At 43.7% G+C, this 493,648-nt stretch overlaps 2 protein-coding genes, 3 long non-coding RNA genes, 2 other non-coding genes and 1 pseudogene across 9 annotated transcripts; 5 read left to right on the top strand and 3 right to left on the bottom strand.

Moving 5' to 3' along the window:
• Window positions 1–50,169: 50,169 nt before the first annotated feature.
• Window positions 50,170–92,655, top strand: LOC141581591 (uncharacterized). Of its 2 annotated transcripts, none has more exons than XR_012514295.1 (3): window positions 50,170–51,064; window positions 61,230–61,375; window positions 91,689–92,655. It is a non-coding gene; the product is annotated as an uncharacterized LOC141581591 (long non-coding RNA). The 2 variants fall into 2 exon arrangements; XR_012514296.1 differs by having other exon boundaries at window positions 50,172–51,059.
• Window positions 90,014–91,103, bottom strand: LOC120365705 (large ribosomal subunit protein uL4 pseudogene; annotated as a pseudogene).
• A 1,916-nt stretch (window positions 92,656–94,571) lies between the features above and the next one.
• LOC141581592 (uncharacterized) lies at window positions 94,572–97,027 on the bottom strand. Its single transcript, XR_012514297.1, has 2 exons — window positions 94,992–97,027; window positions 94,572–94,751 (listed from the first exon to the last, which is right to left on the bottom strand). It is a non-coding gene; the product is annotated as an uncharacterized LOC141581592 (long non-coding RNA).
• A 2,661-nt stretch (window positions 97,028–99,688) lies between these two features.
• Window positions 99,689–164,577, top strand: TM9SF2 (transmembrane 9 superfamily member 2). Its single transcript, XM_003928220.4, has 17 exons — window positions 99,689–100,061; window positions 117,137–117,204; window positions 119,582–119,675; window positions 129,139–129,266; window positions 135,613–135,742; window positions 136,733–136,857; window positions 138,425–138,536; window positions 139,985–140,064; window positions 140,827–140,935; window positions 145,946–146,078; window positions 148,371–148,490; window positions 150,437–150,494; window positions 153,444–153,603; window positions 155,565–155,716; window positions 156,802–156,913; window positions 160,580–160,751; window positions 163,878–164,577. The coding sequence occupies exons 1-17, from the start codon at window positions 99,891–99,893 to the stop codon at window positions 163,943–163,945; spliced, it is 1,992 nt and encodes a 663-aa protein (XP_003928269.1). The 5' UTR covers window positions 99,689–99,890; the 3' UTR covers window positions 163,946–164,577.
• On the top strand, window positions 119,682–128,919 carry LOC141581593 (uncharacterized). Its single transcript, XR_012514298.1, has 2 exons — window positions 119,682–121,215; window positions 128,714–128,919. It is a non-coding gene; the product is annotated as an uncharacterized LOC141581593 (long non-coding RNA).
• Window positions 164,578–202,381: 37,804 nt separating the features above from the next.
• On the top strand, window positions 202,382–493,333 carry CLYBL (citramalyl-CoA lyase). Of its 2 annotated transcripts, XM_003928221.4 has the most exons (9): window positions 202,382–202,479; window positions 370,336–370,522; window positions 457,743–457,931; window positions 462,187–462,288; window positions 464,017–464,110; window positions 465,436–465,603; window positions 470,187–470,311; window positions 492,099–492,218; window positions 493,206–493,333. In XM_003928221.4, the coding sequence occupies exons 1-8, from the start codon at window positions 202,418–202,420 to the stop codon at window positions 492,192–492,194; spliced, it is 1,023 nt and encodes a 340-aa protein (XP_003928270.1). In that variant the 5' UTR covers window positions 202,382–202,417; the 3' UTR covers window positions 492,195–492,218; window positions 493,206–493,333. The 2 variants fall into 2 exon arrangements, with proteins under 2 accessions (XP_003928270.1, XP_074243583.1); XM_074387482.1 differs by lacking the exons at window positions 492,099–492,218; window positions 493,206–493,333 and adding an exon at window positions 482,295–486,852.
• On the top strand, window positions 223,016–223,118 carry LOC120365796 (U6 spliceosomal RNA). Its single transcript, XR_005580645.1, has one exon. It is a non-coding gene; the product is annotated as a U6 spliceosomal RNA (small nuclear RNA).
• On the bottom strand, window positions 382,508–382,610 carry LOC120365851 (small nucleolar RNA U13). The gene has a single exon (XR_005580695.1). It is a non-coding gene; the product is annotated as a small nucleolar RNA U13 (small nucleolar RNA).
• Window positions 493,334–493,648: the final 315 nt, after the last annotated feature.

Below are 493,648 nucleotides of genomic sequence, written 5' to 3'. Positions count from 1 at the left end.
TTTGTAAGGGGATCTTCCCCCTTCAGTCCTCACTCCTCTCTACTGCCGCCTTATGAAGAAGGTCCCTGCTTCCCCTTCACTTCCACCATCCTGAGACCTCCCCAGCCATGCAGAACTGTGAGTCAATTAAAACTGTTTCCTGGCCAGGTGTGGTGGCCCACACCTGTAATCCCAGCACTTTGGGAGGCCAAGGCGGATGGATCACAAGGTGAGGCGTTCAAGACCAACCTGACCAAGATGGTGAAACCCCATCTCTACTAAAAATACAAAAATTAGCCAGGTGTGGTGGCAGGCGCCTGTAATCCCAGCTACTTGGGAAGCTGAGGCAGAGAATCACTTGAACCCGGGAAGCAGAGGTTGCAGTGAGCCGAGATCACACCACTGGACTCCATTCTGGGAGACAGAGCAAGATTCTGTCTCAAAGAAGAAAAAGAAAAAGAAAAAAACCTCATTACCCAGTCTCAGGTATTTCTTTAAAGACAAATTCCTTGAAACAAGTTGTGACATGCGCTGTCCCCATTCCCTCAGCTCCCTAACTCCTGGCTTCCGTCCCCAGTGGCCGGGTTTTGGCTGGATGCCATGGCCCACTCTGAGGCTGCTGGTAACTCCCACGGCCCCGTGGCTGTGGCGGCGGCCTCCGTCTCTCCCGAAGCTTCCTCAGCCTCTTCCCTCCCTGTCAATATTGGTGCCCCTGGGTCCTCTCTAGGCCTCTCTGTTCGCCGGGGCATCTTACTCTCTGTATCCCAGTGCTCTTACATCTTGGGGCCTTGCTGACCCTGGAGGGACAAACCCTGTACTCCGGGGCCAGCCAATCCCTAGAGACAGGAAAAGGCCTGCAGGGAGATGCTTTCCCGTAGATGCTTCCCCTGGAAACCACATTCAAGGCCTTTCCCATGCTCTCCTGACCCGACCTCTGCCTCCTGACCAGCCCTGGTGCTTCCCTGGGTGGCCCTGGGTGGCAGGGTGTGCCCCCGTCTTCTTGGGAGCTGTGAGTAATGAACTGTCTTTTCAATGGTGGCCGTTGGCTGATCTGTTGGCCTCATCGTACCTGAGTAACAATAATAAAGCCTACAGTTTAGAGCAGCCACCCTCAACTCTCCCTGGGACTGTTGCCCACTTCATGCCTCCCAAACCTGTACTCTCACCCTGAATCTCTCTTCCAGGTTCCATGCCTCATATGTCCCTCTTTACACTGGAAACCATATGCCTGTCCCAGGGCCCCTAACCCACTTCCTCCACCCTCAAACCCCATCTGACCCCACACTCCCTATCTCAGGAAGTGACAGTACCCTCAATCCAGTCCCCAACCCCAAACCTGGGAGCCCTCCTAGAGTTTCCCTAACCTCTTCTCTGACGTCAGTCTCCACCCAGCACCTAACACACTTCCTATGTTGCATTGTAATTATCTGATTACAATTTTGTGTGTCCCCTGGTGGCCTACCTAGGCCACAAGGCTGGAGACCACATCTATCCACTGTGTCCCCAGCACCCAGTACCACACGTGGTAAATGTAGAAATGAATGTGGAAGATGAGTATTGACCTAGAGACAAAATCGTAAATTACTAGAGATGAAGGGGGTCCCCGCCCTACCCTTGTCTCAGAGAACAGCCTTTTATATGTGGGGATTGTGCTGAGTTAGCCTGGGACTGAAGTTCTGGCAACATTCTACCTTGGTCAATTTCTAGCATTTTACACCTTATGTGCAACCTACCTAAGGAGCCTATATCAGGTGTTACTGTGCATGCTTGCGCGCGCACACACACACACACACACACACACACACAGCCTCCTCACCCGCCGGGGCCAGCCCACCCTGCTGCCTGTCCTGCTAATCACAGAGCTCCCAGAGACAGCAGAGCATGGGTCAGGACTCCTTAGAATCCACAAATCCGAGCCCCAGAAGATGAAATTGGCCTTGGGCGTTTGAAAGTGTAAGTTTCCAGATTTCCACAATTACAGCGGAACAGGGCGCCCACACCATGAGGCACTCTCGTAGCATGAGGTGTGGTGAGACCCGTGTGCCACAGGGTTGCTGTACCCACAGATGGCAGGCCCTGCCCCGAGCCGGGCTGCTGCCCACAACCATCACAGGCCAGCGGAACCTCTTAGTCTCTGTGCCCATCCCGTATGCCGCCACTGGGCAAAGTGAGAAAGAGAACTGTAGTGAAAGCTGGACAGGGGTTACCTGCGGCATGCAGCAGGGGCCAGGAAGTGGTGACTCTCGCTGGAAATGTGCTTTCGGGAGAAAGCCAGGAGCCCATCGGAACTTGTGAGTATCATTTCAAACATGACTTATGAAACTTTCTGTTCTTCCTCCTTAAAATGTCAAGTGATTACAATTCTTAGGTGTCATTACGCCACTCTTGCCAGTGGTGAAATCCTGGGACATTCTGCCTGGGTGATCACTGTCCGCCCCCAGGGAACAGGGTTCAAGGCCTCACCACTCTAGGGTTCTGGCTGACAGGGATTCTCCCGGCCTGTGCCCTGCCTCTGTCCTGATCCTGTGGACAGGGAAACCCTTAGAAGTTGCCCCTCTCATGCTTCCATTTTGACACGAGATTATTTTCATAGGGCCCAAAAAACAAACCATACAAGTTAAACTCTTTTTTAAGCAACTAATGTTTAAAAGAGACCCCTCTCATTCCTTTTCCAAGCCTCACCTTCGCAGTGGGCTCTGAGGCAGCGTGGGGGCTTGAAGCTGGTGTCAGGGATTAGATGGGACTCAGAGAAAGAGACAGGGTCTAGAAAGAGGGGTGTTCAGAAACGGGTGAGTGTTGTGGGCGGAATTGAGTCCCCCAAAAAGATATGACGATGTCCTAACCCCTGCTGTCTCTGTGTTCTTAAATGGAAATGGGGTCTTTGTAGATGGGATCGACCCAAGGTGAGGCCGTTAGGGTGGGCCTAACCCAACATAACTGGTGTCTTTACAGGAAGAGAGAAACACCCGGCGGCAACGGAGACACATGGGGCGCCGGCCACAGGAGGATGGCAGCGGAGGCTGGAGCTGTGGATCTGCCAGGCTGGAAACGTCCAAGAACGCCAGCAAGAACCAGCAGCGGGGGAAAGGATGACAGATTCTCCCCCACAGCCCGCGGCAGGAACCACCCCGCTGGCGCCTTGATCTCAGACTTCCAGCCTCCAGAACTGTGGGACAAGAAGTTTCTGTTGTGTTTCAGCCCCACAATTTACAGCACTTTGTTACAGCAGCCGAGCCAACTACCACGGTGGACCAGAGCCAGGGGCTGGCAAAAGTCTCCAAAAAGGGGTCCTGGACCTGGCCTCACCCACCCTCTCCCCAAACCCAGTTCCCTGTCAATCATTCCTATTTTTATTCACATTCCCATAGACAGCTGACCTTGAAGTCACCTGTGATGGTTCATTTTATATGTCAGCTTGGCTAGGTGATGGTGCCCAACTGTGTGGTCAAACAGGGCTGTAGATGTCGTGGTGAAGGTATTCTTCTGATGCAGTTAACATTTTAACTTTGGATAGAGCTGATTACCCTCCATATGACGGGGAAGGTGAACCTCATCCCGTCAGCTGAAGGCCTTCAGAGCCAGGACTGAGTTTTCTGAAGAAGCAGCAATTCTGCCTCACTCCCACAACATAGAAATCCTGCTCAAGCCTCCAGTCTGCCTGGCCTCCCTTGTGGATTTCAGATTTGCCAGGTCCCATTACTATGGTGCAAATCCACACACATATGTGTGTGTGTCTGTGTGTGTGCTGTGTGTGACACATTGCTCTGCTTCTCTGGAGACCCCTATTATATAATCCCTCACTTTATTTTTCCAAAAAGAAAAACACAAGCAGTCTCCTTTCTTGATTTCACCTTTGAAATGTCTCTTAAATTACTTCCTTCCTTTAGAGCTAAGATTTTCAAAATGGGCCACAGAGAGGACTCATTAGAGACCTTCAGGAAATCCTAACGCCAGCCACATCACAGACCAATCATATCAGGTCTCTGTGAGTGGGGCCCAGGTGGGCATCAGGATGTTTAAAATGTCCCCAGATGATTCTCATCTGCAGCCAAAGCTGAGGGCCCATGCTTGATGAGGGAAGAAAGCCAGGAGGGAAGCAGGCCTCGCCTCCTCTGAACGTGGCGTCTTCTGAGCCCACACTGCTTGAAGCATTCCAAGCACAACCCCTGAGCCAGCAGCATCAGCGTCCCCAGAGAGCTTAGACATGCAGATTCTCAGGCCCCAGCCCAGACCGACTAGAGAAGAAGCTGCATCTTAACAAGACCCCAGGTGATGCCTGCCTGCGCATTAAAGCTTGAGGAGCTTTGTCCAGAACCAACCAAAAGCCATCGGTGTCTGGGGCAGGGTGCCAGGGATGAGTCCTGTGGAAACGCAGGGGCTATGAGCTTGGGGCCTGCTGTCACAGCCCTTTTGTGCCCAGCATGAATTTGAAGGTGGGCTTTGCCATCAGCCGTGGCTTTGAGTCTCAGCTCTGCTGTCGGCCCCATGTGACTTTGCTGGCCCAGTTTCCTCATCTGTTGTGTGCCAATAATAGTGGTGCCTAAACGAAATAAGCACGAGAAATGCAGAAAAAGGCTGTTGCTGTGAATGGCTTAGCACAGGGCCTGGAAAACCCAAGCCCTCAGTCTACGGCAGAGCCGCTGTCTACTGCCAACAGCAGGCCCAGCAGCACGGTCAGAACCACCACGAGCCTCAGCCCACTGCAGGCCCTCAGCAGACCCTGCTGCACCAGGAGGGCCGGATGGGCTTAGTGTCACCAAGACAGCCCCAAGTTTCTCCTCGACTTGAAGGCAGTCAGCAGGCTCCTGCCTCGTTCTAGGCCCCTGATCTCCCTTTTAGGGGCGCCTGATGCATTTACTTTAGAAAACTTTCAATTGTCAGTTCTTCCTCTGCCTCTAGGAGACAGAAATCTTCTCCCAGCCTCTTACCAGTTGTATGAAACAGGACTGTCCTCCTCAAGGACAGGGGAGCCACCCCTTTGAAATGTAATCATCAAAGACGACAGCGCCTCTACCTCCTGGTCCCTGTGGCAGGGTGGGCCCCCGGCTCCCTGCAAAACTACCTACCCCCCATCAAAAGCTCTGAGTTGATTTCACCTTTGGAGAAAGCCAGTCAGCAAAGGCAGATGGCCTTGGACCTCCCCTATCATCACCCAGGACTTTTCTGGCTGACTATAGTGTTAAAACACCCTCCGCCTTTTGTTTCCACAGAATTGAGTTCCGACTGAGCTTCAGCCTCTGCTCTTGCAGGAGCCTTGAGTGGAATCCTCCCTGCGTGTTTCCTGCTGTCTGCTGCAGTTTGCTCTGGTGAGTTCCAGCCTCACATCTTGTGCTCAGATCGTTGGAACAGGGACACTTGATCTCATCTCCTAATCTCAGCAGGATATCAAGATCAGAAGCCACACGTGTGCTGGAAGGGCTGATGGGAACTCAGGTGAGAGGGTCTGTATCCGCCTTACCAGCCAGACGGTTAGGGTTGGGGTGTCGAGCCTTTCCAGCCACCGTCAGCTGGCCTGGCAGAGCCCTGTGGGTTTGGGGGTGAGTCCAAGTCTGAGTCCGTGGCCTCCTCCTCGCTGCAACTTCTTGCTCCTCCCACCTGCCTTCACCTTCTCTCCTGTCTCAACCTCACTCCTTCCCACAGTTGAAGCAGAAACCCGACCTCACCCCCATCTATCCAAAGTCCAGAAAACGCAAAACCCCGCGAGGGTCCTGCTCTTCCTTCCCCATCTACTCAGATAATCCTTGAAATCCACGCGAAGTGACTGGGAGACTCTCCCCTGTCACCGGCCCCTCAGTGGCAGTGGCGGCCCTTGCCCATTAGCAAGTGCTGCACGGGCCTGGCACCCTGCTCGCTGCCATCCTGTCCCTCACCCATGCCCACCAGGCACCCACCTCAGCCCCCCATCATCGATAGGGCCGTGGACTTAAGCAGAAGACATAGGGGTGACAGTGGGAGGGGCACAGCCACCTCCTTCAGGAGTGAACTAAAACATGCCTTTGGCAAACGTCTTCACCATTTCTGGCAGCTGGATTCTAGCCTCCCGTCGAGGCACTGCCTCCCGTCTCCTCCCGCACCCTGGGGACTCCGCTGTGCGCCCACTGGCTGCCTGCAGAGAGAACATCACAGCCCAGGCCCCGAGCTCTGGCTCAGCTCAGCCCCGCCCCCAGCCTCACTGGCTGTCAGCAAGGCACTGGCTCTTGGCCTCCGTTGCTCTTGGGAACCTGCGAGAAGCTTTCGAAATAACCTGTGCCTGAGTCCCTCTCCTAGAGATGCTGATTGAATTCATCTTGGCCAGTGGTTCTCAGACTTGGGCACTAGGATTTTTCAAAAGTCCCTCGGAAGGCTGGTAAAACAGTGCAGGCCCCACCCCAGTGGGGCTGACTCAGCAGGTCTGGGCAGTACCCAGAGTCGCTGCTGCCGATGGACCCCGGACCACACTTTGAGAATCATGGCTCCTGGGTGTTGACACCTTCCAGCCCCAGTAGCAAGAAAAAATGCACGGATATCCCCACTGACACGAGCTGGTCTGGCACCCCTTACAAGTATCAGTGGCCACAATCTGTTTCCATTTTAAATGATTTCTTTAGTTTTAAATAATTAACACACATTGCTTCATGGAATCTCCACAAATGTCCCTCGTGGCAAATACGATAGTCCCTTGTGCAGATATGATAGTTTCCTTTTACAGATGAGGAAAGTGGGGTGTGGAGGTGTGTGGGTGCATATCCTTTGCCAGGTGCCTCCTCCCATCGCCCTGAATTAGTCTGTTTTCCTTGCTATAAAGAACTGTCTGAGGCTGGGTAATTTATAAGGAAAAGGGTGTAATTGGCTCAGGTTCTGCAGGCTGTGAAAGTGTGGTGCCTGCATCTGCTTGGCTTCTGGGGAGGCCCCCGGGAGCTTTGACTCCAGAGGGGAGGTGAAGTGGGAGCGGGCGGTCACATGGCAAGAGTGGGAACAAGAGAGAGGGAAGGAGGTGCTAGGCTCTTCAACCACCAATCCCACCTGAGTAAGAACTCATTATCACGGACAGGGCACCAAGCCACTCATGAGGGATCCGCCCCATGCGCCAACCTTGGGGATCACATTTCGATGCAAATATCCAATCCATATTCAGAACTCAGCCTTCAGAATGGAGACCTCCCTCTCTGTAAATCCAGCGCATTATGGCTGTTCCTAAAAAGAACATGCGCCTCAATCCGCGGCCAGCATGGCAAGCAGATGGGCATCGTGGCTGTGCTCTCTTCCCACCCGATGTCTCCTCTTCTTGCCAGACCTCGCAGTCTTTCCTGCTCCTGTTTCACTCCCAAACGCCCTCCGGTATGACTGTCTCCTTCCGGCTTCCTCACGCTTCTAACACGCAGTCCCACGCAGCTTTGGAGCCGAGCAGCCCCGTGTGCAGGCCAGGTCGGGCATGAGAAACTCTGGAAAGGTGGCCCAGGAGGATCTATAATGTCGAGAGGCAGCCAGACCTCAGTGTCACTGCTGGAGGCCCCTCTTCCTCCCACCTGGGAAGGCAGCCCCTGGGCCAGCCCGCTCTTTATCATTACCACTGGCTGGCCGGCCCCTGCTCCTACCTTCATGCCCCTTGAGAAGTGCTCAGTCAGCGCAAATGCTTCAGGGGCGTGGGCTTTGCATTCAACCCCGGCCAGGTGTGGAAGCAAACTACTGGGCACCTATAGGATTTGCTCAGAGCAGCCACCAGTGGATGCAGAGGTCCCTCGCTCTTGAATCCACGGGGCCCCAAGAGCAGAGTTCCAAATTCTTTGAGCCTTTGAGCCTCTCTGCCTCCAAGCTGGAAGCAGACGTGGAGAAGAAGTGTGCCTGGGACCTCAGCATGAGCCCCTGAGGGTTTTTCATAGCATATGACAAATCCTAAGAGAAACGATCCTCCTTCATTCAAACCAATGGGGGCATGCAGAGTGCTAACTCCCTGCCTGGGGTGGTGCCAGCTGTCTGGGGCATCAAGCAGGGGTGCCAGTGCAGACATTTCCTTCAGAACCTTCAAACCAGTTGCCAGGATATAAGAAAAAAACTTTAAAAAAATACACCAGCAACCAATTCTCTGTGGACACCAACTGGGTGTTCCATAATTTAATTCCGTTCTGACACTTGATACCCAGAGTTAGTGCAGGCCCCCCAGGGTTAGGGTCCCATCCCACGAGACTGCCCTCCACTTGAGATGCCACTCCCAAATAGTGGGTCCTCAGGTTACCATGCTTCTGTGCAATGTGGCTACAAATTGAGGGTCCATGTTTGATAATTTGCTATCACAGCTCACAGCACTCCAGGGACACTTTACTTACTATTAATTACCAGCTTATTCAAAAGAATATGATACATAGAGGATACAGACAGCCCCTGAAGGGGTGCCTAGGTTGGGAAAGGGCCTGATTTCAGGGGCTTCTGTCCCCGTGGAGTTTGACGGGCACCATCCTCCAGGCACGTGGAGCTCACCACCAGAGGCTTCTAGAACTCCATCACTTTGGGGCTTTATGGAAGATCTATTAACATGATTGTTTAAATCATTAGCCATTGGTGACTGGACTCAGGCTTCAGCCCCTCTCCTCTCCCCAGGAGCTGGGGGATGGGGCAGAAAGTTCTGACCCTCTAAGCACATGGTGGTTCCTCCGGCAACCGGCCTTATCTTCCTGGTCCAGGCAAGAGTCACCTCACTGGCATAAACTCAAGAGTGATCAAAAAGGGCTCATGATGAAGAACAAATATGCTCTCTCATCCCTGTCTCTGGGGAATTCCAAGGGTTTTAGGAGCTCTATGCCAGAAACGGGGGGAAAGACCAAACACGTATTTCTTATTTATCACAGCATCCCAGGATGAGACATTCCCCACTTGATAAAGTGTACGTGAAATTCTGCCTCGAAGACAGTCAAATGTCCAAAACCTAGCCAGAAACTGGAAGATGCAGAAGCATCAGGAGAGAAGAGGGTCTCTGTGGGACGGTGACTGGGGAAGCTTGAGGCAGGATTCCATGTGCATTCCTGTCTGAACCTTCAGAGTCTGAGGGACGGTGAGGACAGAGGAAAGGGCCAGGGGCTGTCAGGAGAGGGGATGGCCCTGCTGGAAATTGAACAAGGAGGACTGGAGGACGTCAGCTAAGACAGACGTCAGCGCCACCTGTGGGGCTCCCAGTACTTGGCAGGGAAGCACACGTTCTATTAGGTTGGTGTAAAAGTCATGGCAAAACCACAATTACTTTTGCACCAACGTAATACTTTACAAAATACAAAATCACCTGCATCAAAATGCTCTGTGAATTGCTTCAGACTTGGCTGGGTGCAATGGCCTGTAATCCCAGCACTTTGGAAGGCCAAGGCAGGTGGATCATGAGGTCAGGAGTTTGAGACCAGCCTGGACACCACCGTGAAACCCCGTCCCTACTAAAGATAATAAAAATTAGCCGGGCAAGCCGGGCATGGTGGCTCACGCCTGTAATCCCAGCACTTTGGGAGGCCGAGGCGGGTGGATCACGAGGTCAAGGGATCAAGACCATCCTGGTCAACATGGTGAAACCCCGTCTCTACTAAAAATACAAAAAATTAGCTGGGCATGGTGGCGCGTACCTGTAATCCCAGCTACTCAGGAGGCTGAGGCAGGAGAATTGCCTGAACCCAGGAGGCGGAGGTTGCGGTGAGCCGAGATCGCGCCATTGCACTCCAGCCTGAGTAACAAGAGTGAAACTCCGTCTCAAAAAAAAAAAAAAAAAAAAAGCCGGGCATGGTGGCGCATGCCTGTAATCCCAGCTACTCGGAGGCTGAGGCAGGAGACTCTCTCGAACCTGGGAGGTAGAGGTTGCAGTGAGCCAAGATCATGCCATTGCACTCCAGCCTGGCGACAGAGCGAGACTCCAAAAAACATTTTTGCTTCAGACTTAAGTTGCAATGAAACTTCTTTCAAAGTTTGTTCTTGCAAAGGTTTGTTTCAATCTAATGTAAGCGGCACTTAAATGCATACAGCCTTTCTGACACACAAACGAAAAAGCACCTGCTTTTCTTTTTCCTTTCCCCAGCATTATTCACAAAGACACGTGCGACTGTGAATGCTTTCACATTGCGCAAGACCCAAACCGCTACACAAAAGCACACAACATCCCTTCCCCGTGCGGCACGGCCCCTCTCGGCCCTCTGCAGAGGCGCCAGCTCAGTGCCTGGCTAGGCATCCTCCCGTGTTTTCTGAGTTTTTCAGAAAAACCTTGACATTTTATAAATGTTAATGCAAAGAGTTTAGAAGTTTCTTTGGAAGAGAAGGAGAAGTGTGCTTGCTCTTTACAGCATTTCAGCCCCAAACTGGAAGCAGCCTCTAAACTGCTGATCTAGTCTCAGCTACTTCCTAAATCCCCATCTGCGCTTTCCATGAAAACTGACTTTTCCTGGAGAAAACACCACACTCCCCTTCAGGGACGGAGAGGCTCCACTGCTGTTTACTAAGAGATATTAGAGCTGCGTTCATCAGGAAACTGAAGTCCAAACCTCAGGGCTCCGTCCTTACACTGTCCCTTTGAAGACCCTGTCTCTCATTTTGTATTTCTTTATTTTATTTTATTTTTGAGACAGAGTCGTTATTGTCACCCAGGCTAGAGTGCAGTGGTGAAATTTCAACTCACTGCAACCTTCGCCTCCCAGGTTCAAGCGATTCTCCTGCCTCAGCCTCCTGAGTAGCTGGGACTACAGGCTCATGGCACCATGCCCAGCTAATTTTTGTATTTTTAGTAGAGATGGGGTTTTGCCATGTTGGCCAGGTTGGTCTTGAACTCCTAACCTCAGGTGATTGGCCCACCTTGGCCTCTCAAAGTGCTGGGATTACAGGCGTGAGCCGCTGCGCCTGGCTTAATTTTGTATTTTTCATTCTATATTCTTTCCTTAAAGAGCCTACTTTCACCCAAATTGTGTCAACTTCAGTGCCCCCACGCTGGACCCCTCCCTAGATACAGTCATAAAGCAAATGACATGTTAGACCACATGCTCTGCTAAGCGCACAGAGCCTCTGGCCTGGGTGACACTTAGTGTTTCTGAGGAAGCTTTTCCTGGGGGGGAGGAGGAGGAGGAAGATGCTTTGTGTTTTAAAATGCCCAGGAGCCATTTCCTGTAATACATGGATACAAAGAAGTAAATGATGGGGTTGAAGCTGCAGTTCATGTTCATGAGGGCCACGGTGGCCTGCAGGGACAGTTCAAAAGCCCTCCGCTGGGCGTGGGATGATTGGCGGAGCAGCCTTCTCACCGTGAACTGCATGATGTTGAGGTGGTAGGGGCTGAAGCAGACCAGCACGGCCCCGAGCACCAGCAGCACGAGCAGCCAGGCCTGCCGGTGGCGTCCTTTCCTGCTGCTCAGTTGGGTTCTCCCAGGCGGTCCTGTACAGCGTCCAGCTGATCTTCACGGAGCAGAACAGGATGACCCCCACCAGCCCGCAGAAGCCAACAGCACAGGCCACCAGGACCATGAGGGGCAGCCTGAGGACTGGCTCCATGCTGCTGTACTCCATGCAGGCCAGTTTGCCTGCCAGCGGCGTGGTCATGGACATCAGCAGCAGGGGTGCCATCTGCAGTTGTGCCAAGGTCCAGATGGCCACGCAGATCAGCCTGGCACGGCCAGCCATACGGAGCCATGGGCCTGGTGGGCAAAGATCACAGCCAGGTAGTGGTCCACGTTCGCCCAGGCCATGAGGCAGAGCCCCCGGTAGGTGTTGGTGTAGAGCATGAACACCATCAGCCTGAAGAACCCCTCCCCGAAAGGCCAGCTGGAGCCCAGCGTGTGATACACCACCCTTCCCAACAAGGCCATGGTGAACAGCAGGTTGGACACGGCCAGGTGCACCAGGTAGACGCCTGTGGAGTTCATCTTCCTGCCCTTTTGACAGGCAAGGCGAAGGGCAAGGATGTTTCCCAGGGCACTGAAGACCAGGAGGGCTGTGCAGAACAGAGAGAGCACCACGCTGGCCACCTGGGCCAGGAGGTGAGGACGTCAGGAGCTGGCATTGCCAGGGAGGCTGTTCACGCCAGTAGCACCAGAAGCCATCTCACATTGGTGCCTGGGGAGGAAAAAAAAAAATTCTTACACTGTATCTGTGGGATTGCGCCTCTGGAATCGTAATAATGAATAATTTTGCAGAGGCAACATGCACAAGTCTAATAAAAGATATCTTTTTCAGTAACTTTTCATTGAATTATAATATACTGTTCTAGTTACTACGGCTGTGTAACAAATTACCCCAGAACAGCAACTGGAAACATAGTTGATCATGTTTGTGGATTCTGTGGATCAGGATATTGAAGAGGGCACAGTGGGAATGGTTTTTCTCTGCTCCCTGATCTTGGAAGTCTCCTCAGAGAAGGATCAACAGCAGGGGGTTACTCCGGGGAGGGACTGGGGCAGTCTGGAAGTGACTTCACTCCCGCGTGTGGCCATTGAAGCTGACTGCCGGCTGGAACCTCCGCTGGGGCTGTGCCCTGCAACACCTGCCTCGGGCTTCTCCCAGCATGGCAGCCTCCGGGGAACCAGACTTCTGATATGACAGCCTGAGGCGCTAAAAGAGAGTGCCCCTGTCCCAGCAAACAGGACAGAAGCTGCACGTGTTAACCACGGCTTTTGTTTTCTGTATTCTGATGCTTTGACACGTGGGGACCTTGCTGACTGGAGGGACTGCCCCTCCCAGGGTTAGCCAATTCCTAGAGAGAGTAAACAACTCACCCATGAGCATGCTCTTCACTTCTTCAAATGCAAACCTACCAATCCACAGTCCTTAGCTTCCATAGGCTCCATTTATGGGCTCTTACACACCAGGACACTATCCACCTGGCCTAACCACCCCAGGGCCATGTACCACACAACTGGGGACAGTCCCCATGTCTCAAGCTTGCTCAAATGATTCAAACCAACCATTCCTAAGCCTGTGTACCCTAAAAGCACCCTTGCCCACATTTTTCCCTGCTCCCTTCACCTCCTGACCAGGCCTATGTCTCCCCGGTGTCCCTGCATGATGTGGCATGCCCTCTCCTCTTGGGATCTGTGCGCAGCAAACTATCCTTTCAGTGGCAGTTATCCGCTGACCTGCTGGCCTTCCTGAACCTCGGATTTTCTTTTCTTTTTCCTCCCCCCCTTCTTTCTTCCTTTCCTTCTTTCTTTCTTCCTTTCTTTCCTTTTTTTCCCTTTCTTTCTTCTTTTCTTTAATTTTTCTCTGGACCAATCTCTGGTCACCACAGCCTCCACCTCCCTGGTTCAAGCAATTCTCATGCCTCAGCCTCCTGAGTAGCTGGGACTACTGGCACCTGCCACCACACCTAGCTAATTTTTTGTACTTTTAGTAGAGATGGGGTTTCACTATGTTGGTCAGACTGGTCTCCTGACCTCAAGTAATCCTCCCACCTCGGCTTCCCAAAGTGCTGGGATTACAGGCGTGAGCCACTGTGCCTGGCCTCAGATTTTCTATTAATATACTCTGTTCTAAAACACTGCATCACCTTTTCTAACCTAGTCCTGAAAGTGTCATATCACTTCCACCACCTTCTGTCACTTACAAGCAAATCACAAGGTCAACTAACTTCAAGGTAGTACAGGGCAGGGGGCGGGGAGAGAAAACTCTCCACTTGTCCATGGGAGAAAAGTAGAAGAATTTGCAGCCTCTTTTTTTTTTTTTTTTTTTTTTTCTGAGATGGAGTTTCACTCTGTTATCTAGCCTGGAGTGCAGTGGTATACTCCACTGCAGATCTTGGCTCACTGCAGCCTCTGCCTCCTGGGTTCAAGCAATTTTCCTGCCTCAGCCTCCCAAGTAGCTGGGACTACAGGCATATGCACCACCACACCTGGCTAATTTTTGTATTTTTAGTAGAGACGGGGTTTTGCCATGTTGGCCAGGCTGGTCTTGAACTTCTGAACTCAGGTGATCTGCCCACCTCAGCCTCACAAAGTGCTGGGATTATAGGCATCAGTCACCATGCCCAGCCTACAGCCATTTTTAAATCACAACACATACATACAAAAATGTGTGCCAATCATGAAAGTACAGCTTGTGGATTTTCACAACGTGAACTCACCCATGTGATCGCACCCAGATGAGGAAGCACAACCTCACGGCCTCCCGGAAACTCTCCTTTGCCCTCCCAACTTCCACCTTCGCTCAAGGCTGGCCACTCTCCTAACTTCTCACAACTCAGTTTTGCGTGCTTTTGATCTTTAAATGAAATCATGCTATGTGATCTTATGTGGGCTGTTTGTTGGGCTCAGCATTAGTTTGTGCGAGTCACCCTCATTGCTGGGTAGAGTTGTAGTTTGCTCAGTCTCATGCTGAATGGTATTCCACTGTATCTGCATTTGAAGAACTGAAAAATATGGAACATGCTCATCATGGGTGTTATTTACCCTCAGGTGGCTCCACTCAAATACATGCACACATAGTGCACACTCACATGCACCCACCCTACACACCCAGTCACACTACACGCTTACATGCACACACCCTACACACCCACTCACAATGCACACTCACATGCACACACCCTACACACCCACACATACTACACACCCATGCACACACCCTACACACCCATTCACACTATACATGCACACACCCTGCACACCCACTCACACACATCCACACGTTCACCCTACACACTGACTCACACACATGCACACACCCTACACACCCACTCACACTACATATTCACATGCACACACCCTGTACACCCACTCACATGCACACATTCACCCTACACACTGACTCACATGCACACACCCTACACACCCACTCACACTACATATTCACATGCACACACCCTGTACACCCACTCACACACATGCACACATTCACCCTACACACTGACTCACATGCACACACCCTACACACCCACTCACACTCTACACACCCACCCACACACGCACCCTACATACCCACTCACGCTCTACACACCCACTCATACACATACACACACCCTACACACCCACTCTACATACCTACTCACATGCACACACCCTACACACCCACTCTACATACCTACTCACATGCACACACCCTACACACCCACTCACACATGCACACATTCACCCTACACACCCTCACACCCTACACACCCACTCACATGCACACACCCTACACACCCACTCACGCACATGGACTCACACACCCATTTACACATATGCACAAACACACCCACAGATGTGCAAACACACCCATACACATGCACACTCCCTCACCCACACACATATGCACACATTCACATGTGCACAAACCCACTCACACATATGCACACCTACTCACTACACTAACGTGCACACCCACTCACATGCACATACCCTACACACCCACTCACGTGCACTCACCCATTCACACATGTGCACACCCACAGATGTGCACACACACACATGCACACTCCCTCACCACACACGCACACGTTCACAGATGTGCAGTTTCCCCACTCACACATGCACACACACAGCTACTCACCCTCCACCCCACTCACATGCACTCACACTTGCACACCTACTCATACACTCCCATGTGCATACTCACACCTGCACACATAACATTTGCACACACACACATGCTTATGCATACACATATCCACTCATTCACACACCCACTCACACATGTGCACACACTACACACACCTATTCCTACACATGTGCATGCACATATGCACTCACACCCAGGCACACACACTCCATACACACACCACACATTCACACATGACACACACCCAGACACTTGCACACATGTATACACACTACACTCACCCACGCACACCCATGCACACACATTTCGCACACATATTGACTCACATGCACACTCACACACCCATTATTCTACACATCACCATTTAAACATGCATACACACTTGCACCACACACTTGCACACCCACTCACACATAGTCACATGCACTGACACCTCACACACACACATTTGCTCTCACACACACACTCTCAAACTCAGACTGTGGAGATGTGACTTGGGAGCCCCCATGGAAGGGACCGCTCCTTGGAAGCGCACACAGGCACCAGCGTCCTCCCGGGAGTTTCTCCAGCCCCACCACGAGAGAAGATTCCTCTTCCTCCTCCCTTCATTTCCTGAACAACTTGGTGGCCAAGCAAGGTGGGGGGCTGTGGGGAGGGCATATGAGGCCTGAGCAGGCCTAGGGTAGCTCAGGTAGGGCTAACCACAGGTCCCCTTACCTTCTAGAACCGACTGGACCAGTCACAGCGTCCCGATCTGGTGCCTTTGGAAAGTTGTGTGTTTGTTTCTTAATTTGTTCAGGACTCACAGGGTGAAGGGATGGGACTGGCTCCTGATGCACCCCCAACCCTTGGCAATGGGCCCTGCTTCCTGATTTTTCAGGGGCCTCTTCCCCAGGCCACATCACCCCCAGCCTCAGCTCTGCCTGACTTCAGGAACTCCAGCCTCAGGGTTCACCCCAGGCAATGGCTCCCTGCCTTAGCCCCCTCTGCTGCCCGGACACCACCCTAGCCTCAAGGCCCAACTGAGTGCTGCCTCCTCTCTGAAGCCTCCCAGGCTCAGCAGCATTTGTGAGCCCCTCCACCCTTGGCGCTTGCTTGGCACTTGGTGTAGACCAAGCCTCCTCGGTGACTCTCATGCCTCTTTCACGCCTCGGCACACTCAGGAAACCCTGAGCCCCTGAGGGGCTGTCCTCGTCCTCTTTCTTTTCTTGATATTAGGCACAAAACAAGTGCTCATTATGTTGGGCCCTGCCGGAAGCCACAAAAAGAATCATATCCATACCCCAAGGAGGGGTGGCAGGTGCTGTCGAAGGGGCTGTGAGTCTGGGGAGGTCAGCAGGGCTGGATAGCCACATAGACCCAAAGCAGGAGCCACCAAGAGAGGCCAAGCGCTGAGCCTAACGCCTTCGTCCTAGCCGCCTGTCCTCCTGCTGGTCCGTTGCACTCCTTTGCTCATTGATGTCGGTGCAGACACGAGGGCACAGGGCACTGACAGCTCCCGACTACGCTGCGTGGCTGTGGCCCCACACCCGCCCAAATGCAAGCTCCTCTGCACCCCAGGGTTCTGCATCTCCACCCCCACGGGGTCTCTCTCCACAAGCACAAGCACCCCGCCCTTCCCCCTCCCATCGGCTCTCAGGAAAGGACCCAATATCAGTCATTTGTGCCTGAATCTGAAGTTACCCACTTAATGCGTTTTCCTCTCACAGGGCATTTGCCTTCGGAGACTCACAGAGGTGACTGCAGCGGGCAAGGCTGCCTCTGCTCCGAGTGTCCATCACTGCAGGCGTGAAAGGGGAGAAGGATCAAAAGTGCTGTCAGCAGTTTTCTGAAATTCTCCCCCCAGGAGGTGACCCAGCGAATCCAGCCTGGTCCTATGGGTGGCTGGAGGCTGATACTGGCTTCTGCTCCTTCTGGGCTGACAGCAGTGGCCGGGATCCTGGAGCGTCCACACAGGTTAGGGTGTAGCCCACACCGGTGACGGGTGGAAGCAGAGCGAGCCTCGGTCCCACAGGCCACCGGGGCACAGGAGCTGCAATCTGACCTTTTCTCTTGGAGCCCAAGCACCTCCCTCATGCCCTGGGAAGACTCCCTGGCCCCCTTACCTCACCCACCAAGGACATGCACAGGGAGACCAGCGGAGGCCTATCCAGCAGGCAGCCTCCTTCCTAGGTGGCCCCAAAGCCTCTACGGGTGTCCCCCCGCATGCACTGCTCTGCAGAAATGGAATCTGTTCACGGCACAAGACTCACTGCTCTTCCTCCCTCTACACCCCTGCTGAAAAAAAAAAGAAAAAAGAAAAAAAAAAACCACCCAGGGTGTCAGCCAACGTGATCTCCCCCCCACACACAGGATGCCCATGCACAGCTCTGAGCCCCTTACTGTCCCCCAGAGAGGAAGAGGAGGAAAGTCACCCCAGGAAGCCAATTTCCTTTCAGCTCCATTTCTCTGCCCACCCCCCAACCCCCAGGCTGGGATTCGGACCATAGGTGTGACGCTGAAGGCACCAGAGTCAGGACACTCACAAGCAGCCACCGTTCTCCCCCGCACTGGGGCAGTGAGCAAGGGAAAGCAAGAAGTGGCCCCCTGGGGCCCCAGGCAGGGACACGCTCAGCTCAGTGTGTGAAGGTGGAGGGAGACGGCCCTGGCTTTGTGACCCAGGGAAGGTGCCTTCATGGGGCCTGAAGGGTGCGTTTGCAGCCCAGACAGGCAGCACTCTGAGAGCAGCAGTTAGTGGCGGGATTGCAGGTGAAACCCGCCACTCCCCAGCAGGGAAAGGCAGGGGGCTGAGGCCACCCCGGCCACTGCTCTTTTTTTTTTTTTTTTTTTTTTTTTTTTTTTTTTTTTTGAGACGGAGTTTCGCCCTTGTTACCCAGGCTGGAGTGCAATGGCGCGATCTCGGCTCACCGCAACCTCCACCTCCTGGGCTCAGGCAATTCTCCTGCCTCAGCCTCCTGAGTAGCTGGGATTATAGGCACGTGCCACCATGCCCAGCTAATTTTTTGCCCTTTTAGTAGAGAAGGGGTTTCACCATATTGACCAGGATGGTCTTGATCTCTCGACCTCGTGATCCACCCGCCTCGGCCTCCCAAAGTGCTGGGATTACAGGCTTGAGCCACCGCGCCCGGCCACCACTGCTCTTTTTCTCCTCTCATTTCAAAGGGCAAGAATGGTTTTCCCTGCCACACTACTAGCTAACCAGTGAGGCATAGCGCAGCTCCTTTGATTAAGACTCTGCGGCTCTCCCTATGTCTCATCGTCGTCACTGACCCGGTAAGTGAGCCTGTGCTTTCCGAGACTGCCTGTGAACCCAGCGTGAAGCCCGCCCCAGTCAGCAGCCAGCTCTCCAGCCCGGTGAAACAGTTGCCCCCAGTCCACTGTGTCTCTGGCAGGGCATCCCATGTGCCTCGGTTTCCCCCAGTCTAGAACGTGGTCAACATACTCCCCTATACCTGGTCTCCCACTGACAGAGGCTATGGGATCCAATTTTCCCCATATGTAAATTGGGCCCTCAAATATGTCCCCCAAAACTCCAGGCCTGTTGGAGATAACTTAGATGAAAAGGTCCTATCTTATCAAAAACCTTTACCATAAACTTCCCCTCCCACCGCCCCCAGAAGGAAGAGCTGAGACAGTTTCCAAAGGTGCCTGCCTTGCCCACAGACCATAAGCCCGAGAAGAAACTTCCTGGGTGTCCTCATGACATTTGGGATTAAATGTTAAAAAAAGAGACCTAGAAGGCCCCCCTAAAAGGGCAAGAAATGATAGAATACCACCCACACGGGGCTTATTCCTGATTCATTCAGTAAGCATTTACAAGCCACAGCTCGGAGCCAGCTACGGGCTCTTTTCACTGTGCACAAGCGATCCAGGGCTGTGCGGGGAATCCACACGCAGGAGGGGCCTGGGGTCTGCCCCGCCCCGGACCAACTTATCATCTCTGCTGCCCGTCAGAGGCCTTGTCTAAGCAAGAGCTGCAGCCCCGCAGGCCCAGCCAACCTGACCGAACCAGAGCCTGCCCAAGCTCGGCGGCTCCCCCGGCCATTCCTGCCGGTCCCTCCTTCTGTATGTGTCGCTTGGGCTGCACACCAAATGTCACACTGTCTTGGATTATCTAATTGTTTCTGGGGCAGAGACATTTCATTTCAGCCAGTTGAGTTCCATGGGGTAGAAACTGCAGCAGGCTCTTATATAAACCATCTGCTAGGGCAGAATCGATTATCCAGCCCGTGGTGGGGCCAGAATTCAGGCGGGCTGTGAGGCTAGAAGGGAAAATGCATCTGTCTTTATCTCCATTAGGCTCCAACTGAAGGATGATGTTTCAGTTATGGATGCAGGCGGCCAGCCACAGAGGCAGGGAGCGGACCGGGGACTTGGCTGCTGTTAGGCACATGGCAGGTCTTTTCACCACCCAGTGCTGGTGACGCAGGTACCTTAAGGCAGGCGTCCCCAAACTTTTTACACAGGGGGCCAGTTCACTGTCCCTCAGACCATTGGAGGGTCGCCACATACTGTGCTCCTCTCACTGACCACCAATGAAAGAGGTGCCCCTTCCTGAAGTGTGGCGGGGGCCGGATAAATGGCCTCAGGGGGCCACATGCGGCCCGCGGGCCATAGTTCGGGGATGCCTGCCTTAAGGCATTATTTATGCTCATCATTACTTTGAAATTACAGTCACTATTAGACATGTCAGTAGTGAATAAAGAAGTGTGTAGAACATTATATTAAAAATCTGCTTTTCGGCTGGGAGCAGTGGTTCATGCCTGTAATCCCAGCACTTTGGGAGGCCAAGGCGGGCGGATCAACTGAGGTCGGAAATTCAAGACCAACCTGACTAACATGGAGAAACCCCATGTCTACTAAAAATACAAAAATTAGCTGGGCCTGGTGGCGGGTGCCTGTAATCCCAGCTACTCGGGAGGCTGAGGCAGGAGAATCACTAGAACCTGGGAGGTGAAGTTTGCGGTGAGCTGAGATCACGCCACTGCACTCCAATCTGGGCAACAAGAGTGAAACTCCGTCTCAAAAATTAATCAGTCCGTCAATCGATCTGCTTTTCTTTGGCCAGGCGTGGTAGCTCTTGCCTGTAACCCCAACACTTTGGGAGGCTGAGGCAGGAGGATTGCTTGAATCTAGGAGTTTGAGACTAGCCTGGGCAACATAGTGAGACTTTGTCTTTACAAAAATTAAAAAATCATTCAGGCGTGGTGATGTGTGCCTGTAGTTCCAGCTACTTTGCAGGCTGAGGTGGGAGGATCACATGAGCCTGGGAGGTCAAGGCTGCAGTGAGCTGTGATTGCACCACTACATTCCAGCCTGGACGACAGAGAGAGGACCCCCACATCTCCAAAAAAAGGGCTTTTAAACATTGTGATAACGTATTTTAATATGAGAGGTTTCTTGTAATCTTAGGTGTTTTACTTCATGCATTTAAAAACCACGACTCTGGGAAAGGTCCACAGGCTTCACCTGAGAGGTCCATGGCTCTAGAAGAGGTGAGGAACCCTTGATGCAGTCTAACCATTTGCCTTATAAGTGGGGACACTGAGGCATGGGATGTTTCCAAAGGCTCCCAGCTTATCCAGCAGACTGGACTGGAGCCTTGGCTGCCTGAAACGCCCTTTGCTGCAGGGCGGCCCTTACAGCGCAGTGGCCTTCCAACCCTGTGCTCCACGCCCGCTCGGCACTGAGACAGACATGTGGCTTCCTGACCCACTGACTGCCCAGTTCCTCCGCCAGGCGGCCTCATCAGCCCCTCACCGTAGCCCGGCTGTCCTCTTCCAGCTGGCCCTGGACAAGGGTCGATAGAGCACGGCAGCTTCCTGTTCGCTCTGGTCAGGAAACCAATGAGAAGAAAGGTGACAAGCATGGCACCCACGACGAAGGACCTCCACTGTGTCAGATGCTCCTGGCTTTACTCGTTTATACCTCACTTTATCCGCAAAGCGGTATCCTTGTCCCCGTTTCACAGATGAGTCAAATGAGGCTTAGAGAAGTGAAGTGATTTCTCCAAGGCCAACTGCGTGGAGGAGGCAGCTCCTCCGGGTGGGTTACAAGGCGGTGAAAGCCAGGGCCGGAGGTGGGGAGGTGGCCAAGAGGTAGGCTCTCCCCGATCTGAAGGACGCAGAGACTTTGGGGCGCTGTTCTTTGGGACAGGTAGAGCCGGGGCTGTGGACGGTGCAGCTATGGCTCGGCCCACCCGCTGGCTGCGACCCACAGATTCCTGCCTCACTCTGGGCGTGCCCCCGGAAAGTGGAGCTGGCACCACTATTGCCTCTCTGTGGTTTGCACATCTGTGTTCTGGGAGCTGCTCCAGCCCCACGCGTGAGCAGAGCAGCGGTGTGGTTGAGCTGCCCAGGTGCTGCCTTTTTTGCTTTTTCTTTTTTAATGATGAAGAGGAAAGGAAAAGCACGGCACAGATGTATTTGTTCCCCTTTTTCTCCATTTGATAATTGATAGGATTGCTCAACACTGGAGGAACGCACTTACCCCCCCTTGTAGCGCTCACCAAGTGTCTACACTGTGCTGACCTCTCGGAACCAGCTAGGGCTTCCACACAGACAGGCCCTCCCTTCTGGCCAAGTAGATGGGTGAGAGCTTTATGGGGTGACAGGCATGCCGCAGACAGAGTGACTTCAGGATGCCAAGGGACACACAGGAGGAGGCTCTTCCCGGTCCCAGGTGGCAGGGAGGCTTCCCAGAGGCCAAGCTTGAGGATGAGACCACCTGCCCAGCATCTCCAGCTCCTGAGACAGAGAGATGGAGCGCATGGGGAATGGTGTGCCCGAGCCTTAGTCTCCCACCCAGAGGGTCCTTGTCACTTCGTTCATATTTCACTGGACAACCCAAGTCACGTGGCCACACCTAACTTCAAGAGGTGAAATCCCAGCACTTTGGGAGGCCGAGGTGGGCGGATCACCTGAGCTCAGGAGTTTTAAAACAGCCTGGCCAACACGGTGAAAGCCCTTCTCTACTAAAAATACAAAAATTAGCTGGGTGTGGTGGTGCATGCCTGTAATCCCAACTACTCGGGAGGCTGAGGCAGGAGAATCGCTTGAACCCAGGAGGTGGAGGTTGCAGTCAGCTGAGATGGTGCCACTATACTCCAACTTGGGCAACACAGTGAGATTCCATCTGAAAAAAAAATGTGGTGGAATCCTGCCATGTGCTGGGAGCAGCACCAGAAAACCACACTACGAATGTGCCCTCTCCAGCCCCGGACTCGTGCGTTCAGCTGGATCCACTGGAATCAGACGGACACACTCAGCCCTGGCTCTGCCACCTTCCCACAGGCGTCCCCACCTCCTGGATTCCTCCATCCCCACGGAGCACTCCCCAAGGCCATCCTGCCTGCCCCGCCCTGCTCTTCCTCACGTGCCACGGCCTCCCTCACTTGCCGTGCCCGCCCCCCAGAGGGGGCCTCAGCCCAGGCCATCTCTCTCCAGGACAACCACAGTGTCTCGTTTCCTGGTCTGCATCTTGATTCTCCAATCCAGTTGACAGTCTACACCCCACTGAGGACTGCAGAGTGAGTTTGCTAAAGGCACAGCGGATGGTGTTATTGGCTACCTAAAATCCTTTGGTGGTCTTTAAGACAGGATCCTAATTCCATGACCTGGCATCTGCTATTCCCTCTGTCTGGAATGCATTTTCCCCTTCCCATGGATCCTGATCAACTCTACTTAATTCCTTCTCACACAAGACTCAGCCCTCCTCCAGGCAGTCTTCCTTGACTGCCCCCGCCCCTGCATCTCATTTCCATGCTCCTCATCTAGTTCCCAAATGCCTCTATATTAGTGTACACTGTAAATGACTAGCATCTGTCAGTTAGGGGGCTGTACAGGGAAGCTGCAAACTCTCATTCATCTTCATCTCCTAGGGCCTACACTGGGTCAGCATGGCGGGTGCGTGGTGAATGATTACTGAATGCAGAGGCAGTGGTGCTCCCTGTTCCAAACCAGCCCTCCACAGCCCGTCTTCCCACATCTTCCAGAGACTTCTTCCCACAGGACCCATACAGCATCTGCTTGGCTCCCTGTGCTGGCCCCTGGGGAGGGGGTATGATGTAGTCTAAGGCACACCCATGGCCTGCAAGGAGCTTAAAAGCTGAGTGGAAAGTTGAGAAACCCCAAAGTCACTGAGAACCACATGGCACTCAACGTGGGGACAACAGCTGGGGATGAGAAGCCATCCCTATGTCTTTCCACGGCCTCATAGAGTCACCACATAGAGGAAATTGACCGAGGTGCCTGTCTAATCTCTCCAGATTGCAGATGAGGATGCTGAGACCCAGAGCGGTGGGATGAGTCACTGTGGTCACCCAGGTAGCTACCAACGTCACTGCAACCAGACCAGCCTCAGACCTCTGCAGCAAATGCTCTTTAGGAAAAAGCAGACGTGGGTACCTCCCAGTTCTATGCAACACGCCATGAACGTAAGAGAACCCTCCAAAACCTAAAACCAACAGAGTTTTTTCCCCTGTACTCTTCCTTCAAGAGGAAGTTGCAATTTAATTGAATTACTTCTTCTTTCTCTCCTTTAGTCAAAAACTGTGATTTATAAGCAACTTTTGTGTTTAAGGCACCATGCTGGGCACCAGGTGAGGATCCAAGAGAAAAAAAACCACCCTCGCTTCAGGCCACAGGGACCAGACCCATGTCCCTTACATCAGCGAATCAAGATCAGGAGGGAAATGCCAGAGGAGTGGTTCAAGCAGTTGGCCAAAATTTCACAAGAAAATGCCCCAAGGAGCTATTTAGTCAGAAGAGCAACTTCTGGGGGATCCCTGGGTTCAACCCAGTCCCCGGCCCTGACCATCCCCGACCTGTGATCCCACTGTGCAGGTGGCTTCAGAGCCCTGAAAGGGGCAGAATCAGTAACCTTAGATGGGAGTCTCTTCCCCAGTTAGACTTCGTGAGCGCCAAGCTCTTCAGCAGGAGGGAGGTGCCGTTCTTCCCCACTGCCTGCCTCAGTCACCAGCAGCCAATGTGTGCCCAGGGTGAATACAGGCACTCTTTTTTCTCCAGCTCCCGTGGCAGGGGGGCAGCGCCATGGAGTTTGATGGGTTCAGGCCACACTACCCCAAAACATGGCATCTTGGCATTTAAGAAAACAGGAGGAGCAAGACGGTCGCTCTCGCCGCTACCAGGCCCCTCCTCCCCCGAAGCAGGACATAGACCCTCATTTGAGACATGCTCCCCACACACCCAGAGGAAAGGAACATCCTTACCTCTGAAGGCACCAGGATCACAGGGAGGAGCTAAGCAAACAGACCTGGCTAAGGCCCCCTGGCTCTCCCCGTTCCATCAGATCCTCTCCTCCTCCAATCTTATTTCTCCAAAACCATCCACTCTTCATCAAACCTAAGCACAGAAAAAACACAGGTCCCTCTGCTTCTTTTGGTCTTCAATTTTTTTTTTTTCTTTTTCTTTTGAAGATGGAGTCTCACTCTGTTGCCCAGGCTGGAGTGCAGTGACATGAGCTCAGCTCACTGCAACCCTGCCTCCCGGGCTCAAGTGATTCTCCTGCCTCGGCCTCCTGAGTAGCTGGGATGAAAGCAGTGTGTCACCACGCCCGGCTAATTTTGTATTTTTAGTAGAGACGGGTTTTCACCATGTTGGCCTGGCTGATCTTGAACTCCTGACCTTCAAGTCATCCTCCTGCCTCAGCCTCCCAAAGTGCTTACAGGATTATAGGCGTGAGCCACCACGCCCTGTCCTGGAAGGAGGATCTTATGATCTGTTTTCTGGTGAAGTAGGTCAGAGGATTCCTTTGTGGCCATCTGTCACATAGAAGGGTTGGGAAGGGTCTTGTGATCATCTTGTTTGTTTTATCAGTTGCGAAGGTGCCATATTTTGGGGTATCATGCTCCAGCCCAACAGGTGCGGCTCTTCCACAGTGCTAACGGTTGTCGTTCATTCACTCTGACTGTTACATACTATTCATTTGTTTGGCTGTACCAAAACTTATATATTCATGCTCCTTTTTTTTTTTTTTTTTTTTGAGACAGGCTCTCGCTCTGTACCCAGGCTGGAGTGCAGTGGCACAAACATGGCTCACTACAACCTTGACCTCACAGGTTCACGTGATCCTCCCACCTCAGCCCCTCAAGTAGCTGGGACTAGAGGTGCATGCCACTATGCCTGGCTAATTTTGTATTTTTTGGTAGAGATGGGTTTACGCTAAGTCGGCCAGGCTGGTCTCAAACTACTGAGCTCAGGCGATCCACCCGCTTCAGCCTCCCGAAGTGTTGGGATTACAGTCATTCTCTTTTTGATGAGCATCTGAGCTGTGTTTCATGTGGGGCTGTTACGAACAGTGCTGCTGTGAACATTTCTTACACATCATTTGGTGAACTTACATATTCATTTTCTTTAGGATGTGCCCAGAATGGGAAATGCTGAGCCATAGGGTATTTCAGTTCAGCTTTAGTTGAAACTACCCTCAGCTGATTTTTTTTTTTTTTTTTTTGATGGAGTCTCGCTCTGTTGCCCAGGCTAGAGTGCAGTGGTGTGGTCTCGGCTCACTGCAACCTCTGCCTCCCTGGTTCAAGTGATTCTCCTGCCTCAGCCTCCCAAGTAGCTGGGATTATAGGCACGCGCGACCATGCCCAGCTAATTTTTGTATTTTTAGTAAAGATGGGGTTTCACTATGTTGGCCAGGCTGGTCTCGAACTCCTGACCTCAGGTGATCCACCCGCCTTGGCCTCTCACAGTTCTGGGATCACAGGCATAAGCTACTGCGCCTGGCCCCTCAGCGGATTTTTAAAAGAGAAAACATTTTAAAACTTAATATTTAAAAAAACTGAAAATAAAATTTCAGCATGATCAATGTTCTGTGAAAGAGGCACTTTTCCTCTGTGATTGAACAACTAGACTTTTAAAATAATTGGAGGAGAACTTAAAGATGTGTAGTCCAGTATTTTTCAACCGTTGGGTTAAAATCCACAATTATTTGGTTTAAAAAAAAAAACGTTTTTGGCCAGGCCAGGAGGCCAGAGCAGGGGGATCCTCTGCACTCAGGAGTTTTAGGCCAGCCTGGGCAACATAGTGAGACCCCATCTCTAAAATAAAAATTTTAAAATTAGCTGAGCATGGTGGTATGTGCCTGTAGCCCTAGCTAGTCTGGAGGCTGAGACTGGAAGATTGCTTGAACCTGGGAGATGGAGGCTGCAGTGAGCCATGACTATGTCACTGCACTCCAGCCTGGGTGACAGAGCAGGACCCTGTCTTGAGAAAAAAAAATTTTAATTGTGATAAAATATACTTAATATTTACAATTTTAAGAATTGATGGTGAGTTTTGAGATCATTTTAGTGGGCCATGATCACAATTTTTTTTTTTTTTTTTTTTTTTTTTTTTTTTTTTTTTTTTTTTTGAGACGGAGCTTCGCTCTTGTTACCCAGGCTGGAGTGCAATGGCGCGATCTCGACTCACCGCAACCTCCGCCTCCCGGGTTCAGGCAATTCTCCTGCCTCAGCCTCCTGAGTAGGTGGGATTACAGGCACCCGCCACCATGCCCAGCTAATTTTTTGTATTTTTAGTAGAGACGGGGTTTCACCATGATGACCAGGATGGTCTCGATCTCTTGATCTTGTGATCCACCTGCCTCGGCCTCCCAAAGTGCTGGGATTACAGGCTTGAGCCACCGTGCCCGGCCTCATGATCACAATTTTTTTAAAATGAGCTAGAATAGAAAAGGAGGCTGGGCACAGTGGCTCACACTTGTAATCCCAGCACTTCGGGAGGCTGAGGTGGGCGGATCACAAGATCAGGAGTTCCAGACCAGCCTGGCCAATATGGTGAAACCCCATTCTCTGCTAAAAGTACAAAAATAGCCAGGCATGGTGGCAGGCACCTGAAGCCCCAGCTACTCTGGAGGCTGAGGCAGGAGAGTTGCTTGAACTTGGGAGGTGGACGTTGCAGTGAGCTGAGATTGGGCCACTGCACTCCAGCCTGGCAACAAAGCAAGACTCTGCCAGGAAAGGAAAGGGAGGGGAGGGGAGGGGAGAGAAGGGGAGGGGAAGGGAGGGGAGAGGAAGGGAGGGGAAGGGAGGGGAGGGGAAGGGAGGGGAGGGGAGGGGAGGGGAAGGGAGGGGAGAGGAGGGGAGGGGAAGGGAGGGGAGAGGAGGGGAGGGGAAGGGAGGGGAGGGGAAGGGAGGGGAGAGGAGGGGAGGGGAAAGACAATGCATCATAAGGACAAACACTGTTTTATAAGACTTCTGTTTCGGTTGTGTGTGCTCTGTGTTTTCGAAGTTTGTAAAACATGGGTCTAGTCCAACTCTTTTAATTTACAGACAGGGAAATATACTGAGAGACAAGTGACATTCCCTAAACAGCTCGAACTAGAACATGGCATCAGCTTCCAATTCAGGGTCCAATATTCTCCAACTGCCTTCTCACCATCTTTGCTGTTGACCTCACCAAGCTCACGTGCTAGATCAGGCCATACCTTTGTGGCCCCGTATTTTCTTGGTGCAAAAGGGTCTCCTCCTGTTCCCTGCCCCTTGAGATAGTCCCAGACAGGCTGCAGCGAGGAACCAGGACTCAGCCAGCACCTTCTGAACGCCACTGTGATAACCCAAGAGTGCCCCATTTGACCTTGTCTACTTCGGGGTCAACCAGGAATAGTGCAAACCTAGAACTTAAAAGAAGAGAGGGGAAAGGATCTGTGGTTTGACATTTTTCAGAAATTTTCTCTTGTGTGTGTTTCAAGAGCACTTTTCACGCAGAGCGGGAGAGGAAGCACTATAAATAGAGGGCCTGGAGGAGGGGGGCGCGCGGGAGGAGGAAGTTCTCAGAACATCTGCTTGTCTCTAAATCAAGGGCCAGCGGGGCTTTTCAGGGGCAGTTCCCAAGCAGGGCGCTACCCAATCCCCGGCCAGAAACTTTCCCAGGCTCTTCTTCAGCCCATCAAAACCAGTGCTTAGCCCAAGCTCTCTGGCCTGGACTCCCACGCCCCAGCTGCACCCACAACCCCAAGGCTACCCCAGAACCCTGGGAGGGGCGACCTGGCCCTTTGATCTAAAGTCCCTGGTCACTCAGCGCAGAGGCATGGGCTGCTCCCCAGCCCGGAGTTGACCTAAATGAGGTCAGGGCTGACCTCAGTCCACACCTGAGCAACACCTTCCCATGTCTGAGGACAAGGCCCATCCACGGCAGACTGGTCATCTCTGACCAGCTGGCGGGACGGAGAACGGGGACCTTTTGAGGCTCTGTCTGCAGCAGCCACTGTTTTTACTCGGAGTGTGTTTCCCTGGGGGCTGCCTTTGGTAAAGAGGAAGAGGCCATGCAGATTGTTTGGGGCGGGGCCAGGCTCCCCCCTCGTTCCTCCCCTGCCCTCTCCACTCCCAGCCCTGCACCCCTCTTCCGCCACTGAGTGGCCAAGGGCCTTTCTGGTGCCACCGCTGTCTGCTCTCTGCTTCTCTCCTCTTCTCCCCTCATCTGGGGGCGCCTCTTGCCTTTCAAGTCTCCACCTCAGTATCACCTTGGCCAAGAGCGTTTCAAGGACCTCCCTGTAAATTACAGCCCCCAGTTACATGACAGGCTCGTCCCCCAGATACCTTATGTGTTCAGCTCAGGCTTGGATATGTGTCATCATAAGGGAGGGAAGGAGACGGAGGGGAGGAGGGAGGAGGGAGGAGGGAGGGCAGAGGGAGGAGGGAGGGAGGGAAGGATAGAGAAGAGGAGGGAGAAGAGAATGGAAGGGAGGGTGGAGGGGAGGAGGGAGGGCAGGGAGTCAGTTTCAGCAGGACTTGAACAGCTGTCTCCCTCTGGTCCCTCCATGAAAAATGGTTTGAGAGTTTCCCCCTGTTCTCACCAATCATGGGGTTGTTTTAGAATGGACCCCAGCTTCCTTTCAGGGCACACCCTTTCTTCTTGGAAGCAGCCAGGAGCCAGCGAGTGGTGCGCCTCAGCTTCCCTCCGGAGAACACGGGTCACAGGTTTCGCCCTGGGGAGGCTGGGAGCCCACAGGACTCACCTTTTGCAGTGTGATTCAGTAATTTCTAGTTAATTCGGAGTTGTGCACCATTACCACAATCCAGTTCTAGAACATTTCCAGTCACTGAAAAAGAGACCTGTGTCCTTTTGCAGTTATTCTCTGTTCCACCCTGGCCCCAGCCAATGTCCGATCCGCTTTCCCTCTCTATAGATTTGCCTTTTCTGGACACCTCATATTATGGACTCATACAATATGTGTCTCTGGTGTCTGGCTTCTTTCGATGTTTTCATGATTCATGTTGGAGCATGCTCCTATTCGTACTTTCTTTTTATTGCTGGATGGTTTTCCCAGGCCTTGTTTTTTTTTTATCAATGGGGGGAAGATACTTTTACTCACATAGAAACCATTTCTTCCTACAAGGACACAACTAAAAGGAAGATTGGCTTGGGTGAGGCTCCCATGACGGGGAGACTCAGAGATGCATCTCCTTATGGAAACAGACGTCACAAAGATGTCCATACAGAAAGCATGGCTGTTCGAGCCTGAATACAATGGATGGAAAAATGAATCAGATCAGAAAGACTTCAGTGGGACAGAATGATGAGAGGAAATCAGTTAGGTCAAATATTCTTTACAATCCTCTTATTTGGTTCAAATATCAATTGCATACCTTGCAGTCAGTGCACCAGATGGCACCGTGGGGATTCAGGAGAGCGGACCTTAGAGCATCGTCCAGGGAGCTTCCAAGAATTCCAGTGCCAGGGCCACCCTTGGAGCAAATAAATGAGAATCTCCATGAGAAGGCCAGGCATCAGTAGTGTTTAATTCTCCCAGGTGATTCCAATGTTCAGCCAAGGTCAAAGTCAAGGACGACTGTGCTAAATTGTTATTAGGCACCCGAAGTAACTGACCGGCTTGTACCACGAGGCAGGATCCCACGCCCTCCTTTCTGGGGGTAGAATCTCTGGTCTTCCCCCAAGCAGCCCTACCACACCTCCTCTTCTGGAAGGCCACCGGAGGTCACAGCTATGGTCCCTCACATCCTCCACACTAACACTGATCCCAAGGAGAAGGGATGGAGCGAACACCACGGGGCTGCGCCATCTGAAACCCGGAGCCTCCAACCACACACCTCCCCTGCTGGAGAAAGTGACAAGGCCAGCTTGTCACAGCACTAAGAAGCCTCGGTCTATTTTATTTAAAAAGAAAATAATTGACAAGTACCACATGAATATGTTCTCACAGAAAATCCCTGAAGGAAATGTCCCCCAAAACTAACCACAATAATGGTTTGACTTGTATCCTTCCAGGCATTTTTCTATGCATTTACCTTTGTCTATAAATATACCAACATATAGTTGTTGTTTATGCTTGAGGAATTGAATCGGAACTTGCTTTTCAGTATAACACCGAGATCATTCCAGGCCAGAACTCACAGCAATGCTTCCTTTCTAAATAAAACAATTGCAAAATGTGATGTGCCATTATTCACTTAGCCATTCTCCTGTTGATGAAAACGCACATTGCTCTCAACGTTTTTGCCCTTGCAAGTGTTACGCCTTTGTGCACATGCCCACTCTTTAAAAACGGGGTAGATTCCTAGAAGGGGCTGGGAATTCTGGCTGGGACTCTCCACTCAGCTTCGTAATTTTATTTGCCCCTTCTAATTTTTTAAAACTCTATATTCTGGTTTCATTCTTGGTTATATTTTGGACTTTGTTGCCCTTATGAGTAGCTTCCTTTCCTGCTTCATTTTCTCTAAAATGAAGTGATTTTTCACTAAAAATGAGTGATTTGTAGCCAGGCATGGTGGCATGTGCCAGGTGTCCCACTTACTTGGAAGGCTGAGCAGGGAGGACACAAGCTCAGGAGTCTGAAGCTGCAGTGAACCATGATGGTGATCATGCCACTGCACTTCAGTCCGGACCCTGTCTCAGAACAAAAATGATTTGTAAAAAATCACTGATTTTTTTTATTGTGGTAAACTCCATGTAATGTAAAATTTACCATTTAATAATGATGACATCGAATGAAATACATCCACAGCTAACCACCATCCGTCTCTAGAACTTTATCTTCATCCCAAACAGAAACTCTGTACCCACAAAACACTGACCCCCCACTTCCCCTCCCCCAGTCCCTGGCACCCACCATTCTCCTTTCTGTTTCTAAGAATCTGATGACTCTAGGCATCTCATACAAGTGGAATCGTGCAGTATTTGCCCTTTCATGACTGACTTATTTCACTTGGCATAACATTCTCAAGGCTTACCCTGCTGCAGAATATGTCAGGATTTCCCTCTTTTTGAAGGCCGGATCATATTCTGATGTCAGCACACATCACGTTTTCTTTATCCACCCGTCTGTTGATGAACACTTGGGTAGCGTTCACCTTTTAGCTATTGTGAACAGCGCTGTCATGAGCATGATTGTCTAACTCTCTCTTCAAGTCCCTGCTTTCCATTCTTTTAGATACATACCCAGAAGCGGAATTGCTGGGTGCTGTGGACATTCCATATTTAATTTTCTGAGGAGCTACCAGACTGTTTTCCATAGTGGCTGCAGCATTTTACATTCGCGCTAACAGCTCTCCGCATCCTCACCAACACTTGTTATTTTGTTTTGCTTGGTAATAGCCTAATGGATGTGACAGCTATGATTTTTGTGTGGCAGTCTTGTATCCAACCATCTCACCAAGCTCTTGGATTAGGTTTTCATTCGATGTCCTGGGCTTTCTAGGCATATTGTCACATCATCTTCAATGGTGACAATTTTGGTTTTGGTCACTTCCGTATTCATGTCCCTTTTTCTGACTTGACTTCATTGGCAAGGACCCACATTACAAGGTTGGAGAGAAGCAGTGATGGCAGGAACCCTGTTCTCTTATGTCTCTCTATTGTATGTCTTAATCTGTGCAAGTTTTTGTAGCCACCCTTACCAAGTTAGGAATGCGCCATTCTGAGCCTGGATTGCTAAGAGTTTCATCAACGATGTTCAAATTTGCCAAATGCCTTTGGGATGTCTATTGAGATGCCTGTTCGACTCAATGCAGTGAATTACATCGGTGGATTCCCTAATGATTACTCATGCTTGCCTTTGTTAGATAAACCTGTTTGTCATCAAGTGCTTGTGTCCCACGTCCCAATGAGATAGGGACTCCACAGGGACTCAGGGCTGCACTAGATTGCCCCAAATGAACAGGTGTCCTGTGATTGCAATAAAGGAGACAGTGATAGATATGAATCATGTCTCTGCCCCTAGAGGGGGCACATCTGTGGGGAAACATCCCAAAGGAGCAAGATTCTTCAAAGAATGATTGACCCTGTTGTAATAAGATGGAGAAAAGTGTATTCATTCAACATTAACCTTGAGGAGAGTTCCGGATGCATTCAGGAGAAATCCTTTGATAAATAGCCTGAAATGATTGAGCTGACGACCCAAGGAGACCTTCGCGTTGGGCTGAGAACCTGAAGGCTGGGCTGAGCGAGCTGGGGCAGGAGCGTGGACAGAGCTCCTTGTCTGTGGGGTGACGGACGAGGAAGCCAGGAAGGAAGGCGGAAAGCCAGAGAGCACGGCAGTTGCTGGGAAAAAGGAGAAAAAGACAAGAGGGGAACCCTGGCATCGAGACCACCCCACAGCCGCCAAGGGGGCCCCGGGAGAGTGAGAAGCTGCTCCGGCTGCGGGTCTTGCTGTGGTCTGTGCCTGTTGCTCCCAGCTTGCTGAGGCTTCCGTGCCTCGGGATCTACTGGGGAGCAGGTGAAAGTGCCCAGTTCTGTCTCTAGTAGGAGGACATCACTCAGGCAGGCAGCAGGACTTACAGCAAGGCTAAGGTGCAATGCAAAGCCCCTCACACCTGAGCCCCCTGGGGGGTGAGAGGTGACAGGCTAACTTGGGAGATGGGCAGTTGAGAGTTCTGAAGTTCTTTTTTTTTTTTTTTTTTTTTTTTTTTTTTTTATGAGACAGAATTTTGCTTTTGTCGCCCAGGCTGGAGTACAATGGCAAGATCTCGGCTCACTGCAACCTCCGTGCCCCAGGTTCAAGTGATTCTCCTGCTTCAGCCTCCCGAGTAGCTGGGATTCCAGGCATACGCCACCAAGCCTGACTCATTTTGTATTTTTAGGGTTTCTCCATGTTGGTCGGGCTGGTCTCGAACTCCTGACCTCAGGTGATCCACCGGCCTTGGCCTCCCCAAGTGCTGGGATTACAGTCATGAGCCACCATGCCCAACCAAGTTTGGAGGTTCTAAACAGAGCACACGTGGACCCTCAAGGGACCTGAGAATAGAACCCAGAGGGCTCAGGAACAGAAATGGGGAAAAAATGACACCTGTTTTCATTCACCTCTCATGGAAATTGATGGGTTCGTTGCAGTATGAACACAGGTGGCAGCCACTTAGTATTAGCCAGCAGAAAGAACAGGAGGTTTCATTGATTCCACACTTCGTTGTTGCCAATATCTCAAAATGTTGGTCAGGCTCATTGCTATTTCAAAATCTCATGGTCAGAGACCCCTCCTCCTGTGTATCGGAAAGTGTGGGACACCTGACCCTGACGGCCACCAGGCTGCAGGCAGAGGGGCAGGGCCCACTTGGTCCTGAGGGTGTGTCTTTCAATCCAGCAAACATGCCTTGAAACGAGGGACTATGTTAACTTCTCTTCCCGGGTCCACAAGGGGCTGGTTTCAAAGGCAAGAACTTCCCAGCGCCATGCCTCCATCCACGTCCCCAACCAGGAGCCTAGCGTTCTTTGTCTAACTTTCCCGCTGGCAGGAAAGGTAGACAGCCCAGACCCCAAAAGCCTTGGAAGGAGGGGCTCTATTGCGAGCCAGGCAGCCAATCCAGCATCGGAGTCAAAGATCAATCACTCCAGAGGAAGTCTGGAAGAAGTCCTTTCACAGGAGAACTTTCTCTCGCGAGTGCCCTCGCACCCTCGGGCCCTCTCCCCTCCTTCTCTGGGTCCCCTCCTTCTCTGGGTCCCCTCCCATGACAGCGTGGGAGCTTTCTCTCTCTCTGCCTAATAAATCGCTTTCCTGCAAAGCTCTTTGGGTCTGATATTTACTTCAACCGTATCACTGCGCAGCCAGGGTCCTCCTCCCCATTCTTGGGTGAGCGAGGCCCAAGGACGTGGGAAAACCCACAGTGAGCGTCTCTGGGACAGCTCCACAGCCCTGCTGCTGTCAGTCAGTTACACATTCTCTGCGCCGGCTACCAGGTCCTAAGATGAACAAGGCTGAGCCCCGGCCTGGAGGAACTCAGGGAATGCAGCCGGCACAGACGAGCAAGACAACAGCCACTACGGACGGGATTCATGCTGAGAGTGCCCCGGAGGGCTGGAGGCCAGGCAGGGTTTCTCTCGGGAAGTCACATTTGAACTGGCTTTTTCACACTTGCGAAAGTGTGCCCAAGGATGCAGGACTTTCCCTCACCAGAAAAATCCCTGCTCGCGAATGCGCATGTCTCGGCTTAGAGTGCAGAGGAGCAAACAGCAGAAACTCCCCCCCCCCCCCCCCCCCGCCGTGGAGTCGAAACAGGAAACCACCCAGGAGCCCTGTGCAGAAGCTGGGGGGATTCCCAGTTCCCTAGGACCCCGCGGGCGTTTTCACAGGAAGCCTCTCAGGGTGAAGCCCGCGCGGCGCCCCCTCCCCATAGGGATGGAGGCGCCCTGAGGTCACAGGTGGTTGTCTGTTTTGTTGGCTAATGAATCCCAAGCATCTATGCCTGGCATGGATTTGCCTTCTACAAATATGTGTTAAATGAATGAAGAAATGCAAGTAGATCCTTTCAAAATTCATCATAAGGGCCCAACAGAGTGGCTCACACCTGTAATCCCAGGACTTTGGAAGTCCAAGGCAGGAGGATTGCTCGAGGCCGGGAGTTTGAGACCAGCCTGGGCATTGTAGTGAGACCCTGTCTTTACAAAGAATTTTTTTTTTTTTTTTAAATTAGCTGGGTGTGGTGATGCAAACCTGTACTCCCAGCTACTCTGGAGGCTGAAGTGGGAGGATCACCTGAGCCCGGGAGGTCAAGGCTGTAGTGAGCAGTGATCACACCACTGCACTCCAGCCTGGGCAATAGAGTGAGACCCTGCCTATTTTTTAAAAAATGCTGGGGGCAGCTGGATAAGACAGGCTGTGGCTCTGTCTCTGTGTGTGTCACTCGTATTTCCATATCGCCATGGTGCCCTGCATGTAGGTGACCTAGAAAGGTGCTCCCTCCAGGTCCAGTGGACGAGGAAGTGTCTCATGGGGTTGAGCAGGTGGTGTGCTGTTTAGATGTGACTGATCTGCCCTCTCCCAGGACTGCAGGGTGTGCTCTCGTGGGGCTCTGGAGGGTCCTGGCAGGTGTCTGAGCTGCCTGCATTAGGTATCTGTTTCCTCGGGGCATGATCTGAGCTGGAAGGATGGATTCCATCCTAGTGGAGGGGAGGGGCCTGGGACCATCCTCTCTGGGAGCCTCAGTGGGTGGGGACAGTCACCTTGCAAGGCCTCACACAGGCTGGTCCCCAGTCAGCGTAGGGAGAGCAGAGCGCTGGAAACCATTGACCCACATCACCTCCATCACCTCCAGCGAAGTCGGGGGCAAATGGCACTCCCACAAACTCGATGGTTGAGGTCTTCCCCTCCAGTAGCTGCGAATAGGATTGTATTTGGAGACCGAGTCTTTACAGAGGTGCTTATGGTTAAACAAGGTCGCATGACTGGTGTCCCCGCAAGAAGTGGTGATTAGTCACAGACGCACACAGAGGGAAGGCCACGTGAAGCCCCTGGCGGAAGACGCGGTGGCGAGGCTGGAGGGAAAGCAGCGCTGCCCGCGCCTCGGCCAGGCCCGCCCAGCGGGGAGGAAAGACGCGTCTGTCGTCAAAGGCCCCGGGAGACCCAGCCGAGCCTCCTCACTCTATCAACTTCTTCAATGGACTCCCCGAGGTAACGCCCACACAGTCACCACAAAGAAGAAATAAACAGAACTGCCCTCCAGAGTCATAGGTCGGACAGGCCTTGTGACTCAAGACGGGGTTCTTGGGGTGGCCTTACGGCTCACTCAGCAAGAAAACGCAGGCTGTGGGGCCCGCGGTTCCCAGCAGCATGGCCGGCTCCTTCCTGGCTGACGTCACAGGGCCCGAGTTCCAATAAGCCGCTGTCTGCTAACGTAGGTCTACACCCGGAGAGCCGCAGGCCCGAGCTCCCGAACGTCTGCGGGGGCTTAGTGGGTTTTTATGGGAACAAAGAGAAGTCTGATGCCATGGGCTGTCCTAGCAGGGCTGGTAGACACGCGCCTGGCTTCACAGCGCAGAGAGGATGACGAGGTAAGCCCAGCATGGAAGTTCCGTGAGGGATTGGCCGCCAGTCTTCACGTTTAAACACATTTGACTTCTTAACCGGGAATGCCTCGGGGGACTCTGGGAAGCGTGCAGGGACCCCACTCTCTCTGCCCCTCTCGGCTCACTGCTTCTTCATTACTGGGCTCCACGTTTATTTTTATTTTTATTTTTGAGATGGGGGTCTCAGTCTGTTGTCTGCAGTGGCAGGACCGTGGTTCGCTGCAGCCTCGACCTCCTGGGCTCAAGCCCAGCTCAGCCTCCCGAGTGGCTGGAACCACACGTGCGCGCCACCACGTGGGCTCCCGTTTAACACGCCGGAACCTCCCTGTGCCTCTGGAGAGAGTCCAGGCAATTTCTTGGTTTCCAAAATAAGAGTGACTGACGGCCAAAACGCCTTTCTCCTCCCCATTGCGGCGTCCACCCTAACACAGTCCACACTGCCTGCCTGACATTGTTCATGAACCCTTCACCGGCGGAGCCTGGCCGGGCAGGGCGGGCAGAGATTGCGGAGGTGCAAGTTTTGCTGTTCCCTGGTGGAGGAGCTTCCCGATCTGGGCTCCAGTTTGCTCCTCCCTAGGATGAGGATCGTAATAACAGCTCCTCAGAGGTCCTTTGTGAACATTAAGGGAGTCACGTGCGTATGGACTGTGTCTGGGGTACAATAAATCCTAAAGGTCCCTTCCCTTCCATCACTTCCCTCCCCTTGATGGCGGGATCGTGGCTCCTCCTGCCGCCTCCCTCATCCCCAAGCGCAGCGCTATTCACACACTGAGATCTGAGTGCAAAGGCCCTGATGAAGCAATTCCCTGACCTCAGCAGCACCTCATCATCTATCACTCACCTTTATCTGCCTCAGCTGGGACTGGCTTTGATGAATGTGAATCTGTAAATTGTTTTTTTCTGTCTATAAAAGTAATTCATGCTCTTGTAGAAAGCATGGGATATGTTTGCAAGCACAAAGAAAATAAACAGTCAAGACCACCATCCAGAGGTAATCATGGGTTGCTGTTTTGTGATATTTCCTTCCAATCTTTTTTTCTGTGTGTATACGGCCCCAAGTCTGTTTTCCTCAACTGCCTGAGCTCTCCATGATAATTGCCTCAGAGCATCTTAGAGTAACCACTTGGCCTCTGAAGCCTCCAAGAAAAAGACCTTCTTAATAGCAGAGCTACATATAACAGCTTTTAATCTCACAACGAATGAAGCACCCGTATACGCCGGGTCCTGTCTCACACTTCTGCGCTGTGGACAGTAAAAATCTCCTCCTGCACCAGAAACACTGTTCAGAAAGCTGCCTGGATACATCAAGCCTCTCTGCTGATAGTGAGTACCGATTTATCCCAGGAAGATAATTCAGAGAAAAGAATTTCTCAAGGCTGGGTGCGGTGGCTCAGGCCTGTATCCCCAGCACTTTGGGAGGCCAAGGCAGGAGGATCACTTGGGCCAGGAATTCAAGACCAGCCTGGGCTACACAGCCAGACCTTGTCTCTACTAAAAATAATAAATAAATTAGCCAGGTGTAGTGGCACATGACTGTAGTCCCTGCTACTCAGGAGGCTGAGGTGGAAGGATCACTTGGGTCCAGGAGGTTGAGGCTGCAATGAGCTGTGATCACAACACTACACGCCAGCCTGGGCAACAGAAAAAGACTGTCTCAGTAAGTAAATAAATAATTTTGCCGGGCGCGGTGGCTCAAGCCTGTAATCCTAGCACTTTGGGAGGCCGAGGTGGGTGGATCACGAGGTCAAGAGATCGAGACAATCCTGGTCAACATGGTGAAACCCCGTCTCTACTAAAAATACAAAAAATTAGCTGGGCATGGTGGTGTGTGCCTGTAATCCCAGCTACTCAGGAGGCTGAGGCAGGAGAATTGCCTGAACCCAGGAGGCAGAGGTTGCGGTGAGCCGAGATCGCGCCATTGCACTCCAGCCTGGGCAACAAGAGTGAAACTCCGTCTCAAAAAAATAATAATAATTATTATTATTATAATAATTTTGGTCCTGAGAATATCTGCTTCTCTGTACAATTTTTCTTCATTGTGTTCATGCTGTGCTCTCCACCCTGAACTATATACTAAATACCTAGAACACATTATATGGGCATATGTACGTATGATGTGTGTCTGTATGTACCCACAGGCACTCACATGCACACACATGTGCACAGAAACAGACACACACAGACACAGTCACATACACAGACACACAAACACAGACTCAGACACACAAACACACACAGATCCACTCACAAACACACACACACAGACACATACAGTCACATAGACACATGCAGACACAGACACACAGAGACATAGATACGCATGCAGACACACAGACACATCCATGACACAAAAACATGGAGAGTCACACATACATGCAGACTCACGCAGAACACACACACAGATCCACACATAGATACACAAACATGCACACATGACACACACAGATACACACACAGACACATGAAGACACAGACATACATAGACACACATACACACACAGACGCACACACACAAACGCGCAGACTCATAGACACACACAGATCCTCTCAGACACACAAGCATGCACACAGACACACACACAGACACACATACAGAGACACACACACAGACTCACGCAGAACACACACACAGATCCACACAGATACACAAACATGCACAGACACACACAGATACACAGACACATGAAGACACAGACATACATACACAGACACACATACACACACACACACAAATGCGCAGACTCACAGACACACACAGATCCTCTCATAGACACACAAGCATGCACACAGACACACACACACAGACACACCGACACCCTCCCCAGACACACACAGCTTCACTCAGAGCCCAGCTGATGTGAAATAAATTGCAGCTCTTTTTATCATTGATGCTTCCGATGAGAGTCTGGCCTTTAGAACCCAGTGAGAACAGGAAGCGGACCCAGAGACGCCCAGGAGCGCCGCCTGCTGCGTACGGGAAACCTGCGCCCCCCAGCGGATGCTCCGCGTTCTTGCTTATGAAATAAATTGAGCGCGTGCCTGCGCTCCCTTGTGGTGGGAAGGGAGCATGACGAGGTGACTGGCCCAGGCGCTGACATCCTTGCTGTGATGTCAGCCACCCTGCTGCTGTGATTACCCCACACTTTCTGCTGGCTGACTAGTATTCATGAGCATAATATAACATCAGCTATATAAAGGGCGCTGTGCTAAGGAAGCCCTTTCTGAACGCTATCTCATGAAATATTTATGACAACACTATTGGGTAATATTGTTAGCATTGCCACGTAGACAGCAGGAAGCCATAGCTCAGAGAGGTTGAGTTGCCTGTCCAGAGTCACACAGCACAGAAGAAATGGGTGTAGGACTTAACCCCAGGTCAAGCCCCCGCCCTAAGCCACATACTCCTTGCACAAGTCCCACCAGGCATGGTTACAGTGGCCTGTCTTAAATGCAAGATCCACGCAGGCCGCTTTGAAAGAAAATACTTTCTTGTGAATTTAATTTTTTTTTTTTTTTAAAAGGGGACCTCAGTTTGAGAAACTGCATTAAAAGCAAAACCTGTTGAGGGCAGATCGGCAGGCACATCCCACCACCGACATAGCACGAGCCTGACCCTGCGAGCACGGCTTGCTTGGAATGCACCATCCACTTGGTCCAAAAAAACCCTACTCATTTTTTAAGATGATCACAGACATGAAAACATCACGAAATTTAGTTCCCAAAGGACATGTGACAAGGCACCACGTTCTTCCCTCCACTTTGCCAAGCTTTTTTTTTTTAGACGGAGTTTCGTTTTTGTTACCCAGGCTGGAGTGCAATGGCGCAATCTTGGCTCACCGCAACCTCCGCCTCCTGGGTTCAGGCAATTCTCCTGCCTCAGCCTCCTGAGTAGCTGGGATTACAGGCACAGGCCACCATGCCCAGCTAATTTTTTTTTTTTTTTTGGCATTTTTAGTAGAGATGGGGTTTCACCATGTTGACCAGGATGGTCTCAATCTCTTGACCTCATGATCCACCTGCCTCGGCCTCCCAAAGTGCTGGGATTACAGGCTTGAGCCACTGTGCCCGACCTCTGCCAAGCATTTTTAATGGGCCTCAGTGTAATAAATCCTAGTCTAGAATATGGGTAAAGAATAAAGCTATAGGTGTCACTTTATCCAGTTAACAGTGATCATAATCACATTTCTAGTTGGCTAGTCCTTTAATCTTCCATTTATAAAACTTCCCTTAATATCACATGCAGAAGAATGAAATATCTCCTTATCTCACACCATCTACAAAAATCAACTCAAAATGGATTCAAGACTGAAACTTAAGACTTGGAAACTGTAAAAGTACTAGAAGAAAATATAGGGGGAAATCTTCATGATGTTAGTCTGGGCAATGATTTCTTGGATATAACCCCAAAAGCACAGGAAACAAAAGTGGAAATAGACAAACGAAAGTGCATCCAATTGAAAGGCTTCTGCAGAGGAAAGGAAACCAGCAACAGAGAGAAGAGACAGCCTATGGAATAGGAAAAAAACTGTAAACCCATGCATCTGATAAGGGGTCAACATCCAAGATATATACGGAACTCAAACAACTCAATAGCAAGGAAACAAATACTCTGATTTTAAAAATGGGCCAAGGACCTGTATGAAGATTTCTCAAAAGAAGACATACAAATGGCCAACAGGTCTATGAAAAATGTTCAACATCACTAACCATCAGAGCAATGCAAATTAAAACAACAGGGAGACACCACCTCACACCTGTTAGGATGTCTATTACCAAAAAGATGAAAGACGTGTTGGTGAGGATGTGGAGAAGGGAAACCGTGCACACTGTTGGTGGGAATGTACATTAGCACAGCCATAACAGAAAGCAGTATGGAGGGTCCCAAAAAGTGAAAAACAGAATGGATAGGGACCGGCTCTCTCACTACTAGGTGAGAGGACAACAGAAACCAAGGACAACAAAATCAGTGTCTTGAGAAGATACGTGCACTTGTGTTATTGTAGATATGTGTTGCTCCCTTCCAAGGGCTAGGGAGGCTCCTTCCTGACCTCCTCCAGCTAAGCTTGTGCCACGTGGGCTTGTCACTCCGACCTCTGCCTCATCTTCACATCACCTTCTCCTCTGTGTGTCCTCACATCTTCCTCTGCCTCTCTCTTAAAAGAACCCTTGTAGCTGGGCGTGGTGGCTCATGCCTGTAATCCCAACACTTTGGGAGGCCGAGGCGGGTGGATCACAAGGTCAGGAGATAGGGACCATCCTGGCCAACATGGTGAAATCCCATCTCTACTAAAAAAATACAAACATTAGCTGGGCGTGGTAGCACATTGCCTGTAGTCCCAGCTACTTGGGAGGCTGAGGCAGGAGAATCATTTGACTTGAACCCAAGAGGTGAAGGTTGCAGTTAGCTGAGATCATACCACTGCACAGCAGCCTGGGCAACAGAGCGAGACTCCGGAAAAAAGAAAAAGACACTCTTGTGATGACATCCAGGCCCATCCAGCAATAAGATGGGATGTTCTCCTCAGCCAAAGATCCTTAGTCACATCTGCAAAGAACTTTTCCCCAAATAAGGCCACATTTACATTTACGGGCTCCATGGACTGTGACATGGACGTACCCTTGGGAGGCCATTTTTCAGCCTACCACACGTGGGATGCAACAGACAAGCCGTGCCTGCTTGAGCTGACTTGCTGGAGCTGCTCGCCCTCCCCGGGCTGGAATCGGAGGCGAGGCTGATGGCACCAGGACAAGAAGCTTCTGATGGAAGGGCGAAGTGGGACAGAACCGTGCACCTTTGGCCAAAACAGCAGAGTTGGCATGATAACCATGGCAGCCAGTCTCTGTGAAGAACTGTGCAACTGTTTCTTCTCAAGTGCGTATCACCCAGGTATTGTGGCACTGGCTTCATTCACTCCGCAGGAGGGAGCCAGTCACCACCTATCAGTTCTGTCCAGGGTTGCGTAATTAAGAGACCCTGGGGATGACGGCTGCTGTGGCTGCTTCTACGTGGGTTTGCTTTTCACTTACCTTCGATGTTACTGGAATAATTGCAGCAGGTGCCTGCCTGGCCAACAAATCTTGTTCCCAAAGGGCAAATCTGCCCGTGCTCCATCGTATCGGGCCCCTCGGTGGCTCCCAGTGCCCACAGTCCTTCTACAGTGCTACACGGCAGTGCCTCTTTACACTGGCAACCCTTTGGTTTCTTAGTCCCCCGAGCGTGGGAGGTGGGGATTTGAAGACACAATGGGTGGAAAGACAGACTTTCATAGCATCATAACCCACCACTGCTGAAAATCAGTGAATTTGAGGCAGAGGAGGGTTTATGGTGGGAGAGTCTCCACTGTGGGACCCCAGAAGCTCTGAAGACTTTGCACAAGAGCAGCCCCTTCAGGATGATGCTGAGTCTGCCCCTGTGCTTCTGTGCCGGCCACATACCCAGTGGCTGAAGGAATAAATGAATCCAAGGTAAGTTAGTAACAGCATTCATAATTCAAAAATGTTACCAAATTGTGATCAGCTTATTGCATAGGGTTATGCATCGACATTGCCCAAAATTCAGAAGGTGCAGAAGGACGCGTGCCCCTCCCCCAGGTCTCGGTGGTGGCAACCAGTGTCACCAGCATCACGTGTATGCTCGCAGGATCTTTTGCATCTATGAGCAAAAATGTGCACGCACCACTGCTTTTTTCATTCGTGATATCTTAGAAATCATTCCAGAGTAGGAGGAACATTCAGGACACTACCCCAAAATACGCACCTTGCCATACTGAATATTTTACGCTGAAGGAATTTGAGAAATGTAAGTAGAGAAAGGACTCCCTGACTTTCCCCTGAGGCAAGTCAGGTGATCCTCAGGTGAGAGGTACCCTCCCTGTTCCTGGAGGAAAACAGCATCCTTATCTCTGGAGACAGGGGGACCCAGGAAAAATCTGAATGCACAGAGCTTGCCAACTTTCCTGCAGTTTACTACTCTTCATACCTTTTTTTTCATACCTACCATATTTTTTGTTTCTTTGTTTGTTCGTTTGTTTAAGACGAAGTCTCGCTTTGTCGCCCAGGCTGGAGTGCAGTGATGTGATCTCGGCTCACTGCAGCCTCCGTCTCCCAGGTTCAAGTGATTCCCCTGCCTCAGCCTCCCGAGTAGCTGGGATTACAGACGCATGCCACCACACCTGGCTATTTTTTTTTTTTTTTGTATTTTAGCAGAGACGGAGTTTCAACCATGTTAGCCAGGATGTTCTCGATCGCCTAACCTCGTGATCCACCAGCTTCAGCCTCCCAAAGCTTTGGGATTACAGGTGTGAGCCGCCGTGCCTGGCCGCCCTACCACGTTTGTCTATAACTCGACACTCTTTGCCAAATCGAGGCTAGAAGCACTCAGGCTAACCATTTCTTCAGGTCCTAATTTCCTTATGAAGGCTCCCGTGTCAGACAAAATTTAAATAAGTGTGTGTGCTTTTCTCTTGTTTATCTGTCTTTTGTTACAGGGTCCCAGCTGAGAACCTAGAGGGGTAGGAGGAACATCTTTTTCCCCCACCTACAGCAGTGTTTTAAAGGGATTCCTTTATTCTTGTTTTCCTTTTACAGCTGCCTAGTGTCTCATTGTATAGATGTGCTCCGTGGACATTTTCTTTCCAGGCCTTTGTAAGCAAAGAGCAATTCATTACCTTTACAAAACAATGTTCATGCATGCAAGGATATCTGTAACACAAAGAAGTGGGTTTTCAAAGCGCTTCAAAAAGTATGTGCATTTGCAATTTTGATAAATATTGCCAGAATGACTACCAAAGAGGTTATACCAATTTACGTCCTCCTCACGCAAGAAATGAGTTGCCAACACAGTATATTATCAAATGTTTTGATCTTTGCCAATCTAATAAATGAAAATGACATGAGTATAATTATAGTTTGGACTTTTCATGTGAGTAAGATTGCATCTCTTTTTATAGGCTTAGGAGCCTCTGTACTTCGTATTTGTGAGTAGGTAGGTCATTCCTTTTGACCATGTTGTTCTTTTTTCTTGTTGGTTTGTATCTAGAGCTCCTTATCTGCCTAATTAGGACTTTGTATGGAATATTTGTATAATGAAGTAGAAATTATACCCTGTTTAAGCAGAATGTTTTTCTCTCATTTTGTGCATAGCTAATTGTAATAGAATTGATTGTGCAAGGTCATTTTTCTTATTTCTGGAGATTGGATCAATCCATTGATTTTAAATGTGGTATGCTTTCCCAAGTTTCATTTTTGCATTGGTTAAATCTTTCTGTGGTGCTTAACTTTTGTTCTCTGAGATTTTATTAACATTTTGGCTCATGCTGTTTTCACCACCTGACATATTCCTGATGGGTCACATCCTCCCAGCATCCTAAACCCAAACCAAGTCCCCCAGTCTTCATAAAACACACCACGCTGTTTCCATCCACACAGCCTCTCACTTCTCTGGCCCTCTGGAGGGACGAAACACTGAAATTTGTGACACAAAGTCTCACACTGCTGGGTAGTGTTCTCAGTTGTTTTGCATGTATAAATCTCATCCCTCTTAGATGGAAAACTCCTACAAAGGAAGGAAGTCCATCTTCCATGTCTTCACATCCCTTAAGATTCTCCTGGGAACAGGGTATGAACATGATCAGTATTATTAATTTAAAATAACTTCTAGAGGATCTTAATCTATGTTCCATGGATACAATGCAGGGTGTCCTGAATTATATTATATGACAATTTTTGTTTTATTTATTTATATGTTATTACTGCTGGTGCCCTCATAAGAAGAGAGAGATACACACAGACATAGAGAGAAAATGGCCATAGAAAGACAGCAGAGACTGGAGGGGTGCATCCACAAGTCAAGGAATGCCTGGGGCCACCATAAGCTGGGAGAGGCAGGGAAGGCTCCTCCTCTGCAGGCTGGGGAGGGAGGATGGGCCTGCTGACACGTGGCGCTTAGACTTCCAGCCTCCTGGACGGTCAGACCATACACTCCCATTATTTTAAGACACCCAGTTTGTGGAACTTTCTATGGCAGCCCTACGGAACCCCTAAACACATTAGGTATAAGTTTGTCACCAATAGAAATCACAGATATTTTCATGCAAGATTATGGTTGGGGTAGATATTTGTAAATGTTGTTTAAGCTAGTCACTACTTTGAAATTACAATAGTTATTAGACCCAATGCTATATCTTTTATTTAATGAGGTAATAAATAACTTACAAATTTGTTTTAAAAATATTTTGATATTGTCATAACATTATTTCAATATAATGATTTTCCTTATTTTCTTTATCTTACGCATTTAAAAACATTATTCTGGGAAGAGGTCTGCCGGCTTCACCAGAATGCCAAAGGGGTTGGTTTCCATAAAGTTCTGTCTGACCTGCAGTACTCCAAAGTATCCAGAAGAGGGCACTAGAGCACCTAGACAAAGTTTCACAGAAATTAACACTGCACGTTTTACTGTATTTCCCTCTACTGCAGATACAGAAATGTGCTTTAAATTCATATTGTTTTTAGAATATTAATAACGTATTCACTACAATCAGAATATGGAAATGCTTTGGGGCCTGCTTCCCTATTTATTTGTTGACTTAAATTTTCCATACCATTTTTTCCTTACGTTTTTATCAAGGTAAAATATACATATATAATTTACCATGTGCAGTTCTGTGGTAATAAATACATTTACATTCCTTTTTTATACCATTAAAAAATGCTGGCTGGGCGCGGTGGCTCAAGCCTGTAATCCCAGCACTTTGGGAGGCCGAGGCGGGTGGATCACGAGGTCGAGAGATCGAGACCATCCTGGTCAACATGGTGAAACCCCGTCTCTACTAAAAGTGCAAAAAATTAGCTGGGCATGGTGGCGCATGCCTGTAATCCCAGCCACTCAGGAGGCTGAGGCAGGAGAATTGCCTGAGCCCAGGAGGCGGAGGTTGCAGTGAGCCGAGATCGCGCCATTGCACTCCAGCCTGGGTAACAAGGGCGAAACTCAGTCTCAAAAAAAATAAAATAAAATAATAAAAAAATAAATAATGCTGGCCGGGCGCGGTGGCTCAAGCCTGTAATCCTAGCACTTTGGGAGGCCGAGGCAGGTGGATCACAAGGTCAAGAGATCGAGACCATCCTGGTCAACATGGTGAAACCCCGTCTCTACTAAAAATACAAAACATTAGCTGGGCATGGTGGCGCATGCCTGTAATCCCAGCTACTCAGGAGGCTGAGGCAGGAGAATTGCCTGAACCCAGGGGGCGGAGGTTGCGGTGAGCCGAGATCGCGCCATTGCACTCCAGCCTGGGTAACAAGAGCGAAACTCCGTCTCACAAAAAAAAAAAAAAAAAAAAAAAAAAAATGCTGACATGAACAGTTGGTGCTGAAGTTATTTTTAAACTGCAGCCCATAGCTGAAACTACCCTGTAATTCCCACATCTTAATGAAAATATGAAATGAGAATAAAATGGAAATTAAAATAAAGAATAGGCCAGCATGGTGGGTCACACCTCCTGTAATCTCAGCACTTTGGGAGACTGAGGTGGATGGATCACCTGAGGTCAGAAGTTCAAGACCAACCTGGCTAACATAATGAAACCCTATCTCTACTAAAAATACAAAAAATTAGCTGGGCATGGTGGCTCGTGCCTGTAATCCCAGCTACTCAGGAGGCTCAGGCAGGAGAATTGCCTGAACCCAGGAGGCGGAGGTTGCGGTGAGCCGAGATCGTGCCATTGCACTCCAGCCTGGGTAACAAGAGCGAAACTCCGTCTCAAAAAAAAAAAAAAAAAATACAAAAATTAGTTTGGCATGGTGGCGCATGCCTGTAATCCCAGCTACTTGGGAGGCTGAGGCAGGAGAATTGCTGGAACCCAGGAGGTGGAGGTTGCAGGAGCCAAGATATTGCCCTTGTACTCCAGCCTGGGTGACAAGAGCAAAACTCTGTCTCAAAACAACAACTACAATAATAATAATAATAGAATAAAATAAAGAATAGCCTGACCATGTTACAGATGTACAGAAAATCTGGACTAGTGTGATGTCATCCGTAGTGATGACGGCAGCATGGGTGTCCTGCAGGAGAGAAGGACCTTCTAGGTTCCTGTCCAGCCCAAATAGAATATTCCCCGGAGAGGCCTTTTGTGTATGTAATGTACTGCAGCCCTTGTTTTCATTGCAAAAAAACCCTTTCAAATAGTGTTTCCTGAGAGTCGGATGGCTTTGATATTTGCTCAGTTATCCCAAAGAACTGACTTGCTGAGCTGTTCACCTGCTTATGGTATGCAGCGATTTTGACCTGGAGGCCAGTTTGAAGGCAGGACATTTTTATCTTTCTCTTTCTCCCATCATCTGTCCCAGAACCCATGGCCTTCCAGAGACAGCAAATTCACAGCTTTCTGCCTGGAAGAACAAGAGACTAGAGGAGGAAAATGCACTCCTAGGGTGAGCCCCACCTAAGTCTGGCATTTAGCTTGCTGGGTGAGGCCTCTGAATTGCCAGCAAAGTCTCCTAAGAATCCCAGAAGTGCATTTCAGCCCCCATGTGTCCCTGTGGCTTCAGATGTCAGGGAGAAATAGTCCCCAGACCCGAAAACTCCACAGAGAGCAGGGCTCCCTCCTCACCACACTGGATGGCGTACGACTTCAAATCCTAATGCAAATCCTAAATCATTGGTGTTGGGGCTCAGAAAACAATGTGCCTAAGTATGGTGCTTCGGCAGGCTGAGAATGGTGAGCTGAAGCAGATTGGAAGATCTTAGAAGCAGCCTCAGAAGCAACGTCTCTGGGAACTTCTCCTGCCTTCCTGACACTTGACACCCGCCCCCGTCACCCCCAGACAGGCCATAGAAACCAAAATTCCTCTTCCCCAAGGCAGTCATAGAAAGTAGAGCTCCTCTCCTAAAGAGCAAGCCATCAAACCTAGAAAGATCACTCTCCCTTCTCTCTCGAAGATCCTCATTCTGGAGAAGTCCTGCCTCACACCCAGGAGGAAGGAATGGTGCGCAGAGAGAGAGAGGCCGAGAAGGATCTGGAGGACAGACAGGCCCTGTTTGGGTTCCCCACAAGTCTCTCGCCGTTAGACCATGCCCATCATCCACTCCCATTTCTGCACGGCTGTTCACGCTTGAGTGTTCCCTGCATCTTAGATCTTCATTGCTGAAGGCTCCGTGTCTCATTAAACTTTGATGACATAAACTTGTGGCCAGGTGCAGTGGCTGGCACTTGTAATCCCAGCACTTTGGGAGGCTGAGGCAGGTGGATCCCTTGAGCCCAGGAATTCAAGACCAGCCTGGGCAACACGGGTGAAACCCCATCTCAACTTTAAAAACAAAAACAAATACAGAATGAACTTGTTATGCAGTGTCCGCTGTGACCCTTATGTTGGGGAGAAAGGGTTCACACTTTTCCATCCTTGCAGTTTCTGGCACCAACTGTGGGGTGGCTGAGACACCTGGTGGTGGCAGAGCCTGTAGACGCCATCCTGGGACAGTTGACAAAGCCCGGCGAGGAAAATCTAAGACTTGTTTTTTTTAACCAAGGGCAGCTCTCTCAGATCTCTGCCCGCAGTGCCCGGTTGAGAATGGAAGGTAAAAATTTCTCTTTATTCCTTCCTTTGCAAATTTAGATTAGCAGGAGAAAATCATTTGTATGAACTAGTTCCTGTGGATTGTGACTCTGGTGATTTTTTCTGGGCATGAGAACTCTGGTTTTATGATCCCTTCCCTCCCTGAGACAGTCCTTGTTTTACACAAACACCAAGAAGAGAGCTGGACAAAAGCATGGGTGGGATGCCGTGTGTGGCTAGGGTGCCAGCTGCTGCCGGCTCTCGGTCACCTGTGTCTCCCCTTCTGGCTGTCTTTGGGAGGGCTGGGTCTTGAGAAGGCTGGGTCTTTGTGCTCCTTTAGAGACACTCCACACATCCTTGGTTAAGTCATAAAAGGCTTATTGATTTTGATTCCAAGTCACTTGGCAGATACCTTTGGTTTTCTTTCTTTTTTAAACAGTAGAAAAAGTACAATACTGCCAGGAATATTTGCTGTTTGTCCTGGCTAAAACCTGATAGTGTGTTATTTGAAAGGATTTTTTTTTTTTTTTTTTTTTTTGAGATGGAGTTTCGCTCTTGTTGCCCAGGCTGGAGTGCAAAGGTCCGGTCTCTGCTCACTGCAGCCTCCACTTCCCGGGTTCAAGCAATTCTCCCGCCTCAGCCTCCCGAGTAGCTGGGATTACAGGCATGTGCCACCACGCCTGGATAATTTTTTTTTATTTTTGTTAGAGACTGGGTTTCATCATATTGGTCAGGCTGGTCTCAAACCCCTGACCTCAGGTGATCTGCCCGCCTTGGCCTCCCAAAGTGCTGGGATTACAGGCGTGAGCCACGGCGCCCGGCCAGGATTTTTTTTTTTTTAAGAGCTCTGTGGTCAGACGTCGGCTTGATTGGAAAGATGATATTGACGCTGTGCGTTTTTTCAGGCCTCTCTGCTCCTGTTTTCTCTCTGGGATCCTGCTTCTCCCTCGGGAACTTCTCGGTTGACTGATCCTCTCTTCCCGAACCCCTGGTAACTACATGCTCGGGCCCTCCGGCCGCCTCCTTTCTTGTTGGCATCATTTTTGCCGAGGATCACATGGAGCTTCACTGGCCTTTTCGGGAAATGTGAGCTCGCTCCAAACCGGCTCCTGGGAGACGTCGTCCCTCGGCTTCCGCTCTGCGTCCCTCCTTTGTCCGCTCTCATCTTCCAGCGGGTCCCTTGTACCTTTAGATTCGTTCCGCTCCGAGCCCCGCCTCCCCCTGGTGGTCTGTGGGTGGAAAATTACTAGAAGGAGCCTTTCCACAAGATGGCGCCGAAGCGGAGAGGGAAGCGCCTGCCCCTCCTAAAGAGGAAGCCAAAGCGAAGGCTTCCAAGGCCAAGAAGGCGGTGTTGAGAGGTGTCCACAGCCACGAAGAAAGAAGATCCGCACGTCACCCACCTTCCGGCGACTCCGGAAGCAGCGCGCGTGTCCTGGGAGGAGCGCCCCCAGGAGGAACAAGCGTGACCACGATGCTGCCCTCAGGGTTCCGCGGACCACCGAGTCCGCCATGAAGACGACGGAAGACAGCAGCACACTTGTGTTCACGGTGGGTGTTAAAGGCGGCAAGCCCCAGCTCAGACAGGCTGTGGAGACGCTCCGTGACGCTGTGGCCAAGGTCGACGCCCCGATTCGGCCGGATGGAGAGAAGAAGGCGTGTGTGCCGCTGGCTCCTGATGACCACGCTTTGGAAGTTGCCGACACAATTGGATCATCTAAACGGAGTCCAGCTGGCGAATTCTAAGTATATATGGATCTTTGCACCATAAAAGATAAGAAAGAAAAGAAAAATTACTAAAAGGAAACATCAGAGGTAAGGTAAGAAGGATTCTGGTCTCTATGGCCAAACTTTTGTTAGGATTCAGGACCTTCTCCTGGGCTTCTTTGTGGACTTCCTTGCAAAGTTCTGTAGTGAACTAGAGTTTATAGCCAGAAGTTAGAGGGAGATGTAACAGCTCTAATTTTATCAGAAATGAATGTCTTGTTCATTCACACGGCTCTTTGGAAACATTCAGACGGCCACTAGATGTCTGCTCGGCCACCAGCTTAAAATCTAGTCCACAGCGTCTGTGAGATTGACCTCTGATAAGAGGCTTTCCCTGTGCCCTTGAGATGTAAATTTCCCACCTGTCTTTTCTAGAATTTGGTAGTTACCTTTTGAAAATACAGTCTTCGGGGAGATGACTATCATCGGAAAAAACAAGGAGGTGGAAGAATCATCTTAGCTTTTTAGTTTTTTTGCTTTTGCGATATTTTTGGTGCTTGCCTGATATGTCAACAAGAAAAACACTTGTTGAACAACAAGAAACATAGTGTCTAGCTTTGTTTAATATCATGAAATAGTCATGATCAGGTCAAGAATAATTGTTAAGAATAAGTGAATGGAATAAGATGTGAGATCAAGTTTGTAGATTTTTTTCGATAATTATTATACATCATATATATACATATGTGTGTGTGTATATATATATATATATATATATATATATTTTTTTTTTTTTTTTTTTTTTGGAGACAGGGTTCTCACACTGTCAGCCAGGCTGCAGGGCAGTAGCCTCATCATAGCTATAGCTCACTGCAACCTTTGAGCTCCAGGGCTCAAGTAATCCTCCTGCCTCAGCCTCCTGAGTAGCTGGGACTAGAGGCATGCACCACCATGCCTGGCTAATTTTTAATTTTTTTTTAGAGCTGGGGTCTTGTCGTGTCTCCCAGGCTAGTCTAGAACCTGGGCTCAAGTGATCTCCTGCCTCAGCCCCCCAGCGTGCTGGGATTACAGGCATAAGCCACCATGCCACAGCCTATAATATGTCTTAAAATAATATATGTCTATTTAAGAATAGTTTCAAAAATAGTTTTGGTAACTTGAAACCTTCAAGTGAAATTAAGTAATAATATGTGTTAAATGGCTGAATCATTTCTAAGTGAAAATACTGAATATTAATAAGTAAGCATAGTTTAAGTTTATATACGTTGGCATCTTGTTTTTATATGGCAAAAACTAAATATATTCTGTTAAGATACATGAAAAGTTTAAGAAACATCTTTCTAGATACTATGAAATGGTGAATGCTGATATAAGACAATTCACAATGCTTGGTAGTTTTCCCTAGAAATTCAGGTTACTATGAAATAAAAATTATAATTAATAAATAGAATTAAGACTGTTACAAGGGAAACAGCTCTGCGAGCAAGGAAATAAAGAATGTATTTGATAAGGAAAGTTATGAAGAATGCTTTTTTGTCCAAAAAAGAGAAAAAAGAAAAGCCAATGGATATTTTTTAGAAGTTATAATAAGGTTTGCAAAAATCTTGTGTGGTCAAAGCTGACTGAGATTGGATGGGTTTGTTTCAGATTTTTTAAAAATTAGCTTTAGTATTGATAATACACTGCTGCAAAAGTGGAATTTTCTCTGTTGAAATGGTAAAGTTATATTGAAGTATCAATCTGAGAATGCAAAGGGGTTTTTTTTCCCCTTTTAAAGTAATTGGCCTAGGAAAGATATTCTGTGCTTTATAAAGATAATTTATTGTGCTTATGCTGCTCTTTTTTTTTTTGAGATGGAGTTTCCCTCTGTCGCCCAGATTGGAGTGCAGTGGCCCGACCTCAGCTCACTTCAACCTCCACTTCCCAGGTTCAAGTGATTCTCCTGCCTCAGCCTCCCGGGTAGCTGGGACTACAGGCGAGCACCACCACGCCCGACTAATTTTTGTATTTTTAGTAGAGACAGGGTTTCACCATGTTGTCCAGGCTGGTCTTGAACTCCTGATCTCAAGTGATCCACCCGCCTTGACCTCCCAAAGTGCTGGGATTACAGGCGTGACCCACCACTCCCGGTCAAAAAATCTGTTTTCTTTTAAGCTACCTATAGCTTATATCAACTTGGTAAAGTATGTTAGTTTCCTCCAGTATCTGATTACAACTCTTCAAACTAATGTTTCCACTTCTCCCATCCCCTGACTTGGAATCACTGAAATTAACACCACTCTATTTCTGAATCCTTGTGAGCTGAAGCTGAACCACTTGGTGTAAATTTCAGAGAAAGTGCCACAATAGCTTATGTGTGAACAATCTCGTAATGTTACTGTATGGACTACTCAGAAGGTTCACTAAGACACTTGGTGCAAACTGCAGACCAGGAAAATCTGTCGGATCACCACGGACTGCCCTTACTCCAGCTGAAGATGCTTTGAGCAGAAGATGCTTTCTTTGACTGAAGATGCTCAAAGCATCTTCAGCTGGAGTAAGAGCAGTCCGTGGTGATCTAAAAATCTTGACTGGCTGCTCTCCGGACTCAAAGACTGAGTTTATAGTTTGTTCTAATTCTTAGCCTTTGTTTTTCTTTGTTTTTATAAAAATGCCTCTTCTTAAATACTTGACTGCTCTAACCACCTAGAGTGGAAGCCCATCTGCAAGGCCACAGCCTAAAATGAGACACAGCTGTTAGCTGTTGAACTGAACTGCGTGGAACTCAGAGACTGTTCAGTGGCTTAGGAGACAATCCACCAACCCAATTCCTGGACTTTGCCCAAGAAGTTTCAGACAGGGGAATATTGGGGCTCAGAAAATGATGCTCCTCAGTATGTTGCTTTGGCCTGCTGAGCACCTTGAACTAAAGGAGACTGGAAGGCCCCAGAAGCAAAGTGGCTCCAAGACCTCCTCCCATCTTCCTGTCTCCTAGCCCTCATTCTCCCCTGAAAAAAGTCACAGAAACCAGAATTCCTCTTCCCTAAGGCAGATCACAGAAATTCAGACATGCAGACTCCTCTCTCCTAGAGCAAGCCGTAAAACCTACGAAGGCCACTCTCCCTTCTCCCTCCTTCCTCCTCCCTGGAGGGTCCTCATTCCGGAGGTGCTGCCCCATACCCAGGAGGAAGGACGGCTCCAGAGAGGCCAAGAAGCTCTGAACAGATAAGTCTTGCTGGGTTTCTCCTGTTGTCTTTTACAATTCCATCATGCTCTTGTGTCCAATTACATGTTTACGTGGCTGTCCGTTCTTCACTGAACAAAAGCATAAAAACAGTTTTCCTGTGGTCTTTGGGTCTTCCATTTCCGAAAGCGCCTGTAGCATATAAAACTTTGATTAAAATCATCTGCGGACTTTCCCCTTGTTAACCCCTCTTTCATTGCAGGAGTTTCAACGATGACCCTTTTGATAGCTGAGGAAAGGCATCACACCTCTTCTGCCTCTGCATTGGGCAAATCACTTCTTTCTGAGCATCATCCTGGCATACTTACCACTGAAACAATACTTATCTCCAGAAAACACTTCTCTCTGAAATTAACTCTGAACTCAGTGCCCTGCTCCATAAAATGGTGTAGCAATTGCTGTTGCATGTGGTTTTTAAAAAATTAAATTCAAGCTGGGCACAGTGGCATGCACCTGTAGTCCCAGCTACTTGAGAGGCTGAGGCAGGAGGATTTCTTGAGCCCAGGAGGTGGAGGCTGCGGTGAGTGATGATTGTGCCACTGTACTTCAGTCTAGGTGACAAAGCAAGACCTCATCTCTATGAAAGAAAAAGAAGAAAGAGAGAAAGAATAAGGAAGAAAGAGGGGAGGGAGGGAGGGAGGAAGGGAGGGAGGGAATGAGCGAAGGAAGGAAGGAAAGGGAGGGAAGAGGGAAGGAGGGAGGGAGGGAGGGAGGGAGTGATAGGGCTTGGCTGTATGTCCCCACCCACATCTCATCTTGAATTGTACTCCCATAATTCTTATGTGTTGAGGGAGGGACCCGGTGGGAGATACTTTGAATCATGGGGGCAGTTTCCCTGTACTGTTCTCCTGGTAATGACTAAGTCTCATGAGATCTGATGGGATTATCGGGTGGTTTCCACTTTTGCTTCTTCCTCATTTTTCTCTTGCTGCCGTCATGTAAGAAGTGCCTTTCATCTCCCACCATGATTCTGAGGCCTTCCCAGCCATGTGGAACCATAAGTTCAATTAAACCTCTTTTTCTTCCCAGTCTCAGGTATGTCTTTATCAGCAGCATAAAAATGGAGGGAGGGAGAGAGGGGAAAGAAGAAAGGGAGGAAGGGGAAAGAAAGAGAAAGAGAAAAATTGTGTTTATAAAGTCATCAGTACACAGTTAAGTGTCTAAACAATGTGAGCCCCCATTCATTCCTGCTCCCCCAAAATACACACTTTCCCCTTTGGAGACCTACCCAGACCGTATGACCTCATGATCCTAGAAAGACGTAGAAAGAGCCAGGGTGGGGGCTGTTTAAAGATAATTTTCAGGAAAAGATAAAATCAAGAGTCTCATTCATATGTTATAACATAGACGTTAAGCGCGTTTTATTTAGCTTATTTGATGAGGAACTCAGGCAGGTTTTACGATGGGCTCAAAAAAGAAGTCAAGAAGCACCAGTTTATATGGTGTAAAGGAACTGTTGAACTGTAAACGAGGCAAAACTTTCTTTTCTACAGGTTGGAGAGCAGAGTCAGCCATACCTCTATCAGACAGGACAGAATTTACATGGCTATTTTCTGTTATCTACAGTTTGCAGAGTTGTAAAATAGCTCAGCATATGACTCAGAATCAGCAGGAAAAAAATTCTAATCTGATAAGGCACCGAGTGGGTTAGAGGTGATGCATAGTTTTCCATTGGAATACACATTTTTTTCTGCCACTGAAGGTGCATGCAGCAGTATTTTTCTTCCTTTTTATTTCCTGCTTCCAAGACTTAGATCACACAGAAACTATCCTGCTGTGGCCCAGGCCTGTTGTGAGATCATTAAACAAGGTTCTGGGTTTGGGAAAAAAGCTTCAGCCTCCAGAGACAAGCGAAGCAGTTTGCTAAGAATCAATGCATCTTGCAACAAAGAAAGTCCCAGCCGCTCCACCGCCTGCCCCGTCCAGGTTCAGTCTCCCTGGCTTAGGCTGGCTTTAGGTCTGCAGCCCTGGGCCTGCTGGGAGGTAAATTGACCAGTGCAGCGGCTTCTACTCAATTTCACTCCCAGCAGGCTGCTCAGGGAAAACTCTGCGACCAGCAGAGCCACACCTCTGGCTCCCAGTTTCAAGCCCTAGTGCTCTGCTCAATAATAAAAAACAAATTCTTTTCACACCTCCACCAATTCTTGAGACTCACCAGAAAGCCACGTACCCTAATTTGGGATCCCTCACCCTCACCCATTCCTGAGCTCATGAAAGTATTAGCCCTAACATGGCGTCCTCATGTTGACATGGATGGGCATCTTGCCTGTGACTGTCCTCACTGGACACTGCCTTGCTTACCTTGCAGGGTTAGTAATTAAGTGCACAGGGAAAGTGATCTGGAATCGTGTTTTTGCAGTTGATTGAACTACCTGGCATCTGTGGATTAGCAAGTGGATTCAGCTTCTCTTGTTGCTCCGTTCCAGTCTTTTGGAGGGGATCAGAATATGCCACTTCCAAGATATGCCACTGTAGCACAAGATTATTTTGAGCTGAGGGCAATTAAGAAACAGCAGACACCAGAGGAACTCGCTTTACTTCTGCTTACAAGTAGGGCATAAATTTCCCTTTGTGAAGATGACATAGAATTGCATTTGTAAAGTGTCCTCCTTCTGATTTCTGTCATACCAGGAGGAGACTAACTCCAAATGACTTTTATCTGCAAAACAAACCTTATTCACCATATGTTTTCTAGTCACTTTGCCACAGTTTTCCAGCCCTACAAGCCCAAGCCCTGCCTCCGTTTGTCCTTTGTTGAGTCACTTATCCACAATCTCTTTCCCTTCATTAAAATGGCATATAAAGTCCAGGTGTGGTAGCTCATGCCTATAATCCCTGTACTTTGGCAGGCCAAGGCAGGAGGATCGCTTGAGGCCAGGAGTTCAAAACCAGCTTGGGCAACATGGTAAAATCCCATTTCTATAAAATACACAAAAATTAGCCAGGCATGGTGCCGTGTGCTTGTAGTCTCAGCTACTCTGGAGGCTGAGATGGGAGGATTGTTTGAACCCCAAGAGGTTAAAGTTGCAGTGAGCCAAGATTGTGCCACTGCACTCCAGCCTGGGCAACAAAGTGAGACTGTCTCAAAAAGAAAAGAAAAGGTTTCGAGGAGTCCACTGTTTTGGATTGCCTCCTACACTAGGTAGGCCCCAGTAGATCAGACCAAACCAGGACAGAGTCACCTGTGCTAAGTTCCACATAATCAAACTAAACTTTGAGATGGGCGGTGTTCCAAAAACCATTAGTCTGGGGTCGACCTGAGTCATCAAAATCAGGAAGTCCTCTCTATTTTCTCCATTTGTCTGTTGATAGACATTTTCGTTGTTTTCACTTTTTGGCCATTATAAATAATGCTAGGAACAGATGTCTGGAAGTTTCTTTTGTGAACGTATGTTTTCAGTTCTCTTGGGTATCTGTCTTGCAGTAGAGTGGTGGGGTCATGTGCTAACTCTGTGTTTAACTCTTTTCTGGAACTGCCAGGTTGATTTCCACACCGGCTGCACCCCTTGTACAATCCCACTGATGGGGCGTGAGGCTTCCAGTTGCTCTGCATCTTTACCAACACTTGTTATTATCTGTTTTTTTAATTACAGCAGCTGGCTTTTATGTTTCGGGGATGAACTGATGAGAGCGGCAGATCTAGGTTGGGATGGAATGGATGTCTATGTTAGGCTCAGTGTGTGTTGCACACCATGGCGGGGAGTGTCTTCTTTAGGGTTCCCTCAGAATCAGACCCTGAGAAAGGGTCCCAGTGTTAAGTAGTTTCTTCTGGGGGAAATAAACTGCAAGTGGGCATTAGGGATCTTTTAAGGTGATGAGAATGTTCTCAAATAGGATTGTGGTGATGGCTGCACACACAGCTCTGTAAATGTAGTGAAGATCACTGAATTGTACACTTAAAATGAGTGAAATTTTATGGCATGTGAATTATTTCTCAATGAGGCCGTTTTTAAACAATGGCACAGAAAGACTTAAAACAGGCACAGGAATTCAAAGCCAGCCTCCCGCTTCATCTGTCTACATAACAGGCATCTTATTGCCCCTAAATGAGAATCCATTCTGCTGCTGGGGCAAAACAACATTCTTTTTTTTGTAAGAGATGGGGGTCTCATTATGTTGCTCAGGCTGGAATCAAACTCCTCCTGCTAGCTGGGATTATAGGCACGCACTACCAAGTGCCCGGCTGCGAACTACCTTTGCTGTTGGAAATCCATCAGACATTGATGGCTATGAGCTGGACAGGTGACCTAACTGCCTTGGGCCTCATATTCTTCATGAGGACAGCGGTGCATGTTCTATAAAATTCACCGTAGTACCTTGCACCTCTAAATCTGATAATCTTATGTGTTACATGGTGCCCTTAGGGATGATTTCTTGGTGCTATGAGGCATAAATACAGTAATGGGATAGTCATCCACACAAAAGTGGATTGGAAAAGCATCCTAGTCCCAAGACGCTTTATAAAATGAATGTGACTTTTAAAATGAATAATACAACAGTGCTAATAAAGAAGAGTGCAGCACAGGGCATGCAGAAGGCCAGGTGCATTGGGGAAGATCGTTGCAGTGTGTAGCTTTCTGGGGGTGAGGCTTTTAACAATTTATAGGGTTATAGCAACTCAGATTCAGGAAACCTCTAACTCAGCTTGATGAAGAATGAAAGGAATTTCCATTAGTTACTTCAGCTCTTACTCAGTCCTCCTCATGACAAAAGAAAATGGGAATGACTGAAGCATGCTTTATGTAACCAAGATTATAGATTTGATGGGAGCGGGTAATAAACTATGGGAATGCCGAGCGTGATTGGCTGAATTAGGTCATGCAAAGTCATCAGCTTTAGTGAAACTCTTTTAAACACAAGTCCAGAAATTCCTCTTGCGTTAGAACTTTTGGTAGCCCAGGTTTCTATCATAATTGTCCCTCAGTGGTTTTACAGTCAGTTGTGTTTACTATCAGTGTTTTGAGATCATACTTTATTAGCTGCTAACAAAATTAAGTCAACCAATGAAAGCTATTTAGAATGAGTTTCATAAAGTACTCTCTCTCCTCTGCCTGTCTTAATTTCAGAGTGAAGCTTATCAAAAGAAAAGAACATTGCACATGACCACCTTTTTTTTTTTTTTTTTTTTTTTTTGAGACGGAGTTTCGCTCTTTTTACCCAGGCTGGAGTGCAATGGCGCAATCTTGGCTCACTGCAACCTCCGCCTCCTGGGTTCAGGCAATTCTCCTGACTCAGCCTCCCAAGTAGCTGGAATTACAGGCACGCGCCACCATGCCCAGCTAATTTTTGTATTTTTAGTAGAGACGGGGTTTCACCATGTTGACCAGGATGGTCTTGATCTCTTGACCTTGTGATCCACCCGCCTCGGCCTCCCAAAGTGCTGGGATTACAGGCTTGAGCCACCGCGCCCGGCTCACATGACCACCTTTTAAATGATTTTGCTTGTAGTAAGTAACAACTCTACTGGTGATTTTTATTATCTTTATTTTTTCTGAATTTTATAAATATGGTAAAATAAATTGGAGGCTTGGAGCAGCAGCTCACACTTGTGATTCCAGCACTTTGGGAGGCCAGAGTGGGAGAATTGCTTGATCTCAGGAGTTAGAGACCAGCCTGGGCAACATGGTGAGACCTTGTCTCTACAAAAAAAAAAATTTTTTTTAAAGTTAGCCAGGCATGGTGGTGCCTGCTTATAGTCACTGCTACTTGAGAGGCTGAGGTGGGAGGATCACTTGAGCCTGGGAGGTTGAGGCTGCAATGGGCCATGGTGGTGCCACTGCACTCCAATGTGGGTGACCGAGCAAAAACCCTGTCTTAAAAAGATTTTAAAAATAAATTGGTATTATTTTGCTTTTGCTTTAGGCACTTAGTTTGTTTAATTATGGCAAAAAAAAAACCCAAATACACTCTAGTCATAAAATATTTAAGCAACCCTAAAGTGCCTGGAGTAAAAAGTGAAGTCCTACAGCATTGCCACCACCAACCTCAACTTTCTTTGTGCTGTAGTTGTGACGACTGTAACAATTTAATGTGCATTCTGCTAACACTTAACACTCCTATGAAATTTTCATGGCATTGTGTTTTCATTATATAATTATGTTGTGGTTCACCTTTTGGCCTAAAAGGTCTGGGTGATCGGTACATGTATGTACTTCATTCTTTGTCATGGCTGCATAGTATTCTGGGGCTGTAGCTTATTTCCCAGTTCTCACATTGATGGACAGTCCTTTGGCTTTCCAGTTCACTGGGCCTTCTTTATACATACACGTTTGTGCACAGGAACAAATATTTCGTAGGAAAGATACCTAGAAGTGGAATTGGTGGATCAAAGGGTATTTGCATTTTTATTTTCTGTAGATACTGCCACATTTCTGTTCACACAGCAGCACAGTAGCAGTTCCCCAGGATGAGAGTGACTAGTGTGTCAAGATCAGGGAAGCCTTCACAGAGGTGATGAGGTGGTTTTTTTTTTTTTTTTGAGACAGAGTCTCACTCTGTTGCCCAGATAGGAGTGGAATGGTGTGATCTCAGCTCACCACAACCTCTGCCTCCCAGGTTCAAGCGATTCTCCTGCCTCGGCCTCCCGAGTAGCTGGGATTACAGGCCTGTGCCTCCATGCCCAGCCAATTTTTGTATTTTTAGTAGAGACAGGGTTTTGCCATGTTACTCAGGCTGGTCTTGAACTGCTGATCTCAGGTGATCGTCTGCCTTGGCCTCCCAAAGTGCTAGGATTACAGGTGTGAGACACCGTACCCGGCCTGAGGTGGTTTGAAGAGGGAGTGAGGATTGTTTTGGAAGGCAAGGGATCAACTGGAAGACAGCATGCAAATATATTCCAGACAGCAACCTGTGGATGAAGGGAGAAATGGACTGACAAGTATAGTCACAACAGTAGGGTTTAAGTCCCCATTTTTAATGGGCAAACAGATAGAACAATAACAAGTAGCCAAAGAAAAAGGAATCTTAAACAATATAGCTAATAAGTAAATTCATCTATACCAGACTTCCATGTCACTAACAGGCTGTATATTTTTCTTCTGCTTTTATTTGGAAAGTGTTTCTATCTGGAGAAAAATGGGAAGCAACAGACCTCTCCAGTGGGGCACTCTGTCTGGTGCCAGAAAACATTAAATCAGATCACAGACCTGGCTGAGCACGGGGCTGCTTCCCAAGGTATCCATTTTCTTAGAAGATTTTTCAGGTGAGTAAAACAGTGGTTTCATAATAAAAACAAATCGAATATTTCTGAAGCAGAATGCAAACTTTTTGTTACTTTTTAAGATGTCTCTCAAGCTTTCAGAGATGATTTTCAAAACCGAATGTACTAATTCCCCTTGGCCATCAGGAAGGCTTCAGTGGTAATGTTTGAAAAACATGAAAGCCAAAATTTCTCGTTTGTCCCAATTTTAATATTTGGCCCCACCGTGATCTTCAACTTTACTGTCACCTTTTCTCTCCACTCCATGTGACCTGGCCTTTTGGGATTCTTCCTCATTTTCCAAATATTCCTGCATTAGCATCTATTTCACCCCTGCCTGGAATCGTCCTTGAAAATTCAATTCAAGCCGAAACTTTTGTAAGCAGAATGGAATGGCAAGAATAAATCTTTGGAGGCTGATAAATTATATTAATGTATTGTTCCCAATTATTCACTGCCTTTACCGATAAGCTTCTCTTATTGGCTTCCCTGAGCATTGCTCTGACCTCTCCATAGAAGCTGTAGACCTCTCTGCTGCCGCTAATAGCAGGCTTGGCCAAGTGACTTGCTTTGGCTGTGGTATGTGAGTAGAAGTGACAGACTCCACATCCAAACAGCAGCTCTCAGAAACAGTGCATGGCTCAGTCACTTCTCTTTGCCTTCTGCCACAACAGAATGGCAAGGCCGACGGCTGCCCTTTCAGCCTGAGTCCAGGAACGAAGAGGACACAGGAATGTTGTTAGCAGGACATAGCCGACGTGTGGCCTGAGTGAGAAACAGATCTTTACAGTTAGACGCTAACGAGATTTGGCAATGGAGAGACCTGGTCAGAACCCCAGAGATGGTATAAAGATTATTTTAAGCCAAAGGCATTTCAGTTCAACAGTTAGAGGGGAAAAAAAGCCTTCTTAAAGCTTCTCTTATCTGACTAAAAGCAGCAACTTCTGGAAAGTAAGGCTGCCATAAATGCTTCTTCAGGGTGGCCCTACTTCAGGAAAGGAAACCGTGAATAAACCATGCTCAAATCCATTATCCAGGGAAGTTTCATGGCCCTGAAGGAGACACAAAAGAGGAGGCATATCACTCACAACTGTATAGAAAAACATGCTCGCAAACTTCCTGATCTGTTTGTTCTCCTCAAAACGTGTTTATCTTTTTTTCTTTTTCTTTTCTTTTCTTTTCTTTTCTTTCTTTTTTTTTTTTTTTGAGACAGGATCTTGCTCTGTTGCCCAGGCTGAGTGCAGTGGCGTGATCACAGCTCACCGAAGCCTCAACCTCCCAGGCTCCAGCATTTCTCCCACCTCAGCCTCCTGAGTAGCTGGGACCACAGGCACGTGCTGCCATGCCTGGTTAATTATTGCATTTTTTGCAAAGACAGGGTTTCACCATGTTACCCAAGCTGTTCTTGACCTCCTAGGCTCAAACGATCCTCCCATCTCAGCCTTCCCAAGTGCTGGGATTACAGGAGTGAGCCACCATGCCCAGCCCCATTTATCTTTCTGAAAAGTCATTGTTTTCACATACGTGCCTATCTTTTCCGGCTCTTTCCCTTCTAAGATGGTATGTAAACCTGTCTCTCCACTCCTTTGAATTTCTCACTAAAATCAGAGTTACACACCGACTTCTGTGTGTTTATGTATTACATGCATAAATAAAATCTCACATTACCTCTTTTTAATCTGTCAGTTTAATTCACAGGCTTCAGGCACTGAACATAAAAGAATAGAGGAAAAAGTTTTCCTTTGCTACCAGAGCCATTTGTTATTACAGCAAACTGATATGAGAACCGGTGGGCCTGAATTGCCAATTATGCTTGCTGAGAGAAGCTCATGTTCTCAAAGGTCCTTGGTCAGACGTTCCTCCAACTTATAAACAAAATACGGGTAATGTTCTTTCCTCTCTGTGAAGAACAAATAGGATGAACAAACTGTGTTTGTTGTGTCAATATTACGTCACAGTAACACATCTTATTTTTCAGAAGGTAAGTTATACATACTACAGTAAGAAAAGACATTGGATAATATTTGCCAAATTTCGAGAGAAGCTTCTGTTCTGTGTGCCTGTGTCTACGTGTGTTCCTCCTTCTTCTGCGTGTGGTTTCATTGAAGGGGCCAGTAATACTTTAGGCATTTCTGTAAAACAGATATGATTATGGCTCCTATCTTATAAAATTGTTGAGTGTTTGATATAGTTATTAATTTATACTTATCACTATTAATCACTAGACTTAAAGAAGCTCAAATTTATTTTTTCTTACATTATTTGTAAAGGCAGTTTACATGGTTAAGACTGGGTTTGTATCTTAGTTTTACCCACCATCCATCCATCCATCCATCCACCTATTGCCTCAGTTTTCCCATCTGTAAAATGGGCACAATAAGACTAATTCCCTAACAGCATAGGGTGAAATAATCAATGTAAACTGCTTAGTACAACGTCTAGCACATAGTAAGCACTAACACATACATACTATATGTCAGCCAATAGAAAGAGCAGAGTTCTGTGGACAATTACAGTATTTGAAGGGAGAAAAATCTATAGATACAGGTCATGCTGAGGATGCAGTGGTGATGACTCTGCAGGCGTCTTCCCAAGGCTCTGACTCCTCGTGGGAGGACAGGGAAGACGGGTCACACTGAGTGTGTAATGGAAGGCATGCCCTACCCTCCACCCCGATGGATGGGATCAGTGGTCATGGGTGTCGAGCGCGGCCTTTCCACTGAACAGGAATTCTGGCTTGTGGCCCCGTGGTGTCTCTGTGTTGAATGTTTCCCTCCAGAACTGGTTTGAACACTCATTTGTTCTGTGAGGACAGACTTCTGTGGATCCTTTATTGTGTTTTTCAGCTGAATTTCTTAGCACATTCTTAACAAACGTGAAAGCAGATGTCTCTGTTTATAAAGTAAGGTGAACTAGGCACGGAAAATGTATTAACAAGGAAAGGTAACATATCAAGTTGAGGAAGGGACAGGCTCTCTTCTGTTTTTATAAAATGAGGCTAGAAGGTCAGCTATAGCCCTGTGTCTGGTTTTCTGGGGTGCCCCTGGCACTCTCTCTAGGGCTTCCTAATTCCTGGATCCTGTCCCTGTTGTTTACAGACATGTATTTCTGCGTGGTTTGGAAGGAAAAACTGTTATTAAAAGGCACTTTGGCACCAACTCTCAGGTTCAACTACCTGCATTTTCCTTCTTTGTCCCCCTCTCCATGACAATGGCTAGAGGGTCCTGAGCTGGGTAACAATTGATGGGCAGAAGTGGACAGAAAGGCCAGGGCACCTAAGTGGTCATGCCACTGGAAGTTCTGTCTGTATAAACTCTTCCCACCGCTGGGGCTGATGGCCGTACCCAACATCCGTCCTCTCCTCAAGGAATCTCAGAAAATCTCTAGGCTGTGTGCTCTTTGCTGATTGCTAAGAATAAAAGTGTAAGCAGGAATGCATTGCTATTACGGCAGCCAGCATTTATGGGGTCTTTCCCGTGTGCTGGGATTATAGTAAGATCTTTGCAAGCATTTCTCTCATGCCCGCTCTTTCAAGACTGTTGGTAATCAGCCTTGACAGGGCTGCAGTCGGCTCACTGGCCCTGTTACAGCTGTGCCGCTTGTTAAAATCTGGAACTACTACAGTACTAGATGGTAATGAGATGATGCCTGAACACATCAAAAGCCTCCAACACACCCATTGCTCTGGGCCGAGGTGGGGCATTCTGAGGGGCCACCCTGCTGTCTGCCCCTCCCCAGCAACCTGCTGGGCCTCCAACAGCTCCCGTCCCCATCTGACACCCCCCAGGCAGACTGGGCCCAGACCCTGGAAGGAGAGATGCCACTCTGGAACCCCAGTGGGGAAAGCCCAGTGCCCACCTGGCTGTCTAAGCTGTGTTTACATGCCACCATCTGGTGCCCTCTATAATTACTACAGCTGCTTGTTAGAGCAGCCTCCACAGTGGAGAATGCAGCGCCTGAAATATTTTGAATGTCCCCTGCTTTTGTTTTGCTTTTTGCATCGGCTACAACAGGATTAGGCAAAATCAACTAAAGGGTTTTTTAAAATCTCACCAGAAATGAAATGTTTTTCTTTTAAAAATTTTTTAATTTTTTGGGGTGTCTTTTTCAGGCTGGTCTTCATTTTTATTTTGGGTTCAAAGGTCACGTGCAAGTTTGTTACATAGGTAAATTGCAGGTAATGGGAGTTTGGTGTATAGATTATTTCATCACTCAGGTAATACATAAGACTTGTACACAATACGTGGGGACTTTGTTTTGTTTTGTTTTGTTTTGTTTTTGAAATGGAGTCTTGGTCTGTTTCCCAGGCTGGAGTGCAGAGATGTGATCTCGGCTCACTGCAAACTCCGCCTCCCAGGTTCAAGTTATTCTCCTGCCTCAGCCTCCAATAGCTGGGATTACAGGTGTGTACCACCACACTCAGGTGATTTTTGTATTTTTGCAGGCTGCTCTCGAACTCCTGACCTTGGGTGATCTGCCCACCTCGCCCTCCCAAAGTGCTGTGATTATAGGTGTAAGCCACCATGCCTGGCCCTCAATAGGTAGTTTTTTGACCCTTCCCCCCAAACCCTGCACCCTCAAGTAGGTCTAAGTGTCTGTCATGCCTTCTTTGTGTCCGTATCTACTCACTCTTTAGCTCCCACTTATAAGTGAGAACATGTGGCATTTGGTTTTCTGTTCCTATGTTAGTTTGCACAGGATGATATAGCTTCCAGTTCCATCCATTCTTTTGCAAATGACATGATCTCATTCTTTTTTATGTCTGTGTAGTATTCCATGGTTTATAAGTACCACATTTTCCTTATCCAACCTACTGCTGCTGGGCACAGGCTAGTTGAACTCAGGCTGTAGCTATCTTCCCTCCTTGGCCTCCCATAGTGCTGGGATTACACACATGAGTCACCACACCTGGCCTTTTTCATTTTTAGCTACTGTCTTAGAGACTTGTTTTGTACATACCTGTAATTATTACACAGTTGTAATCACAGCAAAGTTTATTTTTTAAATCTCGTTTCTTTCTTGGAACGTTATGTCATAAGTATTCTCTCAAATTATTGCAGGTTTCCAAATTATTACTCTTAATAATGTATCAGATCCCACTTGGAACAGATCTGCTACACTGGGGATCTGATCCCATACATTTCCCCAGCAGGTATCAGACAGCTAGCCACAGTTCTCTGGATGGGCTAAATTCACTGTCCTGAAGAAGAAATCCCAGTAGAATGTCACAAACAGCCATAATTACAACATTGCCAAGCCACCTGGCTCTTTGCTTCGACACTAGTTTACTGCCCTTTTCTTGGGGAAGCTCAATGCCTATGTTACTTCCAAGCTTTTGGTAAGGGCACTAAACCTTCAGTTAAAGCAAGGCAACTAGAACAAGTTGTTAGTTTTAAAAACACAGCCTGGCCACTAGGTTCTAGAAGGAAGCTGCTAATTTCTCAGAACCATCACTGCATGATCTCAAGGACACTAATTTATTGATTTATGACAACATTTTTAAAAATTGGGTCACCCTTTCCCATGCCCTGAATCAATTGTCCCTGCATAGTGCCATGTCTTCTTTCAAGTTGGGAAAGTAATGAAGAAAAATCAGAGAAGGCTTGAAAACACGAGATACTCAACAGGATTTACCTAACAGAACAGTTTTGGCTTGATCTGATTTTAGGTAACTACCTCTATTTTCAAAGTTCGTTTCTCTTATGCTTTTGCTGGTCTTGATGTGTTACACAACAGCATTCACCCCCAGGATCTACTGTTCTTAAAGCAATAGAAATAACAGCTTGTTTCCTTTATCAAGCGTCAAGCATGAAATATAGGTCCACATATAAAATAAAGAATTTGACATCAGCCATAAAAATCTGCCAACAAACAGGTGGAGAATGAAAAAAAAAAACCCAAACCAAAATGCCTAGATTAATAAAAGATTTCATAAACCCAAACAAATGCTAACATTACTGACAGCTGCGTATCTAATCTGAGTCATTACTCAAATAGGGCAACTCGAGCTGTGTTCACCCAGTCCTGGATATTTTCATTCAAAAGGTGAGACTTTCCTGGAACTGGGTTTGCTAATGCCTTAATAAAGTTAGTCACTGCAAATAAAGGAAGGGACTCAGCTAGCTCCACAGCAACCACATACACACACACACACACACACACACACACACACATATATATGATAAATATATATGGATTGGATAAATATATATATATAGGATAGATATAGATATAGATGATAAACACTTTTTTTCCTTACAGAACTTGTTTCAAATTTTGAGCATATTTTAAAATGCTTTGTTTCAGGCCAGATGCAGTAGCTCATGCCTGTCATTTCAGTACTTTTGGAGGCCGAGGCAGGCGGATCAGGAGGTCAAGAGATCGAGACCATCCTCACCATTTAGTAGAGATGGTGAAACATTAGCTGGGCATTGCGGCTGGTGCCTGTAGTCCCAGCTACTCAGGAGGCTGAGGCAGGAGAATTGCTTGAACCCGGGGGGTGGAGGTTGCAGTGACCCGAAATCGCACCTCTGGTCTGTAGCCTGATGACAGAGCAAGACTCCATCTAAAAATAAATAAATAAATAGATAGATAGATAATAAAATAAAATGATTTACTTCAAGTAGAGGGGTACATTTGCAAAGATTCCATGCAGAGAAAAAGGGAAAAATATCACTTTTTTTTAGGACTTCTCTTGTGTCAAGCGTTGAGATGGTATCTTTGCAGTGTTGTCTCATAGAAATTGGCCAGAGCAAAAACAAACAAACAGAAATTGGCCAAACCACACCTGAGAACTGTTCCCAGGGGCTCCACAGCACTCAGCCAATATGCTCTTATATTCTCTTGGCCAAGGAGAGAGCACATGCTTTAAATAAGCCAATCACCTCCTTTCTCCCAGGAACTTGGCTCTTGAGTGTCAAAAAGACTGGAAATGGTGGAAAGTGATTTGTCCTTTGTGGCAATGTCCTGAAGAGATTCTCCGTTAGATCCATGAAGTAGCTCTGATTCCTCTAAGAGTTTTCTTGTCTTTTAACGCTTTAAGTGATCCCCATCCTTCCAGTGTACTTTTTTCCTCTTTAAGTTAACCAGAGGAAAAACTTTGCTTGCAAGTGAAGTCCGCTACTTGCTACCTCTATCACTCTGTCTCTGACATCTCCACTCCCTGGGCCTGCCCACTGCATAATTCCAGAAAGCACCATTCATATTTGTATTGTGTGGAGTTATGAATGGTTTTCTTGGCATTGTTCAAGTCATGGCTCTGTTGCAACAGTCTGTTTTACACACTCCTGCCAGGGGCCGTCTTTCTAGAGAACACATATCAATGTGTCATTTCTTTCCTCGAAAAACCGTCAGTCATGCTCAGTCAGGCCTCAGCACAGTGCACCTGTCTCCCACCGGTTCTCTCAGCATCACCATTCACTGCATGCCCCTCCCTTTTACACTATCTGGCACCCAAGGCCAGGCCAATCAAACAAGCCATCTACACCCTGCATTCTTCATCTTTGCCTGATCCAGCACGGGAATCTCTTCCCTTTTTTCTCAGTACCTCATCAGTCAACATTCTAACCACCTTCAGAGACCCTGCTGACATTCTGCTGTCATTGACTTCCTAGACCTTCCTGGTCAAATGACCACATTACTTTATCTTGCGGTTGACCAGTTGTACTTTGTACCCCTGATTATTGCACTTCCATTGTTTGTCTCTAATGAGAGTCTCGATCAAAAGTCTCTTCTTGGCTGAGTGCAGTGACTCATGTGAGTCTGTAATCCCAGTGCTTCCGGGTGCCAAAGTGGAAGGATCCCTTGAAGCCAAGAGTTCAAGACCAACCTACGCAACATAGTGAGACCCTGCTGAGCACAGTGGCATTAAGCTGTAATCCCAGCTACTTGGGAAGTTGAACTGGGAGAATCGCTTGAGCCCAGAAGGTCAAGGCTGCAATGAGCTATGATGGCGTTGCTTCACCCCAGCCTGGATAGTAGAGCAAGATCCTGTCAAAAAAAAAAAAAAACCAAAAACATCAAAAGCTGCTTCTCCCCTATTTTATTGTAAGTTCCCAGAGGACCATGACTCCACTGCCGGCCTGGCATCTCCCACAGCGCCCTAGCAGAGCACCTCACTCGCTCCATGCTTTCTATTCAACAGAATGGAAATCTTTATAATTCTTTCCAGGGAGCTGGAAAGAGTTAATATGGGGAATCCTAGGAAAGTAACTTTTTTTTAAGACAGAGCCTCGTTCTGTTGCCTAGGCTGGAGTGCAGTGGCGCAATCTCAGCTGACTGCAACCTTCTTCAGGGTTCAGGTGATTCTCCTGCCTCAGCCTCCTGAGGAGCTGGGACTACAGGCGTGCACCACCACACCCAGCTAATTTTTGTATTTTTAGTAGAGAGAGGGTTTCACCATGTTGACCAGTTGGTCTCAAATTCCTGACCTCAGTGCTCTGCCTGCCTTGGCCTCCCAAAGTGCTGGGATTATAGGCGTGAGCCACCATGCCTGGCCAAGAAACAGTCTTGCTCTTCAGGTAAATTTTCTTCACTTTATTACCAGAGAGAACTGTGTAAAATACCTGAAAAAGTGGGTGAATTCAATAAATAAATGTAAAGGGAAAAATTTTTCTCAAAAATAGATGCTTTTCTTCAAATGTCAAATGACCCATCTTCATTCTTGGAACGTTATTTTCTTTTTCTTTTTTTGTTTTTTTTGAGACGAAGTTTCGCTCTTGTTACCCAGCCTGGAGTGCAATGGTGTGATCTCGGCTCACCGCAACCTCCGCCTCCTGGGTTCAGGCAATTCTCCTGCCTCAGCCTCCTGAGTAGCTGGGATTACAGGCACGCGCCACCATGCCCAGCTAATTTTTTTGTATTTTTAGTAGAGACGGGGTTTCACCATGTTGACCAGGATGGTCTCAATCTCTTGACCTCGTGATCCACTCGCCTCGGCCTCCCAAAGTGCTAGAATTACAGGCTTGAGCCACCGTGCCCGGCCTGGAACTTTATTTTCTGAGAGACACTGAGTATGTGCATCATTTTAATAATGTCTTTGTCAGCAGTATCTTAAATTTTAAAGGGAAAAATACAATTATATATACAAAAGAGGGTCATACGACATACTATATTACTTTTTTTTTTAAATTAAAATGTGTCACACTGTACCCAGGATAAAAACAATAATGGAATTTAAGGGCATCATCAGGGAGTTTAAATTTCTCAGTTGGAAATCCTGCACAGTTAGAAGTGGGCTATATTTAAGAACGATGGTCTTTTATTTTAGTAACTTGTTCCCTTCCTGGTAGAACATTCATTTCTGTTACTTTTGTGAATTTCTGTTGCTTTTAGCCTAATATAGTGACTCATCTTCCTGCACTGAATCACTGGCTGTAATTTCCTAATAAAAGATCGTTGCATTATCTGGCATGGCCCCTTTGAAGCATCCTCATTCTTGCTTCTCCAGGAAAAGAATTCCTTAATAATGAAAAGAAGGAAAAGAAGAAGGAATGAAGGAAGGAAAAAACATAGGAAGGAGGGAAGAAAGAGGGAGGGAGGAAGGGAAGGAGAAGGGAAGAAAGGAGAAAATGAAGGTGGGAAGGAGAAAAGGAGGGAGGGAAGGAGGAAGGAAGGGAGGGAGGGAGGGCAGGAAGAAAGGAGTGAGGGGGAAAGGAGAAAGGAAGGAAGGAAGGGAGGGAGGGAGGGGAGAGGAAGGAAGAAAGGAACGAAGGGGAAAGAGGAAGGAAGGGAGCGAGGAGAGAGAGGGAATGAAGGGAGGGAGGGGAAGAAAGGAAAGGAGGGAGGGAGAAGGGGAAGAAAAGAAACGGGAGAAAGGAAGGAAAGAAGGAAGGCAGACAGGAAGGAAGGAAGGAGAGGAAACGCCGCTACCTTCCTTTGAGCTGGTGCACAGCTTGCGCGATGCTCTTTCTCTAAGGCCTCACACGGCCCCTCGAGCTCCTGTGTGTGAAATCTCCACCCTCTCGTGGGGGTGGTTCTGAGTCTGTCCCCTGCTGTGGCCAGCTGCTTGCTTTCCTGGCTTCATAATCCATCGTCCACAGGTGCCCTCCCAATCTTCTCCCTTTTCTTTTCCCGTGTGCTCTTTGTTCTCTTCCCTTTATTTCTGCATCTTCCTCCTTTTTACATTCACTTAGAGCAGACACACGCCCAGCTGAGGACTGTTTGAGTGTCTCTAGAACATCAACTCTCATTGTACCGCATCTCCAGGGTTCTTTCTGCCACCAAGCTACCTTCCCTATTCAGTGCTCATAAAACCCCAATTCCTTCTTTGAGTGCCGTGTACCCCTCAAGACTTCCATAGTTAAGGAAATAATTGAAGACCCTCACTCCTCTCGAATCCATCTGTCTTTAACTCCTTTAGAACACCTGCTCTCATACAATGACAAAATGGTGAATTTCTCCATCTTTAAAACAAAAAAACAAGAATCTAGCCAGGTGTGGTGGCTCATGCCTATAATCCCAGCACTTTGGGAGTATAAGGTGGGAAGGTCTTTTGAGCCCAGGAGTTCCAGACCAGCCTGGACAACACAGCTAGATATGGTCTCTACAAAGTTAAAAAACAGCTGGACATGGTGGCACATGCCTGTAGTCCCAGCTACTTGGACAGGGCAAGACCTTGCCTCAGGAAAAAAAAAAAAAAAAAAAAAAAAAAAGATGATTCTAAGACTTAGGTTGTTGTAAATTATTATTATTATTTATTTATTTATTTATTTATTAATTTTTTTAGATGGAGTTTCGCTCGTTACCCAGGCTGGAGTGCAATAGCGCGATCTCGGCTCACTGCAACCTCCACCTCCTGGGTTCAGGCAATTCTCCTGTCTCCACCTCCTGAGTAGCTGGGATTACAGGCACGCATGCCCAGCTAATTTTTTGTATTTTTAGTAGAGACGGGGTTTCACCATGTTGACCAGGATGGTCTCGATCTCTTGACCTCGTGATCCACCCGCGTCAGCCTCCCAAAGTGCTGGGATTACAGGCTTGAGCCACCGCGCCCGGCAAATTAATTTTAAATTATACAAATAATATAAAAAACTTCAGGAGTTTAGACAAATTTAAAGTCTTCTCACTTCCAATCTTAATATCTGCTGTCACCAAGCTGCTGTGTATCCTTCCAGAGTATTTTCTAACATATATATTTGGGGAGCTGCTGAAGCATATATAGTATTTGATAGTGGGATGGGTGTGGTAGCTCACATCTGTAATCCCAGTACTTTGGGAGGCAGAGGAGGGTGGATCACCTGAGGTCAGGAGTTTGAGACCAGCCTGGTCAACATGGTAAAACCCCCATCTCTACTAAAAATACAAAAATTAACTGGGTGTGGTGGCATGTTCCTGTAATCCCAGCTACTCAGGAGGCTAAGGCAGGAAAATCACTTGAACCCAGGAGGTGGAGGTTGCAGTGAGCAGAGACTGTGCCATTGCACTCCAGCCTGGCTGACGAGCAAAATTCCATCTCAAATAAATAAATAAAGTTATTGGATTTTATTTTAGGTTCCAGAACTAATAATGGGAGGCAAGGCCAAATCTTTAAGAAGCTACAAATGCCTGTTAATGGCCTTTAGTGATATCCTTGTGCTGTGTGGTGTCATTCTCAAAGGCAGACAATTGCTCTACCACACTGCCAAATTGCAGTATAGTGTCTGATGACAACTGTGGATATTTGAGAAACAGCATTGCACTGTGGGATGCCTGGGACCTCACTTGCTGCTGGTAGTCATGGCAGGGATGGATGTGGGAGGCTGGGATCCCCCCAGCGTGGCTAGGAGTGTTGACTGCCATCTTCCCATAGGGGTCTGCTTCTCAGGTCCATCCTGCTTCTCAGAATCTCAGAATTCTGTCATGGATGCTGCAAAAACCGGCTAAGGAGGCCAAATGCCCTTGGTTTACATTCTTCTTTCTAGATTTTTGGATAAAACAATTTAAAAATTCCACCCAGAATAACTGTGTTTATTTTTGTAAAGCAAAATCAAATAAGCCAATTGCCATTGGAGCTTCTGGCATCTTCCTAATACTTAATACTTGATGAAAGTCCTGCTAGACAAGCCAGACTTGATGAGGACAGGAAGCCGATATTGAGTCGATGGTGACATCATCATGTCAGTGTTTTTTTCATTTTCTAAGGAACGCTGGCTGCACACCAAGAAATGAAAATTGTTGGTTAATGGATGCTAATGGGAAACTAATGGGGCAGTAGAGGCCAGCACTTTTCTCACTGTGGCCCATGGCAAAGCACAAGATTGATGGAGAGATAAGAGCACTGCCAGTTCTTTTATAAGTAAAAGATGTTTCTCCAGTAACGCGGTGAAGCTCCTTTACTCGCAGAAGGCTGAACCAGTATGAAATAAGACCAGGCATCATTCAAGTTAGTCCAATAGCAAAACATATTTACATATATACATAAATATGTATATTACCTTTCTATACAATGACATCTCTTTACAAAAAAAAAAAGTGTTCATTATTTCTAAAAACAGAAATATTGCATAGTCAAAAGGAGGGAATCACCTTTATTCAACTGCAAAGAAATAATCCGCTGTTAGTGTTTTCATGTATGTCTTTTCATTCTTTTTGTTGATATGCATATACATTTTGATTTTTAAAAACATCTTCCTGTGAATTTTAAGATATGTGTAGACTTGTGTGGCCCCCACCAAAATCAGAATATCCAACAGTTCTATCACCCCCTCAAAATCCCCTCATATCCCTTGATAGTCACACCTTGATTTGAATCCACTGACCTGTTCTCAGTCACTATAGTTTTGGGCTTTCGAAAGGTCATATAAATGGAGTTATAGAGTAACCTCCTAAGACCAACTTATTTCACTCAGTATGTATGACATTAATTTATGATGTTTGTATCAATAGTTCATTTCTTTTTATTGCTAAGTACTATTCCATTGTATGACTGTTCCCATGGTTTGTTTATTCATTTACTGGTTGAAAGGCATTTGGGATGTTTCCAATTTTGGTGATTGTGAATAAAGTTGCTATAAATAGTTATGTACAAATTTTTGTGTGAGCATAAGCTTTCATTTCTCTAGGGTTTAAATACCTAGGAGAGGGATTAATGGGTTATATGAAGTGTGTGTTTAACTTTGTAAGAACTGCCAAACTTCCAGCCCAAGCAACAAAGCAAGACCCAGTCTGATATAGTTTGGATGTTGTCCCTATCCAAATCTCATGTTGAGATGTAATCCCTAGTGTTTGAGATGGGGCCCGGTGGGAGGTCACTGGATCATGTGGGCAGATTTCTCATGAATGGTTAAATATTACTCTCTTGGTACTGTCCTTGCAAGATCTGGTCGTTTAAAAGTGTGTGAAAGAAAAATATCTTGGGGCCCCCAAATCACTAAGCTAAAGGGAAAAGTCAAGCTGGGAACTTCTTAGGACAAACCTGTCTCCCATTCTATTAAAAATCTCCCCTCTGCTCACTAAGATAAATGCATATCTGATTGCCTTCTTTGGAGAGGCTGATCAGAATCTCAGAAGGATGCAACCATTTATCTCTTACCTACCTATGACCTGGAAGACCCCTCCTCACTTTGAGTAGTCCCATCTTTCTGGACCGAACCAGTGTTCATCTTACATATGTTGATTGATGTCTCAGGTCTCCCTAAAATGTATAAAAGCATATTGTGCTCTGACCATCTTGGCCACACGTCATCAGGACCTCCTGAGGCTGTGTCACCACTGCGTGTTCTCAACCTTGCCAAAAATAAACGTTCTAAATTAACTGAGACCTGTCTCAAATTTTTGGGTTCAAATTTTGGAAACCATGAAGGGATTCTGAGTGGAGATGCCTCTGACCTTTGACAAATCTCCTATTGGTTCTTGGTACCAGCATGAGCTAACTTTATAACTCAAACCATTAGGACAATTTGCTGAGGTCTGGGAGTACCCCCTCCAGAGAATTCCTGATCTCCCAAAATTTGGTCGAGATCTAAAGTTTATTTCGCTGTAAAACTCGCTTTTTTTGGGGTTTTACTTGCTTGCAACAAGGAAGGCAAGTTTTTCCTGCTTACATAATGGTGGAAGGCAGGTAACTCCTTTATGGAGTTTAAGCCCACTTCCAACAAGAAAGATGAGGTTTTTCTCCTGCGTCTAGGGTGGTAGAGAGCTGTCTTCAGCCTGAGACCCAACCCTAGGGGCAAGAAAGTGAATTGGGGTTTGTCTTGGCTAAAGTTAAGATTAACAACCAGCTTGTCTTAATTTCTCCTTGCCACTAGAGCGCTCAGTAGTCATATGAGTTGTGCAATCATTTGTTTTGCTTAACTGGTTTGTTGTTATTGTTCGCTTCTCTTCTGGTTGTTTCAGTCTTTTCCGCATTGGGTTTGATCCACTCTATCTGGCATGCTCGAATCAAAAGGAAAGTTCCAAATTATGGGGAACAAGGCCTCTGAAGTGACTAAATTCCCACACATATACACACAAAAAGGGCGGTATGGTGAGGGAGAAAAACAGCCAGCAAAAGGAAACAAAAAAAATTAAATTAAATTAAAAAAAGAGGAAAGATTTTAGATTTTGATTACTAAGGGGCTTTATTTACATAACAAGACCACCTTTTTGCTAGCCAGGCCAAACTAAGGGAGCAATGGCTGTACTTTTGAAATAGCAGCAATTTGTCCTAGCTAAAATATGGTAATGAGATTTAAAAAGATTTTTTAAAAGAAGCTCAATGATTAAAAGTCAGCTTAATTAAAAGCTAACAGCCAAGAAGTGTGTGTGTATGTGTACATATGTGTGTGTGTATTTAAAAGGCCTTCATGTTGTTGTTTTTAGTTTTCTCCTAGGACCTTGTCTTTTTTATCAGCAAATGTTTTTTTCTTCTCAGTTGACTGAATTCTGTTTTCTTCATTTACTTCTGCTGTGTCTCCTTTCTCTTGCACTCTCTGTTGCATGAGTGACCTAAAATAGTTTGTAATAGCCTGGGGTTCCTTAAAGAAAACTGAGAAGGCACCAGACTCTTTTTTGGAGGGAGAAACTTGTTTTTCCTTATGGAACCCCAAGAATGTAAACAGGTAAGTTCACCTGAGCTCTTAAAACTGCTTACTTCTGTATTGTGTTACCTGGCGTGTTTTTTTTTTTTTTTTTTTTTTTTTTTTTTTTTTTTTTTTTCAACTGAAATAGTTACTGCCATAGAGGTTACTCATGGGTTTTTAAGGAAGAGTGTGGTTTAGACACTTAGAAATGTCTTTGTTAAAAATTGTATTTTTCTTTAAGTGTACCGTAAGAACATCACATGGTCTAGCCTCATAATAATTCTCCCTTTTTGGAGACCCAGGATTCAATGTGGGCTCTGCCCAGAGCTCAGAGACCCAGTTAAAAGATAGGTAGTCCCGATCTAAATAAAACTGGTCTCCTTATACAATCCTCTGATAGATTTCTATAACTTTATGTTTGATTTGGCATTCGTCCTTAATCTCCCTCTAGCACCACCAGACTTTTTCTCTCTGTACCTTAAGATGTAAGTTTTGCTATTTGATTTTCACCTGAGTGTTTTCCTTTAATATATAAATTTAAGGCTATTTCACTGACAACTGCCTAGTGTTGTGAAACAGGTTTAAAAAAGTTTTTATTTTATAAATCTATAAAATGTAGATCTATAAGACTGTATTTTTTATAAATCAATAATATTCTATTGGCATGCCTAATGTGTCTATGTATTTATGTGTTGTGTATACAATGTTTTACTACTGAAAATATATAAAAAAGCTCTAATTGGCTTAAGAAAACAAAAGCACTGGAATCAAATACTTTATCGGAGAAAAAGGAAAGATTAGTCAAATGCGTTTTCCAGTTTAACTAAAATCTTTAATAAATAAGCAAAATTTTATTTATTGATAAAGTAATATTATAAGTGTCTTAAGAATTGCCAGTGTACATTTTTGTTTGCATTTATTAATCAAGCAGTTTCATACTTATCCCTGCCAGATACTATAAAGTATCAAAATTTCGCATAGAGGTTTCAAAACTATAAACCCAGCTCAGAACAAAATGATCTTTGCTTATGTAATCTTTAATAAGTAAGACATTGATATTTGTTTAATAAAAATAGCTTCATCTTAAATTTAGTAAGATTACCATAACTTCTTATGGCTTTAGGTGGCCTAGTCCACAGGCAGTAAGGTTTGTTATCATCTTTGTTTCAAGCTAAACTATAAACTAAGCTCCTCCCAAAGTTAGTTTGGCCTATGCCCAGGAATGAGAAAGGACAGCTTGGAAGTTAAAAGCAAGATAGAGTCAGTTAGGTCAAATCTTTTTCACTGTCTCAGTTATAATTTTGCAAAGGCAATTCCATAACTTTAAATGATGACTATCACAGTTTTCATAAACAATCTAGGTAAACAATTAAAATAAAATAATTAGGTAAATGTAATAGGACAAATACTTGTAGACAAATTCATAATTTAGAATCAAGTTAAATTATAAATATTTTATTACTAGGGTGTTTTCCAATGAAAATATATTTGTAGGAAAACATTCTTTCTTAAAAAGAGGATGTCCTGGCCGGGCGCGGTGGCTCAAGCCTGTAATCCCAGCACTTTGGGAGGCCGAGGCGGGTGGATCACGAGGTCGAGAGATCGAGACCAACCTGGTCAACATGGTGAAACCCTGTCTCTACTAAAAATACAAAAAAAAATTAGCTGGGCATGGTGGTGCGTGCCTATAATCCCAGCTACTCAGGAGGCTGAGGCAGGAGAATTGCCTGAACCCGGGAGGCGGAGGTTGCGGTGAGCCGAGATCGCGCCATTGCACTCCAGCCTGGGTAACGAGCGAAACTCCGTCTCAAAAAAAAAAAAAAAAAAAAAAAGAAGAGGATGTCCTTTTAAAAAAGGTGAACAATTTTTCGTCTAATTCAAAGCTTATTTAAAGGTCATATATAAAACAAGGTAAAAGGAACCAGGAAATAAAAGAGATGTAAAGAAAGTTATAAAAATAAAAAGGATTTTGTTTGTTTGTTTGTTTGTTTGTTTTTGGTGACGAACTTCAAGAGAAATAATTTCATATGAGAAAGAATCTTGTATGATAAATTTAGTCCTAGAGTAAAATGACTGTTGTTTAAGAAAGAGAGATGTTCAGGACAAACCAGAAAGTCAAAGCATGTGATGAACAGTCTGTGTAAATCACAATAAGAGGATTTATATATTTTTAAAAGCCAAAAACTTTTATGTGATCAAGTTGTCACATTATTATTAAGTTTTGGTTTGCTTAGGGAAAAAAATTGAGATTTGAAAATTTTTTTTCATTAAGATTATCACATCCACGTATCTTTCTGTATGCACTTTCAAAGTCCTTGTGACATTGAGTTACAGGGCTTTGACTCCTGGGTCTAAAAAAGACATCAAGTCCTGCTAAATTTTAAATGCTGACAGTAATTGAAGACCTATCTTCAGGCCCAGTAGAAGATACCAATCAAAATAAACTGTATTCCTGAAACACAGGGCCAAAAGTTAAAGCTATTTAACTCCTGAAGGCCCAGGGACTATCGTGGAAGAGGTGGACAAGTAAGATTGTGTGGGCTGATTTTGAGAGATAAAATATGTTCAGTTTCTCTATAAATTAATCATTAATGTCAAAGGCACACTGATGCAAACCAGCGTATGGGCCCCTATGTCAGATTAACAAGGTTTTTTTGAAGCATTAACCAACTCCTTAATACAGGCCACCATGCCAGCTGATTTCTGTATTTTACTGATAAAAACATACTGATGAACATACTTGGATCTAAATTTTTTTTGTATATTCTAAATGTTTCCCTAGGACAGATCCTGAGAATTATAATTGTTCTTTCAAATTGAATATTTTTAAGGTTTTTAAAAAAATGCATGATGCCAAACTATCCTACAGAAAGTCTATTAAACACTCATCACAGGCCAGGCATGGTGGCTCACGCCTGTAATCCTGTCACTTTAGGAGGTGGAAGCAGGTAGATCACTTGAGCTCAGGAGTTCAAGACCAGCTTGCCAACATGGTAAAACCCCATCTCTACAAAACATATAAAAATATTAGCCAAGAGTGGTGGGATATGCCTGTAGTCCCACCTACTTGAGGGGCTGAAGCGGAAGGATTGCTTGAACCTGGGAGATCAAGGCTTGCGGAGAGCTGAGATCACATCACTGCACTCCAGCCTGGGTGACAAAATAAGATTCCATCTCAAAAACGAACACAAAAAACAAAAAAGCACTCATGATCAGGATGTGAAATAAGTTGGGTATTACCATTGTTTTCTTAGTAGTTTAAAAAAATTTTTTTTGGTTTTCTTATAAACTATGTTAATTATGTTAATACAATAAGGCTGAATATTTAAATGCACTTTGCCATTCATATGTCTTTTTTTGGTGTGTGATTGTCTCTTTATGTCCTTTGTGCATTTTTATATAGGAACAGATCATCTGTTTCTTACTATTGTGAAATAACTTAATTTTATTGCAAGTGTTTACCTCCCAGAGTTTTACTTCAATGTATCTAAATTGTGTGGGTGCCTTTTGAGTCTTTTACTATAAACATTATAAACCATGAATCCAGATTTACAAAATAAAAATAAACAACAAATAATTGTTTAATAATTATGTCCCAAATAAACATGGGACATACCTATACTAAAAATGTGTTTGCTATTTAACTGAAATTTATTGTTTTGTTTTGTTTTGAGAGAGTCTTGCTCTGTTGCCCAGGCTGAAGTGCAGTAGTGCGATATTGGTTCACTGCAACCTCTGCCTCCCAGGTTCAACTGATTCTCCTGCCTCACCCTCCTGAGTAGCTCGGATTACATGCATGTGCCACCATGCCTGGATAATTTTTGTATTTTTAGTAGAGATAGGTTTTCACCATGTTAGCCAGGTTTGTCTTGAACTCCTACAGGTGATCCGCTTATCTCAGCCTCCCAGAGTGCTGAGATTACAGGCATGAGCCACTATGCCCGGCCTTTTCTGAAATTTAAATGTAATTGATAATGCTGTATTCTAACAACCCCAGCTAGAGGCCACAACTATAGTGGAGTGTGTCTGAATTGGGTATTAGGTTTTAAAGTCAGCACATTTGGCAAAAATTGTGAAAGCCAAAAGTTCCCTTAAAAGTTCTTTAAATGGCTTTCAATATGCGGTATGCTTGGAGTTTTGCCTTCCATTCTGTATGGTAATTCTCATGCACAACAAAGTTAAGAACCTCTCAGGGAATAAAAGGTCATTCAAATCATCTCGTTCTCATGACCACAGATATGGAGAGGAAAAACATGGGGAAGTCAACATGTTCCTGCTCGCTTGCAGGGTTTATTATGTTTGATATCAGGTGTCTAAAATGTTTAAACAAGTATTTATTGGTAGTTGTGCTGGTTAAACAAGATACAATAGTGAAGTTCCTCTCACATAGGCATAATGTTCTTAAGTCAGCTCTCAAGAAAAACATGACCACAGTGAGACTCTGCCGAGTTATTTTTATACGTTATTCTTCAATCCATGCTCCCCAAATCCCTCAGTCTAAATTTTATTTTCAACAAACATCCTACCCTCAAATTACTTCTAGATATTTTTCTTTTGGTAGAACTTGTGTATTTTGGATCATTCAGTAGCTACTTGAGAGCAGTGGTGGTGAAGGCCTCACATCTCTCCTGGGGCAATAGTATCCTGTTCTGGGTCTGTTGTTTCTTTTTACGGATGCTTTTCCAAAAAGTTTGCCCAACATTTTATTTCAGTGAAATATACCTAGTGATATTCAGAAGTCTCAAAGCAATCATTAACCTGGAGTCCAAAACAAAATGTACAGGATGATGTATTTATTTCTCTTGAGCACTGTTCATAAATGACTTTAAAATCTTACTTATTTCTAGAACATTCAAAACACTCCCATGAAACAAAAAAATTGTAATCCTAGCCAAAGCTCATTTTAATAGGATTTGGACTGTAAAAAAGACACTGTCAGATTGTCTACATTTTATTCAATATATCTATACAGTTATATATATATATATATATATATATATATATATATATATTCAGTATATTTATATTAATACATGCATAAAAATGTTCACTTAGACTTTCATCTTACATGTTAGATATATTGCTTTTGTTGGTTAATGTTACCTAAGCACACTGACCTTTTATGTCTGGTATAAAAGAATCACCTGGCTTTGTTCATATTGCCGTGGTCTCTGGGAAATCTTGTTCACTTTTGGACAGATTGACAGGACAAGGAGCAACTCAAACATTCACAAATAAATATATATAAATATACATTCCATTATATGTATACATATATGCATATAAAATATATGCAATACATATATATTTGAAGTTTTTATTTATCATAAATTCAAATGCACAAAAATAGACGGAATGGTATAATCAACTTCCATGTACCCAATACTCAATTTCAGTGATTATCAGCTTTTTCACAATAATTATATCTATTTTAGTAAACTCTTTTACAGTATAACATACATACGGAAAAATATACAGATCATAAATGTACAGCTCAATGAACTATTACAAAGTGACCACACCCAGATAACCACCACTCAGATCAAGACATAAACTTTACCAGCAATGCAGAAGCCCCAGGCTCTCCTACTCACTACATCCTTACAGCTCCCACAAGGAAACTACTATCTTGACTTCTAACATTGCAGATTCATTTTGCCTGTGTTTGAACTTTATATAAATGGAATCATACAATTGTTCTTTTTGTTTAATTTCTTTTGCTTAACATCATATTTATGAGATGGATACATGTGGTTGTGCTTAAATAGTAATTTTATGGAACTACACTACAAATTCTTTATCCATTTTACAATAGATGGGCATTTGAGTTCTGTTTTGATCAACATATATTTTAGTGAATACATGTAGGCATTATAGCTAGGAGTGGAATTTCTGGGTTATGGAATATGTGTGCTAAACAATTGTCCACAAACTTACACTCCTATCAGCAGTATATAAGCATTCTTTTTTTTTTTTTTTTTTTTTTTTTTTTTTTTTTTTTGAGACAGAGTTTCGCTGTTGTTACCCAGGCTGGAGTGCAATGGCACGATCTTGGCTCACCACAACCTCCCCCTCCTGGGTTCAAGCAATTCTCCTGCCTCAGCCTCCCGAGTAGCTGGGACTACAGGCGTGCACCACCATGCCCAGCTAATTTTTGTATTTTTAGTAGAGACGGGGTTTCACCTTGCTGACCAAGATGGTCTCGATCTCTTGACCTTGTGGTCCACCCGCTCGGCCTCCCAAAGTGCTGGGATTATAGGCGTGAGCCACCGCGCCCGGCCCAGTATGTAAGCATTCTAATTGTTCCACATCCTTGTCAGCACTGGAATTGTCAGTCTTTCCAATTTTAACTATTTTAATGCTTGTATTGCTGCATCTCATTGAGGTTTCAATTTGTAGTTTCTTGATAAGTAATGAGATTGAACATGTTTTCATTTTTGTTGACCATTGGCTATCTACAGAAGGAGAATATTTGCTGGATAGATTTAAGTAGCTGTTCTCTGGATTATCATTGTTGTTTTAACAACTTCATTGAGCTATAATTTATATACCATGCAATTCACTCATTTTAAGTGTTCAGTGATTTTTAGTAAATTTATCAAGCTGTGTGATCATCACAGTCATACAGTTTTTAGGACATTTCTATCACCCCTCAATAAGACCTCTCATGCCCTTTAACATTTAACCCCCCTTTCCACACTCACCTTCAGGAAACCATTCACCTCTTTTCTCACTCTATACATTTGCCTTTTCTGACTCTTCTAAGCTTTCTTTTTCATAAATTAATAAATTGTAATGTTATTTATCCATCAGTTTCTGTCTGTGGCTAATATAAATTCACCCTTGAAAGATAGGTCTGTTTTTAGTGTCCTAACAAGTAAGCTGTCTTCAGCTCTTGAATTCTCCTGGATTCTCCAGCATCAATGCTCTTTAGCTAAAGACTGCCAGGAACACACTTGTAGTTGGGTTTATTTCCTTGTTGCAGCAAGCGAGAATGCACACCATGAGGAGTCATGGGACATTCTCAGTAAGAGGGGGTTGGAAAGAAATTTGTAAGAATTGAGCTTGTGTTTGGTGGTTTGGAGAGTGTTTTAAAGAAGTGAAGCTTTGCTCTGGATCAAATGCTGTCAGGAAGCAGGGGGTAATTCTTAAAATTGGATATCTAATAACTCTTATCTAGAAGGAGGGCAGACTAGTCTCAGGCTTATATTGTAATTGGTAAAGAAGCAGTAGTCACTCTTAGGCAAGATAGGGGATGTTTGGTCATTTTGTGGTTTGGACCATGTTCGGGTTTTGGTGGGTTGTTGAGACACGATAACAGAGGGTTACAGTGTTTTGTCTTGCTAAATCAGCACAGCCTTGTCTAATGTTCGTATTCTGTGAAATTGCTTATATTTGACAGGAGAATGCCAAGTCCTATGTGTAAGAACCAGGCCAACTCCTCATGTCAGTGGCTACTTTTCTCTTTCTCACCAAGATAATGACATCCAGTGGGGACCTTGTTTAGAGAGCCTCCAGCCACTCACTCCTCTGTACTATATAGTTTTGCCCTTTTTTGGACACTTCTACAGAAATACTAGATTACTGTGTAAATTCTAACATTCAACCTGAAATTATGACATTTTTTCTAGATTTATAAATGGTATGCATTTCATCTTATAAGTGAAGCAGTGAACAATAATATTAGCACTTCGTTTGCTTTCTTTCATGACTCTAGGAATCTTTTCAATGAAGCAATATTTGCAGTTCATATAGCTCACAAAATGTTTCAATGGAGAATATAAGAACTCTTATCAAAGTGTTTAAAGATAATTAAGTTAAAAATACATAAGAGACAAGAAAAAGTTAAGCAGAAAGTTGGTTTGTGGGCATAAATCCGGAGGAAGTAGAATTAGTTTTATGATTAGAATATATCCATCTACATCACAGAGCTGCACTCCTGTCTTTCCTGAGTGATACTTTGGTATTGGCTCTGTGGCTTTCATTTTTCCAGGTTCTGCTGGCCAAAATAATCCCTCTCTGGCTGCAACTTCTATGTTAGCTTATAAATAGCTTTTATATTAGCTAAGTTATGTTCTGAGAACCACTATTTATCTTAAAGCTTAACATTTTTTATACGTCGGCTTCAATCTACCATTAGTTGCATTTATTCTATTTATTTTGTTTTTGAGATGGAGTCTTGCTCTGATGCCCAGGCTGGAGTACAGTGGGATGATCTTGGCTCACTGCAGCCTCTGCATCCTGGGTTCAAACAATTCTCCTGTCTCAGCTTCCTGAGTAACTGGGATTACACATGTGTACCACCATGCCCAGCTAATTTTTGTATTTTTAGTAGAGACAGGGTTTCTCCATGTTGGCCAGGCAGATCTCGAACTCCTGACCTCAGGTGATCCACCCACATCAGCCTCCCAAAGTGCTAGGATTACAGGTGTGAGCCACTGTACCTAGCCACTAGTTGCATTTATAAGCCTATTGTTCAAGATAAATTTTATTTCCAATCTGTAGTGTTTACACTAAGAGGGAAAGAGGTGTAGGAGAGAAAAAACTTTTCCTCCCACTCTCTTAATTATGTACTTGGGGCCTGTAAATTAAGTTGATAAAAGACATACAATTAGCAGGAGAAAAAGCATACAAATTTTATTAATATTTTTATATCCATGGCAGCTTCACAGATAAGTGAAAACCGAAAGATGTGGTTAAATTTAGGAGCTTATATACCATTTTAACAAAGGGTAATAAATTGTAGAGAGGTGACTAGTCAAAGGAAAGGGACTTGGGCTCCTAAAGGCAGTAAATTATGGGAAGATGACTATGAAATGTATGTTAGATAAGAATTGAGTAGTAAGGTTTGTTAGGCAGATTCATTTTGGTGCCATCTCAGGTCTTTCTGGTAGAGGAGAAGGGAACACCTTTATAAATAAAACTGTATGTCATATTTCCAAAAGGAGATTTATTTTCTGCTTTTAGGCCAGAAGGAGAAAGGCAGAGAGCTTTTCCTGTGTCTACTGTTTCTCAATTGCCTTCAGCTCAAAATAATCTTTATGCCAAAGTGGCATATTTTGGGGTGGCATATTCTAATCCTCTCCAGGGGTGATCAGTAACTCATATCTATTGGGCTATCACAGTTTTATGTCAAAAAATGAAGGACCATGAGGTCATCTTTTTCTTCTGGGAAAATCTTAAAAGCCCATTCATGTAGAGGGATACAACTAGTGTTACTGAGGGTCTTGACTGTGCATTGTCCAGGTTCTTGGCATTTTGAACAAATAATTGGACAAAACACATGGCAAAGCAAGGAAAGAATGAAGCAACAAAAGCAGATTTATTGAAAGTGAAAGTACACTCCACAGTGTGAGAGTGAGCAGAGCAGCAGCTCAAGAGCCCCAGATGCAGAATCTTCTCAGGTCCAAATATCCCCTAGAAGTTTCTCATTGCCCACTTGGTGTTCACCTCATGTAAAGGAAGTGGTGGCCCACAATCAGTCTGATTGGTTGTGGAAAGCAACCAATCAGAGGCTGAAGTGAAGTTACAAAGGTCACACTCCTATGCAAACATCTGATTGGTTGCAGAAAGCAACTAATCAAAGGCTAAGATGAAGTTACAAAGTTGCACTTACATGCAAAGGAAGACTTGGCCGGCAATCAGTCTGACTGGTTGCAGACAGCAGCGGATCAGAGACAGAAGTGAAATTACAAAGTTACATTCTGATGCAAAGGTCTGATTGGTTGCAGAAACAAACAATCAGAGGTACTTTCAATTTCCCATCTGATACACAGAAAAGGTGAGGGTTTGCAAAGGGAGTAGCCTCTGGTCCTTTTGTTACTTAGGCATGGAAAATCAGGGTTTTCCTTTAAGTTTAGTTCTAGGAAGTCTGTGTGAAATGTCCTTAGGTTCCCTGCCTCCAGACCCTATTCTCCTGCCTCATCTCCCCACTGAGAGATGTGATCCCCATAAATCTTTATGGGAGACAGAGGGACTGATGGTCTTTTTTCTGTGCTGACTTGGAGCGTATCCCTACCTGTTGGAGATCACGGAACTCTTGCCCTACTCTGCCTAGTGAAGATGGGGTGGCTTCTTGATGGCCAGGGGTGGTGTCTTCACTTGGAACTGACTGGAAACCTTGTCACATGATTGTCTGAAGCTTGACAGTCTCTACTGCAAGAGGAAATGAATTTGGTTAAAAGATATAATGGGAACTTTGGAGGTGGATACCTATGCCATCAGGAATGTTTGTGATAGAAATGTACTAAAACATTTTGCTTAATTACTACAAAGGAAGTGATTCTATCCATTTGGAGGAAGTCAATTAAACTGCAAAAGAAAAAAAAATTTGTAAGTGGCTACTATTATTCCAGCCTATAGTAACTATGCAACAAAGACACCAAGGAAAATTGGTAGGCATTTACTTATCTTTTGGCTGTCTTCTAAACAGGTACTTCAGGTCTTCTATAGGTTCACAAGTGTAGTGACAGATGGGAACTTGAGATTCCTGCTCCAGGTCTTCTAGTATTGCTGTCTTGATCCTTGAAAGATGTACCTAGCTATCTAATCCTAGTACTTTGACTGCAGAAGGTGTGGCGAGTACCACTGAAAACAGTCCCTTCTATTTTGGTTGTAATTGCTGAGCTGGTGATCACTCCTTCCACGTTTTAACAAGTACCTTATCTCCTGGCCTGATTTTAGGTTGCTAGTTGTTCCCGGTGTGGGAAGCCTTTGAATTCCATTTTTGTAAAGCCTGCTGAAATTGTCCTAGGTTTGTTAGGTATTTTACTAAGTCAGCTCTTTCTGGATCAGTAATGAAATCATTAGTCAAGAATAATAAGATTCATATGCGCTTATATTAATTTTGGCTCTAGGTGTATTATGGATCCTTAAGAGGGTTATGGGCAGTAAGCTGACCCAAGTTTCTGATGTTTCCTTACATAGCTTAGCAACACTCGTTTGAGAGTTTGGTTAGCCCTTTCTCCCTTCCCAGAAGATTGAGGCCTCTATGCTACATGTAAATGATACTTGATTCCAAAAGCCTTTGCAAACCCTTGAGTTATTTGGGAAATAAAGGACAGGCCATTATCACTTTGGAGGTTCTGAGGTAACCCAAACCCAGGGATTATTTCTTTTAATAGAAACTTTATAACCTCATTAACCTTCTCTGTTGTGGTAGGGTAAGCTTCAACCCAACCAGTAAAGCTATCTATTAGTACTCACAAAAACACACATCCTCTGCAGGCTGGTATATAAAGTCTAACTGCCAGTCTTCCCCTGGATAACTTCCTCTCCTCTGCACTGGTTCTATTAGAGGAGGCATGTTGTTTCCTGGGTTGTTAAGCGCACACGGTGAGCAGTCTTGGCAGACCTGCTTAGCCTCTGAAGCCGTTAGACCCAGTAAAGAGCTGGTTGAACATGGCCAGAGTTGCATCCCTCCCCACATGGAAAGACACATGCATGGCTTTTGTAAATTTCCACTGGGCTGTCTGAGGGCGATGTATTTTTGACCCCATCTACTACTACCAGATTCCTTTCTTTTTTCTTTTTGTCCCCCTTGTTCGTTTATTATCTGTTCTTCCTGTAGTGTGTACTCAGGTTCTACTGGGGAATCATAGAAAGACAGCAGTGCTCGGATCTGTTGGGATTGCACCCTGAGGGCTGTGGCTTTGGCCTCTCTGTCAGCCTTTCTGTTCCCTTGTGCTATAGGGGTTAAGTCCCTTTGGGGCCCCACAGTGAATTACAGGATGGCCTTTGGCAAGTGTATTGCTTCCAATGGCTGGAGAATTTCAAGCCCATGCTTTATAGGGGACTGTTTGCTAGTTAGTAATCCCCTTTCTTTCCAGATTGTAGCGTGAGCATGAACTATAAGAAATGCATATTTAGACTCTATATAGATGTTAAGCTTTTTTCCTTGTCACAACATTAATGCTCAAGTAAGAGCAATGATTTCAGCCAAGGAGCAGTGGCTGGGCTTTGATAATTGTGTTATGATTTACTACTGCATATCCAGCTCAGTGCTGTGTCAAACCCCACTTGACACGAAACTGCTGCCATCTGTGAACCACTCGTCCTCAGAATCTGGGAGAGGCTGGTCTTGTAATGTAGGCCAGCTAACATTAAGTATGTGCAATGACCTGCTGGCAGAAATGATCAGTTATTGGGCCTGTGGGCAGCAATGAGGCTGGATTCCAAGTGTTGCAGGTTTAAGGGTTACATCTGGATTGTCTGGGAGCATGCTTGGTATTTGGCTAATCTTTCCCGTCATCCAGATATATCCCTTTATCTCTAAGACTGACTTAACCTGGCGAGGGGGTGAAAACTTCCAGTGGTTGGCTCAGGGCGATTTTAGTGGCTCCCTCCACTAACATAGCAGTGGCTGCTTCACCCATAGGCAACTTGGCCACCCCGAGGCCACTCCATCCAACTTCTTTGAAAAGTAGGTGGTTGGCCTGGGTTCTGATCCTAATTTCTGTGGAATACACCCACAGCTATTCCCTTCTTCTCTGCTACATACAAAGAGAAGGGCTCAGTTATATCTGGGATGCCAAGAACAGGAGCCTGGGTGAGAGCCTGTTTTAACTTGGCAAAGGCTTCTTTCATTTCTGGGGTTCATTGCATTAGCTCATTTTCAGGCCCCTTTGTTGCTTCATACAGGGCCTTTGCTATGAGTATGAAATTTGGTACCCATATTCTGCAAAGCCCCACCACTCCCAAAAAAGAACAAAGCTACTACTTGGTGTATGTGTTTTGGGGAGGGGGGTGGCAGGGGGCAAACCACATGTGGCTTGCACTCATTCTGGGGATATTTGTCAGGCTCTGGGTGTTAAGATTACCCTAAGTTTTGCATCCATTGAAGGGTAATCTGTGCCTTCTTGTTGGACACTTTGTATCCCCTGTCTGACCAGAAATTCAAAGTTTTTATAGCAGTTTGGTCAGAAACCTCCTGGGTTGGGTTACATACAAGAAGGTCATCCACATACTAGAGTATACTCCCGTTTTTCAATTTCAGATCCCTCAGATCCCTCTCTAAGGCTTGGACAAAGAAGTGGCGGCTATCCTCAACTCCCTGAGGGAGCACTGTCCAAGTACATTTTGTGTGTGTGTGTGTGTGTGTGTGTGTGTGTGTGTTTCTCTGCCTGTTTGATCAGGTCTTTATTCAGAAGAAGCTGTCCAAAATGATTTGACCTTTATGGAATAACCAAATTTAAGAGTTTATGCAGCAGGCTTCTTTTCCTCTGTAGTGGGTTCCTACTGGAGTCTTCTTCTGCCTCTTTTTTTTTTTTTTTTTTTGAGACGGAGTTTCGCTCTTGTTACCCAGGCTGGAGTGCAATGGCGCGATCTCGGCTCACTGCAACCTCCGCCTCCTGGGTTCAGGCAATTCTCCTGCCTCAGCCTCCTGAGTAGCTGGGATTACAGGCACGTGCCACCATGCCCAGCTAATTTTTTTGTATTTTTAGTAGAGACGGGGTTTCACCATGTTGACCAGGATGGTCTCGATCTTTCGACCTCGTGATCCACCCGCCTCGGCCTCCCAAAGTGCTGGGATTACAGGCTTGAGCCACCGCGCCCGGCCGCCTTCTGCTTCTTAACACCAACAGCAGCCTTCTTTCCTTTCTTACCTACTACAACAGGCTTCTTGCCTGCAACTCCCTTCTCATCTGATTTGGCTTCTAGTGCTGCTGCTGCCGCGGCCGCCTTATCCACCCGGAGCCTGTGATTCCTGGCCTGGCGAAGAATGGTGTTCCGGCGCATGGTCTTTGCGTATGGGTTTAGCTTCAACATGATTCTCAGGTTTTTCAGTGGGTTCTTCTTTAGGACTGCGATGAATCTTCTTGCGTGGTGCTCGAAGGGCTCGTTGGATCTCTGGGCTTTTCAAGATTCTGCTGAGATCTGTATTGATCATCTTGTGCATGGGGAGATTGTAATTACTCTTGAGGGAAGCAGCTTTAAGCCAAGTGCCATACAATTCATCTAACTTCCGGAAAGCACTTTCTGTCCAAATGCAGAAATGTCCCACGTGCCCACCAGGAGCAAGCTTCAAAATGTTCAGTTTGCTTACATTAAGTAGAGTAATTCCAGGGATGTTTCTGAAGGCCTTGATGATACCATTATCCTCATTGTAGATTATGCAGGGGCCTCTGCGCTGGATACAGTGACGGTTTCTCATTTTGCCCTTGCCAGCTCTCATTCGCTGAGAGGCATAGACCTTTTTGATATCATTCCAGGCTTTAAGTTTCTTAAGAAGCAAAACAGCCTCCTTGGTCTTCTTGTAGCCTTCAACTTTATCTTCGACTACCAAAGGAAGTTCAGGAACTTCCTCAATACGATGACCTTTAGACATGACCAGTGCTGGTAAGGCTGAGGCAGCCAGGGCAAAACAGATGGCATATCGTTTTTGGGTTGTGTTCACTCTACGATGCCAACGGCGCCAGGTTTTGGTTGGTGCAAACATTTGGCCTCCACGACACGTATTTCCAAAAGCACCCTGGCCAGAACGGTGAGTCCCACCACCTCGAACTCTGGGAATTCGAGCCACAGCTCTGCCAGTACCCCACGACTCAGCACTAGTCTGATGACCTGCTAATTCGCTGACAGCAGAGGGCTGTCTGTTGTTTTTGCGCGAGTTGGTGTGAACAAAGTTCACAATATCTGGTCGAATAGGAGCCTTGAATACAGCAGGCAAAGTGACATTTTTGCCAGATGACTCCTCCTTTTCAGAGTACACCGATATCAGCGGGCGAGCACACACCATGGCGGAGAGAGGAGACAGCCACCCCAAGTACATTATTGTTTTTCCCTGGTATTAGGATCTTCCCATTCGAAGGCAAAGAGGTATTGGGACTCTGGGGCCAGAGGAATGGAGAAGAAAGCATCTTTTAGGTCTAGGACTGAACCATTTTGCATCCCCTGGTACCTGAGCCATAAGGGTATATGGATCTGCCACCAGTGGGTGGATGGGAGTAACAGCCTCATTAATTATTCTGAGGTCATATACTAACTGGTATTCCCCCAAAGGCTTTAGAGCGGGTAAGATGGGGGTACTGCAGGGAGAATTACAGGGTTTTAGGAGACCATATAATAAGAAACACCTCAACTATGGGTCCTAGGCCTTTTCTTGCTTCCTGCTTAATTGAATATTGTTTTCGATCGGGAAAGTAGCTGAGGTCTTCAAACTGTATTTTGACTGGCCCTGCTGTTTTAGCCTTCTCTAGTTTTCCAGTATACCAATGCCAATGAGTTAAGCTGTTTATTAATGTCGTCTGGAACATTGTATTTTTGAACTACAGCAATTTCACTGGGTAATGCTTAAATTGTAGTAGTGTCCCTATTTTAACCATAATATCTCTTCCCAGCAGGGGGATTGGGCAGCTTGGTGCTACTAGGAATTCCTGTTGGAAGAGCTGTTTCTCCAATTGACAAATCAAAGGAGGAGTAAATAATCTTGTTTGTCAACCCTATCAAAAAGTGGGCAAAGGATATGAACAGACACTTCACAAAAGAAGATATTTATGTGGCCAACTAACATGAAAAAAAATGCTCATCATCACTGGTCGTTAGAGAAATGCAAATTAAAACCACAATGAGATACCATCTCATGCGAGTTAGAATGGTGATCATTGGAAAGTCAGAAAACAACAGGCTGGCGAGGCTGTGGAGAAAAAGGAACGCTTTTACACTGTTGGTGGGAGTGTAAATTAGTTTGGCCATTGTGGAAGACAGTATGGTGATTCCTCAAGGATCTAGAACCAGAAATACCATTTGATCCAGCAATTCCATTACTGGATATATAACCAAAGGATTATAAATCATTCTACTACAAAGACACATGTACATGTATGCTTATTGCAGCGCAATTTACAATAGCAAAGACTTGGATCCAACCCAAATGCCTATTAGTGATAGACTAGATAAAGAAAATATGGCACATATACACCATGGAATACTATGCAGTCATAAAAAAGAATTTCACATCCTTTGCAGGGACATGGATGAAGCTGGAAACCATCCTTCTCAGCAAACAAACACAGGAACAGAAAACCACACACTGCATGTTCTCACTCATAAATGGGAGCTGAACAATGAGAACACATTGACACAGGGAGGGGAACGTTACACACCAAGGTCTATTGCGGGGTGGGGAGCAAGGGGAGGAAGAGCCTTAGGACAAATACCTAATGCATGTGGGGCTTAAAACCTAGATCATGGGTTGATAGGTGCAGCAAACCATCATGGCACATCTATACTTATATAACAAACCTGCACATTCTGCATATGTATTCCTGAACTTAAAGTAACATTAAAAAAAAAAACAAAAAACAATGAACTTGTTTGTGGCTTCCCTTCCATTCTCATAACACTTATGGACTGGGAGGAAAACTTTCCTGTGTAAGCAGTAAGGACAGAGTAATTCCCCCTTGTCAAAAAGAAACTAAATTTGGGTATCCATGACGTTTAGAGTTAGCTGCGGCTCCTCAGTAGTAATTACAATGTTCCTGGACCAGGGCAGTGAGGAAGACCCTGGGCCCCTTGGGTCTTCATCTAGTTCCTCCTTTCACACTGCTAGAGTTTTGACTGACCCCCTCAGTGGGAGCACAGGCAGTCAATTCTCCAGTGCCAGGGCCACAACTGGTGCCTTTGAATTGACAGCAGGGGCCAGGGTTGGGGGGGGAGGCTTAATACATTCCTTTCCCTAATGCCCGCTTTTCTTGCATTTGAAGCAAGAACCTTTGCTGGCATTATCTTTACGGCCCTTTGGGTTTCCCTTAGACATTCTTTGGACATTCAGGGCTTCGCCAATGATGGCTGCCGTAATTTTGGCTTGCTATTTTTCTATATTCTGTTCCCTTTTCCCTTCTTTCAGGTCATGATTGTTATATACCATAATGGTGATGTCAAGAAGCTGATTTTGATTAGTTTGTGGCCCATCTGTAGCTTTTGGAGCTTACATCTAAGGGAGTGTAACAGGTTGCTAGAATGAATTGAACATCTCTCCATGAGAAAGCAAAGGCTAAGGTTAAAGTCTGGAACCCATCTGCAAATTTCCTAGGATGCTCGGAATAGCTTCCTAGCTTTTCCTTACATTCTATGTGAGTTATAGAGAAAGGAGCCTGTAAGAGGACTGTCCCCTTGGCTCCTGCTACTTTCCTAGGAGGTAGCAGGGCTGGAGAGAGAATTGAATATGGTGTTCCCCTCTGAGTGTGAGGGGGATTTAGTAGGGTCCCTGGTGTTTGCTCCTGGGTTTTAGCCTTGGGAGCACTTGGCAAGGGGCTCTATGGGGTCAGTTCCTGTTCACCCTGAGAGACAGCTGGCCCTTGTAAAAGGGGGTCATCTATAATATCTACTTCTGCCTTAGTACTTTCCTTTGTGGGGGGTGGGCTCTGGGAGTTTTGCAGATTGTTAGTTTTTTTGCTATTGGAGCATGAAAACCTGTACATATGGGATTTCTGACTATTTTTCCTGCCTCTTGCAAAGTAGGTCTAATTGCAGGATGGTGTCATAGTTAAGACTACCATTGTCTGCCCATTGTTGGGGGTTGGGGAGCTCATAATGGGGCCAAATGGTATTGCAGAAAAAAAATTGTATGTTTTTCCCTGTAGGTTTTCAGGGTCAAACTGATTCCGATGGTGGAGGATGTAGCCGAGCAGGGCATCTGGTGGAACGGGTGTAGCATTGCTCATAGTGGAATCAGGTAGAACAGAGTTGCCCATAGTGGTCCGGAAAAGAGAAGAGGACTTTGAAAAGTAGAGGGTCCAATAGGTGACCTAAATGTTACTGAGGGCATCCCCCTGAACAAATTCTGGATCCAGACTGGGGTCCCCAGGGGCACCCCCACTTTAGGACCCTGATTTAGTCTGTCAGATGTCTCTGACCTTAGATGGGTGCTGGCACTGCTTTGGAATGGTTCTCTTCACCACTGAGGACCGTTTATGAACTTTCCTTAAGGCTTTTCTATCCTACTTAAAGCAACCCTTTAGCCCTTTAAATGTAACCCTTTAAATTTAGGTAATAATACATTCCCTTTCATGAATTTCCCCTCCCCCCCCGCCACACACACACCCCATGCCCCACACAGACCACCTAGGACATGCCCAGACCCTCTGACTTGTATAACCTCTTTTTTTTGCACAGCTAGTCTGTCCTTTACCCAGATGAGTAGGTAAAGGTAAGCATTTAGCATAAGGCGGCTTAAGTTGCCTGAAATGTATGTGAGTTCGTCCAGGATGAGCTTCTGCTGCCAACTCCATCACATGTAGGGATCAGGGACTATAACTGGAAAGGATAGAAAATAGAATTTCCCTCTTCCAGGCAGCGCAGCCATCCCTGTTCATTCCTTGGCCTTCAGACAACATGAGACAGTGGCCCCTGCCAGTTTCCCTCAATTGCCAAGGAGCTACTAGAAAACCGCAGCTGAAAGACTGAAAAAGAAGAAAAGGAAAATCAGAAGAAGGAGCAAAGGAATGGAACTTAGAAAAACAAAAACAAGGTCAGGCGCAGTGGCTCATGCCTGTAATCCCAGCACTTTGGGAGGCCGAAGCAGGTGGATCACGAGCTCAGGAGATCAAGACCATCTTGGTCAATATGGTGATACCCCGTCTCTACTAAAAATACCAACCCCTTCAAAAAAAAAAAAAAGGAAAAGGACTCAGGTCCCTCACCCGAACCCTGCGGTGTTGGTCAGGTGTTTTCACGTGGAAGACTTTGAGTTTCACCAGAGAGTGGCCCTGGCCAGAAAGTTCCAGTTGTCTCCATGCATAGGCGCTGTTCACCGAGGGTCATGAGTTGGAAGGGAAAAAAAAGATTCCCCTCTATGTGGTAGAGAGGAAAAGAAGAAAGGAGAAAAATAAATCCTCAACTTTGGGCTTCCCTCCTACCTGGCTCACCAAAATACGTTACCAGTACAGAGTCTTGACTGCAAGTTATCCAGGTTCTTGGCGTTTTGAACAAAGAATTGGACAAAATGCACAGCAAAGCAAGGAAAGAATGAAGCAAGGAAAGCAGAGATCTATTGAAAATGAAAGTACATTCCACAGTGTAAGAGCTGGCCCAGTGGCAGCTCAAGGGCCCCAGATGCAGAATCTCTTCGGGTCCAAATAACCCCTGGAGGTTTCCCATTGGCCACTTACTCGGTGTTCACTCTATGTAAATGAAGTGGTGGCCTGCAATCAGAGGCTGAAGTGAAGTTACACAGTTGCACTTCTATGCAAAGGAAGACTTGGCCCTGCAATCTTGGCCTTGTAATCAAGTGAAGTTACAAAGTTTCACTTTATGGAAACATCAGATTAGTTGCAGAAAGCAACCAGTCAGAGGTATTTTCAGGTTTCCAGCTGGGCAAAGAAAAGGTGGGGATTTGCAAACGGAGTAGCCTTTGGGCCTTTTGTTTCTTAGGAGTGGAAAGTTAGCGTTTTCCTTTCCAAATGGCTCTAGGAAGTGAGTGTGAAAGCCTTTAGGCTCCCTGCCTCCAGACCCTATTCTCCTGCATCACTAGCAGAGTTCAGTGTGTACTTCCTGAAAATGGAAGCAGTTTTGCTAATAATTTTAGCACAAAAGTAGGGTGATCAGATAAAATATCCTTATGTCCCATGGAATAGTTGGAATGTACTTGTACTAAAAAATTCATTTATCATCTGAAATTAAAATTTACCTAGGCATACTGTACTTTTATTTGCTGTATCCGGCATTCTTATACAGAAGTCATCATGGGAAACTCAGAAAAGGCTGTCCAAATTATTTTGGCAGGGAGAAGTAGAAGAAACAAATGACATTTTAAAAAAATTGTTGGGCCTTGTGCAGTGACTCATGTCTGTAATCCAAGTACTTTGGGAGGCTGAGGCAGGCGGATCGCCTGAGGTCACAAGTTAGAGAGCAGCACAGCCTGGCCAACATGGTGAAACCCCGTCTCTATTAAAAATTTAAAAATTAGCTGGGCGTCGTGGCAGGTGCCTGCAATCCCAGCCTCTTGGGAGGCTGAGGCAGGAGAATGGCTTGAACCCGGGAGGTGGAGATTGCAGCGAGCCAAGATCACGCCACTACACTCCAGCCTGGGCAAAAGTGAGGCTGTCTAAAAAATAAATAAATAAAAATAAATAAAAATTGTGGTAAAATACACGTTATAGAAAACTTACCGCCTAACCATTTTTAAGTATACACTTCTGTGACTTTAGTACATTTGCATTGTTGTGCAGTCATCACCATTCATCCCAACTTTTTCACCAACCCATATCTGCAACTCTATGCCCATTAAACAGCAAATCCCCATCCCCCCTTCCCTAGCCTCTCTACAACCACTGCTACTTTGTCTCTATGAATAGGACAGCACACAGTATTGGCCGTAAATCAGAGTCAGCAAATGCAATCCGAAGCAGAGGAAAGGAAAAAGTCATATCCCTCAAGTTTTACAGTCCCATTAAAAGTATTAGTACTTTGAGAAAAGGAGCGTCACGGTCATGGGGAGAATGAAGGAAAAACTTCATTTCTTTCCAGTTTGCAACTGGAACTGCCACTCTAGCAGGGCCTCCATTTTGCGGCCTGCGTGGAGGGCAGACGATCTCTCTCTCCGCCACTCCCCGGCATCGGGTAGGCACCGCTGCCAGGTAACCAAGGAACCCCGAGCGAGGCGCTGCCCAGGAGAGGCCGGATCCGGAAGTAGGGGGACGTCTCCGCCCCGCGGCCAAGCCCCGACCCCTTCCCTTCCCGTCGGACCCCGGCCGACCTAGATGACGTGTCCGAATAGGAGTTGGCGAGGTGCGGCCGGTCGGCCCTGCGCATGCGTGACCCGCGCACCAGTCGAACCGGTAGCGTGAGTCTGGAGGTCATTTTCCTCGAGAAAGGCTCCGCTTCTCCGGGTTTTTGCTGATGCCGAGCGCGGGGGTTTGAGGGAACTTCGCGCTTCGGCGGGGAAAAGGTTGCTGACTTTTAGACTCCTAGGTCGTGGTGGGCTCCGTCTCTAGAGTGGCTGGGTTACTGCAGGAAGTCACTCCCTTTTCTCAGGCGCATCCGTGGCTGTAAAAGGAAGTTAAATGCCTCCGGAAAACCTCAGGTTTATTTCAGCGCTGAAAGTCTGGCTCCAGATTCAGATCCAGCACTCTCGTGGCCTGGCCAGTGAGAGTCGTGGGGTGCCTTCCCCGCGCCTGCGGTCCCTAGGCTCTGCGGATGCACAGGTGTGGGATGTAGGAGCAGGTCCTGACCGTGGAACTTACAAATAAGTGGGGGAATGAGACGGCAAACAAACGTGATCCTTCCTGATAGTAGTAGATGTGGGATGCCAAGGTTTAAGCAGACGAGTGGTAGGTGTTAAGGGATTTCAAGGTTTTATAAAATTTGCTTTTGCCAAGAGTGGAAGCTGAGAGGCTACTGCAGTAAGAAGTCCAGGGCAACTAGGAATTTGGCTTGGACCAGGGTGGGAGCTGTGGGCATGGAAAGTACTGAAACGATTTAGTCCATAGTTTAGCAGCCCAACCAACGGGACTTGCTGAAGGACTGCAGGTAGGGAGGGAGAGAGCGAGAAATTGGGTTATCCTCCAGAGCTGGGGCCTGAGAAGAGATGGGCAGCGACGCTGTTTCCTGTAAAACGGAGAGGAAATGTTTGGGATGAGGGCATTGAGATATAATGAAGGTCAAGTTTTAGTGGTGCTAGAAAAAAAGATAGTGATCAAAAAATGTTAATTTTTGTTTCCTCTTTCCTATTTGGAGAAAACACGTGTTTCTTCTTTTGTTGGAAATCATGACTTCCAAATACAGATTTTTTTTTTTTTTTTTTTTTGAGACGGAGTTTCGCCCTTGTTACCCAGGCTGGAGTGCAATGGCGCGATCTCGGCTCACCGCAACCTCCGCCTCCTGGGTTCAGGCAATTCTCCTGCCTCAGCCTCCTGAGTAGTTGGGATTACGGGCATGTGCCACCACGCCCAGCTAATGTTTTGTATTTTTAGTAGAGACGGGGTTTCACCATGTTGACCAGGATGGTCTCGATCTCTTGACCTCGTGATCCACCCGCCTCGGCCTCCCAAAGTGCTGGGATTACAGGCTTGAGCCACCGCGCCTGGCCCAAATACAGAATTTTTTACAATTTTCCGCTAGCCCAAAGTTCAGTGAATATGTTGATTTATTTGAGGGCAAGGACGTGAAAGGGAAGCCACCTAGGCACAATTTTCTGCGCAGGCCCTTACCAGATTAGCTTTTGTTATCAAAGAAAGAAAGAAAGAAAGAAAGAAAGAAAAAATGGTGTCATTCCTTGGGCCAAGGGATGTGCTCAGCACGTTCCCTACATTTTTCATTTAATCTTCGCAACAACCTTAAGATGAATGTTTTTATCTACTTCCCAGTTGTCTCTTGAGTAACTTGGCTACCCCACTATATGGATCAGTTTGCAGGGTCCTAGATCCCTTTGAAAATCTGATGAAAGTTATAAACCTTCCCTGGGAAGAAAGTCAGCCGCAAGAACTTTAAATAAATAGGAGTTCAGTGGCCCCCAGACTTTCCTGAGCTTACTATTTCACAAACTTGCCCATTCTTGAACTCTGCGCTGGAGGTTATGATTCTGTTAGGTACTTTAAGATGATGCACTCTTCCGAAGTTTTCGATTGAACTCCAGGGTAGCTAACTGAATTGACTTTTTCAGGTCCCTAAAAAGTTTCTCCTTGAAAAATAGAAGACGCATCACACCCACATACATGTGTGTGCACCTACCCACGCGGACACCGTATCACATCATCAGGGGAAAAAGTGACAAGATCTTGCTCATAACAAATTAATCCGATTCGCCAGAACTGCTTTCTTCACTGAGCTCTCACGTGTGCTCTGGCCTTCCTTTGAAGAAAAGAAATGTCAACGCTACCCTCTATTCACCTACTCCCATTTTCCTCCCCACTCCATTTCCACTCTCCCTTAAAGAGATGTGCGCACACAATCACTGCCCAACGCAAGAATACATCACTGCATCCAAAGCTCGGAAACTGTCCATGCAGATTCCTTTGAGTAGGTATTCGAGAATTTGTGGCTAGTTCCTCCCCATTTGTTTCCTTAGCCTGCTCTCAACCAGGTGTCTCCCGAACTTTTCCTCTCCCAACTCCGCCTCCATCAGCAGATGCTTTCTGTCACAGGGACTGGCGTGCCGCGGGCAGTGTGGTAGAGAAACGGTATGATGGATACGAGAAATTTGTACCCAGCAGCAAATGGGGAGTGGCCTCCAAGCTTGAGCGCTCTAGATCGGAATTCGGACTCCGTACGTGAAAGGGCCGGAACGTCTCTCCCAGCAACCACCCCAGCCGGCGCGCGGAAAACCCGGAAAGTGGATTTCGCCCCCGTTTCCTCCCGGAAACTCCTGGGGGTGCTTGCGACCGCTCTCACTGAGCATGTGCAAACGGCGGTGCGCATGCTCGGTCGCGGTCCGGTTCGGTTTCTGTTGCGGGACGCAGGGTGTCTCCTAGCGCAACCGGAACTAGCCGTCCCCGGACCGGCCTCCCTTGTCTCCGGCGGCCTGTGGTGGTCTCCGAGCCTCCCCACCCCTCCTTCCCTTTTCACCCCCTAGGCTTGGTTGCCCTTTCCCCGAAACAGCCGTCATGAGCGTGAAGCTGCGGGCGTCGTCTCCACCTCGGTGGCCGCGGCTGTTGCTGCTGTCGCTGCTCCTGCTGGGGGCGGCTCCTGGCCCGCGCCGGAGCAGCGCTTTCTACCTGCCCGGCCTGGCGCCGGTCAACTTCTGCGACGAAGAAAAACAGAGCGACGAGTGCAAGGTGGGTGAGGCCTGGCGAGCCCCTTGATGCACTTTCGGAAGGGGAACTCGCCCCTATCCGGGGAAACTGATCCCCGGGTGGGAAGGAGGGAAGGGGGCGTAGCAGTGGGTGGGGTCGAGTTTCCCCAGAAGCTTTTGGAGTCTGCTGGACTGTGGGTGGGGGGCTCTGGAACAGCCCTAGCCCTTGCAAGGGTAGATTCTGGAGGACTCGGTGGGCCTCAGACTCGCCTCGCGTCTTGCGGACCAAGTAGCACGAGCAGCTGTATTCACTTTTCCTGGAACAGAGACTGTGTGTGGAGCGCCCTTGGCGTTGGGCTTCGCGCCGCAGAGCTTTTTATATGCGTGCAGGTCCGCGCTTGAATGGTCGCTCACAGCCGTGTATCACGTACGCTAAGGAAGCGGGTGACCGACTCCCTGCATGTGAGCAACACTCAGCCTGGTTACAGTTTTCATTAACTTTTAACTTCATTGCTTCCTGTTTAATTGCACTTTCCTGGAACTGGTTGCTTAGAAGAGCTTGTTTCTAGGACTTTGATATCTTGCCTCACAAATAGAAGTTGGTTCTTTATTTGTGGAGTGTAACACCCAGAACCGTACAAACTGCGATAATAAAGAGTTGCTGTAATGGTTTAGACACTGGATTTCAGACTGTTGAGTGTAAAAGATTTAATACACAAATAAAAGACACCAGATCTCACTAGTTTCTCTGAGATGGTTTTAAACACTTAAAAGGGCAAATGATGGGAGAAACTAATATTTACCTAGGGCAAGTCTTGAAAACTTTGATCTCTTAAAACATTCACACTCAGTGTTTTCAGTTTAATTGCTAGTAAAAGAGGCCTGAGTAAAGTAACTTGCTTTTAGATTATCCGGGTGTAGGGGTTTACAGTAAACACACTATTACTTTGTTAAGTTTATTTAAAACTTAACATTTGGGGGATGAGGATCTCCTTGAAACCTTTAATGATTTTAACTATTCAAATAATCGTTCAGCAAACGTTTACAATCTATAAATAGGCTTATTTACTAAGTTCGATTTTTTTTTTTAAGCTGGTGTTTATTTTATTACTGCTAGCTTTACTATAGCTGTGACTTTTGAGGTTATTTTAGGGCATTAGATAAGCTATTAAATTTTTCATAACATTTTGGCAGTTTCTGTTTAGGTTGTCAGCTATTCTGAATGACATGTTTATACATCTTTGCAAAGACTTGTATCTGTTAAAAAAAAAATCTAAAGATCTCTAAAGTTTACTCAAATCAGCAGTTCAGTACTTAAGAGCACTCTGCAGGGTAAGAAGCTTATACTCTTTTGAGGATTTGACTGAAAGAATCCCTTCCTCTTGTGCTTCCACGTGGAAGAGAGATCTAGACTTGTAAGTACACTGGTTTTTCCATTAAGTATATTAGTAACCAACCTTTAAAGCTAGGATTTGGTCTTTAATTTAATTTTAACAGCAGTTGTATATTCTATTCCTAGTGCCTCAAAGATGAAAAATACATTTCCTGCCCTCTAGGAACCTCAAAGTAAGGGACATAAGCTTATGTACAGGTTACTGAAATTGATATATTGCACAGGATGATGTCCAAAGTGTTCTAAGACACAAAAGAGGAAACATCTGTGGACTAACTAGAGTCTTTAGGGAAAGCTCTGTAGAAGAAGTGACATTTGAAAAGTACTTCAGAAAATAAATAAGTAAAACTTACAGATGGTCTGCCAGTTAGGTTGTTTTCTCAACAGGTCCTTTGGTAAGTGGCTAGGTTGTATTATAGTTATTTTTTAGTTAATCTTGGGGGTCATTTTGGATTTTTAATTTTCATAGGTATAGGGATAAAACAGGCAGAGTAGATCATTTTTCTGAAATGTTTGGATTTTTACTTTTATTGCCAGCTACACTCACATCTGGTCAACGGAAACAACTCTTAGAAGAGCAGAGGGTGTACTTTTAGCACTTTTCCTACGATCAATATGACTTAACTGATGTAGAGAATTTGAAATAAACTTTCATACTTCTTTTCTTTGCCTTTCAAAGATGATGTTATAAATAACAGTAAGCAGTTTAAATTTGTATTACTTCAATCAGGATATTAATAATTTATTCTAATCCATTCTGTATTAAGGAGGACAGTCTTGTACACATTATTCAAAAACATGGAAGGAACTTCTTTAAAAAATTAGAAATGAGAGTTGTGCAATGGAAATAATTATTTCCAAAAGATGCTGTCAAGGTAGTGAATCTGAAGTTGGATAAATTGGGCAGGTCATTGATACTGTTACCAATAGGTTTTCCATCTGTAAAATAGGGATAATCATATTTGATTGTTACATATTCCCCTTGGAGGCTGTTTTGCATTTCTTAGAGGAAAAGTGCAATATTTGTCATTGCTGTGATAGTGTAGAGATGAGACAAATATCTTCAACATGTATATAATTTAGGTAGTTTTGTGTTTTTATGTACTGTAATGTTTGTGTTGTGCATTTAGTTCAGGATGTAAATTGAGAGAATCAGAAGAACCCTGAGGATTTAGTAATTTTCTGTGTTTAAAAATTATTTTATGTTGAATTCGCTGGCAGAGAAACAGGAGTCCAGTGAACATAAAATTCTATTTATATTGCTGTAGCTTCTGATTAATAATCTTAGCCTTCATAGATACCTTGAGTATGTTTTGATGGTCTCCTTTTTTTTTTTAAAACTTATTTTACATATGCATGCATTTGAATATTGAGGTGGTACACATTCTTATTGCTTTCTATAGCCTATACTCTTTCATTCTGTTTCTGTACTATGGTTTGCTTAACCATTCTTATTGTAGGACATTTAGATTGGCCCAAATTTTTCTCTATTATGAGTAGCTTAGCTACAGTGTATTTAGCAGTAATTATTTGCATATTCCCAAATATAAAATTCTAGACAAAGACAAGAAGTTTTGTGGTTCTGCTTAGTATTGCCAGATTTCTTTCAACAATGATAGAATTGATTTACAGTGCCTTTAACTAAATAATACCTTGTGTCACCACACTATTTTAATTTTTATCAATTTAATAGCGATGCAATGGTCCCTAAGACACTTTTTTTTTTCTTTGAGATGGAGTTTCGCACTTGTCATCCAGGCTGGAGTGCAATGGTGTGATCTCAACTCACTGCAACCTCCATCTCCTGGGTTCAGACGATTCTTCTGCCTCAGCTTCCCGAGTAGCTGGGATTACAGGTGCCCACCATAACGCCCGGCTAGTTTTTGTATTTTTGATACAGAAGGGGTTTCACATGTTAGCTGGGCTGGTCTCGAACTCCCGAGCTCAGGTAATCCTCCTGCCTCGGCCTCCCTAAGTGCTAGGATTACAGGCATGAGCCACCACACCTGGCCTAGACACTTTTTAAATGCTTTGCTTCCATTGCTGTTGAAGTTTCTGTGTCTTTTAGTATGTTTCTTTTATTTGCTTTATTTTGTTAGGTTTTGAAACCATAGTAATAACAGATTAAGCTGTGGTGTTTCTCTACTGTAGACTCTACTTTCTTAAAATCAGGGATACTATGTGACTGTAATAAGTAGAATAAAGCCCTGATTGTAAGTGAATAGAACTTCCAGGGCAAAGTACAGAGTTCTAATTTAGTTTCTAAAAGTTTTGACTGTTTCAGTTAGCTGCATGCTTTTTAGCTTTAGATCAAATCTTTGTGCTGAGTGGCATTCTGATGGCTAGAGGTGGAGATTAGCAAGCAGTTCGCCTTTGCTGCTTTTAATTTTCAAGTAATTATTGGGTTGTCAACCAGAATTCAGACCTAAGAACTAAAAATAGTATTAATTCTCCAAAACATCTGCCACTTTTTTACTGTTTGATGGATAGATCATGTTCTTAGATGAAAGATTACAATTTTTTTTTCCCTTTGCTGTAAGGGAAAATGACCAATTATACCCCCTAGTGGTTAAAAAGAATGTTTCAATGAATTTAACAACTTTTTAGTAAGAAGGAAAATTCCTTAGAGTCATACTTTCCTTTCTTGGTAGTTATTTCTAGAAGCATTTTATAAGTTGTATTTGTTATTCTGAGAGCAGTTGTGTATAAATACTGGAATGAGTCAAATTTAGAAAAATAGTCCTGAATGTTGATCTGAACAGACACAGAATAAATGTATATGTACCTGTTTTAATTTAATTTGACCATACAAGTAGTTTAAAGATTTTGAAGTATTTAAAGAAAAAAACATAATGTGTATATGTATTTATTGGTATAGTGATAAATATTTATTGATACTTAGTTTCACATTTTCAGTTTTCTCTGGAATAAGAGCATTGATTCTTAGCTTCTGGGAACTCATTAGTATTTGGGTGTCAGTGTTTTAAATATGAAATTTGGCATTGGAAGGAATAACTTTGACTATGGTAAATACACATTCCAACAGTTATTCCTTCTTCCTCTGAAAAGGTATGTGAAACTGAGAAAGTTTGCCTTTCAGAAATTAAATTTGTAAGTAAAACTATTTTAAAACTGTGATTGTTCATTATAGTGAATCTGAGAGTTAGAATGAAGAAAGCAAGAAAAGTCTATAAATAAAATTGTGTCTTTCTGCCTTTGGCCCCTCCCTAAGGTGGGTGTAAACTTGCACTTCCGAAGGTGTATACTGGAATATCTGTAACAAATCACAGACATATGCTTCACACCTCACACCCCACACAAACACACAGACCCACATCAGCACTACAGAAATTGATCTGTGCACTGTCAGCCTTAGAGCCCAGCTGCGCAAGCCCTTACTTCCCTGTTCTCTCCTGAAGTCTTCTATCATTATGGTCTCTCAGTAAGTTTTGTAGTTAATTGTAGCTGCTTTACATGTATCCCAACAATTTCATTCTATTTTCATTAAAATTAACTATGAAAGACTTTGGAGAAAATTTGTTAATTTTTCCCTTTTTTGCTCCTCTTCTCACTTTTCAAACCTGTTTATTGCCCTTTGCTAATAATAGTAGTAAAGACTACGATTTGTGTGTTTTATATATGCCTTAGCTAAACTTTATAACATTCCTATGTTATTTAGATTGGGAAACAGAAGCTCAATAAGATTTAGTAGCTGTCTCAAGTATACAGAGATGCTGCTAAGTAGTAAAGCCAGGATGCAAACAAGCCCAAGACTGAATCCAAAGTCTGGGTTCTTCGACACTGACTTGTACTCTGAGCACTCTTCTTCTTCTTTGCCTTTCCCCTGGGGAACCCTGACTGCTTATCACCCTGGACTTCGACAGTTCAACAAAACATTCTCTGTTATATGTAATTTCATTTCATTTTATTTTTCAGAAACAGTCTTGCTCTGTCACCTAGGCTAGAGTGCAGTGGTGCAGTCATATTCACAGCAGCCGTGATGTGTCTATGTAATTTTTAAGTAGTCAGGTTTTAAATTATTCCTTTTTCTGATATAGTCTAAAATTGAAATTTTATTTTTCAGGGCTTTGGGGAAAGAACCCTGGTAATTGTCTAGGAGATCAATTTCTGGGCATTGCCGATGAGATAACGGAAAGCTCATAAACAAGCATTTGTGAGTCCCAGCATTCCTCTTAAGACTTTTATTGTGTCTGAGTTAAGACTTCCCATCTTCAGAAATGCTCCACTGTGGAATTCTCTAATATTAAGTAGTTGAAGCTTCCATAGATTTCCTTGTTTATGGCCTCCATATCTCAAACCCTTTTGTGACTTGTCATTTGCCATGACCCTTGTACAGTCACATTTTTTTCACTGAGATTTCTTTCTCCCTTGAAAATCCAGTTGTAGGTGTGGAGTGAGACAGATGGGATGATAGTAGTGTAAGGTGGAATAAAAGAAACAAAGGAACCAGGAAATGGGAAAAAGTATTGTCCTGTGGTGTGGCCCATGTGCTTTGTTAAAACAATAAAATAGACTCTAGTTGTGACCACAGCTGGAATCAGGTATGGAATCAGCAGATTAGGACTAGAAATAACATTGTACATTTGAGAGAAAGATTTAAAAGGAAGACTATAGAATTCTAAATAAAGTCATTTCCATAAAAAATTTCTTAGTACAGGATTGTAATCAGTCTCGGTTTCTCTAAGTGACTTAGGATTCTGCAACTTCCTTAAAATGTTTTTGATGTTGTCAAAACTTTCCGTGCTTGAAATAACCTAGGTAGGGACAGTTTAAAGTAGACATGTGAAACAAGTAATCTTTGAAGCTCTTTCTAGTAACATCAGTTATAATCTAGAGTTGTCTGTCCCTGTTTAAGGCAAATTTTTGGGAGTAGGTGAACTTAACTCTTCTTGATGGTGAATAAAGATGTTTAGAGTGGAAAACGACCTTAAATAAATCAGATATTGCCCTCATATAGGTCATGCTATTTTAATGATAAGGAAACAAAGTCAGCTGGATATAGTGGCTCTCACGTGTAATTCCAGTGCTTTGGGAGGCCAAAGTGGGCAGATTGCTTGAGCCTAGGAGTTCAAGACCAACTTGGGCATGATGAAACCCCATCTCAACTAAAAATACAGAAATTAGTCAGGCCTGGTGGCATGAATCTGTAGTCCCAGCTACTTGGGAGGCTGAGGTGGGAAGATTACTTGAACCCAGGAGATCCAGGCAGCTGCAGTGAGCTATGATTGTACCATTACACTCCAGCCTGGGTGACAGAGTGAGACACTGTCTAAAAAAAAAGCCAAACAAACACACATACAAATCACACAGAGATTCAGTAGCTACTCCAAGAACACATAAATAGCTCTGTCACTTTTTAAAAAATTTTAAAATATGTTGTATTAGGCTGTTCTTGTGTTGCTATAAAGAAATGCCTGAGACTGGGTAATTTATAAAGAAGAGAGGTTTAATTGGCCCACGGTTCTGCAGGCTGTACAAGCATGGGAAGGACATCACTTGGCTTCTAAGGGGAGTCTCGGAGTTTCTACTCATGGCAGAAGGTGAAGCAGGAACAGGCATATCACATGGTAAAAGGAGGAGAAGAAAGTTTTTTGGTGGGGAAGATGCTACAGTTTACAAGTAGACCTCATAAGAACTCACTCACCAACGCAAGGACAGCACCAAGGGAATGGTGCTAAACCATTCATTAGAAGTCCACTCCCATGATCTAGTCACTTCCCACTAGGCCCTGCTTCCAACATTAGGGATTACAGTTTGACATGAGATTTTGGTTGGAACAAATACTCAAACTGTATCATTTCACCCCTGGCCCCCACAAATCTGATGTCCTTCTTACATTGCAAAATACAATCATGCCTTCCTAATAGTCCCCCAAGTCTTAACTCATTCCAGCATTAACTCAAAAGTCCCAAGTCCAAGTCTCATTTGAGACAAGGAAAGTCTCTTCTACCTATGAGCCTGTAAAATAAAAAAGCAAAAGCAAGTTACTTACTTCCAAAGGGGATGTAGGAATTGGGTAGATACTCCCATTCTGAAAGAGATAAATTGACCAAAAGAAGGGGGCTATAGGCCCCATGCAAGTCTGAAAATCCAGCATGGTAGTCATTAAATCTTAAAGCTCCAAAATAATCTCCTTTGACTCTATGTCCCACATTCAGGTCACCCTGATAGGAGGGATGGGCTCCCAAGGCCTTGGGCAGCTCCATCACTGTAGCTTTACAGGGTTCAACCCCCACAGCTGCTCTCACAGATTGTTGCTTGCCTGTAGCCTTTTCCAGGCACAGGGTATACACTGCCAATGAATCTATTATTCTGGAGTCTGGAGGACAGTGTTCCTCTCCTCACAGCTCCACTAGGCAGTACCCTGGTGGGGACTCTGTATGGCTTCAACCCCGCATTTCCCCTCCACACTGCCCTACTAAAGGTGCTCTTTAGGGGTTCTATCTCTGCAGCAGGTTTCTGCCTGGGCATCCAGGTTTTCTCATCCTCTGAAATCTAGGTGGAGGCTGCCAAACATTCTTCAGTCTTGAACTCTGTGTGCCCACAGGCTTAACACCACATGGAAGCCACCAAGGCTTGCATTCTGCAAATGACAGCTTGAGCTGTACCTCAGCCTCTTTGAGCCATGGCTGGAGCTGGAGCAGCCTGGATGCTGGGATCCCAAGGCTGCATAGGACAGTGGGGCCCTGGGTCTGCCCATGAACCCATTCAGTCCTCCTGGGGCTCTGGGCCTGTGATAGCAGGGGCCGCTGCAAAGTTCTCTGAAATGCCTTTGAAGCCTTTTCTCCATTGTCTTGGATATTAGCACTTGGCTCCCTTTTAGTTATGCAGATATCTCTAGCACATGGTTGCTGCACAGCCTGCATGAATTTCTCTCCAGAAAAAACTCTTTTTTTCTTTGCCGCATGGTCACACTGCAAATTTTCCAAATATTTATGCTCTGCTTCCTGTTTAAACATAAATTCCAGCTTTAAATCATTTATTTGATCCCTCAGCTAAGGTAGGCTGTGAGAAGCAACCAGGCTATCTTTTGAACACTTTGCTGCTTGGACATTTCTTCTGCCAGATATACTAGGTTGTCATTGTTTAGTGCAGGCTTCCACAGATCCATAGGTCATGAATAGAATGCAGGCAACCTCTTTGCTAAGGCATAACACATGGCATAACACATGTGGCTTTTGCTTATAAGTTCCCAATAAGTTTCTCATTTCCATCTCAGACCTCAGCAGCCTGACTTTACTGTCCATATCACTATCAACGTTTTGGTCATAACCATTTATGAACAGCCTCTAAGAAGTTCCAAACTTTCCCTCATATTCCTTTCTTCTTCTGAGCCCTCCATACTCTACCTCAAAACGAGTTCCTCATTTTCAGGTATCTTTATAACAATACCCCATCCTCGGCACCAATTTCCTTTATTAGGCTATTCTTGCATTGCTGTAAAGAAACACCTGAGACTGGGTAATTTATAAAGAAAAGAGGTTTAAATGGCTCACGATTCTGCAGGCTGTACAAGCATTGCACCAACATCACTCTGCTTCTCAGGAGGCCTCAGGGAGCTTTTACTTACGGCAGAAGATGAAGCGGGAGCAGGCGTGTCATATGGTGACAGCAGGAGCAAGAGAGAGTCGGGGCAGATGCCACATTTTACAAACAACCAGATCTCACAAGAACTCAGTATCAGGAGGACAGCACCAAGAGGGATGGACGGTGCTAAACCCTTCATTACAAATTCACCCTCATGATCCAGCCACCTCCCAGCAAGCCCTACCTCCAACATTGGAGAATACAATTTGACATGAGATTTAGGCAAGGACAGATATTCAAACTATATCATATACCTTGTGTTTCTGTCTGGATTATAAATTCCTAGAAGGCAAGTATTCATGGATTTGTATTATTTTATCAACCAAAATGTCTAGTATAGGACATTGTGGGTATTAAATCCATGTGTTGGCTGATTGAATTTCTCATGGTCTTCAGGATCTGTTGTGAATGTTCTTTGGTTTTCAGATATACTACAAATTCTACTACTTTTTCCTATTTAATAAATTGACTTCTTCTAAGGTAATTGTTCCTGCTTCTAGAACATTTTTCAACCCTAAATTTTACTTTTTTGTCTTTTTTTCTTGTTTTCATTTGGCTTCTGTTGCTTTACCTTAAGACTAAGGTCTGCTCTCAACTTTAAAGCTTTTTTCTTGTTGTTTTCATTTGGCTTCTGTTGCTTTACCTTAAGACTAAGGTCTGCTCTCAACTTTAAAGCCCTTCCTTTTTCCAGCTTTTAATTGTGACAATTTTCAAAATTCAAAAAAGTTGAAAGAGTAGTGTAATAATCACCTTTCAGTTACCTAGACCACCTAGAATCAACAGTTGTTTACATTTTTTTTATACTTGTCTTATCTGTATGTGTCTTTATGTTCTATAGGGGTAAATGTCATGCCATCTGTGGCATACTTTCACATGGTTCAACTTGAAGACCTTTATTAAACCATATAAACTTCCTGGCAGTCTCTTCCTTTCTTCTGGTTTTTAATATTTGCTTCACTTTACAATTCTTTTGAAATTTATTTGTCTTGCTGCAAGAATTGATATTTAGAGTTATCACAGATGTAGCATATTTACAAATAAATTGTAGATGGCTCTATTCTATGTTGTCTTTAATTTTAATTTACTTCCCATTCCTCAGCATGTGTGAGATGATAATTCTTAAAATTTCAGATTCTTGCAATTTAGAAAAGGAAGAATGAAAGTGCTGTGAAAGCCAAGATGAACTGAATATTCAAGCTGTGTTTGATTACTTTGCTGAACAATAAAAATAGGTCCATAATTTAGTGTTGATATCTGATAGGCTTTTTTTTTTTTTTGAGTTGGAGTCTCGCTCTGTCGCCCAAATTGGAGTGCAGTGGCATGATCTCAGCTCGCTGCAACTTCTGCAGTAGGAGGTTCCAGCGATTCTCCTGCCTCAGCTTCCTGAGTAGCTGGGATCACAGTCATACGCCACCACATATGGCTAATATTTGTATTTTTAGTAGACTTGGGGTATCGCCATGTTGGCCAGGCTGGTTTCAAACTCCTGACCTCAGGAGTTCCACCTGTGTCGACCTCCCAAAGTGCTAGGATTACAGGTGTGAGCCACCACACCCGGCCTTATGATAGACATTCTTCTAAAAGTAGTGTGGAAAAGTGTCAGAAGAGACAAGAAGGAAGACAAGTAGAGGAATAAAAGCATCAGAAATAAAACCTTATGGTAGCAACAGTTAAGTTTACCTACTTTGTTGCTGCAGATTTTTAACTTGTTTCTTTGTGTTAAAAAGTAAGGAATCCCTAGTTCAAAAGGCTACTATAGAATTTTGTGTGAGAGTTATTAATCTTTCCCTTCCCTAGGCTAATGGCCAAGACAAGAATAATGGATAGTCATAAACAAGGCTCAAAAGGCTGACTGTCTTAGTGGCCTTTAAAAACCCTGGAATAGCATCCTTGCACTACTTGGATAGATGGGAGGTGAGAGGAAGGAAGAGCCTTTCACAGAAACGTTTTTATTAATAAACCTTTATTCAGACTCAGGAATGGCCAGTTTCTTTAAGATAATAGATTACGGCTGCTGTGTTTATTATTTGTTATAGCTATTGCATGCCAATTATGGACCAGCTTCTGTGTGTGTGCTGTTTTCTATTTTATTATTATCTCATTCAGTTCCCATGTTCAAAATTATTACTTGCCGCAGAGCACTTAATAAGAGTAGACCTAGGATTTGAAACCCAGCATTCTGATGATATATTGTTTCTAAACTGAAATCACAGCCTCTATTTATGTGCTGTGTGTTAAAATTAACTTTGGTTTTAGATGGAAGACTGGAGAAGTAATATTTTCTTAATTTTGGTATTTAGGAAAAATTTGTAGACAGCCTTTGATAATTGTAGACATCCTTATAAATCACAAAGCAAGGCTGAAACATCCGCCTGTTAGATGGTTTAACACCCTTATTATGAGGAGGAAAATTGGAGTCTCCTTTATCAGATCAGGAAGAGTTGACAGATAAGGTGAATTTAATGGATATTAGATATTAGATGAAATGCCAAATGTAGGTAGATAAAAACTAATAACATGCAAATAAGAAAATGAGAGAGGAAAGGTTGTGAAAAACCCCTTTGGTTTATATACTAAAATGGAATAAGTGACAGTAATCAGTTTAAATGACACCAAGTTATATAGACAGAAGATTAACATGGTTACTGGAAACAAGTTTTTCTGGCTTCTAGAGTTACTTGAAGATTTGCTGTAGTTTTAGAGGGAGCCAATAAATTTGATTTCTAAAGTTTTGACAAGATTTTTTTTTTTTTTTTAAGGTTAAAATGGAGTTTAAAGGATGTGTGGTGTGGGTTGGCTTAAGGGCTGAGTGGGGTAGAGTGAGAGATAAATCCATGCAGAGTGCTGACAGTGGAGATTTCTAGGACTGGTGCTTGAGACTAATTTGGGTTTTAAATTTAGCAAAGAGAATGCACATGAAATGTTTTAATTTGCCAGTGGTACAAATCTCTATATGTAGCATAATGTAAAGCTAATAGGAATATATTTTCAGAAGCTGTCTTCAAGTTATATGAGATAGCAAAAAAAAAAATAAATTAATTTGGTCATGGACAAATTGAGAAAGTGTATCCAAAGAGAAACAGTGAACGTGTTTTTGAGATGATGAGCTCCAAGCTATTAGTTAGAATATAGGAAGGAAATAAAGAACTGTGCTTGAAGAATTTATGCTTCTGGGTGGAAAGGCTAGTGAAAAGTAACAGTATGCCTACATGAAACTTTGAGATACAAATCTTGAATTCTGCTGTAATTCTCAATGACATGCCTTTTGAGAAAGATAGGAGAATAGGGCAAGGTCCTGAGAAGAGCAGCTGGCATGATCAAGGAGATAGGTGATTCAGAAGATTAAGACTCAAAGAAGATAGGAGAGAATACAGAAAATGAGAATAATGTTTTCCCTCAATCTTAGAATGGTAGAGCCAAAAGTTGTGCCATGGAACTTCAGAGAGGACATCATAAATTAAGCAGAAATTTGTATTAGATCATCAGTTGAATATAAATGGGAGAAAGATTTACCCTAAATTTATATGCCCTGAGACAGTGTTCTAAAATTTTTTACATGGCCTCGGGCTTTCAGAGTTTGTGCTTTGTGTTGGACCCTCTGAGATTTAAATTCAAATAATACTGAAAAATACCTGGAAAACAGTTCTGAAGGATGTACTAGAATTCTAATCCAGCTCACTGCTTGTTTTTGTAGGGCCTTCAGGCTAAGAATTTTTTTTTTTTTTTACCTTTTTAAGTGGCTGGGAAAAAAATCAAAAGGATAATATTTAGTGATGAGTGAAAATTACATGAGAATAAAATATCAGTGCCCATAAGTGAAAGTTTTGTTGGGCTACAGCCGTGTTCACTTGTGAATGTAGTGTTTATGGCTGCATTTGCACTACGGCAGTGGCAGGGACCCACTATCCTGCAAAGCCTAAGACATTGCTCTGACCTTTTGCAGGGAAAGTTTGCCAGCCTCTGGATTAGACTAATAAAATTAGCGTTGTTTTTCCAGGAAAAGAAAAGTTTGTAGTGACTAGATTAAAAATGTTAGGTAGATGAAGAGACACTATATACAGTCATGAAGCGCATAACATTTTGGTCAACGACAGACCAGTGGTCTTATAAGATGCTGATGGAGCTAAAAATTCCTATTGCCTAGTGACATCCTAGCCATTGTAACATCATAGCGCAATTACCTTATTTTTTAAAATTTAGTGTAGCCTAAGTGTACAGTGTATATGTCTACTACAGTTGTGTATAGTAATGCCCTAGGCCTTCACGTTCATTCACCACTCACTGCCCAAAGCAACTTCCAGCTTTGCAAGTTCTATTCATGGTTAAGTGCCCTAGTCAGGTGTACCATTTTCTTCTTTTATACTATATTTTTACTGTACCTATCCCGTGTTTAGATGTGTTTAACTACGCAAATACCATTGTGTTACAGTTGCACACAGTATTTAGTACAGTCACATGCAGTTTAAGTATGTGACGGACTGCACCATATACCTGAGGTGTGTAGTAGGCTACACCAACTAAATTTGTGCAGTTACACTCTGTGATGGTCCCATGGCAGAATCCCCTAATGACACGTTTCTCCAAACACATCCCTATCGTAAAGTGACACATGACTGTAAGTGGTGCCGAGTAGCATGCTGTTCTTTCCCGTGCTGTTCTTTCTGTTTCTGGGCTAACACAGAAGCTGTTAGCCTCCTAAACAACTATTTCCATTTAATTAAATACACTTAAAATTCAGCTCTTCAGGTACACTGAGTGCATTCCAAGTGCTCAACAGCCACATGTGGCTGATGTCTACCATATTTGACAGTGTCGATGAAGAAAATTACATCATTGCTTAAAACTCTGCTGGACATGGCTATGTAATAGTACATACAGTACTTTGCCAGGCGCTGATCTTGAATCTTCTCAAAAACGTCTAGAAGTCGGATTATCACTTCTGTTCTACAGATGAGAACATTGAGGAACAGAGAAGTGAAGAAACTTGCCTAGAATCACACAGCTAGTGTCAGAGTCAGGATTTAATCCCAGGCACTTAGCTTCAGAGTGTTGCTTCTTAATCATTTCGTGCTATGAGAAAGGCTGAGAGTGAGGAATACGCTTAATTGACATCGCTTTATTTGTTGACAGTGCTGTACAGATTTTGAAACATAAAACTTAGAAAAGTTGTGTGGAAAATAATGGCTACATTCCTTCCTAGAAGGAAATCGAGAGATGGGAACTAGACTAGCTTTTTGGGGACCTTTCAGTCTTTATTATGTTAAATGGATCATTTGAATTGTGATGTATCTTTCAGAGCAGTGTTGACCCCTTCTATTTAGTGGAAATTATTTTGGCAAAGAAAGCCATTAAATGGGAATTTTGTCTTCACAACAGTTATATGTATTTGTGTTAATTCAAACATGCTGTAGTGCTACAATATAATGTCTTATTGCCATTTTGGCTGTGTTGAAGGGTGTGTTGCCATTGAGTTGTAATTTCACTTGAGTAGGAGTGTAGGGGCTGCATATGATACTGATTTCAGGATTACATACAAAGGCTAATGCCCTCCTTTGAATAGTATGAGTATTAGGTGAGCGTTTTATTGGATGAACATTTGGTTTTATTTTAACAAATGCATAGCATGTCATTTGTCAGGTGCAATTCGAAGTACTTTATTTATTTTTTTTAATTTTTTTTTTTTTTTTTTTTTTGAGACGGAGTTTCGCTCTTGTTACCCAGGCTGGAGTGCAATGGCGCGATCTCGGCTCACCGCAACCTCCGCCTCCTGGGTTCAGGCAATTCTCCTACCTCAGCCTCCTGAGTAGCTGGGATTACAGGCACACGCCACCATGCCCAGCTAATTTTTAGTATTTTTAGTAGAGACGGGGTTTCACCATGTTGACCAGGATGGTCTCGATCTCTTGACTTCGTGATCCACCTGCCTCGGCCTCCCAAAGTACTGGGATTACAGGCTTGAGCCACCGCGCCCGGTCCGAAGTACTTTATAAATGTTAACTCATTTAATCTCCATATCCCTATGAGAGAAATACTGATATCCTCATTTTACAGATAAGAAAACTGAAGCACCCATGAGGAAAGTGACATGTTTAATGATTTGACCAAAGTCACACAATTAGGCGAGTGATAGCACCGGGATTTCAACCCAGGCAGTCTGGCCACAGAACTTGTACTCTTGCCCGTTGTGTTTTGCTGCTGTTTCTGGTGGGAGGAGACTATTGATTTGTTTTAATTGTACATCAACCATCTCATCTTGATTTGGGGGTTAGCAAATGTCGAGGACTGTTGACGGCACTAGAAAGTGAGATCAAAATGACAAGTATGGCTCTTTGCCACTCCCAGAAGCCTCATGATCAGTCCAGAGTCAGTGTACAGCTCTAACTCTGTAAAATAAATACTTTCCCAGCTGAACAGCTCTTAATCATTTTTTTATTAGCACCAAAAGTACTTCAGGTCACACATCACTTGATGGGTTCTTCAGCTAGTAAATTCTATCATGAGTAGCTTGAGCTTCTTTTGAGAGGGTGGGTAAGCATTATGGGTCCTGTAGAACTTCAGCTATACCTGGGAGAAATTTTGGAAGCTTTAGTAGGAAAGTGTAGCTTAAAATTAGCCTATATTTCCAAGGAAGTTGATACAGCTTATCTCCCTCTACCCTGTTGTTGAACTTGGTCTGATCATTGCCACCTTCTTCACTGCTACTACCTTGTAGTTCAGTATTCTTAAATTGATGGAAGCCATCCTTCAAAGTGAGACATTGTGGTCATTGTCTATCCCTATGCGCTTAAAAGTACACATATGCATGGAATTGTATTTCCAGTACAGTTAATCTAGAAATTTCTAACCAAATTAGCATTTCTTGGTTGCTTGCTGTGAAAATGCTAGAAAGTTTAAAAATAAAAATATTTGTGCTGCAGAGTGTAATACCAAATTTGGAAACCAGATTTTTAAAAACAGCATTTATATTAATATGATAAATGCTTTTAGTTAAAATATTGTATTAATTTTTAAGAAAATTTAGAAGTGCATTAATGTTTAACCCCATGAATAATGCACAGTACTAGAAATGCTTAATCATACATAGTACATTATACCAAAACGTGCATAACTCGTTCATAACATGCTTACAAGCAAGGATTCTAATTCCACACAGGACCATAGCACATAACAGCTTAACCCCCATCAAACCATACCCCCATGGATATTGTCCAGTAATATACATCATTAACTGTACATCCATACATTAAGTCATTGATCGGACATTGATTGGAGACATTTGCAACTCTGGAAATTATTTTAGTGTATTTTAAAAATTAATTACTAAAAAAAATTTTAAGACAGAGTCTTGCTGTGTCACCCAGGCTGGAGTGCAGTGGCGCCATCATAGCTCGCTATAACTTTGAACTCCTGGGCTCAAGTGATCTTCCTGCCACAGCCTCACAAGTGGCTAGGAATATAGGCTCATGCCATTATGCCCAGCTAATTCTAAAAAATTTAAAAAATTCTTTTTAGGGACGGGATTTTGCTATATTGCCCAAGTTGGTCACAAACTCCTGGCCTCAACTGATCTCCCACCTCAACCTCTAAGGGGCTGAGATTACAGGTGTGACCCACCATTCTTGTCCCTATTTTGGTGTATTTTCAATGTATATAAATCCAATCAGTGAATGGATTTATAAGAGAATTGTTTAAAGTTGACTGGAATTATAACATTTTACATTTTAGACATGACAAATTATTTTTCTTTCTTTTTCCTTTTTTTTTTGGAGACAGAGTCGCTCTTGTCACCCAGGCTGGAGTGCAATGGCACGATCTCGGCTCACTGCATCCTCTGCCTCCGAGGTTCAAGCAATTCTCCTGCCTCAGCCTCCCAAGTAGCTAGGATTACAGGTGCCCACCACCACTTGTATTTTTAGTAGAGAGGGGATTTCACCGTGTTGGCCAGGCTGGTCTTGAACTCCTGACCTCATGATACACTCACCTCAGTCTCCCAAAGTACTGGGATTACAGGCATGGGGCACTGCGCCTGACCTTCAAATTCTTTTTTAATTCTAAGCGTGACTTAAGGCTTTATGTCCTGTTGTTTATATTCTAATTTTGTGTTTCCTTCTTTTCAGGCTGAAATAGAACTATTTGTGAACAGACTTGACTCAGTGGAATCAGTTCTTCCTTATGAATACACAGCGTAAGTTTTTAGCTTGTTTTTTATCTCAAATTTTATGTGACCCATCAGAATTTTGTACATTGAGAACTTCGTTTTCTGGTAGTTATGGACAAATTGATACGCAGTTTTAAAATGTATGAGGCCTGAGAATAATTTTTTTAAGATGTACTCTTCTAAGGTGGGATTAAAAATGTGAGCTTCATTTTATGTTGCTTTGTAATACAACAGAAGCACTGACTAAACAGTGGATTTCCTTTTTTATCCGACTGAACAAAAAGCTATTTTGTTTTCTATTTTGTTTTGTTTTCTTAAAATTTTAAATAGCTCCACATATTTTTAAACAAAATTTTTATGTCCCATGTAATCAGTTCCCAGAAATAACTACTTCGATGTCTACTTCGCCACATCTTTTCTCTGAATAGTCATATATATAATCACATTTATACATTTTGGTTTTAAACAAAAGTAGATCTGTAGTATTTGTTTTTACGTTTTTGAGACAGAGTCTTGCTGTATTACCCAGACTGGAGTGCAGTGGCGCAATCTTGGCTCGCTACAACCTCTACCTCCGGGTTTAAGTGATTCTCCTGCCTCAGCCTTCTGAGTAGCTGGGATTACAGGCATGTGCCACCATGCCCTGCTAAGTTTTATATTTTTAGTAGATAAGGGTTTCACCATGTTGGCCAGGCTGGTCTTAAACTCCTGGGCTCAAGTGATTCGCCCACCTTGGCCTCCCAAAGTGCTGGGATTACAGGCGTGAGCCACTGCACCTGGCCCGTACTATTATTTTTGATTTGCACCTTGTTTTTCTCATTGAATATATTGTGGGCATCTTTCCATGTCAATACATAGCTACCTCACTCTTTTTAGTAGCTGTCATTATTTCTATTGTAGAAATTGTATAGATTCCATGTACAATTTATTTCACTAATTTCCTATTTACCAACATTTGATTCTTTCCAGGTTTTTTGTTTGTTTGTTTTTGAGACAAGGTCTTGCTTTGTTGCCCAGGCTGGAGTGCAGTGGCGCGATCATGGCTCACTGCAGCCACAACATCCTGGGCTTAGGTGATCCTCCCAATCTCAGCCTCCTGAATAACTGGGACCATAGGCTTATGCTACCATGCCTGGCTAATTTTTTTATTTTTATTTTTTGTGATGATGGAGTCCTACTGTGTTGCCCAGTCTGGTCTCAGACTCTTGGGTTCAAGTTACCTTCCACCTTCACCTCCCAAAGTGCTGGGATTACAGGCAGGAGCCACTGCGCCTAGCCCAGTTTTTTTGATATTTTGAAAAATGCTGCATGAATATCCGTTATTAATTTGACCGTCGTATACCATATTGGGTCTAAAACTGTTCCTGAAGTTTAGTTTAATCTAATTTCTCTGGCTTAAAACTTAAGAGTTTTAAGAGAAAATAGTTTGCTGTAGAGAAAAGCATACACAAAAAAGGGAAGACTATCCTATAAGAATTCATATACCTAAGTATGTCTAAGAAAAGAGTACAAAATACATGAATGGGTAGACTATAACTGTTGAATACTTAATTTTTTCTAGTTTTTGTTTTGTCAAGTAAAGAAACATCTCAAATCTTTGTGGGTATTCTTAGGAAAAGTCAGTGGATCTGTTATATACAGTAGATGGAGAATCTTCATTTGGGAACTTCCCAGCCCCAGGTTTTTTTCATCACCGGAGATCCACCTTCCTCTTAGGAATCTCACCAATCTGTTACTGTTACTATACTGATCTCAGGTATTCCCTGTATCATTCCAGGGTGAGCACAGATTAATTTTCTGTAGCAAAGCTGAAATTAAGGTATAATGTTTAAACAGAACTTTATTAATGTTGGTTAGTAATACAAGGGGATTACAACACAGAATCTTATAGGTGACTGACTATATCTTCTCCACAGCACTGTTCACAGAGGGTCTGTTTAGCCATGCTTCACATATTGGGATGTGTTGGCCAGTATACTGGGATGAGACAACTGCAGGTAGACTTGATATACGTTACTGAAACGTCATTTTAAATTATTTGAATTAGAAAGGTACAGAAAGGAGATAAGTTATGCAAAATTTGCTTGAATAATAAGGATCTAAATAATTTTATTATTGAAAGTGAACAAAAATAAATGAGTTAATTTAAAAGATCCTGTAATATGCATTCTAAAAAAAGAACATTATTTAGAAAACAAAATATTCTGAGGCATAATTTCAGGTGCTTTTGTTTTTTTATGGGGGAAGATGTGGTACTTAGAACTTGGAGTATGTATAGATTTCTTACTCATCTACTAGATCTGCTAGAATGATCAGTACCTAGTCTACTCTCAAGATATTGGCTAGGTGTTAGATATTTCATCGTTCTCTTTTATGTGTAAAAATTTAAATATTCTTCTCCCAGGTTTGATTTTTGCCAAGCATCAGAAGGAAAGCGCCCATCTGAAAATCTTGGTCAGGTACTATTTGGGGAAAGAATTGAACCATCACCATATAAGGTTTGTATTTAGTGTTATGTGGTAATTGTTTACTTACAGCTTTTGTTTTTTATTATTTGAGAAAAACCTGAGATAATTCAGCTGTCATTGCTAAGGAGGAATTCATTTCTCTTTTTCATCTAGGAATAATTTTTAAAAATCCAGTTAGAAGGATCCTCTTTCTCACAATGTGTCATTGATAAGTCTTTCTTAATGAACATTCATGCAACTAGTGTTATAAATGATAAGACGGTGCCTAAGGGCAGGGCTCAGATGTTCTGCTTTCTTTACAAAGGGCCCTGAAACCCAGCTTCCAATCATGAGAGGTTGTCCCAGCTGCTCTGTGTCTGTTTTCCTGTTTTCAAGCAATATCTAGAGATGCTGTCCGTTAGCACGTGTAATACTACCTGGGCTACCCCAGTGGGATTTTTGGAAGCTAAGCTTTCTAATTTTTTTTTTTCAGACAGCGTCTTGCTCTGTCACCCAGGCTGAGTGTAGTGGCGAGATCTGGGCTCACTGCCACCTCCGCCTCCCGGGTTCAAGCAGTTCTCACGCCTCAGCCTCCAGAGTAGCTGGGACTATAGGTGCATGCCACCATGCCCAGCTAGTTTTTTGTGTTAGTAGAGATGGGGTTCCGCCATGTTGACTGGGCTAGTCTCAAACCCCTGAACTCAAGTGAGGCCCGCCTCAGCCTCCCAAAGTGCTGGGATTACAGATGTGAGCCACTGTGTCTGTCCTAACCTTTCTATATTTTGATGATTGAAATGTATTTGGAGCATCTTTGGTATATTTTTAGGACAACAGTTAAACCAAACTAAGGTAGTCTTTTCAACATATGTACTTTAGTATATGTTATTCACTACAATATAAGATATTCTTTTCAACATATGTACTTTGTCATCTCTCAGAATTCTTTTGCCTTTAGATCTATTATCTTTTAAGCCGATTATCCTTCCACATTGCATAGTTACTGTTTGTTTTATATCTGTTCTCCTACTGTACAAAGAACAATGGTCTTCTACTTTTAGAAACATTAGTTTATTGTAACAATGTATCACCATATAAAAAAGTAAATGATGGAGAATAAATAATAATAAATGTGCAGTCCCACTTCACAGTTACTAATCTTCCGTGAAAATTTTCATATACATATAAGTTTATATTAAATAAATTAGATTTACTTTTGCTTTAACATACCATTCAACACTTTGCATTTTTCCTTTAATTTGCTACCATGGGCATCTGTCCACATAAGAATGTGTGTTCTAATGGCTCTGACTTGACTCCAGGTGTTATTCCCCAGCCTGACAGCTTCCTCTCCTGGCTTCACACCTTTCTCTGCTATGGCTTAGACCCCATACATAGCCACCTTCTCTACTTTCTCACTGGGCACCCCCATCTCCCTCAACATTTTATTACATGGAGCACAACATTTATTCTCTGTCCAGCAAATCCCTAAGCCTAGATTTGTCTCACCAGCCATCTCACTCCCTCCAGCACCTGCGCCTACACTGTGAAGCCCTGGGGGAAAAGAAACATCACTGTGCAGATTTAATCCACTGTAAGTTGATAGTTTTTGACTGTAAATATATCCTCTTCAGATTTTTTTTCTTTTTCTTTTTTAAAGAAATGGAGCCTCGCTCTGTCACCCAGGCTGGAGTGCCATGGCACAATCATAGGTTACTGCAGCCTCAGACTCCTAGACTCAAGTGATCCTCCTATCTCACTCCCCTCAGTGGCTAGGACTAGAGATGCATACCACCACCTCCAGCTAACTTTTTAATTTTTTTATAGGGACCAGGTCTCACTCTGTTGCCCAGGCTTGTCTTGAACTTTTGGCTTCAAGTGATCCTTCTGCCTCAGCCTCCCAAAGCACTGGGATTACAGATAGTTGTGAGCCACCACCTGACCCCTTTCAAATATTCTTTTTTTTTGAGACAGAGTCTCACTCTGTTGCCCAGGTTGGAGTGCGGTGGCACGATCTCAGCTCACTGCAACCTCCATCTCCAGAGTTCAAGTGATTATCCTTCCTCAGCTTACCAAGAAGCTGGAATTACAGGCATGTACCACAATGCCCAGCTAATTTTAGTATTTTTTGTAGAGACGTGGTTTTGCCATGTCAGCCAAGCTGGTCTCAAACTCCCGACCTCAGGTGATCTGCCTGTCTCGACCTCCCAAAGTGCTAGGATTACAAATGTGAGCCACCGTGCACTGCCCCCTTTCAAATATTCTAGTCTGAAAATTTCTACCCTAAAATTGCCAGTAACTTTTAAAGTTTCCTAAACACAGTAGATTCAAAGGCCTAATGGGATAAAGTCATTGGGGAGGAAGGAACACAAAGTGTATAGACATGGGTGGCATTGAGCAGGGCAGCCATGTAACTTGTGAAACACCTCCTTCCCTCTTGGGATATTTGAAAAATTCCTTTGAATAGTATTCCATTATTCTTTTAGCAGATGACTGTTGTTAGGTACGTTTATTAAATTTTACAATCATCTTAAATACTCCAGCAGCCTCTCAGCCCCATCTCTCTATTTACTTATGTCTTGGCCTTGAGAAATGATGGGTGGGAAGAACATCAGTAAGGTCCTTAGTGAACTGGGAAGACAGCAGGAGTCCTCAGCAAGAAACAGAGGGAAACCAGAAAAATATTCAAACCCATGGAGAGGTTTGTTGCTTGGGGCAGATTTTGAAGGCAGATTACTCCCCTTAGTAGGATGTCATTGGGCACATTTCTGTTTCTGTGCAAGGACTCTTACTTGCTCATATACAAGACCCTTTTTTGGGCCTAGTGCTTTTCAGATTTAGTTCTTTGTCCTAGAAGTTGAGGTTAAATAGAATAAAAGGAGAGCTTTAGAATGGAGAAAGATGTGCACCCAACATTTTCCCTGAGTCTCATGGAATGTTTTAGGATCAATGTTTGTACTAAAACAAATTCTCTAAGCCCCAAGCTTAAAGGGACAGAGCAGGCACATTTTAAGGCCAACATGTAGGTAAATAGAAACATGGGACTCAGAAGATTTTTTTCCAAGCCAGTTGTAAATGTATTGACCAATGTTTTTCGTTTCACTATTGATTGTTTATTTTCAAGGATTTTTATCTTTATTTATTTATTTATTTATTTTGAGTCTTACTCTGTGGCCTGGGCTGGGCCACAGCTCACTGCAGCCTTGGAACTCCGAGGCTCAATAAATCCTCTCACCTCAGCCTCTTGAGTAGCTGGGGCTGCAGGTATGCCCACCATGCCCAGGTAATTTTTTAATTTTTTGTAGAGACAGGGTCTCGGTGTGTTACCCAAGCTGGTCTTGAACCCCTGGACTCAAGCAATCCTCCTGCTTTAGCCACCCAAAGTTCTGGGATTAGAGATGTGAGCCACTACACCCAGGCTTATTTTATTTTAATGTGCCGTAAAAACAGAGGTAACAGAGCAACAAAATAAAATCCCAGTCTGTTTTGCCGTCTTTTATGTTTGACTTCTGTTTAGGTCAGGAAAACAACAGTGCAAGACATTGTGTGTATTACGTGAAGCAAGAGCCACATTTCACAGGACCATAAATTCTCATCTCATCTCAGATCTAAGCACTCATTTTCATTCACTCAATTAACACATTTGCTCAATATCTTACCTGTGCCAGGCAATGTGATGAAATACAGCAGTGAGCAAAACAAAAATCTCTGTCCTCATGGATCTTTTATGCTGATGGGGAGGAGACAAAATAAGTTACCAGAATATATGTTTTAGTTACTGATGCAAGAACTTTTTTTTTTTTTTTTTGAGACGGAGTTTCGCTCTTGTTACCCAGGCTGGAGTGCAATGGCACGATCTCGGCTCACCGCAACCTCCGCCTCCCGGGTTCAGGCAATTCTCCTGCCTCAGCCTCCTGAGTAGCTGGGATTACAGGCACGCACCACCATGCCCAGCTAATTTTTTTTTGTATTTTTAGTAGAGACGGGGTTTCACCATGTTGACCAGGATGGTCTCAATCTCTTGACCTTGTGATCCACCCGCCTCGGCCTCCCAAAGTGCTGGGGTTACAGGCTTGAGCCACCGCGTCCAGCCTGCAAGAACTATTGAACATAAATCTGAGAAGGTGCATGGGGAATTTCTAATTTTAAATAGGCTTACTGCAAAGGTGAATTGAAACTCAAAAGTCTTGCCAAGAAGGTGACATTTGAGCAAAAGACCTGAAGCAAGTAAGGGAGTGAGCCAGGTGAATGTGTGGGGAGGTGTTCTAGCTGCAGAGAGGCCGTGAGGTGTTCAGCTTGAGCAGGTGAGCAAGATAGAGCATAGGAAATGAGCACAGAGAAGTAACAGGACCACGTCATAGAGTGACCTAGAGGCCACTGTGAAGATTGGCCTTCATCTGAGCGAGATGGTGAACACTGGAGGCTTTGATTTTACCAGGGTCACTCTGGCTGCTGTACTTAGAATGGACCATGAAGGTGTAAGGGAAGAAGGCAGGAGACTCGTAGGAGGCCTTCTTTTCATCTAAATATGATCAGATTGGGGGCGGGTGGTGGGGTGGTGAAGAGGTCAGAATCTCTGGATCTGGCTGTGTTCTGAGGATGGCAGACAGAATTTGCCAAGGGTTGGGATATGAAATGTGGAGTTTCTGTTTTCTAAGATGTGACAGTCCGTGGGAAGAGTAGTTTGGGGAAATGGGGAAGAGTTAGTTTTGGATGTGGTGAGAGATGTTTATTAGGTGTCAAAGCAGAGATGTTGAATAAACAGCCAAATATATGCACCTGGAGTTTGGAAGAGGGCTTCATCCTGGGTATACACAGTATATATTCGAGAATCATCAGTGTATAGATGGTATTTGCAGCTATGGAATTGAGGAGATCCCCAAGGAAGTAGGTATAGATAACGAAGACAAGATTCCAAGAGGCACAGGAGGACAGGGAGAGTCTAGCAAAAGACACTGAGAAAGAGCCACTGGTGAGACAGAAGGGCAACGAGGAGAATGTGGTCCCTGGAGGCCAAGGCGAGAAAGTGTTTCTAGGAGGAGGGATTGGTTAATTTGTCGCTGATCGGTCAGGTGAGATGAGGACAGAGGATTGACCTTGAGTTCAGCCGTAATGTGGGGTCGTTGATGAGAAAGAGCCATGGTAGAATAGCTGGTTGGAGAGAGAATGGAAAGACCAGTCGCAAGTGGACACATCTACAACTGTCTTGAGGACTTTATTTATTTATTTATTTATTTATTTATTTATTTAGAGAAGGAGTTTCACTCTTGTTGCCCAGGGTGGAGTGCAATGGTGCGATCTGGGCTCACCACAACCTCTGCCTCCAGGTTCAAGTGATTCTCCTGCCTCAACCTTCCGAGTAGCTAGGATTATAGGCATGTGCCACCACGCCCGGCTAATTTTTTGTATATTTAGTAGAGACAGGGTTTCTGCATGTTGGTCAGGCTGGTCTTGAACTCCTGACCTCAGGTGATCTGCCTGCCTTGGCCTCCCAAAGTCCTGGGATTACAGGCATGAGCCACCATGCCTGGCCTGAGGACTTTTGTTTTACTGGCAGTGAGAAAAAGAGTGGTAGCTGGAGTATAGCATGGTTCAAAGAGGACTTTTTTTTTTTTTTTTTTTTTTTGGAGACAGATTCTTACTCTGTCATCCAGGCTGGAGTGCAGTGGTGTGATCTCGGCTCACTGCAACCTCCACCTCCCAGGCTTCGGTGATTCTCATGCCTCAGCCTCCTGAGCATCTGGGATTACAGGCACCTGCCACTATGCCTAGTTAATTTTTGTATTTTTAGTAGAGACGGGGGTTTTGCTATGTTGGCCTGACTGGTGTCAAACTCCTGACCTCAAGTGATCTGCCCACCTTGGCCTCCCAAAGTGCTGGGATTACAGGTGTGAGCCAAGGCACCCGCCCCAAAGAGGATTGTGGTAGATCTTTAAGCAAGGTGTGTATGTGGATAAGCGTGATCAATAGAGATGGGAAAAGTGATAATCTAGGAGAGGGAAGGATTGCCGTGGTGTCCTTGCTTTGGCAAGTAGGGATGGAACCCAGTGTACCAGTGGAGAGGTTGGCCTCAGCTCATTTGTCCTTGCTAACTGGAGGGAAGGCAGAGACACGGGGCATGATGCTGTGAGGTAAATGTGGCAATTGCTTCTGAGTCCTCAGTGAAGTAGACGGTATGGCCACCCCACCTGTGAGTGAGGAGGGAGGCGGTGGCCAAGTAGGATCTAGGAGAGCAACGAGCAGATGAGTGTGGAGCAGCTGCTAGGCTGCATTAGGGACCCTCCAGGCAGCTGGGGTTGAAGTAACAGCAGCCAGCGTGCTCACTTGTATATCTCCAGCTGTTTCCAGCTGTGCTGCTATGAGTTGGATTTAACCAGGTTTGTGGTTTTAGCAAGTGAGAGAAGAGCACAGGATGTGAGGACATCCTTGGATGTTATGAAAGGTCTTGATACCATTGTGCTTGGAGTTTGAGCTTGCACGGGAGGATGTGAGGCCACAAAAGAGTAAGAGACAGTGAAAAGACTGTAGGATCTGTCGATTCAAGTGGCGTCCAGGGCTTGTTGGAGGTGAGGAACATTTGAGCCAGTGAGTTAGAATGACAGGAGGAGGTGCTTTGACACTGGGAAGCTTGAAACGAAGATAACGACAGGGACTGCTGTCATTGATAAAGGCAGGGTGGAATGCGACCAGAGGAGCGAGGGCTTTGAAATAGGATAAAGACCAGAGTTGTTGGAGGAGAGGGCAGAGGATCAAAAGGTCAGTGTGCTGGAAGGATTGTTATATAAGTGTAATTACCAAGAATCAGGAACAAGGAGGGAGTGTTGGAGTGACAGTGAGCCAGGAGCTGAGGGCCAGTGACCTGGGGCTGGTAGATGACAAGAGCAGGAAGGAGTAGGAGCGGTGTGGTCTGATCACATGGGAGTCAAAGCTAGGGGTTTCTGAAGGAGGGAGAATGGTCTGGTCCAGGGCTGAGGCCTGTGAGAATCTCGCCACCACCGGCAAGACTCTAGTGAGGCAGCATCCCTCTGGGAGAGCCAGATTTCCATGAGAACAGGTTCCAGAAAACATTCTGAGAAGAAGTCAAGGAATAAGAGGGTGTTCTACCAGCATGAGTTTCAGGGCATAGTGGAAGGGTTTAAGCAGTTGGGAAGGGATCCATTTTGGGATTCAAATGTGGGAATGGAAGGATGACATGGAAATCCTGGACTTCAGAAAGCGACTAATATTCAGAGTGGTAAGGGGCATAATGGGATTAGTCCTGCCCGTTAGTCCTAATGGGTAGTAGTCCATTATCACGCTGCTATGAAGAAATACCCAGGACTGGGTAATTTATAAAGAAAAGCAGATTAATTGACTCACAGTTCTGCGTGGCTAGGGAGGCCTCAGAACAATCATGGCAGAAAGGGAAACAAATATGTCCTTCTTCACATGGTGGCAGAAAAACAGTGCAGGGTGAAGCAGGGAAAGCCCTTTAAAAAACCATCAGATCTTGTGAGAATTGACTCACTATCAAGAGAATAAACAGCATGGGGGGACTACCCCCCTGATCTAATCACCTCCCACAAGGCACCTCCCCCAACATGTGAGGGTTACAATTTATATCACAGTTTGAGATGAGATTTGGGTGGGGACACAGAGCCAAACCATATCAGTCCTGATGGTCTCAGATTGCATGGGAGAGAAGTCTTGCCAGGAGTGTGCAACCTTATATGATTTCTCTCAAATATGGACTTTGACGTAACTTTTCTGCTATTTGCTAAAAGCTGGTGGTGAAATACATAATGGTAACTGTTATTTAGCAAATACTTATTTTCATCAGTCAACATGCTGTTTTGCACACAGATTTTGCGCATAGGTTTCTATATTTAATCTGACAACCCTGCAAAGCAGGTACTGCTCCCATTTTACATGTAAGTTAACCAAAGCTGAGGCAGGGTTCCACAGCTTTCCCTCGTCTCCTAATAAGATGGAGCTGACTTGCACCCAGGTCTGACTCTAGACTGATAAAGCCTTAGATTTTCAGAATTATTCCGGTTATTCCAATTATTTAAATCGTCACTGAAATAATTGAGGAAAAATTATAATCCTACAGTTTCCTGAATAGAAACAGAACAGTGCTGTGCTTGTGTGTTATAAAAAAGAATTTGTTTTCCTTGGGAGCTAAGAATATTTAAAAATCTTTAACATAAATGAAATACAGTTCCATCCATAACCAAACATGATTTAAAATATTATAAAATTCTCAACTAAACACATTTCAGGGAGAGGCTGTAGGGTGTTGTGCTGAAGAGCATTTTCTCCAGAATACAACTCGCTTGGCTCAAATCCTGACGATGCCATTGCTCAGTTGTGTGACTTGTTGCCCAGTTTCTCATCTATAAAAGATGGATAAGGGTTGTTTGGAGGATTACATGAGACTTGATATATACAAAGTGCAGAGAACATAGGAAGCACTAAACAGATGTTATCTATTACTACTTTAAATGTCACCTTAGTCTTACTGTTTCCTTCACAATTGAACACACAAGTTGACTCACCTAATGAAGTGATCACTGGATTGAGGTGTCAGATTTGCCTTTTTGGTGTAATATTGTCTATCTCTGCATATTTTTAAGTTTGATACCTGTGCTTCTGATTTCTTCATGTGTATACTTTGGTTTTTCCATTTTTCACTTTTTAAGAATGAATCTTTAAGGTTCATATAAGGTTTAAAATATCAAATAGTGGTACAGACACAGCTGTGTTGGTAGAAGTAGCGGTGCGGACAGAGTGAAAGCATTGGCTGACAGGTGGCAGCAGTGGACTGTGCTTTAACATTCACTAGCTGCTTCACTGCACCTGCTTTAGGGATGTTAATAAATTCATACATACAAAAGAGTGGGCTGCTTAGAAGTGAAACATGCCATTGTTTACCACCTTGTATAATAAAGTTTGAATTTCTTAAAAGACACAATTATGGCTGGCTGTATAGTTGGTAAATTTCAGCCTTCCGGAGTCATGTTTACCCTGATTTTAGACATCTGAATGTCTCTTTTTCTAATGTCATCACATGCTATTGTTCACTGCTGAATCTCTGTCACCTGACACTGAAGGAGGGCACTTAATATCTATTGAAAATTTGAACATGAAAATTTGTCTGCTGACTACTAGAAGGCCATCAACTCCATAATTCCTAAGACATGACCATGGGATATTACTAGGTGAGACTGAAGTTCCATTTTGTTCTACATGGGTTGTTTTTTTTCTCTTCTAGAACTTACTTACACTTAGAAGGTAAGTCGACTGAAATTACCAAAAAGGGCGTATCAAAGGAAAACTTGATGATGAGTTTTTAGAGAAACACAATAGGATTAAAATTTAAATCTGATTGAGCTATGAGGAATTTTAACATGTTTATTACCAGTATTAATGCACTTAAGTAATTTAATGGGACTAGCACTCTTACTCCATTTGTGATGTTGGTATGAAGAACCTAAATATTTTTTCTTAATTTGCTTTTCACTTCTTTTTAATACAGTTTACATTTAATAAGGAGGAGACCTGTAAGCTTGTTTGTACAAAAACATACCATACAGAGAAAGCTGAAGACAAACAAAAGTTAGAATTCTTGAAAAAAAGCATGTTATTGAATTATCAACATCATTGGTAAGGCATGAAGATTTTGGATTCTGGGGTTTATCCTTTTCCATATGAAACCTCTTTGCATTGACTGTATAAATTACTTGACTGTGTAAAATATAGCAAATTAATTGATTTCCTTTTTCGTGACTAGTAGTAGTGACTCTTAAAGACGACAACATCATTTAGAGTATCATCTTTTAACTGTGTGTAGATTACTGTAATATCTGGCACTTCTTTCAGGACATAGATCTGGTACACAGAGTAGTTATTTTTATTGGTATACAGTCATACTTTGGGGATACTGCAACTTCAGTTCTACAGCACTGCAATAAAGCAGTTGGCAGAATAAAGTGAGTCATATAAAGTGTTTTGGTTTCTCAGTGCATATAAAGGTTATGTTTATACTACATTTAGTCTATTAACTGTGCAATAATATTATGTCTAAAACAACTCTGTAAGTACCTTAATTAAAAAATACGTTATTGCTAAAAAAAAAAAAAAGGCTGACACAAAAACAAGAAGCAAACACATGCTGTTGAAAAAATGGCACTGATCGATTTGCTCAATGCATGAATGCCACACACCTTCAATTTCTAAAAAACACTGCATCTGCAAAGCATAATAAAGTGAAGTGTAATGAAATGAAGTATGCCTGAATAGTTATTATGCTTTGAGGAAAAGGGCCTGGATCAGTCTTCTAGTGAAATCATTGTTTTATACTTGTGGGCCGTGAAAAAAATCACAGGAAAACAAAACTGAACTTTTGTTTAATAAATAGCCATCTACTTCAAATAAAACACATTTTGCTTAATCTTTTATTTTGTAAACATAGCATTAACAGATTCTGTACCAGTTTGTATCAGAATCAAAAAGCATTTAAAACTGCCCTGTTTTTCCTTCCAAAGTATTATGTACTTATAGAATATTCAAACATAGAATTTTTTTTTTTTTTTGTCTTGAGACGGAGTCTCACACTGTTGTCCAGGCTGGAGTGCTGTGCCGTGATCTCAGCTCACTGCAGCCTCCATCTCCCGGGGTCAAGTGCTTGCACCTCAGCCCCCTGAGCAGCTTTGATTACAGGCACCTGCCACCATGCCCAGCTAATTTTTGTATGTTTAGTAGAGACGGGGTTTTACCATCTTGGCCAGGGTGGTCTCAAACTCCTGACCTCAAGAGATCCACACCCCTCAGCCTCCCAAAGTGCTGGAATTACAGACTTGAGCCATCACACCCAGCCAAAAAGAATATTTTTAAAGACTCAAAATCCAACCTTTGATGTATAACCATTGTTATTCTTCTGAGTAATTTTGCTTGGAAATGCCTTTATTCTATGGGGATCATAGTTTACATATGTTTTGCCTTTTCTAGAAACTGTAAGATGCTTTCAGTGTTGAACAGGATTGTCTTCATGCACTTCCTTTTGGATGTTGTCCTGTCAGTATATTAGATCACAGGAACCTTGGATCTCAGCTGAGACCTGACCAGGTCCTGTGGCCTCGCATTCCCTCCTACCCATTAGTTCTCCTCCTCCTCCACCCCACCCAGCCCTCATACGCATAGAACCTTGGGACCTGTGCACAGCCATGAACTAATCTGTGATGAGAAGGGTTCATTCTGACTGGCCAAACCTGGGTAATGTACCCCTCATCCCCATAGGAATGAGTTCCCTGTAGGCCAGGTGTCCCCAGACTACGGCCCTGTGGGCCGCATGCAGCCCCCTGAGGCCATTTATCCGCCCCCCCCACCCCCCCGCCGCACTTCAGGAAGGGACACCTCTTTCACTGGTGGTCAGTGAGAGGAGCACAGTATGTGGCGGCCCTCCAACGGTCTGAGGGACAGTGAACTGGCCCCCTTTGTAAAAAGTTTGGGGATGCCTGCTGTAGGCTATTGGGGCTCTGCTGGAAGGAAGGAGGCAGAGCTGTTAGAAACCTGCCTCTTATGCTTGTGTCAGTTTCTTTCTCATCTGATCCTCAGTGCAAACAGGAACTTAAAGCCTCCTTCATTTCGCCATTTCTTTGATTTCTGGTAAATGAGCTTTTTTCTCCTAAGCTACTATAGGAATACTGCTTATTTACTAGATCAATGCATATCAATTGTTTATCAACTTGGGATATGTTTACTTATTCATAAGTAATTGAAATTTCCCTTGATGGTTTTTTCTTTTTTTTTAAATCTTCAAAAAAATATTTAAGGCTCAGTTCTTATCTTCTCATATTAGCCCTATCCACCTATGTTTACTACAATAGCTGCCAGTTTGTTGACTGAATGAAAGAATGACTCTTAAGGTCTATGGGTGATTTTTAGCTCTTTCTTCTACCCTTTGTGCTTAGAATACTATTTAGCTCGTTGTGGTGGCTCACACCTATAATCCCAGCACTCAGGAGTTTGAGACCAGCCTGGCCAACATGGTGAAACCCCCATCTCTACTAAAAATACAAGAATTAGCCAGGTGTGATCGTGGTTGCTTGTAATCCCAGCTACTTGGGAGGCTGAGGCAGGAGAATCACTTGAACTAAAGAATACTGTTTAGTCTTGCTCCCGAAGGTAATAGAAATAGTTCTTCAGTAGCCTCCTCACAGGAAAGTACTTAGATATGTTTTTAACTAATTTATGATGTAGTTAACAGAGATTTTATTATGATGTCAAGATGCTTAGTAACAAAGAATAAATAATTTAAAATAGTGAACATAGTAAAAGCATTTGATAGTAAAATTTACTGAACGATTTGTAATCAGTATATCAATTGCAAACTTATTGTGCTAAAAAAAGTAACCTGGGAAAGTGCTAGTAAATAATAATTTTGCAGCTGAGTCAGAAAAGTTGATGATTTTAAGTGTAACCCTTAAATCAGTTTCAGTATACATTTGAAAAATGTTGATTCACATTGATAAATTTCTTGAAACCATTATTTGAATATATTCTTTTCATGACCTATTTCAGAAAGATTTTACTATATAACTTGATTTTAAGCATAGGCAGTAGAGTTAACATATAAAACATCATATACCCTTGGGAATTTATAGTATTCTGTTAGAGAGTTTTATTGTGAATGCAGCACATTTTATTTTATACTTGGCACTAAGACATATTGGGGAGAGCTTAATCATTTTCTAAATCATGAAGCAAAATATGCCTATGAAAAAACACAAGCAGTACAAGAAAATATTAAGTAAAAGTAAGTCTTCGGCCACCCCCAGCTTCATTTCTATTCTGCAGAACTAACAATATTATTTCTCATGTATGTTTCTAGATTTTCGATGCATATGGAGGTATAGAAAAGGGTATGTCCCTTTTAAAAATAATGCAACTAAAATGTTATTGTACACACTATTCTGCAAGTTGCTCATTTTAAGAAAATATGGACTTTTTTCAGGTCAAGTAACATTGTAAATCTATAACCTCCTCTGTCTTTTTCAGAATTTCATAATTTACTGCATGAATGAATCATAATTTCTTCCCCTTGACATTGGAACCATGCTTTAATTTACTGTTCTCTATAAAGAACAGTTAATAATAGTTTACTTCCATTTTGTTTTTTGTTTTTTGGTTGTTTTTTGAGACGGAGTCTTACTCTGTCGCCCAGGCTAGAGTGCAATGCCATGGTCTTGGCTCACTGCAACCTCCTCCTCTCTGGTTCAAGCTATTCTCCTGCCTCAGCCTCCTGAGTAGCTAGGATTACAGGCACCCACCACCATGCCTGGCTAATTTTTTTCTTTTTTTGCATTTTTAGTAGAGATGGGGTTTCACCATGTTGGTCAGGCTGGTCTGGAACTCCTGACCCCATCATCTGCCTGCCTTGGCCTCCCAAAGTTCTGGGATTACAGGCATGAGCCACCATGCCTGGCCTAGTTTCTTATATAAGTTGATGAATACTTTTTATTCTTATTTGGGGCTTTAGTCAATTAATTTGAGGATCTTTTTGTCTTACTCTGTCAGTAGCTGCTAAGCTACTTCGTGATTCTTGCAGCTACTGCTTTGATACCAGCACCAGACACTTAAACTCTCTTCAGATGTGCTCTGTGTGGTTTGTGATCCTACTTCTCGCCTGGATTTCCAAATCTTGATGACTTTTTTTAAAAAAATAAAAGTATAATTAACTAGTTATCAGAGTACTTAACATTTTTTAGTATCATAGAATCACTTGACTATAGCTTATTGAATTAGAAAAGGGTCTTGAAGATACTTTAGTGAGTTCCAATCCCAGATCCCACCAAGTTAGCAAAGGAGAATGATATGCTATTTTCAAAAATTCAAAATCCTGATGAATAGTATAAATGTACTCATGTTAAAACTGCATAGAAATGCCAACTTGTTAAATGCCAACTTTCCTTGCTTTGGGCTATAATTTTCTGAGCATTGTAACAGTATGGGTGATTCTGATTAGAAACTTTTGGAATTGTTAAGAAAACAAATTATTAATAAACGAAGCTTGATTGGTAGAAGTGTTTCAAATGGAGTCCTTGGAGGGCAGAGGGAAGTAAAGGAAAGCAGTTCTTTATGGTAAAAAGTGGAGAGTCATTCAGCCTTTATCCTTGTGAGTCTTCTTCCCATATTTACTCTGTCAGATTGGAAATAAGTGTTTTAATTTTTGCTGATTTTAGAAATTTAAATAACTTAGGAAGATAGTAATTGAAAATCATGTTCTTTGGCCAGGCATGGTGGCTCATACCTGTAATCCCAGCACTTTGGGAGACCAGGGTATGAGGACCACTTGAGCCCGGGAGTTTGAGACCAGATCCGGCAACACAGTGAGACCCCAGGTCTGCAAAAAATTTTAAAAAGTAGCCAGTGTGATGGCATGTACCTGTAGTCCCAACTACTTAGGAGGCAGAAATGGGAGGATCACTTGAGACTGAGAGGTAGAGGCTGCAGAGAGCTGTGATCACACTACTGCATTCCAGCCTGAGTGACAGAGCAAAACCCTGACTCGGGAAAAAAAATATATTCTTTAAGTTTTCTTAAATTTATTCAAAAGGATTTTTTTTTTTAATGCTTCCTATTACCAGAAACAGCTATTATGCCAAGATAGTATATAAATGATACACTTAGGATGTCAGCTTTTATAAAACCTAAATTGCCCCTTAATTCCTCATTTTGTAACTAGCACTTATGTAGTATTTTCCCTCCAATATGGTAGCATGAAGATACTATATATTGCTAGTATATATTCATTAATTGAACTTCGTCTTGTATCTAAAAAATTAAAGCAGTTAACTGATTCTTTAAGCTTCCAGAAAATCTGAATTATTTATTCTATGTAACAGTGTATTTATGCTTCTAATATTTTACTGGAACTACTAGCCTGCTGATTATAATAATGAGCAGTTTAATAGTATAGGCGATTCTAAAATTTCATACGCTGGGTACTATTAAATAGCATTTAAAGGTAAGGAGACATGTTTTATCAGGTCATTAAGGTACACCTTGGGTGAATGTAGAATCATAATTTTACTTCCTAAGGCACACGTTAATTAACAAATAAAACATGCCCTGAAGTGTCATCTTATGGCTGTAATATAGCTGGCGTATTTTGAGCAGTTTTTTTATGTGTATCCCACAGTGTACTCTGGGCACAGGGGGCCACATGCTCAGACTGTAATGTAGTTACATAGTGCCACAGAACTTTATTTTCTGCTTTTCTTTTTTAAGTCCTTTTTCACTATAGAACTTGAAAGATTTGGTTCACTAGCTTTGTAGCAGTATTTCTTTTAGAAATAATTTGAATTTATAGTTTTCACAGAATTTTTTTGTATAACTTTTACTTTTCTTCCTGGCCCTTTAGTTTAATATTTTCCTATACCTTGCAATTATATTCGTTTCCTTTTTTATTGAATTACCTGAATGATAAGAGACTTTTCCTTCTTTGTTGTTCAATAAACTGTTCCTGAGGAACTAGATATGTTGCCTTGTATTCCTATTCACAGCTTTGAGTGTTCTGCTAAAGGTAAATTACATTGAAGTGTTTAAATAGTATTATTAAATTAGCAATTACATTATATTAGTTTATAAAACTCTTTACTACATACCATTTATCCTTTCAAAACAGCTATAAAGGTTTATTTTCCCTTTTTTTAAGGCCAGTCAGAGTAGCAAAGGAGCAAAGAAATCTGTACCGGGTTGTGATCAATTAGTTGTAAACACCTCTGCACTGGGACCAGCCTATAGTTTTTTCCGTCACTGCAATATATCAGATACTGGCATATTGTTATTACTTATGAATACTACATTTTATTAAAATTGTTTGTGGTTTTTGGAATCTTAAAGAATTTAAACATTGAAATTTTACAAAGTGATGATACTGATTTGGGCAGTAATTCTTAGTCATGTGTGGTGGGTTCTTTTCTAACTTAACTCTTCTTTCCGTATGTAGGATTGTGGATAATATGCCTGTAACATGGTGTTATGATGTTGAAGATGGTCAGAGGTTCTGTAATCCTGGATTTCCTATTGGCTGTTACATTACAGATAAAGGCCATGCGAAAGATGCCTGTGTTATTAATGTAAGTTAATGATAAACTCTTTGCTGCTTTTAAAAATACGGCTTTTTATAGAATTCAGTCTTTACCCAGACAAAAATTGTTATATTTGTTCAATTAGTACAGTTCAGATGTTCTGAAATAGAACCACTTCGATCATAAACTTATAGCAGATTAATAATGCATAAGTTGAGTTTTAGAGTTGGAATAATTCACATTCAGTTCAGTATTTACTGAGAGTGTCTGTTGTATGTTAAATGCTATGCTAAGGTCTAGAACTTTGTTCTAACTCTCATAAGTCTTACATATTGCAAAATGTACATAGGAGAGTGTCAAAAAAGACTTCATTATAAGCTAACTAAATTTGTATTGCAGAAGTCAGATATTATTCCCTTTTTAAGACCTATCTGCCTTTGAGGCCATTCTTTTGTGTTTAAAAGTAGAGTTATCAAACAGAGACATTATTATGGAAGGTAGTTAGAACTAGGTGGGGATATATATTAAAATAAATTTTGTGTAATCAGATCAACCTGATTTAAATCTCTTATTGGATCTGATCCAATGGAAGTTAGCATGAGCTTAATCATGAAACTGATTATATCAGTTAATGCTTTTGTGAGTGCTGACCAGAGACACTTGAATAATTTAGGTTATGTGTTTAGTCCAAATTTATAAGCTTCTAGGGAGAAAAAGTGTCTAAATATATAAGCTTTAGTGTGCTTGTAATATATTTAATTTTGCTTTGTTTCATTTTAAATGAAAGTCTAGAAAATACTAGATTGGTGTTTTTTTAATTGGTACTTATTAAATTTTATGTAAAAATTAAAACTTTAAGAAGCATATAACATCCCCAATTAATTTTTAGCTTAAAAAATTTAAGTATAAAATTGAAACTTGATTAAAATTCCGTTCAAACTTAAATTTTCATACTTATTGTAGCCCATTTTAAAGTGTTGTGTTTTGACTCTTGTGTAGTCAGTTTTCTACCTTTAACTTATAAGTTCTGTTCCGCAGTCAGAATTCCATGAAAGAGATACATTTTACATCTTCAACCATGTTGACATCAAAATATACTATCATGTCGTTGAAACTGGGTCCATGGGAGCAAGATTAGTGGCTGCTAAACTTGAACCAAAAAGGTAAATAAGTATAAGTGAAATTTAGACCCAAAAAATAAGTATTTGGGGCCAAATTAACTTATTCTTTAATCAATATTACGGCATTTCAGAATTGATTTTACCATGACTCCCTTTAGCGTGATTTGTTATTGAGTTATGGGTTGTCCGGAGAAACCAAACCAATAATTATTTTCCTGTCATGGTAAGCGGTCAAGCCAATGTGCCTTTGTGTTTTATTTTTCAGTCAGGAAATTTTGACAGCTTTTCCACTTGACAGTGGGGAAGGAGAAGTTATGTGGTTGGGACGGTGTTCCCCTTCATAGTGGAAAGAACATTGCTTCTGATATCTGCAGCTTTTCTCTGGTCAGAGGCCCAAATGACCAGAAAGTCCTGTGATTTCTCAAGCCCCATACAGTATTAGATACCAGTGTGAAATACCAGCCATTGAACAAGATATCGTCAAGTTATTTATTATTTTTTATCATGAACATACATATCAGTTGTTTATGAGATCCTTTTTTAATTCGATATTTCTCTTTTTTTCCCATGACTTTTTCTGCCACTGAATTTGCCTTTTTCTCATGCACTGGTGGTAAAAAAAATAAAAATTAAAAATACATGCCACGACAAGGTGGCAGTTAATTTAAACTCCATCAGTATTGGTTGTTTTTTTGTTTTGTTTTTTAATAAGATTATTTAGCCAGGCAGGTGGCTCATACCTGTGATCTCAACACTTTGGGGAGGCCAAGGCAGGAGGATCGCTTGAGGTCAGGTGTTCAAGACCAGCCTAGGCAACATAGTGAGACCTGTACTGAAAATAAATTAGCTGGGCATGGTGGCACATGCCTGTGGGAGGATCACTTGAGTACAGGAGTTTGAGACCAGCCTGGGCAACATATTGAGACCCCATTGCTACAGAAAATAAATTAACTGGGGATTGCGGCACATGCCTGTAGGAGGCTGAAGTGGGAGGATCACTTGAACCCAGGAGTTGCAAGCTGCAATGAGCTGAGATCACACCACTGCACACCTGGCTGGGTACAGAGCAAGACCTTGTCTCAAAAAAAAAAAGAAAAGAAAAAGCCAAGCATGATGTCTCATGCTGTAATCCCAGCACTTTGAGAGGCTGAGCCCAGGAGTTCAAGACCAGCCTGGCCAACATAGCAAGACCCTGTCTCTACAAAAAACTAAAAAATTAGCTGGGCATGGGTGTGGTGGCATACGCCGGTAGTCTCATCCATTTGGTAGACTGAGGTTGGGAAGATCACTTGAGCCCAGTAGTTTGAGGCTGCAGTGAGCTATGATGGCACCACCGCACTCAGGCCCGGGTAAGAAAGTAAGACTCCTCAAAAAGAAAAAAAAAAGATTATTTAAATGTTCTTCAAGTATAGTGTTTTCAAAAGTATGTTTATAATTTTGTACACATACTTGTATTTATATGAAGTAAATATTTACGCTTTTAGATGTGACATAATTTCACCTTTGTCAGCAGCATTTTAAAATACATACAAAATCTCTAACCTTTACTACCCCATTTTAAAAAAAATTGTACTTTATCAGCATCTTGCCAAAATGTTTCTTCCCACAGCTTCAAACATACCCATATAGACAAACCAGACTGCTCAGGGCCCCCCATGGACATAAGCAACAAGGCTTCTGGGGAGATAAAAATTGCCTATACTTACTCTGTTAGCTTCCAGGTGAGTCTGTTGTTATCTTTAGTATAACTGTGAAATTGATTTTAAATTTGTTCTACTTAAACTAATGGAAATGTTAATGATTGTGCTTGTCAAATAAAGAAGGTATTAATAAGCTGATTTTTAGGATAATTTGTCAGTGTACTAAGCAACATAATCACTCTTGAAACTAAGTCTTAGTGGCCGGCATGGTGGCTCATGCCTGTAATCCCAGCACTTTGGGAGGCTGAGGCAGGTGGATCACGAGGTCAGGAGTTCAAGACCAGCCTGACCAACATGGTGAAACCCATCTCTACTAAAACTACAAAAATTAGCTGGGCTTGGTGGCGCCTATAAGCCCAGCTACTCAGGAGGCCGAGGCTGGAGAATCACTTGAACCTGGGAGGCGGAAGTTGCATTGAGCCGAGATCACACCACAGCACTCCAGCCTGGGTGACAAAGTTAGACTCCACCTCAGAAACAAAAATAAGAACTAAGTTTTGGTTTAAATGAGAATATAGAGGAAATTGGAGATTTGAGCCTGATTGAGTGTTAAGCATAAGAGATACATATATAAGACAAAAGTAGAAAATAGGCGAAGAGGACAGGATGGAAATGCCAAAGATATATTCAGAAAGCGTTTGAGAAATCAACACCACACTTTAAAGGATTTAAGTATGAACTTTAAGTGGAGGGTTTCCGATTGGTAGATTGTCTTAGAAAATTGAAGGGAGTTAACGAAATTTCTTAAAATGCAAATTCGTTGTTATGAGAATCTTAGTGTTCCACCTTTATTTATTCACCATTTTTAAAATCAGAATTTAAGTGTGAACTTCAAATGAAAAGTTTCCTATTGGGAGGTTGTCTTAAAAAATTGAAGGGAATGTTTTCATTAATGAAGTTTCTTAAAATGCAAGTTTATCATGAGAATCGTAGGCAGTGTTCCACATCTATTTTTTAAAAAACTTTTGGCAATCCAATATAGTTGCGATATTTAATATCCCCGTATAATGTTTCATTTTGCAAACCTAGTGCAGTAAACAGTATGTATTTCTAGATGTTAAGAGCTCAGTGTGCCTAGGATGACTGGTCTGATTAGCTGTTCCAGGCATAAAGAAAATAATAATTATTCTATTTGATTTCATTGTTGTTGTTTTTTTTAAAAAAAAAAGCTACATAAAGCTCTTAATTTTTACATCTAAACTAAACATCTAGTTATAATTTAAAGCAATACTTTTAGTAGGTATTACTAGGATTTTTTTTTGCTGCTTGATCTTACTCTGATTTCCCCTAGACTTTAGTACATCTGAAACTCTCTGAATCTCAGGACTAACCAAAGTTGTGATAATTTAGAAATTGCAATTGTTGACTCAATGGAAGAGCAAGCTTTAAATGGGATTTTTGTTGTTGTTGTTGTTCTTAATGTGTTGTCAGCAGATATTTACTTAAAGAGATTTTTTTATCTCCTCTAGGAAGATAAAAATATCAGATGGGCATCTAGATGGGACTATATTCTGGAGTCTATGCCTCATACCCACATTCAGTGGTTTAGGTAAGATTACAGAGTTAACCTGCTTTTTGCTTTCTGCTTTTCTGCCCTGTGTCCCTCTGAACATCTCATTTACTGTCAGATCCTCTCTGCTTTATTCAAAATGCTGGCCTTGGGTTCAAATCCTGGCTTTCAGTTGCTGATTGTGAGTCACAGCAGGTCCCTTAATTTCTCAGCATCTGTTCTTTTATCTAGAAATACCCACCTCATGGGATTGTTGTGAGGATTAAAGAACATAATGGGACAGAGCATTTGAGGACATTGCCTGGCATGTAAGAATGTTCAGAAACAGAGCTGCTGTTGTTGCTATGACTTTATTATTATTCCCTTCAAACGTGATTCAAAACTTTTATGTAGAATGCTGTGCATGTTGCCCTAACCTTCCTTTTCCTATTGCTGTCTCATCTTTTTGACACTAATTTACTGAGTAGTTGTTCTTCAGTAAATTTCTTGAGGGCACAAGCCAGTCCTTTGTTGTGGCAGTGATTTGGGCACAGTAGTTATTTCATAATATTGACCATGTACCAAGAAATTCTAGTTCTAAACAGACTATGAAACTGTATTATGATAAGTATGTAATGTTATTTATCTGTCTACTTGAGGGAAACATGAAAGAACACAGTTGAATTTGTGGATTTTAGGTAGTTTTCGTTTTGAGATTTTGATTAAGGCTGTTTTAATGTTACTCAGTAAAGAGTTTTTAAAAGAGTTTTACAGTTCCTAGGATTAAGCTACAGAGTAATCGTGATGTGCTTATTTCTACAGCATTATGAATTCCCTGGTCATTGTCCTTTTCTTATCTGGAATGGTTGCTATGATCATGTTACGGACACTGCACAAAGATATTGCCAGATATAATCAGATGGATTCTACGGTAAGTGGAAACATTTTAACTAGTCTTTAGCCTGTCAAGGACAGTGTTTATTGTTATTTTGGGAAAAGGTGAAATAATAGCTTAGAATCTGCTTTTAAAACATTCTTCTAAAAAAAGTTATCTTGAATTCACACTTTCAAATAAGAAAACAATACATAAGAATTGATATTCTTGGCCAGGTGTGTTGGATCATACCTGCAATCCCAGCACTTTGGGAGGCCAATGTGGGCGGATCACCTGAGGTCAGGAGTTCAAGACCAGCCTGGCCAACATGGCGAAACCTTTCTCTACTAAAAATCACAAAAATTAGCCAGGCATGGTGGCAGTTACTTGTAGTCCCAGCTACTCGGGAGGCTGAGGCAGGAGAATTGCTTGAACACGGGAGGCAGAGGTTGCAGTGAGCTGAGATCATGCCACTGCACTCCAGCCTGGGTGACAGACAGAGCAAGACTGTCTCCAAAAAAAAAAAAAGAATTGATACGCTCTAGAAATTGAGTCAGCACCGGAGCTGACCTGCTCACAGCCTCCTCTGTCGGAATGGATTGGTGCAGCGTGGGGTGTAGTTGCACAGTTACAACTCTGTTAGGATTCTCCATCCCTGACACATACCCAGTTTGCGAAACCACAAGGTTGAATGGAATAACTCCTGAGCAATTTTTATTTGTGTGTTTAATTTTTTTTAATTAATTTTAACAAATTTGTATCATTTCTACCTTTTGGTATATTCAAAATAATTGCATGTCCCAGCCTCTGTAGTCTCAAATTTTTTAAGTTACAAAATGTTATACATTTTCTACTCTTCATTTCATAGCAGCATAATAAAAGAATTTTCTCAAGAATCACAGTAATTTGGAATGAATGCAAACTCAGGTCACCTTTTATTATATTCTCTTCCCCTAGCTTCTTAAGCCTCCCCTCCTCCAACCTGTCACCTGTTCTGATTGGGAAAAATATATATGAATATTTATAAGCTTTTAACATTTGTACTCTATACCCTCTTTCCTCTGATTTTTATTTATTTTGTGTCTTATTAAATATTATATTAAAGTAATTTTAAAATACTCTGCCCATAATTGGCCATTCCAAATAATTGCTGTTAATGGAGTTCTGTCTTAATTTGCACAGCATCACCCTGTGGCACACGGGCCAGTGATGACCCTGCTTCTACTCCTGTCCTACTTCCCATCTTTTAGCACAGCAGTCAAAACTGCCCAATCAGAAATGAGATCATTTCACTCCAGAGCACAACCCTCCAGGGACTTCCTATTCACTCAGAGCCAGAGTTAGGGGCTTTACAGTGGCCTCTAAGTTCCCATGTTACCTCAGCACCCTGCTTCACCTATGCCAGGCGTCCCCAAACTTTTTACACAGGGGGCCAAGTTCACTGTCCCTCAGACCGTTGGAGGGCCGCCACATACTGTGCTCCTCTCACTGTCCACCAATGAAAGAGGTGTCCCTTCCTGAAGTGCGGCGGGGGGGCCGGATAAATGGCCTCAGGGGGCTGCAGTTTGGGGACGCCTGACCTATGCCATCTACCTTGATGTTCCTCAGACGGGGCAGACACAGATTCCCACCTCAGAGCCTTCAAACTCACTGTCTCACTGTTTTATCTGCTTAGAATGTCCATTTCTCATTTACATGACTAGTTCCCTTACCTCCCTCCAATCTTTACAAAATGTGATCTTCCCATTGAGCCCCTCCCAGCCATTCCATTTAAGTTACATCCTATCCTGCACATACCCATACATCCTGTTTTTTTGTGTAGTGCTTATTACCATCTAATATACAGTATACTTTCCTGACTTATTTTGTTTATTGTCTTTGCAATGAGAACATGTACTCCTGAGAGTAGGGATTTTTCTGTTACACTCACTGTGGTATCTGGTATTTTAAACAGAGCCAAGCTTATAGTTGGTTATCCTCTTGGGGAAAAAAGTCTCCCACATTTAGATTCACAAGATTCTTCTAATTTAAGGGCAATAAAATATGAAGTACTATTCAGAAATTCACAAAATTTATAGTAAAGGACAGATTTAGACCTCTAGAGATTCCAGACACTGGAACTCTTCATTGCAGATAAAATATATGAAAAGTAACAGCTCAGAATTTTTCAGACTAGATGAAAAGTAAAAATCCGTAGATACAGAAAACAGTGTATCCTGAGCAGAATAAATAAAAAGAAATCCACATCTACATCAATTGTGACAAAACTGTAGAACCTTAGAGAAAGGAGATTATCTTAGAATCAGCCCAAGGGAAAAAAGACTCAGCATCTACCAAGGAGAAACAATTAGATTGATGATGAAAGTGCCAAGACTAAATATCATTAAACTGGGGAGAGAAATAAACTATTTACATAGAATTGTATACACAGAGAAGTCATCTTTCAAAAATGAAGATGAAGCCAGGTATGGTGGCTCACACTTCTAATCCCAACACTTTGGGAGGCCATGGTTAGAGAATTGCTTGAGCACAGGAGTTCAAGACAAGCCTGGGCAACATAGGGAGACCCCATCTCTACAAAAAAATTTAAAAATAAAAAATTCACTGGGCATGGTGGTGGCTCACGCAAGTGGTTCTAACTACTCGGGAAGCTAAGATGGGAGGATCACTTGGGCCCAGGAGGTCAAGGATGCGGTGAGTTGTGGTCACACCACTGCACTCCAGCATGGGCAACAGAGACCCTGTCTCAAAATTAAAAAAAAAAAAAAGAAGAAGAATGAAGGTGAGGTGTTCATCTTTTACAGATGAACAGAAACAGTTGACTACAAGCCGATCTTCATGGAAAGAATTTACAGAAAACTTGAGCAGATAATAAATAAATAAAGTGAATCCTAAAGGGAGATTTAGAAGGATTGATGAACAAAGAAATTCCAAGTAAACCTTTTCTGTGTATAGTAAGCCTAAATGTAGAGGTTAACAAATGTATATCAACAGGAGAAAAACAGATGCTTTATTGAATGGTATTGGGATAAGGGGGAAAAAAGGTAAATTCCAACTTTATTACTTAAAATAATGATTTACATGAAAATCTGTCAAACACTAGAAGAACATATGTGAAGTTATGTTTAAATCTTAGCGAAAGGTAGAATTTTGTAAGTATCACAGAGAGACAAAAGTCATAAAAGAAATTACTGGTCTGTCATTACTGTTTGTTCACCTGGTACATTGGCAGAAATTTAAATGTTTGATACAAGTCTGTGTTGGGGAATTGATTACATGAGGATGTAAAGTGATGTAACCTTTAGAGAACAATTTGGCAATACGTGTCTTAGTTTATAATAGAAATTGACCCAAAAACTCCATTTGTAGAAATTAATGAATGCAGAAGATTCTATTTTATTTTTTTTTAACCATAAGCATCTTGCTTTTTATAAATAGCAGAATATAAACAACACAAATATCTGTCAATAGGGGACACATTTTGTAAATTAAAGAATATCCATATTGTAAAATACTATGTAATCACAAAAAAGAATGAGGTAACCATATATACAAAGAGAAGCACCTTCATGATATCATTAGACTAAAAAAGCAAGATATAAAACAATGTGTATAATATGCAACCGTTTTTGTGGAAAAAAAAAAGAGAGAAAATCTATTCACACATTGCTTATATATAGGTAGAATATCTCTGCAAGAATAACAAGAACCTAGTCACATTGGTTTGCGGCAGAACAGGGAGCCTTTCTCTCTCGGGGAAACTTAGTTTTCACTTATACCCTTTGATATTTTTAGTGCCTGCTTAATAAAAAATGATCAGAAATGGCCCCCTTTTAATATTACCCCACCTAAAAGAAGAGATGCATGTTTTCCTCCCCTACTTTTTTTTTTTTGAGACGGAGTCTCGCTCTTGTTACCCAGGCTGGAGTGCAATGGCGCAATCTCGGCTCACCGCAACCTCCGCCTCCTGGGTTCAGGCAATTCTCCTGCCTCAGCCTCCTGAGTAGCTGGAATTACAGGCACGCGCCACCATGCCCAGCTAATTTTTTATATTTTTTTAGTAGAGACGGGGTTTCACCATGTTGACCAGGATGGTCTCGATCTCTTGACCTCGTGATCCACCCACCTCAGCCTCCCAGGAGTGCAATGGCGCGATCTCGGCTCACCGCAACCTCCACCTCCTGGGTTCAGGCAATTCTCCTGCCTCAGCCTCCTGAGTAGCTGGAATTACAGGCACGCGCCACCATGCCCAGCTAATTTTTTATATTTTTTTAGTAGAGACGGGGTTTCACCATGTTGACCAGGATGGTCTCGATCTCTTGACCTCATGATCCACCCGCCTCGGCCTCCCAAAGTGCTGGGATTACAGGCTTGAGCCACTGCGCCCGGCCCCCAAGGATGGAATTTTTATCTGAAGGAATAATTTTTAAAATTTTTTTTTATTAAAAAAAAAATTTTTTTCTGATGAAGGAATCTGTAGGAAGAGCAGGTTTAGGTGGGGAAAGAGAATAATCTGTTCAGTTATGGATAATTCTGTTCAAGATGTATGTTAAACAACCAAGTGAAGCTGGTAATTAGGTACTTGTATGTGTGTCTGGAGATCAGGGCTGCAGTTTGGGCTGGTGACACAAACTTAATATGTTTACAGCCATGTTTACTGTATTAGCAGAGTAGCTATAATACGAGAGCTAATGCCATTTGCTTATTGTGGAGATTATTAAAAGTAGGTCGAAGAGGATAGAGTGTGACTAAAAATTGTCATCAAGTTGGATCACAAAGCTTGACTTGACTTACTTAGAGTAGAACTAGGTAGCAATCACATTGTCTTTATAATATTTGTAGACCTTAATGCCATAAATTCAAGAAACTGACATATAAGACAATTCAACAAAGCCATATAAAGCTCCATGAGTCAAGCTTTGTTCTTCAAAATTGAAATAGATACTAACATTTCTAAGTTAAAAAAAGAAGTTTTTTCTGCAACAGCATATTCACCAGTGAAAAAACTGTCTATGGTTATCTTGTTGATACCATAAGAACATTGAACTGATTTCATTCCCCTTTTAGGAGGATGCCCAGGAAGAATTTGGCTGGAAACTAGTTCATGGTGATATATTCCGTCCTCCAAGAAAAGGGATGCTGCTGTCAGTCTTCCTAGGATCTGGGACACAGATTTTAATTATGACCTTTGTGACTCTATGTAAGTGTTTACTGCAAACTTTAAAGTAGAAAATACTTTCTAAATACAGTAATTGTTTAAAAACCAGTTTTTCTAAGTGGATAGGTAGGCTAGATTATTTCTGAGAGTCTTAGTTTTCAAAATCTGGGTGCTTTGACTCTAAGTGACTTGGGGCAGGGTTAGCTGCACCCAAAGACTGATTCTTGGTCTCTCCCTTTAGCTCTTCAGAGACAAGCCTTTGTCAGGGAAGCACTGGGCTGGAGGTGAACAGGTCCTTAATATCTCAGCATCGGAGTCTAAACAGCCCAGAACCAGGACCACTTGGGGTCTTTATTACCCAGCCTTCATGGGCAGGCACAGTCTGATTAGGGTTCCAAGATATTCTTGGCTTCCACAGAGGGAGGAGGTGGGAAGAGAGGGGATGGGGCAGGAAGCACTTTGTAGACCTTTCTCATCTAGGGAGGATTTAGGAAGCAGGAGCTCGCTTTCTCTAGAGAAAGCTAGTGTGTAGGAAAGACCTTCTTCCATAAAAAGGGCCTCTTCTTTGAGCTACCTCAACAACTTCAGAAATTGTATTTAAATTTTTGCCAACTAGGACAATCTTTTTTTTTTTTTTTTTTTTTTTTTTTTTTTTTTTTTTTTTTTAGTAGAAGTTCCTTAAGAGGTATTGATAGCCACAGGAGTGGTTCTGAGATGACCTCTGGGTATACGTTAATTCCATTGTCTTTCAGTTTTCTTAATTGGAAGAGAAAAAAATGTTTATGAATAGAATTTTCTAAATTTACCTTTATTTAATGTATTTTACTTTATTGATGCCTGCTACTGATAAGTAGTAACAAATGAATATTACTAAAAGAATTCAGAAACTGACCTTTAATAAGTTTTTAGTAAATATTTGTTTTTATGTTTGACTGCATGTTAAATACATACTACTCTAGTGATTTGTTAGTGAAGTTCTTCTAAATTTTGTGGATGAAATTAATTACATAAATGCTTTGCAAAGAGCAGTATCGTTTCCAAATGTCTGGCACTGAATAAGTTTGGGAACCACTGACTCACACCTTCAGGCTCAATTTGAAGACTAACTAGAACATCTTTTTTTAAAATCTGCTTACAACTTAAGGAGATACAACTTTGATAGGTGGAGCTAGAATTTGTAAGTATGTCACACTAAAGAGAAATATGTCATGCTAAAGAGGGTAGGTCAGGAAAAGGCATCTTACAAAAGGTTTGGACAGAGGGTAGTGTGAAGGCACTGGATGCCAGAGAACCAAACTAGACTTAGAGCAGAACGAATGCTTGAAGATAAACTGCTTTCAAAACTTACAGGGAGCTGTCTTCTGCCACGGTCTCGTCTTTATTGGGGTCAGCCAGAAAAGTGAACTTTTAAGGAAGGAAAGTTTCAGAGAGCATGGGGTTGCATCTTAGCTGAAATCTGGTACTTCTTCTAAAGCTACACTGATGTGTTTCCTGCTGATCATTATTCTGGTGCTTTGGTCAGAGATATGTGTGTGTGCTTGGTTACATATGTGCTTGATCATGCACGTTTTGGGGGAAGCAGTTGGGATTTTGTTACTGCTGGGATTAGAAAGCCACCTGAAACTCTTCTCGGCAGTATCCTACTCACCTTGGGATTCTGAGCACTTTATAACTTCTGAGCCCCAGCTTAAAGCTGGGAATCTCTATGAATGTAGTATAGCATTTTTATTCTCATTAGTAGGAAGGCTTATAGAAAGAAGAGCAAACAAAGCTAACCACATGAATAAGGTAGGGCCAGGGTTTCCCCACATCGCTGACCAGGTCCTTCAGTGATTTTTGAAAAGCTAATGGCCCTGTAAAATTTTTCTCCCTCATTTTGTTCTCTGATTAGATTCTGTATATCCCTTAGTTTGAATGTTGTAAGGTTTTTGTTTTTTTGGTGTTTTTTTTTTTGTTTTTTACCCCCAGAGGACCCTGTTACTTTTCAATGAAAGTGGGAAAATTTCATAGTGGGAACATTATCATTTATGTTAATTTTAAAGGCTATACTTGAATCTCAGAAGAGCCAAATGCGCTCTTGAGCATCCAGGCAGCCTCCCTGATCACAGGAAGGATGAGGTCTTCTGGACGCCGACAAGAAACTTCCAAAGTGAATTTGCCTCATGTATGATCAGATTGGTGCAATACATTAAATATTACTAAGATTCAGTATGGCTGCATGGTAGGATAGCACATGGTTTTTCATGAATTAATTAAAAAATGAGTTTCTCCATCATTTCACAACAAAGGAAACAGAGTGATAACATGTATAACCTTTCATGACTTGTGTTTTAGTTTTCGCTTGCCTGGGGTTTTTGTCACCTGCCAACCGAGGAGCGCTGATGACGTGTGCTGTGGTCCTGTGGGTGCTGCTGGGCACCCCTGCGGGCTATGTTGCTGCCAGATTCTATAAGTGTAAGTCAAACCCACTGTGACTGGCGTCTGATCAGGAAGGGCCTCTGCTTCAGCTATGGGTCTGACCTGGGTATCAGATGGTGATGCTCTATAAACAGTATGCCTCATAGGGGTCTGATCTTAGTTAAAAGGAGCCTGCTTAGTGATTCCTTTTATGACATGAGTGACTATCCCAAGATTTATGTATTCGAAAATGTTTAGTGAAACAAGCAAATTGTGCTGCTTACCCACCATCCCCTCCCTCTTTTAATATTTACAAAAATAAACTGTTCCAAGTTAACTAAGATCTCAGTTTTTTGGAGAGCTGGGAAGTTACTTTCACAATATCATTAGTCAAAATCTCTTGTGTTCTTGCTTTCTAGAAGTAAAATAAAGTTCATTGAGAAAAAGGGTCAGGGCCACAGAGCAAGGCCAGGATGGGACTGGATGGCTTAGAAAGCAGCTGGCAGGATCAGCGGGGGGCAGAGTTGGCCCCTCAGGAATGCCACAGTCTTGTCTGGAATATACAGGGATTCCTTTGGGTCTGTCTATGAAAATGTTTTGTGGTGAAACACAGTGGAGTTCCATGGGCAACCTGAAGGTGGGATTGGGTCATTTCAGCCCCATGTAGAAGATTAACTTAGACCTTGCCAGACACAGTTCTCTCTTGAGTATGTGAAGCCCTGTATGTATGTGTGTTTTAATTTTTGTGAATTTTGTCGAGTTGTTTCTTTCCCTTTGACTAAAGGAGATAGGATTAGGGTCATCATATGTATTTGAATGCATACAAAATACAGTCAGACCTCTGCCTGCCACACAAGACTTCATGCTGCACTCCCACTTTCTCACGATTTCAGCCACACTGGTTTTCTGTTGCTTCCTCAGCCAGGCTGCCTGCCTTCTCACACCCCATTGCCATCCACACTCCTCCCACTACCGCCTCCCCATCCTTCAGGTCTCCCCACACCCTGTTCCCATCCATGCCTCTCCCACTAATGCCTCCCATCCTGCAGGTCTCCCCACTGCCTTCCCACCCCCTGTTTCCATCCACACCCCTCCCACTACTGCCTCCTCATCCTGCTGGCCTCCCCGCTGCAGATCATGTATTATTTGAATTTTGACTGGAGTTCTGGTAAACCCAGAATTAATCATTTCGTAACAGTCTCTTTCAGAAACACTGTGAGTTCAAATCATGATACACATATATGATTTTATATGTATATATAATTTTACCAATTTCTTTTAGGGCATGTGGCACTTAAACATGCCTATAGACTATGTTAAAATTTTTTTAAAAATCACAGCTGTTCTGAGATCTCAGCCACTTTCATTTCTGACTTTAAACTGGGAGAAGTGTACTTTCATTTTTTACTCTAGCTACTTCAGTATTTGAATTTTTTAAACTGGAAAAAAAAAATTGGAGAGAGGCAAAGGAGAGTAAAACATTTATTAGGAAGCATGTTCTGTCAAACGGCCATAAGCCTTCTACCCTTCTTAGTTAACTGCCTTATCTGGCACACACACTTCCTAGGAACCACAGTGCTAGAGAGGAGTTGGCCTACTAATTTAAATGTGTTGCACATAAGGCTTGACAGTTCCTAGTTTTATAACAAATTCTGAAACTGACTGCAAGATAAATGAGAATCCCATGTGCCCTTTCTGTACCTAGGCCCACTGATTGATACTGGCTTAGGGTTTAAGGATTCTTTTGGTTGTGAGGGGAAAAGAAGTGATGACTTTCCTCTGAATCTCTGGAGCAGGACTTATCTAAGGAATCCCATGTTATATGTCTCAAGTTTGGATTATTTAATAAGGGAATATCACATCATATTTGCTAGTACCACTTTCTAGGAAGGAGTGCTCAGTGCTGTCTGAAAGTTTGGCAAATATCAGACTTGTAATGTAGATACTTGGTTTGCTTTAAAGAAAAGTCTGTATTTATACCACTTTTGTTTCATTCTGTATAGCCTTTGGAGGTGAGAAGTGGAAAACAAATGTTTTATTAACATCATTCCTTTGTCCTGGGTAAGTGAATTTTTCAAGAATTACTTTCTTAACAAAATTATATGTCAGTCCCCACATTTTCAGTCCGTGGCTAATCCCCTGTGTCTCGAAATCATGTACCTAAGGAAGTAAATTTAATTTTTGAAAAGGGGTAAAAAGTAAACATTTTATAAACATTTGCCAAATGATTACCCCATGTCTTATCTGGGGAAGTACCTTTAAGACATGAAAAATGTTTTAGTTTTCTTCTCTTTGAAGTCTTTCTATTTCTTGGTTTTTAGTGGTCAGTCTGATGTGTTGTTCTGTAGGGCTACATTTAAAGCTTTTGACCCAGTCACAGGAAGGAATCCTCACCTGAAGATAGTTCAGGCAGGCTTATGTTTTCCCATTTTTATCCAAAGCATTGCCACTTTTTAGAGTCTATTCCATTAAGTAAAGTAATATACACCAAAAATAAAAAATAAGCAGCCACCACAAATCCAAAACAAAACAAAATCGCTTCACTCTCTGGAACTGCTTCTCTCAATTATTTGATGTGATTCTGGTCCCAGAGGTAGAACCCACTTCCTCCTAAACCTGCCCATTTCTGGTGGGGAAGAACTGACCTGTGAACAGACCACAGCAATAAAGAAAGCCAAAGATGATGATGAAGTCTAGAAACCAGAACTGTTCCATTTGCAGGCTAGAAATGCAAGCGTGCTGGCAGCAGCATTTTAATACACATTTGGGATAAATATTCTCTCTGATTATCACCTCCCCCAAAGATTCACATTCTTTTCAGTTATTGGTTCTATCCAAATTTTTATGCTTCTCTCAAGCCATATCCTTTCTTTTTTTTCCCTCTGTCAACTCACGAAAGTGTCCTTCCTTACCAAGACTGATTTCCTGCAGAATCTCTGAATCTTGCTTTTCAGGCATCTCTCCCTCCAATCCCACACATCTTCCATTGCTCCTGCTTCATATGTTATGCTTATATGCTTCTTTTATTCCTATAAATGTGCTCATGTCTCCCCTAAAAAGGGATCATAAGCATCTTCCCCTCTTATTTCTATCTTATGTCTTTTGTGTTCCCAACAAAATGCCTTGAAAAAAATAGTCTGTACTCCTTTTTTCTCATTTCTCAGTAAACACTTGCAGTGTAAAGCTACATAATCCATATTTTTCTCCATCATTTTACTGAAACTTCTAAGTTTACCAATAATGTTCCCATTTTCAAATCCAGAAACCATTTTCTCTCTCTGCCTCTCTGTATTGTTTTACGTTGGAATACCTCCTTGAAACTCCTTCCTGTTTTGGCTTCATAGAAATTGTCCTGTGCTGGTTCTTCTTTTATGTCTCTAATCAGCCCTTCTCTGATCCGTATTCTTCATCCTGCTCTTAAGCGTAGGTGTTTACCAGCAGGTAAATAGAGTGTGCTGAGAACTCAAGTATTCAGGGGCTGGGGGACTTGGTAGTTACCTAGGAATAGAAGGAACATTTAATAACAGGAAATCTAGTCATATAATTATACATAAATAAACATCTCCATATAATTATTACAACAGATACAATAAAATGACCTTTGATAATATTGAGCATTGTTTTCAGGTTTTAAAAAAATTTAATAGAGAAATATTGCCTTGTATTAAAAAGAATCTTATCTCTACTTCAGAACCAACATCATTGATAATAAAACACTAGGGACATTTATTGGTGCATACTCTTTCATGGCTTGTTATTTAAGTTCTATTAACAGTAAAGGAGGAAACGAAAAGGTGGATTTCATCTTACTATTTATAGATGACATGATTGGTATATAAAGAACACCAACAAATTTTAACAGTAAAACTTGTAGAATTAATAAAAAGAGTTTGGCAAAATGGCTAGGTATCAACTAATGTTCCAAGATCCTAAATACCACCATTAACCAGTTAAGCGTTTTAATGGTAGTGGTAGTTATGCTGGAAGAGGACTCTGTTCATACAAAACCTACCCAATAGGCCTGAAATAACCTCTCAAAGTATACAGAATATGTAAGACAAGCCTAGAAGATTATTAACTAGTAAGAGACAGAAATTTACCATGTTTCTTGATGAAAAGACCAAGCATTGTGAAGGTGTTTGGAGATGTCCAGGGTTTGCTACGGTGAAGAATACTGAAGTAGATCCTGTATCCATGGCAGCGTGCTAGATGTGGCACCATGAGCCAGAGGAAATGTTAGATAAATGATGCTGGGACAACTGATTCTCTTTATGAAGGGAGAAAGTCTTCAGTTCTAGGTGGCGTCAAACCTAAATGCAACAGGCATGATTACTGTATGAGAGCATCTTTATGATCCCAGGTTAGGGAAGGCTTTCTTAAACAGAGTACACAAAGAATAAAGGGGAAAGTTGTAACACTTAAAAGCTGTGTGGGGTAAGTAGAAATAATTATTGTATGATTACAATCATATTTTTTAAAATGTATTCAGAAGAAAGACTGAAAGGAAATTACACACATTTAGATGTTTGGGTTTAGAAAAACCCACAGAACATAACCACAAGATATTTAACAAGGATTTAGTAAGCAGAGTATGTAAATAACTCACATACATGACTTGGCAAGACATGCAGCCCAAATGAAAACTGAGCAGTGGATGTCAGCAGCACAGCACAGAAGGTAAAACCAAAACAGCCAACAAACTCTGGATGCTTGCTGCAGTTTTCAGTAAGAAATACGAAGGAAAACAATAACCTGACAATTCCAAGTGTAATAAGAATATGTAAAGAACTGACTTTTGTAGGCTGCTAGTAGGAGTTTAAGTCAGGCAAACCCAATCTGAAGATCAAATGGGTAGTTTCTAGTCAAGTTTTATATTCACACATCCTGCAATGCAGCAATTCCACTTTCTTTGTATATATATTAGAAACATAGAAGTTGTAATATTAATTACATATTATTGTTTTATTTTCTTGACTTTGGTTTTACCCGAAAGCCTGTTGTGTCTTTCAGGATTGTATTTGCTGACTTCTTTATAATGAATCTGATCCTCTGGGGAGAAGGATCTTCAGCAGCTATTCCTTTTGGGACATTGGTTGCTATACTGGCCCTGTGGTTCTGCATATCTGTGCCTCTGACGTTTATTGGTGCATACTTTGGTTTTAAGAAGAATGTAAGTTTATAAGTGTTAACTTAGATGAATTTTAGCTGCAGAAATTAGCATATGTCATCTCAAAAGATATCATAAAAGTGTGTAAAGATGTAAACTTGTCCTTAAGGGTCTGGATTTCATAGAATATTTTAAAAACAGTATTATTTAGGAGTGTGGGAGAGGTTACAGATGTAAACTTAGGTTTCAAAGTGTCTTAAGTAAATAGAAGCTAATATAGATTATTTGGGAAAGAAATACTGATATAAACTAATGAAAACATTTAATTTATTTATACTATATATATAAATTATTGTGTTATGTTTTTTAAACCCAAATTAGGCATATTTTTTCTCTTAGCTATAAGTGTTTTATTAATTTTAATTTACTTTTGCAGAGATTGGGTTTCACCATGTTGGCCAGGCTGGTCTTGAACTCCTGGCCTCAGATGATCCACCCGCCTCAGCCTCCCAAAGTACTGGGATTACAGGCGTGAGCACCTCTCCCAGCCAGCTATAAGTGTTTTTACTGCACAAAGTTTAACTAAGTAAGCAAAGAGGATGGGTTAAGGAGTCACTATAAGAAAAGTAGCTGCAGAGTAAGAGTAGCAAATGTTTGTGATATGTAGCTTTGAAATAAATTGTATCTGCTTCCCTGCTAATACTGGATTTTAAGGAAGATTATACTCAGGTAGATTATACTCAGGTTTCAGTCCTTCCTCTGGTTTCTCTCCCACCCTCAGTCAGCCTTCTCTCACTTTGCTGCCTTCTTCTGCTCTCAGGCTAAAAGGAAAAAAAACTCATAAACAAGATCTTATTCTTCCATCTCATCAGTATCCTTCTCTAACTGCACTTCAGTATCCCTGTCTTTTCCTGAGTCCACAGGGTTAAAAGAAAGACTGTGTGGTTAGTATACTTTGTGAGCAGGAACGGACCCAGAAGTCCCTGGCAGAAGCTGGCACTGCTCCACAGCCTCTGCTGTACTTTCATGCCTGGCTGCTGAAGGATTTTTAAAAAATTCTTTGGCATTTTGTTTAATTTATGACTTTATATATCTGAAGTAGTGAACTGACAGGTTGGAATTTTTTAATTACATGGATTAAATAATTACTTGAAATTCCAAAATTTTGCTGTTTAAAGTTTAAAAATATTTCTATTTAATATCAGCCTGGGAAATTAAAAAAAAAATTTAAAATGTAAATATTGGAGAATGATTCTCTCCCTGTATACTCATGCATCTACATGTAAAATTATAATCTAGTCTGTGGAAGTATGCTCTTAATGAAAATACCAAGTTTAAATTTTTGATTTATCATCATAAAACTATAGAAGGATGTTTTTGAACTTTCATACAAGAAAATGAATTTTTGCATCTGTACCCTTCCCCCATCGTGTGGCTGCTTGTGTACTTTAGGTTCCAGTGACTTTTATACCACCATGTAGTATGTCATGAAAGAGAGAAGAGTTGAGAATATCACCAACTCCTTGTGGTCATAAAACTTCATGCAGCCACTCATTGTTGTTTTCATGTTCTTAGGTCTTAGTAAAATGAGCAATTTTAATAAAGATGACATTGCCCACCTCCAAATAAAAATACATTGACCAAAATTCCAGAACCAGCTGATTTCTTACAGTACATATGTAATGAAAATGAAAAGCCTAACTCTACCTTTTTATTAGCTATTATTTTCCACCTATTCTCTTGTCTCCTGTGTACTTCTTCCTGTGTCTAAAGCCATTAGTCAGTGAATAACTGCTGGAGACAGTATTCACTTTTTGCAGTAGACAGACTGAGGATTGTCCCTGATGGCACCTGGTTCATGGCTTCTAAAGACAAAATTTCAGTTTGGTGTCTGAAATTTTAGGCTTTCTTGCAATTAGGGACAACATGGAAGCTGGAGAAAAGCAGGCAAATAATCTTGTACAGAGAAGAATATTTAAGACAGATACATAATTAGGAATTCTTCCTTTCTTTCTTTACTGAAGGCCATTGAACACCCAGTTCGAACCAATCAGATTCCACGTCAGATTCCTGAACAGTCGTTCTACACAAAGCCCTTGCCTGGTATTATCATGGGAGGGATTTTGCCCTTTGGCTGCATCTTTATACAGCTTTTCTTCATTCTGAATAGTATTTGGTAAGCTAAGGACAAAGTTCTGTCATTCTTATTACCATTATATGTAATATTTGCTTTTTGTTTGTTTATGTGGTTTACTATTTGTATCTTACTAATGTAAGCAGTTCTCCAGTAATCAGAAATCTTAAAAGCCAAAAGCTTATTTTTATCTTTTCTATGTGGGATAATGAGCAATAGTGATAACAGTTAGTATAATATGAATTGAAGGCTTATTAATTCTTACACTTCCTTAATTCTTATTCTTCATTCTCAGAACTCTGTGAAATGAGTGTTATCCCCATTTTACAGAGATGTACATGAGGCTTTGGAAGTTCAGTAATTTACATATGTTACATAGCAGCCCTGTGACAGAAGATTAACCTAAATTTCTCCAAACTTATGTTCCTAACTAATCTGTACTGCCCCACAGAGAGGATCCTCTGAGCACTTGGAGAGGATTGGAGAAGGGGTTGGTCTAGATGACCTGCAAAGTCCTTTCCAATTCTCAGATGCCTTCATTCTCCCATTGCTTGTTCACATGTAAAAACTCATAATAGTAATTTTGAGCCATTCTCTTGTGTGTCTGTGTATAAATATGTAGTGTTACATCATGATTGTTATTGGATCACATTGACATATGTTACAGAAAGTACCAAGGTTGGAGGTTACAGAAAGTTAGAACTAAATGTGAGCTTTTTAGTGATTAGGACGTATCTTTCCTTCCCAATCGTTATACTAATTTTCCAAATTCAACTGGTTTTATTGTATGTGATAAGAAACGGTTATGTATTCTTAGTTGGCTCTGCCTTTTCAGTAAGTTTTTATCAAATATGCCTGGCGCACCAGGAGATGAGTAGACTAGCCAGATGGGAATAAATAGAAGTTTCAGGCCTCCCTAAGCGGAAGGCAAAGTCCAGTGACGTTGGCATATTCTTCCTGCTCCTCTCCTTCACACCCCATCACCATCCCAGCCTATGAGAATTCATCTTGTTTGGTTAGTTGAGAGAAAAAGCAAACCTTTAGTCCAAGAAGAATGAAAAGTTTGTGTTATGTATTATGTCAAATTGAAAATATTTATAGTTATATCTTGACGTGTTTGATTATAGGTCACACCAGATGTATTACATGTTTGGCTTCCTATTTCTGGTGTTTATCATTTTGGTTATTACATGTTCTGAAGCAACTATACTTCTTTGCTATTTCCACCTATGTGCAGAGGTATGTATTTATAACTTTGGCGTATTGCAATTTGTATATTAATTGAAATAATTTCTGTAGATGTATGTTTATTATGATAGAAATTGACCTGTATTCCTAAATCAAATTTAAGATTTAGATATCCTAGTTCGGTATATTTAGTTAGAGATTATTATTAGAAACTTTAAAATGTTAATTTTCCAAGAATGGTATGTTGTGCCAAATTTTCACTGTTGTTTTTTAAACGACTTAAAAATGAATACTTTTGTGATATGTTTCTGTCATGCCTGAGGTAAAAGAATATATAATCATATCAAAAATTTTTTAAAAATTTTAGACTGAAAATTTAATAAAAGTAAACTAGTAAGAAAATTCATTAAAAGCTTTCTATAATCACATTGTAAGGAGTTCTATTCATGGTAGCATCGAAATAATAGAATCCTTATGTAATATGTAGAACTGAATTTTAAAGATTGAGATTGTGTTAAATCTATTATATATTGGCGAAAAAAATCTAACTTTATTAAACTTAGTATGTTATTCAAAAAATTGAGATTAAATCACATAACAGAAAATGAACCATTTTGAAGTAGACAGTTTAATGGCACTTACTTATATTTACAGTGTCGCACTACCAACACCTCTGTTTAGTTTCAAAATATTTTTATCACCCCTAGTTAAAGCCTCATACCCATAAGCAGTTACTCATCATTCCTCTCTTCCCCCAGGCCTTAGCAACCAAGTCTGCTTTCTGTCTGTTTTGCCTGTTCAGACATTTCCTATAAATGGAATCATATAATATGTGACCTTTTGTATGTATCTTCTTTGACTTGGCATGTTTTCAGGGTTCATCATGTTGTGGCATGTAGGGTACTTCATTTCTTTTTAGGGCAGAATGATAAATTTGTTTATCCATTGACGGGCATTTGTGTTGTTTCTGCTTTTTGGCTGTTGTAAATAATGCTGCTGTGAACATTCATGTACAAGTTTTCATTTGAGTCCCTGTTTTTGGTTTGGGATATGTATCTAGGAGTGGAGTCACTGGATCTTATGGTAGTTCTTTCTGTTCAATTTTTTGAGGAACTATCAAACCTTTCCACAGTGGTGGTGCCGTTTTACATTCTCACCAGCAATTTACATAGGTTCTGTTTCTCCACATCTTTGCCAACACTTACCTTCCATTTTTGAAAAAATTGCAGCTGTCCTCATGGGTGTGAAGTGGTGTCGAATTCTGGTTTTGATTTGCACTTCCCCATTCACCAATGATGAGCATTTGTACTTGTGTTTGTTAGCCATTTGTATGTCTTCTTTGGAGAAATAGCTATTCAAGTCCTTATCCTATTTTTAAATTTGGTTGTTTGTCTTTTTGTTAAGTTGTAAGAGTTATTTCTGTATTCTGGATAGTAGATTTTTATCAGATTGTGATTTGCAGTTCTGGTTCTGTAGGTTATCTTTTCACTTTCCTGATAACGTCCTTTGCACAAAAGTCTTAAATTTTTATTAGGTCAGTTTTATCTATTTTTTTCTTCTGTTGCTTATGCTTTTGGTGTCATAGCTAAGAATCATTGCCAAATTAGGGCTGAGTGTGGTGGTTCACACCTATCTGTAATCCCAACACTTTGGAAGGCTGAGGCGGGAGGATCACTTGAGCCCAGGAGTTTGAGACCACCCTGGGCAACATAGTGAGATCTTGTCTTTGTAAAAAAAACAAATAAATAACAAAATTAGCCAGGCACGGTAGCACACACCTATAATCCCAGCTACTTGGGAGGCTGAGATGAAAGGATCAGTTGAGCCCAGGAGGTCTAGGCTTCATTGAGCCATGATTGCACCACTGCACTCCAGAACCTGGGCAACAGAGTGAGACCCTGACCCCACCACTCCCCACAAAAAAGAAATTATTGCCAAATTCAAGGTTATGAAGATTTACCCCCATGTTTTCTTCTAAATTTTATAGTTTTAGCTCATGTATTTAAGTCATTGATCCATTTTGAGTTAGCTTTTGTATTTTGTGTGATGTAGTGTCCAGCTACATTATTTGACATGTGAATATCCAGTTGTCTGGCACCATTTGTTGAAGAAGCTATTCTTTCCTCATTTAATGGCCTTGGCCACCTTGTCAAAAATCAATTGACCATAGATGTAATGGTTTATTTCTGGATTCTCCATACTATTCCAGTGGTCTGTATGCTGTCCTTAGGCCTATGCCACACTATTTTGATTACTGTGGCTTTGTACTAAATTTTGAAATCAAAAAGACTGAGTCCTCCAGCTTTGTTCTTTTTTACGATTGTTTTAACTATTTGGAGCCCCTTGCAATTCCATGTGAATTTGAGGATTAACTTTTCCATTTCTGCAAAAATGGAATTACTAGATCATTGGAATTGTGGTTGAGATTACATTGGATCTGTAGATCATTTTGAAGAGTATTATTGCTGTCTTAACAATATTAAGGCTAATGGTGCATAAACACAGGATATCTTTCCATTTGCTTAGGTCTTCTGTCATTTCTTTCTGCAAAATTTTCTAGTTTTCATTGTTCTAGTCTTCCACTTCCTTAGTTGCATTTCTTCCTAGATCTTTTATTCTTTTGAAGTCTATTTTAAATGGAATTGGGTTTTTGGGTTTTTGGGGGGGGGGGTTGTTTGTTTGTTTTTTGAGAGGGAGTCTCACTCTGTCGCCTAACCTGGAGTGTGGTGGCATGATCTCGGCTCACTGCAACTTCTACCTCCCAGGTTCAAGCGATTTTCCTGCCTCAACCTCCTGAGTAGCTGGGATTACAGGTGTGTGCCATCATGCCCAGCTAATTTTTGTATTTTTAGTAGACACAGGGTTTCACCATGTTGGTCAGGCTGATCGCAAACTCCTGACTTCGTGATCCACCCGCCTCGGCCTCCCAAAGTGCTGGGATTGCAGGTGTGAGCCACTGCGCCTGGCCTGGAATTGGATTTTTAAATTTCCTTCTCAGATTGTTCATTGCTGGTGTGTAAAAACACAACCAACTTTTGTATGTTGATCTTATACCCTATAATTTTGCTGCATTTGTTGATTAGCTGTTGCTCTGTGTGTGTGTGTGTTTATTTAGGATTTTCTAATCTTCGTTTGCTTTTTTCATATATTTATTTTTCACATATTCCAAAGGGCAAGAGAGATAGTGAAGTGTTCTCTTTTAAAAGATCTTCTGCTAAGCTGTAAGCCACTTAAAAGCAAGAAGAGCTATTTTAATAATCTACCTTGTTTAAATTATGTTAGTAATAACTGAAATTGGATTCTAACCAGGCCTTAATAGAATAATCTTCTTCCTAATACAAAGTTGACTAGACTTTAATGTAGGTAATATTAATGTTGAGCCATGTAAGTAAATTGTAGGCTATTTGTACGTTGCTTTTCTTTGGGAAGGATAAATTTTGAAATACAGCCTAATGCTCTATTATTCATAAACAGTTTAAGCTTCTTCCACATATTATCCAGTTTTTAAGCAGCCCCACCAAAGGCAGTGGGTGCTTCTTAGCACCTTTAGTGAGGAGTGAGGAATGGGTGAAGTTCAACAGGAGAAAGAGCCTGGAACTGACAGCAGAAAGTAGATTGGGGGCTGTCTCATTTATTATGCTTGCTTTGAACCTTAGTAAGCTACATGTTACCTATTAATTGGAATGTAATTCTTGTTCTTTTTTCTTTACTGTCTAGGATTATCACTGGCAATGGCGTTCATTTCTAACCAGTGGCTTTACTGCAGTTTATTTCTTAATATATGCAATACACTACTTCTTCTCAAAACTGCAGATCACAGGAACAGCAAGCACAATTCTGTACTTTGGTTATACCATGATAATGGTTTTGATCTTCTTTCTTTTTACAGGTAAAAATAGAATTTAAGTGATTAGTTTTATAAGTTTTTAGACAAATAATTTATAAATGTTTGTCTTTTTTAAAACCCGTAAAGGCTTATTCTGTTAGTGCTGCTGTATTTAGTCCTTAACACAACTAGGCATAGTTGGGTCTACCCACCTGTGAGTTGCATAAAGATGGTAAAACAGAAGCTAGGGAAGAAGTTTAAACAGGGTCGTAGTTGTGGTAAAGGTTCAGAGACACGTGGGCCAGTACAGCCCACAGAGGAAAACTCAATTTTCCTCTGTTAACCTCTTAAAGGTACACACAGTTGGGTTTTTTTTGGCCACTTCAGAAATAGGGTAGAAGCTATAGTGGCTTAAGCTTAGGAGTAAGTAGAGATTGAGGAGGTGAAGTCAAGATGATATTGAGAGTGGGTAGAGGGTATCAAGGAAAGATAATAGGACATTCCTGAATCTAGAAGTTTAGAACTAGAAGTTTTTATCTCCACTTTAAAATTCAAGCACTGAATAGGATATAGTGTGTATTATATTGGTGTTAATTTTATGTATGTATATATCTTGTCTAGCCAACTAGTTAAAAGTTTTCTGTGTCTCAGAGTCCTGGGTGCTTGGTAAACATTTGTGAGTGACTGAACTTAAAAAAAGAAGTATAGCACCTTTGTTTGTCACAAGTAATACTGCGCAAAGTATGCGTCTACAATTTTAGCTCATCATGCATGTTATGGAAGAAAATACAGGAGCTAAAAAGAAAAGAACAATTTTTTTTTCCGATGAAAACTTGTTCTACTTTTCACTCATCTGTTAGCGTTTCAGAGCCTGGAGTCGGGTTTTGAAGTGCCTCTGCTGCTCCCTCAGGCTTCAGGCACTGAAAGCAATTCTGTATTCCAGGTTATTGATCAGATATGGGGGGTTGGGGGTCGTGTCTTGGTGCTACATGATAGATTTCAGTCTAGAGCCATAAATTTTAATAAGTTATCTGTAAAACAGCAGTAGCCAGTTAAACAAGGAATGACTGTTTTTGAGCCCTATCCATGTGTCTATAAATGCATATATAGAATAATTTATTCCTAGCCTACACATCAAAAATAATGTTCATTGTGAATATCTTCTTTTTCCAGGCATATAATACAGAAAAATGATAGCTTAACCATCACTTGTATGTTATTGATTTTGATTTTTTTTAAAACAGAGTCTGACTCTTGTCACCGAGGCTGGAGTGCAGTGGTGCAGCCTCTGCTCACTGCAACCTCTGCCTCCCAGGTTCAAGCAATTCTTCTGCCTCTGCCACCTGAGTAGCTGGGACTACAGGCCCCTGCCATCACACCTGGCTAATTTTTGTATTTTTAGTAGAGACAGGGTTTCACCATGTTGGCCAGGCTGGTCTCAAACTTCTGATCTCAGGTGATACACCCACCTTGGCCTCCCAGAGTGCTGGGATTACAGACATAAGCCACCATGCCCAACTGATTTTGAAAGTGCTATCTTTTCATTCATTCAGAGCTAAACAAATTTCATAATCTGAATTCTGGAGCCACATCAAATTGAACCAACTAGTTAATCAGTAACTTACAGTGTGCTTCACTTTGTGGAAGCATTTTAGATAAGGGAGTAGTGACCCCTTTACCTTTCTCTAAAATAGGATGTGGTCTGTATTTGCTTCAGAACTCCAAAGCAATGCCATTTTATTTTATTTGAGTCAATCCATTTTATAAAACAGAAGTAATTATTCTGTCACCAAAGGAAAGATGCCATTTTTAGTATGTACATATATTCCATATTAAGAACAAAATTAAGTAACTAAAGTTTCTTAGAGTTGCATGGATGGGGATTAAAGGCTTTTCTCATCTTAAAATATTTTTTGTCATCTCGAAATTTATGCAAGTAAGCACAAGGTTGTATAAGTATGTTTTTATTATTGGTTTTCTGAAAGTAACCCTAACCCTAGCCTGAATAATAACCCTTTTGCGTATGCAAAAGATACATTTGTATGTCCTCCAAAACACACATAATGCCTTGCACATAGTAAGGCCTCAATACCTGCACAGAGTGAAAATGGGTATAATGACGTTTGTGATTTCCCATGGTAATGTTCCATGTATAGTCTCTTGATTTAGAAAATCTCCTTTAATACTGTCTCTGACTACTGCATTTTAAACAACAGAGAAAACCATTGGGGGTTTAAATATAAAATTTATGCAAGGACTATTTCTGTCCCCTTATGTGTGCATATGCAAGGAGTACTACACTTGAAGTCAGAAAAAAACGCATTTGAATTCGGCCACAGGTACCATCATGTGACCGTGAGACAGTCACTTAACCCCTTTGAACCTCATTTTTGTCTCATTGAAAGAGTGTCCCCATCTAGCATTCACATTATTTGGAATCTAGACTGATACCTGAAAATCAAGGCATGCATTTTTTTCATGAATTATCTCATTTACTTTACGTAACAATCTGTTATGGGGACAGTGAGGAGGCAGTGAGGAGAGAGAAAGTTCTCCCTGTTTAACAAGATAAGTGGGCTTGGAGATGTCAGTCAGCTTGCCCAAGATGATATACACAGTTGGTAACAGAGCTGCTCTGTTGTGTGGTACCATGCTATCTCATTTTCAGCCAGGATGCATTTTTGTTATTATTCTAATCATGTCACTTTTAACATTTTGTAAAGACCTGCTGAATTATTTTAATTATAGTTCTTTGAAGACTGATAACTTCCAATAACCGTACTTGGAAAATATCCCCATTTAATCATTCCTTGAACCTGTTGATGTTTTCATATCATACCCTAAAAAATTCTTGTAGTGTTTTCCATTTTGTTATAAAATACTCTTAAATAGGAAAGGACAGCTGACATCCTTCAGTATTTTCTATGTAGTAAGGAAAACAATGTGTGTCTTATAGAAAGCTTAGGTAATCTTATAGTAGAAAAATTTTCTACCAATTTTTGTAAGAAACTTGATTTGAGATGGTTGTATGTTTTTCAGATGTGCTCATAGATCTGAAGTATATTCCTGGTGGGTAATAGTTTATAGTTTTGTGACTTTTTTTAAGGAACCAGTCATTGTAAATCTGTATTTTTGTGTAAAGTATGAAACTTCCTTTTGAAAGGGTTTATTTTATTTTTTCTCTTATAGGAACAATTGGCTTCTTTGCATGCTTTTGGTTTGTTACCAAAATATACAGTGTGGTGAAGGTTGACTGAAGAAGTCCAGTGTGTCCAGTTAAAACAGAAATAAATTAAATTCTTCATCAACAAAGACCTGTTTTTGTGACTCCCTTGAGTTTTATGAGACTTATTGGCCTAGCAATCCTTCAGAAACAACGTAATTCTAAATACACCTCTTCCCATACACCTTTCCCCATAAGATGTGTCTTCAACATTATAAAGCATTTGTATTGTGATTTGATTAAATATATATTCAGTTGTTCTCAATGAAGAGCAAATTTAAATATTATGTGCATTTGTAAATACAGTAGCTATAAAATTTTCCATACTTCTAATGGCAGAACAGAGGAGGCCATATTAAATAATACTGATGAAAGGCAGGACACTGCATTGTAAATAGGATTTTCTAGGCTCGGAAGGCGGAAAGAATTATTTTTCTTTGAAGGAAATAACTTTTTATCATGGCAATTTTGAAGGATGATTCCTATGATGTGTTCACCAGGGGAATGTGGCTTTTAAAGAAAATCTTGTATTGGTTGTAACTGTTCATATCTTCTTACTTTTCTGTGTTGACTTCATTATTCCCATGGTATTGGCCTTTTAAACTATGTGCCTCTGAGTCTTTCAATTTATAAATTTGTTATCTTAATAAATATTATAAAAATGTCTTCATTGCATCATTACTATATATTCAAGGAGGTCTGTAAATACAAATTTATTTACCAAGGATGTTTTGAAATGATTTATAATATTTTATCAGATTTTATTGGATTTTGTTAATATAGCACTTTCTGAGTTTTGATCTGAATGAAATTTCACAGTTTAAGGCGTTGTCTAAAATGTTCACTGTGAGACCATAGAGGAGGTTGAAGTCATGCGTATCTAGACAGATGAATAATCTACAAGTACTTAAGGTGGGCCTTACGTTGTCATTAAGGAGTTTTAGTTTTGACTTGTTTTTCAAAATACAGTATTTTAAGTCAGGTTTTATTATCTATACATTATCAGTGACTAGCAAGGCTTCATCTTTATGATGTCATTGTTTTAATTTAGATTTCACAAACAGTCTTACTTCTAAGAGTTAAGAAATGCACTGTTTGTCTTTCGTATTCATCTGACTAATTGAAATCCATGTATGTAGAATATAGAAATGTGGGGTGATTCAGAAGTATCAGTCTGCTTGTATGTGTGAGCATATTCATTTGTATTTTAGGGTCTCTCTGCTTGCTGCTTAGGAGAGCAAATCAGATACTGTCATTAAACTTACAACTAAAATTAGTAGCTGTCACTTATATGATGTTGCTGGTCTCTTACTGAATATATATATACATATACATATATTGAGATGGAGTTTCGCTCTTGTTGACCAGGCTGGACTGCAATGGCACCATCTTGGCTCATCGCAACCTCCACCTCCCAGGTTCAGGTGATTCTCCTGCCTCAGTCTCCTTAGTAGCTGGGATTACAGGCATGCGCCACCACACCTAGCTAATTTTGTATTTTCAGTAGAGACGGGGTTTCTCCATGTTGGCCAGACTGTTCTCAAACTCCCAACCTCAGGTGATCCGCCCACCTTGGTCTCCTAAAGTGCTGGGATTACAGGTGTGAGCCACCGCACCCAGCTATACTGATTCATTTTATGTCACTGTCCTTTTTTAAAAAAACAGACCTGTTCATTTCAAAGAGTGAAGGAGGAGCTCTAGCCATTTTTTAACCTCTCACAGTAGCTGAGTATTTAAGATAGAAGAGTTTCTTTGTTTTATTTTATATATCTCTTGTATTTAGTTTTTATGGGTAGAGTTGTCCATTAGTATCCATGGAAGATTGGTTCCAGGGACCCTTTTGATTACCAAAAATCCATGGATGCTCAAGTCCTTGATATAAAAATGGCTAAATATTTGCAAATAATCTACACACATCCTCCCATCTACTTTAAGCCATCTCTAGTTTACTTTTAATACCTAATACAATGTAGGTGCTCTATAAATACTTGTTATACTCTTATTTTCTATTTGTGTTTTTATTTTTTTAATTTATTTTTGAGCATTTTTGATCTGCTGTTGCTTAAATCTGTGTATGCAAAACCCCCAGATAAGAAAGCTCAACTGTTATTTTCTTAAGGAGCTGTTGACACAGGCTGGTTGACTCAATAAAGAAGTTTTACTTTTTAAAAATCATGATTCAGACATCAGATTAGTTTTTATTGGCCAAGTTTCTTCAATTTTATTTTTCCTTTAGTGAACAGTTAGCTTAGTGATTTGATTTAAAAGTCAGCTGATTAATTTGGTGTAACTTCTTCTAATTTTTTTTTTTTTAAGAGTTTTGCTCTCATATTAAAAAAAGAAAACGAGTTTTGCTCTTGTTGCCCATGCTGGAGTGCAGTGCCACAATCTCAGCTCCCTGCAACCTCCGCCTCCCAAGTAGCTGGGATTACAGGCGCCCGCCACCACACCCAGATAATTTTTGTATTTTTAATAGAGGCAGGGTTTCACTATGTTGGCGAGGCTGGTCTCCAACTCCTGACCTCAGGCGATCCTCCCACCTCGGCCTCCCAAAGTGCTGGGATTACAGGCGTAAGCCATGGCACCCAGCCTTTTTCTTCATATTTTGAAGTAACCGCATTTCACACGTAAACAGTGGAGAGGCAATTGGGAAAATGAAACTGGAAGGTTAAAGGAAAAGACTTAGGAGGGAGCAAAGCCGAGGAAGGAGACACTGACAAGGAAGACGAACCAAGCGAGGAGAGCGGGGAAGAAAAGAGCCCTCTCCAGGGCTTGGATCCCGCCCGTCCTGAGGGGTGCGCTGCTGCGGCTCGCCCAGGAAGTTCTCCAGGAAAGCCGCCGCCGGCACAGCAGGCGGTTAGGAGCCGGGGCTCGTCTCGTTCGTTTGAGCAGAGCCCAGGACAGAATCAGTTGTGTTGTGCATGTTGTGAGACCCCAGTGGCCACGAACCCCGGGGAGAAGGCTTCGTGAGCCATGAGAGCCGCAGGCAGCTGCGAAAGAGGGGGACGTGTCGCCGAGACCGAGAAACCAGGTAACTGCCGTGTTTTCGTGATGGAGAAATGGGAGAGAAACCCAGCCGTGCTACACGGCGGTCCTGCGCGCTGGCCAAGGGCACCGTTCTGCCTGCAGCTGCTTCCTGGCCTCGCACATCAAGAAGGCCACCCAGGCTCCCTGGTGTCTCCCAGTTTCTCCAACTGCGCCTTCACTTTGCACCTACTTACAGCTTCACCCCGCTTTCTTCCGTCTTTCGTCTTTATTTTCCCTTCTGTGTGTTCAAACTCTCCCTCTCTATGCTTTACATTTTAAAACACGTCCAACTATCTGCTCGTTTTGTTTGTTTGTTTAATGAAAACAACTCGTCGGACCGGTTTCTCCCTGTTCTCCTTGCCTCTCGCATCTGGCTTGGCCGTCGGCTTCTCGCTTTCCGAGGATTCTGCTGGGAACCTTGTTGCTGAGTTCTCCAGTGCCCCCATCACCTGGGCCAGCCCTCATTTTACCAGCTCCTTACTGACTCGACACTCGATCCCTCTTGGACACCTTGTCCTGAAAGCAGTGTTTCTCATAGTCTGGGTCTGAACCGTTTGCATAAGGAAATTGTCATAAACACGTCGTGGCCTTGCACCTGTTTTGGAGAAGTGCGTTAAAACAGGAGACGCTGCTTACCCACTTCTCTTCCTCCCAATTCCACCTCGGTCACAGTCTCCTTTGGGGGCTCCTCTTCCGTCCCAGCGGGCGTTGCTGCCGCGCTATTCCATCTTTCCCTATGGCCTGCTTCTCATTGGTGTTCCCTGTCCAGTTTCACTCTCGTTTAGAGTCATCACCTCCATCTCCAACCACAGCACCTGCTTGCTGCACAGCTTGCATGGTCCTTGGGAACATCAAGCCCATTGTGTACAAAAGTGAACGCGCCTGTGCCGCCGTCCCCAGCTCCTGCTCCCCAAGAGGCCCTGTCTCCGGAGGGCCTAATAACTGCTTCATCCCCTGAGCGGAGTTTCGCAGGTCCCTTGGGTGCCCATTTCAGTTAGTATCCTCCAAGTCCTCCAATCCACGGCCTCCTGGCCACCCCCTCCACCCCTGGCGTCTGCAGTGACATCCTCGTGGATAGCTGCAGCGAGCTGTCTGGTCCCCTGCCAGTGCATGTTCCTCCTCAGGAAAACCTGCTAGAGCTGCCATAAGCCACATCCCTTGCTGTCCACGTCCCTCCATGACCCAAACCATTCATGCCAAATTACTTGCTCATGTGGTCTTTCTAATCCAGGAAATTATAACACTAAAAATCTAAATCACCTGGGCATGGTGTCTCATGCCTGTAATCCCAGCACTTTGGGAGGCCGAGGTGGGTGGATCACCTGAGAGGTCAGGAGTTTGAGACCAGCCTGGCCAACATGGTGAAACCCCATCTCTATTAAAAATAGAAAAACTAGCTGGGTGTGGTGGCACGCACCTGTAGTCCCAGCAACTCAGGAGGCGGAGGCAGGAGTAATTGCTTGAACACAGGAGGCGGAGGTTTCAGTGAGCCAGGATCCGGTCATTGCACTTCACCCTGAGTGACAAAAGCAAAACTCTTGTCTCAAAAAAAAAAAAGATAAAGAAAAAGCCCTCCTAAAAGTGTGATGAAAGCATAAAAATTGTAACGTTAACCCTCCTTAAAACACTTAGAAGTGATTAAAGACTTCCTTAAGCAAACTATTTCAGACATTGGTCACCTGAATTTGTTTTAATACACAACTTCTGTTGCACATTGAAATTTGTAACAGATTTTGGTGACAAGTGAAGAGAACCTGAAAGTCTTTCAAATGCAGTTGCTTCAAAGTTCTGGACCACATAGGAGTCTCATGTTGCCAAAGGCCTTGATTCAGATCTGATAAAAATATCAAGACAAAGCATTTTAATATAGATCTGTTTTAGGGGTGCGTGTGTCTATGTTTAGAAACAGGGTCTCACGGCCGGGCACGGTGGCTCAAGCCTGTAATCCCAGCACTTTGGGAGGCCAAGGCGGGTGGATCACAAGGTCGAGAGATCGAGACCAACCTGGTCAACATGGTGAAACCCCATCTCTACTAAAAATACAAAAAGTTAGCTGGGCATGGTGGTGCGTGCCTGTAATCCCAGCTACTCAGGAGGCTGAGGCAGGAGAATTGCCTGATCCCAGGAGGCGGAGGTTGCGGTGAGCCGAGATCGCGCCATTGCACTCCAGCCTGGGTAACAAGAGCGAAACTCCGTCTCAAAAAAAAAAAAAAAAAAAGAAACAGGGTCTCACACTTGCCTAGGCTGGAGTGCAGTGGTGCAGTCAGGGCTCACTGTAGCCTTGACCTCCTGGGCTCAAAGCAGTCCTGCTTCAGCCTTTCAAGTAGCTGGGACTACAGGTGCAGGCCACCACTCCTGGCTGGTTTTGTTTCAATACATGTATTACTTTGCAAGGGCTGCCATAATAAAGTACCATGGACTGGGTGCCTTAGACAACAGAAATGTATTTTTGTGTGTTCTGGATGCTGGAAGTCCAAGCTCAAGGTGTCAGCAGGTCTGGTTTCTCCTGAGGCCTCGCTCCCGCGCTTGCAGACAGCCGCCCTCGTCCTGTGTCTTCACATGGTCCTTCCTTCCTGCATGCACATCCCTGGTGTCTCTTTTTGTGTCCAAATTTCCAGCTATAAGAACACCAGGCAGACTGACAGAGCCCACCCGTAATGCATATAACTTCATTTAACCTGAGTCACCTCTTAAAGGCCCTATGTTCAAACACAGTCACATTCCAAATACTCGGAGTTAGGGCTTCAGATATGAATTTTTGGAGGACACAATTGGGCCCATCGTAATGCCCTTTCTTCTAAAGATGCTGTATCAAGTGAGAACAACAGGATTCTTTTTTTCTTTACCAGAATCCTTTCGGCAGTAAAGTCAAAACCATCCACTGAACCAAGCGCCACAGGGAATTCACTCTTGGATCACTGTTATGTCGGTGACCCCAGCCAGAAGGAACTCAGTGTCTAGGGTCTGGGGTGGCACTCCTCTGCCCAGGGCTCCCACACCTGACAAAGCCTGGAGATTCACAAGGCAACAAGGATGTCGGTACCGTAACGAGGCCTCTGCGAGCAACTGCAGAATTCTACCCAACAGAGGATAAATGTGGTTTTCCTGGGCTTGGTTTGTGTTCTGTAACCAGATAATTGTTTTATTTGAGAATTCCAGCTTCTGATATAACCAAAACTGCTCAGGGAAAAACAAACAAACAAACAAACAAAAAACGTGTTGGGGGCCAGATGTAATGCTCATGCCTATATTTCTAGCACGTTGGGAGGCAGAGATGGGAGGATGGCTTGAGTCCAAGAATTTGAGACCAGTCTGGGCAACAAAGTGAGACCCCACTTCTACAAAAAAAAAAATTAGGCATGGTTGCAGGTGCCTGTGGTCCCAGCTACACTGGAGTCTGAGGTGGGAGGATCACTTGAGCCCAGGAACTTAAGGCTGCAGTGAGCCATGATTGCACTACTGCACACCCTATCTCAAAACAAAACAAACAACAACAAACAAAAACTCAGCTGTTTGGAAAGGTTTTTTTAAACCTTTTAAAACCCTTAGAAATAAAGGTCTTGGCTGGGCTCAGTGACTCACACCTGTAATCCCAGCAGTTTGTGAGGCCAAGGCGGATGGATCACCTGAGGTCGGGAGTTAGAGACTAGGCTGGCCAACGTGTTGAAACCCTGTGTCTACTAACAATACAGAACAATTAGCCAAGCATGGTAGCGTGCACCTGTGGTCCCAGCTACTCAGGGGGCTGAGGCACAAGAATTGCCTAAACCTGGGCAGCAGAGATTCCAGTGAGCTGAGATGGCGCCACTGCACTCCAGCCTGGGTGACAGAGCAAGACTCTGTCTCGATTAAAAAATAAATAAGAAAGAAAGAAAAAGGTATTTTCCTCGTACTTTACAGTGCAGTTATTAGGTGTGTCTCCTCCAGTAAAATTAGAAGTATGTTCTTTGATACGGGGGCCATATCTTATTCATCTTGGTTGCTGTGGTGCCATAAACACAGGAAGCAGCCATGTATTTCTTAAATTAAGAAATGAGGCTGGCCGAGGTGGTTCATGCCTGTAATCCCAGCATTTTGAGAGGCCGAGGTGGGCAGATCACAAGGTCAGGGGTTCAAGACCGACCTGGCCAAGATAGTGAAACCTCATCTCTACTAAAAATACAAAAACAAACAAACAAACAAACAAACAAAACTGGGTATGGTGGCAGGCAGCTGCAGTCCCAGCTACTCAGGAGACTGAGGCAGAGCATTGCTTGAACCCGGGAGGCGGAGGTTGCAGTGAGCCAAGATTGTGCCACTGCACTCCAGCCTGGACTGTATCCAGAGCAAGACTCCATCTCAAAAAAAAATAAATAAATAACGTGGATGCTTCAGAATCTTTTCCTCCTTTTCCTGTCACTGCAGAATGTACCTGATTGTGTCCTTTTCTCTGTCCCAGCTCTTGGCTAATTTGATAATCTAGGCAATGCCAATATAGAGAGCGGTCTTAATAATGTTACTTAGTATTTACATCTTAAGCTATGTGACACTGAATCATGCTTTGATTGAAGGGAGTGACTCTAAAGAGTGACATTTAGATAAGAGGACCGTTGGGGGGAGTAGGCAGACAGACGTTTCTGGGCCCCTCCTACCATATAAGGTACAAAGCTTCGCAAAGATGCCGCTCAGATGTTGCTGTGTGCTGTTCTGTGTGGTCCTAAATGGGTATCTGGCTATTTTGTTCCGTTTTGTTTGACATGAAAATTACCAGTACTTTAAATCTGTCCAATCAACACCTCATACTTTTTAAAGACCTTTACCTATACGACCTAAGATTACATAGTGCCAGACATCACAAAACTTTAAAACATTAATGCTTTAAAAATTATAGGCCGGGCACAGTGGCTCACGCCTACAATTCCAGCACTTCGGGAGGCCCAGGCGGGCAGATCATGAGGTGAAGGGATTGAGACCATCCTGGCCAACATGGTGAAACCCTGTCTCCGCTAAATTAGCTGGGCATGGTGGCGTGTGCCTGTAATCCCAGCTACTCAGGAGGCTGAGGCAGGAGAATCACTTGAACCAGGGAGTCAGAGGTTGCAGTGAGCTGGGAATGCACCACTGCAGTCCAGCCTGGATGACAGAGTGAGACTCCATCTCAAAAAAAAAAAAAAAAAAAAAAAAAAAAAAAAAAAAAAATTAGCCAGGTGCGGTGGCTCAAGCCTGTAATCCCAGCACTTTGGGAGGCTGAGGCGGGCGGATCACGAGGTCAAGAGATCGAGACCATCCTGGTCAACATGGTGAAACCCTGTCTCTACTAAAAATACAAAAAATTAGCTGGGCATGGTGGCACGTGCCTGTAATCCCAACTACTCAGGAGGCTGAGGCAGGAGAATTGCCTGAACCCAGGAGGCAGAGGTTGCGGTGAGCCGAGATCGCGCCATTGCACTCCAGCCTGGGTAACAAGAGCGAAACTCCGTCTCAAAAAAAAAAAAAAAAAAAAAAATTAGCCGGGCATGGTGGTGGACACTTGTAATCCCAGTTACTTGGAAGGCTGAGGAAAGAGAATTGCTTGAACCCAGGAGGCAAAAGTTATAATGAGCCGAGATTGCACCACTGCACTCCAGCCTGGACAACAGAGCAAAACTCTGTCTCAAAAAACAAACAAATAAATAATATAATGAATTGCTTTATTTCGTGAAGAAGAAAACATGGCTCTAAAAAGTCCTGTTATTTCCTTCAGATATTTTCAGCCAAAAGCGGTCTAGGCCACGTGAATGGTGTTGACCATGATTAATAAATAGTGCTATAATAGGTCACAGGTCATTCATTTCTCTAAAAAGAGTTAAATATAAGATACAAGTTGGAAATTATATATTTAAGGACTAGAGCCCACTTTTTAAAAGGTGTTTACTGATAGCTTACAATTAATGACATTGTATACATTCAAATTTAAATCTGATTTTAAATATCCGCTAAATGTTTGGAGGTCAGCATTATTATCAAAGAAAATCATAGGCTGGCCAGGTCAGAGAGAGCAAGGCTCCTCTGGCTCATGCTAAAGCCAGACAAATTGTACCACATGTTGACTAAGATCATTTCATGGACAGTGGGGAACTAAGGAAGTGACTATTGACTGGGAACTGCTCACAGACAGCACTTGGCTGGGTAACGATGCCGAGGTGAGCCACACTGCAGCGCGCTGCTTCGGCTTCCTACTTCAGCAGCGCAGAGCGAAAGGAGCTGGGGACTTAGAACTCATCGCAAGGCACCACGGCTGGCCCGCAGCCACACGGCAGGTCCCCTCTCAGGTGGCCGCCACCGCCAGGACCCAGAGTGCCGCTACTCTGCCCTGGGTGATATGATTTGGAACAACTTTGCCAGCCTCTTGTGGAGAGAATTCGTGCTGACACACTGATGATGCTATAGAATTGAGGCAGCAGAATCTTCTTTCTGGACGTTGGTAACCCAGATGGGAAAAACTGGGAAGACCTGAGTGTGGCGGGTTCCCCTTATGCTGGGGAAAATGGGAACTGGTCGTTGCTGGAATTGCACAAACTAGCCCCATCAAAAATGCCCTCCTGCTATGCCAAACATGCTGGCAGACAGTGACAGCTGGATGCAGGAGGGTGTGTTTGGGTCAGCTTTCATCATTCCAGAGCCATCCACCTGCTTCGCAAACCTCCTGCTCAATATATCTGCAGTGTGTGTGGGTGAATGCACACTTTGTGTGTGTGTGTGTGTGTGTGTGTGAAGTGCAAGTGGAGGTGGCATGAAGGGACACAGGCTGTATCATCACCTGGGGGTGTGTTTCCCTCCTGCTCTGGGACCCCTGAGCATCTCCACACGGAGCCCTGGGCCGGAGTGGTGCCTCCCCATCCGCTGCACTCTGCACTCCTAATACTTCAGGACACTGACGTTTGCCAGCCCTCCTCCTGTCTCAAATATCCTTCATATTATTGTCTACCTCTGCAGGCCTATCCTCCAAAATACATCGCAAACTTCTCAGAGGCAAGAAGGGCCCCTTCTATTCATCTCTGGCTCACACCCAGGGCATAACAGTACTTCGTATATAGGAGGCGCATATTTGTTGACTGAAACGAGGAATTTAGATGAGAAGTAATACTGATTTTAAATCTCTCGATTGTCATTTAATAGGATGATTTAAAGACACCATTTCAATATTTTGTTTCGATTCTAGAACGTGCTGTCTTGATTCCGTAAAATTATGCGTTTTACTGTGCGTTCACAACATCACCTCGTACGCTCGTTCTATGTTCACCGACAGTTGTTAAAACAAATCCGCACCGGCAGAACTTGGCCCGCTCCTCTCCACACTTAGCTGAACTGTTACCCATGGAACCAGCCCAAACAGAAAGCTACAAAGAGGCTAATTGAAATCAGAATGCTGGGTCACTTCTCATTCAAGCAAAACAGATGGCCCTCCTTGCCACACTTCTGTCAAACTTGAGGGGGAATGATGAAAAGCATTTTTAACTCCCACACATGCTGACTGGACTCCTTAAAAGAATTATACATAGCTACTGAAATGTGGGCTGGGGGAGTTCTTTTAAGAAGCGAAGCTTGGTTTCCTTTCTTTTGAAGGTCTAAGGAAAAGCATTTTAATGGAGATATTCAGCGGTTAAAGTTTCAACTTAGATTCTGAATATTTATATTTATTTTAATTGAGTTTTTCCTTTGGAATAGGTAAAATTTAAAATGCTCAAAAGAATAAAGAGAAAACTAAGACTCCTGTCATACCCCAGGCACCGAGGCCTCTCCCCAGGAGAAGCCACTGCTAACTGTCCCCTGCGTATCTTTCCAGAAATTGAACCTTCATTTTTAACTTATGTCCTTGAAACCCTCTTACTTGGATTCCTATTTAGTGACAGTATTAATGATATTTAGTTTCAAAACTAGTGTATGGGTTTGGTTTTTGAGACACAGTCTCACTCTGTCACCCAGGCTGGAGTGCAGTGGTACCATCACAGCTCACTGCAGCCTCAACCTCCCAGAAACAAGCGATCCTCCTGCCTCAGCCTCCTGAGTAGCTGGGACTACGGGCCTGCACCACCACACCTGCCTAATTTTTAAATTTTTTTTGTAGAGACGGGATCTCCCTATGTTGCCCAGGCCAGTATTGAACTACTGGGCTCAAGTGATCTGCCAACCTCAGCCTCCTGAGGAGCTGGGACTGCAGGCTTGTACCACAACACCTGGCTTTTTTTTTTTTTTTTTTTAAGTTTTTATAGAGACTGAGTCTCACTGTGTTGCCCATGCTGGGTTTGAACTCCTGACCTCAAGTGATCCGCCTGCCGCGGCCTCCCAAAGTGCTGGGATTACAGGTGTGAGCCACCATGCCCAGCCTAGTGTGGGGCTTTTTTAGAAGCAGCTGTGGATATTGTGTTTGTTTGCTTGTTTGTTTGAGGCAGAGTTTTGCTCTTGTTGCCCAGGCTAGAGTGCAACGGTGCAATCTTGGCTCACCACAACCTCTGCCCCCCGGGTTCAAGGGATTCTCCTGCCTCAGCCTCCTGAATAGCTGGGATTATAGGCATGTGCTGCCACACCCAGCTAATTTTGTATTTTTAGTAGAGACGGGTCTATGTTGGTCAGGCTGGTCTCGAACTCCCAACCTCAGGTGATCCGCCCACCTCAGCCTTCCAAAGTGCTGGGATTACAGGCATGAATCACCATACCCGGTAGATATCATGTTTTTATCATGTAGAGGATGTTCAGCACATTAATACAAAGAATTACTACATGGTGTTACTACATGACACATCTGTGATATTTAATAAATATGTAAAGCAGCATAAGACACCTCTTAGAATCTGTTGGAAAGAAATGAGTGTATACAGAAATTGGAAGAGGAAACCATTGCTCCGTATCTCAACCACCCAGTCAGTATATAATGACAACATCTCTAATAAACACCTTGTCAGAACCTAACTAATCAATGCATCATCTAATTTCACCCATTGCTACCCAGAAATGTGGCCCCTTATTAATGATCTCTGAGAAATAATGTAAAAGCAACCTGGTGTCTGGCTACGATGTGCAGGTGCCCGTCTGTATGGACCCAGCCTTCTGGTTCTGCTCCCACGGGGGCGCTGTCCTGGAGCGTCCTCTCCCAGGCCCCAGCCTCATCCGAAAAGCTTCATTTCTAGAGAAGTCACCCTGTGGTTTATTTCCACCTCAGTGTGATTTTTTTTTTTTTCTTTTCAAACTTTATCAATCAGAGCAGTTTTTTTTTTTTTTTTTAAACCATATGAGTAACAGGGGAATGAGAAGCTTCTTTTTATATTTAAAAAAAAAATCAGAGAATGAATGTGGACAGGTGGGAAGGACAGGTCCTTCTCAGCACCCTAGACATAGCTCCCTGGAGGGGGCTGTGTCCTCCACTCACCGGGAAGCAGGGGTGCGGCTCATTTGCTGGCTCTGGGGCAACCAGCCTGGGCCCCAGAGCCAGCTTTTGAAGGAAACGCCACTTTGTTGGGTTCGAGTTAGGAATAGGGTTAAGACTCCCCGACCTGTGCTCAGGTAGGGCAGGTCTGGGCGCAGGCTCCTTGTTCAGCGATGCTCCTGAAACATCCTCCTCTGCCCCCAGGATGGCCCCGAGAGGCAAAGGCACTCATGCTGGCTCGAAGCCAGTGTTGATGGTGGCGACTCTGGGGAGGGCCCGCCCCAGCGCCCCAGCGCCCCAGCACCCAGGGGTTGCCTCACCCTGTTTTCCTGGGCAAGCGTGGTCCAGGTTATTATAGTCACGTAGAAACAGGAGGAGATGCAGCCTATTTTCAAAGCTCTGAAGAATCTGTGAAATCTGCTTTTATCCCTCCTTACATTTACATTCAGATATTTCATCTTTAGGTTGCTATAGTGACATGTGAATAAATATATGTGAGATTCTGCAGACAAGCCACAAGCGGTGGGAAGGGAATTGGGTAGAGATGCCACTCACAATAAGCCTGGACTACCTGTGACCCTCGTGTTCTAGTCGCACAGGCACGGTGGTTTGGCATGGGCAGTATTTATGTTGATTTTACCAGATTTGCTATAATATTTAGATGGTCTATACATTATACAGAGTAACATATTTTCCTTTATTTTCCCCAATCGTAATGGGACCATATGGGCAGGACAGAAGTTGTGAGAGGAGGTGACTCACTGGCAGAGAGGAGCGTATCTCCCCCAGTCCTGCTCCCAGGCAGCTCAGCAGAAACTCTAGTTCATTTTGAGAATGGAAGTTGCTGACTGGGGGCTTGGTGGCTTGAGGGTGAGCCTAAATCCCTTCCAGTCAGAGGAAAGGAAGGTTTTACTGTGGAAACCAGTTTGGAGGTTGACCAAGCAATCCTCATAGACTGGGAGCTGCTGGTTGAGAAGCCTGACCCCTCTGGTTTGCTGCTGAACATTTGAAAATACCAATCAAACACAGGAGAGGACGTGGCAGTTGAAGGGTGACCTGAGGCAGAGTGTGGGAAGCCAAGGGAGGACAGGAGGCTCGTCTCCTTTATGAAGTCACCTGCCCGACTCCCGGCCATCGTGCCTCTTGCTCTCTGAAAAAGCCAAGTGGCCTCTTTGATTGATTTATTTATTTTTCTGGAGTCTCGCTCTGTTGCCCAGGCTGGGGGGCGGTGGCACAATCTCAGCTCCCTGCAACCTCCGCCTCCCAGTTTCAAGTGATTCTCCTGCCTCAGCTGCAAGAGTAGTTGGGGTTACAGGTGCCCGTCGCCATGCCCAGCTAATTGTTTTTCATATTTGTAGTAGAGATGGGGTTTCACCATGTTGGCCAGGCTGGTCCTGAACTCCTGACCTCAGGTGATCTACCTGCCTCGGCCTCCCGAAGTGCTGGGATTACAGGTGTGAGCCACCTCATCCAGCAGAAAAAGCCAAGTGGCCTCTTGATTGAAGTGGACGTAGCTCAAGGCACGGCCCTCAGTTCCTGCGATTTGTTTCCTGGTCTGCACTGGGTGGAGCACAAAGCCAACAGTACCATTGTCTGTGAATGCCCCAGAATCCCTTAAGGACAAAGGTTTCCAGTGGATGGGATGCCGTGGGGGACATTCCAGAACTCTCTGTGGACAAGCAGCTATCCTGCTGCAGCACAAACCCTCCTGCCTCTGGACGGAATTTGATGGACCCCTTGGCAAATGCACGTTTTAGAAGCTGCTTGGGGGCTGGGGCATGAGGCGAGCCGGAGGCAGGGGAGCATGGCTGAAGCCTGCAGACATCTCCCGTGGGTGGAAGCCTGAGTTCAGAAGTACCAGATCCAAGTCTCTGTGTGGCTGAGGAGAGGACATCCTGCAGGCAACATGGTGCTGACCTGTGGGCCTACTGGCAGCAGACTGACTTTGTAATTTTTTGGCCTTTCTGGAAGGTTCTGAGGTGTTGCTGCTGGGTGCTGGTGGCCAGTTATTCCCCTGGGGAAGGATGGCCCAGCTTGTTGTCCAGTTCACATAGAAACGTAGGGTCATCTGGCCAGGCGCGGTGGCTCACACCTGTAATCCCAGCACGTTGGGAGGCCAAGGTGGGCAGATCACGAGGTCAAGAGATTGAGACCATCCTGGCCAACATGGTGAAATCCCATGTCTACTAAAAATACAAAAATTACGCACCGGCCAGGCGCGGTGGCTCAAGCCTGTAATCCCAGCACTTTGGGAGGCCGAGGCGGGTGGATCACGAGGTCAAGAGATCGAGACCATCCTGGTCAACGTGGTGAAACCCCATCTCTACTAAAAATACAAAAAATTAGCTGGGCATGGTGGCGCGTGCCTGTAGTCCCAGCTACTCAGGAGGCTGAGGCAGGAGAATTGCTTGAACCCAGGAGGCGGAGGTTGCGGTGAGCCGAGATCATGCCATTGCACTCCAGCCTGGGTAACAAGAGCGAAACTCTGTCTCAAAAAAAAAAAAAAAAAAAATTACGCACCTATAGTTTAAGCCACTCTGGAGACCAAGACAGAATCGCTTGAACCTAGAAGGTGGAGGTTGCAGTGAGCTGAGATCGCACCACTGCCCTTTAGCCTGGATGACAGAGCAAGACTCTGTCTCAAAAAAAAAAAAAATAGTAGGGGTCGTCTAGGGAGTAAATGCGGTTTCCCCACTTTCTCCCTGCCCTTTCTCCCCTTCCCACTCCCCAGCGAAGGATCCAGCAAAAGGACCCAGAACCCCACAACTGTTACATAATCAAAGCATGTTACTCTAAAGGAGATCAGGACTCAGCCTCCTTGCTACCACCCCACCCTCAGCAAAAATAGCTTCTTTTTCTTTTTTTTTTTCACACATAGTTATAGATTTATATGCAGTTATAAGAAATAATAGAGGCTGGGCACAGTCATTCCTGCCTGTAATCTCAGCACTTTGAGAGGCTACGGTGGGAGGATCACTTGAGGCCAGGCGTTTGAGACCAGCTTAGGCAATATAGCAAGAGCCCATTTCTACAAGAAAGAAAATAATTAGCTGGGCATGGTGGTGCACAACTGTAGTCCCAGCTACTCTGGAAGCTGGGGCAAGAGGGTTGCTTGAGCCCAGGAATTAGAGGCTACGGTGAGCTATGATTGCACCAGGGCACTCCAGGCTGGGTGACAGAACAAAATCTTGTAAATACATAAAAAGACCACATTCTGTGGCTTAGCCCAAGAACTATGCACAAGGAATAACCTGCTGGGACAAGCCATTGCCACACTGGCAGGGTCTTCCGGTCTCTGCTTGGATATTTTTATTTGTGGGCCTATCAGTTACTATGCTTTTGGAAAAAGCTGGGTTTTCATAGACTGAAGAAAATGGTAAAAGTCTGGGGTTGATGTGAATTGTGTCCCCTCCAAAAAAGATATGTTGAAATCCTAACCCCCCAGTACCTCTGAACATGACGCCATTTGGAAATATGGCCTTTGCAGACGTAATTAGCTAAGGTGAGGTCATACTGGAGTGGAGCGGGTCCTAATTCAACGTGACTGGTGTCCCTATAAGAATAGGGGAATGCCATGGGACAGCTAAGACAGGGATCGGAGCCGCACAGCTGCAAGCTGAGGCAGGCCAAGGACTGCCAGCAAACTACGAGAGGCCGGAAGAGGAGAGCATGATCTTTCCCCACTGATCTCACAGGGAACAGGACCCTTGATGTCAGGACGCTGATTTCAGGCTTGTAGACCCCAGAACTGTGAGCGAATCAGTCTGTTGTTAAGTCACTCAGTGCTGGTATTTTGTACAGCAGCCCTCGGAAACTCATGCAGCAGGCAGCCACTAATGTCCCATGTCTAGTAAGTAATGGAATATACTCTGAAGTGGGGATAGAACTGAAATAAAAATATCCATGTGAGGGAGCTCTAGAGCCTTCACTTCCTCAGTCCTAATTTGACTGTAACCTAGAGGATGGGCAAATAATAGCCGTTAACAGGACTCTCTTAATCTCCTTCAGTGGTTTTGATTATTTTTCGTTTCTGTTCTATTGATATTTGGATTCTGAGCACAAGCGCCTTTATTGCACTGAACACCTTTGACCTGAGGTGGGTTTTAGCTGAAAGTGCAGGATTCTGAGTAAGAGAAACACTGAATGACCCATTAACCAAGGCAGGCCGTTCTCCTAGTCAGGGTCAGATGCTGGGGACAGTGTGACAAGAGCTTGAATGAAAACAACTTGCCCTCCCTGCCAGCAAGATTTAACAGACAGGAATGCTTATTTTGTATTTTTTCAGGGGGCAGGAAGCTGCAAAATCTGCCGTCCTCTGGAAATCGCTCTCTGGACCAACAACGTAGAAGTTCCCTCAACCTGTCCCTTACTTCCTGCTGCACCTCTGAGCTCCTTGGCTTTTGTAGACATTCATTTCTTGGACCTCTGCTGACTCCTGGGTTCCCAGGCCAGCAATGTTGGCATCACCTGAGAACTGGTTGGAGACTCAAAGTCTCAAGCCCTCCCCAGACCTGAATCAACTCTGCGGGTGGGGCCAGCAATCTGGGTTTTGAGACTGAGAAGCCGTGGGGCGATTCTCATGCCCACTCACACCTTGTTTTGCTTCTGTGTTTACTCTCCACTGCACAAACGAGGAGCCCTGGATGCCCAGGCACCAAAGCTTGAAGCACTGCCGCTCGTGGCTCTGCACTGTCTTAATTCTTCCCTGCTTTTTCATTATGTCCCATCCTGGTTCATTTCTCCTTTATCCCCCTGTTTGTATGTGTGCATGCATTCTTTCGTTCAGCGGGCATCTAGGAAGGGATATCCTATAGTCACTGTGGTGGATGAGTCTAGATGGGTCTGCAGCTCTGAAGGTGTGTTGGTTAAGTTCTAAGGAGCAAAGACAGCTTTTTCAGATGACAGCATGTATTGCAGCCAAACGACGGGTATGAGCATCTTTTAACCACAGTCGGAGGCAGGAGGGTGAATATATGTATTTTTTTTTTTTTTTTTGAGACGGAATTTCGCTCTTGTTGCCCAGGCTGGAGTGCAATGGCGCGATCTCGGCTCACTGCAACCTCCACCTCCCGGGCTCAGGCAATTCTCCTGCCTCAGCCTCCTGAGTAGCTGGGATTACAGGCACGCGCCACCACGCCCAGCTAATTTTTTGTATTTTTAGTAGAGACGGGGTTTCACCATGTTGACCTGGATGGTCTCGATCTCTCGACCTCGTGATCCACCCGCCTCGGCCTCCCAAAGTGCTGGGATTACAGGCTTGAGCCACCGCGCCCGGCTATATGTATTTTTTTTTCTGTGAAAGAGGGAAATGAAGCAATGAAAAGGAAGAGACAGAAAATTGTCCCAACACCTTGGCTCCGCAGGGCCTCGGGGTGCCCTCCACGACAAGCAGTGACTCTCAGCACTCCTGCACAGTATCCGGCATCCTTTGCCACTGGCTCCAGGAACCCCAGCACAGGCGCGTCTCAGCTTCTACTGCTTCTCCTCAGTGCTGCTGCTTACCCCTGGATTTGGTTGCCACAGGGAAGCTATGTCCTGGATTTTCTCGTTTTCTTTCAGTTCTAGCTGCCAATACCAAGTTCCTCCTGTTCATCTCACATTCAAAGAGCCCACAGAGAAGCTCTGATTGGGTCTGTGTCCCGTGTCTGTACAGAGCTTTTGCATTTGGGGTGGGGCCTTTGCACCGTGGCCAGTCTAAGAACAGCACCAGCACCTGGTCCAGTCAGCTGTGGCCAAGACCCTTGAAGATGCAGGCAAGAAGCGCCTGACAGTCGTGAGGTTCACAGGGGGTTCTGGGTGTGACAGGGGCTCAGACAACATCAGCCTCCAATCTGGGTGAGAAGAGAGGTCTGGGAGGAAGATACAGCTTTGAATAAGTGGGTGTTAGGTGATGGAAAAGTGGAGCCCCCGATATCACCAGGCTCTCCCATGGGGTAGATGAAGGTCATTAGGAGAATAGAGCAACTAACCTTTCTTGAGCACCTACTATGTGCCAGACTGTATGCCTTGGTGCTTTATTTAAGTTACCTTATTTAATTATTTTTGAGACAGAGTCTCACTCTCACCCAAGCTGGAGTGCTGTGGTGCAATGAATGCTCACTACGGCCTCGACCTCCTGAGCTCAAGTGATCCTCCCACCTCAGCCTCTCGAGTATCTGGAACTCCAGGCTATGCCACCACACCCAGCTAAGTTTTCCTATTTTTTGTAGAGATGGGGTCTTGCTATGTTGTCCAGGTTGATCTCAGACTCCTGGTATTAAGCCGTCCTTCCAGCTTGGCCTCCCAAAGTGCTGGGATCACAGGCATGAGCTACCGCACCAGCCAATTTATTCTTAAAACAACACTGCAAGCTAGGTATTATTCTTATCCCAAATTTACAGATGAGAAGGCAGACCAAGCTCATATCACTTGCAAAGGGCAGAGCTGAGATTTCAATAGCTTTGTCCAACTCCAACATGATTCCTCTTCTTTGATTTTAATTGTTTCTTAGTTTCCAAATCCTGCTCCCATTTCTACTCTATCCCCGTCTCCTGTCATGTGTTCGGTGTTTGTGCTTGGACACGTACAGAAAAATACCTCACATTGTTCTGTGTACGTAGCATATACACGTACACACACACAGTGCTGAGCTATCGGTCTCACTCTGTGTCTGTCTTTTCTTATCCACAGTGCGTTGTTAATACCTAGCCATGTGGCCGTCCGTGCCTCTTGCCCGTTGCTAACTGTTGCCTAGCCCTCCCCCAGGAAGCACCAGTGACAGTTCATTTCTCCTCTCTTCCACTTCACCTTGCGACGCTGACTCTAGGAGCCCAGCTACCACAAACCGCCAGGATGCACATCCCTGTACACATTCTCCTGCAGACCTGGCTCTACGTTTCTCAGCGTTACACCCCGGGACGGCTGGATCATGGAGCGTACGCAGATGAATTTCACTGAGATCTGCTAGGCTGTTCCCCAGAAGACTACACAGTCTGCACTCCCATCTGTAGCGCATAATAATATCCATTTTCCTATGTCCTTGTCAACAATTGCTATCATCTGACTTTCTAATTTTTCCTATGTCGTGGGTGTAAAGTGGTATCTCATTGTTTTCTATAATTTGCATTTCTCTAATAGAGAGGTTGAGCATTTCTTCGTATTTTTGTCCCTTTTTTTCTACCGGGCTCCAGACAATTTCCTTGTATTCTAGATGATTTCCTTGTATATTCTAGATGAGGTGTTGATGAAATTATCTGTAAAGGGTCCAGGTGGTAAATACTTTAGGCTTTGCAGACTGGAAGCTCTCTGCTGCACCAGCTCAGCTTTGCTATTGCAGCTTGAGAGCAGACAGAGACCAAATGTGGTGGATGAACATGGCTGCGTCCAACCAGACTTTTGTTTTGCTTACAAAAACAGATGGAAGGGCCAGACTTGGCCAGGGGGCCATGGTTTGCTGTTCTCGACAAATCTGTCTCGCTACAAGTCCTTGCTAGATTCTGACATTATGATGATCTCCCCCGACTCTATCTATGGTGTCTTTTGTTGAGCGGAACAATGTAATTTCGATGGATAATTTTTTGCCTCATAGCTTGTGTCTTCTGAGTTGATGTAAGAAGTTCTTCTCAGACTCAAGATGACAGAGTTATTGGGCATCTTTTTTACTGTTGGTTTTATATTTTTACCTTCACATTTAAATTTTGGATTATCCAAAACTGACCTTTGCATATGGTGTCTATTTTTCTCCATATAGTGAAGCAGGCTTCCCAGCACCATCTGGTGAATAACCTGTCCTTTCCACACAGGTTTGTGCTGTTGCCTCTCAGAAGTCAACAGATTTGCTTTTGAACTCTTTACCCTGCTCAACTGGTTTATTTACTGGTTACTCTGACAACAGCACATTTTATTATTATTCTTATGGCTTTGTCGTATGTCTTCATATCTCACAGTGTGAACTTCGTCATATCTCCTTTCAAAGGCCCATGAGTCCACATCTGTTTCAATGATGCAGACTTCTTCATAGGTTTTTGCCTGACATTTGGCTATAAGTCATTTGCCGGAAGAAGAGAATATGAAGTCAGGCAAGTTGTAACTGGGCCATTCTCACTGAACGTTGTTTAGCTATTATTTCTCTCTTTCTTTCTTTTTTTTTTTTTTTCTTTTTTGAGAGAGGGTCTCAGTCTGTTGCCCAGGTTGGAGTGCAGTGGCACGATCATGGCTCACTGCAGCCTCAACCTTCCCTGGCTCAGGTGATCCCCCTACCTCAGCCTCCCGAGCAGCTGGGCCCACAGACATGTACCACTGGGCCCAGCTAATTTTTGTGTTTTTCAGTAGAGACAGGGTTTTGCCATATTGGCCAGGCAGGTCTCAAACTCCTGAGCTCAAGTGATCTGCCCACCTCAGCCTTCCATACTGTTACTTGAATACCTGCTGAATCAGGACTCTTGATTAAAAGAGTCAGAAACCAAATTAAATGTCCTTAATTTGAAAAATACATACATATTAGTTCAGGCAGCTGGGAAGTTGTTTGATCAAAGAGTTCAAATAATATCCATAAGGCTCTCTCTCTCCTCTCTTCATCTCTCAACTTCGCTTTTTTCTGTGTGAGCTTCATTCTCAGGCAATCTCTCTCCCCAGAGCAGCCTAGATGATAATACTGTGAGGCTTACCATGACCTTACTACTGTTGATAGCAGATGTAAAGACCCCTTTCTCACCAAACATTCATATCCATCTCCCCAAAATGGACTGAGATTGCTTGGTTGGGTCGTGTGCCCATGCCTGAATCCATCGCGGTAACACACAAGTTGGACATGAAAATTACAACCCCACCAACCAGCCGAGTGCCATTCTCAACGGGAAAGATGCTGAGAAGACCAAACGCCCACTGACATCCACCCCCCTGCCCACCTGCTCAGTCCTTACAACCCTGAGGGCTGATACAGGGACAGACACTGAGGCTCAAAGAGTTTAAATTACTCAGAAAAGGCCCTCACCCTGTAAGAGTCCTAGCCAGAATCAGCAGCCAGGTCTACATGAGTACCAGAGCCCTTTCCACTACAGCACACTACCATTAGATTAAACTGCTGTCACTTCAAACCCGGGATGACACAAACTAAACTCATTATTTTTTCTAAAATCATATCCAAAGTTCAAATTCTCCAAAAGTTATCACCATTTCCTTGATCTCCTGAGTGTGAAAATTTAGTGTTGTCTTAGCCTTTTCCTTCTTTCTGGCAGCCAACCTTTTGTTGATTTCTTTCCTCTTCCCATTCTTTCGTGTATCCACAATCTCCACACTTGTTTGTGGGTTCATTACCTGACATCTGGATCATGATCCTGTCTGTTCCCTACTGCAGTCTATCCTCTACACAGCCACAGAGCAAACTCCCTACAGTACAAGTATTAAAAGAATTAGCCGGGCGCAGTGGCTCACTGCCGTAATCTCAGCACTTTGGGAGGCCGAGGTGGGCAGATCACTTGAGGTCAGGAATTTGAGAACAGCCTGGCCAACCTGGCCAAACCCTGTCTTTACTAAAAATACAAAAATTAACTGGTTATGGTGGCGTGTGCTTGTAATCCCAGCTATTCAGGGGGCTAAGGCTGGAGGATCACTTGAACCAGGGAGGCGGAGGTTGCAAGTGAGCCAAGATGGCACCACTGCACTCCAGCCTGGGCGAGAGAGTGAGACTCCATCTCAGAATAAAAATAAAAATAGCCGGGCGCGGTGGCTCAAGCCTGTAATCCCAGCACTTTGGGAGGCCGAGGCGGGCGGATCACGAGGTCAAGAGATCGAGACCATCCTGGTCAACGTGGTGAAACCCCGTCTCTACTAAAAATACAAAAAACTAGCTGGGCGTGGTGGCGCGTGCCTGTAATCCCAGCTACTCAGGAGGCTGAGGCAGGAGAATTGCCTGAACCCAGGAGGCGGAGGTTGCGGTGAGCCGAGATGGCGCCATTGCACTCCAGCCTGGGTAACAAGAGCGAAACTCCGTCTCAAAAAAAAATAAGAATAAAAATAAAAAAAATAATAATTTATTATTTTTACTTAAAAGTATGTATTCATTTGTATTACTGTAACAATGCAGCAATGTGGAGCATTCCAAAACTCCGGGGCTTAACACAGTAGGTATTTATTGCTGCTGATGCGTTCATGAGGCTGCTGCAGTTTGGCTGATCTGGGCTGGGCTGGGCTGCGGTCTCCGCAGCAGGCTGGGCAGCTGGGGCAGCTCTGTTTCACTGCCGGGCAACCTCCTCTCCATCATGGGCTCTGCTAGAGCGTGCTCTTCTCCCAGCGATGGCCTCAGGCTGCTGCTGGAGATGGCACACAGCTACTGGCAGAGCTCAAAGTCAAGGGGCAAGGAGGTATATTCTGCTCACACTGAGCTCATGACAAGGATGTGGAAGCAGAGACGAGGGAAGAATAGGAGCCTTCAATTCAATCCACCACGGAGAGAGTCAAGGCTGACCTCCACTGCCTGGATTTTGAAATCTTCCATTGTCTGGCTTCACCCCATCCGTCCAACTCAAACCCCTCCCTTCAGGACCTCAGGTTGTCGCGAACCTTGGGAATCTTACAGAAGTCAGACAGGATGGGGCAGATCCAGACTGGGAGCTATGTTCCAGCAGTAGGCCCAGCTTTGCCTGGCCTCTGCTTTCCCACCACACAAGGAAGAGGGAAGAATTTTCTGGGCCCGTTTGTTATTGGTAGTTGTTACAAAATAAATAAATGTTAAACGATTTCTCCTCTAGGAAATAAACTGAGCCAGGAATCCTCTTTGTGAATTTTTTCTTTTTTGGCTCTTTGGGGAAAAATATCTCTAGGAATTATTTTCTCTCTAAACAATGGCAACACTTTATTTTTGTGGGCTTGACTTGGATCTTCCCCCACTTCCTTTTTTTGGATTGAGAGGTTGGCCACAGAAATGAGAAAGAGATATTTTTTTTCTTCTTTTTTTGTGTGTGGTTTCTCTGGCTGGAAAATAAAAGCCCTGCCTTCTTTCTGTATTCAGTGCACTTCAAAGTCATAAAAATTTGGATAAAGTACATCAGGGTTATGGGTGTTCTAGATTTCAGTCTTTTTATAACTTCCTCCTATTTCACATTCGTTTGACCTCAGGTTAAAGGAACGCTTTTGAAAAGTATAATGATTTGATTCTAGCAATGGATGTAGCAAAAATACTGGGGTCAATAAGTTAAATTAAAAGGCTTTTTATAAAGAAGAGGAAGAAAAGGAAGAAGCAAAAACTGTATTTTGCAAACTTTAAGCTTAAGACTGCATGACAGTGGAAGAATTTCCCAGCTATATTCTTATAAAGAAAGTATGCTGTGAAAATATTTTTCAAAGTTTACCAGAGCAAAAAAGTTTGGGTTAAAGGAAACTAACTTGATAATCCTCTGAACTTATTTTCCCAGCTTACATAGGCACTTTCTGGAGATTTGCTTTTAGTATTTTTGCATATGTATTTTATTTCTTTTCTTTCCCACAAACATCTGAATGTTCTCATGGGTATTGGGGTTTTACAGTATTGCCTGAATATGTGTTTCAGTGATTTATTGAGAGGAGAAAAGCAAGTCTCAAAACTGTTATGTATATGTGATGTTACTTTTGCTGAGAAGTACATATGTGTGTGTACGTATCTAGCCATCATCTATCTATCTAGAGATAAATAAACACATTAGTATACATAAAAATGCACCAGATATGACTATATGGAAGACAGAGTATGAAGTTAGCTTCGGGTGTTTTTTTGTGTCGTTTTGTTTTTGTTTTTGTTTTTTTGAGATGGAGTCTTGCTCTGTTGTCCAGGCTGGAGTGCCATGGTGGGATCGCCACTCACTGCAGCCTCTGCCTCCCGGGTTCAACTGATTCTCCTGACTCAGCCTCCCAAGTAGCTGGGATTAGAGGCATCTGCCACACTGCCTGGCTAATTTTTGTGTTTTTAGAAGAGACAGGGTTTCACCATGTTGGCCAGGCTGGTCTCAAACTCCTGACCTCAGGTGATCCACCCACCCTGGCCTCCCAAAGTGTTGGGATGACAGGTATGAGCCACCATGCCTGGCCCCAGGTATTGTTTTAGTCCATTTTCTGGTTCTATACCAGCATACCACAAACAAATATTAATTTATAAAGAAAATAAATGCATTTCTCACAGTTCTGGAGTCTGAGAAGTCCAAGAGCATGGCATTTGTGCTACATCCTAACATGGTGGAAGGGCAAGTGAGTGTGTGAGACTGAGAGGAAATGGGGGTTAAACTTTCTCTCTCTCTCTTTTTTTTTTTTTTTTTTTTTTGAGATAGTGTCTTACTTTGTCACCCAGTCCAGAGTTAGTGGTTCACTGCACCTTGACCTCCTGGGCTCAGGCAATCCTCCCACCTCAGCCTTCTGATTAGCTGGAACTATTAAGCAGGTACCACCCTGCCTGGCTCATTTAAAAAAAAAAATTTTGTAGAGACGAGGTCTCACTATGTTGCCCAGGCTGGTCTCAAATTCCCGAGCTCAAATGATCCTCCCACTTTGGCCTCCCAAAGTGCTGGGATTACAGGCATGAGCCACAATATCTGGCTGAACTTCATCCTTTTATTGGGGTCCACTCCTGCAATAACAAACTCATGCCTATGATAATGGCATCAATTCATGCATGAAGGCAGAGCCCCCATGACCTAATCATCCCCTAAAGGTACCACCTCTTAATACCATCACAATGGCAATGAAATTTCACTGTAAGTTTTGAAGGGTGCATCCAAATCATAGCAGGTGTTAGCTTTCTCCCTAGGTACCTACATATTTCTGCATGTTTCAGTTTGTCTTTAATAAACATTATTACTTATAATACTAAATGGGATTTCTTTTTAACAGAAGAAATAGATGTTTAACAGTTTGGTCTTTTTTTCCGGAGAAATTGTAAAACTTCACTGAGTCTAAGGAAATGAATAACAAAATCTCCATGTGAGGCCTTGTTTGAATGCCGGATCTCATATGGCTCGCAATATTGTTTCACTAGGCAGAAAATTAGAATGAAGAAAGATGAGAAAGCATGAGTTTAGATGCCAGTAAATGCCTTCCTGAGGCTGGCAGAATGGATCCCCAGAGTAGAAGGACAGTATAGGCACATAGGGGTATCTGAGTCTGGAGTTCGTGTAACAGATTTCATCTGCAACTTACATATGGAAGCAGTCAAAAGACCTTCAAGATTCAGGCAGATCCTGCTAAATGAGGTATTAACTTATATGTTTAGAAGTTTTTTCTTGTGCAAATACTTTGAAAAATTCATTGCGATATTATGGATAAGATTAAATACTAGCAATATTATAAATCTCAGCACTTTGGGAGCCAATGTGGGAGGATCATTTGAGACCAGGAGTTCAAGACTAGCCTGGGCAACATAGTGAGACCCCCATCTCTACAAAACATACAAAATTTAGCCAGGTGTGGTGGCATGCATCTGTAGTCCCAGCTACTTAAGAGGCTAAGATGGGAGGATTGCTTGAGCTTCGGAGTTCAAAGCTGCAGTGGTGAGCTACGATCTCACTATTGCACTCTAGTCTGGGCAACAATGAGACCCTGTCTCAAAAAAAAAGTAAGAAATGCTAGCAATATGCATAGGTTTAGATTTTGTCATATAGCTTTTCTTTTTTTTTTTTTTTTTTTTTTTTTAAGAGATGAGGTCTTGCTATGTGGCCCAGGCTGGACTTGAATTCCTGGGCTCAGGTGATTCTCCCACCTCAGCCTCCCACGTAGCTGGGAGTACAGACGCATACCACCGTGCCTGGCTGACATTTTATTTTTTATAAATGCAAAAGAATTACGGATCTAATTTTTTTAAATCTCTATATGGGTTTTCCAAATGTTGTCTAACAAAATTCACATATCTGAAAACATTTCACTGGAGCAATTATGGTAGTTTATGAATGAGGTAATCCCACAAACATTTTCAAGAATTTATTATGTATGAGCCACTGTGCCTGTTGCTGTGAATGCAGAGATGAATGAAGAAATGGACTTTGCCTCAAAGAGGCATTTCTTGCACCTTATCACAGAGACACGTCCATTTCTTCCCCATATTAGAGACAAGTTTAAGATTTGCTTTGTTATTTTACTTAAATAATTCTTAGAAAAACAAATAAAAACAAGGGAGGGGCACTAGCAAATCCCAGCCACATCAACAATTATGAGCCTCCTTTGTTGGGTGGACCATTTTGCAGTCCCGGATCAAGGTAGTTTATGTCATTGTGGGCAGCGATGCAAAGGTTTAGCAAATGGGGATTAAGGAACAGCTCAGAGCAATTAGATCACATAAAGTCCCAAATGTCTACTTTATCAGGATGAATACAAGTTTGGCTCCTGTTGCTAGAAGAAAAAAATAAAAAGCAATGCACATATTATTTACAAGCAACCCTGGGGGCATGCCATCTATTATCAGCAATAAACAGATTTGATTCTTTTCTAAATGAGATTGTCAGGGCCCAGGGGATTTGTCAGCGTCCTGATAATCCTCAAATCATCTGCCTGCCCTACTATGGTCATAGGAAATTCTTGGTAATAAGTCTGGTTAACAATCTTCTTGTCTGGTGCATTAAAGATAATTCCACACAACCCAGAGGGTCTTAGCCAAGCAGCCTTCTTTAAATGGTTCAACATTACACGTCTTACCACGTGTCACCTCTGCAGAGGCTGCCGGCTCTCTGTCAACTGCAAGTCACTGGGCCCCCCACCCTGTGCAAAACACAGGCTGGACTTTGGGAGTTTTTAATCCAGTATGGGATATGGAACCAACACAAAACTCAGTGGCCACAAAGATGTGTCAGGGGCCCTGGGGTCAGGTCCAGCTAATGACCTACAGCTTCAGGGAGGAGAGACTGAAGTTTCTGTTTTCTTCCTTTCACTTTATTGTTCATGGTGTTCAAAATTTGGCCTTTTGAATAAGTCATGTGAGGTGGCTCAAACATTTTTAAATGACAAAAAAGGATACTTTGAAAATCTTCTTCCTATCCCTTTCTTCTTTTGCTTCATTCCTACTTCCCTGACAGGTAATCCCTGTTATCAGCACTATTTTATCCTTTCAGAGTTAAAAAAAAAAAAAAAGATAAGTGCAGGAAAATATGAATGAGCCTTGAAGACATTATGCTAAGTAAAATAAACCAGTTATAAAAGAACAAATATAGTCCAGTTACATGAGGTTCCTAGAGCAGTCAAATTCACAGAGAAGACGGAAAGTGGAATGGGGGTTGCCAGGGCCTGGGGGGAGTAGGAACGGGGAGTTCATGTTTAATGGGGACAGAGCTTCAGTCTGAGATGATGAAAAAGTTCTGGAGATGGATGATCCTGATGTTGACGGCCCAACAATGCGAATGTACTCAATGCTATAGCACGATACATCTAAAATGCTTAAAATGGTCCATTTTATTATGTACATTTACCACTATAAAAAAAGAAAACATAAAATACATTTTTATTCTATCCTCCTTCTTTTACACAGAAGATGGAACGTAATGTGATTGTTCCGTGCCTTGTAATGATGTAGCTTAGTGATCTTTCTATATTACTATGTGTAATGAATGCTTGTTCTTTTTATAGTTGCATACTTTTCTGACGTGTTGTGTGCCATATTTTTAAATATTGATCCCCCGTTGATGGACATTTTTATTTTTTCAATATTTTGCTATAAAAAATGTTGCCAGCTGGGTGCACTGGCTCATGCCTATAATCCCAGCATTTTGGGAGGCCGAGGCAGGTGGATGACAAGGTCACAAGTTCAAGCCTGGCCAAGATGATGAAACCCTGTCTCTACTAAAACTACAAAAAGTAGCCAGGTGTGGTGGCAGGCGCCTGTAATCCCAGCTACCTGGGAGGCTGAGGCAAGAGAATTGCTTGAACCTGGAGGGCAGAGGTTGTAGTCAGCCCAGATGGCGTCGCTGCACTCCAGCCTTGGTGACAAAGTGAGACTCCGTCTCAAAAAAAAAAAAAAAAAAGAAAGAAAAGCAGTGAATCACCTTACACATAAATTCTTTTCCTACATAATGGTTATTTCTTTTTCAAAGGGCTACCTAGTAGTGGCTGACATGGTTTGGCCCTATGTCCCCACCCAAATCTCATCTCAAACTGTAATCCCCACTTGTCAAGGAAGGAACCTGGTGGGAGGTAATTGGATGATGGCAGTGGTTTTTCCCCATTTTGTTCTGGTGATAGTGAGGGAGTCCTAAGATATCTGATGGGGTTTTTTTTGTTTGTTTTGTTTTTTGAGACAGAGTCTTGTTCTGTTGCCAGGTGCCAGGCTGGAGTGCAGTGGCAGGATCTCGGCTCACTGCAACCTCCACCTCCCGGGTTCAAGCAATGCTCCTGCCTCGGCCTCCCAAGTAGCTGGGACTACAGGCGCGCCCCACCACGCCCAGCTAATTTTTGTATTTTTTAGTAGAGATGGGGTTTCACCATGTTGGCCAGGATGGTCTCGATCTCTTGCCCTTGTGATCCACCCGCTTCGGCCTCCCAAAGTACTGGAATTACAGGTGTGAGCCACCAAGCCCAGCTGATCTGATGGTTTTAAACGTGGTACTTTCCCCTGTGCACTCTCTCTCCTGCCGCCTTGTGAAGAAGGTGCCTGCTTCCCCTTCACGTTCTGCCATGATTGTAAGTTTCCTGAGGCCTTCCCAGTCATGCAGAACTGTGAGTCAATTAAATCTCTTGCTTATAAATTACCCATTCTCAGGTAGCATCTTTATAGCAGTGTGAAAACGAACTAACACAGTGGCAAGACAGGGGCCTCTCCCACTGAGCTGTTAAGACAAAAACCAAGATTCTTAATAGATTTTTTTTTTTTTTGAGGCAGAGTTTCGCTCTTGTTACCCAGGCTGGAGTGCAATGGCGCGATCTCGGCTCACCGCAACCTCCGCCTCCTGGGTTCAGGCAATTCTCCTGCCTCAGCCTCCTGGGTAGCTGGGATTACAGGCACGCACCACCGTGCCCATCTAATGTTTTGTATTTTTAGTAGAGACGGGGTTTCACCATGTTGACCAGGATGGTCTCGATCTCTTGACCTTGTGATCCACCTGCCTCGGCCTCCCAAAGTGCTGGGATTACAGGCTTGAGCCACCGCGCCCGGCCTCTTCATAGATTTTTATAATGGCCCGTGTCCTCTTTTATTTCCCCAGCACTTCAATTGCAAAGAGACAGCCAAGGGCTAATTTCTAAAGCTGGATAGAACTGTGCTCCCCACCACCACCCTTACATGTCTCATTTTAATTTTAATTTTTTCAGTTCATCCTTCACATGTCAACAGGTCTCCTTTTTAATTGCCTCTTGACACAACTAGCACACTGGGATGGCTTGCTTTTGCTTTTCTAATCCCATCATTTAAAACTGCATACGGATTGCAATCATTTATTTCTTCTGAGAGGTAGCCCAAAGTGTTGCCGGATAATTTCTCGCATTTTCATCACTAGTCAACTTCTCAGTCATTCAATTCAACATTTTCTTATTTAGTACCTACCGAGTCTCAGGCATCAATTCAGGCATTGAAATATAGTAGCAAACAAGGTAAATTCCGTTCCCAGCCTCATGGAAAGAACAGATCATAAGCAAATGAAATGACAGTAATGGCAAGCAATAAACATAAATATATATTAATAGTATAATTTCAGGCAGAGATATGCTCTGCTTCCCTACTTTAGGGAAGAGGGCGGAGAATTTAGGGTAGAGAACTCTTTCATTTTTATATATTTTAAAAATTACTTAACATTTATTTTAGATTTAGGGGTACATGGGCTGGTTTGTTATGTAGGTAAACCTATGTCATGGGAATTTGTTGAACAGATTATTTAATCATCCAGGTATTAAACCTAGGACACGTTATTTTTCCTGATCCTCTCCCTCTTCCTACCCTCCACCCTAAAGTAGGCCCCAGCATCTGTTGTTCCCCTCTGTGTGTCCATGAGTTCTCATCATGCAGCTCTCACTTTACAGTGTGACTGTGTGGTGTTTGGTTTTCTGCTTCTGTGTTAGTTTGCTAAAGATAATCGCCTTCAGCTCCATTCATGATCCTGCAAAGCATGTGAACAAATTCTTTTTTATGGCTGCATAATATTCCATAGTGTATATGTACCACATTTTCATTATCCAGTCCACCATTGATGGGCATTTAAGGTTGACTACATATCTTTACTATTGTAAATAGTACTGCAGTGAATACACATGTGCATGTGTCTTTATGATACAATGATTAATATACCTTTGGGTATATACCTTGTAATGGGATTGCTGAGTTGAATGGTATTTCTGTTTTTAGGTCTTTGAGGAATCACCACACTGTCTTCTACAATGGTTGAACTAATTTACACTCCAGTGTATAAGCATTCTGTTTTCTCCTAAACCTCACCAGCATCTGTTATTTTTTAAATGATGCTTTTTAAAAATAGCCATTTTAATAATAGCCATTTTTGGTTGATTTTAATAATAATACTTATTTATTTATTTATTTATTTTTTGAGACGGAGTTTTGCTCTTGTTACCCAGGCTGGAGTGCAATGGCACGATCTCGGCTCACCGCAACCTCCGCCTCCTGGGCTCAGGCAATTCTCCTGCCTCAGCCTCCTAAGTATCTGGGATTACAGGCACACGCCACCATGCCCAGCTAGTTTTATTGTATTTTTAGTAGAGACGGGGTTTCACCATGTTGACCAGGATGGTCTCGATCTTTCGACCTCGTGATCCACCCGCCTCGGCCTCCCAAAGTGCTGGGATTACAGGCTTGAGCCACCGCGCCCGGCCAAGAATACTTTTTTAAATGATAGCCTTTCTATTTAATAATTGCCATTTTTAAAAATAATAGCTTTTTTTTTTTTTTTTTTTTTTTTTTGAAACAGTGTCTTGCTCTGTCACCCAGTCAGGAATGCAGTGGCATGATCTCGGCTCACTGAAATCTCTGTCTCCCAGGTTCAAGCGATTCTCCTGCCTAGTAGCTGGGATTACAGGTGCGCACCACCACTTCCGACTAATTTTTGTATTTTTAGTAGAAATGGGGTTTCACCATGTTGACCAGGCTGGTCTGGAACTCCTGAACTCAACTGATCTGCCTGCCTTGGCCTCCCAAAGCACTGAGATTACAGGTGTGAGCCACCTCACCCAGCCAATAATAGCCATTCTGACTGGCATGAGATGATATCTCATCATGGTTTTGATTTGCATTTCTCTAATGATCAGTGACGTTGAGCTGCTTTTCATATGATTGTTGGCTGCATCAAGTGTCTGTTCATGTCCTATGCCCACTCTTTAGTGGGGTTGTTAGTTTGTTTCTTGTAAATTTGTTGAAGTTTCTTATAGATATTGGATATTAGGCCGTTGTCAATGAATAGTTTGCAAAATGTTTCTCCCATTTGTAGGTTATCTGTTTACTCTGTTAATAGTTTCCCTTGCTGTGCAGAAGCTCTTTATTTTAATTAGATCCCATTTGTCAATTTTTGCTTTTGTTGCAAATGGTTTTGGTGACTTCCCCATGAAATCTTTGCCTGTTCCTATGTTCAGAATGGTATTGCCTAGGCTGTCTTCCAGGGTTTTTATAGTTTGGGGTTGTACATTTAAATATTTAATGGAGAACCCTTTTAAAATAGCATACAGATAAGGGGTTCCAAGTCCATCTTGAAAAATCACTGAAACTACTCTCTGTAGAAACTCTTGTACTCAAGAAAGCTCTGGTCAAAGCAAAGCCTGTTGGTTCTGCCAGACACCAACAGAGGGATTTGTGGTCATTTAAACCACAGCGTGTCACTTTGGACTTACAAATGCCCTTAAAAGCAGTCTTAATTTTTTTTTTTTTTTTTTTTTTTTTTTGAGACGGAGTTTCGCTCTTGTTAACCCAGGCTGGAGTGCAATGGCACGATCTCGGCTCACCGCAACCTCCGCCTCCTGGGTTCAGGCAATTCTCCTGCCTCAGCCTCCTGAGTAGCTGGGATTACAGGCACACGCCACCATGCCCAGCTAATTTTTTGTATTTTTAGTAGAGACGGGGTTTCACCATGTTGACCAGGCTGGTCTCGATCTCTTGACCTCGTGATCCACCCGCCTCAGCCTCCCAAAGTGCTGGGATTACAGGCTTGAGCCACCGCGCCCGGCCCAATTTTTTTTTTTTAATTTTTATAATTTAAAATAGGGACAGGGTTCTGCCATGTTGCCCAGGCTGATCTTGAACTCCTGGGCTCAGGCAATCTGCCCACGTTGGCATCCCAAAACGCTGGGATTATAGGCGTGAACCACTGCACTCTGCTCTTTTCTATAATTTCTATCTCTGTATCAATATGAAGAACGTAGGATTACATTGGGCACACCCAGATAATCCAGGATAATTTCCCCATCTCAAGATCCTTAACCTCATTATGCAGAGTAACATATTAACGGGGATGAGGACATGGACCTGGATATCTTTGTGAGGCCATCACTCAGTCAACCACACCAGGGAATTAAGAACCAGCAACCAGGAAACAAGATAAGGATCAACCTACAAAGTAAGTGAAAACAACAGGGGAAGTTATGAAAAAAATTAATTTGGCAGAAGATGCCCCAAGATTCAACATCTTGAATTCAAATGTCTCCCCCGGGTGCCAGGCACCAGGCACTGTTTCAGGTGCTCGGGATATATTGGTGAACAAAACAGGCCAAACCCCTTCCCCTGTAAGTCTCATGTTCAACAGAGACATCATATATTAAGTACATTCTGCAGTAATTGGAAGCAGATGTGCTACGGGAAAAGGAAGGGGGGATCAGGGAAGGGGGCTTGGGAGAGCCTGAGGTGTGTGTGGGTCACCCTTTGCTTGCTGACATTAGGGGGAACTGCAACACAGTTTTGGGGGCTAAGATTAGAAAAGGATTTAGAGGTTATGTAGACAAACTCCCTCAGTTTAGAGAGAGGAAGCTACAGCCTGGAAGGTCACAAGGTGGTCGTTCGTTATTCTGTCTTTGGCCTAAATTTGAGAGACAGTCCCCTCCTCTCTCCCCAAGGAGGCCAGACAGAGTCATCAGTGTTATCAAAGGCGGCTCTGCCAGGAGGTAAGGCTGGGAGGGTTTTGTATCATAGCAGCAGGAGGGATGGATGATCTCAGAGTGGAGTTCTATCTGTGCCAGTGTTTAAAAATCATCCCACAGAACTTCTAATATGCCTCTTTCTAAGTGCAGCATTCTGATGTCTTAAATCAGTGACACTGGTCCCGCTCAGCCTTTGAGACTCAACTTTGGTGAAAATAACCTATATCGGCCAGACACCAAAAGGAAGGAAAAACCGGCTTCTGATAAAGAGCCTTTGGTGTTGATCACGAAAGAAGAATGCAGCTTCATTTTCCTATTTGTTCCTGCTCCTTGCCACATGAAAGCCATTTACATGTTACGGTAAACCATAGGATGATTAGATATTTTCATCCGATGTCTCCTTGGGTGTGCCTATTTGCCAAAAATTGAGCCAATACAAAACCCAAATATTTCTAACACTAACAGTGGGAGTTATTTCCTCCATCATTATCACAATTACAATTACAAGATCATCACAGTTATAAGATCACGTGGTGAAAATGTAACTCATTTCTTCAGGGGACCTATATTTGAGAGCCACATTGGTAAGATCTGAGTGTTCAGGTCATTTACAGACAATCTCTTGGATCCCAGCTGTGTTCTGCCTGCCTGCTCTACTCTTCCTCTAAAACTTTCAGAGTCGGTCTCCACCACATTCCAGGTCTCCATTCCCTGCTCTGCAAAGCCCCCCAGTCCCCTGCCCTCTTACGCAGAAGGAATTGCAGCAGCTCTGTACCCCTTCCCCTAGACCACCAGTGGACCACAGAATCCATCCTTTTCCCATTTATCTGTCTATCTCTTATACTACACAGATGGCTTCTTGGAAAAATTGTTTGGCCAGGCTCAGTGGCTCATGCCTATAATCCCAACTCTTCAGGAAGCTCAAAACAGGAAGATCGCTGGAACCCAGGAGTTTGAGGCTGCAGTGAGCTATGATCATGCCACTGTACTTCAGCCTCAGTAACAGAGTGAAACTCCGTCTCCACAAAACATTAAAAACTTTTTAAATTTTATTGTGGTTGATGGGATTCAAGACACACTTCCTCAAAATATGGCACCTTGCCATTTGAAAAATGGCAAAAGCGGGAAGGTCTCGCTGACTTTCCTCCTGCCCTGTCCTTCTCCCCTGAAGCAGCTTATGAGATTTTTTTTTTTTTTTTTGGTAGGGAATGTCATTCTGTCACCCAGGCTGGAGTGCAGTGTTGGGATCTCGGCTCACTGCAACCTCTGCCTCCCAGGCTCAAGTGGTTCTCCTGCCTCAGCCTCCTGAATAACTGGAATTACAAAGGTACACCACCACGCCTAGCTGATTTTTTTGTATTTTTAGTAGAGACGGGGTTTCACCATGTTGGCCAGGCTGGTCTTGAACTCCTGACTTCAGGTGATCCACCCAGCTCAGCCTCCCAAAGTGGTGGGATTACAGGCGTGAGCCACTGCACCTGGCAGTTATAAGATTCTCACTGGGTAAGTGCCCACCACTTTAGGTGGAGGAAAGGAACACCCTTGTCTGTTAAGACACAGAAACAGCCTGACCAAACAGGCCTTGCTAAGTTCCTTCCAGGATATCACCATTAGATCAGATGCTTTAGCCCTCCAATCACACTTCTCCACGACTGTCCACCCCTCATTAAACCTAAGCATGAAAAAATATACATGTCACTTTTTCTGTGGGTCTTCATTTTTATATGAAGGCTCCCATGTCGTGTAAAATTTACATTAAATTCACTCACATGTTTTTCTTTTGTTAGTTTGTATTTTATTACAGGTGCCTCGGCCATGAACCTGGAATGGGTAGGCTAGAAACATCAGACCTCTAGGGAATAAGGGGCTGCTCCCTGTCCTCAGTATGCTCCCACCCCATCCTTCTTTCCCGTGTCTCCACCAAGTGCCTATTCCTCCAGACTGCTCAGCTCAACAGGATAGTGGATCTCGGAATTATTCACCCTACTAAATTTCACATGCTCTCTAATGCACTTGGAAAATTGATACTTTTCCTTTCAGTTTTGGAGGCTGTGAGTAAAGACAGATTTGACTGCCCTAAAGGAGGAACTCGGATCCCTTTCTCTGTTATATCTGGAATATGTTAACATGGTTTGGCTCTGTTCCCATCAAAATCTCATCTTGAATTCTAATCCCTATAATCACCAATCAAGGGAGAGACCAGGTGGAGGTCATTGAGTCATGGGGGCAGTTGCCCCCATGCTGTTCTCGTGATAGTGAGTGAGTTCTCACGAGATCTGAGAACTCACTCAGTGAGTTTGGTAGTTCCTTCTGCGTCATTCTCCTTCTTGCCACCTTGTGAAGAAGGTGCTTTGCTTTCCCTTCACGTTCCGTCATGACCGTGTTTCCTGTGGCTTCCCCAACTATGCCGAACTGTGAGTCAATGAAAGCTCTTTCTTTTATAAATTATCCATTCTGGGTCAGCTCTTTATAGCAGTGTGAAAACGGACAGACGCCCACATACTATCTAGGTAAGGTTAATAAAGCTTTATTTTAACATGTACTAGCATTAGGAAACAGTTTTTGGTAACCTACCTACTGATTAGCAAAACACATGTGTCAGTAATCTTGTGAAGAAACTCTACAACCTCATACCATTGCTGGTGAGAACTGGCATAGCTATAATTTCTTCCAGCAGAATCTGAAATTGAACCACTTAGCAAATAAGTCACAGTAGGACCTACTTTAGATCCAAGGCATTTTAAATAAGGATAACTAGTTACATGGCAGCTTTCAACTGTAATGACGCTGGTAGAATATTTTCATCATATATATATATACACACTTTTTTTTTTTTTGAGATGGAGTCTCGTGCTGTTGCCCAGGCTGCAGTGCGGTGGTGGTAACTCACTGCACCCTCTGCTTCCCAGGTTCAAGCAGTTCTTGTGCCTCAGCCTCCTGAGTAGCTGAGACTACAGGTGTGCGCCATCACGCCCAGCTAATTTTTATATTTTTAGTAGAGACAGGTTTACCATGTTGGCCAGGATGGTCTCAATCACTTGACCTCGTGATCCACCTGCCTCATCCTCCCGAAGTGCTGGGATTACAGGTGTGAGCCACTGAACCTGGCCCACCAAAGGGTTTTAAGAAGGGAAGTGATACAATGACAATAATAATGAGGAGTAGTTAACACCACTGAGAACTTGCTTAGTTTTTTTTTTTTTTTTTTTTTGAGACAGAGTCTTGCTCTTGTTGCCCAGGCTGTGTATACTTTCTCTCTATGTATGTGTAAATTGTCTATCCTTAAAACAATTCTATGAGGTACTATTTATACCTCCATTTTATAGATGAGGAAACAGCTTAAGAAACTTGACCAAAACATAGCAAGTCAACTCTGGAACTGGGAGCTGTGTCATGCTTTTAAAAGGTCAGCCGGGCTGTGTGGCAAAGGAGTGACTGTCGCAGGGAAGAATGGGAACAAGGAGGCTTTGAAATAATCTAGGTAAAGGATGATGATGGCCAGAATCACACTGAAGTGAGGTGAATGCAGCACCAGCCTGGGTGCAAAATTTAAGAAGCAGTCTCAGTAATTAAGGTAAGTAATATTGGCCCAGAGTGGTGGCTTATGCCTGTAAGCCCAACACTTGAGGAGGCTGAGGTGGTTGAATCACTTGAGGCCATGAGTTTGAGACTAGCATGGCCAACATGGTGAAACCCTGTCCCTACTAAAAATACAAAACAATTAGCCAGGTGTGGTGGCACTTGTCTGTAGTCCCAGCTACTCGGGATGCTGAGACATGAGAATCACTTGAGCCCAGGAGGTTGAGGTTGCAGTGTATGAGCTGAGATCGTGCCACTGCACTCCAGCCTGGACAACAGAGGAAGACTCTGTCTCCAAAAAAACAAAAAAAACAAAAACAAAAAAACACACACTAAACTAAAAACTAAGATAATGGAAAAATCCCATTATGAACAAAATACCAAAATTTTAATTAAAGACAGGTTTGGTGTTACTGAAATTGCCTTTGCCTCAAGCTTCAGTATGGCTGGGCCAGGCACTGGCTGGGACTAGGGTGGTGACAAGAAAGTGACCAATTTGGAGTAAACAGGAGAGGCCTGAGGTGGAGAAGGTGTGGGAACTGGGGGAGGGCGCCAAGGGGCTGCGCAGTTTCTGCTGTTGATATGGAATATTACAAATTTCTTAGGCCCAGCAGAAGTTTAGCATCCACTTTCCCAGTCACCTGACTTTTCCAAATCTTGGAACCCACTCTGGCTGAAAAGGCTGTTTGTTTAAACGGTCACTTTTTGCATGCAAGAGGACAATTCAGCTTCCACTGGAAGGTTCTAAGAAAGGGTTTCAGGTATTAGCCTAGAACATGGAACATTCTTTTTCACTGCCGAAAAAGAAACCTGCAGAGCGCGAAGGAAAAGACATCGTTAGGGATAGCATAGGCCCAGGCAGGTGGATGCCGGCAGGTGGTCGCCGGCTGGATCAGGGAAGTAGAAGGAAGAGGCAGGGGCAGGGCCCGGCCTGTTTTAACGCCTCGGCGTTCTCACTGCTGCGGAACGACTGCAGGGGGCAGAGTAAAGAGCTGCTGCCACTTTCCCTGCTCAGAGGGTGGCAACAGCTGTTCTGAACTATTGAAGGTATGTGTGTTCCAGGATGCAGCCTTCCTGCATTCTTTTTGACCGCTCTTGAATACTTGCTATCCAACATATGCACATGGTAGGGCTCACAAAGTGTGAGGCGGTATTTTAACAACAAACTGCAAAGAAATCTCTAGAAATGTTGGCTCTTTGGCTGGGAAAACGCAGTCTGCCAACAGTTGCCTCAAACACTCAGAAGCTCGGAGAGGGTTGGCTTTGGTCACCAGAGAGGCCGCTCGAAGAGAAGTCATCCATTCAGATCCTCTGCTCTGTCCCGCCTGACAGCGGGGACGAAGGTCCTGAACCTTGGCTGAGCCGGGCAGGTGACCTCCGGACTCGCCGCGGGGCGGGGCAAGTGTTGGGCGGAAGGAGGGCGTGGCTTGCGGGGCGGGGCGAAGAAAGCGTGGACGGGGGTGTGGCCGTAGGGGCGTGGAAAGTGGTGTGGGCGTGGCTAAGGGCAAGGGGCGGGGCGCGCGCGTCGGGAAGATGGCGCTACGTCTGCTGCGGAGGGCGGCGCGCGGAGCGGCTGCGGCGGCGCTGCTGAGGCTGTGAGTGCAGGTCCCTGTTCCCCGCCGCCCCGGCCCAGCTCGCCGCGGGTCGGCTCCCATTGCAGCCCTGCGGGCCGGACGCGGCCTCCCCACGCCCTCACGGGAACACAGCCGGACGGGAGCACCATGCGTCTCCCAAGCGCCGGCTCGACCTGGTCCAAGGTCGCTGCCGCCCTCGCCTCCCTGTGGGCGGGCCCTTATTGCACCCGGAAAATGGGTACACACCTTCGGTCGGGTTACTTGGACTCGGCCCCAGGAAACAAAACTGCCTCCCTCCCACAGATGGCAAACGTGAACACCCAGTCTTTTTCTCTGAGAGGCGGCTCGCCTGGTGAAAAACACCTGCGGTTCATTTAACATAGCTGTTCCCAAACGGTTTGGTCTCAGGACTTTGTTTACACGGCTAAAAATAATTTGGGGACCCCCAAAGCCTTTGCTTATATTTATTGATTTTTTACGGTGTGAGGAATTAAACCAGAAATTTAAAAAATATTCACTTAGTAACAAGCCCAATAATTTTTAATACAAATAACACTTTAATGAAATTATTAAAAGTGAGAAAATTGGCTCATGGTTTTTATATTATTGAAAATTTCTTCGGTTTAATAAAGAACAACTGGAGTCTCCTATCAGCTGTTTTGGAGGAGGTGTTTGAAAGAAATCTGGGCTCACGCAGATGGAGATACTAGTTGGGAAAGGGAGGACCAAGCAGACCCTCTCGAAGGGTCTTAGGGACCCCCCACGTGTCTTTGGACTACACTTTGAGAACTGCTGGTCTAGCACTTGCCCATCGTCTAGGTACGTGCACATACATGGTTTCATTTGATTCCCTTCACCACCATGTGAAGAAGTTGGGTGTCATGTTTATAAAGATGAAAAAACAGGGTCAGAAAGGTTAAGTGATTCTCAAAGCCCTATGACCAGTAATGAGAGAGTTTGGTTCAAAAACGGTCTGTGGCTCCTGGTCTGGCACTTCGTTCATTCATTCATTCATTTATATTTTTTTGAGACCGAGTCTCGCTTTGTCACCCAGACTGGAGTGCGGTGGTGCGATCTCTGCTCACTGCAACCTCCAGCTCCCCGGGTTCAAGCGATTCTCATGCCTCAACCTCCTGAGTGGCTGGGATTACATGTGTACACCACCACACCCGGCTGGCTAACTTTTGTATTTTTATTAGAGGCAGGGTTTCGCCATGTTGGCCAGGCGGTCTCAAACTCCTGACCTCAAGTGATTCACCAGGCTCAGCCTCCTGAAGTGCTGGAATTACAGGCATGAGCCACCGCACCCGGCCTGGTCTAGAACTTCTTACATCTTATTGTACTGTGCCTCTTCAGTCACCCATGTCCTATGGGCGGACCCACCTAGTCTTATAAATTCCACTTTCCCATTTCCTCCACTGCCCCTGACACAGGGCCCTGGCTCCAGAGGAGCAGCTCGGGCAGTGCACCCAGGCTGGTCCAGAAGGGCCCTTTTCTGGCTCCTTTTGAGAGGGCCAGCCTCTGTGGGCTGTTCAGTAGCAGGTCTGGCGAGCACACCCAGTCCTCAGGCCAGCGCGCCGCAGGGTAAACTCACTGTGCTCCTCTCCCCTCTTAGCACACTGGCTCCATTCTCAACATGTCTACACACTGGAATATAGGATTCTTGATTGGAATTTTTTTTTTTCCTTTGAGCATTTTAAAGTGTATTATCTCACTGTCTTCTTGCCTCTATTTTTCTCATGAGAATTCAGATGTTAATCGTATCAGGGTTCTATGTAAGTGATGAGTCATTTTCTTGGCTTGCAAAATTTTCTTTTTCTTGGTCTTTTGGTGGTTTTATCATGATATGTGTGGTTCTGTTTGAGTTTATCCTCCTTGGAAGTTTGTTGAGTTTCTTGGATGTGTATACATCAAATTTGGGGAGTTTTTGGCTATTGTTTTCTCAAAGAAGTCTGTTCTCTTAACCCTCTCTTCTCCTTCTGAGGCTCCCATTATGTATATGTTGGTGTAGTTGATGGAACACCACAGGTCTTTGAGACTGCTGTGTTTTCTTTCTGTTTCTCAGGCTGGATAATGTCAATTGACTTGTCTTTAGGTTTGCTGATTCCTCCCTCTTCCAGCTCAAATCATTTTCATTTTAATCAGAACTTTTCTTTTTGGAGACTGAGTCTCACTCTGTCACCCAGACCAGAGTGCAGTGGTGCAGTCTCGGCTCACTACAACCTCTGCCTCCTGGGCTCAAGCTATCCTCCCACCTCAGCCTCTCACATAGTTGAGAGTACAGGTGTGTGCCACCGCACATGGCTAATTGTTTATATTTATTGTAGGGATGGGGTTTAGCCATGCTGCCCAAGCTGGTCTCTAACTGGGCTCAAGCGATCTGCCCGCCTCTGTCTCTCATAGTGTTGGGAATGCAGGCATGAGCTGCCATGCCCGGCCCTTTTCTATACTTTCTCTTTATTGATATTCTCTTAAGTACAGAAACATCATTCTCATACTTTCCGTAAGTTCTTTCTTTCTTTCTTTCTTTCTTTCTTTCTTTCTTTCTTTCTTTCTTTTTTTAGAGACAGAGTCTTCAGGCTGGAGTGCAGTGGTGCGATCGTAGCTCAGTGCAGCCTCCAGCTCCTGGGCTCAAGTGATCCTCCTGCCTTGGCCTCCTCCCCAGTAGTTGGGACTATAGGCACATACCACCATGCCCAGGTAATTTTTAAAGTTTTTGAAGAGATAGAGTCTTGCTGTGTTGCCCAGGTTGGTCTTGAACTCCTGGGTTCGAATGATCCTCTTGCATTGGCCTCTAAAGTAGTGGGATTCCAGGCATGAACGACTGCACCTGGCCTCCTTCAGTTCTTTTTTTTTTGAGACTGAGTTTTGCTGTTGTTGCCCAAGCTGGAATGCCATGGCTCAACCTCGGCTCACTGCAACCTCTGGGTTCAAGCAATTCTCCTGGCTCAGCCTCCCGAGTAGCTGGGATTACAGGCATGTACCACCACACCCTGCTAATTTTGTATTTTTCGTAGAGACGGCGTTTCTCTGTGTTGGTCAGGCTGGTCTCAAACTCCTGACCTCAGGTGATCTGCCCGCCTCGGTCTCTCAAAATGCTAGGATTATACAGGGGTGAGCCACCGCACCCGGCCTTCCTTCAGTTCTTTATACATAGTTTCCTTTAGTTTTTTGAGCATACTTTAAATAGCGGATTTAACTAGTAAGTCCAACATCTGGACTCCGCAGGTACAGTTTGTAAAGACTACTTTTTTTCTTTGCATGTGGATCATACTTTCTTGTTTCTTTGTATGTCTTGTATGTTTTTGTTGAAAACTGGACATTTTAAGCAATATAATGGGGCAACTCTGGAAATCAGATTTCCCCTTTTCCCAGGGTTTATTGTTGCTGTTTGTTGTTGCTGTTTGCTTAGTGACTTTAATAAACTAATTCTGCACTGTATTTTTTGTCATGTGCAACTATTGAAGTCTCTGCTTGGTTAGCTTAGTAGTCTAACAATTAGATAAAGATTTATTTAAATTCCTGGAACCAGTGAGTCTCCTAGTATTTGCTGAGGGACTCTGTGTGTGTCAGGACGTGTCTTCAACATTCAGCCAGTTTGCTACTCTGCCTTTGCTTCCACTTCCTGCTTACAGAGACTGAAGGTTAGCTAGACATGAGCACTTAAGGTCTTTCCTTAGCAGGAATACTGCCCTGCACATGTGCGTGGCCTCCTAGAGTCTCAGGAACATGTCACAACTTTTCAGAGCCCTACAGTGGAGATCCCGTTCTTCATTTTTACTTTTTAAGCATTTTGGTTAGCCTGTTGTTCGCCCTGTTACCTTCCATGTCAAGTAGCTGTGATGGTAAATAAGTACTTCTGATTAGACAAATGCCCTCTGAGAAAATACTATTCCCACTCTGCAAGCTGAGTCAGGTCAAATAAAGATAGCTGTGCAAGTAGGGTCTTCCAAGGAGCCACAAGACAGGTCAAATAGTGACATTTTCCAGAAATGGGGCTTTTCCCCTCTAGTGGCAGCCATGCTGCTGGTTTCCACTGTGATGGAGGCTGTTGTTTTTCAAGTCTACCACAGAGCTGGGGAGGAAGGATAGGGTAAACTAAAACCCCCAAATTGCTGTTCTTACAGAGCATCATCCATTTATCTTGAATAAATGATCCCTATATTGCTGCAAGTCTTTAATTTCCAGAATTCTGAAAAAGTTGGTTCTGACAATTTTTGCCAATATTGTCATTGATTTTCTGGAATATGAGATTTTCAAAGGTCCTTTTTCTGTAGTTTTTGCTGAAGTCAGCCTGCATAGAATTTTGATCAAGAATGGATTTGAATTTATAATTTGTTTTCAGCATCCGTTGCATTGATCATAAGGCTTTTCTTCTTCAGTGTGTTAATATGGTGAATTACAGTGATTGACTTTGTAAAAGTTAAGCTGACCATTGCATTCCTGGAATAAACTCCGCTGATCATGATGTATTGTTTGGATTGAATGTGCTAAAATTTCATTAAAATTGTTTGTGTGTTCATAAGGAATATTAGCCTATAGTTTTCTGATACTGCCTTGGCCTGGGTTTGGTATTAGGACGATGATGGCCGCATGACCACACAGGATGTGTTAGAGAGTTCCCACTTATATTTCCTGGAACTGTTTGTGTAAAATTGGTAAGATTTTGCCTGTAATTGTTTGCACCTGCAAGTTTCTTTCTGGAAAAAGTGTTAAACTACAAATTCAGTTTCTTTAGTAGACATATTGCTATTCAGATTGTCTGGTTCTTCTTGAGTAAGCTTTGGTAGTTTGTATCCTTGAAGGACTATGCCAATTTCATTGAAGTTGTCAAATTCACATACCTAGAGTTGTTCATGCTAATTCCTTATCATTTTTCTTACAGCTCTATGAAGGTATATACCACACAATTTACCCTTTGTAAGTGTATGGTTAAATAATTTCTAATAAGTTTATAGCCTATCACTACAATCCAGTTTTAGGCCTCCCTCCAAATTTCTATCATGCCCCAAATTCTCTGGAGCCCCTTGCAAATTAATCCTTACCCCTGTCTCTAGTCTGTCATCTCCTTGCTGTTTGTGTCATACGTAGTGATGTATCCTCTTACATCCCTGATGTTTGTAATTCTTTTTTCTGTTTTTCATTTTTTTGATCAGTCTGGATCGAGTTTTATTGCATTTTTCTCTATTTTTTTTCTGTTTTTTATTCCATTGATTTCTGTCTCATCTTTATTATTTCCTGCCTTCAGCTTACATTGGGTTTAATTTGCCCTTTAGGTTTTTAAGGTGGAAATTTAGATAATTAATTTTAGACCTTTCTAGGTTTTTTTTTTTTTTTTTTTTTGAGACAAGGTCTTGCTCTGTCACCCAGGCTGGAGTGCAATGATGCAATCTTGGCTCTCTGCATCCTCCACATTCAGGCTCAAACAGTCCTCCTGCCTCAGCCTCCCAAGTAGTGGAGACGACAGGCATTAGCCACCATGTGTGGCTAATTTTTGTATGTTTTGTAGAGATGGGGTTTTGCCATGTTGCCCAGACTGGTCTCGAACTCCTGGATTCAAGCAATCCACCACCACCTCAGCCTCCCAAAGTGCTGGGATTACTGATGTGAGTCACTGCACTCATCTGGGGACTACTTTTTTTTTTTTTTTTTTTTTTTTTTGAGACGGAGTTTCGCTCTTGTTACCCAGGCTGGAGTGCAATGGCGCGATCTCGGCTCACCGCAACCTCCGCCTCCTGGGTTCAGGCAATTCTCCTGCCTCAGCCTCCTGAGTAGCTGGGATTACAGGCACGCACCACCATGCCCAGCTAGTTTTTTGTATTTTTAGTAGAGACGGGGTTTCACCATGTTGACCAGGATGGTCTTGATCTCTCGACCTCGTGATCCACCCGGCTCGGCCTCCCAAAGTGCTGGGATTACAGGCTTGAGCCACCGCGCCCGGCCCTGGGGACTACTTTTTAAGTATAAGTACTTAGTAATTACTTTTCAGCCATGCTTGGTAGCTTACATCTGTAATCCCAGCACTTTGGGAGGCTGAGGTGGGAGGATCACTTGCAGCCAGCAGTTCAAGTCCAGCTTGGGCAACATAGTGAGATGCTGCCTCTACAAAAAATTTTTAAAAAATTAGCTGGTTGTGAGGCCGGGTGCGGTGGCTCATGCTTGTAATCCCAGCACTTTGGGAGGCCGAGGCGGGTGGATCACGAGGTCAAGAGATCCAGACCATCCTGGTCAACATGGTGAAACCCCGTCTCTACTAAAATACAAAAATTAGCTGGGCATGGTGGTGCGTGCCTGTAGTCCCAGCTACTCAGGAGGCTGAGGCAGGAGAATTGCTTGAACCCAGGAGCCCGAAGTTGCGGTGAGCAGAGATCGCGCCACTGCACTCCAGCCGAGGTAACAAGAGTGAAACTCCGTCTCAAAGAAAAAAAAAAAAATTAGCTGGTTGTGATGGCTCATGCCTGTGATCCTAGCCACTTGGGATGCTGAGGTGGGAGGATTGCTTGAGCCTGGGGATTTGGGGTTCCAGTGAACTGAGATCATACCGCTGCACTCCAGCCTGGGTGACAGAGCAAGGCTCTATTAAAAATAGTAATAATAATAATTAAAAAAAATTTTCTGTAAGGATTGTTTTAATTCCCTCTAGCAAATTTTGCAAGATTTCTGATAACTATAATCTCTTTTCATTTATCATGTTGATATTCTGATAAGTTTTCTTATGTTGATCTTCTGATATACGGTATGTTTTCTAAAGTAATCAGTAGTAAGACTCCAAAAGAAAAATGGCTCCCTGGCTCTATGTGTTCAGTGGTAGCAGCCACGGAATGTGCTGGGAAGGCGCTTCACGTTTTGCAGTGCCATAGTAGAGAGGAATCTGGTAAAGAAAAAAACCAGATGAAGACAGTTTAGAGAAATGACAACTACAAGCTAAGTACCTGAGACTCTGGGTCAGTAGTAAGGGGACAGTGTGTGACGAGGCAGCGGAGCCGTGGAAAGTGGCTGAGGGGCCTGGATGGGGCTGCCTGTCAGGGTCCCAATAGGCCTTTTGTAGGGTTGGCTTCATCTTTGAAGCCTCCTGAGGTGCTGTCCCTCTGTACTGCTGTGAGGCCACTAAGGGAAAAGGGGAGGGAAGGGACCCAAAGGGAGGACAGAGGCGGGAGAAGAAGCGATGGGGAGAGAGAGGCAGAGAAGAAAGGAAGCAGCGAATGAGAAACGGGAGAAACCTCACTGAAAAGGAGGCAGGGTAAGCACTTAGAGATGAAAAAATGGTCACATTGAAAAGAACTCACTCAGTAAGGATGAATGTGTGTTCTTTGCTACTTGAACTGGTATTAAAAGGCCAATGTGAAGTGGTAGACATTTAAAAATGTTTATTGGCATCATTAGAAGTTGACTTTAGTTGCTCAAATGGCTGGTGGGAATGTGTAAACAAAAATGATATTTTGGATTGTTGAGGCAGAAAGTCACTTTAAATGGTCCCGGGAGGTAGAGGGGCCAACCCTGTCGATTGCCTGGGGCTGTCCTGGTTTTAGCATGGAATGTCCTATGTTCCTAGGCACCCCTTAGGTCCCAGCAGATGAGGATGGCTGTTCACCATAGAGGTGGAGAAGTAAAGGGCTGTGGATGAAGAGGGGTTCTGATTAGGAACAGGAAGGAGGGTGGAGCTGGAGGGGATGAGTGCAGGGCAGGTTACAGAGCCCAGAAGGAAAGTAATGGACAGAAGCTGAGAGAAAGAATGAAAAGACCAGTGGTCCAAGATGGTAGGCCACAGACTCCAGAACTAGAGCAAGAGTCTTCTGGAATGGCCTCCATTCTAGAATGGAGAGAGAGTATACAGAATGCTTTAATGGAGAAAGGCCACTGCTCAGAGTGGCGCTGGAGAGAAAAGAAAGGAGGAGATCGTGTGGGAGCAGGCAACACCAGGAAGGCAGGTGTATGCACAGTGTGCAGACCAGGCGTAGCCTGGGGATAGGGAACATACCTGGTCTGGACAGTGGAATTGGTGGGAAATCAGATTTCCCTGAGCAAAAACCAGTGGGCAGCAGCCAAGCTGGTGAACAAGAACTGGCGTGTGGCTGGGTCCGAATTGGGAGGCACCATGTGCATGGGCCTGCCAGGGCAGGTGCAGCTGCGAGGGAGGGCTCTGCCAACACTCAGCTGCACCATGCCTGCTGAACGGCCTCACCTTGGCCTCTGGCTCTGTTGCAGCTGTGTGGGGCTTGTGCTTCTCCGTACTGTTATCCTCTGGTAGAGTTTTACCGTGGACCACAGCCATCGTGTACATACTAGCTTAGAGGATACAGGGTCACCCACATGCTTTCTGTGGGAGAGGCCGAGGAGTCAGGGGGAGGCTGGGGCCTGAATTGAAGATCAACTCTTGACTGCAGAGATCCCTCCCTCCCTCTCTCTGTCCCGTGGATCCAGAGGGAAGTTGAGGACAGTTTCATGCCACAGGCTTGACCCAACTGGACTGAGTATCTGTGGCCTCTGTGAAGACTCTGTCCTTGCAAGGAACTCTCCTTAGTGCCCGTATTCTGCAGAATGTTTGAGTGGCAGGAGGACTTGATTCATCTAGAAATACTTCATGGTAGTCAGTTGCTAATAACCAGGATATCTACAGGTGGAGTGTTCTCAGGAGGCACACCTGAAGCTTCAAAGGTGAGGACGTAGACAAGGCGGTGGATGCACCTGTCCCAAGACATGACCCATATCCGTAGGGAGTGCCCTCAGGGCAGCTGACACCGCTCAGCACCAGCAGTCTCCAGTGATAGCTTTGGAATAGCCCAGGTCTGACTGGTGTATTTTCTGAAACCAGCCTTTGGTCACACAGTTTCCTAACTAAATGTTGTGGTGGCCACTCTGTAGGAGTTGCCGTTTTATGCGTGACTCCCTGTGAGGAAGCCCATAGTGCTGGTGGCTGAAATTTTAGGAATGCAGGTTTCTAAGAAGGCTGGGAGAAGACAGCTGGGCTCCTTGGGGCAGGGCTATTGGCAGGTTTAATTAATTTAAGATCTAAAAAGTTGTTAATTATAAAAACATTTTTTTACTACCCTGACTGCAGCTGGAGCTGTGTTCTGTTGTTACACATTGCTCACGATACTGTCAGGTTTGGAATTTCGTTAGGCAATAAAGAAGATATCAAGGAAATAACATTTGTGTTTTCATATAGGTCCCTTGGATATGAATTTAAATCCACTGTAATTCAAACAGGTTTAATTTATTTCATGTTGCTACTTGAATGTGTTATAGCTTATCAATTACATAACTCACTTGAGTGATGAAGACTCGAGATTCATTCCCTCCTTCCTTCCTTTCTCACCCCATCCTCCCCATCATAAACCAGGGTTAGAAGAGTTGTTAATTTAGCTGCTTTGATTATTATTTTTTAAGGCTGGGTGTGGCTATGTTGCCCAGACTGGAATGTGGTGACTATTTGCAGGTGTTAAATCATAGCTCACTGCAGGCTTGACTTCCTGGGCACCAGTGGCCCTTCTTCCTCAGTCTCTCTAGTAACTGCATCTGAAGCCATGTGTGACCACACCCAGCTGATTGTATGTTTTGTTTACATTTACGGATGTTAATCTAGGAGCGGTGATGATGTTTACTATTGTTCCACATGACTGTAGCACATACATATTTGTATGTATATAACCACAGTTGTTCATTTAGTCTGTTTCCAGGTTTCCTTGGGAAATGCAGAGATAAATGTTCCTATCCCCAAATCTCTGTGGATATCCTTACTTAAGTATTTGGAGGTAAATTTCCATATGTGAACTTGCTGAATACACTCATTTGAAGCCTTTTGATGCTGTCAAATCACCCTACACAAGGATGTGGCAATATATACCTGAGTGGTGTGTGCCTTTTGGAGACTCGTCTGTCCCATCTCCTTGCATTAGGAGCACCATGCACACTGAAGCAGGCACAGACTGCCATGCAAGTCACCTAACCGGCAGCACCAGATCTAAAAAGGCCTGTTGGCTACCACAGCAGCTCTTCCCTCAGCAGCCTTGGCTGTCACACTGGCCCCGCACGTGGGTGTTTCTGTAAATGGCTGTGAAGGTTTACCTCTTCTGAACTATACCACATGTTAACCTCTTTCTCTTAGTTAGGTCTTTGAGATGGGCAGAGGTGCTGTATTTAATAATAAAGGAATGGGCCAGGCATGGTGGCTCATACCTGTACTTTCCAGCACTTGGGAGGCTGAGGTGGGAGGATCACTTGAGGTCAGGAGTTCGAGACCAGCCTGGCCAGCATGGTGAAACCCTGTCTGTACTAAAAATACAAAAATTAGCCAGCTGTGCTGGTGCATACCTGTAGTCCCGACTACTCAGAAGGCTGAGGCAGGAGAATTGCTTGAACCCAGGAGGCGGAGGTTGCAGTGAGCCAAGATCACACCACTGCACTCCAGCCTGGGTGACAGAGTGAGACTCCATCTAAAAAATAATAGTGTTAATATAATAATAAAGGAATGAAAGTTTCCTTAGAAAGTAAGGATTCTGTTTTAATAGGATACTTGGCGTGGGCAAGTCTGTCTTAACTGTTTCTCCTCACTGTGTCTAAATGAGAAGGAAGGATGACCCTGATATCTGTATTTGCAGGACACTTCAGTATTAATATTCAGAACCCCAAATATTGAAAAGTGTAAAAGACAATACTTGCTACTTCACTGTCCTGTTTGCACCCCCAGTAAAATGAGGGTCTTAGTTTAGTGGAAAACTCTGTTCACTGTTTAACTCACAGTTCTACGTTGCTAAAAATTGACACTTGAAAAAAATTTAATAAGGGCCTCTCTATGGACCTTTTTAAAGTTTATATGGTCATTAAAAACATCATTGCATACATATACTTTGTACCACTTTCGAAGTAGTGCAGGCTTGTTTGAAAGCATACACTTGACTTGTCTTATTTAATCTCACAGTATTCTTTGTGAGAAGGAAGATATGCCCGCATCATTTTGTGGCCAAAAACAAAAGTTTAGGAAATGAAAAAAAGCAAACAGAAAACATCATGCCAAATGCTGTTTTCATAGCGAGGCACTGGAGGGCGCACTAGCAATGGGAGATGCATGCAGTCTCTGCAGTCTGCGGGCTGCCCTTACAAACGCCTCTTTCAGAAGATGTAAGACTTGTTTTTTTCTCTGTTCATTTTTAAGGCAAATGAAAGACACATGGATGGTAGAGGAAATATTTCTATACTGACCTATAAACTGTCCTTTTAAAAGTTTATGAGAAACTGAAGAAGTAGCTCTGTGTTCCAGCCCTCCTTATGACCTCCTCTCTCCCTGCCCTGTTGCAGCCTCACCGGCCTCTTCTGGGCTGTGTCGTCAGCCTGGAGCACTCTGTCCCTTTGTGTCTCAGCTCAAACGTCACGGATCAGAGAGGTCTTCCTTGACCACCCTGTACAACATAGCCTCCACCCCTCCACCCAGCCTCTGCACTACCCCTGTCCTCTGGCTGCTGTTTTCATTTTTTCCATTACCCTGTTTCCACCAGACATATACATGCTTATTTGTTTATTGCCTGCCCCACCCCAGCCCCCAGATACTCGTCAGAGCAGGGACTTGGTTTATTCATCGCTGTTATATACCCAGAACCTAAAACAATCCTTGTCAGTGCCTGATGTAAATTTGCAGAATGAAAAAAGAACAGATTTAGAAAATGAAATATTTTGAGTGTTTCTAAAGATTTAGTGCATTTTTGTCTTTGTTGTGGTAAATTATACATAATTTATAACAGAATTACCATTTTAACCTTTTTGTTTTGTTTTGTTTTCATTTTTTTGAGACCATCTTGCTCTCTCGCCCAGGATGGAGTGCAGTGGTGTGATCTCGGCTCACTGCAACCTTCGCTTCCAGAGTTCAAGCAATTCTCCTGCCTCAACCTCCCAAGTAGCTGGGATTACAGGCGCACGCCACCACGCCCAGCTAATTTTTTTTTTTTTTTTTTTTTTTTTTTTTTTTGAGACAGAGTCTTGCTCTGTCACCAGGCTGGAGTGCAGTGGCACAATCTGGGCTCACTGCAACCTCCGCCTCCTGGGTTCAAGCGATTCTTCCGCCTCAGCCTCCCGAGTAGCTGGGACTACAGGTGTGTGCCACCACACCCGGCTAATTTTTGTATTTTTAGTAGAGACGGGGTTTCATCATGGCCAGTATGGTCTTGATCTCTTGACCTCGTGATCCGCCCACCTCGGCCTCCCAAAGTGCTGAGATTACAGGCGTGAGCCACCATGCCCGGCCTAATTTTTGTATTTTTAGTAGAGACGGGGTTTCACCGTGTTGGGCAGCCTGGTCTCGAACTCCTGACCTCAGGTGATCCGCCTGCCTTGGCTTCCCAAAGTGCTGGGATTATAGGCATAAGCCACCACACCTGGCCCATTTTAACCATTTTTAAGTATACTGTTTAGTGGCATTAAGTACATTCACATTGTTGTACAGCCGTCACCGCCATCCATCTTCAGAACTTTTTCATCTTCCCAAACTGAAACCCTATGGCCATTAAGCACTAACTTCCTGTTCCCTTTCCCCACCCAGCCCCTGGTAACCATCATTCTCATTTCTTTCACTGTGAATTTGACTACTCTAGGTACCTCATATACATAGCATCACATATTTGTCCTTTTGTGTTTGGCTTATTTTACTCAGCATAATATCTTCCAAGGTGCATCTGGGTTATAGCAGGTATCTGATTTTCATTCTTTAAGGCTGAATAATAATCTATTGTGTGTATATTCTGTATTTTATTTATCCATTCATCTGTTGATGGACATTTGGGTCATTGCCACCTTTTGGCTATTGTTAGTGCATGTTCTGTATGGAGCACAGAAATGTGATGTTTCAGTTTAAGCCCAAAGTGGATTTACTTGAATTATAGTAGCCAATCACAGATCACTCCTGGGTAATACTAGGGTTTGAATGTGGTATCCCCTCCAAAATTCATGTTGAAACTGAATCTGTATTGTGGTGGTATTAAGTGTGGCCTTGTAGAAAGCTGTTAAGTCAAGAGGGCTGTGCCTTATGAATGGGTTACTACCACTGAAAAGAGGCTTCAGAGAGAGTTTTCCAGTCTTGGCCTTCTGCCCTCTGCCATGTGGGGACACAGCCACCTGGCACCATGTTGGAAGCAGAGAGCAGCCCTCCGTAGATACTAAGGCTGGCACCTTAATCTTGGATTCCTCAGCCTCCAGAACTGTGGGAAATAAGTTTCTGTTGATGATAAATTACCCAGTCTGTGGTACTTTTAAAAATAACAGCATAAATAGACTAAGACAGGTGGTTTCTACCTTTAGGAAAATATTTGTAATTCATATTAAGGTAGAAACTTTTACTGTAGCTCCTAAAAATCAGAATTGGTTTGATATCCTCAGGTGCTATTTAGCTTTTTCTTTCAATTGTCAAAAATAATTTCAAAATCAAGTTAATAACTCTCTGCTATAAGCATGAAGGTCCTGGATAGATCCTCTGGGTTTCAAGTTCAATGCTGACCCTGCAGTTAGCCCTTGACCTTGTTCAAGGCTCTTGTCTAAATTGTGCCTTATTTTTCTTACCCATCAAAAGGAGGATGGACTAGTTTCTTCCTGCCAGTTGACATTCCAAAGTCTAGAAAGGAATTATTGCCCTCCAGTAAGAAGAGCTTGGGGAATTCAGAAATATACACCTTTTTGAGCTCTAAGTTATTTTGGTCCATTTGAGCTCAGTTTGACCAGAGATTGAAGATAAAAGCTCTGCCTCCCCCAAACTTATGGGGACAGTCTGTATCAGTTGGTGTTACCGCCTTCTCCTGCCAGTAAGGGAGATTTGTTTGGTCGTGTGTTGTTGATCCTCTCCCTTTAGGTGCTCAGAAGGGGCGGCGCCTTCATCGTGTCTCTCCCTGAAGCAGGGAGTGCTATCAGGCACTTTGTTACAGTGGCTTATGACAGACACAGCACAGCGCCAAGGGATTAGGATTCTAAAATAATTCAGGTGTACTGAGATGCAGATCCTAAAAGAACTAAACTGTAAGAGAAGGTAGATGTCCTAAATTTTAGTCTGATCTGCAAGACTTTGACTCAGAAGTGGGTACCTGATTTTTGCCTACATCTCACCTCTTTCACTTTTTTCCTGCTCCAGTTTTGGGTTTCCTGTCCACCTGGTGCCCTCAAGCTGGCTTGCGAATGCTCGGAGCCTGGACCACAGTGCTCTGGAAGGGTCTGCCTATTCTAGGGCTCATCAGCCAGCAGCCTACTCAGGGATGACCAGTAAGCCCAAGAAAACAGGCAGTGCTCATGTCAGATGTGTAGCCCTTCCCAAGTGCTGCACATTTCAAGAAATGCCTTTGCTGGGCACGGGAGCTCATGCCTGTAATCCCCGCACTTTGGGAGGCCGAGGTGGGCAGATCATGAGGTCAGGAGTTTGAGACCAGCCTGACCAACATGGTGAAACCCCATCTCTACTAAAAATACAAAATACACTTAGGAGGCCAAGTCAAGAGAATCTCTTGAACCCAGGAGGTGGAGTTTGCTGAGATCACGCCGTTGCCCTCCAACCTGGGTGACAGAGTGAGACTCCATCTCAAAAAAAAAAAAAAAAAAAAAAAGAAAGAAAGAAAAAGAAATGCCTTCTGCAGATGCCTTAACTGCAAGGGAGCCAGCCAGTCAAGAGAATTTGTCCTCTACCAGGAAGAGAATATGGGTATAGGAGAGGCTTGGAGTGTCTCTGCCACCCCCATGTCTTCTGGACAAAGGTCCAAGCTGTGGGTTTGAATCATCAGTGTCTACTTGTCCTGCAGAAAGAACATCAGAGGTTTTCCGGGTAATCTGGTTACATGCCTGCACCACAGGACTGGGAGAATCCTTACCCTAAACCTCTTCTCCCCACCCCTTAACACGTAAACACGCTTCTCACTGACCTTAAGCATCCTAGCACTGCACTCTGATCATGGTGCCCACCCCCTTGGACAGCATAAATTTCCTGATGATAACCAGTTACCTGCCGCATAAAGTCCAGGCCCCTTAGCATGGCATGCATGCACCTCCTCACCTGACCACCATCTTTCCAGTTCCCTCCAGGGCCCTTACCTGTGGCCACATGTGCCACTCACCATGCCCACATTCTGGATCATCAGTGCCACTTCCTCCTGGAAGCCTTCCTTCCCTAGACACCTCAGCCAGCCATCTGTCTCTTCCCTGAGAGCCCTAACCTCTCTGCTGACTTTTGCCAGCCTTCCCTGTGTGAAGGTGATGGAGGCGCAAAACTCCCAGTTATCTTTGATGCAGCCCCTCCTCTCCTCTCCCACCCACAGCCCATCTGTTGCCAGGCCTGTTGATTTTCCCCTTCAGGTGCCAACTCTTTTTTTCATTGTGTTAGTTTCCTATTGCTGTTATAACAGATTATCACAGACATCATGGTTTAAATTAAGCTTGTCCACACGTGGGCCTGTGGGCCACACATGACCCGGGACGGCTTTGAATACGACCCAACACAAATCTGTAAACTTTCTTAAAACATTATGAGATTTTTTTTGGTGATTTTTTTTTTTTTCTTTAGCTTATCAGCTGTTGTTAGTGTATTTTGTGTGTGGCCTGAGACACACCTTCCAGTGTGGACCAGGGAAGCCAGAAGAGTGGACACCCCTGGTTAAGTTAACACAGACTTGTTAACTTAAGCTTCGGCAAGTTCGAAGTCTGATATGGGTCTTTGTGGGCTGAAGCGACAGTGTTTACAGGAATGGAGAGCCTCCTTTCTGGCAGTTCTGGGGGATTTGTTTCCTCGCCTTTTCCAGCTTCTAGAGGCTGCCCACATTCTTTGACTCCTGGCTCCTCATCCGTCTTCAAAGCCAGCCCCAGTGGGTTGAATTCTTCCTCTCATTGCTGTCATCTCTCGGGTTCTGTTGCTTCTGCCACCCTCTCCAACTTAGAAGGACCTTTGTAATTACGTTGGCCCCATGTGGATAACCCGGGCTAATCTCCCCAACTCAGGGTCAGCTGATCAGCAACCTTCATTCCACTTTGCCATGTAACCTAACATATCAGTAGATAGTGGGTAAAAGGACGTGGACATCTTTGGGGGACGTTATTCTGCATACTCACCCACTGTTTTAGATTCAGGTTTGAACTCTTGCAATAATCATCTAATGGGCTGAGTTCCCTCATTGCCTCTCAAGTTACGTGCTGCCAGCTTCTCTGCTTCACATCCTTCCCATTGCATTTATAATAAACCCTGACCCTCCCTTGGATTCTGAGGAGTGTATGATCTTCCCCCTCCTGCCTTTTTCATCTCACTGCCTTCCATTGTCCTCACATAGTCCGCTCACCACGCATCGTTGGCCTTCTCCTGTTCCCTCAAGTGGGGAAGGCAAACACCCATGGGCTTTTCTTTATTATTTACTTATTTATTTTTTAACACTTCCCTCCTTAGATCCAAAGACTGTGGGCCTTGAGGCTCAGGGAGTCAGATCCAAGGTCCATTTAGAAGTAAATGATGGGATGATGCATTGAATGCTAGGTATGGCATGTACGTGGTTCATAAGAACGCTATGACACAGTGGATGTAAAAAACATCATCAGATAGATACCTAAAGCCTGAGTCTTTGGAGCGGGGGTGACCTCCTGAAGTGTGTTCTGCCTTCCCCACCTTTTCCCTCCCTCATAGCTTCCCGTTCTTCATGGCATTTAACGCACTTGTCACGAGCCAGGAATGTGTGCCTCTCCCTGTTATGTTTGGTCTCCCACACTGGGCTGGAAACTCCACATTCACTCTTTATGCCCGTGCCCAGCACAGTGCCTGACACAGTAGGCAGTGATTAAATGATTCTTGAATGAATGCATCATCATATGGTCACAGTAAACAGAATCCATCAGTAATTATCCATTTGACATGAGAGGGTGGAAAGGCAAAGTTTTTATGCATGAGTGTGGGTGTGTGTATGTTTTCCTAGATTATAGATTTGTCTAAACATTCCTGCTAATTTAAGATATCAAATCTGAAGGTTCTTTCTTGGCTTGAATTTTTGAACAGAGGCCAAGGCTGTTTTTAGATTCCTAAATATTCTCTCTTTTGTGAAAGAGTTTTCGAAAGGATAAACGGAGCATCTTCTCTACAACTGGTTTACATTGTTGGTTTATGCATTTGAGTTGTGGGCAGAGGGTAAACCTCAGTGTCTGAAGGTGGCTTTACCCCAGCACCGAGGTATCCCTGGGAGAGCTTGGCCAGTCTAAGTCCAGGTGGTCTAAAGGTCCTCGCTAGCCAGTGTCCCTGTCCTAGCTACATTCTGTTTATTTCAGAGCTTCTCACCTATTGAACACATAACACTTCCTCAACTCAGGACCAGCATCTAGAAGTCATATTTTAAGAAAGTCATGGTCTTCCAGCTTAGTGGAAGCGTCTTTTCAGGATCCAACATAACATTCACTTTTATCCTGAAATTTTCTGTTTCTGGTTTTCCCCCAAGCCTCATCCTTCCCCCACCTTCACGCCATACACTCCAGGTTATTACTGAAATAAGCCATGATGGAAAGCATGGCCCAGAGGCTCACTTCTGTTGCCTTCTTATGGCCAGCGTGTGGAAGAGCTCCTCTGCTCCCATGCCTTCTCCATTGGAGCTTGTCCATCAACTCGGAGACTATTTTGGTCTGAGTCCCCCACTTGGGAGTTCTGCTGTTCATTTGATGCTCAGTGGGCTGTAAGCTCCTTGAGGACCAGGCACCGTGTTTACTCACTCCTGTCCCTTCTGGGAAACTGCTAACTGGCCTGGCTCTGAGACCTCTCATGGCCCCACATATTGTTTTCTGTGGGAACCACTAAGCATTAGCAACTAGCCTGTGACCAGCAGGGATTAGCAGCGTTCAGGCTCTGCAAACATTTAATGTGCTAATTGAGGAGCCTAGGGATCGGCCAAGGAAGTGACTTACAAAGGTGGAAACGGGACTGTTGACACAGGTGCATTTTATTAATTACTGGTTTTGGGAGAATTTGTAAAAATGTTAATATTTTGGGGGTTTAGTTAGTGAAGGATAAGAAACTTAATCTTCACAGCCATATGGTTTACTACTTTATGTGATTTTTCCTCTTTTAAAAATTTTTTAAATTTGGGTTTTAGTAAGAACAAGCCATTTCATGCAGAACTTACTGATCGTATTATGTAGGTAAATGGAAAAATATTTCCTAGAACAACTTTTTATCAAAGAATTCCAAAACATATCAGTGGTATTCAGAGGCACCTATGGCACATCTTTGGGCATTATTCAGTCACTCCCATTCCTTTATACATTCTTCTGACAAGAATGGGAGTCATGCCTCCCAGACTCTTGAGTCCCAGGCTCCGAGCATGACCGAGGCAGCTCCTAAGAAGAGAGAAGGGAAGAACATTTCCTGAGGATCTTTGCTGTGGCAGGTTCCAGAAGGTGCTTTGGCGCATCTCACGTGAAATATGGCCTGCTTTGCCATATTTCAAACTGTTGAAGTTTCTTATTAAGGTCTCTTAAATTAACTGCAGATGTAGGAAGTGAAATATTTAGTACACAGAGAAGTGAAGTCACCTGAAAGCTCCAAATAACTGACACTATTTAAATGTGCGGTGTAGCCGGGCGCGGTGGCTCAAGCCTGTAATCCCAGCACTTTGGGAGGCCGAGGCGGGTGGATCACGAGGTCAAGAGATCGAGACCATCCCGGTCAACATGGTGAAACCCCGTCTCTACTAAAAATACAAAAAACTAGCTGGGCGTGGTGGCACGTGCCTGTAATCCCAGCTACTCAGGAGGCTGAGGCAGGAGAATTGCCTGAACCCAGGAGGCGGAGGTTGTGTTGAGCCGAGATCGCGCCATTGCACTCCAGCCTGGGTAACAAGAGCGAAACTCCGTCTCAAAAAAAAAAAAAAAAAAATGTGCGGTGTGAGGTGGCTGGCTGCGTGGAGGAGGCCTTGGCGGAATAATTCCCCCGCTATGGTGTCTTAGTCTTCAAGTAGCCAGTGCAGTACCTTGGCCTGTGGTAGATCCTGAGTAAGTGTTGACTGAAATGAAGATGCCGTGGCCAGTGCTGAAGCAGGAATCAGTGCAGTATGCTGTGGGAATACAGAGGCAGGGTGGCTTTTGGAGGGCACCTGGACCATTCCCAGGGAAGCTGCCCTTTGGGCAGAGTTTAAAGGATGGCAGAGGGAAGAGTGTTCATAGCAGAGGGAACTGCATGCACAAGGCCCAGCAGAGGAGTTAGGAGCAGGTAATTATGGAGTGTGGGATTCCCAGGAGCTGGGCATGACGTTGAGAGTGGGGGTTGGTTGGGGCCAGACTATAAAGGGATTTCCAGGCCAGCCTGGGACCAACTTCAGATTTACATACCTTTGGCAACAAGGAGCCAGTGGAGATGTTTAATCTCTTTTGACCTCCATCAAGTTAGCCTTTCACTCTGTAACCTGGTCTAAGAGGTAGTCCCATGTCATTTGAACCCCTTGGCTTTCTCTTTTACTTAAATTACATTCACAGTCCGCTGTGAAATCTAATTGGAATAGACAAAACGTGGTGGAACTCTGCAGCTTATGCAGCCAGTTCATCCTCACATTAATGTACTTATAATGTACATTTAAATAGTGTCAGTTATTTGGAGCTTTCAGGTGACTTCACTTCTCTGTGTACTATATACTTCGCTTCCTACATCTGCAGTTAATTTGTTAAGAGACCTTAATGAGAAACTTCAAACAGTTTAAATGTCAATTACCATTCCAGTAATCTACCCGTATTGGTCATCAGAATGTAATCCCTGGTGGATGTAATTTAAGACAGATGACATTCCAGAGCTTCAGTTACAAAGAATTTCTATATTTCGGGACTAATAAGCTGGCTCCAGTGGTGGCTACATTTGCAGGACTGTCTGCACTTATGACTCATCTAGCACCAGCTCTACCCAGAGCTTTCTGACCTTGGAATTCACACTGGTTTTGTGTTTGGGCTGATGCTTTTGAATCTAAAAAAAGTGCATACAAGTATGCCAAAAATGTAGTAAATATTGTAGATAATTTCATTTTTTAATCCTACACTTTTGAGAGGAAAAAAGTATTCATGATATACTTTACCATAGATTTAATTAATGGGATAATCTTTAATTCCTGACTCAGACATCTGGATTTGTTTGTTTCTTGCCACTGTCTCCTTTTTTCTGTGTTCCTTTCTTGTTTCTATTTTTCATTAAGATAAATACTTAAAGGGTTGACTATGATGATGAGTATTGTTTTAACAGAAAGTAAAATTAAAAGCATGCAGAATAAATTAACCTTGCATTTTCTTGGCAGGTCAGTTAGTGGGTGTTATATCCTTAGTTGTTTGTGCTACAAAGTAAATAATTTTTGGCAGCTGGTTTGGCTTTCACCACTTCTAAGCCTATGACAAATGGTCTTGAAAGATCTTTGGTCTTAAAAAGGAAAATTTTGTGTGTGTGAGTTTTAAGTTCAGTTTTGTTGGGTTTTGAAGGCTTTTTTATGTAAGCCATTTATGTGGCATTTTGTTTTATTTGAATTTGAAATTTTTTTTAGTTTTAAAACCAGAGTCTGCCACATTCAACTTTTTTTCACAGTTGGCATTTAAAAGTTAATTTGCTGTGCTCGCTTCAGCATCATATATACTAAAATTGGAATGATACAAGATTAGCATGGCCCCTGCACAAGAATGACATGCAAATTCATGAAGCGTTCCATATATTTAGAAATGGAAATTCTATTTGACCCAGCAATCCCATTACCGGGTATATATCCAAAGGATTATAAATCGTTCTACTATAAGGATACATGCACACGAATGTTCATTGCAGCACAGTTTACAATAGCAAAGACCTGGAACCAACCCAAATGCCCATCGATGATAGACTGGACATGGAAAATGTGGCACATATACACCATGGAATATTATGCAGCCAACAAAAATGATGAGTTTATGTCCTTTGTAGGGACATGGATTAACCTGGAAACCGTCATTCTCAGCAAACTGACACAAGAACAGAAAATCAAACACCACATGTTCTCACTCATAGGCGGGTGTTGAACAGTGAGAACACATGGACACAGGGAAGGGAGCATCACTCACTGGGGTCTGTCCGGGGGAAACAGGGGAGGGACAGCGGGGGGTGGGGAGTTGGGGAGAGATAGCATGGGGAGAAATGCTAGATATAGGTGATGGGGAGGAAGGCAGCAAACCACACTGTCATGTGTGTACCTATGCAACAATCTTGCACGTTCTTCACATGTACCCCAAAACCTAATGCAATAAAAAAAAAGAAAAAAAAAGTTAATTTGTTTTTTCTGGGTTTTTTTTGTTTTTTTGTTTTTTTGTTTTTTTTTTTTTTTGAGACGGAGTTTTGCTCTTGTTACCCAGGCTGGAGTGCAATGGCGCGATCTCGGCTCACCGCAACCTCCACCTCCTGGGTTCAGGCAATTCTCCTGCCTCAGCCTCCTGAGTAGCTGGGATTACAGGCACGCGCCACCATGCCCAGCTAATTTTTTGTATTTTTAGTAGAGACGGGGTTTCACCATGTTGACCAGGATGGTCTCGATCTCTTGACCTCGTGATCCACCCGCCTCGGCCTCCCAAAGTGCTGGGATTACAGGCTTGAGCCACCGCGCCCGGCCGCTTTTTCTGTTTTTAAAAGATAATAAAAACTAAGGTTTCCCCCACTAAGCATTTATTAGTCAACCTCTTTTGTAAATGGAAAAATTAGTTTACATGGCTTTAGATTGTTTTTCTCCCCAGGGGAAATAATGTTGCTAAATAATTTCAGAACTGCATTCACGTATTTAGCCTGCCATAAGTCACCATCAAAGTGAAGAAAATGGTCGAAGTTAGATATACCTGCACATGTGAATTTCATGTATTTTCTGGTAATCAACTCTGTTTTAAAGGCTTTTGGGAGTTGTTTTCTTTCAAAAGCAGCCCACTGGTGCTGTATTTGGCATGTTGTGTGTTATTAAAACATCACATAAATGCAGAGGTACTAGAACGTGAAGTTTACAAAACCCATCGGAACATTTTTACTCCTGTAGCTAACATGATCACTTCTCCAAGTACAATCATCTTTGTGTTGTGAGCCTGTATACAAAACTGGTGTCTGGCATATCTGATTAGAATGTGAAATTTAATATTTTCCACTAGTTATTTTCCAACAAGCAAAGTGAACCGATACCTGTTAACTGTATATATTTGAGTAAAAATAGAAAGGATCAGTTGCTTAATCAGCTTTACTGCTGTGAATTTAGGAAGTGAATTCACATCACCCCTCTCTCCAGAGAGATGACTTGATGACTTATTCTCGGTTTCTTTAAGTGACATTGTGGACCCTGTTTGGATTAATCAGCAGCCTTGGGAGTTGGAGCAGTCATTTGCAATATTGAGCGGAAAAGTTGCTTGTGCTTGGAAGAGTCAGAAGGCCAGGAGTGAAAGACGTGGCCTCATCCTTTCCCTGGTGGCTCCTCACCTGTGAAGTTGCACCAGGGTGGTAATAAAATCATAGGAGCTCATTTTATGTGAAACCATTAGCAGCCTGAGAATTCAGGACTAGCTGCCTTTCATACTTTAAGACACTGGAAGGTGTCATTTATAAGCATAGCGAGCCTGCAGGAAGGCAGAACAGGCTTGTAAACCAGAGCCCGAGGCTCTAGACAGCAATGAGTGTGTAATAGAGTTTAAAGTCTTAGGTTATCAGAATTACAAATGGGCCTTTAAGTGTTGTGGGCAAATCCCAAGAAACATCTGTCTATAAAAGGCAGGTACAATGGCCAGTTATTTCCTCCTCGTTATTGTGATATTGTTATTTTCTGTTTCTACCTTTGTGGATGGGAGAGGAGGAGAGGGGCCTGTGCTACAAGTGTAAGAATAAAATTGTAAATATTTGTGTTAGTTGGAAAAAAGTTGACTATAGTAAGTGTCACAGCTAATGTGGCGGTTTTTCACCTTGAAACAGCGACTGCCGCCTGGTTCCTGCCACCTTGCTCCTCGGACTCTGAACTCCAGGCTGGGGCAGGCATATGTGACAGGCAGAGAGAGCCCTGGGGTTGGGGGAATGAGGAAGTGTTTCCAGTTCCCATTTGGTTTATGCTTTGGAGGGTTCCCCAGTGTGGGGACAGCGTCCAGGTTCTTGGCCTGTTGGAATGACAAATGGCCCTAACATTGGGCTATCGCAGCTTCATTATTTCTGTTCACAGCCCTAAGAGTGGTTCTTTATCTGAAACCATGAAGAAAACCAGAAGATTAGGTAAGAATTCAAGAAACCATTCTGTAGACGTTGCCTCCTGACACGTACAAGTGTGTCTGTTGAAATCTCAGTACTCCAAGTCCCCATCTATCTGCCCTCCACCTCCTCCAGGTGTTAGACATGTTACCTGATTGCCCCTGGTTGGCCCTCATCCCCTCCCCATCTGGCCGGCGATCTCCCTGAATGGGGGCGGGGTGGGGGGGGGGGGCGCAGGGCATCCTCCTGCTCCTGGATCCTACAATATCCAGAGACGCTGGTTCCATCTGCAGCCCCTTCTCTGTACTGTGGATTTCACTGCTTGTCTCTGTCTCGAGCCGCTAGGAAGCATTTCTTCTGATTCTCATGGGCAGCTCAAAAGGACTCCCTTAGAGAGAAGGGTGGGCCTTTAATATTTCTGTCCTTCATCTCAAAGTCCATTTCTTTAAAGTAGACACAGAGGAGATTGGGCCCCAGCCCAGGAGATCTGTGTTGGCTGGGTGAAACCACTGCACCCTCTGGGCCCTGGGCTCCTGTTGCTCAGGGTTCCTTTTTAAAGCCCACTTGTTAAAACTTCTTCCTTTACCAAGGAGATGTTATGCTTATCCTCTTGTGAGGATCTCAAAGTGTTCTAGCACCTCTTCTTGGAGAAGGTATTTGCTGGTTTGAAGACGACTTCTGCTAATGGACCTGTTTAGTCACCAAGTACTGGGCCTTCTCCCATTGTATTGTCGAAGAGGCTCTGCTCACCCCTACCCCACCGGCTCTGGAAAGTACCCAGAGTTGGTTGGATGTGGCTTCTCTGCTTAGGTAGCCTTGTACCCCTGGGAGGATGGGAGTCTAACCCGGAAGTGGATTGTTCTCATCTAGCAGAAGCACCTATGCTACTGGATACAAAGCCCCATCTTGTTTCAGAAGCAGCTTGGAGCATTTCTTGTTTAACTGTCATGTAACCCCCTTAAGCAATGCTTTTTCCAGAGCAATACCATCCTGGTAAATTGTCAGATGCCTCTTTCAAATCCATTTCTTTAAAAAAAAAAAATCCACTTTTCTGTTTATTCTGGAGTCACTCATTATGCAAATATTAATATATTTGTGAGAAGTGGTGTTCCTGGAGTTGAAGAAGGCTCTTTAGCAGGGCTGCGGGTCAGTACAGTCCCTGAAAAACATGACTATTTATAACACAGGCACCAGAGGGTTCAGAGAAGTGCTAAAAGTGGCGAAGTTGGGGGCAGGGGAGTGCTGACAAGGATGAACTTTGCCTATTTCACAAGTTTTGACTAAAGTAGTTCTGAATAAGAAAAGCGTTTGATGAAATCTTACCTGGTATAAAGACATATTTTGGGCCTCTCTTTTTTCTTTCTTCTTTTTGTTCTTTCACCTTTCCCCTGTGACCTCCCATTCCAGCTGAGCCCTCTTGTTCCCATCTGCCCTGTACTGTTGATCTTAACCCCAGCTCTGCCCTCGCTTAAATCCTGTTCTTATTCTTGGGGAAGACTGCAGTCTCCTGAGCTGTTTCTATATGCCAAGCACTGTACTTTATATACATTAATATTATCATTAGGACTTATTCTTTTGCCTGTTTTTCAGATGAGGAAAGTGAGATTCGGGGAAGTTAAGTAACTTATCCAAACTTCCATGCCTACTAAAGGATGAGCAGGAGCCAGACCCCCATTTCTGAAGCATGTTTGCCGAACTGCTACACTTCAGCCACCTACTTGGACACCTTTGGAAGGGAGGATTCTTTTACTCTTACCAAAAAGATATTAGTAAAAATAAGTGCAGGTGTGGTGGCTCATGCCTGTAATCCCAACATTTTGGGAGGCAGAGGCAGGTGGGATCGCTTGAACTTAGGAGTTGGAGACCAGCCTGAGCAACATGGTGAAACCCCGTCTCTACAAAAAAAAAAACAAACAAAAAACAAACAAACAAACAAAAAACCAGAAAAATTAGCCAGGCATGGTGGTATGTGCCTGTAGTCCCAGGTACTTCGGAGGCTGAGGTGGGAGGATTGCTTGAGCCTGGGAGGCAGAAGTAGCAGTGAGCTGAGATTGCACTACTCACTCTAGCCTGGGTGACAGAGCCAGACCCTGTCTCCAAATATGTATATATACACAGACACACACACACACACACGATATATGCCTATATTACATACATATATAATATCTACGTGTGTTTATATAATAAAATGCCCATAAACTGAGGATTCATTAAATAGTCATATTATTGTAATGATGTAGCTGTTAAAAAGAATAAGGCATTTCCCATAAATGGTAGAGTAGCTTGATTGCACTAATCCCCCTGTATTTTATATAGATTTTTAAGATCCACACATTTTTTTTTTTTTTTTTTTTTTTTTTTCTGAGACAGAGTCTTGCTCTGTCACCCAGGTTGGAGTTTACTGGCACCATCTCAGCTCACTGCAACCTTTGCCTTCCGGGTTCAAGCAATTCTCCTACCTCAGCCTCCCAAATAGCTGGGATCACAGGCGCACGCCATCATGCGCAGCTGATTTTTGTTTTAGTAGAGCCGGGTTTCACCGTGTTGGCCAGGCTAGTCTCAAACTCCTGACCACATGATCCGCCTGCTTTAGCCTCTCAAAGTGCTGGGATTGTAGGCATGAGCCACCGTGCTTAGCCTCACACAAAATTTCTTTTTAAAACTACTATTATATGGCACCAGAAAGCAAGCAAAGTCAAGCAGAAACTGGAAGGGAATCTACCTCGAGACAAACTGTGGTAGATAAGGTTTGCAGGTTGGTAGCTTTAACCTGAAAGTATTCCCAAAGCTACTTAAGTGGCCAAAAGCCACAGCCTTACTGTTTTGAGAGGTTAAAGGGCAGAGGTAGAAATTGGCAGAGCAGTCAGAAAGTTAGGAGGGAAAGCCCAGAAAGGAGGGAGCGACAGAGGGGACAAACACCCAACTCTGCATATGAAATGGAACAAATCCTTGGTTGGCCACTGAACTATGTGTCTGAAGGTCTGATGAAAAAATGGCAGCTTTGGGCCGGGCGCGGTGGCTCAAGCCTGTAATCCCAGCACTTTGGGAGGCTGAGGTGGGTGGATCACAAGGTCAAGAGATTGAGACCGGCCGGGCGCGGTGGCTCAAGCCTGTAATCCCAGCACTTTGGGAGGCCGAGGCGGGTGGATCACGAGGTCGAGAGATCGAGACCATCCTGGTCAACATGGTGAAACCCCGTCTCTACTAAAAAGTGCAAAAAATTAGCTGGGCATGGTGGCACGTGCCTGTAATCCCAGCTACTCAGGAGGCTGAGGCAGGAGAATTGCCTGAACCCAGGAGGCGGAGGTTGCGGTGAGCCGAGATCGCGCCATTGTACTCCAGCCTGGGTAACAAGGGCGAAACTCCGTCTCAAAAAAAAAAAAAAAAAAAAAAAAAAAAAGAAAGAAAAAGTGGCAGCTTTAAGCCTGAAAAAACTGAGCAAAGATCTTGGCTACTACCTATCATAAGAAAGACAGAACTTGGTATTTGTGTTCAGCCAAGTTAGCTGTCTGCTAGAACAAAAATCACTCTGCAGAAAAATGTGCAGAATCCAGAATCTCTTTATCAATCATAATGTCCAGTGTCCTACCAAAAGCCACTAAATAGAGGTTAGAAATGGGGAGAAAAAGTAGATAATAGAAGCCAAACTCAAGATGATAGAGATTTTACAATTAACAGACAAGGACTTTAAAGTATCTATCATAAATATGTTCAAAGACTTGATAAAAATATACATGCAACAAATGAACAGATGGGGATTATCAGCCTATAAATAGTAGCTATGGGCCAGGCGCAGTGGCTCATGCCTGTAATCCCAGCACTTTGGGAGGCTCAGGTGGGTGGATCACTTGAGGCCAGGAGTTCCTGACCAGACTGGCCAACATGGCAAAATCCTGTCTCTACTAAAAATACAAAAATTAGCCAGATGTGATGCACACCTGTAATCCCAGCTACTAGGGAGACTGAGGCAGGAGAATCTCTTGAACCCGGGAGGCAGAGGTTGCAGTGGGCCAAGATCGTGCAAGTACACTCTAGCAAGACCCTGTCTCAAAAGAAAAAAAAAAAAAAGCAAAGCAAAGAAATAAGGCCAGGCAGGGAAGGTAGCTCATGCCTGTAATCGCAGCACTTTGAGACCAAAGCGGGCAGATCACTGAGGTCAGGAGTTTGAGACCAGCCTAGGCAACATGGCGAAACCCTGTCTCTACCTAAAATACAAAAATTAACTGGGCATGATGGCGTGCGCCTGTAATTCCAGCTACTTGGGAGGCTGAGGCACAAAAATCGCTTGAGCCCAGCAGGTGGAGGTTGCAGTGAGCCAAGTACTTCAGCCTGGGTGGTAATGTGAGACTCTGTCTCAAAAAAAAAAAAAAAAGCTTAGTAGCTATGAGAAAGCTGAAAGGTTAGTGGTTGTCAGAGGCTAGGGGGAAGAGGGAGTGGAAAGTGATTGTTTAATGCATATGGGATTTCCTTTTGTGCTGATGAAAATGTTCTTGAACTAGTGGTGATGCTTGTACAGCATTGTGAAATATATACTATGTGCTACTGAATTGTTCACTTGAAAATGGTGAAAATTGTGATTTTTATGAAAAGAAAGAGCTGAAAATACATGAACTAAATAGAAATTTTTAACAGTAAGCTTAATAGCAGACAGAGTTAACTAAAAAAATAGATCAATCCTATGTACTCAGTTTGAGGAAAAGAAAGATTGAAGAAAAGTAAATAGAGCCTCAGAGACCTGTGGGACAGTATCAAGCAGTCTAACGTGTATAGTTGGAGTTCCAGAAGAAAAAAAGAGATTAGGGCAGAAAAAATATTCGAAGGGATAATGACCAGAAATGTTCCAAATTAGGTAAAATATATTAACTTACTGATCCCTCAACAAACACTCAGCAAGATAAGTTAAAACACACACATGTACATGAGAGCTACACTGCTGAAATCCAAAAATAAGAAAAGTCTTGAAAGCTGCCTGAGGCAGAAAAAAAAGATACCTAGAAGGAACAATAATATTACTAACAGCAGACTTCTTATCAGAAATAATGGATAGTAGAAGGTAAATGTAGTGAAAGAAAAAATATCAACCCAGAGTTCTATGTCCAGCAAAACTATCCTTCAGAATTGAAGCCCAAATAAAGACCTTTATAATTAAATAAAAACTGAAAGAATTTGGTGCAAAGAATCTATGAGAAATGCTAAAGGAATTTCTTTAGGCTGAAAGGAAATAACCCTAGATGATAACTTGGATCTGTAAAAAGAAGTGAACAAGAAATGATGAAGAAGATAATCAGAGATCTATCTATATTGATAGGAGCATGTAAAAGTAATAATAATAAATATTTATATAGCAGTTGGTATTCTGAATGCTTTATATACACTAACTCACAACCCTTACAACAATCCTATGAAATGGGTACCTTATTAACATCATTTTACTGAGGTGGAAACTGAGGCACAGAGTAACTTCCTCATTGTCAGATACCTTGTCAGAGGCAGAGGTAGGATTCAGACCCATCATTCTGACCTCAGAGGCCGTTCTCTCAACCACTATGCTAGACTGCCTCTCAACATAGACTTTTACATGAACAAATAGGTGCTATTATGTGAACAAATAAGACATATCATGGCATGTACAAAGCAGTGTGCATATATATAGTATGACCCTATGTGTGTAATCAAAAGTATGTATAAAGGTATTCAGTTTTGGCCGGGCACGGTGGCTCAAGCTTGTAATCCCAGCACTTTGGGAGGCCGAGGCGGGTGGATCACGAGGTCAAGAGATCGAGACCATCCTGGTCAACATGGTGAAACCCCGTCTCTACTAAAAATACAAAAAAAATTTAGCTGGGCATGGTGGCGCGTGCCTGTAATCCCAGCTACTCAGGAGGCTGAGGCAGGAGAATTGCCTGAACCCAGGAGGCGGAGGTTGCGGTGAGCCGAGATCGCGCCATTGCACTCCAGCCTGGGTAACAAGAGCGAAACACCGTCTCAAAAAAAAAAAAAAAAGGTATTCAGTTTTGTTCAGGAAGGATACACAAGAAGCCTTTAACAGTGATAACCTTCCCCATGGAAAAGGAGAAGAGATTGAGAGCTTGAAGTATGAAAAAGGAGACTAAATTATTATTTTGTGCTTCTCTAGATCATTTGAATATTTTTCTAATGTGGATGTATTATTTTTTTAAATAAATTTTTAAATGTCACAAAATAGGAAAAATAAAGATACTTGATATGAGAAAATAATATTCTCTCTCATAAGGAATATGACAGAAATAGGGAAAATGTAGGCTGGGAGTCAGGACTTAGGTTTCTTTCCTACTCTGTTGGCAGGACACTGTGTCGTGTGACAAAGGCTGTGAAGGAGGTCTTAGATCATGCTGTCTAGGCTTGGACACCTTCCTTCCATTGCTACGTCGTCTTCCCCATCCCCAGATGTCCCCACTCATTTAGGGGGCAGCTCTCGGAAGGCACCTGTTGCTCTAAAATGGTCTCCTGAAAACTCCTGTTCCAACACGCTGTCTAGCTTAATCTTACTCCAAGGCAGGGGGCTGCAGAGGGCGCCTGGCCTGGTTCTGCTCCTGGGTTCCCCATCTCGGGTGATCATGGCAGCATCATGTGCTCTCTTACCCAAGTCAGCAGCCTGAGAGTCCGCCTTTTAACTCACCTTGTTAATGACCCTAGGCACATTTCATTAGGTCTTGATAATGAAATGTACCTGGGGGTTATTGACAAGGTCAGTTGACCCAAATCCTTCTCCAATCTGCCTTCTTTCTCTGTCATCATTTTTATAACCACCACCCCCCCACCACCGCCACCATTTTCCAGGGTCAAATTGAGACTTCTCCAGTGTTTTCAGAGTAAGGTCCTGCCTTTAGTCCAGGCCTTCCTAGCCTGGCCCTTACCCCATTCCAGCCTTGTTTTCCACATGCGAGGATCCAGCCTCATCTCCCAGTGAGGTCAGGTCTGGCCATTCAGCCTCCCCTTCCACACATTCAGCCCTCCTGGCTTTGTGCAGCTTCTTGCTTTTTCCTGTGTTCCTTCCTTGTCTTCACACAGCAAATCATTCTCTGCTCCAGAGATGCTGTACCCTGGAAGCCTTCCCTATTCCCTAGCATGCTGGACTGAGTGGTCCTGTGCCGGCCTTTCATAACTCTTGTTTGTGCTCTGTCCTACTCTTGGAGAGACCATGAAGACTGGGGGAAGAGGACAGGGTTTGGAATTGGACAGATTTGGTCTCAATTCTGGTCTTTCCGTTTATTGGCTGTATGAGCTTAGGCAAGTTATTTAATCTCCCCCAGTCTCAGTTTCCTCATCTTTATGGTGGCAATACTACTGCTTACTTTGCTGAGACAGATGGACTAAAGATCATATATATAAAGTGCTTGGCATGGTTCCCTTTATAGCTTTATTCTTACCACACTTTTTTAAACATTGTGTTGATTACACATTTACTTGATTAAATGTCTTTCTCTCCCACTAGACTGTATATTCTTTGAGACCAGCAGTGCTTAATAAATGTTTGTAGAATTCAATTTTTAATGAGTTTGAATTTTAAGAGAGTACATTTGCTTAAAGAGTGATTATATTAATTCTCATTGTGGGATTTCACGTAATATGAAATTCAAAGCTTTGTATATATTTTCAGCAGAGACTCTTCCAATTATGTTTTCGAAATAACAGTTTTATCTCCCCAAGCAAAAAGCCACCTGCACGTTTATAAACACTTTACTGCATTTGTCTTCACCTGTTCTTCATTGCTCACCCTTGCTGCAGATCATTAAATGTCTGCAGAAATAGAGTTATTCGTATTTACCAAGGTCTTAAAGTCCTCGTAAGAAAATATTGAATGGTCTATATAGAAAGGTCACCTGTTAGCTCATGATGCTTGAAAACAGAGGTGGGACCTGGTGGGCCTGTCTGGGCTCGGCAGGGCCTCTAGTGCCTTCTGGACAGGTTCAAGTGGCCAGCTCTGCTTGGTCAGTGGGAGCTGCTCCCTGGCACCTGGGACACCTTCTCCTCACTATTGAGCCATTCCTCTTGCCAGGCCATTTGAGTATCACTGCCTTCCTGGCTCTTTCCTTTTAGAGAGAGAGAGCTCTGATTTGAAGAGGTGAGGTTTAAAAGAAACATTCGTATGCAGTAGCAGATACGATTAACTTTGTTGTGCACCGTATGCCTCGGATCTTCTTTTCTTGGCTATGCTACAGATGAAATGATGGTTCTACGAGGAGTAAGTAGGAAAGTAGGAAAAAATTAGTGGTTCTGGATTGTCTCCATGCCCTAACTCACTCCATCATAGACACAGTGGGCAAGATGGAGTACTAGCAAGACAGGTACTGAATGTGGTTGCAGTCTAATTTAAACTTTTTTTTTTTTTTTTTCAGACTTACTCTGTCACCCAGGTTGGAGAGCAGTGGTGCAATCCAGGCTGATGGCATCACTGCAGCCTCCCCTACCCGGGCTCAAGCAATTCTCATTTCTCAGCCTCCCGAGTAGCTGGGACTACAGTCGTGTACAACCATTTGGTTGTATTTTTGTAATTTTTAGTAGAGATGGGGTTTCCCCATGTTGGCCAGGCTGTTCTCAAACTCCTGGCCTCAAATGATCTGTTTGCCTTCCAAAGTGCTGGGGTTCCAGGCATGAGCCACCACATCCAGCCTAATTTAAACTTTTTATCTTTGTAAGTGCTGGGGCAATAGAGGCTGCCCAGTTTGCCATGTGCTTACCCAGAGATTAAACTGCTAAGGTTGAGTGGAAGAATTCCCAATTATTAAGCTGCTCCTCCCTCTATATTGAAAATATTCCATGAAACCCATCTCTAGAGGTGAGTCAAGCAGTGTTATCACTGCCCTCAGCCATTTCTGCCAAACCTGGTCTTTCCAGCATGTTGCATATTTCCTGTTAGTGAAATGTGGTAAAGAAGACATAAATTGCCACAGAATATAATTTTAAAACCATAAAATTCCTACAAAGTGTGAATATATATTAATGAATGATGTCTATGTGTATCTACATACATACATCCATTCACATTTCTGAAAAGCTTTCAAGGAGAATTTTCAAACATAGCAAATACATTGATTTGTGCACAAAGAAGCCAATTACAGATCATTCTTTTTTTTTTTTTTTCTTTTTGAGACAGAGTCTTGCTCTAACACCAGGCTGGAGTGCAGTGGTTCCTTCTCAGCTCACTGCAATCCCCACCTCCTGGGTTCAAGTGATTCTCCTGCTTCAGCCTCCCGAGTAGCTGGGACTGTAGGCGTGCACCACCACACCCAGCTGATTTTTGTATTTTTAGAGACAGAGTTTCACCTTGTTGGCCAGGCTGGTCTCAAACTCCTGACCTCGGGTGATCTGCCCACCTTGGCCTCCCAATGTGCTGGGATTACAGGCTTCTGCCACCATGCCCAGCAAATTTTTGTATTTTTAGTGAGACAGGGTTTCACCATGTTGGCCAGGCTCGTCTTGAACACCTGACCTCGTGATCCGCCTGCCTCAGGCTCCCAGAGTGCTGGGATGACAGGCGTGAGCCACCGTGCCTGGCCCTACAGATCATTCTTACCAGTTATCCAAGTCAGCTCAACAGTGTTTTTTTTTTTTTGGCGTTCTAAAATATTCCAAAGCTGGGGCTCTTTTGATAAGGCCCTGCTTGCCTTGTCTCTCATGTCTGCTTTTTCACCTGAAGCTGAATTTTAGGTCCGAGTCAACTGCATTTTGAAAAAATCATCTGCTTAAAGACCCTGATGATGGTAATGATAAAGGCAATTGGAAAACCAGCAGTCTGTGAATCTTCATATAGATGAACAGGGTGCCCTTAGAATTTATTGTCCTTATCTGGATGTTTTTGAGAGTGAAAGGAGTACCGTTATAGATGCTGGGGCATCAGGAGCCAGCCAGGACGTCCAGGCAAGCCGAGGCTTGTGGTCACTCTGCGGACATGCAGCGTGGTCGTTAATGCCCACACAATGTGTGTATTGTTATTTGTAGATTCCATTACTCTTTGGAATATGAGCCTCTAAACAAGCTGAAATAACTCTACTATGCTTTAATTATGCATTGTTTCATAAATATTGGTAACCATAACAATAAATCCTTGGCCAGTTCCAATCCAAGGTCATAAGTATTTAGAGTCATTTTTAAAGGAATGCTCTGATCGTTTAGCAATCATTTAAATGCATTTATTTGTAACAAAAGACAAAAACAATAAGATAAACATAAAGCAAGTCCGTTTTGCATACAGAAGTGACTATTTTTAGAACCACAAATTTGGGCCAGGTGTGGTGGCTCATACCTGTAATACCAGCACTTTGGGAGGGCGAGGTAGGAGGATTGCTTGAGGCTGGGACTTTGAAACCAGCCTGGCCAACATAGCAAGACCACATCTGTACAAAAGAAAAGTTCAAAACTTAGCTGGGCTTGGTGGCACGTGTGTGTAGTCCCAGCTACTGAGGAGGCTGAGGCAGGAAGATCATTTGAGCCCAGGAGTTCAAAGTTGCAGTGAGCCATGATTGTACCACTGCATTCTAGGCTGGGCAATGTAGCAAGACCTTATCTTTAAAAAAAGAAAAATTGTATGCATAGTGTGAGTACATGATTTGAATATATTTAGGAAATAGATAATGAGATAAAATATTCAAAAGTCAAGTTATGCAGGAACATTCCAGGCATATGATTACCATATACATAGCTATAAATTTATATTCTCTATGTAGTTTAGACTTTAATTAAACAGAATAATCTGACTTTAATCTCTCTTGACACTGTAAAAATAACTTAGGAGTTTGTTCATTTTTTGATTGTTTTTTAATCATGAAAACTGATGCCCAAAGTACCTATCAACTCAAAATAATTGTTTTTCTTTTCACACAAAGGCAATTTAATAGATTGGACAATTGCATACTTAACTGTATTTTTGCTCATCATATTGTGGGTTTTAAAAGTCATTTATCAGGGCCGGGCACGGTGGCTCAAGCCTGTAATCCCAGCACTTTGGGAGGCCGAGGCGGGTGGATCACAAGGTCAAGAGATTGAGACCATCCTGGTCAACGTGGTGAAACCCCGTCTCTACTAAAGATACAAAAAATTACCTGGGCATGGTGGCACGTGCCTGTAATCCCAGCTACTCAGGAGGCTGAGGCAGGAGAATTGCTTGAATCCAGGAGGCGGAGGTTGCGGTGAGCCGAGATCGTGCCATTGCACTCCAGCCTGGGTAACAAGGGCGAAACTCCGTCTCAAAAAAAAAAAAAAAAAAAAAAAAAAAAAAAAAAAAAAAAGTAAAAGTCATTTATCTTGGAGCCAAGTCCATTACTCTGGTTTTTGTATGCTCATTGTCGTAAGACATTATCTTTAATGTTTTACTAGGTTCACTATGTTGGGCTGAGGGTATTTTTTGTTGTATCAAATATCCTTTTGTGTTTTATTTAAATCTATGTTTACTTGTTTTAAATAGTTTGCCTTATTGCTAAGGCTAGTGGAAAATATTTAAAGTGTGAAAATGTGTTTTTTTCCTACAGTGTTCTTTTGAGTAGTTGATGGCTGTGAAAACATTTAGCAGGTTTCCCTCCTTTTCACCCATGGTTAAGCTTTGCTCCTGAAGAAATATTCCTAGCAGAATATGCCACAGTATGTTCAAAACATTGCTATATTACAGATGCAACATGGTCTGAAAGGAAAACTTAAGTGTGAGTTTCAAGTTGACACGTGATAAAAGTAACCCTGAAGTGGTCAGTTAGAAAGTGAAGGCCTGGAACTGAAAGCTTCATGGGCAGTGCCCCTGCTCTTTTGATTTATGACCAATAGGATTTTGACTGCTCCGGAAATTTGTATTGCCCAGAGATAGACCAAGGTACCTAAATGCACACATGGATATATATATGAATATATGGTGGACGGTGCAGGTTCAAGCTACTCCTGCTAATACATTTCCAGAAAACATTCCCTTTGTGGGAGGACTGAACAGAAAAATTAGTGGCTAGTTTTACTCTGGTTCACATATATCGTTTTTCTAACAGAATTTTCATTCATTGGTTTTATGAATCACATCACCAAATGACAAATATGAAAAGTATGTAACAGTTTTCTGTTGAGTCTTCTCTGTAAATTCTTGCCTTCAGCCCTGCTGGGAGTCCTTTCTTGCAAGCCTACAGTCATACATTGTTTGTATTTGATACAACCGCAATGATATAGTAAGTTTTTTGATGATTTTAAAATATGAGTTATGAATCATTTATAACCTGTAGGTTAAAATGAATTATAAGTGGATGACGGTGGGAACCGAAATGAATCAAAGCTATTTAAGTTTGGCATTGACATTGTGCATCTTCCCATTATTTATTATACTCCCCCCCCCAAATTCACTCTTTTTCTTAAAAATAGTCCAACAGAAGAAGGAAAGAAAGTACAGAAATGGAAAGTCCGCCAGTCTCAGTGGCTCACGCCTGTAATCCCAGCACTTTGGGAGACCAAGGCGGACAGATCACTTTAGGTCAGGAGTTTGAGACCAGCCTGGCCAATATGGTAAAACCCCATCTCTAGTAAAAATACAAAAAAAAACAAAAATTAGCCAGACATCGTGGCACACACCTTTAATCCTAGCCACTTCTGAGGCTGAGGTTAGAGAATCTCTTGAACCTGAGAGGCAGAGGTTGCAGTGAGCCGAGAATGTGCTGTTGCACTCCAGCCTGGGTGACTGAGCAAGACTCCGTCTCAAAAAAAAAAAAAAGGTTGGGGGTGGGGCCAGGCACAGTGGCGCATGCCTGTAGTCCCAGCTACTCAGGAGGCTAAGGCTGGAGGATGACTTGAGCCCAGGGGTTCTGGGCTGTAGTGCGCTATGCCAATTGGGTGTCCACACTAAGTTTGGCATCAATATGGTGACCTCTGGGGAGGAGGGGACCTGCCCAGGTTGGAAACGGAGCAGGTCAGTACTCCTGTGCTGCGCAGTAATGGGATTGCACCAGTGAATAGTCACTGCACTCCAGCCTGGGCAACATAGCAAGACCCCATCTCTAAATAAATAAATAAATAAGAGAAAGCCAAAGATGAACTCAGTGAAGAAAAACATTTCTGAGATTGGTACATTTTCCTTTTGGATATGTCATTCAAGCAATTTAAAATTAAATTTGAAACTAATGTTCTGTAGTCTCTTGAACGGAATTTAAAATATGACAAAGGGCCGGGCGCTGTGGCTCAAGCCTGTAATCCCAGCACTTTGGGAGGCCGAGGCGGGTGGATCACGAGGTCAAGAGATCGAGACCATCCTGGTCAACATGGTGAAACCCCGTCTCTACTAAAAAAATACAAAAAACTAGCTGGGCGTGGTGGCGTGTGCCTGTAATCCCAGCTACTCAGGAGGCTGAGGCAGGAGAATTGCCTGAGCCCAGGAGGCGGAGGTTGCAGTGAGCCGAGATCACGCCATTGCACTCCAGCCTGGGTAACAAGAGCGAAACTCCGTCTCAAAAAAATAAAAATAAAAAATAAAATAAAATATGACAAAGAAGAAAAGCCATGTGGGGATGAAAACCCGTAGGACATGTCTCGAGGAGGACAGGAGCCCCTGGGGCAGAACACTTGTGAGGGTCCCAGGCTCTTAGACACAAGGAAAGAGGAATCTGAGGGATTGCTGGGAAGGATTCTCATCCTCTGACCTCAGCTGTGAGTAGATTTGGTTGGGGAGCTCATTATCATTGCAGGGGGTGGTGGCCTCAGCCCTGGTGCATGCTGACTCTTCTGTGCTGTGCTCTGGCTGGGGCATACCTCTAATGGGGGTGACCCAGGGCACTGAGGATATTCAGTCACCATCAGCCAAAGCTGGTTGCAGGAGGGCTGGCAGTGGTCTTGGGAATGTTGCTTGAATTCATCTTGGGGTGAAAATCCGAGTATTGGCTCATTTCTGTTATTATTATTATTATTATTATTATTTGAAATGGATCTTGCCCTGTTGTCCAGGCTGGAGTGCAGTGGCATCACAGCTCACTGCAGATCATAGCTCCCATGCTTACTTCAGATCACAGCTCCCAGGCTCAAGTGATTCTCCCACCTTAGCCTCCTGAGTAGCTAAGACTTCAGGTGTGTGCTACCTGGCCTGGCTAATTTTTAAATTTATTTTTGTAGAGATGAGGTATCCCTGTGTGGCCCAGGCTGGTCTCAAACTCCTGGGCTCAAGTGATCCTTCTGCCTCTGTCTTCTCAAGTGCTGGGATTACAGGCATGAGCCACCATGCCCAGCCCCTACCCCTGTAGTTCTTTCCCTCCTGCCTCCCTCCCTCCTTCCCTCCCCTTCCTTCCTTCCTCTTTTATTTTCTTTCCTTTTTTTTCATGTTGCTCAGAGTGGAGGGCAGTAATACAATCTCGGCTCACTGCTGCCTTAACCTCCCAGGCTCGAGCCATCCTCCCACCTCAGCCTCCCGAGTAGCTACAGCTACAGGCATACGCCACCATGCCTGGCTAATTGTTTACATTTTTTGTAAAGACAGGGTCTTACTATGTTACCCAGGCTGCTTTCATTTCTATTACACTGAGCTCAACTGCTTGCTGAGTAAGGCCTGCATGAGGCCTTTACTCATGGTCTCATGGAAGCCCTTTTGAGCTGTTTGGTGTCATTAAGAGTCTCCAGAGACGTTCCTTAACCCAGAATCTTTTGACTGTCCTCTGGAGAGAAAGACAGTAGGTCTATATCAAGACCAAGAGGCTTGAAGGCTTTGGACGCTTTGCTTCTGCCTACCTCTGGAGTGAGCAGAAGTATTGCCTGCTTCTCATGACCAGCCAGGTTGCCTCACTGCTCCAGTGCCAAAGGCCAGGTTGTTTTTTATTTTTATTTTTTTGAGACGGAGTTTCGCTCTTGTTACCCAGGTTGGAGTGCAATGGCGCGATCTCGGCTCACCGCAACCTCCGCCTCCTGGGTTCAGGCAATTCTCTTGCCTCAGCCTCCTGAGTAGCTGGGATTACAGGCACGCGCCACCATGCCCAGCAAATTTTTTGTATTTTTAGTAGAGACGGGGTTTCACCATGTTGACCAGGATGGTCTCGATCTCTTGACCTCGTGATCCACCCGCCTCGGCCTCCCAAAGTGCTGGGATTACATGCTTGAGCCACCGCGCCCGGCCGAAAGGCCAGGTTTTGATTGGGAATGATGTCTGTGTATTCTGAATAACCAGGACTTTTTCTTTTTTACTGATTTACAGATCTTCAGGGTTTTCATCGGCATGATTTGCCATCTCTGTGTTTGTCATCTAGGGTCCATTATCCTCAGGTTTTCTGCCAACACCTGCATTTTCAACCAGATAGAAAAGGAGGAGGTGTAATAGGAGGGACATATGCAGTTCTGAAACAATTTAGAGAAATTGTCTCAATGTTATATTTTCGTTCATAATTCATGATAATTGCAATGTCTAGTTGAGGAAGCTGTGGGACTCACTGTCAACAGCCACCACTTACTACCTTGTGCATCTCAGTTCCAATTATTTGGGGCAATGGTGTCTCTCACATTGTGAGTCCCAACCCGTGAGTCAGCTGGGAAGTTAATTTATTGGGTCATGATGAGCATTTAAAAAAATGAACTATACCAGAATAGGAACTATTCAATTCAGAGCCTATCCGCATTTTGTCTTATGAAACTTTTGGTTATTTTTATATGTGGTGTATGTATGTATGTATGTATGTATGTATAGGCTGTCAATATAAATATACTTCTTCTTGTGGGTTGCAGTAAAAATATTTGAAAACTATTACCTATTAAAATTTAAAAAATTTTAAAAATTAAAAAAATTGGCCGGGCGCGGTGGCTCAAGCCTGTAATCCCAGCACTTTGGGAGGCCGAGGCGGGTGGATCACAAGGTCGAGAGATCGAGACCAACCTGGTTAACATGGTGAAACCCCGTCTCTACTAAAAATACAAAAAATTAGCTGGGCATGGTGGCGCGTGCCTGTAATCCCAGCTACTCAGGAGGCTGAGGCAGGAGAATTGCCTGAACCCAGGAGGCGGAGGTTGCGATGAGCCGAGATGGCGCCATTGCACTCCAGCCTGGGTGACAAGAGCAAAACTCCGTCTCAAAAAAAAAAAAAAATTTAAAAAATTTTTAAATTTAAAAATTTAATACATAGCATATATATTTATGAGGTACATGAGATATTTTGATGTAGGTGTATGACATGTAATCACATCAAGGTAAATGGGGTATCTATGACCTCAATAGTTTGTCATTTCTTTGTGTTACAAACATTCCAGTTATACTCTTGTAGTTATTTTTAAATGCATAATTATTGTGACTATAGTTACCCTGTCGTACTATCAAATACTAGAACTAACTTCTTTCTGTCTCACTAGATTTTCATACCTATTAACCGTCTCCACTTTCCTTCCCCCTCCACTACCTTTCCCAGCCTCTGGTACCAGCATTCTAGTCTCTAGCTCCATGAGTTCAATTGTGTAACTTTTAGCTCCCACAAATGGGTGAGAACAGGTAAAGTTTGTCTTTCTGTGCCTGGCCTATTTCACTTAGTGTAATGTTCTCCAGTTCCATCCATATTGTTGCAGATGACAGGATCTCATTCTCTTTTATGGCTGAATAATACTTCATTGTGTATGTGTACCAGATTTTCTTTATCCGTTTAGCAACTGATGGGCCCGTAGCTTGCTCCCAAATCTTTGCTATTGTGAATATTGCTGCAATAAATATGGGAGTGCAGACATTGCTTCAATATACTGACTTCCTTTGTTTTGGGTATATACCTAGCAGTGGGATTACTGGATCATATGGGTAGTTCTAATTTTAGCTTTTTGAGGAACCTCCACACTGTTCTCCATAGTAGTTGTACTAAATTACATTCCTATTAATAGCGTATGACGGTATCCTTTTTTTCTATGTCCTCGACAACATTTGTTACTGCCTGTCTTTTAGACAACAGTCATTTTAATTGGCGTGTGATAGCTTACTGTAGTTTTGGTTTGCATTTCTCTAGTGACGTTGAACACCTTTTCATATGCCTGTTTGCCATTTGTATGTCTTCTTCTAAGATATATCTGTTCAGATCTTTTGCCTATTTTTTTAATTGGATTGTTAGATTTTTTCCTGTTGAGTTTTCTGAGCTCTTTATACATCCCAGTTATTAATCCTTTGTCAGATGGGTAGTTTGCAAATATTTTTCTCCATTCTGTGGGTTGTCTCTTCACTTTGCTGATTGTTTTCCTTTACTGTGCAGAAGCTTTTTAACTTGACGTGATTTCATTTGTCTAGTTTTGCTTTGGTCACCTGTGGTTTTGGGGCCTTAGGGCAATTTCTGATCCAGGGAGGTGGCTTTCTTTAAGGGGTGTGGGGCATGAATAAGCCACCAGCCATGTCCAGGGTATCTTCTTTCCTGTGGCTAAAAAATTCCCTAATTTAAACTTAGGGTTCTCTTTCCCATGAACATGTTATTAAAATAGTGGTACCCTGGGACATCGTGGGGTTCGGTGGGCTTGTGTGAGTTATCCTGAGGGCCCAACCGTCATTTGTGCCATTTTTTCCAAGGGGAAACATTCATTTTCAGTTCCAAAGAAGCAACTTATTGTTGAATTATTTTGAGCAGAATCCTGTCATAAATCAGGCACTGCTTTTATATTTTTTCTGCATTCAGTAGTAAATCTACTTGTACTTTAAGCAGTCATTGTACTCCTTTAGCCTCTTTTAATTTCTTTTTATTTATCTATCTATTTTTGAGACGGAGTCTTGCTCTATCCGCCAGGCTGCAGTGCAGTGGCATGATCTTGGCTCATTGCAACCTCAGCCTCCCAGGTTCACGCGATTCTGCTGCCTCAGCCTCCTGAGTAGCTGGGACTACAGGTATGCACCACTAGGCCTGGCTAATTTTTGTATTTTTAGTAGAGACGGGGTTTCACCATGTTATTCTTGAATTTCTGACCTCAGGTGATCCACCCGCCTCGGCCTCCCTAAGTGCTGGGATTACAGGCATGAGCCACTTCGCCAGGCTGCCTCTTTTTAATTTCTAATGAAGAGTGGTGTGTTATAGGAGTTTGGGATGTCTTGGGGGAGGAAGGGTCGCTGAAGGATGGAGCTCCTGAAAGAGAGTCTTAATGAGGACATGTGTCCAAAGGGTGAATGTTTGTGCCCCTCAACAGTCTTGGGGAGAAGGGCATCTTCTTGCATTTACAGTGATTTATAATTTCCTCTGGGTCAGGTTTCTCTGACCATGGGAACCAATTGGTTAGAGAAATCCGAATATAAGGAACTCTGCAAAGGCAAGCTTACCCTAGATCGGCCTGTTAGCCCTTCGATAGCCACTTCTTGGTACCTTCTGTGCCAGACACATTTCTAGGCCCAGTGATACAGCAGGGAGCATGGTGGGCAGGGCCCCTTCCCCTCTGGAGAGGCTACTGCTGAGCCCTCCGCACACTCCAGCCTCCCACCCTTTGGGAATGCTTGTCAGTGCCAAACTGTGCAGTGCACATCAGCTAGCCATGGTGCACATGGGCCTGAGGACCACGCTGCCCACATCTAAGGGGGCTGAGTGGACAGTTTTTGAAAGGTTTATAAGAAAGATCACGAGATGTTTCTTCTTGAGAAATGCTGCAGAGTCTTTAAAAACAGACAAAAAGCCACTTAGAATTTTGAGAGCCCCAGCTCAACAAAAAATAGGTGGCACACAAGCTTGTTCCTGGGCAGCAGAGAGGTCCAAAGCAGCGTGCCTCCAATCAAGACGGGTGGCTCTGAAAAACCCTCTTAGGAAAGCCTCCTGCCCCACCTAGAGCTTCCCAGTTCCATGGTATGGAAAACCTTGCAAAATCTACCTCTGTCACACATGCCCTCCCCCACAACTCCGTATTGGGAAGAACTTATTTCACGGCCTATTTTTCTTGAGGGTTATAAAAACAAAATGTGTGAAGGGAATATATGGTGATTCTCTTGGGACTAATTAAACAAACAGATTCAGAGAAAGAAAGCAGAGAAGATTTAGGATAGTTAAAATGTAAAAAATGTAATTTTGGGGATAACAGCCGTCAATTTTTCCACTTGAGTGTTTTTCCGAAGAGCAGAGGGCAAGAAGCATCTTAAGTCCTCTCGAAGCTGAGACACATTTCAACATGGAGATATTAGAAGCAAATTTGGTGCCCAAGACAGGTGCCAGATTTTAATTACAGTTGGCATTTCTGAGCATGCTTTTGGCAGAGGTGGCCATCTTGTTGGAAAAGCCATAGATTTTGACACTAGCAGTATGGATGCCCAGTTGAGAACGATTGCAAATAATTTCCCTCCTATTTTCATCTTGTTGGTTGTGAGAGAAAACTTCAGTGGCTAATATTTAAACAAGATATTCTCTGTTCAGAGGAAACAGTTGTTCATTGGAATTGTCTTGGTGGCTTGGTGTGTTGGCTCTGGGGGTAATAATTTCTCTCTTTAAAACAAACCAGTTAAAACAATAAAATAGGATGTTTCATTACAAGAAATGAAGTTGGCATGCACGAGGTTTTCCATTAAGTTCCAGGTCACAGACAAATAAAGAAAGTATGTTAGGGGGGAAAAATCCTTTTTAAAAATAATTAGGGAGCTGTCTGTTTTGTTCACCAGATGGAAAATCCGTAGTTGTGGGTGGTCTGTGTTGGAGAGGGCATCTCACAATTGGCAGGACTATGCCTTTAACTTTTCAAGTCCTCGGACAAAAATCTCAACGCCATGGACTATTCAGAAGGCTCGGAATGTTCATCAGTCCTTCTAGGCTCTGCTTTTCTGAATTTTACCAGTTTTCTAACAAGAGCGTGTAGGCAAAATGATTATGGAATGCCAAAATAAATAGTCCATTGTTCATTGAATTCTGAAACAACATTCCTGACAGCCCTGGTTTTGTGTGACTTTTCTTGCTGTCAGTACCTTATGATGATAATCTGATTAGTGGAGCCGCCTGCATTACTATTTAGAGGCCCGTTTTTAATATATTTCTGTATTCCAGAGTAAATAGGGCAGCCAGATGTGCCAAAAGCGTAAGAATTCATCATAAGCTTGTTATTTATTGAAGATGGATATTGCACTCTCATCAGTGTTTAGGGTCTTTTCTAAACTTGCTTTGATTCTGGTCAAACTGATTAAGAAAATATGCTTTTCTTCTTTCTTGAACTGATAATAGAAAGTTAGCTATCTAGTGTTACTCGTATTTTTTTTATATGCATCAAAGTATCATTTTTTTTCCCAGCCCAGTCTGAGGTGTTACATGGCTTTACATCTGCAAGTTGGACTTTGAAATGGATATTTTGTGTTTGAACATAAGGAGATAAATATATATATACACACACACACACACATACATATACACACACACATATATCTCCATTTATATTTCATTCATAAATTTAACCCATCCCCCAAATTTTAAAAAAAAACTGTTAATAATTACAGGAGACTTAATAAAATCATCTAGGATGCTAAATGCATAAACTTTCAAATGGAGTGAAAAAAAGCCCTGGAACGTAAATCATTTTTCTCGGACAGCCAATGTGTTTGGCTTTGGATGCACATCAGATTCTGCCTGCGCGTAGTAAAAATGGCAATGATTTATTAGTTCCATCTCCCCCCAGCACAGATGCTGCACAGTCTGTCCTTTTTCTGGGCACTAAACAGTGGGTTTTAAAAAACATAATTTCACTCAAGTTTTCCGCTTGCGTTCTGTGTTGTACTATTAATAGCAACCCTTTGTTGTTCATGCCAGCTTGCTTCTAGCATAAGACAATGATTCGAGGAAACAGTTTTAACTAAAATACTACTAATTGGCACCCATTTTTCATATGATGGTGCAGGTACGGTTCTGTGAAAAATAGAAGTACCTCTAAAAATTATGTCATGAAGAAAGAAAAGCTAAACAGTTGTACAGTTAAGTAGATGTACCTTTGTGATGTCATTTTTTTTTTTTGAAAAATCTTTGTTACTTGCCGATAAGGTGAAGGGTGGGGAAAATTTGGAACACTGATGGATGACTTATATGTTAAATGCTCTATGAGTCTACCAGGTGCTGTGGCTCACTCCTGTAATCCCAGCACTTTGGGAGGTCGAGGCTGGCGGATTGCTTGAGGCCAGGAGCACGAGACCAACCTGGGAAACACAGCAAAACCCCATCACTACAAATGGTAACAAAAATTAGCCGGGTGTGGTGCTGCATACCTGTAGTCCCAGCTACTCGGAAGGCTGAGATGGGAGGATCACTTGAGTCCAGAAGTTGGAGTCTGCAGTGAGCAGTGATCATGTGCCACTGCACTCTAGCCTGGGCCACAGAGCAAGGCTTTGTCCCAAAAGAAAAAAAAAAAAAAAGGTTGTATGATGCTTCATGAAAAAAGTTTTCAGCCTAGGCAATATAGCAAGACCTCATCCCTACAGAAATATTTGTTTGTTTGTTTGTTTTGAGACAGAGTCATGCTCTTTTGCTCTTTTGTTCTTTTGCCAGGCACCAGGCTGGAGTGCAGTGGCGCGAATCTCGGCTCACTGCGACCTCCACCTTCTGGCTTCAAGCAGTTCTTCTGCCTCAGCCGCCCAAGTAGCTGGGACTACAGGTGCGTGCCACCACGCCCAGCTGATTGTTATATTTTTGTAAAGATGGGATTTCACTATATTGGCCAAGATGGCAAAAATGTTTTTAAAAAATCAGACTGGTATGGTAGCGCACATCTGTAGTCTCAGCTACTGGGACGGATAAGGCAGGAGGATTGCTTGAGCCCAGGAGTTTGAGGCTGTGGCGAACCATGATTGTGCCACTGTACTCTAGCCTGGGTGACAGAGTGAGACCCTATTTCAAAAAAAGAAAATTTTCAAAAGGGGAAGCAGTAAGAAGAGTGTCAGAAACCTCAGGTGCCCATCTGCTTTCCCCTCCTTGCCCAGGGTGACAGAAACTTGCCAGATTCTCATTGGCAGCAACATGAGTTTTGATTTGGTCAAGGTGTGTGTGCTCTTCTGGAGATTAAGGTCAGCGGAGAGGCTGCTGCAGGCTGCCTCCACAGACTCTAGCACCGCCTTTCCTCACCTCGTAGCTGAAATCCTTGGAGTCATTCTTGACTCCGCTGGCCCCTTGGATTCTACGCATCTCAGCATGGCTTCTGGCCATTGTGGGTCTTTTCCCAGGTCTCTTCCCTCTCCTGTCCAGCTTCCAGAAGTAGCTTTCTGAACACAGACCTCATTGCTCTCCTTTCCATAAGCAGCAGTCACTCTCGACACTGAGGAATGAAGACCTTGCAGTGTCTTTACACCCTAACCCAGTATTACCTTTCTAGAATCATCTTCCCAACCCATGGCCCTGACTTTCCAATCGTATTACAATTCTCAGTGTGATGAAATACCCCAGCTCCTTTCTGTCTCTGCCGTGGCTCACGCTGCTGCTTCTCCCCATAGAGCCCTCTTCTCGTCTTCCTTGAGATCTTGCTGACCAAATATCCCCTCCTCTTGTGATGACTTAGCAGTCACCCACACCCCCGTAGGCCAGCAGACACCCTTCCTCTGCCTTCCGATAGCTTTGCCCATATGTGATCTATGCTCTTTGTACCCTGTGCTGTCTCCCATGTTAGATCCAACCGCCTTACTGCTGGTCATAGTACTACTGCTGGTACCTGATTGCAAGCCCAGCATCTGTCTTGGTGCCAAGCACCTGACAAGAATTGAATAAATAGGCCGGGTACCGTGGCTCATGCCTGTAATCCCAGCACTCTGGGAGGCAGAGGCAAGTGATCTGAGGTCAGGAGTTCTAAAATAATCTGGCCAACATGGCGAAACCCTGTCTACTAAAAATATGAAATTAGCCGGGTGTGGTGGCGCACACCTGTAATTCCAGCTACTGGGGAGGCTGAGGTGGGAGAATCACTTGAACCTGGGAGATGGAGATTGTAGTGAAGCAAGATTGTGCCACTGCACTCCAGCCTGGGTGACAGAGTGAGACTCTGTCTCAAAAAAAAAAAAAAAAAAAAAAAATTGAATAAATATTTTTCGAGCGAAATGGAATTCTGGGTTGTTCCAGCAGGTAAGATTCTTGGTTGTGGATGGGTGTGGTGGCTCACGCCTGTAACCCCAGCACTTTGGGAGGCTGAGGTGGGTGGATCACAATGTCAGGAGTTTGAGACCAGCCTGGCCAACATAGTGAAACCCCATCTCTACTAAAAATACAAAAAAATTAGCTGGACCTGGGAGCTTGTGCCTGTAATCCCAGCTACGTGGGAGGCTGAGGCAGGAGAATCGCTTGAACTTAGGAGGCAGAGGTTGCAGTAGCTTAGATCGCGCCATTGCATTCCAACGTAGGTGACAGAGCGAGACTCTGTCTTGGAAAAAAAAAAAAAAAACATTCTTGGTTGTAAGCAACAGACACCACATCTGGCTTTGACAAGAGGGAGTTTCCTGGAAGGATATGGATGCGTTCACATAGTCGGTGGAAGGCGAGTGTAGGCATGCTGGCATCAGTCCTTATCCACTGTGTCCCTGCTCAGCCACGAGAACTGTGTGCTGCCAGGGTATTCAGTCTGTAACCTGCTCCGGATGCAGGCTCCAGCGACGGAGTGTCCAGCTGGGCTAATGGGGCCCACTCTTTGGCTCTGGGAGAGCTGGGCTCCTTGATGATGATCCCAGGAGACTGTAAGCTGTGCTAGGATGAGGCAGTTCCTCAGGAGGGGAAGTGTCTTGGGATAGTCAATAGCCGGTGACTGTTCACCGCAGGACTAAATCTTGTGTTTCTAGTGCTCCGGGGCTCCAACTGGCCTGTCTGGTGTGATTTGCCAAGTGTTCTGAGCAAGAAAGGAAGTTGTAGGCCGGGCGCGGTGGCTCAAGCCTGTAATCCCAGCACTTTGGGAGGCCGAGGCGGGTGGATCACGAGGTCGAGAGATCGAGACCATCCTGGTCAACATGGTGAAACCCCGTCTCTACTAAAGGTGCAAAAAATTAGCTGGGCATGGTGGCGTGTGCCTGTAATCCCAGCTACTTAGGAGGCTGAGGCAGGAGAATTGCCTGAGCCCGGGAGGTGGAGGTTGCGGTGAGCCGAGATCGCGCCATTGCACTCCAGCCTGGGTAACAAGAGCGAAACTCTGTCTCAAAAAAAAAAAAAAAAAAAAAAAAAAAGAAAGGAAGTTGTTTTTTAAAATACAGGTATTGGCCAGACACAGCTCATGCCTGCAATCTCAGCACTTTGGGAGGCTGAAGCGTGGGTCACTGGTACTCTGGAAGTTTGAGACCAACCTGGGCAATATAGTGATACCCTGTTTCAACTTAAAAAAAGAAAAGCAGATATCCTGGGAAGGGATATCAATGAAAGAATGATATCCCTGGGAAGGGATAGCCCCTGCTAGCCAGCATTGATTTGCCAAAAGTAAGATCTGTGAATGCAGGATCCAGAGTCGCCGTGGGTGGATGAGGTGCTAAAGGGTCACGAGTGTTCCAGTAATGCTACCCAAATCACAAGTGTTTTATGTCCTCTTATACTTCCATACTCAGGGAGAAGCAACTCAGAGGCCTCCACATAAAAGGCAGGCTCTCAGCTGGGTGTCGGAGGTGAGGATGCCACTGAAGCTTATTGCTCCTTAAGAAGCAATCAACCAGGCGCGGTGGCTCAAGCCTGTAATCCCAGCACTTTGGGGGGCCGAGGCGGGTGGATCACGAGGTCAAAAGATCGAGACCATCCTGGTCAACACGGTGAAACCCCGTCTCTACTAAAAATACAAAAAATCAGCTGGGCATGGTGGCACATGCCTGTAATCCCAGCTACTCAGGAGGCTGAGGCAGGAGAATTGCCTGAACCCAGGAGGCGGAGGTTGCGGTGAGCCAAGATCGTGCCATTGCACTCCAGCCTGGGTAACAAGAGCAAAACTCCGTCTCAAAAAAAAAAAAAAAAAAAAAAAAAAAAAAAGGAGCAATCAAGCTGGGCTGGGTGGTTCATGCCTGTAATCCCAGCATTTTGGGAGGCTGAGGCAGATCATGAAGCCAGGAGTTCGAGACCAGCCTGACCAACATGGTGAAACCCTGTCTCTGCTAAAAATACAAAAAAATTAGCCGGGCGTGTTGGGGGTACCTGTAATCCCAGCTGCTCAGGAGGCTGAGGCAGGAGAATTGCTTGAACCCGGGAGGTGGAGATTGCAGTGAGCTGAGATCGTGCCACTGCACTCCAGCCTGGGTGACAAAGCGAGACTCTGTCTCAAAAAAAAAGAAATTAAATCAAAATAATGGATAACCTTCTCCCAAGTGGAAGAGCTGTACAGTCATACAAGGGTATGACTGGCACAAGGGAGTGAAGAGTTGCAGTCATGACCTGGGAAGACACAGCCTAAAAGCAGATAAGCAGGTGGCAGTAAATAACAACCCCATTACCATAAGCGGGTTTGCATGTGCGTGGTAGCCGGGCATGGTCCTGGGGGAGGTGGGGCTGTCTGAGCAAAATCACGGGAGGCAGGAATGTGTATCATGTGCTGGGAAAAGACAAACCAATGTGAAAGACAAGGGTACGTAGAGGGGAGTGGTGGAGAGTGAGGTTGGAAGGTGCTTGGATCCAGTTGTGGACAGCCCAGAATTCTAGGCTAAGACTTCAGATGTTGCTTTGTAGGCACTAGGAGCACCTGTGGATGTTTCAGAATGGGAGTATCATGATGGATATGCTGGTTTTAAAAGAGCAAGAATAAGTAGTGGGCCGCCGCAGAGGAATCTGTCATGAGGCTGTTAACCTGGGGACAAAGAAGACCGGCCACAAAAAAAAAAATCCTGGGTACAAGGGGGAGCACCCAGGACACTTAGGTTCCAGACCTCCATTCTCAGCGCCTTACCTGTAACTCCGCCTCCCTCTATTCATCCAAAGGTCATGGTGCTTATTCACCAGCATTACTATGATACAGTGAAATAATGATCTTTGATGTTTAAATAAACCTACTTAATCTTGTGCATCTATTTGGAAATTCAGAAACACCACATGAGAAGCTACCGGGACTTTCTTCTCCTTTGCTTGGCTTCCCATTTGTTCTCTAGCTGCTGCTTTTTCATCCTTGCTAGTTATTAACCTTCCCCTCCACTTTGGAGTCTCACAATGGTTCAGATCTCCTAGGATGCCAACAGTGTGGTTTTGATTCATGTGTTCCTTCTCCTGCTCAAATTTCAATCGATTCAAGAGTGATATGCTGTGTATGATTGGCTGGATGTGTCCATTTTATTCAATTCATTCATAACTAGGATGTAAGTGAGGATACAGGCTTGGGTGTTAATGGCCAAAAGATTCCAAATACGATGACTTTATCAAGGATCATTTCTTTCCCTCTCACTTGAAACATGGGTAGGTGGTGCAGGGCTGATAACGATGGCTCAGTGAGGTCCCAGGCTCCTTTAGCTATGGTTCTGCCAACCTCAGCACATGGCACACATCTTCCCCAAGGCGGCTGCTTGAGCTGCCCCCACCACATGGGGTAGGGAGACACATGCCTTCTTTTATGGGGACACCGCATTTCTGCTCACCCTGACCACATGCCATCAACCAGAACTTCGGCCCATGAATACACTCAGATGCAGGAGAGGCCGGGAAATGTTTCCCTTAGCTGGGCATCCACGGGCCTCTCACTGCGTCCATCGCAGAGAGTGGAATAGCAGCATTTGCACCCCAGACCTGAGGGTACTAAGCCTGGGCTCGGGGTGGGGAATGAGGCCAGGAGTTTAGATGTGCAGGCTGGATGTCACACGCATATAGGGCAAAGAGGAGGATCTGGCTGGGACTTGGGGCCTCCACTGTACCCTCGTCCCAAGCCCCAGCACAGCAGGGTGGGCTGACCCAACCCAAATCTTCTCCAAAGTCTTCTCTTTCCTACCGTATTATGTTGCTCCCATGTCCTCATAGTTTCACTCACTATCAAGGTCTCCAAAGCAATCACATCATCTATATATTACTTGATTGTTGTGCACAGGGCATTGGGTGAAAATGAAAGTGGGCAGAGCATGTAGCCTCTAACCTCAAAGCCAGTCACGTGCCAGATGAAAGGCAAGTCACAGTCTTTAGATGAAGTAGCATTTTAACAAAACTAAAATGCCCAAAAGTCCTCCTTGCCAGGGCCCGGCAGGTAAGACGAGTGTAGAAAGCTTGTCATTTTAATTACAATGTGAAATCCCAGCGCTGATAAGAGTCAGGACAGATGCAGTGGCCAGTGTCTCAAAACTCACACCACCACATGTGTTCCAGACCTCATCTGGGGCTTCACCTACTTTTTTGCCTCAGAACAGGCTTAATAGCATGGTCCTGTGTTCAACCCATTTTGCAGATGAGGAAACAGATTGCCCACAGTCATGGGGTAAACAGGTGAAAAGCTAGTCCTGTGTGCCTAGATATGCCTCCCTTGAGAACGTAGGTTCTTAAGTAGAAGCTGTGCCCACATGCTCATTTAGCATGGGCAGGGAAAGCGTGAGCAGTTAGAGTCATCGTGGGGCACTTGCCATGGCTGTGCACAGCTCAGGAGCTTTGGCCAGCTCCCTTTTCCTTTCTGTCGGTCAGTGAGTATGTGTTGAGCCCCTCAGAGCCAGGTTAGCTCTGAGCTGGGCACTTGGTGAGTACATTTAAATCTGATGCCAGCCCTGTGAGCTAGGCATTAGGATCCTTTGTTCACATTGGATAAACATGAGGCCCAGAGAGTTAAGTACTTTTCTAGGATCACACGCTGACGCTTGGCAGACCAGGATTCTGAGCCGAAGTCCCTTCTTTCTGTGCATTGGCTGATCTATCAGAAGAACCCCCCCTCCCAGCCAGGCTTAAGAACCCACAGGAGTGATGGCCCAGCCCAGTGCTGTGATGTTGCCTTTTGTTACTGGCAAGATGATGTGTGCCCTTCCACGTGTCCACATACAAAGGTATGACTCATGGAATGAAGACAGCTCAGCAGCTTCTAGCTGCTGGGACAGAAATGCAAGTCAGTGGGCTCTGGCCTTTCTCCCAGGCTGTGTTGCCACCTTGGTGACTGGAGGGGCGCTACCAGTGGGTGTGCTTGGCCAAGCCTGGGGTGGCATCCTCTTTCATCCCTGTAAATAACACATTAGTGGCTTGATCTGCCGTGAAGCTGACAATCACAGTCAGCATTTGAAGCCTGGGAAGCTGTGTGGGCCCTGCTTCTGGGACCTGTTGTCAGCTGATGATGTGGCCCTGCCTGGGTGCCCATGAATCAGATGGCAGGGATGGCCTCACATCACGAACACTAGCTCCACCTACGTCATGTTGGACTTGACTCTTTACAGAGCACCTAGGAAAGGATATTGATGAGTGAACCAGTGCCCAGTCATCGAGCTAATTATTTTGCCCCAGAAAGGTTAACATACTGATGGCAGACGGGGCATGTGTGGGCAGCAGGGCACTCTGTGTTCATTTAGTCTGGTCCACAGGTGCGGTTAAGACAATTCCTTATTGTCTTGGAACCAGCCCCTTTAAGCTTCCCTGTGCAGCTCTGTGACAGCCTTGCGAGGAGACCTGTGAGGCCACTGTCCTTTTGCCAGACCCACCCCCACTTTTGGGATTATGCCTCTTCCAATGTTTTCTGAGGCTTTTTGGGTTTTTAGTTTATTTTATAATTAGAGCAGAAAAGGTACAGTAATTGGACAGGAAGGTCGAGAGTGCTAGAATGAGCCAGGATGCGGTGGGGAAATGGGGTGGGGAGCCCCGGACCTTAGGGCAGCAAGTGGGGCTGGGGGAGGGGAGGGGAACAGACTAGGGTGCAGTTCTAGGAAGACCACTAGATGGCGCTCATACATTGGTGTTCAGACGGGACCATGGCACTTTCCACTTGGGGCTTCTGTAAAATCTCCCCACGAACTAGCCAAAGCTTTGTATCTGTCATCCTGCCATTCATCCCTCTAACCTCTCTTGATCTTCTACAGATAGGTGTATAGGTATATATATATGTTCCTCTCTAGTTCAGTTTTCTCTCAACATTTAGTGACCTTAAAAGCCTGGCAGGAATACCTTCAAAGCCTCCCACCTTGTTAGTGCATTGCCACATTTTCACTGTTCTCCTAAGCCAATGTTTACATGGCAGTAAATCCATGTTTAGAGTAGGTAATAGAGAAACCTGTTTCTTCAGTCATTCTGAGGGTATGTTTGATAAAGAAGTGGAAATTAACAGGATAAGAGTTATTAAAAGGATAATAGGTAACGAATGTTTTTTTAAAATGAGTTATTTTATCCAATCATTTTCTGTTGTTAGAGAATTTTCACCAAGCCCAGATTCAAATGCAATCTGTCTTATTGCATACTGCTGGCTCTAGGAAGGAGGGACAGGCAGGGAATCATGGTCGATGTTGTTCTTTACCAAGGTGCATGTGGCGTAAAAGCAAAACCCATCTTAAATTCATCATCCGTTTTGATGTTGCCCAGAAATGAAAATTAATTTCTATATGTCAACTAAAATGGATTCTGCCCCTGCCTGGTTCAATTCTGTCTTAGCTTCGTGGACATCTTGGGGAGCTGCTCTGATGGTACATGCAGACGTGCTTCGTCTGTGCGCTTCTTAGCTGAGATAACAGTGCTCTGAGCCCCACTGCTAAGGTTAACCTGTATACTGCAGAAGGACAACAGATGGAAATTCTGGTTTGCAGCCACTGCAGAAAAATAAAAACATGTTCCAAAGGGAAAAGGATCTTGTATTTCTGCGTTTGAACCTTTGATCTGCACTCACATCTGAAGGGAGGGCTAAACCTTTTGGTGGAGACACATGGCTTTGCATCTGTGAAAACACAGCTGTATAGAGCAAAACAAAACCAGTGGAAAATACAATGGTTTTGCTGTGTCAGGCTCACTGCTAATGCTTGAATTCTACATAAATAGTGTCTTATGATAGTTCTTTCAGAAATCTTTCTTGACTTTCCATATAACTGTTCACTAATGTCATTCTTTTGAATTCAGATTTGGGGCTTTTTAGGATTAAGGCACAAAAGTCTCCTTTCTTTTAAAAAGGCAGTAAAATAAACAGACCGTAGTTAGATTGTAATAACATTATCTAAATTTAGACCTCATTGCGGGGGAGATAGGGGAAAAAATTAAACCCTTTAAAAGATGAAGGTAAAGTTCGAACTTTATCCTTGATTCTGAATGTATCTTCTTTTCAGGAAATGCTACATGCATTTTATACTGCAGGTTACAGTGTGAAGGGCCTTTGAAGCACTCTAAAGAGACTTAGCTGCTTTGTTTTGAGCAATTAAGATTTGTTATTGAGTGAATTAAGCAGCTCTGCTTTGGCTCATCTGTAAATAGTGGTCTTCAGCGGGTTTTTTGATCCGCTTTTCCCAGGGAACAGAAGCCAAGTCGGCTTCCTTAGGAGCTGCTTGCCCTGATCTTCATGGTTCCTCACAGTCCCGGGCAGAACCCAAGCCCGTGCCCTCCTCGCCCTGCCCTCGGGGTTTCCTGCTATTGACCTGGGGTGGCGCTCCAGCCCTCCCTGCCCGCTGGTGCCCCGGGCCCTCTCGGCTGCAGGAGTGGGGCGCAGGGACGTCGTGGACAAAAGCCGAGGATGCCAGTTCGATGTGCGAGCAGAAGGCCACCTACATGCGCTCTGCGGAGCAACCTGCCAGGTTTCGGAAGGGGGGGCCGCCACCGGGGAACGGCCACGGCGCCCCCTCCTACCCCTCCCGGTACCAGTAGCTTCATCCGCAGGCCCACTCGGGGTGAAATGTGTGGGGTTCTCAAGAGAAAGAATTTTAGGTTTGTCGATAGTAATCATCGCCTCCAGCGCTCACCCACGCTGCTGGAGAGAGCGCAGACCGGGTGACAAGTCTTCCAGGCTCCCAGAAAGTTTCCTCTGCGAAGCGCGGGGTCCGCCTCCCCCTTCCAGGAAGGACCCGAGGGGAACCAGCGCGAAGCCCCGAGGCGGCCGGGGGCCCTGACTGAGGTCTTTCCTCCGGCGTCCCTCTCCCCCACGCCGGCCTCCCCTCCTTTCAACTCTCCGCAGTTGGAAACCGCGGAGTTGGGGTGGCCAGGCCCTCCGGCCCGGCCACTGGCCCCGGCGACAGGCAGCGGGCGGGGTGTGGACTGGAACAAGGGGGTGGGTGGGGAGGAGGCCTCGGCCAGAGCAGGTCCTCTACGGAGTTTCGGCAGCCGAGTTTATCCATTTGGATTAAAGAAAAGTAAAAAAAAAATCCCCCCAAACCGAACAACAAAAACCCTCTCCCAACCCCCAGCGCGCCTCCACAGCTGCATTTTGTTCCTGGGACTGTTGGTGTCACCAGAGCCTCTGTTTTTGCAGTTCTAGACTCCATTGCAAAGGACTGGTCACGCCTGTTAATTTTTCAGGCAAAACAGATCAAGCCTGCCTTTGATGCTGCTGTTGCCTAATTTAGTATTCAAAGGTAAAGAATCCTACTACCTTCTCTTCACTTTTTACATAATTAAAAGAGGTTTTCCCCACAGTGGCAAAGAACTAGTCACTTAGTATTTTTTGAAGTGGAAGGCCTGACTTGGTATCACATCTGTTTTTATGCTCTTGCCTAAACATAACCAATATTTACTCTCTGCTGCTACCTAGTTGCATGCTATTCACCCTTGCATTTTAATTTCTGACACAGAGAGATTATAAACAGTATTTTTCCTCTAACTCATCTTCTAAGCTTAAATATATATGTGTATGTGCATATATATTTTTTTCCTCCAACAAACTGAGAATGCAATTTAAAATAAAACTGTCCACAATCATTGATTGCCCTAACTTGTGCATGACTCCTGATTTTACACAGGAGCATTCAAAAGTTCAGTGAAATGGACGTTCACAGGTTTCCGTCTGCTGTGTTTAATAGCAAATCGTGACCCTTCAAACCACTTCAAGGCCTTTTGTGTTCTTATCTGTGCATTTCAATACTTGCTGGGATGTGCCTTCAGTTTCACTACATATGCAAAAAGCCAGGCTTGAATTTTTTGACACCCCCTTTTCATTTGTTGGTGGAGTTCTGTTTTCTATTGTTTGCTTGTTGATGTTGGCCAAAGTCATTTATTTAATGATGCCAGAAATACTATGCCCTATTCTTTATTGGCATGAAATTCTAAAGCATCCGGGAGTAGTTTAAAAATTAATGCTTGCCGTTGAAACTTACATATTGGCATAGTTTTATTTTTCCCATCATAAGGTAGATGATATTATAAAGGTATTATATAGTAATAGTCACCAGAAGCCAATTAAAACCACTAGGATTCTATCAAAAACCTGTTTGGCGGCATAAATAATTGATATGTGGAAATAAAGCATCGTTCTCTGGGCAGGGGCCTGCTGTACAGACCTGGGTAGCGTGAGCAGTCTCTCTTCTGTGAACCAGGGAACGATTTCTGGCCATAATATCACCTGGGTTTTAAAAAATAATAAGGCCACACACACATTTTTTGAAAAACTTCCCTTTCCTATGGAGACAGAGAGGAGATAGTGATGTTATTTTTCATGGGTTTGAGCTTCTTAGAGAAAAAGAAACAAATACCAGCCTCCTCAGGAGCTAGGTGCAAATGGAATAAATCGAGACACTCCACCGACACTTCCAGCTCGTTTTAAATGATGTGATTAAAAAGGACATCTGAGAACAAATTTATGAAGTTGTTATGGCAACTGAAATACTTGGATTGAAATGTGTGTATCTAAAACATGAAAGATTGCAGGAAGCCGGAGAAACAAGCACAGCATTGTGTTTGGGAAAGGCGAGTGAACAGTGGTAGCCAAATATTATTCCTCCGTCGGTCGTCCTTCAGGGTAACTGCCTCGGTTTCCACTTTTAAAAACGCATGGTGATTGATGCTTTCACAGACTGTGTTGCCCCAAGTCCCGACGCCTTGTACCAGCGTTTGCTCATTGGTCGTTTGACCTGTTGAGAACACAGTCTCTGTATTGTGTTCAATGCAGGGATACGTTTGGAGTTGCCTCCGCATCTACCCATTAAGTTTATACTCATGTGTTCTCATATTAACGTCTGTTTTTGTGAATAGTCTCTCTAGTCTTTTCACTCATTATCTCCCCCAGTTCTAACCCACCAAAGGCCACCAACAAATAGCCATGCTCAAAGGAGTAAAAATATTTAAATATTCCCTAGAATTCTTTGCCCTGTTCTAAAAGCTACATATCCCAGCTACATAATTTGATTCTATTTTAATTTCTCATGGTTTTTAAATTTTCCTCATCAGTACTTATAAGAGTATTGAGTAATCGTTTCTTTAAATCACAGGCAAGGATATTTAAAATTAACATGTACCAATGTGTGTTGCAGTGTGTTGAAAATTCCATACTTAAAGTCACATCTAGAATGCTTCCGATGTTTTCCATCATTAGATTTCAGATACATACGGTGTCCAAAAAATAGTTTTTAAAAGATGTTACTACAATTTCTCACAATATATTTTGGGTTTTTTTGCTTTAAATGAAAAAATAATTGTCAATTATAATGATTTTAGTAGACCATCCCATAAAAAATAAGCTATTTTAATTGAAAAAACAGTTTGACAAAACATACATTTACACCGAAAAATTCAAACAAAGTAACTTCTTCTGTAACAATATTGATTGTTGAATATTGATTTCCAAGTTATTTGGTCTCCTTAATTTTAAGCATAATACTCTTTGCTTCGAATAGTCTTAATCCCTAAAGCAAAGCAAGGTAAAAGAGAAAAAAACAGGTAGAATTTCCAGAAAATTGTAGTTCCCTTAACCCATGAATTAGAACTTTTTACTCTAACTCCAGTTACTCTAGTTTTTTTAGTTAGACACGAGGGTACAATAAAACAGCTTCTTTTTGTAATAGATTGCTTTCCTAATTCTTGAAAGACTGAGATGAAAACATTTTTCTCTTCTATTGCAAAATTAACTCCTGTTACTCTGTCAGACCTGTCTTATTAAACCTGTATATTTATGTTTTCTTAAGCCCTTTGTGCATATGTACATGGAAGGGATTCCATTTTAATATAACTTTTTTTTAAATTTTGAAAACCCATAGATTGAAGATGATATAATCAGAGTAATAATAAGGATTCTCCAGGTATATTAAACATAAGATTTGGGTCTTTGTTATGGAAATGAATTTCCTTTTTCCTTTTTTTAGTCTTTCCATTTTAAGGACTTTTTTTAAAAAGTATGATTTTGATGTTTCCAAAGTGGATGCTTTTTATTTCAGGTGGGTCATTTGATAGTTTGTTGATGTTCTCAAGGTCTCTAAACAAAGTCTGATGTGTTAACAGTCTTATTAACGATGTTAAAATAGAATTAACAGCTTGTGGATGCCTCCAGAGCACAATAGCCTGTCAGCCTCCCCTGCCCCCTTATAAATTGTGCCCCTGCTGTCATCCCTTTGTTTCAGGCCCAATCAGCAAACTAAACTTTTGTGAAGAGAGAAGGCAGTTCAAGTGTTTCTGCCGCAGCTGAAGGGAGGAGCTAATGTGGAATTTATTGGGAGACCAATCAGTGCTGGAGGGAAGAATGACCCCAAATTGGAAGAAGGACTTTGTTGACCCCCTTGGCTCCCTGACCTTTCCTTGCTATTTTGTCCCTTTAAAGAGGTTTACTTTGGTTGTCGTTTACTTTGTGATGCTTTTAGTAAAAGCCCCAGAAGTCTTAAAAGTTTTGGATTTAAGATCCCTCTCAGCACAGATTTAATTGCGATGTGTGATTTTGAGTAGATGTTAACACTCAGAATTATTTTTTAAAAATCTGATACAAGCTATGAATAATTTTTTAAAGGGGTAGAATTTCATCCATTCTTTTGAGCCAAAATAGATTCTAAGTCTCTTCCAGTATCTCTTTCGTATAGCTACTTTCATAGAGAATCAGATTAGTTATCAATGTTAGACTATTGGTTCTATTTCGTTGAATTTATGCTTTAAAAAAATAGGTTTTTGTGTTCCAAGTCTTTAAAACTTTTTTTTTTTTTTGATCAGGCAATAATTATAGTGAGTCGGAAACATATTTTTAGAGGAACCCTCATTTTTTTGTTAGTATTACTAGTAACAAATTTGACAAATTGTCACTTTTAAAAGTATGGATTTATGGGATAGTCTGACAAATGGATACCACTTTTCCTTTGCTATTGTCCAATTTAATAATTTATAAAGGGCAGCATATCTGTAAAATAGTTGCCCGCTCTCACTGAGCACTACACCAGTTTTGCGAAGGGTGAATGAGACATTATTAAGAGTTAAGTGTTTTTCAGATTGCTTGACAACTTTCCTTGTTGACTTACCAGCATTATTCCCTCTTGTGATTTGGTTTGTTGCTTATATTTACTTTTCAACCGGCCACTGTTCAAGGACTTCAAACAGTGCTGAGGTCCGAGATGGTCACTGCTGGTATAAAGAAAAGACATCTTGGGCTAGATGCAGGACACTACATATTTTCTTCAAACTGAGGTTAAATAAAATTACTCAAATGCATCCAAGTACAGGGAACAAGACGCAGTTAATGAATTATGGTTTTGAAATATGATCATTTGCCAAGGAATATGCTGTGCTGAAAATGGAGCAGGGTCAACTCGGCATTCTCTTAGCTCATCGGGTGCCGCTCAGGTAAACCCCGAGGGGGAATATTTCCTCGTACTTAATAAACCCTAAAGATATGCATCCATTGATTGAACGGTGTGGGAAACTGGAGCAAACGGAGCATCGTTTGGTACTAGCCCTGGGTGGGGGCATAAATAGTGTTTTTCAGTTGGCATCCTTGAGTGGTGCTGCTTGATTCGGGCCACCTTACCTGGCTGAGGAAGTGTGTCTCTGCAGTAGCTCTCCCTAAACAGTAACTGCTTGGTACCTTTACCCACAGTGCCCATTGCTGCCCTTCCCCATCCCATGTCTAGTGTGCCCTCACATTCCACTGCTGGTCAGCAAAACCATCTTGTCAGAAAGTGTGATCAAGCCCCTTTTTGGTGTGCCCTCTGAATGAGCACTCCAGGCCACGCGGCTGGGAACATGCCTCGATATGTGGGCACCATACTTGCCTGCCTGTTGAGACCAAGCATCGATACTGTGTGTCTACCTGATGGAAGTGTCCACTGCGTGTCTGCATGACTTGGGGACGCTAAGAAAGCCAAAGAGATGAGCAACAAACAAAGAGAGGTTGTCACCTTTGTGCAGAAGCCAGCTGGCATCTCACAGGGACAACCTACAACCTGAGCTGCTGCATTCTCACTCAGTCTGGGCCTGTAGGGACCCTGCTTTACTCCTCCCTCCCAGAGCTTATTACAGGTCTGGCTACCAAAGGGAAAGAGGGGAGAGTAGACCAGGAGCCTTATGCTAAAACCATTTCTTTTGTGTCAGGTGATGCAGACAGAGGTAAAACTGCAAATTTAATGGAACTTTAATAATCAGTACAATGTTTCTCTTTAAGAACTCTGTAAATAGCATTTATCCTTCAAGAATTCTTTTTCTCTTTTTGCGATTATTTTATAAACTTTAAGGAAAAAGAGAAAAAGTCAGTGGTTCCAGCGTTTGCTTTAGTCTGTGACTTAAATGGATTGTAACTCTTGACCACTGACATTTACCAAGAGAAATTAGTGGTCGTAGATGTCGAGGCTGATGTCTCTTCGGCTCTGGGACCAATCCCCTTGGACAAAAGTTTTCCTATGTTTCTGGTATCCTGAACTGGCTGCAGCAACTTTTAGGAAAATAAAGGTTACACATAAAATTTCTGGCAATTTGACTTTTTGCTTCTGCATTTCAAATTTGTCAAACGTAGAGCTAATTTTTCTTTAGAATCTTTGTAATTCTCTGAAGCAGCTATTTTAAAGCCAACTGTGAAATGCTGCTTTAGACATAATCCACATAAACATGTTTCTCTATTTAATCACAAGAGAGATTAGAGAATGGATCTTTTATTTTTCAGTAGTTTTTGTTCTATAAAAATATTAAATTGCTGTTATTATGATTACTAAAGATACCTTTGCATAGCACTTTATAATTTTCATGCCCTTTTACAAATAGTATTACATGTAATCTTTGAGTTCTACAGGACGATATTATTATCTTGGTTTTGTAGGTTAAGAAACAATAAATGTACACATTTGTAACATGCCACATAGTGCCAGCTTTGTATTACCAGAAAATCGTTTTAAGAAATATATTTGGTATGTAAAATGGCTGGAAAACACAATGTAAATTTGGAACGAAGAAGGTATTTTGATTCCACATGATCTCTGTAACATAGGACCAAAAAAAACCCAGAAGAATAAAGATCATCCGATAACGTGAAATTCCTTTTTTAGTACACAATTACATGAATCTTGTTTTTATGATTGCTTAGTTTTCATGTTTATAAAGTATATGCCCCATAATTATAGCATAATAATAGGAACGCTTTCCTTTTCGATTTTTAAGACAAATTATAATCACAATATTATAGCAGAAGAATGTTTTTCAATTAAAAACTGGTTTGGTTAAAATATTTTTTTTTCTTCTAAAATCTCAAAATGGTCAAAATATATTTTTAAATAGATTTGTTATATTTTATTAAAAAAATTTTTTCTCCCACTTGTTAAAGATTAAGCGGCGTAAGTATTTGTTTTGGGACAATTCACTGCTGGCATTCAGAAACCGAACTATATTATTGGGCACAGGAAAATCTGATTAGTGTTTCTAAGAATTATTATAGCACAGCAAGGCAGGGAAGCAGTCCAAAGTGCTAAAGGTTAAAAGCAATTTATAAAAATTAGGGAAAGACCTTACTTGTTTAAAAAAAAAAAAAAAGAAAGAAATATATGTTTCTTAATAATTAAAATGGTCTGAGTGATATTCTTGAATATTTTTCATAATATTTTCATATTATTTTTATAAAAATACTTTGATTGAGGCCAGCAGAGGAGGAACAATTAAAATAAGAAAGAAAACAAAAAATTTTTTCTATTTTACAAGATCCAAAATCTTAGGAATATAGTTTTTGGTGAAAAAATATTAAACTTTTACACAATAACCCTAAGAAATGTCTCTACATGTGGTCCCAAAGGTTAGAAAAAAAAAAAAAACACCCAAAACTCCTCTGGGGAAATAATCATTTCATGAAAAGCAGTCTCTTTAGAATTTCACTGGCGACACTCTGAGAATTGAATCGAGCTTAATTTCTGTCTTTGTTATAATCAAATATACATTTTGCATTCTAGAAGTTTAGAGGAGGTATTATATGTCCATGGTTTTCTTTAAACAACTCTAACATCAAAATGGTCAAACTGTTGGACTGATTCATGTTAGATAAAACAGATGGGATTCTCAGATCGTGCACCGTTCAGCCGTTTGATGGAATTCGCGCCACCCTGACCAGCGAGCCCAGATGGCGCTTAAATCTGTCACTCTTTAACGACCCTACTGTTTTTTAAAAATATTTTTATATTTGAGCTCATTCAGTTAATCTGAGAGATTAATCTTTTCCAAGATAGTCTGAGGGGGGAGGCTTTACTGAGGGTTTCACTTGGAGGAGCTGAGGGAGAAGAAGAATGATAAGGCCTCCTGGACACAGGACAGTTTGCTAGAAGGAATCTGGGGAGGAAGGGCTGGTGGTCCTTGGGCTTTGGGATGTTTGCGAGGCAACAAGGTGGAGAAGCTCACATGAAGAGTGGTAGTTACGGGGGTTAAGGGAAGAGGGAATGGACAGGGAGGGCCTGGTGCGGGGAGGTAGAGGCAAACACTGACGTCACCCTTGCCAAGCTTAGATCTCAGTAAGGGGCCAAGTGCTATCTTGGACCATACCTGGGTGGCTTTAGGCAGCCTGACCCTCACTGCTCACCGTGGGGATGACTTAGTGGGTGTGCCCCCGAGCAGACCCCACCATGGGCCCCAATCTGAGAAGCCTCTCTGGGAAGGAACCTGTTCTGCACCAGAACTCTCACAAATCTCATGGGGCTTTTTCCCCTGTAGGTTTTTCCCCGCTTTCTTAAATTGTTGTTTTGAGCCGGTCAGCCTACTGAAATGCTTCAGTCATTTGGGGTGTAAGATGTTGGCCAGCCCCTCCCTCCCGAATCTCTAACCTTTATACATTTGCAGAGTGGCTTGGAATTGCTTTCTACTCCTGCTGGGATAAGAAAAGGAAAAAATGAATAGTTTTTCATTATGCACAAATGGTATTTTTTCCTGCATTTGAATCAGATGTAGCAGGTGTCAAAATATGGTGTAGAATTTATAGTATTAATGTGAAAATTTCTACTGTCTCAAAAAGCCTCCAGAGATGGACAAACCCACCTATGTTAACAAAAGCAAAAATGCCCTGCTGTCTTTAAAGATGTTCCTGGTGGCATTTGCGCTGCTCTGTGCCAGTTTTTCTGGGGATCATGTGATGCTGCCTATACTTGGGCATCTTGTGGAAGGCAGCGGATGTATCTCAACCTGCATATAATACGGGTGCAACTGTCTTGTGCCCACCCGAGTGGGTGGGCACAAGACAGTCTGCACACTGAAGAAGTCTGCTTTAGAGAGGTTTTCTTCCTGAACTAAGGATCTATGAGCTTCACATACACCCAAAAGTGAGCAGAGAAGCAAGTTGTGTTGGGAGGTTCTTTTGGAAGATGTGGGGCTTTGGGGGTCTTGGGGACTGGGGGACTGTCAGAAGTCACTGCGCTCGTAGAACATGGTGGGCACTTATAACAAAAACTTCTCCACAGAAACGCCACATGTAACCACCCCTTGAGGATGGAGCCACGTATGTTGTAAACAGAGTAAAAGAACATCAAGCTCATAATCATTTCGCCGTCATTTTCGTCGTAAACCTGTAAGCGCACCACATACACGGTTTCACCCTCCCCACCCACATACACGCAGGGACATTATGGAAAGAATTGCAGTATAGTCCTACTTAAAGAATATTGCTGCTTTTTTTTTTTTTTTTAGACAATAAACAATTGCTAGAAGAGTGGAGAGACCACCTACATGTAACTATGGCAGATTTAGGATTCTGTGTGATCGGTAAGACATGAGAGAGAGAAAGAGTATCTATTGGCCTCAATTTCCTAGTAGTTTTGGATGTTTACAGAGTACAATTGAACATTTTAGGGGAAGCAATTTGTGGTGCGTGCATTGAAAATTATTTTGATGAAGTTACGGAATATATTTGATATTGTCTTAAAAACTAATTTCCTACTTTTTTTTTACTCAACTAGATATCTCTCATAGTCAAAATCAACATTCTCTTTTAAATTTTACTAGTCACGCCGGGCGCGGTGGCTCACACCTGTAATCCCAGCACTTTGGGAGGCCGAGGCGGGTGGATCACAAGGTCCAGAAATCGAGACCATCCTGGTCAAGATGGTGAAACCCTGTCTCTACTAAAAGTACAAAAAATTAGCTGGGCATGGTGGCACGTGCCTGTAATCCCAGCTACTCAGGAGGCTGAGGCAGGAGAATTGCCTGAACCCAGGAGGCGGAGGTTGCGGTGAGCCGAGATCGCGCCATTGCACTCCAGCCTGGGTAACAAGAGCGAAACTCCATCTCAAAAAAAAAAAAAAAAAAAAAAAATTTTACTAGTCAACTCATTTCACACTCACCTGATTCCCTCTAAAATAAAAAATCTTTCTAATATTCCAGTGGGCAAATGTTCTGTTTTGGAACAAAAGGATATATGCATTTGAAGAATTCTCTAGTAACCTGAGAAATAAAAGTTTGCCCATCTTTTTTTAATTAATGCTTGCCAAGTAATTAGCTGTGAAAAGATGAGGGTCAAAAATGAATCTTCAACTTCAATAGAACATTGGAGGCTGGGCATTGTGGCTCAGGCCTGTAATTCTAGCACTTTGGAAAGCTGAGATGGGAGGGTTGATTGAGGTGAGGAGTTCGAGAACAGCCTGGACAACGTGGTGAAACCCTGTCTCTACAAAACATACAAAAAAGAGCCTTGCATGTTGGCACATGCCTGTAGACTTAGTTACTTGGGAGGCTGAGGTGGGAGGATCGTTTGAGCCCAGAGGCAGAGGTTGCAGGGAGCCAAGGTCATACCATTGTACTCCATCCTGGACAACAGAGTGAGACCTTGTCTTTAAAAAAATTTGGCTGGGCGCGGTGGCTCAAGCCTGTAATCCCAGCACTTTGGGAGGCCGAGGCGGGTGGATCACGAGGTCAAGAGATCGAGACCATCCTGGTCAACATGGTGAAACCCCGTCTCTACTAAAAATACAAAAAATTAGCTGGGCATGGTGGCACGTGCCTGTAATCCCAGCTACTCAGGAGGCTGAGGCAGGAGAATTGCCTGAACCCAGGAGGCGGAGGTTGCGGTGAGCCGAGATCGCGCCATTGCATTCCAGCCTGGATAACAAGAGCGAAACTCCGTCTCAAAAAAAAAAAAATTATTTTTTAAATGTTTAATTGAACACTGTTGCCCGGACGTGGTGGCTCATGCCTGTAATCCCAGCACTTTGGGAGACCAGGGCAGATGGATCACCTGAGGTCAGAGTTTAGACCAGCCTGGCCAACATGGCGAAAAACCATCTCTACTAAAAATACAAAAATTAGCTGGGTGAGATGGCAGATGCCTGTGAATCCCAGCTACTCACGAGGCTGAGGCAGGAGAATCACTTGAACTGGGAAGCGGAGACTGCAGTGAGCTGAGATCGTGCCTCTGCACTTCAGCCCCGGAGGCAGAGTGAAACTCCATCTCAGAAGAAGAATATTGGACGTTTGAACAAGATAAATGTGTTTTGGTAGAAGAAAAATGAGAACTAGCACTTGTCACTGCTGATGTCTCAGCCCCTCCCTGGGGATGAGGATGGTACAATGGTACAGCAACCCCAGCTTGCCCAGCTTCTGGTATGCCAAGTAGTGGGGGGACCTTGCCAGGTCCAAGATGCTGGAGCTGATCCAGGAAATAGGATGAAGGGATAAAACCACATGAACAGGCCATGATATGATTGAATCAAGGTACTAATCTAGGTGAAGAGTTGGGGTACAGAAGCCAGATTCACCAGGAACTCCAGGGCAGAACAAGCTGGTTGGGGGTGAAGGCAGGAGGTAGATGCTCAGGAAGTGTGGGCGGATCTACAGATGCCTTTATAGGTCCTCAGCATCGAATGAGGAGTGAGGCATTAGGGCCAAGGAGATATGTGAAGAACATGTAGCTTGTCCTTTCTTCCTTCCGGAGCCTTCTCTAGCCATTTGCAAAGATGCCACAAGCGTGTTATGCAGTCTTTCTTTTTAAGAATCGAAGAGATGGGAGAGGATAGTTGGGGAGGGTGTCATATGCCTTGAAAAAGTTAGGTATTCCAGAGAACCCTAGTTTTCCAAATAGGGAATGTAGAGTTGGATGGTAGTTTCAAATCATTATTCCATTTTTTTTTTTTTTTTTTTTTTTTTTTTTTTTTTTGAGACTGAGTTTCGCTCTTGTTACCCAGGCTGGAGTGCAATGGCGCGATCTCGGCTCACCACAACCTCTGCCTCCTGGGTTCAAGCAATTCTCCTGCCTCAGCCTCCTGAGTAGCTGGGACTACAGGCACGCACCACCATGCCCAGCTAATTTTCGTATTTTTAGTAGAGATGGGATTTCACCATGTTGACCAGGATGGTCTCGATCTCTTGACCTCATGATCCACCCGCCTCGGCCTCCCAAAGTGCTGGAATTACAGGCGTGACCCACCGCGCCTGGCCTCATTGTTCCATTTTCTTTACCTCTGAAAATAATTCCGAATGTATTGAAAGCCTACCTTCAATTGCATGAATATCGTAAAGTTTCTTTTTCATTCCCCATGAAGATTCCTATTTTTAGCTTTTAAGAGCTGTTACAACTGAGATATAAACAGTATTCTGCACCCCACACAACATACATCTCATGGTTAGTGACAGGGTTCCTAGAACTGCAAGACAAGTTTGGGCTTAGTCAATCTGTTAAGTTTCCTTGTAGGCATGTTTTTTTCATTCTATTGTGTTAGCAGGGGCCTGTTAGAAATTTCCATGTGTATAAATGATACTTTAAGAGCTGGGTGTGGGCCGGGCGCCATGGCTCATGCCTGTAATCCCAGCACTTTGGAAGGCCAAGGCAGGTGGATCACTTGAGGTCAGATGTTCAAGACCAGCCTGGCCAACGTGGTGAAACCTCGTCTCTACTAAAAATACAAAAAAAAATTAGGTATGGTGGAGGGTGCCTGGGCAACAGAGCAAGACTCTGTCTCAAAAAACCAAAAGCAAACAAAAAAACTGCAAAAGTCTTCCTAGGAGGTGACAGGGACTCAAACAGGTAGGTGAGAAGGGATGTGTGACAGACTACCCTTATGCCTGGACTCACTTCCCTGACTTGTGCACTTTCCTCCCACACACACAGTCCCGTTCTCACGTCCTCTCCTTCACTCCACTCTTCACCTTCGCCTTTAGGGGCGTTGCCTCTCAGGCAGGCACTACAGGCCTCCTGGGTGATTGACTGATGGGTATGTCTCATATCTTTTTTTTTTTTTGAGACGGAGTTTCGCTCTTGTTACCCAGGCTGGAGTGCAATGGCGCGATCTCGGCTCACCGCAACCTCCGCCTCCTGGGTTCAGGCAATTCTCCTGCCTCAGCCTCCTGAGTAGCTGGGATTACAGGCACGCGCCACCATGCCCAGCTAACTTTTTGTATTTTTAGTAGAGACGGGGTTTCACCATGTTGACCAGGATGGTCTCGACCTCTTGACCTCGTGATCCACCCGCCTCGGCCTCCCAAAGTGCTGGGATTACAGGCTTGAGCCACCGCACCCGGCCTTGTCTCATGTCTTATTGAAGATTATACAGTTCCTTCATATAGAGCTGTATTTTCAGTAGCTGTAGTCCCTCTTATTAGAGCCCTTCTCAGGGAAGAATAGATACACTGTAGGTGACTCCTGAAATCTTTTTCTTTTCTTTTCTTTTTTTTTTTTTGTATGAGAGGGAGTTTCGCTCTTGTTACCCAGGCTGGAGTGCAATGGCGCGATCTCGGCTCACCGCAACCTCTGTCTCCTGGGTTCAGGCAATTCTCCTGCCTCAGCCTCCTGAGTAGCTGGGATTACAGGCACGCGCCACCATGCCCAGCTAATTTTTTGTATTTTTGGTAGAGACGGGGTTTCACCATGTTGACCAGGATGGTCTCGATCTCTCGACCTCGTGATCTACCCGCCTCGGCCTCCCAAAGTGCTGGGATTACAGGCTTGAGCCACCGTGCCCGGCCTGAAATCTTTTTCTTTGGGAGTTTTGTTTTCTTTTTTTTCTTTTTTTTTTTTTTTTGAGACGGAGTTCCGCTCTTGTTACCCAGGCTGGAGTGCAATGGCGCGATCTCGGCTCACCGCAACCTCCGCCTCCTGGGTTCAGGCAATTCTCCTGCCTCAGCCTCCTGAGTAGCTGGGATTACAGGCACGCGCCACCATGCCCAGCTAATTTTTTGTATTTTTAGTAGAGACGGGGTTTCACCATGTTGACCAGGATGGTCTCGATCTCTCGACCTCGTGATCCACCCGCCTCGGCCTCCCAAAGTGCTGGGATTACAGGCTTGAGCCACCGCGCCCGGCCGGGAGTTTTGTTTTCTTTTTCTTTTTCTTTTTTTTTTTTTTTTGAGACAGAGTCCAGCTCTGTCACTCAGGCTGGAGTGATGGAGTGCAATAGCTCACTGCATCCCCAGACTCCTGGGCTCAAGTGATCCTCCCACCTCAGCCTCCAGAGTAGCTGAGACAGCAGGCATGCACTACTGTGACTAGCTGCCTGTCAGTTTTTCTTTACTGGATGAGTATAAGTATCTAAACATCCACAATTTCATTATAAGACTTACAGAATTGAGAGACTCTCTTCTCGATCACTGAGTATATTTCAGGGCTATAATATACAGGGCTGGGCCTAGTGGCTCACGCCTATAATTCCAGCACTTTGGGAGGCTTCAGCAGGTGGATTGCTTGAGCCTAAGAGTTCGAGACCAGCCTGGGCAGACGAAGGGCCCATGGAATTTTCAGCAGTCCTTCATCCATGTGCCCAGTGGCTTTTGAGGAGCCACCACGTTCAGGGCACTGGGGAGATCCATCCATGAACAGAATCAAAATCTGCCCCCCTACAGCTTACATTTTAGCAGGCTGATGGTAACAACAGAGATAAATAAGTTGGTCGTGGAGAATTTTAGAAAGTGTTCAGTGTCATGGTGCAACGGAAAAAGTGCAACAGGGGCCAGGCATGGTGGCTCACGCCTGTAAATCAGCACTTTGGGATGCCGAGTTGGGTAGATCACCTGAGGTCAGGAGTTCGAGACCAGCCTGGCCAATATGGTGAAACCCTGTCTCTACTAAAAATACAAAAATTAGCCAGGCACAGTGGCACGTACCTGTAATCCCAGCTACTCGGAAGGCTGAGGCAGGAGAATCACTTGAACCCAGGAGGCGGAGGTTGCAGTGAACCGAGATCACACCACTGCACTCCAGCCTGGGCAGTAGAGTGAAACTCTGTCTCAAAAAATAAAGAAAAGGTGCAACAGGGGCAAAGGAAATGAGGGAGGCAGGATGCTATTTTAAATAGGGGATAGAGATAGGCCTCATTGAGAAGGTAATAATCTGAGCAAAAGTTTGAAGGAGAGGAGGGACCTAACATTGAGTATTTTTGAGGAAGAATGGTCTAGGCAGAACAGCCTTGTGTGTCCATTGCTAACAAGGAGAGCTGTGGCTAGTGTGGAGTGAGAGGGGTCTACAGCAGTGGAGGTGAGACCAGAGAGGGAAACAGAGGCCAGATCGCCTGAAGGGTGTTAGGTCTAGGTGGAATAAGGAGTCACTGCAGAATTTTTAAACAGATCCTTCGAGAAGCTATGCTGAGAATACCACGTAGGAGATGTAGGTTGAAGTGGAGAGTCCTGTTACAAGGTAGTTGCTGTGAGCCAGGTGAGAGCTGATGGTGGCCCAAACTGAGTGAGATGTACCTGGCATGTATTTCGAAGCAGAATCAATGAGATTTCCTGGTGGGTTGAGTATTATTTCTCAGTTAGAAATAAAAGAGTCAAGGATGACTGTCAAGGTTTTTGGCTTGTGGGACTGGAGCGAAAGAGTGGCCTTCAAGATGGGTTTGGCAATAAATGGACAAGCTTTTGTTGGGGTTAGGGCTGGAGGTCAAGAGTTCAGGCCGAGGTGGGATGATCATGAGGTCAAGAGATCAAGACCATCCTGGCCAACATGGTGAAACCCCGTCTCTACTAAAAATACAAAAATTAGCTGGGCATGGTGGCACACGCCTGTGGTTCCAGCTACTTGGGGGGCTGAGGTGGAAGAATCGCTTGAACCCAGGAGGCAGAGGTTGCAGTGAGCTGAGATTGATTGCACCACTGCACTCCAGCCTGGTAACAGAACAAGATTCCATCTAAAAAAAAAAAATTTACCGTCTGTCTTAATGTTGGATTCTCCAACATTAACACACGCATAGCGAGAAGTGGAGAGAGGAACCAGCAATGGAGATGGGGAAGTCGTGAGCAGTAAAATAGGGTGATTACCAAGGAGTGTGTGTCCCGGGAACCAAGTGAAAACAGTACAGCAAGTCGGGAGGGGGTGATTGCACCAGATACTGCTGCTGCTGGGTCAGATAATTAGGAAACCAAGAATCGGCTATTGAAAGCTGGAGGCAGTGGCACTTGTCTGTAATTCCGGCCACTCAGGAGACTGAGACGCAAGGATGGCTTGAGCCCAGGAGTTCGAGGCTGCAGAGCACAGCAGTCACTCCTGTAAATAGCTGCTGCGCTCCAGTCTGGGCAGCATAGCCAGACTAGACCTTGTCTCTTACAAAAACAAAAATTGGCTGTTGGATTTAGCAACAGGGGGGATCATTGGTGACCTTGACAAGGTCTACCAAATCTGCTAGAAGCATGGAATGAGTTTTTCCTAATGTTCCCCCTCTTCAGGGGCAGACAGCATTTAAATAAAACCGTATTTGGAGCACTCATCAGGCTTTAATATTGACCCTGCATCTTCTACTGTCACATACGTAAAGGGGACCAGTACCATTGCATTACAGATATGACCAGTTCTACCTTATGTATGTATACTCTATATGTGTATATACTTTCTGTGTCTATATCAGCTTCCATCATTCTTAATAATACTCCCAAATGGTGGATAGATAAATACTGCCACAATTTCAGGACTAGAGATTTTTTTCTAATTGACAAAGTTGAAAAGTAGGGCTGAGGCCGGGCGCGGTGGCTCACGCCTGTAATCCCAGCACTTTGGGAGGCCGAGGCGGGTGGATCACAAGGTCAAGAGATCGAGACCATCCTGGTCAACATGGTGAAACCCCGTCTCTACTAAAAATACAAAGCATTAGCTGGGCATGGTGGTGTGTGCCTGTAATCCCAGCTACTCAGGAGGCTGAGGCAGGAGAATTGCCTGAACCCAGGAGGCGGAGGTTGCGGTGAGCCGAGATGGCACCATTGCACTCCAGCCTGGGTAACAAGAGCGAAACTCCATCTCAAAAAAAAAAAAAAAAAGAAAAGAAAAAAGTAGGGCTGAGAGCACAAATTCCTTTTCTTTCCCAAGTCCTTAGGTTCTTAGACTGTATCAGCCATAATTACTGTCGAATGTGACTCCCTTGTATATGGTCATTTTTATTTTTTTAGTTCCTGGAGATATAATGTAATAAGTCACCTCAAAAAGCACAGAGAATGAGGGCGAGAATGAGGGCGAGAATCCACCTGCATTGGCTTATTGAAAAGCTCAGATTGTTTCAGAATCCAGGTCATTGTTTACTTTTAGCTGCATAAAAATCTCCAAGTAGATTTTCTTATAGCCTTTCCAAGATAAAGATGCCAGAAATGGCAGCCAAAATACATTGACTTTGAGAGGAAAAAAAAATGCTTGTAATTGCCTATCACTCCTTGGATTTACTTCTAGGGAGCACCAATTAAAAATTTCAAAACGTGGCTTTTTCAGTAAAAATTATACTAATATGGAGAAAGAGCTTTTATTAAATATGAGTACACGTGTGTCTGTGTGTGTGTGTGTGTGTGTGTGTTTTAAACGTTTCCATAATGAGTTCCCAAGTGCTTTTTTGGCAGTGGTTATTAAAGCTTGTGTGTTTGCGATTTATTTGGCAAAATGCCTTCAGTGAAGAAAGGATATAGTGTTCTCTTGGTTCTTTGCCCAAAGTAATTTTGGAGAAGTCTGTGACTGTATTTAGTTCATGTCATTCATTGAAGACAAGTCATTGTAATTACATTTGATCACAATCAGTTTACAGTTGTTTTATCATGTTTTCATGCTGAATATCTACTCAGACATCATAGCAAAATTTAATGGCTACTGTTTTATTTGTACATAAAAAGATTTATAGCCTTTTTTTGCAGTACACATCAGGTTTCAATCATCACTGCTGCAGAGTGAGAGGAAGGCTATGGATAAAGAACTATCAGAAATCCTTGACTACATAAAATTTTATTTCAGGTCACCTTGCCATAAAAGATATTGAATGTATTTTGTGGCTTTTCCTCCTGACATGCTAACCATCATAGAAGAGTTGCAGTATTTGGAGGAAACCATATGAAATGTGCAACTTAATTCACTGAAGATCGTTTACATTTGCATGTGTTTTCCACTGGAAGTAGGCATGCCAGTATTGTGAATGGCCCCTTGTGATGCAGAGTGAAAGGCAGCGGCATTATCGGTATTTTTGAGATTGCAAAGCAAGTTATCTCTTGACCATACGGCTGAACATTTTGTCACTGTTGTTTCAGAAGGTCTGCCCTAACATCTGCACTATGGCAGAGTTGTGTTACAGGGTGTTATTTACAGCTACCAAATGTTGGAGGCTCTCATGTATCAGACAGTCCCTGATTTGCTAATTGTGGAAGACTTGATTGACCAGTGAATTTGGGTGAATTCACTAGTTACCTCCTTCCTGTCACTTCTCACCATGCCTTACTTTTCCCAAAAGGTTGGTCCCAAGCTCTGCTGAAATCTGCTCTTGGTCTATATGTTTGAGTCTACATTGTTGAAGAAGCTCCCTTTAGAAAAGTGTAATTAATGGGAAACTTTGACATCCAGCTGAGAAAATTAGTTTGCATCAAAAAAGGCAAGATAGAGGATTAAAGAAATTTTAGTCCTAATCTAATTAACACCAATTAAAAGATGCAGATGAATTTACACCAACGAATTGTTAATTATGCACCAATTTGCCTTTTCTCTGCAACCAAACTGAAATCAGGAAAGTATTATTATCTTTTTTGTTTGAGGAGACTTACATTATGGGTTTGTTACAATCATCTTTTATATAATTAAAGAAAAGGTATGCAAAAAGAGTGTGAAATATTTCAGTCTTATAGGTTAACTCTTTATAAAAATGGAAAGCACAGAAAAAAAAAACAACCCAAACAAGCAAACAAAAAAATTCAGACAGCCGGGCGCGGTGGCTCAAGCCTGTAATCCCAGCACTTTGGGAGGCCGAGGCGGGTGGATCACGAGGTCAAGAGATCGAGACCATCCTGGTCAACATGGTGAAACCCCGTCTCTACTAAAAATACAAAAAATTAGCTGGACATGGTGGCGCGTGCCTGTAAGCCCAGCTACTCAGGAGGCTGAGGCAGGAGAATTGCCTGAACCCAGGAGGCGGAGGTTGCGGTGAGCCGAGATCGCGCCATTGCACTCCAGCCTGGGTAAAAAGAGCGAAACTCCGTCTCAAAAAAAAAAAAAAAAAAAATTCAGACAGTACAGGATAATTCTGTTAGCATTCCTTCACTGACTAGATACTTACTGAGGACCTAGTATATGCTGAACACTTATGCAACAATTTTTTCTCATTTACAATATTTTAACTTGTTTGTATTTGTAATATATCGCTTATTAGAAAACTCGTATAAGCTGATTTTACCAAAATTGTATAAGCTAATTAAACTCTGCCCTGAATACATGTTAAAAAAGGAGAATCAAACTTTTGAGCCTCAAGGAATGCTCTTAATATCCCAGAACTCTTTAACATGAGCTTTGAGGGTATTCAGCTTCCATCTTCCTCACTTGGGGAATCTGTTTCTGTTTCCCAGTGTTACTCAGATCTCCACTGTGCTGGGACTTTCTTTTTCCTTGTGAATCACTCTTACAGCTCCTCAGATGGTGATCTGAGTAATTACGTAGGGGGTGGTAAAGCACAGACCTGTTATATCTGCAAATGACACATCTGTCCAAATGTCATGTAATGAGTAACCACAATCCTCTTTATATAAGCCATATTTCTTCTCTTTCCAAAATGGGAAGGAGAGAGTGGGAGGGAAATGTCTGGTAGAAATGGGAAGAAAAGCATTTCTATGGATTCCTCTAGCCATTAATTACATAGAAAATGCCCCAGCTGCCCTCAGATTTCCAGGTGCACATTATTAAACTTTATTCAAAGAAAACGTTTGGCCAACTAGGTCCTGATGTGCGAAACAGCTATGTATGTTACTGTCTAACTCATGTGCTTAGGCATTAAATAATAAATGACCATGTTATCTTCTTGCGGCAATAGTTAATGTAAACATTTAGGATGCTTGGTTTGTAGTCTTCAGTATTTGTGCTGGAAACTTGCATTCTTGGCTTTGAAAACTGGCTAGTATTTTCATGAAAAGTGTCAGTTTAAAGTTCGTCTGCTAATTAATGTGGGAATTTCAACATGGCGGTGCCTATGACAGCAAAGGAAAAGCATTCTTTTTTTTTTAGACGGAGTTTCGCTCTTGTTACCCAGGCTAGAGTGCAATGGTGCAATCTTGGCTCACTGCAACCTCCGCCTCCTGGGTTCAGGCAATTCTCCTGCCTCAGCCTCCTGAGTAGCTGAGATTACAGGCATGCGCCACCATGCCCAGCTAATGTTTTGTATTTTTAGTAGAGACGGGGTTTCACCATGTTGACCAGGATGGTCTCGATCTCTTGACCTCGTGATCCACCCGCCTCGGCCTCCAAAGTGCTGGGATTACAGGCTTGAGCCACCGCGCCTGGCCAGGAAAAGCGTTCTTTTTTTTTTTTTTTTTTTTTTTGAGACGGAGTTTCGCTCTTGTTACCCAGGCTGGAGTGCAATGGCGCGATCTCGGCTCACCGCAACCTCCACCTCCTGGACTCAGGCAATTCTCCTGCCTCAGCCTCCTAAGTAGCTGGAATTACAGGCACGCGCCACCATGCCCAGCTAGTTTTTTTTGTATTTTTAGTAGAGACGGGGCTTCACCATGTTGACCAGGATGGTCTCGATCTCTTGACCTCGTGATCCACCCGCCTCAGCCTCCCAAAGTGCTGGGATTACAGGCTTGAGCCACCGCGCCCGGCTTTTTTTTTTTTTTTTATGAGAGGGAGTTTCGCTCTTGTTACCCAGGCTTGAGTGCAATGGCGCGATCTTGGCTCACCGCAACCTCCGCCTCCTGGGTTCAGGCAATTCTCCTGCCTCAGCCTCCTGAGTAGCTGGGATTACAGGCACGCGCCACCATGCCCAGCTAGTTTTTTGTATTTTTAGTAGAGACGGGGCTTCACCATGTTGACCAGGATGGTCCCAATCTCTTGACCTCGTGATCCACCCGCCTCGGCCTCCCAAAGTGCTGGGATTACAGGCTTGAGCCACCGCGCCCGGCCGAGGAAAAGCATTCTTTACAAACATCATCTTCCTCCGGACATTCAGAGGATGATATCTGACACCCATTTTTAACTTCTAGAGCACCATTTGTACTTCTCTGTGGTGTTGCCTGCAGGTCTTTGATGATGCAGTCCATCCTTCCACAAAAACGTACTTCAATTTTCCTAGATTCTACTTTCAGTGTTTTGTGAATCAAGTTAGAGGGTAAATAGCTTAGCCTGATAAGATGGCATTCATAGGGTTAGAATAGCAGAGTTGCCTAACTAATCTTCCTGTCGCAATGAAATAAAAGAATATCTAAGTTGACCAACCTTATAAAGATAATTTTACATGAGGCCTCCAAAAATAATGGACTCAAAAAAATAAGAAAGGGGGGCAGTTAAAATAAAACAAACAAAAAATAAAACAAAATAATAGACTAGGACTGGTCAAAGAAGAAAACAGTCCTCACATCCTCAATCCAAAACCCAGAGTTTGTCTTCAAAAGTAGAAAGCTTGTCGCCGGGCGCGGTGGCTCAAGCCTGTAATCCCAGCACTTTGGGAGGCCGAGGCGGGTGGATCACAAGGTCAAGAGATCGAGACCATCCTGGTCAACATGGTGAAACCCCGTCTCTACTAAAAATACTAAAAAAATTAGCTGGGCATGGTGGTGCGTGCCTGTAATCCCAGCTACTCAGGAGGCTGAGGCAGGAGAATTGCCTGAACCCAGGAGGCGGAGGTTGCGGTGAGCCGAGATCGTGCCATTGCACTCCAGCCTGGGTGACAAGAGCGAAACTCCGTCTCAAAAAAAAAAAAAAAAAAGTAGAAAGCTTGTTTGTTTTATACTTAACGAGATCTCGAGTTATCCAATGTGCTTCCATCATAGAATGGCCCACCAGGGTAGAAGGATTCTGAATGTGTTCCTGGTGCTTTGCCATGTGCCTATGGAACACCTATGCTCCATTTCTAGCCCTCTTTCTGTGCAGTGGCAAAGATGTGTATTGCTGCTGAAACTTCGGGTCCAGTCTTTGGCCTTAGGATAGACCACTGGGTTTCTCCCACCGTCTGAAATGTTAGTAGCATTAGCATCAGATGTGGACCTAATCAACAAACTGCCTAGTTGATAAGCACCACATTTTTCATGTTACACTGTGGCCTATTCACACACTATTTCTTATTCCATGAAAGGAAGAAACAGATAATTTGAGTTGTCCTGTAAGTTAAAATGTTTCCTTTGTGGTTATTTTGGACCAGAGCCATAACATCAGAAGATTGAGTGGAGTCTTTCCACTATTGTAGACTTTGTAAACACTATACGCTTAGGCTATACTACATAGATAGTATTATCGTACCTATGTTAGAGTTTCTGATTTTGATAATTGTCATACAGTTGTGTGGCAGAGTGTCCTTGGTTTGCAGAACCATTTAGGAGCTTAGGGGCACAGGTTCAGCAAAAAATACATGGGCAGAACATATAAAAATAAATAGATATCTGTTTATATTATGCATATCTACCTATCTATATCTGTATCTACACATATGGAGAGAGAGAGAGACCAAGAGAGACAGAGGAGAGCAGTAATGAGAAAGAAATGTGGCATAATGTTAACAGTGCTAACAGTTGGTGAGACTGGGTAAGGGGAATTCAGGAATTATTTAGCTATCCCTGCATCATCTTCTTTTTTTAATTTTTATTTTTTGAGATGAAGTCGTCTTCTGTCACTCAGGCTGGAGTTCAGTAGCTCAATCTCGGCTCATTGCAACCTCTGCCTCCTGGGTTCAAGTGATTCTCCTGCCTCAGCCTCCGAGTAGCTGGGATTACAGGCATATGTGCCACAACACCTGGCTAATTTTTATATTTTCAGTAGAGATGGTGTTTCATCAGTTGGCCAGGCTGGTCTCGAACTCCTGACCTCAAGTGATCCACCTGCCTCAGCCTCCCAAAATGCTAGGATTACAGGCATGAACCACCACTCCTTGCCTTCTTGGATCTTTTCTGTTCGTTTCAGATTACAATCATGTGTCACCTAACAATGGGAATATGTCCTGAGAAATGCATCGTTAGGTGACTTCATCATTTTGCTACCATCACAGAGTGTCATTCCATAGCCTGAGTGTTTCAGCCTACTGCAAACCTAGGCTGTGTGGTATGGCTTACTGCCCCTCAGACATAAACCTGTACAACATGTTGCTACTGAATACTGAAGGCAATTATAACACAATGGTAAGGATTTCTGTATCTAAACATAAGTAAAAAGAAAAAGGATACAGTAAAAATGCTACGTAAAAGAGTTACAGTGGAACACCTGCAGAAGGCTCCTACTACACATGGAGCTTGCAGGCCCTGACGTTCTGGGTGAGTCAGTGAGTGAGCGGTGAGTGAATGTGAAGGCCTGGGACATTACTGTCACTACTGTAGACTTTGTAAACAGTATATACTTAGGCTATACTACAATTTTTTTTTTTTTTTTTTTTTTTTTTAGACGGAGTTTCGCTCTTGTTACCCAGGCTAGAGTGCAATGGCGCGATCTCGGCTCACCGCAACCTCCGCCTCCTGGGCTCAGGCAATTCTCCTGCCTCAACCTCCCGAGTAGCTGGGATTACAGGCATGTGCCACCATGCCCAGCTAATGTTTTGTATTTTTAGTAGAGACGGGGTTTCACCATGTTGACCAGGATGGTCTCGATCTCTCGACCTTGTGATCCACCCGCCTCGGCCTCCCAAAGTGCTGGGATTACAGGCTTGAGCCACCGCGTCCGGCTGGCTATACTACATTTATTTAAAAAAAAAATTCTTTCTTCAGTAGTAAATTAGCCTTAGCTTACTATAACCTTTTTTTTTTTTTTTTTTTTTTTTTTGAGATGGAGTCTTGCACTGTTGCCCAGGCTGGAGTGCAGTGGTGCTGTCTCAGCTCACTGCAACCTCCTCCTCCTCCTGGATTCAAGCAATTCTCTGCCCCAGCCTCCTGAGTAGCTGGGATTGCAGGTACCCACCACCACTCCTGGCTATTTTTTTTTTAAATTTTGAGTAGAGACAGGTTTCACCATTTTGGCCAGGCTGGTCTTGAACTCCTGACCTCATCATCCACCTGCCTTGGCTTCCCAAAGTGTTGGGATTACAGGCGTGAGCCAGCTTTATTTATTTATTTATTTTTTTAATTATTACTATTTTTTGAGAGGGCGTCTTGTTCTGTCACCCAGGCCGGAGTACAGTGGCTCAATCTCAGCTCACAGCAAGCTCTGCCTCCTGAGTTCAAGCCATTCTCCTGACTCAGCCTCCTGAGTAGCTGGGACTATAGGCACATGTCACCATGCCCAGCTAATACTTGTATTTATAGTAGACTCTTTTGTAATAGCACTAAGCTTAAAACACAAACACGCTGGGCGCGGTGGCTCACGCCTGTAATCCCAGCACTTTGGGAGGCCAAGGCGGGTGGATCACAATGTCAAGAGATTGAGACTATCCTGGTCAACATGGTGAAACCCCGTCTCTACTAAAAATACAAAAAATTAGCTGGGCATGGTGGCGCGTGCCTGTAATCCCAGCTACTCAGGAGGCTGAGGCAGGAGAATTGCCTGAACCCAGGAGGTGGAGGTTGCGGTGAGCCGAGATCGTGCCTGGGTAACAAGAGCGAAACTCCGTCTCAAAAAAAAAAAACACAAACACATTGTACAAAAATTTTTCCTTTATCTCTTATTCTATATGCCTTTTTATATTTTTAAATTTTAGTTTTTATACTTTTTGAACTTTTCGTTAAAAACACACACACATTAGCCTAGGCTTACGCAGGGTCAAGATCATCAATATCACTGTCTTCCACCTCTACAGCCTGTCCCAGTGGAAGGTCTTTAGGGGCAATAACATGCACAGAGCGGTCATCTCCTACCGTAACAATGCCTTCTTCTGGAATACCTCCTCAAGGACCCACCTGAGGCTATTTTACAGTTAACTTTTTTTTTAAATAAGAAGGTGCATAGTCTTAAAGAGAAAATGTGAAGCATAATACGTATATAAACCAGTAACAATAATTTATTAACAAGTATGTACTGTACATGATTGTATGTGCTATATTTTTATACCACTGGTGGTGCAGTAGTTTTGTATATACTAGCATATACTAGCATCACCACAAACTCATGAATAATGCATTGTGCTATGATGTCACAGTGGCTACATCACTAGACTATAGGAATTTTTCAGTACCAGTACAGTATAATTTTTTTTTTCTTTTTGAGGAGTGTTGCCCTGTCTTCCAGGATGGAGTACAGTGGTGCTATCTTGGCTCACTGCAACCTCTGCTTCCTAGATTCCAACAATTTTCCTGCCTCAATCTTCTGAGTAGCTGGAATTACAGGCACGCGCCACCACACCCAACTAATTTTGTATTTTTAGTAGAGACAGGGTTTCTCCATGTTGGCCAGGCTAGTCTCGAACTCCTGATCTCAGGTGATCCCCCTACCTTGGCCTCCCAAAGAGCTGCGATTACAGGTGTGAGCCACCATGCCCAGCCAGAATCAGCCTTCTTAACCCAGCCACTCACAAGGAATTCTGAGGATGAATGTTCACTGGGGCAGATTGGTTATATTCAGCAACTTCATGCATTTCTGCAAAGTCTACCAGTCTGATGATGCAGTGAACGTCATGATCCCCTGTGAAATAATAAGTAACAAGATAAAGTGTTCCGAGGCCCATTTATTTCCCCACTCCTGCTACCCCATAAGACTGAACCATGGGTTTAAGTGAACACTTGAACTGAGGGTCACTGTATTGTATGTTCCTGTTCAGACAGGACTTCACAAAGACTTTCTTTTATAAAGAAAACCACCAGCCAATAAAACAGCATTAGAGTACATTATACATATGACCAATCATTTCATAAAATCTGATGTAAGCCTTCAGGCATAATTGGAGTTCTTAGCAAAATTCTTTGGTTTTTAATATTTCTATGACCCTCTGAGGGAGACTTAGCAATTACTCTTAAATTTTCAAAGTGGAGCATGGAGTTTTAGCTGTGTGACTTCCATTAAAGTCCATAGGAGTCTTGTTGCTAGAACATCACACGACTCACGAAAATGTGCTCCTTGTGAAATTGTTAGAAGTAATGGGTATGGAAGTATAGCACAGCATTTCTGGTACATTTACAAGCTTTCTGTACTTGTTTCAAACTTTGTACTTTTATGAAAACTCAACAGTTCTATAAAAATTGAAGAGGGGAAAAAGCCTGTTATGTGTATTCCAAAAGTGAAAGGTAGAAAAAATATAGTAGAACCAATAAAAAAATGAAAGTGATTCTTTAAGAAAAGCCAAATGTTTAAACATACTTATCATTATTTCAAAATTAATGTATCTGCTCCCAGTTTTTTAAGGTAAGCCTTAAAATCAAACTTAAAAAAATGAACTTTAATGATAAACTTTCACTATAATCACATACAATGATTTTGGGTTTCGGCAACCTCCTCTGCTGAAACTGATGTAATTGAAGCATCATGTGAGCAAAGCTTTACTCCTTTAGATGGTGGTGGTATGAGGGGTTTGTTCCCAGTGGATAAGAGGATGGCCTTACGGTTTGCTGAGTCCTTTTCTGTCAAGAACCTCTTAGAGGCCGGGCCGAGTGGCTCACGCCTGTAATCCCAGCACTTTGGGAGGCCCAGGTGGGCGGATCACTTGAGATCAAGAGTTCAAGACCAGCCTGGTCAATATGCTGAAACTCCATCTCTACTAAAAATACAAAAATAAGCTGAGTGTGGTGGTGTGTGTCTGTAATCCCGGCTACTCAGGTGGCTGAGGAATGAGAATCACTTGAATTCGGGAGGCAGAGGTTGCAGCGAGTGGAGACTGAGCCAATGCACTCCAGCCTGAGTGACAGAACAAGACCCTGTCTCAAAAAAAAAAAACAAAAAACCCTCATAGACATTTCTCTCCTGCTTCCCTGTGATAAGAGTGCTGTGATGCCTGCTATACAGTCCAACGGATTCAGAGCCCACCTTTGACTCCAGGACCCAATTTCCCCCTTGATTCTCTTTTGTGCTATGCTGGAGAAGACAGTGCAGCAGCCCTCGGGAATTTGTGTGGAGCTGCTACAGGGACACTCTGAGCAAGGAAAACGGTGACAGACCTGGGAGGAGACCTTCTTCCAGTCCAGGCTACATGCTCTGAGTTCTTCCAGAGCATACAGCTGCTCCATTCGAACTGTGCTCTGAGAGTGACGTGGGCTGAGTCACCGGAGCCGGCAGCTCCTGGTGCTCAGCTCAGCGGCTCGGCCCAGCATCAGCACCACCTCCTCTTTGAGCATCTGGTGGCCTTGCTGGTGACACGGTGACACAGCCAGTTCCTCCTAGAAGAGAAACATCTTCCGAGTTCTGTTTCCACAGTCCTTTGGGGGACACTCAAGGCCAGAGTTGGCCTCAGACATAGAAGTATTTGTTTCAACACATTGAGAGAGAAAGAGACTCAGTGACTGTTTCTTGAGTGAATTGTTGTTGGCTCAGTTTCAGTGGTGCAATGTTTTGCTGTAGAGTCATTTACTAAGCAATACTAAATTATCATCTATATACATTATTGCATCTTGGGATGATTCTGTAAGCATTACTTTCTCCTGAAATCTCCCCTTCTGTCTGGATAGTGGATTTGAGGATAGGTTTTTAAAATGGAAACCGGCACAGAATCAAATTTTCAACATAGCGTTGAAGGAATAGCATCAGCTGGGAACGAGCTATGCCACCAATTTAAAGTGTCCCAGCTGGGGTCAGAATTAGGGACTATCTAAAACAGGGAATTTCAGAAGGGCAGGGGAGAATATCAAGGCAAAAATGGGAGGAAATAAGCCATTGTTCCTTTAGAAAGCTTAGTAACCTCGATAATGAGAGGCTATGAAATAGTTCTTTTTATAACTGTAACTTCTTAACTTTCCAGCCCTAATAGCTCCAAGGGTCACTTGCAGAGAGCCCCAGGGCTACACCTGCCTTGCATAGATTAGGGCCCGCTGCAGCTGTCTTCATTTGCAAGACTAAGGTGTAGCTCCAAGAGGCTGTGGGTCTCAGCATGGAGCTCTCCTCCTCAATCTCAATAGGCTGGCGTTGTGGATTAAGATGGCCATTGCAAGCCAGGCTCAGAAATTGCAAGATGAGGCAGGTAACGATTTCCTGGGTTTTATGTATCAGACCTTACGAGGTATGAAGCGGGGAAACCTTTTATATGCCTGCCTTGAATTAGCCATACCTTTTACAATCGGCTCTGTTGAAGAGCAGCTGCCTATCTCGTATACCCATGGCCAAGCGTGCCTTTGGCACACACATGTTTGTAAAATCTGTAGGATATCTCTTGGTGAGGACAAAAGGGACATAGCTAGTCAGCATCAGACTGTGGGCTGGGTCCACTTTTTCCTGTAATGTGCATTTGCTTCACAGAAAATACAATTAGGATAATTCTTGTGTGTTCTCTACAGGAAGGAAGTAGTATACAGCTTGTGAATGGTAGGCTAAATGAGGGAACCATTAAAGGGTTTTTAATAGACTTTTGAACCAAAAGACAGAAGGGACTATACTTACGTTGCCTTAATTGAGAAATATTTTGCAGTGTGAGAAGACTTAATCAAATCTTCATTACATACCTGGTCAGGGAGCAGGCTGAATGTTTCTTTAAGCAATTGGATAAAATGCACATTGAAGACTTGTTAGTTATGTGAGAATGTGTCTGACATGCTTATCATCTCTCCTGCGGGTGCCTGAGTATCAGATACTTGGTTTACTGTGTTGGGTTGAATGCTTCTGTTCTAATTTCTAATGAACTTTACCACCAGACTACTTGATCATGACTAAGCCCAGGAACAATGCAAATGGAATTGCCCCCTGATGGGGAGGAATGGGCCCAGATGGCCCTTAAAAGGTGATAATTAGGAAATATAGCATATCTGAGTAGCTAGAAAGAGAGAAACTTGTTAAAGACAGTCAATCTGTTTGAAGCAATGGTCTTTCCCTTAATTATATGCATTTTCATTTAGAGTTGCTTTAAAGTAAAATTTTCCCAGGAAAAATTTTTATTAGTAGTGAAAACCTAGAAACCACACACACACATTTTTTGCTACTCTGTTTCAGATTATTGAAAATTCCTTCCTTCATACATTTTTGTTTTCCAGATCTGTGTAACAGACTTGCTGTGTGTGTTTTAGGGGGCCGTTTTAGGTTATTTTAGCTCTTATGTTAAAACAGTGGGGGAGTGATTAAAAGTGAGAAAAATATTAGTATATATTTGTAAACTGAGCTTTTAAAATTAAAATAGTTGCAGGATATTACAGTCTGTGATTTCATATACTTTGTAAGAGTGCCTTAAATGTATTGGCTTTTTGGCAGCATAATGCCAGATTTTTCTCCAATATGTCATTAAAATAATTTTACATATAGCAAGTTGAACTTTTTAAAGACATATATTTCAGTCTGAATTAGCATGTCTACCAATGATATTGGCTTTTCTTTAGTCCAATTTTTTTTTTTTAAGTATACAGACTTGGCATCACTCTTTAATAATAAGTGAACTGGAAATGAGAAGGTGGTGATGTGAAGAGAGAGAGAAATACCCTCCTTACATCCTTTCCAGCTCTTGACAGTGGCTGTTCCTGGGAATGAAAACCTAATGCAAAAGCTGGAGCGGCCCAGAGGCAACTTCTTCCTTATACATAAAGTCAGAAAGTAAAATTACGTTGAAGTGCTAAGCTACATTATTCTGAATAGTTTGGCAGTCATATTTGGGCAGATGAGTTGCTTTCCTGAAATTACTCAGCACCATCATTCATCCTGACAAAAGCCGGTGGTACAGATGCACCTCTGGGACGAGGCCAAGGTGAAACCTGCATTTTCCAGGTCTGCCTACTCAGGTTTGGAAGGACTCTCCATAAAATCAGCCTCACACCCCAAGCATCACCCTGCCCCATCCTTAGTAGGTACACTCTGGCTGCTGGAACATAGGGTCCCAGCATCTCGTCCTCGGGACGTCATATAAATTCATCAAGAATCTTCCTCCACTCAAAAATCTCTTACACAATCTTGGACATTTTAAGCCTCATTACTGAAAAGTGGGTATAGTTCATGCTCAGCTTAAGGATTCCAGAAGCATCCATACCAGGTCAGAATGGAGAGGTGTCATGCTCTCCTTCAGCAAGCTTCAGGGGAGACAGGATTTAGGGTGGGCTGCGCATACACTGGTTGCAGGATGCTTTGGACTATATTCTTATAATCACTGACAGGTTGTCCCAAACAAAATAATCTGGCTCTAACTTCTCTTGTTATCAGTGAAAAAAAAAATTATTTAGTGCAGGCATGCTTAAAGGAAGAAAAAGTCAAGAGAAAAGAGAGGTAAAAATGATTACCATTTTAATTCCATGATTCTCAGCAATGAAGGAACATGATTTAAATCCCATGTGCCCAATCATATCTGTAAATGAGAGTATGATTTTTGAAGACTGTATTCAATTATTTCCACTTGAGAAATTGCAAGTAAGATCTAGGACTACGTGTACCACTTACTGTTATTTACTATTGCTTTCTAAATGTGACCTGACTTGAAACCTTTATAGTTGCAATTTTTATCCATCACAGAATAAGCTTTAAAGAGAAGAGCAGCTTCAACTTTTTCAAGTATTTTTTTTTTTTAAAAAAAGCCTTCAACTTTGACCAACATGAAACTTGCTTCTTGTTAAGGTAACTAATAACCGATTGCTATAACAATATTTAGAATTTTGTTTAACAGTAAATGTGAAAAACCAAGTTGAAATAGCCCCAGAGATGTATGGCAATTAACTCTGCATTCTTTTTAGACTGTTTTATTAATTAGCCCTCTAGACTCAAATAGGTTACATCCTCCCAGCCCTAAATTGCATGCCATTTGCAAGCTCTGTGGATGAAATTTGCATGTGGCCTAAATGCTATCCACATTGTTGTGTTAAGTAGCATTTTATCTCTCTGGACTGGTCCCCTGCCTCCTCCCCCTCCCCCAGTGGATAGTTTTATCCACTTTTCTTATAGGAAGGGAAGGTTGCATGTAGTTTGGTCATTTGGCGCCATCTTCTTTTTTATTGTGAAATCTACTAAAGCCAGTCATGCCTGGCAGTACCAGGCAGGCTCCTTCCGGGGTTCTGGTCGGCTAAGCATTCAGAGTTCCTTGCTGTTTATTTACTAGGAATGTTTTCAGCTTCTGTCCCTGCTTTAAGATCTGATTAAAAGGGATTTTAGAAAAAGAAGGTAGTTTTTGGTGTACGTTTTTCCTCTCTTCTTCTCTCTCTTGTACCCCTCAACCCCAATCACCAACTTCCCCCATCTCCAGCAGCATGGGGTTTTTGTGTATGTGTTTAAAAGTATTTTAGGAAGCACAGTAATACTGCACAGCTTGGAGGAAAAGACAGAATTGGATGCTTCCCTCACCATCAGTTGATGGAATCATCAGTGTTCCGGTTCTGTTTATCTTCATGATTTGAGAATGTTTCTGAACAGCTGCCCTTCCGAGGATGCTGGTATTTAGACAGACCTTCCTGTCATTTATCTGACTCACAGGCACAACTCTTTTGAAAGAATTAATATCAAACTTACGTACGAAAATCTACCATTTAGAAATGAATCCTTTTTCAATACCTACTTTTCAGTTCAAGGGGGGAGATCCCATCTATTTTAAAAAATCATTAATCACATACTTCTGACATTTTCCCTTTCAATTTCCTCAGGGGGAAAAAGTTATTTGAATAACAAATAAACAAACAAAAACCCCTCATCGCAAATAGCTGTCAGCCTCCTATGTGAACAAAAGCTCTCTCTCACACTGAGACCTACCGTGTTTTGTTTAGTTAGAGGCAGCAGGGTGGTAGGGACACTCTGCAGAAAGGCTTGGGTTAATGAGCACTTTCTGGATTGAGTGTCTCTCCTGATTAACTCTTGGATTACTTGCTTTGAGTTGCTAACCCTCTCTCACTGCCCACTCAAGAATTTCCCACATGGTAGCCTCATCCATAGATGCCCCTTCCTAGATGCACTGATGGTAGACAGCATAAAAATGTGTGTGCCTTGCGGCTTTCCAATGAACTGAAAGCAAAAAGCTTAAGCATTACTTTTTATTTCCTTGACCTAAAGAACATGTTTTGGGGGATATTTTCTTAATATCTAAGTGGATCTACAGTTATAAATAAGTTATGTAAATAAATTCGTTACAAACTAATTTTTAGATACAAGTCTTTTCTTCAAACCAACTCTTACATAGAAACTCTAAACATTTCAGGGAGAAGGGGCAGTGGGAATCAAAATCACTCCCTCTTACCTCTCTGTTGATGCTCCCCAAAGGATCTTCAGGGACCAAAGTTTAAAAACCATTTTATATAATGAAATGGGCTCAAAAGACATTCTTTCCAGTGACTTTGTGTTAGATTCAGCCATATGAAATCGCCACTATGTGGCCCATTTGACCTAAAAAACAAAACAGAAAAGCAGCGCTAGAGTACCAGAGTATTAGTGTAATCACTGTACCTGATAAGAAAGTGGAGAAATTGAGAAAGCTTGAAATTCAGATTCATAAGCAAATAGTGACTTCCTTCCTTCTTCCACAGTTACCTGGGCAGTCCCTTCTATGTGCTGCTGGTTCTAGGGATACAGAGATAAAAGGCATAGTCACTGCCTCCAAATCATTCACAGTGCAAAGGACAAATAAATACAGAGGGAGACATGGGATGCTGAAGCAGAGCCCAGGGCGGTGGGAACACAGAGCGAGACTTCCTAGGATCCTGAACACCATGTCGCACAGAGCTCTGAGTCCCTGAGTTTTTAGGATGCTGTTTCTGTGGATTGTGCCTAAGTAATAACAGTTTCAGAAAGTAGAAACTTGGTTTCCATCCTTTGTAGCCAGAATGGATATGATAGTCTGGAAGTGAACAGTAAATCCAGTGACTGGTTTTCTTTGCTCCTTCTTTCATTTTAAGAAAGTACTTAAGGCCGGGCGCGGTGACTCAAGCCTGTAATCCCAGCACTTTGGGAGGCCGAGGCGGGTGGATCACGAGGTCGAGAGATCGAGACCATCCTGGTCAACATGGTGAAACCCCGTCTCTACTAAAAACACAAAAGTTAGCTGGGCATGGTGGCGCGTGCCTGTAATCCCAGCTACTCAGGAGGCTGAGGCAGGAGAATTGCCTGAACCCAGGAGGCGGAGGTTGCGGTGAGCCAAGATCGCGCCATTGCACTCCAGCCTGGGTAACAAGAGCGAAACTCCGTCTCAAAAAAAAGAGAAAGTACTTAGAATCCACAATTTGTGCTTAATGCCAGCAGAGACATCATATATGCCAGCCCTGTCCCTTAGTCACAGTTACTCCCTGCACTAACCTCCCATTGCGTTTAAAAATCATTGTAATTGAGACATAGTTCAAATATTATGAAGTTCACATTTTTAAAGGACACAGCTCAGTGGTTTTCAGTCTATTCACAAAGTTGTGCAATGATCATCACTATCTAATTCCAGAACGTTTTCCTTACCCTAAAACCCCATACCCATTGGTGTTTACTCACTATGCACCCCTCTTCCTTTCTCCTGACAACCACTAATTTTTTTTTTTTTTTTTAAGATGGGGTTTCGCTGGGCGCGGTGGCTCAAGCCTGTAATCCCAGCACTTTGGGAGGCCGAGGCGGGTGGATCACAAGGTCGAGAGATCGAGACCAACCTGGTCAACATGGTGAAACCCCGTCTCTACTAAAAATACAAAAAATTAGCTGGGCATGGTGGCGCGTGCCTATAATCCCAGCTACTCAGGAGGCTGAGGCCGGAGAATTGCCTGAACCCAGGAGGCGGAGGTTGCGGTGAGCCGAGATCGTGCCATTGCACTCCAGCCTGGGTAACAAGAGCGAAACTCCGTCTCAAAAAAAAGAAAAAAAAAAAAAAAAAAAAAAAGATGGGGTTTCACCATGATGGTCAGGCTGGTCTTGAACTCCTGACCTCAGGTGATCCACCCACCTCGGCCTCCCAAAGTGCTAGGATTACAGGTGTGAGCCACTGCGCCCGGCCACTAATCTACTTTCTAAATCTATAGATTTGTCTGTTCTGGACATTTCCTATAAATGGTACTGTATAATTTTTTTTTTTTTTTTTTTTTTTTTTTTTTTTTTTTGAGATGGAGTTTCGCGGCTGGGCGTGGTGGCTCATGCCTGTAATCCAAGCACTTTGGAGGCCAAGGCGAGTGGATCACCTGAGGTTGGGAGTTCAAGACCAGCCTGACCAACATGGTGAAACCCCATCTTAAAAAAAAAAAAAGAGATGGAGTTTTGCTCCTGTTACCCAGGCTGGAGTGCAATGGCGTGATCTCGGCTTGCCGCAACCTCCGCCTCCTGGGTTCAGGCAATTCTCCTGCCTCAGCCTCCTGAGTAGCTGGGATTACAGGCACGCGCCACCATGCCCAGCTAATTTTTTGTATTTTTAGTAGAGACGGGGTTTCACCATGTTGACCAGGATGGTCTCGATCTCTTGACGTTGTGATCCACCCGCCTCGGCCTCCCAAAGGGTACTGTATAATTAAGCCCTGTTATCTCTGACTTCCTTCACGCTTCCTAATGTTTTCAAGGTTTGTCGATGTCGTAGCATGTATTAGTACTTCTTTCCTTTTTCTGGCCCAGTAATCTTCAGTTGTAGGAATATACCCCATTATCCATTCCAATGATGGATATTTGAGTTGTTTCCACTTTTGTCCATTATAATTCCACTAGGAACATTTGTGTACAAGTTTTTGGTTGGACACACGTTTTCATTTTTGTTCGGTATATACCTAGGAGTGAAATTGCTGGGTCATATGGTAGCTCTGTGTTTACCATTTTGGGGAACTGGGATGTATAATGTTTTATGGCTATGCCATGAAACTAATTATGAAGCATCTTGTATTCATTATCTGTAGACCTGTCTCCGCCATTAGGTTTTAAGTTTCTTGAAACAGGGATTATCCTTGTTCACCTTTGTATCCCCCACAGTCCAGCATTCACCAAGGCAAGAAGTACGTTCTTACGAAACTGTTGATAATGAAACTGACCAATGCAACATCCTCCTACCCTTAAAATCACCAGCACACCTGAGAACACAGGCTTTCTGTTTCTCTCTTTCCTGTAGCAAGTGACAGCTTGTCAGGAGTGGAAGCAGCTCAGTATTATCCATCAAGCCTTCCAGCTGGGCGCACACCCTTCTTATCTGCTATGGGGCCTTCACCAGCATCCTGGGATTTCCTCAGGCAGCCTCATCCCCACAGCAGCAGTGATGTGACCCACTCTCGTTTATGCAGATACTTTAAGAGAGATTATTTTAAGTACCACTGAAACCCAAGCAGAGGCAGGGCTGGTGGAAACCTCAGTATTTGTGGGGACACTCCCTGTTTGACATGGTTCAGTAATGACTCATACATCTACTTTAAGGGGGATTTGGACAAGGAGGCACTAAGATACCTATCCAGGCTTTGACTTGGGAGCATTGTGCAGGAGGTTTAAGAAAGATTATTTTAAGACTATCTCAGAAGGCTGGAGCAGCATCTCCCTGATTCATTCTGCTACCGTTCACTCAGAGCCTGTGATTTCTAACATGTATTTCAGGTTGGATTTAAGAGACAGAGCTGGCCCCTACTGAATTGGCCACCTTTGATGTTATAGCACTGAGGAGGGGAGGGACAGATGGAACAAAAGTCGTAATTGCCCAAATTTACAATAGGTTCCCAGCAGCAGCCAGCACAAAAGAAATGTTAATGCAATAAACTGTAAATGGAAGGAAGCTAAGCAGGATTTATGGCTGGCGCAAACCTCTGTCAAGGCACTGGAACCTCTTTTCTTCATCTGTGAGACATTTCAGTGGTCACCGTAGAACTGGGCTCATTTGAAAGTAAGTGGCTGCTGTGTGTCCTCCCTCCCTTGTGTGTCCTGCACCCCCTGCACAAACCAATTCCTGTAAAAACACGGAGAATCTGATAGAACAATTAGAGAAAAACATCAGTCATTGACGGTGGAGCCTGACAACCAGGCAGAGCCACAAGCGCACACACATTCACTGTGCACATGTATGTGTTATAGCTGCAATCAAAGCATGCATTTCCCTTCCTCAAGTCTGTGTTTGGGACCTCTGCAGACACAGCAGATGGCCAGAGTGTTTCTACGTTTCAGCCTCGAAGTGAGAGGGCAGCATTTCATTCACTAGTCAGGCACTTACCCGTCCGTCAGGGCCACCGCTATAAATGGCTATTTTTCACATTTGGTTGCAGCAGGTTCCATCTCCACGCCGGCTCACACGTACCTTTACCTGTGTTATAACATGTGGGGTGCTCCTTGTCTCCTTGTCCAGATTGCTGGTCCACTTGCTTTGTTAATTAGCCGAGGAGCACGTCTAAATGGAAAATTGCTTTCTGAGATCTGTGTGTCCTGGTTCCATGCTGTGAGGGGCTCCCTGTAATTAAACACTTTTTTTTTTTTTTTTTTTTTTGAGACAGAGTCTCCTGGGTTCAAGGGATTCTCCTGCCTCAGGCCCCTGAGTAGCTGGGACTACAGATGTGTGCCATTATGCCCAACTAATTTTTTAAAATTTTTAATAGATACTGGGTTTCACAGTGTTAGCCAGGATGGTCTTGCTCTCCTGACCTCGTGATCCGCCCACCTCAGCCTCCCAAAGTGCTGGGATTACAGGCGTGAGCCACCACGCCCAGGTTTTTTTTTTTTTGGAGACAGAGTCTCTCTCTGTCACCAGGCTGGAGTGCAGTGGGTGATCTCGGCTCACTGCACCCTCCGCCTCCCCGGTTTAAGCGATTCTTCTGCCTCAGCCTCCCGAGTAGCTGGGACTACAGGTATGCGACACCATGCCCGGCTAATTTTTTATTTTTAATAGAGATGGGGTTTCACTCTGTTGGCCAGAATCTCTTGACCTCATGATCTGCCCGCCTAGGCCTCCCAAAGTGCTGGGATTACAGGCTTGAGCCACAACGCCTGGCCATTAAACAAGTTTTAAGAGTTGCTCCCTTGCACATGTGCCCTGGATGTCAGTGCCTTTCCCACTGGCTGGGGAGGTTCTGTTTCACACCTTAGACCTAAGTACTAATAATGGTTAAAATTACAAGGAAACTTGTGTATCAGTTGATTAAGTGTGGGGAATTTTTTTCCTTTTGGACGTTGGGGAAAGAATTCCTCAGTAGGGAAGTCACTTTTCTGCCCTGTAGGTGTAGAAAAGTGGTTAGCCATCATGGGGGCCTGAGGAAGGCTACTGCTGATGGGGCAGGAGAGCAGCGGCGTCAGACCTGAGCACACTGGCAAAGTGCTTAGCCTCGAGTTCCTCATCCATCCCACCGGGAGAGCAACAGGGTGGTATGGCTTGGCTAGGCCACAAATCCCCTCATTGCGCTCCAATTATTCCAGAATTCTAACTTTAAAAAGAAAGTGTCGGCCGGGCGCGGTGGCTGAAGCCTGTGGTCCCAGCACTTTGGGAGGCCGAGGCGGGCGGATCACGTGGTCAAGAGATCAAGACCATCCTGGTCAACATGGTGAAACCCCGTCTCTACTAAAAATACAAAACATTAGCTGGGCATGGTGGCGCGTGCCTGTAATCCCAGCTACTCAGGAGGCTGAGGCAGGAGAATTGCCTGAACCCAGGAGGCGGAGGTTGCGGTGAGCCGAGATCGCGCCATTGCACTCCAGCCTGGGTAACAAGAGCGAAACTCCGTCTCAAAAAAAAAAAAAAAAAAAAAAAAAAAAAAAAAAAGGAAGTGTCCATATTTAAAAGTTCCTACTACTGTTTCAAAAAAGCTTCCCCAGAAGCTCTTCAGTGCTGGGTCCCAGAGGAACCTGTCACTGAGTCCCTTTCTGATGGGTGATTGGTTCCTTTTGTAGGCAGGAAAAGATTTCTTCATACCCCTTGCAAAGTTCATGGCTGACACCCCATAACAAAAGACAGATTAACAGGAGCAAAGCACACAAATGTATTTAATACAAGTTTTGTGTCACATGGGGGGGCCTTCAGGAAAACTGTATTTTTATGGACAGTCATGTAGAAATACGATGAGAGGACAAAAGGGTTTTCTCTAGGGTAGTAAACTTCGCAAGCCCGGTTTCAGATTCTTCTTGGTGTCCCTGTGTGACATTTCGTTTTTTCTTTTTCTTTTTTTGACCCAGAGTCTCCCTTTGTTGCCCAAGCTGGAGTGTAGTGTCATGATCTTGGGTCACTGCAACCTCCGCCTCCTGGGTTCAAGAGATTCTCCTGCCTCAGCCTCCCAAGTAGCTGAAACTACAGGCGTACGCCACCATGCCTGGCTAATTTTCGTATTTTTAGTAGAAATGGGGTTTTACCATGTTGGCCAGGCTAGTCTCGAACTCCTGACTTCAAGTAATCTACCTGCCTCGGCTTCTTCCCAAAGTGCTCGGATTATAGGCGTGAGCCTCCCCATCCGACCTCCCCATAGGCTTTTAAAGCACCAGGGCAGCAAGGCCCTGGGTCAATAGGTATCTTTGGCAGTGTGCGTTTAGTTTCATGTGTAATAGGAAAGAGATTAATTAAGGATGTTAATGTGGCCTAATACTAAATCTCAGCAAGCCTTGCAGAACACACGAAACAAATCCTTACAACACTTATGTATTTTCATGCTTCTGAACATTTTGAAGATGTTTTGCCATGCCCTTTGTTTGTTTTTGAGATGGCGTCTTATTCTGTCACTCAGACTGGAGTGCAGAGTGCAATGGTGCCATCTCAGCTCACTGCAACCTCCACTTCCCAGGTTCAAGCAACTCTCCTGCCTCAGCCTCCCCGAGTAGCGCCCGGCTGCTATTTTTTTTTTTTTTTTTTTTTTTTTGGAGACAGAGTTTCGCTCTTGTTACCCAGGCTGGAGTGCAATGGCGCGATCTCGGCTCACCGCAACCTCCGCCTCCTGGGTTCAGGCAATTCTCCTGCCTCAGCCTCCTGAGTAGCTGGGATTACAGGCACGCGCCACCATGCCCAGCTAATTTTTTGTATTTTTAGTAGAGACGGGGTTTCACCGTGTTGACCAGGATGGTCTCGATCTCTCGACCTCGTGATCCACCTGCCTCGGCCTCCCAAAGTGCTGGGATTACAGGCTTGAGCCACCGCGCCCGGCTTGCTATTTTTTTTTTAATTGTTAAATCAGATGGGCTCAGTATTGCTGTGCCTTGATGGAGTTTCTAGTTGAGGTATCAGTGTCATTTCTGAGTCCTCATCAGAATTACGTTCAAGCTATAAGTAGTTATGCAAAGTCGAAGGTTAAATGATTTGGGAATAAAATGTCATTTGACGTGGCAGAAATGAACCCTTGGAGGCCCACGTTTCCTCTGGGACTTGCTCTCACTTCCAGTTCTCGTGTTAAGTAATTTTATTAACTGAGGCAAGGAGGGGCATGCGGTGACAAGGGAAATATTTTTTGCTAACATTTTAATCCTAATCACAAAATTTATTGTGTGTGGCTTTAGACGCATTTATAGCTATAAAGCCCTGGAAGACGATGAAAGTAAAAATTAGAATGTGTTGTTTTTCTGTCCAGGTGTTATTTAAAGCATTGTATGAAATGTCAGAAAGATTAATTGTTGTTGCTTGCAGCTAAACAGATGATAAATTTTAAAATTATATTATTACGGTGTGTCAGCATAAAAGCTCTGTGTCCCAAGTGTGTCACCTTTTTCTGTTGCTGTTGACAAGGTTCACATTTTATAGCACACCGCCAGAAGGTGTTGACATATATTCAGATTACTGATTAAATGTTTTTAAAACGTGCCACTCAGAAACTAACCCTGATGTTCTATGAATGAGTCATTTTTCAGAGTAAGATTTTTTTTTTCCTTCATCACGTACATGGAGGAAATGTTAAACATTGCCATTTAAAAAAATAAACCTGCCCGGATGCGTGGCTCACATCTATAATCCCAGTACTTTGGGAGGCCGAGGCGGGTGGATCACTTGAGGTCAGGAGTTCAAGACCAGCCTGGCCAACACGGTGAAACCCTGTCTCTACTAAAAATACAAAAATTAGCCAGGCGTGGTGGCATACACCTGTAGTCCCAGCTACTTGGGAGGCTGAGGCAGGAGTAACACTTGGACTCAAGAGGTGGAAGTTGCTGTGAGCTGAGATCATGCCACTGCACTCCATCTTGGGTGACAGAGGGAGACTCCATCTCAAAAAAAACGATAAATAAACCTAATGTTATTGCACTGTCCCGTTTCAAATTGTAGCTGGTAAAGAAAATGGGCATTAGCATTCCCATTTCTTCTCTTCTTCTTCATGGGAAGGGCAACAACAAACACAAACATGGTATAAAAATAGCTCCAAGGCAGGGCACAGTGGCTCATCCCTGTAATCCCAGCACTTTGGGAGGCTGAGGTGGGTGAATCATTTGAGGTCAGGAGTTCGAGACCAGCCCGACCAACATGGAGAAACCCTGTCACTACTCAAAAAAAAAAAAAAAAAAAAAATTAGCTGGGCATGGTGGTGCATGCCTGTAATTGCAGCTACTCGGGAGGCTGAGACAGGAGGATTGCTCGAATCTGGGAGGTGGAGGTTGCAGTGAGCAGAGATTGTACCATTGCATTCCAGCCTGGCCAACACAGAGTGAAACTCTATCTCAAAAACAAATAAAAAATCAGCACCAAGGAAGGCACTAAATGGCTATTTGTGAACACCCCAGGTTGGGCCCTGGGCCTGCGATGCAGGGAGGTGAGGCTCGTCCTGCCGTGGTGTTTGCAATGGGAAGTCTGGAGCGTTGATTCCCTCAAGTTTCCAGGCTGACAAACACAACTCTTCACAGCAGCTGAGGACCCAAATCCTTGATGTCCCTTTCACATCATAAGGCTGAAGGACTTCACTGGTCTTGGCTCTTTGCATTTGTGGATGGAGTGGGCCAGTCTTCAGAGAACTCAAATATATATTTGCTGCAGGGGAGTGATAAGTAAACATAATGCCTCAAGAATCAACATTTGCTTTTCTTTTTGGGACACCGACAATATCCTCTGTCTCTCTGAACACAGCGTGAAAGAACTTGAAAACAAACGATTTAGTATTCATTATGGAAAAGGTGGATTTTTTCCCCCTGTGATTGTCAAGATTTCTTTGTCGATGTCAGTTTTGGAGTGCAGATTTTTCCTCTCTGTGCAGAGGAAGTTGACGTTGGTTCAGTGATGTTACAGAGGATGCTCTGGGACAGCCAGGAGCCCAGGCCAATTGTCACTTGATCCCAGCATGGTTCAAGGTTAGAGATGTTGCAGTGACAGCCTTGGGTGCCCTCAGGGGCAACCAACTCTCTAAGTAATCTCTGTGACCAAAAGTACATAAGAGGTAGCAAATAGCCCACAACAAAAATAAATATAGCTGCATTTCCCAGAACTTAATGGCTATCAGGAAATGTAACCTCTTTACATATTGTCTAATTTAAGTCCAGTAAGATAGCAGCAGCTGTGTGAGGATGTGGATTTATTCCCATTTAACAAAGACTTGAGTATCACTTTTTATTTATTTATTTATTTTATTTTATTATTTTTTGAGATGAAGTCTCATTCTGTCACCCAGTCTGGAGTGCGGTGGTGTGATCTCAGTTCACTGCAACCTCTGCCTCCTGAGTTCAAGTGATGCTTCTGCCTCAGGCTCTTGAATAGCTTGGATTACAGGCACACACTACCATGCTCGGCTAATTTTTGTATTATTAGAGATGGGGTTTCACCACGTTGGCCACACTGGCCTCAAACTCCTGACCTCAGGTGATCAGGCTCACCTTGACCTCCCGAAGTGCTGAGATTACATACTTTATTTATTTAACAAAGGAGTGAAGTGATACCCCTGCCCCTGTAAGTAGCAGCCAACATTCGAACCCAGGTGTGTCAGATTTTAGAGCCACACTGATGCTTGGCAGCTACTCACTGATCCTCTGCTCTGTGTTAGGCATTGTTTTCATCACAATTTTAGTTTTTGTTTTGTTTTTTAGAGACAGGGTTTTGCTCTTTTGCCCATGTGGAGTGCAGTGGCGTGATCTTAGCTCACCACAGCCTCGAACTCCTGGCCTCAAGTGATGCCTCCTGTCTTGGCCTCCCAAAGTGCTAAAGTGCTGGGGTCACAGGTGTGTGCCACCTCGCTCAGCCCACATCTTTTTAAGTCTGCTTTTTAATATGATTTACTTATTTTGGGGGTCTTAAAATTGGTTCATGGCTGGGTTCAGTGGCTCACATCTGTAATCCCAGCACTTTGGGAGGCCGAGGTGGGTGGATCACCTGGGGTCAGGAGTTTGAGACCAGCCTTACCAACGTAGTGAAATCCCATGTCTGCTAAAAATACAAAAATTAGCTGGGTGTGGCGGCACATGCCTGTAGTCCCAGCTACTCCGGAGGCTGTGGCAGGAGAATCGCTTGAACTCAGGAGGCGGAGGTTGCAGTGGGCCGAGATCGCGCCATTGCACTCCCATCTGGGGAACGAGAGCAAAACTTCGTCTCAAAAAAAAAAAAAAAAAAGTTGCCTCACTACTCAAAAGTGAAGCCTCATGCAGAATGCTCTGCAAGTTCAATATAAAACAGAGCTCTGAGAACGTGGAGGCTTTTTGCTTTAAGGGGTGAGAAGGAAAAAGCTTAAGATGCTCCTTAGAAAATAGCCCTTTCTGGGGCCGGGCGCGGTGGCTCAAGCCTGTAATCCCAGCACTTTGGGAGGCCAAGGCGGGTGGATCACGAGGTCAAGAGATCGAGACCATCCTGGTCAACATGGTGAAACCCCGTCTCTACTAAAAATAAAAAAAACTAGCTGGGCGTGGTGGCGCGTGCCTGTAATCCCAGCTACTCAGGAGGCTGAGGCAGGAGAATTGCCTGAGCCCAGGAGGCGGAGGTTGCGGTGAGCCGAGATCACGCCATTGCACTCCAGCCTGGGTAACAAGAGTGAAACTCCGTCTCAAAAAAAAAAAAAAGAAAGAAAAAAAAGAAAATAGCCCTTTCTGGCTTCATCTCCTTTACTGTGGTCACCTGCACATGCCTTTGGTTCTTCTGAATTTATATCTAAGCATGTGGCTCTGCTTCATAAGAAGCTGATAATATCAGTTACCTTCCTGGAGGTAAAGTGGAGACAGAGGAGCTGTGGGGGGTGAGAGGAATACTTGCCACTATGAACGCTTTGGAACCTTTTAGAACCACTTGAATAAAGTATCTTTTCAAAATAAAGGGGTGCTGTATTCATTGTCCTAGACCTTTAAGCACTTTGAAAGGCACTTCAGGTCATCTAGTTGAAATGCAGATTTCACTGGACCCAGACTATTATGCAAACATGATTAGCTCTATATTTATTATTTTATGTTGTGGCTTGCCATCCAATTTGTGTTTCTGGGGCCCGGGCACGAGGTGGCTCTATCCTGTAATCCCAGCAATTTGGGAGGCCAAGGCAGGCAGATCACTTGAGGCCACCATCTCCATTGTCCCTTTTTAAATTTAAGTGACCATAGCTTCTTAGTATGATTATCAGGTTTTCGTTTTCTTCCTACCTTGTTTTCGTTTTTCAGTGTGTGAATGCCTTTGAAATGAGTTTGTTTTTTATGCATGTCCTTTACATGGGATATATATTCAGAAAGATTATATTTTTTCCTTTAAACAATGCATTTGTTTGTTTGTTTTCTTTGTAAGCTCATCTGGTTTAGAGCAGAATGAAAAATTTGACCTTAATCTTCTCTTACGCACTCTTTAGAAACTCCTACTTTTTATGTCAGCAGGCATAAAAAAGCTTGTACACATAGGGTAATGTATAGCAGTATGAAGGTTTATAGAATGCTTATGTCTCATAAATCTCACAGTTATAAAACGGAACCTAAACTTGTGCATGTAGATACATTCCTGTGCTTGCAGTTGTCAGTGACTTCTAGAGAATGTGGTTGCTCTAAAGAAAAAAAGTACCTGTGGAAGTTATTTATGTAAAAGTGACTTATGTAAAGACTCAAGCTGTCAGCAAGAGAGGGAGACTTCTTTATATTGTTAATGACATTCAGATCTTTCCTCTGAATGAGGGTTGTCACTCTGAATGAGTGTTGTCATTCATTTCCTCCCAGCCTTCAGATATCTTTTTCCTTTATCTGACACATTTCAGGAAAGAGTAAGGGAAAGATTTATTTATATTACTTTGATGGTTTCATTTTCTTTGTGGAAGTCCAGTGACCCAGTTATAGAGATGTTCTTGGAATATATTACTTTGATGGTTACTTTCTCTTTTTGGAAGTCCAGTGACCCAGTTATACGGATGTCCTCAGAACATTTAAAGTGTAGTTCTGAATTTTAGCCCAGTTACCATAGGTTGATTTCCTGTAAACCTAAATCATGATTGCACACTAATTCGCATGCTAATTAAGACTCATATAAGGGTCATATCGATTTATAACTTGCCTTACAACAATGCATTTTTTTCTTTGCTAGGCTGTGTGTTTACATTATGACTTATGAACAAGGAAGCTGACCTGTGTTGAGTACTGTCTATGAGCCAGACACTCAATTGTGTACAAACGTAGAAGAATCTGGTGCACATGCCAGGGTTGGGGGCCATTTGACAGTCACCATTCAATAAATATGTGTTGTTTAAGTTGATATGATTAATTTAAAAGGAAGTAGCATGTGATGGTAGTACATTTCATTGTCCTAGAATATTAAATACTTTGTGGTCAACAGACGGACTTTTTCCATCTGCACAGGTCATCTTGAGCATGGATCCTAAGCATAGTCTTTAATCCTTCCTATCCTCCTATAGGAGCCAAACTTAGACTAAAAACAAGGCAGCTCTTGGTTATCTAGGGCAATTTGAAACCTCAGCTACCTCTACTGTGTCCAGCACACTGCAGTTATGCATCTGTTTACAACATTATGTTTGCAACATGATGTGTAAGCAAACCACAAAGAAAGCATTAAACATACAGTAACTATGATCCAGCAATTTTATTTCCAAGTATATATCTGAAAGAGTTGAAAGCAGGGACTCAGATACTGATACACCCATGTTGATAGCAGCATTATCCATGACAGCCAAAAGATGGAAGCAACCCGGGTGTCCAATGACAGGTGAAGGATAACTACAATGTGGTACACACACACACACACACACACACACACACACACACGAATATTATTTAGCCTTAAGAAAGAATGAAATTCTGCTGGGTGTGGTGGCTCATGCCTGTAATCACAGTACATTGGGAGGCCGAGGTGGCCAAGCACCTGAGGTCAGGAGTTCAAAACCAGCCTAACCAACATAGTGAAACCCTGTCTCTACTAAAAGTGCAATATTAACCAGGTGTGGTGGCATGTGCCTTTAATCTCAGCTACTGCGTCCAGGCTGCATCTCTCTCTGTTGTCAGGCTGGAGGCTGAGGCAGGAGAATCGCTTGAACCGGTGGGGGCGGGGTGGGTGGTGGTGGTGGAGGTTGCAGTGAGCCACAATTACGCCATTGCACTCCAGCTTGGGCAACAAGAGCAAACTTCTGTCTCAAAAAAAAAAAAAAAGAAGGCATGAAATCCTGATACCTGCTACAACACAGATGAACCTTGAAGATATGCCGAGTGAAATAAGCCATATGCAAAAGGACAAATACTTGATTGTACTTATATGGGATACCTAGAGTAGTCAAACTCACAGCACAGAAATGAGAATGGGGCTGAGGGGAAGGAGGGAATGGGAAATTGGTGTTAGTGGGCGTACAGTTTCAGTGGGGGATGATGGAAAAGTGGTAGAGACAGATAGTGGTAATGGCTGCACAACACTGTGAAAAGCAAAACTGTACATCTAAAAATGGTCAAAATGCTAAATTTTATGTATGTTTTGCCCCAGTTTTAAAAAACAACATAATAAAGACAAAGCCACTAGGAAGGATGTAAAATGCCCTGAGCCAAACACTATTATAGCCAAAAGAGCAAAAATACAAAAACAGCATCAAGCAAATTTTTTTTTTTTTTTTTTTTTTTTTTTTTTTGAGATGGAGTCTTGCTCTGTCACCAGACTGGAATGCAGTATGCAGTGGCACTATCTTGGCTCACTGCAACCTCCACCTCCCAGGTTCAATCTATTCTGCCACAGCCTCCTGAGTACCTGGGATTACAGGCACCTGCCAACACACCCAGCTGATTTTTGTATTTTAGTAGAGATGGGGTTTTATCATGTTGGCTAGACTGATCTCTGACTCCTGACCTCAGGTGATCCACCACCTTGGCCTCCCAAAGTGCTGGATTACAGGTGTGGGCCACTGTGCCCAGCCCTGATTTTTCTGTTTTTAATAGAGACAGGGTTTAAAGATGGTGTTTCACCATGTTGGCCACAATGGTCTTGATCTCTTGACCTCGTGATCTACCCACCTCCGCCTCTCAAAGTGCTGGGATTACAGGGGTGAGCCACCATACTCGGCCCAAAAATACAAAAACTGTGTCAAGCTTCTTTGTAAATTCAGTCTTCCCCCTCCAGGACACTCTTGCCCGGTTTGCACCCTGAGAGTCTCCTGGGGTTCCAGTTACTTTGAGGTCATAGTCAGGTAGGCATAGTGGCTGTGCTTGGTGGAGATGGCTTTTGGATTCCTCGTAATTTTGGATGATCTGTGCCATGTTTTTCTGAGATGAAAACTTACCAGTAGAGTATTATCATGTGGAAGGTGATATGGATTCAGTTTAAAGTCAGTAGTGAAGGGAAAATCACATACAGTCAAGTCTACATTGCTCACGATGTTACATTAGATCCACATGTCCCTAACTTGATTACCTATTTTCCCTGCAGCACTGGAGCTTATCTGTGTCTTCAGCTAAGCTCCAGAAGGAGAAGAAGGCTACGTTTAGAGTCAGACTGGAGAAAGAGGAATATTTTGAAATTTTATTTTATTTTGTTTATTTTTTTTAGAGACAGGTTCTTATGCTGTCATCCAGACTGGAATGTAGTGGTCACAGCTCACTGCAGCCTCAACAGCCCAGACTCAAGCCATCCTCAAGCCTCAGCCTCCTGAGTAGCCAGGACTGCAGGTGCTGTGCCGCCAAGCCCACCTAGTTTTTGTATTTTTTTTTTGTAGAAATGGATCCTGCTGTGTTGTTCAGGCTTGAGATTTGATTTTAAACATAGGCATCATACTAAACCCCCAAGACAAGATAGAAGCTCACAAACGTTGACTATCTGGAATGACTTTCACAGAGTGACTACATCTTTCTTCTTAACCTCAATGAGTAACATGCAGGCTAAGCAGGTCATACTGTTCAAATTATCAAATTATTTCTCTTCTTCTTTAGACTTTTTTCTTCAAAACACTAGTAGTTGAATTTGACAACTTTTTTTTTTTTTTTTGAGATAGTCTCTCTCTCTCTCTCTCTATTGCCAGGCTGGAATGCAGTGGCATGATATCAGCTCACTACAACCTCCGCCTCCTCGGTTCAAGCGATTCTTCTCCCTTAGCCTCCCAAGTAGCTGAGATTACAGGCACGTGCCACCACACCCAGCTAATTTTTGTATTTATAGTAGAGACTGGGTTTCACCATGTTGGCTTGGCTGGTCTCAAACTCCTGACCTCATGATCTACGTGTCTTGGCCTCCCAAAGTGCTGGGATTACAGGTGTGAGCCACCACCATCCAGGTTTGAATTTGAGTACTTTAACTGCAAGTATTATATGATTTTTTATAGAGAGGTTTGGCTTTTATTTTTGGATTAATGATTTTTTTTTTTTTTTTTTTTTGGAGACAGAGTCTCTCCCTGTTGCCCAGTTTGGAGTACAGTATCACAATCTTGGCTCACTTCAACCTGTGCCTCCCATGTTCAAGCAATTCTCCTGCCTCAGCCTCCTGAGTAGCTGGGATTACAGGTGCATGCCAGCACAACCGGCTAATTTTTGTGTGTGTGTCTTTAGTAGAGACGGGGTTTCACCATGTTGGCCAGGCTGGTCTCAAACTCCTGACCTTGTGTTCCACCTGCCTTGGCATCCCAAAGTGCTGGGATTATAGGTGTGAGCCACCACGCCTGGCCTGGATTAATGATTTTGAATGACATTTACAATGATATGTTTTATAATAAAACACATTAAAAAGTTTGATTAGCTGTGCATGGTGGCGTGCGCCTGTAGTCCCAGCTACTTGGGAGGCTGATGCAGGAAAATTGCTTGAACCCAGGAGACAGAGGTTGCAGTGAGCCGAGATCGCACCATTGCACTTCAAGTCTGGGTAACAAGAGTGAAACTCTATCTCAAAAAAAAAAAAAAAAAGAAAAGTTTGAAACGCTAGTTACTAGAAACAGTTCTATCTGTAATGACAATTAGTCCTGTTGCTGCTGTAATGACAGTTGACTTGGTGTGAGGGTATTTATATGGCCTGGTGATTTGTATAGTTGTCCAAATTGTGCTTTCCCCAGACTAGCTACACAAATCTCATTTTCCTTACACTTGAAAATCAGTTCAGACTTGTTTCATCAGGGTTGAGGCAAGCAGAAATCATGAATGTGTGTTTCTTCTACCACCAAACACAGATTCTCTGGGACCCACAACCTATATGCTTTCAGCTCGGTTCCATTTCTCATTCACCCTGGACTTAGGGATGCTACAAGAGTACCAGGGGTTTTGGAAAACGTTCCCACCTTACTGCATAGAAATCTCAGTCATCCAATTAGTTTGTTTATTTTCCGTTCATATACTTCATTTATTCACTCACTCAGCCATTTATGCATATTTATTGATGTTGTTAAAAAGAAAACCGAATAAGTGAAACACTGAGATTATATACAGAATAAGGGACAGGTAGTGGTTAGCCCCTTGTACCCAAAAGGACCAGGTTCTGAAATTCCAGCTCTGAAATTCTACAAGCTGGTTAACTTTGGGCAAGTTACTTAGCTTCTCTGTGCCTCCTTTCTTCATTTATAAAATGGGGATAATAGGTTAAGAGGGTTAAATGAGACGTTCATTCATTGTACCTGGCATACAGTAAGAGCTCAATAAATACTAGCTGCTGTTATGGATTGAATTGTACAGCTTCCCCACAGATTCATATGTTGAAGTCCTAACCACCAGTACTCAATGTGACTGTATTTGGAAATAAGGCCACTGTAGCCTTAATTAGTTAAGAAGAGTGAGTAGGATGGGCCCTGATGCAATATGATTGGTGTCCTTATAAAAAGAGAAAATGCGGGCACAGAAATAGACATGCATAGAGTGACAGTGGCCATCCACAAGCCAAGGAGTGGGGTCTGGAACAGATCCTTCCTGCCCCGCCCTCAGAAGGAGCCAGGGCTGCTGACAGCTCTGTTTCAGACTTCCATCCTCCACAGCTGTGAGACAATGAATGTATGTCAGGGAAGCCACTCAGTCTGCGGTTCTCTGTCACAGCAGCTTTGGCGGACAACACAGCTGGCAGCGCCGTCCTCCGCTGCTGTGTTTCTCATTGACCCGAGAACCTGCCTTTGTCCATGTCCCGGCCCATGGGAGATACATTTGCTCCCTCTCAGCTTGTATTCCTGTGCTTTTCTTTCTTTTTCACAGAATAGCATGCAAAAAAGTTCCTAGGAAGAACAGGTGCTCCAGAAATTCCCTGGCCTTCTCTTCCTGTGTCTCTTCCTAAAAAGCTGCAGTTGAAAAGACAGAATTTGTTTTCTCTTAGCACATTCTTCTCACTTTCTCAGCTTGATTTTTCTTTCTTCGAAAGAGTGTGACTCCTTCGAAATTAACTCCTAGACATTGCTCACCCCTCTCCGAAACTTTCGACGAGGAGCGTTTCTTTTGTAGACTCTTGCCTATGAATTCTTTCCAACAAATAGGGGATGCAGAGAAGCAGCTTTATGGGGTGAAGCAGCAGGAAAGATCCTGTTGGGGAGAGAGCCTCGCTACCGTGTTTCAGTAGTTGGCTTCACCCTTACCCATTTTTAAATCGTAACTTGTGTTTTTATTTGTTGGCTTTTAAAGAAACTTGAGATTGGACAGTGCTGCTTCTTCCTCTCCAGAGGCCCAGAGCAATGTAGCAAGGATGCATTCTGGAGAGGCAGTCACGGGGCAGCACATGGCATTTGTTCTTCCCAGGGACCGTCTGCTGTGTTTCTCTGCCCCAGTGGAGCTGGGGGAATAATAAAGCTGTTATTGTTTATACCGCAGAGCATTTTTTTCTGTGGTCCTTGTCATTGAGACTTATGAAGACAATGTAGGACATGAGGGAACTTGGGAGTTTTTATGCAGGCAGGGAGGAAAAGTAAAAGAAGGCTGTGTTTCCAGGGATACTGCTTTTTCCCAAACGGCTGCGCTTCCCCAGTCCTTTTCTCGGTCTTGCCTTCCCAAATGAGAGGCGTCCTCCTTCTTGTCCAGTGTCAGCACCCCTGGTTTCTTCCCCATCCTCTGTGAATCTTAGTACACCATTTAGCCCCTCTCTCTCTTGGTTTTTGACTCTGTCCCTTTGTGGAATTCTTAGCCACAGCTTACAGTTGGTATTTCACATACATCTATCTCTGCCAAAGATGAAGTGGAAAATAACCTTTGCTTTGTAAGCACATCTCCTTCAAGCTAGTGATAAATCTCCCAGCTTCTCTTGGTGTCTGGTTTTTTTTTTTTTTTTTTTTTTTGTTTGTTTGTTTTTGACATGGAATTTTGCTGTTGTTTCCCAGGGTGCAGTGCAGTGGCATGATCTCAGTTCTCTGCAGCCTTTGCCTCCTGGGTTCAAGCGATGCTCCTCAGCCTCAGTCTCCCTAGTAGCTGGGATTAAAAGCACCCACCACCACACCTAGCTAATTTTTGTATTTTTAGTAGAGGTGGGGTTTCACCATGTTGGCCAGGCTGGTCTTGAACTCCTGACCTTAGGTGATCTACCCACCTCAGCCTCCCAAAAGTGCTGGGATTACAGGCTTGAGCCACTGCACCCGGCCCTAACTTCCTAAAGAGCGGTCTGTATCCACCCTCTCTACTTCCTGCGAAGTCCTTTTGAATTCTCAGCTCATTAGGAACATGTTATTAGAAACATGATTCTGAAACTGTTCCCTGAAGGTCTTAGATACCTTCCTACTTGCCAAATCCAAGGCCACACATGTCATCCTAGGACTAGCTGACTCCCGCGGTTGGTGCTGGATCATCCTCTCCTCAAAGCCCCCTCCTCTCTCGGCTCTTCACTTCAGCGATACTCGTCTCCCTGGATTTCTGTTTCTATCTGAACAGTCCTTCTGGGTTTCCTAAAAGGGTTTGTCTCCCTCACTGGAGCCTAAAATTCTGTTATTGGCAGAGTAGCTTTTTTCTCCTTCTAGGACATTTTCTTCAGTGGTTGCATCCTGTTCATTCTTATTTCAGCCTGGGTATTCTGATGGCTGCTCAAATTATATATAGGCCAAACTGACTTCATTAGCTTTCTTGAAAACATCTTCTGAGGGGCATGGTGGCTCACACCTGTAATCCCAGCACTTTGGGAGGCCGAGGCAGGACCAATCTGGCCATCGTGGTGAAATCCCATCTCTGATAAAAATACAAAAATTAGCCGGGCATGGTGGTGCACTTCTGTGATCCCAACTACTCAGGAGGCTGAGGCAAGAGAATTGCTGGAATTCGGGAGTTGGAGGTTGCAGTGAGCCGAGATTGCACTACTGTACTCCAGCCTGGGTGACAGAGTAAGACTTTGTCTCAAAAAAAAAAAAAAAAAAAAAGGGGAAAGAAAACATCTGATTGGGGTCTAAATCATAGCTTGGTTTTAGCACTTCTTATTTTGTGTTATGATTCATCTCTTTACATGTCCAATTAAAATTCAAGAACCACAAAGGCAGATATTGTGTGTTTTTCACCAAGCCTATGCTTAATTGTTGTTGATACCTGAGAATGTTGCTTGAGACTTTTATTTATTTTATTTTTTATTTTTATTATTTTTTTGAGGCAGAGTTTCCCTCTTGTTGCTCAGGCTGGAGTGCACTTGCGCAATCTCAGCTCATCGCAACCTCTCCCTCCCAGGTTCAAGTGATTCTCCTGCCTCAGCCTCCTGAGAAGCTGGGATTACAGGCATGCACCACCACGTGAGGCTAATTTTTGTGTTTTGAATACAGATGGGGTTCCTCCATGTTAGTCTCCTGACCTCAGGTGATCCGCCCACCTCAGCCTCCCAAAGTGTTGGGATTACAGGTGTGAGCCACCACACCCAACCTGCTTGAGTTTTTTAAATGTACACTTAAATTTTTATGAAATAATATAAGTTAACAGAATTATAAAAGTCAAATAATTTTGTAAGATGTGCAAACTCTAAGTCTGGTTCTTTAGAGCAACCACTTTAAACTCTTGACCGTTTCATCTGCGTATACTGCCATACTTTTAAATAATATACTGTTGTTGATTTTTATTTTAATTGCAGACGTTATTTTTATTTTTATGTTTTCTGAGACAGGATCTCACTCTGTCACCCAGGCTGGAGTACAGAGGCACGATCTCAGCTAACTGCAACCTCAACCTCCTGGTTCAAGTGATTCTTATGCCTTAGCCTCCTGAGTAGCTGGATTACAGGCATCTGTCACCACACCCAGCTAATTTTTGTACTTTTAGTGCAGATAGGGTTTTGCTATGTTGGCCAGGCTGGTCTTGAACTCCCGGCCTCAAGTGATCTGACTGCCTTGGCCTCCCAAAGTTCCAGGATTACAGGCATGAGTCATTGTGCCCAGACTAATTTTAGACATTATCTGTTTGTCTTAGTCCATTTGGGCTGCTATAACAAAATACCATAAACTGGGTGTCTTATAAACAACAGAAATTTATCTTCCGCATCTCTGGAGACTTAGAAGTGCAAGATTAGGTACTTCAGGTTCAGTGTCTGATACTAAGTGTCCTGCGCTTCCTGGTTCAAAGATACACACCTTCTCACTATGTCCTCATATGGCAGAAGGGGTGAGGGAGTTGGTCTTTTGTAAGGGTGCCGATCTCATTTATGAGAGCTGAGTCCTCATGACCTAATCATCCACCAAAGGCCTCACCCCCACATCTGATCACATCAGGGTTGAAGACTTCAACATATTTTGCAGGGGACAGAAACATTCTTTCTGTAGTACTACTGACTTTCTGCTATGGAAGATGACATAGTTCTCTTTCGTCATATTACACCCCTGATGCACACTTCAGTGCTTATATTGTGCCAAGGAAAACAGTGTTCAGAGCTGAGCAATACAGTACACTGTAATTTTCCTTTCTCATAGAACTTTTTGTTCCTCTGGAGTTAGCGATTGACTTTTTTTTTTTTTTGTCTTTGAGATGGAGTTTCACTCTTGCTACCCAGCCTAGAGTGCAATGGCGCGATCTCGGCTCACCGCAACCTCCGCCTCCTGGGTTCAGGCAATTCTCCTGCCTCAGCCTCCTGAGTAGCTGGGATTACAGGCACGTGCGACCATGCCCAGCTAATTTTTTGTATTTTTAGTAGAGACGGGGTTTCACCATGTTGACCAGGATGGTCTCGATCTCTTGACCTCGTGATCCGCCCGCCTTGGCCTCCCAAAGTGCTGGGATTGCAGGCGTGAGCCACCGCACCCGGCTTGTCGTATTATTTTTAATCTCTTCTGCATTTGTAGCTTTAGTTTCTGTTTCATTCCTACTATTATTTATTTGTACTGTGTTTTTATTGATCTTGCCAGAGGTTGGCCTGTTTTGTCTTTTCAGAATATCAGTTGTTAAACATAATGATCTTTTTTATTCTTTTTTTTTTTTTTTTTTTTTTTTTTGAGACGGAGTTTCACTCTTGTTACCCAGGCTGGATAGTGCAATGGCGTGATCTCGGCTCATCGCAACCTCCACCTCTTGGGTTCAGGCAATTCTCCTGCCTCAGCCTCCTGAGTAGCTGGGATTACAGGCACGTGCCACCATGCCCAGCCAATTTTTTGTATTTTTTTAGTAGAGACGGGGTTTCACTATGCTGACCAGGATGGTCTCGATCTCTCAACCTCGTGATCCACCCGCCTTGGCCTCCCAAAGTGCTGGGATTACAGGCTTGAGCCACCGCGCCCGGCTGATCTTTTTTGTTCTTTAATTCTTTCATTAATTTCTATTCTTACTTTTATTATTTCTTCTTTCTACTTTTTTGGGGTTAAGTCGCTTGCTCTTTTTTTTCTTTTTTTTCTATTTTTTTTAGTGTCCTGAGTAGAAAAGTTAGCTCATTGATATTTTACTCTTTCTTTTCTTTTCTTTTCTTTTTTTTTTTTGAGACAGAGTTTCGCTCTTGTTACCCAGGCTGGGGTGCAATGGCGCGATCTCGGCTCACCGCAACCTCCGCCTCCTGGGCTCGGGCAATTCTCCTGCCTCAGCCTCCTGAGTAGCTGGGATTATAGGCACACGCCACCATGCCCACCTAATTTTTTGTATTTTTAGTAGAGACGGGGTTTCACCGTGTTGACCAGGATGGTCTCGATCTCTCGACCTCGTGATCCACCTGCCTCGGCCTCCCAAAGTGCTGGGATTACAGGCTTGAGCCACCGCGCCCGGCCTCTAACACATAAGATTTTCCCTGGGAACTACTTTAGATAAGCTGTCATTACCTAAGGTGTTTTTTCCTTTCATTATAATGTTAAATATTTCCTTTTAATTATAATGTTAGATATTTCCTTTCGATTATAATGTTTTTGGTCCATAAATTATTTAAAAGTATATATTTAAATTTTCAATGTAATTATTGGCTTTGTTTTTTTTTTTTGAGACAGAGTCTCACTCTGTCACCCAGGCTAGATTATAGTGACGTTATCTCTGCTTATTGCAACCTCCACTTCCCAGGTTCAAGTGATTCTTCTGCCTCAATCTCCTGAGTAGTTGGGGTTACAGGTGCCTGCCACCATGCCTGGCTAACTTTTGGACTTTTAGTAAAGATGGGATTTCATCCTGCTGACCGGGCTAGTCTCAAACTCCTGACCTCAGGTGATCTGCCTGCCCTGGCCTCTCAAAGTGCTGAGATTACAGGTGCGAGCCACTGCACCCGGCCCCAGAATTATTGGCTTCTGACTTTACTGTACTGTTGTTAGAAAATGTGGTTTGTAGGCCAGGTGTGGTGGCTCACACCTGCAATCCCAGCACTCTGGGAGGTTGAGGCAGGCAGATCACGAGGTCAGGGGTTCGAGACCAGCCGGACCAACATGGTGAAACCCCTGACTCAACTAAAAATAGAAAAATTAGCCAGGCATGGTGCTGGGCACCATAGCTACTCAGGAGGCTGAAGCAGGAGAAATTGCTCAAACCCAGGAGGTTGTAGTAAGCTGAGATCGCACCATTGCACTCCAGCCTGGGCAACAGAGACTCTACATTGAAAAAGAAAGCATCGTTTGTCGAAAATTATAATAGTATTTCCTGAGCCTTCCTTTCTGGACTTATAAATGGTCACGTTTGTAAATGTTTCATGTGTACTTGAAAAGAATGTATATTTTCTTTCTTTTTTTTTTTTTTTGAGACGGAGTTTCACTCTTGTTACCCAGGCTAGAGTGCAATGGCGCGATCTCGGCTCACCGCAACCTCCGCCTCCTGGGTTCAGGCAATTCTCCTGCCTCAGCCTCCTGAGTAGCTGGGATTACAGGCACACGCCACCATGCGCAGCTAATTTTTTGTATTTTTAGTAGAGACGGGGTTTCACCATGTTGACCAGGATGGTCTCGATCTCTCTACCTCGTGATCCGCCCACCTCGGCCTCCCAAAGTGCTGGGATTACAAGCTTGAGCCACCGTGCCCGGCCTATTTTCTTTTCTTTTTTTTTTTTTGAGACGGAGTTTCACTCTTGTTACCCAGGCTAGAGTGCAATGGCGCGATCTCAGCTCACCGCAACCTCCGCCTCCTGGGTTCAGGCAATTCTCCTGCCTCAGCCTCCTGAGTAGCTGGGATTACAGGCACGTGCCACCATGCGCAGCTAATTTTTTGTATTTTTAGTAGAGACGGGGTTTCACCATGTTGACCAGGATGGTCTCGATCTCTCTACCTCGTGATCCGCCCACCTCGGCCTCCCAAAGTGCTGGGATTACAAGCTTGAGCCACCGTGCCCGGCCTATTTTCTTTTCTTTTTTTTTTTTTGAGACGGAGTTTCACTCTTGTTACCCAGGCTGGAGTGCAATGGCGCAATCTTGGCTCACTGCAACCTCCGCCTCCTGGGCTCAGGCAATTCTCCTGCCTCAGCCTCCTGAGTAGCTGGGATTACAGGCACGTGTCACCATGCCCAGCTAATTTTTTGTATTTTTAGTAGAGACGGGGTTTCACCATGTTGACCAGGATGGTCTCGAACTCTTGACCTCGTGATCCACCCACCTCGGCCTCCCATAGTGCTGGGATTACAGGCGTGAGCCACCGGGCCCGGCCTAAGAATGTATATTTTCTAACTTTTAAGTGAAGAAATCTGTGTATTTGGTGCATACAACGGGATTTCCTTTATCTCCCTTTCCTGAGGGTTCAGGTCTTAAGTCTGTTTACAAATTGACAGTAGGCAGATTAGCAGGAAGAGAAAAGCATAGAGATTGTAACAAGGTCATTACATGGAAGAGAAGTAACTGCCCAATAACCCAATGAGACCCAGAAACTTTTTGTTTTGAGACAGGATCTCCATCTGTCTGCCATGCTGGAGTTCAGTGGCGTGATCCTGGCTCACTGCATCCTCAACCTCCTGGGCTCAAGCAGTCCTCCCACCTGAGCCTCCCAAGTAGCTAGGGCCACAGGCATGTGCCACCACACCTGCTAATTTGTTTTTGTTGCAGAGGTAGAGACAGGGTCTCCCTATGTTGCCCAGGCTGGTCTAGAACTACTAGGCTCAAGTGATCCTCCCACCTGGGCCTCCCAAAGTACTGAGACTATAAGCATGAACCACCTCTCCCAGCCTTAGAAGCTTTTATACACCCTTCCTAGGGTAATGGGGAGGAAAGTAGGGGCCACTTAGGGAGTAAATGATTATGAAACAGGGCACAGGCTTTTGGAAAAATAGGCAGTAGCCTGTCTAGACCAGGTGCCAACTTCCAGCCTCTTCTAGGTTTGGCTCTTGTTGCCTGCCAACCTCTCCTGATAGGAAACAAACAAACAAACAAACAAAAAACCTAGAGAGGGTTTTCATGACAATTGGCTTCCCTTCTGGAGAATGTTGGATAAGGGAGATTGAAGAAAAGTCCTCTGTCCCAAATGCCTTCAGCTTGAAGTAACCAGCAAACCAATTGAGCATGTTTGGGCTGGTTATTTCCTGGACTCATGTCTATGAGGCAGTGCTTCTTCACATGCTGTTCAAGTCTTGCTAAATTTTTGTCTGTTAGATCTATTCATTTCTGCTTCTGGTTGTGAATTTATCAATTGCTTCTGTAATTCTGATAATTTTATTATTTATTTCAGAGGTCTGCAGTTTGAGAAATACTTTTCTTTTTTTTTTTTTTTGAGGCGGAGTTTCGCTCTCGTTACCCAGGCTGGAGTGCAATGGCGCGATCTCGGCTCACCGCAACCTCCGCCTCCTGGATTCAGGCAATTCTCCTGCCTCAGCCTCCTGAGTAGCTGGGATTACAGGCACACGCCACCATGCCCAGCTGATTTTTTGTATTTTTAGTAGAGACGGGGTTTCACCATGTCGACCAGGATGGTCTCAAACTCTCGACCTCGTGATCCACCCGCCTCGGCCTCCCAAAGTGCTGCGATTACAGGCTTGAGCCACCGCGCCCGGCGCGAGAAATACTTTTCTAATAAAATGTTCTTTTTAATCATTAGATAATGATCTTCTTTATCCTAAGAATTTTTGCCCTAGTTTCTATCTTGTTTGATATAAATTTGATATGAATTAATTCAGTCACTCACTCAGCAATACCTGTTGATAACTTATTTTATTTATTTATTTATTTATTTATTTTTGAGACAGAGTCTCCCTCTGTTTCCCAGGCTGGAGTACAGTGGTGAGATCATAGCTCACTGCAGCCTTCATCTCCTGGGCTCAAGTGATCTCCCTGCTTCCTCCTTCTGAGTAGCTGAGACTGTAGGCAGGCACCACTGTGCTTGGCTGAATTATTTATTTATTTATTATTTTTTTACGAGACAGAATCTTGCTGTGTTACTCAGGCTGGTCTCAAACTTTTGACCTCAAGTGATTCTACTGCCTCGGCCTCCCAAAGTGCTGGGATTACGTGTGATCCACTATGCCCAGCCAAGAACATATTCTATGCCGGTCACATCAATAAACAAAACAGGCATCACCTGACAATATCTTTATTTTAATCCCTTTATTATTTTTTACTTTCAGCCTTTCTGTGTCTTTCTGTTTTAGGTGCATCTTTTATTTTTTTATTTTTATTTATTTATTTTTTTGAGACAGAGTTTCGCTCTTGTTACCCAGGCTGGAGTGCAATGGCGCGATCTCGGCTCACCGCAGCCTCCGCCTCCTGGGTTCAGGCAATTCTCCTGCCTCAGCCTCCTGAGTAGCTGGGATTACAGGCACGTGCCACCATGCCCAGCTAATTTTTTTGTATTTTTAGTAGAGACGGGGTTTCACTATGTTGACCGGGATGGTCTCGATCTCTTGACCTCGTGATCCACCCGCCTTGGCCTCCCAAAGTGCTGGGATTACAGGCTTGAGCCACCGCGCCCGGCCTAGGTGCATCTTTTATAAACAATATTTAATTGAATCATTTTTTTCTTTAATCTTGGTCTTTTAGCAGGGATATTTTAATCTGTTCACATTTGTTGTGATTGCTAATGTAATCAAATTGGGTTTTACTACCTTATTTTACTAATTTTATATACTATACTGTTTACTTACTATATTTCCCCTCTTTTCCTGCTTTTCATGGTACTTAGTTTTATTTATTCTACGTTGCTTATTTCTTCTATTGATTTGGAAATTATACGTTCTATTTTTTCTTTTGGTGATTATACTTTTAATATGCATATTTTATTTGAGTCTAAAGCTAATGGACATATCCCTGCTGTCTTTCTGATCAAAATGTCTTGGAATATTTTGGCCCTGATATCCATTCCCAGTCTTTCATGTTGTCTGTTTAGCATGTTATCAGAGTCTAGTAAACTTTGTTTGTTTTAGTACCTTGTTTTAAATGAGGCAACATTATAATTGATATTGGTGTCCTCTTTTTTTTTTTTTTATTTTTTTGAGACAGAGTCTTGCTCTGTCGCCCACGCTGGAGTGCAGTGGCACCGTCTCAGCTCACTGCAACCTCTGCCTCCTGGGTTCAAGCATTTCTCCTGCCTCAGCCTCCCAAGTAGCTGGGATTATAGGCATGCGACACCACACCTGGCTAATTTTTTTATGTGTGTTTTCAGTAGAGATGGGGTTTCTCTATGTTGGTTGGGCTGGTCTCGAACGACCAACCTCAAGTGATCCGCCTGCCTTGGCCTCCCAAAGTACTGGGATTACAGGCATGAGCCACCACACCCAGCCTGGTGTCCTTTTTATAGTAAAGGCTCATTTAGATTTACTTACATGTTTACAGCCTCTCTGCTCACCATCAGTTCTTTGGATCCCACTCTTTTCTTCTGGATTGAGTCTTTTCATCCTGAAATACGCCACTGGTCACTTCTCTCAGTAAATGTCTAACAATAGTAGCTTTCTTCAGCCTTCATCTGGAGAATGTGTTTATTTTGCCTTTCCTCTTGAATGATTGCTTAGTTGTGTTCAAGGCTAAAAGCTATATTCTCTCAATACTTTGAAAATACTATTCCATTAATTTTGGGTTGATTTTGCCCTTAGTAATATTCTACCTTGCAGAAAAATTGTTGTGTTTTCATGGGTAACCTGTCTTTTCTCTCTGGTTTTGTGTTCTGTAAATTCACTATTACGTATTAGGTGTTAATTTGTTATTGTTCATCTGGCTCCTGAGTGTGCTATTCAATTTGAGAACTTAAATGCTTCTTTCCATTCTAGAAACATCTCAGTCATAAGTTCTGACTAATTCTATTTTCTCTTTATCATTTGTGGTAAGGTCTCACGTTCCCTTGTTTCTTAACATCTTCTATCTCCTGCCTCTCTGTGCCATGTTCCGTATGATTTCCCTGTATCCATTCTGTAGTTCCCCAATTTTTTTTTTTTTTTTTTTTTTTTTTTTGAGACGGAGTTTTGCTTGTTACCCACGCTGGAGTGCAATGGCGCGATCTCGGCTCACCGCAGCCTCCGCCTCCTGGGTTCAGGCAATTCTCCTGCCTCAGCCTCCTGAGTAGCTGGGATTACAGGCACCCGCCACCACGCCCAGCTAATTTTTTGTATTTTTAGTAGAGACGGGGTTTCACCATGTTGACCAGGATGGTCTCGATCTCTTGACCTCGTGATCCACCCGCCTCGGCCTCCCAAAGTGCTGCGATTACAGGCGTGAGCCACCGCGCCCGGCCTAATTTTTTTATTTTTATTTTTTTTTTGAGATGGAGTTTCAGTCTTGTCACCCAGGCTGGAGTGGTACAATGGCATGATCTTGGCTCACTGCAACCTCTGCCTCCTAGGTTCAAGCAATTCTCCTGCCTCAGCCTCCTGAGTAGCTGGGATTACAGGCACGCACCACCACGCTCGGCTGATTTTTGTATTTTTTTTTTTTTTTTTTTTTTTTTTTTTTTTTTTTTTTTTTTTTTTTTTTTTTTTTTTTTTTGAGACGGAGTTTCGCTCTTGTTACCCAGGCTGGAGTGCAATGACGCGATCTCGGCTCACCGCAACCTCCGCCTCCTGGGTTCAGGCAATTCTCCTGCCTCAGCCTCCTGAGTAGCTGGGATTACAGGCATGCGCCACCACGCCCAGCTAGTTTTTTGTATTTTTAGTAGAGACGGGGTTTCACCATGTTGGCCAGGATGGTCTCGATCTCTTGACCTCGTGATCCACCCGCCTCGGCCTCCCAAAGTGCTGGGATTACAGGCTTGAGCCACCGCGCCCAGCCTGATTTTTGTATTTTTAGTAGTGATGGCATTTCACCATGTTGACCAGGATGGTCTTGAACTCCTGACCTCACACAATCCACCTACCTTAGCCTCTGAAAATGCTGGGATTACAGGTGTGAGCCACAGTGCCCGGCCCCTACTTCTTTTATTGGCCATGTCTAATCTACTGATTTACTTACTATTTCAGTGACTCTATTTTTTTCCTTCTAAAAGTGCTGTTTGGTTTTCTTTCAAATTCATTTTTCAATCATGTCCTATTCTTTCAATGGTTATTGTTGCTTCTTGTATCACTTTAGTAACTCTAAACATATATATCAGATAGTTTTTTAGGTTTTCACTTATTTCCAGTTCCCAGGTACCCACTGGCCCTCTTGTTGTACTTGCTGACCCTTGGCATGGTGGGTTCGTTCCTGGCCTGGTTGCAATTCTTTTTTTTTTTTTTTTGAGACGGAGTTTCGCTCTTGTTGCCCAGGCTGGAGTGCAATGGCGCGATCTCGGCTCACCGCAACCTCCGCCTCCCGGGTTCAGGCAATTCTCCTGCCTCAGCCTCCTGAGTAGCTGGGATTACAGGCACACGCCACCATGCCCAGCTAATTTTTAGTATTTTTTTAGTAGAGACGGGGTTTCACCATGTTGACCAGGATGGTCTCGATCTCTTGACCTCGTGATCCACCCGTCTCGGCCTCCCAAAGTGCTGGGATTACAGGCTTGAGCCACCGCGCCCGGCTGCAATTCTTTATTGTGAGCTCATCTTCAGCAGGGGCTGTTTTTGCCTCTGGAAGTCTCTGAGCTCTGGATTATGGATACATTTCTGGAGCACTGCTTTGCCTTTTTCTTCTGTAAACCAAGGTCAGTTATTTTAAGGTCTTGAACAAGTTTGAATTTTTAATTTGTAATTTTCAACCCATCTGGGTGGTGTCAGCTTAATCCCTGCATTTGCTCTTAGCACAGCCTCCTGATTCTGAAGACTCGCACAAAAGCTTTTGGTTACTTTTCAGAGCCCAAGCCAGACCTCAGGCTTCCTTGCTGTTTCTTTGGTGAGCATGGTTCTTCCAGTTCCCTTTTCATGGACTGGGTAGCTGCTTAAGAGGTCCGATTTGGTCCAGTTTCCCCCTCGTCTTGCACAGGCCAGGCTGGTGTCTTCTGTCCCCAGGGGTGTTGACACTCTGACCCCTACTTATTGTTTCAAGGACTGACAGCCCTCCGTGGATACATCAGCTGGAGGTTTCCTTCCAGCCCTGGAGATTCTGCTTTGTTTCTGGCACTTGGGAATCTCTCTTTCCTCTTTCTGTCAAGCTGAGCTAGGCATGAAACCTTTTTTTTTTTTTTTTTTTAAGTTGCTTTAGATTTTCCAATAGCTATGTGTAATTTCAGCAGGAGTGGGTCTGCATCAACTCAGCCTGCCACAAACCTTATTCATCTCCAACCCAGAACAGTAACTGGTTCATACCAGATGCTGGATGAATGAATGAATGAATGAATGCACTTCCAGTAGCAGCTAGAAGCAATATTCCAGCGAGCAGTGCCTCCTATCTCTCCAGGAGCACTGAATCAGGCAGAATTCACTTTTCTTTGAGGTTGTACATGAAGAGTTCCCAGTGAAAAAATGAAGAGAGAATAGGACTTCCTCTGTGCTTTTGTTTTAAGTCCCAGAACAATGGAAATGTTTAACTGCTTTGCACTGCTTGATATATGAAGGTGGACTGACGACTGAGTTCCCATGCCTTATGCTGGTGGCTTCACACAGCATCATTACCAAGAGGAAAGATTAAAGAATCGCAGAGCACAGGACACTAGGCCTGTTTACTTCCCTCTTCCTCCCCTGTTTTAAGAAAAAGTGTGCCTTTGATGAGATATAGCCACAGGCTCTTGTTTTACATTTTACGTCAACTGCTGTTGTCAGAGGCTGGTTATTGATGCCATGCCCTGTTTTAATTCACACTTCTCTGCTAATCAATTACAGCGTTTATCCATTAATCAGGCATTCTGACAGGGTCAATAACTGCTTTTTTGGCTCTTGTGCAGGGCTGCATGTTATCAAGCCAGGAATAAGGCTCAGGAGCTGGCTTTAAAACACCTTGTGACTTTCCCAGGCTGGTGGACTTCCGGAGCAATAAACATCTAGTGGGGATTTCATATGGTGGGTTTTTCATATATTTGGTAGATGGGATTTTCTCACTGAACACTTCATTAGCAGGGCTCAATGTTAGTGAAGTGTGGACAGGTGTGCTCTGTTTAAGAAAAACAGAAACATCAAAAGGTAATTATTACCATCACATACCAATGACTACATTTACCTAAAAGTAGTATTAAATCGTGATCTTCCTTCATTCCTATTAAATGTTTACAAGCAATATCTTCTTGGCAGTAGGGTTTGAGAGCAAAGACTCTTAAAGCCAAAATGTTTCATCTAGCTGCTGCTAGATGAAAGCCAGTCTGAAATTTAGATTAAACAGGGCTGTAATCGTAATGTGAGTCAAGAGGAAAATCTGTAGTTTCTTTCCGGAAATTTCTTGAGGCCCATCTTTTCCGTGGAGCGTTTTAAAACCTTTGTATCCATCTTCCCGTCCATGGGTACACGCGCATCTTCAGCGTCCCTTAGTCTTTTATCTATAAGAGTTTGTTACAGCATATTCAGATGTGGTGAATTGTCACAGATATGAAAACTTTCCATTTTAGTCACGGTAAGTCAGAAACAGAGGTGACAAGGTTTAACTGCAGAGTTACAGTTTGGGTAGGTAAGTTACCATTCGTCGTGATGGTTACAGGTTTCAGTGATCTTTTTGATGACAGATGTACCAACATTTAATTGTTTTTCATCAAGGGTGGAGAGAAAAGACACTTGTGTAGATTTTTCAATTCTCCTGCGTGTCACTCGGCTATCCTCCCCATTGTCTGAGCTCCTTTCTCTTATCCTTTTCGCTGCAATGAGTTGTGTCATTCCCTCATGGTCAGCACTTTTGTTGTCTTTGTTTTTTGCTGTACCTCAGAAGTCCATCTTTTCTTTCATCTCCTTCCCATTCATGCATGAGGGAACAGTTGTGCCCTGTTGTGGGGATGTTCCGCTGGGTTTCAAACAGTAGGGTTTCTTTTTATTCTCTTCTAAGTAGTACAATGGGGCTGAATGTCTGTTGCAGAATGCACACACTAATATGCCAGGTTATTTGGTTTCTAAGAAGTCAATAAAAATACTACATTTAGGCTCAGTCTTTAGCTTGCTTTTCCCCCTGCTTGCCTTTCAAGCCTTCGGTTATAAATCCATTTGTTTGTTTCTGCTTGTAAAATATAATCTTCCATATTAAACTAAAGCGTGGAATCAACAAACACTTTGAGGAAAGTGTTCCTGGCGGTGGAGTATTTTCACACCAGGCAGGGTTGGCAGCCGGCACCCTCCCTTGATAAGAGCCTGGAAACAGCCCCCAGAGCTAATTAATGGCAGCTACAACTTGGAGAAGATGAAAAAAAAGAATGGATTCCAAGTTGGTCTTGGCAAAACTTTCTGGTGTAAGAAACCAGCTCATCTCTGCATTTAGAGGGTGCAGCTGTGATTGTTTTCGTGCGGACTTCTCAGTTCCTGCTTTGGTGGGGAGGTGAGCGTGAGCAGAGCAAACCGAGTGACAAACAGGGACGCGAAGGCCATTGCAGCAGCAAAAGGCTAAAGACATAAAAAGTTAGAGATGTCTTAGGACACTTTGTTCTCATATTCAGGAACAATCTTCAAAATCCTCCTTAATGAGGTCATAAAAGAAAAAATGGAACAAGTGTTCCTTGTATACCTCTCTAGGGTGTGTCGTTGGGGTCACTTGCCACCAGTATCCTATTTAAAAAGGGATTGGAGTAGTTCACTCAAGCATTGCTTTAAGAGAGAGACTGATTAATTCCTTCTCTTTTCTTTTGTGCTGTAGATAATTTCAGTCAATTTGTGATACTTTCTTCTTAGCCATTGCTGAGGCTGAAAGTTCTTGATGCGTCCTGCTGAGTATTAGCATTTCTCGGGCCTAGTTGGCTATGGGGAAGAGGTGCACACTGCAGACAGCTCTCTAAGCCCTGACGAGCAAGGCTGGCCTCTACACATGACCGTGATCTGGGATCTCGACTTGGGAAAGAGCCGTTCTCAGGGTGCGGGCAGAAACAAAATCTTGATGTAAAAGAAGAGAAGACTGAACAGTAAGATGGGGATTTGCTGTGGTGATACCGTGTTTTTTTTTGTTTTGTTTTGTTTTTGTTTATGTTTTTTAAGGTTCTGGACCTGCCTCTTAAGAAACTCACAGCTTGGGTAAGTTTCAGGAACTGCTCTCAAGGGGAACAAAAGAAAAGGAAAAGTGAGGACTGACAGTGTGAGCTTTCACTGGGGCTGTTGAGGGAAAGTTGAAGATTGGCCCCAGGATGGTCAGGATCAGGTGGAAAACTGGATTCTCTTGTCGTTCGTTTTCTTTTATTGACCGGCTTTCTTGTTTGTGGAGAAGGCATCAGAGAGAAGGGGCATTTTAGTACTATGCTGTAGAAACTCGGTGGGAAATGTTAACTGTTTTGATGTTAGGATATATTTAAAGTGCTTAGTTAAACAGAGTCACATACCTGTTGTATTTTATAAGCTCATTTTGGAAAATGTATGTAACGTTTATTTATTGTAAATGCAAGGTCTTTTCGGTATCCATACATTTCCCTGCCACTGAAAAGGTGGATTTGGTTCTGATAGACCGGAACGGCTCCCAGGGAGGCATTGCGGTGTTAGTGTAAATCCCCTTTCGTTTTTGGTTTACTCATTTGATGCACGAGGGTCAGTTCTTGGGCTGCTGCTTTCTGTCCTGTTAATCCAGCTGCTGCACATGCGCACCAGGGCAACAGGTTAAAAGCCCTAATTTAATATAGCTTTGGGTATGAATAAAGTCCCTTTTTCTCCAGTTGAAGCGTCTGTTTTTCAATTGAGTCTAGTTGGGCTTATTTTCATGAATGTACATCTAATACGTTTACATAAACACATTGAGGCAAGGTTTCAGAATTAATTTTAGAGTACGTTTTATGATAATTACTACTGTTTCGCTAAAAGTTTAATAGCAATCATAAGAATTTTCTTAAATTATTATTTTCAAATTAAAAAGATGTTAGGCTTCTCATTTGTTCTTTTGGGTAGTATTTCGAGATTAAGAGACCCAAAGACAGTCTCATTCATTCGTCAAATGGTATTTATTAAATCTTCCTCCATCCCAGACTTATTGTCATAATTATCAATGTAACTAGTCTTTAACTTATATTTACAATGATTATGTAAATAGCAGAAACACCTAAGTATCCTACTTCTTGATAATCAGCTTTAACTCTCTGTGGGGGTCGTGTGTTCTTTTTGAAGCATGTCTTTGAATAGATTACTCGGGCCCTACCCTAGTTCTTGGAATGCTAACTGAAGTTGTGTGATTGATAGATCTCCCCAGACTTAAAACTGGAAAGGTCCATGGAGGCAGAGTGGTGTCATGGAGAGGACACAGGCTGTCATTTACTTTTCCTCCCTTGAAAAGGGAAGAGCCGGCAGCTCAGGGGTCGGTGTGAGAATTAAACTCTGAATAAGGTAAAGCGGCCGTCACAGGCCTGGCCCTCAGTGCATCCCCCATGAATGCCCCTCCCTTGCCCCTTGTCCCGAAGGCAGTGGTGTCTGTAGGGCCTCAGGCATCTACATTTTCCATCATACATGCTGAGGGCCAGGGAAGTTACCTGGTCACGACTGACTCTGTGCCACAAAAAAGGATTGAAGGATGTACATTCAGAACCTGATTTCGGCCAGGTGCGGTGGCTCACAACCGTAATCCCCGCACTTTGGGAGGCTGAGGTGGGCAGATCCTCTGAGGTCAGGAGTTCCATACCAGCCTGGACAACATGGTGAAACCCCACCTCTACTAAAAATTCAAAAATTAGGCCGGGCGCGGTGGCTCAAGCCTGTAATCCCAGCACTTTGGGAGGCCGAGGCGGGTGGATCACGAGGTCAAGAGATCGAGACCATCCTGGTCAATATGGTGAAACCCCGTCTCTACTAAAAATACAAAAAATTAGCTGGGCATGGTGGCACATGCCTGTAATCCGAGCTACTCAGGAGGCTGAGGCAGGAGAATTGCCTGAACCCAGGAGGCGGAGGTTGCGGTGAGCCGAGATCGCGCCATTGCACTCCAGCCTGGGTAACAAGAGCGAAACTCCGTCTCAGAAAAAAAAAAAAAAAAAAAAAAAAAAAAAATTCAAAAATTAGACGGGTGTGGTGGCATGCACCTCTAATCCCAGCTACTCAGGAGGCTGAGGCAGGAAAATCACTTGGACCCGGGAGGCGGAGGTTGTAGTAAGCCAAGATTGCACCTCTGTACTCCAGCCAGGGCAACAGTGAGACTCCGTCTCAAAAAACAAAAAGCCAAAAAAACTTTGTTCCTGGGGAGTAGACCTGCTTCATACAAAAATTAGTTGGGCATGGTGGTGGGTGCCTGTAATCCCAGCTGCTCCGGAGACTGAGACAGAAGAATCACTTGAACCTGGGAGGTGGAGGTTGCAGTGAGCAGAGATCATGCCACTGCACTCCAGCCTGGGTGACAGAGCAAAACTGTCTCTAAAAAATAAATAAATAAAAATAAAGACAACATTAGCATTAATATTATAGATCTCATTATATTTCTGTCAGTGAGTTTTGTGATGGGTATTCCCCAAAGCCCTACGTGACAGTGGGGGTGGGATTACAGGTATGAGCCACTATAGTGCTTGCCTCCCCCGATAAACATAAACTGGGTTCTTATTAATACTTAGCATACATATGTTTCTTCTTCTTTTTTTTAATAGAGACAGGGTCTCAATGTGTTATCCAGGCTGAAGTGCAGTGGTGCTATCATGCTTCACTGCAGCCTAAGCCTCTGGGGCTCAAACTGATCCTCCCAAGTAGCTGGGACCACAGTTGTGCACCACCATGGGTGCCTATTGTATGTTTTTTTGTTTTGTTTTGTAAAGATGGAGTCGCATTATGTTGCCGAGGCTGACCTCAAACTCCTGGGCTCAAACAAGCCTCCCACCTCAGCCTCCCAAAGTTTTGGGATTAGAGGCGTGAGCCACTGTGCTCAGCCCCACCCCAGTAAATATAAACTGGGTCCTTCCTTAATACTTAATTGAAAGACAGCAATTTTGGACATGTTCAAGACAGTTGTTCCTTCTGCTTTGGAATGCTGAGAGCTTCTTTCCTCATAAGCGTGTTCTAGAAGTTCTGCTGGGCCTTGCTGTGAGAACCAGAGAAAGCAGAATGGCCAGGGCCATTGAGTTGTCTTCTCCGCGATCATGATGAAGGGCTGCATTAAAAGGTGTCTCTCATCTTTAACTGGAAACAAATTGTACTGAAAAGAATGATCTGGATTGTTTCTCTTGTCTTTTAAAAGTGTGAGGCCTGAGGCCGGGCGCGGTAGCTCACGCCTGTAATCCCAGCACTTTGGGAGGCCGAGGCGGGTGGATCACGAGGTCAAGAGATCGAGACCATCCTGGTCAACATGGTGAAACCCCGTCTCTACTAAAAATACAAAAAAATAGCTGGGCATGGTGGCGTGTGCCTGTAATCCCAGCTACTCAGGAGGCTGAGGCAGGAGAATTGCCTGAACCCAGGAGGCGGAGGTTGCGATGAGCCGAGATCGTGCCATTGCACTCCAGCCTGGATAACAAGAGTGAAACTCTGCCTCAAAAAAAAAAAAAAAAAAAAAAAAAAAAAGTGTGAGGCCTAAAGGAAGGAGAGGGTATCTTTGTGCTGTGGTAGGCCTGATACATTGTCAGTGACCAACAAATGTACTCAGCCATTTATATGGAGATAAGGTACATATGATCTTAGCCAAAAGGCCCTCCGCTTAGAGGTCAGTCACCAAACCTTCCTTCAGCAGCCCTTGAGATTGGGCTTCTTTGTCAGTCATCTGCTTGAGTATCAGCCATACTGAAGGAAAAGACACAGGGGATGGTGGTTGGTAGTGGTGGCAGCCACAGATAAATGTGTCTCTGAGGTGTAGTTTCATCTGGTCCGTAAGAAGTGTGCCTTTGGATCTGCTTCAGGCTAAATATCTTTGGGGTTTGATGGGCTTTAGAAATGTGTATAAATGGGAGGTGGGAAAGCGAGGCCAGAGATTCATCACGACTGCTCTCCACCCTCCAGAGGGGACTGCAGAAAGTGCAGCTGGCCATTGGCCTGTTGACGAGGCACTTGGCAGTCACTGAAAACATCCTTTTCCTTCCTCAGTCAATTACCAAATGATTTACTGATAAAGTTTAGAAAGAAGGGAAAAAGAGGAAGACGGAATCCTGGACCCCTTTCAGCCTTCGCTTGAGCATTCTGCATGTGTTCTTCTCCTGAATCCCCAGTGCTAATACCCCCCACCACCGTCCGCCCCTTGTCAACGTGGCCCATGCCCCCCCCACCGTCCGCCCCTTGTCAGCGTGGCCCATGCCCCCACCACTGTTTGCCCTGAATCTGTGTGCTCTGTGCCCCTGCCAACCTCAGCACCACATCAGCATGGCTGGTGCCTCTACCACCATTGGTGCTGTGTCAGTGTGGCTGGTGCCCCTGCCACCACTGAGGTTGCATCAGCATGGCCTGTGGGCCCCACCATCATCGGTCCCATGTCAGTGTGGCCGGTACCTCCGCCACCATCAGTCCCGCGTCAGCGTGGCCAGTGCTGCGACCCAGTTGCCAGCTAGAGGATGGCTGGTCACTAAGGCCTTCTCACAGTGGCCATGGGTCTCAAGGTGCACCCAGGACACTCAGGATACCAGCCACCAGGTTAGGCAGCTGAGGCCTTACTTTTCTGCGTCCATGTACTCCTTTGGTACCTGGATCTTCCTTTTAAACTTTGACTAGCACATGTGGCAGAACCAATCACCACCACAGCCTGTAAGTACCCTGAGGACCTGACAGGCCCTGGGGAGGCGCAGCACCCTCATGGGGGCAGCCCAGCACTGCACAGGAGGCTGCAGCAAGACGAGGGGAGAGCAGAAAGCTTTGGGCTTCTGGCTGACTGGCCTCTTAGTGAGAGCCCAGGACAGCTCCTGGCAGCACTTTCCCTTCCAGCTTTCCTCAAGACAGGCGGTGCCAGGCCCAGAGGAGGGGCAAGGTGTCTCCCTGCAGGTATGAAGACGGGTGAGCCTGGGGACAGAGGAGCCTCTGAGCAGAGGACCTCAGAGGCTCAGGGAACAGCAAAGCAGCCCAATGTGATAGACAGAAGCCGAAGGCCAGAGGACTAACCCTGGAGTCTCAGTGAGAGGAGCATGGACTCAGGACTGGGGAGGGAAGCCTCAGAGGCAGTGCTGACCATCCTGCTAAGCACACAGAGCAGCTTCCCCATCCTTTCCCCTAAACAGTGGGTGTTTGGGCCAGGTGTGGTGGCTCACGCCTGTAATCCTAACACTTTGGAGGGGCCGAGGCAGTTAGCTCACTTGAGGTCAGGAGTTCAAGACCAGCCTGGCCAACATGGTGAAACTCTGCCTCTACTAAAAATAAAAAAATTAGCCAGGCATGGTGGCATGTGCCTGTAATCCTAGCTACTCGCGAGGCTGAGGCAGGAGAATCACTTGAACCCGGGGGTGGAGGTTGCAGTGAGCTGAGATTGCACCACTGTACTCCAGCCTGGATGACAGAATGAGACTCCATCTCAAAAAAAAAACAACAACAACAACAAAAAAAGAGAGTAGGGGCTTGGCGAGGAGAGGAGGTGTCCTGGTTTTGTTGTACTTTGTTAATAAGGACTATATAGTATAGTCAGAATTGAGCTAGCAAAGCCTTCTTTAGAAGTTGAAGTGACTTTCGTTTCTTTGCTAAAGTACAAAGCCTAGTTGCAGAATATATGTCTGTCTAGCCTGCTTTAAAAAAAAAAAAAAAAGTGGCCAGGCACAGGGGCTCATACCTGTAATCCCAGCACTTTGGGAGGCCAAGGCAGGAGGATCACTTGAGGCCAGGAGTTTGGGACCACCCTAGGTAACGTAGCAAGACTCTGTCTCTACAAAAATAATAAATAAGAGACTGCTTATATTAAAAAAAAAAAAAAAGGCCAAAGAATGCCTTAAAGCATTGAAATAAAACTTACTGATGGTTTCACCAACAGAACAGAGATATTGGCCACTGTTTAAGCTGTGCTAGGTGATGAGGAAGGCCATATATTAGTTTCAAAGTCTGGGCAGATGGAGGCAGAGGGTAGGGAGGTGTTAGCAAGATGGCTGTCATGGATGTGCTGGAGCCACATGGACAGTGGACTCCTGGACGGGGAGGGAGGAAGGAAGGGCCTCAGAAATCTCCTGATGTGTGTGAAGGCCTGCGTTCTCACTTTTAACCTCTTTGTTTCTAGCTAAGAGGTAAACTGAGTAACACACTCCACACCAGAACAGTTTGACTTAGCTTTGTTATCTCAGGAGCTGGGCTTCAGTTCCGTAGTCAGAGCTGTCCTTTAATTGCTTCTCCCCTGGAGGCTGATGTGGTGACATACTTTGGAACACAGGGCATGCAGGCCTCCATGTGCAAATAGTATCAGGGGCCTGGGATGGCTGCAGTGCATTTTGCTGGGGCTTTGTTTTCCTTGGGGGTTGTTTTTTCTTTTTCCTTTCTTTCTTACTGTTTCCTTTTTTCTGGATACGTTACGTTCTATAAAGACTACTGCATTTTCCACACCAAAGTATTTTAGAAATTTCAGCATTATATGGCAACTTTTTTTTGAGACAGGGTCTCGCCTTGTTACCTCTTCTAGAGTGTAGTGGCAAAACATGGCTCACTCACTGTAGCCTCAACCTCCCGGGCCCAAGTCATCAATCCTTTGCCTTAGCCCTCCAAGTATCTGGGACCACAGTCATATCCCACCATAACCATCTAAGTTTTGTATTTTTTGCAGAGATGGGGTCTCACTATGATGCCCAGGCTGGTCTTGAACTCCTAGGCTCAGGCGAGCCTCCCTCCTAAAGTGCTGGGATTACAGGTGTGAGCCACTGTACCTGGCCTGTTTTAAAGGTGATTTTTCTTTCTTTGGTTTCAGAGAGAAATCATTTCCTGTGTATCTTAAGCTATGTGGATAGGGGGATTATGATAATGGGTCATTATTTTATAATTTTGCTATTTTAAATGACTTTTAAAACCTATAGCCAGTTTCTGATCTCAGGGAACATACCTGTTAACTCAAGGTGTTATAAATACCTTGATAGCTTAAAAATCAAGTTAAGACAGAAAATACTGTGCTGTGATATAAGAAGCATTCATTACCTTTTCCCTGCCCATCAGTCTCCACAGGATAACTTTATACTTGACCCAAAGACATTTAAAAATACATCAGCTTTCTTTGAAACGTCTGTGTCAGGGTTTTTCATTTGAATGATTGACAGAAGCACATTGGTTTGTAGATAAATAATAAATAATTCTACTTGCTTTTCTAGCTTTTAAAATGCATTGCAAATAATTTTTGATACCATATGATTAAGAAAAGGGAATTTGTATGAAGCTAATTTGAAGAGAATTGGCTTTTGCATTATTTGTTTATTTATGTATGTATTTAATTAGCATCTGCTATGTGTCAAGTGTAATGCTGGAGTCAGCAGAAAGAGGACTTCCTAAAGTCATGGCTCTTGAAATCAGTTATTTGTCTTTGTTTTTCCTCCTTAAAGATTACTCCCTGTTCAGCCTTGTTATTGTGATCAGAGATTTATATTAACTTTTAAGATATCATAATCCCAATAATGTAATATACAGTAGACATGGGTAGAGAACAGAACCTTTTTTTTAAAAAAACCTGTAATTTCTAGGAACTTGACTCTACCAGGGAAATTAACAGACTTGTCCAAAATTGTCCCTGTAGACAGAGAGGGCTGTTAAGGCTGGAATGAACCCGTCGTAATTTGAATGCTTAAAACTTTTTCCACTTTATTGTCAAAAATTATTGCTTGAACTTCCTCTTTCTCCTCATTTGCCTATTTCCCTTGCTTTTTATCTTGTGCACCACCAGTCTACAACATAGCTGCATTTAACTACTTCCTGAAGGCATCATTAGTCATCAGGAACACCAGGTCATTATCGAAGTAGATAAATGGGCATTCCGCCCATCAGCTACCCCTTGGACTAATTTGGAAAATATGGTTACTTCCCTCAAAAGAAACAGCCTGTGCTCCTCTGGACATAAAATAGCCGTGCTCGTGTCTCTGTTCCTTCTGAACAACTGGAATTACTGTGTCCTGCTTGACGCCAAACTGGAGTTTAATTCACAATGGGAAGGAAGCTTCGCCTAGAATATCTGTCCATATGCAAGGTGGGGAGCGGTGCAGCTTCCATGTCCCTGTCTGCTTTTTGGTGGGCTTTCAGCTTTTCTGTCCCGTGACTATTACTGACTGCAGTGTAACCCCAAATCTTTCACCAGATGTTGTCTCACCATCTCAAGGAGTGAAGGAAGTTCTAATGGATGTTTTGAATGTGCTCGACTTTTATTTTGTTCAGACCCAAACTGAATGAGGCAGAGGTTAAAATCTTTTCTTGTTCCATCTGAGTAAGCACGAAAACCTATGATCCTTAATCTTTCAGAAGAAAAATAACCCTTCTCTGTTAGTGGGATTTCTGATTCATTTCTTCTGCCCTGCTCCCCTGCTCTGCATTTTTTTAGTCAAATACTGTCTGGACTTTTGTGAGCCAATAACCTCCTTCCTCACCTCATTCCCCTCTCTTCCCCTCCCCTGTGATCACGCAAAGAGCAGAGAGCCCTCAAAAGCCTGGGTTTCTGGGTTTTGTATTTTAAAGAGAGGATGAAATACTTGCTGTACTTCAAAACAGCTACCGATCTGTTTTAACAGCTACCGATCTGTTAAAACTTTCCCGAAAGAAATCGATTGGCATCAGCATAGGGGGAATAAGGAAAGTAAAAGAAACTGAGATATTTAAAAAAAAAAAAAACAAAAACGGAGGAGAATATAATGTTGGCTTTTGTAATTCATACCAAACTGACTTTCCTTCATTGCAAACTAGTAGGTGTGGCAACAACTTCAAACCTCCCAAGTCAGGGAGCCCTGAAACGTTTCTACTTAATGGTGTCTCTGAGTAATAACCAGGGCCCATACATAGGGCTGGGATTTGATAGCCGAGGCCGTCAGTCCTGACCATTTGGCCCTGTAACTTAGATCAGGACCTATACATTTATTTACCTATGGCCACACCCACAGACATAGATTCTAAAGCAGGGGCCATGAACCAAATCCCATATGTCACCTATTTTTATACAGCCCTCTACCTAAGGATGGGTTTTCCAGATGAATGACTCCATGATAGGGAACATTACCTTTGAACCCCAGTTAAGCAAATGCTATTCCCTGGAAAAGATTTCCATTCTTCTCACAAGTAGAACATATTACTATAGAAGTCTACTATAAAATATAAAACTGTATGGCTATAAAATCTACCCAATTTTATTTTGAATATCATCGATAAAAAAATTTATGGAAATTTGTGTTCTCATTTGCTGTAACATCTTCCTGTTTGTCCCTCAGCCCACAAAGTCCGAAATATGTACTATCTGGCCCTTTCAGACAAAAGTTTGCTGAGTCCTACACTAAGCTGTCATAAATAGAGACAATTTTGAAGGGAAAAAAAGATACTGTCACTATAATTCTTTGCCTTTGCCTGAATCTGTTTTGTGGTGGTGGGTGGTTGTTTGCTTGCTTGTTTGTTTTTAGAGGAAGGGTCTCGCTCTGTCACCCTAACTGAAGTGCAGTGGTGTGATCATAGCTCACTGCAGCCTCAAATTCCTGGGCTCAAGCCATCCTCCCGCCTCAGCCTCCTGAGTAGTTAGAACCACAGGTGGACAGCACTGTACCCAGCTAATATTACCCAGGCTGATCTCAAACTCCTGGACTCAAGTGATCCTCCCACCTCAGCCTCCCAAAGTGCTGGGATTATAGGTGTGAGCCACCACACCCAACTTTTTTTTAAGAGTGAGGTTTTGGGGCCGGGCGCGGGTGGCTCAAGCCTGTAATCCCAGCACTTTGGGAGGCCGAGGCGGGTGGATCACAAGGTCAAGAGATCGAGACCATCCCGGTCAACATGGTGAAACCCTGTCTCTACTAAAAATACAAAAAAGTAGCTGGGCATGGTGGCATATGCCTGTAATCCAAGCTACTCAGGAGGCTGAGGCAGGAGAATTGCCTGAACCCAGGAGGCGGAGGTTGCGGTGAGCCGAGATCGTGCCATTGCACTCCAGCCTGGGTAACAAGAGCGAAACTCCATCTCAAAAAAAAAAAAAAAAAAAAGAGTGAGGTTTTTCTGGTTATTGTGAATGTGAGTTCATAGGCTCTGGCTTGTGCAGTGCTCCAAGAAAACTGATATTAATTGTACAGTTGTGAAAGTGGCATAATATTGTCAAAAGCTACTTGTTTAAAAAAATTAAATTACAGAGTAAAATAAACCTGTGTTTCCGTATATAAAACAGGCAGCAGCAATACTTCAAAGGACTGTCTAAAGGATTAAGTGAGATAATACACTTCAGTTAATACGAAATATAGTCCTGTATCTCTTTTCAAAACAATTCTTATTTTAAAGGAAGGGTCTTTTTTTTTTTTTTTTTTTTTTTTTTTTTGCAATGGAGTCTTGCTCTGTCGCCCAGGCTGGAGTGCAGTGGCACGATCTTGACTCATTGCAACCTCCGCCTCTCGGGTTCAAGTGATTCTCCTGCCTGAGCCTCCTGAGTAGCTGAGATTACAGGCACACGTCACCACGCCTGGCTAATTTTTGTATTTTTAGTAGAGATGGGGTTTCACCATGCTGATCAGGCTGGTCTCAAACTCCTGACTTTGTGATCTGCCGGCCTCAGTCTCCCAAAGTGCTGGGATTACAGACAGGAGCCATCGTGCCTGGCCAGGAAGGGTCTTCTTAAGGAAGACCATTGTCTGTTTGAAACTACATCCTATACATTTTTTTTTTTTTTTTTTTTAGACAGCAGAGTCTCACTCTGTCACCCAGGCTGGAGTGCAGTAGCGTGATCTTGGTTCACTGCAACCTTCGCCTCCCAAGTTCAAGTAATTCTACTGCTGCAGCCTCCCAAGTAGCTGGGATTACAGGCACCTGCCACCATGCCCAGCTAATTTTTTTTTTGAGACAGAGTTTCGCTCTTGTTACCCAGGCTGGAGTACAATGGTGCAATCTTGGCTCACTGCAACCTCTGCCTCCTGGGTTCAAGCAATTCTCCTGCCTCAGCCTCCCGAGTAGCTGGGACTACAGGCGCGTTCCACCATGCCCAGCTAATTTTTGTATTTTTAGTAGAGATGGGGTTTCACCTTGTTGACCAGGATGGTCTCAATCTCTTGCCCTTGTGACCCACCCACCTCGGCCTCCCAAAGTGCTGGGATTATAGGCTTGAGCCACCGCGATCGTCCCGCCCAGCTAATTTTTGTATTTTTAGTAGAGATGGGGTTTTGCCATCTTGGGCAGGGTGATCTCGAACTACTGACCTCAGGTGATCTGCCCGCCTCAGCCTCCTGTAAGTTCTGGGATTACAGGCATGAGCCATAGCGCCCGGCCACCCTATGCATTTCTAAGATATATAAAGCATAAGTACATCTCATTGGAGAGCAAAAGAGGAGGAGGTTTTTTTGGTTCGGAAAATGTTACAGTGGGGGTCAGTGTTTTGCTAACCATCTGCCACAGACTGAGACACTGTCTTGGTATTATGAATAGCTAGTGTTTATGCCTGGGAATCCTCTACCTGCATGATATCGACAGATAAGAGTTAGAAATGGGCATGGCATTTTCAAGGGAAAAATCGGTGGTTCTAATGGAGGAGATGAAATTTATGGTCCTGCCTGTGTTCTTCACTCTGTGGCTTCCATAATCTGTCTTTTGACTCTGGAGTTTGTCCTCCTTCCTCCAAGGCGGGATTTCATTGTCACGCCTCTGAGAACTCTCTCCACTGCCCTCTTATGCTGAATGAGCCCCTCCCAACCAGGCTTCAGGCCATTGGTTTCTACCCAGTGTTCATATTTTTCATCTGTTGTCTTCCCCCAAGGCTGAATTCTGTCCTCTCATTTTTATATTCCCAGAGCCTGGCTTAGGTGCTTACTATCTGTTTGTTGAATCAATGAAATATTGTTTAAAAATTGTAAATGAAAATAAAATGAAAGGCAAAAAAAAAAAAAAAAAAACCCCTTTGGATTTTTCTCTTTGTAAGGTATAGACTAATATACAAAGATAATCATGAAACATTATTTTAGTGCCAATTAAAAATTTACAGATAAGCCTAAATTTATAAATAGCTTGTCTGAGGGTTAAGTTCTGAAGAATATGGGGGCATCAGAGAGTTGATATAAATCCATCTTCATGTTCTTCAGGGCCAGCTCCTTAGCACAGCAGCAGCTTCCTGGTCCCCCTGCAAGTGTGTTTCCTTAATGTGGCAAAGTGCCTGCCACAGTGTTCCAGGCCCAGGTGTCTAGCTCATGGAGGTCAGAGGGGGAGGGGCAAGTGTCTTCTCAATAATAGTTGCTGTTATCGCCAGGCACGGTGGCTCATGCCTGTAATCCCAACACTTTGGGAGGCCAAAGCAGGCAGATCACAAGGTCAAGAGATCGAGACCATCCTGGCCAACATGGTGAAACCTTGTCTCTACTAAAAATACAAAAATTAGCTTGATGTGGTGGCACATGCCTGCAGTCCTAGCTGCTATGGGTGAATGAGGCAGGAAAATTGCTTGAACCCAGGAGGTGGAGGTTGCAGTGAGCCGAGATCATGCTACTGGACTCCAGCCTGGTGACAGACTGAGACTCTGTCTCAAAAAAAAAAAAAAGGCGCTGTTATCCATTGGGCTTCCTGTGCATGAGGTGTTTCATCAGGGGTTTCACATGTATCTTTTCACTGGCTTCTCATAACAATCATATTATTATATCCAACTGCTAATATGAATCTGGGATTTAAAGAGGTTAAGAAACATGCTTAGGGTGGCTGGTCCGAAGGTAGTGAGTTATCTCAATTAATTCTTCACAGTCAGTTACAGATCGAATACCTTGTTCTACTCTTTCCCCCCTTCTCACTACTGCACTCGACTAGTCTTTAAAATAAATAAATATAAAAAGAAAAAAAAAAAGAAACATGCTTAGGGTGTCACTAACTCCAGGTGTGCTGGGTTCCAAAGCCCATGCTTAGGCTTTCCTTACCTCTCACCTCCTTTCCAGGGAAGTGGCAAGATTTTTGGAACCAGCAAGTCTGGGGGCTCATGACCCGTTGTTTCTCCTTGAAGCACAGACTAGAGGAGTCATGTGTGCAAGAGGGTTATCCTTTGATATATCCTTTTATATCCTTTCCCCTTCTCTGAACTCAAGAAAAACAGAACTGTCAAGAGTTAGGAAGTGTGTCCTGGTCACCAGGTTCCTTGTTTGTCCCATGACCCAGGGTGGAGTCATCCCAACACAGATGTGGCTGGGCTGTAAACTGAAGGTGACAAGGGAGGCAAACTGCACTGCAGTTTAAGTCCTCCAAGTTTTAGAAGAGGCTAGCTACTGTGCACATCCATTTTTTCTAACCTTTTTTGGTGGCTTACATACAATGACATATGAGTTAAATTTGTTGAGTACCACGTGCTGACAGTCCCAGGCAATGAGAAATGAGCTTCATGGTAATTGAGAATGAAGTTAAGGAAGAAAATTTTATTGTTAATCAAGAGCTTAATTGCCTCCGGGACATTTTAAATAAATGCCATGCAGTACTTAAGGAGCGATGTTCTGTAAGTGAGATGCAAAAATTCTTTAATTAAACCATGGTGGGTATTCCCTGATTGAAATATCTGCCTTTGTCTTAATATTTAAACCTTCGTGATTCATGTAACAACTCAATTAGGGATGGAGTAGATTAAAGGCTCCTTGAAATAACAAATCAGTTGTATAAAATTGATTAAAAGTCTTTCTGGGATAGGCTTCTGTGTATTTGTATTGATTGAACATATTTTTGGTTCATTTTATGTTTAGCTGTCTTCTCAAGTAAGCTGTGTTTCAGCCTGTAGGGGACAGATGGTAGCTATGCCATTGTATAGGGCAGACAGTTGTTAGAATTTGTCTGAGAAATGGATCAATTGTAAGGGTCTCTTGGCCACTAAGAAAGGAGACACTTCCCCAGATGATGACTTGGATGGTCCCAACAATTAACCACTTAGGAGGCTGCCAAGTCAGTCAGCTGGTTAGTCAGTGAACACACCTGAGTGCAGCCATGGACAAGGCCTTGTGCCTGATGCTGATAAGCTTGTGTCAATGTCAAACAAACTAAACAGACCCAGGGATTCAAGGAGATTGGCCGGCCTCTGATTGCGCATGGGAAAAAAAAAAAAAGGAAAACCCAAAGACTTAGATATTCAAAAGTTTTAAGCTTACTAGATCACTCATTTTATGAGTGGCAGAGATGCCTGGTGTGGAGCTCGATAAATCTTGTGAAAAGAAGGAAGGAAAGGAGGCGAGTGGGGGCAGTCGCCTGGGAGGAGGGAGGGGGATGAGTCTCGCATCTGTCACTTACTGCACGCTGTTCCCTGACTAGTTGGACACTCAGCTGTGACTCTCGTGCTGATGACAGACATTGTCGTGAGGATTCAAAAAGTGCAGGGAATACACGTCAGTGGCATTTTTAAAATTCAGGGTTGGTGTGTGTTGCCAAGCTAACACTGTGATTTCACTTAATTCTTTTTTTTTTTTAATTTTTTTTGAGACGGAGTTTTGCTCTTGTTACCCAGGCTGGAGTGCAATGGCGCGATCTCGGCTCACTGCAACCTCCGCCTCCTGGGTTCAGGCAATTCTCCTGCCTCAGCCTCCTGAGTAGCTGGGATTACAGGCACATGCCACCATGCCCAGCTAATTTTTTTTTTTTTTTTGTATTTTTAGTAGAGACGGGGTTTCACCATGTTGACCAGGATGGTCTCGATCTCTCGACCTTGTGCTCCACCCGCCTCGGCCTCCCAAAGTGCTGGGATTACAGGCGTGAGCCGCCGCGCCTGGCCGATTTCACTTAATTCTTAAAAAGAGTAAAATAGCTGGGCGCGGTGGCTCAAGCCTATAATCCAAGCACTTTGGGAGGCCGAGGTGGGTGGGTCGCGAGGTCAAGAGATCAAGACCAACCCAGTCAACATGGTGAAACCCCGTCTCTACTAAAAATACAAAAAAAAAAAAAAATTAGCTGGGCATGGTGGCGTGTGCCTGTAATCCCAGCTACTCAGGAGGCTGAGGCAGGAGAATTGCCTGAACCCAGGAGGCGGAGGTTGCAGTGAGCCAAGATCGCGCCATTGCACTCCAGCCTGGGTAACAAGAGCAAAACTCCGTCTCAAAAAAAAAAAAAGAGAGAAATAAAAACAACAAACAAAACAAAACACAACCTCTATTTGTAAAAACCTGTAAAAGGACCATTGTATCTGCACAAATACATTGTATCTTCACAAAAATCTGTAAAGAAAGGAAAAGGAGCCTTGTGTACTCCAGAGCAACTAGCTGCCTCCCAGTGGCCATAAATATGTCTTGTTTCTCAACTATTTCCAAATGATTCAAACTTAAAGAATTTGTATGTGCCCAGCAAAGCTCTTTCTTTGCATTTTCTAGCATTAGTTCTTTCTGTAATTCTTGAATGTTGTAGGAGATATTTATGAAATCATTTTCTCTGACACTAGTGAATCTGCCTTTGAGAGCTCAGTGGTAAATACACAATCAGCATGTGTGCTAAGAGGCTGGAGAGTCTCAAGACAAATGCTGTCCTATGCCTTGCAGAGCAGTGATGTCTGTAAGCATCTTTCCTTAAGGGCCCACTCACTCACTGGCTTGGATACAGCGAGTCTCAAGACATCTTAAGAAAATTCCCATCTGAGCATCACACTGCAGGGTCTGGTGTTAGATACTTTTGTGGCTACATGAGTTCTTACTCATTTCCCTTCTCTGTTTATCCTGTATTTTTTATGTGCCGGTCTTGCTTCAGTTCATATGTATTCAGGAGAAGGTATCATTAGCGACTTGACGCCTGTATTATGATTTAACAAGCTGGAAAGTCTACATGTATAGATTGTGCATCTCTCAAACTGAGATTTTTGATTCATAGACAGGTTGCCTGTAGACTCTTCCCTGAGGCTTTGGCTGCTTGGGACACAGATTGTAATCACAGTAATTAGCACTGAATTTTCAAGTCCTGCTCTCCAGCTTGACCTGGCAGCATTTAACTGCGTGCACACAGCTGGATCAATGGCAGGAATTGAAGGGCCCAGTTGTGGGGCTGCTCCTGGCAGCCTGTGGTGAGCACTGTCCCTGGAGAATTCCAGGAGAGCATCAGGGACAAGGGACGGTGCAGGGACCTGGGGTGCAAAAGTAAAGAAATACGATATTTATAAAGCACCTGTCGATGGGAATCCTGTTCAGGATTGCTACTGGAGACAAACTGAAGAAGTATGAACTTCTGCCTGAAATTCATTATCAATGGATTCATTTTTCTCCTTGCTTAGTTCAGTTTTGGGTATTCCTACAATGTCCTTTGTTAAAGTTTACACTTCCTTTCCCTAAGAGAAGTACTTACAGATAGGAATCTTAAAGCTAGTGGGAAAAAACTGTAGGAAACAAAACAGATATTTTCTTGTCACAACTGGGGCAAAGAAGCACCCATGGCTATTAGGAGATAAATTCTCTAGGAAGTTTGGTGGCGTTGGAGAGACAGAACTCAAGCTCAGAAAAGCCACAAGACACTCCTCTGTCAACCACTTTTTCATAGCCCCCGGGAGTGTGTCACTCTCACCAGGCCACTAGAAGGAGAAAGAGTGACAAGAACATGGTAGTTGGGCTTGGCAGACTCTAACCCTCCACCCATCAAGGGCTAGTGATTTTGTGGGGCTACTTGAAGGCTGACTGCTGAATAATGGGTTTAAATTACCGGAAATATCTCGACACAAAACCATTTAGGCATATATAGTATCTGTTTTCTCTCTCTTTTTTTTTTTTTTTTTTTGAGACAGAGTCCCACTCTGTGGCTCAGGCTGGAGTACAGTGGCATGATTTCAGCTCACTGAAACCTCCCCCTCCTGGGTTCAAGCGATTCTCTTGCCTCAGCCTCCTGAGTAACTGGGATTACAGGCAGACACCACCATACCTCTCTAATTTTTTTTTTTTGAGACGGAGTTTCGTTCTTGTTACCCAGGCTGGAGTGCAATGGCACGATCTCGGCTTACCGCAACCTCCGCCTCCTGGGTTCAGGCAATTCTCCTGCCTCAGCCTGCTAATTTTTTATATTTTTAGTAGAGATGGGGTTTCACCATGTTGAACAGGTTGGTCTCGATCTCTCGACCTTGTGATCCACCTGCCTTGGCCTCCCAAAGTGCTGGGATTACAGGCTTGAGCCACCGCGCCCGGCCTAATTTTTTTTGTATTTTTAGTAGAAATGGGGTTTTGCCATGTTGGCCAGGCTGGTCTCGAACTCCTGACCTCAGGTGATCCACCTGCCTCAGCCTCCCAGAGTGCTGGGATTACAGACGTGAGCCACCGTGCCCGACTGAGTGTATGTAATATCTCTAACCATATGATCAATCTAGTTGAAAAAGCATGGTAGGCAGAGTTTTACAATGAGAGCTTTTTTTTTTTTTGAGACGGAGTTTCTCTCTTGTTACCCAGGCTGGAGTGCAATGGCGCAATCTCGGCTCACCGCAACCTCCGCTTCCTGGGTTCAGGCAATTCTCCTGCCTCAGCCTCCTGAGTAGCTGGGATTACAGGCACGCGCCACCATGCCCAGCTAATGTTTTGTATTTTTAGTAGAGACGGGGTTTCACTATGTTGACCAGGATGGTCTCGATCTCTTGACCTCGTGATCCACCCACCTCGGCCTCCCAAAGTGCTGGGATTACAGGCGTGAGCTACCGCGCCCGGCTGAGAGCTTTTTTTTTTTTAAGTTTAGTTTTCTTAGAAACATCATTGGTTCCATCCTACTACTTTGCATCAGTAGTTCATATGAGGTTGTACTTTTGCCTTTTTCACTTGTGAGCATTTGCACTGACTTAAGTTGCTAAGATATCTGTGTGTAAATATCTCATTGACAATCATTTTTTGATTTGAATGTTCACTTGGAATGGGACCCTGACATGTTCACACGTAGTCGTTTTCAAGTGCAATTACATTTGCCACTAATTTGTACCTTGGAACGTGTTTATCGAAGCTGCTGTGGAGCACTCAGTTCCAGGAGCCCTTCCACTCATCATCTGCTTCCAGATCGCACCTTACACTGGGAGAAACCTGGTGTCTTTCTGGAAAATTCCTTACTATTCAACAGCTTACCCAGTCATGCGTTTAGCACTTTTTTCTGAAATTCTTTAATTAATAAACAGGAAGCCTTCTTTGCCATTTTTGTTATGAAAGGGAAATGAGAATAAAAGTTACACATAGTGTTATTTTAACATCTAGTCAGTGTTATTTTAACATCTAGTCTTAAATTTGTTGAAGAGCTATGCTTTTACTTAAAAACAAAACCAGAGAATTATGCCTGTTGCCAACCTCTGTCAATGATGGCTCTTCATTCTTTCAAAGTTCACAGCAGAAAACACTGTGTTAAGCTCTTCTTGGCTTTAAAAGCCAAATTAGATACCCAAAAATCTCAGCACTTGAAAGTTCTTTAAAAGATGATTTAAGTAAATTGCTTTAGAAATCGATGCCAAACTTTTAAAAAGTACTTTTCACATCTCGCCTTTACAAATAACTGGAATTAGACACACCATAAATTTACTCTGTATTTTCCTAATAAGTTTGAATTTTCAGAAAGTCTTTATGTTTATGTTATAGATCCAACATTGCTGTTGGATGTTGACGAGACGCAGCCAATATTATTACACATTTTTTTTTTGTAAGCGCAGAACTTGGAATGGGACAGGGACTGTTTGATTTGGAAAAACATCATCTGTTTTCCTTTTCCTCCTCCTTTCCTTCTGTGTTGATTTCATTTGGTGGCTGGAAGTTGCAGGTTTTTTCCACTTCACACTTTTGCTAGCCCTCTTCTTTTCTTCCGCTTTACAGTTTGCAGTAGAAGAGGGTAGTGGGCTTTTTGTTTGGGTTTGGTTTTTTTTCTTTTTCTTTCTCCCTCTCTCTCTTTTTTTTTTTTTTTTTTTTTTTTTTTTTTTTTTCCGTCTTCCTTCCTTTCCATGGAGAGATTGTTGCTGACCGAATTTAAAACACTACAGTGTTTAGGATCCCTGCAGGGCCATTTTAAGTATTTGGAGCCATAAAGGGCCCCAAGCAATAACTACCTGAATTGCTTTTAATTACACAATATAGCTGCATCATTTTACTTCAGATTCTTTTTGATTGATGCTGTAAGGCAATTGTAACCGCGGATGATGGGATTAAGTGCCTCTTGAAGTGACTTTAGCTTCTTGTGGGAACAAAGGGAAAGAGAACACTTAGTCCCTTTTTGCCTGAGCTGCCTTTTTCTTCACTTGCGTATAAAGAAATACAATTAACAAACATTATCCCCAGAGGTAAATTGAAATGTACATGCAGACAAGAACCGCTCTTGACTGCAATTAGACATATATGATCCAAGGTATTCTGGCCATTCATTAACGCTAATTGTTTGAGAAACAAGCCCAGAACAAATGATTCAAATGTAGGCACCATAACTGGGATTATTAGCATGTGTGATAAAATGCACACTCTGTGGCTGTACGGAGGAGATGCTTTGGAAGGCAGCTGTAATTTGAAGAATGGTTGGTTCAGCTCTGTGGTGAGCTCTTGGTGTTTGCTCAAGACCTGGTGGTGTTTATAACAAACAACTTATATCTTTCTTTCTTAATTAGTGGGAATTGCAATGCAAATGTTGGTATTTTGTAATTTAATATCCTAACGCTTTCCTGCGCCTTTGGGTTGCTCCTGCAGCCTACCGGTATTGTGGGGACTCAGGATAACCTGAATTCTTAGGTTTTGCTTCTACACTCCATTTTTCTTTAAAATGTTGGATGCCAGGGAGAACCACTTGAAAGATTGCTCCCTTATTTGACTTTTGAATAGTTACTCATCACATCTATACTGTAGTGAGAGGGAAAAGTTCTGAGAGATCCTTTGGCATTTGGAACTTCTCTTACAGTCACAGAGATCTGGCAGGAGTGACCTAGTTAGATGTAAACCAACTAGGAGCTGGTTTGTCCATCTGAGCGGCCAGCAGTCTGCAGCATTCTTATGACTGAAGGGACTGGTTTTGGGATGTGCCAGCCCCTGACCTAATGTCTCTAAGCCCTCTGGGACCTGTACAAGTGGAGAATGCCTAATCCAAGTTAAGTGACCAAAGGAGTAAGCACCAATTCAGAGAGATAGATGGCGATTAAATTCCCTGTGGAAATGCATTTAGGGGTTGGCACTAGCACTCAGTAAGAGATATGGGAAGTGCCCAGAGCAAGGGAAAGAGAAGATATGAGATGGAAAAGGACCAAAGGAACAATAGAGGGCTCACTGGGGAATGTGTCAGGCAGGCAGAAGCTGCCTCCCAGGTAGGTCTGTCTATTCCTGGCTGTTTCAGGGCTTTCTTTTCTTTTTTGAGATGGAGTCTAGCTCTGTTGCCCAGGCTGGAATACAGTGGCATGATCTTGGCTCACTACAATCTCCACCTTCCGGGTTCAAGCAATTCTCTGCCTCAGCCTACTGAGTAGTTGGGATTACAGGTGCTCGTCACCATGCCTGGCTAATTTTTGTATTTTTTTTTTTTTTTTTTTTTTGAGACAGAGTTTCACTCTTGTTTCCCAGGCTGGAGTGCAATGGCGCGATCTCGGCTCACCGCAACCTCTGCCTCCTGGGTTCAGGCAATTCTCCTGCCTCACCCTCCTAAGTAGCTGGGATTACAGGAACGCACCACCATGCCCAGCTAATTTTTTGTATTTTTAGTAGAGTCGGGGTTTCACCATGTTGACCAGGACGGTCTCAATCTCTTGACCTAGTGATCCACCCGCCTCAGCCTCCCAAAGTGCTGGGATTACAGGCTTGAGCCACTGCGCCCGGCGCAATTTTTGTATTTTTAGTAGAGACGGAGATTTCACCATCTTGGCCAGGCTGGTCTTGAACACCTGACCTCGTGATCCACCTGCCTTGGCCTCCTAAAGAGCTGGGATTACAGGCGTGAGCCACTGTGCCCTGCTGATTGTTTCAGGGCTTTCTTTTTTTTTTTTTGAGACGGAGTTTCACTCTTGCTACCCAGGCTGGAGTGCAATGGCGTGATCTCGGCTCACCGCAACCTCTGCCTCCTGGGTTCAGGCAATTCTCCTGCCTCAGCCTCTTGAGTAGCTGGGATTACAGGCACGTGCCACCATGCCCAGCTAATTTTTTGTATTTTTAGTAGAGACAGGGTTTCACCATGTTGACCAGGATGGTCTCGATCTCTTGACCTTATGATCTACCCGCCTCGGCCTCCCAAAGTGCTGAGATTACAGGCGTGAGCCGCCACACCCGGCCTCTGTTTCAGGGCTTTCTATTTGGAGCTCAGTGTTCCTCTGTCCTCCGCCTGCACTACTGCATCTGGAGTCACGGGCAGGACCATTTGGAGATTGTCCATTTGGTGCCATGAAAACCTGCAACAACCTTTCAATCTCAAGTGCTTTGTCCTTGTCACCCCACATATTTCCCAGCCACCTACTCCTTAGCACATTCCAAGGGAAGACAAGTATCCGTGTTAGCTAGAGGGAGTATAAGATTAAATTTGCTTTTAAAGTCAGCTACCAAATTCAAAAGACAAACACAAAAGACTTTCTGGTTCTTTCGGTCTCTGACTGTTTTTCTTTTCGTTGGTTGTCACAGAAAATGGAATTAAGTCACAAATAAACCATAACATAGATTATTATAGACATACAGCTTGTAAAAGATTCCCCTGTTAATTTTTCGTTTTATTCTCTTTGTATTTACAATAAAAGTGTTACTCTCTGAATTTGACCGGTTAACTCCACTGGAAATTAAGTAACTGTATATTCAGTAAGAGTAGATTTTGCGGGGAGCTGAAAATAAAAGGGAAAGAAACTGTTTTGCACTTTGAACTGGTGCATTGCCGTGTGATATTGAATTAAGAAAAAAATATTAAGCTCCCTTAAAATTAGAGGACGTTCCAGGATGTCTTGCCTTAAATAGGTATTTAAAGGAATTAGTGCTTATAGCACGTTAAACATATTTCAAAAAAACCCCAACTATGTTAGAAAAGCCTTCATGATCACATCCATATGTTAAGTTTTAATTTTCATCACACTTAGCTCTGAATAATTAAGAAGGAAAAAACAATCTTAATCTTATTGTGGGTCCCATACAATCAAAGCCACATACACGTGATTTGTGATCACAGCTTGTATTCACAGCTTTCGTGTGTGTGGAATGGGTCTGGCAATTAGACTCAGACTGTGTTTTTTTCTAAAAATTATTCAGTGCTAGAGAGTGATCAATAGTAAATTCTCCCAAAAATCTAAAAATCAGAATAATCAAGGGACTGTGGCTAAATAGAAAAAAAAATGTCAAAATTTTAAGCTATGTAACATTTTGGCCTCATTTCATTGAGATTGACACTTGAAAGGAATTTCTGAGAGAATCTAGGAAGAAAACGGAGATTCCATTAACCCAGGTCGTTTTCATGACAGTTACCAAAAAAAAAAAAAAAAAAAAAAATCAGATGTGGGAAGAACTATTTTCTCAAAATTGCAGAGGCATTTTCTAGAAGAAAAAAAAAACCTCTTCCATGATTAATTTCATATCAAAGTACCCAGTCATGAGGGAGATGCATTAATTTGACACGTTTAGCAGCCTTTGAGCTTTTGAAAAACTCTAAAAGAATCCATGGTTATATCTGTAAGGTTGACAGTCTTCTTTCGTGACCTTTAAAAAAAAAGTTAAGGAGAAACTGATCTTTTTGGTTCACATTTGTTTAGTTACCTCTAACTGAACAAGCCAGGAAATAGTCATTTTAGCTTTAAATACTATTTCTTGACATATAATTACTGGTACCAATGGAATTGCTAAATGGAAGAGTTTAGTGGATATTTCTGGTGGTCTCATGGTAATGATATGTCCTGTGCTCTTTACTGGCTGTTTCAATACATTAGCTACTAAATATTGCCTTTTCTCAACTTGTAGAATCAGATCTCCTTAGGAAGATCAACAATGGGCAATGAAACTAGAGGCCTCTGATTTGAATGTTCATCATTGGCCAGTATGGAACAAGTTTCCTCTTTATTCCTTACAGCATTCCAGGATCCAAAATTATTAATGATCTCTACAGAGGCAAAGAGGAGTCAGGATGGCATGTCCTTTCTGTTTTAATTACAATTTACCAAATTCTCCCACGTCATGTACTCGACAGGTGCTATGTATCTCATAGTTCCTGATGCTGGGATGACTCTTGAAAATCCATTTATCAAATCTCTTTGAGTAGAGTCCTGAGCAGTCATTCCTGGACCAAGTTCTCAGCGACATTAACAGTTAACTATTAATGAACAACATCTTTTGACTCCTTTGTGTTTCCAGGAGTCCCCGCTAGAAGCAGCCCAGAAACAGAAGAGATGCTAATCGCATTGTGTGCCTAAACGTGTTCAGTGAAGGAGTGAAGGTTTCCCTCTTGACCTCAGAGTCACGGCAGGGAAAAAAATCCCTCCAGTTTTCCATCAGATAAAACCTCTGCTCCTCCTTCTCTCACCAAAAGTAGATCCAGAAAGTGGGATTAAGGCGAATACCCACTAACGGGCACATGCGCCATTGTCATTCCCTCTTCAACACAAAACAAGGAGCTTTACAGAAAAACAAAAAGCTCCTCTTCCCTCCCCACCCCGCCCCCATGCTGCCTTTCTTTCCCTCCCCCTCGCCTCCCTCCTTCCTACCCTCCCACTTTCTTATCCGCCCCGGCTTTCCTTCAGTTACCCTCCTTCTCTTTTTCTGGTTTTCTCTCTTACCTGCTCTCAAATACCCCTCCCCCTGCCTTCCTCTTCCTTCTTGCTTCCTGCTGCTCTGATTTAGGCAAACACTTTCCTCATCCTCCTCCTCCTTTCAGAAAAGTGTGTTAAGTTTACCCTCAGAGGAGCTACCAGGCACCCACGTGCTGGGAGGTAGAGCCACGCTGGGAGCTGCCACGGCCACATTTATAGAAAGATGAACCCACACGGGAGACAAACAGGGCTCTCGGTTTTCATAGGAAACTTGCCCTCTTATTTGGGATTCAGGAATGGTCACCACAGTGGTATAACACTCATCCTGTTCCTGGGATTTCCCTGACACAAGCCACACACCTGCCTGGACAGCTAGAGCTCTGCGGCCTCACCAGCAGGATCCAGTGAGTGGCCACGAGGTGCCAGTGGACAGCAGCTTCTGGTCGCATTTGCACAGCCCACCTTAGGAGGCCTTCCTTCGCGAGGGCCAGCGTGGGGGACTCAGTATTTGTTGAATGCGTGTTTTATCCTGAATCTGATCAATACATTTTTGTTTATGAAATGGTTGCATGGATGCGATAAGGCCAACAGATGGGGTAACTTCGTTTTTTAATTGTGGTAAAATATACATGACATAAAAATTTAACCGTTTTCAAGCATACAGAGCAGTGACATTAGAAAGTACATTCCGATTGTTGTGCCGCCATCACCACCACTCACCTCCAGAATGTTTTCATCTTCCCAAACTGAGACTCTGTACCCATTAGACAAAAACCCCAATTCTCAGCCAGATGCAGTGGCTCATGCCTGTAATGCCAACACTTTGGGAGGCTGAGGTGGGCAGATCACTTGAGGTTAGGAGTTCGAAACCAGCCTGGCCAACAGGGCAAAACCCTGACTTTACTCAAAATACAAAAATTAGTCAGGCAGGGTGGCAGGTGCCTGTAGTCCCACCTACTTGGGAGGTGGGAGAATCGCTTGGACCTGGGAGGCGGAGGTTGCTGTGAGCTGAGATCGCGCCACTGCATTCCAGCCTGGGTGACGGAGCAAGACTCTGTCTCAAAAACAAAAACTTCAGTTCTTCCCTTCCCCAGCCCCTGGCAATCATCACTCTAGTTTCTACCTGTATGAATTTGATGAATCTAGGTACCCCATGGAAGTGAGAATCATAGAATGTCTGTCCTATTGTGTCTGGCTTATTTCACTCGACATAATGGGGAACTTTAATTTTTGATATAGATGTTTGTTTGCTCTCTCATTCTGTGTGAAAAAAGACTTCCAGTCAGGCACGGTGGCACATGCCTATAATCCCAGAACTTTGGGAGGCTGATGCATTTGCATCACCTGAGTTCGGGAGTTCAAGACCAGCCTGAACAACATGGTGAAACCCTGTCTCTACTAAAAATACAAAAATTATGGCTGGGCATGGTGGCTTACATCTGTAATCCCAGTACTTGGGAGGCCCAGGAGGGCAGATCATGAGGTCAGGAGTTCAAGACTAACCTGGCCAACATGGTGAAACCCCGTCTCCACTAAAAATACAACCATTAGCCAGGCATGGTGGCACATGCCTGTAATCTCAGCTACTCGAGCGGCTGAGGCAGGAGAATCACTCAAACCCAGGAGGCAGAGGTTGCAGTGAGCTGAGGCCATGCCATTGTGCTCTAGCTTGGGTGACGGAGCGAGACTCTGTCTCAAAAAAAAAACAAAGATGAAACAATTAGCTGGTGTTGTGTCAGGCGCACCTGTAGTCCAGCTACTCGGGAGGTTAAGGTGTGAAAATTGCTTGAACCCTGGAGGTCGAGGTTGCATTGAGCCAAGATCATACCACCACACTGCAGCCTGGGTGACAAAGCGAGACTCTCAGAAAGAAAAGAAAAAAAGACTTCCGTCATTGGGTTACTTGTAGGAACTTCTCTCACCTCAGGTGTCCCGATGGTCCAAGGAGGCAGTGACTGCACTGAGACAGCATAACACAAACTTTACTAAACTGGACTAGAATAAGGTTTCTGCTTTTTTCTCAGCTCCTGCCAAGCCTGTCTTTATCTCATGTCCCGCCCTTTACATGGGTTTCCATGGCAAAAAGAGTGGCCAGGGTAGACCAGGAGGGCCGTTCCTCCCCGGGGGCCCCTACTTTGTACCAGGAGCCCCACAATAAGGAGAAGGCTGGCCTAGGAGTTGCTCCCATCCTATACCCTGGGTCCTTCCTTAGAAGCAAACCCATTGCGGACCACAAACTGTTCCCGTGTGTGTGTCTTTGGGCACAAAGACCATGTCTTCGTTTCAGCACACAACGGAGCACTTGATTGAGGTGTGATATAATTGCTTCAGGAGAGCATCTGTCTTGAAAAACGTCTTCTGGGCCTTTCTGAAGCAGGCTGCACGCTTATTTGTATTGGCACCGCATGCTAATCTCGCGAATGGCCCTGTTCCGCCAGTGGGAGGACAAATAGCTGTTCTTTTGCTCCCGTGTCCATGGAAAGCTCCCCTTTCTCCCTGCATAGTTGCCATAGTAACCAAAAAAAAATAGTTCTTCAAAATAGGGAAGGAATCTCTCAGGGTACTTGGGAACTTAGCAAAGTGAGAACATAAGTAGGCCTCAATTATCATAGATGCTGGTATAAATACCTAGTTATTAATAGTCAAAGTGGGTTGAAATTGGTGGGTGAATTTTGCTGTCACTTAGACAGTAGGGGAAGATGGGTGAATAGGCTCTTACCTTCACTCAGTACTACAGATTCTTCTGTAACCATTGGAATTGCCAGACGAGGTCAGACCCGTGGGCCACACAACACAGAATTCAGTTTTTCTTAGCACAGAACAGAGAAAGAGGCAGTGACAGAGTGCAGTTATGCTTCTGCCACTCCCTCAGCCCCCTCAAAGGATTGGAGATACAGCACTACGTAGAGGAATCGGTTATGAATCTGTCACACTGCTGTGGATACGTGCACACTTTTCTGTAAGAATTTTTTTCAACCTTTATCAGTCCTTAGCATCAAAATCCCTTTAAAGGAACTTAAAGGGCCATAGCATTTTTGTGTGGTATTCTACATAGAAATTTACTGACAGCCAGGCATGGGGTGGCTCACGCCTGAAATCCCAATCCTTAGGCAAGCGGATCCCATGAGGTTGGGAGTTCGAGACCAGCCTGGCCAACGTGGTGAAACCCCATCTCTACCAAAAATAAAAAAATTAGCTGGGCATGGTAGCAGGCACCAGTAATCCCAGCTACTCAGGAGGCTGAGACAGGAGAATTGCTAGAACCCGGGATGCAGAGGTTTTGGTGAGCCAAGATTGCGCCACTGCACACCAGCCTGGGTGAAAGAGACTCCACCTCAAAAAAAAAAAAAAGTTTATTGATGTATTATTTTAAAATAATGCCTTCTTTTTTTAAAAAAAATTCTTATGTTTTAGAACAAATAAGAACTTACCTAAATTTACTAGAAATTTTGTGGAGGCAAATTTCCAAAAGATACGTAAAAGATGTATCTTTTTTCTGGTTGTAAACGGCTCTTCAGTGGTGGTAACTAGACATGGGTACAGCTTAAAAATTTTAAAAATACTTGAATGGAAGTTTAAGATGATATAGCCACTGTGGAAAGAAATATGGCAATTCCTCAAAAAATTGAACATAGAATTACCAGGTGATCCAGCAGCCCCACTTCAGGGTATGGAGTCGGGGGAATTGAAGCATGACTCCAACATGTATTTGTACACCCATGTTCATCGCTGCATATTCACATTAGCAAAGAGGTGGCAGCCACCCAAGTGTCCACTAACAGATTGATGGATAAACAGATGTGGCATATCCATACAACGGAATATTCTTCAGCCTTAAAAAGGAAGAACATTCTGACATACACTGGAACATGGTTGAAACTTGAAGATACTATGCTGAGTGAAATAAGTCAGTCGCAAAAGAACAAATACAGTGTGATTCCATCTACGTGAAGTACTTAGAGTAGTCAGATTCATAGAGATGGAAAATAAAAGGGCGGTTGTCAAGGGTGGAGTAAGGGGAGGAGGGAATGGGGAGTTAGTGTTTAATGGAGCCGGAGATTCAGTTTTTCAAGATGAAGAGTTCCGGAGATTCTTTAGCTAGATGGTGGTGGCGACTGCGCAACAGTGAGAATGTACTCAATGCCACTGAACTAGACACTTGACTGTGGTTCAGATGGTAAATTTTGTATTATACATATTTTTACCACAATAAAAAAAGTAGTATTTCGCCTGGTGGGGGCATAAAATGATAGCCTATAAATCAGCTCAAGGTAGGAAACAATGATCTTGGAGTGATTCATGGGTTATTGTTTTATTGCTGCTCCAATCAGGCAGTTATAAAACGTTCCCAGGGTTCCGCTCGCCAGCCCCTTTCCACAGCTACCTTTGCTCACTACACACATTCCAACTCACAACACACAGAACATGGAAAACCCTGGGTGTAGACAGTGCAGAGGGCCGTGGATGTGAGGGCAAGCCCGACACTCTTACATGCCGCTGGTGGGAGTGTAAAGTAGTACAACCACATTGGGAAGACAATTTGGCGAAGCTGATGGAAAGCGTTAAATGAGCACACTGATAACCTTTTTAGGTCTCTGAGGACAGAGGCCAGTAGAAGCTTGTGGCCCTTTCTCCTTGAACATTCCCTAGCCTGCCACCAGCCCAGCTTGGGAGTCCATTCTGTCATTCATTCAGCCTGCCATGTGTCAGACATGGTGCTGTGAGCTCCATGTATAGCCATGAGCCAAGGAGACCAAGTCCCTGCCCACAGCGGGCCTGTAGTGCATGGGCTGTAGAGTTTGCACATGACCGATACCAGCTGTGGCTGATTTTTTGTAGAAAAGAAATTTCTGGGAGGCCGGTGGGCAGCCTGGAGAACAGGAGAATGGGCAGTGACCAAACCAAGCCCCTAACAACACAGCCTAGTCTGGCCAGGGTACACCAGACTGTCTGCCCTACCCCCTCTGCTGTCCCTGTGCTGCTGTCCTCACTCCCACCACCCTGGACACTTGCTGTGGCCACCTCCTTCCTTCACCAGCTCCCACCTTCTTTATGTCACCCCTCTTGGCTCAAAGGCTCCACCTACCTGTCTTTTGGGCCAAGCGTATGCCTTGCGGCCTCTCCCTAGCTTTCAAAGAATGGGGAGAAGAACCCCGTGGAGGGTGGGGAGGCTCTGTCTACGCCCTCACCAAACAGGAAGGGTGTTCCTGGCTGAGACAGCCAAAAAGGAAAAATTCTGTGGACCTAGTGGAAGACAGACAGTGAACAAGTAAACAAGCCCATGAGGGGAAGGCCTGTGAAGGGAGCGGTGGGGTTCTGGAGAAGAGCATCCCAGGAGCGGGTGTGGGGAAGGTCCTGCTGGGGACAGGGCTTGGGGGCTGAGCCTTGAGGAATGAGAGGCTGGCAGACATGCTGAGATCCAGAAGAGCCTGCCAGAGAGGGGACCACCCGTGGGACAGTCCCGAGGTGAGCAGGAAGACATGGTGTGTCGGAACTGGGGGCAGATCCCTGTGACTGAGGGTGGTAAGCAGAGGAGACAGATAGGCCAGGCAGCCAGGACCCTGTCAGTCTGGGTGAGACATTCGGTTTTTAATATGAGAACACTGGGAAGCCATTGAAGGCACTCAAGCAGAAGAGCATCATGATTTGATTGGTGTTTTTTAAAGTCCAGACTGGCCGTGGTGTGGAGCAGGGACTGGAGAGGGACAGAGAGGCCCCAGGAACCCGTCGGGAGTAAGGTGATGGTGTCTTGGGCCAGGATGGGGAAGATACAGTGCAGAGGTGCATGCAGGGTACCGTTAACACCCATGCACGTTAGCGCTCCAGTTTGTAATGTAGGGTAGGATGCACGTCCCATCCTAAAGGCCTGGCAGGGAGCTGGAATACATGGAACACGTGACGGGTACTGGCTTCTATTAGTACATTTAACAAATTTATTGATACATTTACCTACATTTATTAAAATGACTTAGAATTGATTGTGCTGTTCAAGTTAGTATTTAGTGGCAATCTCTTTTTAACTTAGTTTTGAATTTAAAGAGTGATGTTACGACTTTCTAAAGCCCTGAACCAAATTATTTTCTGCACATAGTCAAGTCTGAACTGCCATTCAGATGACTCCAAAGTGTTAGGACTTGGCCGGGTATGATGGCTCATGCTTGTAATCTCAGCCCTTTGGGAGGCTGAAGTGGGCAACATGGAGAAACCCCATTTCTACAAAAAGTACGTCACTTAACTGGGCATGGTAGCTTGTGTCTGTATTATCAGCTATTCACTACTTGGGAGGCTCAATGGGAGGGTCACCTGAGCCAGGGTGGTGGAGGTTGTTGTGAACTGTGATTGCATCACTACACTCTAGCCTGGGCAGCAGAGTGAGACCCTGTCTCAAAAAGTATATATAGAGAGAGATGGAGTCTTACTCTGTTGCCTAGACTGGTCTTGAACTCCTGAGCTAAAACAGTCCTCTCACCTCAGTCTCCTAGATAGCTGGGACTGCAGGCACACAACACTATGCCCAGCTCTTCTAGATGATCGATCTCTCTCTCTCTCTCTCTTTTGAGATGAAGTCTCATTCTATAGCCTAGGCTGGAGTGCCTTGGTGCGATCTTGGCTCACTGCAAACTCTGCCTCCTGGGTTAAAGTGATTCTCCTGCCTCAGCCTCCCGAGTAACTGGGACTACAGGCATGTGCCACCATGCCCAGCTACTTTTCCTTTTTTTTTTCCTGAGATGCAGTCTTGCTCTGTCGCCCAGGCTGGAGTGCAGTGGTGCAATCTTGGTTCACTGCAACCTCTGCCTCCCTGGTTCAAGCGATTCTTCTGCCTCAGCCTCCTGAGTAGCTGGTATTACAGGCTGTGCCACCGTGCCTATCTAATTTTTGTATTTCTAGTAGAGACGGGATTTCACTATTTTGACCAGGCTGGTCTCCAATTCCTGACCTCGTGATCTGCTCGCCTTGGCCTCCCAAAGTGCTAGGATTATAGGTGTGAGTCACCACACTTGGCCTTTTTTTTTTTTTTGAGACGAAGTTTCGCTCTTGTTACCCAGGCTGGAGTGCAATGGCGTGATCTCGGCTCACTGCAACCTCCGCCTCCTGGGTTCAGGCAATTCTCCTGCCTCAACCTCCTGAGTAGCTGGGATTACAGGCTGGGATTACAGGCATGTGCCACCATGCCCAGCTAATGTTTTGTATTTTTAGTAGAGATGGGGTTTCACCATGTTGGCTAGGATGGTCTCGATCTCTTGACCTTGTGATCCACCCGCCTCGGCCTCCCAAAGTGCTGGGATTACAGGCTTGAGCCACCGCGCCCGGCCCCGGCTAATTTTTTAAAAAAATGTTTCCTAGAGGCAGGGCCTCCATATGTTGCCCAGGCTGGTTTCGAACTCCTGACCTCGTGATCCACCTGCCTGGGCCTCCCATAGTGCTGGGATTCCAGGTGTGAGACACCACGCCCAGCCTAGATCATCTCTTTTAGCTCAGCTTAGATGATCTCTGTTAAGTAGATGCTCATTGTTACGGTTCCTACCCTCCCCTTCTTTCTGGGCCACAGGAGGCCCAGGAGGAAGTGTGTAAACCATGTCATGGCAGCCTTCTTTGTGGGCGCCAGTGAAGTTGCTCATGCGTCTTGGCCCTTGGTGACTGGTCTCTGAAGCTGTACATTAGTGGACTTGTGGTCTGCCCTTGGGGTACAGGAAATGCATGAGATTTGCCCCAGTGGGTGTGGTCATGGCCCTGCAGACTGGGCAGCTCCTGCCTCTGCTCTCCCTGGGGCTGTCCATCACCCAACATCAGCCAGCCTGTTACCTCCAATACGGGCGCCCTCATTCCTGGACTCTGGCAGCTCTCTTGCAGGCACACTGGCGAAGGGGTCAGTCAAAACTTCCAGATTCTTCAATCCTCATGGAATGGATAGCATGCCGCTGTTGCCTTTCTCTGCCTGAGCAATCCGTACTGCTGTGTCTGCTCTCTTCGGGTGCCCTGTGTTGATGCAGAGCTCACATGAAGTCTTCCAGAGTGTGAGTGGGAAGCTCGCATGGTTCTTTCCTGCGTTTAGCTCCCCCTCAGCTGGGACATTCCCCTTACCTCTAGCACTGTCACTGTCCTGCCTGTTTCTGGCATCGGGGAGTGGCCAGGCAGAACCTTCAGCCCTATCTCATTACTTGGGCTCTCCCCACCAAACTGCAGTCAGCATCTGAAGGGCTTTGCCTTGCCCGAGACAAGGGCTTCCCTTCAAATCGTCCATTCCTTTCTCACTCTGCCTCCTGTGGGTTCCATGTTCAGACCCTGAAGCTGCTGGAAATTAGAAGACTTTTTCTCCATTATCAAAGGCAAATTTATTATCTCACTGTGGACTTGATCCAAGAAGCTAGCGTGAAGCTCCTCCCTCGTTCAGCAGGGACTTCCAGGTGTTCATCCCATTCTCACCCCTGCACCTCTACAGTGACGGCCATGGATCCAGTGGGTGGGAATATGGAGCAGTGTGATTTCCAAACAAAGGAAACTTCCGCTCATCTCAAAATGATCATTCCCGCCCCTTGATCAGTGGAAGGCTGTGTAGTTGGTACCCATCTCCCCTGCCTAAAGATAGCAGGGTTAAATTCTTGTTACTGTTATTGTCCAACAACCCCAAGTCCTTATTGGGATCATTACGATACTTTGGTTGTGCTTACAACCCTTAGTGCAGAGATTCTCATCTTTGGCTGCACTTTGGAGTCTTTCTGGAAGCTTTGAAGAAGGGCTGAGACCTGGGACTCACCGTAGACTGATTTAATTGGTTTGGAATGTGGCTTGGTTTCTTAGATCCTAATGCAAGCTTGTCCAACCTGTGGCCTGCGGGCTACATGTGGCTCAGGACAGCTTTGAATGTGGCCCAACACACATTTGTAAACATTCCTAAAACATTATGAGAGGTTTTTTTTTTTTTTTTTTTTTTTTTTTTTTAAGCTCTTTGGCTAGTGATTGTGTTAGTGTATTTTATGTGTGGCCAAGACAATTCTTCCAGTGTTGCCCAGGGAAGCCAAAAGATTAAACACCCCTGCCCTAAAGCTTACCACATGATTATAATGTGTGGACAAAGCAGAGATCCTTGAACTAGCTGTCAGCTAAGTAAAGCCATTCACTTGGGTTTAAAAGTCATGTACTAAATTGCATCCTCAAGTGGACATCAGCTTATTTGATTATTACTGCCATTTTGAATTACCGCAGTTTGAGCGTTTCTTTGTTTGTTGGTTTGTTTGTTTTCAGACAGGGTTTTACTCTGTCACCCAGGCTGGATTGCAGTGACATGATCATAGCTGGCTGCAGCCTTGGCCTCCTGGATTCAGGCAGTCTTTCCACCTCAGCCTCAGGAGTAATGGGGACCCTAAGCTTGTACCACCACACCCAGCCAATTAAAAACAAACAAACAAACAAACAAAAACGCTTCATAGAGGCAGGGCCTCCATATGTTGCCCAGGCTGGTTTCGAACTCCTAAGCTCAAGTGATCTTCCTGCCCAGACCTCCCAAAGTGCTGGGATTATAGGCATGAGCCACTATGCCTGGGCCAAATGTTACGTATTTTTTTATCGAAAGACTTTTTTTTTTTTTTTTTTTGAGACGGAGTTTCGCTCTCGTTGCCCAGGCTGGAGTGCAATGACGTGATCTCGGCTCACCGCAACCTCCGCCTCCTGGGTTCAGGCAATTCTCCTGCCTCAGCCTCCTGAGTAGCTGGGATTACAGGCACGCGCCACCATGTCCAGCTAATTTTTTTTGTATTTTAGTAGAGACGGGGTTTCACCATGTTGACCAGGATGGTCTCGATCTCTTGACCTCGTGATCCACCCGCCTCGGCCTCCCAAAGTGCTGGGATTACAGGCTTGAGCCACCGCGCCCGGCCCGAAAGACTTTAAATATAGATTTTTTTTCAAGTTTGCTGAAAATTTTCATTGCTTCATCGCATCTACTTGTACATCATGGTAGCATTTGACTCCTTTAAGAGACATTCATATAGAAGCAAAATTTCTTGCATTAAGGCCGCGGCTACATTGGCATTAGCGAGCGCAGCTGTCCTCCAGCTCGGCTGCACGTTAGAATCAGTAACTTTTATTTTATTTTTGTTTTTATTTACTTCTTTGTTTTGAGATGGAGTTCTGCTCTTGTTGCTCAGGCTGGAGTGCAATGGCCGATCTCGGTTCACTGGAACCTCCGCCTCCTGGGTTCAAGCCGTTCTCCTGCCTTGGCTGCCAATGTTGCTGGGATTATAGGTGCCCGCCACTATGCCTGGCTAATTTTCTGTATTTTTAGTAGAGTCGGGGTTTTACCATGTTGGCCAGGCTGGTCTCAAACTCCTGACCTCAGGTGATCCACCCACCTCGGCCTCCCAAAGTGCTGGGATTAGAGGCGTGAGCCACTGTGCCTGGCTGCCTTGGCAACTTTTAAATGTTCCAGAGCCTAGGTTTTATTCCAGACCAATTACATCAAACTTTCTGTGGCTGGGGCTCTGCCATCAGCATATTTGAAAATTTTCCAGGGGACTCTCCAGTACTCCACCAAGTTTGAGAATGGATAACCTGGGGACGTTTATGTGATATGTGTCACCTGAAAAGCTTGTCAATATGCAGATTCTTGAAGGACTGGGATGGTTCCAAATCCTGCATATCTAACTCGTTCTCACATGATGGCAATAAGTGAGCAATGGTGCTGGCCTGCAGCAGCCCCTCACTTAAGTGGCAGGACATAGAAAGCTTAAAAAGCCTGGGCCCTGTGACTAGTAAATTTAATTTGATGGCCTGAGTAGGGTCCAGAATTTGACAATTTTAAAAAGCTCCCCAGGTGACTGTTAGGTTGAATCCCTGGTTGGGAACCCCTGTCGTGCTAGGGGTCAGCTATGCTTCTTATTATATAAATGGTTAATGGCATCAGGTGAAGGAGGAAAGGGAGAAGACGAAAACAAGGCCAGGCGGGGCTCCCCTCTGGGATGGCATATCTAAAAAGGTCCCTCTGTAGAGAGAACTCACCGTAAGGCTGCCAGATTTTCCCAACGCATCTTAAGCCCCTGCTTTGCGTATTGTTTGAATACAGCTACATGTTGACCATCTAGAGGCCCTAATTCCAAATATGTAAGATAAAATAAAGCAAGTTCCATCTTGTCACCTACTGCAATTGTATTCATACGCTGTAGACAGTGCTGAACACAATTCAAGCACAGAACAGATTTTGGAACAGCTGGGAATGGGGGATGGAGAGGACTAAGCAATAGGAAGGGAGAAAGGTGGCATGGTAAAGCCCTCCTTCTCCTCTGGAACGGTGACTGCCACGACTGGGCTACTGCCGCCTGCCCAGTGACAGCCTCACTCCAGACCACAGAGTCTGCAACAGAACCTGAAGCCCCGATCCCCGCTATATGTATCTTCTTTATATTATTTCTAACAGTTTTGTAGCCTTTGATCTTTTCCCCTTAGAGCTTGCTCAGTGCTGGCCTTGTGCTGTCCTGCCTCTGGCTCACAGGCTGTCCTTCGGAGTGGCCCTGTCTCGACCTCTGGGCATACCCTTTTGTGTGCCACCTCCCCACCGTGCTTAGCACGGTGCAGCTCAGGCCACTGCATACAGTTGTGCTGGATGTGCCCTAGAGAGGGCACCTGGTGAGGGGCACAAGAAGGGCTGGGCCTGTCATGCTCTATGCTGTGCTGCAGCAGGTGCCAGAGCTGCCTTTCTGCCCTTCGATTCGCTGGAAGGCACCAAGGGGCACCTTTTTCCAGTTCACACATAAGTGTTGCCTTGTGTGCTAGAGGAGGCCCAGAGCAGGTCACCACATGGTGCTTACTAAGTGCTCACTGAATGAATGGATGCCTGAACAAAAGAACAAAATAGAACCAATAAAGATAAATAAGAAGCTTTCATAGTCATTTAGGTCAAGTTAAGGAGGCCCTAAACTAGAAAATGTTAAATGTATTATGGAGAGCAGGGGATAAACAGAGGAAAAGCAACAGGTGGTGGATTGGATTAAGGTCTAAGGATGACAAAAAAGAGAGGGAATAAAAATTACCTCCTACCTTAGTCACCACTGACACTTGACTCTTCCATAAGAAGAACAGGGACAGTGGGGCTGCAGATGAGTTCTACGCACCCAAGTCTGGCAAGGTGGCCTTTGGTGAGGTGACAAGTTAACAGGAGTGATGCACTTCTAATGTCAGGCCCTGAAACAAGCAGTGTGGAGCAAGGTGAGACCACCCCTACCCCTCAGATTGCTCACGCTCTAGGTAAGGATACCAGACACAGAATTTCTGGTGCTGGGCTGTGTCGACCAGCAGCACATGTGGGTGACAAGTGGCAGCTAATAATATTATAGTAGCTGAATCTACCTACTAGTGGTTTTACTCTTTACAGTGAGCTTTTCGTTTGTGAGGAGTAGCTATTATGTTGCTTCTCACTGAAGAAGAAATTTTTGCTTCCTACCCCATCTCCTGACTGCCAGTCAAAACATTAGGTTGAATCATATAAAATTACCATTTTGTAGGTCAAAAATGGTCAAATATCAGCAGTTTCATATAGTTCAGCTTAATACATTCCACTGTTTTTGCTGTTTGAGGTCTTTTTTTTTTTTGACGGAGTTTCGCTTTTGTTACCCAGGCTGGAGTGCAATGGCGCCATCTCGGCTCACCGCAACCTCCGCCTCCTGGGTTCAGGCAATTCTCCTGCCTCAACCTCCTGAGTAGCTGGGATTGCAGGCACGTGCCACCATGCCCAGCTAATTTTTTGTATTTTTAGTAGAGACGGGGTTTCACCATGTTGACCAGGATGATCTTGATCTCTTGACCTCGTGATCCACCCGCCTCGGCCTCCCAAAGTGTTTGAGATCTTTTAAATGCTTTTACTGGTTCATTTAAAGCCAATTATAAAAGGAGATTTCTGATTACTGGTTCAATCTCCTTACTAGTTAAAAGTCTCTTCAGATTTGCTATTTATCTAGGTTATTCCGATTTTGTTTCTTCACAATTTAGTCTTGATTTGGGGTTTCTAGTAATTTGTCCATTTCATCTATGTTATTCAATTTGTTGGCATACAGTTGTTCAAGTACTGTCCAATGATCTTTTATTTCCATAATCAGTAGTATTTTAGTCTTTTTTTCTTAGTCCATCTAGCTAAAAGTTTGTCAATTTTGTTGATCTTTTCAAAAAGTCAACTCTTCATTTCATTGATTTTGTCTGTTGCTTTTCTATTCATGACTTTATTATCACTACTTTTTTTTGAGACAGGGTTTCACCATGTTGGTGAAGCTGATCTTGGACTCCTGACCTTGTGATCCACCCGCCTCAGCTTCCCAAAGTACTGGGATTACTGGCATGAGCAACCACGCCTGGCTTATCACTGCTCTTACATAGCTTTTATAATTGCCCATGCATTTACCTTTGCTAAAATGTTTCTTCCTTCATATGGGTTCAAGTTACTGTCCAGCATCCTTTCATTTCAACTTTTCATTATACCTTTGGGCTTTCATTTCACTCCGTACCTAAGCATTTCTTGCAGGGCAGATCTATTGGTGGCAAACTCCCATGGCTTTTTAAAATCTGGAAATATCTGAATTTCTCCCTCACTTTGAAGGACAGTTTTTCCAGATATAGGATTCCTGGTTGACAGGTCTTTTCATTTTAGTACTTTGAATATATTAAACCATTGCCTTTTGGCTTCCAAGGTTTCTGATGAAAAATCTGCTGATAATCTTACCGAAGAGACCTTGTATGTGATCATCTGCATCTCTTGCTATTCTGAAAATTCTTTCCCTTTTTTATTGGTAATAGTTTTAGGGTACATGTGATAATTTAATACAGTCATACAATTTGTAAAGGTCAAATCACCATATTCAGGATATCCATCACTTTAAATATTTGTCTATTCTTTATGCTAGAACCATTTCAGTTCTTCTCTTCTAGCTATTTAGAAATATACAATAGATTATTGTAAATGACAGTCACCCTATTGATCTGTTTAACACTAGGTCGTATTTCTTTATCAAACCATGTATTTATATCCATAATCAACTTTTCTTCATACCCACTTTTCCTCTATCCTTCTCAGCCTCTGGTAACCATTAATATTCTCTATCTTCGCCGGGAGCGGTGGCTCAAGCCTGTAATCCCAGCACTTTGGGAGGCCGAGGCGGGAGGATCACGAGGTCAAGAGATCGAGACCATCCTGGTCAACATGGTGAAACCCCATCTCTACTAAAAACACAAAAAATTAGCTGGGCATGGTGGCGCGTGCTTGTAATCTCAGCTACTCAGGAGGCTGAGGCAGGAGAATTGCCTGAACCCAGGAGGCGGAGGTTGTGGTGAGCCGAGATCGCGCCACTGCACTCCAGCCTGGGTAACAAGAGCGAAACTCCGTCTCAAAAAAAAAAAAGAAAAAAAAATTCTCTATCTTCACAAGATTTGTATTTTTAGCTCCCACATATGAGTGACAACATGCAATATTTGTCTTTCAGTGCTTGGCTTATTTTACTTAACAACATGATCTCCAGTATCACCCATGCGGCTGCAAATGACAGGATTTCATTATTTTTTATGGCTGAATTTTACACACACACACATAACAGTTTCTTTTTCTTTCTTTTTTTTTTTTTTTTTTTTGAGATGGGGTCTCACTTTGTCACCCAGGCTGGAGTGCAGTGGCATGATCTCGGTTCACTGCAACCTCTGCCACCCTGGCTCAAGTGATTCTCCTGCCTCCACCTCCTGAGTAGCTGGGATTACAGGCGCCTGCCACAGCACCTGGCTAATAACAGTTTGTTTATCCATTGATAGACACTTTGATTGGTTCCATATTTTGGCTATTACAAATAGTGTAGCAGTGGATATAGGCATGAACATATTCATTTTGATACACTGATTTCCTTTCTTTTGGATTTATACCCAGTAGTGGAATTGCTGGATCACATGATAGTCCTCTTTTTAGTTTCTTTGAGGAACCTCAATACTGTTCTCCATAGTGGCTGTACTAATTTACATTTTCACCAACAGTGTACAGGGTTCCCTTTTCTCCACATCCTCACCAGCACTTGTTATTGGCCATCTTTTGGAGATAAAAGCTGTTTCAACTGGAGTGAGATGATACCTCATTGTAGTTTTGATTTGCATTCCTCTGATGATTAGTGATGTTACCATTTTTTCATGTATTTGATGGCCATTTGTATGTCTTCATTTCAGAGATGTCTGTTCAGACCTTTTTTCTATTTTTAAATTGGATTTTTTGTTTTTGCTTTTTGCTGCTGAGTTGTTTGAGCTCCTTATAAATTCTGGTTATTGATTTCTTGTCAGATGGGTAATTTCCAAATATTTTCTCAAATTCAGCAGATTGTTTTTTTTTTTTTTTTTTTTTTGAAACAGAGTTTCGCTCTTGTTACCCAGGCTGGAGTGCAATGGCACGATCTCAGCTCACTGCAACCTCCACCTCCTGGGTTCAGGCAATTCTCCTGCCTCAGCCTCCTGAGTAGCTGGAATTACAGGCACGCACCACCATGCCCAGCTAATGTTTTGTATTTTTAGTAGAGATGGGGTTTCACTATGTTGACCAGGATGGTCTCCATCTTTTGACCTTGTGATCCACCTGCCTCGACCTCCCAAAGTGCTGGGATTACAGGCATGAGCCACTGCGCCCGGCTGTATTTTTCTTTTTACTGTTTCCTTTGCTGTGGAGAATTTGTTTTTTTAGCTTGATGTAATCCCATTTGTCTTTTTTGCTTTGGTTGCCTGTGCTTTTTGGGGTTATACACAAAAATTTTTGTGGCCAGACCAATGTCTTGGAGCATTTCCCCAATGTTGTTTTCTAGTAGTTTCAAAGTTTCAGGTCTTAGATTTAAGTCTTTAATCCCTTTTTACTTGATTTTTGTATATGGTGAGAGATAGGGGTGTAATTCCATTCTTCCACATGTATTTATCCAGTTTTCCCAGCACCACTGAAGAGACTGTTCTTTCCTCACTAGATGTTTGTGAAGACTTTGTCAAAGATGAGTTGCTCATAAATGCATGGATTTATATTTGAGTTCTATATTCTGTTCCACTGGTTTATATGTCTGTGTCTGTTTTTATGCTGGTACCATGCTGATTTGGTTATGGTAACTTCGTAGTAAATTTTGAAGTCAGGTAGTGTGATGCTTCCAGCTTAATTTGTTTTGCTCAGGAATCCTTTGCCTATTCAGAATCTTTTGCGGTTTCATATAAATTTTGGAACTTTTTTCCCATTCTGTGAAAAATGTCATTGGTATTTTGATAGGGATTGCCTTGAATTTGTAAAGTGCTTTGAGTAGTATTGTCATTTTTATGATATTAAAGCTGTGAGCCTAGATTAGAATATTTTTTCTTTTTTGTGTGTGTCCCCTTCAATTTCTTTTATTTGTGTTTTATAGTTTTCCTTGTAGAGACCCTTTACTTCTTTTGTTAAATTTGGGTGCTAGGTTTTTAAAATATTTATAGCTATTATAAATGGAATTGCCTTCTTGATATCTTTTTCATACTGTTCACAGCTGGTGTATATAAATGCTGCTGATTTTTGTATGTTGATTTTGTGTTCTGCAACTTTACTGAATTAGTTTATCTGTTCTAATATTATTTGGTGGAATCTCTAAGTTTTTCTAAGTATAAGATTATGTTATCTGTGAACAAGGCTAATCTGACTTCTTCCTTTCCAATTTGGATACCCTTTATTTTTTTCTTTTGCCTAATTTGCTCTGGCCAGGATCTGCCAGTATTATATTGAATAAAAGTGGCAAAAGTGGGTATCCCTGTCTTGTTCCAGACCTTAAAGTCCTCAATTTCTCCCTAGTCAAGATGATGTTAGCTATAGGTTTGTCATATATGATCCCTATTATTTTGAGATATCTTCTTCCTGTACCCAGTTTGATGAGGGTTTTGATCATAAAGGGATGTTGAATTTTATCAAATGCTTTTTGGCATCCATTGAAATAATCATATAGTCTTTGTTCTTGGTTCTGTTAATTTCTGTTAATGTGATGTATTACATTTATTTATTTGCATATGTTGAACCATCCTTACATCCCTGGGATGAATCTTACTTGATGATCATGGTGAATTTTTTTTTTTAATAAGAATTTTGTTGTTGTTACCCAGGCTGGAGTGCAATGGCACAATCTCAGTTCATTGCAACCTCTGTCTCCCGGGTTCAAGCTGTTCTCTTGCCTCAGCCTCCCAAGTAGCTGGGATTACAGGTGTATGCTACCATGCCCAGCTAATTTTTGTATTTTCAGTAGATACGGGGGTTTCACCATGTTGGCCAGGCTGGTCTCAAACTTGTGACCTTGCGATCCACCTGTCTCAGCCTCCCAAAGTGCTGGGATTACAGGCATGAGCCACCGTACCTGGCCGATCATGGTGAATTAGCTTTTTTATGTATTGTTGAAGTCAGTTGGCTAGCATTTTGATGAGAATTTTTGCATTTGTGTTCATCAGTGATATTGGCTGTTAGTTTTTCTTTTTTTGTTATGTCATTCTCTGGTTTTTGTGTCAGGGTAATGCTGGCTTTATAGAATTAGCTTGAGAGTATTCATTCCTCTTTAAATTTTTTTTTTTTTTTTTTTGAGACATGGTCTTGCTCTGCCACCCAGGCTAGAGTGCAGTGGTGTGATCACAATTCACTGCAGACTTGACCTCCCAGGCTCAAGGGATTCTCTGCCTCTGCCACCCAAGTAGCTAGGACTACAGATGTGTACCACCATGCCTGGCTAATCTGTTTTTTAGAGGCATGGTTTTACCATGGTGCTCAGGCTGGCGCTTCAATTTTTTTGAAGAATTTGCATAAAATTGGTACTCGTTATTTAAATATTTGGTAGAATTCAGCAGTAAAGCCATCAGGACACCTGGGCATTTCTTTCATGGGAGACTTTACTATGACTTCAATATCATTACTTGTTAATGGTTTATTGAGTTTTCCTATTCATGGTTCAGTCTTGGTGGGTGTATATGTCTAGGAATTTATCAATTTCTTCTAGGTTTTCCAGTTTGTTGGCATATACTTGTTTATAATAGTCTCTAATGATTCTTTGTATTTCTGTGGTCTCACTTGTTAATGTCTCCTATTTCATTTCTAATGTTATTTATTTGGGTCTTCCCTTGTTTTTCTTAGTCTAACCAACAGCTTGTCAAATTCTGTATATCTTATCTTTTTTTTCTTTTGGGCAGGGGACAGTGTTTCATTTTGTCGCCGAGGCTGGAGTGCAGTACAATATGGGTCACTGCAACCCTGAACTCCTGGGCTGAAGCAATCGTGCTGCCTCAGCCTCCTAAGTACCTGGGTATCTGGGTACTACAGGCATGTACCACCATGACTGGCTATTTTCTTTTCTTCTTCATCTTTTTTTTTTTTTTTTTTTTTTTTTTTAGAGATGGGGTCTCATGGGGCTTACTATGTTGTCCAGGCTGGTCTTGAACTCCTGCTTCAGGCAATCCTGTTGCCTTGACCTCCCAAAGCGCTAAAATTACAGGTGTGAGCCACCATGCCCAGCCCTCATATTTGTATTTAATTTTACCAATGGGTTTTATATCTCCAAATGTTTTTCTTTTCTGTTTTGCTCTAGTGTTTTTTTCTTTCAGATCGAATAACTCAATATTTAGTATTTATTCTAAGACAGGTGATGGTGATGAATTCTCTCAGCTTTTGTTTGCCTGGGAAAAACATATTTGAAGGATAACTTTGCTAGATACAATATTTTTGGATGGCAGTTTTTTTTTTTTCCCAGCACTTTAAAAATATCATTCTACTGCTTCCCCCTGGCCTGTATGATGCCCATTGAGAACTGCCAGACATGTGTGAGTGCCTTTGTATGTTATTTGCTGATTTTTTTCTTGCTAGTTTTAGGATTCTGTTCATCCTTGACCTTTGAGAGTCTGATTATTATATGTCTTGAGGTAATCTTATTTGGGTCAAATCTGTTTGGTGTTCTCTAACCTTCCTATACCTGAGAAAGTTATCTCAAGTTTTGGAAAGATTTTTTTCTTTGTCTCTCTCTCTCTTTTTTCTTTTGAATAAGCTTTCTACCCCTTGTTCATGCTCAACTCCCCATTGAACATCGGTAATTCTTAATTCTTAAATTTTGTATTTTTTTTTCTTTTCTCTCTCTCTCTGTCACCCAGGCTGGAATGCAGTGGTGCAATCACAACTTAGTGCAGCTTCAACCTCCGAGTCTCAAGCAGTCCTTCCATCTCAGCCTCCTGAGTAGCTGGGACAACAGGCATATGCCACCACACCTGGCCAATTTTTTGTATTTTTTCTAGAGATGGGGTTTTGCCATGTTGCCCAGACTGATCTCAAATTCCTGGGCTCAAGCAATCCACCCGCCTCTGCCTTCTGAAGTACAGGGGTTACAGGCATGAGCCACTGTGCCCAGTTGAGTCTTTTTCTTTTCTTTTTTTAAAGACAGGTTTCATTCTGTCACTTGGGCTGGAGTGCAGTGGTGTGATCACAGCTTACCACAGTCTCGAACTCCTGGGTTTAGGCAATCCTCCCATCTCAGCCTCCTGCATAGCTGAGACTATAGGCATGCACCACCAGGCCCTGCTAGTGTTTTTGTTTTCATTTTGTGTAGAGATAGGGTCTCACTATGTTGCCCAGGCTAGTCTCGAACTCCTGCCTTCAAGTGATCCTCCTGCTTCAGCCTCCCAAAGTGCTGGAATTACAGGCATGAGCCAACTCTTGATAAATTTGGTCTTTTGAGGTAATTTTGTATATCTTGTAGGCAATCTTTATTGATTTCCTTTTTTATAAAGATTTTTTTCTCCTTTGTGTATTTTCCAGTAGCCTATCTTCAAACTCAATGATTCTTACCTCTGCTTGATCCATTCTTCTATTGAAAGCCTCTAAGGAATTTTTCAGTTCAGCTAATATATTTATCAGTTCTAAGATTTCTGTTTGATTTCTTTTTATTATTTCAACCTCTTTGCTACCTTTATCTGATAAATTTCTGAATTGCTTTTCTGTGTTATCTTAAAGATCACTGAGTTTCCTTAAAATTTCTATTCTGAATTCTTGGTTAGAGAGCTTATATATCATCCTCTCATTTAGAGTCAGTTACTGGTACCTTGCTCTGTCCATTTGGGGAGATCATGCTTCCCTGTTTGCTGTTGTTTCCTGTTGATGTATATGTCTTTGCACTGAAGCATTAGTCAGTTAATTCAGTCTTCTCTGGCTGGCTTGTTTTTGTATTTTATTGGATACATTTGCTTAGAGGCTTTTTGCTGCTGGGTCACTGCCTCCTTTTCAGCTCTAGGTGGAGCCTTAAACCCAGGTTCACCTCAGGTCTTAGTATAAACTATCAGAACGCTGCTCTTCCTGAATGGGGGAGGTCCCCAGGGGAGTTTCCTGGCAGTGTGGGAAGGCTGACTGGGGTCCATGCTCAGGGAATCTGTGGGACAAACGTCCTACCGCGTGGTACTGCTGAACAGCCACTCTGATTTGGCATCTCCTTTTGCTTAGTTACAGAACAGAGATTCCAGAGCCAGGGATGGTAGTCCCACTTCCCTGCTTTGTCTCTGCCTGTCTTCAGGACTCTTTCTCCCTTCAGGCACTTGTGATGCTTCCCATGGATTAAGGCAGGGCAGGTCTCCTGCCAGGGAACACAAGATGGAGAAGCTGAATGTCCACCTCAGTTTCACTTTTTCCAGTGTAGAAACAGTGAGTTGGAGGAAATGCTTTTGCATGCTTGGTGATTGGCGTAATGTGGGGAGTGTTGTTACATAGAAATCCAGTTGTCTTACCATCTGCTCAGGGTTTTTTCTGGGGTCCTGAGAACTGTCTCATCTTCATATTTGAGTTCTAAGATACTTCCGGCGATAATTCCAGCACTGTATATTTGTTTTCATTTTTCTGTTGGGGAGAGGTGGGTACTGAAGCCGGCTTACTTCTTTGCCACCATTTCAGAACTGGAGGTCTTTCACTTTTGAAAGTTCGACTTTAATCTGTCTAGGTATGGGTGTTTTTAAGTACTTGAAAGTTTGATTTTAATGTGTCTAGGTGTGGGTGTCTTTGAGTTCATCTTATTTGGAGTTCATTTAACTTCTTGGATGTTTATATTTAAGTCTTTCACCAAATTTGGAGAGTTTTCAGCCATTATCTGTTCAAAATACCCTTGCTACCCTTTTCTCTCTCCTTATTCTTCTGGAATTCTCACAGTATGTGCGTGTGTTGCTTGATGGTGTCCCACAGGTCCTCTAGGCTCTGTTCTCTTCTCAGTCTTTTTTCTATTTCTCAGACTTGATAATGTCCATTGTCCTCTCTTCAACTTTGCTAATTCTTTCCTCTGCCTGCTAAATTTGTCTTTGAATCCCTCTAGTGAATTTTTCATTTCAGTTATTGTACTTTTCAGTTCTGGGATTTGTGGTATCTTTTTAAGTTTTCTGTCTGTTTCTTGATATTTCCATTTTGTTCATACTTCATTATCTTGATGTTCTTCACATCTTCCTTTAGTGCTTAGAGCATCTTTAAGACAGTTTTTTAGAGTCTTTGCCATCAGGTCTCTTTCAGGGACCATTTCTGTTGACTTATTTTTCTTCCTTTGACTGGACCATATTTTCCTCTTTCTTCATATGTCTTGTGATTTTTTTTTTTTATTGTCGTTATAAAGTAGATGTTTGAATCAAACAGTGTGGTGTCTGGAAATCAGATTCTCTGCCTCCGCTGGGCTCACTGTTTTTGTTTACTTATTCGATGGTTGTATACTGTGTGTACACTAAGGATAAGCCTGAGGTATACATGTAAGGTCTTCTCAAGTCTTTTCTTTTTCTTTCTTTCTTTTTTTTTTTTTTTTGAGACGGAGTTTCGCTCTTGTTACCCAGGCTGGAGTGCAATGGCACGATCTCGGCTCACCGCAACCTCCGCCTCCTGGGTTCAGGCAATTCTCCTGTCTCAGCCTCCTGAGTAGCTGGGATTACAGGCACGCACCACCATGCCCAGCTAACTTTTTGTATTTTTAGTAGAGATGGGGTTTCACCTTGTTGACCAGGATGGTCTCGATCTCTTGACCTCGTGATCCACCCGCCTCTGCCTCCCAAAGTGCTGGGATTTCAGGCTTGAGCCACCGCACCCGGCCTTTTCTTTTTCTTTCTTTACATTTTTTTTTTTTTTTTTTTTTTTGAGACAGAGTCTTGCTCTGTCACCCAGGCTGGAGTGCAAATGGCTGTATCTCAGCTTACTGCAACCTCTGCTTCCTGAGTTCAAGCAATTCTGCTGCCTCAGCCTCCTGAGTAGCTGGTATTACAGGCATGTGCCACCATGCCCAGCTAATTTTTATACTTTTAGTAGAGACTGGGTTTCACCATGTTGTTGCAGCTGGTCTTGAACTCCTGACCTCATGATCCGCCGTTGGCCTCCTTAAGTGCTGGGATTATGGGTGTGCGCCACACACCCAGCCTCTCTCTCTCTCTCTCTTTTTTTTTTTTAAGACAGAATCTCACTCTGTCGCCCAGGCTGGAAGGCAATGGCATGATGTCAGCTCACTGCAACCTCCACCTCCCAGGTTCAAGCAATTCTCTTGTCTCAGCCACCCAAGTAGCTGGGATTACAAGCATGGGCCACCACACCCGGTTAATTTTTTGTATTTTTAGTAGAGCTGTTGCTTCACTATGTTGGTTAGGGTGGTCTCAAATTCCAACCTCAGGTGATCTACCTGCCCTGCCTTGGCCTCCCAAAGTGCTGGGATCTCAGGCATGAGCCACCACGCCCAGCTTCTCAGATGTTTTCTGAGCCTTTCTCTGGGCATGCATGGTCATTTCTATTTTTCCCTATATATGTGTTTGTTTTTGAATGTTGTAGTCTTTAATGTCTGGCTTCGAAAAGGGAAAAAAAGCAAAAAGTTAATGGGGGTGGTACTGGCCTTTGAATTACCTGGAGATCCCTTCAGCCGAAAAAGAGAGGGCCTTGCCACATTGGAGGCAGGTGTCATAACAATGGCTCTCAGCCTCTTTATCTGCACGTCTGTGATCAGAACCAGCAATCAGTGATCAGAGCACAGATCCTTGATATTTGGAGGGTCAGGATCTTTGTTTTTGTACCCCCTGGCTCCCTCAAGCTATGTGTGGGTTGCTCCAGGAACATGGGCACAGCTGCCTACTGTGTGACTGAGAGGAGGAGGATGGGTAGCTGCTACCCTGCTAAGAGCTGAAGTTGACTAAAATTAACCACCATTTAATATCCAAGCCTTCCCCTAGAAGTTGCAAGCCTTTAATAGATTCCAGAATCGTTTCAGAATAGTTACAGGAGAAAGATTTTGCGAATGCAGTTGTTGTCTGGGTGGGGAAGATTGCTGGTGCTCTGTACTCCGTCTCTTAGGTTTTCACATGTGTGGTTACATTAAATCCTGATGAGCAGAGATTCTGCTCCAAGCATTTCTTGGTATTTTTAGGGAAATGGATATGTTACACATTCTAGTCTCCAGTGTGAATGATAAGTAAAATGTGGTTGCTGCTGTTACATCATTATGTTTTCTCTCCGCTTTTAGATAAACCAGATATTTTCAATCAGTGAAAAACAATGACAGATATTTCAGGCACTCTTCAATTAGCTGGCCATAATATGTTTTATATTAAATGATATGTTTCATAAGCCATGTACATTTTTTAAATCCATCTCTGTCTCACCATACGTCACATGATACATGTGGCAAAATAAGACACAGACTCATTTTTACAGTTCCTTAAGGTAAGGTTGGCTACAAGAAGGATTGAGGGCCCCCACGCAAACTTGCAGGACCCCGAAAGACAGTGATTTTTCTTGAGATACATTAAGTCACAAGCACACTAATTATAGTGAAATCTTACAACTGTGCAAAATATTTGGTAGTGTTAACTACTGATGTCCGGAGTTTTCATGAAGACTATAGCGGACATATTTTTTTAAAGATCATACCATTTATCTAATGAGAGTAAAACATCAGTTTGCTAGGGTTTTAACTTTTCTTAACTGGCAATCTTTTTCATTTTTTATTTTATTTTCTGAGACAAGGTCTTGCTCTGTTGCCCAGGCTGGAGTGCAGTGGTATGATCAGGGCTCCCTGCAGCCTCATTGACCTCCTGGGCTCAATCAATCCCGAGTAGCTGGGACTATAAGAACATGCTACTACACCCGGCTAATTTTTGCTTTTTGGTTTTTTTTCCTGATAGAGATGAGATTTTACTATGTTGCCGAGGCTGGTCAAACTCTGGACTCAAGTGATCTGCCTGCTTCAGCTTCCCAAAGTATTGGAATTGACAGTCTTCATGACATAGAACTTCATCTATTATGGGCAGGGCTGGCTTCATGGTTGTGTCATTTGTGCTCTTAGAAATGCCTAGTGCTTGATTTAATATTCTTCTGTTGTTATTGTGAAATTTCTAATAAATTATAAACAAAGACCTCTGCATTTTCATTTTCATCGGGGCCTGCAAATTGTCTAGCTGGTTCTGATTATGGGAGCTGATTTCATCTTCCCTTACCGTGTCGTATGAGCTAAAGCATGGTTTTCACAGGATATAAACTATGGAGCAGGCAAGGGCAGCAGTAAGCCAAAGGAGCTTCTGGCCAACACCTTTTATTTCTACCAGAGACTGAACTTGGTATGATAGGCAAGGGAAAGAAAGAGCATAGTTGAGAAGCACGCAGGGGCTACTGACAGCTAGAGATTCTCCATTAACAGCAGCAGCAGCTGCTGGCACTCCTGCTACGCCCACCACCATTTTAAGAAGCTAAAATATCTGCCCAGCTCTGGCTAAGCGCTTCATGTTCATTATTTCCTTTAACTTAATCTTCTCAACATCCTACAAAATGAGTATTATTTTTATAGATGAAGAATCTGAAGCTACCAGTAATTAAGTTGCCTACAATTACAGAGGCACTCACTGTCCTTTCTACTCTCTTAAAAATAACTAGTCTCTCTTGTCTGTTGTTAAGATTGAATGTGAATCACTGATTTACTACTTTAAAACATGTGTTGGTAGGGCAAGGGCCATAGACTAATGCTTCTTTAGTATTTTTTTTTTGGTCCATATTTTTACTTTTATGTTTAATTGTAGATAGTATTGTTGTTTTTGGATAGACATTTTCTTCCCTTTTTCTCCACGGATGCTATCCAGAGAGTATAACAATACTGGAAGTGTTTTCCAAGAAGAAATATGTACACCCTCCTCTTCCTCTCAGAAGATGTCAGTAAACAGTCCTACCTATTTTTTAAACCTCAGCCAAGATAACATTTAGTTCATCGATTATTTTTGCTATTTTTGTTTTATTAGTTTTGATATGTGATTATATTCTGCCATAATTTTAAAAGACTATCGAGTGGGCATGGTGGCTCAGGCCTATAATCCCAGCACTTCAGGAGGCCAAAGCAAGTAGATACCTTGAGCCCAGGAGTTCAAGACCATCATGGGCAATGTGGCAAAATCTTGTCTCTACAAAAAATACAAAAATTAGCCTGGCGTGGTGGTGCATACCTGTAGTGCCAGGTACTGGAAAGGCTGAGGTGCAAGGTTCACCTGAGCCGGAAGTGGAGGTTGCAGTGAGCCGATATCACACCACTGCACTTCAAACTGGGTGACAGAGCAAGACCCTTTCTCAAAAAAAAAAAAACAACAACAACAACAACAACAAAAAAACAAGATTATGGGATCTATTTTTATTTTGCATTAAAATAAAGTTTTTCACAAGTTTATAAATACAGAAATCTCATTCTGGACTAACCCCAGTCATGTGTCTTGCAGGAGAGCGTCTCTAGCATCTGATGTCCCCAGGTTTGGATATAGTTCCTCATCCGGTCACAAGTACGTTCCCCGGAGGGCAGTGCTTTATGTACCTGGAAATGATGAAAAGAAAATAAAGAAGATTCCATCCCTGAATGTAGATTGTGCAGTGCTCGACTGTGAGGATGGTGTGGCTGCAAACAAAAAGGTAATGGCATGATTTTAGTATGAGAAAAAGAAAGGGATTCAAATTTGCTTTTCTTCGGAATAATGACACCGCCTGCTATTTGGAAAGATTCTACCGTACTCATCTTTTGCTGATTATTAACAGTTCTTTGGCCTACTTTTATATAGGTTCTAAATGTACATTTATTTTCTTTGAGAGAAAGGAAGAATCCCACCAAAATATATTTTAAAATCATGCCTTCTGTATATATGAGACTATGTGTAAGTATGTATAGATAGACAATCAACTTTGGCCATGATATTTGCCGGTCTAAGTAAATGAATGACATCAGGGTCCCAAAACATGGACCAGTACAGGCCACAGTACAGGGCTGCTAAGAACCGGGCTAGACAGCAGGAGATGAGCAGTGGGCGAATAAGCATTATGACCTACCTAAGCTCTGCCTCCTGTCAGATCAGCAGTGGCATTTGATTCTCAAAGAGCATGACCCTGTTGTGAACTGCGCATATGGACGTTCTAGGTTGCACTCTCCTTATAAGAATCTAACTAATGCCTGATAATCTGAGGTGGAACAGTTTAATCTGAAACTATTGCGCCGCCCCACCTCCCAAGGAACAATTATCTTCCATAAAACCGGTCTGTGGTGCAAAAAAGGTTAGGGAGCACTGAACTACATAATTCTAAAATTGTGGTGTAAGATTTTGAGACTGATAAAATGCAACTAGGGAGTTATTTCTTCTTCTTACCACCAGGTATACTGAGTAGTGGTCTTATCTCTTCGGGATAAGTGTCAAGAGAATAAAACATAGTTTTCCATGGATAAATCACCATTTTCTCTACTTAATTTAAGGGAAGTGACACATAGAACCTTAGTGGTTGGTTGTAGCTTCTGGCTTATTTCCTCATGGCCTGACCAAAGAGATGAGCCTTAGAAAATATCCAATTTGTAGGCCAGACGAGGGGGCTCATACCTGTAATCCAAGCCCTTTAGGAGGCCAAGATGGGAGTATTTATTGCTTGAGCTCAGGAGTTTGAGATGAGTCTGGGCAACATAGCAAAACCCTGTTTATTTAAAAAAAAAAAAATAGCCAGGCATGATGGTGTCTACCTGTAGTCCCAGTTTATCAGGAGGCTGAGGTGGTAGGATCACTTGAACCCAAGAGTTTGAGGCTGCAGGGAACCACGATCATGCCACTGCACTCCAGCTTGGGCAACAGAGCGAGACCCTGTCTCCAAAAAAGTTTTAAAAAACCAAAATACAGCCGGGCGCGGTGGCTCAAGCCTGTAATCCCAGCACTTTGGGAGGCCGAGGCGGGTGGATCACGAGGTCGAGAGATCGAGACCATCCTGGTCAACATGGTGAAACCCCGTCTCTACTAAAAATACAAAAATTAGCTGGGCGTGGTGGCGCATGCCTGTAATCCCAGCTACTCAGGAGGCTGAGGCAGGAGAATTGCCTGAACCCAGGAGGCGGAGGTTGCGGTGAGCCGAGATCGCGCCATTGCACTCCAGCCTGGGTAACAAGAGCGAAACTCCGTCTCAAAAAAAAAAAAAAAAATAGCCAATTTGTAAAGAGGTACAAAAGACTCTTACTGCATGATTGTATAGTAGTTGCTTTTTTAATTTTTTGCTCAGCTTTGTTTTCTATGTTTTTCTAATGAACATGGATTCATTCAACAATTAGTTGAGATATATAAATCATTATAACAATAACTTATATTTGCATGAAAATTTTTTTGTTTTTTGAGATGGAGTTTTGCTCTTGTTACCCAGGCTGAAGTGCAATGGTGCGATCTCAGCTCACCACAACCTCCGCCTCCTGAGTTGAAGCAATTCTCCTGCCTCAGCCTCCCAAGAAGCTGGGATTACAGGCATGCACCACCATGCCCAGCTAATTTTGTATTTTTAGCAGAGACGGGGTTTCCCCATGTTGGTTAGGCTGGTCTTTAACTCCCAACCTCAGGTGATCCGCCTACCTCAGCCTCCCAAAGTGCTGGGATTACAGACGTGAGCCACTGCACCCAACTTGCATGGAACTTTTAAAGTTAAAAACATGAGTTCACTTGATCTTTATCTATCCAGGCCCTAGACCGTGAGGTTGGGCTGGGAATGGGTTATGGGAGATGGGTGATGAGGGGGCTGGCTCTCTGGATTTATGCCTACTTGGAAGTTTCTCGCCTCAGGTGACCTGAAACAATGTGGCTGTACTATACAGTTTTCTGGATTAGTTACTTTTTCTGGAGTTTCTAGCAAATATTTGCCTTAATTTTAAAGAAAAAATTTAATTTCCAGCATCTTTCTAATGTTCAAACTAAGGCTTTCCGAGTATTTGGAAAAGGATTAGAACGAGCATGTGGAATCTAAAACATCTACTCGACATCTTTGGCATGTGCAAGGAAAATACCACTAATCTTTCTCCCAGAGATTAAAGTAAATAGGCCTTTTTCTGAAGGCTGTAATGTGACTCTAGTATGCTCCTTCCCATACCTCATGTAGTGTGCTCCAAGATTAGAGGCTACATTGTAAATCCAGTTCTGTGCGACCCAGGGCAATTCACTGTACTTTTCTGCCTCAGTTTCTTATCTATACTGTAGGGATGACAATATCTTCTTTTGTCAGGGGCAGGGATTATTATGAGAAAAAAGTTGATAAAGTATCTGGGAGTACCTTGATTTCTTACAGGAAATAGATTAGATCAATCCTGTAGTAATCATGATTACAAGGGAATTCATTTTAGCATTGTAGCAGTGAGTCATTGGGTGCCCTGATAAACTTCTAATTATAATTCTTCACAAGTCTTAAGGCTGTCCTCCAATACCCACCTGAGAATGTTTTCTGCCACCCAAACAAGTTGGAAATGTAGTCTGTTCCTGCTTTACATTTCCTTATTGTTTATGGGTTCTGAAGCAATCTTTATCTCCATAATAGTAGCAGCTGAGCTACCACTTAGGAGAAATAGAAGGAGGAGAAGGGAGAGAAGAAGAAGAATTAATGTTGGGCAAACTGGGAGGCTGTCTTAGAGTACATATGTTCACACAGCATCTTTATTAGGATGTTTTCATTCTCCTAATGCAGCTGGACATTGCATTATGTGCTAGACACACTGTTTTATGCACACTAAGCTTAGAGGCAGCTAAAATTTTATTAAAAAATTTTTTTTGGTCTTTCTTTTGCCCAGGCTGGGGTACAATAGTGTTATTATAACTCACTGCAGCCTCAAACTCCTGGGCTCAAGCAGTCTTTTCACCTCAGCTTCCTGAGCAGCTAGGACTATAGGCACCCACCACCATCCCAGCTAATTGTTTTATTTTTTGTAGAGATGGGGTCTTGCTGTGTTGTTCAGGCTGGTCTCGAACTCCTGGTGTTTTATTTTTTGTAGAGATGGGGTCTTGCTGTGTTGTTCAGGCTGGTCTTGAACTCCTGGACACAAGTGATCCTCCTGCCTTGGTCTCCCCAAGTGCTCGGTTTACAGGCATAAACCACAGTGACCAGTCAAAATTCTCTTTCTTATCCATAGAAACTTTTGGCAAACCAGGCTGATATTTGTTTAATAATAATAATAATCTTGGCCAGGCATAGTGGCTCATGTCAGTATTTCCGGTACCCTGGGAGGCTGAGGCAGGCAGATCACTTCAGGCTAGGGGTTCAAGACCAGCTTGGGCAACATGGCAAAATCTTGTCTCTACTAAAAATACAAAAAAAAAAAGCAGGTCATGGGGGCACACACCTGTAATCCCACCTACTCGGGAGACTGAGGCACAAGAATTGCTTGAACCTGGGAGGCAGAGGTCGTGTGAGCTGGGATTGTGCCACTGTACTCCAGCCTGGGCAACAGAGCAGGACTCTGTCTCAAAAAAAAAGTTTATTTTTCTTAAAATCTTTATCTAGGATTTAATTTTATCTCATATATTTCACATCATAGCCCTGGCCTGTCAGGGTCATTTTGGATTTTTGTTTCATTATCCATGATTTATATCATGCACATCTTACGAAAATTTAACAAGTTTCTGATGGAAATTTTCAAGAGGTTGGAGCCAAGTGCTGCACAAGCATGCCACTGAAAACTTCTTTTCCAGTCTGTTGAACAGAGATGTATATAGTGCTGATGAAATGCCAGGTGCTGTAATTTGCATGACATCCCAATGAGGTGCTATGATGACACTCCTTTTATATAAGGAAACTGAGGCACAGAACGATCCAGTTCTATATATATATATTTTTAGACAGAGTTTTGCTTTTGTTGCCCAGACTGGAGTGCAGTGGCACGATCTCGGCTCACTACAGTCTCTGCCTCCAGGGTTCAAGTGATTCTTCTGCCTCAGCCTCCCAAGTAGCTGGGATTACATGCCCATGCCACCATGCCTAGCTAATTTTGTATTTTTAGTAGAGATGCAGTTTCAACATGTTGGTCAGGCTGGTCTTAAACTCCTGACTTCAGGTGATCTGCCCGCCTTGGCTTCCCAAAGTGCTGGGATTACAGGCATGAACCACCACGCCCTGCCCAGTTCGTGAATTATACCATAAATGTGCTTATTTAGACGGCTGACTCTCCTAAAATTCATTCTTGTCATGCAGATATTATGAGATTTTCATCAAATGCCTTTTCAAAATGAAGATATGTTTCTAGTCTTCATGTCCAAAAATACCTTCTCCCTCAGTCCCTCCACCTAACTAGGAAAGTGAAGTCAGGTAAATGAGACTTGTTCTTGAGGAACCCCACGCCAGTGCCTCATTGTTACAAGTGCTATATTGTTATTTATATATATTGTTATTTACATACATTATCTCTCATTTACATGTCGTCTTATTTAGTCCTTATAGCAATGTTTTAAAATATGTACAAGGTCACATTGCCATTAAATAGCAGAACCAAGATGTGAATCTCCTAGATTTTTTGCCAGGAACAAGCCTCCAGCTTACCTGCTCATGTATTTCCTAATCCATCTTCTCTCTCTTTCTTGGAAAGCGAGTGCCTTGGCTTCTTTTTATCTTTTGTCAGCTTCCTCTTCTCCATGATCTCTCAAAGGTCACTGACAGGAGCTCTGTGTTCCTGTCTGCAGACCCCTTCAGTGCCCTGGGATTGGGATTGTCATCCATTTAGACCTAGGGACTTCAATGCACTGCAAAGTCCAGATAAGCCTGAAACTTCTCAAATAGCTCCTATTCCCTTTTCTTTCTTGAAGTCACCTCTTTTTTTTTTTTTTTTTTTTTTTGAGACGGAGTTTCGCTCTTGTTAACCCAGGCTGGAGTGCAATGGCACGATCTCGGCTCACCGCAACCTCCGCCTCCTGGGTTCAGGCAATTCTCCTGCCTCAGCCTCCTGAGTAGCTGGGATTACAGGCACACGCCACCATGTCCAGCTAATTTTTTGTATTTTTAGTAGAGACGGGGTTTCACCATGTTGACCAGGCTGGTCTCGATCTCTTGACCTCGTGATCCACCCGCCTCGGCCTCCCAAAGTGCTGGGATTACAGGCTTGAGCCACCGTGCCCGGCCGAAGTCACCTCTTAATCATGATTCTTATTTGAATATTCTCTGGATGGAGGACATAGAGACCATTTTTAGTGAGTTTATTTCTCAGCAAGAAGAAATCCATATTAAAACTCTTAATTTCAGATTATCTAGTTAGAGTTGGGCTAAACTGAACCATTATTGCCTAATTCAGCTTTCTTGGAATTATTAAAACATAGTCACTTCATTTTGTATCTCATTTTATTTTTTTATTAGTAGACTAATTCCATATTTCATTTGATTGATTCTCTGTGAAGTATGGGCTTACAATGAAAACAATAGGAGTTTCCACAAAGCAGTTTATAAGTATATAATACCTTCCAGCAGGCTCTAATCCTGTCCTGCTAATCCAATTTGTGTTTAAGTAGCTCCTTCATGTCAAGGATGGCACTACCAGCTCACCTTCCCAAGCACGGATGATGAAAAGACTGTCTTCACTCCCCCTTATCTCCTCCTTTTCATTGTTAAATGCATGAGGAGGTACAGGGCTGTCTAAGCCACTGCTTGCTGGGCCACAGTAAAAATATGCCAAGTAATGCACTGATTTCTGATGTAACTCCATGACACTGGGTGAGGCCAAGGGAGTAGGTGCAGAGGAGGAAGAGGCATGATTCCATGGCTGCCATTTCAGTTAAATAAATATTTACATAATTATTTAATATTAAGTTTAAATATTTAAATTTAAATACCTAATGAATTCTTAAGTAAATAATGAGTACTCAACTAGTTGCCACGGCAGGCAGGAGGTACACAAAAATGCTGGCAGATTCCCTAACCTGGAGGAGACACAAGCCAGTAGTGAGACTGGCAAAAAGTAAATAGTTGTAATCCAGCAAAATAGATGAGAACATATTCCTTTTTTAATCGTTTGGTTCTGAGTGTTTGTATGTTTAGTAGATATGGGGTTTCACCATGTTGGCCAGGCTGGTCTCAAATTCCTGGCCTCAGGTCTCCTGCGGTCTCACCCACCTCAGTCTCCCAAAGTGCTGGGATTACAAGCCTGAGCCATCGTGCCTGGCCAGTTCTGAGTGTTTTTTTTCATCGCCACTTGGTCTCTTGCTTGAAACATGACATAGGAAAGAGTGCTTCCCAAAGTCTATGATGAAGAACCAGTTTGGGTATCCAATCCATTGTGGACTGATACTTCTGTAAAATACAATACAAATGAAATGCTACAAAGATTAAGTGCTTGTTGGGTGACAACAGTGTCAGGTGCTACGGAAGTTTCTAAACTCTTACTCTCCAAGGCTGTGCTTAATCATAGTTGCATGGTAAGATTTCTAGGACCAAGAGTGGGCCACAAACAATACCTTGAGCAGCAAAGACTTAAATTTCTTGTTTAAACGAGATTTTTTTTTTTTAATCTTTTTGTTGCTGAGCTCTAGCATAGTTGCATGGTGATTAGAGAAATGTGGTGTAAATGACGATTCTTTGAAATTTGTTGTTCTGCTTCATTACCAAATATATTAGCCATTTTTTGTAACTGTTCCACATGCTGAAGAAGAAAGTGTATTTTCTATTTACTGGATGCAGAGTTCTATATATTTTCTATTAGACCAAGCTTGTTAATTATGTTATTCAAACATGCAAATCTTTACTCATGCCAGTAATTGGGAGAGGCTAGTTGAAATCATTGCTCTAACAGAAAATTTGCCAATGTCTTTAGGTATATACACATTTAGAATTATTACATCTTCCTGGCATATTGAATCATCTGTTTCTATGTACTCACCATCTTTATCCCTTAAAATGCTTTTTGCTTTGAAGTGTATGTGGTCTCGCAACATCAATTTTCTTTAGGTTGGCATTTGCTCAGTGTATAATTTTCATCCATTTGCTTTCAAAATGTCCATATCTTTGTGTTTTAATTATGTCTCCTATTTTTAAAAAATTCTATATCCATGTTGACAGTTTCTCTTCTAAATAGTATGTTATGTTAATCTATTGACCTTTTTTTCCTTTGAGACAGAGTATGGCTATGTTACACAGCCTGGATTGCAATGGTGCGATTATGGCTCACTGCAACCTCTGCCTCCCAGGTTCAATCAATTCTCTTGCCTCAGCCTCCTAAGTAACTGAGATTACGGGTGCCTGCCACCATGCCTGGCTCATTTTTGTATTATTAGTGAAGATGGGGTTTCACCATGTTGGCCAGGCTGGCCTCGAACTCCTGATCTCAGGTGATCCACCGTTTTCGGTCTCCCAAAGTGCTGGGATTACAGGCGTGAGCCGCTGCACCTGGCCAATCCATTGACTTTTTTTTTTTAGACGGAGTTTCGCTCTTGTTACCCAGGCTGGAGTGCAATGGCACGATCTCGGCTCACCGCAACCTCCGCCTCCTGGGTTCAGGCAATTCTCCTGCCTCAGCCTCCTGAGTAGCTGGGATTACAGACACGCACCACCATGCCCAGCTAATTTTTTGTATTTTTAGTAGAGACGGGGTTTCACCATGTTGACCAGGATGGTCTCGATCTCTTGACCTCGTGATCCACCCGCCTCGGCCTCCCAAAGTGCTGGGATTACAGGCTTGAGCCACTGCGCCCGGCCCCATTGACTTTTAATGTAATTACTGATAAGTTTGGATTTGATTACACCATTATGTTTCATAATGTTTCCCCACCTGTTTCATGTTTCTTTTTTTATCTTTCTTTCAAAAGATTTTTTGGTTTCTTTCTTTTCTTTTTTTTTTTTTTTTTTTTTTGAGGTGGAGTCTTGCTCTGTTTCCAGGCTGGAATGAAGTGGCACAATCTTGGCTCTCTGCAACCTCCGACTCCCATGTTCAAGTGATTCTCCTGCCTCTGCCTCCCGAGTAGCTGCCACTATGGCATGTGCCACCATGCCCAGCTAATTTTTGTATTTTTAGTAGAGACAGAGTTTTACCATGTGGCCAGGCTGCTCTTGAACTCCTGACCTCAGGTGATCCACCCACCTCAGCCTCCCAAAGTGCAGGGATTACAGGTGTGATCCACTGTGCCCAGCCAGTTTGTTAATTTTTTTAGTTCATTCTTTCCTCTCTTGGCTTAGAAGTTATCACTGTAATTTTTATTGGTTACTCTTGAAATTTTACCAAGTACACTTAACAAAGCCTAAAATTAATCCATATCTTTCTTCTGGACAGCACAAAAATCTTGGAAAACTTTAAATCCAATGATCACTCTTGCCCTGTATGCATTATTTTTGTCCAATATTTTAGTTACCTCTCTTTAATCCTATACATTTTATATTATTGCTATCTACAGTGTTTCTTTAGATTATCTTATACATATTCCCACTTTGTTTGGCTTATTCTAACTTTTTGCATCTTAGATCTTCTTCCTGGGGTCAGCTTTCTTTCTGTTGAGGTGCATCTATAGTGCACCTCAGAATTTCCCTATGGTGAACGTTTGTTGATCATAAAGTGTATGTTTTTGCTTGTTTGAAAATATCTTTATGGGCTGGGTATGGTGGCTCACACCTATAATCCCAGCACTTTGGGAGGCCAAGGCAGGCAGATTACTTGAGGTCAGGAGTTTGAGATCAGCCTGGCCAACATGGTGAAACTTATCTCTACTAAAAATACAAAAATTAGCTGGGTGTGGTGTTGCATATCTGTAGTCTCACCCTGAGAAGACTGAGGCAGGCGAATCACTTGAACTTGAGAGGCAGAGGTTGCAGTGAGCCAAGATCATGCCATTGCACTTCAGCTTGTGCAACAGAGTGACTCTGTCTTGGGAAAAAAAAAGTTTATGATAATAAAATTTTCAAAGAATGGGTACCTTGTTTTTGAATAGTTGACCATGTTCTTTGAAGTGCCATCCTACTGTAAAAATGGATACATTTCAACAAAAGTACTTTTTTTTTTGCCTTTGGTATACTAAAATGTGACTAGATGTGGATTTATTACTCTTTTCTTCCCTCCCTTCCTCCCTTCCTTCCTTTCTTCCTTACTTCTTTTTTGCTTGGTATAAGAATTCCATATTTCTTTAAAAAAAAAGAGGGCTTTATTATTTGGCTGGGCACGCAAATCTAGATTGAGAGTTATTTTCTCTCAGATTTTTGAAGATACGGCTTCATCGTCTTCTGGTTACCATTATTGCTATTGAGAACTTCGTTGTCAGAAAATAAGCTACTTGCCTGTTTTCTTTGGCTGCTTTTAAGATATTTTTGCCTTTGGTATACTGAAGTTTTACTAAAATGTGACTAGGTATGGATTTATTACTCTTTTTCTCCCTCACTTCCTCCCTTACTTTTTTACTTCCTTTTTGCTTGGTATAAGTTGTGTTTACTATATTTGTAGATTCATGTCTTTTATCTGTTTTCTGAAATTTCCATTTAGCACTTCACATATGGCCTCTGTTCCTCCTTTCTATTTCCTTCAGAGATGCTGAGTACACATATTTAGAAACTTCATTCTATCTTCTTTATCTCTTACTCTCATCTCATATTTTCTCCATGTTTTTCTGTGTTACATTCTTCGCTAGTTCTTCATGTTTAATTTCCAGTTTTTTAATTCTCTCTTCAGTCGTGTCTAATCTGTTTAACCCATCCTCTGAGGTTTTTTTGTTTTGTTTTGTTTTGAGGTGAAGTCTCACCCTGTGGCTCAGGCTGGAGTGCAGTGGCATAAGCTCAGTTCACTGCAACCTCTGCCTCCTGGGTTCAAGCAGTTCTCCTGCTTCAGCCTCCTGAGTAGCTGGGATTACAAGCATACACCATCACGCTCAGCTAATTTTTGTATTTTTAGTAGAGATGAGGTTTCACCATGTTGGCCAGGCTGGTCTCAAACTCCTGAGCTCAGATGATCCATCTGCCTTGGCCTCCCGAATGGCTGGGATTTCAGGTGTGAGCCATGATGCTTGGGCCATTCTTTAAGTTTTAAATTTTAATTATTATATTTGTTATATCTGAAGGTTCTATTTGGTTCTTTTCCATATCTGCTTGGTATATTATGAATCTCATAATTTCAGTACTTTAGGGTCTAAATCATTTTTTATCTAAAGAAGAGAAACTTTGGTTAAACTTTGGGACATTTATTTACTTTCCCACATCAACATCATGTATTATTATGTCATGATTATGAGTGGCAGTCTTTTTTTTTTTTTTTTTTTTTTTTAAGACGGAGTTTCGCTCTTGTTACCCAGGCTGGAGTGCAATGGCGCGATCTTGGCTCACCACAACCTCTGCCTCCTGGGTTCAGGCAATTCTCCTGCCTCAGCCTCCTGAGTAGCTGGGATTACAGGCACACGCCACCATGCCCAGCTAATTTTTTGTACTTTTAGTAGAGATGGGGTTTCACCATGTTGACCAGGATGGTCTCGATCTCTTGACCTCGTGATCTACCCGCCTTGGCCTCCCAAAGTGCTGGGATTACAGGCATGAGCCACTGTGCCTGGCAGTCTTTTTTTTTTTTTTTTTTTTTTGAGACGGAGTTTCGCTCTTGTTACCCAGGCTGGAGTGCAATGGCGTGATCTCGGCTCACTGCAACCTCCGCCTCCTGGGTTCAGGCAATTCTCCTGCCTCAGCCTCCTGAGTAGCTGGGATTACAGGCACACGCCACCATGCCCAGCTAATTTTTTGTATTTTTAGTAGAGACGGGGTTTCACCATGTTGACCAGGATGGTCTTGATCTCTTGACCTCGTGATCCACCCGCCTCGGCCTCCCAAAGTGCTGGGATTACAGGTTTGAGCCACCGTGCCCGGCCTTTTTTTTTTTTTTTTAAACGGAGTTTCATTCCTGTTGCCCAGGCTGGAGTGCAATGGCATGATCTCAACTCACTGCAACCTCCGCCTCCTGGGTTTAAGCAATTCTACTGCCTCAACCTCCTAGGTAGCTGGGATTACAGGCATGTGCCACCATGCCCAGCTAATTTTGTACTTTTAGTAGAGATGGGGTTTCTCCATGTTGGTCTGACTGGTCTTGAACTCCCAACCTCAGGTGATCTGCCTGCCTTGGCCTCCCAAAGTGCTAGGATTACAGGTATGAGCCACTGTGCCCAGCTTATGAGTGGCAAAGTCTTATATTGCCTCAGGAAAGCATAACATTATGGAGTGCTATGGCATTTTATAGAGAACGTCCATCTTTATTCATAGCATTAAGAAGAGCTCTTGGATTTTTTTTTTTTGAGACGGAGTTTCGCTCTTGTTACCCAGGCTGGAGTGCAATGGCGCGATCTCGGCTCACCGCAACCTCCGCCTCCTGGGTTCAGGCAATTCTCCTGCCTCAGCCTCCTGAGTAGCTGGGATTACAGGCACGCGCCACCACGCCCAGCTAATTTTTTGTATTTTTTTTTAGTAGAGACGGGGTTTCACCATGTTGACCAGGATGGTCTCGATCTCTTGACCTCGTGATCCACCCGCCTCGGCCTCCCAAAGTGCTGGGATTACAGGCTTGAGCCACCGCGCCTGGCTGAGCTCTTGGTTTTGTAGCCTCACGAGCCCTCTTTGAAGTAACCTATCTAAATCATTTTTTGTTGTTTCTGCTGACTCTGACAAGATGAGCCCATATGTATATGTTATTTACATCAGTTCGGTAATGTGCCAATATTGTAACAAGATTTGAGGAGGCACATCTCACACAATAGCATGAGAAGTCAATCATCATGCTTATGAACTACAAAAGGATCATGAACCGGTATTGACTGGAATTAATTCAATCAATTCTTAGATCTCAAGAGCTTAGAGTGAGAAGGTTTTCGTCCAAAGAGAATTTGTGTTTGCTCCTGCTGAGAGTCAAAGATTACTAATCTAGGAGTCTCAATTTATTCTCCCTAACCTTGCAGTGGTCTCAAGGCTTAGTATTCTGATACTAGGTCTGATACAGGCATTTGATTCGTTCTTATTTTTCTCATCTCTTAAAAATCAGAATTCAACTGTTGCTTTTTGTTATGCCTTGGCTTCTGGAAAATTATTTTACATTCTTTTTTTTTTTTTTTTTTCTGTGCGACAGACCCTCACTTTGTTGCCCAGCCTGGAATGCAGTGGATCAATCTTGGCTCACTGCAACCTCCACCTCCTGAGTTCAAGCAATTCTTGTGCCTCAACCTCCCAAGTAGCTGGGATTACAAGTGCCCACCACCAGGCCCAGCTAATTTTTGTATTTTTAGTAGAGACAGGGTTTCACCATGTTGGTCAGGCTGACCTCAGGTTATTTGCTCGCCTCAGCCTCCCAAAGTGCTGGGATTACAGGCATGGGCCACTGTGCCCAGCTAAAAATTCTCTTATATTTTAATGAGCCCAACAATGTATTAAAAAATACTTCTGTTGAAATGTATCCACTTTTACAGTAGGATGGCAATTCAGAGAACACAGTCAAGCATTCCAAAACAAGGTACCCATCCTTTGAAAAAAATTTTTTTTCCCTGAGACAGAGTCTCACTCTGTCACCCAGGTGAGAGTGCCATGGTGCACCCTCCACTCACTGCAACCTCCGCCTCTCAGGTTCAGGCAATTCTCCTGCCTCAGCCTCCTGAGTAGCTGGGACTGCAGGTGCAGTCCATCATACCTGGCTAATTTTTATATATTTAGTAGAGCTGAGGTTTTACCAGGTTGGTGAAGTAGAGATGAGCTTTCACCATGTTGGCTAGGCTGATCTCAAACTCCTGACCTAAAGTGATCTGCCCACCTTGGCCTCCCAAAGTATAGACATGAGCCCCGCCCCGCCTGGCCTTTTTTTTTTTTTTTTTTTTTTTTTTTTTTTTGAGACAGAGTCTTGCTCTATCATCCAGGCTGGAATGCAGTTGTTCGATCATGGCTCACTGCAGCCTCAACCTCCCAGACTTAAGCAATCCTCCTACTTCAGCCTCTTGAGCAGCTGGTACCACAGGTATATACCACCATGCCCAGATAATTTTTTAATTTTTATTTTGTAGTGATGGGTGTCTCTCTGTGTTTCCCAGGCTTGGTTATAAACTTTTAAAAAATTAGTCTTAAATTCATTCTTTTTTTTTTTGGAAATGGAGTTTCACTCTTGTTGCCCAGGCTAGAGTGCAATGACGTGATCTCGGCTCACCACAATCTCTGCCTCCTGGGTTCAAGCGATTCTCCTGCCTCATTCTCCCAAGTAGCTGGGATTACAGGCATGTGCCACTATGCCCGGCTAATTTTTTGTATTTTTAGGAGAAATGGGGTTTCTCCATGTTGGTCAGGCTGGTCTTGAACTCCCAGCCTCAAGTGATCTGCCCATCTCAGCCTCCCAAAGTGCCGGGATTACAGGCATGAGCCACTGTGCCCAGCCTCTAAAATTCATTCTTATACATTATTTAAAGAGCCAAATAGTTATAAAGCAACCCCAACCGTTAATCAGTTTCCATGTCTCCAGAGACAATCGCTTTTACCTGCTCTAGCTTATTTATATGCCATTCTTCAATATCTCTAATCTATTAAAAAAATTTTTTTTTTCAGTTTCAGGCATGATATATTGACTCCTCACTACGGAGAATGAGGATTTATCACTCCTCCCTCTCCACTTTGTCTCTGCCATGCGTGAACCTTTCCCATCGCCCAGTTGTCCCAATACAATTATATTGTAACTTTAGTAGGATTAGTATTCAGTGTACAAACTATTTAGAGCTGAACTATATAGTAATAAACTGATTATCTTTCTGTTTCTGCTTGACCTATTGTTTTCCATGGAGGTGGAGTTCGTAACTGCTTTTTTTTTTTTCTGACTTAGTTTTCTATTAAGTTGTTACTGATTCAGTGCTTCATGACTAATTATCTGAATTTCCCCTTTGTATATTCAGAAGCCTCTGGTATGCTGTTAGTTCATATCTTCGAGGAGTTCTCCCTAAACCATCCAGTCAGTCCCTTGAAGTCTGGGCTGCTGGTCCTTCAGACAGTGGCACAACTGGAATCCTGAACTCTCCCTTCCCCACCATTCTGGGGATTCTCTTCACCTTTCCCTTGTAATCAATATCCTGTTTTCTACATCCTATAACTTTTGTTTCTAGGTCTGTTTCTATGTTTGGATGAGGCATGCCCACCAATGGTTCTTAAGAAATGGCTTCCTTTTGAAGCATAGAAGCAACTTACGTGAACATAATCCTGTTTTTTTCTAATTTAGCTTGTAAAGAGTAGAGATCTTTTCAGAGTCTAAACCAAAGGAGTGACTCAGAATTGTGATTTGAGGAAGGCTTTTTCTTGGGAACCTAAGTTAATAAAGTCTAGAATGTCACTTATGGGCAACTTGATACCAGCCATCTGATTTAGTGGAAAGGGTAGAGGGTTTGGCAACAGAAAACTCATTTAAACTTCCCAGTTTTGACATCTGCTAGCCAGGGAATTTGAGTTCTGTAATCTCAGGAGCCTCTGTTTCTTTCATCTGTCCCATGAGGTTGGTGATAATGAAACACACACCACCCACCACAGGGCCAGCTGTGAGGCTCAAACAGAAAAGCACTTTGTAAACTCTCAAGTGCTACATAAATAGTGTCTTTTTTTTTTTTTTTAAGCAATGGTGTCATTGTTAAAGAGATAAAGCTTAGAAAATTTAAGAGAGTGAGTAATTAGTGTGTTCCTTAAGGTAGCTCTTTAACATACAGGAGCATAATTCGATAGGAACTTCGGAGCCATATTGCCTATGACTGTGTCTGGATTCTGATAACATTTTGTCCTGACAGTGTGACCTCAGGGAAATTAATTCCACATCTTCGTACCTCCATTTCCTCTTCTGTAAAATAAAGAGTAAGGACAGTAAGAGTAGTGTTCCACCCCGCAGAATTAGATTAAAGGGGCTGACATTTGTAAAGTGCTTAGAACTGTGCCCAGCACATAATAAGTACTATGTGAGCATTTGTTAAATCCATAAATAGCCATTGTCTTAACTGTGCTCCATAACAAGGGTCTGAGAGCATCAGTTCAAGTCTCTGGTGATTGCTTAGAATGCCAAGACTTACTGGTATTGATAATTACCTTAGAGTCCTAACTCTCATAGGATAATATATTGGAACAGATAGATTTTCTTTCTAAATATCATGGAGTTTGCCAATTTTTCTTTTCTTTTCTTTTCTTTTGAGACAGAGTACACTGGCTGGAATACAATGTCACCCAGGCTGGAGTACAATGATGTGGTCTCAGCTCACTGCAGCCTCTGCCTCCAGGGTTCAAGCAGGTCTCCTGCTTCAGCCTCCTGAGTAGCTGGTACTAGAGGTGCATGCCACCACATCCAGCTAATTTTTGTATTTTTAGTAGAGATGGGGTTTTACTGTGTTGGCCAGGCTGGTCTCGAACTCCTGACCTCATGATCTGCCTGCCTCGGTCTCCCAAAGAACTGGGATTACAGGGGTGAGCCACCTTGCCTGGCCAATTTGACTTATTTATTTATTTTTGAGACAAAGTTTTGTTCTTATTGCCCAGGCTATAATGCAGTGGTGCAATCTCAGCTCACTGCAACCTCCGCCTCCCAGGTTCAAGCAGTTCTCCTACCTCAGCCTCCCAAGTAGCTGGGATTATAGGCATGTGCCACCATGCCTGGCTGATTTTGTATTTTTAGTAGAGCTGGGTTTTCTCCATATTGGTCAGGCTGGTCTTGAACTCCTGACCTCAGGTGATCCGCCTGCCTCAGCCTCCCAAAGTATTGGGATTACAGGCATGAACCACCATGCCTGTTCCTACAATTTTGCTGTTTTTTAACCTTCCCCCTCAACCATAGCAGACAAAGAAAAGACTCTAATGCCAGAAAAAAGCCACTTTGCCATTTAAACTATAGATTTCTTAACACGAGAGACGGGAAACAGCTATCTTAGAAAGATCTTATTTATTTATTTTTCCCTCCAGAAGCCAGAGAGAAAAATAAATTGCTTTCTTGAACTGCTAAACCATGTATTTTTACTTTGCATTATTGTGCCAGATACTTGATCAGTTCTCAGAAGAAAGGGAATAAGAAAAAGTCCAAGGGGCCGGGCGCGGTGGCTCAAGCCTGTAATCCCAGCACTTTGGGAGGCCGAGGCGGGTGGATCACGAGGTCGAGAGATCGAAACCATCCTGGTCAACATGGTGAAACCCCGTCTCTACTAAAAATACAAAAAACTGGCTGGGCGTGGTGGTGCGTGCCTGTAATCCCAGCTACTCAGGCGGCTGAGGCAGGAGAATTGCCTGAGCCCAGGAGGCGGAGGTTGCGGTGAGCCGAGATCACGCCATTGCACTCCAGCCTGGGTAACAAGAGCGAAACTCCGTCTCAAAAAAAAAAAAAAGAAAGAAAGAAAAAGTCCAGATAGGCCAGGCGCGGTGGCTCAAGCCTGTAATCCCAGCACTTTGGGAGGCCGAGGTGGGTGGATCACGAGGTCAAGAGATCGAGACCATCCTGGTCAACATGGTGAAACCCCGTCTCTATTAAAAATATAAAAAATTAGCTGGGCATGGTGGCGTGTGCTTGTAATCCCAGCTACTCAGAAGGCTGAGGCAGGAGAATTGCCTGAACCCAGGAGGCGGAGGTTGCGGTGAGCCGAGATCGCGCCATTGCACTCCAGCCTGGGTAACAAGAGCGAAACTCCGTCTCAAAAAAAAGAGAAAGTCCAGATAAGGCAGCACCGTCTGCCTAAGGACAGTTCAGAGCAAGTGGGAGCTAGGCCGGAGGCCGGGCACTGAGCAAGACCCACACACCATGACCTTTCCCCACCATGGGAAACACAGGGATGGGAGGGCAGTCACGGGTCGGCTGGGATTGTCTGGGGAGAGCTGGCCGCCCTCAGTAGAGGGGTGAGGAAAGCACCTGGTTGAATGGGGATCAGAGCAGTGGCTCTCTTCCCAGCCACCTGCTCCACGTGGCAGGGTCCTCAGGGCAGCTAGGAGGGCCACCTTGTAGCTGCCTTCCACCTTGTACACAAGAGGGAGGCAAATGCCTTCCACGTGGCAGTCAGTGCTTTGGCAGGCCCAACCTCCAACATCCCACCCCATCCCCCACCCCCGGAGCTTCTCAGCTGGTCCATGCTCTTTGAATGCTTCTGCTTCTCTCACCCCTCCAGTGTATTAGGTCATGCCAAGGCCTAAAGAAAGGTGAATGGTTGTGGAGGTGAGAACAACCACCTCCATGTAGAGGAGAAGGGAGTGCAACTGTGACTCCCCCAGTGAGCCCCATCCTACAGTGCCTCTTCCCCAGGCTGTGATTCCTACGAGGACTCCCGGAGTTACCTGTCAGACTGCAGAACCAGGGAGGCACTCTGTCAGTGTGAGTTGCTCAGAAAGAAACACCCAATATCAATCAAAGTTATTGGCTTATTATTACTCTTTGATTAATGTAAATATGATTTCTTGATATATCATTTTAAACCAGGTAACTCTTGGGTTGGACTGTAATGCCATACAGATGGAGGGTCCTTTCCACTTGAGCGTATGTATTCTTTCTATGTGCAGTCTCATTTACACATCATCTTGTGTGCATGTGTGTACATACACACACACACACACACACACACACACACACACAGTACATAGACCCTAAAGCCCCATTTATGCTTACATAGGCATACTGTACACATACATGAATCCATTTAGCTAACTTTTAAATTCCTCACTGCTGTCACTTTCGTTGAAATAAATTAGTAGAGTGGCTAGGTGTATTCTCCCCATGGCGAGCCAGTGAACTAATGTGCAGGGAATGATTAAATGTATACAGGGGGATGGGGAGCCAACTCCTCTTCAATAGGGGTGTGAAATTAGGATGGGAAGGCTCCTCTCCCAGGTGCCTTGCCTTTATTAAAAGACTTAAGAGCTTGGGAGATTTCTTCAATAGGAATTCGGATATCTGTGAGTCTTTCTGGAACAGTATGGAAAGCTGAACTGTGCTTAGGAACTCTGCAAGGTCTTTTTGATCCTTAAAGTTTCTGATATAAAAACCCATCCAGGTTTTTATAAAAGTTGTAAAGTGTTTTCAGTCTTTTATTAATCTCTTCGTACCCTTAAATAACCTTTCCCATTTTGAACAGTAATTATTAAAAAATAAACAAAAACCAAAAATTTTTTTTCTCACTGTTTTATTCTTTAAGCCAGGCATCTTCTTAATGCAAGGATTCAAATATCTCTATTAGGGTCATAATAGTCAGCAATTTCCATTTAATGAGCTCGGCAAAGTCTCTTTACAAAGAGATGCAGGCTTTAAATTGCCAGTTATTTCTTTTCCTGCAATTCCTAGGAATCCAATTAAGTCAGACTGAGTATGATCTATAATGTGATATATCTGGCTACAGAAAGCCCAGGTCTAGGCAATAAAACAGATCTTTGAGCTCCAGCTCAAAATTAAGATTAAATTTTTTTAAAAAAAGAAAATGCAGCTTAAATGATTCAAAGCTTTATAAATGTGGAAACTGTAGCCCTTTCCTCTAATATGAAGTAAGAAATAGCTTGGAGACTATAGTGTAAATCATTAAACTTACTTATTCCAAATATAGTTACTAATTAAAATCTCTCCTTTGGACCAGGACCACAGGTGATTTTTACAAAATAAATTTGAGAGGTTATGGTTTGCTAAATCCATGACTAATGAATCAAGTATGTGGCCGGGCACTGTGGTTCACGCCTGTAATCCCAGCACTTTGGGAGGCCGAGGTAGGCAGATCACCTGAGGTCAGGAGTTTGAGATCAGCCTGGCCAACATGGTGAAACCCTGTCTCTACTAAAAATTCAAAAGTTACCCACGTGTAGTGGCGCATGCTTGTAATCCCAGCTGCTCAGAAGGCTAAAGCAAGAGGATCACTTAAACCCAGGAGGACAAGGTTGTGTAAGCCGAGATTGTGCCACTGCCCTCCAAACTGGGTCGACAAGAACAAGACTCCATTTCAGGAAAAAAAAAAAAAAAAAAAAAAAAAAAGGATCAAGTGTATGTAACTACTGCCAAAATAAAGAGATAATGTGAAATCATGCAGAGAACATGCTTCATATCCAAACAGTATTTTTTTCAGGTTTCAAAAATGTCATTGGCCATAATATATAACAAAGTATTCAATACTGTGTTTTTATTTATTATTATTTTTGAGATGGAGTCATGCTCTGTTGCCCAGGCTAGAGTACAGTGGCACTATCTTGGCTCACCACAACCTCTGCCTTCTGGGTTCAAGCGATTCTTATTTCTCAGCCTCCCGAGTAGTTGGGATTACAGGCATATGCCACCACACTCAGCTAATTTTTGTATTTTTAGTAAGGACAGAGTTTTGCCATGTCAGCCAGGCTGATCTCGAACTCCTGACCTCAGTTGATCTATCTGCCGGCCTCCCAAAGTGCTGAGATTACAGCCGTGAGCCACTGCACCCAGCCTAAATACTATGTTTTTGATAATAAATCAGTGATAAGTTAATACTCTGATTTAGAGATGGAGTTCAGCAATAATATCATACTTTTGTCATATGTTTTTAAACACATCAAAGCTTCTCAGGATGGTGGTAGTGGTGGTTTAAATCTTATTCTGTACCAGCTATGCAGGCTGTATAGTGTTTTGCTGATAGGAGGAAAGTGTGGCTTGTGAGGAGCAAATGTCAAGTCAGGAATTAAGACATAGCGTGCCTTTCTACTAAATATATGCTATTTCACATATGTTTTTGCCATTTTCTCCATGCAGTGCCATTGTGTTAGCTATTTACTGGTCAGACATTAACCTCTAAAAGTTAACAGTTGGGTCCTGAATTCTCAGCCAAGTCTAGTCTAAGAAGCCACATATTCTTGGGTAAGTTATTGATTAACTCCAGATAATTAAACCAAAAAGACTTTTCTAGGGCCAGGGATGGTGGCTCATACCTGTAACCCTAGCACTTTGGGAGGCTGAAAAGGGAGGATCACTTGAGGACAGAAGTTCAAGATCAGCCTGGGCAATATAGTGAGACCCCACCTCTACAAAAAAAGAAAAATTACCCAGGCATGGTGTCCTCTGCTTGCGGTCCCAGTTACTTGGGAGTCTGAGATGGGAGGATAGCTTGAGCCCAGAATGTTGAGACTGCAGTATGCTGTGATCATGCCACCACACTCCAGCCTGGATGACAGAGTGAGACCCTGTCTCAAAAACACAAAAAGCAAAAAATCTCCCTAGACATTCGTCAGAAGAGTTCAAAAGCCTAGAGAGAAAGATTAGCTGGGGAGCTGGCCAGCTTTGTCTTGGTTTCCCAAAGACTATTCAAGAATTGGAGGGTGAATTATTGGAGCCTTCTGGAATAGAAAAATACAACTAGGGTGGAACATCAATAGGCATTCTGTCGAGCATTTTATCTAAGCCCCTTTCCATTTTGCAAGGGAAGGCTGATAATCTGGCCCAACTGGTGTAGGCCTGCAGGACACGGGGCAGGGTGGAATGCTGTCAAGAACTTCTCTTTCCTAGAGCTGTGGATGAATAGGCACATAGGGGAAGGCAAAGTAGAGAGGGCCAGTAAATGGAAACCAACCAACCAACCAACCAAACAAACAAACTGTTCCACGTAGTTAGAGCAAAGGGAGCCTGAAGTGGGTATAAGAACCCAAGTTTGTAGTCAAGACGTAAGAGAATTAGGGAGAACAGATCTAGGAACTTCCACTGATTGGGGCCACCGTGGCTGTCTGTGCTGGGAGCCATGATTGGACTACTGCACTGGAGACATGCTGCATGCATCAGCCTTCAACTTCGAGGTCCAGAGGTAGGGTGGGTATTAACACATCTCTTTCCTGGGTTTGGCTGGAGGACAGTGGCCTCCTTGAATTTTGGCCCATTCCTAAACCGAAGGCAGTGCCCACAATAGTTCTTTTCAGCCGCTCCCCTTCCTGAGAGGGCCAGACGATGGAGCTGACCATGGTGCTGAAGGTGGTCTGGGATTGATTCTAGAGAACGTCGAGGGAGTACTTCCTGTGTGCTAGCACTATTTCTAAGTGCTCTGCATGGGTTAACTCATTTCATGTTCATAGCAACTCTGTGAAAGAGGTGCTATTATTGTCCCTATTGACAGATAAGGAAAGTGAAATACAGAGAGGTTAACAAACTTGCCTAAGGTCACACAGCTAATAAGGAAGCCAGGCAGTCTGTACCCCAGAGCTGCATTTTTGATGACTACATTTGCTAATGAGGGGTATTAGCAGAGCCACACAAAATTTGCTGAATTTTCACTTGTCTGATATCATCTTAGCCGAAGTAAGCCAAGGCTCCCCATCTCAAGTTGCGAAGCAGGTTGCTGTGGGGTGGCACCTTGGAGAGCCAGCCACAGGATTGTAGACTGGTTGGGTACAAGCAAAAGTGGGCGGCCCACCTACTCCATCCAGACAGCCTGCACCCTAATGCAATCACTTTTTTCACACCTGCTTCCCTTGGTAGGCTCTTGGCTTTATGAAGAGGATATCGTATCCCCCCATTGCTTACCAGGGTGCCTGAGACATAGTAGGCATTCAGCAAGTATTTTATGAATTCATGGGTTACATGTGATCACTATATGGAAACTTATTAATTTGCTATTATTTCACAATTGATAGAAGCACTGTGTTTTAGAAATTGTAGTCCCGTTTTATTTTATATTTGTCATGCCCCATTTTGGAAGTTATATAGAGTTCAGAGTCTTTTATAGATGCATGTGTAGAGACAAAAATGAAAGCGCTGAAGTCATGAGTTGAGCGATTTGAATGCCTAAATACATGTATGACTAAATTTTTGTTATATGTGAGATTTGGGATCTTACACTATATTTAAGATTAAGATCTTATTGTATCACAGGAAGGTAGTTCACTGACATAAAAATAACTCTGAACTATCTCGTTTAGAGGATGTATAAGCATTCCATGTTAACAGAACTTGTAGTGGCAGTTAGAAAATACTCCAGTCAAATTTCTGGTTTTGGAGCTGAGTTTATTATTGCCTGTTTGTTGTTCGATTTTAATCAAAGCATGTTTTTGTTGTGTTATATTAATATGTAAAAGATTTGTATGTCTGCCGTGTTGGGGTGTGTGTGTGTGTGTGTGTGTGTGTGTTTTTAAGCAACACTCCACAGCTGAGCTCTTGGAGGACCAGGCCTATTTTGACAGCTCCCCTTAGTCCATGTATCACCAAGCTCATTCTCTGCCAATATGTTTCACGTGATTTTGTGGACATGTGTAGCACGCCTGTGCAACTTGCAAACACCCATACATTATTACAATAATAATTGGGTTTTGATGCAACTGGAACTCAGTACTACCAAGCTGCCAGCATTTCCTTTTGGCTACCAGTACTAGGCAGGAAAATTATAGTCTAACTGTCTTCCTGTTTATTGATAAACAAAGTGGCCAGCCCAGCAATGGAGACTGATTAGCAGTTTGCACCCTTTTTGAAAGGATAAACAGAACCCTACTGTTTTCTGTATTTGACTGCAATTTGCATCTTTAAAGAGGTTGGACTGCCCTGAGATTCATGTTCAACTTGAGTGCCTGGATATTCTTTGATATGTTACATGTCAGCCTCCTTGTTTTCCTCTCCTTCATCTTGAAACAATATTTGCCAGCGTTTCTCTGTTCCCATCTGGCTTACCATAAGCTTCCCCATAGTCACCTGTCTGAAGAAGGAGGGAGGGGAGAGACAGGAGATGAAATATGTCTCTGTTTCACTGTGCTCAAATTTTATATTCCCAGAAGGCCCTTTCATGTCATCTCAATTCCATTTTTTTAAGAGAGAGTAATAAAAGAATGAAGACCCCGAGACAAAAGAGAATCTGCTTACTGCTCTCTTTGGCCCACAGGATCACGTTTGGGCTCATTCCCCCTCCATCATCTTCACTCCCTCAGCAAGAAGTGCCTTCCCCCCTTTGTAAAGTGAAATGCAGTATTAGCCTTCTTCCTCAAGTTTGATGAGGGTTCTATTCTGAAATTTATTCTAACCTAATTAGATTCTTAAACTAAATGGTAGCAGAGCAAATAGATGGCTCCCTCTGTAATTATTTTCCAATGAAAGAAATGAAGATCATTTTACCTCGAATTTGCATGATGTAAAAAAGAGTATTAATATGTGTAAACATGCATTAATCTGTTTAAACAAACTTTCCCCATAATCCTTAACCGTATGTAAACAACATTTGTTCTGCCTTAGAGATACTGCATGATTGGACCCACGAGACTCCAGTTATCCCACTGAACAGTTTCCTTTTATAACTTCAAAAGAAATGTTATATATTTATTGGAGGTTGTAGGGTGTTAAGTGTAGTTAGACGTAAATTGTACCTCAGCTATTTCGTTAATGCCAATAGGGATTAAATTAGATTTTTATAGCTGCTGTAGAAGTCTATTTGGTAGTTAACAAGTGGGATTTTTAAATCCTGGGAAACATAATCCTATTATAAAACAGGCAGCTGAATTAACATAACCCAGGAAGGGACTCTTCATGGATTAGCATTTTTTTTTTGACAATAACAAAGAAAACCATCAAATTGTATGGGGATATTACATGCTTTTCTCAAAAGTAAGAACAGAGAATTGGGGAAAGGAAACAAGAAATGGCCAAACATGCTATTACTTAAGAGACTGTTTCTTTTTAAGGGAAAGGCAGTGGAGGCTGGGAAGGAAGTAAAGCTGAGTGTGGCCTTGGCCACATTTCCCATGCACACACTGGTGCTGGAAATGAGGCCTTCCTGATTTACATGTCCGCACCTCACTTCCCTTGTATGTGGTTCTTGGTATCAGTAATTCCCTACCCTCGGTTTCCTTATATGGTCACCAAAGGAGAAAAAGTCACTCGTAACCAGTGTCTATGAACAGAAACACAAGTTGATGAGTGAATAAATGTCTGCCATTTTTTTGTGAAATCAGTAATGGTTTTTCAGTTATTATTAGACTCTTAAATCTGAAAATTATAAAGCTGGAAAGAACTTTGACATCTATTTAATTTTTATAGTCCTATTCAAAGTTTTACTTCAAACACTACAGAAAGATGGATATCTCTCACATATATATTTATACATATATAAATATATACACATATATTGCATGATATACACACATTTACACACACACACACACACACACACACACACACTTAATAGTGTATGAGTGGCCTTTTTATTTTTAAAGAAGAGCCTTTCTTAAGTCTTAGCAGTTGGTTTTCCCATGCTGGTGAGGGTGATTATTAGAGCTTGCAGGACTTGCCAATTTTCATTTGCATGGGTATCCTCTTAGCAGATAATCACATGGGCGTCAATCACTGGTATATCATTGTGTTAGATAATTGCATGGGCATCAATCATGTGTGTATCTGGAGCAAGTCATCACGTGGGCTTCAATCTCGTCTATCTGGAGGAAGGTAATTGCATTAGAAGCAGGGAAGGGTGTGTCTACATGGCAGATAATCACATGGAGATCAATCACATAGGTATCGAAGTAGATAATCCTGTGCAGATCCATCACATGCGCCAAAGTGGCTAATTATGTGGATATCAATCATGTCAACACCCTGATTTTCTGCTACAGGTTACATGTGAAGCACACATGTTGTGTGCCTGCTTGTGTGGGAGAACAGTTCGATGTCATGTGCACTCACCTAGGGGCCCACAGCAGTGAGGTGTGTGAGGAAGCTGGGTCATTTAGAGTGTTGCCTTCCTAAGTAGAATGCTGGAAACGCCATGATTAGGGATTCTGTTGAGATTCTTTTTTTTTTTTTAAGGCTTTGGCTCCTGCCAAAATGGAATTGTTCCTGGGAGGAATGTGACTGCATGTAGAAGAACGTGCAGTTCGTCATCATCCCCTCACCAACGTCCATTTTTCCTCCTTCAGACGTTGGTTCCCAATGCCTTCTCAGCCCACGTGGTTTGGGTATGGCTTCAGCCTTATGGAGTCTGGGGCTCAGGGCCAACCACTCAGTGTGCTGCATTCCACTGGCCACCATGATTGGCTCAGGCCAGGACATGTGACATCAGTCAGTCCAGTCAGAGTGAGTATCAGGCTTTTGTGGGAGAAATTGAAGGGAGAGTTCATTTCTCTCTGAATTTTTTTTTTTTTTTTTTTTTTTAAGATGATGTTTCACCACGTTGGTCAGGCTGGTCTTGAACTCCCAACCTCAGGTGATCCGCCTGCTTTGGCCTCCAAAGTGCTTGGATTACAGGCGTGAGCCACCACACCCGGCCTTCTCTCTGAATTTTACCTGAGGGAGTGAGCTTGGCGCTGCTGCTGCAACCAGTGCCTGGGAAAGCCTGGTATGTCCAGGGCCCAACAAATGGAGCCAGAAATGAAGCCACCTACAGAAATCAGGTCTGAGAGGTGGAGAGAAAGCCTGTCCTGAGAGCATTGCTTGGGTCTGATTTCAGCAGTCCTTGAAGCAAATTCCCTGACATGGAAAGGCTCACTGAACCAATACAGTCCCTTTTGGCTTAAGATGTAATTGGTTGGCCGGATGCGGCAGCTCACGCCCATAATCCCAGCACTTTGGGAGACCAAGGTGGGCAGATCACCTGAAGTTAGGAGTTTGAGACCTGCCTGGCCAACATGGTGAAACCCCGTCTCTACTAAAATACACAAAAATTAGCCGGGCATGGTGGTGGGCACCTGTAATCCCAGCTACTCAGGAGGCTGAGGCAGGAGAATTACGTGATCCTGAGAGGCGGAGGTCGCAGTGAGCCAAGATTGCACCGCTGCACACCAGCGTGGGCCACAGAGCAAGACCCTGCCTCAAAAAAAGAAAAAGTAATTGGTTTTCTGCCCCCTTGCTTCAGAAGGCCCTAACTGATAGGATAAAATCATCTGAGCCTTCTCTGAAGAACACAGTATCATAGGAGTGGCCCCAGGAGGAGAAGGAGCAGCTCTGAGGGTGTAGTGAGGGCAGAAGGGGAGACTGAGGCTTAAATAATAGTCACTGCTCTTGGCAACTGTCACCAGGTCCCCCGCCACACACCTCCCTGTTGGAGTGCCCCAGTCTCCTGGCCTCTAAGCATCTGAGCTCAAGCTGTGAGGAACGTTTGTTAAAGACTTTTAAATGCAGGCTTAATGTTTTCCCTTTTCCCCCTGCCTATTCTTATTACTTTGATATTTATCAAATACAGTGTACTAATTACACATTAGTGTTGAAGTGCAGTTTCCATCACCAAAACAAATGAAAAAATAGATAGGTGTCCTCATGGCAAGAACCATACCGCTCCAAGGCATTCTTTTATTGCCAGTTCAGTAGACGGTTGGATTTTTATTTTATCAGCCTGAATGTGACATCTGACGATTATTGATTTGGAAAGAGACAAAAGTTTTGGAAAAGAAAGTAATAGAAAAAAAGAATTCTCTTTGAAGTTAAATTGGCTGCTATCATAAATAGAATATTTCTTAGAAAAGCAAAATGGAATTTATATGCTTCGTCTACCAAATTCGGTGTGGCTAACAGCTTGTGCCATTTCTCCTTCAGTTTTTATTCTTATTAATACTGTCACTTTCTGCATATGCTAAGGTTTATAAGAAGGTAATATGACAGTTGATAGAAACACCTAATAAGAAAACACACGCCACTGAAATTTACTTAGAATCTTTTTTTAGTCCCTTTGGGCTGCTGTAACAAAACGCTGTAGATTGGGCGGCTTAAACAACAGGCGTTTATTTCTTACAGTCTAGAGGCTGGTACATCCAGGAACAAGGTGCTGGCCAATTCCTAGTGAGGGCTCTCTCCTCTTGGTTTGCAAGTGGCTGCCTTCTTGCTGTATCCTCGCATGGCCAGGAAAGAAATAATCACATTGGGGATTAGGGCTTCCCAGTGAGAATTTGGGGGGATATATTTAGTCCATAACAATTTTAAAACCTCATTTTAATTTAATAATTCCAAACTCTTTGTTATTTTATTTTATTTTTTGAGACTGAGTCTCACTCTTGTTGCCCAGGTGTAAGGCTGGAATGCAGTGGCATGATCTCAGCTCAGTGCAGCCTCTGCCTCCCAGGTTCAAGGGATTCTCTTGCCTCAGCCTCCCAAGTAGCTGAGATTACAGGTGCGCACCACCATGCCCAGCTAATTTTTGTATTTTTAGGAGAGATGGGGTTTCACCATGTTGGCCAGGCTGGTCTTGAACTCTTGACCTCAGGTGATCCACCTACCTCAGCCTCCCAAAGTGCTGGGATTACAGGCGTGAGCCACTGCACCCGGCCTTGTTATTGTTAAATTTCACTCAAACTTTAGACATAGCAGAAGGTACTACATCTAGTTTGAAATTCGTTTATTTTGAGGGGTCCAGACTCTAGCTGAAGTTCAGATGAACAGTAGGATGGCTAATGGGAAAGGGGGCTTCTCTCATTCACAGACATCATTTCTTAAGTCCCTCTCACCAATGCAGTACACATGTTCTCACTTGCTGCAGGTAAGTATTTGTGAAATGAATGCATGTATAAATGAATGACTGCATAAATGTGGTCTCTGGCTGGAGGGCATCCCAAGGATGAGAGTGTGAGGGTTACACAGTGTATTCTTCACCCCACACTGCTGTGTACTCTTCCCTCTGCCCAGCATCCTTGGGTCTCACTGGGAACATCTTAATTCACGAGGCCTTCCAGGACCACTCAGACTCAGTTATCTTCCTGGCTTCATGTTTTACATGTGCTATATGTACTTTCTCTTCTGTAACATGCGTCACACCTCAAACACATGTACAGTGCTTCTCCTTCACGCTAGACTGGACACTCTGCAGGCGGGGATTGGGTCTATATTGCCAGCACCCAATGCTGTCCCAGCATATGCCACTTTGTTACTCTTACTGGAGGTGGGAATGGCATGATTGTGGTGACTCTCAAGATCTGTCCCCCTTCTCTGTAACCAAGCATCAGGTAATGCAAGTCAAGTAACTCGTCCAAACTCAAGGGCTAAGTCTCACTAGACCAACAAAGGGTAATTCAGCCCTCTTGCCGGCACTGACTTTTCATCGATAGATGTGGAGTGGCTGGCTGAAGGTTTCTAGGAAGGTTTTCCTTACTGTTAAGAGAGAGCCATGGCAAATCCACCTTTCCTTTCTGCTAACAATGAGAAAAGGGCATGTTGCTACAGTCACTAAGGATAGCTTGCCCTAGAACAAAGGCAACATTGTGGGTTGGAGAGTGGGTCGCCAATGAAGGGGCATCCTTGAGGACACTGGTGAGCTGCTGGCTTCACCAGCCCATCAGTGGATGTTGTCACATAAATGTCCTTAGTGTTTAATTAAGCCAGTCTGAATTAGGATTTCCGGTCTTCCAGCCTAATGTATTCTAACTGAAAAGGAACTGCGGTGGGAAGCCTATGGGCTTTGGTGTCCAGTACATTGGATTTGATTCTTCTTAGCAGTGTGAACTTGCCTGACTTTCCTAATATATGTAGTGGAGAAAGTAATACTTCTCACCTGGGGTTGATGTGTGGATCAAAGAAACAGTATATGTAAAACACCTACCAGAGTGCCTAAAACACAACAAATGTTTCTTTTCCATTTAGGAGATGGTTCACTTGTTGATTTTGGGGGTCCAATGGGTTGAATTGGTCAATAATGAAATGAATAAACTCTCTGGTCCTTTGCACATGAACTGTCAAGTAGTTTACTGTCGAATAGGGTAGTCAGATAGACATTCACAGTCATACTAACAGTGGGGTTCGACTGCAACCCTAACTGGAGAACAGTGTCCAGCTAAAGGAAGGTGAGAGTATCAGTCCAACCACACCTGAAGGCTGGAGTGCAAGTCTTGAAGCCATGAACCAGAGAACAAGAAACAGTGGAAGATGCTGAGGATGTCGTTGATACTGAAGAAAAGACAACCTGAAACCAGAAACGACTTCGAAGAGAAAAGGGAGTGAAATCGTTCCGTGCTGCTTCAGAGGATAGAGTGAGGACAGACCCCATCAGCAAAGGACGTAAGCTTTCACTCAACGGGAAAAATAACTGAGAATTAGCAGTGTACAAGGGAAGAGAGCAAGCGCCTCATCAACAAAGCAGCTCCCCTTCCCAGCAGCCACTCATCAGGAAGTACTACTGCAGGAGTCTGGGCCACATGGCTCCCAAGGGCTCTTGCAAAGATCTGGATTTGACATTAAACTCTTCAACAGACTCTTGTTGTTTGGGCTACAGCAGGTGGATCTTGAGAGCTTCTCTGTTAGTTATACTGTTGCTATTGTTTTTCTGAATTTGCATGTTTTTTCTGACTTCCTCTCCTGTTGGCCCCCATAAGCACCACCCAAACTGACTTTTCACCTCTGTTTTTTTTTTTCCATGCTCCCTTGATGATCAGAGAGATCCTATACATGAAGATAGAGTAATGGGATTTGTGCAGCTGCAGTGCAGTTTTTAGGGAAATGAAAAGTTCCCTGCCCTATAGAATTTCGGTCTTGCCTGCCTTTACACCTGAAATGTTCACTTTTTTCTCATCTTTCAACTAAGGCATTGCCTCCAGAAAATACTTGGCGAATGTCAATATAGTAACTGGTAAGTTGTTAATATATCACCTGTGAGGGATGCCATATTAATGCCATATGCTTTTTAAAAAAATTGTGATAAAATATGCATAACATACATTCTACCATGTAAACCATTTTTAAGTGTATCGTTCGGTGGCATTAAGTATATTCATTCACATTGTTGTATAATCACCACCACCATCATCTCCAGAACTTTTCATCTTCCCCGGCAGGGGCTTTACCATTCAACAATAACTCCCCATTTCCCGCTCCCGTCCCTGGCAACTCCCATTCTGCTTTCTGTCTATATGAATTTGCCTCCTCTAGATACCTCATATAAGTGGAATCATGTAGTGTTTGTCCTTTTGTGACTGGCTTATTTCACTCAACCTATTGTCTTCAAGATTTATTTGTGTTAAGGTGTGTGTCAAAATTTCTTTCCTTTTTGAGGCTGAATAATACTCCACTGTATGTAAATAGCAAGTTTGGCTTATCCACTCATCTGTCAGCAGACACTTGGGTCGCTTCCATCTTTGGGCTATTGTGAGTAGTGTTGCCATGAACATGGGTGTACAAGTGTCTGTTCAAGTCCCTGCTTTAATTCCTTTGGGTATGTCCCTAGAAGTGGGATTGCTGGACCATCTGGTAGTTTTTTAATTCTTTTGAGGAACTCTCATACTGTTAATAGCATCTACTTTAAAAACATATATTAACGAAGGAGAAGAAAACAAGTTAATTTGATGAGAGTGAGCAACTGTGAGTGTCCAGAGCCTACTGAGCCCTGGAAGTCATGTATAAAAACAAGAAGTGAAGTCAGCACTCTCAGTGAGAAAGGGAGCGGTACTTACAGGAAACTTCTACCACCCCAAAGTGCCCGGTTGCTCCTGCGCCCTCATGATGCTAAAGCTGGGAGGAAGGAGGGGGTAGGGGAGGGGACTCAGAGGGAGAGCTACTGAGTGCCTGCAGGGATTATTTCTAGGTGCTTTTGCATCCATTAACTTATTTAATCATCAAAACAACTCAGCAGGTGTCCTTATTTTTATAGACAAGTCTTGTCAGGTACTTAACATTTTCAATTTTTATTGCTTTTAAAAGCAATATAGACTATCTTTAAAAGGGAAGACATAATTTTGAATCTACCAAGCTCACACAAAATTCACTTCAGTCCTGCCCTGTTCTTTTCCAGTTTTCATCCCTTTGCAGCCATAATTTTTACATGGTTGCATTGTTATAAATTTTATTTTCTGCTTTTTAAATTGCTATAGAGATCTTTGTATTTATTATTTTAACAGATGTGTAATATACATCTAATGATTTCACTTCAGTTGGCTATTCCCCTACCATTGAATATTTAGATTGTCTACAGTTTTTCACTATAATTTTATAATTGTTTTATAACTTAAGATTTTATAATTTTAGCAAGAAAGAGCTACATAACTTTTTTCTTTTTCTTTTTTTTTTTTTGAGACGGAGTTTCGCTCTTGTTACTCAGGCTGGAGTGCAATGGCGCGATCTCAGCTCACTGCAACCTCCGCCTCCTGGGTTCAGGCAATTCTCCTGCCTCAGCCTCCTGAGTAGCTGGGATTACAGGCATGCGCCACCATGCCCAGCTAATTTTTTGTATTTTTAGTAGAGACGGGGTTTCACCATGTTGACCAGGATGGTCTCAATCTCTTGACCTCGTGATCCACCCGCCTCGGCCTCCCAAAGTGCTGGGATTACAGGCTTGAGCCACCACGCCCGGCCAACTTTTTTCTTTTCATACTCATTTCTTTAAAATGCATTTCTAGGACTGGAATGACCAAACCAATGGGTAGAAACATTTTTGTGACTTGTGTTATATACTGCTGAAGTGTTTTGTAAAAGGGATGTTTCAAAAATTATTTTTTGAAGATTGATCATACATTTTCACCATCAATACTGGAGTATACCAGTGTCCTCACTTTAAGTATTACTTTTAACTTTGTTTTATTAGTGTGTGTGTGTGTGTGTGTGTGTATATATATATATATAAAATTACACTTTATTATTGCTTTAATTTGTTTTTAAAATTAATTGCATGGTTTCCATATGCTTAGTAAATATGTTTCACATGTATTTTGTCTCATTACACCATTTGCCCAGTTATCTATTGGTGACCTTAGAAGTGTTGCATCGTAATTAAGACCAAACACCAGAAGCAAAGGTAGACTCACTTCTTACATTTGTTACTTCCTTAGTCTTGGGCAAGTTATAGTTCATTTTGTTAAGCCTCAGATTTCTGATCTTTAAAATCAGAAACAACCATAGTACCTACCTCATGAGATTATTTCAGAGATCAAATGAGGGAAGGTATTTGAACCACTTCAGCACAATGCCTGGCACATGGCATATGCTCTGTAAAGGTTAGTTATCTTCACTCTTACTATGTAGAGCCATTCATCCGTCTCATTTTCTCCTCTTCTTATCATATTCTAAATCTTCTGTTGTATTACCTCTCACCCTTGGGTAGTTGAGCTGCTGGGAGTCGGAAGTAAGGGCGGTGGAGTTTGTGCAGGGCAAGGCCTGCCATCTGGTTCACACATGGGCATGATCTGGTCAGACTAAACAGCATTTTAACTCCAGATGGCTGTGTCTATGTTCTTGTGTTATGTGGACAGATGATCACCAGTGGATTTGCATGGGTGGAAGTGAGGGAATATGTTCTCTTTCTGGGTCCACGAGGGGGCGTAGTTTTAAGGGCAAAAATTTCCCAGTGCCATGCCCCCCACCCCGCCGATCTCTCTCCATCCGGGGAATTTATGTTTAAATTTTGCGAGCACTGGAAGAAGCTAAAAGTCAGTCACTCCAGCGAAAGTTCAAAGGAACTCCTTTCATTGGCCCAGGGTCTTGGAAAAGGTGGGGCTTCCTCCCACAATGAAAGTCCTCATCCACACACCTGGCCGGATTTCCCCTTTAAAATCCCTTTCTGCACTCTTTGAGGAAGTCTTTCTGTTCTCCTTTTCTTCTCTTTTCTCTAACTAAATAAAATCACCTTTCTGTAACACCTCTTGGGTCCAGTATTTTACAAGCGTACAGTGCACCTGCAGTGGTCCCTTCTCTTATTCTTAAAAGAGCAAAAACCAAGAATCCACAGCATTCTCTTAGGGGAGCCATGCCTCACCAACACCCCAAGAAAACTCGGTTACAGAAGGATGTACAGAGACCCCATTTTAGCTACCCTCGTTCTTCCATTTAGAGTTGGTGTTACGCGGAATTGGTGAGAGTAGGGCTTCCGCATTCACAGTGGTATTCAAGGAGGAAAGTAGCCTCCTGTCTCCAGGCAGTTCAGCCTCCACTGCTAATTCCTGACTCCTGCTGCAGTTGCAAACCGCAACCCATTGATTTCTCCTCAGATAGAACAAGAAGAGGCAGAAAGTTCAGTCCACATCTATTGAGAAGTTAGTCATTGATAGGTGCTTTCTTACTGAGATGTGGCTCCTGCTACGTGCATGACTAAGCCATGAAGGTCTGATTTGATGCAGGATCCACTGGGTGGTATTCAACTATCCATAAGCGTTGAGACCCAGCACGCCCACGTTCCTGGCAGCATCATTTACTGTAGCCAAAGGGTAGAAGCAACCTAGGTGCCCACTCACCTAGGTTGAGATGAGTGGGTAAACAAAATGCGGTGTCTTTGTCTTCAAAAAGAAAAGCTGCTCTGATACATGCTACAACATGGATGAGCCCTTAGAACATTATACTGAATGAAATAAGCCAGTCACAAAAGGACAAATCCTGTATGATTCTACCTACATGAGGTCCTAGAGTCATCAAATTCATAGAGAAAGGAGAATGACAGTTTCCAGGGGCCAGGGGGAAGGAGGAATGGGGAGTTGTTGTTCAGTAGGTACAGAATTTCAGTTTAGGAAGAAGAAAAATGTTCTGGCGATGGATGGTAGTGATGTTTGCACAGTAAGATGAATGTACTTACTGCCAGTGTACACTCTAAAGGGGTTAAAATGGTACATTTTACATTAGATATGTTTCACCACAATAAAATATATTATTTTTGAGGTGGAGTTTTGCTCTTGTGCGCAGACTGGAGTACAGTGATGCAATCTCAGCTCACTGTAACTTCTGCCTCCTGGGTCCAAGTGATTCTCATGCCTCAGCCTCCCGAGTAGCTGTGATTACAGGCATGTGCCACCACACCCAGCTAATTTTCATATTTTTGGTAGAGATGGGGTTTCACCATGTTGGCCAGGCTGGTCTCAAACTCCTGACCTCAGGTGATCCCCCTGCCTCTACCTTCCAAAGTGCTGGGATTACAGACGTGAGCCACCACACCCGGCCTAAAATATTTTTTAAAAAGGAAAAAGAAAAATAACTTGGGCCTAATCCAGACTATGAAAAATATGAGAAGAGTTTAAATAGTTTAAAAAAAAATAGCAACTCGTGAGAGAAGGTTTCTCCTCAAAGCAGAGGAAAGAATTAGGATAGATTGTAGTTTAGACCCAAGACGACCAGCTCTGTCCAAAGAATATGAACTTGAAGTTCCCTGTGGTCATGGCGACCTTGGGAAGCTTCAAGATACTCTTGGTTTGTTTGTTTTTGAGATGGGGTCTCACTGTCACCCAGGCTAGAGTGCAGTGGTGCAATCACGGCTCACTGCAGCATGGACTACCTGGGATCAAGCGATTCTCCTGCCTCAGCCTCCCGACTAGCTGGGACCACAGGCCCACACCCCAACTCCTGGCTCATTTTTTATATTTTTGTAGAAATGGAGTATTGCCATGTTTCCCAGACTGGTCTTGAACTCCTGGGCTCAGGTGATCAGCCTGCCTCGGTCTCCCAGAATGCTGAGGTTTTAGGTGTGAGCTACTGTGTCTGGCCTAGAATCCTCTTGTAGAGGAACAGCCACCTTCAGGATGGATCCTGAAGTGAAGAAAGGGATGGCTGCAGGCCCTTGGCTGTCACGCTGTTAGCAATTGGCTGTTTTCCGCAATTATGCCCTTCTGTGGAGGGTGTGACCACTGTCGCCTCTGTGCTGGAGAAGATTTCTGGCTCATAAGCAACTTTAGTCACCAGAGATAGTATTGTAATTTATTGACTTCAAAGCAGTATTGAAGTATTTGAGGTTTTCCTTATTAAGTCAAGCTTTTGAAGGATAAGAAAACGACTGTATTAAAGTCATTAAAATAGTTTTGAAAGTTTCAGGGAATTTACTAAAGTCATAAATGGTGCCAGTTGAGATTTCAACTTGTTTAGATATATTCAACCGGAAGTAATCAATTTTATAAATAGAATGGTAGCATTGGAGGCTCATCACAAAGGCCTAAGGAAGGTGAAGTTTTGAATTGGTTGTTTTAATATTCACTTTAAAACCAAAGTAACCTACGTGATCTTTTCCATGTGCAAAAGCTGCCTTCATACAAAAACCTCACATTGACTAGCTCCAATCCTGGTCCTTCCTACTCTAAAGTACAGCTGCTGACTTTATTTTTGGGTTTCTCCCATTGAGTACATAAGCCCCTAAATTAGCAGCAACTTGTGAGAGAAGGCTCTTCCTCAAAGCAGAGGAAAGAATTAGGATAGATTGTAGTTTAGATCCAAGAAGACCAGCTCTTGTCCTGAGCACCTAGCACAGCGAGGCACACACAGAAGTTCACACACCAAGTTTATGTCCTGAGCACCTAGCACAGTTGACACACATACAAGACACTTGTCAGATGGCTGAGGGTGGGGGGTTGGGGGAAAAGAAATGCTTGAATTTACCCAGGTACTTTATGCTTGTTAATTTTGTAGACACACACCTAGGTCCCTACAACAACTTCCATTTTGATATCTATTTGGACATTTGCTAAATGAAGTCATTGACTTATTTTGATGAATTACTAGATTTATAATAAATATAATTTAACAAATCAATCATGGGGAGTATTATTTCATCTTCCTGTGGGAACTGCATTCAGTCCTTGTTTGCCTGCCTAACTCTCCTGCACACAAAATGTTACTTTTGCGAGCCTCCCTTCTGTGCAGGACCAGTGTCATGTGGAAGCCCATCCTCTACCATGCTGGGCTCCAGGTTATAACTCTGAAGTCCAGAGGCTCTTCATTTGGATGAAAGCATCAAGATTTCAAGCTTGGTAACAAATGAAGAGTGGGTTCCCAAAGTGTCTTGTGAAAGTTAGAGGAAGACATTCCCCTTCTGTGAGACAGCTGTGTCTTCCTGCCTGGCTTCCTCTTTTGGCGCCTTTCCCCTCGTGGGGGGATGGATCCTGAAGTGAAGAAAGGGATGGCTGCAGGCCCTTGGCTGTCATGCTGTTAGCTGTTTTCAGCAATTATGCCCTTCCATCGAGGGTGTGACGGCTGGCGCCTCTGGTAATGAGCTGACTTCCAAGGCTCCCTCTCGGCCTTCGCTTGCTGCTCTCCTTAGTGGCCTCAGAGACTGCTGACATTATTACCGATGTGACATGTTCCTCTTGGCCAACATGAAAACTTGGGAAGACATGCCAGTCTGCCAGTGAGAGAGCCAGACGGAGCTTGAAGCTGGAAGAAGCCACCAAGCAGACTTGTCCCCAGGGAGTGGGGACATCAGCTCATCCATCCCAGCTAACTCAAAACTCTCCAGAATAACTTATGCCCAAGTTTTGCTGGCTAGTGGAAATGTTCATTCTACATTAGAATAGCATAGGAGGATTTTTATTATTATTACATGGGAGTAACGTTGTTGGTGAAGTCATACTAGCTAGATAAATGATTCATTCAGTAATTCATCAAATAACGATTGAGAAACTTCTTTTTGGCCACACGAGGCCATCACTGGAGGTGACAGAGGTGGGTAGAGTAAGTGTAGTCCCTCTTCGCTCTGGGCTGTGGCTGGTGAGACAAACACACATCAATCCAGTGGCCACTCACATCAGTGTTTGGTTGTGAACTGTCATATGGGATAGGAAGACAAAATACAGGAGAGTGTAAAACAGGACTCCAGCGGGGAGAGAGGGAATCCCTGTGGAAATGCCATTTGAACTAGGATCTGAAGGATGGACGGGAGATTACTAGACTAAGCGTGGGATGCAGCGGGGAGTGGAGCAGAGAGAGAAGCTGTGGGTGGAGGGGAAGGTTTGTGCCAACGCTCAGGGCAACAAGAAGCTGGGCACTGCCTAGAAACTGTGAGAAGCGAAGCTTGGCTGGAGCGGCCAGAGCCCAGGGTCGTGCAGGATAATCGAGAGAGGAAGGCAGGGGCCTGGTGATACAGGACTTGGGCCACGGTGAGGATTTTAGATGGATTCTCAGGGTAATAGAAGGCTACTGAGGGTTTCGAGCAGCAGAGCTATGTGTCTTGCAAAATAGCGTTCTGGATGCAGCAGAATGGATTTGAGCTGGGCAGGAGTAGATGGGGAAGCATCACCATGGTCAGTGAGAAGAGTGGAAGGTGATGAGGAAGGCAGATGACATCAGAGACTGGATTCCCCTTCCTTCCTTCCCTCCTCCTCCTCCTCCAAACACAGCCATCCTGTCGGCTCCAAAAGGCAGACGTAGGTTCTTTTTCTTAGAAGACCATTCCAGTTTTGTAACTAAAATTCTATTCTCTTGGGAAATTTTTCCAAGAAACAGGAGCCTTCACTGCTATGCCAGATAAAAAAAAAAATTTAGGAGAGCCACGTACCAGTTCTGAAGGAGCAATGACTTCTTCCACAAATGGAGTGGACCCTGTTGTGCCACTCTAAAACCCTTACCTCCAGGCCCATTAGAACCCCCAAAGTGACCTGATTTCCATCAATCCCAAAGCCAGCCAAGCAAGGTCACGTTTATAGGACTCCCTCCTGGTGACAGTCCAGAAAACAATAAAAACAGATGCGAGTCCCGCTGTGGTACAGCAGCCCACTTTGGAAACCAGGGGGTCAAGTGCCCATTATCCAGGTAAGCAGGCTCTCCCTGGGAGACCAAAAATGCATGTCAACATGCCAAGTGGAGAGGGGCTGGAAGTCACAGGGGCCACCTGGGAAGGGAGGCCTCAGCCAGGCAGTAATAATAAAACCGGACAATGCCACAGAGCTGGCGTGGCTCAGCCAGGAGCCAGGGAAGGACGGGGGTGGGAGGAAGGGCCTCCCTTCTTCCAAAATCAATGTCCCTGTTAACTTGGGCAGAAGAAAATCTGACAGCTCTGGAAACCTGCCCATCTGATGAAAAAGAGGAAGCTGAGAAGCTGTTGGAGCCAGAGAAAGCCCAGAAATGGCAGGCGGGATCAGTTGCCCATTGGGGACCTGGTGGCAAGAGCTCTCTGCTCCGCTTTTACTGACGCTGAGGAGGACAGGTGCCACTGCCAGTCCCCACATGACCTCCAGCTGCCTCCTAAAGCAGCCTGCCCCTCCAGTGATCCTGGCTGGATTTGTTTTATGAAAAATCCACGAAACAAACAAGGCACTCAGTCTCTGAACCCGGTTCCCTGGGGGCTATTCCATTTTGTTATCTGGAATATAACCGACTGAGAGGCAACTGGAGTAACTGAAATCTACAGAGAAATGCAAGTCTTGACAAGTTTTGGGAAGAACCGCCCTTCTTACTGAGAAAGCAATACCAGCTAGTTAGTCCCTGATATTTATTTAATGCTTCTTGTATGAAGAGAGTAAGCATGAATCCACAATCCTTTATCCACTATTCCAAAATCCTAAAAGCTGAAAACCAGAAATTTTATTATAAGTTTGCAGCCAACACACTGGGCAGCAAAGCCTGACCGAAGGTGATATGAGACTGTAGACTTCATCCTCATAGTGTGACTATTCTACATTTTGCTCCAGGTTTTGGGGAGGGGAGATATTAGACTGTCTAGGGGCCATCTTACCATTTTAAAGTCCAAAAACTTCTTGCGTCCAAAACACATTTGTCTAGTTTTTCTACTGGACTGTGAGTCCTCAAACCCGTAACAATACAAGCGTGCAATCCCTGTTGCACAATTAGAAAAGGACTTTCTAACAAGGGATTGCACACTTGTATAACAATAATAATCCCTTGGTAGAAGAGGATTGCACACTTGTATTGTTATGGATTTGAGGACTCACAGTCCGGTAGAAAAGCAAATCCCAGAGAAGACTAAGTAGAACCCTTTGCACTATAAATATTTTATAGACATATTGATGTTTGGGGTTACAGAATTATATAATTCCCTCTTATGTAGTCTGAGTACAGTTTCCAATGGAGACAGCCTGTAGTGAGAAAAACATGGGTTTGGGAATCAGAGGTGCCTGGGTCACTATTAATTGCCCATGTGGCCTTGGGCAAGACTTTTCTCCTCCCTGGACCTCATCCATAAAATGAAAGAATAGGACAAGATGATTTCTACAGACACTTTCTGTTTTCAGATTCCGTGTTCTATGACCTCCCTACAGAAGGGATAAAGGGCCAGGTAGCAAGAAACTCAGAAAAGATCTCTGTTTTCCCCATGAAGTGGGAAAAGGAAAAGCGTAATCATATGCTGTGGACCCTGACTGAAGATGGAAGTAACACCAGCCGGATAACTGGGGTGACTCATGCCACCGGTTATGGAACTACTCAGATCCTTGGGTGCTGGGTGATCGGTACCTGGTCTCTGGATGGTAGCAGCCCTGGAGACAAGTGAGGCCAAGGAGGGGCCCTGTCACGCTAAAGCTGTGATACCACATTCTGCTGAAATCGATTTGGCTCCATTTCATGCATACCTAGCAAATTTACCAGATTGTGAAAATGAATGTTTTCTGTGCGCGTGGCTGATTTTTGCATACATCTGTTCACTCATCTAAACCTTAGTTACATCCTGCTAGGAGAATGAAAGGCTATAATTTCTTCTTTTTAAATCTGGAGTAGTTAGAAGCACCATGATTTTTCCTTTAAAATTCTCTACCAAAATGGTGAACCACTTTTATTTTTGTCTCAGGAAAAAAAAAATGATATTGCCATATTTTCTTCTAGACTTGCAAACGATCCTGACCTTAATGGCGGTCCCATACCTGGGACCATGACCCTTGGAATCGAAATATCCAGTGGAATGCAAACATGAGTATTTAAACATATCATTTGCATCTGACATTAATAAGCCTTTGCTGCCTTTCACGTTTCCATTTTAGATAACAGTGCTGTCTTCAAATGTCAGTGGTCAAGTGCAAGAACAGTAATACTAGTATTTATTTCGTACTTTGCATTTCTGGGCACTTTTATTGCCCTTAATTAGTAAACCATAAATAATTTCTGCTCAGTAACTTGGTACTGCAATCTTCAGTGTTCTTGGGAACAGTGTGTTCTAGTGACTAACGGTAGACTTTGGAGTCAGTTAAACTCAGATTTGGTCTCTGCCTCTGCCACTTACTTACTGGGTGTCTGACTTTAGCAAGCTTCCGTGTCTTCATCTGTAAAATGGGGATAGCGACAGACTTGTCACACAGAGTGGGTATGAGGATTAAATCAGAATATGCATGTAAAATACTTAATGCCTGACAGTAGTACTATATATACATATACCTGTATGTAAGTGTCCCATATACCTTACCTGTAAACTAGATGTTGGATACTTTGCCATCCCCAAGTCCTTCTGCTTCTGGGAGTCACATCATAGCACAATGAACTACTTAGAATGGGAAAGTCCATAGGCCATCACCATGGACAAAAGTCCTGCCACCTTTCTGGACCCTGAACTCCCTCTCCCTTTCCTTCTCCAACTGCCAAAGCCTCTTCATTCTTCCTACTTTATTTGGCACAGAAATTTGTTTTCTTTTGCTAGTCCATTCCAGCCTTACTCTGAGGGCTGTCTTTCTACTCATAAATGACCCAACAGGATGTTTGTTTTCTTGTTTTAACTGAAGAGAAGATCACTCTTTCTACGCTGAGCTTTTCTATATGAACTGTACTGAAGATGATTATTAAAACGACATTTTCAAAATTCAGTTCTCTCCCTGAAGAATTCCAGTATGAGCTTTTAAATAGCCATTCCCTTCTCCTCATGATATAGATATTATACGTTACAACAAGCCCGGGTTGAAGGGCTGGTAAACCCATGGAAAAATCCAGAAACTCACCCAGGATCATACAGTCAGAAACAGAGGCTGAACTCAGGGCATGGGGACTAAGCCTCCTAGAGTTTTCCCAAAGGCAATGTTTGCCTCTTTGAACACGGAAATAAAAAGTAGGGAGAAAGCCAGGCACAGTGGTTTATGCTTGTAATTCCTGCACTTTGGGAGGCCAAGGCAAGAGGATCACTTGAGCCCAGGAGTTTGAGACCAGCCTGGGCAACATGGTGAGAGAGACCCCGTCTGTACAAAAAAATTAAAAAACTAGCCAGGCATGGTGGCATTCACCTGTTGTCCCAGCCACTTGGGAGACTAAGGACTTTCTTGATCCTAGGAGGTCAAGGCTGCAGTAAACTATGAGCACACCACTGCACTCCAGACTGGGCAACAGTATAAGACCCTGTCTCAAAAAGAAAAAAAAGTAAGGAGGCCAGACATGGTGGCTGAAGTCTGTAATCCCAGCACTTTGGGAGGCTGAGGTGGGAGGATTGATTGAGTCCCAAGAATTTGAGACTGGCCTGGGTGATGTAGTGAGACCCCAACTCTACAAAAAAAGCAAAAATTGGCTCAGCATGGTGATGCACGCCTGTGGGTTCCACTGCTCAGGAAGCTGAGGCAGATGAATTGCTTGAGCCCAGGAGGTCAAGGCTGTAGTGAGCCATGATCATGTCACTGCACTTAGCTTGGGCAACAGAGTGAGACCCCATCTTATTTAAAAAAAAAGAAAAAGGGAGAGAGCAAGCCAGGGTGGGCGTCTTAAAGCACAGGTTTTTTGAGTGGTCGGAGAGGTAACATACCCCACATGATCTCACTCTGCCTCTGGGGGAGGCACTTCAGACGCTACTGTTAATCAGGACAAAGGATCCCTCCATGGAACAATTCTGGGGAGCTGCATTCCCATGAACAGCAGATTAAAACTCACATCTGGGAAAGGAGCTAAAACCTTGCATGCTGCAAGTCAGAACTCCTGTGTACCTGTGTGAGAATGGCGTGTGGGATGGTGCATGGGGATGGTGTAGATGAGGGGATGGATGGACCTATGAAGAGCTCAGAGATCTATCAGAGCAACCCTGGGCAAAATAGCAAGACTCCATCTCTACCAAAAGCAAAAGAAATTAGCCAGGTGTAGCAAAAGAAAAAAATTTCGCTGGGTATGGTATCATGCACCTGCAGTCCAGCTACTTGCAGGCCCGAGGACAGAGGGTTCCTTGAGCCCAGGAGTTCAAGACCACAGTGACTGATGATGGCGCCACTGTATTGCAGCCTAAGTGACAGAGCAAGACCTTGTCTCTAAAAATAAAAAGAATTGGCTGGGCTTGGTGGCTCACACCTGTAATTTCAGCACTTTGGGAGGCCAAGGCAGGCGGATCATCTGAGGCCAGGAGTTCAAGACCAGCCTGGCCAACATGGTAAAACCTCATTGCTACTAAAAATACAAAAATTAGCCAGGCATGGTTGTGTGTACCTGTAATCTCAGCTACTCTGGAGGCTGAGGCAGGAGAGTCACTTGAACCTGGGAGGCAGAGGTTGCAGTGAGCCAAGATCACACCACTGCACTCCAGCCTGGGCAAGAAGGAGTGAGAGCCTGTCTCAAAAAAATAAGTAAATGAATAAAAGTAATTAAAATTACAATGTAAGGCCGGGTGCAGTGGCTCAAGCCTGTAATCCCAGCACTTTGGGAGGCCGAGGCAGGTGGATCACGAGGTCAAGAGATCGAGACCATCCTGGTCAACATGGTGAAACCCCGTCTCTACTAAAAATACAAAAAATTAGCTGGGCATGGTGGCGCGTGCCTGTAATCCCAGCTACTCAGGAGGCTGAGGCAGGAGAATTGCCTGAACCCAGGAGGCGGAGGTTGCGGTGAGCCGAGATCGCGCCATTGCACTCCAGCCTGGGTAACAAGAGCGAAACTCCGTCTCAAAAAAATAAAAATAAAATTACAATTTAATTAAAAATTAAATTTTTTTTTTGTTGTTAAAGATCTATTGGAGCAGAGTGGCCTGTCTGCATTTTGTATAGGTGCGGCTATCCATACTTCAGTTGTTTCCAAATTCCAGTCAAACAACATAACAATAATTATGTTCACGATGATTGACTTAGTATTTACCAAGTGCCCAAATGTTCAAGGCATTGCACTGGTTAGACCTGACAGAGACCAGAGAAATAAAAAATAGCAATTTTCTTTTTCACATCGTCCAATCTGAGCCCTGGTTTGGCATAAACAACAGTCACCAAGGACCAGTAAGATTTGGTCATTTGTTCTGATTTGAACCCATTTGTTGAACAAATGAGAACATTTAACATCAAAATGCCAAACTTGGGACAGCTACCTGTTTTCCAAGATGCTGAAGCTTACCCCCAGTGTATTTTGATGTGCTGTTTAGGATGTTTGTGCTTGAAACTGGCTCTCAATGATTGTGCCCTTACTTTTCCTGGTCAGGGGCACAGTGAAATTGCTCTGAAAACAGGCAAGTGTCTTAGAACCCCAAAAGTGGGGCAGTAGCCTCATAAAATGGGCCCTGCTATGACCTGAACGTATGTGTCATCCTCAAATTCATGTGTTGAAATCTGAGCCCCAGCGTGATGGTATTTGGAAGTGGGGACTTTGAGGAGTGATGAAGTCATGAGATGGAGCCCACATGAACTGGACTAGTGCCCGTATCAAAAAAGGTTATCCTCAGAGCACCGTTGCCCCTTCAGCCCTGGTGGACACAAGGAGAAAGTGCCACCTGTGAACCAGGAAGCAAGTCCTTACCAAACACCAAATTTGCCAGTGCCTTGATCTTGGACCTCCCAGCCTCCAGAACTGTGAGAAAGAAATTGTTATTGCTTATAAGCTACCCAGTCTATGGTATTTTGTTATAGAAGGCCACATGGACTAAGGCCCCCAAGCTTTTTTCTAGTGCCTTCAGGCTGGGGTTTCATGGAAGTCATGGGATAGGCTTTTACTTCCTTCTACTCATCAACAATGGGATAATGCCTGACAAAGATGTGAATGACCCCAGAGATGTGAATAAAGGCCATGTAATTATGTAGGCTTTCACTCCTTCTTTCTCAGCTGTGTTAGCTCTTAGCCAGATTCTATTATTGCATAACCTGGATTTATCCCTGCTAACTCTTTCTTTCCCCAGGAATGATTTTCATTGAGATCATAATGTGTTTCCTCAGAAGGAGCATAGATTGGGTATCCTTAGATGTAGGACAACTTTCTTTTTAGATTTCAGCATGTATATCTTTAGCTTTAATATGTGTGTGTGAGAGAGAAAGTGATTAAGAGAGAGTAGAAGTGAAAACTTAAGCACTGAGCTAAAGTAAAGCAAAAGCACTGGGCAGGGCATGATGGCTCATGCCTATAATCCCAGCACTTCAGGAGGCCAAGGAAGGAGGATCACTTGAACCCAGGAGTTTAAGACCAGCCTCAGCAACATAGTGAAACCCCATCTCTACAGATAAATTAAAAACTTAGCCGGGCATGGTGGTGCACACCTGTAGTCCCAGCTACTTGGGAGGCTAGGGCAGGAGGATCGCATGAGACTGGGAGGCTGAGGTTGCAGTAAGCTGATCACACCACTGCACTCAGCCTGGGTGACAGAATGAGAACTTATCTCAAAAGGAAGGAAGGAAGAAGTAATGAAGGGAGCGAGGGAGGGATGGAGAGACAGAGGAAGAGAGGTAGGGAGGAAAGCCGTGAGGGAAGGAAGAAGGGAGAAAAACAAAAAGGAAAGACCTGGATTCCAATTCTTGCCCTATTTCTGATCAGATACGAGAACTTACATGGCAGAGATCAGTCAGTTGGTTACCAGAACCCATTTCCTCTTCCTTCTGGCACACAGATCTACTCCCCAGCCTCCTCTGCAGTTCTCTATCACCTCAGGCTCACATTTTGACTGACAGCATATGGATAGAAAGCATGTTTACTACTTCCAGCTCTTGCCCCCAAAAACTTTTCACTCTCATCCTTGGGCTGATGATTAATGGAGAAAGACCTTGGGAGTTACGGGTTAAAGCCACTGGCAGCCAGGGGCCCTAAAGATTGCATGGAGCAGAACACGCACGCACACGCACTGCCACGCCGCCACTGATCAGATTCGACATGAACAGGAAGGGCACTACTGTTATGCTAATCCTCTTTAATTGTGGAGTTTCTCTGTTACAACAACTCATATTGCTGTCGCTGAAATGTGGTGCGAAGTCATTTTAACCTCTTCCATTTCTATAGCTGCGATGTAGGATTTGCCTTTTACAAAGCTTCACTTAATCCACTTGAGACTGAAATGTGGTGTGTGTAAAAAAGCTTTCCGTATTCCACGTTCTTTTCCAGCCCTTCCCTGGGCGTTGTACTTAGTTGCAGTAACAGTTTCAATATAATTTTACATTTAGCTCTTTTTCACGTAACACACCGGAAGCATTTTTCTCCATCTCCACAGTCTTCATAATTATAAATGGTAATGACTGCTTAATATTCCATCAAGCTGATGTGCCGTAATTGTCTAAAGCAAGTGTGAGATGTTGCTGTTATATCCTGCTTTGAGAAAATACAATGTATCAAAACAAAACAATTCTCCATAAAGGGGATTTTTATATATTGAGTGCCTTATGTTTCTGGTATAATTTAAATGACAGAAACTTAATAAGCCAGGCATGGTGGCTCACACCTGTAATTCCAGCACTTTGGGAGGCTGAGACAGGAGAATTGCTTGAGGCTGGGAGTTTGAAACCAGCCTGGCCAACATAATGTCTCTACAAAAGAAAAATTTTAAAAAAATTAGCCGGGTGTGGTGGCACATGCCTATAGTTCCGGCTACTGGGGAGATTGAGGCAGAAGGATTGCTGGAGCCCAGGAGTTTGAGGCTACAGTCAACTATGATCATGCCACTGGTCCAGTGTGGGCAACAGAGTGAAACCCTCTCTTAAAAAGAAAATGTATTATTATTAGACCCTCAGTCATCTACTATACAAAGCAAAATACATGTATTATTACTGGGAAATATACATATAGTATTCATCAGAGTTCTCTGGGGAAAGAGAACCAATAAGATATATATTGACATATAAGGGGGGATTTATTATGAGAATTGGCTAACATGGTTAGGGAGGCTGGAAAATTCTGTGATCTGCTGTCTGCAAATGGAAGACCCAGAAAAGCAGGTGGTATGATTCACACGAATCCAAAAGCCTAAGAACCAGGGAGGCCACATATGTAAGTCTCCACATCTGAAGGCCCCAGAGCCAGGAGCTGTGGAGGCAGGAAAAGACAGGTGCCCCGACTCAGGAAGAGGGAGAACTTGCCCTTAGCGTTCTGCTCACCTTTTTATTCTGTTCAAGGGTGATGCCTGCCCACTTGGTAAGGGCAGATCTTTTTTACTTAGTCTGTTGATTCAAATGCTAATCTCTCCCAGAAACACCCTCACAGACACACCTAGAAATGTTTTGCCAGTTATCTGGGCATTCCTTAGCCCAGCCAAGCTGACACATAAAATTAACCATCACCTATTTATACCTGTAAAGTTGGACGTTTTCACTCAGTGGCTGCCGGTTACAGAGAATCCCAGCTTCCGTAAAGCAGACCTCACCCAGGCGATTTTCCCTATGTGTCGGACCCTCTCCATCTGCTGGCCTGTCTATGCTGTGACTCACGGAGGTGGCCGTGTCTGTTTCTTAGCACAGGATGAGGGAGCTGACACTTCTGCATGAGCTCAGAGGTCAGAGGGCAGTTTGCCTTGTCAGGTGACAGGGCACCTGGGCTTTAAGGTGAACATGGCACATGGGCCACCTAGGCACCGAGGAGCATCTGGGGTGTGTGAGGGGGGTTCTGCACTCCCGTGAACTCACCTTATCTTTGCATCCATTGTTTTTGTGCACGCTTATATTTTAACAATTTTGTCTTTATTGCACAAACAAGAGTGAAACAGTCACTCAGAAACGTATCACAGTAACAGTCCAACAGTCCCTACTTCGTTTGCCTTCCTCCCCCCAACTCCCCACCCCCACCTAAAGAATGTCTCCCTAGCTATGTTTGTCTGCGACAGTTTTGTTTTCTCGTTTGGTCCTGTAACTCTCTGTGGGGATCATTGTCACGTTGCTTCATAGTCTCAGTCTTAGTACAAGATTAATATTGCACCATCCATACTGTCACCATTGGCGTAGTCACTCCAACAACTTGCAGAAACCTTTCACCCAGAATTCACCATCTGGATCAGAATTCCAACAATTTGCATGTGTGTGCTGGGGAAAACATTTAGGTTTCGTGTGAACTCAGATTAGAGGAGCGGAAGGAGCTCAGCTGTTCTCCGGCCGGGATGGCACCATGTGTTGTTTAAATGTGTGCATTATCGTGAGCGTCCCTCCTGTGTTACTAAGTGAAAATGTCTTCCAAGAAGGATCCTTAGCATGTTGTTTCATTGTTTATGTACATTACCATACATGTTTAATATGGCATCGAAGGAAGACATAAATTGTATCTACTACTGTACAGTATCATGTAGTGTACAAAATGCAATGAGTGATGTTTTAAATGCTTTTTATGTGATGTAGAAACTGCTTGGTGGAAGCAATGAAGCTTTCTAATGTTATTTGAGAGAAATGATTCCGGTTCGGAGATGGGCTAAGAACACAGTAATCTTGGTCTCATTCCTAATAATGGAATACAGGCTCCCACTATTCAAAACTTGCCATTTTCAGGAATGGGTTAGATTTTTGAGACTGAGGGATGTCTATATTTATCGGTATCCTTGACTTGGCTTTGAGCATCATAAGGTCAGGAACTATAATATATTCATCTTTGGATGCCACGCACCTAACAATACCTGGCATTTAGTTGGTTTAATTCACATTATTCTGTGAATATATCAATGAACAGATATGTCATGATTTATGGAAAAATTGCTCCTGTCATAGGATAAATATACACTTAATTTTCTTTTGTTTGTTTTTCTTTTGATGGAAAATTTGGCTTCTTGCTCTCTGTGAAGGGCATAGACAAGGAATTTTGATGTGTGTTTCAAGGCACGCTAAGGTGCTACATATATGCGGTCAAAGCTCTCCTGTTTCTCCCCAGCTCTCGTAGGTCTGGCCTAGCCCAATGCTGTTGAGTCCAGACTCGGGAGGACTTGGTTCTCTTCATAAAAAGATCACCTTTGCTTTCACCTTTGCATGGGAATAAAGGAGTGAAAAATAAATTCCCAGTGAGCTCGCATTCTACTTGGGAAAAAAACAGCACATCCATTTCCGAGAGAGCTGTCCAGTCACCATTTGAGGGCTGCTGGCCAGAGGTCAAGCGGGAACCCCGAGTATAACCAGGAAAATGTCTGTGGTAGACCACAATGATTCATGCCTCCCGTATCTACACCCTTGTGCAGTCCTTTCCCACATTGATTCTGGACTAGGCCACATGACTTGGCTTGGCCAATGGAACACATGCAGGCTTGCACGTCTCGAACTCTGCCACCTCATTTAGGATCCCAGACTCTCCTACTGGAGACACAGGTCCCTAGTGACAGTCTGCACCACCATTCAGAAAAGTCAGCGGGGCCATCTTAGATCATCCAGCCCTAGTCAAGCCACCAGATAACTGTGCCCACATAAGTGACCAGCGGGAGATTCATGCCGATGGGCCAGCACACATTCTGACCCACAATTTCCTAATAACGTAAAATGGTTGTGGTTGTAAGCCACCGTGTTTCAGAGTGGTTTGTTACACAGCAATAAATAACTAACATCGTAACCAGACCATCAGTCCAACTAGGTAGGGAAGACTGTAAAGAGCAGAGCAAAACAGCATGACTGGTGGCTGGGAGGCTTAAAACTGGGACAGGATCAGCATCATGGAAGAAGTCAAGGAAGTGGTTCAGAAGTAAGGCTGAGACTGACTCACAAAAGCTGAAAGTCTCTTTACGTTGGTGTTTGGTGCACTGGCAGGGGCAGGTATGGTGACTTAAAAGAGCCATGCTCAACAAGATCAAGTGCAACACAATCACAAATCATCCCAGCAGACCTTAGCAAGTCTAGCCATTTCTTTGGTAGTGGTAACCATCATGCTCCAGCCCAGTTTCCACTTGGACAAATGGTACACATTTTCAGTGAGATGAAAATTAAGATACCATCCATGTGCTCAGAGAGTGATCACAGCTCTGACCTTATTAATATGGTGCTTTGTCTGCTAAACACTGTGCCCTGAAGTCTTGAGGAATTGGGGAAACCTAGCTGACTTAGGGGTCTCCTTTCTGTTATAATCAAGCTCATAATGAAGAGTAGCCTTCTTTGTTCTTCCCCAAGTCTTTCTAGCAGAAACTGCTTTCCAGTGTTTTAACTTCCTTGCTGTTTACTGCCGTATTTCTAGATAGTATGGTCATACTGTTATTTCTTGATTTTAAATGTAAGATATCTATTGACTTGCTTCTGTGTAAGGTGAGGATTGAGCTCTCTTATCCTTCTCCTATTCCCTCATCCTCCCAACATAAATGTATTTTAGGAATATATCAATATTCAGTGTTACTTAAAGTGACCTTGTAAATGTTTTCACAACTGAGCCATATTTGATTTATATGCTTCTGTTTGCTTTATCATTTTTTCTGAAGTTAATAATTGCTTTGAATTTATTTCTTTAAAAATGTTTTAACTCCAGTCTGTAGTTTACATTACAATTCACTCTTTGTGTTATACAGTTGATGAGTTTCTTTTTTTCTTAATATTTTTTTAAAACTAGAGATAGGGTATTACCGTATTATAGGATATTACTATATTACCCAGACTGGTCTTGAAGTCCTGGGCTCAAGTGATCTTCCTCTCTCAGCCTACCAAGTAGCTGAGACTTTAGGTGCAAGCCACTATACCTGGCTAGTTTATGGGTTTTAACAAACGCATCATGCTACATGTCCATTATTACAGTATCATACAGGATATATTCATTACCCTAAAAACATCCCCGTGCTCCACCAATTTACCCTGCATCCATGAGCTGCCGGCAACCACTGATCTCTATTAGTTTTACCTTTTCTAAAATATATAATTGGATTCATACTGTCTGCAGCATTTTTGGACTAGCTTTTAAAACTTGGCAATATGCATTTAAGGTTCCTCCATGTCTTTCTGTGTCTTGATAACTCATTTCTTTTTATTGCTGAATAATATTTCATTGTCTGGATGTTCCACAGTTTATGCATTTCACCTATTCAATTTGCTTTTTTTTTTCCTGTGGATCTATCACTAATTCAAGTCCGTACTCTCCAATAGAGCCATAAAGTGTCTTTAAATATATCAAGTAACCTCTGTGTTCTATTTTTTCCCCACAAGTTGTCATCCACTGCTCCATCTGAGCTGGTTGCCCTGTAAATTGTTCTGGTAGTTTCCCATTCTGCCGTCCTGGGAAGTCCTTTTGCCTGATTTCTGAGTCAGGTCTTTTGTTTATTGGATCTCATGTCATTTTCTTTGTTGGTTTATTACTTCATTTTAATGGAATACACCCTCCAGTCACTTCCTCGGAAAAGATATATGGGAAATAATTTTGTAAAAAATATTTGACAGGTATGCAATAAAATGTTTATTTTATCCTCACAGATCAGACTTTTCTAGACTTAAATAAGTCCCAATAGAAAAACATCAGGTTGCTGGTGGCTTGGCATAAGCCTACCACCAAGAGATTCCTGAATGGCTGGAATTCTATTATTTCTTCTATTTTGGTCTAAATTTTTCTTTTCTACTAGCCTGAAAGTCTTCTGACTAATAGCCTCCCAGCTAATCCTTTTGTGAATTGGTTTGAATGGACCTCACTTCATTTAACTTCTGTACAGAGATATGTATTATAGCATAAGAACGGTTATGGTCACTTATTAGTATTTCTCTCCCCACTTTTGGGTTGAAACAAGTACAGAATAATTAGAGCAGAGACTATTTCTGGCAAATAAAACAGTTAATAGTTGGAAAGGTATGTTTCAGTGAAGATTGTTGATAAACACACCTCTTGCTGCCAGGATTTTAAAGTCTAATTAATTAGTATCAGCCCAGCCTGCCTTTTCTCTTCTGTCCCTTGCTTTCATCCTCCTTCATGTACACACACCCACTTCTACACACACAACCACATGAGCACACGCCCCTGTTGTCCCGCCTTTGCTCTTCCTCTTTATCTCAGTCTGCACAAGTTTGCTCACAGACTTGGCTTGCCTCCTAGCTGTTTTGTCTCCACACTCCATCAAAAAATATTTTCTGCATCTCTAATTTCATCAAGATATGCCTGACTGAGAATGTCAAAACCACTGAGCAGAAGTGTTTAATCCAAAGCTGGCTCCGTCGGTGATGATCAGCTGAGGAAACAACCTCGAATTTTTCCCTAATTATTTGTTAGGATGTCAGTTTTCACTTTATGGAATAGGTTCACATCCTGCTTCTCACCCCCTCGCCCCCCACTCGTTACTGGGCAGAGGCCTCCCACTGATTTCCAACAGAGCTCTCTGCACCCGAGAAAGACACGTGGAGAGGAAATGGTACCTGGCCGTCTGTGGGAATGCCACCTTCAACAAAGGATTTCTGTAAGCGGACAGTTGCCTCATGAGTTCTTGGATAGGCAGATCCTAGCCATGTTTATGTAATTCCATAAAGTGAGGTCTGAGATGCTGAGCTGGTCACCAGCATCAAGCCCTGGAGGAGTCTGGGCAGGCCAAGGGAGAACTAGAGGCGGAAGATCCTTGCTCTGCAGTCTGATGGCTGTGTGACATCAGGACAGTCTGTTAACCCCTCTGAGCCTTCGTGCCATCTTCTGTAAAATGGGAATAGTATCAGCTACCTCCTAGGGTTGCTGCAAGGATGAAAACCAAGTAAGTGCATGCGAACATACTTGATGATGAATGAGAAGGTGCCCTGTAAATGTTGCTTATATTAGCTGACCTTAGAGATAAGAATCAAAATGACACATTTTTGTTCCAAGTATTTTTCCCCCTTCGGCTTAGTCCTCTTTTTCATTCGGGATAATCTACTGTTTAAAGCATTGATTAATATAAAGATTACAAGAGGAAGGATTTTGAATGTAATTAGTGGGGAAGGAAGCTTGTTTCTCTGGGATGAGAATGCCATCGCTTGTTGGCTCAGTACAGCACACTGGTAATCTTGTTTCCTGAGGCTTTGCACATGCTGAGAGCACATCATGCTCACAGGCACACTTAGTGAAGATCTGAGAATGTGGTAAGGGAGAATGTGTGCCAGGAACTGGGCAGGTGGGCGGCACAGATTGCCATTCCTGCACTGGCTGTGATTGCAGTAACTGCCTCATGGACACTGATAGAACCCGAATAGACATCGTCAAATAGATGGGTCTTCCTGCTCGCTGTTTCAGTTTGCTTTCCAGTCCCCTCTGTGACCACCATCCACACAGGTTACAGAATCTGAAGCCTCACCCCATTGGACAAGAGGCTACGGATCCACCAGTATATCAGAAGTCACATGGTAGGCAGTGGCTCGTGGAATCTTTCTAAAAGGGAGAAGGCTGCATTCTTCAGGGCCTGAAGCCCTTTATTAGTTCTTCACAGTTTGGAAGAAAGCTACTGTGATGGTCAATTTTAAGTGTCAGCTTGGATAGGCTATAGTACCCAGTTAATTTATCAAACGCTAGATGTTGCCAGGAAGGTATTTTGTGAGTGTGGTCAACACAACAGTCAGTCAAGTTGTGTATAGGTGGTTGCCCTCCGTAAGGTGAGTGGGCTTCCTCTGATTAGTCGAAGGTCCTCCAAGCAAAACTGGGGTTTCCTGGAGACGAAAATTTGCCTCAGAATCATGACATCAACCCCTACCTGAATTTTCAGCCTGCCAGCTTGCCCTGCAGATTTCAGACTTGTCCGCAGTCTCATGAGCCAATTACTTATAAGTCTGTCTATCTGTGTATCTCTTATGGATCCTGTTTCTCTGGGCATCCCTGACTGATACAACTGCTCTCTACCCAGAGATTGCCTTTTTCTTGGACTCTATTGCAGCCTAACCCTCAGCAGTCCAGGATATGAAACATTTTCTTTTCACCAGGAAAACCAACTGCATTACTGGAACAACGGACCAGGTAAATGAATCCCAAATTATAGTCCAACTTTGATTTTGAAATCTACTAAGCTTTGATAAAACTGAGGTATATATTTTATCTTTTAAAAAATTGTGATCCATTTTTCCTCATCAACAGTGAGGAGTTCAAATCATCTGCATTCTAATCCCGTATCTGTCTTGGTTCTCATCACCGTACAGCCTCTCCTTGCTCCCTGAGTTGGTCTCCCTGTTGGAACACGTGCCTCTCGGTGAGGCATCTCCATCTACCACTGAGTTGGCGGTTGTCTTGGGGACCAAGGCACTGGGACTCACATTGTAAGCTTAGGTGTCAATGAAGTTGTCTTTCCTTGAAAGACACTAAACTTGCAAAAGTTGTCATCTCATAATTCCACGTTCCAAGATCAGGAGACAAACACTCTTCCCGGTTTAAGTCATTATTTTTATTTCCAGGGTCATTTCTGGAACCCTTCATATACATTCTAGTCACTTTAAGTCTGAATCACAAACGTTACAAGGCTCACCTTTGGCCATCCCCAGGCAGATGAGGCAGGGTCTGGGTTCCGTGAGTCATTTGCCACAGACTCCAGTTGGAAGCAGTTCCCAGTGGGGTTACGTGTGAGCCTTTTCAATTGTCCGTGACTGTGTTCCGTATACACATATCGATTCCCCTCTCTAATTCCCAGAGCTAGTGCCCTGCCCTTCTGTCTGGCTTGGGCGGAGCCCCTGAGGGGTGGGGAAAGGACCTGGCGCCACTGAGCAGACGCCCCTTAATGGTAATCCTCCAGCGAGTCAATGGCCTCCAAAGAGACCATGAGCGTGGTCTTGTTGATGAGGATTGTAGTCACAGTCGCACAAAAAAGTCCCCAGCCTCCGCTTCAGGACCCCATGCATGGCCCATCATCCCTGCTGCAGAAAGAAACTGGACAGGACCTCCCCTTAGGAGCCTGTCAGCCCTTGTCACTAATCAGCCCAGGGGCTACTCAGAATGACTGGAGGCACTCACGTCCACCCCCTACCAACCGCACTGCCCGCTCTCAGCCCCTGCCACCTGGGGAGCCCCACACCAGGGCAGGGCAATCAAGCTTGGCTTCTGCATGCCGTGCAAAGCTTGCCAGCAGCCAAGCTCTTGAAATATTTATATTTATACATGCAAGGCTCAGACTCTCGCTTTGTCCCGACACGAGCCATCGTATGTGGGGATGGGGTATGGTTCAGGAGGGTTCATTCATCTCATGCTAGCATACCTACCCACCATGGCTCACCTGCACAGAGGAGCAGGGATCTCACCAAAATAGTCAAAAAGTTGGCCGTTGTCATGAATCGAATCCATGCATTGGAAGAAATATACATTAGAAAATTGCATGGTCTCCCCCTCCCTTTGATTCAGAGATTTTGTGTCATTTGTGCACAGGGAAGAGTCTAAATGCCCCTCCTGAGAGGTGTCCTTCTGGGGACTCAGGACCCACGGATTGCAGAGTGTGTGGATACAATATATGTATTTATTTTCAAAGGCAACATGAAATAACACCAAAGAGCTTTTGTGGCTACCCGTTCTCTTTTGAAGAACTGTTCGAAAACTAGATGACGGGCAAAAAAACCTATAGAAGGGAGGGAGGCAGGAAGAGCCACCGGTTGAGCTAAGACAGATGGGTGCACTCCAGACTCAATTAGCAATTGTTCCCACATATTTCAACAAACACACCTTAAACACAGGTTTTCCGAGTGAAGGCAATGATCAAAGCCTTTGGGTTGGGGGAATTTTCTCGTGGCAATGACAGCTGTCCCCACAGAAACAACTCAATTTATCTCAGAACTGAAGGTTTCATTAGCTTCGGCCTCAAATTGCGTACATGGGAATTATTTTTAAGTACTCTAAAATGGTATCGTTTCCTAGTGGCAAATTATTTGGGTGTATTTTGAAACTAATTAAAAGGGAAATGTCCTACTTTTGTAAAGAGCAGCATTTCTACATTTTAAAAATCAGATGTTCTCAGTGGGGAGCAGGGTTTTATCTTCGTCAGTGTTGGCTATTGCTAAGTGCATCCCAGATTGAAAATCTAAATGAAATAACTACAAGGAAAGGCATGGGGTAAGTTTATGTTGGTAAAGGAGGAGGGAGACACATGCACATATATAATACATACACCATTTATCTGGTAATTTAGAAAGCCTTTTCATGGCGTCTTTTTTTCTTTCTTGCTCATTGCTTGTTATTTCACTGTGAGTGTTGCAAATATGGAGGGCGGCAGAGGGGCCAGCCTCCATCATGATGTCCAAAAATTGGCTTTGTACATATGCTGAATTAGAGATTGGCTGGCAGAAGCAGTGCGCAGACCCTAGATTGGCAGGGATTCCTCGTGACGAAGACAGGGCCGCGAACCCACGGGACTTACTCTGAAGCCAGCAGCCATGCAACATGCTGCAGCCCACATGCCAAAACCTGTTTTAAAAGACATTGTGAATCTGCATCAGGCATCAGATCCTGCCCAGGTGACGCCCTCCAAAAGTCAAATCCCCTTTCTTTTCTCACGAGGAAGAGACGGTATTGAACCTGTCACAGGACAGAGATTTGAAAGTTTTCACCCAAGGCTCCGGGTCATTTCAGTCACCTCCTCTTTGAACAGGCACCATGGCATCTGAGGAGGAAGGCAGGAATCCTGCAGATGCAAACCTTCCTGTGTTTTTTTCCTTCCTTGGAAATAAGCAAACTGCCAAGGTGGTTCTCTGATGGAAGAAGAATGAACACAGTGAAGGAACACGTTAGACAGCCGGAGCAGGGAAGTCCATGCCAAAAAGACCCGCCATCTGGGGCTTTTTTTCTCACTGTGTCAACCAGAACGTGCCTCTCTCATGTAGGAGTAGCTAGTTTGTGGCTTTACTCTTCGCAGGAGATCTGCTTTATTTTATGGGCAATGATGAGTTTTAATAAAAGCAGTGGTGGTGTTGTCATTATTGACCTTGAGTTTCTGTTTTATCTTAGAGTTTAATGCTAGAAAGGAAGTGAGGAGAATTATTTTCTAGACCAGTAGATGCTTTTGACTCAAATGATGATATTGCACACTTCTAGGAGCCTTTAAAGAAGGGCCATTTGCTCCAGTTATGTCACCTTTCCTCTAAGGGTACAGTGAAGGATCAGGAGCTGAACAAGCTGACCTCAGTCCCAATCAGCCCCCAAACGTGACAGCTGATTAGAGCCTTGCAGCCTTTCAGGTACTGTTTAATCATTTACTCGCTTGAGTGTATAAGCTCCGTGAGAGCGGGGAGCCTGTCTGCCCATACACAGCACACACTCAGGAAATATTGTTGAATATGATCATTGGGTTGATGATCTCACGGGGTGGCACCAAGGGGGCCAGCATGTCAAGCGTAATTCACACCAGAGCAAGCTTTGGGTCACATTCTGTATCACGTGTGATGTAGTGAGCAAGCGCTCAGATGGGCTTCAGGAGATGTGCGTTCAAGTCCTGGCTCTGCCCGCGGCATCAGAGTGACCTTCAGTCATTTATTGATGTCTTGAGGACTTCTATCTCCTTGTTTTTAAAATGACTAGATAATTGTGGAGCTTTCTTCAGCCCTAAAATTCTGTGATTCTGAACCTCAGCCAGCCATCTAAAAATGCATCTTCTGTGTGATGAAAGATATTTATTAGGCCTAAGTGGGAGAGCCAGCATTCTTGATGAAAGGAATTAATCTACGCCCACGTCCTAAGGACAGTGGTTTAGAAGTCATCTTCCGCTTCCCCTTGATCAGTGGCCTCCTGGTAGATAGGAACAACATGATGGGAAGGACAGGCATGGATGCACAGAAAGAACAGGAGGCTGAACGTGGCTCCAGGCACCACTGTGGTATAGAGCGTAGCACTGATAGCCGGCCAAAAACATAAAGATGGGCTTGGAGACAGTGGGGCAGTGTGGATGCCACTCAGCTCAGGAATGTTGCAGAGATGAGTCCTATGTGAGGTTAGGGTTACCCCAAGTTACCTCTAAGTTCTGTCCAACTCAACTACCCTGTGAGTCTGTAATAGTCCCAAGCTCTGTGTCCTGGGACACAGTGACACCCCTGAGATCTACACCCCTGAGATCTTACCAAAGACATCTGATAGTCTAGGCACTGTTCCTCTTTAGCGAGGTAGGGAGGAGAGGGAAAGATGGAAAAGGGAGAACTTACCTTTGTTAATATGCTGCTTTCTAATAACTTTTTATTTGAGATGGAGTCTTACTCTGTCGCCCCAGCTGGAGTGCAGTGGCGCAATCTCAGCTCATTACCTCTGCCACCGGGGTTCAAGCAATTCTCTTGCCTCAGCCTCCCGAGTAGCTGGGATTACAGGTGCCTACTACTGTACCTGGCTAATTTTTTTTTTTTGTGTGTGTGTGTGTATTTTTAGTAGAGATGGGGTTTCACCACATTGGCCAGGCTGGTCTTAAACTTCTGACCTCGTGAACCACCCACTTCGGCCTCCCAAAGTGCAGGGATTACAGGCATAAGCCACTGCACCTGGCCTCTGTTAACTCTTTTAAAGAACTGTTTGTTCCATTGTTCATGGAATATGCTTCCAGTTGTGGATTGTTTTTTTTTGTTTTTTTTTTGAAACGGAGTTTCGCTCTTGTTACCCAGGCTGGAGTGCAATGGCGCGGTCTCGGCTCACTGCAACCTTGCCTCCTGGGTTCAGGTGATTCTCCTGCCTCAGCCTCCTGAGTAGCTGGGATTACAGGCACGCGCCACCATGCCCAGCTAATTTTTTGTATTTTTAGTAGAGACTGGGTTTCACCATGTTGACCAGGATGGTCTCGATCTCTTGACCTTGTGATCCACCCGCCTCGGCCTCCCAAAGTGCTGGGATTACAGGTGTGAGCCACCGCGCCCGGCGTCGTGGATTGTTTTGAAAAGGTAAGTCCATGTCCTAATCCTGGGACTTGTGAATGTGACCTTATTTGGAAAAATGGTCTTTGCAGATGTAGTTGAGGATCTCGAGATAGGATCATCTTAGATTATCTGGGTGGGTCATCACTCCAACGACAAGTGTCTTTCTAAGAGAAATCAGACACACACGGAGGAGAAGACAGACACAGAGAAGGGCACATGAAGGCAGAGGCAGAGGTTGCAGTGGCTGCAGCTGCAGGGACTGCCTGCAGCCAGCAGGAGCTGCAGGAGGCAGAGAGGATTCACTAGAGAGGGACCGCGTCCTGCACACACCTCAAGTCCACATTTCTGGGCTCCAGAACTATGAAAGAATCCATTTCTCTTGTTTTAAGCTGCCAGTTTTATGGTTATTTGTTGTGGTAGCCCTAAGAAACTAACAGACCTCAGATATACTATCATTAATATCATTAATCAGGAGCTGCAAGGTCTCTTTTCCTGATTAACATCATGACTGTTCTTAGTGATAATAAAAATGAAAGAACTCTTGGGGAGGTGGGGAGAGAGAGAGAGCATCAGCATAAACAGCTAATATGCGTGGGGCTTCATGCCTTGGTGATGGGTTGATAGGTGCAGCAAACCACCAGGGTACACATTTACCTATGTAACAAACCTACACGTCCTGCACATGTATCCTGGAGCTTAAAATAAAATTTTAAAAGTAAAATATGCTGGGCGAGGTGGCTCATACCTGTAATCCCAGCACTTTGGAGGGCCCAGGCAGTGAATCACCTGAGGCCAGGAGTTCAAGACCAGCCTGACCAACATGGTGAAACCCTTCCTTGACTAAAAATACAAAAATTAGCTGGGTGTGGTGGTGTGCTACTGTAATCCCGGGTACTCAGGAGGCTGAGGTGGAAGAATGGCTTGAACCTGAGAGGTGGAGGTTGCAGTGAGCCGAGATCATGCCATTGCATTCCAGCCTGGGCACAGAGCAAGATATCATCTCAAAAAAATAAAACAAAAACTCTATCTTAAAACACATTAGCATTATTGAAGAAGAATATTAGAGCTTTTGAAGTAAGCGTCTGTTTTTGCTTATGTAATAGCTGTCTGTAAAGACTCGCTTCTTGAATGAACCACCATTTTCTTCAGGTATTTTTTTTTTGTTTTTTTTTTTTTGTAGAAGGAAACACCCACTACCAGGAAAAAAAGCGCTCCCTTTTGATATCCCTCCGCCCATTTTGATATCCCTCCATCCCTGGCCTTGTTTTGATAACTTTGTTCCTGTACCAGATCCATACTCAATTATCCTCTCTGTTTTATGGTATTTTAGCTTCATAGAGTGATAGTATCAATACAGTTCTGCTCTTTTATTATGCATTTATCAAACAGTTGACTGTCTGGTCTTTTGGCCAGAATTCGTTGGCCTATTCTCAGAGCTCTATCTCAATACATCTTTTGATAACTGTTTTCCAACATCATCTTCATTTCAGTTTCAGAATATGATGTTAATCAATTTACTAGCTTCCAATCGAGGATGAACAGCTTACAGCGTTTGTGGCAATATTGGATGTATTTACTTCCAAGGGAACGATTTTTAAATAACAGCACATTGTGTTCTTATTTGTTTTTCACAATCCAGTTCCAGCATCTGCGAAACTTTGCTCTGATGCTTGACTCCCACTAGGGGAACACTGAGAACGGTGATCCTGTGGGGGTCCTTATTCTTCCTGGCTGCTCTGCGTTTCCATGCTGCAAGGCCACTGGCTTGCACGACTTGTTTCTCCTTCCACATCCTCAAACGATCTCTTGAAAGAACCCACTTTGGCCTCATTGTTACCTTCCCTCTACTTCTTTTTCTTATTATTCAGTTCAACAACTTGTATTAAATACCTACAACATGCTAGCCAGGTAGAAGAAGCCAACAGATAGACAGACCAAGTCATTAGATCATGGTAAGATCTGATAAAGTAAGTACTGAGGGAACACACATTTATGGGGTGTGGGGTTGAACCAGTGTATTTAAATTTATGTAAAAACTGAGAAACAGCCTGAAAAGGACTTTATTTATTTATTTATTATTATTATTATTATTTTATTGCATTTTAGGTTTTGGGGTACATGTGAAGAACATGCAAGATTGTTGCATAGGTACACACATGGCAGTGTGGTTTTCTGCCTTCCGTCCCCTTGCCTGTATCTGTCATTTCTCCCCATGCTATCTCTTCCCACCTCCCCACCCCCCCGTCCCTCCTGCATTTCCCCCGAGTGGACCCCAGTGTGTAGTGCTCCCCTCCCTGTGTCCATGTGTTCTCATTGTTCAACACCCGCCTATGAGTGAGAACATGCGGTGTTTGCTTTTCTGCTCTTGTGTCAGTTTGCTGAGAATGATGGTTTCCAGGTTCATCCATGTCCCTACAAAGGACGTGAACTCATCGTTTTTGATGGCTGCGTAATATTCCATGGTGTATGTGTACCACATTTTCCCTATCCAGTCTATCATCGTTGGGCATTTGGGTTGGTTCCGGGCATTTGGGTTGGTTCCAGGTCTTTGCTATTGTAAACACTGCTGCTATGAACATTCGTGTGCATGTGTCCTTATAGTAGAATGATTTATAATCCTTTGGATATATACCCAGTAATGGGATTGCTGGGTCAAATGGGATTTCTATTTTTAGGTCCTTGAGGAATCACCACACTGTCTTCCACAATGGTTGAATTAATTTACATTCCCACCAACAGTGTAAAAGTGTTCCTATTTCTCCACATCCTCTCCAGCGTCTGTTGTTTCCAGATTTTTTAATGATCGCCATTCTAACTGGTGTGAGATGGTATCTCAGTGTGGTTTTGATTTGCATTTCTCTAATGACCAGTGATGATGAGCATTTTTTCATATGTTTGTTGGCCTCCTGTATGTCTTCTTTTGTAAAGTATCTGTTCATATCCTTCGTCCATTTTTGAATGGGCTTGTTTGTTTTTTTCTTGTAGATCTGTTTTAGTTCATTGTAGATTCTGGATATCAGCCCCTTGTCAGATGGGTAGACTGCAAAAATTTTTTCCCAGTCTGTTGGTGGCCGATTCACTCTACTGACTGTTTCTTTTGCCGTGCAGAAGCTGTGGAGTTTGATTGGGTCCCATTTGTCTATTTTGGCTTTTGTTGCCATTGCTTTTGGCGTTTTGGTCATGAAGTCCTTGCCTACGCCTATGTCCTGAATGGTTTTGCCTAGATTTTCTTCTAGGATTTTTATGGTGTTAGGTCTGATGTTTAAGTCTTTAATCCATCTGGAGTTAATTTTGGTGTAAGGTGTCAGGAAGGGGTCCTGTTTCTGCTTTCTGCACATGGCTAGCCAGTTTTCCCAACACCATTTATTAAACAGGGAATCCTTTCCCCATTGCTCGTTTTTGTCAGGTTTGTCGAAGATCAGATGGTTGTGGGTATGTTGTATTTCCTCTGAGGCCTCTGTTCTGTTCCATTGGTCTAGATCTCTGTTTTGGTACCAGTACCATGCTGTTTTGATTACTGTAGCCTTGTAGTATAGTTTGAAGTCCGGTAGTGTGATGCCTCCTGCTTTGTTCTTTTTGCTTAGAATTGACTTGGCTATGCGGGCTCTCTTTTGGTTCCATATGAAGTTTAAGGTGTTTTTTTCCAGTTCTGTGAAGAAGGTCATTGGTAGCTTGATGGGGATAGTGTTGAATCTGTAAATTACTTTGGGCAGTATGGCCATTTTCACGATGTTGATTCTTCCTAACCATGAACATGGAATGTTTCTCCATCTGTTTGTGTCCTCTCTTATTTCATTGAGCAATGGCTTGTAGTTCTCCTTGAAGAGGTCCGAAAAGGACTTTTATTGCTGGACATAATTCTCTAGTCTTGAAGTTATCCAAGAGAGTTCAAGAACTCATCCCTTAAGTGGACTGGGCAAGCTGGATGTTTACCATTTGTCACAGTTAGAATTAGGAGCTTGGCTTTCATATTATCCTTTGGTGTCACAGAATGGGAGCAAAACATCAGTAAGGGGTCCATATGACCACCAGGGGAGGCAAATTGAATTTGGGATATGTCATATCAAATCTGTTAAAGGAAAAATAAATAAAAGGAGAAGAAGGAAAGAGAAAAGAAAAAAACGCAAAAGAATTCATTATATAACCATTATATGTTAATGGTAAAGTTTAAGAGGCTTTGAAGTATTGTCATATATTATTTCATTAAGTAGTTTTAGGAAAAATTTATTTTTATTCCACCAGTTCTTGTTCTTTAAATATTATTCTTATTCTTTAAAGGGAAGAAGGATTAAATAAGCCATATGTTGCATTACATTAGAATCTTTGAATGCTGCCGTAGCTACATAATGGTGTGGAAAGTAGGAAACCCATTTGTCCCAACTTATGGGAAAGTACCAACTAAAAATGAGTGAATGAATGAATACATGAGTAAGTCAACAGGATTGCCAGCAGAGTCCTGCAGTCCACTTCCCCAACACATACTCAAAGACACAACCATCCCTGAGTGCGTAGGAATTTGGCACTGCCAGAGCCCCCGAGCACCAAGTGTGATGAGAAAGGGCCACTGTCTTGCTCATTTTGAGCACACTTGGGCGCTTCCAGCCCTGCCCGCTTTGAAGTGGTGAGGATGCCTCGTGAGAGGGGGTCATGGCTGAGCGTACAGTGGGAGGCAGAACAAAGCCAGAGTCCCGCAAGAGGGTGACGTTCTGGGCAGTGTTGGGAGACCCCTCAGGACCACAGGAGCCTTGGGAGAAAGAAAGTAATCCCTGCCAAGGCCGCCAAGCCAGTGTCAAGCAGGTGGACCCAGGAAGTAGCTCTGTCTCTGCCTGGTTACGCCAGGACTCCTGGTGAGCCCACAGTCTGAGAGGGCATAAGAGTAGATCCTGTCCCATTATAGATTACTCAGTCCTGACACATTTAAGGGGTGTATGAGAGATGGAATCCTAAGGCCTTCCTGGGGGGCCTGCAGAAGCCGTGCAGGGAACACTCATTCCCCCTTCCTAGTTTCCTTCCTTCCGGAGGGAGCTCCACTGGTGGCAGCGCTGTGGGTCTCCGACCCCAGCCCACACGTCCACAGAGTCGGGGTGACGCTCCCCGTGGCGATCCTGGCATATGTAGCTCTGCGCCCTCCTTTTTCCTTCCTTGAGGGTGTGGGCTGCCCACAGAGGGGGAATGCTGAGAGCACCCCACGCCCCAGAGAGTGGTCCCTGCTCCCTGGGGCCCACTCTCTGGGGCGTGGGGTACTCTCAGTCCTCTGCAGCCTGATGATAAGTCAGTCTGACTCCACGGCCCAGTATTAAATGACCACGTGGCTCTTTCACTCACTTCTGTCCTCAACCCAGCCTTTATCAGAAATGAAGGAAATAGTCTAATTCTCTTCCTGCTGACACTTTTGTCTTATTGTTTAATTGGTTCAGAATTTTGATGGTCAAGAGGTGATACTATGGAGATCCTAAGCAAACACATCTAAACTGAAACAATCATTTACACACACCCCCAAATTCCACCTACTGTTCTTCCCTCTGTTGTTAGAACACTTCCCCCTTCCTAACGCACACAGTGAGAAAGGGAATTCTCAAAGATAGGAAAAGGATTGCCAAGTCGTGCCCAAGCCCAGAGCCTGTCTCTCTGTGGTTACCTCTTTCCAGATGCTTTTCTTGCTCCTGCCTCTACTCTGTTCTCACCATCGCCCCCACCCTCAATGAGCAGCTGATCCATCTCCGCTTTTGCATCAGTGTGCAAGCTAAGCTGCTACAGCAGAAAAGACCCAAAGCTACCGTAGCTCAAACCAAATGAAGTTTATTTCCGTCTCACCCAACAGTACACAGAGAGGTAGGCGGGTGGTCGAGGCGGGTGGGAAGTGCTCCTCTTCAGTTTTCATCCAGAGACGCACATTGTGTCTACCTTGTTGCTCTGACGTCATCTGCACGGCTGATGCCGGCTCACTATACCACATTTGAGTTCCAGCATCTGAGACGGAGGAAGAGAGAGTGGAGGGCAGGTGGCTTCCTTTTAAGGGTTAGGTGTTGCCTACACTACTTCTGCTCCATTCACATGCTAGCTGCAAGTGGGGCTGGGACATGCAGGCTTTAAGAGGTGCCACAACTCGAAGAGGGGAGGATGGATGCTGTGAGCCATCAGCTGTGTCTGCCACACCGCTGTGCAGCCACATGTGATATCTGCGCCTCACCCCGCACTGCATTTGTGTATTGCTCTTCATTGCAAGAAAGGATGCCGTTCTGCATCCTCAGGACCTAGAACAGCGCCTGACACAGCTGAGTAGTTAAGTGAAATGGCTGAGTGAATGATGAAGGCCTTTTTTCCTCGAGGAAACCAAACCGCAGACCCAGACAAGAGTAAAACAAAACTAACAGAAACAAGCTTGAGGGTATTATGAAGGTGTTGTCAGGAAAATCTGAGAGTGAGCGGACGGCCCAGGGGCCACAACTTGGAAGACAGGGGAAGGTAAACCAGAGGACAAGGACAAGGGGCAGCTGAGGGAGGAGCTGTCATCAGAGAGGTGGAGTTCAGAGCTTGAGAATTAGGGATGAGGCCATTTTGAGAAAAGTGAGGCCAAAGTATGACCAAGTCATCAAGCTGGGTGTTGGAGAACACCCAGAGTTATGAGATGGGATTTCTCCTGGAGACGTATGGAGAAGCTTCCATCCATGAGTATGGGGAATACTTGAAAGGATGACACAATGAGACAGTGCGGACTCTGTCAGGGGGAGCACTGGTTGGTGAGGGGAGGGAGGACAGAGACACAGATCTAGGAGATGTCTCCCTCTACCCCTGGCCCTGCATGCAGGGGAGGGAGGTGTTTCTTCCTCTGGAGAGAGTGGTGACACAAAGCAAGAGAAAGCCAAGCATCAGTTCCAGCACACAGAGGGGACAGTGTTCCTGGGAGTTGCTGCTGATGTAAGGGAATGTGTAACCTTCCAGAAGCTACAGTGCAGTAAGGTAGGAGGTAGGACCAGGAGGAAATAGGCCCATGCCAAGTGCAGGTGCGTGAAGAATGGACCCCACCATTGTCACAGTGTCTAGTGACTTCTGATTAAGAGGACAAAGTCCCAGGTGGGTGGGACTTAGGAGCGGTGGCCCTGGGTTTCGTGCAGCGAGCTTCATATCATTCAGCGATGGTGCCAGTGTGATGGATTACAGGGATTTGTTAAAATACAGATACGCCCTTTCTTATTCCAAGCTTTTTCTATAAAAAGTATATATCGTTTTTATAATCAGAAAACAGTACTACTTGAATAATTAAATTCTTCCAAGATGGTGGTGCTAGAGAGATTATTTTATTTCTGGGGTCCTTGCTTAGCTGCAAAATGAGAGTTGGCCCCAGAGGTCCCACTTAATGTGTATCAAGCTCTTCCTGCTCAGCTCTCTTAGGATTCTTCCCTTCAGTGCACAGGTGGGAACAGGAAAAATCAGGGTCAGGGCCATGTGGTGGCTCTCATCGGTAATCCCAGCCCTTTGGGAGGCCTGGACAGGAGGATCACTTGAGCCCAGGAGTTTGCAACCATCCTGGGTAACACAGTGAGATCCCGTCTATACAAAAAATAAAGAAAAATTAACCAGGCAGGTCGTGGCACATACCTGTACCCTTGGCTAACGGTGGGGCTGACGTGGGTGGATTGCTTGGGCCTGGGAAGTCAAAGCTGCAGTGAGTGCCATAATTGCACCACAGCACTCCAGCCTGGGTGACGGAGCGAGACCCTGTCTTTAAAATAAAGAAATTTTAAAGGGGTCAGAGTATAGGTCACCAACCAAGAGCAGAAATTATCATGATTTCAAGTTGCTTCAGCGACACTATTTGCCAGCAGTGTGGCAAGTAGAAATGTCACATGGTGAAATGGAGCTAACTGGTGGAGGTGTTTGTGATGGGGAAATGCTATCTGAGGATTCATGGCACGTGCTCAAGGGGCTGCTGAGTTCCTCCTCTTCCCTGTGCCTTGGGCACTGCTTGGCCAACAGGTGAGACATTTATGTGTGCACCAGCGCAGCAGCTTTTCAACCCTGGCCACCCACCAGGGTCACAAGGGAATCCTTTAGAAACATGACCGAGCTCCACCACACACCCATCAAACCACATAAAGTGGATATCTCCAAGAAGAGAGAAGACAGAATCTCTGCACGCCAGAACATGCACTAAGCTTCTTATCTATAAATGAGAGAGATTTTTATAAATTACAAATATTATTTTTAAGTTCTCAAAATCCCAATGCTTTTATATCGGTGAATGCTTCTTTAATACAGGTTTTATCTGTTCTTCAAATATGCATAAGTAATTATATATTAGGTGTATTTATCGAGGTAAATATTAAGTTTCAGCTAACTTTTTAAAACTTAATTTTTATCAAAAATGACAAAGTTGCCGGGCGCGGTGGCTCAAGCCTGTAATCCCAGCACTTTGGGAGGCCGAGGCGGGTGGATCACGAGGTCAACAGATTGAGACCATCCTGGTCAACATGGTGAAACCCCGTCTCTACTAAAAATACTAAAAATTAGCGGGGCATGGTGGTGCGTGCCTGTAATCCCAGCTACTCAGGAGGCTGAGGCAGGAGAATTGCCTGAACCCAGGAGGCGGAGGTTGCGGTGAGCCGAGATCGCGCCATTGCACTCCAGCCTGGGTAACAAGAGCAAAACTCCGTCTCAAAAAAAAAAAAAAAAAAATGACAAAGTTATATTTAAAACTGAGAAAGACTCAAGACATTAGATATTTTCATTTTCCTACCATAAAACATGTAGTAAGTTGAAATATTAGGCCAGCAATATGTTATTTTTATTCAAAAAGAAATAACAAAGGGGAGTATCTCTACTGTTTGAAGGAGGGTGTTCTCTTGAGACAACTGATCAGAGGAGGGTTATACAGAGAATGTTGGATGTTAAAGCCACAAAGAACCTTAGAGTTTATCTTGCAGTTGTAGAAACTGAGGCCCCAGTGCCTACGGTTTTCATCTCAGGAATGCCACTGTGTGTGGCATATTTTTCAAGGCACATAAAAATGGGCTGCTAAAAAGTTCTTGATACATGTTTTGTTTTTCAGCTTTAGAGGAATACTAACACTGACTTTTGTTAAATATGGTAATCTTCCCATATTACCATAAATTGTCAAACATTTCACACTTTTTTTTTTTTTTTTTGAGACTAGAGTCTCATCCTGTCGCCAGGTTAGAGTGTAGTGGCACCATCTCAGCTCACTGCAACCTCTGCCTCCCAGGCTCAAGCAATTCTTCTGCCTCAGCCTCCTGAGTAGCTGGGACTACAGGTGCACGCCACCATGCCTGGCTAATTTTTGTATTTTTAGTAGAGACAGGGTTTCACCATATTGGCCAGACTGGTCTCGAGCTCCTGACCTCGTGATCCGCCTGTCTTGGCCTCCCAAAGTGCTGGGATTACAGGCATGAGCCACCGCGCCTGGCTTAAATATTTCACATTCCTTCTGCATGCTGTCTGATAATTTTTCTAGCAAAAAATATTTTTTAAAAAATTTCACATTCTTAAAAGCCTTTTGGAAAACTGAGCAACTGATATTAAGAATGGTTACATTTGAGAATACTACACTAAAGGCCATATTGTTAAGCATATTGAGCAGATGAGGGGTTGCATTAGTAATCAACTAAACCTTTTTACCTATCTCCATGAGTCAACAGTGTAGCCAGCCAGCCAGGAATTAATGCACTTACAGGCAGGGCATAGCGTCTGGAAGAGCAGTGGGGAGCATCTGCTCAGAGCGTAGAAAGGGCATCATCAAACCTGGGTATGTCCAGGGCAGGGCAACTCAAGAGAGCAAAGGATGTTGAAAGTATATCAGAGGGTTTCAGAGACAGTGATCAGAACTAGGAGGGTTCGAAGACAGAAGACCCAGGGAAACATATGGACCACACTCAGATGTCGGAAGGTCCATCCAGTGGCTATCTTTATGCAGAAACAGATCAGCACTTGCCACAAGGATGGCAGGGCTCTTGCCTTGGGCAAAGCTTCTGGGGTAACTAGGAAGACCCTTCCCAACTCCAAGACTCTGATTCTGTGATTCTTACTCCAGGACCTAACCTACTGATCATGTTTATAAAATACAAGAAAGAATCCTAGCTATATGAATCTTACAGACATGGGAAAGTAATGCTCCGTGTGTGTGTGTGTGTGTGTGTGTGAGACACACCACTGGGTGTGGATATGGGTAAGAGAGAGACAGATCAGAGTTGTGGGGGGCATGGAAAGATTCTCCATCTGACTCCCAGTTAATGTTTTAAACAATTTTTGTGAGTACATAGTAGGTATATATATTTATGGGGCACATGAGATACTTTGATTCAGGCATGCAAAAAGCAGTAATAACATCATGGAAAATGGAGTATCTATCCCCTTCAAGCATTTATCCTTTGAATTACAAACCAGTTATACTCTTCTAGTTTTTTAATGTACAATTAAAAATAGTTACCCTGCTGTGCTATCAAATACTTGGTCTTATTCATTCTAACGACATACGGTTTTTTTAGACTCATTAACCAACTCCATTTCCCCACCCACCCACCCCCACTCCCCACACCCCTTCCCAGCCTCTGGTAAGCATCCTTCTGATCTCTAGCTTACAAGCATATCGTTCCCAGGTAGGACAGCTACTCTGTCCCCCACCCCATGCTAGGTACTCTGAGGGCTCAAACACAGTCCCAACCTCAATGTCCATCTCATCTATCTGGTTATAGAGACAAGACTAACAACCCCCCAATGATCAGAGACACCAGGAGACCTTGGGAACCCTTTCCTTGTGGTCCTCGTGCCTTCCTTCTCTCCTGAGCCCTTGCTCTCCTTTCCTTAAAAAAAATTAAATTAAATTCACTGTATACAATTCACCCATCCTAACCATAACCACCTCCATTCAAAAAGGTTACATATGCAGGCCAGGCACGGTGGGTCGTGCCTGTAATTCCAATACTTTGGGAAGCTGAGGTGGGAGGATCACTTGAGGCCAAGAGTTCAAGACCAGCCTGGGCAACATAGCAACAGCCTGTCTCTATTAAAAAATAAATTTAACAAAACCAAAGGCCAGGTGCAGTCGCTCACACCTGTAATCCCAGCACTCTGGGAGATTGAGGCAGCAGAATCGCTTGGGCACAGGAGTTAAGAGACCAGCCTAGGCAATATGGTGAAACCCTGTCTCTACAAAAAATTAGCCAGGCATGGTGGCGTGCACCTGTCTGAGAGGCCGAAGTGGAAGGATCACGTGAGCTCAGGAGGTGAAGGCTGCAGTTAGCTGTGATTGTACCACTGCACTCCAGCACTGGCAGAGTGAGACCCTGTCTCACACACACAAAAAATAGGTTATATATGCATATGAAAAAAGGCAGAAAAACGTATTCCTTACTGCCTTCTTAGTTAAACAGTACTGAGGTAGTTTTTGTTGCCCAAACAAGTTAAATATGGCTTAAGAAATCACCTTACAGTGCAGATTTACATCTTTTTAAAATCATTTTCTCTCTCCTAAATCATAACAGCAGCAGATGGACAGGGGAAGAAACGGAATGTGGTCACATTTCATACAAATATTATGAAGTGCTTTCACATTGCGATGAGTAAAGGACCATCTGCAACCTCAGCCTCTGATTCTGCTGAGAAACTGATTCAGGACCTGATGTTTCTAATGTGGAGCAAAAGCATTGAGCAGGTTGCTCTTTGCAATTTTTTTATTGAGAGGTGGAGAGCAGGCTAGGCCCACCTGGATTCCTGAAGAATTCAGCAACCTGAAGAGCACCATGCTCAGAGGAAAGTAGACTCTTTAGATCTTTAAGATCTGATTTCATACAAAATGAGAGGTCTACAACTAGATGCTGTAGGAGAGAAAGAGTAATACCTTTTCCTTACCCATCTTAAGGTTCATGACTGTGTTACCTATAATGAAAGGCAGATTAACAAGAGAGAAACACACACATTACTTTATATTGATTGATTGATTCATTGATGATTGAGACAGTCCCAGCCTGTCACCCAGGCTGGAGTGCAGTGGTGCAATCTCGGCTGACTGCAACCTCCACCTCCTGAATTCAAGCGATTTCTCCTGCCTCAGCCTCCCAAGTAACTGGAACTACAGGCGCGCACCACCACATCCACCTAATTTTTATATTTTTAGTAGAGACGGGGTTTCAGCATATTGGCCAGGATGGTCTTGAGTTCCTGACTTAGGTGATCTGCCTGCCTTGGCCTCCCAAAGTGCTGGCATTACAGGCATGAGCCACTGGTCCTAGGCACACGCATTAAGATAAGCTTTATGTGGCAACATGGGAGCCTTCCTAACTAAGACCCAAAGAAACAGGAACACTTAAGCATTTGTTTCTTTCTTTGTTGTTTTGTTTTGTTTTTTGAGATAGGGTCTCACTCCGTAGCCCAGGCTAGAGTGCCTTGGCTCAATCTCAGCTCACTGCAGTGTCCACCTCCCACGTTCAAGAGATTCTCCTGCCTCAGCCTTCTGAGTAGCTGGGATTACAGGTGCATGCCAGCACGCCCAGGCCTGACTTTTATTTTTGGTAGAGACAGGGTTTCACCATATTGGCCAGGCTGGTCTCAAACTCCTGACCTCAAGCGATCCGCCTGCCTTAGCCTCCCTAAGTGCTGAGATTACAGGTGTGAGCCACCATGCCCAGCTGGAACACCTAAGTATTTTTATGATTAGATTTGATGCAAGTCAATAGTTGTGCAGAAGTGTGATTGGACGAGGGGGGCATTATCTAACAGTAATAAACCGAGGAGAATTTAGCAAGGCCTCTTTGTTCAAATTCTTCTGAACTGCTTTGGGGAGAAAGGTGGGGAAAAGTGAGAGAAAGACCTTCCTGCTTCTGCTGTTTTCTTAAATGCGTATTTTGGGGTAGTATGTTCTGAGCCCCATCAATGGTCAGGCTGGCTCTCATTGTCTGTGAGTTGATTGGCCCTATTCTGGGACTCTCCCCCAAGTGCCAAAAGACTAGCTTCCTGTTCTTTCCTTTTGCTCAGGCACTAGGGATACAAGAGCTACAAGCTACCTTCCCAGTCCTCAACGTGGTCAGAGTCCTGATCTGAGGACATCTGGTTACTGAAAACAAGGCCAACCTAATATGAACTCAGAACCAACCCCAAGTGGATGTGCACAAGGAAATGGGAGTTTAAATGTGTACAGCCCTTTTTAAAAAAGGAATTTTAGCATACACGTTAAAACAGGGATTAAGACCCTGTGGTGCCTGCCTGGGGTCCCAGCTACTCTGGAGGCTACAGCCGGAGGATCCCTTGAGCCCAGGAGTTTGAGGCAGCGGCAAGCTGTGATGGTGCTTATAAATAGCCTCTACCCTCTAGTCTGGGCAACATAGCAAAACCTGATCCCTTTGGAGAGGGGGAGCATTTTTTTTTAACCTAACACTTATTAACCACTTATGTCATACAGTTTCATTACTCACCAACCCTTGAGTCAGGCACTGTTCTCATCCCCATCTTTCACATGAGGAAACTGAGGCACAGTGAGGTTGAGAGATGGTTCTGTCTCGTACACAGGCAGCCATCAGCACAGTGAGGGCCAGAAGCCAGACTTGCTGGCAGAAGCAGGTGGTTCACAGGAGGCTGTGAGAGTTGGAGTCTCATTCCGTTGGAGCCTCCATGAGTTGGAAATTTGGCCTGGCAGTTCCAATTCTAAGATTTGTTCTAAGGGAACAGTCAGATAAGGACTCGAAGATGAATGTTCTGGGACATTTGTGGCAGCTAGGTTTATCATCTTTCAGGAATCAGGGCAAAGGTCACATCCTCACAGAAGCTGTCATGCCACCCTGTCTCAAGCACTATGCCCCCATCACTCCTATTCCATGAGTTAATTCTGCTGTCTTCATAGTGTCACAGCCTGCAATTGTTTACTTACTTGTTTCTTAGCTGTTTTCCTGACTAGAATATAAGTTCCATGTAGGCAGGGAGCTGTTCTCTCCTTTACCTAAAATGGTAGCTGGCACATAAAGCATATTCAATAAATATTTCTTGAATGAAATGAACATATTCATGGCAAAGCGCTGGGGAACAATTAAATTTTTTTTTTTTTTTTTTTTTTTTTTTTTTTTTGAGATGGAGTCTGTCTCTTTTGCCCAGGCTGGAGTGCAGTGGTGCAATCTCTGCTCACTGCAACCTCCACCTCCTGGGTTCAAGTGATTCTCCTGCCTCAGCCTCCCAAGTAGCTGGGATTACAGGTATGTGCCACCATATCTGGCTAATTTTTATATTTTTGGTAGTGATGGGGTTTTGCCATGTTGGCCAGGCTGGTTTCGAACTCCTTACCTCAGGTGATCCGCTCACCTCACCCTCCCAAAGTGCTGAGATTACAGGCATGAGCCACCACATTGGCTGAAAAATTAAATCTTACTATATAAGGAATTGGCCTATCCATGCAATAGAATACTTGGAAGTAATTACAAATGATTATGCAGATCATGTCCCACATAAAAAGATACCCTACCTGTGACTGAGTAAAAAAGGCAGGTGACAGAATGCATGTGCAGTATGGTCACTGTATTAGCCGGGGCTGCTGGCAGCTAACCACAGAATTAATTGACTGAGTGTAAGGAGAAAACAAAATAGTTGGCCAGGTGCGGTGGCTCACGCCTGTAATCCTAGCAGTCTGGGAGGCCGAGGTGGGTGGATCACCTGAAGTCAGGAGTTCAAGACCAGCCTGGCCATTATGGTGAAACTCCATCTTAAAAAAAAAAAAAAGAGAAAGAAAACAAAATAGTTTATTACAGGCTATTGGGTAACTCACTGACCTTCCAAGGTGTAAGGAGGAGTTCTGCAGACACATGCAATATTGGGAGCCCGAGATGGGAGTTTCTGCCTCATCTCAACTGCTGCCTAGTTGTCTGGATTCCAGAGGAGACTCCTAACCTGTCTGTTCTTCAGGCACATGTGGATAATAAAATCTGTGCCGTCCACACCGCAGGACTGTTGTGAGGGCAAATGAGATCACAGGCATGAAATCCCTTTGAAAAGTTAGAAAAGGACTGTGTATATATTGACATCATCGTTATCAGGTGATTTTGAACATCTGAACACATGTATTTTATCCCCAATCCCCTGGTGTTGGCACACCATTGGGACACCATTGGTCCTCTCTGTTAGCTGCCTGAACATCACTAAGTGTTAAGATCCCCCTAGCAGTGGTCTGGATAAAAAGACTGGTGATTCTAGCAGTTGTGTTTGCTAAGCTTGTCCTCAAATCATCTTCGCTGTCCTCTTGTGACTTCAGTTACTCTCCCCGTGGGGTGACCTATGTCTCAGCTTCGGGCCTGCCCTTCTCTTGAGGCACACTAATCTTGCCATCTTCGGGAATAGGCCATTCTCATCTCGGGTCTACACTGTGGCAGCCACAAAGCCTGGCTTCTTCCCTGAAAGTTTTCCCCATGCACCTCCTCCTAGTCCGAGAGCTGACACCTACCGCATCGGCATTCAGAGTCACTGTCATCCAGGGTTTCACGCATGGTTCAAGCCATTGACTAAGTAGGTATCAAAGACTAGATTCAGTGAGGTTTTAAATTTCCTTACAGTTCCATTTTCCCCATCTTCTTTGTATATTTTTCACAAATCTTCCATTGCCTACCAACCATCAGAGTAAAACAGCGTTGTGATATGATGGAGGATTTTAACCAGGTGCTGATATTGTTAAGGAAAATGTTAATGGTGCTGAAACTAGGCATGTGTTGCAAGGTGGGGTGATTTTCCCACTTCTTGTATGTCCAGAGGCCCTTCCTGGCAGAACTTCCAGCCCAGGAGACTTCCATCTTCATCTTGCATGAAGGATACAATTTCGTTTTGACGCATGATTTATAGAAGCCGTTGAGCGTCCACACAATCTGTTACGCTGAATCACACCTGGTGTCTGCACTGAGAAGGCTCTGGCAAGAGTTCTCGCCACTGGGACCGAGGCCTCTGACTCCGAAGCCAATACATGGCAGTGTTGCGGGGCGCCTGGCTCAACGGCACGGGAAATTAACCTGCTTGTTCTCACGTTAAATGCTTTATGAAAATTTACCGGGCGCAAAAAGCGGGAAGAAAACCCAAGTGGTTGTGCAGTGCGCCTGCCTGGCACCAGTGAAGGAATGAAGCTGCGGAGAAAGTCGACGTGAAGAGCTGGCAAGAGGAGAAGGTGGAAAGCGCGATGGAAATCAAGCGCCGTGCCAGCCACGGCATTATTTTATTAGCATTTGCTCGAGGAAAACATTTAATTATAGAAGACTGGAAGCTCCCAGTGTTCCTGAGCTAGGTGACACAATGCAGGCTCTGCCACTTTCTCCGCGATACGCATCTTCAGAGGAACTACGGTACACCGCGGCCAGCTGCAACGAGAAGCCACCTCCAAGGGGGCTGGTCCTTGCGGGGGCGGGGGCTTTGCTGCAACATCCTTCTTCTCCAGAGAACCGCAGTCTGCCTTTTTAAGAAAATTAAGTGTCCTCCTGGCCGTCTTTCTTCTCCTCCGTTTTTCAGTTTTTCCACATTATACTTTTCTTTTCCTTGTTGATTTTAGAAGAAAATAAAATTGACAAAGAATAGGATGGAAAAGTACTATCCTTAAAAATACCTATACATTTGCCACCTAAAAAGAAAGCCATTTTTCAGTTATACTTCTCTCTGGGAAATAATTAGGAAGCAAAACAGCCAAGAATAAATAAAAATAAATGAGGGAGGCTGGAAGCTTTAGTGCACTCTCTGCCTGAAAATAGCCGTCACACTCCAGCCTGGGCAGCAGAGCAAGACCCTGTCTCTACAAAATAAATAAGTAAAAGAAATGATCTAAAGAACTCAGTATATGTTTAATCAGCAGAAATGAAAATGCACAAAGGTGGAACCAACATTACCAATATTACCAAATATTGTGTGGAGACGTTTTTTTATTCTGTTTTAAAGCCCTGTCTACTTTAAAAATAGTTTGTGAAAATAACGATGCAGTTTCACGTACTTGCAAGAAGTATTTCTTTGTGTTCTATTCCTGCCAAGCTTATTGTTGTTACCTGATTTCTTCATTCGTGTCTGCCAGGAAGACTAATTAATGTGCTGCTGAATCTCAGGAATCCCTGTTTGGGCTGCTGCTCTGCCACACGAGGCAGAGCTTCCTCCAGAAGACAAGAAGTCAAGGACTGGCTTTTGCCGCTGGCTGAAATTAGCGTTGGCTCAGTTTGTTTCATTGCAAGGCTATGTGTGTTTTGTTGTTAGACATTTATACTTCTATGGATAAACTTTATAATCTACTTATGGAGACAAGATTCTTCATGTCAGCACCTTATAGAAGTGTGGTAGAAGCAGCTGGCGTGCAGACAGGCGTCTCCCACAGCAACGTGGGCACAGCTGAGTTGGTCATAACCCACCTCTTAGGGCAGCCTTGGAGATAAGCGGGCCCAACTCACAGCTGCAGAGTGTGGTGACAGGCAGGGAAATGAGTGTTTTCCTCCATCGAAATAAAAAAAGTTTGCTTTTTTAACAAATTGGTTTTTGATATCTGTGTGAAGGGGACAATTTGGATCAGCTTCCAGTAATGTGGATCAGGTCAGCTTGAGAACTAGAGGGAGTCACTGGCTAAAATATGTTGTGAGCATCACTCAAAACCGCTCAGGCCAGGGACACGTGACGTGTCTGTTACCTGATGTGTATCTGGAACTATGGCAAGCCTGCTCCATTAAATTATGAGAGAATCACTCTTGATTTACCGTTAAAAAAGAATGAAAGGCCCACGGACCTTGCCCTGCACAGGTAATTCCTGGCACCTGTGGACAAAGGCACGTTTTCATCCTCATAATGAAGAAAGGTAGGTGCGAGGTCCTTTGATGACACTGTTCTTTTTTGCTTGTTTACTTTTATTCTCCCATGCAGACTGAGACCCAGCAGGAGGGCTTTTAAACCAAAACAGTTAATTACCTCCTCTAACCCGGAGAAGTGGGGAAACATAAATACAGCAAGTTGAGAGGGAGAGGGCAGCTTTGCTCCAGCCTGTACTTTGTACCAGTCAGTTGGGGAAAGCAGCTACCTTCTCCGTCCTCACGGGGGCCGGGCTAAGCAAGACCAATTAGAAGGCATGTGCCAGGGAGTGGGCCTGCATGCCACGGTACTGTGGGGCTTCCAGAACACTTTCACTGCCCTGGACTGAGTACCCCAAATCAGAAACCCACATACAGACACCCATTCCAAAGACAACATTGAGCAGCTTTGGGGTTCCAGGCCCTCCTTCAAAGGAACTCCTGCACAGGTGGAGTGAGCAGGGACCTCCCCCGCTGTCCCCCGCACTTGAGGGTGGATCCTCTGGAATACAGGCAGGGGTTCAGGGTGGCTTTTCAGAGATACTTCTCAACTGAGCTTCGAGTCGTGACCTGTGACCACCATGGTCCTTTCTCCGCACTGGGACGGAGCCTCATCCCTTGTGTCTCTAAGCCACGGGCTGCCCCTGACCTTCAGGGCCCTCCACTGTCTGTCTCTGTCTGTCTGTCTCCCTGTTCAAGCTCCCTGCCTCTGTAGCCTCATACATACAAATCATTGCCCTGCTGTTTCCCTGTTGTTCCTGCCGCTGCCCTTTGCCCATTTCTGGCTCTCTTGCCTCCTCTGCGCTTACTGAAATCCTGTTCAGTCTTCAGAGGCCACCCGAGTCCCAGCTTCCCCTTCTCCAACCCCCTTCTCAGCCTGGGGTGCCGTCCCCTGCTTCTAAGTCCCAAGGGCTCCAGGATCTGTTCTACTGACTCCAGCTGTTACTTCACTTATCATTATATGGGGCTTTCATCACCGCAACTGGATGATAAATTCCCGGACTTTAACAGCGAGTGATTTGTGGATCTTTTCCCCATCCCCCACACCTGTCCCCAGCTCCTGGTGCAGTGGATTGCATTTGTTTTGTTTTGTTGTTGTTGTTGTTGTTTTTAATTTTTAGACAGAGTTTCACTCTTGTTACCCAGGCTGGAGTGCAATGGCGTGATCTCGGCTCACCACAACATCCGTCTCCTGGGTTCAAGCAATTCTCCTGCCTCAGCCTCCCGAGTAGCTGGGACTACAGGCATGCGCCACCATGGCCATCTAATTTTTTTATTTTTAGTAGAGACGGGGTTTCACCATGTTGACCAGGATGGTCTCAATCTCTTGACCTTGTGATCCACCCGTCTCGGCCTCCCAAAGTGCTGGGATTATAGGCGTGAGCCACCACGCCCGGTGTGGATTGCATTTGATTAATCCCTCTGGATCAGAAGTTTTACATGTATCAGAGCAGGGTCATCAGGCAGAATCTGGGCATGTTATTCAGGAAGTTTTCTCTTGGGAATCACATACATTCTTTTAAAAAAGGGCAGATCCTCTGTTATCTAAATGCCTCAAGTATCTGGATGTTTGGCCATAAGTACATAAAACAACCAGATGAGTGATTGCGCTTTTCAGTTTTCCTCTGGATCTTTCTGCCACCTGTTCCCTGGGCTCCCTCGGAGACAGTGGTCACCATTCCCATTCTTCTGCCCACAGATTGTCCCAGCCCCCTGAGCCCCCGCTGCCCTGCTAGAAACCAGAAATTCTAACCTTGCCCCTTTGAGGCTGTGGAAACACAGAGTAAAAGTGGGAAGAGCCGTGAGCTAACAGATTCCACAACCACAGACAAATCTGAGCATGGTGGTTTCTAATAGGATTGACAAAGACGGCTGAGCATGGTGGCTTACGCCTATAATCCCAGCACTTTGCGGGGTTGAGGCAGGCGGGTTGCTAGAGCCTAGGAGTTCAAGGCAGCCGTGAGCCATGATCCTGCCACTCCACTCCAGCCTGGCTGACAGAGCAAGACCCTGTTTCTTGAATCTGTGCAAACTGTACCTCAAGGCTACACTACTGAATCATAAAACATCGGGAGTCCCCACCCAAGAGAGGCGTCTTCTCAGCACCAGCTCCACGTCGCCCTGTGAGTTTCAGTGGGAGGCACTTCAGAGCCCCATAAGGATGCCTGTCAAGGCCTCCCTAGAAATACCAAGGTCTGGCACATATAGTTAAGGAAAATACACCAGGAGGAGATGGAAAAAGGGCAAGGTAACGAGGAAGAAGAGAGGGGAAGGTGACTGATAGGGGCTATGGCAGCAGAGAGCCAGCAATAGCCAGTTGCCGGGCAGCAGCCAAGGCAAGGCAGGCAAGGAGGCAGATGGAAGTGAGCCCCTTGTTTCCACTGGAGTTTTCTCTGCCCTGGGAATTTCACTATACTTTGTTGAAAAATAAAGAGTGAAAATACAAAGAAAAACACCCCCTCAACCCATGCCATATACAAAAAGATTATACTCAAAATGTATTAAAGACCTAAATGTTACTAGCTGAAACTGTTAAACTCCTAGAGAAAGGCATAGGCATGTATCTTGCATATTATCTTGTGGCCTTTGATTAGGCAGTCAGTGGTCTCAAGATGGTAGCAAAAGTACAATCAACAGAAGAAAAACAGATAATTGGATGAGTAAAATTGTAACTTCTGTGCTTCATAGGATACCATCAAGGAAATGAAAAGACAGCTGCAGGATGGAAGAAAATATTTTGAAGTCATATATCTGATAAGGATTTGATATTGAGATATCTAATGAACTGTTATAACTCAACAACAAAAAGACAAACAGGCCTGTTTAAAAGTGGGCAAGGGACTTGAATGGACATTTATCCGTAGATGATTTACAGACGGCTAATAAGCACACACAGAGATGCCCAGCATCATGAGTCATTGGAGAAATGCAAAACAAAACCCATCGAGCGACCACATCACACCCACTAGGATGGCTGTGACCAAAAACACACACTGTGTCAATAAAACAAAATAACAAGTGTTGGTGAGGATGTGGAGAAATACGCATCCTGGTGTATTGCTGTTGGGAAGGCAAAATGGTACAGCCTCTGCGGAAAACCGTTTGGCAGTTCCTCAGAAAGCTAAGCATAGAATTACTATATGATCCAGCAATTCTACTCCTAGGTATATACCCAAAAGAACTGAAAAGAGGGACTCAGGCCAGGTGCAGTGACTCACGCCTGTAATCCCAGCACTTCGGGAGGCTAAGGTAGGCAGATCACCTGAGGCTGGGAGTTCGAGGCCAGACTGACCAACATGGAGAAACCCTGTTTCTACTAAAAATACAAAAAATTAGCTGGGCACGGTAGCACATACCTATAATTCCAGCTACTCAGGAGGCTGAGGTAGGAGAATCACCTGAAGCCAGGAGGCGGAGGTTGTGGTGAGCTCAGATTGCTCCATTGCACTCCAGCCTGGGCAACAAGAGCAAAACTGTGTCTTTAAAAAAAAAAAAAAAAAAAAAAAAAAAGAGGAACTCAAAGAGAAACTCATATGCCAACGTCCATAGCCGCATTATTCACAATAACCAATTGTGAAACAACCCAAATGTCTACCAATAGGTGAATGGATAAACGAAATGTGGTAGAGACATAAAATGGAATATTATTCAGCCATAAAAAGGAATGAAGTTTGAATATATGCTATAACATGAATGAACCTTAAAACATTATTATGCTTAGTCAAATAACCAGAACCAAGGAACAAAAATTATTTCACTCATAGGAAATATCTAGAATAGACAAATTGATGAGTACAGAAAGCAAATTAGAGGTTACCAGGACCTGGGGGCAGGGGAGAATACTGAGTTGATGCTTAATGGTTACGGAGTTTCTGTTTTCAGTGATTAAAAGTTTTGGAAATAGGCCGGGTACAATGTCTCATACCTGTAATCCCAGCACTTTGGGAGGCTGAGGAGGGTGGGTCACCTGAGGTCAGGAGCTCGAGACCAGCCTGGCCAACATGGCAAGACCCTGTCTCTACTAAAAATACAAAAATTAGCTGGGTGTGGTGGTGGCCGTCTGTAATCCCAGCTACTTAGGAGGCTGAAGCAGGAGAATCACTTGAACATGGGAGGTGGAGGTTGCAGTGAGTCAAGATTGTGCCACTGTACTCCAGCCTGGGCAACAAGAGTGAAACTCCGCCTCAAAAAAAAAAAAGTTTTGGAACTAGATAGTGGTGATGGTTGACAATGTTGCATAAGTAATTGGTGCCACTGAATTGTACATTTAAAGATGATTAAAAAGAAAAACTTTATGTTACATGTATGTTTTGCCCCAATTGTTTAGTAGACTAAGGATTTAAATAGCCAGTGGATATAAAAATGGCCAATAAGCACATGGAGGGATTCTCAACATCATCGGTCATCAGAGAAACACAAATCAAGACCACAATGAGAGACCACTTGATACCCACAGGGATGGCTGGAATAAAAAAGACACATGGTAATAAGTGTCGGTGAGGATGTGGAGCAGCTGGAACCCTCACACACAGCTGGCGGGAGAGGAAATTGGCTCAGCCACTTTGGAAAACAGCACAGTTTCTCAAAAGGTCAAGCATACAGTTACCATATGACCCAGGAATTCTACTTTGTCTTAGAGAATGAAGAGAAATGAAAACCTGTGTCTGTATCAAAACCTGTACATGCATGTTCATGGCAGCATTTCTCATGATAGCCACAAAGTGGAAACAGGCCAAGTGTCCATTAACTAACAATGGACAAAATGTGACCTATCCATACATTAGAATATAATTTGGCAATAAAAAGGAATAAGTATTGATAGGTGCTACAAGGTGAATGAACCTTGAAACATATTAGTGAAAGAAAGCAGTCAGAGAAGACTACACATTGCATGATTCCATTATACGTTCCAGAATAAGCAAATCTATAGAAGCAAAAAGTAGAATAGTGGTTGCCTAGGGCTGGGAGGGTTGGGGAAATGGGAGTGACTTGCTAAGAGGAATAGGGTTTCTTTTTGGGGTGATAACATATTATTTTTTGTTTTTGAGACCGTCTTGCATTGTCAACCTGCGTGGAATGCAGTCACAGCTTACTGCAGCCTCAAACTCCTGGGCTCAAGTGATTCTCACACCACAGCCTCCCAGGCAGCTGAGACTACAGGTGTGTGCCACCACGCCTGGCTTCTGTTCTAAAATTAATTGTGATGGCTGTACAGCTCTATGAATACACCAACAGGCACTGAATTGTACGCATTAGGTAAACTGTATGTCACGTGAACTTTATCTCATTAAAGCTGTTATCAAAATCACAAACCTAAAAATAATTTTCACCAAAATTATTTCCCACAAATAACTAAAGTGACATTTCAGTCATTAACTGTAATAGTTTTCAACTTTTTATTATGGAAATATTCAAATATATCCAAACATAAAGAGTCTAATATAAAGAACTTCCATATACTCATCAATCAGCTCCAAAAATTGTCAACGTTTTAGGGTATCTTTTCCCCCACATTTTACTACAAAAATTTCAAGCATCAGAAAAATTAGAAGATTATACAGTAGAAACCCATATACCTATCTCCTGTATTCTCCCAGTAATGTTTACTCTGCCTGCCTTAATCTGTATCTGACCATCCATTCGTCCCTCTCCATCCATCGATTTGCTTTGTATTAATATATCCATTTCAAAGTAAATTGTAGACAGCAGTACACGTCCCCTTAAATACTCCAGCATGCATATGGTTGACTAGAGTTCAATATTTGTTTACAGTTCTCTTCTTGCTTTTGAGATGAAATGTATATACAGTGAAATGTACAAATTTAAAGTGTATGTTCTGTGAATTCTGACAAATGTATAGGTTTGCATGACTGAAGTTAAAGCTATTCTAACATCTTTTAAAAATATTTTTAATTGGTTGGAGACCTTCAAAACAAATTCTTTTCATAGATTTATTGTATTTTAGTGTTGGAGTTTTTTGGAAAGTTTTTATCTTTGTCAATTATATCTCTGAAGGGCAGAAATAGCAATTATATATTATAAGCTTACCCATCTGTACACATCCTCAGCCTTCTTATGCTTCTGAATGAAAGCCAATTTAGCATTTCACTATACACCTGTGTTTTAATGTATGGCTCGTGATTAACATATCAAAAACTTTGCTCTGCCAAAATCTACATTTTCAGAGTAAACAGGGTGCCTGGCCTGTAATGCTTTGTAGGATGAATCTACATACAATTTTAAGCCAGTTAACATACAGTATGCTCAATACTGTAACAGGTCTTTCTTTCAGAAACAGGCAAACTAAGGTTTCTTTTTCTTGTGGAAAAAATAATGGGGTAGAAAACTCAACACTCACCTTGCTTAATGAAACACGCTACCAGGTTGTAATAATCAGTGAGAATTCATTTGTCTTTTTTTCAATGCAGTCACTACAACAGTCTTTGTGATCATTATTTCAGGAGATTTGTACACATTTATGAGAAAAATACAATATAATTGACTAGTGATGATGTTCTATGCCATAAGCAATGCTGTTTTTAAATGCAAATTGATAAAAAGTTATATGAAAAAGGTGATCCTTAAATCGAATAAATTCATTTTGTTTTTTATGTTAAATCAAATTTTTCCACATTTTCAAAACGATTTTCATAGAGAAGCTCCTGGGGCCTTCTGCTCAAAATTTGGACCACTTCATGCCCGTGCCATAACATCATTGATAATGATCCCAACACATTAGATAAATGGAAATCAGATGAGTTGGACCAATTCAGAAGAGATCGAATTTATTGATGTTTTTGAATATGTGGCATGGTAATTGCCTTTTGCAGGATGAAAATATTAATTGTACTTTTCATTAATCACAAATGTTGTGGATTCTCCCTGGAGTATGGAAAGTCTTTCGTATTTCTTAATTACCAGATCTTGGGTCGCACATAGGTTTCTCCTTGTTCCTGTTGCACCCAGGGCTGTCTCGGCCATTTCCTCTGAAAACAACTACACGTTAACATTCAAGGTTTGAGTCGGGGGCTGGGAGGCAAAGGGAAAGGTGATAATTCAGATGTTATGAAACTGTGATAATGCTATTATTTAAGGCACTTATTTGGGTATGTTTATACTTTGTAGTTTTATAAATAAGCCCAAGGGGCTCCTCTTGGTTGTCACAATCCCCCTTGAATCTCGTATCCTGTCTGTCTCATCCTATCCGACAGTAGAATTGATGCCGCTCTAATCCCTGGAAGTTTGGAACTAATGAACTGACTGCTGAGCTGCCGCCACGGAGCTTGGTCCCAAACTATACTGTACTTCACACTCGATTTATTCTCCAGATGGCGAGACTGTGCCGCCCTGCCGCGAGGGACCACCTCTTCCACTGGAGTGTAAAAGTGGACGGATGTTGTTTTCTTTGCAGATTTGATCATTCTGAGCTAGAAACTTGCGAGGATGATTAGTTATTAGCTTTAATGGGTGCCAATTGAACCAACTGCACGCATATTTTCTACTTTAATTTCAGAGTCTGCAGGTCTCGGTGATGGTTGATTTCTCTGCTTTCTTACGTCACCAGAGCATGTCTCTTCCCCAGGTGATAGGAATCCAGTCTCTGAAATCATAGCATGCCTTGGTTCCTGGCCCAGACACAGTCACATAATACGGTGGCTTATAGATAAGGACAAGTTTATTAGCCACTGGTCCACTGCACTGAGCAGCATGGCACGAAATATCGATTGAATGCGGCAACTTTGGGAACACCATTTTTTAGACCAGGGACCTGCAAAGATTCTAATCTGTGCCACCTTCCTCTGTGACCTGGGCAGAGTCCACCTTTGGAATCAAACAAGATCCAGAACACACTATGGTATTTAGTCTCTTCAAAGGTCTAATGTAACTGTTGATAACAGCCTTAATTCCATTATTCAGTCGTTTCCAGCTTGTCGTATCTTGGGGGACAAGTTAAGTCCACAGTGAGAAGGGCTCACCAAGGCTGCCCTGTAGCGTTAACACATTTAGAATGCAGTCCCTCGCAAACCTCATTTTAAACAACCTGTATTGCTCCCAGGATGTAAAAGTTCCCATAAAAGCTCCTTTTGGGGTGGCCTCTTTTACCTTAATTTCCTTTTTCGCTTTTCTCCGGGAAGCACTTACCTCCCAATAATCGTAGCAGATCACCCTGAGAGCCCTTCCAAGACCCGGGGTCAGCCAGGCAGCCTCTTGCTAATCCACCTAAGATGGATATTGGAGGGATGGTCACAGCCAACCAGGAGCCAAAGAGAGAGAGCAAGAAAGAAGGAAAGAGTGAAGCGTGAAGGACGAGGTGGTGGAGATGAGAGAGAGCTAAGAGCGCTGTGAGCAAGAAGTACTGTGTGTGTTGCAGAGAGGGAGGGCAAAAGGAGAGAATCGAATCAACAGAATTTCTTTCTTTCCACAACTGGGTGGACTGTGACTCTCTCGAACTGAACAGCCAGAACTAAACTTAATTGTTCTTAGAAACTGCCTTCCTCTCAACCCAACAGATGGCAGGGGTGTGTTTGCTAGCACAGTCACATATTTCACCCTGAAAATACCAAAAAGAAAAAAAATTCAACATGCTTGTTGGTTGGAGCAAATTCACAGAAGTTGTTGGGTGTTTGGGATATATACCAGAGGATGCACACTTGGTTTATGTAAATTGTTACAAGCAACAGACCGTTAATAAGGGTGTCGTGTGGCAATATACCTCAAAAGCCATCATCTCTTTTTTGGAAATGTACAGAATGATGAAGTGGAAAGAGCTTGGTTTTCATTCTGTGCCAAAATTTTTAAAATGCTGAGTATTCACTGCTCGTTATTGTAATATGAAAAGTACTAATCAGATTATGCCTAAAATTGGAGTTAGGTACTTCATTTGCAGCCAAGTTCACAAGGGCTGAATTTTGCTAAGTAAACTGGAATGTGCTGAAACCATGGCAATCTGACTTTAGATAAAAATCACAAACAGGTTTAGAACATGAGCTTTGAACAAACAGTCTCTTCAAATCCAAGTGAAACCCAACAGCTTCGAGATCAGATTTTGTTTGCTACTAACCAACATGAACAATTTAGGGAGTTGACGTGGCCAGGAGTTGTGCGTCCTTGAACACACATGCAGGTGAGGGGATGGAGATGACGACTCAGATAATTCAAGTTTTAAAAATGCAGTATGGCCTAAAAAATAGTGATTTCCCTTCAATTTTCCATTCACACTGCCCAGTAGTGTCTTTGCAAGGCTGACTTAGCTATTAAAAAGGAACCTGGAAGTTATGTGGACAAGCTCCAGCAAATCTGCTGGACTCTGTATCTGCATAGGGTACACAGAGCGTAAGATGCTTTAGGCTCTCCACAGCCGTGGATCTAAATGTGCCTTCCAGAAAGCTGGAAATATTTCAGGTTTTGGGTTTTGTGTGTTTGTTTTTGTTGTTGTTGTTTTTTGTTTTGTTTTTTGAGATGGAGTCTCACTGTGTTCCATACTGGAGTGCAAAGGTGCAGTCTCTGCTCACTGCAACCTCCGCCTCCTGGGTTCAAGCGATTCTCCTGCCTCAGCCTCCCAAGTAGCTGGGATTACAGGCATCTGCCACCATGCCCAGCGAATTTTTTTTTTTTGAGACAGAGTCTTGCTCTATCGCCAGGCTCCAGGCTGGGGTGCAGTGGCGCGATCTCGGCTCACTGCAACCTCCGCCTCCTGGGTTCAAGCAATTCTCCTGCCTCAGCCTCCCAAGTAGCTGGGACTACAGGTGCGCACCAGCATGCCCAGCTAATTTTTGTATTTTTTAAATAGAGATGGGGTTTCACCATGTTGGCCAGGATGGCCTTGATCTCTTGACCTCATGATCTGCCTGCCTCAGCCTCCCAAAGTGCTGGGATTACAGATGTGAGCCACTGAGCCCGGCCAGAGCTGGAAGTATTTCTCCCAGCAGCTCTAGCCTGCTTTAGAGCCAAGATACTGCGCTAACTTCTGCCCTTCACCTTTAAGATTTCCATATTTAGGGCCAGGTGTGGTGGCTCACACCTGTAATCCCAGCACTTTAGGAGGCTGAGGCGGGTGGATTACCTGAGATAGGAGTTTGAGGTCAGCCTGGCCAACATGGTAAAACCTCGTCCCTACTAAAAAATATAAAAATGAGCTGGGCATGGTGGCAGATACCTGTAATCCCAGCTACTTGGGAGGCTGAGGCAGGAGAATTGCTTGAACTCGGGAGGCAGAGGTTGCGGTGAGCCGAGATCACACCACTGCACTCCAGCCTGGGTGACAGAGTGAGACTCTGTCTCACCAAAAAAAAAAAAAAAAAAAAAAAAAAAAAGATTTTTGTATTTAATGGCTGTAATAAAGAGTATGTGGGAGAGCAAGTGGGTGAGTTTTTTATCTATAGAATAAAACACAGGTATGATATGGAACCAAGCCATCGTTGGCTGCATCATCTCTGACTTGCTAGTCTGAGCTCTCTCTTGCTTTTGTCTAAGCTTTGCCTAATCATTGGCAGTTGAACTCTGTAAATCAGGACTTCACAGAGCTGTCCTAAGCTGTCTTAGCTTCCCTTTCCATCTGACTTGACAACTCTAAGCTGCTGTTTCCTCACACTGTTTAACTCAGACCACATTTGGAAGCTTCCTTGCTTCTCCCTGCTCATAGACCCACGTCTGTCTGTTTTAAATCTTCTGTCCTGGGTTGTCTTGTTGACTGGAACTTAGACTCAATATTGGCTTAAATAATTCTTTTTTGTTGCCACTTTGATTTGCTATTTTCCTAGATCAGTATTGCTTTTCAAATGGCTACATATTAAGACTTAAAAAAAAAAAAACAGCAGTGAGAAGCTTTAAAGTTTTATTAGTATCATAAAAACCCTTCCCAAATGAATCTACTTTTGATAAGTGTTCATTCTGACAATGAGAATTTGTTGAGGGCTGTTGGCAAGTTGGAGGAGTTTGCTTTTGAAACTGAAATTGGCAGGAAGTAATGGCCCAAGTGCCTTCTGTCGACTCCAACCCTCACCCTCTGCATGCACTTCTCTCTCTCCCCCACCCCATCTTCATCACCCCAGAGCCAAAGCCAATACATAACATACTTGGTTTCTTATAGTTTTTCTGGGGATAATTCAAATACTGAGGCAGACATCCAGCGTTTCAGCTTCTCTGAACTGTGGAGCAAAGCCTGTCAAGGCAAAGAAAAAAATGTATTTGTCAAGCACTTCATGAAGGGATTCCTTGCCTTCCACCTGAAGGAATTGGAGGTTTTTTTGTAGCAAGCATTGTCAGATTCCTGTGAGCATTTTCTTAATTGAATGTCAAGATTCAACTCAGTTGCAATAAAATAGTTAAAAAAAAAAAAACAAAAAAAAAAACATGATGCTTGTGGAAAAAGAAAAATCCTTACTTTTTCCCCTAATGTGAAGAAGCTGACAGACGAGACAGCCACGATCCAGATGTTAGCCAATTTCTTATGTTTATTAAATGAGAAGGTGCAGGTAAAGAACGTACAACCATGCTTAGCACTTAGTTAATGCTCAGTGAAAAATTACCTGTTAATTATTTTTCCCTTCCAATTGGGAAGTGATGCTAATGAGAAAGACGGCATTACCGTGCACCAATGTGCATTACAGTGCATCTCAGCTATGTTAGAGCCATCCTGAATGAAGCCTGAAAGTCAATTGCTCACCTTTCAGACTGGATGACTTCTTTCAAATATTTTTTTGGTGGACAGGCAATGTGTAGATAGAATAATGGTGCTCAGACTCTGAAGCCATGTAACAGTTTCATAGACCATTTGATGGTGCTCCCCTCAATGATAAACACATTTTTATTGACATTTATAGAATGAAGCTCGACTGAGAATTGTAAAAACTCTTGAGGACTTGGATCTGGGCTCTACTGAAAAATGTGTGAGAGTCAACTCAGTTTCCAGCGGTCTAGCGGAAGAAGACCTAGAGACCCTTCTGCAATCCCGGGTCCTTCCTTCCAGCCTGATGCTACCAAAGGTGGAAAGTCCTGAAGAAATCCCATGGGTGAGTACCTAATGCTTTGCTTTAAGACTCAGGAGCAGCTAAGGAGGAGTAACAGGAAGAAGAGATCTGGGTGCCACAGGTTTGGAAAATATATGCACAGAGCAGGGAGGAAGGGAACTGAGAACAAGCAGTAAGCACAGGAATCTGTTTCTTTCACACAAGGAAAGCTTGCCTTTGCCCAAAGTGTTCTGTGGAACAACTGCACTTCTGAAATGATGCTTTGCTTCCTAATTGGATGTGTGGTTTGGCCAGAACAGCCTCCTCAGCAGCCCTCCCACAGTAATCCCTGGAAACTAGGTTGCCTGAGAATCTCATCCCTTCCTCCACCCCACCTGGCCCTAAGCCAAGGCCTCCACCTGGAAGAGCAGTGACGTAAGTGGCTCTTACTGAGATTCATCTGAAATCATCCCAGGCAGGGAGGGCACATTTGCTGCATATGAAAAAATGAACCCAAAGAAGGGGAGGAAAAGGTCACTCCTTAGGGCAACTAGAGGAATGAACAGGAAGCTTTTAACTAGTGGTTTTAATTAGCACAGATATTATTTCCTGAACAGTTCTCCAGAGCGTCCTTTTTAAATTGCTGACAGGTGTGTTTGTGTTTCATGACAGACTTTTCAGCCAATAAAAACCTGAAATGTAAAGTGGCTGGCATGTCAAATTACTTAAGAAAACTTTTGAAATGGGCCTAATTACACTATGATTGTTTTAATTGACAAAGGGTGGAGGGGCTAGATTTTATTCCAGGGTCGCTTTTCTTCTGCAGATCTCTCCTGAATAAAGTGACATTTCACTGTGTCATTCAGTGGCAGAGAGCCTGTGAGGTGTGAAAACTGGACGCATTTGTGGTCAGGGCGAGTGGGCAGCGGTGGTTTCATGGAAGCCACATCTAGTATTATCTCTGAGGCTATGGCTGCCGCCTCAGCAATACCCTGAGTGGTTTTTTTTTTTTTGGTTTTGTGTGTTTGTTTGTTTGTTTGTTTTTTGAGACGGAGTTTCGCTCTTGTTACCCAGGCTGGAGTGCAATGGCACGATCTCGGCTCACCGCAACCTCCGCCTCCTGGGTTCAGGCAATTCTCCTGCCTCAGCCTCCTGAGTAGCTGGGATTACAGGCACGCGCCACCATGCCCAGCTGATTTTTTGTATTTTTAGTAGAGACAGGGTTTCACCATGTTGACTGGGATGGTCTCGATCTCTCGACCTTGTGATCCACCCGCCTCGGCCTCCCAAAGTGCTGGGATTACAGGCTTGAGCCACCGCGCCCGGCCCCCTGAGTGGTTTTAACACCTATGAAACGGCTCACCTTCTGAATGCCCCCGGATGCATCAAGTCTGCATCGCCCAGTGGCACGGCCACTGTGACATGTGGCTTCTGAGCATTGAAATGTGGCCAGCACAAATTGAGATGTGCTGGAAGTGCAAAATACACACTCGATTTTGAAGACTTGGGATTCACTGAGGGGACAAAAACAGAATGTGAATTATCTCAGTCGTTTTTATATAGATTACACATTGAAATAATACTTGGGATCTGTTGGGTTGAATACAAGATACTATTAAATTCACCTGTTTCAGTTCACCCTCTGAATGTGGCTACGAGAAAATTTAAAATTATGTATGTAGCTGCTGCTCTACAGTGTCGTTTGGACAGCTCTGTGTTGGATCCTTGTTAAAGACCCGTGTTCAGGCACCAATATTTACTTACTAAGCTGGAGTTCTTCTCTCCAGGGTTACCCCTCAGAAGCTGAGAGATACTAGTCAGAGTATGTTAATATCCTGAAGGGCCCTGAGCTCATTCAAATATGTCTTAAGTTGATTGAAATGGACTCTGAAGTCACTGTTCCCTTTTGGTTTCATAGTTAATGCCTATTTATCACCATTATTACCCTTAATTTAAGATGGGGGAGGGAGGACCCACCAGCCTTCAGCTACGGCTCCCGTTCGCTGTTTTAAATCCTTGGAAGTGAGACACGTACCGAAATTTAAATCGGAATTCTAGTGAACAGAAGTCCTTTTGGCTGTTTATTTTTTCCTCTCCGTTTGTATTTATGGGAAGCATAAAACCCAGAGCCTGATGCACAACTGAAAGATGGGCTTACTTGTTTTCTTTTGTGTGAGAATCTCTTGCTCGCCTTTTGTGGCTAGTGTGGGTTCTTGTTTGACCGGCGCGGCTTATTGGACTGTAACAAGCGTAACCCTGCCTCCTTTGTCAGGGGACAATTCTCCCACAAATCCCGAACAGTGTGCATTCTTCCAGCACACTATTGGGTGTGCACTGGAATTGAAAGAATCGCTGAGCCCTGCTACTTCATCTCCTCCCCAATCTCTTTGTGATTTCTCCCCCTTCTTCTCCTCCCCCTACCCCAGTCCCCTCCACCTCGCTGAAATGAACACTTTACCAGGCCGGAAACATTTAATCGTCTCCTTTTGAAAAAATTAATTGAAACTTCTCCACTAGTTACCTTTTGTGTTAGTACTTAATGCAATTTTTTAAGAAAGGGGGAGGAGGAGGAGGAGGAGGAGGAGGATGGGCTAGAATATTTAATTTTTAATTCCCCTACTGGCTTAAAAACAAAAGGCATTAGGCGTTTTCTCACTGAGAACAGGGAATATCTTGTAAAGCGTTTACTTGGTTTTAAACGCTATGATTTTTGAAGTTATAACCGTTACCACAAAGAATAGGGCAAGTCACTTCGCAAGATTTCTTTAATGAGGAAAAAAAAAAATCCCTGCTACATTTTTAACACCAACACCACTAATACTGTGCTACCACTTTCTAGCATAAATGAGAAATAAATTATGTTTGATTTTCATCTGCCTCAAATACTATACATTTTATCCCCTGAAATTGTCGCCCTCTGCTTCTTCTCGCTATTTTGGTTGAGTTATTCCTTCCCTTGAAAAGTTACTAAGGAGGTGATGATGATGCCCTTTGAAGGGGGGCAGTGGGAGCAACTGGGAATAATTCTTCATTACTGAAAGCTGTGATTTATTTTAGCCTAATTGTAAAGTTACTGCAAATTGCTCAAAAGCTTTTTAAAGATCCCAGTGATTAGATTTTTTTAGGGGGGTGGCGCACCAGCAAGGAGGGGGCAGCTAAAAGGGGAAATAACACCTCTAATCCCGCTTCTGGTAAATAGGCTGCCAGCTTTTCAAATGAGTTTCCTTTCTATTAGTCAGAATATTATGCTAAGCCTTAAGCATTAGTTTTTTTATGTTGCCATAGCAGCCTTATTCCTGCAGGGTGGTGACCTGTGATGATTACAGTACAAAGCTTATAGGGTCTTGAAACCCCCTTTGAAGATGAAAAGTCTTTGATGGTTTATATTTATGCAAATCTCTTAGATATGATTTACCCAACTGAGACTGAATGGAGAGATGATTAAAATTCCCTTTTCCTTTGATATCTATTAATGGCTGAATATTCCTTAAATTTAAAATGGATATATATGTTTTCATCTTTATTTACAAAAATATCTTTATCATACCTGTGTTTCTTTTCTATCTCCCCACAGCTTATTAGATCTAGATAGACATAATAGATTTACAATTTAGAGTGTGTTTTTCCCCCTTTTGAAGGGGGGGAGGAATCTGGCCAAGAGCTTTTGTATGTTTCCAGATGATAGATTTTGGAATTTGGGCTACCCCACTGGCAGCACAGAGCTAGCTGTGAACTGGTCTCATGGAAAAAATTGGCGAGCTTTGGTCTTCAAAGAATTAAACTTCCTTTTTAAGGTCTTCCTAGGTAAGCTAAAAAATTATGAAGAAAAACCTTCTGAACAAAGGGTAACAGTGCTATAATGAATAATATGGACTCTATGTAGAAGGCTGCTGAACAGTTACACTGATGTCAGTGCTGGGCATGAAACAAAAACAGAATGGCAGGTAGAGGAAGACTTCATTGTTTTAAGGGCCTACCATTTGCATTTAACGAAGTGAGGGCAAGAGGTCTTAAGTAAATATGTTTCCAGGGAAAGCGTTGATACTCTCTCCTTCCAGTTCTAACTCCTAGGCCTCAAGTTGCTCCTTTGGGAGAAAAAATTGTAATGCTCGGGGTTTTACTGTTTAGTTTGCTGGGAACTTCATTACCTTTTCTTTGGTCTGTCTTCTTCTTTTTTTAAAAAAATTCTTTTGTGTGGATAAAAGAGGCTTGGATATGACTCCCTCAGGTCAAAGACTTAAATACTACTTCTGTGTCTACATGTCCGTGATTGTACATTTTTTTCCCCACTAATCACCTATGACACTTCTGATTTTAGTTTGCAGACAAATTTTCATTCCACTTAAAAGGCCGAAAACTTGAACAACCAATGAATTTAATCCCTTTTGTGGAAACTGCAATGGGTTTGCTCAATTTTAAGGTAAGAAAACCATAATATGGTTAATAAGTTAGTATTTTATTTATCACCTAAGGAGAACTTTTGTTTTCAATTTTAACATCTTCTTAAAATATGTGTCTAGAGAGATTTATAAGCAAAGGAAACCTTGAACACCATTCTTTATCTGTAATAGCACAAAAACCAGGTTACCAGCATCTTAGAAAACAATGAAATCAGTTAAGTAGAAGAAAAGCTTCCCAGTCCAAAATATTTAATTGAAACATTTATATATTCCTAGTGACAATTTTAATTAATCACTGTGTAATTATATGCTTTGAATTATTGCATTTATAGACTAAATGTACATGAAAATTTATTTTGTCACCCTTATGAATTAACTTTGAAATATTCTTTTCTATCAATTGCCTTTTCTTTGGGAAATTTTCTGGCCTCTCTGTAGCAACCTTATCAGTAATGTCTAGCAGATAAGATTATTGTTTGTAAGTTCATGCACACAAATAATTTGCAGTACATTTTTTTCAATTTGCCACATTAGAACATCGAACATTTTCTGATATACATGTGGGAATATTAGCTGAGCCAAGTGTTTTCAGCCATTGTGTGGTTGCACCAAACTACCTGCTTTAACAAATTCAGAGCTAGCTCATTTTTTCTCTTTTATCAGGAGGCATTTATATTATTTTCCAAAATACACCTCTCATTCCACCTGACCTGCAAACATCAATCTAGCACCCCCTTCTCAGAGTTCCTACACTCCCTCCCCCTACCTCAGCCCTCCCAGAGGGCAGGAGAAAAGAAATCACTAAAAACAAAGAAAAAAACATAATCGAAATGTACTAAAGAGAGAATGTATGAGCGGCAACTTTGAGACCTTGGGCTGTGCAGAAGGGGTCGAGCGCAAATGTTTGGGGAGCTGCTTCAAGCCTTGTCCCGTGAGTAGCTTGTTTATACAACTAACCGTAAATTCTTCCAGCCAGCCTTAGAATCCTAAGAATATAATCAAAAGCATATCCCTTAGATGCAACCAGATTCATCCAGTGATTTAATTTTAAGCACTGCTTCAACATTTTATTCCATAATGTACTTAGAAGCACTTACAATGTCTGAAAGTCATCATCGGTGTCCCCATGGGTTCCTTGTTTCTTTCCCACCCACATATATTAGCAGGTTCTATCTCCACCCTTCAGGATTCACGGTTATGTCTATGACGAACGCTATTTGCCTCGACTTTCATATATAAATGTCGAAGTTGCTTTATCAACACATCTTGGATGACTTGTTGCATTTTTATTTTCCCCTCTGGAGTTGTAGGTTTTTGTACTGTCTTTAATCCTGAGACTATGTGCTTGATCCTAATGCAAATAATTCAATTAGTTTGACTTTAAAATTCCTTCCTTCTCCCCTATGGTTTTACGAGAGTCTCTTAAAGCAAAAACAAATTCTGGAAAAATATAAATCACTTACAGTGCAAGCAAAATGAGTTAACTCAAAGTTGCTCCAAAAGTGAGATGAGCTACAATTTGAACATTATAACTCTATTAACATAATCCATTAAACAAAGCAAATATATACAATATACTTATCTCGAATGATATTAAATACCTTTGAAAGGGGTAAATTTGGGCTGCGTTTTTAGGACTGCTTTCGCCAAACTAAGAGTCAGGTCGTCCTGTTACTGAAACGCACCGTGCCTCTTCCCTGTGACGCACACGTTTCTGTGAGCCTTGGTTCTGTTCTGCTCTTTTACAGGCAGTGTGTGAAGAAACCCTCAAGATCGGGCCTCAAGTGGGTCTCTTTCTAGATGCAGTCGTTTTTGGAGGAGAAGACTTTCGAGCCAGCATAGGTGTCAAACACCTCTCTCTTTTTCTGTGTGTGTGTGTGTGTATACGTGTGTGTGTATTTTGTCTTTGCCCCTCAGGAATGGATATTTACATAACAATATATATTTGCCAACCGTGAAATGGTTTTTCATGACAATGGAGTGGACGCTACTTCCTGATAATTTAGAGCTCCTCATAGCTGCCCTGCTTCTAGAACACTGCATTATTACTTGTGTTCATTTATAAAAGACATGAGCAATAGAAAGCCTGTTGCAGCCCCAGGCATGCTCAGGAATATCTGGCATCTTCTTTGTGCCTAATATATATATTATGTGAACAGCCTCACCGTTGCTTCAGTATTTTGTTTTCACATCAGTATGAGGGCTGTCTAGATTTCTAACGCAAATTTAAGGTCATTTCATATTTGTCTTAATGAATTGTTTTCCACGTAAAATATACAGTATGTAAATATTATTTTAAATGGATCTTAAATTTCTCTTACAATATGTTTTTGAACTCTTCATGTTAAATGTGCTGATTTTCACTGATTCTCACCATCCCTCTTGCGCTGCACTCGAGGGGTCTGTGTGTTTGACTGGAGACCGTGAAGCATTTAGAAAAGGGGCCAAGGCCACAGAGATCAGTCCCAGTGACCTGAAGACAAGCACTTTCCCTGAGCAGGGAGTGGCATGTTCCAAATATAAATAGGGACACTTCCCTCCCCTCAGGGTGAAAAAACTGAATTTATTTTGATGTGAGTCCTTCCAGGAGACTTGTGTATCCAGCAGTTCAGCAGGCTATCGAAGGCATATCCAAGCTTTCCGGCCCTCTCAAAACAAGTGCCCTCCCATCTCCCCAAGCTGTCCATCCAGACCCTGAAGCTGAAGCATTTGGCTCAGAACTTCACTTTGGACAGGGCATGCCAGCCACAGCACACACAATTCTGTGCTTGCTGTGAAAAGCAAACCATTGCCCTGCACAGCTGCTGGGCCACCTTTTGTGGTGCTGTCTTCAGACTGGCACTTTTCAAGCGATGATAAGAAGGAAAAAAAACATATCAGGAGGTCTCTTGCGACCCTGACCCAGCCTCCCGGAATGGGGAAGGGGCCTTCTCTTAATGCAGGTAGAAGTAATTCTATTGAAAGATGCCTTGTCAGGTAAACACACATGTGAGATTTAACTTGGCCTCCACGTATCCCTGTCTTCATTTGTATTTGAATAATTATTTTGCAGAGGAGCAATTCCCAGGGAGGTACAGATGTCTGCACAAACTGAGTTTTTATCATCAATGTCTGGGTTCGGTTTCCAAAGTTAAAGCTTCCTTTTTCTGTTAATATCCTGTTTTCAGGTGCAACAAGTAGCAAAGAAACCCTGGACATTCTCTACGCCCGGCAAAAGATTGTTGTCGTAGCGAAAGCCTTTGGTCTCCAGGCCATAGATCTGGTGTACATTGACTTTCGAGATGGAGATGGGCTTCTTAGACAGTCGCGAGAAGGAGCCGCGATGGGCTTCACTGGTATGATTCCTGTCTTAGAAAGCAGTGTCTAAATTAGCAAGCATTCCCGAAAAGTAGGAATTTGACCCAAAACACTTCTTCTGATGTCATCAGGCATCCCCCAGACTTATCCCACTATTTGAAACATAAAAAAGCCCCGCAGGGGAAGAACTTGCCAGACACACTGTCATGGTTTTCTTTGGCCCCGCAAGTCAAACAACAAATCACTTATTTTATTTCCTCTTTATATTAGTTGCCCTTTCCCCCCCCATCCTCTTAATCATTTTGTTGTAGTCTTGGCTGACCTGTAGGGAGGGAGGAGACTGTTAAAAAAAAAAGTGTTTCTGAGTAAACCACCGTTAGAATTTTGGTTGAAGGATGGGAGAAAAATCTCTTAGAATTTTCAAATTTTAATTCATTTCTGGAAAAAAAAAATCTTGGTGATATTGTCTTTGGTTTGGTTTTGTTTTTTTACTCATAACTAGTTTTTTGCTCTTCTGCCTGTGCAAGCCCCTCCTTTCTCTCCTGCCTCCCAGTAAGTGTTCACACGGACACCTACGGGCATAGGCTGGTGACACCTACGGGCATAGGCTGACACTAGGATCAGCGGGTCCCTTGCAGTCCGGTCTGGGGCACAAGCGGGTATCTGTTGATTCGTGTGCCTGGTCACTCAGGTCCCCATGAGCCAGGGGAGCAACTGAAAATTGTGCTTTTACAACAGAGATCTATTTTTTGAAAAACCAAAATAGGATTCTACACATAAACATACACATGCAGTTGCACACACACACACACACACACACACACTGACAACCATGGGAAAGCACGATGCACTCCTTCACTCTTACCTGTTCTTCTGTTGAAAGTTCTAAGAATATTAATATCAGAAAGGTGCCCGAGTCATAAGGAAAAGAGACAAGCATCCTGATACTCCTGTTATAAATATTTTTTTAAATGTATCTAGGTAGCAGTTACCAAAAGAAACATTTCATTAAGCAGCCTTAAATGTAAAAAATATCTTAATGGGTGATGATTTAGTCCAAAATAAAATTGAATGACCTAAGAAGCTATTTTAGTGTTATATTCTAGTTAAATAAAGCTCTGAGTTTGTTCTTGTGTTTTTTACACAAGGAGCTAAATATGATCCCCTCAATTTTTTAAATAAATGTGATCCCGTATAGAGAAATATTCTTCAATTATCTGAACCATTAATAAACGAATCCTCCCTGCATTTCATAGTGACTGAGGAAGAGAGGAGTCCTCTGCCACATCCATGGGATTGTGCTTGTTCCTGCTTCTTTCCAACGACTGGTTAGGATGCGACCCACATGGAAAAGTTGGAGAAAAACTCCATGAAATTTATCTAATAAACCCTGATGTTGTTGGCCTGAAATGTATGGCACTGGCTGCCAGGCAGCCAGATGTTGCTCTGAAATGGGAATTACTTCCATAAAAAAGAGAAAGCACTGCATTGACACTGACCCCTCCACCATCACTCAGCAGAATCTGAGTTTCCTCTGCCTCCTCTGGGGTAAACGTTTGCCCCAGAACTTCTTCTCCGGGAGCTTGAGAGCGTCTCCAAGATACAGAACTGAATTAACTTGGCCCCTAATTCAATCGCAGAAGACAGGCTATTTCAAATCAGGTTTAAATTTCTAGACTGTGCCCAACTCAGCACGAGGAGCTTATGGACCTGGCACTATTGTTTCTCCACAACGGGGAGTATTAAATCGCTAAAAAAAAAAAAAAAAAGGAGGGAAGCAAGGATAATGGCAAGGCACAGAGGGCACGGTGCCCATTATGTATTCAAGGGAACCGGGCCATAACTAGGGAGCCGCACTTTGTAGGCAGTTTGCAATTTTTAGAGAGAAGGTCTTTGCTGTCCCAATTGTATTTCTGCATACCAATAAGAGGTAATCGATCAGATAAGAGAGAACATTATTTGTAGTCATTTTAAAAAATAAATGTTTTTTCATGAGCATTTTTAGACCACTCAGGGTCTGTTCATCCTCGTTTTTTGGCGTTTGATTGCCATACCTTGGGCTTTGCACAAGCAGAAGGAAAAGAAAGAAAAAAAAGGAAAGGAAAAGGGGGGAAAAGGGCGGGAGGGAAGGAGGCAGGAAGACATGCCTCATCTGAAGCAGGTGGTGGAAAGGTTTAAAATCCAGCCAAAGTACTGCATTATCCATACACTGGTAAGGAAGCCGTAAGTCTGTGCTATAGGATTTCCCGTACTTTAAAAAATGATACAGATTTTTAATGAGTTGTGGTTTTTAAAGGTTAGCTGTAGTTTCTTTTCTACAGTCATTTCCCAGAATCTCAATCCATGTCGATTGATTTTAAATCAATGCATTGGCTGTATAAATGGCCATTAACGCTAGGAATTTTTTAATAAAAAAGAAACCAAAACGAAATCTTGGAATAAAGCTTTAACAGCTGACTTAGTTATTACAGTTACTCCAGTGCTCCATGCTGAGAAGACAGATTATAAATATGAAGCTCTATAGGTTTTCTTCTTTTTTGCAGTCTATTGTAGAAGACAAAAATGACACCATCATACAGTTACCTAAAAGACTTGACAGGTATTGATTTAAAGCACGATATATCAAGCGGTACTGTAAAAAGGATTTCATGGTCATAAATTTTAATGTCTTCCAATTTTGCACCCTCTCAGTAACTTGTCAATAACAACTCTTCTGTATAAAATATTTGCCTGGTTCCCACATGGCATTAAAGTTCACTATACAGTTGTTGGAATACATAAGATGTGACAAAAGAGAACTTCACATACGAATGTTCATACATTTCTAAAACCTAACATGTAGCTCAAAATTAGCCTCATTGCCAAAATATAGGTACTAAAGAATGGAGAGCCAGCCGTGATTTCACAGTATTTTAAGTCATTTATGTTTGCTCCTCAAATTATAGTGCATGTACCAAGAAGTTCCCATGAAATCTGGCCTTTTACACATTGGTGTAAATTATGTACATAAATTAAGAAATCCAGGGCTAACAATTAGTAGGAAATGACTCCCAGAACTGACATCCTTTATTAATAATATCCTAACAACTATTAGATTACTTAAATATAATCTCAATACCTGCAACTGAAAAAAGCCCTCATTTGTCATCCCTCATGTTATTCATACCCAGAAATTATTCCTCAGGTAATTTGAATAATCTTTCTTTATATAAGTGTTTAACGTTTTATGAGTATGCTGACAGAAAAGAATGAAATAGCAACGTAAGGATGTTTTAGTTATGCCATTGGAAAGAAAATGTATTATTTATCCACTTAAACTCTTTTACATGAAACACTAAAAATCTGTTTTTACAGGCACCATTCCTTTTTTTCATTCAAACAGAATAATAACAAGTAATAGGAATTGATAGCAAGGATACAAAATATCAAGGATATAATTTGTACTGTCTAAATGTTAAAATAACTATTTCAAAAGCAAAGCAAATTGATATACCAACAAATATATTTAGCAGAGTAAATGATCATTAAGTGTACAATCATTTTTAAAGAGCCAATTATGCTCATAACTTTATCATGTAACACAATATAATCTCATCATTATTATAGCATTAAATTATGTTGCATTTTATTAGTCATCCGATTGGATTCCACACTTCCCTGGTTGTTAAATTGTTTTTTTAAATGACTGCATTATTTCACAAAATCCTGTGGCTCTTACCTTTGTATGATGTTTTTATTTAAAATCTTTTGACTATAAGAAGAATCATAAATCATTTTGGAAGGCATTTCGACAGAGATAAGATTTCTTCTGGGGTATGTAAGGTGCTCTAAAGAGAGAAGTACACACTCTTGATTCTATAAGCCAAAAGGGAAAATCTGGATATATTTTTGGACAGAGAAACTTTCTGTAAGTATCTAGTTTTTAAATTTTTAAATGGAGTAATCTAGAGGCTGCAGTGTTCAAATCTGCCTTCTATTTTACCATACCGAATACAGTATTTTTATTCAAATCCAATTTTCTGTTAGGGATTAGAAATGACACATAAACTATGTTCATCCAAAAGAAAAACAAGTTAAATATACTATTGTAAGACTGTATTTGATAATAATATAGTTGTCATGGCCGCATCTGTAAGCTTTATGAAAACCAGCAGACCACTTCTAAAATAAATCATGGAAGGAAGTATAATCCTACAAAGAAAGCAAAAGACAACTTAGAAAATGAGAGAATTTTCATTTAATTTTTTTCTACTTCACCTCAAAATAATCGCTCTAATTTGCAGACGTTATCCTTTAAAGTCCCAGCCAAAGTAGTTATTCAACAAGCTGCCTAGTCAGCCCACCTGTAACTAAAAATAAGAGATTATCTTCACTAAGGTGGCATTTCTATAGGATCGGAAACACAATTACTTCCACTGTTGTTGTTGTTCTTATGTGGTATTCTGGAAGAGCCTGTCTGATTGCAGGTTTTGTTTTGTTTTGTTTTGTTTCCATAAAAAGTTTTAACTTCGTTATTTAACATACAGTCTGTGAGGCATTCAGGAACCTCACCTGATCGAAACATTTTGTTTGAGCATCCGTTTGTTGTTTCATGGCTCTGATGTTATTAATCTTCTTGTAGGTAAGCAGGTGATTCACCCTAACCAAATTGCTGTGGTCCAGGAGCAGTTTTCTCCTTCCCCTGAAAAAATTAAGTGGGCTGAAGAACTGATTGCTGCCTTTAAAGAACATCAACAATTAGGAAAGGTAAACGTTTTGTTAATGCCTTGGGTGAAAGTAGTGTTTAAAATACTGTCGGGAAGAATGAAACAAACATGTTTTGTGAATGGTGTAAGAAAACTCATCGTATCTGGGGAGAACGGAAGGGGAGGGAAAAACATTCACCAGTGAGAAAATTGCTTCAGGTAGATTTGCCCTGCCCATGTTCCTAAATATTTCACTAACTGGCTCTCAAGTCTCTCATTTTATTCTTTTCATAAAATATATTGGCAGCCTTAGAGAAAAGAGAAGTCTATTTAGTTTTTTTCTACAGACTTCTGTGCAGCATTCATATGAAAATAATTTTAGATCAAAGTGAGAACAAGTTGTAATGAAATAAACACAGTTTGACCAAATGGTTCTTGTGGAGGAAAGAAATAAATTTCAAGTTATTTTAATTTGGGGGGGGGAGGAGGAAGTACAGAAATCTCCTCCGGTTTAGTCATTTAAGAGTGGGAGGTTGTATATGTGTTTGTACCAATTTCTGGACCTGAGATTTGGATGGAATAGAAAGCAAATTAACACTGGAGTACGGTTGTTCCTAATTTAGTGCATCATTGAGCCTCGCGTTTCCTGCTCTGTGGGTTTCTGCTATGTAAATATTGCAGTGGTAATGCACAATCTGTCTCCACTTTGTGCCAGTAACACTTAAATTAGGTGTCGCCTGAAGGAAGATTTTATGCTAGTTGCAGCATTGTCAGTTAATTATCTTAAAGGTTATTTGCAATAATACCGTTTGCCTCTTTTTAAGAGGATAGGAGGGAAAGTTAACATTTATAAATCTATCCTAGAGGTGATCTCTAAACTCAGCCTTGTGACCTCCAGAAGGAGTAAAGTTTTGATACCTACAATGCAAAATTACTGAGGGGAAAGAATATCGAAAATTTATATTAAGCACTCCCCCCTGCCAAAAAAAAGGAAAAGGAAAAAAAATCCTGTTTTTTTAGTGGGACCCTGAACCTGTGACATCCACGTGAGACATGTCCCTTGTGCTTTTTACTAGCGGCAAGGACACCTGAAAATCCCAGTACTTGCCAAAGTGGGCAGCAGTATTAAATAGGTCATCCCCTAAGGATGCCCACGTTCAACCCATGCACACATGGGCACACGCACACCAGCAAGCTTGTCTTTGCACAAACTCACACTTAATATCCAAAGGCAGAATATGTTACATTGGAAATATCCAATCTGGACTTAAACCAGTTTCATGATAAACAGCATTCTTCCTTCCATTTCACATCAACAGTGGCCATCAGAAAAGTAATGCCTTTCATAGAAACAATATTTTAAGTTGACCTTGTGTTTAAGGTCCATTTTTGTGTCTTAACCCCAAATCAAGATTCCCATGAATAAATGAAGATATTCACCTAGAAGAGCCACGGACTCTCATTCATATGTGCAAATAACTCCATCCACCCTCTTCTCTCGCGTCCCTGCCCATGCACACCCACACTGAATGCTCTATACCTCTGCCACGTGCCTTGTGCTAGCTGAGGACATGCATCTTATAAACACTTCCTGGTGAAACAGGAACCTGAGGCAGCATGTGGACCATTGAAAGGAGAGAGCAGAGTTCCAGTCTAGGCCAGCAGTGTGTCTGTGACCCATCCAAGCTGGGTTTCACAAGGGGTAGTATCAAAGGAGGCCACTTGGCATTGTAAGCAGGTAGGGGTATAGGAGAGGTTACCCTGAATTTCAGTAGCCAGAAAACAGAAGTCAAACCAGAAACATGTGCTTTTCTCAGCATTTAAGTTTTTGAATGAAGAAAATGACCCTTTTCCATTGTATCTTGAAAAGCATTATTCCCTGGGAAAATGTTCCCAAAGTTTGCCTATCTTTTGACGATGGCAACTTAAATGTTCATTTCTAGACTTTTTTTTTTTTTTTTTTTTTTTTTAAATAAGAAATGCCCTCTCGTTGAGGCATAAGCTCTCACCACAGTGTGGCAGGACGGCTTTTCTTAACACAGAACCACAGAAATCAGAGCAGAGGGGAGACTAACTATTAGGTAATTTCTTCCCTGCCCCATTTGTGGAGGTTTGTTTCCTACAGCAAATTCTCCTGGTGTTTTGTCCAGCAAGGTTGAAATGATTCAAGTAATGGGGCTTCCAGTAGGGACATATGGTTATTTTATCCAGTTAGCATGTTTCTTTCACTTTGCCTATAAACTGGCTGGTCACAGAAATTGGATCTGCAGGTAGGTGACCCTGGATCTTGAGGGGATCTTGGGGTTTAAATAATGTGGGTTCTGTTTGTAAAGATTTCGTATAAATAGGTTGCACAATTATATAAAGTATTGCTTCCAACAGACCTCTAGTCTGTTTTATTTCAAATGTGAATCACTGATGAAAACATGAACCCTCAGATAGTTTGTGCCAAGCCCAGATGACTGTCTCAAAGATAGGAAACGGATGGTTTGTGTCCTAGTGTGACAGTCATAAATTTCCAAAAGGCCTTTTTTCTCCCTCTGATGAAAATTTTATTCAAGTAATGCTTTTAAGTAGAAATGACCCAAGAAGGAAAAATTACGTATCTTTGCTTTTCTCTGCTTCATCCTGCTCTCATCTTAAATTCTATCTGGCCCAAACATGAAAGGTAGAGCTGAAGTTCCACAGCGGGTGCTGGGTCATTCGTGTTTTCTATAGTAATAATCATTACGATTATTCACAAATAAAAGTACTACCTTTTCTTCCTGTCCTCTCCAAATGACAAAGTTCATGGGACTACTTAGACCATGAGCAGATAAATGATTGATGTTCGGACCTGGGATCACAGAATTTTGGGGGTGTTTTAATCAAAAGTTCTAAGGAAATAAAGTTTGGTGTCCTTCGTATGGATAACCACTTTACGTTAAAACAAGTAACAATCAACTCATATCATCTGTCCCTGTTTGGCAGGCAGTGATGCTTGTGACTGCTTTGTTTCAGGAAACTGAGAGGTATTTTCAGGCTAGAAAATTTTGCCTGGCACAACAGCCCTCAGCAATCAGAGTTAGGGCTGAAGACTGACAGTAGGGACTCTTGGTTATCTTATCTTATTAAAATCTGTTGGAAAAACTTTAAACATTCCAAATAATCTGTGCTCTTATGTTAATTCCCATCAACTAAAATGGTTTTAATTTAGTCAACATCAGCTGTAAGGCCTCCAGCCACAATATTAATCAAACTGACTTTTCTTCCATCCTTCCAGAAAAATGTATTTTGAGATACAACCTGCTTGCCATTATTTTAGTTTCTAATTATTTGGTAAAATGCCTTTAGCCAGGGTAAATCCTTTCCACGTGATTTGTTTTAAATTTGTAAAGGATTTCCTTAAAAGTTAATTCCATTTTTATGTCTTTTTTTAATAATAGTGGTGATTCCATTAATATTTGAAAATTCATTCAGAACTGAATTTAGTATTGCTTATTAAAGTAATATGATTTTAATGGTTTTTTTATCAGTAAAGAATTTTATATGCTATAAAAGTTGGATACTTGAAAACATCTCAAGCAAATTAGCTAATATTGATATCAAGAAAAATGATAATTTTATATAAACAAATACATATAGCATACATGTTGATACAACATATATACATTCAAGTATGTATGCTAACGTGTATTTTCTCAAATCTATATTATGAACTTACTGCTAAGGTTTTTATCTTTCCATATTCGTTACTTCTTAGGCAAAAATGACAGCTAAAGGAAACAGCCCGTTGCTTTTTTAAAACAATCACTAATCACAGGAAATCTTAATACAGGAGGTTACTATTTCTTTCTAAATGGAGACTCTAATAGAAAAATATGAAAGAATAGTACAGTGTATTATGTGTGTAAAATTGTTAAAGACACTTTGCTTGAATATTCATATTTTGCAGTATCTGGCTACAGATATGGCTTTGCTTCATTTTCAGTTTTCCAAACATTCTCTTGTATTCGTATCCTGGCTCTAAGTGCTTTGTTTGGTTTTTGGAAGGATTTCGTTTAATTTTTTTTAATGTTTTCCCATTCGTTATAGCTTCACAAGTTGGCTAAAGACTGAGGAAGGGGAAGCGTTCATCTTTAAATTCTAGGTTCAGTGAACAATTGCAAATGTCAAAAACAAGATCACTACCTGACTAACAACTGTAAATATCACAGGGAACAGTCATTCTAATTTCACTCTAGAGAGAAAAATAGTGCAAGTTGATAAGTTCACATTACTAAACACATCTTCTACTGAAATACAAACTGGAAATGTATCTCTTAATAAAGAAAGAGGTTTTTTCCTTATGTGTGTCTCTTCATCTGGAAACTTTACAAACAGTAATAAATCCCTCCTACCAAAATATTGAAAGCTGATCATTTTCATAGGTGTCTGATTGCTGTTCTCACACCTTTCATTTCTGTTTCCAAATGCAGGGCTTTACAAAAGAAATACTGCTTGGTCCAGATGGCCTTCTAGAAGGCTCCCTGAGAGAACTCAGAAGTTTCTCTAGCCAAAAATATTGTTTCCGCTTATTCAAGTGCCAGAAATACCACTGCCACTCTTTCACGCAGATCAAATAAACCATCTAAAGATGTGGATGTTGTCTTTGTCAACTGAAAGGGTTGATTCCACTATTAGATGGCAGTGTATCCTCCCACATCCATGCAGCCCGCCACCCACAGCCTTCCCTCTGGATTTATGAGCAGGAACACAAAAATCAGCTGAGTGGTTTGCAGTGAAAACAAAAGATGGAGAGACGTAACTCTACTTTTGAGATTCTTAGTAACTGCACGTTTCCCTTTATTTCCCTGTTCATTTAACATTTTCAGAAAGATTGGCCATAATTTTGACTTTTAAAGTCCAGTTCTTAGAAAAGCTGAGTCTGCCAACGGTGACGTTAAGATTGGATGGATCAACACCAAATTGCAAAATTTTAAACTATAAAGCAAAGTAATGAAATGCTACAAAGTAATGAAATCATATTATATCCTATTTCACTTTTTTTTTTTTTTAGTGGCAAATGGCTGGTTTGGTATTAGAGGATAAGAGTGTTTTTAATGAGCCAGTCGCAGCAGCTCATACCTGTAATCCCTGCACTTTGGGAGGCCAAGGCAGGCAAATCACAAGGTCAGGAGTTTGAAACCAGCCTGGCCAACATAGTAAAACCCCGTCTCTACTAAAAATATTAAAAATTAGCTGGGCATGGTGTTGGGCACCTGTAATCCCAGCTACTTGGTAGGCTGAGGCAGGAGAGTCACTTGAACTGGGAGGCGGAGGTTGCAGTGAACAGAGATCACGCCACTGCACTCCAGTCCAGGCAAAAGTGCAAGACTCTTGTCTCAAAAAAAAAAAAAAAAGTATTTTTAATGTAGGTTAAATCGAATAATGTTCTATATTGTTTGTTTTGTCCTTAATTTATAACACACTTTTAAGGATATTTTAATCAAAATATTCTTTATCCAGGTTTACATTTTTCAGGGTTTTATTTGCTCAATTTTGATTTTAAAGGTATAATTATTATAGCTGGATGACATCTCAGAAATCTAGTCAGATGCCTTCCGTTCATGATGTAATGCACTGAAACCCAGCAAGGCTTCAGAAGCTGCCCAGTGTCACTGCCAAGGTGGACAGCGGGCTGCAAGCAGAATTCAGGGCTTAGTTTGTAAATAAAGATACAAAATAGCATAAATGTGGCTTCAGTTGAATTACAACGAATACCCACACTTAAAACCAAAACAAGTTAGAGCCTTAAAAGCACTGAGTCACAGTCAAAGTGTGGATCTGGGTAGTTCCAATGAATGTCTTTTCTTGAGCATAAGCAGAAACTAATGAGGAAAGAGAGAAACCAGGGTTTCTACGTGCCTTCCCGAGTTCCCAGCTGCTGTTCCCCACACGCCTTCCTGCTCAGTGCTGCCCTGCCCTCATCCCCCAGCCCTGCCCCAGAAGGGCTTCTAGGCTTTGTTCGCCGCAAACCCCACTTCGCATTATTAGTTATCAGTCGTTCAGTCTCCCAGCATAGATCGGAAACTCCCAGAGCAAGCCTGGGGAGCCTGTGGCAGAGAGGCTGTATCTCCTCCAGAGCCCAGTGCCATCTCAAGGACATCAAAGGACAGGTCCCCAGAATCACACTCTTAGTTACAGCTGTGCTCGCACACACCCCAGGGCGTTCAGTGCCTATGATAGCGAGATCCAGGTGATGGCCAGGAGAGGACCATTTTGTTCCTTGGACACCTTTCCCTGTCTTTCCTCTTGCTGTATTTCTCTAAGGATGGATGGGTCTGTGTGTGTGTCTTTCTGTTCCACCCTCATGTTCCTTGCCCTGAATTATCTGTTTCCTCTTTTTCTTCACATCTTTTTCTTTCTCAGCACATTATCTCCACACCCCCTGCCATCCCTTGCCTTCTTTCCTTTAGCTGATTACAATAGAGACTTTGAGAGCATTCTTTTAATTGTTTTGGTTGTATTTATTATTTTTGTCATTCTTTTTATATTGAAGTTTATTAAAAATAGAAAGCAACTATTTCTATAATTCTCTTTTTTTCTTCCAGTTTAGGTCAGTGGGCCTCAAAAAAAAAAGTAAGGCAATTTCTTAGCACTACCCTAGGGAATAAAGAATTCTCTCTACGGTAGCATTCACGTCCCTGCAGCGTCTTGGGCAGAAAGAAGTACACAAAACACATTTAGTAAACAATATTTAGCTAACTGGTTTCCAAATTCCTGACAATGCTAAAAAAATTATTAGCTGTACTTTCAACAGTATGTATGACATACTTAGGCTGCCTTCTAGAAAAATTGAAATGTTTTCATCAATTATTTCATCAGTTATTCCTCAATTGTACTTTGAAAAATGTATCAGTATTTTAGTAAATCTTTCAAAGTCTCTTCCAGTTAATGTTAGCTCATTAAATCTGTTTTTCAAAGACAGAAGTAGCCTACAGTGTATGAAACAGAGGAAGTTTAGCATTACTGGTCTTAGCTACAAGCTGCTGTAAATGACATTCATTATCCGCTTTTCTCATAGGCAATAGGAGCTTAAATTTGATGTCAAAGATTTTTAAATAAAGATATTTAAACATTTGGCCTGTTACACATTTCTGTTGGTTTGAAAAATAATTTAAAATCTTTAGGCAAGATTTCTGGTTTCAAAAAGAAATCTGAGGTGGAGCTGATAGGTATAGAACTCTACACAATTACTAAAAAATCAATGAATTATACACTTACAATGGGTGAATTTTATGGTATGCAAATCAGATCTCAATAAGGCCACTTTAAAAAAATGAGAAAATTAAGCACAAAACCTAATTTGATGGCAAATGTGTTAACTCCTTTAGATTTTGATATGCTTACAAATCCAATTGTTTTCACCTCAATCCGAAGCTTTCTACATAGCATACTTGGCTTTATTTTTCCAGATTTCCTTATGAAAAGATATTGAAAACAAAGACTTGCTTACTCTTGCCTGATTATTCTGCCTGAATATTTTTAAAGCGAAATCTTGCCATCTACATTTTTAGGCTCTGAGGAAAGTTTTAAAAATAGAAGGTGGCCAGGTGCGGTGGCTCACGCCTGTAATCCCAGCACTTTGGGAGTCCGAGGCAGGCAGATCACGAGGTCAGGAGCTCGAGACCAGCCTGGCTAACATGGTGAAACCCTGTCTCTACTAACGATACAAAAAATTAGCCAGGTGTGGTGGTACACACCTGTAATCCCTGCTACTTGGGAGGCTGAGGCAGGAGGATAGCTTGAACCTAAGAGACAGAGGTTGCAGTGAGCTAAGATCGCATTATTGTTTGTACTCCGGCCTGGGCAACAGGGCAGAATCTGTCTCCAAAAAAAAAAAAAAAGAAAAGGCAACCTTGGTCTCTCCGATCAGTGTTTAAAGTAAGCATGATGGCTCTGGTCTACAGAGACCCAGACCTGGGCAAGTAGATGATTGGGTGATGGTCACATTTCAGATAATTGGCCCACACATTCACCTCAGTTCTCCTCCCTACTGTTCAGCCATCTCGACCTTCCCTGCCTGGCTCCCGTCATATTCATCTTCCAAGCCTTCTACCGCTTCTTCTTTGCCCACTTCGACTTCCTGGAACTCTTGGTAAAGTCCCGAATCAGTTTTACCAAGGAAAACACACAAATCTTTCTGTTTTCTAACCCCATGTTTCCATTTGTATAACTAAAGCTAAATAATTTCATCCTTCCTTTGTAGAAAGAAAAATGTTAAGGCTATCCATTCATTTTACATCCACTCAATTTCCCCATTCCAAGAAATGTCCCCCGTTTTACACAGACGTGTCTAGCCATCATCTTTGCTACACCTCTTCCTCTTTTGGCCCATCGTCTGCTGAGAGAACTGTCTCGGGCTTTGGCACCTCCTCCGTATAAGCCAGCCTCTGATCTTTAGATCATCTCCATTCGATCAGCATCTGTCCTCTGCTGATAATTCTAAGTTTTTTAATTTTTCTAAATTTGTTTGTTTTCCTACTGAGGCTCTGCCAAATATATAGCATCCCTGAGTCTAGTTTCTTAAAGAGACAACTAGATCTATAATTTAGAAGCGTTTAGAGGGGACAGGAAGCTTCAGGCATGAGGCTGTTTCTATCCATTATATTTTCAAAAACACTGGTGTCTCTCAAACTCTTGCGGGCCTTAAAACTACTCTGAAATCATAAGACCTACTTAGAATTCAAAGAGTCTGCTTCTCACTGGGCCTTACTCGGATAAGCAGAATTAAATAATCTCTGGCCAGCAGTAACAGTAGCAATACTAGTAGTAATGGTGGTAGCAGTAACCATGCTGGCAGTGGTCATGGGAGTGGTAATGATAACCAGAGGAGAGGTCATCACACTGCTAACAGTAGTGGTGGCCATCATGACAGTGTGTGACCACAGTAGTGACAGTGCTGGTAGCATATCTGCTCCCGTTTACTGAGAGCCTGTTAGGTAACAGGTCATTGTGCGCATATCTATATCTATATCTATAGATATATATATATACTTTTTTTTTGAGACAGAGTCTTGCTCTGTTGCTTAGGCTGGAGTATGGTGGCAGGATCTCAGCTCACTGCTATCTCCACTTCCTAAGTTCAAGCAAGTCTCACGCCTCAGCCTCCTGAGTAGCTGGGATTACAGGCACGCAGCACCATGCCCAGCTAATTGTTGTATCTTTGGTAGAGACAGGGTTTCACCATGTTGGCCAGGCTGGTCTTGAACTCCTGACCTCAAGTGGTTCTCCCACCTCGGCCTCCCAAAGTGCTAGGATTATAAGCATGAGTCACTGCACCTGGCCCTTGCATATATTATTTTATGTAATCCTCACCACAGCCCTACGGGGCGGTATTATCCCCATTTTCCAGATGAAGAAATCAAAGCTGGGAATGGTAGCTTTGTTCATTGTGGGTCACACAGCTAGGAAAAGGCATTCCTGGATCCAAAGTCAGGTGTAACGGAGCCCGAAGTCCATATCCCTAACCTCTGCATGAAGCTGCTTCTAAGGGAAACCCCAGAAAGGCCCGATCTTTTCTCTCCCGGGGATCTTTGTTCTCCTTCGTTCCAGCCGCAGGCTACTGAGAGCCACCACAGGCTGTGCCCATCCTGGAAAGTGTCCTATTTCTGCATGGAGCTGATGATTCCCCGCACTCACTCAGACTGTCACTGACCTGGCAGGTGGAGCCACCCTGGGAATACAGGAGGCCTCCGTTCCGTGCCCCTCCTGGTCCTGCCCTGCCCTCTGAGTAAAAACCAGAGAGCTACAGGGGAAGGGATGGGAGGGATAAAGAGGAGCTTCTCCAGGCTTCTGCACCTTGCAGAGCTTGGAAAACAGATCTACTAACTGTCCAGGGTGCAGAATCCCCCCAAACTTCTGCACAACCCCCAAACTCAGCACCCTCTCTGAGACTTTGCCTTCCGGGGCCTTCCCCAGCTCAACATGCTGCTCCTGCCTGACTTTTCACCGTGCTGCCTAGTCAGGTGCATAATGACCACCACCCATCCCACCCCAAACCCGATATTCCCACTGTTACATTCTTAGGAATTATTTAATTAGGAATTATTCTTAGGAATTATTTAAAGGCCATGGAACATCGTCCATCTGAATTCCATGATACTGGTAATCCTAGATTAGCAAAATGTGAATTGGTGTCCATGTTGAATGACTTCAGTTGAACTATCAGAAATTTCACGTAGAGATACATTAGCATCTATAAATTACCTGACAATAGGAACGAATGACTGCTGAATTTTAATTCAAAATATTATTAAAATACTGATCAAATTATCACTACAATTTAAAGAAGGCATCCCCAAGCTGCGGCCCCCTGAGGCCATTTACCCGGCCCCCCGCCACGCTTCAGGAAGGGGCACCTCTTTCATTGGTGGTCAGTGAGAGGAGCACAGTATGTAGCGGCCCTCCAACAGACTGAGGGACGGTGAACTGGCCCCCTGTGTAAAAAGTTTGGGGATGCCTGATTTAAAGTGTTAAAAAGAAGAAAAACACGTTCTAGACTTTCTAAGTCTTCAGTCATGTTATTTTACGATCTTCCTGACAGTTGTTTATTTATTTATTTACTGAGACAGTGTATTATTTTGTTGCTGGAGTGCAGTGGTGTGATCATGGCTCACTTCAGCCTCGACCTCCTGGGCTCAAGTGATCCTTCTACCTCAGCCTCCTGAATAGTTGGGACCACAGGTGCATGCCACCGCACCCAGCTAATTTTTTTTATTTTTTGAAAAGACAGGGTCTCACTGTATTGCCAAAGCTGGTCTCGAACTCCTGAGCTCAAGCAGTCCTCTCATCTTGGCCTCCCAAAGTGATTACAAGCATGAGCCACTGTGCCCAGCCTTCATGACAATTTTTAAAGTTGTTTATCCATAAAACAAAGGGTTACTGATATTCAGATTGTATACAAGGACCAAATGTCACCACCTTTAATTCTCCCTAACAAATGCTTTCAGTGTTTTTAAGACTTAAAATGTCAGTCATATATTGTATTATTGAATTCTAGTATTTCTGGCATTTAATACATTATAGTAAGAGCTTTCAAATGGAAGCCCAGGATGAAAAATGTTGTATTTTACTTGTTAAAATTGCAATTTCACATATTTGCTGATCTGCGTTATCTATAGTATTTTTTAGCCTCATCTTAATGTTTCTGAAATCATTTGCATATGCTATTTTTATAAATTACATTAAGTACAATTTAAAATACATAGTATATACAAAATAAATAGGTAACTATATTCAAATTTTCTCTGTAATCATCCCAAATACCAGTGACAGCCATATTTTGGGTTACAGTGAATAATAACAAGAATTTGAACTTTGGGATGAAAAGTCTTAGATTCTAGCCTTGTCCTCTTAAGTTCCTTTGTAAGGTTAACTAGTACTGAACCTCATTGTTTGCATCTGTAAAACTAAAATAATCATGCCTCTGTACTATAGGTGAGAAAACGTCTTTGAAAATATTTTGGGCCAGGTGCAGCGGCTCACACCTGTAATCCCAGCACTTTGGGAAGCCACAGCAGGCAGATCACTTGAGGTCAGGAGATCAAGACCAACCTGGACAACGTGGCGAAACCCCATCTCTACTAAAAATACAAAAAGTTAGCCAGACTTGGTGGGGCATGCCTGTAGTCCCAGCCAGTGGGGAGGCTGAGGTGGGAGGACCACCTGAGCTTGGGGAGTCAAAGCTGCAGTGAGCTGTGATCATGTCCCTGCTCTCCAGCCTGGGAGACAGAAGAAAGACTCTTGTCTCAAAAAATAATAATAATAATAATTATATATATATATATATATATATATATAGAGAGAGAGAGAGAGAGAGAGAGAGAGAGCGAGCGAGCGAGAGAGTAATAGTATAAAGTACTATCAAATGAAACCTCTTTTTTGGATAATGGTCTTCCTAATGGCATTACCCTCCTCCAATATTCAGCTTGGAAACTAACATTCCAGGGCTTAATGAAGGTATAGTTAACTAGAGTAGAGGCTACAGTTGCTAAGACAATCTTCCTGTTTTCCTCCTCAAGGAAACTGACATCCTTTCCCCAAGTTCAGCCCCGCCCCTGATGCCCGGAAAGCCAATGCCAGACCATCCATATCCATGCTGTCCCACTCGGAGGTAGGGCTCGGCCAGCCCAGCCCAGCCCAGCTCTTGGCTTCCCCATCACTGGATCCTCGGACCACCTCTGGACAGAGGAAAAACATCCAGAGTGAAGGAAAGGAAACAGGTGGTTCAACTTCCTCTGTCTGAGATCCAGGAAGGAGCAAATCTGGGCCCATCAGTCCACGTAGCAAGAACAGAGGAACCCCACTGGCTTCCAGTCCAGCTTCATCTAACAGAGACTAAGTAATTATGTGCTTTGTTACAAGAAAAGTCAAGTAGCTAACAAATAGCAGAACCAATATTTGTAAATGTCATCTCTCTTCCAGATTGCTTTAATTTAGGCTGAGTAGGCTGCATGTCCTCAGGCCCTAGAAGACCACTTTTGAGTCATAGACAGTACCACAGAAAGATCCAGTGTCTCCTACCATACCCCTTAGTGCTGTGTGTCTGTTAAGTCACTGGTGACCAGAGACATAAGGCTCCTGCAAACCAGAGAAAGCCAATGCCACACACTTCTCTATGTCCAGCTTCCAGTCCCCATGTCCCTCTCCTGACATTCTCCTGGCATCCCTGACCTTCTAAAGCTGACTTTCAAAGTACCTGTTTCTTGAAGCCCTTCCCTGGCCAAACCAGCGCCATTGTGATGGCTCCTTTCCTCTGCAGCTCCTCGTCCCTTAAGCACCACAAATGTCATAAACTCACTTGCCCTTTAACTGTTAAGTCACTTGCACAAGTTAACTTGACCCCAGCCCAACATGACAAATTTTTTTTCATGACAATGTCTCACTCTGTCACCTAGGCTGGAGTGCAGTGGTGCAATCACAGCTCACTGTAGCCTTCACCAAGCTCAAGCAATCTTCCTGACTTAGTCCAGGAGTGCTGGGATTACACTACCATACTGGCCCCAACACTACCAGTTTTGAGGTCAGCCGTGGTATCCTGCCAGAGGCTCGGCAAGTGCTGGCCAACTGACCAGTATTACCAGACCAGGGGCACAGACAGACACACGCACATAAAGGGGAGGAGAAGGGTGAGCTCGGAGCTGGAAAGCTTTGTGGAAACCTGGGGTGATTCTGTCTTCTCCTGTCACTCTCTCCTTGGTCACCCGGCTCGTGCCCCAGAAAGAGCCATCATGTGCCCTGGTCTCTCTTCCTTCCCTCCTCTCCTCCTGTCCCTTTCCCCTGCTTAGCTGCTCCTCGCCATTTACATGTCAGTTTAAACATCCTGTCCCACAGGAGGCCCCACCTGATCAGGTTAGGTCCCCTGTCAATTGCTCTTCAAGTCCCCTGTGCCTCGCTTTTTGAGCATTCATACTCATCAAAAGTAATAGTCGTTTCTTTCATTGTCTGTTTAATGTCTTCCCCCCATTAGAATGGAAGCCCTGTGAGGTCAGGGACCACATCTGACTTGTTCCCTGCTGCCATAAGTCTCTGCGCCTGCGGTACGCCAGGCACACAGTGGGCTCTGCATCATGTCAGATGGTGAGGAAGCCAATAGGCACGGGTGTGAGCCAGGGCTTCCTGCATAACTTGATGAGGTGGAAGGCAGAGCCCCGTGTCCCTGAGACCAACTGGGAAGAAAGCTCACTGCACATGTCCAGGCAACTTAAGGACCCAGCAGGTATGTGTGATAGCAAAGTTTTGCCCAGGCAACTACAGTCCCTTCGTCAGGTCCCAAGTTAAAGAAAAAGACCCAAATCACCAACTATCAAACCTGCGTCTCTCTATCCAGGCAGGCTGGTATTGCTGCTCTTGGCTTCGTTTGCATTGAGCCTTTTCTGTCATCACCAGGTCAGCGGTCACATAGCATCACCCATGTACCCAGCAGGTACTGGGTGCTGGGTCCTTGGATTCAAAGGCACGCGAGGCCTGGCACCTGTCCACAGGGGCCTCACAGCCTTACGAGAAAGACCACAATGTAAACAAATAATCTCACTAGATGGGAACGTAGGCTATACCGGAGCTGTGCAGGGAAAGGGTAGAGAGCGATTTGCTCTACCATGAAGGCCTCGGAACACTTCACAGAGGTGACACCTCGACAGTTCGAAGCATCAAGAGGAGTTTGCTATGGCCGGGCGCGGTGGCTCGCGCCTGTAATCCCAGCACTTTGGGAGGCCGAGGCGGGTGGATCACGAGGTCGAGAGATCAAGACCATCCTGGTCAACATGGTGAAACCCCGTCTCTACTAAAAATACAAAAATTAGCTGGGCATGGTGGCACATGCCTGTAATCCCAGCTACTCAGGAGGCTGAGGCAGGAGAATTGCCTGAACCCAGGAGGTGGAGGTTGCGGTGAGCCGAGATCGCGCCATTGCACTCCAGCCTGGGTAACAAGAGCGAAACTCCGTCTCAAAAAAAAAAAAAAAAAAGAGGAGTTTGCTAGACAGGGAAAGGGCCTTCAGAGAGAGAGAACAGGGCGTGCGGCAGTGCTGCAGGGTGGAGAGTGTGTCAGGGGACAGGCCTCGGGGCTGGCAGGGTCAGGGTCCTGTCGTGGGCAGGCTTGGATCTCCACTGAGAGACTGCACTTAATTCTGCGAGTCCAAAGAAAACCATGGCAGGGTTAAAGCAGATGGATGATTCCATCAGATCTGTTTTAGAAAGGTAATAGCACGATTCCAACTAGCAAAGGGCCACCCCCTATAAACATCCCGGCACCATGTCCCTGAGAGCTCTGGGAGCCAGCCTTGGAGCCAGGAAGCCTCACTGAGCTTTGGGTACCTGGCACCTAAACGGACATCCTTAAAATGAATGTCACAAAAAAAATTGAGAGGGAACCAAGGGCACACGAGGCCCTTTTCAAGGACTCTTGAAGTGGGAGAAGTTGAAAAACAGGAAAGAAGAATGCAACAGTGCCCATGAGAGTGGCTCTGGGAGCATCGCCTTCCCCTTTTTTGAGGAGTTTCAGGGAGCTGTTGACTTTGGAGGTAAGGAAGAGGAGGTAAGGTAACCCGGGAGGCCACAGCCGGACTGAGAGATGCAGCGGTGGAAGGCATCGCCAGGATCTCAAGGAGAATTCTGATCATGGCCAACACCGGCTGGAAGGTTAGCAGTTCCCTGGGAACTGCCACAAGGCCAATCATTTGTTCATTGAGCAAAAAGACTTAGCACCATATAGGAAAAGGGTGATACCCCAAAAAAGGATTCTAACAGCTGTATTCAAACACTAGTGTGAATTCTCACAGAGAGCTCTCTCAGGGAGCCACAGCAACACCGTCATCAGAATGTGCCAGAAGGCACCCCCTCCGTCTCCACAGAAGTTACTTGGAAACAAGTGAGTGGGGGAAGACTTAGATAAATTTGTGGTTTCTAGAAAATTACTCTTTTAGGACTGTGGAGAAAAAAATTTCATACTAAGTACCAGAAATGCAAAATACGTGACTGTTCCGCATAAATGTGATTACTCTTGTCATCATCGCCGCCATCACTACTTTCACTATCAAATTTTAAGTCAGATCCTCTTCATGAAGAACTTCAGGGTCTGGTAAAGTTAATGGTATGTCAGTGCTTACGTTATCCATGGGCAATGGCCAAGATGTCAGAAAAGCTACAGTCCAATGGCGACTGTTTCCTTCCTATGCAGAAGAAACGTGTGCCAGGAGTTTGAAATCATAGACACGTGCACATTAAGATGTGCAAAGCAATTGACCAGTGATTTATCCCAACACCACCATAGGTAACTGTCAATAAAAGCCCATTGTGTCCGGAGCTCCACAGCAATGCGGGGGGGGATGCCTGGCATTGCTCTAGGTACCCAGTGTCATATCTATGTGAGCAGTGCAGTCCCGCACAGATGGCCCTGATTGGGAAGAAGTGCAGCTGTTCAGGCCCTCAGCTCGTCCCTGCGCTTCCCACCCTGTCCTTTCCCCCGATTTTGTTGCGTCGGTAGCACCTGCTTCTTCCTTCCCTATCCCCTCCAACAAATGGTGAGCTCCCAGAGGGCAGGGCCACGTCTCATCCTCTCACTGTCCCAAGCGATTCACCAGGGCCTGGCATAAAGGAGCTGCTTGGTCCATACTTAATGGATGAATGGATAAGTGGGGACTAACCTAAGAAAATTCTGCCATTTGGCATCTTGGGGATGCCTTTTAAGAGAAAAGTATCGTTTACAAAAGGCTGCAAGAGGGCTCTTCACTTTACAGACCTGCATATCCAAGCTGGCCTGACCATTTCTACCCGGGGAGCTAAAATATGGAAGTTCTCAAACATGAACCTACGCTAGAATTACCAGAGGAGTCCCATTCAACCTCCAGGCTTTCTGCACAAACCACGTAGGACTGGGCCTATGAATCTGCATTTTAACAAGCGCCCACCCCCCCCACCTACCCATTGTTCTGATTCAGGGAGTCACCGAACACACTCAGAGAACCCTTTTCAATCACCCTAAAAGCACAGACTTGGCATCAGATACAGTCAGCTTTATCCCTGTTCCGTTATATATTTACTTTTTTTTTTTTTTTCTTTTTCGAGACAGAGTGTCACTCTTGTTACCCAGGCTGGAGTGCAATGGCACGATCTCGGCTCACCGCAACCTCAGCCTCCTGGGTTCAGGCAATTCTCCTGCCTCAGCCTCCTGAGTAGCCGGGATTACAGGCACGCGCCACCATACCCAGCTAATTTTTTGTATTTTTAGTAGAGACAGGGTTTCACCACGTTGACCAGGATGATATCGATCTCTCGACCTCGTGATCCACCCGCCTCGGCCTCCCAAAGTGCTGGGATTACAGGCTTGAACCACCGCGCCCGGCCCCGTTATATATTTACTAGCCAAGTTGCACGTTTCTTAAGCTCCTTGTGCCTCAGTTATTAAAAAGGGGGTGGGTACAGACTCACAGAGAAAGAAAGTAGAATGCTGGTGGGCAAAGTGGCTCATGCCTTGTAATCCAGCACTCTGGGAGGCCAAGGCAGGAGGATCACTTGAGTTTAGGAGTCTGAGAGCAGCACGGGCAGCATAGGAAGACCTTGTCTCTACGTTAGCTGGGCCTGGTAGTGCACACCTATGGTCCAAGGCACTCCGGAGGCTGAGGCAGGAGGATGGCCTGAGCCGGGGAGGTGGAGGCTGCATAAGCCATGTTGGCACCACTGCATTCCAGCCTGGGTGACAGAGTGAGACCCAAGGATTCTACTTTCGGCATTCTTTGCCAAAAGTAGAATGGTGGTTGCCAGGGGATATAGAAGTGGGGTATTGTCTAATAGATACCGAGTTTCAGGGATTTTTGTTTTGTTTTAAGGATAGAGACTCGCTCTGTCACCTAGGCTGGAGTACAGTGGCATGATCTTGGCTCACTGCAACCTCTGCTTCCTGGGTTCAAGCAATTCTCATGCGTCAGCCTCCTGAGTAGCTGGGATTACAGGCATGCACCACTACACTCAGCTAATTTTTGTATTTTTAGTAGAGATGGGGTTTCAGCCATGTTGGCCAGACTGGTCTCGAACTCCTGACCTCAGGTGATCCACCTGCCTTGGCCTCCAAAGTGCTGGGATTACAGGCGTGAGCCACCGCAATCGGCCTCCAGAGTTTCAGTTTTGCAAGAAGGAAAAGCTCTGGAGATCTGTAGCACAATGTACATGGAGTTAACGCTACTAAACTGTACACTTAAAAATGCCTAAGAGGGTGAATTATTTGTTATATGTTTTTGCCACAACTAAAAAGAGAAAGTTTTACTGGGGATACATATGGTATCTACTTCAAAGCGTTGTTATGAGCATTACACGAAATAATGCATGTAAAGTCCCAGGCAACAGGCCCCAGACTAGGAACTCCTCAAAAAATTATAGCTATTATTATTACAGGAACAAGGGGGTTAAAAAGTTTAACTAAGCGCCGGGCGCGGTGGCTCAAGCCTGTAATCCCAGCACTTTGGGAGGCCGAGGCGGGTAGATCACGAGGTCAAGAGATCGAGACCATCCTGGTCAACATGGTGAAACCCCGTCTCTACTAAAAACACAAAAAATTAGCTGGGCGTGGTGGCGCGTGCCTGTAATCCCAGCTACTCAGGAGGCTGAGGCAGGAGAATTGCCTGAACCCAGGAGGTGGAGGTTGTGGTGAGCCGAGATCGTGCCATTGCACTCCAGCCTGGGTAACAAGAGCGAAACTCCGTCTTAAAAAAAAAAAAAAATTTAACTATGAGGCCAGGCACAGTGGTTCGTGACCTGAGGTCAGGAGTTTGAGACCAGCCTGGCCAACATGGTGAAACCCTGTCTCTACTAAAAATACAAAAAAAAAAAAAAAAAAAAAAAAAAATAGCCAAACACAGTGAGTGGCACACACCTGTAGTCCCAGCTATTTGGGAGGCTGAGGCAGGAGAATCACTTGAACCTGGGAAGGGGAGGTTGCAGTGAGCCGAGATCACGCCATTGCACTCCAGACTGGCAACAGAGCAAGACTCCGTCTCAAAAAGAAAAAAAAAAAAAAAAAGCCAGGCACGGTGGCTCACTCCTGTAATCCCAGCACTTTAGGAGGCCAGGGCAGGTGGATCATGAGGTCCAGAGATCAAGATCATCCTGGCTAAGACAGTAAAACCCCGTCTCTACTAAAAATACAAAATATTAGCCGGGCATGGTAGCGTGCACCTGTAGTCCTAGCTACTCCGGAGGCTAAAGCAGGAGAATCGCTTCAACCAGGAGGCAGAGGTTGCAGTGAGCCGAGGTCACGCCACTGCACTCCAGCCTGGGTGACAGAGTGAGATTCCGTCTCAAAAAAAAAAAAAAAAGAAGAAGAATTTACTATTTAAAGGCATTTTAAATGAAATTATAGTCTGAAACTTCAAGCTGATAGAAGTTCTTTGTACTTTTTGAAACACTGTGACAGTTTTTGAGGAGAGCATTGGGCTATGAAACTTAAACTTATCGTAATTATTAAAGCCAACTGCAGTGGCTCACGCTGTAATCCCAGTACTTGGGTAGGTCAAGGGAGGTGGATCACTTGAGGTCAGGAGTTCGAAACCAGCCTGGCCAACACGGTGAAACCCTGTTTCTACTAGAAATACAAAAAGTGACCAGGTGTGGTGGCAGGCGCCTATAATCCCAGCTACTTGGGAGGCTGAGGCAGGAGATTTGCTTGAACCTGGGAGGCAGAGGTTGCAGTGAGCCAAGATCACGCCATTGCACTCCAGCGTGTGCAACAGAATGAGAGTCAGTCTCAAAAAATACATAAATAAATATAATCATTAAGGAAGATTTCAAACCCTCCCCAAAAATCCAAGTAGCCTTTTGATGAACTGCATTTTTCCAAATCCTGACCAATAGACTATTGTCATCTCACCTATAGATACGTATGTTAAAAAATACCACCCATATCATAGGTGGGTATGTCAGAGCCTGAGGGTGTTCACGTTAGGCAGTCCCGTTCATAACATTAACATCCTCCATTTGCAGAGAAGCAGGAAACAGAACAAAAATGCCACATTTTGTCTTGCACCTTAAGCTTCATTAAAGAAAATCAAGCAAAATGTGCCACCATAGAAGAAATGATCTCCCAGTCTTGAAAAACGACATCAAGTGTTTTAATCTTTGATGTGCACGTGGAACCCAAAGCAGATTCGGGAACATGGTACAGACTCAAGGCCACCGTTGGGATTCTCTGCGCACTGTTTTGATTTTGCGTGCATCTATGCTAATTTCATCTGCCCAGCCTATTGTTTAAGGCCTAACAGGACAGACGTGCTGTTTTACGGGGCCATAATCCACTTGGTGGGCGGATAACCAAGAGGCCTTTGGTCTTCATCATTTACTCCGATAAGAAAAGTAGACGATCGCGTTGTAAAACAGCATGTGATCCAGGCCCTGATCTCCATGAAACACCAACCTACAGGACCTCCAACCAAATTGGAACTTCCAACCAAATTAGTAAAATTCCTCCTGGTCATAGAGGTGACCAAAATTAGCTTGAGGCTGAATGAAATTACGGAAAGGACAATCTGGGGGTGCAAACAGTAAAAACGAGAGGGCTGGGAAGTGACTTGGAGTACAGGAATTTAGGCCACACAGGTGTTCATATGAGTAAGCGTCATCATTCTAAGGCGGAGAAGGTTGGGCACTGCTGGTAAAAATTCTAATCCTAGGAGGCTTAGAATGCCTCTCAATCAAAAGGTAAATCCCCGAGTCACTGCTAAGGATTCCCCCATTTTTCTTTATCTCCATCCTGTGCATAACCGTAAGTGACCACCTCTCAGCCCTCGTCATGGCGGCCCAGCACTCCGATCCAGGCAGCACTTAGTAACAGCAGCATTGACTGCTGGGAAGCAGTACTTGTGAAATCCGAAAATGGGCTGCAGTAGATGCAAATGGACCATCATCAGTGTGCATTAGGATTGCCCCAATCACCTCCAGATCTCAAAGGACCCCCTGCACGCCACTCACACCAGCATCCTTGCCAACAGGTCGAAGCGGGGTGGATTAGAATGAAGGGCTATGATGGTAAGCAGCAAAGGGAAGGGGTGAAAAGAACACAAATAACCAGGCATTAATTCTGGGTTCTGAGCATACTGCTTCCTGTCCATTTAATCTATCTTTTGCTGATGCATTTAAAGAAGCTACCTTGTCTTCTTAATCTTTGAGGAAGGCTTGAAGCTCTGAGACCCAAGCGTCAGCCCAAGCTCTAGCTTTTCCTAGTCACATGACCTTGGAAGATTACATCGTTTTTTTCCTTCTTTTACCACTCTGGGCCTCAGTTTCCTCATCTAGAACAGGGGTTAGGTTACTTGACATATTCGATATAAATATGGTAGAAGTTTTTAAAAAATGAATCTGTAAAATGTGGTTATTTCAGATTTCAGAAATACCTTCCCATCTCAACATTCAACTGATCAATGATTTATTTGTTACAGACTCATGTCTCTGGTAATTTATTTATTTATTTATTTATTTATTTTTGAGGCAGAGTCTTGCTCTATTGCCTGTGCTGGAATATAGTGGTGTGACCTTGGCTCACTGCAACCTCCGCCTCCCAAGTTCAAGTAATTCTTCTGCCCCAGTCTCCCAAGTAGCTGGGACTATAGGCACACACCACATGCCCAGCTAATTTTTTTTTTTTTTTTTTTTTTTGTATTTTTAGTAGAGACAAGGTTTTACCACGTTGGCCAGGCTAGTCTCAAACTCTTGACCTCAGGTGATCCACCCACCTTGGCCTCTGAAAGTGCTAGGATTATAGGCGTGAGCCCCCGCACCCGGCCTTCCCTGGTAATTCTAGTCGTCTTCTGTAAGTGTGTGCCAACAGACTCATCTCTTTGTACTCAGTACAATCCCACCTTGCGTTTTCTCATCACCTTATCATGTTACCTCTCAATTATGTTACAGCAAAGTGGTAGGATTCTGCCATTAACCTGATGGTACAATTTTTTAAAACAATAATTAGTTGCTAGAATTTATCTCTGCTTTTAAAGTTCTACATAATATTTCAAAAATATATAGGGAAGTATTTACATTTTCCTTCCACAGATGTTTTCTGCTTGATTTCAAGTTAACGGAACAGTTTCCTGTCTTGTGTCCGATGTGTTTTCATCTCCTCTCCTTAAATCTTCCTTAAACTGCTGAAGATTTTTAATTTTTTCCCCTCTTTAGGAGGAAAAAAGAAAACTCTCCTATGTAATTTACTTTGGCTTTCTCAAAAGTTGGGTAGGAAAGTCAGTATAATTCAGGTGGAATCTAAAATGTTCTTGTACAAGCGTGCACAGAAAGGAAGCCGATAATTTCGAGCATTCTTGCAGGAAGTCTGTATTCTCTGTTTTCCAGGGAGCCTTTACTTTCCAAGGGAGTATGATCGACATGCCGTTACTGAAGCAGGCCCAGAACATTGTTACGCTTGCCACCTCCATCAAGGAAAAATGATCTGTTCAATGAAGCTCTCATCAGGTGGGCTGAACATATACAGTGGGTTTCTCAAAGACAAACCACAATACTCAAGGCAACTTGTTAGGATGCCAGATTGGGACCTGACTTCATTTACAGTTCATGTTAATCACGATTTTGTTCTTGTCGTCTTACTGGCCATTCCCCGTTTTTCCTTTTGGATCCAAGCTTATGATTTTGTCGTTTTTAGTGTATTACAAATATGGGCTTATGAGTTCACAGGGGAATGAAGTCATGGGGCAAGATGGGCTGTGAGGGGAAGGTCGGTCTTGAATGAAATGGATCTTTCCCAAATAGACAGATTCCCCCCACCCTTCTCATGTTAGCAGATGTTTCTGGCTCGTTCATTTGCACAGCTGACACCACAGACAATTTTCAGAAAGGCCAAGCCTTTAAAAAATAGTAACAACATTAAGGGATCATGTCTGTTTTACTAGTAATCCGATAAAACAACAGAGATGGCATCAAAAAGGTTACTAAGTATTACATTGGCTTATAAAGATACCTTGTAAAAATAAACTTTCAAAACTGGTTACTGTTAACCTCCACCCCCAAAATGAAACATCCAACTCCTTGAACTGCTAGATGATGAACAGGAAGGCTGTCATCCTGGGTGAAGGCTGTAGGCCAACCATTACCGGCAATTTAAAACTAAATGTGCAGAAACACAAGATGGTCCATTCTCCCCCTTTATTTTCCCCTTTAACTGTTTGCCATTGAGGCCACTTCCCCCTGGAAATGTATGGCCGGGACAGGACTCCCTCAGTCATAAACTTGTAGCGTCTCAGAAGACACAATGCACCCGAGCTGGTGCATGTGGCCCCTGCGAGATTTGCATCACATTAGAGATGCGGCTGCAGGTCAGATGGGTGGTGTGGTTAACGGGCTTAGTAAAGCTGTTTTGAAGAGGTTAACCCAGCTTGTAGTAAGGGTAAATAAACATAACAACCAGCCATTGTTCCCTATTCAGCATGTACTCTTATATTGAAGGCTAAAGGGTATTGAAGCTGCAGAGGGATCAACTCGTGCTTGCCAGAGGACGCCAATGAAGTTTGAAACACCAACAATCAGAGATTTTGTTTCTGTTCCTCATTAAATCATGAGCTTTTGTGCCGAGACTCTGGACGACTGTTCCTTAAGAAATTAACAGAATGGGAAGTTTAAAACTCTACACCAACCTTTTCATGACCTACACAGCAGCAACGCTGCTACTCTTAGACAAACACCGCGGGGAAGGCTGTTCTGTTTATTTAAATTTGTAAATAGAAAACAGTTGTTTTTTTACTTTCATTTTTCACCTCCTCCTACGCCCTGTTGGATTATTTCCTCCGAGGCCCCTAGCGTGTGCCCCAGCCAGGGCTCTCCTCTTCCCCACTTCCTGCAGTTCCTACAGGAAGCCCGAGAGGTGAGTGGAGCTCAGGTTAGACACCAGG

The sequence above is a fragment of the Saimiri boliviensis genome, chromosome 16 (assembly GCF_048565385.1).
Source record: "Saimiri boliviensis isolate mSaiBol1 chromosome 16, mSaiBol1.pri, whole genome shotgun sequence".
NCBI classification, from domain to species: domain Eukaryota; kingdom Metazoa; phylum Chordata; class Mammalia; order Primates; family Cebidae; genus Saimiri; species Saimiri boliviensis.
Note: the sequence above shows the minus strand (reverse complement) of the source record. Positions and strands in the feature narration are given on the sequence as shown.

What these genes read in the sequence shown, in the direction of transcription:
- TM9SF2 (XM_003928220.4), top strand. Translation starts at nt 99,891, where the DNA reads ATGAGCGTGAAGCTGCGGGCGTCGTCTCCACCTCGGTGGCCGCGGCTG. An exon ending in TTGAATTATCAACATCATTG is followed by an intron (nt 129,267 to 135,612) that starts GTAAGGCATGAA and finishes TTCCGTATGTAG; the next exon opens with GATTGTGGATAATATGCCTG. An exon ending in TATGACCTTTGTGACTCTAT is followed by an intron (nt 146,079 to 148,370) that starts GTAAGTGTTTAC and finishes CTTGTGTTTTAG; the next exon opens with TTTTCGCTTGCCTGGGGTTT.
- CLYBL (XM_003928221.4), top strand. Translation starts at nt 202,418, where the DNA reads ATGGCGCTACGTCTGCTGCGGAGGGCGGCGCGCGGAGCGGCTGCGGCG. An exon ending in GTGTGGCTGCAAACAAAAAG is followed by an intron (nt 370,523 to 457,742) that starts GTAATGGCATGA and finishes TGACATTTATAG; the next exon opens with AATGAAGCTCGACTGAGAAT. An exon ending in GTCCTGAAGAAATCCCATGG is followed by an intron (nt 457,932 to 462,186) that starts GTGAGTACCTAA and finishes TTCTGATTTTAG; the next exon opens with TTTGCAGACAAATTTTCATT.